This window comes from Lissotriton helveticus, chromosome 6, assembly GCF_964261635.1.
Source record: "Lissotriton helveticus chromosome 6, aLisHel1.1, whole genome shotgun sequence".
NCBI classification, from domain to species: domain Eukaryota; kingdom Metazoa; phylum Chordata; class Amphibia; order Caudata; family Salamandridae; genus Lissotriton; species Lissotriton helveticus.
Window position 1 is genome coordinate 1,296,654,709 of NC_136067.1, and position 445,195 is coordinate 1,297,099,903.

A 445,195-nucleotide genomic window follows, 5' to 3' on the forward strand; every position below is an offset into this window, starting at 1 on the left:
AAGGGACAAGACAGGTGCAGTTCAGGACAGGTGACCTCCGCTAAAGTGCAACGCCAGCGTCGCATCCCTCGCTCTATTAAGGCCAATTGGATACCCCGATTGGGTAATCAATAATTTCCCACACCTCAATTCTTCTGACAGAGTGCTCCGCCAGCACCTCTGCTCTCGATCTCCTATAGCAGTCGTTGGGTCAGTGACAGGTCAGCTCCTCGGACAATTTCTCTATCTAAACCTACCTTAGTTAAACCATTTCGAGGGCAATGTACCATCCCTAAATGTTGCAAATCTATGTGTTCCCCTTCAGTGATTGGTTGGAAAGACGAGGAGAGGTCATCACACCATACTAAGATGAGATCATTTCAATTGACTTTACATTGATAAAGATCCCGCCCATAATTTATTTTCTCAAGCCTTTATTCCACCCAGCAATATTGGTACACAATTTGATACAATTTATATGACTTCAGTTCATCTTGAGGTCAGAAGAGCATTTTCTCATTGACATCGTGGGTAAGAAGAGTGTTGGCTCTTGTTCAATGCCAATGCTTCAGCAATTTCGGAGTTGGAGTGCGCGTGCGCGGGTTTTCAAAGATGGGGGTTTTCATAGTATTTAGGCCCAAATACGAGCTAGCAGCAAAGTCAAAAAGAGACACATTAGAATACAAAAATAAATGAATGCACTGTATACCACTTATCTCTACTCTAACCCGAATACTTTATTTTTAACTTGTGCATTAATAGTTAAGCAGAACGAACAAGCTTTAGTACAAGCAGCTGCATAAGCGTTAGCATGTGAGGTTTAAAGCAGCCAATTTGGCATTAGTGCGCAGAAGCAGAAAATTCCCACCAAGCAAAGAACGTCACACCACGTGAGTATGGCAGACGCATGCGCAGTACAGTTCCTGCGTTTTCGGCGGCCATGTTAATACACTTGAGATATTGTTAGCAAAGAGCTCTTCACGATCGTCAAGGAGTTCTCCAACCCCAGCACCGGCACCAACGACATCACTCCGTCACAAGACCTCTGCGACTCCCTCGCCTCGTTCTTCCACCGCAAGATCGCCGACATCCACAACAGCTTCAGGGCCCCACCCACGCACCCAACCGTCGAACCAATGCCCCCCACCGCCACCCTTCACACCTGGACCACGGTGACCACCGAAGACACAGCCCGCACGATGAACACCATCCACTCCGGATCACCGACCGACCCCTGCCCACACCACGTCTTCAACAAGGCCGACTCCACCATCGCACCCCAACTCCGGAACATCATCAACGCCTCCTTCAACACCGCCACCTTCCCGGAGAGCTGGAAGCACGCCGAGATCAGCGCCCTCCTGAAGAAACCTACAGCGGACCCCACCGATCTCAAAAACTTCCGCCCCATCTCGCTCCTCCCTTTTCCTGCTAAAGTCATCGAGAAGATCGTCAACAGACAGCTGACCGCCTTCCTCGAGATGAACGGATCCCTCGACCCCTCGCAGTCCGGCTTCAGAGCCAACCACAGCACCGAGACCGCCCTCATCGCAGCCACCGACTACATCCGGACCCTGCTCGACAAGGGGGAAACAGTGGCCCTCATCCTCCTGGACCTCTCCGCTGCGTTCGACACGGTCTGCCACCGCACCCTAGTCCAGCGCCTCAGCAACATCGGTATCCAAGAGAAGGCACTGGAGTGGATCATCTCGTTCCTCGCCGGAAGAACACAAAGAGTCCGCCTCCCCACGTTTCGCTCCGAGGCCACCGAAGTCATCTGCGGCGTCCCGCAAGGATCTTCACTCAGCCCCACCCTCTTCAACATCTACATGAAACCTCTCGCAGCCATCGCACGCCAGCACAACCTCAACATCATCTCTTACGCCGACGACACCCAGCTGATCCTCTCCCTCACCAGAGACCCCGACACCGCCAGAACCTGCCTACACGAAGGGATGAAAGACGTCGCCGAGTGGATGAAGGACAGCCGCCTGAAACTGAACTCGGACAAGACGGAAGTCCTCATCCTGGGATCTTCGCCCTCTGCCTGGGACGACTCCTGGTGGCCCCCAGCCCTGGGCACCGCACCCAAGCCAACCGACCACGCACGCAACCTGGGCTTCATCCTGGACCCCTCCCTCTCGATGACCAGACAAGTTAACGCCGTCTCCTCATCGTGCTTCAACACCCTGCGTATGCTTCGCAAGATCTTCCGCTGGATCCCGACCGAGACCAGGAAGACTGTCACCCAGGCACTCGTCACCAGCCGACTGGACTACGGAAACGCCCTCTACGCCGGAACCACAGCCAAGCTACAGAAAAGACTCCAGCGCATCCAGAACGCCTCCGCCCGACTCATCCTGGATGTCCCCCGACGCAGCCACATCTCCAGCCACCTGAGGAACCTACACTGGCTCCCCGTCGACAAGAGGATCACGTTCCGGCTCCTCACCCACGCACACAAGTCTCTCCACGACCTGGGCCCCAAGTACCTCAACGACCGCCTGACCTTCTACACGCCCACCCTTCTTTGTAAACTGTCACCACTCTCCACCTCCTACCGGCTCTCAGTAGACTGTTAATCTGTCACTGTTCCTCAGCACTGGTAATACCTTCACATTCATTAACAGATTGCCAATGATTTTACTCTGGTTACTGGTGGAATTAAATCATAATGAAAATACATGCCAGCTTCGGTTCCTACATTAAGGCAGAGGTGCGTCACCCCACTGCTCTCGGAGCAATGCAAAAAGGTAAAATAAATTGATAAAAGCACAATGTTATTATCACTTTATTTTTCAGTACTGAGCCAGGCGAGGTTGTGCTATCCTTTGATGGGGTCGCCCAGAGGGTTTGTAGTTCCTGTTCCGTGAGTTTGGAGCCTAGCTGGGTTTCCCAGTAGCTGGTGTTTTTGGCGTTGACTTTGGTGGAGACAGGTCGGAGAAGTTTGTATAGGATTAAAACTTGGTGCCCTGTCAGGTTTATGGTTTCCATATACTGAAAGATTGAGGGTTTGTGCTTGGCTAATTTTGACTTTGTTAAGGCGTTTTGATTGCCAGGAAATTGTATAGTTCTATGTCTGGGAGGTCGTATCATGTTTTCAAGCTGTTAAAGGTGTAGGGTTCCCCTTCAGCTACCAGTTGAGCCGGGTACGAGCTTCCTAGCTTCCTCCATGACTTTCTTGAGGGGCTTCCCCCAGTATTTAATCTTGGGGTTTGCCCAGAGTGTTTCCCATTGCGAGTTCTTGATGCTGTGTTCGAGCTTCTGGTCTACTTTGAGCAGCACATACCTTGTGATCCTAAAGATCGGGTTGTTCTTATGTGCTTGTTTGTTGGAGGTGAGGAGAGTTAGAGGGTCTGTGTTATTTAGAGTGGCTTTCTCCCTGGAGAGCCATGTCGGCGTGTATTGTTGTTTCGGGAGCACCCAGTGCATCCCCTGTTGTGCTATCCTGACAGACACAAGCAGCCAGCAGGGAGGAGAAGTAATGGGCACCATAAGTGCGTATGATGGTTTGGCTGGCCGTTTTAGGAAGGCCAAACAGTCATGCACCCTTAGCATTTCTCCACTTGGCTGTGTTACATAGCCGGGTGGAGAACAGTCTTATGCACTGTCTGAGTGGCAAACCAGGCCACTTAGACCAATCATCAGCATGACAGCAGTGTCCCGATTAGCTCTGGGGAGTCAGTGAGCCTGTGTGCTTCCGGGAGTCAGGAACAGAAGAGGACGGAGGAGAGGCGGCAGCCGTACACAGGTAATCAATATTTTCTTTTTATCCCTCCCTTACCCGCCGCTACCCCACCACTTCTGGTCTCTAGCAGCCACCACTGTACATGCAAGAGTTAATGTGGATAATCATCTCGGCATCTGAAGCAGAAGGGGCAGTGCATTTTTGTTTTGCCGCATACTGTGCCAAAATTTCTGCTCGAGCTGCTCAAATAATTGTCCACATTTCTAACTCTAGCATTTGTTTGTGTGTCACTTTTGCAAGACTCAGAAGTAGAATGCTTAAGAAAACAAGCATTGGCAAAGCCAATAGGTCTTGCCTATATGAGGGATATTGGCTTTGGCAATGGGTTTTAACCATGTTGTACACCAGCCCGGCTGCTGTTCAGCATGGCTCAAAGTAGTGCCATGCAATGAGGTGCCGTGGGGTAGATTGGAGTGGGGTGGATTGGAGTACATTACAATGTGGTAGATTGGGGTGGAGTGGAGCTGGGTAGTTTGCCATAGAGTGAAGTGGGGGTAGATTGGAGTGAGATAGTTTGGGGAAGGGTGGGGTAAATTGCAGTGGGTGGGTACAGTGGGGTAGAATGGAGTGGAGTAGATAGGGTGAATTGGGGTGGGATAGATTGGAGTAGAGTAGATTGGGTTGGGAGGGGTGGGGTAGATTGGTTTGGGGAGGGGTGGGGTAGATTGGTTTGGGGTGGAGTGGGTTAGTCTGGAGTGAAGTGGGGTAGATTTGAGTGGGGTAAATTGGAGTTAAGTGGAGTGGGGGTAAATCTGGGCAGAGCGGGAAGCGTCGTTTACAACGCGGTGTTTACACCGCATGACCTTTTCCACGCAGCTATTACAACGCAAGTCGTTACTACGACTTGCACTGGATGGCGCTGTGGGATAAGGAATGTTGTAATTTTATATTCCAACACCTTCCCTACTGTTACGGGGACTGGTGTTGGAATATAAAATTATAAAATGCCTAAATCCGCGCCCTCCAACGCAAGTCGTTGTAACGACTTGCGTTGTAAAATCTGCGATGTCAAGTACCGCGATCTAAAGGATCGCGTTGTACTGACATACATCCGAGGAGAGTGGGGTATATTTGGGGAGTGGGGTAGATTGGAGTGGTATGGGGCAGATTGGGTCGGAGTAGGGTATATTGGAGTGCAGTGGAGTAGATCGGATTGGAGTAGACTGGAGTAGGGGAGTAGAATAGATTGAATCGGGGTAGATTGGGGTATGGTGAAGTGGACAGATTGGGGAAGAGTGGAGTGCAGTGGATAGGGGTAGATTGAAGAGGAGTGGGGTTGATTAAACTGGATTGGGGTAGATTAAAGTGGATTGGGGTCGATTACAGAGGATTATGGTAGGGTAGCTTAGAGTGCAATGGGGTAGATTGGAGTGTGGTAGTTTGGAGTGGAGTAGGTTGGTGTGGGGTATATTGGGTTAGGGTTGGGTAGTTTGGATTGGAGAAGATTGTGGTAGATTGGGGTGTGGTGGATTGGATGGGGTAGATTGGAGAAGGGTAGATTGGAGTGGAGAGCAGCTGATTAGATTGGGGTGGAGTGGGTTAGATTGGACTGGAGTGGAGTGGAGTAGTTTTGAGTGGCATGTGGGACATTGGAGTGAGGTAGAGTGGGGTGGATTGTGTAGCGTTGAATGGAGTGGGGGGTAAATTGGAGTATAGTGGGGTAGATTTGGGTGTAGTGGGGTAGACTGGGTGGGTTAGAGTAGGATAGATTGGAATGGTGCGGGGCAGATGGAAGAGGGATAATTGGATTGGGGTGGATTGGAGTGGGGTAGAGTGGGGTGGGTAGGGGTAGTGTCACGGAATAATTGAACCTTCTTACGAGGGCAGCAAGATTGAACTACAGGAAGAGCAATTACCCCCTTACGCTCTACCTTTTCTCTGTTTCCAGCCGTACCAGCAGATCACGGCTTACGCTGCTCATGATGATTGCTTCTCTGATAACTTCCTGCTGAGGGACGAGTCGGAACTTTGCCTCGCCCATCAGATCACGGACGCTGGGAATGCCAGCCCAATCCAGGACCTAAAGAAGATCACACCTGGAGTGAACCCGGAAGTAAGGACGAAATCAAGCCTAAATGATGCTGACCGAAGGAAGGAGCCTGACTCCATAAGGGAACATCAACCAGCGAGTGAGAAAGGGGAATCCTCTGTTCCAGGCAAAGAATCCAGGGAGTCAGCCGACTCTGGAGTGCAGCCCAACTCTATGGAGTGGCCTGCTTTGCCAAGAGACTAAGCAGAGAACCAACGTTCCCAGGCTGAAGCCAGCCATTTTCAAGGAGTAGCGTGGCTATTTCCAGATACGGCAGTGCATTACGGGGCTAATTCGGAGGATGAATCCTAAGATTCCTGAAGTATTCGGATGGGGGAGCGTAAAAAGAGGGATTGATGCTGTATTCTTTTTTGTGCACTTGGTGAAGGTTACTTAAAGGTGTAGTCATCCCCCACAACCCCCCCCCCCCAAACGACTAAAGAAAAAGAATATAGCACTTATCAAAGTCTCTCTTCCCTCCCAGGCACTGCAAACGATGGGAATGAAGAGGACGCAGAAGGCTACTATTCTGTTCTAAAGAGAAAAGACAGGCCCCAAAAGGAGCAGTAAAACTCAAGTGCTGTTAACCAATATGAAATAAAAATACTCAGAAAGCACATCAAAAGCAGTTGTCTGCTATTGTTTTGCTAATTCCATACACGTTAATTGGGGTGGGGTGAAGTGGGGTAGAGAGGAGCAAAGCAGATGGGGTAGATTGTAGTAGAGTAGATTTGGGTGGAGAATTTTGGCGGGGAAAGGGTTGATTGAAGTGGGGTAGATAGGAGTGAAGTAGGGTAGATGTGAGTAGAGTGTATTGTGGTAGAGTGGAGTAGGGTAGATTAGAGTGGAGAGATTGCAGTGGAGTTTGGAGTGGGGAAAATGTGACTTGGGTAGACTGAAGTAGAGTGGAATGGAGTAGATTGGAGTGGAGTTGTGTAGAAATTGGGTGGAGTGGGTTATATTCTATTGGGATACATGGTGTAAGGTGGATTAGAGTGAAGTAGACTGGGGAGATGGGAGCAGAGTGGGGTAGCTTGGGGTGGAGTGGGGTAGATTGGGGTAGGTGGGGTTTAGTGAGTTCGACTGAGTGGAGTGGGGTATATTGGCATTACATGGATTGGGTAGATGGGAGTAGAGTGGGGTAGATTGGGTAATGTCGTAGATTGGAGTGGAGTGGGGTAGATTGAATTGTAGTGGTTTGGGGTAGAGTGGTGTCGATTGGGTTAGAGTGAGGTAGATTGCAGTGGGTGGGATAGATTGGAGTGGAGTAGATTGAAGTGGAGTGGGGTAGATTGGGCTACATTGGAGTTGAGTGGGATAGAGTCGGGTAGATTGAAGTGGGGTAGAGTGGTCTTTGGAGTGGAGTGGTGTGCTGGTTCGTGAAGTCGCGTGGCATGTCAGAGCGTAGGAGTGGAGTGGCATGTCATTGAGTGGGGTGGTTTCTCCTATAATTGAGTGGCGTGGCAGAGTAGAGTTGAAGGGTATGGATTGGCGTAGTATGGAGTATACATGATGTGGGAGCACCTTTACTGCACACAAACAATAATGTGTGCAAATGTCATCATGGTCATCATGTGTTCTGATCGTAATCAAATATTTGGTTCCACCACACTATACAATTACCAAAAAAATTAGCTTCTTTTGTACTAATTCTGATATATTCTAAAACATCAGCACAGTTCATTTTTTGTTGGGTACTAGAAAAAAGGCCAACCTTTCCTATATTGTCTCCATTTACTCAGCAGGACTGACACAAATTCTCTCACTTTGGAGTTTGAAAAAAGTCAAATAAACACCAAGCTTTCTGAAGGACACAACCTGACATTTGACCTCTGCATTTGAATGCACAGCAAATGTGAAAAGATCAGAACAAGATTTAAAGGCTTGTTTACAGTAAGCGTATACTTAGAAGAATACAGTAAACAAGGTTTGGGCAACGGGAGGGATACATTCGAGCTGGACAGCCTAAAGCAAATAAAGCCAACAAATAGAAAGCCAGAAAATGTGAATTACAAACCACAATGGTCAGCAATGGATGGAATGCATTCTTAGGTCAGCATTCTGAAGCCCCCAAATGTCGTTCGCAAACCAGGTAGCTAGGCTGTGACCTAAAAAATAGTCCATCATCCTAAAATGTGAGTACCCTTCACTCTTTGCAAACAGTTTGTTCATGATCCTCTGGAAACACGCAGAGCTTAAGGTGGACAACATATTGTTAGATTGGTACACCCCTTATGTGTTATGAATGTTGTAACGTTTTCTGAATCTTTGTGCAGACTCATCTGATGATACACAGCCATAAAAACTAGAGAAGAAAAGCTTTTACTTTTCTTTATGGCTTTCATTAACAGTAATATTTAGCAACCAGACACATGACTATTCAACTGATTCTATTCATTGTCTTGTTCCACCAATCCTCTTTCTTGCTGTTGGAAGCTGGATCTTTATATAATGGGCCAAACGAGGTACAGTGTGTATAGAGTCCAGGCAACCCATATTGGTTTACAGAGGCAAAAATGTTAACACTAAATGCTCTCTTTTGAGGTAGTGAGGGCAAGCAGTTTAGGCTTATCAGAGGGTAGTGCTAAGTATTTGTTTTAGTCAAAGAGGCAATACATGAGACAAACTCTAGAATAAATCTGGGATCAATTTAGAAAAATAAGTAATATTTACATTTATCAAGGCACAAGAGGGATTGCTATGTTACAGAGACTCCAGGCCAGAGAAGAATTGTATAGCTATACAAAATAGTAGATGAGCAAAAGGCTCAATAATCTTGAAGAACCAGAGACTTGATTAGCAGAGGCGAATCGAATACTAAAGAAAACAGACTACGGCAAATACAAGTACAAAGGGGCTACCAGAGGCAAAGGAAACACTTTGGGAAACTTTTCATGCTTTCGTTCTAGGGGTGTATGTTATGTTGTTACTTTCAAGAATGGTCCAGTGGTGGGCAAGGAGAACAGAAAATCTGACAAAAAAAGGCCAGTTTTCAAGAGAGTGCAAAGCAGAATGACAAAAGTATTCACAGAAGAAGAGGATCTACTTAAAATAAACTAAAACATGGAAGATTTTAGGGGAAGACTTGTTGACCAAGTCCTGACGACACCGAGAGCTGAGGCGACAGAGAGGAAACTTTGTTTTTGCACATGAACAGAACAGGTGTGGTCTCACAGCCATTGGAGAAAAAGCAAACGGGCGCAACAAAACTGACATTTCTTGCTTGTCTGAGGCAGCAGGAATATTGCTTAACGAGGGATAGCAAGCATGCATCGCACTGTGTTAGAGGTACGCCAGAACTTTCTAAAACGTACAATTAGTCATAAAGCTTCTTTACAAGCTGGATCTGATACACATCCCCGCATACCAACTGCACAGGCCAGTGGTTCACCTGATGCAGGTAGAGAAAGGTAGTGTGTAACAGTGAGTCAATTGGTCTCATACTCATCTCCAAAATAAAGTATGTAATTCCAAGGCACAACATGGGGACAAGTAAAGTAAACTTAATGTACCAAGAGAACACCAACACAAGAATGCTGTAGATGGTCTAAACAGAACTTCAACAACATAATGGCAGCATGTACACACACACAGGATAGGGAGGAAAAGGAAGACAACAAAAAAGCTTAGAAATCTGAACTAGCCTAAAATAGGGGTCTACAGTTATATTAACGTTTTAAGGACATACGTGGAATTAGACTCAAATCACCCTCTCCTCAAGTATTTGAAGGTATTTCTATACCTCATTGTAGGAAAGTGCCCATTTTTTAAATGGACACCCTCATTTTTGCCTGGCATTTGATGCAACTTTGACTGAAGTACACTGGGCTCCTGCCAACCAGGTACCCAGTGCAAGTGTTCTTTCCCAAAAAGCAAGGTAACTGTGCAATTCTGCGTCGGGACCCGAGGCAAGGATTATGCTCAACTTCCTTTGCTATAATTCACAGTAGTCATTTCAACATATAAAATAAACTACTATTCCCATGAAGCCTTGGGAATAGCAAACAGTTTAACAACCAATGAGAATAGAGTCCATGCAGCATTCAATCAGGGATCCTCCTGACTCCATATAGACCCTACCTTCTCTCACATTCCTCTTTCATCGTTGCTCGCAGCTGAAGCCAAGTTCATTTTTCCTTACCTCTTATACTGTGTATCCTTGTGGTTAGGTGTTATTGTGCTTCCATTGTTGATTTTTACTATTTTTAAGTAACATTACGCTGCAGGATCGCCTGCACCCTATAGCAGCCGGTTATTTGGTGCGCTCCTCCTCCCGCATAAGGAGAGTCTTCTGCTGCGTTGTGCGACTTTCTATTTCCATTTCCTTGCCTGGAGAGTGACGCCCCATTTGGGTCCGTATTCGTGGTATCAACCACATTCTGTTACAACGGATGCCCCGCTGGGGTTCGTAATTGTTTGGCATAATAGAGCTTGACACAGCGGGTGCCCTGTATTTCCCCGTTTCATCGACTGAAAGTAGCCCACGGCCTACCCGCCCAGTTTAAAAATGGATAAGCACGCCACTCTGCAGCCCTTCAGGTGTTGCTCCCACCGATCGCCCACTGTCATAAACAAGGGCGTGTGTGCTCCGGAATAATTTGGGACACATCCTCCCAGGTATCAGTTCCCCATTTATAGTCAGCACCAGGGGTGGGTGCCCCAGGGCTTAGACCCGTCGCAGTGAGGCTCTGCCCACATTAAATTGGTGGCTGTCCCCCAGCACATTCAAAGAAGTGCTTGGCCTGCTCCCATTCTATTCCTCACTTATTTTATAGCACCTGTGCTGTAACAGATGTATGGAGCCCTATGAGGATACCCAGGGGAGGAGGAGGATCTCTGAGCGATCCTCCCCGGGATGATGATTTCTACGAGGCAGTAGATGCCTCGATTTACAGGGCTCTTGCCGAGGTCATCGGCTCCATGGAGCAGCACCTTTCCCACCAGATTGTGCAAGAATGTGCAAAGGTTGCTCAGGCAGAAACCCCGACCCTATTGATATTTCTAAGCCGTCTGATACAGTGATCCTGGCTAAACGCCGCCACCAGGAGGGGATCGATCATACCTCTTCGTGCGTTTGAAACACGCTTTCTTGAATAAGAATTGCTGCCTCCCCGACTCCATCCTGGAAGCCAGCAAGTTCGAGCTCAGGCGGGGGCCTTGTCACCAGACCCTGATGAGCCCTCAAGCACATACTGATGATGATGCAGGTACTTCATGGCCTTTGCTTCCCTCAGTTCCCCCACCCGCTGATACACCCAAACCAGCTGCGGGTTCAGATCTCCTCGACACAGATTATATCATCCATCCCAGGTCGGCAGAATGGACCCCATCAGAAAAGGTAGCAACTTATGTGGCATCTCGCATTTGTCAAGCTCCTAGAGATGGAAGCTCGCAATTGCCCCAGTAACCCCACCCATCTCTTGAGAGCAAGGTGGCACTCACGCTGGACCTGGACCCTACCATGGTCACCTTCATAGCTAAGTCTATGAAAGACCCTAAAAAGGGGAGCGATAGGTCCCGGTGGGCTTGCCAGAACAAGCTCCTGGACACTGTGGGTCCATTGACCAAAATATTCGACATGGCTGATGACGCAAAATCCTCAGGTGCCCTCATCTCCCCAAGGTACAGTAAAGCTGGGCGCAACACACCATAATTTTTCTAGGCAATTTTTGATAAATGTGGATCCAAAACTGAAGGGGTTGGGCAAGTTTGTAAATGCGTATACATCAGTTGACAAGGCCCAGTCCTCCATCAAGAGAGTGTTTCAACCCCAGGTTTTCAAAGGGACTGGTCGATAAAGGGGCCGCTCATTCTTCCAATATCCTCCGCAAGGACAAGGCTCTAGGCGAGGCGCCTATCAAGATACCTCCTGCTTTGCCGTTTTCTTCCCCACAAAAGGACAAAAATTTGGAGAAAAAGGGAGAGGAGTCAACGCTGGTGCCTGTTCCAATGTCCTCCCTTTTTCACTCCTATGGATAGGGGGTGTCGTCTGGCATATTTTGCCTCAGCTTGGCGCACTATGACCTCCGACGCATGGGTGTTACAAACTATTCAGGGGTTTCAGATAGAGGTCTGTTGTTACCCTAGACAGGATCAAATGCCGACACTCATTCAGTTCTTTACTCAGAAGGCTGCCCTCATAGACGAGGAGGTCTCAACTTTGGTGGCGAAGGGAGCTATCTGCCCCTTGGTTCCCCAGCCAAGACGTTTTATCAGCAATCTTTTCCTCATCAACAAGGCAGATGGGGGCAGAGTCCCGTGGTAAACCTAAGGGAGTTCAACGAGCTGCTAGTGTACCGCCACTTCAAAATGGAGGGAATCCACCTCCCCCGGGACGTTTTGCATCCCTCAGATTGGATGGTGCGACTAGACCTAAAGGATGCTCACCTTGCAATCCCAATTTTGCCATTCACTTGGTGCGGCCAAATATACAAGTTTTCCACATTGCCATTTGGGCTCTCCTCCGCCCCTTGGTGCTTTACCAAGTTCTCAAACCGGTGGTGGAATACCTTCTGACTCCTAGGAGTTTGCCTTATCATCTATCTAGATGACATACTTCTGATGGTTCAGTGCTGCAAACATAGTCGCAACAGCTTCAGATGGCGGTTACCTTGCTGCAGAAGCTGGAGTTTGTTATCAGCCAGAAGACGTTCATGCTGGTTCCCTTTCAAAGGACTACCTTAATAGGCTTTGTCATAGATCCGTCAAAGGTCATTCTCTGTCTTTCTCCTCGAAAGATTGCAAAGATTCGGAGCAGAGAAGGACATTGGCCAGGTTAATGTTTACCTTTGACAGGTTGCCTGCCTTGTGAGCCTCTGGTCCTCTTCAATACAGGCAATTTTTCCGGGGCCCCAATATACCAGGCGTATAAAAGCTGCCTATCTGCGGAGAGGTCTCACCCTCAGATGGTTTCCCTCGCCTTGGAAGCAAGGGAAGAGATATTGTGATGGCTGTCCCACATGGATGCTTGGAATGGAAGAGCTATTTTCATTTCAGCCCCAGACCTGATCACAGAATCAGATGTCAGTGAATCAGGATGGGTCACGAACTGTGGAGAAATCTCCACAGGAGGGTTGTGGTCTCCCCAGGAACACAATTTACACGTCAACTGTCTAGAGCTACTTGCTGGCTCCTTTGCAATCCAAATCTTGGACCCGCGACAGAGTCAAGTCTTGCATACTGTTGAAAATGGACAAAATATCGGCAGTCCGATATATCAACTCATCTGGGGGGCACCCGTTGCAGGGCACTTATGGCCCTGGCAACCAGATTTCGGCAGTATTGCCTGGACCATCAAATTTCGATTATGGATGAGTATCTCTCAGGTCAAGAGAACCAGGTGGCGAATTGGCACTCACGCCACCTTCCGGATTCTAGCCAGCAGAGGCTCTATCTGGAGATCTTTCCGATGCTACAGTAAGCTTGGGGTCTTTATCCTATTGATCTATTTGCATCCAGGCTAAATCACCAGTTGCCCAGATTTGTCAGCTGTGGTACGGATCCTCAAGCTGTAGCCACAGATGTGTCCCACCAGGACTGGAGTCAGGAGAGCGGCTAAGACTTTCCCCCATTTGCGAAGATCACACAGGTTTCGGCCCAGATCAGACTCCAGCAGACGGACGTGGTGAAGATCACGCCTCTTTGGAAATCTCAAGTTAGATTTCCAGTTCTTCAGGAACGTTCCTGAGATTTTTTAATCTGTCTCCCGCGTTTACAGGCCTTTCGTGCAAGGCGGAGGAAGTCATCTCAAAAGTCTGGGCAGGAAGCATGGTCAAGCAATACAGGTCAACTTGGACGTGATGGACCTGCTGGTGCATGCAAAAGGGTCCTGATCCCATGGATGCAGATGTATTGCAAGTCCTCAACTTCTTGGCTTCTTTGGCATCTGATGGCCTAGCTTATCGTTCCATAAACTCTTTCCGCTCTGCCATATAAGCAGGCCATGTGCCTGTGGATGGAGCACCTATGGGGAACATCCCTTTGTATGTCGTCTCTTTCAAGTCTGTCCCTTATGCCCGAACCGCGGTACTCCGCACTTTGGGACGTCAATCAGATCCTTAACCTGCTTATGTTCTGGCAACCCAACACTTTCTTGTCACAAAAGCAGCTCTCCACCAAATTGGTCATTCTCTTATGCCTGGTGTTTTGTAAGCAGGGATCCAATGTCTGGGTCCTGGTCATTTCCTGCAGAACCTTTTCACCTTCTGGAGTATCCTTTGCGGTCTGCCGGTGCACTAAATACAATACCATGGTTATCTCTCATCTGCCTTTCCGGAGTCTCTTAAGCTCTGTGTGGTGCACTTCCTCAAGGCTTATGAGAAAATGTCGAGGGGAATGTCACCTTCTGAAACCCCATAAGGCAGTCTCCTCGCCTATCATAGCTCAGCGGGTACGTTGGGTAATGCAAGAAGCTGGTATTGATTTGAGGGCCTTCAGAGCGCACTTGGCCCAAGGTGCAATGGCTTCTAAGGAGTTTCGCTTGGGCGCACACCTGGAGGACATTATGAAGGCGGCAGACTGGTCCTCTGATTCTAACTTTAAAAGCTTCTACTTCATGCCAGGGGTGGATTTTGGCTCAGTGGGGATGAACAAGCTTTGAACAAGCATAGTCCTCTCCTCCGGTCCTAACATAGAATGAAAACTTTCCTAGCTATCATAACGGAAAGCTTACATTTTATTAAGAACTCTGAGCAAGGATTACCCCACTCAGGAACTCACATCAGACCTCCCACCTAGCCACTAGTAAGTAGTGAATTTTGCCTCTTCCGATATATGCTGGTGTCTGGTTCACAGGTTTTTGTCAATGTCTTGCACAATGGTGTTTTGTTCATGAAATGCTGTTACATATTAGAAATGCAAAGTCGTTCTCTCATGTCTTACTGTACTTGGCATTTTGACATGTCCCGAACTACCTGCTCCATTCTCTGCCCAGTTGCAGAACCCAATAAACCAAAGGCATAGTCCCAGGACTTCGGCTTGACTTGTGCAAAGAAATAGGAAGGCTAGAGACAAGTGAAGGTCTATTTGGAGCCAGGAGAATCCTCTACAGAAGCTGCATGGTCTCATTGGTTGTTAAACTGTTGTTTTCTATTCCCAAGGCTTCATTGGAATAGAAGTTTATTTTATTTGTTGAAATGGCTGCTGTGAATTAAAGCAAAGAAAGTTAAGCATAATCCTCGCCTCCGAGTCCTTAAAAGAATTGAAACGTTCCGTTATGATAGCCAACATATATTTCATTGTTCCACAATTGGCAAAACCTTAAGTACCCCTTTAAATTCCTGGTAAATTGTACCCCTGGTACGTAGGGCATGGGTACTAAAGAGGGTCACTAAGCAGAATGTATTGTGCAACCCTCAAGGACCCACCACCTAATATAAGCAGACAGCCACTGCACGGTGTGTGAAATGGAGACAAAAGTGAAAACACAACAAGTCACACCCTGTGTGCCATGTCCCCATACACTGCATGCAATATATGTAAGTCAACCCAACAGCAGGCCTTACAGCTCTAAGACAGGGTGGATTATATTACGTTTGGTCCTATCTGCATGAGCAGATATACCCCTGTGCTATCTAGTTTAATTACCATATAGTACAAGTGAACAGGGAAGCCATCTTAAGTACATGTACTGGTCATTACGAGTTCCTCAGCTACATGATGGCTTTACAGTAATCTATGGTCTTTGGTATCAACACCTTTTCTCAATAAATCCATAATGATACCAGTGGTAGATTTATTAAACCATGCACTAAGAGGGCACCTTAGAGGTACCTCCATAACATCTACAACCTCTTGTGTACTGGCTGACTGGTGTAGACCAGCCTTCTACCACAGACCGGTTTCTGACCCCAGCATGTGAGCCCACACTCTCTGAGGTCAGAAACAATGCCTGCTCTGGCCGGAGGTGTTCTCACCTGCCTTAAGTAGGATGACTAGTAATCAGCATATCAAGGCAGGAGGCTTCAAAGGCCTCTGCTGCCTTTGATATATGACCAACGGCTTCCCCCAGGTGAAATGCCATCCCCTACCCAGGGCCCATTTGGCACCAGTATGTGTAACAAGGATGAGGTAGGGGGAGTAGATTGACACTCTTGTTCCCCGGTCAATAATCAATAATCAAAGGAAGAGTGTCTTGAGGAAAAGCTAGGTCGTTATTGGAAGCACAGAAACAACCACACTGGGATGTTGAAGAAAGCCCTCACTCACCACCTAGTGATGACATGCTTCATCATCGGGCCCCACCAAAGAGACCGAGTGTCTCTTTGGTGTGCTGCAACGCCAGGATTACTGCGGAGCAGGATGGTGATTTAAGGGCGTGTTGAGTGCAATTCAGATTAGTGAGTGGTGGAAGTATTAAAATAGTCAGTAGTGTATCTGAGGTAATAATTTTATTCTATGATCACTAAAGACCGAGATATTAAAATATGTGAGGAAACAGTCCACTATAATTGAGTGGTGGGTTCCTATAGGTTTGTCAACATGTTTCTTGCCATCGAAACGGTGTTAATTTACCCGGCAATTCTTCAGGACTGTGTGTGATAAACCCTGGCGGTATGGGCACGCTAAGGCCCACCCTTACCTAGGGGCGTGAGAGTGAAAATTAAGTAAAAGTGAAAAAGTGCAAAAAAATTAGGAAGGAACAAACTCTTCCTAATTACTCCTGGTTTAGGAGGCTTCTACTTATCGGTTTCTGCACCTAGGAAGTAAAGGGACAGAGACACACAAGTAGGACAGAACAAACACTTAGTAATGATACTGGTTGTTACTGTGGATATCGTGCTCCAAAGGTGATAAAATTCTAGCTGTGGGTGAATAGCGCTATGGTTAACACCACCTCTTAGCCCAGGATTCGTATGAACTAGGATAGGTGCGGTGTACTATTCGTGATATGGACTAGAAGTGACTATGGATTTAAAAGGTGAAAATCTTCATAGAAGATTGTCAACTGAGCGATCAAAGTAAATATCCTAATGAGATCGCAAACAAATTAAAATGTCTCACTTTATAGGTGTTGGAATCAAACACCATGGGTCTCAGGAGGGGGGTGGAAGCGTATTCGGCACACCCTGAAAAATGGCAGTACGTAGGGAGAAAGAGAATGGCATAGAATCACTGTAATGCCCATTGTTAAAAAAGGAGCGCAATCTGTACTTAGCTTGGTAATGTTAAGTGGTCTCCACTTACGCCCTTGACGCTTAACACCCTCAGTCTGCCTACGTCGCCCTCGTACCGGACCCCGACGATAGTGCCGCGGGCTCGGTTTACTGTTTAAAAGCAAAACCGCGAGGCGGAGATTGCTTCCGGGTGGGCGTGGTTCCGCGTCAGTGCACGTCGTCAGACGCGCATTGCCAATCGGATTGCTGGGGAGTGAATGACGTTTGGTCACATGGGGTGTTGGAAGTGGTTGCTAAGTGACCTGGGGTAAACCATAGTCGCGCTAAACACGGAAGTGTTTCTAACGACTGGGGCGGCCGATTTAAGATCTCGCATATGAGTGCCTTCGCTTATGGTTGACTAAAGTCAGTTAGTACATTGAAATAAACAGCAGCCATAAGGTTATGAGACCCAAACTACCGCCGGTCTTATGTGAAGGGCTTATATTGCTGAGAGCCTATAGATAGGTTTACAGCTTATTAATGAAGATAGATAGTTAATATTGATTCATGCCATGTCAGAAATTGCTCGACTCCATATTAGTTCACTTCATCACAGTATTCCAGGGAATATCATCATTCAGACCTATGAGGTGGGTACCAAGCCTATATACCCACCTTTGTTCTTTTTCAAAAAGGCGGTTGGGAGTATTCATTCCGCCAATCACATGCTCGATGATAGTCCATCGCATGTCGTTGGGAGTATGGTTCCGTTCCAAGAAATGACGGCTCATTTTGGTGGTCAGTTTCTTACATCTAATGTTCGAACGGTGTTCACCTATCCTTTGCTTAACTTTGCGGGTCGTCATGCCTACATAACGTAGGTCGCAGGAACAGGTGATCAGGTAGATGACGTTTTGAGTATTGCAATTTGTGTGACCTTTCTGTGTCCAGATTTTGCCTGGCTCAAGCTCAAGAGTTTTGGAGTGTGTCGTGAGGTGGCAGACACTACAATTTGCACAGGGGAAGTGACCAGTAACTCTCGGTAAACCCCAAGTGTCTGTGATCGATCTCGCTGTGGTCGGTGCTTCAATTCTCGGTCGAGTGTGCACCAAAGTGTCCCTCAGGCTGCGTCCTTTCTTAAAAGAGAATAATGGTTTTTCCCAATCTGTTTTAATACTGGACACAATGCGCCAATTCTTATTGATTGATTTTTTCATGTGGTTGGACATTGTGCTATATGTAGTTACGCAAGTCAGTGGTATGGTTTTATTGTCTGTAACCCTGTCTTCAAGGAGAGATTCTCGTGGTTGGTTGCGAGCCCTCTTGTAACCTTTATTCAGTATTTTGGAAGGATAGCCTCGTAACTTGAGTTTGTCAGTTAGATCTGAAGACTGGATCTTAAAATCTTGAAGATCAGAACAGTTGCGTCTTATCCGCAAATATTGCCGTATGGAAGGTTTTCCTTTAGGGGCCGGGGATGAAAACTTGTGAATTCAAGTAGGTTGTTGCGAGCAGTCGGTTTTTGATATGTTTTTGTGGTCAATCTTGTCCCGGAGACCTGAATCCTCACATCCAGGAAGGTGACCTCTGTTCTGCTCAATTCAGAAGTGAATTTTAGATTAGTGTCTAGTGTGTTAATCCAACCTAGGAAGGCCTGTAATTGTTCATCACTGCCTGTCCATAATACCAGGACATCATCAATGTAACGTCTCCATATTTTGATGAAAGACGTGAAGGGGCCATTGGGTTGTATGATATGCCTCGCCTCAAAATCCGCGACGTACAGGCCTGCCACGCTGGGGGCAAATGTACTGCCCATAGATGTCCCAGTTGTTTGCAGGTAGAGGTTGTTTTTATAGGCAAAGAAATTCTCTTTTAATGCTAAGGTAGCACAGTCTATTATGAAGGTCTTGGATGCCTGGTAGTCCCAAGTTATGGAGTCTAGGGCCGTACCCAGGACCTTGATGGTGTCGTCCTGGGGGATGCTGGTATATAGACTCTCAATGTCTAATGTAACCAGTGTCACTGTATCTCCTGAAAAATCAAGGTTTTGAAGCAACTGAAGTAAACTTTTAGTATCCTTCAGGTAGGTCGGAGTGTTTTGCACTATAGGTTTGAGATAGTGATCGCAAAACCGTGAAAGAGGCTCTAGCAAGGAGCCAATGCCTGATACGATCGGCCTTCCTGGTGGTGGTAGCTGGTTCTTGTGTGTCTTTGGTAGAGTGTAAAAATAGGGTGTTACATTTTCACTCGTACTCAAGAAATCAGCCTAATTTTTGGAAATTTCCCCGTTCTCTTCAGCTCTTTTGACCAGGTTGGTGATCCGAGCTCTCAAGTCGTGTGTGGGGTCTCGTGTTAGGGGGGTGTAGTTCTTCCTGTCTGCCAGTAGAACCTCACATGCCTTCTCATAATCAGTTGTGTTTTGAATTACCAAACCACCGCCCTTGTCTGCTGGTTTTATCGTGATGTTAGGGTCATTTTGCAAAGATCTTAGTGCCTGGTATTCCTCTGTACTGAAATTGCTATAGGATGGGGTGTCCTGATAGGTTTCTAGGTCTAGGAATACTGCTTGTTCAAACGCAGTTATAGCTGCTGGCACTGTCTGAATCGGAGGGTTAAAGGTAGAGTTCAGTCTTAAACCAGTATCACCTTTACGTAGCGCTTCATTCGGGTCCTCCTTCCCTTCGAAGAAAGCTTTGAGTTTAAGTTTCCTAAAAAACGCTGAGAGCTCACAGTGTAGCTTAAATTTGTCAGGGCGAGCGGTTGGTACGAAACCTAGGCCTCTTTCGAGGACTGTGGTTTCGATAGGGGACAAGACTTTGTCCGACAGATTGTTTATAAGACTCAGACTCCGCTCGTCCCTGGTTGTTGTTCCCTGTTGCGGGTATGATTGCTCACAGCATCGTTGTCCTCCCATGACACATGGTTCATTGGTTGACTTGTTCCTCTTCTCTTTCCCCTTCCTCTCCTGCCCTGGTCTAAAAAAGGCTGGCGATAATGAGATTGGTAGTTAGGAGGTGGAAAAAATCCTGGATTCCAGCCCATCATGGGGTATGGTGGTTGGTGGAATGGGAATTGATGACCCATTGTTGGCATTTGGGGTGGCGCTGGCCATCTTGGTGGTTGGTTGTGGAAGTTCTGTTGGCCACGGTTATTTCGGTTGCCCCTATTCCCTCGTCTCCTTCCCTGTTTAAATGACCCTGTGCTAGATCCACTGCTGTTGGATGTGTTGTCATCAGGCTGGTCATCATTAGTTGAGTTGTTGGTAGGTGGAGTATATGCTGCAGTTGAGTATGGGTATACCTTGTCATACTCAAATTTTTTCAGATCTTTCTGAAATTGGTTGACTTTGGCTTGTGTCAGATTGTCTTTGTACTCGTTTAACTCTTTGTTTATTTCGTCAAGTTTTTTCTTGTACCCAGTTATTGTTGTTTTAAATTTAGACTCAGTTTCTTGTATTTCTATCGGTAGGGCATCGGAGAGTCTTAGGGATGTTTTAATAATCAGGATTAGCCAGTCGCGGGTGCAATGCCACGCGATCATGGCCCATTCCTTTCTAAATGTGGCATCATTTAGAAAGATTCGAGGGGCATTCGTGACAAGTAGTCCTCGTGGTGCTATGTTTTTAAGAAGATATTGTTTCAGTATTGTGCCATGAAGGATGGTTCGTATTCTGTCTCGTTTGATTTCTGTGAGCTTGTCCCACTCTGAAGTATGTGCTATTGCCTGTGAAATAACTGTATCGGCGAACAGATCAGCATCAGACAGGATGTCAGCTATTTCTGACTCAGAGAATGTTAGTCCTAAGTTAGCCATGGTGGACCCAAGATTTTTTATTAATAGGAGACAAATTGAACAGATAAAATTCTTAAAAGAGCCAAAGTGCGCTCGATAAGAAAAGCTCTCACAGCTCTGCGCTGCTATGTATGTGTAACAAGGAGAGAGGTAGGGAGAGTAGATTGACACTCTTGTTCCCCGGTCAATAATCAAAAGGAAGAGTGTCTTGAGGAAAAGCTAGGCCGTTATTGGAAGCACAGAAACAACCACACTGGGATGTTGAAGAAAGCCCTCACTCACCACCTAGTGATGACATGCTTCATCATCGGGCCCCACCAAAGAGACCGAGTGTCTCTTTGGTGTGCTGCAACGCCAGGATTACTGCGGAGCAGGATGGTGATTTAAGGGCGTGTTGAGTGCAATTCAGATTAGTGAGTGGTGGAAGTATTAAAATAGTCAGTAGTGTATCTTAGGTAATAATTTTATTCTATGATCACTAAAGACAGAGATATTAAAATATGTGAGGAAACAGTCCACTATAATTGAGTGGTGGGTTCCTATAGGTTTGTCAACATGTTTCTTGCCATCGAAACGGTGTTAATTTACCCGGCAATTCTTCAGGACTGTGTGTGATAAACCCTGGCGGTATGGGCACGCTAAGGCCCACCCTTACCTAGGGGCGTGAGAGTGAAAATTAAGTAAAAGTGAAAAAGTGCAAAAAAATTAGGAAGGAACAAACTCTTCCTAATTACTCCTGGTTTAGGAGGCTTCTACTTATCGGTTTCTGCACCTAGGAAGTAAAGGGACAGAGACACACAAGTAGGACAGAACAAACACTTAGTAATGATACTGGTTGTTACTGTGGATATCGTGCTCCAAAGGTGATAAAATTCTAGCTGTGGGTGAATAGCGCTATGGTTAACACCACCTCTTAGCCCAGGATTCGTATGAACTAGGATAGGTGCGGTGTACTATTCGTCATATGGACTAGAAGTGACTATGGATTTAAAAGGTGAAAATCTTCATAGAAGATTGTCAACTGAGCGATCAAAGTAAATATCCTAATGAGATCGCAAACAAATTAAAATGTCTCACTTTATAGGTGTTGGAATCAAACACCATGGGTCTCAGGAGGGGGGTGGAAGCGTATTCGGCACACCCTGAAAAATGGCAGTACGTAGGGAGAAAGAGAATGGCATAGAATCACTGTAATGCCCATTGTTATAAAAGGAGCGCGATCTGTACTTAGCTTGGTAATGTTAAGTGGTCTCCACTTACGCCCTTGATGCTTAACACCCTCAGTCTGCCTACGTCGCCCTCGTACCGGACCCCGACGATAGTGCCGCGGGCTCGGTTTACTGTTTAAAAGCAAAACCGCGAGGCGGAGATTGCTTCCGGGTGGGCGTGGTTCCGCATCAGTGCACGTCGTCAGACGCGCATTGCCAATCGGATTGCTGGGGAGTGAATGACGTTTGGTCACATGGGGTGATGGAAGTGGTTGCTAAGTGACCTGGGGTAAACCATAGTTGCGCTAAACACGGAAGTGTTTCTAACGACTGGGGCAGCCGATTTAAGATCTCGCATATGAGTGCCTTCGCTTATGGTTGACTAAAGTAAGTTAGTACATTGAAATAAACAGCAGCCATAAGGTTATGAGACCCAAACTACCGCCGGTCTTATGTGAAGGGCTTATATTGCTGAGAGCCTATAGATCGGTTTACAGCTTATTAATGAAGATAGATAGTTAATATTGATTCATGCCATGTCAGAAATTGCTCGACTCCATATTAGTTCACTTCATCACAGTATTCCAGGGAATATCATCATTCAGACCTATGAGGTGGGTACCAAGCCTATATACCCACCTTTGTTCTTTTTCAAAAAGGCGGTTGGGAGTATTCATTCCGCCAATCACATGCTCGATGATAGTCCATCGCATGTCGTTGGGAGTATGGTTCCGTTCCAAGAAATGACGGCTCATTTTGGTGGTCAGTTTCTTACATCTAATGTTCGAACGTCCCAGTGTGGTTGTTTCTGTGCTTCCATTTGGCACCAGGACAGGTGGGAATATTAGCAAAACAGGAGGCGTGTTCACGATCAGACAAGTTACACCCCTATAGTGGGGTACATGAAGTGAACACTAAAAGTAGAATTCCACCATCTTAGTTTTTGGTGAAAGTCGATACACTGGGTCAGGGTTATAGCCAAACCCCACAGGAAGCAGTCATATAGGGGGTGTGGGCACTCCAAGGGTAAGTAGCCCATTGGCTACTTCCTTACGCTCTCCTTAACGCACAAGTTACTTACCTTCTGTAACGATATATCTGTAAGAAACAGTAGTTCGTGTTAGATTCCTTACCTTAGAATATCCCCAGGCGTCAGACTGGATCCGGAAACATTTGCGTAGGAGTACCCTTGCGCGTCGGTAGGCGTCGTCTGCGGCTCCGCGTCCACCGGAGTACTTAGACGCCGCCCTCGCGTGCTGACGTCAGTTCTTATACACAGCTTTTCCGCGCCAGAAAACGCAGATCCATGATAAAAACCAACACTGGTGCCAAAAAAACTAGGGCCCTGAAAGGGGATGACCTTAACCCTAAATATCGGTTCGCAGAATGGGGAGGATGGGTGGGGCTGTAAGGAATCTAATACCAACTGCTGTTTCTTATATCGTTACCGAAGGTAAGTAACTTGTGCATCTGAAAGAAACAGGTTAGTATTAGATTCCTTACCATAGAATAGATACTCCAGCAATACCAACCCCGGTGGTGGGTCTGCGAATCAATGATCACACCAGAAAGTCCTGGAGAACTGAACGGCCGAAAAAGCCATCTCTCCGGACTTGGCTGTCCAGGCAGTAGTGTCGTGCGAACGTGTGCTGCGAGGCCCACCTAGCTGCCTGACAGATGTCCTGCAAGGGTACTCCCCGGTCCAGAGCAGTAGTAGCCGCCGTAGCTCATGTGGAATGGGGACGAAGCCCCACGGGAGACTCCTTTCGAGACAAAGAGTAACAAGCCTTGATGCACAAGACGACCCATCGAGAAATGGTTTGTTTGTGCACTGCCCGTCCCTTCTTAGCGCCCACGTAACCAACAAAGAGTTGGTCATCCACCCGGAACTGCCGTGTGCGATCCAAGTAGAAAGAGAGCGCACGTTTTGGGTCCAGACGGTGGAGCCTCTCTTCCTCTTTCGAGGGATGCGGAGGCGGAAAGAAGGTGGGCAAGGTGATGGACTGCCCGACGTGGAAGGCCGTGACTACCTTGGGCAGGAAAGAGGATCGCGTCCGCAACACAACTTAGTCCGGATGGACTGAAAGGAAAGGAGGCTGAGAAGAAAGGGCCTGGAGCTCACTCACTCTCCTGGCAGAGGTGATTGCAACCAGGAAAGCGGTCTTCAGAATAAGGAGATGTAGAGGACAGTTATGAAGTGGCTCAAAGGGAGCGCACATCAGAAAAGTGAGAACAAGGTTCAAGTCCCACTGAGGCATCACGAAAGGAACTGGAGGAAACATATGGGTGCTGCCCTTCAAAAACCTATTTAAAATTGGGGACTTACACACAGAGGGCTGATCAGGTAGCCTTAAGAAGGCGGAAATGGCCGAGAGGTAGCCCTTCAGAGTGCCCAGAGCAGAGCCCTGCTGGGCAAAAGAAAGAAGAAAGAGGAGAACCTCTGAAAGAGGGGCAGAAAGGGGATCCACAGTCTTTGCTGTGCACCATGCCACAAATTTGTTCCACCTGCAGGCGTATACCGATTTTGTGGAGGGACGCCTGGCTGCCAGAATGACATCACAGACTTCAGGAGGCAAGTCAAATGGCCTCAACTGCCGCCGCTCAATCTCCACGCATGTACGTGGAGACTGGACAGGTTCGGGTGGAGGCCGTCCCCTGCTGCTGCGACAGAAGGTCCTCCTGAAGGGGCAGACGAATCGGGGGATCGACAGACATGCTGAGTAGCTCGGGACACCAGAACCTCCGTCCCCAGTCCGGAGCCACAGGGATGACTTGGGCCCGGTCGCGCCTGATCTTCTTCAGCACTCTGGGCAGAAGTGGTTTAGGCGGAAAGGCGTACAATAGACCGCAACTCCACTCATGACGAAAAGCGTCTCCGAGCAAGTGCCACCTTGGAAATTCCGACACGCAGAACTGATGACATTGCACGTTCTCTTCTGTGGCAAATAGATCTAACCAAGGCTCTCCCCACTGCTGAAAGAGGCCTTGCGCCACGTCCGAGTTCAGACGCCATTCGTGATCCATCATGCACCGACGGCGGAGTTCGTCCGCCCTGGCGTTCAGGGAACCTGCCAGGTGTTGAACCACCAGGGTCAGCCACTGCCAGAGGCACAGAGCCTACTGGCATAGGGTCCACGACCCTACCCCGCCCAGTTTGTTGCAGTACCACATGGCGGTGGTGTTGTCCGTGAACACCTGCACTACACTCCCCCAGACAGAGGGGAGGAATGCCTTCAGTGCAAGTCGGATCGCCCGCAGCTCCAGAAGGTTGATATGGAGCTGGGACTCCGCCGGAGACCAGAGTCCTCTGATCTCCGCCTCTCCCATGTGGCCTCTCCTGCCCTGGAGGGACGTGTCCGTCACAACTACGTGCTCCGGTTGGAGTAGGGAGAGGGATCTGCCGCTGACCCAATCGCGGTGCGTGAGCCACCACTGCAACTGTCTTGCAGTGCCCTCCGAGATCAAGACATGGTCGGACAAGTTGCCCTGATGCTGGGCCCACTGAAAATTCAGGTCCCACTGCAGAGCCCGCATCTGCCACCTGGCGTGATGCACCAGAAGAATGCAGGAGGCCATCAGCCCCAGAAGCCGCAGCGTCAACCTGACCGAGACTCGGGATGAAGGCTGAAAGATCGGAATCAGAGGCTGAATATCCCGAACCTGCTGTTCGGGAGGATAAACCCGAAACTGCGCAGAGTCTAGAACCGCTCAGATGAAGGGGAGCTTCTGAGAGGGACACAGGTGCGACTTCGGCACATTGATGAAGAACCCCAGCAGGTGCAGGAGCTCGGCCGTAGTCTGGAGGTGGCTGACGACTGTCTGGGGTGAGCCCGCCTTTAACAACCAGTCGTCGAGGTAGGGGGAAGACTGAAACCCCTAACCTGCGCAGATGAGCTGCGACCACCGCTATCACTTTGGTGAACACCCATGGGGCGCTGGTAAGGCCGAAGGGGAGCACGGTAAACTGAAAGTGTTCGTGGCCTACCGTGAACCGCAGGTATCGTCGGTGGGCCGGCAGGACGGGGATGTGGAAATAAGCGTCCTGCAAGTCCAATGCTACCATCCAGTCTCCTGGGTATATGGCAGCTAAGACCTGAGCCAGTGTCAGCATCTTGAACCTCTTCTTCCGGAGGAAGCCGTTGACGTTCCGCAGGTCCAAGATAGGGCGTAGGCCCCCCTTTGCCCTTCTTGGGAACCAGAAAGTAGTGGGAGTAACAACCACGCCCTACTTCTGGCTCAGGAACGCGCTCGATGGCCCCCTTGGCCAAGAGGGCCGCAACTTCCTCTCCAGAAGATTCAAGTGATCCCCCGACACGCAGTGGTACTGCGATGCCATGGCTGGAAGGGTCGCCTCGAAGGGGAGGGAGTAGCCCCTTCGGACGATTTGCAGCACCCACCTGTCCGATGTGATGTCGTGCCAGTGGAGGAGGTGATGGGGAACCCTGCCCCCCACTGGCGTCTCGTGGGCCTGAAAACTCGGACTAGGAAGGCTTTGAGGCGGATGCTGCGTGGGTGGAGGAGGACTGGCTGCGCCGTTGTCCCCGGGCACCGCCACAGCGGTTACCACGTCCGCGCTGGATGTTAGTCTGCGGCCTGTGGCTGGCAGGACGTGTAGGGGCGCCCCTTCCTTGGCCACGAAAGGGGAGAAAGGCAGCAGATTGCTGGCGCTGGGCCGACAGGCCCAAGGACTTGGCCGTAGCCCTGGAGTCCTTAAAGTGCTCAAGCGCACTGTCTGCCTTGTCGCCAAAGAGGCGACGGCCAGCAAACGGCATGTCCATAAGGGTGTTTTGGACATCAGCCGAAAAGTTGGCGGACCTCAGCCAGGCGTGGCGACGAATTGCCACCGTCGTTGCCATCGCTCTACCCAGCGAGTCCGTGGTATCCAGTCCACATCTGATGGACTACCGTGCCGCATCTCAACCCTCCGCAAGGGCTTGGGTGAGTTTAGTCCGGGCCTCCTCCGGACATTGTGGCAGCGTGTCCGCGACCGTGTCCCACGGAGAGTGGGTAGAACGGCCCAAGAGGCACGTGGTGTTAACTGACCGCAACCCCAAACTCAGGGAGGAGAACATCTTTTTGCCCTATTGTTCGTACCTCTTGGATTCCCGATCGGGGGGAGCCGTCGGGAATGAGGTCTGGGAGTTAGAGGCCTGTATAACCAGGCTCTCGGGGGTGGGGTGGGTGGACAGGAAGCAAGGGTCGCCCGGAGCCGGGCGGTGGCATCTGGCAACGTTCCTATCTACAAGAGGACCTGTAGCGGGCCTGGACCAGGTGCCCAGAAGAACGTCAGACAAGGCCTCATTAAACAGCAACAGAGGCTCCGAAGAGCTTGCTTGCAGTTTAAGGACCTCAGTGAGGAGGTTAGTCCTCACGACCGCGACGGGGAGCTCAAGGGATAAGGCCTTGGCCGCCCGCGTCAACACCACACTATAGGCTGCCCCCTCCTCCGTAGCCACGGTAGGAGGGGAGACAAAGCCAGTGTCGGGCGAAGTGTCCAGACCACTGGCGTCCCCAATCTCACCTGCCCAGTCCTGATAAGGCTGGCACTCACGTGCCAGAGGGTCCTCAGACCCCTCCCAATCCGCCTCGCCACCCATCTCCTGGTACTCAGGGTCAAAAGATGGGGCCGAAACATATAAGTAAAAATCTCCCATCGGCGTTGAAAGCGGCGTCGAGCGATGCCGCTCCGGCGTCGGAACCGGACCGAGGGGGGGACTGGGGACGGCGTCGACCGTGGTCGGCGCCGGGGGCGACACCCTAGGAGCCGGCGCGGTCGTAAGGTCGACTGGCAATGACCCGGATCCGGCGGAGCCCTGTGGCGTCGGGACTGAAGTCGCGACGGCGCCGGGGCCGAACACCCGGCCCGCTTGGGCTCCCAGTCGGGGCCGCTGGGCCCGAAGGCACCGCGGAACCAGACAGAGGAGTGAGCGACCTCATGGCCGTGAGGAAGGCATCGATCTCCTCTGTCATCGCGTTCTGCCCAGGGACCGGCGGGTATGGAGCAGGCCGCGACACCTGCGGCTCCGACGGAGCCGCGTGGGCGGTGTCACCCGAACCCCCGGCCGCGTTGCCCGAGCGTCGGGGGGAGACAGAAGAACGATGTCGCTTCTTCAACTTCTTGTGCCTCTTACCTGAGGACTTGGAGCTCGAGGAGTGGTGTCGATCCTCCGAGCCGTAATGACTTTGGCCCCGCGACCGGTCCCTCGACCTCCTTCCGGACCGGGACCTCGAACGGCACGGGGCCGACTGCCGGAGCTCGAGGCGCTTGTGGGGCCACTCCCACCTAGCCTTCGACGTCAAGGCCCGGCAGTCAGGGCACGACTTATCATCGGGGTCGGACCCCAGGCAATGAAGACACCGGCGATGGGGGTCGGTAACCGACATCAGTCGGTTGCAGTTGACGCAGGGTTTAAACCCAGGCATCCCTACCGGCACCGTCTGAGTCGTTCGACTTCGAAAAAGATGATCAAAAAGTTTAGTCAAAAAATGACTAAAGGGTACCACTGTTCCCGGATCGGCGCTTCATGGCACGGAAAAAATAAGAACTGACGTCAGCGCGCGAGGGCGGCGTCTAAGTACTCCGGCGACGTCATTCCGGCACCAACAACGCCGACGACGGACGCGGAGCCGCAGACGACGCCTACCGACGCGCAAGGGTACTGCTACACAAAAGTTTCCGGATCCAGTCTGACACCTGGGGATACTCTAAGGCAAGGAATCTAATACTAACCTGTTTCTTTCAGATATTCCTAAATTGAGTATTTATGTGGCACCCCTGACAGTAGGAACTCCGATTCGACAGACACAAGACTAGGACAAAGCCGAATGAAGAAGCAAGAACGGAGGATCAGCTGCGGACTTTTTAGCGCCAAACGCTGCCTACCTGATCATGTCCAGACAATTGTGAAAAACCGACTGGTCCTGCTGCTCTGCTTCTGTGAAGAACACCAGTGGACTGCCAGCACTTTGCAAATTGCCAGCAATCTCCCTTGGAGTATAGGCGCTACTCCCCTGCAGCTTGCAGGCGCAACACATCAAAATCTGATCCACTGTTCCGATAAACCCAAACTCCCCCGGTTCCACTGACACAGTAGCAGCCCAGGAAGAGATCTCTGTGCTCCAGAAGGTCAGATCCATCACCCCACCAAGTGAGAAGATGCCAGTACCAACCAGAGCCACCTAGCACCAAAACCCATGGTACCGGACCCCTTTCAGCAACCAAAGCCTGAGTCCAATCCGGACGACAACCCCACCACCACGACGGAGCGAGCAGTTGTCGAGGGACGTCAGCACCACAGAGACCCACTTTGAAAGTGGCACAGCTGTCCTGTTTTGTTCCCTTAACTGGCAAGACCAACAACCATGAGTGCCCTTGACGCAAAAGCCCAGCCTACCTAACCACTCTGAACCTGAGCGCCCCAGCCTGGGTTATCTGAGAAGTGACTGTGCTTCCTTGCTCCCAAGGTCCTTACAAACTGAGCCCCCAAGTCTCCCTCTGCAGACCGTTTCTAGGTGCCCCCCCCCTCCTTTGGTGTAGCGCGTAAAGTTACCAACCCCACCAGCACTTTTGCCCCCAAGCGCAACAGGGCAGTTAAAGACTCACAGCTCGAGGTTCTTTGGACCTTGGTTCCCTACCACCTTAAGTTCTGAAAGGGACCCCCGGAAAACTACTGCAAGTATGCTTTTTTCCTATAGGAAGCGGTACAAAAGGGGGTGGTGATGGACGGAGCATCTGAACCAATCAAACACTCACACCCAGTCAAAAGATCTGGGTTTGATCCATCACCGTTCTTTAGCCCACTCTGCCACCCCAGTTCAGACATGGCTATATGCAAATCAGTCTGACCCTGTGCCTCCGGTCCAGGAAAGGCATGGCTTGGCAGTTCGGGCTGGACTGTTCCCATGAGGCACAGGGTCAGACTGATTTGCATATAGCCATGTCTGAACTGGGGTGGCAGAGTGGGCTAAAGAACGGTGATGGATCAAACCCAGATCTTTTGACTGGGTGTGAGTGTTTGAATGGTTCAGATGATCCGTCCATCATCACCCCCTTTTGTACCGTTTTTCCTATAGGAAAGCATGGACGCATTTAAGTGAACATTTTACTTGTCTGTAAAGATCAATCTCTCATAAAGTACTTAATTGAACCCGAAGTTCTTGGTGTTGAAACTTATAAAAAAATGTATTATTTTTCAAAATTGGTCTGAGATTTATTCTTAAGTATGACTCTCATTTATTGCCTCTGTAAGTACAACAAATACTTAGCACCACTCTCTGATACGCCTATAATGTTCGCTCACACTACCACAAAAGAGAGCATTTGGGTTTACTTGTGCCTCTGTAAACCAATCATGGTTGCTTGGACTCTCTACACAATGTACCTCGCTTTGGTGCACGATATAGAGTCAGCCTCCTATACTCTCCTCCCAGTGTCCGGTGAAGCACAGACATAAAAGCTAGTCTAGGAGGCACAGCAAGGTGATGGATCCAGGATGGTTAGAACTATGGCTCTTCTATAAAGCTCAATTCCTATCCTGGCTCTCTGGTTTTGAAGCACATCCTAGATCCAGATGATGCCAGGCTCTGAGATTAAATCAAGACACTACTTCGCTTGCCGAATTCAGAGGGAGTACGAGTAGCTGCAGATGCTGTTCCATGACGGAGTTCACCAGGGTATTGGCAGCCACCTTAAACTCTGGTTCAAGTCAGGTACAACTAACTTTTACAAATCAACAGGTTTTGCCCAGCACTAGTCTCCAATATTATGGGTCCTTAATGAGCAACATGCACACTTACAAGTTCAGTAACAAATAGCCATACATCCCTTAAGAGCACACTGATAATAAGCCATCACTTAATGAGATCAGAGAGGGGTTACACAGTAACCGGGGGCAATGGGAGATGAAGAGAGGGGTTACAAAACACCCTCAAAAGAGTGGACTTTCATAAGGCTATAAAGTACTGCTTCTACTAGATGTTTGTCGAAATTCTACTAGTCACCATGTGGATGGCTATTTCTTCCTCAGGCTTCTCCCACACCTACTTCTAAGTTACAGATCTCAGGAGTCTCAGCCTGGAAAACATACACGCATGACCTTAATTAGGTTTCCTTATTTTCAATAATAAGAAATGCAAAGCCCAACTTTGTTAGCCATGAACAACATCAAAGAGAAGACATACCCAGTCTGCTCTTCCTTGCACAACCCACGTCCATGACAATGTATTGTGAAACACAAGTAAGCAGCTCAGCAGTAAAAACTTAGCTGCATTAGTATAAGCAGGGCTCTTCAAAAACAGGCAACAATGGATAATGCAATTATGCAGCAGTGTGGACTAAACGAACCAGAACCTCTCTTCCACTTGTTTCCTAGTGTCTTATCAGGAGGTACTTTAAAATTAAAAACATGGAACGGTAAACAGAGATGCATATTTATTATTTTTTTTAGAGGTGGAGAGACCTGTTGAAATAATTGTAGCTTTAAAATCAGTGTCTATGATGTAAACACTATTTTGTGCTAATGGATAAATAAAAAACATAACAAGGGCATCAATTTTGAACCAACTAGTTTATAATTAAATAGTTAAGATATAGGTTTCCTTCGGGACTTACCAGTCATCAGTGAAGGAGTGAACGCGCTATGAAGTAGATGTTGATACGGGGTATTCAGTGTCAATGACCATTAATGATCCACAATATTGAAACCGCCTATATATTCTGCCAAATGAAAATCGTATTTGGTGATATTAATGTTCTAGATGTGTGTGCTCCCTGATGAAGTCCTTGTTGAAGAGCAAAACGCGTTGGCTGGGCTGGATGCATCTACCTTGCGAAGAATAAATTATTTTTAAATACTCGCTTCTGCATCTTCTTGTGTGTTTATGGACGAATGGAAGGATTTCTTGGTCCATCTGGATTGACTTTGTTATGATTGAGCTGTCTTTTTGTTCTTATATCTGAAAAATTTTATTATACACCATACACCCATTTAATCATATGGTGCGGTCTAAAACTTTCTCTGCAACATGGTATCCTTTTTAAAAGACTAATAATTGCAGCTCTCAACAGCTGAAGTTGACTAGTTAACTTCATTAAAAAGTCTGACACACAGTTGCAGAAGAACAGCATAGTTAATAGCTTTTCATCCTTTTGAGCTATAAATATTTTTAAGACCCGGAAATTGCTCCACACACACTGGCAGTGAACCGCTACAGCGCACCCGCTTGCAGAGACACGGACGACTCTCCGTGCCTTCAGAGGTTTACAGCACGCTTTCGACAGTGCGTGTGCCCTCCACGACAAGCTCAGCAATAACCTCAGCGTAACCGCTGAAGTAATACAGAATATATTCTATTGGTTGTGCTATAGAGCATGTCCTGATTTGTTTTCAAGGGCCATAGATACTGTCGTTTTGACACCACAGCTTTTTGCCTGTAGAACCTTGTCTGCAGACAATTACTGTCTACCATAGTTTACAGTCAGCCTCAATGATCCTCTGCTGACTACATACTTTGGTGATACTGTACTTGTTATATTTTTTGGACTCTTGTACCTTAATTAGAACGACAGTAGCCGGGTTGGAATTATCACCGGAAGCTAGTTCATAGGAAGATTGCATCACTTCATGCAAGCTATTACTTGATTTCAGACATTGATCCTTCTTATATCTGAAACTTCGTCACCAGCCGGTTGGAAGTATCACCGGCAGAGCATTCGAACCAAGACTATCCCCATTTGTCATAAGCCCTGAGGAAGTCGCGGGAAAACTCCTACTACCGACGAAACACGCGTAGGCTGGTTTTCGTGTGTTCCTTTGAATAATAATAAGACAAGAATGAACACACTGGAGATTGAACATTGAGACTTTTTGAAACTTTTAAAGCTATCATTTGATTAACACCTTGTTCACGTGTGCCCGGGAATTACATTGCATTAACTTCATTGAAGTGTCTGTCACGCAGTTGCAGAAGAATAGCATAGTTAATAGCTTTTCATCCCTTTGAGCTATAAATATTTTTAAGATCTCGACCTTAAGCAGCACATGATGGTTCATGCGCGGCTACCACAAAATGAATAATTATGTGCAGTATGTTGCAAAAGCAGGTTTTTCATTTGCCCTGAATAAAATTGCATTTGTCCCACAGGTACCTACATAATAAGGAGATAACAAGGCACCACGGAGTTTCATACCATTCTAACAGCATTCGGCCTTGAGCCTCTCGTCTTTCAGTGACTTGTAATATCCATATAACAAACAAGGATTATATTAATCAATATATAAAATTAAGTGCACGAGCATGCTCCCCTTCGCTTAACATACTATTTTGCTCAAAGATGACCTATTGCATCCTTTGTCCATGGTCTTCCCAACAAAGTTATAATTTAATATTTTAATGCCATTTTCTGATGCAAAACAGCGCATGAGCTGAAAGCAATAAAGATTACACTGAAAATGTCTCCGATGATACACATCATACAACCAATAGCATTTTGAAATACTCTGATATATTGCAGAGTTTACTTACACAACCTGTAGTTTGCAGGTGTAATACACTGTAGTCGGATGCAGAGAAGACGTTATAGGCAGTCACCCAAAATAGCGTACCCATTAAAAAGCACAATATATTAGGTAACCTACATATTGACATACCATAATAAATAAGTTGTTCTTCTAAATACTGTCATCTTCCTAAAAACTGCTGTCTAAAATGCAAAAAACTGTCAGACAATGTTACTTTTTTTATTTTTGTCGTGGCCATATAAAACATGTGTAGGTCTGAAATATAAAGCATTTTTGTCCACGGTAAAAAGTTCATTATTTCCTCACAACTACTTTACATCAAGTGTCACTTTAATGTTCATGGCGGCGAGTTCTGCAACAAAATAGCGGAAGACATAAGGCACAGAGATGGTGTCAATGGTATCACTTCGTTCACATAGAGTGCAGTTGTATTTCCGGTGACGCATGGCCGACCAGGAAGGGGGAGGCTTCTCCAGCAGAGGAGATAGCAGGCTGCCACACTTGATACACACGTGCGCCACAGAGCGGTCTGAGCAGTTAAAGAGTCGGTCGTGTAGCAAGAAGGAAGTGCCGTGAGCCAGCAGAGCGTCCCGTTCCATCTCCCCAAACCTTATCCCACCTTGAACATTTCGTCCACCGATGGGCTGGTTGGTGACTTTATCCCGCGCTCCAGTTGTTCTCACTTGGAACTTGTCAGACACCATGTGGCGTAAACGCTGGTAGTAAACAACGCCGATAAAAATGTCAGCTTCGAGTTCAAGACCACTAATCCCACTGTACAACCTCTCGGTGCCATAGAAGTTATAGCCAGCAGCTTTCAGCATCTCGCCAAAGTATTCCAGGGCAGAGTTCTCTTCTGAAAACGTGAAAGGAGTAGCATCGTGGCAGAGTCCGTGCAGTGCAGCCGATTTTCCCGCCATGCTCTCAATCAGCATTCCGATGGTCATTCGGGAGGGGAAACCGTGAGGGTTGAAAAGAATGTCTGGCACCATGCCACTCTCCGTAAACGGCATGTCTTCAGCAGGCCACAGGCGGCTCAGAATACCCTTCTGCCCGTGTCTGCTTGCAAACTTGTCTCCAATCGTTGGATTGCGAGGGATTCTCATGGTAATGCAGATACTTTTGAACTTTCCGCTCCCGTTGTCGTTGCTGCATACTTTAATGTTATCCACGACACAGCTTTCTGTGCTTCTAAGAAAAAAGGAAACAAAGAGTTCTTACTAAGCAATTCGAAAGAGACTGCACCATATGCTCTCAAAATATTTACAACATAAATGCTGGATAGTTGGTGTCTAAACAAAAAACCTCACCAAAGCAACATCTGCCGAAATTCTAAACATTTACACTTACTTGAAAAACTGTAAGAGGTGGAAACTCATTGGCAAACTTACCCATAAAAATCCTTCTGCCCATCATCTCCAAGCCTATTACCACGTGGCAATTTTAATATTAGACTGGCAAAGCCAATAGGTCAATATTTATGCATTTGTGTATGGCACTATAATTAAGGGCATTCCACAAATTAACACAGCCAAGTCACAGAAATATATGGGGCACACTTTTATTTCTGTTTCACGCAGATTCTGAGTAGTCAAGTCAAGTCAAGTCAAAATATATGTTTATTGTGACCTTAGTCTTTAAACAATACAGTGAGTAAAGCGCCGAGTGGAGTATGCGTCATAAAAACCTACACTTATTATTTTTAAAAACTTGTCCATTAAAATATCATACACACCATTATCAAAAATACAAAAAATATATACAAATGTTAAAACCTATACACATTCTTATCACTCCAAGAATTCCTTCCGCTAGAATAAAAATACAGTAATACAAGTTATTCTTTGGCCCTCAGCGCACCCAGGGCCTCCTTTAAAAATTTCCCGAGGGCTATTACAATATCCAAGTAGGGGATTTCAGATATGAGGCTGGCCGCCTGAAACCTTGTTTTTACCTCATATTTTATAAATACTGGGCGCAGCCACATTTTCCTATATTCTAAGAGTACTGCACAGTCTAACAGGAAATGCATCAGATCACCCTTGGTTCCCAAGTTACACCTGCAGTAACCTTCCTCATCTAGCATTCTTATATTGAGGTCTCTGTTTGTTACCCATGGGTTGATACCAATTCGAAGCCTCAGTATCTCTTGCCTGAAGCCACGATTGGGTAATCTATCGAGGTATGGGAACCAGTTTTCCTGGGGCCACGCATTTAACATATGTGCCACAGATTTTTTCTTAGTTAGGTAATCTATATCAGTTGATTTCGAGACCTCTTTCCCCCTTTGCTTCAGATCGCCTTTAGAGATATGGATTTGATATGAACTCAGATCCAAATCGATCTCAAGTGCGTTGCAGATTCCCTTCAATTTTTCCCTACTGGACTTTGCCCATTTTAACTCGCTTTTCTGAATTTCTTTGCGACACCAATATGCTACTTTTTTACTTTCGGGGTCATCTAATCTCTTCCAGAATCTGATCACAGGCATCTGGGTTAATGTCACCCAGGACTTTGTACCTAATTCAGTTCTGATGGCTTGTATCATTGCAGATTGAGGAAGAGATAGGAGCCTTTTTATGCAGTTTCCCTCTATCATGTCCCAAGATCCCTTACCACTCAAATAAAGGATCTCTGCGCCATATAAAGCTTGCGGGGGGGATCATTGCGTCAAAGGCTCTAAGCAATGGTCGGTGTGACTTCTCGCCATATTCCCCATTGAACCTTTTTAGGCCATATATGGAGGAGAGTGCCTTTGCTTTTTGCGTTTCCAGGTGAGTAGACCAGTTTAATGACCTGTCAAACCAGATACCCAAATATCGGTACTCATCTACTGACTCTAGTTTGAGGTCCCCTATGAACCAACTGAATCTGCTTGGCTTTTTCCCAAAGCATAGGGTTTTAGTTTTGTCCAGATTGATGGTTAAGAATTTGTTGGCACAGTAGGTATTGAAAGCATTTAGCTTCCTTTGGAGGCCTCTCTCAGTCTGGTCTACTATCACCAGGTCATCCGCATACAATAGGCAGGGTATCTTGTTTCCGTCCATTTTGGGGCTGGCACTACCCTCCACCTCAAGGTGTGCCGGGAGATCTGACAGAAAAATCGAAAATAGCTGGGGGGCCAGCACGCAGCCCTGTCTTAGCCCGTTGGCGATGGGTATTTTGGGAGTTAGGGAGCCCCCAGTGTCTTTAATTACTTGCCCCCAATTTTCCCTATGGAGTTCTGTTATTATAGTGAGAAGGTCTTTTGGGATGTTTAGCCTCTTTAATGTATCCCATAGGCTAACTCGATCCACAGAGTCAAAGGCTGCTTTGAAGTCGACAAAACAACAGCATAGCTTGCCATTTTGTTCCGTCGACTTCCTCGCCATCGCCCATAGGGCAAACCCGTGGTCTATTGTCGAGTGGCCCGGTCTAAAACCGCCCTGTTCTATGGGGATTATTTGGCGCGCCTCAGCCCATGTATTCAGTTGTTTTAGGACGATTTTAGCGAATACTTTTTCTCCAATATCTAGGAGATTAATCAGCCGATAATTTTTTGGCGCATCTTTGCTCCCCTTCTTATGGATCGGCCTGATTATGGCCCCCTTCCAGGTTGGGGGTATTACTCCTTCTTTTAGCACTACCTGGAACATCTTTGCAAGGAATCTAGCCCACCATTTGACCTCGGTCTTCAAAATTATTGCAGGTAAATTGTCTGGGCCTGCTGCCCGGGTTAACTTAAGATCTTTTATTGTGAGCTCGACTTGTTCTTCATTAAAGTTAACTAGAAGATCTTCTGAGATTCCTTGCCAAGTTTTGGCCACCATCTCCTCTCTAGGCCCCCTCGCCCCGTACAATTCTCTTATATAGGAATCCCATGCTGCCTCACTCACCACACAGCTTAATTCGCCCTCTGTTGATCCAGCTGCTGCCTTTACTAGCTGCCAGAATTGCCTTAGATTTTTATTCTCTATGGCATTTAAAAGTTCTAGCCAGCATTTTTCTTTGTGTGACCTTTTTGCTTCAAGTACCATTTGCTTGAATTCTTTTTTCAGCTTAGTTAGGTAGTCGTGTCTCTCTTGTGTAAACTTCTTTTTTTGTTTCCTTTGTTCAGCTCTTATCTCCCTTTTTTTATTTTGGCACGCCACAGAGAACCCATTACCACGGTTTGATTGTTTTGCCCTTATCGGCTTATCCCCTTTTAATTTTATCTCAAGGCATTGAACTAGTTCTTCTATTTTTACCATAAACCATTCCAGTTTTTTATTCTCATAGTTTTCGGGGGCCATTTTTATTTGCGTGGCCTTCAGTTTTTCTACGAATTCCTCTGTTAAACGTGTCGTCACTCGTTTAGGATACTCAACCTCCTGGTTAGACACTGTTTCTCGCTGTAGTTTCCTGCCCCCCGCTATTACTATGTATAGGGGTTTGTGGTCGCTCACCTCTTTCTGATCTACCTTGAAGTGCCTAATCTGGTGGAAGTTCCAGGCCTGTAAAAAAAATATAGTCAATTGGGCACTTCTGTTGCCCTGGGATAAATGTTTTTCCCGCCGGTGTATCAGTCTCTGTTCTTCCGTTTACACAATGGAAGCCCCTGCCTCCTAGCATATTTATTAAGTCACGGTCTTGTCTCGCTGTTTCCCCAGCTGGGAACCTTGCCGGGTTTATACCGTATGCCTCTAACTGTTCCCTGTTCCAAATGTCAGCCTTTTTTGGGTTCAGTTTATGGTTGAAGTCCCCCAGAATCATTACTGTGTCTGCGGGATGTTTTTCTAGAATACTGTCTACATCCTTTTAAAAAAATCTCATTTCCCTTTCATACTCCTCCCCATTTTCCCACTGCATATATACATTTAATAAAATCAACTTTTTATAATTTTGATCCACCGTCAGGAGTTCGATCCTACTTGCTTGGACCCATTTACATTTTGTCTTCAACAGTTTTATTTCCCTCATTACTTTTGTTGATACCAATGTCAACAGGCCCCCAGACGGCCTCCCGCGATTTTTCTTTATGGCAGGTTGATTAATCTGGGCATAACCGACCAGAGTTGGGGTATCGTCGCATAACCAGGTCTCTTGTAAGCAGGCAATATCTACCTTAATTATGGTTTCCTTTATATATTCCCATTTTTGTTCATTGCCTAGCCCGTTTACATTCCAAGATAAGAGACCTAGTTCTTGCGAACCCCCTCCATCCTATTCGACGTCGCTCAAACCGCCTTCATCCTCTGTATCCATGGTAATTCTTTCAATGCTTTCCCCCTCGGGGGTGTTATATAACGACCAGTTACCCCATGAAGAGTCATTGCCTGAGTTATCAATTACGATATTCAGCGCGCTTCGGTCGCCTTTTGATTCTTTATAGAGGGTCACTTGTCTCTTCTGGAGCCCCGCATGCTGTTTTAAAAAGTTATTTTCTTTCGCGGTTTTTGTCTCACACTCGGGGATAATCCTTATTCCCTGTTGCATTATTTCATTTGAGGCTTTCAGGATTGCCCTTTTTACCAGGTCAGAATATAGGGTGATTTTTGTTATTTCCTTTCCCTGCTTGTTTTCTTCAAAACCAACCTGCTGGAGGTCTTTAGTACCGATCCCTCTCAGGCTGCCGCATTTTGCAAATGCGGATAGAATCTGTGCTCTGTTCGGGGGGTTTGTGATTCTTGTCAGCTTCCTTTTCCTCCCTGCTGTTATCAGGTCCAGGAATAACCCTTTGTTATCTGCACTCTCACATAGATTCTTATTCATTTCGTTCCCTTGATTGATGCTTGTTCTTCCTCCTCTCCGACCTTTATTTCTCCTATTGGGTTCATCATATATCTGTGGTCTTATCGTCCTTGGATTAATAGGCCGCTCCTCCCTTGGCCTTGCTCTTTGGCTTGTCGTGCGGGTGGGGGGAGGGATCTCTGTTGCCTCCCGGTTCGTCTTCTTTTTCCTTGACACTCTCGGCGTTTTAAGGGGCATGGGAAGTTTTGCCTTTGCCTGGACAGGTCTATGTGTTATGAATGTTGGGGCTGATGCTTTTAATCCTGACTTCTTCCTCCCCTTCATTGTTTCTTTCTCTTTCCTTAATCCTGCTATTTTCTTTTGCCTGGTTCTTCCTGTCCTGTTCCTGGGCCCGATTGTGATATACCCTCTACATCTTTTTATCAGCATGGGTCTTCTTGAAATATACACGTTGTCCATAGGGTTTGCTGAATCCTTTGCTATTTGTTCTACGGAATTCATTTCGATTTCCAGAGATATCACACTTTCTTCTTCCAGTACTATCCTGTCACTTTTCTCAGTTGGTTGGGCTGTATCTGTTGGCATCACCCTACTTGGTAATTGGCTCTTTATTTCTCAGAGTTCATCTTCAATTTTCTTTAAATGATGTTTCTGAGCTTTTAACACTCCGTTGTTTGAGAGGGTTACGTCCAAGATTCCTTGGAGTGCTTTCTGCATTAACAAGATTAACTCCATCAGTGAGGATGTGGGAGTTTCGGAGATCTCCGAATCCTGTGTTGTATTTCTTGCTGGATAGCTTACCTTTAGGCTATCTCGCTGAGTTGGAGATTTTTGCAGTGGAGGATGATGATGGAATTGATCTGGTGCACCCCCCCAGATAGCACTCTGATTCTTATCTACATTACCCCTGTGATCCTCAATCCCTAGTGACAGTAATGAGAACATCTTTGGTGAAGATGATAGACGTGGCGCCGAGATTTGGTGGTTTTGGCTCTGCAATGTCTGATTCAAAGAATTGCGGTTCGTCCCTATCTCCTCGTTATCGGGGTTGGCTTCTTCCTGGAATTCACCTTTATTAGCCCGTCTCTTCTTTTCGTCGGATAGGCTTACGTTTTCGCCACTATCTGCGCCAATTTCCACTATATCTTCATCTAAAGCCGATGTTATTGCTGGGTTTAATGATTTGTAGTGTTTGCCTACAAACTCTTTTACAGACTTTGATGCTGCCGTGTTCTCCTTCAATTTATTAGATATTTGGTTGCATCCTCTTTTTGCCTTCACGGGATTCTTCGTTACTCTCTTAACTTTTCTTTTCTTACGTCTCCCTTTACTATTTTCCATAGATGTAGCATGGCTTTCCTGGCTTTCATCCGGAGATTTTGAGCCCTCCAGTGATTTACTCTTTCCTATTTCGTCCGGTAATTTTTGGCCTCTTTTAGGTGCCATTTCTAGGCACAAAACTGTTGCTATACTGAAGGTGGTAACTTAAATATTACTTATATTAAAAAGAAGTGCTCACTTACCTCTGTTCTGCCTTTGATGCCTTCTGCCTGCTGCCTTGCCCCTCTTGTATCTCTATCAGTTTTGTTTACACCCACTTCCCTGTGGGATTTTAGGCTTTATGCTCCTTGTGCTGCCTGTGGCGTCTGTTGCGCTGCCCTGATATCAGCTTCCGACTTCAGAGTTTTGCCTTAAACAGTCTTATCGGCTCTGCTAAGCCTGCTTGCATTCGCCTCTGGAGACCGGTGGCTGTTTATACTTTGGGGCAGTAGCGTTCTCAGTCGCAGCTGTTTTTTACCACAGCTGTTTTTTTCTGTGTCCCGCGCGCCTTCCACACGCACTGCTCCCGCTTCCACTCCCGCACCCCCCGTCTCTCGTTGCGTAAGCTCCGTAAGCTCCGCAGCTATCCGAGGCGGGGGGGGGGGGGATTAGGCGGTTAACTCTACTTGCGCCTGCCTCTTAATACCGTAAGGCGAGGGCTTGCTCCTCCGAGGGCGCCGCTGATGTCTGCGGCTGGGGCGGAGGCTGGGGAGAAGATCTTAGCGGTTAGCGCATTTAACGCAAGAGTCCTGCAGCAGTAAATACCTCCGTAGGTTCCAGCGCCGAGTCCCCGCGCTGCTCCGCTCGTCTCCGCTCAATCTCTCGAACTCTCGACGATCTCTGTGCTTGGTCTGAGGGGGCGTGGTTAGGCACGGCACGGCTAGGCTCAGCTAGGCGAACAGGGTCTCGATATGAAACATAACACATTGATTGTGGCTGTCTGTTTCTGATTCTGAGTAGAAATAAGATCCAGAGTCAATAATGTGCGTGCACTGTCGATGGTGTTTAGAATATTCTGAACACGATCAAGATAGTTTGGGTTGTACTAAACTGCTCCCGGATTTGCTACCAGCCACTGGAGAGCCACTGACAAACAGTAGGCTAAGGAAGCCGCATTTAAGTACAAAATAATTAGCCCTGTTCAATTTTGTAGTTTATTTTAGATAGAACTTCACATTTTAAAACAAACTAAGATTAACGTGGTACAGTACAGACATGAATTGCCGAGGTGAAACTCATTCACTGAAAATGTTTTAGGATGTGTGGTATCTGGACTTCTATGTTATGCCTTCCCTCTCTGTGGAATACTCATGTGATGCAATCCTCATGTGATGTCACTTCATAGAATGTTGGGAGTCAGATAGCCACAGTTGGCTGGGCTGAGCAGCATGCTGGCTGCTCCTGGTGGGGTCTCTCTCTGTGGCCTTGTTCCTATCTACTTATCATCTTGTAACCATCCTGAAATAAACCATCTTTAAACTACATGATCATTTGTGGACTTGATCATTAAAGGATGCCACAGTGAACTACTGGACATACAGATCTGTTGCTGTGACAAAAGAGAAATGTGGTTATGAAATGAAAAATAAACTATTGAGAGGAAAATAAAACTACAATAAAACTTTAGCAGTAAAACACTGCAAGTAGAAAAATTTAAAGCCGATATAAACTTGGCCCTGGAAGCTGCTCAATGTAGCTGTCATTTTGGGAACTCTGCACTTCCGGCTCTGGGGCCAGTTACTGGCCTCAGAATGCCAACTCTTAAACAACGGCCGAAGTGCATTAAAAAAGTAAGGGAACTGCGATGCAAGAAACAAAATCCCACTTGACCTGTATTTCTTCTTTTGTGCCCAAATAATGTGTGTTCTGATCCGGAAAACACTACCTACTATGTATGCTTTGTAAAAAAGATTTTTATGTATTATTTATTGGCTTACATTGCACCATCAATAGATACATTAATCTCATAACTAGTGATTTTATAATATTAGCTGTCTACATGAACATCTGATGTATGGCACTTATTTAACAAAGAGTAAACAAGAAAAAATATTTTTCCGCCATCCAGCACTCACTCATACATACTTACGGTAAACACCCCTATCATACCATTCATGCATGCATAGCACAGCCCAGCACCTCCACACATACACAGAACAAGTGAAACAACGGGGAAGTTGTTCTCTTTCAACCGTTGTAGTGTTGTGGGCTAGGACCTCTCCCATGAATGACCTGGGTGGACACTGAACAGGATCTGATTAATGGGTAGAGTTCAGTTCACAGAACTGCGAGGATCAGAGAGGATCAGTGAGGAATCTGTGGTTAGATAAGGATTATGTTACTTACCCTGTAAGCATCTATACGAATCATGTAGCTCTGTAGATTCACATTCTGTGCATACTCCGGCCATCAAGTGGGGGGCTCGGACACTTGCAACTTGTTTTTCTTCAAAGAAGTCCTAGAAGTCACAAGGTATTGTGGCTCCTACTCTCCACGGTAATGCACAAAGTCATCGGATCAATTTATAGATTGTTTGTGGCACATTGAGTGTACAAATTAGTGGAGCTAGAAATAGTAGAACATGCTGACCATGCATTTTAAGTGTGAAGAAAGAAAATATGCACAATATATACAGGAAATAACAGTGTCTGAGACAACCGATGACTACAGGGGAGGTGGGTGGGTGCATGTGAATCTACAGCACTGCATGCTACTAATGGTTGCTTACAGGGTAGGTAATATACTTCATTTGTAGCATCTGTGTCCGAAGATACATTTGCTGTGCACAGACTGTAAAGCAGTTTTTCCTTAGTGGTGATTAGTCACTGGATCGTGCAGATGCTTGCTATAAAGTACGGTCTGTTCGACACATGCTTGTTGACGTGTTAGACCATCCACACACCAGTGTTTAGTAAATGTTGGTGGATTTGACCATGTAGCTGGTTTGCAGAAGTCAGCTATGGGAATGCTAACCAGAATAGCCACGGAAACAGTGTTGTTTTGGTGGAACTAGTAATGTCCTTCTGGCCTTGATGTAACATGTCAGGTAGTATTTAACTAGCCATCTAGTGAAACCTGCCATAGATATTGCTTGCCCCTTCCTCTGTTTTGAGAAGGCAACACTTTTATAGAAGAATGTAGTTCTGTCAATGTAATACATTAGTTCTCTTTTTACATTTAGTCAATGACGTGCTCTTTCCGCTACAGAGTATGGATTGTGAAAGAAAACTGATAACTCAATATTTTGGTGAAAAGAGAACACTACTTTTGGCAAGAGTAGGGTTGGTTTCGAGGACAACTATCTTGGTGTAACAGAAAGAAATGTTCTCTACAGTTAGGCATGTATTTCACTGAAGGAAGTTATTGCTACCAAGAAATACATTTTCCATAAGAGAAATTGAAGGGGGCATGAATGTAAAGATTCAAAAGGATGGCCTGTGAGTCTTATTAGTACCACATTAAGAATACAGACTGGAGCAGATGGTGCCTTCAATGCCCATCACAAACGCTTCAACAATAAAGGATTATGAAGAATGATTGTTGTTCCCTGTCCTCGAGAAATGCTGCAATAGCTGCTAATTGTATTAATTTAGACGTGCAAGCTAATCCTGCCTTTTGTGAATGTAGGAGGTAGCAGAACTAGTTTATGCTCTGCAGGCTTTAAGGGATCAATGTGCAGTGAATTACTGTAGTGAATAAATCTCTTCCAACTAGCCGCATAAAATGCTCTAGTTGTAGGTCGTCTTGCCTCCTTGAGAATGTTCTTATATTCCGATGGGAATTTTAGGAAACCAAACGCTAGAATATCAGCAGCCAAATTGCCAGACTGAGCTGTCTGAGATTTGGATGTATGACTTTCCCTTGTTCCTGTGTGAGAAGGTCCTGCCTGTTGGGGCATTTCTTGCGAGGGACTACAGATAACCCTAGCAGAGTTGTGTACCATAGCTGCTTGCTCATTTAGGTGCCATCAGACTCAAGGTGAGAAAAGTCTGACTGAGATTATTAACCACATGTGATGTTAGTGGGAGAGGTGGAAAAGCATAGGTAAAGGTCCCAACCAATTCACCCATAGAGCCCTACCCTTGTAATGTGGGTGATGAGACATGGAGGCAAAGTTTTGGCATTTTGCTTTCTGCACCGTGGTGAATAGATCTACGTCTGGTGCTCCCCAAAGTTTGGCACTTGGGAGCAGGACTTCAGTGGAGTTCCTGTTTGTTGTCTGTTGCTATGTCCTGCTAAGGAGGTCTGAAAAGTTGTTGTTTACTCCTGGGAAATACTCTGCCTTGAGGTGAATGTGACAGTGAACTGCCCAATTCCATATATTCTGAGATAGCTGGGACATCTTAAAAGGATGAGTACCTCCGTTTCTTTAGGTAATACATGGCTGTCATGGTGTCTGTCTTAATAAGAACTGCTTTATGCTGAATATTCTTGATGAAAGACTTCAGCTCTGGTACTACTCCTAGTAAGTAGTTCCAAATAAGTTGATGCTTTTTTTTTCTGAGCTATCCACAATCCTTGTACTGACATGTCCATCATGTGCCCCCCGCAATCGGTGAGTGATAAGTCTGTTTGTAGCGATGGCCTCCTGCAGTGTTGGATCCATAAATGGCCTGCCCTGCAACAGGTTTTTGTTGTTCCACTATTGCAGAGTGATAGATCCTTGCCTGAATCATCACTAGATCCTAAAAACGGCCCTTCCTTTGTGACCACTGTGATGCAAAACACTTCTGCAATGGGCGCATTTACAGTTGGTCTTGTGGGACAATGGCTATGCTGAACACCATTGTGCCTAAAAGACGTATTATCATCCTGAATGGCAGGTGTCTATGTGACTGAAAAACAGCCAGTTGGTTCTGGAAGTTCAGAACCCTTTGGCCATTGGGGTAGGCTTTGGCTGTAACCAAATGGAGAATTGCTCATAGATCATGATGAATCTTAATTTGTTCTGAGAGGAGTGTTGTCAAGTTTATTGTACCTCCTAGCCTGTAGGGAAGATTGATTGAAGCTTGTGTATCTTTTATACCTTTTAAACACTTGGGTTTGTCTGAACTCTATCAGCCAAATATCTACATAAGCGAAGACATTAATGCTTTGTCGCCTTAGATGTGTGCTACTAAAGCAAGACATTTTTGTGAATACCCTTGAAGCTTTGGTGACCCCAAAAGTTAGAAACTTTAACTGATAATGCCGTCCACTTACCACAAATTTCAGATAGCAGCGGTGAGCAGGGTGTATGCAAATGTGGGAGTTTGCATCTTTTAGGCCAAGAGCTGCCATGTAATCGCCTTCCTGGAAGAGTGATATCATAACGTGGAGTGTGACCATATGAAAATTTTCCGATACGATGTATCTGTTGAGAGCTCAGATGTCTAAGATTAGCCAGAGTGTTCAGCCTTTCTTTGGAAAATACATCCCTCGGTCCTGATGTTCCTTTGAAACTGGCTCATTAGCTCCCTTCTAAGGTGCACTCTTACCTCTCGCCTGAGAATGTTTTAACTGCTGAGGGCATGTCTGCATGAAGGCATGTTTGTTGAGGTTGCTGCGGGTACAAGACAGTAACCATGCTCGATGATAGAGCGCACAAATTGGTCGGAAGTGATGTCCAGCCAATCTGTCAAGAAACCTTGAAGTCTGCCCCAGACAGGTGTTGAATGATCAGGGGGAATGTGAGGTGAGTGATTGTTGCTGGCTGAGGCACCTTTGCAGGTGTACCTCTACCCCTTGCTTTGACTTAGTTGCCTTTATGGGCTCCTCTACTGTAGCCTCTACCACCTTGTGTTGATAGCTTTGTTGCAGCATTTGATAGGTCTGTCCATGCTTAGAGGAGGATGTCTCGGTACTACTCCTTCCTTGCTGCTTACGAGAGGGCTGGCCTGGATTTGTGGTCTGCAATACCCCCATGTCCTTTGCTATCTCCGCAGCTTTCTTATTTTTCTATGGTTTCATCAACCTATGGGCTGAAAAAATGCTCACCATCAAATGTAGTAGGTTCTTTTGTACCTCTGGCTTCAACCCTGAAATGTGCAGCCATGCATGTCTCAGAAAATTGCCAGCTGAGTTTATAGTCCTAGCAGAGGTGTCAGCAGAGCAGCTCACACATTTGTTGCATTAGATATTGGTTTGCCCTCATCCACTAATTCCTCAATTCCTTTTGTACTCTGGAAGATGTTGTGCGAGATTCTCCACCCCACATCAGTGGGCTCTGTTGTACAGAGAGTGTAAACTCACTGAGTTAGCAATCCTGAGTGATAGGCATTTCCTACAGCACCCTTTTCCTGAGCATCAGTGTGTTTACTTTCTTTATCAGCGGATTGGGACATCTCCTGTTGCCTGAGCTGCAGCACCCTTTCTAGCCATAGCAACAACTAATGAGTTTGGGGAAGGGTTCCCATGTATGTACAGTGAGACTGAGGGGGAGGGTTTGTACTTCCTTTCCACTCGAGGAGCAAGTACTCTGGCTTTTACTGGGTTTTTTAAGATCACTGCAGATGGTTTGAGCATAACGTTTATCATAGGTAAGTACTGAACTGACCTTTCTGTCTTGGATAAAGTCTCTACCAAAACATCATCCTCCTCAGGTGCTATATGCATATCCATTTTATGATACGCTGCTGCATGTTGGATGACGCTATGCTAGTTTGTAGTGTCACAGGCAGGGATGATATTAAGTCATCCCCGCCTGATGACACCACAAAATGTTCAAGGTCTGTGTCATCCTGAGGGTCGACATAATAATCCTCCCAAGGGATAGAACGACTATGGGGTGATATATGGGCTCCCCGAAGTCCTCTGTCAGAGAGTATGGGTTGTGACTCTCTGTGACTGAGTAACCCTGTGGGAAATTGTGGTGGTGAACGCTGTAGAGAATGTTGTGGTGAATGTGCCTGAGATGGTGGTGGTATTGGTGGAACATAGCCTTTGTTTGCTTCTCCAACTCAAGCATTCTCTTTGTAGAGGTGGTGAGATTTCTATTCTGAGGGTTAATAAGGATTGTCCTTTGAACTTTGTCTAGGACTTTGTGTAACTTTGTGGATAGGACTTACCTGTTCCTCAGCAGTCACCCGATGATTTTCTTCGGTGCGACCTGCTTTGATGCCGAAAGTTCCTTGGAACCAGTGTGTTCTTTCATTTGTGCCTTCTCTTTTGGTGATGAGATTTTCGTAACCGAGGACTGACGCCAAAGAATGCTTTGGCACCAAGTGGCTTTGACTTTAAGCCTTAGTCTTCAAGGGTTGATTTTCAGTGAACTCTGGGGTCTTTTGGCTAGGAGCCCGATCAGGATCGGGGCAGACATATTTCTTGGCTTCAAAACCCTCTCTCAGTGTCAACCAGAAACAAATCATTGTGGAGCACCAAGAAGTTGCCATGGCACCAAGAAGTGGCCATGGCTTTGGCGCTTCCTGCAATTGTTTAATGTGTAAGTAGTGTGTGCTGTGTAGTCACAAGGCCACCTGGCTGGACCCCAATAGGCTATGACTCTGGCACCTCCTGCAATTGTTTAGTGTGTTTTCGGGTATGATGGACCAGAGTTCTCCAATCCCTTGGTGTGACATTCCTTCTTGGACAAGATCCCCTTTCATCATCAATGCCCAGAGTGCTGAAGGACTATTGTTCTTCTCCCTCTCCTTAATCTTGAGGTCTAACTCTCCTAAGCAACTTAATACAGGCTTGATAAAAGCATTCCTCCTCCTCTATGCCGACCAGTTTCCCCTCTGCTAAACATTCTCTCTCAGCTGACAGCTCCATGTTGAGAGCGAGGTGTCAATTTCGTCAATGCCCCAGAGTCTACTTTTTTAAACTAAAAACTGCAGACAGGCTGGACAGTCTTTTTCGTTATGCTCAGGGGAGAGAGACTGATTAGCGACCAGATGGTGGCAGTTATGTGGATATTTCATGTTGCACCAAGGGCACTTTTGGAATGGAGTCCGATCCATCACTCCTGACGGAACATTCTCTAGTTAGGAGTGGAAGACGACTAGGCCCACCACTAAGCAGATGCTCCATGGCTCAGATTCAGTGACGCTCCCACTGCTGAATGATGAATTCGTGTCTGAGTAGAATCTGCTGCTTCTTCATTTCAGCTTCACAGTCATTAGGTGCCAAAAACCAGAGATTCAGAGAAACCCCTCCAAGGCAGATGACAAAGAAAAACAATCTAACAAGGGAGTCTATGACCATGCGCATTACCACGGAGAGGAAGGAGCCACAAAACCTAATGACTAGTAAGACTGCTTCAAAGAAAAACAAGTTGCAAATGTCCGAGCCCAACACTAAATGCAGGTGTATGCACAGCATGTATATCTACAGACACACATGCTATGTATCTCTACCAGAAAGACCTTAGGTAAGTAACTTGTTCTTCTAATACAGACTTCTAAATGCAAATACCTCACCATTTGAATGGATACCAGAGCAGTGCCAACTAGGAGGTGGGTCTGTGAATTGGCTCAAACCAAAAAATCCTCTAGGAGGGGAGGCCGAAATGCCCCCCTTGGTAAACCTGGCTGTCCAGACAGTGGTGTTTTGTGAACGTATGAAAAAATGCTCACACAAGCCCCTGTCAGGTGTCTAGGACAGGAACTACACATACCAACATAGTGGCAGCAGCATTAGCCTGGCGGAATGAGATTGCAGTCCTTCCAGAGGCTGCTTTTTTTACCAGTGCTGTGCAGATCTTGATGCAGAGAAATAACCAGTAGAAGCTGGTCCTCTTCTGTACGACTTTGGCTTTTTCCCCCCCAGGGACCCCACAAAGAGCTGATCGTCTACCCAGTAGCATTTTGTACATTCAAATTTAAAGCTCAGCACTCATTAGGGGCCCAAGAGATAGTCTTTCCTCTGAGGGGGAAGCATAGCATACCATAGCATAGAATGATGGCAAGGCATGAAAAGGCATCACAACTTGGGGCAAGAAGGATGCTGGTGTCCGCAGAACTAGTTTATCCGGGAAGAATGTTATGTTCGTTTAATTTGTAACATGCAAAAATCACACCAGGAGGCATTCCTCGGCACCATGCAGATCACAGACAGGTAATCAAACTAATATCCCACAAACAACGCTGTTTTGTAAAGTTTCCTAAATTTGTAGTGGTCTGTACATTGACATATATGGAGTGGGAGCTTATTCCAAAACAGAGAGGCCAAATATGAGCGGGATCTGCCTCCTGATCGAACCTTTCTAATACGAGGCTTAGCCACTTAACAGTAAAGATCTGCCAGGCCGGTAATGGATGAGCTTTGTGGATAAAGAGCTCAGGCCTTTTCTGTGCAAGGACTTGTGGGTCAGACAGCAAACTTTGAAAACAATTGTCATATGGATTGTAAACCAATTGAGAAAGAGCAGAAGAGGAGAAGTCTCTGTTCTAGCTGGAGGACTGTTGATGAGACATGCTGCCGTATTTTGATCAACTTGCAGTTTATTCAAGACTGTCTCATTGGTAGAGGCCAATAAAGCATTACAATAATCCAAGCGGCTTATAACTAATGCTTGGACCAAGGTTTTCCTCACAGAATGCAGTGGGAGGGGAAAAACGCTCCCTAAGAGACGCAGCATATGAAAACAGGTGGCAATCGTATTCCTGACCTGTTCTTTCACAGTAAGACATTGGTCAAGACGAACACCCAAGTTTTTTTTTTATTTCAAAGAATTTTATTGAAGACATTTTGTAGTACAGTACAGTGGTAATGCGGGGGCGATACAGGTGAGATAGAAGCGCCTTGTGGTTACATTCGGTGTCTTTGCAGGGTAGGCTGATATTGGTAGTTGACGTTTCTGTAGGCCCCAAGAGAAGGGAAAGAAAGTGTGAAGAGAGAGGAGAAAAAAAGAGGATGGGGGGGGGGGGACCGTTAGCATGGTGGTTCTCCTCTAGCCTACAGCGGTTGCCAGCGACGGGGGGTGGGTGGTTGTCTGTCTACGGGGGTTGGTGTGACCCTAAGTGTGCGTCCAGGGCAGCCCACATCCAACTTCTTGCTGTGTGACTGGTTGAACTCCTTGCCGTGATGTTGTCCGCCCCCCTGAGGAAGGTTACCCAGTTGACCCAGCTCTTAAATGTCGCCTTGCCCGTGTTCTTCCAGTTCGCTAAGATTGTTTTAACTGCCGCTGTGAGTAAGAGGTCAACCAGTTCCCTGTCCTCCTTGGATTCCAGATCTGGGGCCATGAATGCGGTGGCTAGTCCATCGAGACCTTGCTGTATGTTTCCCCCCACTAACGTGCTGATGAAGTCATTCACTTTGCTCCAAAAAGACTTGACTTTCGAGTAGTCGTAGATGAGGTGGGCAAGATCCCCACCCAAGTTTTTAACAACTAATTTAGAAGTTGGGGCTGGGTCCAAATCAGAAGGTCACCAGTCAGGTGTCCAAACCTGTTGGGCATTGCCAAACAGCATAATTTCTGTTTTATTGGCGTTCAGCTGAGCCGCGAGAGTGATGATTACCTGCGTATCAGCAGGTTGCGCAGAACCACCAGTGTAAACAATACAATGGTACTCCTCAAGCGGGCGCATAGACAGACGAGCAGGATGAACACATTCATACTGTAAGAACTCCTGTGTTTGCAATGAGGAGTCAAAAGATAAACGTGACATCAGGAGATGTCAGCGAAGCAGCCCATTGTATCCAACGAGGATTTAAAGCTTTTGAATTTGGTACACTAGCTTTCGTCACTGCTTCAAGAGCAGGATATGGTGTTACAACCAACATGAGATTTCCCTGCGCCAGTGCGCGTTCCTTCAGGATCGCCATCTGGACCGCTGTCAAGACTTTTTCAACAGATGGAAAGCACATCTCAGCCAAAGTGTATAAATGTGACTTGTAAGCAATGGGTATTGTATCCCCTTCATTAAATGTCAAGTAGGTGAAACCCAATGGACCTGGCACAATTCTTATTACCAGGTTCGTTTGGTTGTCACATGTTAACAAGTATTTAGATTCAAGAAGATCAGACTGCAAAGATTGCAGTATAGTTGAATGTTCCGGAAGCCAGCAGGAGTTTCAAAAGTTCGATTCTATCAAGGCATATAGCGGCTTGATACGCTGGGTATATTCGGGAATGTAAGTTCGACCGAAGTTTAAAATTCCCAGCAAAGATTGCAATTTTTTCAGAGTTGAAGGAGAACGCAAACGTGCACATTTCTCCAAGAAATGAGGCGCCAAGCCTTTACCTTCATTGTTGAGCTCATAGCCCAGAAAAAACACTGTCAAGTCAAGTCAAGTCAGAATTTATATAGCGCACTACATACCCATAGGGTCTCAACGCGCTTGAGGAAGGGGGGGGGAGGTTTACTTATCGAATATCCATGTTTTAAGTTGTTTTCTGAAGGCTAGGTGGTTTTGAGTAAGGCGGAGGTGGATGGGAAGGGAATTCCAGGTCTTTGCCGCTAAGTAGGAGAAGGATCTTCCTCCCATGGTGGCTTTGTGGATGCGCGGAACAGCGGCGAGGGCTTGGTTGGACGAGCGCAGCTGGCGGGTGGGGGTGTAAAAGAAAAGACGCGTGTTGAGACAATCAGGTCCAAGTTCGTATAGGGCTTTGTGTGCGTGGGTGAGGAGACGGAACGTTATTCTCTTGTTGACGGGGAGCCAGTGCAGGTCTTTCAGGTGAGCGGAAATGTGGTCTGTGCGGGGGATGTCTAGTATGAGTCTGGCTGAAGCATTTTGGATGCGTTGGAGTTTTTTCTGCAGTTTTGCGGTGGAACCGGCGTAAAGGGTGTTTCCGTAATCCAGACGGCTTGTAACCAGTGCGTGGGTGACCGTTTTTCTTGTTTCGGTGGGGATCCAGTGAAATGTTTTTTTGAGCATGCGTAGGATGTTGAAGCATGAAGATGAGACGGCGTTGACTTGTCTGGTCATCGAGAGTGAGGAGTCCAGGATGATGCCCAGGTTCCGTGCGTGGTCCGTCGGTATGGGGGCTTTTCCTAGGGCCGTTGGCCACCAAGAGTCGTCCCAGGCGGAAGGGGATGAGCCTAAGATGAGGACTTCCGTTTTGTCAGAGTTCAGTTTCAGACGGCTGTGCTTCATCCACTCGGCTACTTCTTTCATCCCTTCGTGTAGGTTGGTTTTGGCGGTGGTTGGGTCTTTGGTGAGTGAGAGGATCAGCTGAGTGTCATCAGCGTAGGAGATGATGTTGAGGTTGTGTTGACGTGCGATGGTTGCGAGGGGGCTCATGTAGACGTTGAAGAGGGTGGGGCTGAGTGATGATCCTTGCGGGACGCCGCAGATGACTTCGGTGGCCTCTGACTTAAAAGGGGGGAGGCGGATTCTCTGAGTTCTTCCAGCGAGGAACGAAATGATCCAGTCCAATGCTTTTCCTTGAATTCCGATGAATCTGAGGCGTTATATCAGGGTGCTATGGCAGACTGTGTCGAAGGCTGCGGAGAGGTCAAGGAGGATAAGGGCGACTGTGTCTCCGTTGTCCAGTAGTGTTCGGATGTCGTCTGTTGCTGCGATGAGGGCGGTCTCGGTGCTGTGTTTGGCTCGGAAGCCAGACTGTGAGGAGTCGAGTGATTTGTTAGTTTCGAGGAAGGTGGCGAGCTGATTGTTAATGGCTTTCTCAATGACTTTGGCAGGGAATGGGAGGAGCGAGATGGGGCGGTAGTTTTTGAGTTCGGTGGGGTCAGCTGTGGGTTTCTTCAGAAGGGCGCTGAGTTCGGCGTGTTTCCAGCTATCTGGGAATGTGGTGGAGTTAAGGGAGAAGTTGATGACATCTCGGAGATGGGGTGCAATAATGGAGTCTGCTTTGTTGAAGATGTGATGGGGACATGGGTCTGTAGGGGATCCTGAGTGGATGGAGTTCATCAGGCGAATGGTCTCTTCTGTGGTGATTAAGTTCCATTCGAGAAGGATATTCGGAGGAGGTAACGGTTCGAAGGTGAGTGGGGTGGATTGGTTTACAGGTGTGTTGTCGAAGCTGTTATGGATGTCGGCGATTTTGCCATGAAAGAATGAGGCAAGGGAGTCGCAGAGGACTTGAGAGGGGGTGATGTCGTTAGAGCTGGCGGTGGGGTTGGTGAATTCTTTGATGATGTTGAAAAGTTCCTTGCTGTTGTGGGCGTTGTTGTCTAGTCGGTCTTTGAGCGCTGATTTCTTGGCTGTCCGGATTAGTTGGTGGTGTTTGCGGGTGGCGTTTTTGAAGGCGGCTTGGGTGATAGTGTTTGGGTCTGTTTTCCAAGTTTTCTCAAGGGAACGACAGAGCTTCTTGGATTTCTTAAGGTTATCGTTGAACCAGGGGGCGTTCTTGCTACCTTGCTTGGTTTGATGTTTTTTCAAGGGTGCTAGTTTGTCGGCCGTTTGGGTTAGCCATTGTGTGAGGTTGATGGCGGCTTGGTTAGGGTTCGTTGAATAGGCAGGGGGTTTTTGAAGAAGCGATGTTGAGATCTGGTCGATGGTGATTTTGTTCCAATTTCTTCGCAGAGTTGGTTGAGGGTGGTTGTGGGTCGAGGTCTTATTGTAAATAAAGTGGATGCAGCTGTGGTCCGTCCAGTGGAGGGGGTGGTATGAGTGAAGGAGATATGCTTGCTGGAAGTGAAGATAGGGTCGAGTGTGTGTCCTGCATAGTGTGTGGGGGTGTTAACAAGTTGTTTGAGTCCGAGATTGGCGAGATTGTCCAGAAGGGTGGTGGTGTTACTGTCGTTGCTCTTTTCCAGATGGAAATTGAGGTCTCCCAGTAGAATGTATTCTTCTGAAGGGAGGGCGTGTGGGGTGATAAAGTCAGTGATGTCTTCGCTGAATTTTGTACGGGGTCCTGGTGGCCTGTAGAGGAGGGTGCCCCTAAGTGTTGTCTTGGGGTCGGTGTGGATCTGGAAGTGAAGGTGTTCGGCGATAGCGAGGTTGTCATCTGAACTGGTTGAGACGCGGATGGTATTCTTGTGGACGATGGCGATGCCTCCTCCTGTTTGGATGGGGCGGTCCTTACGGATGATCTTGTAGCCGTCCGGGATGGCTATGGTGATGTCTGGAGCTGAAGAGGCATTCATCCAGGTTTCTGTTAGGAAGGCGATGTGGAGGAGGAAGGCGATGTGGAGGAGAAATGGTGTCGAGTAGATTCCAAAGGTCGATGGCGTGTTTGTGAACCGAGCGGGTGTTGAGAAGGATGCATTTTAGGTGGTTGGTTTTGGCTCTCTGTTTGGTGTTTGTGGATTTGTTATGGGACTTGACGCAGGTAAATTTGCAGGAGTGGCAGGTGAAGGGTCCATGGGTGTGTCCTGGTGCTGCTTGGGCGCAATTAGTGAGTCGGCCGGGGTTGAGTGCAAAGAGGGAGGAGGCGTCGTATGTAATGCGGGGAGGGTGGGTGAAGCGGGGACCAGGGGGTCTGGCGCTGGGCGCGGTCCAGGCGCGGATGGGCGTAGACGGGCTTACCTTTGGCGCACCTTCGGCGCGGCCGCAGCGCGTGGACGCTGCGCGTAGGTCCATCTGTCCATAAATGGAGTGTGGGGGGGGCGGAGCGTGGGAGGGTCAGCAGCTGGGAGGCGGTAGCGGGGAGGAGGGGCGGGCCAGGGAACACCTAAACAAAATGGAGGGTCAAAGGGAGAGCAAGGCAGGGGCAGCAGATGCACCACGGCACCGGGGGCACAGACGAAGTCCCAGGAAGTAAATAAAGCGGGCTTGCAATTTCAGGTGAGGTAGTATGTTCAAAAAATCGCGCTACGATGCAGCTCAGTTATAATGTAAATACACAATGAGCACAAATGCACAGCCAAATGCACACTACAGAAGCGCGATGCCAGTTAAATATAATGCGGGTAAGAATAAGCAATCCAGTTAACGATACCACCAGCAAGCCAAAGCACGAGCAGGAGCTGGGATCAGGGAGCGTGGGGGGAGCGACCGTGCTGGAGCAGGTCCAGGCGATCACAGCACGTCACAGGAGGTAGGGAGCCCTCTATTCGTGGGTGGGAGGGGCAGCAGCTGGGAGGCGGTAGCTGGGAGGGGGGGCGGGCCAGGGAACACCTAAACAAAACGGAGGGTCAAAGGGAGAGCAAGGCAGGGGCTGCAGATGCACCACGGCACCGGGGGCACAGACGAAGTCCCAGGAAGTAAATAAAGCCTTAGCAAGTGTCGCGCTGCAAAGTACAGCAGAGCGGGCTTGCAATTTCAGGTGAGGTAGTATGTTCAAAAAATCGCGCTACGATGCAGCTCAGTTATAATGTAAATGCACAATGAGCACAAATGCACAGCCAAATGCACACTACAGAAGCGCGATGCCAGTTAAATATAATGCGGGTAAGAATAAGCAATCCAGTGAACGATACCACCAGCAAGCCAAAGCACGAGCAGGAGCTGGGATCAGGGAGTTACATTTGTAACCGTAGTCCGCAAACAAAACTATTATGCGGTCCACGCGACAAAGATGCAGCCATAATTCGTTGTCCGTGAGATTAATATCATCAACGTACGAGTACGCATCAGGGTATATGTCGACTAACAAAAAGACGACACCTGCGACGAAAACGCCCGGGCTGTTCTTGTAGCCCATGGCCAATCTTTTAAATTGTTTTTGTTTGCCACCGGAAGTAAAAGCTGTCCATTGACTAATTATAGAGGACAGGTTATGACTAAAAAAGCCATTTGAAATGTCAAGAGTGGTTTTAAAGCTTTTTCTTACAAGACTGTCCACGAGGGCAGAACTATGGGTATTCTGAACCAAACAGGTTCGACAATTAGAGTTCAAATGTCGATAATCTAAAACTAGGAGGTACGACACATCAGGATTGGTTACAGTAAAAAGAGGGTTATTCATTCGTGACACACATGTCTCAATCACTCCTTGAAACTCTAATTGTCTAGAATTTCAGAAACAGGAGCCTTTGTTTCCCGCCAGAGGGGATATAAGGGTTGTGGCATATACCGCAAAGGTATCTCATGTGGGGGCGAACGTTTTTCTCAACCAACCAGAGTACGGTACAAAGCCGGTGCAAACACCAGAGCTTGCTCTTCGGGTACTGTGTGTGAAAAAACTAGGGAGGATTACATCCTCCTCCCCCTCGGAGCGGCTAAAACAAAAGGCGGAGGCCAATCTGCCTCAGCTAACAAGATGCCAAATGAAGAAGTCCGGTTTTCCCAAAAAATCCCTTTCACCACACGTTGTATGTCACCTTCAATCAGAAATACTATTTCATATAGTCTGTCAGGGGGAGCCACTCGGGTGTCAGCAGTTTCAACTGTGATAAAAGTGTCAGTTGCTGTCGCCTTCAGAAATGGACGCAATGCTTGCCACACTATTGTAACCACCGCTGAGCTGTCTAGCAGCATTACTGCCCATGTTAGGTTCCGAAGTTGGGTTCTCATAGTCTGTGGCATATCTCACTATTAATGCGGCAACTTTCTTTTTCTGAAACAGAGGGCGTTGATGAGGAAAATCGTCCTGCTCGACTTTACCTTCAGTCTGACGAGGTTGCTCGCGTCCTTGCGGGGCACCTCGACCTCTGCCGCGATCCTGGCGATCTCCTCTACCGGCTTGTGAGCCTGATGATTCCTGTGAAGAACGAGGAGAACGCTGATCAGGGACCTTAAACCTGTCAGGAGACCTAATTCTAGCACAGTCGCACAAATCATAAGTGCGCTCAGAAGACTCTGGAATCAGTGACGCAGGACGCGACCCATGTTTCTGTTGTTACTTCCCTGCTTTTTATTTTTCCAATTCTTTTTCAGAAAAACTGGACTGTCGTCTTTAGTAGACTGCACCGTCTGAGTGACGTTTTGCTGGTGTTTTAGCAAAAGGCTTAAAACCCAAACTATTGCGGCGAATGGTCTTATAAGCCTCAGCAATAATCTTCGGTAACTCACAGGGTTTCGCCTCTTCTGGGACAAGGCGCAAAGCATTAGACACCTGAAAGTTAAACGCATCTCCCTTAACATTCACAAGGATGAGATCAGCAACTACATTAAACACTCAGACAAGCCTCAATCCTAATTACTCTGCTGCTTCCGGACCGTGTTCATCCTGAACACGCTTGATCACGGAGGGCAGTACCGTCATAGAAGGTGTGCCGAAACACTTTCATACACCGCTGCAAATACTTCACCCCAATTCTCACAATCGGTTACCTCTGGTACTAAGTCTTTCTGCAACCTACTCGTAAGGATCCTGTGTTCTTCCACAGGCGTGGTATTAGGAAATACAGCTTCCAGCTGGTCACATTTCTCAGCAAGCCAGTAAGGTAAATCATCCTTATTCTGGGAACGCTTGCCCATAACCAAATTAACCATGACAGGACTAATCGAAATCCCGACCAATCCGGCTGGTTGCACAACACCTGGAGATTGCGGGAAACATATTGAACTAGAGTCCGTTATACCTCAAATAAGGAGGTATGCAAGACACTCAATTCATCTTCAGGGGCTGCTAGATAATGTGGATGTGGCATGTACCCGGCCAAAACTGGCCAAGTGGCCCCAGGGATCGACAAAGGGCCTAAACGGACCGGAGTCACTGTGTGGGGGACGGCCCCATTAAACCAAATACGGTGTTGCCATGCCGGAATCGGAACTTTGAGTGTCGTATATGGCCGATATGCTACAGGTATTGCTGTGGGAGTGTGTGAATTGAATAAGTTATCATCCCCATTCACTTCCTCAAATGTAACCCAAGAGTAGAATATCTCAAAATGGAAAGCTGGGTTAGCACCAACCACAAAAATAAGTGCAACACCTGCGTCAGGAACTCCATATTGTGTCAAATGACGACGGAGTGGTGCGCGACTATGCACTGCAATATCGACTGCCATAATGACAAAGAAAAGGATAACTACTTATTTGTGAGGCAGCACAAAAAGGGTTAGCAATTCAATATAACAATAAGAACCTTTAAAATCTCAAGCTTGAATGAACCTATTACTCATCTATGTAGGTAGGTTATGCAGTCACAACTGTTTTCCGGAAACAGGAGTGAGGGCATTGTGGACAAGTTTAAGCACTACTAAAGTGTCCCGAATAGAAGTACCAGACCAAACGTTGGGTGCGCCATGTTGCAGGGATTCTGCTCGTGCACAGAACTATGTGCAGGAAACCAGGACCTTGGTGTATTGTGGTGTACCAAAATACCCACCTCAGTGCCTAGAACCCCAATCCGACTAGCAATAGTGTTTCATTCGTTCTCCGTTCTACAGCGAAGCTACTAATGATTAGACAACTAGAACATGTGACTTAATAAACTCTCAGGAATAGTGGGAACCAAGAACACTCTTTCGCTATAAAACTCATACTAGTCCAGAACGTGAGTAATCATACACGATATAGTTTAAAATGTTAATTTTAACTAACATGCTTGGAGATGCAGTATTCGCGCCAATACTAGCAAAAAGATGCGTACGAATAATACAATCAGCATTGTTACAATTCCATAAAGCACAAAAGTGGAAATCATATTATAATGACAGTGGAAACAGGACTACAACGTCTTTACCACCCTCGCTGTGCTGGGAGCTAGTTTTAAGTAATAATAGAAGAAGACCTCTAGGCTTTGACGGGGGACCCCATACCTCCAAGATCAAAAGAAGTGAATCACATCCCAGGACAAACATAGCTCTTCGTAGTTGGAAAGGTTTTCTTCAAGTGCTTCCTCATGCATGCAATGCCATATTAAAAGCACCCGAGTTTCAGTTTGGGCAGCTGCGCCTTAGGTTATGTCTATGTGCGTGGGACTGATCAACGTGAATAAACATCATACATTGTTATTCGACCTTGGACACGCTGTGCAGACAGAGAGCACAGTGTATGCTAGATATGTGAAAATCAGACAGTTGTCATGTGAAGAAGCGCAACCAGTGTATTTACGAGAACAGAGCCATGTAGTGTGTGCAAAAGCGGCAAAATGGTGTCTAAGCATATATTTCACTTATGCTAACATAGCAATGTCTGCAGTTAACCCCTTATCCTCACTACAGTACCTCAACAAGCATGGAGAAGTGGAGCAGACAGTCTCTTTCGAGAAGTAAAACAACTCTGATCCTGGGTGACGGAACACCAGAACTGTTTGGATGCCAATCATCTGGCAAGTGCTCCAAATGTTAGTCCTAACAGCCTGAGTCAACAGCATTTTGCCGATCACGAGTGGCGTCTTCACCCAGAGGTGGTCCAGTACATCTCCACCCTTTGAGGCACAGTTCAGGTGGACCTATTTACCACTTGCTGCAATGCCCATTGCACTCATTTTGGTGCCTTCCAGCATCCATTGCAGAGAGACACCTTTAAGTTTAAGTGGAGATTTCCACTTCACTTCACTTCACTTTTCCTCCAGTATTGTTGATGCCTCTGGTGCAGAGGAAGATTCGGCTCGTGGGCCCAAATTATCCTAATTGCCCCAAACTGACTGAGAAGAGCGTCATATGCAGACCAAGTGCACCTTTCCCTGAACCCCCTGATCAGTCTCCCTCATAGGGTAGACCTAATCTTGCTACCAGAGTGACAGGTGCTACACCCAAACCCCTAGAGCCTACAACTTCATGCCTGGAGATTTAGTGGAGATACCTAAAATTCTCTGCCTCCCGAAATGATGGCTGTGCCCGCAAACACTCCACCAAAATGAGTATTCTGGGAGATGAAATAGAGGCACTTGAATGCTTTTTCTCTGCCTTCTGAAGCAGTGGATATCTCAAGTGCCCACAGATAATCAGCCAAAACAATGTATTCTGGGAGGTGGAGTAGGTTTGTCAAATGATGCTCAGACAACTCTGCTGATCATTTCAGATGTTCTAAGATTTGCCACTTATTAGCTCAGCAGGGCTGCACAGTTGAGACAGTAAAGGGCTACTTACCCGCTTTGTTGGCCTTTCTGTGTTTCAGAGATCAGCCATTGCTGTTCAAGTTCCCCATATTTATGATGTTTCTGAAGGCTCCCACCAACATGTTTACCCCTTGTCCTCTCATAATTCCTCAGAGGGACCTTAATCTGGTGCCTACATGTTTAATATGTACCCCTTTTTAACCTTTACATGGTTGCTAGTGTGACTGCTCACTTTTTAAGACCACCATTCTGTCGGGTCGACGTTTCAGTAAGGTGCAAGCACTGAGCGTCAAGCCCCCCCTTTACATCCTCCTTTCATGAAAAGCTGGTTCTTCGAACCAGGGCTGCTTTCCTGCCTAAAGTGGTCACATCCTTTTATTTACAGTAATCTAATCCCCTACACCTGCCTTCTTTCCCTTACACACCCCACTAAAAAGGAATAAAGGACATCCAGTTTGTATAGTGACCATGCCAAGAATGTTCAGTTTGACAACCAATTTTTCATCAGGTACACTGGTGAGATGAAGGGCAAAACTGTCCAGAAGAGAAGGTTGTCAAGAAGAATCGTGTGCGTCAAGAAGTGCTACACCTTTACACACAAGGAACCACCAGCAGGATAGGGCTAAAGCGCATTGAACCAGGGCTAAGTCTTTTACTTCTGCTTTGGCAAGAGCAGTGACATAACAATGGCGTCATTTACGGAGCAGATATGGTGCAAGCGCCCTCCAATGGAAAGGAGCATTATTGCGAAATTTCCAGGTCAAGTCTGCTGCCTGAGATAGTTAAGAGGTGAAGAATCTGCTGTTAGAGTATCCACCAAAAAGATTGTTACCAAGGGTAAGTAACTTTCCTTTATCAGAAAGTTTCTCTGTGACACAGGAATTTTTAGGTTCTGCATCAAAGTCAATCTGTTGACCAAGGTGTCTTCACTACTTAATGTTAGTGCTAGTAATTGCCAAGTAGAAGACCTAAATTACAATTCTTCTTTTATCACTAGTGAACAGTGGACACTCTAATAATAAGGGCAGGTGGGTTCTGAACAATGGTCATTTCAATGGTCAAATTTGTAGAGGCAGAGAAGTGTAAGAACCCTGGTGAACCAAGTATTGGTGAAAAGCAATGCATCTTTTTGCTAGTATTGTAGCACAGTGGTTCTTAACTTTTTAACTTCTGAGGACCTCCACTATATCATTACTGAAACCTGGGGGCCCCCAATGAATCATTACTGGAATCCAGAGACTGGGAGCCAAGGACACTGTGTCTAAACACTTGCGATGATTTGAACTGCAAAACAATACACAAACTATACAGAAGCAAGCATTCATCAAAACGATTACAAACATTATGAAATATTTTATTTAATTCACAAAAAATATAAAAAATAATCTAATAGCAGGGTTGGAGCTTTTGTAAATTCCACTGACCCCCACGCCACACCGCTCATTGTTTATACTATGTTCTGTTTGATGCATTTGCACTGCTCCCAAAAATCAATCTGGGGGTACTAACTTAAGTATTAACCTCCAATTTCAAATTCCGTCACATTTACAGAATGTTTTATAATTTGCAAATATACATTTTGCTTCTTTATTTATATACACTTTATTAATCTGTCAATATTATTCAAATTTCTGAGCCAGTAGCAGATATAAGTACTAAGTACATTAGCGGTTAACAGACGTCATTAAACATGATATGTACAAAGTGACAGCGACCATGTTGCATACTTACTTATAGTACACCACAAAGTTCTCCCCTGTATTGAGATTCAGGTAGCTGTAGTACGGGTTTCCATACTGCAGGACAGATCCAATGAATGGAAGACCATCGTCATCAAGCTTGTTCATGATCCTGGGATCACCGGCTTTGACTCCAAAGACCAAGCTGTCATCTCCCTGCTTGATCTTCACACTGAGGTCTATCTGCTCTGTCTTGTAGACACTTCCATGAGCAAAACCCCGCTCCCAAGAGGATTTATTTAACACCTATTGAGAAACATAGACCATAGTTTGAATAACCAGTTTCACATCTTTCAAATAACTACTATTGCAAAGGTCACAGCATTCTGTTCACCATCACTTTTAAAAAAACTTTTTTTTAACTTTTTGTAAGCGGCTACGGGGTGAGATTGCTTTTCATGTAATAATGACGAGCTGTTTCCTTCTGACATTTGAAAGCATTTGATAAAGTAATCATTCATTATATGGGTAGAGATTGGTGCCAAGTGCTGCAAAGCTATAAAAATATCTGGGATTATATCACATCCACAGAAGGTGCTAGCACCTTCCCTCCCACTATATATGTCTAGTTATAGGTGTGCATGTATGTTTGTATGTGTGTATATATATATATATATATATATATATTCACTGAAAAAACCATAGGTTATAGACCATATATAGTTAGGAATTAGCATTTACAAAACCTTGAAAATTCACTGAAAAAACCATAGGTTATAGACCATATATAGTTAGGAATTAGCATTTACAAAACCTTGAAAATTCACTGAAAAAACCATAGGTTAGAGACCATATATAGTTAGCTGGACATTTTATTGACATAAAACCAATGAAATTCCATATATAGTTAGTTGCACTAACTATATATCGCGCACCCGCAATCCACTGCTGATGATGTCACATATTACATCATTCATGACATGGTCAGTGACATCACTGATGACATCACTGATGACATCTCAAATGACATCACTGATGACATCTCAAATGACATCACTGATGACTACATCCAGTGACTGTATAAGTCTGTAAAGTTAAAATATGTCTTACATATTGAAGAATTAGTGGATGTATAAGTGTCTGGACGAAGGATTTAGTAGGTGCATGACTGAATGTATGAGTGAGTGATTAAATGTGTCTCACTGAGTGCATGGGTTTGTGACTAAACTGTCTTAATTTGTGCATCATTATGTCTGTTGTTCTGTAAACTGCTGCATGTGTTGATCAGTAGCTATATGAGTAACTATATGGGTTATTGATTGATTGCCCAAGTATTTGTATGGGAGACTGAGTGTGTGTGTGGCTAGCTGGGAGGTGTGTGACTCTGTGCAGATCAATCTGTACTTGTATCAATGATTGTATAAGAAACTAAGTATGTGTTAGTACATGTTTGAAAATGTAAGGTGCTCTATGTTTAACTGTATAGACAAGAAAATGGAAGTCTCATTGATTCTTTACAGGACTGACTAGGTGTGTAAGTAACTCCATGGATGAGTGGCAGACTGTGAGTGTCTGTATAGGTGTATGAGTGCATATGATAGTGTTGTAAAGATGAGTGATTGTATGTATGAATGATTGTATGGGTGAATGAGTGAAGGTGTGTGTAGACGTAGCAATCAGTGAGTGCGTATGTAGTAACTAGTATTGGTGTGTCAATGGTTTCAAAAATTATACTCTTTTTAACACTGGGTGAAACAGAGGTTATATTAAAATGTGAGGAGATGCATTGTATTGTCACATGAATGATATCATCAGTGATGTGGTCATTGATGTCAAATGAGATGTCATCAGTGATGTCATCAGTGATGTCATTTGAGATGTCATCAGTGATGTCATCAGTGATGTCACTGACCATGTCATGAATGATGTAATATGTGACATCATCAGCAGTGGATTGCGGGTGCGCGATATATAGTTAGTGCAACTAACTATATATGGAATTTCATTGGTTTTATGTCAATAAAATGTCCAGCTAACTATATATGGTCTCTAACCTATGGTTTTTTCAGTTAATTTTCAAGGTTTTGTAAATGCTAATTCCTAACTATATATGGTCTATAACCTATGGTTTTTTCAGTGAATTTTCAAGGTTTTGTAAATGCTAATTCCTAACTATATATGGTCTATAACCTATGGTTTTTTCAGTGAATTTCAATGGTTTTTTAATAGCAAATATCATAAGCTGTCGAATGTCAAGTACGTGGTAAGTAAAAACATTTTCGTGTTTATGCACACTGATCTGCTTTGAATGCTGCCCCCCACCCCTCATTTCTATTAGGAGTACTCTCTCTTTGCAGATAGTGAAGGGTAGTTAACGCAGCCCTTTGCCCCCTTTGTAATCCGTCGTGCCTGCTTCTCTCTCCATTTGATTGATTGTTCTCTTTGGTTCATTCTCTATTTACAAACAAGCACAGAGTCGCAATACTCTGTTTAGTCTTTGCAGATAGCGAAAAACCGTGTAAAAAAACAAAAGGAATCGAGCAAAATCAGTAGGCCACTAATGGGATCTCTTTTTGACCTCGCTAAAATAGAAACATTAGGAACAACCTGTTGAAAATAGCAATGCGTATGTACATAAGCGGCGTTCATTTGTGTTCACAGTACCCCTTGTTGATTGTTTGAATCGAGCATTGAATTGTTCGAAGTTGGTTCTCTTAAGGATCTTCTCTGCCTGCAAACGAGGAAGAATAGGAATATTCTCTCTCCCTTTGCAGATAGTGAAGGGTAGGTAACGCAAGCCTTTAACACGTCGTACCCATTTCATTCCTCATTGATTGATTGATTGTCCGAACATTGACTGTTTGGGAATTAGTTCTTTTTGGAGGTATTCCCTGTTTGCAAATAAACGTAGGAAAATCTTTGCAAGTAGTGAAAGGGTACGTAATGCGGACCTTTCTCCCCCGTTGTAATCTGTCATGCCTATCTACTCCCCACTGATTGATGCACCTGTTTCACCCGGACCATTTACTAGACATACGTCATCTGGCCCGACCAGAGAGCACCCCTAGTGAAAAGGACATATGCAATAATAACGAAGTGATCACTGTATCCTGTTAACAGAAACTTTAGCATGAAACAACCTGGAAAGAAAAGAATAGGAAAACGAAAATCAGTAGGCCACTGATGAACATGAACTTTTATTAAACAACGAACAAAGAAACGATAACATAACGTAATGATAAAACCTGTTAATGTCCTAGAAACAAGAAAACGTTAAAATATGCCATTGGTGAGAGACCAGAAAAACAGTAAGAGAAACCAAATCACCCCTCGCTGTCCCACCGCCTGCCACGCCAAAAAAATCGATAGACTAGGGAAAATGCAAGTCAGTAGAACATCCGCCCCCACTCTGGAAACTTCCAAGGTGGAGCAGGGTTCCGGCTACGCCCAGCCGGGAGCAGCCCATATAAGGCAGGTCCTGCTGCCACGCCTCGGCCAGGAGATCCTAACGTAGGGTGTAGCCGGAGGAGAGGCCGAGACCAGCGGGACCCGGCCAGGGGATTGCCTTTACAACGCTGAACAGTTGCAGGGGGGGGGAATGTCTCCTCGACCCTCCCCTCTCTCTCCCAGTCCGGCCGCGGTGGCCCTTGAGAGTTGCAGGTAGTCCCGCCACATGCTCTTCCGGTCCGGCCACCAACGGTCGGGTGGCCGAGGCCGACGGGATCCGGCTGCAGCCGATAAACCAAGAAACCCGTTCATGGGGCCAGAGCCAGGGGCGTCCGGCCGACATCTACCGGAAGCCCGGCCCGAAGACGGACGGGACACTTCTTCTTTCTTGTATAATTGCTGCAACAACCCTGGGGGGGGATGTCTTGCACATGCCTCCGACCCCCCCCCCTCGTCCTCATCGCCTGGTCCGGCCATAACAAATATCAAGCGAGACGCCGTGGGGTGCACTGGGAGGGAGAGACGGTGCGAACAGGCCTCTCCCGCCTCCCCAGTGGAGGCTTCCCAGCTGCACCCTCAGCGCTCCAGGCGCCCGGAAAAGAGTTCTTCCACTGTGGCCATGCTGCAACGTCTCGCCCGGCAGGGTGGAGCCCGTCCGCTCATTTGACCCCGCGATCGCCAGTAGCTACCGAACTCTCAAAATGGCGGTCGACCTGGCAAGAGCGGGCCCAGCATAAAGAAATGGCCCGGTCACTGGTTGACTCCACCACCGTAGTCCTCCACGACCTTGAAGATTCTAGAGGAGCCGCGGGAGTCTCCGACCCCCGATGGGGAATGACTGCCATGATCACCCGTGGAGTGACGAAACTGTATTCGCGGGACGTCGGCGCCAGCCTCACTTTGAATTACTAGAATCCTGCAGACCTCACTTCCGGTAAAAGCACAGTGTGACCCGGTAGGAAAAATTGTTGCACCCCCTCCCCTTTTTGACTGATAGTTCAAACCACCGATCCTTTCCTTTGCCCTTTTAACGGAACTTTGGACTGCCTCCCCCTCTTTTACATTTTCTAGAGAAAACAAAACATTAACCACTACATTAGCATAGCAGTTGACACCAGAACTGTTTTCAAATTGAAAACCAACAACATCTTCAACAGAATCCTTTTTGTTTCTGCTGTGACCCTGCTACAGCACAGGCATTGTCCCCAGCAGTAATTCTGCAATGCCGGTAAGAATAGCTGTGGTGCCTACTGGACTCACTCACCCCCGCGGCGCCCCACGCCGTTATGTGCTGGGCGGCAACTTGCTAGACATCACTTTAGTGCCATCTAGATTTCAGCGCGTTGTGCTGCCTTGGAACTATTCGCACAACAGACCGCTACTGACAAGAATATTTCATTATTGGTGCTGTCAATTTCAATAAATCTATTGGATAATTCAAAAGAAATTGCCACGGTCTCTTCGTTGTTTAAATGTTTTTACTGTTTTTGTTTTGTTGTATATATTTATATGTTATTAAAGTTTTATATTCCTACTACTTTGTTGGAGTGCTATATATTTTTAATGTGAGACATAATTGTAAAAACTTTGATGTACAAAGAGTCATTCCTGGAATCTTCCGCTTCAGGCTCGATCCCCTCCCCAATCACAATACAGGATAGTTTTCAGATAGTAGGAACACGTGTGGTGTGACGGATCTCATCGGGTGTGGGCCTTGATCTACTATAACTCCTTTGAAGAGGGGTGATTCTTTACAGCTGAGGCCATAAACTACATCTGCAGGGCTAGCTGATAGCCTGGACAATCGGACACAGAGGAAGAGGAGTGTCAGAGGGTGCGGTAGTGAATAGGGCGAAAGGGAGGTGTCGGGCGGGCACAGAGTGTGATTCTCAGGGAAGAGCAGCGCAGATGGGGGGAGGTTTATTGCCCATGCATAAGACAGAGAGCGGGGGTGACCAGTGCCTGGGGAAGATGCTTGCGAGGGTGAGGAGCCATGCTACGAATCGACAGCGTGCAGAGAGTGGGTCTGGTCAAGACATCTAAAATGGCTGCCGTGCACGACAAAAGTGTGGCATTTCAAAAAAGGCAAGATGGCGCAGACAATGTTTTTCAACACTTCCTCATTTCCTTCGAATCGAACGTTAACAGACGTTGGGGCATATTACCAAAGTTAAGCGATATTTATCGCTAACGATGCTTACCAACGAATTTTTTACCGCTAAGCATCGTCAGAAATTATCAAAGATAAACCTTGCTATTATCAAGGTTTATCACAAATGCGATAATAAACGGCCGCAATGCATGAATATCGCTAAAAACTCAGCGATATTCATACATTACCGAGCTAATGCTCTTAGCCATGTTATCCACCTCCCATTGGATAACATGGCTAAGAACTGCTCAGGGCAGGTGTTACTTTTTGGAGATATTCGCGCTTAGCGCGAATATCTCCAAAAGTTGGTAATAGGAGATAGATATCTTGCATGTTGTAATGCAAGTTATTGTGGTATATGGAACTCATACCATAATCTCTCAGGAAAGCAGAAACTGATCCTTTTGGGACCGCCTAAAAAGGCCTAGGGGGTGAGGAGTACTCTACTTTGCCCCCTTTTCACGTTCCGAACTATTTTATTTTACTCTCTTCTGTAATTACACAAAATAGCACCGATAAGATGCATCGGAGACACACAGTGAGAGAAAGGAGGCCGGAGATGAAGAAGAGATGTCAAATACACATTGGAGATAATATAGTGGCAGAAGGGAAGTAAATATGAGTAAACTTACCATGTAACATAAAAATGTTGCACTCTATACTATAAGTCTCATTTTATACTACAATCACTTCGCTACAACCTCATAAATTAAAAATAAAAATGAATAATGTCTCAAACAATTTTTGATTTCTAAATATAAATTTATTCTTCAGAATTTTCTAAATTTGAAAGAACTAGTAACATGTCCTCATCAGCAATGTCCTCATGAAAAGTCTGCAATAATGATTCTTGTAACTCTATCGTCTCCAGACACTCGATAAATTCGCCATCAAGAGATTGATCAAAAAAATCATTCAAGTCATCTCCTCCTTCTGACAATATTTCATTATTGGTGCTGTCAATTTCAATCAATGTAGTGGAATCATTCAAGTCATCTCCTCGTGACAATATTTCATTATTGGTGCTCTCAATTTCAATCAATGTAGTGGAATCATTCAAGTCATCTCCTCCTTGTGACAATATTTCATTATTGGTGCTGTCCATTTCAATCAATCTAATGGAATCATACAAGTCATCTCCTCCTTGTGACAATATTTCATTATTGCTGCTCTCAATTTCAATCAACGTAGTGGAATCATTCAAGTCATCTCCTTGTGACAATATTTCATTCTTGGTGCTGTCCATTTCAATCAATCTAATGGAATCATACAAGTCATGTCCTCCTTGTGACAATGTTTCATTATTGGTGCTCTCAATTTCAATCAATGTAGTGGACAATTCAAAAGAAATTGCCACGGTCTCTTCATTGTGAGCCATTTTATTTTGAAATTGCTTGCTGTAAATTGCAGAAAAAAATAATCACTTTCATTTATCGTTTTTAGTAATACATAATATAAAACTAACTTTATCAAGTATTTAGTATAACAGAAGGACTGCAAATAAATAACAGAAAACATTTTTCAAATTATCTTCAAGTGTACAACATAGTTCCCCTTACAAATTAACAACTCACCTTTTCAAAAGTAGGAAAAGTGTTAGTACTGTGTAAATCAAACACCAGAAATTCACCACCAAAAATTCCTCACAAATGTACCTCAGACAGTAGTATCACAAAATGGCTGTGGTTTCCTTTCATTTGACATATATACATAACCAATTAACTTTCATCACACACAAATACAAAACCAAAGTAACATTTTAATTGGTTCTAAATTTCAACACTTTCAAATGTGTTTTCCCCATGCAATTTTCCATAGGACATTTACATACGTCTACAGCCTGAATGGCTGAACGGAATTACACCAAACTTGGCAAAATGGTACATCAAACCTAAGAGGTCAGGAAGGATCTACTATGCCCCCTTATGGTCATTTCCCCCTTCGCTTTGGCCTCCTCTTGTCTCTCAATCCTACCGAGAGACAAGATGGCGGCCGCTACGGACTGTTTGGAATGTTGACAGACGCCGGAGAACCAATCAGCTTCGCAAAGCTCCGTAACGCGAAAAGTACGCGAAGCGGAGCGCTGTTACAGATATATATCTTTTTTTGAACGTTAATTTCTCAAAATCCACTGGAGCACATATATTGAGACCTAGCAAAGGCACATCGGGCTACCAGTCCCTAATATTTTACCAAGTTTCGTGCAAATCCATTCAGCCGTTCGATTATTATTATTATTTTTTTTTTTTGCCCCGCGGGGCCCTTTTAAAACCTCCACATCAAACCTAGGGGGTCAGCGAGGATCTACTATTCCCCCTTATGGTCATTTGCCCCTTCGCTTTCGCCTCCTCTTGTCTCTCGATCCTACCGAGAGACAAGATGGCGGCCGCTACGGACTATTTGGAATGTTGACAGACGCCGGAGAACCAATCAGCTTCGCTTCACAAAGCTCCGTTGCGCGAAAAGTCCGCGTCCTGGGCCGCTGCCCAGTCCGCTGTTACAGATATATATCTTTTTTTAAACGTTAATTTCTCAAAATCCACTGCAGCACATATATTGAGACCTACAAAAGGCACATCGGGCTACCAGTCCCTACAATTTTGCCAAGTTTCGTGCAAATCCATTCAGCCGTTCGGGCTAAAAGTGAGGCCAACCGCCCTATGGAAATTAACATGGGAAAAACGCGTTTTGGGACCCCCCTTTTTTCTCGGCCCCCCCTTGACGAACCCCCCCAAAATTTTCAGGGGCTGCTCAGAAACAAAATGTGCCATTTTCCTGAAAATTTCAGCCAATTCCGTCCACAAACGCCAAAGTTATTAGACATAGAATTTTCAAAAAACCCATAGAGAAAAAATCCTAACTATATATACCTACTGGCGACCGCCAGTAGGTAATATATATATATATATATATATATATTCACTGAAAAAACCATTGGTTTCAGGAGTTATATAGCTAGGAATTAGTTATTAAAAAACCTTTGAAATTCACTCAAAAAAACTATAAGTTTTAGTGGTGTTATAGTTAGCTGGACATTTTACTCATACAAAACCAATGAAATTGCTCCTATATAGTTAGTTGTACTAACTATATTTCGCGCACCCGCAATCCACTGCTCATGATGTCACATATTAGATCATTCATGACATGGTCAGTGACATCACTGATGACATCTCAAATGACATCACTGATGACATCACTGATGTCATCATCCAGTGAATGTGTTTGCTTCGTTATGTAAATATGCATTATATATATAGCAATTTACATTGAAGAATGAGTGGATATATATAAATAAATATTTGGATGGAGGATTTAGTAGCAGTGTAATTGACTGTTTACTTGACCAATTTATAATGTCTCAATAAATACAGTGGATAGTGACTAAACTGTGTGAATATCTGTATCACTTTGTCAGTTGTTGTGTAAACTGATTCTACAGTTGGTTACTAGCTATGTGAAAGTCTATATTAGTTATTGATTAGCTAACTGAGTATTTGTATGGGAGTGTGAAAGTGTGTGTGGTTCGGTGGGGGGTGTGTGACTGTCCAAAGATGTGTGAATAGTTGATTCAGTAGATATATGAAGATAAAACTACATGTTCTAACAGTTTGGGTGAGGGAATCTCTTTATGGGTGTGGTGATGAGCAAATATATTTCTCAAAGGTACAGGTCCAACAAACTAGAAAAATAAAAGGCAGTGTATGTGTCAGTTGTTGTATATAAATAAGTATACATAAGACACAATGATTGTGTGAGTGACTGTATGGATCACTGTATACGTGTAATAATGATTTTATAATTCACTAAGTATGACTTACTATCTAAATGAATAGAAGAAGTGGTGTTTGTATAAGTGTTTGGCTAAGTAAATATGTAAGTATGATCCATTGTTTGCATAAGTGAGTAGGATGACTTCATATGTGAATAGGATGCGTGCTGTTGTTTAATGTCGATATAGATGTATAAGTATTTTTGATAGTGTTCTATTGTTCATTGACAGCATGTATGAGTGAATCCATAGGTAAGTGATTAGATGTGTGTATACATCTATGAATCACTGAGTGGATTTTTAGATACTTGTATTGCTGTGACAATGGATTTAAATATGATACTCTGTATTTTACAAACAGTGATGAAAAATTGTAATAGTGTATGAAAAGGTGTATGTGATTGTCACGTGGATGATGTCATCAGTGATGTCATTTGAGATGTCATCAGTGAAGCCACTGACCATGTCATGAATGATCTAATATGGAACATCGTCAGCAGTGTATTGCGGGTACGCGAAATATAGTTAGTACAACTAACTATATAGGAGCAATTTCATTGGTTTTGTATGAGTAAAATGTCCAGCTAACTATAACACCACTAAAACTTATAGTTTTTTGAGTGAATTTCAAAGGTTTTTTAAAAACTAATTCCTAACTATATAACCCCTGAAACCTATGGTTTTTTCAGTGAATTTCAAAGGTTTTTTTTAAAGGCTAATTCCTAACTATATAAGGCCTGAAACCTATGGTTTTTTCAGAGAATTTCAAAGGTTTTTTTAAATGCTAATTCCTAACTATATAAGGCCTGAAACCTATGGTTTTTTCAGTGTTTTAAAAAAAAAATTGATTGGTTAACTGGCTTATTAAGTGTATCTTAGTGAATACATATATTAGCGAGTAATGTTTAAATATTTAAATATATGCATGAGTGATGTAATATGTGACGTCATCAGCAGTGCATTGCAGACGTGCAAGTTATAGTGAGTCCAACTAACTATTACGTGGGAATTTCAATGGTTTTATGCGAGTAAAATTTCCAGCTAACTATAACTGGTGTGAAACCTATGGTTTTTTCAGTGAATTTCAAAGGTTTTTTAAATGCTAATTCCTAACTATAACTGGTGTGTAACCTATGTTTTTTTCAGTGAATATATATATATATATATATATATATAAAATTTCTATGGCAAAAGGAAACCCCTCATTTTGTTCCTTTTCAAATTAAATGTATTAAGTGTTACCACTTTATTCCAATCAAGATGACTTCAGGTGTGCCATACTTTTGTCATAAGTAAGACTGTTAGCGTTCTAGTTGTTCTTTAGAACACTCTGGGACATTCTGTCATTGGGCTATAGTTGGGCTACATCTGGCTGATAGTTGGGCTACATTTGTTTTTTTTTGTCTCTGGTGGCCATCTTTGGGCTACATTGGTCTACATTTGGGCTCTAACATATATATAGCCCAATATATATTTTTTCAAAGTTAATTTTCCTAAAAACCACTGGAGCACATATCTTGAGACATAGCAAAGGCACATCGGGCTACCAGTCCCTACAATTTTGCCAAGTTTGGTGGAAAACCATTCAGCCGTTCGGGCTAAAAGTGAGTCCAACCGCCCTATGGAAATTAACATGGGGAAAACACGTTTTGGGACCCCCTTTTATCTCGGCCCCCGCTTGACGAATCCCCCCCAAACTTACAGGGAAGGAGCGGAGCGCTGCAAGGCAAAGTTAAGGAAAATTTCAGGAAGATTCCTCAACCGGCGCCAAAGTTATTCCCAATAGAATGTTGTGATTTCCCTATGGAAAACAATCCTAACTATATATACCTACTGGCTATCGCCAGTAGGTGATATAAAATTTCTATGGCAAAATGAAACCCCTCATTTTGTTCCTTTTCAAATTAAATGTATTAAGTGTTACCACTTTATTCCAATCAAAATGACTTCGGGTGTGCCATACTTTTGTCATAAGTAAGACTGTTAGCGTTCTAGTTGTTCTTTAGAACACTCTGGGACATTCTGTCATTGGCCTATAGTTGGCCTACATCTGGCTGATATTTGGGCTACATTTGGGTTCTTTTGTCTCTGGTGGCCATCTTGGGAGACTGCATATCAGATTTTTTTTAATGAAATATAAGAGGATTTGAAAAGTCACTCAAAATGTGCCCTAATTTTTCTTTCTTCAGCACTAATCATAATTTCTATGGCAAAATGAACCCCCTCATTTTGTTCCTTTGCAAATTAAATGTTTTAAGTGTTAACACTTTATTCCAATCAAGATGACTTCAGGTGTGCCATACTTTTGTCATAAGTAAGACTGTTAGCGCTCTAGTTGTTCTTTAGAACACTCTGGGACATTCTGTCATTGGGCTATAGTTGGGCTACATCTGGCTGATATTTGGGCTACATTTGTTTTTGTTTGTCTCTGGTGGCCATCTTTGGGCTACATTGGGCTGCATTTGGGCTCTAACATATATATAGCCCAATGTAGCCCAATATATATTTTTTCAAAGTTAATTTTCGTAAAAACCACTGGAGCACATATCTTGAGACATAGCAAAGGCACATCTGGCTACCAGTCCCTACAATTTTGCCAAGTTTGGTGGAAAACCATTCAGCCGTTCGGGCTAAAAGTGAGTCCAACCGCCCTATGGAAATTAACATGGGAAAACACGTTTTGGGACCCCCCTTTTATCTCGGCCCCCGCTTGACGAATCCCCCCCAAACTTTCAGGGAAGGAGCGGAGCGAGGCAAAGTTAAGGAAAATTTCAGGAAGATTCCTCAACCGGCGCCAAAGTTATTCCCAATAGAATGTTGCGATTTCCCTATGGAAAACAATCCTAACTATATATACCTACTGGCTATCGCCAGTATATATATATATATATATATATATATATATATATATATATATATAACTCTCTAAGAGACTGCAAAACTGAGAAATGTAATATTAGAACTGTGATTATTGTAATGTCAGATCAGAAGATGGGTTGAGGGCTGGTGTTTTTGTTTTGTTTTAATTCACAGTATAACAGAGCCCTAATTGATCAACAAGACTATCTTTTGCCTTACATATCCTTAGATGATATGAGACTAGGAGCAGCCATATTTAGGCTGCAATAGCCGATCCACAGCTTAGATTGAAGAAATGTAGCACAGGATATGCTTTGCATGATGTGCTTGAATTATAAATCACTATTCTCATGAATTGGATATGGGCAGATTAAATGTTCAAAAAATATGCATATTGACGAAATTGTTAATAAGAGGGAGGTGCAATCCCCGCTGAGGATTGCCGATCTACGGCAAGATTGTAATCAATGTACAAATTACGTATAGAAACTATTATAGTTTTGTAATTGTTATGTTGGTAATGTGCGCGATAACAATCTTAAAGATGGCGCCTATGTTTACATGTGCAGCCTAGTCCCTCACCTATGTCTATTATGCATTGTTGGCTCTTGAAAAGTGGCGCCACGCAGCGCGTTCAGTAGGACACCGAGGAAGGGACGCTTCCCGAAACGTGTCTGTCTTTGAAATAAAATCCGTTTTTTGCTGATGATCCCGTGAGTGCTATACTTCTTCCCAATGAAAAGATCTTGGTGGAGGATTTTGGAGCGTTATATATATATATATATATATATATTCACTGAAAAAACCATAGGTTATAGACCATATATAGTTAGGAATTAGCATTTACAAAACCTTGAAAATTCACTGAAAAAACCATAGGTTATAGACCATATATAGTTAGGAATTAGCATTTAAAAAACCTTATTTTACTCACACAAAACCATTGAAATTCCATATATAGTTAGTTGCACTAACTATATATTGCGCACCCGCAATCCACTGCTGATGATGTCACATATTACATCATTCATGACGTGGTCAGTGACATCACTGATGACATCACTGATGACATCTCAAATGACATCACTGATGACATCACTGATGACATCTCATTTGACATCAATGACCACATCACTGATGATATCATTCATGTGACAATACAATGCATCTCCTCACATTTTAATATAACCTCTGTTTCACCCAGTGTTAAAAACAGAGTATAATTTTTGAAACCATTGACACACCAATACTAGTTACTACATACGTACTCACTGATTCCTACGTCTACACACACATTCACTCATTCACCCATACAATCATTCATACATACAATCACTCATGTTTACAACACAATCATATGCACTCATACACCTATACAGACACTCACACTCTGCCACTCATCCATGGAGTTACTCACACACCTAGTCAGTCCTGTAAAGAATCAATCACACTTCCATTTTCTACTCTATACAGTTAAACATAGAGCACCTTACGTTTTCAACCATATACTAACACATACTTACTCTCTTATACAATCATTGATACAAGTACACATTGATCTGTACAGAGTCACACACCTCCCATCCAGCCACACACACACTCAGTCTCCCATGCAAATACTTGGGCAATCAATCAATAACCTATATAGTTACTCATATAGCTACTGATCAACACATGCAGCAGTTTACAGAACAACAGACATAATGATGCACAAATTAAGACAGTTTAGTCACTAACCCATGCACTCAGTGAGACACATTTAATCACTCACTCATACATTCAGTCATGCACCAACTAAATCCTTCGTCCAGACACTTATACATCCACTCATTCTTCAATATGTAAGACATATTTTAACTTTACAGAAACATAGTCACTGGATGTTGTCATCAGTGATGTCATCAGTGATGTCATTTGAGATGTCATCAGTGATGTCATCAGTGATGTCACTGACCATGTCATGAATGATGTAATATGTGACATCATCAGCAGTGGATTGCGGGTGCGCAATATATAGTTAGTGCAACTAACTATATATGGAATTTCAATGGTTTTGTGTGAGTAAAATAAGGTTTTTTAAATGCTAATTCCTAACTATATATGGTCTATAACCTATGGTTTTTTCAGTGAATTTTCAAGGTTTTGTAAATGCTAATTCCTAACTATATATGGTCTATAACCTATGGTTTTTTCAGTGAATTTCAATGGTTTTTTAATAGCAAATATCATAAGCTGTCGAATGTCAAGTACGTGGTAAGAATTTTTTTTTTCGTGTTTATGCACACTGATCTGCTTTGATTGCTGCCCCCCACCCCTCATTTCTATTAGGAGTACTCTCTCTTTGCAGATAGTGAAGGGTAGTTAACGCAGCCCTTTCCCCCTTTGTAATCAGTCGTGCCTGCTTCTCTCTCCATTTGATTGATTGTTCTCTTTGGTTCATTCTCTATTTACAAACAAGCACAGAGTCGCAATACTCTGTTTAGTCTTTGCAGATAGCGAAAAATCGTGTAAAAAAACAAAAGGAATCGAGCAAAATCAGTAGGCCACTAATGGGATCTCTTTTGACCTCGCTAAAATAGAAACATTAGGAACAACCTGTTGAAAATAGCAATGCGTATGTATATAAGCGGCGTTCATTTGTGTTCACAGTACCCCTTGTTGATTGTTTCAATCGAGCATTGAATTGTTCGAAGTTAATTCTCTTAACGATCTTCTCTACCTGCAAACGAGGAAGAATAGGAATATTCTATCTCCCTTTGCAGATAGTGAAGGGTAGGTAACGCAAGCCTTTAACACGTCGTACCTATTTCATTCCTCATTGATTGATTGATTGTCCGAACATTGACTGTTTGGGAATTAGTTCTTTTTGGAGGTATTCCCTGTTTGCAAATAAACGTAGGAAAATCTTTGCAAGTAGTGAAAGGGTACGTAATGCGGACCGTTCTCCCCCGTTGTAATCTGTCATGCCTATCTACTCCCCACTGATTGATGCACCTTTTTCACCCGGACCATTTACTAGAGATACGTCATCTGGCCCGACCAGAGAGCACCCCTAGTGAAAAGGACATATGCAATAATAACGAAGTGATCACTGTATCCTGTTAACAGAAACTTTACCATGAAACAACCTGGAAAGAAAAAAATAGGAAAACGAAAATCAGTAGGCCACTGATGAACATGAACTTTTATTAAACAACGAACAAAGAAACGATAACATAACGTAATGATAAAACCTATTAATGTCCTAGAAACAAGAAAACGTTAAAATATGCCAGTGGTGAGAGACCAGAAAAACAGTAAGAGAAACCAAATCACCCCTCGCTGTCCCACCGCCTGCCACGCCAAAAAAATCGATAGACTAGGGAAAATGCAAGTCAGTAGAACATCCACCCCCACTCTGGAAACTTCCAAGGTGGGGCAGGGTTCCGGCTACGCCCAGCCGGGAGCAGCCCATATAAGGCAGGTCCTGCTGCCACGCCTCGGCCAGGAGATCCTAACGTAGGGTGTAGCCGGAGGAGAGGCCGAGACCAGCGGGACCCGGCCAGGGGATTGCCTTTACAACGCTGAACAGTTGCAGGGGGGGGGAATGTCTCCTCGACCCTCCCCTCTCTCTCCCAGTCCGGCCGCGGTGGCCCTTGAGAGTTGCAGGTAGTCCCGCCACATGCTCTTCCGGTCCGACCACCAACGGTCGGGGGGCCGAGGCCGACGGGATCCGGCTGCAGCCGATAAACCAAGAAACCCGTTCATGGGGCCAGAGCCAGGGGCGTCCGGCCGACATCCACCGGAAGCCCGGCCCGAAGACGGACGGGACACTTCTTTCTTTTATAATGGCTGCGACAACACTGGAGGGGGATGTCTTGCACATGCCTCCGACCCCCCCCTCGTCCTCATCGCCTGGTCCGGCCATAACAAATCTCAAGCGAGACGCCGTGGGGTGCACTGGGAGGGAGAGACGGTGCGAACAGGCCTCTCCCGCCTCCCCAGGTGGAGGCTTCCCAGCTGCACCCTCAGCGCTCCAGGCGGTGGCATCCTAACAACTACAGTGCTGCACAGTTTCGGAACGACCTAGATAACGGTTCTTCCACTGTGGCCATGCTGCAACGTCTCGCCCGGCAGGGTGGAGCCCGTCCGCTCATGTGACCCCGCGATCGCCGGTAGCTGCCGAACTCTCAAAATGGCGGTCGACCTGGCAAGAGCGGGCCCAACATAAAGAAATGGCCCGGTCACTGGTTGACTCCACCACCGTAGTCCTCCACGACCTTGAAGATTCTAGAGGAGCCGCGGGAGTCTCCGACCCCCGATGGGGAATGACTGCCATGATCGCCCGTGGAGTGACGAAACTGTATCCGCGGGACGTCGGCGCTCCCATGCTGGCGCCAGCCTCACTTTGAATTACTACAATCCTGCAGACCTCACTTCCGGTGAAAGCACAGTGTGACCCGGTAGGAAAAATTATTGCACCCCCTCCCCTTTTTGACTGATAGTTCAAACCACCGATCCTTTCCTTTGCCCTTTTAACGGAACTTTGGACTGCCTCCCCCTCTTTTACATTTTCTAGAGAAAATAAACATTAACCACTACATTAGCATAGCAGTTGACACCAGAACTGTTTTCAAATTGAAAACCAACAACATCTTCAACAGAATCCTTTTTGTTTCTGCTGTGACCCTGCTACAGCACAGGCATTGTCCCCAGCAGTAATTCTGCAATGCCGGTAAGAATAGCTGTGGTGCCTACTGGACTCACTCACCCCCGCGGCGCCCCACGCCGTTTTTTGCTGGGCGGCAACTTACTAGACATCACTTTCGTGCCATCTAGATTTCAGCGCGTTCTGCTGCCTTGGAACTATTCGCACAACAGACCGCTACTGACAAGAATATTTCATTATTGGTGCTGTCAATTTCAATAAATCTATTGGATAATTAAAAAGAAATTGCCACGGTCTCTTCGTTGTTTAAATGTTTTTACTGTTTTTGTTTTGTTGTATATATTTATATGTTATTAAAGTTTTATATTCCTACTACTTTGTTGGAGTGCTATATATTTTTAATGTGACACATAATTGTAAAAACTTTGATGTACAAAGAGTCATTCCTGGAATCTTCCGCTTCAGGCTCGGTCCCCTCCCCAATCACAATACAGGATGGTTTTCAGATAGTAGGAACGCGTGTGCTGTGACGGATCACATCGGGTGTGGGCCTTGATCTACTATAACTCCTTTGAAGAGGGGTGATTCTTTACAGCTGGGGCCATAAACTACATCTGCAGGGCTAGCTGATAGCCTAGGACCGGCCTGGACATTCGGACACAGAGGAAGAGGAGTGTCAGAGGGTGCGGTAGTGAATAGGGCGAAAGGGAGGTGTCGGGCGGGCACAGAGTGTGATTCTCAGGGAAGAGCAGCGCAGATGGGGGAAGGTTTATTGCCCATGCATAAGACAGAGAGCGGTGGTGACCAGTGCCTGGGGGAGATGCTTACGAGGGTGAGGAGCCATGCTACGAATCGACAGCGTGCAGAGAGTGGGTCTGGTCAAGACATCTAAAATGGCTGCCGTGCACGACAAAAGTGTGGCATTTCAAAAAAGGCAAGATGGCGCAGACAATGTTTTTCAACACTTCCTCATTTCCTTCGAATCGAACGTTAACAGACGTTGGGGCATATTACCAAAGTTAAGCGATATTTATCGCTAACGATGCTTACCAACCAATTTTTTACCACTAAGCATCGTCAGAAATTATCGAAGATAAACCTTACTATTATCAAGGTTTATCGCAAATGCGATAATAAACGGCCGCAATGCATGAATATCGCTAAAAACTCAGCGATATTCATGCATTACCGAGCTAATACTCTTAGCCATGTTATCCACCTCCCATTGGATAACATGGCTAAGAACTGCTCAGGGCAGGTGTTACTTTTTGGAGATATTCGCGCTTAGCGCGAATATCTCCAAAAGTTGGTAATAGGAGATAGATATCTTGCATGTTGTAATGCAAGTTATTGTGGTATATGGAACTCATACCATAATCTCTCAGGAAAGCAGAAACTGATCCTTTTGGGACCGCCTAAAAAGGCCTAGGGGGTGAGGAGTACTCTACTTTGCCCCCTTTTCACGTTCCGAACTATTTTATTTTACTCTCTTCTGTAATTACACAAAATACCAGCGATAAGATGCATCGGAGACACACACTGAGAGAAAGGAGGCCGGAGATGAAGAAGACATGTCAAATACACATTGGAGATAATATAGTGGCAGAAGGGAAGTAAATATGAGTAAACTTACCATGTAACATAAAAATGTTGCACTCTATACTATAAGTCTCATTTTATACTACAATCACTTCGCTACAACCTCATAAATTAAAAATAAAAATAAATAATGTCTCAAACAATTTTTGATTTCTAAATATAAATTTATTCTTCAGAATTTTCTAAATTTGAAACAACTAGTAACATGTCCTCATCAGTAATTTCCTCTTCAATCATCTCATCTGGAATCTCCTCATTAAAAGTCTGCAATGATGATTCTTGTAACTCTATGGTCTCCAAACACTCGATAAATTCGCCATCAAGAGATTGATCAAAAAAATCATTCAAGTCATCTCCTCCTTCTGACAATATTTCATTATTGGTGCTGTCCATTTCAATCAATGTAGTGGAATCATTCAAGTCATCTCCTCGTGACAATATTTCATTATTGGTGCTCTCAATTTCAATCAATGTAGTGGAATCATTCAAGTCATCTCCTCCTTGTGACAATATTTCATTATTGGTGCTGTCCATTTCAATCAATCTAATGGAATCATACAAGCCATCTCCTCCTTGTGACAATATTTCATTATTGGTGCTCTCAATTTCAATCAATGTAGTGGAATCATTCAAGTCATGTCCTCCTTGTGACAATATTTCATTCTTGGTGCTGTCCATTTCAATCAATCTAATGGAATCATACAAGTCATGTCCTCCTTGTGACAATATTTCATTATTGGTGCTCTCAATTTCAATCAATGTAGTGGACAATTCAAAAGAAATTGCCACGGTCTCTTCATTGTGAGCCATTTTATTTTGAAATTGCTTGCTGTAAATTGCAGAAAAAAATAATCACTTTCATTTATCGTTTTTAGTAATACATAATATAAAACTAACTTCATCAAGTATTTAGTATAACAGAAGGACTGCAAATAAATAACAGAAAACATTTTTCAAATTATCTTCAAGTGTACAACATAGTTCCCCTTACAAATTAACAACTCACCTTTTTAAAAGTAGCAGAAGTGTTAGTACTGTGTAAATCAAACACCAGAAATTCACCACCAAAAATTCCTCACAAATGTACCTCAGACAGTAGTATCACAAAATGGCTGTGGTTTCCTCTCATTTGACATATATACATAACCAATTAACTTTCATCACACACAAATACAAAACCAAAGTAACATTTTAATTGGTTCTAAATTTCAACACTTTCAAATGTGTTTTCCCCATGCAATTTTCCATAGGACATTTACATACGTCTACAGCCTGAATGGCTGAACGGAATTACACCAAACTTGGCAAAATGGTACATCAAACCTAAGAGGTCAGGAAGGATCTACTATGCCCCCTTATGGTCATTTCCCCCTTCGCTTTGGCCTCCTCTTGTCTCTCAATCCTACCGAGGGACAAGATGGCGGCCGCTACGGACTGTTTGGAATGTTGACAGACGCCGGAGAACCAATCAGCTTCGCAAAGCTCCGTAACGCGAAAAGTACGCGAAGCGGAGCGCTGTTACAGATATATATCTTTTTTTCAACGTTAATTTCTCAAAATCCACTGGAGCACATATATTGAGACCTAGCAAAGGCACATCGGGCTACCAGTCCCTAATATTTTGCCAAGTTTCGTGCAAATCCATTCAGCCGTTCGATTATTATTATTTTGTTTTTTTTTTGCCCCGCGGGGCCCTTTTAAAACCTCCACATCAAACCTAGGGGGTCAGCGAGGATCTACTATGCCCCCTTATAGTTATTTCCCCCTTTGTTTTGACCTCCTCTTGTCTCTCGATCCTACCGAGAGACAAGATGGCGGCCGCTACGGACTGTTTGGAATGTTGACAGACGCCGGAGAACCAATCAGCTTCGCTTCACAAAGCTCCGTTGCGCGAAAAGTCCGCGAACCAGAGCGCTAACCGGTCCGCTGTTACAGATATATATCTTTTTTTAAACGTTAATTTCTCAAAATCCACTGGAGCACATATATTGAGACCTACAAAAGGCACATCGGGCTACCAGTCCCTACAATTTTGCCAAGTTTCGTGCAAATCCATTCAGCCGTTCGGGCTAAAAGTGAGGCCAACCGCCCTATGGAAAACTCAATGTTAAAAACACGTTTTGGGACCCCCCTTTTTTCTCGGCCCCCACTGGACGAACCCCCCCCAAATTTTCAAGGGCTGCTCAGAAACAAAATGTGCCATTTTCCTGAAAATTTCAGCCGATTCCGTCCACAAACGCCAAAGTTATTAGACATAGAATTTTCAAAAAACCCATAGAGAAAAAATCCTAACTATATATACCTACTGGCGACCGCCAGTAGGTAATATATACATATATACACACATACATACATACATATATATATATATATATATATATATATATATATATATATATATATATATATATATATATATATATATTAAGAAAGACAACTCCTTCTAAAAAAACTGCATCTCACAGATGTTAAGGATGGTAATGGAGGGGAACGGTGAACCAACCAGAAGCAGGTGCTAAGCTATCTGGGCAAGCGTTTCAGAGTTAAACTCAACTTGCCCGATTGGTACACTGATGACCAGGCTGCAGAATTCCTCTTGAAGTAAGTAATTACTTATGTTTATACCTTTGTAGAGCAATGTGTATGAGTGATGTCTAACTGGTAAAAGGAAAGAGTTGAAAAAATGTTATACACTGCAGCAGTCCCATTCCCAACCAATAAAATGTAAAGAACTCTGAATGGACGACTGTCGCCCTGAACTCTCTTTTCACCAACTGATAAATCGGGACAAGATTTGAAGGACAATTACACAGCACACATTTGGTGATGAAAAGTACGTACCCTATACTAAACCCTTACTCCCCATAAGCACGCTTCTGAAAAAAAAGGTAAGTAACACTTTGATAAAAGAAAAATTTATCTTTTAGGTTCTAAATGCAATGCCTTGTTAAGTATTCTGCCTCTTCCTCCCGCCCCCTGCCTCACCACTCCCCTCCCAAACCTCTCGCCTTCCAGGAAAGTAATCATGAATCATTGACCTCGTTCTAATATGAGTTTGGATTGAAGCGAGGAATGGGGCTTTTATTGTAGATATGTAAAGGGGTCTCTTTAGTAAGGAAAATGCTACTTACCAGTATGCATCTGTTCTTGGCATGTAGAGCTGCAGAGTTACACACTATGCATAGATGGCCACCTAGTGTTGGGCCCGGATGTTTGCAGTTTGTTTTGTTGTAGAAAAGTCTTTGGAAGTCACCGGATAGGTGACTCCTCCTTTGGATGATACTGCGCATGGGCATCGGCTCCATCCCCAGATTGTTTTTCACCATTAGGGAAGTGATGGAGCTGTACAAGAAGTAGTGATGTCCATGAAGTTTGTATCGTATTAAGATAATACTGGAACAGATGAAGGTGGCCGGGGAGGCGGGTGGGCGTGTGTAACTCTGCAGCTCTACATGCCAAGAAAAGATATATACTGGTAAATAGCATTTTCCGTTCGAGGCATATGAGCTGCAGATTACACACTATGCATAGATTGTATAGCAGTACCCACCTTAGCGGTGACCACCCCTATCTGTTGCAGTTGTTTGGAATAGAGTTTTTAGTACAGCCTGGCCCACAGTGGCGTGTTGCTTAATTTGCACATCTACACAATAGTGTTTTGTGAATGTGTGCGGTGTAGACCATGTAGCTGCTTTGCATATGTCATCTAAGGGAATGTTCCCTAAGAATGCCATATAAGCCCCTAACCTTCTTGTAGAATGGGCTTTTGGGGGAATTATTAAAATAGCTTGGCTTTCTGGTAACAGATTTGTATGCATTTGACAATCCACCTTGCAATTCCAGATTTTGATATGGGATTTTCTTTATGTGGTGGTGAAAAGGACACAAAAAGTTGTTTTGTTGTGCGAAAACTTAGTGTTCTTTCTATGTAATAAAGTAGCGCTCTTTTAACATCTAAAGTGTATAGAGCTCTTTCAGCGACTTTTGTGGCTGCAAGAAGAATACGGGAGGCTCCACAGATTGATTTAGATGGAATGGTGAAATGACTTTTGGAAGGAATTTAGGATTAGTACGAAGAACCACTTTGTTATGATGCATTTGCAGGAAAGGTTCTTGAATGGTAAATGCTTGCAGTTTGTTACTCTTCTAAGAGAAGTAATGGCTACTAGGAAAGCTACTTTCCAAGTTAGGAATTGCAATTCACATTTGTGTAAAGGTTCAAAGGGCGGTCCCATTAAACGTGTGAGAACGACGTTTAAGTTCCACACTGGTGAAAGTGGTGCTCTTGGAGGGATTATTCTTTTCAGCCCTTCCATGAAAGCTTTTATAGCTAGTACTCTAAAAAGAGATAGATGTTGTCTATTTACTAAGTATGCTGCTATAGCAGCAAGGTGTAACCTGATGTGTATGCTTAGTTACACTTTTGAAGGTGTAGGAGATATCCTATGATGTGTTGAATAGACACACCCAGGGGGTTTAGGTGATTGTTTTGACAGTATATCACAAACCTTTCCCACTTAGCAGCATAACATGCTCTGGTAGTGGGACGTCTAGCTTAGTTGATGACGTTCATACATTCTTGAGGAAGGTAAAGGTAACCAAACTCTATGACTTCAGGAGCCAAATCGCCAGGTGGAGCTGAGCTGGGTCGGGGTGTCTGATCTCTCCATGGTTCTGCGTTAATAGGCGTGGAGATAGGCTTAGTTTTTGGTGTGGCACCACAGATAGTTGCAGCAGTGTGGTGTACCACGGTTGTCTGGCCCAAGTTGGAGCAAATAGAATGAGTGTTAGGGAATGTTGCTGTAGTTTGCGTACCACTAATGGAAGTAGTGGGAGAGGAGGAAAAGCGTACGCAAATTGTCCTGACCAGTTCATCCATTTCGCATTGCCTTTGGATAATGGGTGTGGGTATCTGGCGGCGAAGTTTGGGCATTTTGCATTTTCGTGGGTGGCGAAAAGGTCTATCTGAGGTTGTCCCACGTTAGGAAAAAAGGTTGAAGAACTTGCGGATGAAGTTCCCACTCGTGGATCTGCTGTGTCTGTCGACTTAGTCAGCCCTTTGAAAGGTTTTTTTGTGCTCCACCATTGCAGAGAGCGATGAGTCCGACTGTCTACCAACACTAGGTCTGTTAATTGACCATGAGCCTGGTTCCCCTGTCGTGCTAGGCACTCTTGAAGTGGACGCATTTGCAGTCTTGCGTGAGGTACTATAAATATGCAAGATGCCATAATTCCTATGAGTTGCATGAACACGCGAGCTGGAAGCAAGTGTTGTGGTTTGCATTTTGTTGGTAGTGTTTTTACACTTGTTATCCTGGCTGGAGAGGGATAAGCTAGTGTTAATTTGGTGTTTATCGTAGCACCGAGGTATTGTTGTGTGTGTGAGGGTAGCAGATGTGACTTGGTGTGATTTACTGTGAATCCCAAGTTGTGGAGTAGAATTGTGGCGTGAGTGTGTTGTACACACTGGCAGTATGAGCTTGCTTTTATGAGCCAGTCGTCCAGATATGGGAAGACGTGAATCTGCTGTCTTCTTAAGTGTGCTGCTACGACTGCTAGGCATTTGGTAAACACTCTTGGTGCTGTTGTGACTCCGAATGGGAGCACTTTGAACTGGTAGTGCTGCCCGTCTAGCACAAACCTGAGATATTTTCTGTGCGCTGTGTGGATAGGAATGTGGAAGTAGGTGTCCTTGAGATCTAGAGTTACAAGGAAGCTGTTTTGTGACAGGAGCGGAAGGACTTTTTGAAGTGTGACCATATGAAAATGGTCTGACTGTATGTAAATGTTTAGAGGTCTGAGGTCTAGAATAGGTCTCAGAGATCCGCCCTTCTTTGGAATTAAGAAATATAGGGAGTATACTCCCTTGTTGTGCTGATGCTTTGGAACTATTTCTATTGCATTTTTCTGCAGGAGAGATACCACTTCCTGTCTGAGCAGTGTCAAATGTTCTTGTGACATTGGACGCTGTTTGGGTGGTATGTTTGGGGGGGTGGATGTTAGTTCTAAATAGTAACCTGACTGGATTATTTGAAGCACCCACCTGTCTGTGGTGATGTTTTCCCAGGCTAGTAGATATTTCTGTAGTCTACCCCCGACCGGAGTGGAATGGGTAGTCATTGGGTAGGGGTGGAGGCAGAGAGGAAATTGTTGGTCTTGCCTCTGCCCTTGTTGTTGTTACCTCTGTAACCACCCCTTTGGTAGCCCTTACTGTATGTAGATTGTGCGGGGCCTTTGTAGGAGGTGGAAGCTGTGTCTGAAGCATATCCTCTGTTACCTCTATAGGATGAGCGTCGAAATGAACGTCTGGGAGCCTGCGACTGCAAGGCTCCCACAGATCAACCCTTTGATGAGCAACACTTATTCGGACCCAATGTGGACGTATTCCTCGACAAAATGAAGAAGGATACAGAATTGTCGAGGAATACGTCCACATTGGGTCCGAATAAGTGTTGCTCATCAAAGGGTTGATTGAGTATAGCACTCTGGACTTCGGGTTTAAAACCTGATATGCGTAGCCACGCATGTCTACGCAGCAAAACACTTGTGTTAACTGCCCTGGAGGCGGTGTCTGCTGCGTCAAGTGCACATCAAATTGAGGTGTTAGTAATATTTTTCCCTTCTTGGATAAGCTCATTAGCTCTATCTTTGTACTTATCCGGGAGGTGCTGCATCAGTGACTCTAGTTCATCATAGTGTGCTCTGTCGTAACGTGCCAATAATGCTTATGTATTGGCAATACGCCACATGTTTGCTGCTTGTGAGGCAGTTCTCTTCCCTGATGCATCAAGGAGTTTAGACTCTTTGTCAGGTGGGGGAGCCTCACCTGACGTTTGTGAGTTAGCCCTTTTGCGTGTGTTTGACACCACAAGCGAGTCTAGGGGAACTGGCCCTTTAATGTAAGCTGGATCTGAGGGTGCAGCTTTATATTTTTTCTCTATTCTTGGGTTAATGACCCTAGTTCTTACTGGGTCTTAGAAATCTCAGGGGCGTGTTTAATCACTCCTTTGAGCATGGGTAAAATGGATGTAGATCTTTGTGCATTGTCAAATGTATCTAGTAGGAAGTCTTCCTCTACTGTGTCTGTATGCATATCCACCCCATGATATTGCGCAGCTCTGTGTACCAACTGATTAAAGCCCATAGTGTCTTCTGGCGGGGAAGGCCTAGAGGGGTAGATGTCATCTTGAGGGACATTTGGAACGTCTGGCGTGTTATAATCGTCCCATGGGTCAGGTTAGCCTGGGGGAATAGATGGATCATCTGGGTTACCCCCTATGTCATCAGAGCTATCATCCCCATTATCATCATGTGTGATAAAGTGCGTAGGGGAATGCTGTGGCAGGGGAACAGGTGTGATGGCATAGGTGGAGAAGGGAAAGGCACTCTTAGCGGGGAAGTGGCTATGTCCTTCTTCTTTGGAGGAGGAGCCGGTGCTGGTGTTTCTAGTGGTCGTTTCTTTGAACTTAAAGTTAGTCGACCAGAAGTTGGATCTTTCACCAAAGTCTTTTGTGCAGGGTCCGGGTGAAATAAGTCCTCTGCAGAACTGTGATCTTTCGGTGTGGAGGAAGGTTTTGGCACCGAAGTTGCTTCCTTTGGTTTTTTGGTAATGTCTTTTACAGGAGAAGCTGGGATCTTTTTTGGCTCAGACTATTTTTTCGGTGCAGATGAAGGTTTAGGATCGGGTTGTTTCTTCGGATCCGAAGCTTTGCCTGGCTCCGACCTTGGTTTCGCTGCCGAGGTAGTAACTGCCTGTTTCGGTGCCGATGTTTTCGATGTGGGCGTGGCAACCGATGGTGTCTTTTTCGGTGCCGGTAGTTGTGCGTCGGTACCGTGTGGAGGTCGACTCGAGCCCATGTCGCCTGAATGCTTTGTAAGCTTCTTAGCCGTGCCCGAAGGTGGGGCAGTAGAAGCAGTGTCTCGGTGTGTACCCGAGCCCGAGGGGGAGGGTGTGACCGGAGCCTTTTTGGGGTGTGTCGAGGAAGGGTCGGGGTCGTCGGTCTTACTTACGACCCGCTGTGCTGGAGTGATGTCCTCGACATAATATAAAATGTAAAACTGCAGAAAGACACCACTTCAAAGCCCAGCAAGTTCATATAGATGCTGCTTCTTAAAATGTTGTTTCTAAAGCGAAAGAAGCTTACACGTTGCCCATAGGCAGCAAGTCCAGCTTGCATGACCTAAGAACAGTAGCAGCTGGTAACCTTTGAAAATGGTGGTGTGTAATATTTAGCTTGAATTACAGCGAGCAAAATGAGTGAGCTTGACTTCTTGTAAGTACAACGCAGCCCCTATATGTGGCTTAGAGAACTTGGGGGGTAACAACATAAACCATTTTGAACACAACGAATATGGTACCTGTTTAAATAATACGCTAGTAGCACGAAACATGGTAACGTCGAGCGACTTAAACCCAGCATCAGGTTTTAAGGCAGGAACCTTTTATAGAAATGGTTTAGAGTCAACTATTGATTATATGTTGGTTACTACCGCTATTAGCTCTAGAGCCTCTAGAGTGCCAAATAAATGTACAACTTTTAGTGACCACGTTATTCTATCATTATGGATAAATATCTCCATAGGGCAGTCTGCACATAGTTTAAATGTTGCCATCCCAATAGTGGCAAGGAGAAATGGCATACAATTAAAATGGGCTTGTGTTGACCAATCTAAATTAACTACAGAAATTATATCAACCACACTAAATAAGATAGCAATTTTGCATAGATTGAGAGGCAGATGCAGGAGAAACTGAAGGCGTTTAGTGACATACTAGAAGAATTAAAAAGGGCTCTCACATGTAAAAAAACGATGAACAAGAGTCTGAATAGGGGTCTGTTTGACTCCCCTTGTACAAAAGCAAGGAGAGCTTTGCTAAATGCCCTGAAAAGAAAACCGAGAATCCCGAACGAAATCAGGGAACTGCGGATTATATACAAACTTAGTAGGAAACTGAGAGAAAAGGCCATAAAATAAGAAATGTGGGAGGATCTCAATAAAGCAGCAAAAATGGGTAATAGCCGTGACTTCTGGGGGATTGTAAATGCACCACATTTTAAAAATCCGGTAGATCCTACACTACATAACAACATAGCCGAGGAGGCATGGGTTACTCATTTTGAGAATATCTTTGCGGTAACAACAGATCCCAAAATACTACCTGGTAATATGGAAACAAGCGAACAAGCTCCCCTTTCATTCTCACTAATGGAAATAAAAGAAAGCTGAATGTCATGCAGTGCAGGTAAGGCCCCAGGACCCAATGGCGTCCCAATTGATTTCTTTCAAGAAGTACCAGAGCTATGGGCGCCCCTATTAACTAACGTTATGAATAGTATAGACCGAGTAGGTCCCCCACAGTCCTGGTCAGCAGGCTTCATCGTTCCAATATATAAGAAAGGAGATAGATCTGATCAAAATAACTACAGGGGACCCTGTACACTGCGAACTTGCTGCTGTCTTTCTGCTGGGACTCACCATTTGCTGCTTCTGATCTTCTACCTCCCGGGACCCTCAGCGCCTCGCCGGACCCGCTTCGCGGGTCCCGCAGCGTGCCGCGTCCATCCGGAGCTGCTGATAGCGAGGGGCTGCTCCCTGCAAGGACTGGGGCTGTGTGGAATTGCCAACAGGGCTGCGAGCATCGAGGCAGGGACTCCAGCAACCAGGAGTCCCTGCGAGGCCCATTGAGCACACCTGGGCTGCTCTCCCTGCTGGCCCCGCCCACCCGCCCAGCACTCAACTCACAGTAGCTTCAAAGGTATTCAGTGCACCCGCTGCGCGGGAGCGCGCGGGAGTGCGCCGGGAGAAGCCCGGGACAAGGGCGGGACCGTCTGTGGCCGTTCGTGGTCGGACGAGGTTGGGTTGGCTCATACTGCTCGGCAAATATGTGTGGGACCCAGTGTTGCCAAAGCATCTGTTGTTAAAACTGTGTGTGGCATAATACAGGTACAGTTAGCCCTAGTCCATTTTTAACATGCCTTTAAGGTCAGGTAAAGATCGTACAGTCCAACTGCAAACAACTAAGGGAGTAGTTTCTGGACCACTCGATGCCTTTATCACCCGAGCAACTGGGATATTGGAAAAGGAGATAGCAATGGTAGAGAAAAGACTCTCCTTAGATTTAGTTAATGATAAGCGTTCCTCGTTGGGTGGGTTGGCAACAATCACCAGCCCTGTCGCTCAAGCATCATATAATAGTTTACATTCTGTTACCACTGAGGCACTAGTCCATACAGAGGGAGAGGGGGTGGGCCCTTCAGATTCTCTGGTGGATGATGACCCGAACCTCGACGACACTCAGTCTAGCGGGTGTAATGAAACTAGTTCAGAAAGTCTGCACTCAACCAATAATCCCGATTTGAAACTATCAGTAGAGGTTGACCCCTTGGGACCGGTACCTCGCAAGAGGAAAATGGATATGAGCCACCAGGGGGGGAGAGACCAAAAGTTGCCCAAGTTAAATGATCCATCTAGTACTGGTGCTTCTGACCTTGAGCAGCCCACCGCACTCCAATTACCCTCGGTATTCCCCAATGTGCTATGCCCCTCCTTTATACCCTTGGGCTCATCTAATCCCTGCCCAACCTGCCTCAATAGTGACGAAATCCTATTGGTAAAAATGGAGACTATGATTAAAACCCTCCTACTTCCCGCTCTGGAGCGATCCAGGTTGATGACCGTTAAATTAGATGCTCTGGAGTCTGTAGTAAGTACCAATTTGGGCCTACTACAAAAGCTAACTGTCCCCACTCCAGTGGGAGGGGATTTTATCTCCCCAGTGAACAAAACAAAACGTACGAAAAAGTTTCCTTCTGGAAAAGCCACTATCCCTGTAATAACAGGGGTAGATGTAAATAAACCAATAGTGGGGGGAGACCTAGGGATAAACCCAGCATTGTAGCTGTAGATACTTTGTCACAGGCACCCAAGAAGGTTACTGCCAAATCCAATCCAGATCGAACGCAAGTAGCACGGTTGGATGACCGTGTAAAATCCGCCCCTAGTACTTCATCACAGACGCTCACAGGGCAGACAGTTAATCGCCATAACACCAATACCCCAACTGTGGGGAAATTAAATAAGCATGCTTTTCCCCGCACAGATTTACCCCCTGAAGCAACTCAACACACAATAGTGTTAACAGGGGTAGCCCCGTTAAAGGAGGGCATTAAGGAAACATATGGGGACTTACGTAATAAAGTGGTATTTTGGCTGAATAAAAACCGCCCCCTCCCACCTTCATCTTTTGCAGAAATCCTATTTGTGAGCAGAGTTGATTGGGTGGGTCATGGTACCAAAGACTTAGAGGGCAATTGCATACGAATATCATTTAAGGATCCCTGGGTGGTGAATACTATTTGAAGGGAAGCCAGGTTTGCCAGATTGGGGGATGTACAAACTCTGGGGCTTGCTTATTTTTATCCACACCCATGAGACTCCCAGCTAGGAGGCACCCTACAGCCAGAACACCTTACCCCCCGCAGTATCTCTTAGTTTTCAATCGTTTTGGGCCCCTTTCGGATCTTGAGGCCATTGATTGACTACATCCACCTATTAGGAAGACTAACACTGTTGAGGGCTGTGGGAATGTGGTAGCTGAGCCAAGTTGGGGGGCCCCGTCTCTTGTGAATACTGAAGAGGCGGGCTTAGTGCCACATGCAACGGAGGAGAATGCCGCATTAATTGTTGAGGATATGACAGAGGTCATGTTGGGGGTGGAACGTTTGGATAGGGATGTCAACAAGGTGAGAAGGCCAGGAAAAGGGAGTGAATTGGCGATCCCGGCTGTACATTTGACAATGGTTCATCCTTCCCCATGTATTGTAGCACCCCCACTCGAAACAATTAATGTAGTCTCATGGAATGTGGCAGGGGTCAAGGGACGGTTGTACTCTGAGGATTGGTTGGAATTTGTCGATATATTCGATGTTGTATTACTCCAGGAAACTTGGGCACCAGATTCAATCCATAGGGTTGGGTTTCTTAATTTTTTTAAACCAGCTATCAGGGGCAGCAAAGGGCGGGCATCAGGGGGGTTGGTGATCTGGGTGAAGCAGGCATTGGGTTACTACCCGTCTGAGATATTTGTAGAACACCCAGACCTTATGGGCATTAAATTGAGTAAGGATGGCCAACGTGATTTGATCATTATTAATATTTATGCACGAGGCCTACCGGGCGGTCGCTGCCCTGGTATTGTCGATGTATTGGACAGGTACCTTGGTGGGTTGGGAAGAGATAACTTTCTTGTTCTAGCCGGAGACCTGAACTGTACCTTTGAGCCGCTTTACGCTGCAGGGGACAGCTGGGGGTCCGCAGAGGACGCAGCTTGGAATATCCCGGATTTGTCCATTGATAAAATTGTTAAAGGGACTGAGGCTGCATTGAACTGGATGGCTCTATGTTTGACTTGGGGGTTAAGGGCCGTAAATGGTCGCACTACATCCGATCTATGCGCCAATAATACTTTTGATAATGGATTAAGGAAAAGTCGAATAGATTACTTTTTGTTAAAGGTGGAATTCTGGCCACTTCTGATAGATATGGAAGTGGTACCCCGCCCAGAAAGCGACCATAACCCGTTGTCGCTTAAACTAAGGCTGCCGGGTATGGATAGATTGAATGAACCAGATACCTTCCGGACAGGGGATGTCGCTCTGTCTAATGACCGAAGAAGGTTAAAATGGTCTAGGCTAGCGGGGGATGAGACTCTCTTGGAAAGTATTAAGATTGTGGTTTCTAACACGCTAAATGAGTTTATGTCTGCCGATCCTGGGGGGCCTAGTCCTGAAAGCACAATTGAGTTTCACGAATGTTGTTTTGACCAGCTTAAGCTCCTCCTATCTTTACCATGTCCTAAGGGAACCGTTAAAACACATGGCCCCCGCCAGAAATGGTATAATAAGAAGTGTAGGGAGGCTTATAGCCATCTTGTCAAAGCGGTAAAGTCCCGGATCATGTGTGATGTTAAGGCAGCAAGGGTGCAGTATAAGAAAATTCAGTGGGAGGCAAAACAAGAGTGGGAAGATACGTACTGGTCTGACCTCTTGGATGCCTCCACTTCAAATAACCAGACTAAGTTCTGGGAACTTGTAAAGTGGGGCAGAGACCCAGACTCCCATACTCCCACAAACCACGTACCTCCTGACGTTTGGGTGAACCATTACTCTGCCCAATTCAGTGTTGAGAATTTGGAACTCCTCCCAACATCAGGTAGGGTGTTCATAATGCCTGTCCTCGGGGAGGAACTAATTTTCACTGAACATGAAGCGGAGTTAGCCCTTGGCCTGACCCAGCGGGGGAAAGCACCAGGGATGGACTTAATTCCTGCTGATTTGTTCAAAGCCAACCCCGATCTCCGGGTGCCGTACATTACCAAGATAGCAAATGCGATAGCAAAAGGGGCTAGAATTCCCAAGTCTTGGAAGGGGGCCGAGATCCTCCCAATTTATAAAAAAGGTGACCGGTCCAACCCGGGCAATTATCGCCCGATTAGTCTTATCGACTCCCTTCAAAAGGTTATTGCACGGATGGTTTTGGGCAGAGTTCAAGGCTGGATGGAACTGGAGGATATCTTGTCTCCCATGCAAGCAGGCTTCAGATCTGGCACGAGCACCATCGACCAGGTGTTTAGATTTTGTCTAATCTACTGGAAGGTGGTGCTGCTTGGCGGTGGAACCATCTTTGCCGCGTTCATTGATCTGAAGTCGGCATTTGTCCTGGTGCCGAGGGATAAACTGTGGTGTGTTCTGAGAGATTTAGGACTACCCATGGAACTACTTGATCTAATTGTTAAAATGCATGAGGACAACTTTGCAAGGGTGGGGAGGTCAAGGACAGGTGACGGACTGCTTCCCTGTAACTCGAGGAGTCCGTCAGGGGTGTGTTTTGGCGCCCACACTCTTTCTGTTATTTATTGACCAAGTAGTTAAATTCTTTGCAGCTACCCCCACTGATGCCCCTTCTCTGGCAGGGACAAGGTTCCCCATGCTCATCTTCGCCGATGACACTTTACTCCTCTCTAAGACCCGTAGTGGTTTACAGCTGGCCCTGGACCGCTTCGAGGAGTTCTGTGCCATCAATGACCTTAAGGTAAATGTGGGTAAAACCAAGTTTATGGTTCTTACCAAGAGTCATTTTTTGCGGAGTTCTGCAAGTATGAGTGGAGTTAACTTGGAGCAAGTTGAGACCATGACTTATTTAGGGGTCACCCTGGACCATCGTTTACGATGGAAAGAGCAGATAGGAGTACAACAGTTAAAATTTGCCCGACTAACCGGTTGTCTTTTGAGTGAGCAAAAAAGATCGATCACTAAACGGGTTAATCCAGCGTTAAAGATTTACGATTCAAAGATTAATGCTGCAATTTTGTATGGTGCAGATCTCTGGGGACACATGGATCTCTCCAGCCTCTTTAAAATACAGTGTAAGTTCATGCGGAGTTTGGTAGGGCTACCTCAATCTACTCCATCTATACCACTGTGCCTGGACCTGGGATGCAACCCAATTAATGAGATGGCAAGGTTCAGACTGGTGGCCCTCTGGAGGCGCATATGGACCTCTCCCGACCTCGCCCTTTTTGCTAAGGAATTAGCTGAGGTGAGGTAAATTGGGGGTTCCGGGAGAATTCCATGGCTACGCACTGTTAAAACCATTCTGGTCGAAATGGGACTGGAACAGCTGTGGGTATCTCCTGGAACCAATGTTTTCCCCTCAAAACAGGAATTTAAGGCACTGTACTGGGCCTCAGTCCGTCAATCCCTAGTGACTGCTTCCAGCTCTGCTAGTCTAACGGGAAGGTTTCTGACCATTAAGTTGGATCCATCCCGCGAGACCTACTGGGATATCATCACCAGGCCTTTGGATAAGAAACTTTATCACCAGTTTCGTGTGGGATCTCTGCCATTGAATTCCTTTACAAAAAATTGGGTTACTGGAGCAACGGAATTTTGTTGTTGGTGCCCAGGTCACAGGGAAACTGAGGGACACCTTTTATTTGCCTGTCCAACCTACCTAGCACCACGAAGAAAATGGATAAAACCTCTGTTTCAACGCCTCACTTACAGAAGGTCCTCTGAGGTTCTTTGGGTATTAAAAACTAACACCTCAGAGGTGTTCGTGGTGAGTGTAGCGAAATTTTTAGGGTGGGCTTGGGCCATTAGGGCAAAAAGTAGATAAAAACAAGACCAAATTTCAGCTTTTCAATTAATTCACCATTGTCTTTTTTTAATATAGGATAATGTACAACGTACTAAGAATGTTTTAATTCTTTCATTGTTTCTACACTCTTAGAACTATCTGGTCAGGTTTGTCTTTGTATTGCTTGGATGTTTAATAACTATTTTTAAATATATTTAGTTATTGTTAAAAAAATTTAAACTTGGACAAGTTTACTGTTGTTGTAAAATGTCAGTATATTGGTATATTGTTATGTTGTCCAAATTTTATGTGTTTTTAAATGTTGTCTTTTATGATTTTATTATCGAAATAAAGACTTTAAAACCTGAACCTGAAACCTGATCAAAATAACTACAGACCAATCTCCTTGCTGGATACAACAGCAAAACTTATGGGCCGGCTCCTTTCTAGGTTAGAGGGTTGGGCGAAGGAAAATAATATCTTAATCCAGGCCTAATACGGTTTCCAGCAGGGAAGGGGCACTATAGATCAGTTTTTGAACCTGGCGCTCATAACAGAAAAATATACCAGGATGAAGGGGGGAAAAATGAATATGGCTTTCATGGACCTGTCTGCAGCTTTTGACTGCGTGGTCCATGAAAAGCTATGGGGGTTGACCCAGCCATATTAAACTTTATTAGACAACTGTACTCCAATGCGACGGCCTCGGTCTGATACACCCAAAATGGGGACTGCACACGCTCATTTAAAATCACCAGAGGAGTGAGGCAGTCCTTGCCCCATTCCTCTTTTCCATTTACACAAACGGAGTAGAAAACGCTCTCTCTAAGGTTACGAGAAACATTCCCATATTTAACTCACAACTCCTACCAATCTTAGCATACGCAGATGATGCGGTGTTGATCGCCAGGACAGGCCGCGGACTACAACACTTGATAACTTTATATGTATCCTTAATGGATTTAATAGATCTAAGAGTAAACCATACCAATACCTTTGCAGTAATAGTGGGAGCGAGAAAAAGAGATAGAACTCCCTATTTACATGTAGAGAAGGAGAGAATAGAGGTGGTTGACTTCCTATTTGGGGGTACTCTTTGATAAAGACTTATCATGGTCAAGGCTAGTTGAATGACGAAAGGGGGTAATGAAAAGAACCCTTTCTGCCGGAAAATCATTTGCCAAAAAACTAGGGGACAGGCCGCTCGTGCCGGTAAGAAATATTTATCAGGCGACAGTCAAAGCAGCAGTTACTTACGGGGCAGGGGTGTGGGACATTGTGAATACGAGCACATTACAATCCATTGAAAATAAGTTTTTTAAATCTTTAGTGGGCCTCCCAGCCTCCGCCTATCTCCTACATATAGAACTGGGTCTCCCTTACATATCAGACGCACTACAACTGGCCCCTATCCTTTTGTGGCACTCAATATGGAGGAGAGAGACACAGTGCCACTGACTCAAATAATAATAAAGAGCTGCTTAAACATGGACAACTCTAGGATGTTGAGATGGTTGGGTTATGTAGAAACACTCTTGAACAAGATTGGCCTTCCACAACTGTTCAACGATCCACCCACATGTAACCAAGTTTCAAAACAAAAGATTAAAAGCATGTTTCAGGAAATGATGGAGTATGAGAGAATGGAGCAACACAGAAAGAATCAGGCAGTCATAATATATGGGTCAAACCCCCAGTCTCTGAGAGAGGCTTTTTCTATTTGGCAGATGTCACCAATCCACAACATAGATTTATACTGCTGAGGTTTCGACTGAATATGATTCCGCTCATGTTAGGTTTTCCTGACAAAACATATAAGCATGCAGATTTAACTCTGTATCCATGTGACAAACTGTCCAGGCAAACTGATTTGCATTTAATTTTGTTCTGCAGCCTCTATAAGAAGGAAAGGAACATGTATCTAAAGCCATTGTTAAAGAAAATGAATTTTAACCAATGCCGGGTGGCACTACACTTCTTAAAAGGCCTATCTGATCCTTTGACATGTTTTTCACTAGCTCTGTTTCTGTGGGCCAGTGTGAAAAAAAAGAAAAACGAGGGCGATGTTAATAATAAATGGGCCTAATTTGAAAATTGTCAAAAGCTTTTTTGGGGTCTGATAATGATATAATAGAGCAGTTAAAATGAATTATGTTAGTGGTTAGAAAGAAAATGAATATTGTAAATAGGTTTTATTTTAATATTTTTTTTAACGTTGTAAATGTTATCCTGTACTTTTATGATCAATTTGTATTTGATCGAATAAAGTTTTATGACTATGACTTGTTTTAAATGGGTTTGGGGATGTAGGGGGTCCCTCCCCACTACTGAAAGTTTACAGCACACCAAGATTAGCTCAAAAGCCATGAATGTGCCAGACCAATGACGCCTAATGCTCCCTAGGAGTTGACCCCATTTTTAGGTGAAACCTACTTGACCACGCATGCATATGCTGTCTGTTATGAGACATTGTAGACTTACCAAAAGCCTAGGGACGCCTGGATCAAGCCCATTGCTTATCATTGGTTGGCTTTTTTTATCACTCTCGTTTGCCTTCTTATTCGTGCTCCAGCATGTAAATATTGCGCTTGTCCCTTCCAAGGAGCATTGCCTCTTTATTATTTCTTCGATTAACTTGCATTTCTACTTCCACTTCTTGCTTTTCAAGCAGTACATTCTGCTTTTGTGGAAATCACTCAATGATATAGAACGTACAATTTCAATCCTCTCAACCTGCACTTTTTGCTCTGTCACTGACTACTTCTCCATGCCACCTCCCTCTTGCCCTCGTCCAATTGCTTCCACCTGCCCTTGCCGTCCGTGTTGCTTTTCTCGAACCCCTGTGTTGCTTTCTTTCTCACTCCCCTGTCTATTGCTTGTGTGGCCCCTGCATCTGCAGCACATGAGAGCTGGCACCTTCAAACAGGGTAACTCAAGGGAGTACAGCTTTCCCCCACCTATACACCGCACTGTCCTTGGAGGTTAGATAGGTTCAGTGGTATGAGTTAGTTGAGTTGTATCGCACTGTTTGGTGGTTACAACAAACCTTTCCCTTTTCAGCTAACAAATTTGATTTGGACCCAAGCTCTCATGTGGAACCTAAAGGTGTTTCCTATATTGAAAATGGCATGGGTTTCTGTGGTGAATAGACATGGTGTGGTCCTTGTAGTTCCTTGTGGGTGCTTTGTTCAAGTAGGATGGTGGGTTGGGACGAAGATAGGAAAACCCCAGTTAAATTGCTGATCTTACCTCATTTCCTGTTAATTACTGAAGTTGCGTGATTTAACTTGTTCTCTGCAATTTTATTCCTATTTATTGTTCTTCTATTAAAGAAGGGAGATGTGTTGTATTTATTCCTGCTGCTCAGCCTAGAATGTTTGGTGTGAGAGCTTGTTAGAATGTTGAGTGTGTAAGACTGTCAGTTGGATGAAGGGCTGAGCGGCAGGAGGCTGCTCCTGGTGGGGTTTTCCTGTCTTCTTCTTGACTTGCCATCTTGCTTGGGTGGAGTGCTTGTGGGGAACTGCAAGGACTGCACTGCGTTTGTTTGCTACAGTTTCCAATGTTAACTACTGTCAAATTGCAATAATAGATCTATTTATGCTTAATAATCCATTACCATTGAATTTGGTAACTGCATTGTATCTTTGCTTTTGCAGTAATAGATTAGTACTTTAGCTGCATTGTAAAGGATGCTCAGGATGTCAGACGTTTCTTAATCATTTGTACTTCATGTGTGACTGCAGGTTGGAGAGAACTCCCACCAGGTGCCAGGTATTGTACACTTTTTCCCCAGGAGATGCATGTTGTACACGCATTCTCAAGGGCGGTACAGATGCCAGGGCAACTCTAAGGGAAGACACAGAGAAGAGCCCACACCATGACATCATTTTAACAAGACACCAGCCCATATACTCAGGGAACAAGAACACACAGGTTCCTTCTCGCCTAGAATATGGCTGAAACTTGCGGAGTACATAGACACTTGCCAGCCTGGAGTGCTAGACTTGCAGCGGACAAGTGTAGAACACTGTGCTAAGTGACGAGGAGGGGGGACACTTCTACACTCCCCCTACTGTGGAAGGTGGGGGAGGGTTTTAGACCCCCCACCCTGAAGTGCTCCTGGGCAAGATTAAACCGTGAACTGGGAGTTTAGAGGGACACTGGGGGACTACATAGCTGCAATGCCTGTCTGCTGCACCAATACACACCGGCCACGGACAGTGAAGTAACTGGCTCCCATTCGTTCTGTAATGCCAAGCCAGAAAAAGTGTTTTTTTCCCCCCACAAGATCGTAGAAGCCCTGGACCGGATTGCCTATCTTCAAAATGGCATCGGTCAGGCCATTTTCAGGTCTACACCTGTGTGGTCCCCAAAGGTGAGCAGAGGGGCCTGCTGGACATCAGACATTGTTTTCTTCCTCATCTCCCCGTTATGTTCCCTCCCTCCATCAATCTTGTTTCTCTATGTTTATTGAATGCACTAATAACGGATCTAACTGTAATGTAACTGTAACTGATGTAACGCTGTAACACGTCTTAATCCTCATGTAAATCACTCTGATACCTCCGGGTCTAGCCTGGACTTCCTAGTCTCCTCGCTCCGTCTCCTCCCCTCTCCCCCACCTCTTCCCCCCCTTCATTCGTTGCTTGCCTCGCCTATTTCTTTGCTCTCTCCCCCTGAATCTCTATCCCCTGCCTGCTTTGTTTATATTTGTGCCTATGCTCCACTCAATGTCCCTCCCCATCGCCCTTTTACATTATCCCTTTATCCTTTTACATGGCATGAACCAAAAGATGTAACTCGTAATTGACATATCTTATGTAACAAGGTGTAACTTGTAACCTATGTAACCCTACCAGCCTGACTCCCTAAAATGGCTCCCTCAAGTATGCCCTTGTCCAAAGCACTCCTACTCTCCTTGTTGGGGATATCCAGCATTTTTGGCCTGGAGTCTCAGAGACTCTTCTGAGAGAGTCCACAGTGACAAGGGAGTCTCACATAGTGGAGGACAGGGATTGATCCCCTTACCACTGAGAACCGTCTCCTAACCTCCCGAAAGTAGGACACTGTGTTCACTCTGGATTTTCTAACCCCTTCTTCATTCTTCTAAGTGTGCCCATGACCAAAGCACCCCTCCCCCCCTTGTTGGGGAGGGATCCAGCATCTATGGCCTGGAGTCTCAGCGATCCCGCCGAGAGAGTCCACTGCGACAAGGGAATCACACAAAAAGTAAGACTGAGAACCCTCCCGGAAGTCGAAAACTGTGTTCACGCTGGGTTTTCTATCCCCTCGCCCTCCTCCTCCCTCCTTTATTCTTCTAAGTGTAACCATGACCAATCCACTCCTCTCCCCTTGTTGGGGAGGGATCCAGCATCTATGCCCTGGAGTCTCATTCAGCAACCTCGCTGAGAGAGTCCACCGCGACAAGGGATTCACACAAAGACTGGGAATGATCCCTTTACCGTGGTAGCAGTCTCCCACCCAGCCGGAAATTAGACACAGTTACTTCCTCGTCTCCCCGCTGTGTCTCCTATCCCCTCCTCTTCCCTCCTTCATTCTTTGCTTGCCTCCCCTATTACTTTCCTCTCTCCCCTGAATCGCTCTCCCCCTGCCTGCTTTGTTTTTTGTGCCTATTCTCCGCTTAATCTCCCTCCCGTTGCCCTTTTACATTACCCCCTTACCCTTCTACACGCCATGAACCAACGGATGTAACTTGAAATTGATGTACCTTCTGTAACAATGTGTATCTTGTAACCTATGTAACTCACCTCATGTAAAGCGCTCTGATACCTCAGGGTCTAGCCAGCGCTATATAAAACACAAGTAAATAAGTACAAAAATAAATATAGACTTATACATATACACACACATACAAACATACACTGAGGGGGTTAGAACCACCCATTCAGTACAACACAGAAATATTACTCATTAACATTGTGGACAAGACTAGTTCGCCAGCGAAACGCGTAAATGCTGCTGATGTGTATTCACTGAATGAACAGTTTTGACACCGCCACTGAGTGCCGTCCTATGTTTAGGATTTATGGCATCGGAGCGAAGACACCTTTGTCAGGCACTGCCAGCGATTGAGCACATACACACACATCATTAACAGCAGCTGCAGACGCTCCGCTCAATCGCTGGTGGTGCCTGACAGTGGCATCTTCGTTGTGAAGCCATAAATCCCAAATGGCTCCCCACACCAAGGAGGATGGTACTCAGTGGCGGTGTCAAAACTGTTTATTCAGTGAGTACACATGAGCAGCATCTACGCGTTTCGCTGGTGAACAAGCCTTGATCACAATGTTAATGAGTAATATTTCAATGTCGTACTGACTGAGAGGCTCTAACCCTCTCCACTACAAGTGTATGCCTTGATTCCTGCTCTCACTACAAAGAGAGAGTCAATTGCCTAAAGGGAGCACCTTCGCTATCCAACTGGAATACACCACACCAGTAGCTGGGAGACCAGTCGCAAATGGCAGCACCGACGCATACTGTGCTGTACCCACTGTACCCACTGACTGTACAAGATCCTAAGACTGGAACTCATAAGGAACCCATAGTTGTGGGTCCTCAAGTTTGTTTGAAGACTTAGGTTTCTAGGGTGCCACTGACAGTTATATAAATAGCTGGTTGCAACCCCGCCCCATATCCCCTATGTTGCTCTTTTCTTTGGCACATGCCATTGCAGATTTAAAATCTACAAACAAATACATTAATCGACCAGAGATGGGCTACTTGGTTAACCCGCACTGGAATGAAGCATTTCTGATAGGTCCGCCTGTGGTTGTCAAGATCCAACACCATGACAGACTATGGCTTAGGGCTTGCCCATTACTGTAATATGAAAGGATGCACTACCTGCTGCCAACACACCCTGTAGTCAACTCTGGCACAGAAAGCAGACACCCCATAAATAGCTCCTGATTGGCTTAACAACAGACTCTGAAGGCAGACACTCTGCTAACTTTACGCGAGGCCTTCACTGCAGTGGAGTTGGAGACTGATAATTATGGGATGTTCTCTACTATGCGACTAATCGAACTACATTAACTGATGTGCTTGGGTTTGGTTGTTTCCTTTTAAACTATGAAGTACTGTTCTTGGAGCGTCTAGCTCAAATGGCACCAAGTGCCACTAATATAATATGCGAGTTGACTGCGAGACAGGAGGCTAGTTCAACTTTCAACTCTGGTAAAGCTCCCTGCGTCAACACAGATCAGAGGATTGGAACAAAAGCAGAAAATGTGGCCACTACACTAAATGAGCTAGGACCACATACCAAGGAACAAAAGACTGCTGTTGAGTATTGCAGCTGCACAAACAAAGGAAGGGTGATTTTTTGAACTGGAGACCTCTCTAAACATTTGAATAACCACTAAAGATCAGCTACAGCAATGTGCTGTTATAACAATTGCTGGCAAGTGACTAAAAGCCTGCCCACGATCGCAGTGCTGCTGTTTCTACCCTGCCTGACCACAAAAGTAGCACATCATGGGTTTATGTGGTGTAGTGGTTATCATGTTTGCCTGACAAAAGTAGACATCGTGGAGATGGTCATTCCTGCCACTCTCCGCATTATCCTGTGAGACACACCCCACCCCCATTGAGTGAAGCTCCATCAACATGCTACAAGGGAAGAGCTCAAGAGTGGGAGCGAACCATGCTTTTCCATGGTTCAAGACCTGATATTCCAGGGGCCTGCCATGTTTTTCCAATGCCTGCTATTAACAGCCAGACTATAACAGAGCATTACCAGATACAAGAAGAAGAGACTAGTTTTTCCTCTTTAGGCACATTGCTGCCAGTCAGAATGCCCTTTTAGCTACAGACTGTGCTACATGTTCATGTGAGGCCATGAAGCCGCCCCATGCCAAGAATTCACCCATCCCAGTGCACAAGTCTGCTCATACAATCTACCATGGCTTTGGCAAGCTGACAAAAAACTGCTATGTCCATATTCCTCAGTCGGAGAGTGCTCTGAAATCTGTCTCCTTTGCTGAAGCAACAAAACAAGACGAAACGCCACTCTCAAATTCCAATGCGAACCTAAAATGCAGCACTTACAATGCACTAGTTATCTGAAGAAGCCTGCTTCACAAGAATGCTTTACTTCCTACTGAATAAGGAATGTGAGGGGAGATCCAGATATCAATACAAATCATAGAACTGAGATGTTAAGACATTTATAATGTTTATATGAGAACAAGCGTGCACAACCCCATCACCATACCAAGTGGTTACGGTTTAATTTGCGAATACACTCATCAAGCACGGTCACTGTGATGGGGCGGAGTATGGGGATCGAGAGGAAGTGATTTTGCAGTGAATGACTTAAGGCGTTGGGAGGGTGGGGATGGTGTGCCAAGTTCTGAGTCGGGGTAGTCTTTACTGGGAAGACTCTTTTGCAGTCAAAGCACCTGGATGCCACACACCATCGGCAGATCAATGCATACCACAGGAAAAATTAGAACACTTGTTCAACAGCTACAGCCAAGCTGAAAGTAGGTCATGCAACAAGAAAATGATCCTACATAGTAAATATACAACTGAATGGCAGAAAAAGGAAAGAATAATGATTTTGGAATGTGTGCGGCAAATTTCAGACCTGAACCCCATTGAGATACTGCAGTAGGCCGAGAGAGCTGTGCATAAATGAATGCCCTCAAACGTCACTGAGTGTAAGACGTTTGATCAGGAAGAGTGGGCCAGAATATTTCCCAAGTGAAGTGAGGGCCAGAATATTTCCCAGGTGTAGTGAGGGACAAACTCTTACAGGAAACAGTTACTTAAAGTAATTGCGTCTAAAGGGGGTCCATACATTACCGACTCATTGTGCACTTGCTTTTATATGCAGGGCTTGGCAAGGACCAGATGACGGGTTTGGTATGTTCTACTATGTACAACCACAGACTTAATAGAATGTATTTTCTTTTTCTCATCCCAACAGATAGCTAAGGCATAGAAAGATGTATCAGCATCAGGATAGAAGTACTAGCCAAGTAGGTCCAAACAATTGAGACGATCTACAGTACTTTCACGGAGTTCCAAGGGTGCATTGGCTCTTCTATATTTCAATTCTAGGGCAAGATAGAATTCTTAGATGAACAGCCTGGATGACAAATATCTAGGTTAATGGAAGCTTGCCAGTATTCAACAATTTTTATGCAGAATATGATAAATAGAAAAAAACTAGATCATCTCACTGTCTAATCACAAAGGGCAGTTTGAAATTACTAGTTAAGGTAGCATGTGGTCCCTTTCCAAATGTATTACTTTATACTGGGTATTAGTCGATGTGGGTGAAGTATCAAAGAGATAGAAAAAACAATAGGCCAGAGCAAAGCCACTGCACGCAAACAAATACATCTTCAGTGTTTACCAAAGTTGCAGACTGGAGAGACACAGATAGTATATAGAGCAACAGTTTCCCAAGACTGTACGAGTCAGGTATGTAGGAAGCTGGTTCTTTGCATAGCGTACCAAAATGAGGTGCATGTGTAGAGAGTCCAGATATCCCTTATTAGTGCACAGGGGCTTGCTTTAACAATCTCAAGGTGCTTTATTTGCGATAGTGTGGTCGAGCAGCCTGAGGCTTATCAGAGGGGAGTGTTGCGCACACACAGTCTCAATAAATGAGACACACTCAATAAGGAAATCCAACACCAATTTAGAAAAATAACATTGATTTTATATTAATTTAAACACCAAGATCTATGAGATTAGTTAAGTACTTTAAGTTAGCAATATTCAGTACACAGTAAATACAGCTGTCAGAATTGAGGTATGAGCCTCAACGCGGTAATGTTATCCCAGGGGAAACACATACACTGCATGGGGTACTTGCAATCGAGTTGCAGGCTTGTTCTCCTGGACTTATGGTAAGTAGGGGCCCAGGTCCTTAAAACCACCAGCAGTTTCGGTTTACCTGCCCTGGTGTGTCCAGGTGCATAGGTGCTGGTCGCAAGGGCAGCCTCGAATGCCACTGCTGAAGTTAATAGAAAAACTGTAACAGAAAAAGGCTGCCCGCGTAGGCTGGGGGACCAGTCCATTTTAGGGACAACAAGGGAACCCAAAGGAGTCAGCAAGGGACCATGGGAGTCAATACTATTAAGGCAACAATGGTCCCTTACAAGCATGAGGATATAGTCAATAAATATAGACAAAATAGTTTCTGTATTGAAAATGACATGCCCAGCCGGGCAGAGGTCTAATATTTATTTTCCAAGCAATGTAAAACACAATTTACAAACAATATACAAGGCGGGGCACAAGCCTGTACCTAGCTTAACGTACAATTTAGACATAAGGGAAGAAGGACATGTGAAGAGAACACACAAAACAAAAGGGCTTTTAGGCAAAAGCTTAGCGTTCTGTTAACCTGTTAATTGCACAGTTTCAATTATAAAACGGAACAATACTGGCACCTTTACACTTTTAAAGGACATATAGGTTTTATGCATTTGTATAAGGTGCACATATTTGTCGACAGCGTTTCGATCCGTTTAAAACATTACACGGATCATCATCAGGACATGTAATAAATGCCTAATAATTGGAAAGCCTCATTTGCCATGTGATAGCCGATAAATTGCAAGGCTTCGGGGAGCTAAAGGGAGCAACGGTGGATGCCCAGCGTAATAGGAACGATAAAAACAATCCGGAGAGGAGCGTCAATGGAGCCACAATTTAGGAATGGATTAGATCGCTCTGGGGGACCATGAAGGTACAATGACCAGGATTCACGATTGTGAGCTGCTCGGTCGCTGGTGCCGGTGGGACCAGTCCAGCAGAACCCAAAACGGAGCTCAGCTCTTTAGGGTCTCTGGAGCAAGGGTGCACCGTTGGTAGGCTCAGGCCTTAGTAGCGGCTGTTACCGGACTACCTGAGGAACTACCTGGCAGAAAGGGTTGCGTTCCACTAGCAGCTATTGTAAATGACGCGAAGAATTTGCCCGATGTAACACCTGTTGAGTTAACGGTGTTCTATGCCCCTTGATGATACCCTATAGAATTTTCAGGTCGTCCCAAACACAAAACGTTCGCATGCTTAAGCTTTGACAGAAATCGTACTCTGGCATTAATTGTTCCTTGAAAAAGGGGGGGGGGGAGTTATTATTCATTTGTTTCAGAGACATTGAATAAATAAGTGATTTTCTATTGTTTGGTGTTTCATATTATTTAATAGGTCAAGTGTAACACCCACATATGTATACATCTCCTCCCCCACTTTAATATTGCATTGAAGTTGGAAACTTTTCAAACAGCACTGCAAGCTTGAAAATGTGTTCTGTTTACACTTTCTTAGTTCAATGATTTTTTAACCAAAGCTACTGTGATTCATCCAGCCTGTCTAAAACTAGAGAGGATGTTAGATGCTCGCTACCAAGTATCTGTGAGCACTGTTGTACTTGGGTCTAGTGTATCTAGTTGTGTATACCAATGTCCCTGATGAGTAGTAGAATGCCTTATGTGACAGTGTTCCATAAGAAAGTTTTTTTCAGTGAAAAATTTGAATGCTTAGTAGGTGTTGGCATGAGCGAAGAACATCATTTGCTCCTGGTGGGTTTACATACATTAAGATTACTTAAGAATACATGTGTACCTATATGAAATAAACCAATGTGTGCACCAGTAAGAGTGTGGGCCGTGTTTGTTCCACTGTTTCTAGCTTCCTTTATGCCTTTCTTCTAGGAGTAGTTGCCATGGAGATGCACCACCTAATATTGCATGATGAGAACTGGCACTTGTTAGCCTCGTGTAATAATATTGCATCCCTACTTTACAAGATTTGGGAGATAAACCCATTGCATAAATGGGTTTCAAGACCCACCCAGCATGCTGCCCATGTGTCTGTCTTCCTGACACACAATCTATATAGGGGTCATATTCACAAAAATCAGTTAACCGGTCACTTGCCACAACTATGACTCAGTTATTACAGTCTAACCTAGACTGTTTACAAAAGAGGAATGCAAGCAGACATGATTAGATCAGAGCAAAAACAACAACCATTAGTGTTTGCTAATTAAACGTTAGCAGCATCTAGAAAAAAGCATTTGCAATGCAATAGGTGTCGCATTAGGAAACTTTGAGCTATTGGTCTTGTAAATGATTTTTTTTTAATTTATGTGTTAGTTTTGAAAATAGCTAAATTAGTAGCTTTATCATTTACAATGCCAATAGTTATAACTTTTGCAAATGTGACACCTATAGCATTTGTAATGCAACATGTTTTGTATTTACATGACTTAGATGTATTGATATTACAAATAACAATGGCTTTTAAGGAGGGAGGAGCTACGCGCGCATCCAGGATGGCCGCGTGAGCACAGGGCTCCCGGGTCCCTCGCTGCCCTCCGCATATATCCTGAAAGCTACCCTGACTTTGACCACGGGTTCTTGCAGATGAACCTCAGCTGACACCTTAGCTGTTTTCAAATTTTAATTTGGACTTCGGGATCCGCAGATACGCCGATTGGAGTTTTGGAGGCCCGCCCTGCGGCGACACCGGGAGCTGGCACACCAAGACGCCGGGGAGTAATTGAACAACAGCGGCCTGAGGGGTTTCCCCTGTTGCCCTGAGTTGACTTTCGGTTTTGTTTCTGGGCCGCTGCCTTCTCCGACTGCGTGATTGCCTCGCTCCCCCCCCGGGGTCCAGCCTAACTCTGCCTCCTGACTATACGCCAACTGTTCTGAGGGCTTGGGTGTTGGGCTGAGCTGTTGTTTCTGCCCTTTCAGCCCACCTTCGTTATTGCAGTGGTCTGGGGTGAGCGGCCATTTTCACCAGGTCCCGCGGGCCCCTTCGGGGCTCACCATTCAACATGACCACCAGGCCTGACAACGAGAAGCGGAAGACTAAAACACCTCTACGAGGGGGGCAGATTCAAACCAACGTCATGGATCGCTATACCCAACCCAAGGGGTCCCCCGGTGGTGCCAGTCGAGCTTTTGAGGGCCCCACTGACGACCCGCCTGCGTTGGCCGAATTGACTTTGCAGGACGTCATGGGCGCCATTGCCAACATGCAGACTTCAATTGGTCAGCAATATGAGGCTCTTGCTCTCAAAATAGACACCGTAGCAGTTGATGTTACTTTGATCAGAGCTGATTTGTCGAAGACCAATGAAAGGATCAAGTCTCTGGACCTGAAGACTTCTAGCCTCACGACCGATGTCTCTGATCTGCAAACGGAAGTTGGACGCTTGCGCTCCTCCAACGATCTCATGGTCCATCGCCTGGAGGATTTTGAAAATAGGGCCCGGCGCAACAACATACGCCTTATCGGGTCCCTGAAACCTCTGGTGCCTCTGCAACTGATCTTCTCGTTGAGGACATCGTCTTGAATCACCTGGCCCCCACAGGCCTGAGTAAATTCTTTGCTGTGGAGCGTGCCCATCGAGTACCGGGCGGGAAGCCGAAGTCTGGCGCCACGCCGAGGCCTATCATCGCCAGGATCTTCAATTTTAGGGACAGAGACACCATCTTACAGGCCTCGAGAGTCAGTGGCCCCGTCAAATTCGAGAACACGACGGTGAGTTTCTACCCGGACTTCACGCAGCTGGTTCAGAGACAGAGGATGGGGTTTCAGGGAGTGAAACGACGGCTGAGAGACTTGGGCCTGAAATACGCAATGCTCTTTCCAACCAGGCTGCGTGTCGAATATGAAGACCGGACTTTCTTCTTTGATCGTCCTGACGGAGTTAGTGACTGGCTGGATACCCTCCCCAAACAGACTGACTCAACCGGGCATCCGGGTGGAGCCGAGGGCGGCGTGTCGGAACAAGAGTGACATTATGTTTCCTGATTTCTGAACATTCACGTACTATTTGGCTGGGTTCGATATTTCTTCTATTACTGTGTCCTTTTACTATGTACCCGAGGGTGGCGGGGGGAGTGGGACTCTTTCCTCCTCAGGGGTTTCTTTTCGTAGACTAGTTTCACGATGGGGCGACAGGCACACTGCAAGTTGGGGTGGCTTTTGAGTCTAACACAGGGGTGCAGGGTGGGGGGCGTTGTAACGGGTTCTTATTGTGGGTGGTTCTTGGGTGTTCGTGGGTTTCCTTAAAGGCAACGTATCGTATTTCTTCTTGATTAGGTCATTGTGTTCGTTGTGGGGTGGACTCTGCGCATCTTTTTGGGATGGGGGTTAGTGGGTTGAAACTAATGTGCTGGAATGTCAATGGGTTGGGGGATAGGATAAAACAGGGTGTGGTGTTGCAGCTACTGCGGCACCTCTCCCCCGATATTGTGTTGTTGCAGGAAACGCATCTAGTTGGGAACAGGTGCCATGCCATGAATCGGCGAGGGTATCGTCTGGTGGCACACTCTGGCTTCACCTCTGGTTCTAGGGGTGTGGGTATCCTCGTCAAGTCCTCTCTCCCCTTGGCAATCGATGATGTGCTTCTTGACGATAGGGGGCGCTATGTCGCTCTCACTGGTAGATGGGAGGGGAGGGTGGTCTCATTTGTCACTGTCTATGTTCCGCCAGGTCTGCAGACCTCGACTTTTGCTGATCTTGGGCGTGTAGTACTGGGGCTCCCTGAGGGCATTTTGGTGATAGGCGGAGACTTCAATTCGGTTGTCTCCGGTGACATGGATCGCTACCCACCCAGGGATCTCCCCAAGTCACAATCCTGGTTAAGTGGGTTCCAGGAGACACTTGGTCTGGTGGACTGTTGGAGGTTGCTACACCCGACTCAGGCACAATACACCTTTCACTCTGGAGCCCATGGCAGTCTATCCAGACTCGACTATATTCTGTTGCCGGCGGCGCTGTCCTCCTCCGTTGGGGAGGTGAGGAACCTCGCCCGGGGCATCTCTGACCACTCCCCAGTCTGGCTTAGCATGGATATTAACATGAGTAATGAGGGGCGGATCGCCCCTGTAAACCCCTGGTATCTTCACAATCCCAAGACCCGTACCGAATTGGTGAAATCCCTTGACCATTATTTTCTAGAAAATGTGGGGTCTGTGTCATCTGCTGTATCGTTGTGGGAGGTGTTTAAGATTGTTATACGTGGGCAGGCTTTATCTTTGATCGCCACCGCCAAGAAAGGTAAGCGTGAAGAGGTGGTCCGTCTGGAGGCAGAAATAATCGCACTGGAGAGTGACTTGGAGCACAGAGTGTCCAGTGCCAAACTTCATTCCCTCAGCCTCAAACAATTAGATTACAAGGCCCTGGTTACTGATGCTGCGAAGGTCATGAGCAGGGAACAGCAGGGCAGACTGTATGATGTTGGAGATAAGGCGGGTAAGCTGATTGCGTGGCTTGACAAGAAAGAACGGGCGAGTCGTGTAGTTCCTTTGATTGAGAACCTTGATGGAGTGTGCGTGACTGACCCGGCTGCGATTGTTGAATGCTTTGCGGACCACTTCCGAACTGTGTATGCTCCGGTCTCTGACAGACCGGAGGCTGACTCCCATTTGTTGCTTCGCGATATTACTTTGCCCTGCCTATCTGCGGCTGACAGAGACCTGATGGACGCGGTGCTGTCGGCGGATGAGGTGGCTACCGCCATTCGTTCACTCCGCTCTGGCAAGGCCATGGGCCCTAATGGTCTGCCCATTTAACTGTATAAATTGTGCCCGGACAAACTGGCTCCATATCTTTGTGATATGTTTCTAGAGTCCTGCGACTCTGGCTCCCTCCCACGTGACCAGCGTCTTGCTACTATTGTAGTGATTCACAAGGAAGGGAAGCCACGGGATCGATGTTCATCTTATAGACTGATCTCGCTCTTAAACGCTGAACCGAAAATACTGGCTAAGGTATTAGCTACCTGCCTGACGAACGTTATCAGTGACCTGGTCCACCCGGATCAGTCCGGTTTTATTCCGCATCGTAACACGGCGCTCAACCTGCGGCGCTTGCACGGTGTTCTCGCGAGGGCGGCGTCACTTCCTGAACCGGCCATCTTGGCTTCCTTGGATGCTACGATGGCCTTCGATACTCTTGAGTGGCCTTATCTTTGGGCTGCTCTTGTGAAATTCGGATTCGGCCCCGGGTTCATCGGCTGGGTGAAACTTTTGTATGCGGAGCCACTGGCGCAGGTGGTTGTGAATGGTCGGGTCTCAGCGTCTTTTGTTCTTGGGAGGGGCACGCGACAGGGTAGCCCGTTGTCACCACGGCTTTTCGCACTTGCCCTTGAGCCGCTGGCTGCCTGGTTGCGCTGGGAGCCCTCGCTTAAGGGGATCCGGTTGTCCCCGGACTTTGAGGGTCGTGTCTCGCTTTACGCGGATGACATTTTATTGTACCTTACGTCCCCTCGAAAATCTCTGAATGTTTTGTTCGATGTACTCACTTCATTTGGGAAAAATTCGGGCCTTGTTGTCAACTGGGCTAAATCCTGTGTATACGTGCTCTCGGGCGGTCCCCCTCCCTTGCCCCGCAGATGCCCCATTCGGGTCTCTCCGACAGGCTTTAAGTACCTGGGGATCTTTATATCTTTAGACCCTGCGGCTCGTCACGCACATAATCTGCTCCCTCCCCTTCAAAGATTGAGACTTGACGTTGAGCGCTGGCGCGGGTTGCCGCCGTCGCCGCTCGGGCACGCAGCCCTTTTTAAAATTATGGCCCTGCCGAGGTTTTTGTACATGCTTAATAATACGTTGATATTATTCCGGCGAGCTACTTTAGAGAGATTGAGAGCCTGCAGAGACGGTTAATTTGGGATGGGCGTTTGCGTATTTCCCTCGCTAAACTCACTCTTCCCTGGTATGATGGGGGTATAGCGTTACCGGATATTAGGCGTTACTATTGGGCCTCGCAACTGAGTGCGATTAATCATGCGACATATGCGCCTGCTCCTAACCCGGCATTCTAGATGGATAAGTATTTGCTACCGGGTGGGGACTACAGGAGGGCGCTCTATTCCAAGGCGGCGGGCAGGGATTTATCTGGCCCTACCAAGATTGCTGTACGAGTGTGGCGTGCTGCGAATGCATCTGTGGGTTGGGAAGACCGATTGATTTGTGCGACCCCCTTGTATGCTTCTGAAAGGTTGGGCTGTCTCTGTAAAACGAAAGGGTTTGAAAAATGGGATATGATTGGTATTAGCTGCGTGGGCGATCTCTGGGTCAAGGGCAAAATCAAGACCTTTGAGGCAATAAAGACAGAATATGAGCTGAGTGACAGGGAATTCTTCCGCTACACACAGATTCACCATGCTTTGAGTTCGGTTCTCCCTGCGGGTACTGATGACCCCGAGTCCTCCCCCCCTTGAAGATAGGCTCCTTGACGGCCACGTCCCCGACAGTACCATCTCCCTGATATATAAGAAGTTGATCAACACCTGAGTGGATCTGTTAGTGCGTCTTAGGGAGGTCTGGACCAGTGATGGTTTGGAGCTGGACGACGAGGATTGGCAAGCTGCATTATCCTCGCCTAAGGAGGTCGCGATCCCTGCCCGTCTCCGCTTCGTTCAGCTCAAAATCTTACATTGTGTATATGTTACTGGTCCGCACTTGATTCGCATGGGTTATTCCTCGGACAGGTTATGTAAGCGTGGTTGTGGGATGCTTCGTACTTTCCTCCATATACTTTGGGAGTGTCCGGAGGTGGTGCAGTTCTGGAATAATCTGCTTGCAGTGATGGGTAGTCACGGGAGTAGTGCTGCAGCCGAGGCCAGGCGGTGCTGTTGAATGTGTGGGAGCCGAATGATTATAGTGTGGCCCAGACGCAGTGGGCGACCCTTGGGAATATGATTGCCAAACGGGATGTAGCGCAGCTGTGGGGTTCACAGCGCCCGCCCACAGTATCGGTGTGGAAGGAGAATATGGACTGGTGTATGTTCAGAGAGAAGACTGTGTATGTGGCGCGGGGCAAACCTAGAAAATGGAATAGTATTTGGAGCCAATGGAATGCGTACCGTGGAAATCTCTGTGCGCCTCCATTCGTGGACAGTCCCGAAGTCCCATTGTCCCCCTGATCCGGCATTCCATGTATTATTTGCTTTTTGTTATCCTTAAATTTGTTTCCCCACTGCCCCCTCCCCACAATATGTACTATTGATCTGTTGTACGATATTGTGCCTAGGTGTCCTCCTATGTGAACACATGTCCATACATACTGTTTCCTTTTGCCTTGTATTTTGTTTTTTCTTCTTTAATAAAAAATATATAAAAAAAAAAAAAAACCAATGGCTTTTAATATTTTAAAATAATTAATACTTGAATAAAAGTGATTGTAATTTATAATGGCAACAGCTTAAACTTTTGTAAATAACTTTTGTGAAGATTATGTTCAGTGTATTTTATTGTGACGAAAATCCAAGAACAGAAGTGAAATATTAACATCTTTTTGTGACATTTGTAATAAAGCTTGAAACATTGAGAGAACATATTTGAACCAGTCGTTTTTGAATGGTTGCACAGATTGATGCTGTGATGGCGCGGAGTGATGTTGTGGTGTTCAGTGATGCTGTGGTAGCGCATAGTGCTGTTGTGGTGCCCCTGAGTGATGCTGTGGTGGTGCTGAGTGGTGCTGAGTGGTGCTGTGGTGGTGCTGAGTGGTGCTGTGGTGGTGCTGAGTGGTGCTGTGGTGGTGCTGAGTGATGCTGTGGTGGTGCTGAGTGATGCCGTGGTGGTGCTGAGTGATGCCGTGGTGCTGCTGAGTGATGCCGTGGTGCTGCTGAGTGATGCCGTGGTGCTGCTGAGTGATGCCGTGGTGCTGCTGAGTGGTGCTGCTGAGTGATGCTGTGGTGGGGCTGCCGAGTGATGCTGTGGTGGGGCTGCCGAGTGATGCTGTGGTGGGGCTGCCGAGTGATGCTGTGGTGGTGATGAGTGGTGCTGTGGTGGTGCTGTGGTGGTGCTGAGTGATGCCGTGGTGGTGCTGAGTGATGCCGTGGTGGTGCGGAGTGATGCTGTGGTGGTGCTGTGGTGATGCTGTTGTGGTGCTGTGGTGATGCTGTGTTGATTCTGAGTGATGCTGTGGTGGTGCTGAGTGATAATGTGGTGGTGCTGAGTGATAATGTGGTGGTGCGGAGTGATAATGTGGTGGTGCGGAGTGATAATGTGGTGGTGCGGAGTGATAATGTGGTGGTGCGGAGTGATGCTGTGGTGGTGCTGAGTGGTGCTGTGGTAGTGCTGAGTGGTGCTGTGGTAGTGCTGAGTGGTGCTGTGGTAGTGCTGAGTGGTGCTGTGGTAGTGCTGAGTGGTGCTGTGGTAGTGCTGAGTGGTGCTGTGGTAGTGCTGAGTGGTGCTGTGGTAGTGCTGAGTGGTGCTGTGGTAGTGCTGAGTGGTGCTGTGGTAGTGCTGAGTGGTGCTGTGGTAGTGCTGAGTGGTGCCGTGGTAGTGCTGAGTGGTGCCGTGGTGGTGCTGAGTGATGCTTTGGTGGTGCTGAGTGGTGCTGAGTGGTGCTGAGGTGGTGCTGTGGTGGTGCTGAGTGATGCTGTGGTGGTGCTGAGTGATGCTGTGGTGGCGCTGAGTGATGCTGTGATGGTGCTGAGTGGTGCTGTGGTGGTGCTGAGTGATAATGTGGTGGTACTGAGTGGTGCTGCCGAGTGGTGCTGTGGTGGTGCCGAGTGATAATGTGGTGCCGAGTAATAATGGGGTGGTGCTGAGTGATGCTGTGGTGGTGCTGAGTGTTGCTGTGGTGGTGCTGGGTGGTGCTGTGGTGGTGCTGTGGTGGTGCTGTGGTGGTGCTGAGTGGTGCTGTGGTGGTGCTGAGTGGGGCTGTGGTAGTGCTGAGTGAAGCTGTGGTGGTGCTGAGTGGTGCTGAGTGATAATGTGGTGGTGCTGAGTGATGCTGGGGTGGCGCTGAGTGATGGTGCTGAGTGGTGCTGCTGAGTGGTGCTGTGGTGGTGCTGAGTGGTGCTGTGGTGGTGCTGAGTGATAATGTGGTGGTGCTGAGTGATAATGTGGTGGTGCTGAGTGATGCTGGGGTGGCGCTGAGTGATGGTGCTGAGTGGTGCTGCTGAGTGGTGCTGTGGTGGTGCTGAGTGGTGCTGTGGTGGTGCTGAGTGATAATGTGGTGGTGCTGAGTGATAATGTGGTGGTGCTGAGTGATAATGTGGTGGTGCTGAGTGGTGCTGTGGTGGTGCGGAGTGGTGCTGAGTGATGCTGTTGTGGTGGTGCTGAGTGATAATGTGGTGTTGCTGCGGTGGTGCTGAGTGATGCTGTGGTGGCGCTGAGTGCTGCTGTTGTGCTGCTGTGGTGGTGCTGAGTGATAATGTGGTGGTGCTGTGGTGGTGCGGAGGTGGTGCTGAGTGATGCTGTGGTGGCGCTGAGTGATGCTATTGTGCTGCTGTGGTGGTGCTGAGTGGTGCTGAGTGATAATGTGGTGGTGCTGTGGTGGTGCGGAGGTGGTGCTGAGTGGTGCTGTGGTGGCGCTGAGTGATGTTGTGGTGGTGCTGAGTGATGCTGTGGTGGTGCCGAGTGATGCTGTGGTGGCGCTGAGTGATGCTGTGGTGGCGCTGAGTGATGAGGTGGTGCTGAGTGATGCTGTGGTGGTGCTAAGTGATGCTGTGGTTGTGGTGGTGCCAAGTGATGCTGGGGTTGTGGTGGTGCTGAGTGAGGCTGTGGTGGTGCTAAGTGATGGACAGGCTGTACCACGAGCCTCCAGCAGGCAATGGTGTACGTCCTGCCTCAAGCCACAGGGAGGTAGAGCCTTGCGCACATGCTCACTACCGTGTGGGGACGCACGAGTCTTGCCACGACTAGTCGGGCACCAATTTCAGGGAACAGTGCTCCAGCTACAAACATCCCACGCTGAGTCACCACCTTTATTATGAAACAATTAATCAGGCCCATTCAAAGCAATGGGAACCGCTTCAAAATGCCACGGCGTGATAGATGACAGGATTAAAACATAAATAAAAAGCCTTTTTTCCTAGGTTCGCTCCCCAAAGACGCATGGAAAACACTGCATCGGTCCAGCAACAAGCCCTAGAGGGGAACGCCACCTGTTTTAGAGGCTACCACCAGGCTTCATGTTAGGAGTGCCGACATACTGATATCTATTCCGCCCTCCCTTAAGGGTTCGAGTAACCTCACCAAAGGCCTTGGGACAGCCTATTTACATATCCCTACCCAACAGTTCCTTCTGATTATTGGCAAGACTCCCGCGGAAATCTAGGCTACTCTATCAAGAAAAGCTACTGGCACAGCAAGGGGAGGATTATAGTAAAGGTGCAAGAATACAGAGGTCAGCACCAACTAAACAAATGCAGACACTGAACAAGAGGGATCGCTCTAGGGTCCCACCTTCGCATCGCGTCACTTATGGCTAACTACTGCTGACAAAGCAAAGCACTGCAGCCATTCTAAGATGTTTTTGTGACCCCTTATGAATTAATTAGTTGGGCGTTTGATATTTAGTTTTGTTTACATGATTTCTAAAGTGAAGTCGCAAACGTGATGTACAGAAATAAATTAAATGGTGCAATATTATTTGAATAACTTGCATATCCAAGAGCGAGAACTCAGAGTAGAGAGACCAGAAGAATGAGGCACGGTGGAAGAATGAGATGAAATAAAAAATATACTGTAACATAAACCACCGTAATAAAGGGCCTAGAAGCGCGAGTGGTCTACTGAAGACAGATTCTTGCTGTATTTCACTCCAAATAGACATCAGGACGCTTTAATCCTTGATTGCAGTACGGCCCTTGGCACCCTGCTACGCCACTGGTCGTAATCGATATATAAATAGTGCAGAAAATATACATTTGGCTACTTTAAATCGCTGTTCATTTGACCATTAACAATTACATCGTTGGAGCAGAGTTTACATAGAAATCGTGGAATTTTGTACCAAGTTACACAACTGTTTTGTGTCATTTATTATATTATCAAGAGGACAAAGGTAAAGTGGTATCACTTTGCATCCCTTATGCCTTGGTAGAATTATGCTGCGGTGAAATTGGGTAAAATTAGACGTTTTACTATACGCGAGATACAAATCTGCAGGCCAAAGCTGCTACTTGTGAGATCCTTGCTGAAGGCAGGCTCAGCAGCACAGTTTAAAGCAGGACTTTTAAAATGTGTCTAACGTGCACTACTTACCACTGTAACTGCCTCACGGGAGTGACTACAAGCTGAGCTCTGATGACTAGTTCCTGCACCACTAGAAGTAAATGCACTGTCTGAGGGAGTCGCTTGTAAAGTCTAACCAGCGCTGAGGGGCGGTCAGCAAATGGCGTGCTAGCAGGGCGGAGCCCCGGAGGCGGCCGAAGGGCAGGGGCTACGAACCCTGCGCAGCCGCCGTTCTGCCCCGCCCGTGCACCACAGGACCGCTCCCGCATCAGAAAGTTAGCAGGCTGGAAGTTATCAGCCTGTCCCTGGCCACGTCGCCCCTGCCCGCCCACCCATCGGGAGCTGAGGACCCGGCGCTCCAGAAATGACTGTCCCCAACAGCAGCGATGAGGAGCGGCTATCGGAAGCAGGTGGGGGGGGGGGGGTGTGTGTGTGTGTGTGTGTGTGTGTGTGTGTGTGTGTGTGTGTGTGTGTGTGTGTGCCTGCGTGTGTGTGTGTGCCTGCGTGTGTGTGTGTGTGTGTGTGTGCCTGTGTGTGTGTGTGTGTGTGCCTGCACGTGAGTCTGTGTGCCTGCGCGTGAGTCTGTGTGCCTGCGCGTGAGTCTGTGTGCCTGCGCGTGAGTCTGTGTGCCTGCGCGTGAGTCTGTGTGCCTGCGCGTGAGTCTGTGTGCCTGCGCGTGAGTCTGTGTGCCTGCGCGTGAGTCTGTGTGCCTGCGCGTGAGTCTGTGTGCCTGCGCGTGAGTCTGTGTGCCTGCGCGTGAGTCTGTGTGCCTGCGCGTGAGTCTGTGTGCCTGCGCGTGAGTCTGTGTGCCTGCGCGTGAGTCTGTGTGCCTGCGCGTGTGTCTGTGTGCCTGCGCGTGTGTCTGTGTGCCTGCGCGTGTGTCTGTGTGCCTGCGCGTGTGTCTGTGTGCCTGCGCGTGTGTGTGCGTGCGTGTGCCTGCGCGTGTGTCTGTGTGCCTGCTTGAGTGAGTGTGTGCGCATGCGTGTGTGTCTGTGTGTGTGCATGCATGAGTGTGGCTGTGTATGCGCGCGTGATTGCGAGAAGCTAACTTGCGGTGAATGTTGAACAGGAGATGTGCACGGCGCCGGGCTGGGCGTGCGCGCCCACGAGGTGAAATCACGGAGGGAAAGCGCGTGCCCATCCCCTGTCCAACATTCCCGACAAGTCGGCAACAATAGGTCTTTCGCTAGACGCGAGACCTAAAAAGGGCATCAATACAGTCAGATGCAGTAAGACATCTCAGCATCAAAAGAAAATACTGAACATGCTCTAAATACGACAGCTAGACTGGTTTATTACAATCACTTCCAGAAAACAAAAGAACGTACATATGTGTCCCACAAAGTTTTTCAGTCATCATAAAAACTTGATGAAAACAATGCAAATGTAACAAAGGCAATTCATTGTGGCCTGCCACAATGCTGTATGGGTATGGTTGCATTAGGATGAAATGACTTGTTTCGTAAATCCCACACACCAACTCATTCAGGATGCATACTTGTACTCAATGAAAAGCTTACCATAGCATCTTCCATATCGTAGCCTGTATAGGAGATAACAGCTACAATAGCATTGGTACCAACTGGATAATTATCCATACCATAGTAATCATACATGTATGGCCGGACCAGGGGGCTCTGTGGAGTCTGAAGTCGGTAGAGTTTGTTATCTGATCGTTCTTGGTAAGTTAGCAGTGGAAATCCCATGGTTTGCTTACCTAAAAAAATAAAACACAATGCTTACATATTGGTCTTGTTTGTTGAAATGACCGCAGCAAACATGAATAAGCTCATCACATGTCATCAATAAAACAACTGTAGTGTTAATCAAGTGTTGCCGATAGTATGTGATGCTCGTATTTTTTTTTCTTAAAGTTCATGATCCACCACATAAACCCGTGGGAGCCGTACCGGAAACCAAGTAATGTCCTATGGCTTGAAAGCTATGAACACTCCCAAAAAAATAAATTCCTTTTGAAACTGAAATACTGGATGAAACCATCTGCTTGACTTTAAACACTAGCAAAACCGAAATACAGTTGTAACATTCTATCCATATTTTAAAAATCTGTCTTAAAATCAAGCAATTTAAACAAGGAAGCCTACTTCCTACAGTAATATAAACTGCATCCAACTTGCTGCATTTAGGCAGACGCAGGAATCCACACAATTCCTGAAGGCACTTTGAGAAATCACCTAAGAAATGTCCCTTTCCCAAAGGGATTAACTGCAATTCTAGAAAGCTTTCCCAAGAACATGCTAGTCGCTCTGGAATATGTTCCACACTAGCCAGGTCGCCAGTGACAGGTGCAAAAGAAAATTGTTACTTCAACCTCCTCATCAAGTGGACTACACTGCCTCACATTAGAAGGGAGAATTCTGGTCCTACAAGGAAGCATCAGACTAACGCTTTCAAAGAACTTTCATTAAGGCTTTAAAGACACAGCTCTACATTATAATTTGAAACTCCTCCTCCAATACTCATGGCCTTGAACCGTTTCATCTAATGCTTTCTGTTCACTCTTGGTAAGGTGTGCTCAAAATATTTTATTAAATAAAAAATGAATGAATAACATTGATTTCTATAGAAAAGGGTCATTCAGAAATGCACCCGTGGGCTGTCCAAAAGGTAAGCAAAGATAATCATAAATTAAGCTGAGAAAAGTGGGGTATAGATATTTCAGAAATGGGGTTACTGCATCCCAGTGCATGGCTGCTACATGAGATATGGAGCACACCCCAAAAAACCTTTTTAATGGGAGGAAGCGATAGAAGCTTTGCAGATACCAAACAGCATATTGTGAAAGGAATATAGGCAGAAACCCTGCCCTGGATGAACCACATTTGTTCACAGATAAAGCCAACAGCAGAGGTGGGATCCAATTCATGAACTCCAAATATAGACACTACAAAGGCTCTCACTAGTCGAACAAGTTAATTACCTTCGATAATGCTCTTTCTGACAGAGACTATTTAGCCATAGATTCCTCATCTTTTTAAATATTACCTAGGGCTCAGACTGGATCTGGAAACTTTTAAGCAGTACCACTACTCGCCGGTAGGTAGTACTTTTCACCTCCATACCGACGCAGTTCCACTTCGGAAAGGACGTGCGGAGTCCATATAGGTGCCACTCCAGCGCACTGTCAGTTGCTTCCGAGGGTGTCTGCAGACGAAGAGCCCCAAAATCAAATTGGTGTAATCACTGTGCAGATTCCTAGACTTAGGCCCTTATTAATGGATATAGTCCAATCACTAAACAGAGAGGAAAGGACGGAATGTGAGGCATCTGTGGCCAGAGTCCCTCCCAGAAAGAGAGTTACCCAAGGTGAGTGACGTGTCCTTTTGACAGAGTCTTCAGGCTACAGATTCCTCACATTTTTAATAGATATAAAGGCAGTACCTATTCGGAGGTGGGTCTGTGAATGGACTTAAACTAGAAAGTCCTGCTGGACCAAGTGGGCAAAATGACCTCTCTGCAAACCTGACTGCTCAGAGACTAGTGCTTTGAGAAAGTAAGACAAGATACCTACTTAGTTGCTTGGCAAAGGTCCAGGACAGACCAATGCAGTGGTCGTAGCTTTGGTAAAGTTAGAATGAGCATGCAGTTCCTCCAGAAGCTGCTTTTTGACCAATGCATATCAGCTCTTAATACAGAGCACAAACCAATGGGAGGTAGTTCTGTCCCGCAAAGCCTTGCCTTTTCTAGCTACAGAGAACCAGATAAATAGCTGACTGTCTACCCAGTATTCTTTGGAATGATTTATGTAAAAGTTCAGCAAAAAACAAAAAGGTGCAAACTACGGGGATTATTCACAGCAGTACATACAAAGAACAGAATTAAGCATTGATCACTCATCCAATTCTTCGACGTTTCGGTCTCTTAGAGATTAAGCGTGACAATTATCAGAACTAGACTAAGATAATAGTTAAACAACCCAGCGGTTTCTGTAGAAAAGAAAAAGGACTTTAAATGTACGCCTCAAATACGAGAAATTAAACCATAAATGTGGCTAACCCGACCAACATTCACACGTGACAATAAACTGTAACATGTATACATTTATCAAGTGAGCATTTCATGTAGGAGTGAATTCAAACCAATTCAAAGTTTAAAAAGAGCAAGCAAATACAAAAATGTCAATCAAAGAATTGGTTGCACTGTCCAACGAATCCTTAGTAACTAAATACGGAGGAATCTAAAAATGCAAATGTGAATTCAGCACATTTCAAAATGCTCCAAGGAAGCAAATAATTGCGACTTTCAGAAATTATTGCAAGCCAGAAAATATGTCTAAGCCTTTTTGAGCATTCTACGAATTAGGGAATTTGGCACCATTCTCCAGGAACTCAAACCATTGCAAATGAGAACCAAAGCCATGTACTAAGCTTTCATGGATAGTGCAAGCATGGCTTTGACATTTTTTAATTTGCTTTTTTCGCAAGGTATACCAAATGTGTTTTCTCTACTGGCTATCGGAAAAGGCTTCAATCGGATTTCTGTCATCTGCATTGATTTTTCTAGAATAATTGAATGAGCGATCAATGCTTAATTCTGTTCTTTGTATGATCTTCTATGAATGATGCCCTTGTTTGCTCCTTTTTTTTTTTCAAACACTTTATTTTACTGTATATACAGACCCAAGCTCGCAAAGCGTTATTGGGTTGCCCCTTACTTCCTTATGTTATGTAAAAGGTCCGCTTTCTCTTTGTGTCCAGGTGATGGAGCTTCTCCTCATTCTTCAATGGGTTAGGAAGAGAAAAGAACGCTGGCAAGGTGATGTTCCAGCCAGCGTGGAACTGCATCACAACTTTAGGCAAGAAAGATGCCCATGTCTGCCAAACCAGCTTGTCAGGGAAGAAGGTGGTGCCACAGAGAACTTGAAGTTCACTTACATGCTGTGCTGATGTATTGGCAATGAGGAACACTCTTGAGGATGAGAAGTATCAAGGGGCAGCTGTGAAGTGGCTTAAAGATAGTGCACATCAGGAATGTAAGGACCAAATTACCATCTTGCTGCGGCATATCAAAAATAGAGGGAGGAAACAAGTTTTGCAACCCTTTATAAAAAAAAAAATACATTAACTGGAGCCTTGTACAATGAAGGCTGACCCGGCAATCACAAAAAAGCCGAACAGCATACTTCAGCTGTGCCCAGAGTAGCCCCTTGCCGAGATCGGGTCAAAACAAAATCCAATACATCAGATAACTTCACCTAGAGGGGCTATCTACTGAGTGCTGCTCCAAGCCATAAATTTGTTCCAACATCAGTCATATATAATTTGCCTGAATGTTGAATGTGTTCAGCTGTCGCCACTCAATTTCCAATCATGAAAGCGGAGATTGAGAAGGCACGGATGCAAAACCCAGCCATGCTGCTGTGACAGCAGATGCTCCCAAAGGAGCAGCCTGATTGGAGGACAGATGCTTAAGGCTAGAAGTTCCAGACACCATACTTTTGATTCTTAATCCAGAGTCACTAGGATGACTTGGGCCCGTATGGTCTGGATCTTCCCGAGAACTCAGGCCAGAAGTGGTATCAGCAGAAAGACATATAGGAGCCCCAAGTTCCACTGGAGGAGGACCGCGTCTCCGAGCGAAAGGTGCCTTTGAAACTCCAATGCACAGAAGCGCTGATAGTGCACATTCTCAGCAGTGACAAGGTTCTCCCCATTTGCAGAACAGGCCTTCTGCCACCTCCGAGTGTTATCATCACTAGTGATTTGCTAGGTGTATCGGCGGCTGAGTGGGTCTGCCCTGGCATTCAAATAGCCTGCCACTTGGTTCACCACAAGAAAAATACCTGGATGGTGAAGCCATTTCCAGAGACGTAGGGCCTCCAGGCACAGGGCAGCTGACTCATCCCACCTTGTTTGTTGCTGTACGACATGATCATGATTGAAGCCCTCATCAGGTTATTTTTGAGCCAGGACTTCGACTGAGACCCTAGACCTCTGATCTCCACCTCTCCCAGATGCCACCCCAACAAAGAAGCGATGCATCCGTCACCACTGTCAGCTTTTGGTGGGGGAAGGGAGAGTGGTCTGCCTCAGACAGAATTGCGGTCCTTTAACCATCATCTTTTGAGGTCCCCGCCAAAATCTGAAAGTGGTCGGAGAGGTCCCTTTGATGTTGGGCCCACTGAGTCTTCAGATTCCACAATAGAGCCCGCATATGCAACCTGCGATGCTCGACCAGCAAGATGCAGGCGGGCATCAGTCCTAGCAGCATCGGAGTCTACCTCACTAAAATCCAGGATCGAGGCTGAAAGATCTAGATCACAGCCTGAATGTCCAGTAATTGCTTTCAAGGAGGAAAAGAAAGAAACCAAACCATGTCCAGAGTGGCTCCTTAGAAGGTAAGCGTCTGAGAAGGAGTCAGGTGTGACATTTTGGCAAGCGGACAGTGAAACCCAAAAATAACGTCTGGCTCGCTGTTGTTTAGACGTGGTTGACAAATGCCTGGGGCGAGCCTGCCTTCAACAGGTAGCTGTCGAGGTATGGGAAGACTGGAACCCTGACCTCAAAAGCTGTTTTGCTACCACCGCCATCACTTTCGTGAACACCTGAGGGACACTTCGGACTTCAATGGGAAGCAAAGCAAACAGAAAATTGTCCTATTTGACAATGAAGTGCAGGTAGAGCCGTTTGGCCTGCAGAACGGGTATATGAAATTGCCAGCCTGCAGCTCCAGCACCATCCAGTCTCCAGGGTCGAGGGCATTTAAGACCTGGGCCAGAGTGAGCATTCTTAATTTCTCCTTTCGGAGGAAGGTGTTCAGAGAGCCCAGTGTCTAAAATAGGAATAGGGCCTTGTCCTTCTTGGGCACCAAAAAGTATCAAGTATAACAACCACGCCTTACTTCTTTTGTCGACACCCTCTCAACAGCCCCTTTGTCCAAAAGGGCAACGGGTTCCAGCCGCAAAATGGGGAGATGGTCCTCGGTCAGTCGTCAGGGGACGACGGTGATAGAATAAGCATATGGCATGTGCTTGCTGAACAATCTGCAGGACCCACCTGTCTGATGTTGAGGCCTGTCAACCCAGCAAGAATGTCAGAGGCTTGCTCCCACCCAAGGACACTCTAAAGGGGTTTGGCAGGTGGGGCTGTAACTTGGGGTGTTGAGAGCGAGGAGCCGTGGGTAGTGGAAAGTATTTCAAGAGACAATGGTCCCAAACTTCAATTCAAGTATCAAGACAAAAATGAATATAGACCAAAATTGAAATCTATATTATGTGTCCAGCCGGACAAATTTAATAGTTATTATAATCAGATGTGGTAAAGTTATTCAACAATTTCCAAGTGGGACACAGCCTGTGTCCAACTACCACATGAGTACAAACAGGGAAACATATAAATGCAAGGCAAAGGAAAACAGTCTGTAAATTGTTCACAGTTAAAACAGACAATTAATAATTAGGTACACTTTATGTGATTTCGCAATAAAAAGATTTTCAAATCATCAAGTGTAAGCTGTCGACGACGTTTCGATCCCTTTTTAATATGGGATCATCATCAGGACATATTGATTGATTGATGCCTTTACTATTTTTGAAAAAATTGCCAAAAATAATACATAACACCAAGTTTACATAAAACAAGCAAAAACAATCATGAAATGAAAAAACGGAATAAGCAAAAAGGGTAAGGAAGAAAGAAGGGGAAAAGATGAAATATTAGTACAATATGAAATTATATGTTGGACACAATATTAACACAAAAGAAATCACTCCCTGTGAGCTTTAGTCTGTACACCTCAAAATTTGTGACCAAGCAGGGACCAATATTTCAAAGTGCGTTGTGGCGGGGGCTCATGCAGCGTATTTAAGTGATCTAACGAGTGAGTTGTTGGCACTGTGGGGAGGATGATGCCGCGCACAATTGACTAAGGCTCTTGTTATAATTGTGGGCATCAGTGCAACAATGGAGATCAAGTGGATTTAGACAAATCACAATTACAAACACCGTACCTCAATGTGGAACATAATCATCTGTAAGTGCATGGCAAAATGGCCAGTGCATACAGTAATCTGGAAAATATAAAGGTAGGACATTAGGGCCAGTGCGTAACTTGAACCTGAATGAAGTGGAAAATCGGAAAGACTTCTTACCACTAATAAGATCCATATACTACGTAGGGATCATCAAGGGTAAGACAGATGATGGTAAAGAATTACCTACAGATAAAAGTGCGGAGTGGAAAAGGAAGGTTAACCTCTGTTGAATTTAGGTAGTACCAGTCCATTCTAGTGAAATTTACCATGATAAATGTAGGGAGGGACTCACCAGCGGGTTAAAGTTGCTGGTCGCCCTTGGGTCAGTTCCTGCAGGATAGAACAGGGGATTGCTCAGTTTATGCGGAACAAAAAAGATAATGGCTATAACGATATGTATAGCAAGGCGTCTTACCAATAGGCCTTCATAGAGGCTCCGAAATAGGGAGTCTGGCGCGGCGTACGAGTAAGTACTCCGAGAATCCAAATGGAGAATGTCGCGGGCGCCCGAGTCAATGCTCGATCTATTCAGGGCGGAAAGTGTATCCTACATAAGAACGCCGTAGACGCTGAAACTGTATCACATGATCATGGTCATGTGATGGCCAATTTGGCAGAGATTCAATAGCATATTTGGGGGCCATCTTGAAAGGGAGGTCGATATACCATAAAAATAATAACTGGAGCACCTAGTATCAAGCACATAGGTAACTCGATAGCAAAGAAATTAAAATATAAAGCAATGTCTATGTACGGCCAAAAACGACATCTTAGTTTATTTAGAAGTGGAGTAACTGGCGATCATAATTTATACGTATAAATCTCGTTATTTTGCCAGGGTGAAATGCAAATGAATGCTGAGAGCTTCTGAAAAAATACTATTTGCAATAAACATGCGCCATGGGAAAAAGAATGGACTGTGTGAACAGCAATGTTGCTTACTTAAAGGTCGAGTGACCAGGAAACAGTGTGTCCAAATGCGGTGGCCATTTTGGAGAGATGAATTAAACATGAAAGCCCAAATGTCATGCCTACTGAAAATACAGTTCTACAATCACACGAACACTTCCATTAAAAAAACAATTTCAAACTATTAGCAAAAAATGATTACTGTAATAATCGGCTAGCCGCTCAAAAAATTCCAAATAAAGCACAAGAGGGGGTAGTGGCAAGGGCAGGCTGGTGACCTTGGGATGGTGGGCACGAGACTGTCGAGCACACAACTGCTGGGCATCTACTGGTGTGAGAAAGTGCCATTTTCTTGCATTGGTATGCCCCCACTTTTTTTCTGAACTGCTGATGTGCTTTGACTGAGTGTGCCCTGGATTCCTGCCAACCAAGTACCCAGAGCCTGTGTTCCTTCCCTAAAATTATGCTGAAACAAAAAGACCCAATTGGCATCTCTGGCCACCTGTCAGCCCCTAGTAAATGGTACCCTAGGTACCCAGGGCATGGTGACCAGAGACGACCCCTGAGGGCTGTAGCACTTATTGTGCCACCCTCAGGGGCCCTGTACCCTGGCACCCACTCACTGCCTTTGCAGGATGAGTGCCTAAGTACAGAACTAAAACAAGAGTCGACATGGCACACATTCCTGTGTGCCATGCCCACAGAACCCACTGCCCTGGCATACTTCAGTCACCCCTCTAGCTGGGTGCCCTATGCCGGAGGTGAGGGCACTGGTGCATGAGCCCTGTGCCCCTACAGTACCCAGGGCCATTCCTGGGCACTGTAAGAGCAGTGATGCCATTAAGAGTATATGGTGATGGGAGGTTGTCATTACGAACTCCACAGCACCATGATGGCTACACTGAAGACTGACAAGTTTGGGATCAAACTTCTCAGCACATTAAACCCGCACTGATACCAGTGTGGGATTTAATGTAAAATGCACCAGAGGGCATCTTAGAGATGCCCTCCAAAACCTGAACCTACAATCCACGTCTGGGCTGAGTGGCTGCAGAGGCTGCCACACAGCAGACATGTTGCTGGACAGAGCCCCCGCTCTCCTGGGCTTGCAACAATGCACATCCTGGGCGAGGTGCTAGGTCTCCTCCCCCAGGATGGTCAGGGGGACCCAGACCATTTGCTGTACCCAGCAACCAGCCCCCCCGCCCTGACCCCCACTCTGGCGGGAAGACTGGCAGGAAAAACCTTGTCAGGAAGGGGGGTGTGCCAACCTTTGCCAACTCCACCCCCCAGGTGGAGGAGGCGAGGTGAAGCACGACCCCGGGCTCCGGCCATCTTGTAGATGGGGAGCCCTGCCCAATCCCAGCTAGGCTTCTGCCCCCCTCCCACAGGAGAGGAGCAGGTTAGGGGGTGTACTCACCCCAGGACAGGGACCCATAGGTCCCTGTCCTTGCCCTATCTGTAACACCCCTAAATTTAGTATTTAGGGGCTCCCTGAACCTCCCTTCCTCAGATTCCGATACCAAGAAGAAGAAAGAAGATAAAGAAGATGACGACCCGCAGTGCAGCTGCTAACAACAGGACAACAACAACTGACTTGGCCCCAGCCCTACCGGCCTGTTGATCCTGGAACCTGCTCCTGCCTAAACCCGGCGACTCCTGTGGACAGCCACCTTGGGACACCCAGAGGACCTGCCTGCCTTGACCCTCTCGAAGATTGGAACTCCCATCAGCAGAGGCTCTGCTGCAACAACCCACCTGGTGCCAGCCAGGAAGCTCCAGGCCAGTCCACTCTGCACCAGCCGAGCCCGGGCCGGGCCCAACCGAACCAAGACCACGAGGATGTCCCCCCGGTGACTGGAACCCGAAGTCCAGTGCCCAAAAGACCCTCCTCGACGAACCAGCCGACGCCTGCAGACTCAGTACCAGGGGCCACCCCTATCGCGACCAGCCGAGGGTAAGCTTTTCCGACACCCAAAGACACCCCTGCACCTGGCGCCCTACAGCCACCTGTGCCTCCCTTTGGGGTACCCACCTGTGCTCCAACATCCCAACTTACCTCTTGAAGTGCTGGTCGCCCCTGGAGAGTCTCCGTCCCCGAGCCTGCAGCCTTTGTTCCCTTTTCAAGATCCTCATTGGATAACATTGAGCGCCCGACGGCTCAAAAGCACCCTGCACCCAGCCGCCCGAGCGCCGCTGGCTGTGACCTCTTTGTCCTATCCTACTGCCCCCCTTGCCCTGAGCAAGTGACCAGGAGCCCAGCTCCCAGAGCCGCGTGGCCTGCTAGCCAGCAGCCACCAACCGAAAGCTCCCTTTCCCTCATTGGATATAATTGGGCCTACCTACCTCTGCACCCGGCCGCCCCGGTGCCGCTGGGTCTGATCTGACTGTACTTACCTGACCCTGGGGGACCCCTGAGTCTTTGCCCAGAACCATAACTTCAACAACCAAGTACTCACCTGGAAACCGGTAATTCACTTACCTGCCATTGGATAACATTGACCCATTTTGACTCGAAAATTTTCTAAGTGTGAAGTTTTGAAAACTGAAAATATTCCTATAAAATCAGCCAAAGCCCGAATTCCGAAGTACTCACCTGGAATCAGGGGAGAAGCCAGTACTGTACCTTTCAGCCCAGTACTGAACCACAAAAGTAATCCCTAGCGGGTTTACTAGTAATCTGTATTTTCTCCATAGGAACCCATTGTCTGCTTTTCTATGAAATTTCTTCTAAGCGTCTACTTTTGAAAACTGCAAATATTCTTTAAAAATCATACGATATACTGAAACGCAATTACCTACCTGTTTTGAGTTAAGCCCCCAGAGCTGGCCCTAGGAGACTAGTGCTGGGTTACAAAAGTAACGCGATCTTTACCTGCAACCTGAATTTCCTCCCATTGACTAACGTTGTGAGATTTACATTGAAAAGTTTCTGTGAACTTTTAAAACCGCTTTATATTCCTGAAAATTCACTACAGTAACTAAAACGTTTTTGCTAATCTGGTTCCAGCTTAGACCCCAGGACTGAATCTAAGACCTAGTCCTGGAACCTCCAAAGTAATCCATAAAGTAATCTACTGTAATTATATGTAGAAAACCCATTGAGCTCAATGTTATAGTGTGTGTTAGGATTGTGTTTCTTACTACCTATACTGTGTTCACAGTGTGCACAAACTTTATTGCTCCTTTGTAAAGTATTACCTGAGAGTACTCATAACTTGAAAAGTATATTTTTATAACTGTTGGTTCTAAAAATAAAACAACAATATCTGAGGATATAACAATTGGCCTGGAGCTCAGTTCTTGAGTGTGTGAAACCTTTTGCTGACTGAGTGTGTGCAACAAATGCTTTACACTGTCCTCTGGTACTGCCTTACTGCTCGACCAAGCTACCACTTTGGAGAGTTAGGTCAGTTCTGACTTTAACTTCTGTTATACCTCTGGGGTTGGTGGACTCTATACACACTGTACTTCATTATAGTCCAGTATATATAGAGCCACTTTCTCACAAGTGGAGATTGGGTTGACTGGTCTCATTGGTCACCTCTGCCAAAGCCACAAAAGGAGGGATGGGTGTAGATAAGCCAAAGGAACATGCAGTGGCCCTGCCCTCGAATAACTAAAAAACAGTGTCTGCCTTGTCCCCAAACAGGCGAGTCCCATTTAACAGTATGTCCATGAGGGACAACTAAACAATGCCTGAAGAACCAGTGGACTGGAGCACAGTGCGGCGGCGAAGAACCCACATGATTAAATCCTACAAGGAACTGTGAACTTGGCTGAGTCGCAACTGTCCTGTATTGCCTGGCGGAAGACCTGTCGGAGATCATCGGAGACACCTTGGAGGACTTGAGCCATAAAGTCGCAAGAGTTGTGTGAATAGCATCCTATCAGGCAGCGGACACTCACTAACCAGAGCGTCAAGCTGGTGGATGAGAAAACCTTCATTCTGAATGTCTCTAGCCGATTCCCTATAGGGTGGGGGTATGAGGAAGTCACCAGGAATGTGTTGAGATTAGTCTTGCTTGCAGACACCTGCACCTACAAGTTTTCAGGTGAGGGTGAGGAGATAAAAATGCAGTCGCACGGGGCAGGTTTGGCAGCGGACTTGTGGGAGCCAGAAAGAGTTTGGCACATGCTCCCAACAAAGTATCTGTAAGGGTCATCTAAATGGTAAGAAGGGCTCAGTAGATGTCTGCCCCACCTGAAGAACCTCAAGAAGTACATTGGTCTTGACCTCCATGGCGTGGAGCTGGACGTAAAGGACTTTGGCTGTTCTACACATAACCATGGCATTGGAAGTGCTCTGCTCGGTGGTAGAGCCAGGGCATGAAAGCATACTTTCCACAAAGGAGGTATCAATGCCACTAACGTACAACTGGTTGCCATACCAGCTGTCCTCCTGATAAGGGTGGCCAGTCTCATCAACCATATTATAATAGTTAGCCTAATCCGTGTCGAAAGGAGAATGAATGGTGTGCAGTTGCGATTGTGGTGGCTCAACAAGTTGAGGAATAAGTATCTCAATGGCGGCTGGATGCAACTTCCACTGAGGTTAAACTGGTGCCGAATCAACATCAGAGAGGACAACTGGGGCCTCATCTTCCTTTACCGATGAGTCTAAATCTGCATTGATAAGCTGGGAACTGGCATGGACTGTGGCGTCATAGGTGGAGTCAAGAGTGGAGCCAGAGGCTGCCTCTTTATGGACTCAGAAAGTCCAGATGGTGTAGAGGGCAAAGCCACTGGTGGTCACCCAAGTAGAGACCCTCTTGGCTCTGCAGGTGCATCAGGGGAAGTTGGTAATGATCAAAAGAGTTGGAGCATGGCTGGTGCGATCTGCTTAGGAGTGGCGGATGGCCCTGGAAACCTGGGTTGTGCCAGAACAAGTTGTGGGATTGGCTTCAAAGTTGAATGACTTTGGGAGCGACATCAAGATGTGTGGTGTTGCGTCAATGCCTTTTCAGGGGACTGTGAATGGCGGGAAGAGGCAGAGTCCTGCTAAGATTTCTTGTGTTTTTTCTTCAATTTACCTGAAGACTTTGATCGAGAGGAAGACTGAACCCTAGAACACCTGCAACTTCTGTATCTCGAACGGGACCGAACGTTTGACTTGGATCGGTCTTGTTGGAGAGCGCCTTCCGGGTTCTTAGCATTGTACACTTACACCTCAGTCTCATACGGCCTTTGGGTTCATCAACACTCAGTCACTGCAGGCCTTACAGCTTTCACTCGACCCCAGGCACCACAGGCAAATTTGATGCGCAACGGTCACAGACATTTGTAAAAAAGTCCTTACATGTTTAAAACCGGTCGTTTTGGGAGGCGACATGTCCCTTGCACACTTTAAAACTGTTTTTTGATCAATGTAAGGTTCTCAGAGAGACAAAAGGTATCTCCAGTGTCTGGTGGCATAGAGAGAAACTAACAGACATCAGTGTGCAGGAGTGGTCCCTAGATGGGCTCTGCACATCATTTCTGGAGCAGAAATAGTCAGTACGGAGCTGCATGGTACCACCTACCAGCGAGTAGAGGCACTGTTGTAAAGTTTCCAGATCCAGTATGACACTTGGGGAATATTCAAAAAGGTGAAGAATCTGTGGCTAGAAGTCTCTATCATAAAAATATTTACATAGGTAAAAATGAGCAACCTTTCTTGAAGTAAATGAACCTAACACTGCCTTCACTTTGGCGAGGACTAAAGGGGCTGCCCTCAAACAAACTAGACAGCTGGGTACATGAAAGTTCAAATACTCAAATAAATGTCTTGGAGGGTGTTTCCTCAAAGCATGTGCACAGACCGAAAAGGATAGAATCAATGAATATTCTGAAATATTTACCATAAAAACATGGACCCAATTAGCTCACTTTTAGGCCTACCACTTGGATATTTAGTATCAAGCATAAGCTACTAATTGAACACCGTAGTTTTCACTGCTGAAGAAAAATATTTGCCTTAAAGAGCCAAAATTGATGGGTTTTTTGTAGTTTTTGTTGTTGTAAATGAATGATTCTGGGCCAGTTTACATTATAACTTTAAAATAGTGTTCCTATTGAGTTGGTATAGTTCCTTAGTATTTTAAGACACTATAGGAATATGCTGCTTTCGGAACAGCACATACTTATACCATCATATATTTGTATTAGATGCTTCCGAAGTACAAGCTGACAACAGGAGCGTTCAGAAGTAACGTTTAATTACACATACGCACAACCCTCAAACGAAATTTTTGGGGGCAATAACAGACAAAACGATTTGAAAGCCTTACCCATCTGGCACTGGTACATGTTTCTGGGACTCTGGTTGTGGTCCGAATAAGGGATGAAATTGGCCACTACACTCATCATGCTGTGAGGAAAAAGTTCTTGGTGGGTGGTAGTTCCTGGCACAATGTCTCCTTCGAAGATAGCAATGTTCATGAAAACCTACATGAGAAAATACCACAATTTGATGAATATCAGCAGGTTTTTTGAACTCATGAAAAAAGTCTACTTTTGCATTAGATACTCCAAAATGTCCTTGTTTATACGTTCATCAACAAACCATAGTCAGTCAAGATGTAGCAATGTTCACCCACAGAGTCTCCCTTCCAGTTTGTCCTTCACTCATAACTTCATGAGAGAATGATTTTTTCTAAATACAAGTTATTCATTTTTCTGTTATTTGCCAGTTTAATTACAGAATTTGAGTTTTTATAAAGATTTTGTAAACATATGTAGAACAATTCTGTTGCATATTCCCTTTATTCTCGCTCACCCTTTCTCGAACACACACACACACAGTGACAGAAAAACAGGGTTTAACAGAAACACTCATATGCATCCATACTAATATTATAAAGAGAGAGCCCAAACATTTGAGGCGGGTAATCTCAGTAACCACAGCACCAATCACAACACCCAATACAGTGTTGGAAAGGGCAGTTGCAGCAGAAGGACATAGGCTATGCAGACGGCCACCATATAAAGTTTTTTTTAAATTGTTTTTATTAACTTTTCAAGAAACAGTGGTGTTCATCACAATCATACAGTGCAAGACATACAATTGTACCATAGGACACCATATACATTTAAAAGGTAAAAGAACCGTGCCAGCAAAGTAGTCCCTTGCGGGCATGTCTGCGTTGTGCTGCGGGCGTGGGCTGGGGGGATGACTAACGCTGGGGGCGTGTGGTACGGCTATCACATCGCGGGCTGTGGGCGTGTGCTGGGGGCGTGACAAACGCTGGGGGCGTGTGCCCGCCCTTTATGCCATGTGAGTCGTACATACAAGCGCCGATTATGTTGCTGCGCAGCATCAAGGTGCACGCTGGGGGCGTGATAAACGCTGGGGGCGTGTGTCCGGCCTTCATGCCATGTGAACGCAATTGCGCCGCATCAAGGGGCACCCTGGGGGCGTGAGAAACGCTGGGGGCGTGTGCTATGTTCCGCCCTTCATGCCATGTGGGTAGTACATTAATCAGAAGATCGTCTGCTGTGGCCGTGTGCTGGGGGCATGACAAACGCGTCCAGCTGGAGGCCTGGTAAGTAACATTACTGCAGCCTCTCCTGCGCGCTGTTACTGAACTCTCTCATTCAACGAAATTAGACGCGCCTGCTACCATCAACCAGGGCTCTAGCCGGGCTCAGGCGGCGGATCAGTACACTAATTACACACGCCTGATAACATCAACCAGGGCTGCAGCTGGGCCTCAAGCAGGGGAACACGCGCCTGCTAACATCAAACAGGCCTGCATCTGGGCCTCAAGCGGGGAAACACACAAATGAGCGTGTCTGCGGGGACAATTACTGCAGCCTCTCCTACTCGCTGTCACTGAACTCTCTCATTAAACGGATTTACCCGCGGCTGATAACTCTCTCATTCAACGACATTACACGCGCCTGCTAACATCAACCAGGGCTGCAGCTGGCCCTTCTCTGTCCCTATTCTAATGAAACAAAAAATGTTGTCTACCGCGAGATTTTAAAATAAATTGCCCTTGCCAAATATACACATTACACACATTCTATTCCATACCCGGACAACTCCGGGACGGGCTGCTAGTCTCTTAAAGTGTGGTGGACGAATCATTCACGTCCATCGAACTACTTCAGTTTATGACCACCACACTGTTGTTCATATTGGAGGCCTCCACAAATGTGTACATTTTGTGGATTGACGTTTCAGAGTCAGACCCTACCTCTCTCCTGCACATGGTCTATGAGATCAGTGAGACTATGTATGTGAAGTCAGTAGACCATCAGACTGTACACACCGAGAATCGGGTAAAGAAGCTCTATGCATGAACAAAAGTGGGGTACTGTTTTTATCAGACGAAGTGTGGTAGGTAGCGCTGGGTGGTCAGAATTTTGTTGAGTCCTGCAGATTGTGGAACTTTCGGCTTAAGGTGTCTGGTAATACACTTTGTTCTCCTAGGAAATGGCAGACCATCATGTGAATATAGTGGTGTATGGCCCCACCCCATATTTCACAAGTTAGTTTCAAGCTAAGAAAGTATGTCAATCTCCTTTTTCTTCACCTAGAGATTGCAAAGGAATTGACCATGAAATATTGTACTACAGACCCGAAGTATTGTGCCTGAAAACCTTTCATGCTAAGGGAATAGTCTTCACTCAATGATGCATTGCATTTTATTTATCTTGTTCGATTGTCCCCAGGAAAGCATGTTATTCATGTGTCCCATTCACCCTATGTGGGATGCGTCCTTTGCAATGGATACAGTTAGGATTGAGTATGTGAATTTTTCTGCCCTTTGACAGATTGTATGAATTGCACTAAATCAAGACCTTCCCTAATTTATGAATTACAACTCTCCCAACACCACTGGTATATAACAGTTGAGCTCGGAGTCTCATTTGAATTGTTCTCATGCAGAACCGATGAAAGCATTATGCCATAATACCAATGAGGCTAATAAATGTCCTCAGTGTCAGAGGCTGAGACACTTGTTAAAACAAATGAATATGCTTATGAAACGTCAGCACTCAGAGGGTTGTGGTTCTAGTCTGCTTCTATAATGTTGTCATATAATAAATGTAGAAAAGTGCCCTTTCTGCATGGTTGCCCCCTAACGTTTTGCCAGGTACCTGATGCAATTTGACTAAGTGTACCCTGGGCCCCTGCCAATCAGTTTCCCAGGGCTTGTGTTCTTTCCCTAACCTGTACCATTGTTTCCACAATTGCCACAAATTTGGCCTACATGTAAGTCCCTTGATAGGGGTACTTATGGTACCAAGGACATGGTAGCCAGGGAAAGGCCTCTGAGGGCTGCAGCATGTAGAACGCTACTTGCAGAGACCTTTCTCCACAAACATACACTACTGCCATTGCAGCCTGCGTATTGTAGTGCAGCTAAAAGTGTAGTTTCGACACCAGCACTGTATGAGACCTAGGTAAGTAATCCTTAAGGCAGGGTGCTCTGTATCTCATGTACGGACCTATCTGCATGAGCAAACTATTCCCTATAATATCGAAGGCCATTGTTCGATATTATAAGCACCCAGTAAAAGCCATCTCGATTATATGGTCTAGAAACTGGTCATTACGAGTTTCCTAGCACCATAATAGATTTACTGTATCCTGGGATGTTTGATATCAAACATCTCAGAATCATAAACCTGGACAGATTACAAGGTCATATTTATTATTCCATGCACTCAGGGGGCCCTTCTTAATGGGACCCCTGAACCAAACCAACCGCTGTTGGGTTCCTGACTGGTGAAAACAAGCCTGCCACCACGAGACACGTTTCTGGACCCCTGGAGTGAGAGCCTTCACTCCCTGGGCCCAGAAACCAAGCCTTTCCTGGGTGGAGGTGTTCTCACCTCCCCATAGGTCAGGATGAGCAATCTGTGGCAGGGTGGCTGCAGAGGCCTTGTCACCTTTGCAACGCGACCCCAGCCTCTACTGCTCTCAGGAGCAGGCCTCCTTCCTCTCTCACCCCCTTTTCGGCAGGAAAAACCAGTACAGTTTATTAGGTGGGACCACCTTTGCCAATCTACCCGTCAGATGGGGGAGGCGAGGAGAAGCCCACTCTTCAGTGCCTGCCATCTGGGCGAGGAGAGGCCCACTCTTCAGTGCCTGCCATCTTGCAGATGGCAGGCACCCTCCGATTAGGGTCAGGGTCTGTGCCCACTCCCCCACGTGGGGTGAGCACACTAAGGGTGCAGTCACCCCAAGGACAAGAGCCCATTGGTTACTATCTTGAGACCTCTTAAAACGCTGCCCGACAAAAAGGATTTTGGGGCAGCCCAGAACCCAGATTTTAGAATCTGTGACCTAAAAAGATTGGAACCTGAAGACGTCCCAGCAGTGAAGACTTCAGGCCCAACTGACTTGGTCCCAGTCCTGCCGACCTGCAGCTCCGGATCCCCCTGCAAAGAAATCGACTTTTCCAAAAAAGGATCAGAAACCTCCAGACTTAGTGAGGACTGGTCCCCTGCTTCAACAAAGACTCGAGACTCCTGAGGACAGCGGCACTGACCATAAAAGAATATCAAGAAGTTGCGAAGCCAAGAAACTGTGCTCCAGGAGTAACCTTTGCATCTGAGAGGCTGGACATGCTTCTCACCTTTTGTGGCTTGTATTGCTAGTTATTCGAATAAAGATATTGGAATATGTTGAGGCCGATTCAAAGGATGAGAAAAGAACACTTAGAGGTCCATATAGCCGTTTTTCTTCTCTACATTAGGTTTGATGCTTCTAAATTTAAACAAATACATCGGGATAGAATGGGGCTATGACGGGTTGCAGTTATTATTGTGCCAGTAATGCATTCTGCAGGAAGGTCAACATGGCGGCGGTCGCTATATTCCACGGAGTCTGAATACCGTCCTGACGCTTCACCTGTCTCGTGTCTACGGGTCAGGTGATTATCCGTTTGGGGAGTGTCCCACATTCAAATTGTGGTGTGTTGAGCGACTCATTTTGTTAGGTATTGGGGAGAGAGACAGTTTGGCGGTGGTACGGTAACTTGGGAGGCGAGTTCGGCTATGGGGGACATTGCGAAAGGGGGCTCGGTCTTTGACTGTAACGGTACTCTAGGACTACAGCTTGTCTTCATATTGATTGCGGCTCTAGGTTGTAACTTATCAGGGTTGCACCAGAAGGGGTGCTGACTGAGTGTCACCCGGTCCATGATGCCGGGATTATGGGTACGAATCTCTTTAGGGCATGGTTTCATTAGCTGTTGATACGAGGACAGCTGGGGACAATACAAGTAATTGTGAGGTAAGCACCAATTTTCAAATGGAGAGGGTAACACGTGGGCAAGTCATAGGTGTCAGGAAGTTTGTGTACATTGTGGCTTTTGTTTTTAGACTGCAGCTCGGATTCGTAATTATTAAACATGGTTAAGACTGGTTGGCAGCAATATCATGCAGGTGATATATTGCTGCTGGTTATGATATAGGAGACAACTGTGATATGGGTATGAAGGGACAGCAAGGTTGTATGTACATAAACTCGACGCGCACATGAGGTGTGTGCTCTTAAAATAAAAGGATAACGAGCAATAATGCTGGATGTTAATGACATGTTGTGAACACCAGGCTACTTTCAGACTTGTAGTATGATTATTAGGACATATAGGCTATAACTGTTGATATGGTTTGGTCTAGAAGGTGAGGGTATATGACTTGATGTCACATGCTGGTTTCGTATTTTATTTCAGTTGAGCCGAGCTGTAGACTGGTCATCCGGACCGGGGTCCTTGTCTATACACTAGAGCACAAGAACGGACTGTGCATTTCCAACCGGTTCTTTGTGAATTCTACATTTATGGTGGGTTTAACCAATTTTTCTATAGGGGATTCATGCACTCGATAGGAGCATGCTCACTAGTGTCTGGGCAAGGTCTGATGATACTATTTCCAGTTCCTACTGTTATTCCAATTGAACTCCGGGTTCTCACCTTCTTTGTGGTTTCTGTCTACTTGTTTTTTTATCTGATTTTTTTCTGGTTTCGACTCATAAGGTGGTTGGATTTTCTGTTCACATATACATCAATTTTTGAATAGGTGTAATATAGGTGAAATTAGCAGGGCATCTGTTGGAAACCGGCTATTTCTGGTAGGCTAAGGCTTATGCCAAAGCCAGGCAGAAACCACCATTCCAGTCAGGGCAAGGAAGTCACACGCCAAGATAACCCCTGCTCGCCCTCTAGGTAGCATGGCGCAGGCAGTCTAGGCTAAACTCGGAGGCGATGTGTAAAGCATTTGCGTCAGCGCACGACAGCAACAACATACTAGGCATACCACAAAAGAGACTCCACACAAGGTTATATTAAAATAACTTTTGTATTGTCAAAACATATCAGATAGTAATCACACATGTACATTGTGCCAACTGGCACGGCAATATTCACAAGGGATTATGTACACAGGACAGGGCCACATAGGCCACCGTCATAATCAGCACTTCTAGAAATAGAAAGAGTACTTATAGAACTTAAAATAAAAGTGTATAAACTTCACTGTAACACAAAGCAACAGTTATAGATCACACCCAGTAACTACTGGGAACAGGTAAGTACCACCTACGCAACCCTACACTCCTTGGGAGACTGTCACGCAGGGGACCAGGACCTCACTAGGACCACCTGTACTAAAAGAACAACCACCTAAGGATGAAATCCACTTGGGGGTATAGCTCAAAACACACTACCCATGATGCATGAATATACATTCAGAGGAGTAGTAAAGAAAGAAAACACATGATGTATAGACCTACACATTCAGCGGTGTTCAGGACAGAGCACATGATGCAATTAAAATACAGTCAGGGGTGCAGCGCAAGAAGACACATGATGACTAAACATTCAGAGGTGTAGCGCAAGAAGAGAAAGACACATAATGCATGAAACATTCAGGGGTGTCAAAGTAAAGCGATAGCGCAAGAATCACATGATGTCTAAAAACATTCAGAGGTGTAAGATCAAGGTGCGTAATCATACTAAATGAATTACATTTCCTAGCACCACATCACAATGCGCCAAACTCACATTAGGCAAATACTATCACATGAGCCACTACCTGTGGCAGTCCCTAGGCCAACTGGCCTTGTTGGGGCTCAGACGCCCTGAGTCTCAGTGTCAGGGTGCGCTGCCATGCAGCGCCAGTCTCAAAGTATAAAAAGCCTAAACGTAGCAGGTGCCCACTAAGTGCTGGGCACCTGGAGAACAATAAAACTGCGCCAGGGCCCTCACTGGCCATTAGGCGCCAACTGCGCCACTGCTGGAGCCACACAGGCTCTGGGCATAACACACATGCCCCAGACGTTGGAGCCACAGAGGCTCTAAAGCAATGATGCCAACCGTTGGAGCCACACAGGCTCTTAAAACACAGATGCCCCCATGAGCCTCACCGGACCCTAGCCCTAACACTCAGGGGCAGGAGGGGACGAGCACCGAAAATATGCCCCGAAGCCCCCCTCTCGAATATGGCCCTCTCGGGAGCCAAACGGGCTCGTAAACATAATGCGGCCCCTCTGAGCCTCTCTAGGCTCAGGCGCGTTGGGGCGACCCACTGCCAACTGGGGCCGCCCTTGAAGGCTTTGCAATGCGTTGGGGCGACCCACTGCCAACGGGGCCGCCCTTACTCGGCGCCTTGACCGGCACCGCACGGAGCTTTCCCCCCCGCAGCCCTTCACTCACCGGCTCTGCTGCGGGGAGGCTCCATCATCGCGCCGCTCAGCTTCCTCACTCTGCCCAGCCCTCCGCCCAGACTCACCGGGTCTCCTACGCGGCGGGGGCAGGGCTCGGCGGCAACGGAGGAGCTCCTGCTCCTCGCAGACTCTCCTCTCTTGGCACGGTCCCCCGTCTCGGGACCGGGACGCAGAGTGGAGCCAGCCAGGCTCCCGGGCAGTCTCTTCTCCCGTTGCAGGGCTCCCTCGGCACACGGGAGCCCTGTTAACCGGCCGCCATGCGTCTCCTCAGATGCCGCCGGGCTCCCTTAGCTCACGGGAGCCCGGCCGACCCGCCAGCAGGCAGCGCCATCTTCCTTCTTCCTCGGCACGGCCCAGCCAATCACGTCGCGGCTCCTGCGCCGAGCCCCTCATGACGCGAGGCCGCCAACCAATGGCAGCGCGGCCTCGCCGATCCACGGGCCAATCAGAGCACGGCTCTCCTCGGGTCTCGGCCAATCCGGTCGCGGCCCCTTCGTGGTTTGTTTTCCTCCGCGACAGATCGAGGTGGGCACTCGTAGATAATTATATCCATGCAGGCAGGAATCCTCAGCGCATCCAGCGCTATAAACAAGCAGGAAAAGCGCTCCTAAGCGCTAGAAAGTCCAGAAAAGGCGCTCTCAAGCGCGTGGGGGAAATTAAGCGCCCCAGAGCTCTAGACAGCAGGCAGAGCGCTCCCAGGCGCTCAGGGGGAAGCCTATCGCCTCCAGGCGCTAGAAATCAACTCCAGCGCTCTCCCCAGGAAAAGGCAGCTTCTCCATGCTGCCAGGGTCCCAGAGCTTCCCCAGGGGCAAAGCCAAGTCCCCCCTTCAGCCCAGGCAGGGCAGAAGGGTCCCCCAGGAGTCCAGGAATCCAGGCACCCAGGGGCTGGGCAGCGCCCACCCCTGGTAGATCCAAGTCAGCCACAAGAGCTAGAACAAGAAGAACCCTTTGGAAGGAGACACAGCCCCTTCTTATACACAAAAATGCCTTTGAAGTACTTTGAAGCTTTCGTGCAAGGGGCCCTGAGTACTGGAATGTTTCTGGTTTACGTCTCCCTGACAGCTTCAGGGCCAGAGGTGACAGTAGGCCGCCAGGATGGAGAGCCAGCAGGGTGGGCGGCAGGCACAGCCCGGCACCACCAGACGCTCTTTCCTCCCATCCCTGACAGCAGAGGGGCCTTTCATCTACCCCCTCCTCCGGGGCCTTGCAGACCCTGCAGACCCTGTTCTACTCAAACCAGACAGTCCATCTACCAACAGGCCCAGGCATGCCTGGGCCAGGCCCATCAGCCAATCACGTGCTAGCAGACCCACTACACAATTATGCCAACTTCTAAAAGTAGCGCTTCTAGACTACACACAGCCATGCCGCATACACCATTCTGCAGCATTCATTCTCACGAGTTCATACATATCAAACTCGCCCCTGCACTCCCCATGCATCAGGAATCTACCATGGGCATACATATTCCCCATTCATTCCTATGGGAGGGCAGGTCACTCACCATCCATACACAGAAAGCACACGCACTTTACACTGTACCACAGTGAAAAAGTGCGCAGAGGCCTACAATCACCAATCCAGGTTCCAAAAACAGGCTAGGAAAAAGCAAAAAGTCACGGGGTAAACCTGCCCAAAGGACCGGGTCCAACACATCTTTAATATTATATGTGTTTATCTTCCAATGTATCAGCACCATGGGTGTTTTATATGCATATCACAACATGGTCATGTGTATACATTGTCTGAGGTTGTGATGTGTGAATGAATTGTTGTTGCATATAGTGTATTTATTGTATTAGGTTTGTTATTCCAGCCTTGAAAAAGTTGAAGCAAAGACGAAACACATGTCGGCTGATCGTGTGCTGGGAATTTTAAATTTAACACAACTTGAATAAAGTATACTAAACCGCATGAACGATGACCCTTCTGGATCTCTCTTTTGTTGAATAATGCTGTTTTTTTCATTAACATTGTGGTATTTTTCTCAGTGGAGTGGTATATTGTCTGAGGGTCTAACAGAGTAGACCAGTACCATATTTGATTAATATTTGGCTTAATGGTGTGCTGAAAGAGCCTCAGTTTTTTTGTTTACCTATGCAACTGCCGTCCACAGGCGTTCTCCAGAGGGTCCACCAGTTCTAAAGTGTTTCCCTTGCGGTCATGACCTTCAAACCATCGAGGGGTGTCACCTCCAAGGTCCAGTGTCAACGCCTGCAGCCTCTTCACGACGACCCTCCACTGTGACCGGGCTGGTAAGCGTCTTCCCGACACCAAAAGGCACCCCTGCATTCTCTGACCCAGCATCCTGGTGCCCAGATCCCGAAGTGTCCTGACAGAGGGACATCTCTACTTACCTGCCAAGCTGATGGTTCCTCCTGGAAGGCTTCCTGGACCGAGTCTGCAGGCGAAATCCGAACAAGACAATCTCTATGTGATAGCATTGGGCTTCTGACACCGTCTAAGCAACCTGCACCAGGCTGCCCTTGTGCCGCTCATGGTGTAGTCTTGGTGCTAACTTGGGACCCCCTTTGCCCTTACCCTAACCCCAGGAGCTTGTCTCCCAAAACCGAGTGGCCTGCCTGTGAGCAGCCACCAACCGACGTGCCCCCTTGCCCCATTGGCTAACCTTGGCACTCTGCACCCAGCCACCCTAGGGCCGCTGGTGATGCACCTGTTGTGTTAATTGAGCCTTGGTTCTACCCTCCAAAACTCAGTTATCAAAACGTTTACTTACCAGCAAACTTAACACTGCATTTTTCCCATAGCATTGCATGGTGGGTTTTTCTCTGAAAAATGGCGTGTGTTGACTGTCTTGCATGGCAACAGAATAATTTGGGGTTTACCAATGAGTTATCCTGCTTACTGATGTAATGCAATGCCTAAACAGTGTTATGAGTTGGTTTAGCCCCAAGCTAGAAAAGTAACTAGAAAGTAATCTAAAGTAATTAAAAGTATTCTAATGAGTGTTTAACACATTATTGCTACTGCAAAGTAACTTGTATGCTCATACAAAACAGGTACACGCCATATCTTGTACTGAAAGTATCATTTACCTGCTACTAAGTAAATCTTGGTTCCAGTAATAAAAATAACAAAGTAACAACTTTTTATACAAACAATAGGTCTGGATTCAGTCTGAGTGTGTGACATAATGTCTTAACACTACCCTCTGGTAAGCCTGACTGCTCAAACACACTACCACAAAAGAGAGTACGGTATTATCTACTTTAGCCTCTGCTAAACCTCTGGGGAGTCACTGGACTCTGTGCACACTATACCTTACTTTAGTATATTCAGAGCCAGCCTTCTACAGTAAAAAAAGTTCATGCTTTTTTCATATTCATCACATACCCTAACTGGGAGAATAACAATTACCTGGTGGCTACATTGCTGAAGCATATTCACCTTGCCAGATCAATCATCTAGATAAGGACACATTTTCTCCCTGCCTTCAGACATATGCTGTTACAACTGTGTAACACTGTGTGAACAGCCTTGGTGCAGACCTTAAGTCACAAGAACCCCTCCGAAGTGATAATGTTTGAAACTCTCCACAAAGTGAAGGCCTTTCTGGCCCTGTGAAGCAAAAAGATGTGGAATTTAGCAACTTTTAAGTGCACAGCTAAGTAGTAGTTTTGCAGCAGCACTAGTATAACACTGTTGTTTCTTTGACTGGTGTCCTGACATGATTCTGTACTGGATGTCTATCTGGTATAGGTGGTACGTTTCCCTTTCTTTGGGATAAGAAAAATACTGACTACCCCCTGATCATCTTCTGGAAATTCCACCTACTCTACAGCCTCATTCAGTAGAAGTACCTCTACAGTGGAGTATAATGGAGAGAAATATCAGAGTGAAAGCCTGGGTAAGAAGTTCTGAACACAAGAGAATAAAGATATCATTCACGTCAAACTAGAGCCCAAGAAATTAGACCTGGCATTGGTGCGCAGCCGTGAGTGGAAGGTGATGTAGTGGCGTTTCTGGCCACACTACAAAGCGTCACAATACTCACAAGTTGAAGTAGGTACCGAGACCGGAAGTCAGACTAAATTGAATTGAATTATATGACGAATAAAATGAAAACTAGAAGCACCTTAATATACCCCCAAAACGAAGTAATTTCAATTTGGCTTACCTGTTCCAAAGTGCCAATCATTTCTTCTCTTCCAAGGGTGAGATTTTGCACAGGCCGTACCATCCTGCAAGGGGTAGTGAAGAGGAATAATCCTGGGTACAGACCAGCTTTTCCAGTCATTGGGATGAGAACCACCTCCATCCAGGGTGACACTTTCTTCTCTTGCATCACCTGTTGAAAGTATCACAAATAAATAAAATAAAAAAGTAGGTCTTCTCGATCATGTTAATTTACCTCTGGGTACACTAAAATGTCCATATTTCTTTGATTCTTCTGTCATACTGATATTGGTTTGAGTGCAGAAAAAGTTCAGGATGGATGGTGTCTGCAAGACAGCTGCTTTATGATCTAATTATTCTACTGTTTGGTAGAGTACTAGAAAATTACATGCACTAACTTCAACCTAAATGTGTAATTTTTCCATAAATATAAGAATAACCACTGAATTTGAAGAGATCATTTTACAAATCTAGACACACCCCACTGTGTACAGACAGCTAGTTTTGCAAACGTGATAGATTTTCTCAGTACATGCTTTAAATATGGGAGCATGCCAACTCAAGAACAGTCACTAGGAACAAAAACAGGATGCAGCTCGGGCTCAATGAATACAACTATATCGTGGTCAAAGCTTTTAAATGCAATATCAGTACCCACTATCAGGCCAGGCCTCCAGGGCATAGGGGAGCCCAGTAGTAATTGGGCAATCATTGAAACAAGTGTGGAGTGATGACACCCAGAACCAGATACAAACAGCCTTCTTTTTAGCAAGTGAATCCAGAGTTGAGATTGGTACGCAGTCAAGGTTCTCTCTTAAAGGGTGGTCTGGGTTGGAAAGTTGACATTTTAAATTCTAAACCACCATTATAAGGGGACTTTTTGCATATAACTGTGCAAGTCCTTTTCAGATTTTCACTCACGGGATTATTTTGCCCCTGCACATAATTGAAAATGTTTATATTTCATCCATAACTTTTAGACCATCCTTTAGGTTAGAAATGAGTAAAGGACACTATTCAGGTGCCTATGTATCTGATATGCAATAGCTTATAAAATGTCCATTAAGGAGACAAATATAAACATGCAAACTACAATGACAAGACATGGCCTTGACAGAACAGTGTATATTAAACCCCAACAAACCTTGCAGGTGCGAAGGGAATCTGCAACACCAGGTGCTAAGTCTTTCTCCACCCAGCCCACCATGGCTCCATCCAGAACAACAGGATAGCAGTCAGAGTATGGAAGGCCTGGGGTGCCATCAATAGGAGTGACCCCTGTGGAGTACAGAGACTCATGTGAAGAAACAAGATTCATGTACAAAACCATCACGGATCTCCTTTACTCTTCATGACATTCTTCACATTGATAGTAAGAGGTGATGGTGACTGCTTCATCTCTTTACAACCAGATAAACAAATACATACAAAAACACATTTGTCCTCCACCTTAACAAGTGAGTTATAATGGGCCTATGGGTCTCCAAGGCAATGCTAGTGGCAACTATTTTTTTTTCCACTGAAACAACCCGAGTCAGATACCACTTTGATATCAATGACTTACCAAGTACCTCTTTAACACTTTTCAGGGGTTAGAAAGGTTGAAAAGTTTATATTTACTCTAGAAGCATGTTCTGGGGTGGAATGTTAAACACCGGGATAAACAATATTGTCCAGTCAAGGTTATATATTTATGTAACTCATATCCTTTTAAGTTTAACATGCTTAGTAAAAAATCGGTTTGAAAGCGTTACAATACCCTAACCTTGAGTTCAAGTAAAAAAGGTACAAGAAATGTTGAAAACATTTGTATACAGGCTTCACATTTGCACATTAGCGGTGTACCTCCTAATAGACCGGGACCTCCCAGATCCAGCTTTCAGTTACTTGGTGGAAAAGCCATATGGGGCAGTGCCATGCAGTAGCCAAGGGTGCAGCGATGGGAGTTATGGGAGTCGTGAAATATTGTGCTCTAGAGAACTTTATTCACAGGGAAGCCATTAGTAGGACGCGCCGGCATGTGTCCTTGATTGTCATGGCCCAGAGGTGACCGGGAACCAGAGCAGCAGCTCAAAGAAATGAACGACGATGGTGCAGAAAACAATGCAAATGGGGACATGGTGACCAACTGTGCAAAGTACTACGAAGGGCACGTGGCAAATCCTGGACACAACTTATCCCCTCTCCTCTATCTATCAGGACTGAGATTTTACCCTGCCTCAAGGACACAGACGCCTCACTAGACTATTAGCTTCCTTGCTTAATGGGTTGAGTCATTAAGGCCTGAAGAGCGATCGTCTTTTGTCACTTTCCATTGGTGTTAAATGCTGTCTAGTCAACTACTCTTGAGCTCCGAGACATGCTTTACTTGGTGGAGTTTTTGGTTAAACTCTTTTGTTTGGTGGCTGTGACATCTGCTCTTTGCCCGGTGGAGCGGTGGGTTCTGAACTATAGGGATCCGTAATTGACGGGTCTTTACTTGGGGTGGTTGCTGAAAGCATCCAATCTATATTAGCCAGGGGCAGAAGGGCCTTGTGATATATTGCCACGGATTATGCAATGAGCGCTTAAGCAGACTGTTAAATGAGTGGACGGGGTGCTCGTACCTGCTCTCTCTGGGTCTTGTACGACGACCCTGCTCTCCGTTGTTGTGCCAATGCTACCACCTGTTCTGCCCGTCTCATCCTTCATTTCTTCTACCTTTACTTTCCATCCCGTGTTTCCTACTGTTGTCCCACCTCTATCCCAGTTTCCTTCTTCCACTCAGGTGTCCCAGCTCCTCTTCTCCGTTTCTCTCTCGCTCTTTTCCCTCTTTGCTCTCCTGCCTTTCTTGCGTACCTCTCCTTTACAGTGTGCCCGTCTTCCTCTCTTCTCTCCCGTCTTCTCACCTTCAGCCTCCACTATCCTGCCAAGTGCACTCTTCATTTACTTCTACCCTCCCCCGCTGCACTCCCTGCCACCATCTCTGCTCTCCCCTGTTTGGAGGTCGCACCGGCCCCACCCTGCCCCATCTGTGTTCATCACGGATCTCCTACTCATTACCACCCTACCTCTATATACAGTTGAAACAAAAATGAGTGGTGCTACATATAGTCCACCTCTATGTGATTAGCTTCTCAATCAAAGTGCTTTTCAATCTGTGACTCCTAGACTTTTTTTCATATAAGGGGGATTAAGAAAACACCAATTTCCAGGATGCATAAAAATACCTTGACTGGAACAGCTAGCCTCACATAGACCTGAGAAACTTGGCAGGGCTGACCTGGGTAACGGCTTGGTCTTACAACCTACCACTTTCAAATTTTACTAGCCGCCTCTGCTAACTATAACTTGTGCTCTCATAATACACGGCTTATGGTCTCACACATTACACTCATGACGTTAAATGACATCATTGATGACATCTCTGATTACATTTAAATAACATTGAAATTACTTTTGAGATCAACCAATGATTTTGATAGTGTGCTATAGGCTATGTGAATGAGGAGCAGTACCACCGCTTCTCTGTATGCTTTGAAAAGATGCAACAGAAATTGGATATTTCAGAAGTGAAGCACTTTAAATGGATGCCATTGTCTTTTACCTTCTATTCACCCAAAGGATGGGTACATTGGGGGTGGGTTACTTGTAGAGGGCTGGGCACATCATTCAACAATTGTGTCAACCTCTGCTGTGAAGGGCTGAAGGCTCAGCAAGTAGTGTTAAGTGGTCAGGGAGAGTTGGGAGCAGGGGCTAGCTATAGGACAAGCCCCCTGCCCAAACCCTACTGTTTGGAGGGGTAGGTGGGACACCAGGCCTTGCAAACAAACTCCATTGTATATGTCCAAAGGTTGTGCATAGTGAGCTTCTGGAGAGGTGGTTACAGACCCTGGTCACAGTCTAAGCCCTGTGGCAAATTTGTCCCAACTATGACTGAAAATTATTTGCAGTGCAGAGTTGATGCTTCCCCAGGGCTGGATGCAGCGCCTTGCCGGAGCTTGTGACCACACATATAACATCACTCATGACACATTAAATGACTCACTCATGACATGACTCATATCTCTTTCATAGCCTACGCCCAGTTCCTGCACCCAATCCGCCTTAGGACTTGCACTCAATTCCTAGGCTTAGACAAGGCCCTGCACCCAGCCTTCTGCAAGCATCAAACCATCACTGCACACGATCTTCAGCCAGATGCAGTAAAAGTTTGGCACATGCCTTATGCTGTTGCCAGGGTCTGCACCCACACCCCCACAGGTAGCCAACACCCACTATGCACAGACTATGGAGATACATAGTAGTGATGAAGCACGGGGCAAAACACCACCTGGTCTGTCCTTGTCAATGTTTTCACCTCTGACTTAGTCCTTTAAGTCTCAATCCACCTCATGAGCACACTTCCACAGCTCTGTCAAAAACAGGTGAGGGACTTAAGGACTTCGAGTGTCAGGAAGAGGTCAACAGCAGAGTCCTGTGCAGGTCCAGTTGCCACTGGTCAGTTAAAGGAAAGATTTCTTATAGATTGCTGTATCACTATAGCTTGAACAAAACATCAGTCTTATGACCCATTGAGTACACTACTTTGTCATGGGTACAAGAGGAAGCAGGTCCAGTCTTCAGGGCTCCTTTCAAGTCATAGGGAGCAAGTCCAGTCTTCTTCTGTTCTTACTCAATCTGGGAGTGTTCTCTAGTGGGTGAACAGGACTCCTGGACACAGGCTAACCAATGGATAAAAGTACTCGGGGCCAATCCTACCCACTTTGGCCATTTCCAAGATGAGAGCCTCCGGCCACACTAAAGCTCTGAGGGCTAGGCATGTGTGTGTGGGGGTGGATGGGGCGAGGCGGGTCGACTATGGTATTCTTCGTGTCCTCCTACATCAAACACTAAGGTCCAGTCGGGGCAGCCAGTGTAATTAAAATAAACCCAGAGTCAGAAGTCTGGTATAACAAAACAGAGTTCATCAGCAACCAGACAATGGATACAAAAGAACTGTCTTGGCATCCTGTTCTCTGCCTTTCACACTGTGATGTCAAAAAGGATGCTCACACCCCGCATATTATGTGCGATTCATAAGAGTCATCTCTACCCATTCAGGTCAGTATTTTATTTGCTCTGTGGAGGAATTTCACCCATTTTCTACAATCATTCAAATACTAATCCCAGGCTAGGAGAAAGTTTGAGAGCAAATGCAAATTAACCTACAGAAATGTTAGGCAGGGAAAATGTATCTTTCTAAAAGTTAATTTTCCTCAGCATTTATTAAAGATATGGGTTCACAACTGAATGTCAAAACTTCATCACTAGTCCCCAAATTACTATAATAAAAAACCCAGTACTTAACGTGTAAGGAAACGCTGTAACATTTAGGAACAGGCCAAATATATAACTGCTAAATCAGAAGAGTGTCATTGGCAACTTTCCATGGTCACAGGATTGGCCAAATCCTGTTCTGTGCAGTAGGCACACACATATTTGGGGTATCATTTTTATCAGAAGTGAGGGAGCATTGGAAAATAGGACACTTGCTTGAAGTTCTGGAGTTTTCCAGCACAGAAAGAAGAAGAAATTGTGATTATTTATTCATTCTTATTTTGACGTTTACAAGAGATTCTCGGGGAGATATCGGACCAAAACACAACCTAAACTGAGGTTTCGTTTGCAACAGCTTTTAAAATGCTCAAAATCTGAAACACCCAGTTTATTGCCTGTAGGAATACTGAACTCACAGACAACCCATACCTGTCTGATACCGCTACGCTCTGGTGACACAGAGGAACAAACGTAGGTGTTAAGCTTTGGCAGGGAAATGTTCCAGTGTGAGGGAGACTGGAGGGAATTACCATATTTTAGAGAAAACAAATTGGTAAAAATCTGACAAAACGTCATGTTCAGAGTGTTCTGCTACCAGCAAGTATGTCTGGCTTGCACCAAAGGATTCCTTAGATTGTACCACAAAGAGATAATACATAGTTATTATATTTTGCATCTAGTTCTTTGTTCAGTATCTGTCATCTAATGAACAGTGCACCATAAACAGTGATTCTGTTGTTAAGCATCACCTTGGGGGACGCTTTATGGGGATAGTAGGGTCTGCTATCCTATGGTCACCCCAAATTTTTGCTTTTTGCTTCACTGGTTTTCGACTACTGAGGCTGTGGGCCTGCTGATCAGACTCCCAGCCTGCTGTTCTCTCACTAAATTAATGATACATGTGCTATAGGCACATACGACAATTGGAAATGGACTCCTTGTCAGCCCCTGTCTAATGCACTATAGGTGCCCAGGGCATAGGGGCCACCAAGGCCTACCAGGGGCTGCAGCATATCTTTTGCCACCCCTGGCTGGTTCTTAAATTGACACAACTGGCTGATCACTCAGCTGGGGTAAGGTGGTGTAATCACCCCTTACTTAGATATAGTATACCTATATCTGGACACATATGAACCTGTGAGCCACTCCTATGGAAGGCCTCATCAATCCTGGAGGCAGAGTGCGTGGTTTGATGTGAGATGGAGCTCTAGCATGAGCTGAGCCTGTCTGCAGCTGTCGGGAACAACTCCCTAAGCTGTTTCAGGGTAATGCCATACCATATACTCTTAAGTGCCTTATAATCCTCGCGGTTATATAGCAACTCTGGTTTGGCTTTATCAAAACATGTCGTGTAAGGTGTCATACGATTTGGAATACTATCCCCTCGCCAGTTCTGGCGACGGGGATAGCATTCCACCCCTCTAGAGGGGTAAGACATGTTACTTTACTTAAATGCGGTTAATTTCTAAAAGGACCTTAGATCCACAAAATGGATGCCTCTGCCACAGACAAGAGTCTGACCCCCTGAAGCTGACCGAAACTCAGCCAAATGGGGCCTGGACAAAGGGTTTCCTGTCGCAGGGAGGTGTTACCACCCCCCCCAGACAGGAGATAGTGGATTGTAGCAGGGAGGTTTGAAAGAAACCAGACACTGCTTGGGGCGCACAAGGCTGCCCCTTGCATAATCCGGCCAAACCGGTTCTGGGGCACTCCGGCCCTCGTGCCAGGGCGGCCTGGATCAAAGGAAGGGGGTGTATCCACCCACTTCCTGGGTCCCACCCATAGGAGGGGACCTAGCAGGTAATCCAGCCCCCAAAATTAGTATAAGACTGGGAGCAGTGCCAATGCACTTCAGATTATCCTGATGAAACATAAGAAACGAAACTCTGGACCCTTCGACATCCTACTCGACGTAGAAACCCGAAGAATCTCCCTTGTGGTCAAGGAGTGACCACCCTGTGCAAACAGGCACCATCCAGCCATAGACGTCTGCTTTGTCGCAGTTCCCGCCGGAACTCGAGCGACAGAGATCGACGAGATCAAGCTTGCCTGCCTTCTAACAGCCCGATCCACAGTCCCTGCAGAGCTGAGACCCGTGGAGGCGACCGGAAGCGTGGGGCACGCCATCTTGGAAAGACCACGAGACGCTGACCGTGCAGCCCACGAGTGACCCTCGAAGCTGTACACCGGGGTTTGAGAAGCCCCAACCCTGAGCCACACTTGCACCGAAGTTCAGCCCTCCACACTCGACGAGTGCTGCGTGGGGCCCTTCTGCTTCTTTTGGCTCAACGCATTGGCCCGGTCACTTGCCAGCCGGCTTGTGGCCCCTGTGCCGACGAAACTTGAAATTCGACCTGCGATTCTGGTTGCTCCAGATTTGCACCAGCTCCCCTGAAAAGGAGCCCCCACTCTGACCCTCCTGGTTCGAGTGAGAAGCAATCTCCCGGTTCCGCGTGGATTGCTTTTGCCAAGTGTTGTTTGCTCCAATCTTGAAGCCGACAGCGAGAGCCTGCGTGGGACAGATCGTGACCTGCTCCTGGACGTCGTAGATGCCCCAGAGCCCACGTGACAGCGGAGAGAAGCTCCTCGACGACCACCTGATTGCGCCCGACATTGCCTGGTTCCGTCCTGGTTCCACCCTGGTCACTGCTGAGTGACCCAGACTCTGTCCCCTCTGCTTTCAGGTACTTTTCGACTCGAGTCCACCCTTGGACTCCACCGGACACTTCTCTTTCACCCCGCCTGCAGCCCTTTCAGCTTCAAGCACCAAGAGCCTGCGTGACGAAACCCGACTCAACTTCGACCCTGTGCACCCGCTTCCTGTGGGTGAGGTAACCTTGCTCCGCCGGTGTTCCCACACTGGTACACATCTCTAGGGTCTGTGTCTTAAGTTTTGTTCCTCTAGGTTCAGCGGAAGTGTCCTTAAGCTTTAACTTTACAACTTTTACGCACCATTGGTTAACATTGGTGCATGCGTGCGCTTTCCGCACTGCACCCGAATCCCGTGGGCCTCTCCCGACTTCAGCATTGCTTGTCCCGACTGCTCCCAGCGATTCCCTAGGCCCTAGGCCTAACCACTGTTCGAGTGGTGTCTCTTATACCACTTGTTTAGTATATGGTTTGAGTGGCCCCCCGCCCTCATCCATATTTGTGCAACTTTGTATGTTTAAACTGTGCTTTTGATTTAACGCTTGTGCCCCTTTATTCATAAAGAATACTGGGGATTGTTTTTAGTAATAAATACATATATTTTTATAATATATACTTGTGTGGTGTCCTTTCATTTGATATTACAGGATTGTATGTGGTAAAACAGCTCGCTTAACACGACCTCTTAAGTTAAGCCTTTAGGCTGCTTAGTCCATGCTACCCCTAGGATAGCTTGTCTAACAAGGTTGACTTACAACCAGACACCATAAGGGATTGTTTGGTCTGATATCAGGTGGTTCCAGAATTGGAAACATCACCTGTCAGGCCAACTTCTCACATCTACCCATTCAGGTCAGTATTTTATTTGCTCTGTGGAGGAATTTCACCCATTTTCTACAATCATTCAAATACTAATCCCAGGCTGGGAGAAAGTTTGAGAGCAAATGCAAATTAGCCTACAGAAATGTTAGGCAGGGAAAATGTATCTTTCTAAAAGTAATTTTCCTCAGCATTTATTAAAGATATGGGTTCGCAACTGAATGTCAAAACTTCACCACTAGTCCCCAAATTACTATAATAAAAAACCCAGTACTTAACGTGTAAGGAAACGCTGTAACATTTAGGAACAGGCCAAATATATAACTGCTAAATCAGAAGAGTGTCATTGGCAACTTTCCATGGTCACAGGATTGGCCAAATCCTGTTCTGTGCAGTAGGCACACACATATTTGGGGTATCATTTTTATCAGAAGTGAGGGAGCATTGGAAAATAGGACACTTGCTTGAAGTTCTGGAGTTTTCCAGCACAGAAAGAAGAAGAAATTGTGATTATTTATTCATTCTTATTTTGACGTTTACAAGAGATTCTCGGGGAGATATCGGACCAAAACACAACCTAAACTGAGGTTTCGTTTGCAACAGCTTTTAAAATGCTCAAAATCTGAAACACCCAGTTTATTGCCTGTAGGAATACTGAACTCACAGACAACCCATACCTGTCTGATACCGCTACGCTCTGGTGACACAGAGGAACAAACGTAGGTGTTAAGCTTTGGCAGGGAAATGTTCCAGTGTGAGGGAGACTGGAGGGAATTACCATATTTTAGAGAAAACAAATTGGTAAAAATCTGACAAAACGTCATGTTCAGAGTGTTCTGCTACCAGCAAGTATGTCTGGCTTGCACCAAAGGATTCCTTAGATTGTACCACAAAGAGATAATACATAGTTATTATATTTTGCATCTAGTTCTTTGTTCAGTATCTGTCATCTAATGAACAGTGCACCATAAACAGTGATTCTGTTGTTAAGCATCACCTTGGGGGACGCTTTATGGGGATAGTATATTTAGGAAGAAAGGGAGATCTTCTGTTAATTCTTTTAGTACTTATCAGATACAGACAGAGCCCACAGGAGGGTATCTGTGAAGACAGAACACAGCATCTCCCGGGGGAATAATACCAAAAATGCAACCACAAATTCCATGATAAATACTGTGGACAGTCCACTTGAGCACACAGTGGAAAATATATCAATGGACACAAGATAATGACCTGAAATGTGAAGGAGCTTTGCATCCTGTTAAATCAGTACTAGGTGCACTCTTACACAGGCAGAAGAGGTATTGACATAGCATGTCTCCAAGGAACACAATTGACCAAAAGATTTTGCAAGTGGTGGAGGGGGCAGCTATAATTCACTACATACTTCGGTTTGGAGGGATACTGGTATTTCATACCATATAAAACAGAAAAAACAGTAGTTGACCGAGGGCCAATAGACTGCAGTACAATGTAAAACAGGCCGCTAGAAATAGTTGAGATCCTAGAATATTTCTACAGGAGTTCTGGGGTACATTACTGATACACTACATTATATATTACATAGTATCCTACAGTTTTCACTGTTGCCGGACATGATGTTACAGACCCCTCCCCATTAGATTATATGTTTGAGCAGGGGAAGGCTGACTGCAAAAATTCCCACATGGAGACTACAAAATACACGGTTGTTGGACTCTGTTTTGGGATATAATGAGGTCTCATAACAGTATACTTTAATACTAAAGAGGACCCGGTGGGAAACACTCCCAAAGTGGGGCACAAGTAAGGCTTACATATGAGAGACTGGATCCTGTAAAATGCTCATGGTGTTAATACACTCACTTAATAGAAAAATTCTACAGGCTAGGATAAGCAGACTGGATATTAGTGCAAGCTACAGAAGCCAGGGACAAATATAAACGAGGTCATTGCTTAATTGAATGCACCCGTTTGATTTCAGAGAATATGGGGTTAAAGAACATAATGAGGGAGTTAAATGAAGGACCTCATTAGCATGGGTTGCTATAGATATGCCCCAAATGTTCCTGGGATTGAAAAAGATGGGGGCAGGTGGTGCTCTCACAAACTGAGATTAACAAATTGATGTCATAAAATTACAGAATACTTTATGCCCAAGAGAACACAGGATGGAACAATACTTTTTTTATGTTCACAAGGTAAAGCCAGAACGTCTGCATCACAAATTGAAGAAATAAGATGCCGCCGCAAAGATGGAGTAAATAGAAAATGGTGATGAAGGATTTAGAATCTGTAAATATGGACAGTGGGATTGGGCTTTCGTTGAAGTTTTATGGTACTTCCAGAGCAGGACTTGACAGAACTACCAATGTTGTACATAAAGGACTATTTGAAAGGCCTTCTCCCCTAGTCCACAGCAGAGCCTATATTTATACTCATCCCCAAGTCAGAACGACCCGTTGATAGATCCTCTTATTGACCTCTTTCAAGGCTCAACACAGGTTACAAACCTGAGCAAAGCGTTAAAAAACAGAAGATCTCTATATTGAATAGGTTTTATATACCAAGCCCAATCTGGCTTTGTACCAGTGAGAAGTACAACGGCCACCATTAGAAACCTCTTGCTTGTCCTCTGCAATTTTCCAAAACTGCAGCTAAATTTGGAAGCAAATAAAGACTTATTACCTAGGTAGCCAAATGTACCACTATGAAACAGATAAAGTCAAATGTAACTTACGCAAGAGCAACCACACAATTATTTGATTTGGTTAATGGGATACTGACTGATCTTGTATAGAGAGGGCAAAGATATAAGATTTCGCAGAGGAAATAACTGCTCTGGAACAAGGGAGGCCTAGGTGCCCTTTAACCTTGAAATGTATTGGCTGATGGCGCAACTTCAATAGGTCCCAACGTGGGTTCAGGTTGTGGAAGACCCAGGAAGCAAAACGTTCTATGGAAGCGAAAAAGACATCAGGGTTAATTTTGAGACCTAACACTAAACAGAGGTTTGCTGGCAAACTGATGCGGGTAGTTAGACGTATTTGATAACGAGGGCTTTTCTATCATACATATAAAAGTGGTATATGCCCACAAGCTACTGCTGTGGAGCCTACCAGATTTTGCAGTATTGACAAACCAGTCTGATCTAGGCATTTGGACAGTGAGAGTGGAATAATTGGGTCAACCGCTGAATGGAAACAAACTACATCCATGTTAAAGTTTAAGAGCAGTACGAACTCCCAGGAGGACAATTCCTGATGTTAAATGTAGTCATTGGAACCTAAACTAAACCTAAAATGGGCCATTGGTGAAGGCACACCACAACCGCATGTGGCAATGTCATTATTGTTGCCGATGGGAAGTAGCAGAAAGGCAGTGACAGAAACGACCATAATGAGAATTAGAAGAAAGGCACCATAATAAATCTCTATAAGGGAAGAAGTAGTTCAAATATTTGGAAGCAACGCGGACTAACAGAGGCTAACGTAGTAGGAGAGTTTCTAACGATGCCAGATGTCAATTATTAACAAAATATCAGCAGAATCGCCTAATAAAATTTTGAGATGTCAGTAGCACAAGGCGGATCTCTTGCATTTATTCTGGTCCAATGCTGCTTTACAATATTGGACCCATATCATCAAACTAATGGAGGGCGTGACACAGGAATGCTTTGTCAAGGGGAACAAGAGAAGTGCTTATTTATGGTAGATAGATGAAGTGTAGTGGAGTTATTTTAATTACAGTAGAGAGAAATCTAATTGCAGAATATTAGATAATGGTGATAACTCCATCTTGTTTTAAATAACTGTGAATAGATCATTAATACACAATTAGTTTAATCTGCATAACTCATACATTGTGAGCATCCTATAAATGAGATCAGTCGTACTGTTGTGATGTACTAAGAAAATAATAAAAATCACTTTCAAAAAGTGATTCTTATACAATTTCATTAACTACACTAATATTATAGATTTTACGGTGCAGACCACATACCCCAAGAAAACCCACGCATATTAGGTATTAGCCAACTCAAGATATTCAGGGCAAATTTTCCGTAGCTAACATCTCAATAATTAGGTTTGTCCAATTGAAAAATACGACAAAATAGAGAAAATCTGTCAAAAAAATGAAAAGATCTCCGTATTTCTTCTGCTTCCAATGAGATAACGATGCAGGTTTTTCACCAAATTATAGTCCAGAATGTACAGAAAAACACTATAATGTGTGGGTGCCCACAGAGACCAAAGAGGTATACGTGCTTGAACAACCTAATGCTGATTATGGAAAAAATTGAAGAGCTCTGGCACAGAGGTGCACAGACACCACTGAAGTGAAAGAGGTAACAAACCGTGGCAAATGGGCCCAAGCCACATGAACACACACATTTGAAGCAATTCCCCAACCTATGGAGGCAACCAATCATTTTCAAGTGCATTGTTACTAATCAGCTTCATGGATACCATCTATAAAATGGTACAGCCATTTTGGATTATTTGGGGTTAGCAGGCAATCCATAAAGCCCACAGCCATGTTTACCATTATGTGAATCAGGCCAAGCCAGACTAATCGGGGGCTGTTGTTGGGCTATTGCTTTCTTGGCGAGCACAAAAACAGCCAAATGCTCCTTGTCACTCTCCTTCGTTTTGGTGTCTCACTTCCAGGAGACAGAGTGGTATGTTGGGACTCGCTTCATTCAGTGAGTGGATACAAAGAAGCTTTCCTTCTCCTTTACTGAGGAAATTATTTCAAAGCAGAGGCATACACTTGATATAAAATGTCTACTTCTGGGATGAATGAGGAGAAGAGAAAAGCACTGGGGCTGTGAGAGGGAGATGGCAACTCCCAACTACAATTTAATATATATGAAGAGCCATATAACTTTTGGGGATAAGAACAAAGGGAGGCTTCAGAATTGTGGTACCCCGTTCATAGCTGCCAAGGTTTCAGATGGCTATGTGTGACATTTTCAGAATGTCAGTAGAATTATGAGTGACTTTTCAACGACTAGGAGTGACACCTTTGCCCTCGCAAAATCCAGCAATGAAGACGAGGGAAACATATAATGAATTAAATTAGAGCAACAAGAAAATTGTAAAACTGCTGCAAAGCACCAGAAAGGCATTAGACCTCAGGTTGAGGGACAGAGAAGTCTCAGGCATAGCCAGCAGCTAGGGCACTGTAGTGATATAATTTTACTAACGAGTCTCTCTCAACACTTACACGTGTATCTGAAGTTATTCAAGGAATGGCCGGTTCAACTTGAGGCCGCCTAGCATGAATTAGTTAATATACAGAATGAAAGTTCTGCTCCACGTTCCATCCACATGCTCCGATAACTAAGTACTTTTGATGCACTTCAACTCCAGTTTTAGTTAGACATTTGTGTACGACACGTATAAGTCCTGCCACCAAAAGCCTCACAAACACGGGCACCACCTTCAAGCGACACCACCCGCCTCCCCTGAGCGCCGGATTTAATTGCCTAGCATGAATAAAGTAAAGTACAATTGGAGTTTGTTGGCTGGCCCACAGCGAAGGCAAAACTAATTGCAGCAGACTGCAGCATGCACGACGGACATTTGGGGCATGGCAGCCGAGTCGAGCCAGTGGGCAATTATATGGAAAATCATATGTTGTGATTGGTAGAAGTCAAGTGAGTGTTTATGCGGCACAGAGAAATCATTTTACATTAGCTGAGCAGGCCTGAGAAAGGTGTCATGCCGTGCACGTTGTGTGTGCGCGTGTGCAAGTTTCACTGACTATGTGCAAGTTTGTGTGTGGATGCGAGTGTGAAGTGTTATTTGCCTTGAACTCGGAGAAGGTCAGAATGCAAAGCCGGGGGCACAGATCATTTTGACATTTATTGCCAACGAGTACTCTATTTACGCCCTCTCTAACTTCAGGGCTAGAAACTGCACACTTACGTGAGAGCAGCTGCATTTCAGGCGATTCCGTCCGCCTAGCTCGCCTCTCGCTGTTGTGACCGGCCGCCCGTATCAGGCTAGCTCGGGCCGGCTAGCTCAGCTGCACAGTCCTCCTGGTGCTCTGGGGTTGCGAACAAAACACTCGGGCCATCGCAGTCTGCCCGGGTGTTCGGGCCGCGGTGAGACAGACTGGGTCGGGCGCGCATGTTACAGCGGCTGCGGGATACATTACCGCGCCGGCTGTGACCTCACCAAGACCAGCCAGAGCCCCGAGCCGCCGGCGCCGCATTCAACGAACACAGCAGGAAGCCTGGGCAGTGCAGATATATTGCCAGGAGCCGCTGGTGGCGCGCATGGCACAGTGGTGGCAAAATGCGTGACCATGCATTTCAGTGCGGTGATGCGGATCACCGCACTGAAATGCGTGTGTGTCACACCTGTTGAGTGACGCTTGGCAGGACTGCCCATTCTTATGTCCAAATGTGATAGACCACACAGATTTTACCGGCGAGAGCTGGGATGCAGTCTCTGCAATGTGGGTGCAGGGAAAAAGGATTGTACCCTGCAATTGTAGAACAGCTACTATCAGTCGCACCTCAGCCTGCACATGAGGAAGAACGTCACCCAAAACAAACAGTACAAACTTTGGGTGGACATTTTTTCCAAAATGCAATTAAAAATGGACAATTGAGAATATTACAACGCATACATAAAATACGTCAGGAGTCCTGGGAAACAGGAAAACATACAGGATAAAGCAAACTGTTTAACTAAGAAGCAGGGCTGCACACCTCAATATGACCAGCGACTTTTCACTCTACAAACTTTGCTTACCATTTCTGGGGATTCGTTCTTCCAGAGGAATAAACTTGCTAATTTATGCTCAGTTTTACCATAATGGACTAATTTTCAGTGGCATTACAAAATGTTGGCTTCAAGTGATGGATAAGAGAGATACATGATTCCAATAAAGTACTCCCAACTTCACAGAAAGAGGTGGCATTTACATAACTTCTTAATAAACAAATACAATCATGAACTCATCCCCCCAGAAAAATAAACCTGTCTTCCTGCTCAATGCATAATTCTTATTATTGCAAAGCAACAAGAACTAGTAAATTGTGAATGTCTTTGTTTTTATCATGTTTACAAATAAATGCATATTTACCTAAGGAACATAGAAGAGCTGCCATGGGCACAGTGTTAGTTGTCTGGGTCACTATTTCGCAGATGACGGTCATGTGGTTCATGAGTCCGCAGGGCTCTCCATCAGGAGTATGCACTGGGCACATGAACCCCCAGGACTCAGGCAGCAGCCGTCGCACCATGGTAGTTCTCATCTTAGCAAACGCAGCCCCTCGGTGTACACAGCGGAAATGGGAGAGGTAGCGGATGAAGTTCAGTTTGTCAGCCACCACCGACAGACCAGTGTCCTGCAGCATACCCAGACCTTTTCAAAACACGTAAAATGAATGAATGAATGAAAAGCGCTGGGTTGGTTTAAGGCAAAATTTTAGTAAAATGACAATTTGCACTTCATTCCAGGCACACTAATGCAAGAAATGTCGTCAGTCATGCAGTATACATAGAAATACATTTTAAATTTAAAACCACCCCCAGCCCACGTGCTTCCTGGAAAAACAAATTAAATCTGTTTCAAAGCTTACCCGTTTTTGAGCGAAGATTTCCAGTCGCAAGAAGATACTCGCTGTATCTCGTGACGTCTTTCCCCATACTGAACACCCTCATGAGATTATCAGACGTGATGGTGATTGTGCTCTTCTGAGATTTCTTTTCTAAGGCTAACCTCACGGACAACAACCAGGCTTCCATCTGTTCCTGAAGAAAAAACAATCCTGATGAACATTTATTCATTGTTAGGTGCAATGTTACCACTCTTCCAATACAACAATTTATGTGCAGATGTGCATCAGCAGTCCGCAACAATTATTACTATTTTCATAGAATGTATGTCTCTTTCCTGTTTATCTACTCAATACCTTTTCTGTAATACATCCTACTAAGTTATTTGAAATTTAAAATGCATTACTCACCATTAAACAAGCACTGGCACAGCCAAAAGGTCTTGCCTTTAGGACCTTATAAGAGTGTTAGCTATTTACAGGATGTTGTTTTTTTTGTAATTGTTTGTGTCCCATATTACTGTTGTACAGCGCTTCATCTTAAAGAGCTAACAATAATTGGCAGGAAGTAAACAGAAAGCTCAAAGACGCACCAACCTATGGTTGAGCGTCACACTAAGCCCCCCCTCCGCCCCCCCCCCCTTTAATACATAGGCCCGCACATTTAAGAAACCGCCTTCCCCCTCGCCACGTTTTTTTCAACTCGTAAGGCCCTGCTTGTTAGGTCGGAGGAGTTACAGACACAAACCAAAGTGAAATATAGCATCCCTAGGAAGAATGCTCAGGTAGCATGATGTCAGTACCTAGTGGGGAGAGCTGGAACTGGACCATACCCCGGGAAAGTGGAAGTGCAGAGGGCCTGCTGGGACATTGCAATAATGTTCACTTAAAGGTACGCAGGCCACAGAAGGTGTCAGCAGAGACCGCTACGTACAAAGGTTCCGGCGGTAAGTGCTGGTTCATGCACCACGCTTAAGTTTTTGATTCCTTAAAGCAGGAAGTGCAAATCCGTAAAGAATGAAGAAAGATACAACGGATGGCAGAAGATTGAACGAGGGGATGTGCCCCGTGAATGCGAGGTGCGCATATTAAATGCATACCAACAGCGTCCACACCTGGTCAGCTGTAGAGTTCAGAGAGGGAGTTCGGGAGCCTAAAAGCTCCCTTGGAGGAAAGGGGCAGTTAGATGCTACATAAACCCTCCTAAAATACCAAATCTGATTACTGGGCCGCTCTCCTTAGGAAGAAGGGGTCGTCATCAGGCGCATTTACAGCAAACCCCGCACACGAGAGTCGGCACAAGCTCTTAACTAGAAAAGGGGTCTTCCCCGCGCCCAAGCAGATGAAATGGATGATTGGCAATGAATGTAGACGGTGTGGCTTAATGGCTAGGACGGCTGACATTGAAGCTGTGTAATCAGGTTCGAGTCTACACAAAACCAAATGTGTACAGAATCGCAAAGTGGGTGGAGTTTTGTCTCATTAATCCCACAGATGCACATTGGCCGGGGTGCCAACAAAAGCATTAAAGGCAGCAAGGTAATGTAGGAATGGTGAGCCTGCTAAAAGAAAAACGAAAGTAGTGTGCAAAACGTGAATAAGTGGTACACATTTAACTGATCCATGTTAATTGTTCAGAGGCCAGGGCAGAAACAAGCAGCCAAAATGCAGGACAAAGACAACAAAGGGATCATAGAACAGGCAGATATTAAGAGGGGCACTACAAGGAGCGAATTACACGAGATGGGTGTGGCCAAAGTTCACAGAGAGACTACACCAAGCCTCGCAGAGCAGTGCATGCGCGCGGCTAGGCTAGACCTAAAAGGTACTTAAATGTCCAGATGTCTTTCAGAATGTATACATTATCTTCACTAGATACAGAAAACCCCTTTGAGTAGGTGGAAAGACTATTTATATAAGGTGGCATGTCTCATTAATGACAGTAGGAGCTCACGCCAGTGTGTAACTTCAACTTTAAATTGATAAAGGACCTTTGTTAAGTTTATGCAATCGGGCTGTGCCTGTTACTAGTCATATATATCCCTTGTTATTATTTAAACCCTAAGTTGAATCAGAAAAGCCACACCAGGAATGTGGGACAGGACGCTGGCCAGTTAATGGGAATAAAACCAATGTATTTTAGTTAACAGCAACACCATAGTACTTGCTGAATGTTTGCTAATCTCAAGTGACCTGTTTCGGGTGAAGTGCTGCACTGACATGTAGAGAAGTATTTCTTAAGGATATTCAAGTATGCTAATTCCCTGTAACGGAAAATCAGACCCCTCTAATCTGTGAGTCCTTTAGAACCGTGCTGTGACATGGTAGTACCCTTTGGACATCACTGAAGAGTTCAGCCTCTGAAGATACTGTCAGGATCATACTTTTACTATCTCAGAATCGCCCCTCTGTATGCGTTATTAAGTGAGCCAGGGAAGTCTACATCATTAACCTTTATTCTGAGCTTCCTACACCTTCATTGAACAGGTTGAAGGGTATCTTGCAGGACTCCTAGTTTCTCTTCAGACAAAGATATTTTTTGAGAAATCCTTTTCACCTCTCAACAAGCACTGAATGGCATTGCATCCAGACAAAACATGTGCTCATTGACACCAACCCTTACAAGAATGAGGTCTCCCTGTGGTGTCGTTAAATTGACGACATACTGGTGTTTTGGAAAGACGATACTAATTTGATCCCCACATTTATTTTCTAGATCAACAGCTTTAATCCCTAGCTCAGGTTCATGGCTACCACCTCTGACCATGAACTACCGTTTCTGGATCGAATGATCGGACGGAACAACAGACTGGAAACAATCACCTTAAAAAAACCAACAGATAGTCACAGCCCACTCCTATGCAGTAGCTTCCACCCAAAAGCTCTAAGAGAAAACCTTCCCTACAGACAGTTCCTGCGAATAAGACGCAATTGTAGTAACTTGGAGGATTTTAAATCACAGGCATAGGAATTGGCCAATCACTTAGCTAAACGACAATACCCAGTAGCCAAAATAAGAATTGCTCAGAAGAGAGCCCGTAACACTAACAGAGGCATTACTTGAGACACAACCAAGAGTCAAAGACGATAATTTGACATGTGTAACAACCTTTACACCAGAATCTAACATGATCAGGTGAATTATAAAAAAAATTGGAATATTCTCCATGTAGGTGATCATGCCCCCAGCACACCTAGGTTTGTATTTAAATGTACAGCAAATCTGAAAGACCTGTTGATTAGTACTAGACCCTGAATAAAGACGCCCCCACCCCAGAACACAATGTGGAATTTGCCACCTGTAACAGGCCATTTCCCCTGTGGACAATGTGCAATTTGTCCCTTGACGAAGGCAACCAAGGCAATTACACTAATCAACACCTTGACTTTGAAGCAAAACAAACACACAAACTGTAACACACGTAATTGCATTTATCTTATTAACTGCCCTTGCCAGTTACAATACATAAGCATGACTATCCGCCCTGTCAAAACTAGAATCACCGAGCAAAGAAGGAATACAAGATGCATAAAAACCAACACAATGATGTGTGCTCACTTTGCTGAACACAATCATACTACCAACGATTTAAACTGGACAATTTTGGAAGCACACCCACAAATATCAAAAGAGGCGTTGTTTAGGAAGGAACAGAACCGGTCTGCAAACTTTCCTCACACACATAGGGTCACAGTGATGACATACCTTGGGCAGAGTTGAATCGTTCTTGATCACGACATCCATTACCCCTGCAGCTGGTCATGTCCCTGCCTACTTGTTCTACTTTGTGAAAATCTAACATACCATGGACAACCCACTTGGGACTAACAACCTCTTTGGCATACCAGGTGTGGCGATATCACTACACTTCTACCTCTGTCCAGCCATGATACTGTCTCCAACATATTATTGTTCCATCGCAAAGTAGGAGACTCACTTGGGATCAGCAACCCCTCTGTCATTTTAGAAGAGGCTATATTATGTCACTCGCCTCTGTTTTTCAACACTGCAGTCTCTTGCAATAGGCTTTTTTTCAAATGGATCAATGCCTTCGAGTCCACATATAACCTGACTACTGGCCTCCATAGACTTACATATAACATACTCACCACCTGTCTATGAGAGATTAACTTTCTCCTCTAACACACCATCTTATGGGATATACAATAACGTTTGCCGTGAACCTTGTACTCACCCCTGGTCCACATGCTCTGTCCCGATCCTGAACTTCTCGGATCCTTTTCATACCCTAATTAATAGATGGCCCAAATATACTAATAGCTGACACCAGTTAGTTCCACCCATTTTTGTGCGGACCCATCATATGATCATATACACGCCAATCCAATTGATAAGTCACCACATATAGTTCTCCCTAGAACTATTACGTTCCATGGTTAATATGGCCACTTTTGGGTCACTAATATGGGCCCTTTTCAGCCTTTTGACCGTGTCCCTCTAGATATGTGCCAACCTACTGTTTTCAGCTATGCCGATTTGGTGTTCTCAATAAAATACTCAACCAACATGGCCGCAGCGGTCACGGTCTAGTATCCTACGTATTAGCGTCACCCACGTGAATACTCTAATACTGCATGCATTATGTGCCCAGGAGCCTGGGTAGTATTGAAGCTAGTTGTCTCGGCGCCCTTCCTTGAGTATTACTATTCTAAGCAGGAGAAGGTGCGTTAACTTCATGTAGAATCTGGTAAGGTATAAGTTTACATACCGTAATGGCAATTGAATTTTCATCTTGTTACAGATCAGAGCAACAATGTGCTCTATAAACCCCGAGAGCAAAACCCCATTGACAAAGGGGTGAGTTCCCATTAACCTTTACGGTGCTTACTGGCACCTCCAGTCACGGGTTCCACCACTTATGAAATACCATCACTCCCATGGTGGGACTACTTTGATTTATTTATACGTGCTCATGTGGCGATATGCTTTGGAATACCACTCGCTGCAACTCTAACTATAAAAATTACCCACGGTTTGTATGTGCTGGATGATATGTGTTGCCTGTGTTCTTATGCCACTCACATTATCGCCTTGAATGCGCAATGCAGATTCATGATGGTGCTCCTGTCATAAGTACGCAATCTAAATAGGTAATACTGTTTGAAGGTGACATCATTTACCCTCGCCACCTTTGCAGTTACAGCTTTAGACCACTGTGAACACCACTGTTTTAATATTCTAGGTAGCTTACCTTGTTACCATCACAAGCACTAGCTGCTATTCGACGAATAAAATCACAACAGCTGCACAGGACTCACTGTATAGCCATCATTGTTTTAGCGGTAACTTTACCGATCTCAAAGTTAATCGTCACTGCAAGCAAAATACATTCTTGTTTTTAGCTACTCCTAACTAGACCTTGGGTTCCTGTTCTTTCACTCTCCTCCCCTTCTGAGGTCTTCTTTCTCTGGGTCAACTGGACCCGGTTCACTTCACTGCATCTGGTTACTAGTTAACTACACAAATCCATGAACCAGAACTGTGGTAGCGCTAGAGTACTACAAAATCCCTTTTTGGTCCTGATTAAGTGTCACCAGACCCGTTAGGGGCTACTTTGGCATGAAACATGTCGACCCTATGCACCACACTAGCCGTATAGGATCATCACGTCCAGCCTGGGCTCACTAGATTTGGCTAGGCTCGTGCTCCCTGGGAATAAATACATCCGTTAGGGATGCTTTAGACCTATTTATTCATCACACTCACCGCACTACCTAGCCCACACACCCGCACTCACCCTACAGCTTCATCACCAAAAGATCTCTGCCAAAGAGCCCCTTCGCGGGTGCCCTTCGGGCATTGCAGCGCCGGCCCAACGAGGAGCCCGCCCAATGATAAAGCATGACATCTTTAGGGTGTGGGAGGGTACTTTTTAGAAAGACCTGTCTTTCCCCTCCACCTTTAGGAACTGCATATCCCTTGTGTTTCTCAATTGTACCCAGAAACCCACAGAAAAATCTTGATGTTTATTCTATGACCAGAATCAGCAAGCCCATAAAACAAGTTTATTAAAATGTGTCTGAATTTCATAGAGCCAGTGAACAGCTTTTTCTCCATGCAGAAAAGGCACTGGAATGGTTATGAGCTAACTTGAACGGAAAGTATTGGGATATGTTTTCCTTTGTTCCGAGCGTCCTAGGTGACAAGTAAGAGAATGATTTCTGCTCTACAAGTAACTTGTGTATAAAGTCACTGCTGATAGAACACACTTACGTAGACTTTATCCAACAAGGAAGACTCCAGGGTGCCTTTCCCAAACTCTGCCATTACACAGCTGGGCTAAATACAGCCTGTAAAAAAGGCAACACCATGATACTAATGGGAAATTCAGAGGACCAAAAACAGACTACTCCCTTTGCTCACCACCTGTGAAGCACTTCGGTTGTGGCTGGAAACACCTAGATTTAACTAACATATTCATCTTATTCCTGTGAGAGGCTTAAGAGAATGCATAATCCGGGAGAATGTTTACTACTCTGGAGGTATCCAACTAACTAAGATTAGTTGCTGCATCTGGAGCCAGAGTCCCATCATTTCTCAGCTTCTGCCTCTAATCTATCATAAACTGAATAGATTAACTGGCTCCTCCATCTATGAGACTGATTTTCTGTCAAGTCCATGGCACAGAAGGTATATAAAGTGTGTGATACAGAAAAAAAAGTTACTTGCCGGTAACAAGAGCCATCAGGTCATAGCATTTTTCAGAAATTCCCATGCTCTGAATATACCTTATGGCCAAGTCCAAAATCTGCCTTACATACATTTCTAGCAGTTGTAGAAACACAAAAGTATTTTAAACTACAGCCCATCGATATGGGCTGGAGTGGAACCGCCCACTTTCCGAGAAGCACTGGACCTTTATGGAACAGGCAGTAGCCGGTGCGAATGTCTGGCATGAAATCCGGCTTCCCCGCCGATCACGATCGTGGGGCCTTTACTCCTCCCCAGTCAGGGCAGCGACAATGAAAGTGTGGAATGCGGTGGAGCTCTGGAAAGGCCTTACTACCTTTCCCTCCCCGATGACGCCGATGGTGGACAACCCGGATTTGCCTCCAGGATAGAGACTGCAGTTGTCCAGAGATGGAGGGAAGCTGGTTGTAAGAGCTTACGCCATTTATTTGACCTCTAGGGCATCATCCCGTTTGATCGGGTTCGCCAAGACCTTGACCTTCCTCGAACTGACAAGTTCTATTATCTACAGCTCCGGCACTGGGCTACCTCTAACACCTATCTCCCACATGTCTCTCGTAAGCTTACCCCTTTCGAGAAATAGATAGCGAACAAGAAAGATGACAAGCATATCATAGAGGAACTTTATGTCCTGCTTGCCCCGCAAGTGATAGGGAAGTGCTCTCGCGGTCAACTCCGGTGGGAGGCAGAACTAGGGCAGGCACTCCCAGACAAGGAGTGGGACAGCATCCACTACAGAGCTCAGCACACGGCATACAGCACTGATGGGACTGAATCCAGCGTTCAAAGTTGCATCCTATTGGTATCTTACACCTGCTAGGATACACCAATAGGACAAGAATCACACTGAAGAATTTTGGCGAGGTTCCGGCCTAACAGGCTCCCTTGCACATCTTCTTTGGGACTGCCAGAGGCTAGAGAGATTTTGGGAGCAGGCGCTTAATGACAACACAGCATTTGGCACGGAGATCCCTCGCTTCTCGGCTTACACCCTGCTGGGGCTATCGAACCCGCTCACTTTCCCATTGCGCCCACTGTGAGGCAGGCAGATGGCGTTACCATTACTTGCAGCGCGCCAGGCGATATTAGTTCATTGGGGTACTGCCACGGTCCCAGATCACACGGCTTGGCTCCATAGGCTCTGGATGACCTTTGCCATGGAACAACTCTTGCTGATTCATGATCAGAAGAGTGAGAAATACGCAGAACTTGGGGCTCCTTTCATAACGTTGCTGTCCAAGGACTTCAGCGAGGTCACTTGCCCCAAACTCCTGCAAGTACTACGTCTAATACCTCCAACTTCGGAAGATAGTACCCCATCTGAGTGAGCGAGAGGGCTGGGTTTGGTGGGTGATACAGGTGGCTCTACAACTCCTGAAGACCTTGGTACAGGTCCCCTTCTGTTTTCTCTTCTCTTTTAGGGGGTGGTCGCAAGGGTGGGTTTCCTTTATTTGTTGTCCTCCCTTCAAGGTAGGATCTCGTTCCTCGACCGGCATTGTCTTTTGACAGTTTATGCTGCTCCTATTTGTAAGGTTTGACTTTGAGAGCTGCCAGCCTCCAGGATGTCAGCATTAATGCGGTGGAGTTATGTCTACACTCAATACATTGTCTTTTAGCCGCCGGCCCCTGTGGTTGTAGGCGATTGGCGGTGTGCAAATGTCGAGACACCTACCAACTAACTCAATAAAAAAAGATTTGTTCCATAAACTAAAGCCCATCCAAATCATTTTCGCTGTACCCCTTCTCAACCAACCAAGTAGTGTATCGTCCTGAAACTCTGCTGCACATTGGCCATGTCAGGTTCCAGTTGCATGGCAAGTATCTCATCCATTTGATATTAGCTCCAAAAAGTCGGGGGGCAGCTCACATGAATCTATGAATGATACCAATGGTAAAGGACTGCAGTTACCGACAGATATTGATTTTTGACTCTCCTGAGTTTCATAGGTTTTCAAGTGCACAATGTAGTTACTGGAATAGAAGACCGAACAGTGAGGTCCATACAAAAAAAGTGCACTGTAGATCGATGGTTGAAGTTGTGCTGCCCAACCATGGAGTTCAATATACTCACCCACTAGAGGTACCCCAGTTTTACTATTTAGTAGCAAAAGGACTGGTATCGGATGTCAAGGAGGCAATAAAGTGACCACTCCAATATGTTGACTTCTGTCTCCTTTACACAGACTATATGAGACTGGCAGATCTATTTTCAGGGTTGCAGGCGTTTTTACTTGTACCATTGTGGAGGTATAGCCTAAAGGCTTTCCTCATGTAAAGGTTATGTAGTCTTGAATAACATGGGGTGCTTTTCTCAGTGGTATCTGGGACAAGCATGAAGGTTGCATGCCCAGGTGTGTGCTGGTTGCACGTGTACCTGGGAGGTGAATGGTTATGTCCACTGGATTCAAGGTGTGTATACCACTCGGTGATCACATTTGAGCAAAGCCTATGCCTCTTCCTTTCATCTTTCAGATATGCAATTTCTTTATGAGATTGGCTTCTTCCTGTAGCATTCCAGCTTTTACCTGAGCCAGTTTATACCATCTTTGGTGGGGCAGTAGAGTTGCATGTACTGGACAGGAGGTGATCAAGCCACAAGGATTGCATTGGTCACTGGAACTTCAATAGGTGAAGACCACCTGAGTGTCCAGACCTGACATTAGGCCAAGATAAGCTCTAGTCTCTTCAGCCAATATTTTCTTCAGCTGTTCAGCTCTGCAAATGAGTATAGTATGCACAAAAGAGCTGTAGAAAAGATGAGTGGAACTGCTGCTGCGCTACTATGCTCACTTCAGGTTGGACATCTCAACCCCTGAAACACGTGTGAAAGACTCTTTACTGGATGCTTTGCAGAAAGTTAGAACTTATGTGTCTGCACAAAAAGCTTAAATATTGTTTCCAGGAGACAGTGGCCTGCCTGACACACTACAGCAATAACCCAGCCACAGGAAGGACCTTCACAGGAAGCTTCAAAAGACATACTACCTCAGAGACATGTGGAGGTTGCCACCCACAGCTGCCCAGTTGAAGCAACACCACGCATGACATCTGGGACTAGAAGAGGCTCCATAACTTTCAGGCGTCATAAAGGGTAAGGTGTGACATAACCTACATCCACCATACCCCATTTGCTGTTGGTGCCTTTACCTAACTCTTTGGTTAACCCCAGGAAGTCTTGAAGAATTTTGACTCCTAGCATAGGTACTCGCGTGATTGGATAGGGGGGGGGGCTCTTCTCAATTCTATAACTGCTGGAATCATCTTCCTTGCTCTTATAGTTCTAAAGAAATTGCAGGCTGAAACCACATGCAGGACCCGACATCCGGAGCTGGAGCCCAGTGACTATTCCTTGTTGAGGGAGTGCACAGACTCTAGGAAGCCCCGGCAGTCAGAAAACTGTCCAGTTCCATGAAACTGAAATGCTATCTGTGCATACCACAACGAACAAACATTTGATTTGGACATCTATCTGAATCTTAAAAAGACATTGAAGTTTTCATAATATTTACGAATGTTCCCCCATGGAATAGCATTGGCTCCATCGGCGAGCAAAAATGTAGTACCTACTTCTAAGGAACGGTGTAACTGAGTTTATGTTTGGTACTCTGGCCCACAACGTGCAAATAACATCTGCCAAGTCACCTCTGAGTTACCTGGCCTCACTAAGGGTCAACTAAAGGATGCACCTGTGATATAAAAAAGAATCCATAACTGTTCATCGAATACAGGCTGCATCGGTGCAGAACATTCTACAGTAGAGGGGACATTGCAGTGGAGACAAGCCACAATTCCTTTACAGGGGTTGACTATTTGCAGATAGCTCCCAGATCAAGACAAAAGTGATTGAACAATGTGTATTCCAGTAAAAAGTGTCAGACAGGATTTGAGGTCTTGCAGGGAGAAACTGCATTAATGAGGTCATGACTAAAATATTACATGCAGGTGCAATATCATCTTACGTTACAAAGCTGGAGTCCTCAGAGGACACCTGGCCTGTGCCTCTTCACTATACAATCAGCTACCACCAACCATCAGTCGCCATAGAGCTATGTAAAGGGGCAGGAGAACTAACAGGTTTGTAGGACAGACTTTCAGTGTAGTGTAGATTGTTCAATTCATGGAGGGTAAAAAAACAGCAGGGCAGAAAAAGTGTTACATTGCGTGTAATTTCCCTATGCATGTTGCGTCATGTAAATGCTCTATTCCATCTTACATTCGTATATTTGTATGTGTTTTATAAAGGGAGAGTATGTGTTATTATCTTGTGTACGTATCTATGCATCAACCATGGTGCTTTGGCCCTTGCTGAGCGGCCAATTTGATAGTGCTGTGCGGAATGTTGGAGTGGTGATGATGTTGGAATGTTTGGGTGCCTGTGAGGTGAGCAGTGTCAGTTGGAGTTGGGCTGAGCAGCATGGAGGCTACTCCTGGTGGGGCTATTCTGAGGACCAAGAGTAGAACATACCATGAATATACTTATCGGTCATGGAGGCCAATAAATCATCTATAATTTACAATTCGGCTACCAGACTTTCATTGCAACATTTTGGTGACGATTTGGAGACAGAGTCATGCGTGTAAACTGGTGTATCTACTAAAGATAGTTAAAATAAACTGAAAATTTAACTATTGATGGACCTATGAACTCTAAGAAACACAATTTCAGACAGAATACCTTGCAGCCCCACCAGTGTCCTCTACGTCGGACGGCCCCAGCCAGGGTGTGCTTCTGTTATTTACATGGTTTGGTTTCCATACAAGTGGAGGCAACCTCCAATGCACTGTGCATGACCAGCTCTGTTGTGTTTTTAAGGACCGGTTAGTGCTTGTGTGAAGGAAACCAGCAGTGTTTTATTTAAGGAACCTGGCTAGGCTGACAAGAAAAAGCATCCGGTCTCATCGGACAGCCCACTGCCAGAGCATAGACGTTTACATAATCTTGAAAATATTCTAATCACTTGGCAGAGAAACCATCAGCAAGTTGGATTAAGAAGTATACACGGTTTGTTTAAGAGATCTGGCAGTGTCAAGTATTCTCCTTACTTAATAACCAGTAGCGTCCATGGTAAGAATTTTGGTTTCATTTAAGGGAACTGTCAGGTGTGTGGACTGTGCGCTTTTCAACTGGATTAACTCTGTGGGATACCAGCAGCATTATAAACTTCCAGGGTTGAAGTTTGGTAGACCACCAATGTTAAAGTGTTCTACATCAGCACCATTATCTGCGAGGAAGTCTCACTGAGGCGGTGACATGAATGACGTTGGCCATTCGTGCTGAATGTGGCCAATGGATGTTGGACCATCAATTTCATAGCGTGGATCAGCTGCAGCATTGTTTTAGTCATGGGGCCAAAGTGACCGCTGATTATGTTGGGAAAACATAATACGGAGTGATCTAACATTGCCGGCTGTGTAAGTCTGTTAAAGCTACAGGTGAACCAAATTGGTGCGCAAGGGTTTTAAAAATGTCGTCATCTGTGAACGGTGAGTACATTGCGTTAAATTACATATCTATGGCGCTGTTTGAATTTCAAAATGCATCCTTGCAGCAGCACGAAATATGTGCAAGGCTAAACCACTTACGAATACCTGCTGTGGCACTCATTCCGGGCGTGTGACAAAGCGTACAAGGGAAGGAAGGACTCGTTTCCAACAAAAACTGATGCAAAACGGCGCACCAGCGGCAATCTCTGGTGTTTGGGAAGAATTACATGTACTCATTTTATGGTTACGACGTTGTAGGAATGTTTTAATGATTTCTCCGTAAGCTTTTGGTTACAGTTTTTTTGACTGTGCCTAAAGAAGATTAGTTACTGGTGCAGTGCAAATTGGTCCAGTGCAGAAACGTCATATGAGAACTGTGTGAGCATCACCATTATCACGGCAATTGAGAAAGACTGGAAAGGTGATTGATGTTTTAAGCAGACTGCGAGCAGGACAGTGAACCTGTAGCCAAGAGCATCTGACCTGGGAAGTGTTCATGTTGAAGCAAGTACCGGATGTTAGTTAGCATTGCCGCTGCTGGGTTTAATATTTAACACTGTATGGGATCTGCTTATGTCGACTAATTGTTATAGTTTTGGTGCGTGTCAGGCCCAAACATTCTAGAGACACCCACTGATACCAACATGTGGAGTTTTCTTGTATGTGGGTATCTTTACTGCGATTCTGCTGTGACAGTTTATTTACAGTGTATGTGTATGTGTCATTTCCTTAGTGTTGGTGTCACTACTAAGGTGCCGCGGTGACATATTGATTTCCGGAGCCTGGTGAATTTCTTCGGGTGTGCGAGTTTTCTTTATGAAGGTATCGCCACTTATTTTACTCAGAGACCTCTGTTTCTGTGTGGCTGCGGACGTGCTCCCGACTACCTCCCACTTCGCCTCTTGTCTTCTGGCGGTAGTTTCGGTGCTGCCGGCATTGCGGCGCTGCGGTAACGGCTGCATCCGTCCTCATCCTACTGCTTTGAGCGGGCAGTAGAAAAAATTGGTGATTTGTGGCCTTCGACCAGAGACCCGAGGAGACCGAGATTAGACCAGCGAACGCGCTGCAGTGGACCGCGAGCCTAGCGGGCAGCACGGGAGGTGGGGGCTCTATTCTGTGAGTCAGCCCGTAGTGGACTGCAGTGGCTGTGCGGGGTTAGAGTCCCCCTTAGCTGAAAAACAGCAGAAAATCGGCGCGAGCAAGCACTGGGCATTCCCACTAAGGAGGCTGAAGCGGTGAGGGGTTAATCATACCCTTGAAGATAGCGAGGAAACACAAAAGCAACAGTAAGACAAAGGTGGTAATCTTCTAACAGCTGGTCCAAGCCCAGAGACAGTTTGGTGCCTAGAGAAATGAGTTCCTAAGGGTGAAGTGGGGGAGGAAAGCGCAGGCCCACAGAACAGAGGTAAGTGAAAAGGTAGATTTCTCCCTCCCTAACAATTGTATGTAGTGTATTTGACATAGGGGATTGTAACGCTCCTAGGAACTGTGGGAAACCAAAAGAAAGTGAAGGAGAAATCCTCCTGCAATCTTGGCTACTCTGGAAACTAGGCGTTAAGGGGATCAAAAAAGAAATGGCCCTGGGGAAAAATAAACCACGCAAAGCCCCGAAGAATTCCAAGAAATCAGGAAATAGAATCCAAGGAGCGGAAGAACTAATGGAATTACCTAAAGATTTGAGTGATGTAATAAGTGTTATGGCAACACCTGCTGGAAACAAAACTCCTGGGATGGGGTCTACCCTGCTCTCATGTACAATCCAACTGAAGGTGCTGTTGACCTCTAAGACAGCAAGCGCAAAAGGCGGATCGGCAGTCTCAAAATCTATTAAAGACCTTTTGGGCAAGCACTTTAAAGGGAAAGAGACACCTGAAAGGGGGATGATTGTGGTGGAGCCACCACAAATCACAGAGGACCGAGTAATAAACGCAGAAACCCTGAATCAGACAAACTTTGATATCGCCGAGATCCCAACGGAACCACGCTCGTCCTCCTCCCCTCGTTATTTCAATCTTTAATTATTCAGGACATAGAAGTAGAGGTGGAGGAAGAAGAAAGTGAAATTCATAGTGAAAACCAGAGTAAACCCAAGCGGGAGGAAAACTCTGTCGAACCTAGCCCAATGTGAAAGAAAGACTTGTAAATATCAACATTGTCCATACTGATATATCAGGCCTGCATAGTCTGGAGGTGACAGGCTCTTCGAGTTTATCAATGCTCAAGGTTATGTTGATGCTCCAGAACACCTTGCAGGCCATACTAGAGGTGTCAGTTTTAAATAATGAAATCTAAAAACACAAAGTAACCAGTTTAAGAACATAATTGGGGAGCTGACACAGATTAAAGGGCAAATGTCTTCCTTAGTAAGACCGGTAGTGATTAATGCAGACGAGGTGGAAGAAGTGACAAGGGTGAGCAGACCCAAAGAGGATGATCCAACAGTATATATTTCCCGTTGCCCCATGATTATAAAAAGGTATGGCGAAAGGACCTGTTTCCCGAGGAGGAGGAAGGGGAAAGGGGCCTCATGCACAAGTCAGGTAGCAAAACAACAGGAGAATGGGAAGGAGGTAAACCCCGAGCCAAGGCCCAAAGACAAGGTAGGGTTGCTAGAAACAAGAAAGCTAACCTTTGCGGACATAGGAGCAAGTTCCCATAGAACTGAAGAACAAAGTGGGTGGGAATCAGGAAAAAACCTGATAAAGAGTGTGAAAGTCCCCTTGAGGAAGTACCCAGGGGAAAAGGAGCAGGTTGCATCCGAATAGGGGACAGAGACATCTATAGGGGCAGGGCCTAGTAACCTAACCCCGGGGAAAGACTGTAGGAGTAGGAATAGGGGTAGAGTAGAAGTTAATATGGACAGAAGGGATGAAAGGATGGATGATAGTCTAAAAAGTCTACAGACAAACAGAACTGTGGATACCTGGCTATTTGTAGAAGCTATTGGACAGGGAAAGGGGGGGGGGGTAGAAAGGGCTACGAAATTAAAGCCTCTAAATCGTTCACAGCTTCTCTTGTCATTTGCAAAATGTCCCAGCCTAAAATATGTTAGTACGGATGATTTAAAAGAAGTGGGATTTTTGATTAATACCAAAGGGGAAGAAATAACAAAGGTCCTTCTCCACTAAACACTAATAAAAGTCGCAATGGAAGAAGCTGAAGCTGAGATGCTAAGGGAAGGAATTAGATTACTAAAGAGAGAGGATGTGACAATGGATATTCAAGGGAAACAATTCCTTAGAAACCATGCGGGGCTGGGAGAACGGCAAATATAATTGATCACCGCGGGACGGGGTAATAAGGAAGCCCTGGAAATCACCATAATCCCTAAAAAGCTACAGTGGGGGGATGAAGATGTCCTGGTTGGAAATAGGTATAGAGAACTAGCTTATATGGACTGTGAAGAAGAGGGGAACCTGAGTAACATTGATTAGGAACATGGGTCGTTGCGCAGCCTATCCTTCCTATCCTGGAATGTCAATGCGTACAAAAGAATACGGTTTCAGGAAGTCTTTAAAAATATCCTGGGGAAACCGATATTCTATGCTTACAGGAGACCTGGCTGTGCGACGAAACACCAGTCACTTAAAGGTTTTACTCACCATGTAAAACCTGCAAGAAAGAACTAAGTAGGTAGGGCATCAGGTGGACAGATGACGTTGGTCTCCACATGGATAGTGAGTGATATACATCTTCTTGTTTTAAAGTGTAACTGGGCTTTAGGTAGCAGAGTGCGGACACTAAATAACAGTGTAGGCGAGGGAGGCCTATGCATTATTAATGTATATATACAGAAAGGGGGAAAAATTAGTATAAAGCGGAGTTGGAACACCTAAAAAAAGATTTAGAGGATTTATATGAAACCTACCCAAGAGATGTGCTCCTAATATTGGGTGATTTTAACCATATACTAAATCCCCAAAAAACTGACGCCTGGCATAGCGACCTGATAAGAGCGTACAATATAGAGTTTGCAATGTTCACCAGTAGTGACATTTCAAAACAAGACGTGGAGCTCGGCCAGCTGCTAGGAGCAATGGGGTTGGTCTGTGTAAATTGTAGGAAAGAAACGGATCGGCCCGCTAGGTGGACCTTTAAAATAGGACAGCAAATGTGCCCTATAGACTATATTTTTACACAGGCATGGTGCTTCCACTTAATACAACACTTTGAAATACTCATGGTAGAGGGCAGTGTTCACTTCCCATTACGGATGGAATTGCAGGTTAACAGGGTCCCGCCGAGACAGAAAGTGTTACAAGTCGATATTGAATACCCAAAGCGTCTCATGACCCGGATTAGCGAAGAATATATAAAGAAATTGAGTGCATTCCAGATAATAGTTGATTTAGAAAATCTACCATCAGGGCAGGATATATCCTGGTATGAGGATATAATAAGGCAACATGTAGAATGCCTGAGGATAAAAATCAAACGGGGAAACCAGGGTTCAGCAAGTAAAACTAAATTAAATCCGAATAATAAACCATGGTTTGACGAAGAGTGCCGGAAAGTAAAGGCCGCTATTAGGCAACTCGAAAGATGCCTTAGCCGTAGAAACAACGATGCAACATCTCTAGATCTTAAGAAGCGGGGGATAAATTATAAGGCAACTATTAGAGAAAAAAAATCCTTTAAAGAAAAATGCTGGAAGAACTTACTTGAGGCAATAGAAGAAAAAAATGTCAAAGGCTTTTGGAAAATGATACAGGAATGTACGGGGAAAGGGGCAGGGACTATGCAATGCTCAGTTCCAGAGGATAAGTGGGAAACCTACCTGGAGGAAATGTATGGCAAATGGCCAAGGAGGGGGGAAATACCATCAACCAGCTGGCCAAGAGTCAGGGAAGTAGTAAGAGGGCAGTGCTCCCTAGGCCATATTAAGACCAAAATAGCAGGATTAAATTTAACACGTGGGGCTGGCCCAGATAATCTACCTGAAGGCATGATAACAACTAATCCAGAGTGGTGGGCAAAATTCCTCGCAAAGATGTTTTTGAGAATTTTAAATACAGGAATTATGCCAGATAGTTGGAAAGGGGCTATTATAAGACCGATACATAAAAAAGGCGATGTAAACTCCCCTAAAAATTATCGCCTAATAAATCTCCTGGATATTGGGGAAAAAATATTCTCTAAAGTAATCCTAGGAATACTGACAGATTGGGCAGAAGATAATTTGATAGTAACCCCAGAACAGAGGGGATTTAAAGAAGGGCTCTCAACGGTGGACCACTGTTTCGCTCTCTGGGCGGTCGCGCGGAAGTCGATAGAGCAGAGGGGTAATCTATTTTGCTGCTTTGTGGACTTCCGCGCGGCATTTGACCTTGTGGGTAGGGAGCAGTTGTGGTCAACCTTGGTAGGTTACAAAATACATGATGACTTGCTAGCCTTTATACAGGCCTTACATTCAGATAATTGGGCCCAGGTAATCCTGGATGAGGAGGGAGGATTGTCTGGAAGGATCCAGATAGGAAATGGCCTGAGGCAGGGGTGCGTACTAGCCCCCTTGCTTTTCTCTGTTTATAGCCGACCTACCACTGAAACTAGGAGAGGTCAGAAGGGTTAGCCCAAAATTAGGAGGTAACCACATATCCTGCCGGCTATATGCGGATGACCTGGTGATTATGGACCAAACAGAGATAGGTCTCCAGAGGAAATTAAACACGTTTAATAAATACTGCTTAAATAAAAAACTAGTAGTGAACATGAAGACCAGGTTCCCTTGGTGTCTAGGTACAGTCCTATTAGAGAGGGTAACAGAATATAGATACCTGGGAATATGGTTTACGAGCAATCTGAAATGGTCTACCCACCTGGAAGCAACGGATACTGTGAAGGGTCTAAAGATTCAACAGCGTTTATGGCGAAATGTCAGATGGGCCGTTAATAAAGGCCTACTTAGCAATGGTTCCTGCACAATTTCTTTATGGGGCAGAGGTACTTATTCTAAGTGGGAAAGAATGTTGGAATACAGAGGAGGGAAATATACTGAAAAGCTTGTTCTCGTTGCCAAAATAATCGATGGTGCAAGCAGCTAGAATAGAGCTGGAATTCACCTCTTGGGCAGTAACCGCCAGTATGGCCCTAACACGTTTTTGGCAGCGTCTAGGGTCAGGGGAGATTCAAAAAATCTCCCAGTGGTGTAGAGGTGAAATTGCCATTAGTGAGCTGCCCTGAGCAAAAGAACCAAGAGCCTCTTTAAGAGAAGTGTATGTAATGCTGGGTTTAAAGTTATGCCCGCAGCTAGGACATGCAATAATAGGTAAAAAAGAACTAAGGTCTCTGGGAGCCGACATGTCCCGTATAGGTTACCGAGAGTATCTCTCGAGGAAAACATCGGTTGCCCATATGACCCAGATGTGGGAATCAGAAGTACAACAGTATCCCTATTTAGACAGGTTACCGAACTACCGTCTAAGACGTGAGGTATTAAAAGTGAGAATGGGAATAAACCCTTGCTATGTAAATAATAGGGTTAAAATATCATGATAAATAGCGATGGTAAATGTACTCGTATGTTAGGTACCCCCTGCGATATCGTACATATTTTATTAGATTGTAGGTCGGTTTTAGATATACGAAAAGAGATTCTATGTCCGATATTAAAAAAATATAGAATTAGGAATAGGATGCAAGCTGCTAATTTGCTAGTGGAAATGACAAAGTTAGATGTAGCCTGTGCTTTGGGGAAATTTATGAGCAAAATTAGGGTGTTTCTCCAGTCGATAAGAGTAACAGGTGCAGCAGTTCACTTAGTATAAAATGATAGTGTTCTTGTAAGGGTGAATAGTAAAGTATGTATTTTGGAAGGATTGTAAATATATGCTGAAACCATTGTGATTTTAACAATTTTTAGGAAGAAATCGGTTTAGTATCTAAAGGAATTGAGTTATCTTTGTGCAATGTCCATGAGCTGCTTTTGTTTTTAATAATGTATTATGTCTTGTGCTTTTAAAAAGGTTTATAAAATGTAAAGTGTACACTTTTATGGTTGTAACAAACCAAATAAAGTTTTTATTAAGTGACTGACACTTATTTTACTCTCATGTTGTATTGCCACATATCTACATTTTACACTGCATGCCTTTACATTAAGGATGACTGTATGGGTGGAAGTCACCCATTACTACATTTTACAGTACATGCCCTTACATGACGGATGACTGCATGATGTTGAAATCATCCATTGCCCTACTTTATACTAGATTCCCTTACATGAGGGATGACGGTTTGGGGTGGAAGTCACCCGTTTCTACGTTTTACACTAGATGCCCTTGATTGGGGATGATTGTGTGGAGTGTGACTGATCCATGACTTGTGTATGAGGACGAGTTTTCTGTGATTGAGTATTTGACTAGGCGAGAGGGATTGTATGGCTGTTTGCTACTGTTGGTTGGTGTGCCGTGCCGTATTATGCCACCTGTTTTGCTTGTCTGGCCAGCTGATGTGGTTGGTGGTGGCAAAAGGAGCAACATTGTTTTTTCATGTTGTATGGTGATGTGGAACTGATTGGGTTCTCCCTCAGTCTTTTTGTTCAGCAACTTGTGATTTTAAAGTAAATGCTTTGTGACCAGCTTGCACCTGCTATATTTTTATGTGTTCTATAATAGAAGGGAGGTGTGTTACTTTGGGTGTATTTTCACTATGCACACTCCCTCGTGTAAATGTGTTATTTCTTCTTGCATTCATATATTTTTTGTGTTCTATAAAGGGGAGGTGTGTTACAATAAGTGTAATTTTATAATTCATGTTCCTTCTGGTAAATGCTTTATTCCATCAAGCATTGGTATATTTTTCTGTGTTTTATAAGGCCGGGGGATGTGTTATATTTTACTTATCTATGCATTTTCCCTTGTGCTTTAGCCCTTGCTGATCAGCCAATGTGAATGAGCTGTGTGGAATGTTGGAGTGGTGGTGATGCATTGGAATGTTTGGGTGCCTGTGAGGTGAGGAGTGTCAGTTGGGAGTATGGACTGAGCAGCAGAGCAGCTCCTGGTGGGGCTATCCTAAGGACTAAAAGAACATTATTCCATGAATATACTTATCTGCAAATGAGGCCAATAAATCACCTTCTATAATTTACACCTCGGATACCAGACTTTCATTACAACAAGGTGGAACAGAGAAGATGGTACAGCCACCTTTAAAGTGCAAGGACGCGCCGTCCTACATGCCTGGTGTGGGTGCTTCCTGAGTATGTGTGCATAATTTAACATAAGATAACAGAGTGGATCCAGAAACACTATGCATCACACTAGATTTCCCAAAGCAGTTCTAGCTTTTTGGTGAAACTTACTTCAGTCCACCCCTGGTAGGTTGCACTCCTAAACTTTTTATATGCCACAGTGACTAGGATAGATAGTAGCCAATATGACATCCCACAGAATGTCAACCAATAGCAGAAAAAAAGCAGGCTAGGAAGTGATGGGGAGTTCTCAGGAACCATTAGCGGTGCAGATGAATGTGCGGGGCGGCACATAGACATTGTTAAAGGAAGTAGTCATAAGTGGCCAGCCTCTGCCTAAGAAAATCTGGAGTAATTGGGGTGGGTCTTGGGAAAGGATTGGGCAGGGATGGGGGGTTTGGGGATTGGCAGGAGTTCTGCACCAAGTATTTTCTAACATCTCAAATATATTCTTAATGCAGCACACATACCTCACCGAGTCTAGGCCACTGCGGCTTTACCGAATCAGCCATCAGATTAGCATATGGTTGGTTCTAGAGCTTAGGCAGACTAAACCATACAGTTTTGCGTCAGAGTGTGCGAGGACGTTCTCTTAGTAACATTCACCAACATATTTATATGGCCATGATACCACAACCCAGAGCTTTTTAGGAGAAATTAGGACATATGAAGCTTGAAGTTCCCATATCCTTCCACCAACTCTGGGGCTTTTTTAGTAAATGTACAGGTTAAGGAGATAAGCAGGAAGTTTAGATAACATTAGGACAGGAACCACACATGTACGAGGGTTAGTATCACCTTTGCACCATGACCAGGAATGCATTAACACTGTGCCAATACCCACAATGACACTGCCTCAGGGAATCTTCAACAGAGGATTAGGGAAACAATCAGTCGAATAAAAAGACAGGATCCTTGAAAGAGGTATGCTCTACTTGCAGATCAAACATACAGGTAATAGCAGGAATATAAAGAGGGGATTTAGGTGAAGAATTGTCAACGACCCTAAGAAATCTATTAAAGACCTTATCAGCCACAATTTGACTGATACCTCTTTTTTTTCGGAGTTGCTAGTCCCCAGTACCTTTCCACATGGTGTGAAATGATGCATCATCCAGCACCTGAGAAATTAATGCCCTTTAATCGAAGAATTTGGCACCTGCAGGAGCGATACCTCTCACTTCAGTGCAAGGGACTATTCAACTTACCAGCTTAGAGAAAACCCATAAAACAAGCTTGGAGCAGTCTCAACAATCCGAGCCCACGCAGGCCACTGTATTGGTGCTATCTGTTTAAAGACCCAGGAAGACTTGGTACCCATGCCAAAAGAAAATAAGAAAAACATGACCAGATGGTTGTTTCGAAAGTAGATGACCCAGGCCACATCAGCTAGCTAGTAAAAAAAAATATTTAGTATAAATCTCAAAATCTTCTGACTACACACTATCCATCCATAATCAAGATCCCAGGCTGTCCCAAACTACCGCAATGAAAACACTTAGGGCCAGATGTAGGTAGGATGTATTTACCGAATCTTAATTACCGCATTTTACCGATTCGGTAATTAAGAATCGGTAAATATGAAGGGGGGACATGTAGGACAATCCAGATGTTTTTTTTACCGAATCGGTAAAAATCTGTATTTACCGATTCGGTAAATACCGACCGGTAATGCCCATTCATTCCTATGGGCTTTGAAGCCCATAGGAATGAATGGGCATTACCGATTCGGTATTTACCGAATCGGTAAATACCGAATTTCACAAGGGTGCAGGGGGTGTCACTTTGACACCCCCAAAAGAGGCTCGGGTGCCATGTGGCAGGCATACCTGCCCTAAGGGCAGGTCTGCCTGTCATATGGCATAGGTGTGCATGCACACATGTGCATGCACACCGGAATCGGTATTTTACCATCAAATTTATTTGATGGTAAAATACCGATTCTGTAAGGCTTGTGGGACTCTGAAGAGTCCCACCTACATCTCAAATTTACCGAATCGGTAAAAATACCGATCGGTAAATTTACCGATCGGTATATTTACCGATTCAGTAACACATGCCCCTACATGTCATTTCTGCAATACCGGTCGGTAACGGCCGAAAATACCGATTTTCGGCCGTTACCGACCGACCTACATCTGGCCCTTAGACACTTCTGTCCAACTTTTTAAACTCCTCAAAAGATACAAGCAACATCAACACTTATCCTCTCCAAACCGGACTATCCTAACCAACTACACCACAGAACCCGCGCTCAACAATCTGAAGGCTGAAAATAATCCAAACCTCAGCAGCAAATCTACTTCTAAATTTAAATCAACAAACCCACATATCGCCGGTACGGCTTCTAACAGCAAAAAGAACCTCTTTCAAACTTTGTGTGCAACACTCACAGAAATATTAATGGTAAAGAGCCAAAATCATTCGACCCAAATAAATCCTAAAGTACCCCCAACATGGGAACTTACACCACACACTGGTATTGTGCTTAATTCCTGCTTTTAGGATAAAAAGCATTGGTGGCACAACTTTCTCCATGCAAGCGTCAAAACCTTCAAATTTCGTACCTGCAAAGATTATAGCCACTGAGAATCACTTAAGGCTAAGAAGGAAGGTAAAGACCTGGCTATTGCCAAAGTGATTTAAAAAATCCACACATTCTCATTTCCTGTCCATGAACGGATACTCTGCATGGCCATTTTAGATCAAGGCAGTGCTAAATCAGCAAAATCCCTCAACAACTAACCTTTAACATCAGGGCACATCACATCCCCATAGAAACTCAACACTAATACATGTTTTCAAACAAACAACACAGCATGATCAGTGCACACCTCATTGATTGTTCACTCCTCAAAATCTCAACAGAAATAAATGCCAAAGAATGTATTATTTAGACATATACCCTTATTGAACAGGACTAGAAGCAGGATCACCAGATCTTAAGTGGACCATAACAACACACCCTATCTACATCAATTTCTCTGGAGAATAATAAAGTATGTTTACTATACAAAGTACCCAAAATGATAGATGACGCCAACCCCTTATACAACTATGAGAGTACTTGATTTAGTTAATTAAAAAATGAATACAAGTTCAAACTAAATAAAAGTAGGCCTAGCATAGAGGGGTCACCAGTTGGTGTCAATAGATACTCTACCCTTGCACATGCCTGCGGCCTTACACTGTACTAACTTTCAACAAAATTACCATAACCTTCCTTATAAAGCATAAACTTTACTTCGATTAAACTTCACTGCAACACTAAAACCGGTCTACTCTGTGTAAGGAAACAGGCTTTTTTGCCCCCATTTGGACTACTAACGGATAATTCTTCGACTCAGAGTACACAGAGGCCTGCTAACCAGACCACAGTGCCAGTGTTCTTACCCATTACAAAGTGTATGTCAAATTGGCTAACCCCAATTGGCAAGTACTGACTTCCTTATAAGTCCCAGTATATGGTAGCCAGGGTCCAAGGACATAAAAGGCAGAGTTTCCACCCAGGACTGCAGAACTGATGGTACCACCCGGTGTGTGACACAAAGTACAAAATTGCTCCCAGCCTGCCACTGCAGACTGAATGGGCAATTGTCACACTTCCAGTTCGACTTATCATTAATGGCAAAGCCACCTTTGCCTAAACAATATATGCAAGTCTCCGATATGGAAGGCCTAGGAGCCCTAAGGCAGGGAGCTGTATATTATTAAGTGGACATGTATGTTTATAAATGTCTCTGCAGCCAAACTCCTCAAATTGTAGTTTTTCTGTGGAAAAGTTAGTAGCCCTACTGGATAATACATGGCTACAGGCTCGCACCCCAGCATGGTTAACTTCTGAATGGAACTACCTAACTAAGTAATTGTGGCATTAAATCTAACCTGATACACAGGTCGAATTTAATGTCACTATTAAAGTGGGTCAACTTTTCGAAAGTTGCCACTCTGTGCCCCAGTGGTCTAGTAGCCTGACACAGGCTACCACTCACAGACCGCTTTCTGCCTGCCTAAAGAGTCGTGTGACAGACTACCAGGCTTAGTATCATGCACAGCTTGCTGCAGAGTGAGGTGTTGCCTCTCCCTCGCAGGAAGCCTCTAAGGGAGTTAGCCCAAAAGGCGAGATTCAAAGAGAAGCCGGCCTCCGATTGGCCAGCGGTGATAACTCTCCTAAGGGGCTGCCTTTTGTTCCTGTAGACAGGTCCACACAGAGACAACTTGTCCCAATCCAGTTTCCTGTGGGCTTGTAGCCCCCCCAGGTTGCCAAACCTCTAGGGAGGGCCACTAAGCTAACATCCAAGGAACAGTCCCAACTTCTAGAGAGTGGCCAAAATGGTGTCTCTAGTATTGCCAGATGCCACACATCGCCGTCAAGTAGCCACCAAGAGGAAGGGGACCTGGCAGCTCATTGACTAGTGACCGCGTGGTCCAGTTGGGCACTTTAATGGGATAAATAGGGAACCATTGGCACCCTGGACTCTTAGATCATGCTGGATTAGGAAAGAAGATCAAAGAAGACCTGCCCAGGAACAGCGAAAAGAGGCTGCACTGTCTGTTGGACTACACCTGCTGCACTTTGAGCTAGCAAAGTTTGGACTGTGCCTGTGGCTCCTAGCTCTGGGAAAAATTGACCCCTAGACCAAAGAAGTGTCTTGAAGAATCAGTCTGCTGATCTCCTGGAACTAGCTCGAAGGACAAAAGAGCTGAAAAGCCCAAACCAACAAGTCAGTAGCAACAGAGAAGAATTGAAGTTAGCTGCCGCTGAGTGCCCCAAGAGACCAACTGATCCTCAATGGCCAAAAGTTGCAACAGAGTCAACCGGACCTAGTAGTACCATCAAAGTCCACATTGGTCGCCCAGAGGGACACTAGACCCCACAAAATGATTTCACTTCAACTGTTGTGCATGGAGACCTGTGGCTCAGCCGCAGCTGGCTCGCTACTGTCTTGAAGAGAACTTCGTGGTCCTGGGAATCACCATAAAGGCACCCTTTCGACTGCACAGCAACTGGAGCATCTTCAAGCATCTTATCATGCTGTATCCCCAGCATCAGGACCACTCCATTAGAGAATATCGCAGTCATTCAGTAAAGTGTATAACTGGACTGGAAAACTCTAGTGACCATGTAACTGTCCAAATCTATCCCACTGGCCCCCAAGACCACCATCCTGTCGGATTTGGTTACCTAAACAGGGTCGGAGTAATCAAACGAACATTCGCAAACTTTGAAAAAGTTTACAATCTTTTTGTGAATCAATGCTGGTTTGCGGTTGCATTAAAAGTGATAACACCTTTAAAAATTGGTATCTCCGGAACCCTCCATTGGACTTTGCTCATCAAGTCTATAAAAATATAATCTATTGTTATACATTAGTGTCCTGTTTCTTACATGTTGTGTGGCTTACTTATTTTATTGTGTGGTACTGTTAAATGCTTTACACTGAGTTCCTCTGTCTAAACCTTGCTGCTCGCAGCCACGGCTCCCTAGGGTTGAGATTAAGATTTACCAATGAGCCTGACTGTATCTGTCATGTGTCCCATGCAGGCCCATTGTCGTTTTCCCGATGTTAGCATGAGAATGCTTTGTGCACGTTCCTATACAAACTTATTTTGCTTTGTGCCACACTGTACTTTCATAGAGAGCCTGCTGTTTGCGCGTTCTGTTCTTCTTGAGATTTAGTCTGAAAACCCTGACAAGGTCAAACCACAATGTCCCTTGTTATTTTGCTCTGGTCAGGCCCTAGCACCTAGACAAAACACACAAATGCAGCTGTTGTTTGGAAACACAGACTTTTGTCATATAGGTCTGTACAGAAAGGTAACAACACACTTGGAGAGGGATTTTTCCAGGGAAGCGATTGTGACAGCATCGGGGATGAGAACTTTCATCTGTGCATGCTAAGGTATGGGGTCTCCTGCCAACACCCAGAGATCTTCTGATATATAATCACTTTGCTTCTGTAGAAGGGGAGGGGAGGGGAGTTAGGCTACCCAGTCTTATATAATGACAGCTACTTTTGTGATTTTTGGACTACTTACTATGCTGACCATATTTGTGTTAGGCCTTTTCTTACTTATTGTAGAACTATAGCTAGAGCACTATAGTGAAAATAAACATTTAAAACTTTAACTGTGTCTCTGTCAGGTCTTATTGTGGACTAGTATGGGTATGAGGGGAAAGGGTGTGTCCTGTTATTGCGATTCCTGTGAGGGTCAGAAGTGTTGTGTTCTGGGGTGTCTAATCACTTGCTCCTCTGTGAGTGAACAGTAGGGCAAATGAGACACTACAGGTAGTTGGTCCCGGGCATATGGGTTTTAAGGTGGTAGGATGATTTAGTCCCTGCCTCCTAAAGTTCTATGGTCCCAAGCATAGTATCCATCCTCTAGCTTTTTTTCCATCTGCAACTTTTGACACAGCCGGTAACCTTACTTTATTTACTAAGGTCCGTTGGCAATGCAGGCTCTGTGCTCAACTGGTTTTCCTTTTTTTATATAGTAAAACAAGGACCCCCTGAATTCGGATAATGTTCCTAGGACAGGGCTAATACAATTTTAAGAAAAATTTCCTAGGCAACAAATGTCCTGAGCGTGCTCAGGTAACCAGTTCAATAGTACATATATTGACACCTCAATGCACTGACTAAATCACAAGTTATTAAAAAAGTATATATTTCTATTCAAAGATATTTTATACATCAAAAACACAATTAAAAAATAGGAGACCCAAAGTGGAATTAGGTGGCTCCTAATTAAGTTAAAAAATGAATTGATATACACAAACCTAAAATAAATTTTGTATAAATTAAAACAATATACACATGTAAGAAAATCAATTTTTCAGTTAAACCATATACAAATAGTCATCATCATTTGGTCCCAAGCATAGTATCCATCCTCTAGCTTTTTTTTCCATCTGCAACTTTTGACACAGCCGGCAACCTTACTTTATTCACTAAGGTCCGTTGGCAATGCAGGCTCAACTGGTTTTCCTCCCATCTCTCAGACTGATCATTCTCTGTTATATGACAATCTGTCAAATCACCTACTTGTTTGGTGGCTTCAAATCAGTGTAGTCAGTCATCTCCTTTGCTGGCTTTACATCACTTCTCCTGGCGACATTATCCCTCTTTTGGGACACTCAAATATTCATCTCCATCCCAACTTTATCATACGATCTGCAATTCCTTATATCCGACTGCCTTGCTCTCATTCATCACTGGATGGCCACACAGTCCCTCATGCTGAACTAGTCTTTGTCTTGCAGAACTCCCTCTCATTTGCACTTTCCGTCTCTCAAGCTGACATCTACCACATCTTCAAGGAAATTAGGCATTCTTTTCAACACCTTCATGTGCTGGAATCAACAAAGCCAAGATATCAAATCCAAAGTATAGACAGAGTCTGTGTTTATATCCCTTTCCACACAGCGAGAGCACTGGTTTACTCATTAGCAGTAAACTATACTGTTACAATAGTCTTTTAGTGAGGTTTCCACAACAAACCTTTATTCCCCTTTACACATTCTTAAACATTGCCACTAGGGTACTAGCCAATATGGCGAAAAATCCCTGCTTCTCACTATCACCATCAAGCTAGCTAACTTTCTGCAAAAATTATGCCAGCTACAAATTCAAATCCATCGGTTGGCTTACTGATATGGAAGTATAAGCTGATGTACAATATTGTTAATTAAAATGTTATAAGTTGGTAGAAATACATAATAATATAAACAAATAACATCTTGTATTGAAGCCTGAAGGGGGTTGACATGTAAGGACGTTCAGTAGATGGCAAATCTTCATCACCTGGTTGTTGCAGGTAACTTGGAAAATCTGAATGCCATCTTAAAAGACTGAATTCTTTAAAGTCATAAGGTTTCATTAAATTACTGTATTACCTTTAAAAACATAAGATACAATCGTCCAGGCGTTAGCACCTCCTGATTCATCAAGCTGTCTGGATTTTCTTCAATACACTCTTCCTTGGCAAGAGCAAACAACTTCCGAGTTGCTAAGCAAAGACAGTAGAACTTCTCTGTGTTTGATTTAAGATGTATGCATATGCACTGGCTGTAAAGGGGGAAAGGTTACATTTATGAGTTACACTCCTATTACACATGCAACCGTTCTCAGCTTACTCCTTAAGTCTGTCTTTTTTCATTCTTGTTCCAAAAATAGCTCATCAGGTAAACAAAGCTTTATGATTTATTCATGTATTTAATAAACAGACATTTTTTTCCAAACATCATGGCTTCTCTTCGTGGAATAAACACTCTTGACATTCCATTAACCGCATGCGTGCGGGCGGAATTCCGCTCGCACGCTGAGATATTGAAAAGCGCATGTTACGTGACGAGCTGGGCTCGTCATCAGCGTAGCAGGAGGCTACCTCATGACGAGCCCAGCTCGTCATCAGCGTCGAAGGGGTTAAATTAATGTTTTACATTCACATAATGATATAAGCCAAGCCATACTCTTAATTGTTGTGCTTCTCTGTAACAAAATTAAACCAGAAAACTTTCTAAAAAGAATTATCTAGCCAAAAACACTGAACGGTTTGCAACAGAGTGAAGAAAAACAATTAATTTCCTACAACTAAGGAACCTAGACCTTACAAGAACATCTAGGTCACCTTCCTTGGATCTAAATGTTCCTCAGCTTTATTCAATACTGCAACACATATACAAAATATCCACCTACTGTTAGATACTCCATTTGTGTTCTCCAAGCAGCTACCAAAAGGTGACTAAATAGGATTCTGATAATGCAGCCATTTCACCTTTGAGTCTTGCCCACAATACCTCTAGAAAGAAGGAAGCCAGAAGCGGTCATGTAATAAAAGGGCAGGGCGGTGATCTGAGTATTTCTCTAAATTAATTAGACATACTGAGCAGGTGAGCTAGTATGAGCACACAAATATCTTACCCATTATTCTGTATCTCCATATTTTAGACTAAATCAAACGTTGTTAGCCTTCTTGAGTGTCAACAGAAAACCAAAAGAAAACCATGACCATGGGTGCCCCCTTTCAGTACACCTGCACTGAAGGTGCCTTGCTGATGTTCGGCCCTTCATTGTAAAAATGCATGGCTCCGACTAGGGAGTTGGAACAGTGCTAGCTCCACTCAACAAGAATGAATGGAGCACTGAACGGCCTCTACTAGCTGCAAACCATACTCATTTTTAAGGGGCAGAACGGGCTGCATTTTAGTAAAGAGTTTTTTTAAGCACTAGAGGCCTTACTAGCCAGAGACAAAGTACCCATCCTCACCTGAAATCTTGTCTTCACAGTGCCAGCAAAACCTAAGGAGCCCATTTTATCTTCAAGGAGAAAGAAAAATAGCTGCTCTTAAATTAAAAGATGTTCTGGCAAAAAACACTAAAAATAATGAGACAGAAAAAAGGTTATATGGAGGAAAAGGTAAATACATGGTGTAACAATAGAGTTCCTAGGCAATGGCGGTCTTGCCTTAATGGCTGTCAGGGGATCACCCTGCTTGTTTTCTGAACCATTGATGTAATAAAAAACAAATGCTGACCTTCTGGTTGGGCAGAAGCCTGATGTCCAATTGCTTGCACAGGTGCAAGAAGGCACCTGCATCAGCTATCATAGAGACTTAACAGGAATGTTGAAGACTCAGGAATATCAAAAAAGGGAGTGAAGAGGTGGTGCAACACGGCACCGCGGTGGGCTAGTCCTCCTCTTATGAAAGCATGAATAATCAACAGAGACCACCTGAAACAAATATTCAGTACATATTCCGATGGTGTTGGAATATACTCAGTGTGTTAAAATACCCCTCACACACCAAAAGGGCCCTTGGTGTCATGTCCACGGAAGCCACTGACGAAGGAGGAAGCACTGAGGTGTGGGGGTTGACTGGACCCTTTGTACCCTTCGCCCAGCTTGGCTCATGGGGCACTGTCTCCTCATTCAAAAAGCTTATATCATCAGTATTACTGACCGAGCTTTTTTCATGTATATCTATTAAGTTTATTTATACACATTGATTAAACATAACACTCTCTATCTGTGGGAGCGCATTAGTGAGTGACAGGGGGATCTATATACCCGGTCCTGACGAAGGGGCATGACGCCCCGAAACATGTTGACCCACACAGGAGAGCAAGACTAGTAACCCGTTCTTGCCCTCCGCCTCACCCCTTTTAACGATACCAGCCAGTGCCTATTAAATAATTTTTTCTAAACACCTGGCCAGGTATCTTTTAATTTCACTGTTTATCACTCCTGACCCCACTGACACTCACTCCTTCATCACTCACATAGTACTCACAATAAAAAGGTGCTCCGGCGTAGCCGCTTGTCGCAGCACTGCCCCGTCCCGCAGCGGGGGCGGGAAGACCCCGATGATGAAGCATGACACCAAGGGCCCTTTTGGTGTGTGAGGGGTATTTTAACACACTGAGTATATTCCAACACCATCGGAATATGTACTGAATATTTGTTTCAGGTGGTCTCTGTTGATTATTCATGTTGAAGACTCAGCCTGGTCTCAGTGGCCGGACACACCTAGGCCAACTGTGACGTGCCTAGGGTTGCACACCTATCACTCTTCCTTTCAAAACTCGTCCCATAGTTAGGAAAAAGTGGTATGAAGACGCAAGAGACCAAAACTTGGAACCTGTGACTGCTGAAGTACCTTCTTGAAGTGCTGCTTTAGGCAAATTGAGAACCAGGAACTCAAACAGAATGTGTTCAGGTAGCAAGGTATGTAAATAAAAACGCTTATTAATATTGTGTTGGTGAGAGTGTGTCTGTAATAGAGAACATGAGAATGTTATGTGAACGTGTGTGAGTGGTAGTATGAATTAGTCAGAGTTGGCCAGTGCTAGTGGGGAAGTGCAACTGAGTTAGAGAGAGAAGGCTAAGTGAGAATGAACGAGTAAAACAAAGAGTATGATTATGTGCGAGGGAGTGTAAATGAGTGGGAGTAAGTGCAACTTAAATAGAGACAAAGAATGAATGAGAGTCAGTGTGAATGTGAATGATCATGAGTAAAAGTGAGTGCAAGTGAGTGAGAAAGAACTAATGAGAAGGAGTGGATGCATTTAATGCAAGTGAGTTAGTCAGTGATAGAGAATATACAAGTAAGAATGGGAACGAAGATGTGCAAGTGCCGGTGAATCTCATTGTGAATGAGTGAGAATAGGAGTAAGTGCAAGTGAGCGGAAATGAATGAGAAAGATTAATAGTAGGAAGAGTGTCAGTGAAAATGAGTGAGTGAAAAATATTGAGTGAAACTGTGAGACTAAGTGAGAGAGTAAAAGTGAGTTGAAGTGAATTAATGAGTAAGAGAGTGCAAGCGATTGGGAATGAGGGAGTACAAGTAAGTGAAAATGATTGAGAGAAGAATAAGAGGGAGTGAAAATTATTTGAGTGAATGAATGAAAGTAAGTGCGAGTGAGTGAGAGAGAGCGAGATATGGTATTGCGCTTGCAAATGTTAATGTCTCAGACTTACTCAAAGCAATTTGTGGCTTACAAAGATAACCATGGCAAAATGTTGCACTTATCTACTGGAGATAGTGTTTAGCATACCAGCACATGTGACAAAATACTGCCACTGGGATACTAGAGGTAATAGTTGATACTGACTCAATCAAGGTAGTGGCTGGGATAGTCAGTGCGCACAACTTAAACAGTACAGCAAAATAAATATAAGTTAGTTACGCCAATGTCCATATGTCAATAGGAGGGAGAGCCAACTGATCTTTTGAAGCTTTTCCAAAATTCCAAAGATTTTCTCCGAGCACTGAAAAAATCAGATGTTGAGGTCGTGGTATCAGCCATTCTTTATTAGACCATACAAATATTTTTCTGTCTTTTCCTGCCAACACGTGTTTTGTCTGCAGTGTACGCCAAGTACCGTATACACAATGGGGCCGTTTGCCTCCTAAGACTTATGTCGTGACTACTGCTTGCACCTAGTCTACACACGTGATCTTCTGGGTGAACAAGAACTTATAATAATCCATGTAGGACTACTTCGATCAGAGCTATGTTACATTAATACAATTATGCACAAGAGGATAAGATGAAACGTACTCACGATATGGCCTGATGAAGTCTGCTGTTAGGATTTAGCAATAGACAAAACAAAAAAGACAAAATAATTTGTATGGTACAATAAAGAATGGCTAATACCACAAACTCAACGTCTGAACCAAATGTTTGAGTATTCGGAGAAATCTTTCATAATACCTGAAACTGGCATACTAAAATAAGGATGATTGGTGCTAGGTAATTATTGGCTTATCAGACCAAACACATTAAGAAATACTGCAACACTAGGAGGTAATTCATATGGGGTAGCATGGAAAAATGCTAGTGCTTATATACTGGAGCCAATTGGTGGTATATGATGCTGATGGAGCAAGGATTCGCATGTAAAGTGCCTTGCTTGTAATCATGAACCTCGAATAACTTTAATTTATTAATCAATCCGTTTGTCTTATTAATTTTCCCTTTATTCCGACATTTTGGGTGTCCCAATGACGCTTGCTTATGTGTTTACTAATCCTAATACGCTTGCTACTTAAGATGTCTGCTGCTACGCGGGAATGTCTCCTGCGCATGCGTCGGTCATATCCATGTGACGTGACGTACTCGCAGTTCTGGTGGGAAACTCTTTGCACTTGCGCAGTAGAACTAAGATGGCTGCTTTATGTTCTCACATGCCTGAAGCTTGCATTGCTGCTTTTGCTATGCTGTTCGTTCTGCATTACTAACTAAAGCTATAGTTATTATAAAGTAATGGGAGTAGTATATAGATTCATGTTATACAGTGCATTCATTTTTTTCTGTGTTCTAAAACTGTTTCTATTGGCATGAGGGACGGGAATACTCCATTTTGAAAATAATTTCTGCGCATGACAGTCCACAACCAGAGGATGAACTCTGTGTCATTGAACGCAAGCCAGACAGAAGCACCAGCCAAGATGTGCCTGGGAACTCACGCTTGACCCTACTAAGAAGAAGTCAAAAGACTACAATGTATTTGTCAATAGACTGTTCATTGTTTCACGAACTGAAGTCATTATGGAAACCTGAAATTCGGTGGGCGGGTATTAAAAATTCTAATGAGGGGCTTGAGAAAGTCAAATCCTAGGAGGTGTGATGACATGTCCTTTCTTTTGCCCAATCGAAATTGGGGATCCTTACATTTGCAACATTTGGGCGGTGGTACACTGACCGAAAAAACAGTATAACTAGCCTAGGTTTAGCTAGAGAATCTGTCCGACTTGTCCGAATAGCTGACCTGTCACTGACCCAACGCACTCAATAGCTGATCGGGAACAGAGGTGCTGCGGAGCACTTTGTCAGATTAATTCACAGACCCAATCGGGGTTTTGGGAACCTTAAGTGCTGGCGAAGCACTTTGCTGGGGAATTTGATAACCCAATCGGGGTTCTGACTGATAGCTGCAGAGAGGGAGTAGCGCAGGCGTTGCAACTGAACTGCGGGTGCTGGTCTCAACTTTGGTGGTCCGGTCCTGATCCAAATCTGGTTTTCCTGTCCTAATTTCCATACTGCACCTGCTGGCCTACTGGCAATTGTTCCCCTTGGGGTTTCTCCTGTCCTTAACTGACCCGTGGCCAGGGTTGGTCTCCACACTGAACTAGGTAAATATAATTCTGGGAGGGGAACGCACTTGCATCCTTTTCTTTAACCTTTCCTGAAATCTTGCTAAAATCGTAATCGCATATGTTCCTTTTTTCCCTTTCCCTTGTGACAAAATACTGAAGTCGTTAAAGTGCCTTTATTAGCATGTTCCGTTTTTCCCCTACCTTATAGGTTGGATACTAAAGTACTGTCTCTGAATAAATAGATGTTCCTTCTCTTTACCCTCCCTTTACTGAACTGAAGAGATCATTCCTGAATCATTAGTGTGTTCCACTTTTACCTTTCCATTAGTTGTATGGTTATTCCAATTATCGTCATTCCACATTGAGTTCCTTTTCTCCTATCCATTTCATTAACAGTGATTGAACTGACATTCTAGCATGTCCCTTATTTTCCCCGTCCTTTAGAAAATACCATTTCCAGTTTGATTCCAAGACGTTAATTTCCAGTATGCTCCTTGTTCTTACCTTCCCTTTAGACTTTTAAATGGTTGGTGTTATTTTCCTTTTACGTGGTTATACTCTCTTCATGATTCTAGTTATTGACAGTTTACTTGCTGTGAACCTCATGCTCTCTAACCTTGAAGGAAACTAGATAAAGGTTTTCAAAACTTCCTGAGTCTGTGGTTATTACATGAGTGTAAAAGTTATAAATATTATGGTATTGTTGACTGCTTATCTTTTCAGCTAGCTCCCTGATCCGTTGTGGTCATAGGTACCGGTGACAAGGATTGGTAAGTCACGGGTATAGGAAACAGTTAGAAGTTTATGGATTGGATTACTGGTTGTAGAATGTAGGTTACCCGATTATATTTAGTGTGGTGAATTGAAATTTATGGGCCCAAGTGTGCATATGGTAAAATTACTAATCGGGTGACCTGCGCGCTCTATCAGTCATTTTCTGGTAGCAGAGGCATGGTTAGGGACTAGTTAAGGTAGGTAGGTAGGTAGGTAGGTAGGTAGGTAGGTAGGTAAACTGCTGCTAACTGTGAACATTTTATTGCTGCTAAAGTATTGATCGATCAAATGTAAAATTGTGTTTTTTTATTTTTTGAAATTGCTTTGAAATGTTATGAAATGTTTTAAAATTTTCTCCGATATGCTGATGTATTGATTTATGTTCTAACCAAACTCGTTAGTGATTGTTACATGTTTGTCTGGAATCCCCGGGGGTAGAATAGCTAGTGGTAGAATAGAAGCCACGTCGCAGTGAGGTCAGTGGCTCGAGGAAAATTGGTGCGGGTTGGGCACAACTGGAAGCACTAATTAGGGTTTTCTGTACGAATGTATGAATAAATGATAGCAAAGAGTTCGCTGGCAAAACTTCTATTGTGATATCACCTAGTAAGGGTCACACGGAAGGAGTAGCAGGTTCGTCTGAGCTTGATTGATAGCAAAGGGGTTCGCTGGTGAAACTTTTGGCTTAGTATATATCCCAGAGTGGATGAGTCGAAGGAGTAGCAGGTTCTCTAATGCTTGTGTGAAGGATAGGCAGAAGGGATCTATCCGCAGTATATGAAAAGTAAACGGAAGGGATTTACTTGCAGTGAAACAAATCTTTTCTTTCTAGACACTCGAGTACAGTGGCGAATGTTTTGCATTGAAAATTAAACAGATCACTTGCACTTTAAAGGGTAGAAATCGAAGTTTTCCTTACCATTGTGAAGGAGGGAGTCAGTTGCGAAGCTGCGCTGACGTCACTCAGTGCCGCGCTGGTATTGGTCGAGACAGCGGGTGTGTAGCTGAGATAGCATTGTAAAGGAGGGGTGAGCACAGGAGCGTGGGAACTCGTCTCACGAGAAAAGCCGCGCACTCATTGGTGGAAATTTGAAAGCGCATATTTGGTTGGTTGCAGAAAAATAAAAGACCCATTTGTATTGGAAGTGATTTTGTAAATAAAGTAACTTGCAAAAATATGTGGTATCCGACTCATCCCGAGACTCAACCTGGTCCAAGATATCAAGGTTTTGTGAGGGATCAGTGGAGAACAGGTAGACCAAACATTATGTATGGAAGCAAGAAAAAAATGACTCTTGTAGACAGAGTAAAGAATTATTTCAATTAAGATAAGCCCATCAAAACTAGAGAAGGAGTTATCATTCCACCACCTAATACTCCTGCATCATTTATGTTGTTTGACAGAGGCTACCATGCTTGTGTATGGTTAGAGAATTGGGTGGAATATACTAAAGATGACAGAATTTTAGCATTTTCCTTAGAAGATACATTTAATGGCAGAATTCTGTTCAATCTGAGAACCCGAATGAATGATTTACATCCCAGACCTAGACTAACGCAATATGAGGCATTAGAGGAATGGGAAACAGAGGCTTTTGAGCGAGACACACCCAGAACTGACAAAGGGTTAGCTAAATTTTAACCGAAGGTACAGAAAGAGACCAGAGAGAAAAGAATGAAAGAATGGAGACAGAACATGATGGTAGAAGGACTGTACCCTGTAATACCAGTAGAAGAGCCCATGGGAGGGAAAACAAAGCATTTAATGACCAGTGGTGATTCAGACAATGATTATCTGGAGGATTTGTTAATGAAGAAACCACCACCTTATAATGAGGAACCCAGGTCCCAAAGTACGAGAAATCCATTCCTGAAACCATATTATAGTGAGGGACCGAGTATGACAAATCCAAGTGCCCCGAATTATAACCCTCCTTTGATTCCGCAGATAGTACATGAAACCTCCATGGATAAGGTACTACAGGATAGAGAACGAGAGGCTTTAATTAAACAAAGAACAGAACTAATTCAGAAAATCTCCCAATTAAATACCAGTAACTATTGGCCCAGTTCTTCCTCTGTACGGGGATAAGCAAAATAGTCCGAAAACTCCAATTATAACCCCATCTGTAGTACAGCCGAGAAAAGAGCCCTTGATAATAGACGACCTGGCAAGGGAATGTGAATCTGTGATCTCCTTGATGGACCTACCAATAAGGGAACCCGAAGGAAGTTCACAGAGAAAAAACACTCCTTTTAGTACAAGAGAAGTTCAGATTGAGTCTTCTTCGGGTACTAGAAGTGCCACGGTAGTGACTCCTGAAGAAATAGACAGATGGACCCGAGAATTAGAAAAACCAAGTCACCAGCCAAAACCATTAGATATATATGAACTGAGAATAGAATTGGAGGAACTGATGGCTGGGAATGTGGGATTGGACAGACTAAACACCCTTAGTGAAGAAGAGTTGTTATTCATTTGTAAAAGTCTTACCCGTAATACCAGAGTGTACCATGAAAAATTAATGGACACCGCAGCTAGCATGGGAATAGACATTAGTCGATCTAAAGTGTTGCAAAAATCCTACAGAACAGAATTCTCAGACAAAGATTTAGAGAACATGAATGTGTCAGGGAAAAAGGTACAGATCAGAGAATTGCTAAACCTGTTACACAAATGGGGATATTTAGAAAAATGGAAAGCCAGGTGGGCCAAGAAAAAGGAAGATAGTAGATCAAAGCAAATGACCTCTGAATAGGTTTTAAAAGAAGAAGAAAAAGTGGAAAACGTATATCCTATGCGAGAAGTACCAGGTGGAGGATATGTATATGTTCCATGGGCCCGACAGGATATTGTGTCCTTTACGAATGACTTCCCAAAATTGCGAGAAAAACCTGTAGAATAGTACAGTCAGGTCGAGAGATTTGTGAAAGTTCAAAAATGTCTCCTGAAAGATCTAGATGGTTTCTTTGACATCGTAGTCCCTGTGGATTTATGGACAGAATGTAAAATTGCTGTCGATTGGGCTAGTGAAGAGTTCCCTAGAGACCCAAAGACAGGGGCTCCTTCAGGGGACTTGATGAGGAAGTACAACCAGGTAATGTTGTATCTGAAAGGAAAGGTGCCTGCAAAGGAAACTGATTGGACCCGAATAGATAGAACTACCCAGAATCGAGATGAAACTGTGCACTCATACTATGAACAACTATTACAGGTGTTCAAGACATACAGTGGTCTGGATAATATTGAAATGAAGGACATGACCCATTTCATTTATCGATTTGTGTTAGGGTTAAGGCCTGAGATTTCACAGTGGATCAAAGACAATAAAATTTGCTGGCAGGCTCAACCAATTGATGAAGTCCTGAAGTATGCTAAATATTGCGAAGATGAGCTGGAATATAAATGGAAAGAGTTAAAGGAAAAGGTCATGTGGGCACAGGTAAAATTAGCAGAGCACCAAGAACAGCAGCTGAATAAATTGACTAATAACCAGAGTCAGGGCCCTGGAGGTGGGGGAAAGCCGAGGGTAAAAATGAGCAGAGAGGAGGCACGAAAGAAATTTCCCTGCCACGGGTGCGGAAAGATAGGACACTGGAGAGACAAGTGTAAGGCTGTGCAGAATGGTAATGTGCAAATTAATTATTTAAATCCACAAACGCAGAATGAGACACCACGGAAGACCCAGCAGCAGGTAAAACAGAATCAGTTGCCTCGTGCACCTAGGCCAAATTATAGGAGCCATGCACAACAGGGTGAAGACAACGAAGTTTGGGAAGGAAGGGAGGATAGAAATGCAGCAACTTCACAATTTCTGTTAAATGACACATTTCTCTGTGACGACACCTACTGACGGTGCCTGAGGGGGGAGGACGAGGAGTGCGTACTTGGCGCATCCTTGCCGGTGGACCAGTCAGGGCCATACATTGAAGGAAAGGTTGAAGGAAATGATGTCACCTTTCTGTTGGATACTGGTGCTACCCGTTCTACTGTGAGAACAGCAGACGTTCCAAACCTACCCCTCTCGGGAGAAGCGATCCAAGTAGTGAGCGTTTCTAATCAGCTAATTAGTACCCCAGTTACAGAACCTATGGAGATTAAAATTGGGAATTTTAAAGAAATGCATAGATTTGTTGTTTGTGATTCCAGTCCTGTAAATCTGCTAGGACCAGATTTGTTGTGCAAAATGAACTGCACTATCTTTTGCACTCCAAATGGCGTCGAAATTCAGACCCCAGATGAGGATGGGATTTACAAATTAATGTTAGCAAGACCCGACTCAGAAATTAAAAGACTGACAATACAAGACTTACCTGAAGAACTCCAACAGACAGTGAAACCGGAAGTATGGGATTTTACTGGAAAAGAAGTAGGATTAATGGCAAATGTTGACCCAATTAAAATAGCCATAATAGAAGATGCAGTCTACCCAAATACTAAACAGTATAAAATAAGTGCAGAAGTTAAGGCAGGAGTTGCTATCGAAATCAAACGATTGCTAGAAGCAGGCATTTTGCAAGAAGTGTTGAGCAGTCCTTGTAACTCACCGATAATTGGCATAAAGAAACCGAGTGGAAAGTACAGGGTCGTACAGGACCTGCGCAAGGTTAATAAAATTGTCGTTCCTTGCTGTCCTGTCGGGCCAAACCCTGCAGTGATTCTATACCAAATACCGTGGAATGCTGGATGGTTTACCGTCATTGACCTATGTCATGCATTCTTTTCAATTCCATTGCATCCAGACAGCAAATTTATTTTCTCATTTGAATTCGACAGTCATGTATATGTCTGGAATCGTGTTCCTCAGGGGTACACGGAGAGTCCTTCGATTTTTAATCAGATTCTGAAAAAATGCCTTGAATCTCTGATATTGCCCGGAAAATCAGTCCTGGTGCAATACATAGACGACCTCTTGGTGGCGTCTAAGAGTCGAAAAGACTGTGTTACTGATACCATTGCCTTGCTGAACCATTTAGGTGAAGGAGGACAAAGTATAACCAGACAAACTGCAGTTTTGCACCTCATCTGTGAAATGTCTGGGGCACCAGATAGAGAGAGGTGTCAGGAAAGTTACCACAGAAAGAATTAGAATAATTCGCAACATGGAATTGCCCAATACCCAGAAAGAAATCAGAATGTTCCTTGGAGTTGTAGGATACTGCAGGCAATGGACTGTGGGATTTGCAGTCCTAGCAAGACCATTGATAAAGATGACAAAGAAAGGAGCAAAAGATCCTGTGGAATGGGATGACGAAAGCATGACTGCTTTTGTAAAATTGCGAGAGTGTCTGTGTACTGCTCCTGCATTGGGAATGCCTGACTACTCAAAATAATTTTCACTGTTCTGTGACACACGAGACAATTGTGCACTTTCAGTCTTGACCCAAATTCATGGTTTAACCAGACGTCCAGTGGCATATTTTTCTTCCACATTGGACCCAGTGGTAGCAGGATTGCCCGGATGCCTGAAAGCTGTAGCTGCAACATGCACGAGTCTTGAACAGAGTGAGTCCATTGTTATGGGACATCCAGTAAATGTGTATGTTCCACATTCTGTTGTAATTTTGCTGACAAGTACTAAAACCCAGTATCTCACACCTAGTCAGCTGACTAAGAATGAGCGAAACCTTGTGGGTGCAGGAAACGTGACCATTGCTAGATGTAATATTCTGAATCCAGCTACCTTACTGCCTAAATCATTTTCAGCAGAAGTGAGAGAAGAAGTGGAACATGACTGCGTTGATTTGACTGAGTTTAGTACAAAACCACGCCCAGACAAAGGAAGCACCCCTAACTGATGAAGATTATGAGCTGTTTGTATATGGCTCGTGCCTGAGACATGAGGAAGGAGGCCTAAGCGCTGCTTATTCAGTATGCACAGTGGGAGGTCCAGTGGAAGCATCCTATTTACATGGAGTCAAGTCTGCACAAGTAGCTGAATTGGTTGCTTTGACAAGAGCTTGTAAATTTGGTAAGAACTCGAGAATAACCATATACACTGATAGCCAGTATGGTTATCGGGCTGTGCAGGACTTTGGCCAATTATGGATGCAAAGGGAGTTCCTGACTTCTTCAGGTACCCCTATCAGAAATGGAAAATATGTACAGGATTTACTGGAATCAATCCAGTTACCAAAAGAATTGGCTGTGGTCAAGTGTGCTGCTCACAAATCTGGAAATGACACAGTGACAGCAGGTAATCGATATGCAGAACAGTTAGCCCAGCATTGTGCAAAGTAAAAAATGGCTATTAATAAAAAGGTTGGGGGAAACGGAAACAGCTGCCAACTTATGATGCTAGAAGGAATAAATACATGGGAGGAAGTGAGAGATTTACAGGAAGCAGCAGAGGCAAAGGAAAAGGAAGATTGGAGGAAATTTGGCTGTCAGAAAAGGGATGAAGATGGTGTCATTGTTTACCTTGATGGTATGCCTGTGTTGCCAGACTGTCTGCTTGCTCCTATGGCTAGGTTGATACATGGAGACACCCATATAGGAAGAGATGCCATGATTCGCATCTTTAGACAGAAATGGTTCAACTCGAAATTCAGAAACATAGCAGAGGCACTCTGCCAAAGGTGTTTGGTTTGTCAACAACTTAACCCAGGAAAGAAAACTGTAGTTTTACCGGGGAAGATTGGGAGGGCAGAGGGCCCTTTCATACGATTACAACTTGACTTTATTCAGTTACCCCCCTGTCGAGGAATGAAGTACATTCTTGTCATTGTCTGCCTATTTTCAAAATGGGTGGAAGCTTACCCTGCACGTAGAAATGATAGCATCACAATAGCCAAGCTATTACTTAGGGAACTCATACCTAGGTACGGTTTTCCAGTCACAATTGAATCAGACAGGGGAGGGCATTTCCAAAGTGAAATAATAAAACAGATCTGTGGAAGCATTCAAAATCACGCAAAAACTGCACTGTGCGTATCGCCCAGAGGCTTCTGAAGTGGTAGAACAATTGAATGGCACAATTAAAGCAAAATTGGGAAAAATGTGTGAATCAACTCAAATGGAATGGCCAGATGTTTTGCCACTTGTGTTAATGGGACTCAGAAGTATTCCAGACCGGAACACGGGCTTGAGTCCCCATGAGATACTGATGGGAAGAGCAATGCGGCAAGCATGGGTACCAGGATACAAACTGATAAGCATATCTGATGATTTGGTACTAGAATACTGCAAAGAACTGGCTGACCAAGTGCGTTCTATCTCTCACCAGGTTGGGGAAGACGCTGTCGCCAGACCAACGACTCCAGCCCATGACCTGAATCCAGGTGACTGGGTCGTAATAAAGAAACATACTCGGAAAAATTGTCTTGCACCAAGGTGGGGAAAGCCACGACAAGTAATTCTGGTTACCACCACAGCTGTGAAGTGTGCAGGAGTGTGCAGGAGTACCTCGCTGGACCCATGCCAGCCACACGAAGAAAGTGACTGAACCTGAAGAAACGGAGGCCGAAGGTTGTACAGACGTGGGGTCCAAAGATATCGGTCCTGAAGTAGCTGAAGATGAACAACCGAGCTCCAGTCAAGAGGATTGGGTCCCAATAATCGGCCTGACCATAGATACTATACGAACCAGAAGGCAAATCTATTTAGATAGACAGTGGGATAGTGAGGACGAGACAAGTGAAAAGGATGATACTCAGATCATCGAAATCCAAGTCAAATCTGATTCTGAGGAGGACCAGATAGGGAGAGAACAGGTCATTGACACTCCACCAAGAACTCCTGAACCAGAGGAGGGACAGATAGAAATTAGGGAGGAAGTTCAAGCGGAAGAAAATCAAAAGTTCGAAGTGCTTGAACAGGATCAGATAGGACTAGACAATTGTGTTCAGGTAGAAGAAATCGAAACAAACCAAAGCCAAAATCAGCATACACTTGAACAAGGCCAGTTTAGTGACCAGGCAGAAGAAACTGATGAAAGACCTGGACCTAGTCAGTTAGGGAGAAATACAGAAGACGATCTTGAAGCAGACGTGCCACAACTGAACGAAAATAAAAGAGCGTTTGAAGAAAGTCAAAACACAGTGCCAGTTAAAAGACACAGAAAAGGAGACGCAGTACCTAGATTTGTCAAGAGACTGAGACTGCGACTAAAGACAATTAACGAAGAACCTGAGCAAGTAAACAAAGTCTCAAGTCAAGCTGGACCGTCTGAGATACAAGCTAGGAGACGAAGTGCCCGAATAAAAAGACTGAATAACAAATATCAGAGTCCTGAGTGGACATACTTTGTGTTGGAAGACTTTGAAAATTTGGACCTAAGTGACAAAAGTGATGAAGAGTTGATTGCGGACCAGACCAGTGAAGAAGCGAAACCCACTTTAAAAAGTTACCCCGAGTAAGCAAGCTGTGCAGAGTTACAAAGAGGGGTTGAAGCTTCTTTTGAGTCAAAATGTCTGATCCTTCTGTGAATGTGAGACCGAGATGAGGGTGTTTAAAAACATGCTGCCAAGTATGTTTATGTAGTTTAGCAATAGTACGGATACTTTGGATAGGACTAACAATAGCTATTCCTTCTATGATGAGTAAAGACCCGAACCTGTACCCAAATAATCACTTACCAAAGGACACTGTAGAATCACACACTAGAAATACACCACAAAGAATAGATGTACCAGAAAAGACACTTAGCCTTAAGCAAACCAAGGACCAGATGAGGAAGAATTACATTATAACAAAATCAAGAATAAAATTCATTTAAATGTATTTGCAAACCTGTTAGTACATTATGTAGAAGCTATGGAAATAGATGATTGCATGTCTGCATGAAGCTGCCCACGTCTGTAGCTGAAGGTGTGACATACCACCACTTGCCCTTAACCTATGGAATTTCCTGTAGTATTCTAACTAGTTTATTCTATAGAAGAGGACCTTTACAGTATCATTACTCAAACTTTGATGTGATAATTTCTGAACTTTCTGTGCTAAGAAACCTGAACCCTGTACATACAACTAGAGATGTAGCAAAATACATGAGTGAATATTTTCTAACTTTAGGTAAAATAAATATAGATGATGCACACAAAGATAACTTGACCTGTTCATTACACGAAAAAGAGAAAATGTTTCTAAACATGGTAGAGAAAAGAAGAGAAAGTTTCCAAAAGAAAGCAATAGACAAAAATCAGAAAACCCCTAAATGGGCTGAGAGCATAGGGAGCACCTCAAATGGTGGTGCTAATGCTGCTATGTTGCTGGATTTCGAAAAGAAAGGGAAACTTTGTCTTCAAAGAGAAAGAACCAGTTATTATAATAATAATATATTCATTGGTTCCAATGAGTGCGAACACAATTACAAGGTAATTGGGGGTTGGGGTTTCAAAGATGGGTCAGAGCCTGTGTTTCCTGGAATTTATTATATATGTGGGAACAAGGCTTATTTCAAATTGCCCGACCATTGGTACGGAAGCTGTTACTTTGGTATTGTCTTCCCAAAGATATACCATGTGGGGAAAATCACTGGAAGCACCGAAAAGACTAATGAATTAGTACGCCTAAAAGAGAGAGAGTTGGTGAAATAGTAGGTGATATTTTAAGTACATTGATCCCTACAGTGGGAGTGGCTCAGAATACACACAGAATTCGCAAATTGTCAACAGTAGTAGATCGGTTATCGACTGACACTGCTGGAGGCTTCCTGATGGTCAATACCGAATTGGTTGCAGTCAGATCAATGGTTTTACAAAACAGGCTTTCTCTTGATACATTATTGGCAAAAGAGGGCGGAGTCTGTCGAATGTTGAAAGCGCAACATTGTTGCACTTACATACCAGACAAAAGTGTGGAAATCAAAGGGTATGTGAGGAATATTACAAATTTGGAAAAAGAACTCAAACCACTTGAGGTTGACAGTGCATGGAAGAGACTTACTGATGGTCTCTCCGCTGTTGGTAGTTGGTTTTCTAACCTAGGTAAAAGTCTTGTGAGCAAAATACTGATGCCAATAGCGGGAATAGGTTTAGTAGTGTTCATAATAATAATTTGCTGCAAATGTCGAAAACACAAAAAGAAATATACTGTGAATAAGCGAGGAGTGAACAGAAATGTTGATGAGCTTGAATTAGAAGAATTAAATAATCAAATGTATAAAAGGGTGAAAAATTCTCATCCTAATAAAGATACAGAGAAAAAGCTAAACAGAATGTTTGAAGAAATTGAACTGGGTAAAATGTAAAAAGTTGGCATCTGGTTCCATTAATTTGTGATGATATAAAATATCATCAAAGAGGGGATTGATGGAGCAAGGATTCGCATGTAAAGCGCCTTGCTTTTAATCATGAACCTCGAATAACTTTAATTTATTAATCAATCCGTTTGTCTTATTAATTTTCCCTTTATTCCGACATTTTGGGTGTCTCAATGACGCTTGCTTATGTGTTTACTAATCCTAATACGCTTGCTACTTAAGATGGCGGCTGCTGCTACGCGGGAATTTCTTCTGCGCATGCGTCGGTCATATCCATGTGACGTACTCGCAGTTCTGGTGGGAAACTCTTTGCACTTGCGCAGAAGAACTAAGATGGCTGCTTTATGTTCTCACATGCCTGAAGCTTGCATTGCTGCTTTTGCTATGCTGTTCGTTCTGCATTACTAACTAAAGCTATAGTTATTATAAAGTAATGGGAGTAGTATATAGATTCATGGTATACAGTGCATTCATTTTTTTCTGTATTCTAAAACTGTTTCTATTTACCTTTCATGTATCGTAATTCTTGGGCATGAGGGACGGGAATACTCCATTTTGAAAATCCTTTCTGCGCATGACAGTCCACAACCAGAGGATGAACTCTGTCATTGAACGCAAGCCAGACAGAAGCACCAGCCAAGATGTGCCTGGGAACTCATGCTTGACCCTACTAAGAAGAAGTCAAAAGACTACAATGTATTTGTCAATAGACTGTTCATTGTTTCACGAACTGAAGTCATCATGAGAACCTGAAATTCGGTGGGCGGGTATTAAAAATTCTGAGGGGCTTGAGAAAGTCAAATCCTAGGAGGTGTGATGACCTGTCCTTTCTTTTGCCCAATCGAAATTGGGGATCCTTACATTTGCAACATTTGGGGGGTGGTACACTGACCCAAAAAACAGTATAACTAGCCTAGGTTTAGCTAGAGAATCTGTCCGACTTGTCCGAATAGCTGACCTGTCACTGACCCAACGCACTCAATAGCTGATCGAGAACAGAGGTGCTGCGGAGAACTCTGTCAAATTAATTCACAGACCCAATCGGGGTTTTGGGAACCTTAAGTGCTGGCGAAGCACTTTGCTGGGGAATTTGATAACCCAATCGGGGTTCTGACTGATAGCTGCAGAGAGGGAGTAGCGCAGGCGTTGCAACTGAACTGCGGGTGCTGGTCTCAACTTTGGTGGTCCGTCCTGATCCAAATCTGGTTTTCCTGTCCTAATTTCCATACTGCACCTGCTGGCCTACTGGCAATTGTTCCCCTTGGGGTTTCTCCTGTCCTTAACTGACCCGTGGCCAGGGTTGGTCTCCACACTGAACTAGGTAAATATAATTCTGGGAGGGGAACGCACTTACATCCTTTTCTTTAACCTTTCCTGAAATCTTGCTAAAATCGTAATCGCATATGTTCCTTTTTTCCCTTTCCCTTGTGACAAAATACTGAAGTCGTGAAAGTGCCTTTATTAGCATGTTCCATTTTCCCCCTACCTTATAGGTTGGATACTAAAGTACTGTCTCTGAATAAATAGATGTTCCTTCTCTTTACCCTCCCTTTACTGAACTGAAGAGATCATTCCTGAATCATTAGCGTGTTCCACTTTTACCTTTCCATTAGTTGTATGGTTATTCCAATTATCGTCATTCGACATGGAGTTCCTTTTCTCCTATCCATTTCATTAACAGTGATTGAACTGACATTCTAGCATGTCCCTTATTTTCCCCGTCCTTTAGAAAATACCATTTCCAGTTTGATTCCAAGACGTTTATTTCCAGTATGCTCCTTGTTCTTACCTTCCCTTTACATGGTTATACTAGTTATTGACAGTTTACTTGCTGTGAACCTCATGCTTTCTAACCTTGAAGGAAACTAGATAAAGGTTTTCAAAACTTCCCGAGTCTGTGGTCATTACATGAGTGTAAAAGTTATAAATATTATGGTATTGTTGACTGCTTATCTTTTCACCTAGCTCCCTGATCTGTTGTGGTCATAGGTACCGGTGACAAGGATTGGTAAGTCACGGGTATAGGAAACAGTTAGAAGTTTATGGATTGGATTACTGGTAGTAGAGTGTAGGTTACCCGATTATATTTAGTGTGGTGAATTGAAATTTATGGGCCCAAGTGTGCATATGGTAAAATTACTAGTCGGGTGACCTGCACGCTCTATCAATGCACCCATGGCCGAATACAGCTACGGGCACATTGGCGGTAGTTATGTGTAGATAAGAGGACAACTATTACAAAATAAGGGAAACAATGGCAAAATGCTGGACTTGACAAACCAGAGGTACCTTTTCGCATTAGGGCCCACAACGCCATACAGAAGACATTTGTGACAAAGTTCTGGAACTGGTATATTGTATGTAAATTTAGGTACAAGAGGGGCACTCATCTGAAAGACATACCAGAAGCGGACTGCTCCAATGGAGGCAATTTTTGACAGTTATGTAGGCAGTTCCTTTGTGAGAGTCCAGGTTACTATATATGAAGCACGAGCCACCCAATCAAAAGGTGGCATGCTTCATCAGTGGCATGTGCTCCTCGTTGAGCTGGAGCAGCAATGCCCACCGGGCATCACAGGGGGGCCCTTTGCTTAGAGGTCTACAATAGATCCTCAAGAGTACATATGGGGAGGGGTAAAAGGGTTTTTGTGATGAACAAATGCAGGTTGGTCAAATTGGTGTTGAGTAAAATTAGCACAAGGTCCCCTACCAAATAGGCGTATTCTAGGGGCCCTTTTATAATGAACTTCAACTTACTGTATATTACTCCCTATTTTTAACAATTAACATAGGCCCCTAGAATAAAACTAATTTAAGTAGTAAACTGGACCCTCACCATGGAACTGCACACCTGACTGTTTAATTATATGTTCAGGGACAGTGTGTGCTGGACTGGAACTTCTCTCAGTCCATCCCCTTCTTGGTATATGGCAATTTCTGACAAATGGCTATGTCCATAGCATGTTTTGGAAAACACACACAGCCAATAGGTCTTACTTTCGTTAGCTATTGGCTTTGCCAATTGTTTTCGCCGTGCCACTGTGATGCTGTGCAGAGTTGCTTAAGCCTTTCATGAGGCGCCTCCGTCATTTTGTAAGGGAGCGAACCACACAACTACTATTGTTTTCAGTTTAGTTACTGATCAAAGTTTACTCTGTAACTAAAAAGATAATATAACGCTAAGAGCATTTATTTTTTATTAAGTCCGAACATCAGGAAAACTGAAAGCAATACTTGGGAGTGTGGAGTTAACAGTGAAACAATGCAGGGGAGGGTGGGGAGTGAACAGCGAAGCAACAGAGGGGTTGTGGAAAAGCAACACTGAGGCAGGAAAGCAATAGGGAGAAGCACACGAGCAAGCCCAAGAGTAAAGGGCATGGGGTGAAGTAGTCTGGTGAAAGAGCAATACAAATTGCAGCAGACCTTGAGAAATATACTCGCCCACGCACTATCACAAGTCAGATTTTATCAGGGCGAGCTATTTTTAGAGTTGTTGGAAATGGCCCTTTTTGCAGGGTTATCCCCAAACTTTTTGCTTCTTCCTCCTATTTTTTCCTGACCCGTTTGTGTTGGTTTTAGCACTCTGGGCACTTTACCTCTGCTAAACAGTGCTAAAGTGCATATGCTCTCTGTGTAAATTGTGTTATGGATTGGTGTTTCCATGATTGGATATTTGATTTACTTGTTAGTCCCTAGTAAAGTGCACTGAGTGTGCCAGGGCCTGTAAATCAAATGCTACTAGTGGGCCTGCAGCACTGATTGTGCCACCCTGAAAAGGTAACTCAGAGCTGCCATTGCAGAGTCTGCACGCAGTTTGTAACTGCCATGTCGACTTGGCCAGTGCACACACTTGCCAGTCCCTAACCTTCCCTTTTCTTACATGTCAGGCACCCCTAAGGTAGGCCCCAGATACACTACTCCCTGCCCACAGGGGTATGTGAAAGGTAGGACCTGCCCCAGTGTGTGTGGCATGTCCTGATAGTGAATTACAGCCAATTCTTTTTTTTTACTATTGCAAGGCTACCTGTTCCCCATAGGACAAAATGGGGAGTTCGTTTATAACATCTTGTAAACACAACTGGCTCAGGGAATTAGGTAGGGAAATAACGTTTAGTATGCCTCTTTTAGTGAAGGTGATTTTTAGATTCTGTGTTTGAAAATACCACTTTTAGAAAGTAGGTATTTTCTTGCCCAGTCATCCCGTGTGCATCTGCTGGAATGTGGATTGCCTGTCTGGGTTTTGGATGACAAAAGGCTGGGGAGCAGGAGTGGCTCCAGATAGTCTAGGTGGGTCAGGAAAAGGCTGAATAGGCCTGGACTGCAATTGGAGAAGGGGGAGGAGATGTCCTTGCACCTCAAAGGGCCTGGTCTGCCTCTGACAATGCTGTCTTCACCTCCTGCCAGGAAGTCACACCTGGAAAGGCAGAACTGGATCTGGCTGGGCACAGCCACTCTCTGCCTAAGAGATCAAAGGATTTTGGGATATACATATTGGGGCCCAGACCCCTGAACTTCAGAACTCTTTCGGACTAAGATGACTGCCAAGAATAAGAGCCGGAAAAGCTGTGAGGAGGAACTACTACTTTGCTGTATGCTTTGCTGTGTTGGCCTGCAGTGGCTGCTTCTGCCTTGGGCAGAGAAAGGACTGGACTGAACTTTCTGCAACCTACTTTTCTGAGTTTCTCCAAGGACTTGAGGTAGAGCTTGCCCCCTGTTCAAGAAGTCTCAAGAACAGCAAAGACTTCAAGCTCTTCTGCCCTTAGCACTGGGGACTGTGTGTTTTGTGCTGCAACAGAAGTAAAAGCATCCGGACCATGCCACTGCTGACTTTGCGTCCTGACAACACCGCAGTGTGCCATCCGTAAAGCTTCAACGAGACCCTGGTCCCACGGACGACGCCTGCTGATGGCGCCACTGAGCCGCTGCCCGCACCGCGACCTGTGGGCACCACACTCGGCACGCCTCACTTCACGACAATGCCTTGGTATCCCGACGACCCCACTCCATGCCGAAATCTATGCCGTTGCTTTGCACAGTGGTTCGAGGGCACCGCTCGTAAAGTTACACGGCGCACCGCCCTCGACCGCACCGCAGCCTTGGCCTACCGACACTGACTCCCGTTTCGTCAGCCGATAACAGCACTTCAACAACAACGATGCTGTTTGCACCACGACCTACCAGCACCGCGACGAGGACCGCATTCACTTCACACTGCGACCCTGGTCTCACAGACAACGACATCTGATGCTGCCACCGTGACCTGAGGGCACTGCACGCCACACAGATGCACTTCGCACAGAAGCACACAAAGCCTACCGAAGCCAGCGCTCCTGTCTTCAACAGAGAGGAGTTTGATCTGCAGCGTGTGTGACTTAGAGGGCCCCGACGAATCCTGCAACGACCTCCAGAACTGACGCCTGTGAAAACCGTGCTTTCGAAAGCTCAACGAGAGGTCGCTGACTCCCTGCATTTCTAAAAGGTACTGTTTGCAGGTCTTCCTGACGCCGTAGCTGACCCGCAACACCGTGGTCAGCCAGAACTATTCGGATTTGTTTGTTCATGACGCCGTGATAGTCCCGGGCGGAGCTATCGACATCAAGGAACTGTTTTTCAAGCATATTTGGATAACTGAAGATTTTTAAGTACTGTATTGTAGATTTTTATCATTTTTGGTCTTGTCTTATGTATATAAAAATATTTGATTTTTTTCTAACCTGGTGTGGTGTCCTTTTGTAGTGCTTACACTGTATTACTGTTAGTTATGTGCAAATGCTTTACACACTGCCTCTAAGATAAGCCTGACTGCTCGTGCCAAGCTACCAAGGGGGTGAGCAGGGGTTATTTTAGGAGTGTAACTCCCTTATCCTGACTAGAGTGGTGGTTTCTGACTTGCTTTGGCACATGCCATAGCCTACCAAAAATCTGATTTCTAACAAGAGCCTACTGACCTGTTCTGGTGAGCTGATAAAAGTACAGATGTCCTGTTCAGTCAGACGGTGATGGAGCAATGAAGATGCCTTTAAATCTAGTTTATATATTGTCACATTTGCCCCAGGTTCAACAGCAGAGGTCAAATGTTGGTTTAGTTCTTCTTACAACTTGCTGCTTATTTTATACTGGAGGTTGGGGTTTAATTTGCTTTTTCGGACTGCAAAATTATAGTATTTTGCTAAATGAAATGTCTGACAATCATGCTATACAAGGAGTGGGATATAAAAGGCTGTAGAATGTCTTTTTTTCTCCAAAAACACAACATTTAAACAGCTTGTAAATTACCTGCACAAATATTTCAAACTATAGGTCAGTAATTAGGAAGGCACATTCTTCATAATTCTGTGTGATGGAAACAAAGATTTTAATAGGATCCAAACAAACCAGGATACTTAACTTGGTGATGTACAAATGAAAACATTTTCGCTGAAATCCAATTTCAAACGCGTCGACGGCGACCTCTTCGATGTCGAAGATCTTTCTCGATGCCGAGGAACGCCTCCTCGATGACGAATGCCGAGCCGACGACGACCGGCGGTGTCGCCTAGACGGCAAGCGCCGGTGTCTGCTAGACCCATCTCGACGTCGGTGGTACCTCGACGACGAAGTTGTCTTAGACGTCGACCTCGACGAAGGTCTCGACGTCAATCCCCTCGACGTCGAACGACGACGACGCTTCGATCCAGAGCCCTGGGGAGACGGGGAACACACCGTGGTCATTCCTCTCGATGCCGACGTCGACGGAGAACGATGTCGTTTCCTGGCCTTTTCTTTACTGGCCTTTAGAGGCCTCAGCACGGGCAGAGGAAGGAGCCCCTTCATGCCCAGACCCACCTTGGTCACGCTGTCTTCGCTTCTCCAATCCTTGAAGCAGAGTCTTCTCCCTGTCCCTCAGGGTCCTGTTGGAGAACTGTTGGCAGATCTCGCAATCCTCTGGGACATGAGAAGGGGGCAGACAATGAATGCACACCCTGTGCTTGTCTGATTTGGCCTTCTTTCCAGCACACTCTGGACACCTATCAAATAGGGATGGCATATTCGATAGAAAGAGTGGCTAAACTTACTAGAAAAACACCAGCAAGAGCAGAAAGGGCCAAAGAACGTCGAGTGAAAGCACTTTGAACACTTTTAAAAGTGCAAAAAGATTAGAATAACACCCAAAAAGGGAAAGCTCAATGCTCCAGGGTCCTGCTAGCAGGAGCCGGAAAAAAGAACTGGAAGTGGAGGGAGTTGATGTGCATTCTGGGATACCAGGAGAGTTCTGGAAAGTCTCCTTAAAGGCACGGTATCCCTTTTTAAGCCACATAATGGCAGCCTATGGGGGCTTGTCTGTCCTGTCCTTCCTCTCTATCATTCCAAGGATTTGGTGAAGGGGGGAAGTGGTTTCCATGGTGTAACATGGCAGACAGGTTTAAATGTGATATTGGTGGAATATCCTTTGCATTTCTAGTTGAAGTACTGGACAGTGTAGCCTTGCATGTATAGGCTGCATTATCTGTCTTTAATTATCTCTCTTAAGTGTCTATGCAGTACTGCAAAGAAGACAGTTTAAGAGATTATTTTTGATTGCTCCGGGGTCCCCGCACATGAGCGGGACTATTCACTAGATTATGACTATACACAGAGATCCCCTACTACAGAAGGATGGCTTCCCTGTAAAAGTTAGTGTACTTGTGCTCTCTGAGAAAGAAACCAGTAGAACTGAAGCACTGTTGGATTATCAAGACATATACATCTCCTCTTAAAAATGTGGTTTAAGAACATGTTTCTACTGTTTGAATTGCCAGTACAAAAATGTATATTAACGTGCAGCAAGGCTAATAGAAAGATCAAAGAATTGCAAGTCCAGGGAATAGAAAGTAACGGTTGATACATGTCTGGATAGGGTCCACTCTGCTTGCTAGTCCCTACTGTTTTGTGGGTATTTGTGGGTATTTGTTTCAGCATTTCATTTGTCAATGAAAGAAATACGCAACTCAAATTAATTAAAGCACGCATTTCTAAGTGTATGCTCTTGTACTTTGCAAAATGTTAGATATCGCTATGCAAAATAAGAAAACAGTTTAAAAGTCATGTTGCATTCCCAACTTTTTAATTCAGGGTTGCTTTTTCCAAGCCATTTAGTTGTATTTGCTGAATATCAAACAAATCAAATTCATAAGCGCAATGTTAAATGAAAAATGTCCGTGAACAGCAGATCCTGGAGAAATGATGGAGGCAGTAGCAGATGTATGGCAGAACATTTGGGACACCTGCCGGATTGCCATGAACTGGGCTTGTGCTTCCACTGGTAGTGGACTGGCGGAAGCTCTATTACATGTTTTTGGGCTGTGAATGGGGATCCATTGGCTGGGTTTAGCTCCCCCGCGATAGATACTTCAGAGTTGGGGTTGAGGTATGGGTGGGGGGTTGGTTGGGCTGGGGTTGTTTTGGTCACCAGGTCATTTGTTATCACAGGCACGATGGGGTTCACACTCACACCACCGCGGCTTAATGTCCGCACTGCATGACAACAGTCTCTCGAATGGCTAGCCTGAATGAAGGGGGGCATGGTCAGCAAAGGGGCCTTTGTATTGTGAGGCGGAATGTTCAAGGGATGTTGGATAAGGTCAAGCGGGGGGCAGTGCTCCAGCATGCGAAGCGCCTGCGAGCGGATATCCTTCTGTTGCAGGAAACACACGTTATGGGCACGAGGGTCCTGTGCTTGCAGCGCTTTGGCTTCCAGCAGGTTTTCCATTCAGGCTTTAGTAGGGGGTCGAGGGGAGTGGCTATACTGATACACCGGAGGGTTCAGTACACACATGAAGAGCAATGGTATGATCTGCAGGGACGCTATGTGATCATTCGGGGCAAGATTGGCGACTTCCCCATAATACTGGGTAGTGTGTATGCACCGCCTCCGCTGCAATGGACTCTAATAGAAAAGCTGAGGTTACTCTGGGCGGAGATGCCAGATGATATGTCAGTACTGGGTGGGGACTGGAATGACGTTATGCAATTGGCACTCGATAGGGCAGGATCTGATGCGGGTGCCAGGGGAGGCCTACCCACGAAGCTGCGCATTGGTGACGGAAATGGATTGGGTGGATGTGTGGCGTCGGGCGCACGGCGCGGCCAGGGAATACACCTATCTATCGGCAGTCCATTAGACATTCTCTCGGCTAGATTACCTATTTGTACCTAGGGCTGGGGCGGGTAGAGTGTTAGCGACTGAAATATTGCCCCGAGGCCTCTCAGACCACTCCCCCATCTCCATGGAGTTGGACACTGGGAGGAATAAGCAGCCATTCTGTTGGCGCTTAGCTGTGTGGAACTTGCAGAAAGCGGACTATACGACCCACATGGGGGAATCCATCGCTCAATACCGGAAAGAGAATGAGGGCACTGTGTCTAGTGCGGCCACGCTCTGGGAGGCACTGAAGCCAACGTTGCGGGGGGGTGGACATATCATGGTGTGCAGCCGCCCGCAGGCAGCGGAGGGACGCGCGGATCCGAGCTGAGGCTCACATAGAGCAGCTTGAGCGACAGACTCGAGAGTCGGGCAGCGAGCTGGGAGTGAGGCAGTTACTTCTGGCTCGACAAGAATGTGCGGCCCTGCTGATGGAAGAGGCGCGTAAGGCCTGGCTCGCCACACGCAGCAGGGTGTGCCAATGGGGGGACAAGTCGGGGAAAATGCTGCATCGGTTGTGCCCGGGAACCATGCACGCGCAGACCTTGCCTGCAATACTGGACTCGGCTGGGGGCCGGATTACTGACCCATTGGCTATTGCGGAGAGCTTTGCAGAGTACTTCGCCGACCTGTATGCCCCTCGAGAGTGCCTAGAGGCTACCATGATAGAAAAATTTATAGCAGACCTGCCGCCTAGGGCGTTGTCTGACGACCAGCGAGATCAGCTGGAGGTTCCCTTCTCGGAAGAGGAGCTGGGGGTGGCTCTGGGGGAGCTGAGAGCAGTGAAAGCTCCCGGCCCAAACGGGTTCCCCAGTGAATTCTTTCGCCACTATAATTCGCAGTTGGCCAGGCACTACAGAGCAGTGGTGGAGGAGGCCCGGGAGAAGGGGGCGCTTCCTCCTGATTGAAGGCACGCGGAGGTGGTGGTATTTCAGAAACCTAGACGCCCTCCGGAGAGCCATGCGTCCTACCGCCCCATCTCTCTTCTAAATGTTGAAGCCAAGGTCTTGGCGAAGGCGTTAGCTAATCGACTATTGCCACATATAACATCCCTGATACACCCGGACCAGGCGGGCTTTATGCAACAGAGGGCTACTAGACATAACATCAGGAGGGCGCAGGTGGCAGCTGCGGCGATTCGGCAGTTAGGGGAACCAGCGGCGTTGCTCCTGGCAGATATGGATAGGGCGTTCGGCTCCCTGAGCTGGGTCTATTTATTTGCCCTACTGCCTAGGCTCAACCTGGGTCCGCGCTTCTTATCATACATAAAATTGCTATACACTGGCCTCACGGCAACGGACAGAGTTGCGGGAGCGGTCTCCTCTGCTTTTGAGATTCCGAAGGGTACGCGGCAGGGGTGCCCTATCTGTTTGCCCTAGCCATGGAGCCATTGGCGGCGTGGGCGCGCATAGATGTGCAGGTCCATGGGTTTGAATGGGACACGGGTCTTTCCGACAGAATAGCTCTATACGCGGACAATATTCTCTTCTTCCTAATGGTCCTGGATAGAACAGGCCCAAGGTTGTTGGAGATCATGCAGATTTTCGGGGAGACGTCGGGCCTATACATGAACCCCCGCAAAGCCACACTGTGGGTCCTAGACGGGCAGACGAAGGTGGGACCGTTGGCGTCCACGGTAAAGTTAGCTGCAGGAGGATTGAAGTACTTGGGGTTATTATTGTCAGATGTTCCAGCAGTGGCATGGTAGCGTAATGCGGCACCTGTGTGGGAGAGGACACGGGCGGACATCGGGTCCTGGTCCGCATGCCTCCGACGCTGTTCTGTAGATCGGCAATTTTTAAATGGTGGCGCTTCCCAGTCTCCTTTACCAGTTACAGAACCACCCATTCCCGATTCCAGCTCGATGGTTCCGCATGGTAAACTCTGTGCTAGGGCAGTTCCTGTGGGAGGGGGAGAGGGTGCTGGTGGTGGTACGTACATGCTTCCTCTCTACATACAGCGGGGGATTGGCTTCACCTGACCTCCTATCCTACTACCAGGCCTCGCACCTGTTGGTCCTCAATGACTGGTGGTACGGGGACAGGGGGATCCAGCATACACGCTAGAGCGCGGTCTGATGGGTCAACACACACTACACACTATACTGTACTCAGCCAGGCTACGTGGTGCACTGCCGCCGGCTACGAAGGTGGTGTTCATGATCTGGAAGCAGGCGCTACGCGCATGGGTTGGTGGGGGGTCTTGACACGGGAAACCCCCCTGTGGAATAACGGGAGGCTGCCCCAGTTGGCTGCTCTGTCAGGACTCAGGGGGTGGGATGCCATCGGCATTTCCACGTTGGGCGACCTGGTGGCTGATAACACTATTAAGTCCTTTCGGAATTTACAGGAGGAATACCAATTGCAGTCGACACAGTTCAATCAATACTTACAGCTGAGACACGCGCTATCCCCAAGTTTGCGGGGTCTGGAGGACATCCCCGAGTTCAGTCCTATAGAGGCCAAACTCTTTATGGGAGATCTGGGAGACAGGACGATCTCGCGCATATACCAAACCCTAGTGAGGCACTGCTCCCCCACATTTCAGAAGCTGCGGGGGGGATTGGGAGGCTGACGTGGGCGTGCTGGAGGAAGAGGACTGGGTGGAGGCGCTGGCGTCCCCGCGTGGGATAGCCATTGCAATGCGACTTCGACTGGTCCAATTTAAATACCTTCATAGGGTGTATTTTACCAGGATGCGCATTTGGCTGGCGGGGATGATGTCCTCGCCGATATGTTTGCGCTGCAATCAGGCGGACGGCACATTTATCCACACGATATGGCACTGTACAGCACTAGAGGGCTTTTGGGGGGGTTCTTTGCATGCCTCTCGGAGGTCCTGGGGTGGCAGCGAGCCCGCACACCGCAGTTGGCCCTTTTACACGTAATGGAGGGGGTGGGAGGTAACCGCTACAAACGACACCGCTTATTGTTAGGACTCACCTTAGCAAAGCGAAATATTGCACAGGCATGGAATGCGACGAGGGCCCCATCGGTAGCAGTCTGGAAAAATGGTCTTGATTTCTGCATGGGTCTGGAGCAGCCTATTTTTGTGGCAAGGGGGTGTCCACACAAGCATTCTAAAATCTGGAACAGGTGGGCAGAATATCGGGGACTGTGGCTGGACCCTCCTGTGGCAGATGAGCAGATACTGCCGGGTTAGGGGGAGACTGCATGCGAATACAAAGGAATGTGCAGACGGGGTGGTCCGAGTGCCTTACGGTATATGGGTATTCTGCATAACTGTGATTTTGGAACTGTGGACTTGTGTGGCCTGGGGGGGGGGGGGGGTGTTTAGGGGGAGTTGGGTGAGGGGGGAGTTGGGGGTATGGGAGTTTTTTTTTTATACGCTAGTGTCTTTGGGGCAGAAGTTCCTGGGGGGCTGAAAGACTTAGACCCGAACAGTCAAGGGCAAATGTGAATTTGTTGTAATGATTGTGCAGTTGCCTCTGGGTTACAGGGTGCTGCTTGATATGTGCCACTTGACTAATAAAATTTGTTTAAAAAAAAAAAAAAAAATGTCCGTGAACTTGAATTAAGTGCTGGGACTGAGGTCACGTTGAAAAGTTTGTTGCCCCAGAAAGATTATTTTGCAGATGCCATTTGGTGTCAAATGTCTTGATGTGGTTCTTCGGTTGTGTTTGAGGAAGGGAAAAGTTGTTACTCTCTTAACCCCTTTTTAGGTCTCGGCTAGCGTAGGCTGCGCACATGCGCAGTCTCGCTTGCGAGATCTTATGTTTTAGGGTAGATTTCACTAGCGAGGTTAAGCCCCGCCCCTCTTTTCCATTGGCTGGCATCACCATTTAGGGTAAACGGTGGCCAGCCATTGGAAAAGAGCGTCTTGTGATTTACGCTTTTCTCTTTGGAGGAAGAGGCAGAATACGTAACAAGGCACAGCATTTAGAATCTAAAAGATCATTTATTCTTTTACCGAAGTGTTACTTATATATTTTTCAGAAGTTTGCTTATGCGGAGGAAGAGTTTGGTATAGGGTATGTACTTCATCACCAAATGTGTGCGGTGTAATTGTCCTTCCAAGCTTGTACCGATTTATCAGTTGGTGAAAAGATAGTACAGGACAACAGTTGTCCATTCAGAGTTCTTTACATTTTATTGGTTGGGAATGGGACTGCTGCAGTGTAGAAAATATTTTTCAACCCTTCCCTTTTACCAGTAAAAGACATCACACATACACATTGCTCTACAAAGGTATAAACACAAGTAAATACGTACTTCAAGAGGAATTCTGCCGCCTGCTCATCAGTGTACCAATCGGGCAAGTTGAGTTTAACTCTAAAACGCTCGCCCAGATAGCTTAGCACCTGCTTCTGGTTGGTGCACCGTTCCTCCATTACCATCCTTAACATCTGTGAGATGCAGTTTTTATAGAAGGAGTTGTCTTCCCTTCCTTTGATTAGCTCGTTGAAAATTTGGTAGTCTGTTAAATTAACCAGCGCCTGATTAAAAATAAGGAACAATGTTAAAGATGCAGGTACTAGAGGAATAAGTGTCTAAAACTATTTTATTCAGTAACAGTTTCAGTTCTTAAAAGTGCATATTACTGACATTAACATTTCCATAATTGTATGATGGTACTTCAGAGCAAATTGAAATCTTCGAGATAAGTGATGTTCTATTTCTGTGCAGCCTACCCTCAACACTGGCACCTAATTAACAGAATCAATCAGTAAGCTGCCTGTTTCCATGCCAAATTTTGCAAAGTGGGTGGCGGTATCCCCTTAACTGTTAGCACACAGGCTAGCCTCCCTTCCACCTTACCCTGTCTACTTTAATTGACCAAGACAAGTCAACTGCAGTGGCATTTCCCAATGTTTTTGGTCTGTTCAACTAAATTCTACAAGTGCCCTGAAGGCCCAGGTGGGTTGATCATACATACAGGTGCTATCATCTAAATTAGGGGTCAAGTCAATGGCTGGATTAGTAATAAGGTAACCATCATATTGACTTCAGCAGTGTTCAGTACTTCTCGTTTTTCATCAAGAGGCCCTTTTAACACATGGGACTTCCTTTCATTTAAGTGCAGTGCTGGATAGGGGATTGGGATAGGGAGTGGAAAGAAAGAATGGTATGGGGTGCAAGGTTGGTTTGAATGTTGTTTGGGGGGTGTGGGCATCTCCAATGTATAAAACAAAGGGGTATTTCAGACCAAAGGCATCTTGACACCAGCTGATGCTAAACATTTTAGGTAAATGCTTTAAAAAATGAACACAGGAGCGGATATCAGGCAGTTATTGAGTTGTTTGCATTCTTTCCCTAAAAACATGTCCACAATTGGTACTTCTGCCCCCCCCCCCACCGGTAAGTCCCTAGTAAGTAATACCCTGGGTGCCAAGGGTCTGGAGGCTGAAGAGGGTCCCCTGGGACCTTCCTCACTATGACACTGACCTTGCCCCTGCAGCTGGCATGCCCCTTTGTGGTGAAAGAAATTACCAAGTCGGCATGGTACACTACCTGTGTGCCATGCCAACTAGCACTGCCTAAGATATAGGCAAGTGTAGGAAAGTAGGATCTGCTTTTATGGTTACCCCCACTTTGTGCCTGGTGCTAAGCTGTTATTGAACTAGTCTGACTGGGATCCTGCTAATTGGGACCCCAGTCTCTCCGCTTTCTCCCCTAAATTGTTATGTTCAATACTTGGGTACATCCCAGATTGGATACTGAGGTCCCCTTAGCCCCTAGTATATGTCACTAAGGTACCCAGGGGATAGGTACCCCAGAGGTCCCCCATGGGCTGAAGCATGTATTATGCCACCCATGGGAGAGCATTCAAACTGTAACTACAGGCCTGCCATTGCAGCCTGTGTAAGCTTGGGCTAGCACCACTTACCAAAGATATAGGTCTCCTATATCTAGGGTCACTGCACTTAAAACCTATATGTCACCCCTATAGCAGGCCTTTACAATCCTGTGGGTAGGGAGCGTGGTTCTTAGTGTGAGGGTGCCCTTGCATGAGCCCCTACAGCCTACAGAGTCCATTCTCCCGGGTTGTAAGTGTATCAGACATATACCATATAGAGGGGGACTGCGTACATACGAAATGACCATCTCGAAATTGGCTGCAACAAATCCAATCATGTTTGGCATCAAACGTGTCGGAATCATACCCCCACACCGTAAACGGTGTGAGAAGTATGATTCCAAGCACTGGAACAGGCCTCCATTAGGCTCTCAGTGCTCCTGGTACCAGTCTTCTAGACCTGGACAGCGCAACATGGCTGCTGCCGACCGGAGACACGATTCTGCCCTCCTGCTGCTGAGCCAAGCTCGAGCAGGGAAAGGCAGAACAATAGGTGTGACAGGATATAGTGTATTGGGGCTGGGTGGGTGTGCTTGACATTTGGTGCCTCCTTGCATAGTCCAGTTCAAACCCCGCTATGGGGCGAAATTGGACATGGGAGTAACCTCCCCATGTCCAAACCCTCCCCCGGGAGGGTCCCTTGTATCGTCCTAACCCTTTTCTTAGGGTACTTAAGGGCGTACCTGGGTGTAGGTCCCTAGATTAGTCGTGGGACACAATACAATTCAGACACCACTTCAACTTCTACCGTCGGACCTCGTTTGGGCTCGACTTCGTCTCCCTTTCAGTCTGCTCCATTGTCTGTGCCTGTGCACCATACTGGAACCTTCCAAGGCCTGGGAGCATTCAAGACACCTGAAGGAATTGCCCTTGGAGTGAAGGAGACACTTCCCTCGGCCTGCAGGGATAGCAACTAAGTTTACCGGTCTACTGATCCTGAGCTCAAACGGACTCGAAAGGCTTAGCAACACAGGTGGTGGTTCTCCATAGCCAGTGGCGGCTGGTGACATTTGAAAGTGGTGGGCGTAAAATTATTGCGGTACTGAACAGCCTAAAAAACCTACGGGGGGTTTGGGGGTTCTCCCCTGAGAAATGTTTGAAAAAATGGTGGATAAATGGAGCATTTTCAAGCAAATATGAGGAAGCAGGAAGGTTAATAATGCTATATACCCAGCAATGCCCCAGCCTCCTCCTTATGACCCCTATTATCCTCCAATCTCTCTCCTTTGCTTCTCTCCACCTCTCTCAAGGACCGGAAGAGCAGCAGCATTTTAATCAGGTCCTCTGGAATTATGCAAAATAAAGTACCAAATTATGCAGCAGGGTTGACTACATTTTACAGTGTAATGCAGGGTAGTTTTATTTCATTATTATGTCATTTTTTGCGCATGTTAACACTATATGATGGTTATATAATGTGAACAACAAGGACCCCCTGTTCGGAATAGATGATTCCTAAGGCAGGGAAATAAACTATGTGCATATCATGGCATAATCTTAGCAAGCAAAAGGGGAAGGTAAATACATGAAGGAACCACAAAATCAATTAAATATAAAAAGCTCTGTTTCATTTAATAAGTATTCATATTAAAACCAAACATCCCAACCAATAATATAAAATAAAATTAAACATAAACTAGAAAAAGCAAATTATACAATTTCAATACAGTATAATCACATAGTATTTAAAAAAACAAAGTAGTGGCAATCAATGCCTACGGCCGCGGGACGCCAGCAGCTATCTTTTGCAGCGCTGTGGATTTTATATATGCAGCACCGGGTTCTCTCTATTGAATCTTGCCGAGTGCATTTTAAATACGAAGGTGAAACAGTAACTATCCATTGCTACGTCGTGGCATTGCTGTATGCAGCCTTCAACATTTTTTACCGAAACCCATCGAGTGTAAACTAAACAAGATAGTGACACAGATATTTGAAACAGACACAGGAGATCCATACCCAGATTTACGAGCTACTAGTTCTTCCTGACACGAGCAAATTTGGCTCGGTTGTCATCTGTGGCTATAATAACCACATTCACATTCATTCAATGACATAATCCTTACATCTCTGGATTACTATTGGTTAAGGGAATATACGTTTGCTATAGATATTGAGTGGAAATTTTAACAACAGAAATTGTGGCTCCTGAAGAAGACGTCCCTTTTAACGCCGAAATGCGCGTCGGAAAGCATTGATTGCCACTACTTTGTTTTTTTAAATACTATGTGATTATACTGTATTGAAATTGTATAATTTGCTTTTTCTAGTTTATGTTTAATTTTATTTTATTGGTTGTGATGTTTGGTTTTAATATGAATACTTATTAAATGAAACAGAGCTTTTTATATTTAATTGATTTTGTGGTTCCTTCATGTATTTACCTTCCCCTTTTGCTTGCTAAGATTATGCCATGATATGCACATAGTATAACACTATATGATGGGCCTTCCACTGTGCAGCAACATATTACTGCATTTTTAGTAACATTTAATCTTTTTTCTGATGGTTTTTGTTAAAATCTACCATTTAGGATGTAGATGATGGATTATATAGCTAAGGTACCAAGTCCCTAATTATGCCTAAAACAGTGGTGGGGGGGGGGGGGGTGTTCATTATGTTCTTACTATTTATATAAGAGTTCTGCCTTTTAACATTATTTAAACAAAATCTTTCCAGCTCTAAAATTCTTCAGTGTTGTCTTTCGTCACATTAGATGTTATCATGAGCCACTTGCACTTTGAACACCTTTCTATGAGACAAACCGCCGAATGTCACAGTGAAAAGTTACAATAATTCACAACTTAAGTACTGCAACGTTTCTGATGCACTTTTCCACCAAAAGAAAAACTAATGTTTGATTAGCACCGCCCGATAAGCTCCTCTAGAAGAGAACATACTAAGGTAAGAATCAAAGCTTAAACTCTACTAAACAATGCAGATTGCAGAGATGTTGTTAAGGCATGGCAAAATGGGCTCAGGCCAGGGCCCCAGCATTCCAGGTGCCCCCAAGCATGTCAGGCAAGTGTCGCTGGAGAGGGCCTGGCTGTGTTTTGGAATCAATTAGGATAAATGAGAAGGCCTCAGTTCGGGCCTGTCCCACCGTGGAAGCCTTGACAGGGCCGGGCAGAAAAGCAGGAGTTGAATGGTGTTAAGTGCCAAAGAACCAGCAGTGTCCAGTTACTCTGCCATCACATCCTGCGCATTTTGTCATTTTTCTGTTTCTCTAAAAATGAAGGCCCGGTGTTGGCAATACATATTTTTGCTGGCAGTGGAAGGGGGGAGGCGCGACGCAGGGGAGGAAGGAGGGAGAGAAATTGTACCTGAGGAACTCATTCCACGTTATCTGCTTCTAATTAGTTTGTCTCCTACCTAAGCCAGCCACCTCTTAAACGGCACGCGTTCCCCGAGCAGAATTGATCTCAGCATGAGAAGCACTGCGGCGCTTTTACTGGGGCTGTTCTGTGAGAACAAGGTCAGAGTGAGGTTCCATCAGCAAAAAGAGCACTTTATAAAAAATTACTTGCCAAAGTCAAAGCTGGGGGGAGGGGGGGGGGGGGGTTTAAAAATAAAATCAATCCTCCCTACCCCCTCGGGTCCGTTCTGGCGCGGGCGCTTACACTGGAACAGCCCACCACTGCTGGCAAGACCCCTCTCTCAGCCAATCCTGGCGCTGCTCCAGCGCCAGGATTGACAGAGCAGGGTGACTCACCGCCCGCCTGCCCATTAGGAGACCGAGGTTTGAGCCTTTGCTCAACCCTCGGTCTCCTAATGAGCATGCGCCAGCCTGTGGAGGCACCAGTGTGCATGAGTGGGCACGGAGGAAAAATTCTCCCTCCGTCCCCACTCATGCGCACACATGCCCTTGGTGACGGTCTGACTGACATTCAGTCAACATGACGTCGGACCGCCCACTCCCTTCAGACTCTGAAGGGAGTGGGCGGTCCGACGTCATGCTGACTACATGCATGATTGTCAGTTCTCAACTTCTCCCTCACGTCACGTCACGTCTCTGAACTTAAGTAAACTAAGAGTTTACTTAAGTTCAGAGACGCGAGGGAGCTGCGGGCGGGCAACACCCCAACGCCCCCAATGGACTCACCGCCACTGTCCATAGCCCTCAAGGCCTGCCCTCTCACCAAGTTTGAGGCCAGTATCCCTCATAAGAGCCGCATGAACCAGACCCCTGTGCGCTGAGTCGACTTGCCGTTGCAAAGGCTTGCTGGTTTCCTTCCACCAAGATCTTTGGGCTCGAAGTAGCCCCAATCTCAAGCAACTCCAGTGACCAGAATCTTCATCCACACCACATTTTCTGCATTGTGGCCTGCATGTTATGGTGTGCTGCTCGAGGTCCTCTTGTGACTCCAATGCCTCCGGCCTGTGGGCCCCGTTGAGGGTCATCTTTGTTTCTTTTGGGCTCCCCTGATTGCTCTGGGCCTGCCCTCACTCCTCTACTTCTGTTGAGTCCCCTGGACCTTATTGGTCCCGACATTGCACCTTCTTCGACATCCACGCTGATTGCAGCTGCCAAGATTTGTTGGTGCTCCCGACTGACTCTGACCCCTCAACACTCGACATCAGATGAGGGATAGCTCGTGTACCGCACCTGGTCATCCACAGCTTAGCCTGATCCTCACAGCCTCAGTGTCAAGGTCACGATCAACTCTCCTGCAACTCCCGACATCAGTGGGCATTTATCTTCCAGGTCACTCCTGAGTGACAGAGACTCTGCCCCCTCTACCTGCAGGTACTTTTCAACTTTAATCCACCTTCGGATTTCACTTGACACTTTCTCTTTCTCTAGCCCCTGCATTTTCCTGAAGTCCTCCATTGGGTTGGACTACGGTTTCCGACACCACTTCACACCTTTGCACCTGGCTTCCCAATGGTAGGTAACGTGGGTTCTAGGGTATCCACAGGTGGGGTGGCTCTGCAACCTTCTGCTTTCCACGGGGTTTCTTCAGTGTCCACTGGGAAGGGTCCTTAATCTTCAAAATTGCAACAGCAACGTACATGTTGACTTGAACGGAGAACGCAGTTGTGTTCTCACACTGCACACGATCTCCATGGGGTTTCTAATCACTCACCTTGGGTCCCTGACACTTCTACGTCCTCTGGGAACTGTCCTGACAAGAGTCGTGGTTCCTATACCACTTTCCTAGCATATGGTTTGGTCCCCCCCCCCTTCCCCCGGGTCCATTGTGTATTTTGTGCTATTTACGTGATTTCAATGCAAAGTATTGTGTGCACTGTGTATATCTCTGGGTAGCAGATATCTGTATGTGTTAGTGAGTATTCTATAATAAATTCATATTTTTATAAATACCTGGAGTGGTTCGTTTTCACTTAATCTATACATATAATATTGCATTCTGGTAAAACAAGCTGCTTTACACTCCTTCTGGAATAAGCCTCAAGGATGCTGTCCACAGCTACCACCTAAAGAGCTTCCTATGGTTGTCTAAGACCTCCTAAATCCCAATAAGGGTTGTCTGGACTGGTGCAGGGTGTCCACCTACATAAGTGTACATCATATATCAGACCAGCCCCTAACAGAAAGTCCCCCCTCTAGCTGGCCTTACCAGCCCTAAGGCAGGGTGCACTATATCCCAGGTGTGGGCATATCTCCATGAGAAGATATGCCCCTTCAGTATAAGCGTCTGTTCCGTAATATTGTAAGTGCATGGGAAGCCATGGAGAGTACATGGGCTGGGAACTTGACAACTCGAGTTCCACAGCACCATGATGGCTTTACTGAACACAGGAATGTTTGGTATCAAACAACTCCTGGTAATACATCCACAGGGATGCCTTTGCTCTCTGGGACCAGAAACAAACCTCCTCCCACAAGATGGACCTGAGCTCAAATGGGAAGCTTCAAAGGCCTGGTGTCTTTGTAATGAGACTCCCAGCCTCTGCTGCTAGCAGCAGACATCCGCCCCTGGTTTAAACCCCCACTTTGGGCAGGAAAACAGTCAGGAAAGCTTAGAAAGGCTAGATGTGCCCACCTTTGCCAACTCCACCCCTCTGATGAAGAAGGCAATGTTAAGCATACTTTTCAGTGCCCTCCATCTTGAAGATGAGGGAACTCCTCCAATCAGGGCTAGGTCTATGCCCCCTACCACAGGAGAGTGGCAGAACTGAGGGTGTAGTCACCCCACGTAAGGTGCCCATTGGCCCTACCTGCTACTCCCCTAAAATGCCCCTAAATTAAGTATTTAGGAGGCTCCTCCAGATTTGGAAACTACATCTGCGACGACCTAAGACGCAAAACACCCCTGCAGAGAAGACTGGAGACGACAACTGCCTTGGCCCCCAGCCCTACCTTGCGACCCTGCAACCAGTCTTGCAGCCAGCGACCTCTAAAAACCCTGGGAGGACTGATGCCTTCGAAAAAGACTCCAATCTCCTGTGGACAGCGGACCTGTCTAAGAATAAACAAGCTCCAAAGACCATAGATCCCTGCGGCTCTGTGCATCCTGCTCACTCTGCATCCAACGCCCACACCAGAGTCTGAGTGGCTCACCTGAGCAGTGAAGTCTCCCCAGCGAACCTGACCTACTGTCCCGCATTGGCTGATTTCTCCTGATCGCCACAGCGGTGCCTGCAGTGTGAATCCAGGGCCTACCCTTGACCGCGACCGGCTCCGGTAGGACGACTCTGACATCAAAAAGGCACCCCTGTACCCAAAGCCCCTTGGCCTTAGTGAGCTGACCAGACGGTGCCCCTATGACCCCCCACCCCCCACACCTCTACTTACCTTGGCTGTCGTTGGTCTCTTTCCTGCGACCTCCGGTGCTACACTTGCAGCTTGTTTGCCAAAAGTCTAATCCCCATAGAAAAGCATTTGGCGCTCCACCCTAATTTTTCACCCTGCTGCCCCTGTGCCACTGGTGGTGTATGTTTGGTGCTGCTTTGTGGCCACCCCTTGCTGGTTCTAACCACCCTTCCCGGGAGGCTGGAAGGGTGGGGACTCATTTTGGAGCAATGTGGGCCGGTTTTATTACTGGGGGCAGTTTTGCAGTACTGCTGCAATATTGTCCCTCAGTAACAAAAGCCGCAGTGCTAGGGAACAGTTTCACTTTTGACATAACCAAGTGCATGATCTCAATTAAGGACTGGATGACAAAAAACTTCTTAATGCTCAATGCCGGTAAAACCGAGATCGTACTTTTTGGAAATGCCCACAAACACTGGACTGACGAGTGGTGGCCACCATCATTGGGACCCTGTCCCCCTCCTAAGTCATCGGTCTGTAACCTGGGAGTGACAATTGACGACAAGTTGTCCATGGGCAACTATGTTAACCAAATAGTGCACACAAGCTTTGGACTGATGCGCAATCTCAGGAAAAATGTTTAATGGATCCCCCTTCACTCGCGCATGCCTTTAGTCCAAGGCCTAATCATAAGCCGTTTGGACTATGGAAACACACTATATGCCTCCATTAATGAGAGTCTTCTGGCTAAACTCCAAGTCTTGCAAAACACTGCAGCCAGAATGGTGCTTAATCTCCCCCCTCCCCCCCCGCACCCCCTCTGGGCCCAGTCTTAGAACACTTCACTGGCTCCCCATAAGAAAGCGCATTAACTTCAAAGTCTGCTGCCTAGTCCATAAAACCCTCAATGGACGAGGTCCTAAATACCTTGAGAAGAAACTTGTAAACCACTGTCCGGTCAGAACCCTTCGATCCTCTAACAAATCTCTCCTAACTGGCCCCAAAGTTTGCACAGTCAGAAATGAGGATAGGTCTTTCTCCAAGTTGGCCCCAGACGCCTGGAATACTCTCCCCCTCCACATTAGAAGCAAGCCCAACCACCTGAAATTCCGAAGACTCTTAAAAACATGGCTTTTCTAGCCATCTAGCTCCAGTAACTACTTTCTAACATCTGCAAGTGCTCCGAGACCTACGGGTGATTTATGCGCTATATAAACACAAATACAAATAACTGCCATCAGGATAAAAAAAGAGAAGTGCACGTCAGCCTACAGCATTCAATGTAATGCGAGGCTGCCGGAGGTTCAGGACTCTGTTTTGAACAAGCTGCAAGACTGGAATGGAGAAACTGATATAGAACATAGCAGCCAGCCTGCATGACAGACGATGATAAAATCCAGGGTTAGTGGAGGCGATAGGAGACCCATGGAGAGCAGTAGAGCGATCAGAGGCAGCAAGAGTTTTCCCTACACATGCAATGCGCAGCCATGTTCATGTTCATCTAGAAAAGGTTGTGTTTAATGTTTGTGGCTTTAGAGTGGCTTGCAACAACTTGGGGAGAGCAACAGTGTTATAAATCAGCAAAGGTGTCACAAATGCCTCATACTGCAAGCACGGGTCGCAACAGCTCCTTCTACTGCTCAGAAGAAACATTTGAAGAAAACTTTGTATTCCAAAACTATGCTAGCACCTACATTGTTTGTGTTCGAATTAACTTCTTAAACATATATTTAATAAGTCATACGACCCGACTTATTATACACATTTTAGCACAACGCAGATTTAGAGGCTTTCACCACAAGGAGAGCATAACACAATGTTTAAAGAATTGTATCACATAAGACTTCAAATTTATAACTCTGAATAATTCCTTGCATATTTGATTTGCAATTCAAAAAATATACCACAACACTGACATCGATTGTGTGAATAAGAAATACCTGCTTCAATCCACGGTTTCAAAAATGTATTTCTTTCCATTTCATAAAAGGATTATGCCAAAGGGATTTGTAGGAGCACTTTTACACCAAATCGGAATAGGAAAGCAAATTCTGAAAGTGCTAATTTAGTTGTTTTTATTATTGCAGTAATCTTGTACAGTTTATTTTTTAGAAATTGTTAAAACGAGTAAAGTAAAAGGCTTACAAAGTTACCCTCACAAACAGAGACGTTTTAATGCATGGGCAAAGTGGGCTCTGGCCCAGGGCCCCAGCCTTCCAGGGGGCCCCCTGACAGAGTCAGCTCCGTTCTCCAGAGTTTTGCCATAGTGACCTTGAATATTTCTTAAACAGATTGTTTTAAATACTGTTGATCTTTTATCTATTTTTTATGTAACTGTTGTGTGAGAGTCTAGTACAGCCATTTTGCTGAGAAATGGTGTGTTTATGTGTCATGCAATATACATTAAAAAGAGTTTATTTTACATCAAAACAAGGCCAAACATAAGAAATGGGAGGGCTTCACAGAGATTATTTGCAGTAATAATGGTGAGCTGCTGCTGTGTTACAATATTGAAAACACACATAACCATCCCTGAATAATAGATGTAAACACATTTAGGGCCTTATTTATGAGAAGTGATGCATCGCTGTGTGAAAAGAGGGATGCGTCACTTCTTAGTGCGCCCCCCTTGCGACATGATGGATCGTCATATTCACTGTATGATGCATAATGTCGCAAGGAGTTACAAATACGTCAGTATTTCTGACGTATTTGTAGGCGCTAAAGTGATGCATTGCTAGGGTGTGCCTGAAGATAGATGCAACACCAGCAATGTGTCCTTTTACATGGGGCAATCCCCATGTGAAAGGGCCTGCATTAGTCTTATGCCTGCTGAGAGGCAGGTGTAAGATATTGATGCAATGGCGTGCTAGAAGTGGCGCACTGAGTGCTCCTAGATTTCAATGCGCCACTTCTGAAAGGCTTTTTGCGGGGGAACACCCACCCTACATACATTATACCTGGCGCAGGTAAAATGTGGGGCTGGGGTTTACAAAGTGACGCATCTTCCTAGATGCGTCACTTTGTAAATAGGGCGCAACATGGCACATTTTTTACACAGCCTGTGCATCACAAAAAGTGACGCAAAGGCAGCATAAATGTGAAGCAAGGCCTCATAAATAGGGCCCTTAGAATTTGGATGAGTGCTCCTTTGCACTGTCAGGGACCTAATGAAATTAAATGAAATAGTGTATTTAATAAAGCGTGCAGCTACTCAGACTAGAGTGTCCTGGCGCATGACAGCGGGAGGAAAACGTGCGTAAAAGACCCATCAGTTATTAAAAAGCCAGGTTTTTAAGTTCTTCCTTAAAGAGAGTAGGTCTGTGGTTAGTCTCAGAGACTCAGGGAGTCTATTCCACAATTTAGCATCTAGAAGGCTGAAGGATCTGCCTCCGGTGTGGGCACAGCATATTTTAGGCATGATGGCCAGGTTGGCATTGGAAGATCCTAGGGTCTGTATGTTGTGTAGCAATTAACAAGCTTATTTAGGTAGCCGGCTCCTAAGCCGTGGAAAGCTTAAAAGAAGATGATCATCACTTTGAAGTCGATCTGTTCTTTTATGCGGAGAAATTGTAGAGACTTAAGAATAGGGGTCATACTAGATCTGGTTTTAGATCTCAGGAGGGCTCAGGTCGCTGTGTTTTGTACCACTTGTACGTGCTGGAGAAAGGATTTAGGAAGACCGAGGTACAAGCTGTTGACATAGTCAAGCTTTGATGTCACCAGAGCCTGCACCATGATCTTTCTGCTCTCAAGCAGTAACAGTGACCGCAATTATTTTGCATCCAGAGTATGCCAAAGCAAGCACCTGTTAGATTTTTGGTTTGAAAGCGCATGGAGAGTGTCTTCTCTATGACAATACCTAAGGTTTTGACTTTCTTCTTTTCCGCGGGCGGGGGTGGCAGATCTTTTGGCCACTAAGAGCTCCAGTCAGGCGTTTGTGGATTACCAAAGAAAACAATTTGAGTTTTGTCAGGATTGCACTTCAGCTGATTGATCTTAAGCCAGTTAAAAACCTTTGAGAGGCAAGACCTAATCATTGCCCTGTCAAACTCGGTTCCTTTTTCACATGTAAAAATAAGATGAGTGTCAACAGCATAGGAAATAATTTTCCCGCCCTCTTCCTCTACCAGAAATGCAAAGGGGGACAGATATATATTAAAAAGGGTAGGACTGAGACTGGAGCCCTGTGTGACACCTACATTCATGTCCGGAACCGGGGATGAGAAAGGGGGAGCCAGATGTCCTGAGATCTATTTGCCCAGAAGGATGACATCCATGTTAAGGCGTTCCCCCCCAGGCCTATGTTAGCAAGTCTCTCTAGGAGCCTCTCATGTGGGACCGTATAGAAGGCCGCCGACAGTTTGAGCAGTATCGGAACAGCCTTGCCTCCCTGGTCCAGCTTACCCGTGAGAAATTATGGGGCATATTACCAAGCTATAGCGATAATTATCGCTAAGCTTGGTTAGCGGGCATTTAAATATCGCCGCGCTCCGACGATTTTTATCGCTTAGGAGCCTTGATATTATCAAGGTTTATCTCTTAAGCGATAAAAATCAGCCGAAATGCATGAATATCGCTGAAAAGTCTGCGATATTCATGCATTAGCAAGAAAATGCACTTAGCCATGTTATCCACCTACCATTGGATAACATGGCTAAGAACTGCTCTGGGCAGGCGTTAGCTTTTGGAGATAATCGCGCTTAGCGTGATTATTTCCAAAAGTTGGTAATAGGGGATAGCGATGTTAGCGACTGTTTCCAGTCGCTAACATCTTGGCACGCCCACTCTGCATGTCATTAGCGATAATCATTGCTGACATGCAGAGGGGGCCCCTAAATGCCCGCTATCGCCTATTAGCTGTCGCTAACTGGTGTTAGCGACAGCTAGGGAATAGGGCGATAAAATTATCGCCGCTTTAGCGGGAATTTTTCCCGCTAAAGCGGCGATATTGCCCTTGGTAATATGCCCCTCAGTCACTTCCAGCAGAGTGGACTCCGTACTGTAGTTAGCCCTAAAACCGGATTGGGACTCATGAAGGAGCTGCTCATCTTCAATGTGTTTTTGGAGGGCCTTGTTTACACGCTTCTCTAATACTTTGGAGAGTGCCGTAAGAAGAGAGATTGGCCTGTAGTTGGCAGGCTCCGTTGGTTTGGTGTTAGACTTTTTTATCAGTGGAAGAATCTTAGCATTCTTCCATAATTTCAGCATGGTGCCTGAGTAGAGGGAAGCATTAAAGAGCTGGTTTACGGTAGGGTTTATGGTGGGAGCTAATAGGTTCCGGATATTCACTGGACATGGGTCAGTAGGAGAGCCACACTTAATGCTTTGGAGAAGGGTCAGTGACTCTTCAAGCTGAAACTCAGGGAAAGTTAGTAAAGATGGAGGATCCAAGAGATGAAATTTGCTATTAGAACTAAGGTAGAAGGTCAGTTCTTCCTCTGAGATGTTAGTAAAGGCTTGTTGGATCACAGAGATCTTTTTGTGGAAGAATTGAGCTATTTGCTTAGCCATTCTTCTGTGCATGCTCCTTCCTTTGTGCCGGCTTTCGGGTGGTAAAGGATTTAAATATGCTAAAGATTTCCTTACTCCTATTTGGGCATTTTCTATCTTGGTTTGAAAGAAGTTTTTCTCGGCTGCCTTCACGAGAATGTAATGAGCTTTTAAGGTGTCTTTATACACCTTCCTGTCCTCAGGTAGATAGGATTTATGCCATTTCCGTTCCATTTTTCTACAATTTCTTTTGCTAGATCTGAGGGAATCGTTAAACCATGGAGTTGGTGGGGCCGACCTCTTTGAGAAGCGGGGAAACAACCGGTACCGCTGCACCAATGTTGGTTCGGAGCCTTGAATGTATTGAGAGGGCGTCCGAGTTGGGACAGCCAGACAGCTCCGGTAAGGAACGACCAAGGGCATCTGCTAACATCGGGATGGATATTTTATGGAACGTTCTGTAATTAGGGACCCTCTGCCCTGTGTTAGAACGAGGGGCTGTGGTAGAGTTGGGAATTATTCATTTTAATAGGAGGTGGTCAGACCAGGTAATGGGAAGAGGTAGGTTTACTGATATGTGAAAGTTGTGAAAGATTTGGCCTAGGGTATGGCCCTTCTCATGGGTGGCCCAAAAATAGATGGAAACATGTTGCAGGCCTGCACCGTCTCCATCAAGGAAATTGTTTGAGGGCATTTTCCATTGTCAATACGTATATTGAAATCTCCCAGAATGAGGCAGTTTTTGTATTTTAAGTCCAGGGAGGCGGTGGCTGTATTAAGCGAAGTAATAAAATGTCCAATTGCACAGGGAGTTCTGTAAATCAGAAAACTAGCTAGGTTACAATGGGGAGATAAGGTACAGCGGAAGCCTAAGGACTCTGCGTCTTCGATGTTTTCCATCGGGATGGGAGAGCAGTCTAGTTTTTGATGATAAATTATGGTGACACCGCCCCCCCCTTCCCACACGGTCGGTCCCTCCTAAGGATTTTATAACCCATAGGGTTGGCCGAGGTGATAGCAGGGTTGGAGGCTTCAGACAGCCAGGTCTCAGTGAGAAATAAAAGATCAGGCTGTTCGTCTAAAAGTAGGTCATAAATGTGTGGTTCATGCTTTTGAATAGAGTGACAATTTAAAAGGATGGCCTTTAAGTCCTCTGGTTTCTTATTTGCATGGGAGGTTCTTGAGTGCGAGTTTCCTGGGCTGGAGGAGAGAACAGTTGCACTTTTTGCTTCTAAAGTCTACCTCCAAGCTCGGATCAGCCGCTGAACACTGACATAATGGTAGCCACCTAAGGCTAAGCAGTTTTTCTCTATTGTAATATAGTGGAAGAAACTCACCGGAAGGAAACTGGGAAGCATGGACGGCGCCTGACGCCTCAGGGATACTGACAGGTGCAGAGGGGTTTTCCTTTGGTGCGCCAGCGGCGCGCCCTCTGGGCACGTCCGTTTGCATCGGAAATATATAGGCTAATGCCTTTGATGCAGATTGGATTGCTAACGCAGTTGAGGAAGCGGAAACTGCGTGGGTGGAAGTGAGGAGCCTGATAGTAGCCACAGCCCTCCGCACAAACGGTGTATCAGCCTTGGCGGACCAGGACTGGAGGAGATGAACCAGTTGCACTTATTGCATCGAAAGTCTATCTCCAAGCTCGGATCAGCTGCTGTACACTGACATAATGGTAGCAGCCTAAGGCTCAGCAGTTTTTCCCTATTGTAATATAGTGGAATAAACTCACCAGAGGGCAACTGGGCAATATGGCTGGCGCAGGACACCTCCGGGCACAGACGTGCTTCCCTTTGGCAGGCCAGCGGCGCGCCCCCTGGGTGTGTCCTTTCGCATCGGGAATATATAGGCTAATGCCTATTATGCAAACTGAATCGCTAACGCAGCTGAGGAAGCGGAAACTGCGTGGGCGGAAGTGAGGAGCCTGGTAGTAGCCTCAGCCCTCCACACAATTGGTGTATCAGCCTCAGTGGACCAGGACTGGAGGAAAAGTAAGATGTGAATCGGAGCAGCTAAGGAGGTGTAGGCAAACGGAATAAAGTAAAGTGCAAGTGCGCGTAGGTAGGACAAATTGTTAAAAAGCACAGAGTAATTCAGCCACACATATACAATTTAAAAAGTATTAAAAACCTAGTAGAAGGGCAGGAAACACTAAATCCTACCGCTGTCAGCTGCGTGTGTCAATTTACATCGGGAATAATAGGCTAATGCATATGATGCAAACTGGATCGCTAATGCAGCTGAGGAAGCGGAAAACGGCGTGGGAAAGAGGGGCTCAAATTGTACCATAAATTAAAAAATGTTCTGAACAGGGGCCCCCAATATATGTTCGGCCCAGGGCCCCCAAAATCCTTAAGATGTCCCTGCTCACAAAGATCAATTTAGGAATACAAGTAGAATTCAGTTTAAACCATAGCGATCCATGTCTAATTATTATAATCTGGAACTCCCATGACACCATTTGTTTTTGAGTTTGTTACAGCTTATTCTTGGAGTCATGTTATTCCGTATAAATTCAGAATTTACCATATAAATTCAAAATGTACAAAATCCAAATTGCTGTGAAACCGAATAGATAATTGTAGGGGAGGTAATTGATAGCCAAGCATTAATGGGGAGTTTCCATTTCGAACTGGTGACCAATGCTGTCAGAGACCACAGACTGCTCAAAAATACAAAGATAAGCATGTCCAGCAGTTAGAGTGTAGTAGTAGGAGGAGGAGGAGAGACTGAAGTTGGTGTTTCGCTCAGAGTGACTAATGGGACGTTCTAAATTAAATATGTGGTTATTAAAGATGATTTAGGTTATCAATTATTCGCTGAGCTAAAGGTTGCCATAAATAGGAATCGCCAAACTCCTGTATAATCTTGAGTGACTTGGCCCTCTAAGGAGATACACTCCACAATGACATTCCGGAAATTAAGAGTTGGGCGGGAATCTGAGATAGTAGAGGATTTATAACTCAAACAATTCCTTTCCTATGACCAGGCAAGAGAGGCCTTTGATCTTTGTTAAGGTCAGTTTTTACAGTGTGCACATATTGCACAATCAGCCAAGGGTATCTGAATCTCTTTCCCTGAAGAGCCCCTGGCAACAGAAGTGGTAACTATGGTTCTATTCCTGACAGGGTGTAGACGATTTGTATGCAGCCCACTGTCTGATGGAGGGAACACAACTTTAGTACATGATAAGTGGTCACAGGGCTGCCTTTACCACCGATATCAGAGGCAGATTGGGGGAAGGCTTGTACACAAGTGAAGACCATTTCCCCAAACGCACTTTTCAAACTAGTCCAATTTCATTATCTTCACATGAATTATTTTATCCTGAAAAACGTCATTAGGACTTATCCTGTTATAACCTCGGCATGTCCAAGAAATGCACATAAAAGACAGATGTTCTGCATTAGGTTTGAGGTAGACCAGGAGGGGTTGCATTCTGAGAGGTGGCAGCTGAACGTTTGCAATTGATGGCCAGGGGATTACCGGAGCAATCTATGAAACAATGTTTGCTGGGTATATTCCCTACCACAAGGTCTTTAAAGATGAGAAAAGAAGAAGATGGCAGCGCCGGGCAAGGTTCTGGCCTAGCACCGAATCGCCATCCATTGGGTCTCTGCTAGGGCTACTAGTTACGAAGCGTGGACAAAGTATTTGCTTGAATGGGCGATTGGAGATGATCATATGAAAAGCACAAGAAGGCACGAATAGCTGGCTGAATGGGCTGAGATGCTTGCCAAATAATATGCCCACGGAAATGATGGACCACCTTAAATCAGATTATAAACTTGGTTGACTCTACTGTTGAAATGTGCTATGGCTGTTAGACACTATGGCAGCTGTGGGGATTGCGGGAAATGGACTATGGGTAGACTGATGCAGGATATATTGTACGAGTGTGGTGGGTGGCATTGCTGGTTGTAGAGGAGGTACAGAAACATGGTTGGTTGTTGGGTGTGTTTTAATCGATTCTCTATGTCTGGTCTCCTGAAAAAAAATGCAATAAATTGTATTAAAACATTTTTAGGTTTCGCCTCGCCGTAAGCTGCGCAAGCGAAAAACTTTTGTTTACATGTATGGGGCTTCGTCCCGCCTCTCTGTCCCATTGGCTAGCTCCATAAATGGAGGCTAGCCATTGGAACAGAGATGCGTCACTCATTCCCCGAGCAGATTCGTGGGCGTTCCCACGATTTTTACTCATCCCGCCCATTTTCGTGTGTCATTGCGGCGGTGGGCGGATGTTATTTTTTTTTTGGTCTCGGCATGTTTTGGTTTTTTTCGAAGTGTCCTTTGCAGGAGTGGGCTGCGCGATTGAAGTTGCCAGGAAGTACTTTGTATTTGCGATCAGGTAAGCAGCATTTTGTTTATATTTTCTTGTCACTTTGTACCTCTACCCCGTCTCATGTCGTCTCCCTGTTTGTTTTACGTGCTTGCGTGTCTCCCGGTCCCGTGTGGTCGTATCCTGCCCCCCTCCCGAAGTCCGTGTCTTTCAGGAGCTGCTTGTTCCTTCTGTTTCCTCTGAAGCGACCTGTCGTCTACGGGGCTGAACTCCATGTTGGGGTTGGGCGCAGTCCTTGCCTTGGAATCCCTGCTGCATTTCCTGCGACACATTGGTGGCCATTTTATGAGCGGTGTATAATCTAGGCTCAGTCATTTGCTGCTGTTGGGTTTAACGCTAACTATTGCTCATCACTCCCTGCACACACAGCATTCTCTGTGACATCCCCAGGGCTTTTCATACGTTGTGGAAAGATTGCAGTCATTAGATAAGATAAATGCTAGTTCCCTTAACACATTGTATGCCTCTCCGGAGTTTTAAGATCAACACCGGTTTTCACGGTATCCCTCGAGTAGACTGCTAATTGAAGTTAATGTTTGCGATGGGGCATTTCAACAGGCCTGTACTCATTATGAAGAGGAAACTCGGAAAAGAAAAGTGCTTATAGTACGTAATTGAAGTGATTAGCAGATCACAAAGAACACACCACAGGTTTCATTTTTGAAATCGTAAAACATTTTACTATAGACAACCTCGCAAATAGGAGGATTGGTTTTGACCAATAGTATTACGGCATGCGTATGATATTGTACAGTCTGACTTTGGTAGGTATTTAGTTTTGTAATTTGAAAGTTCTTGTATAAAATTGCATTGTTTTTTTAGATTTTCTGAATTCCCTTTTTGAGTGCAGAATGTGAGTGTGAGTGCAGAGCGCAGAATGTGAGTGTGAGTGCAGAGTGCAGAGTAGAAAGTGCAGAGTAGAAAGTGCAGAGTAGAGAGTGCAGAGTAGAGAGTGCAGAGTAGAGAGTGCAGAGTAGAGAGTGCAGAGTAGAGAGTGCAGAGTAGAGAGTGCAGAGTAGAGAGTGCAGCAGAGTGCAGCAGAGTGCTAGGGAGTGCAGAGTGCAGCAGAGTGCAGCAGAGTGCTAGGGAGTGCTAGGGAGTGCAGAGTGCAGCAGAGTGCTAGGGAGTGCAGCAGAGTGCTAGGGAGTGCAGAGTGCAGCAGAGTGCTAGGGAGTGCAGAGTGCAGCAGAGTGCTAGGGAGTGCAGAGTGCAGCAGAGTGCTAGGGAGTGCAGCAGAGTGTAGCAGAGTGCTAGGGAGTGCAGCAGAGTGCAGCAGAGTGCTAGGGAGTGCAGAGTGCAGCAGAGTGCTAGGGAGTGCAGCAGAGTGTAGCAGAGTGCTAGGGAGTGCAGCAGAGTGCAGCAGAGTGCTAGGGAGTGCAGCAGAGTGCTAGGGAGTGCAGCAGAGTGCTAGGGAGTGCAGCAGAGTGCAGCAGAGTGCTAGGGAGTGCAGCAGAGTGCAGCAGAGTGCTAGGGAGTGCAGAGTGCAGCAGAGTGCAGCAGAGTGCTAGGGAGTGCAGAGTGCAGCAGAGTGCTAGGGAGTGCAGAGTGCAGCAGAGTGCTAGGGAGTGCAGAGTGCAGCAGAGTGCTAGGGAGTGCAGAGTGCAGCAGAGTGCTAGGGAGTGCAGAGTGCAGCAGAGTGCTAGGGAGTGCAGAGTGCAGCAGAGTGCTAGGGAGTGCAGCAGAGTGCTAGGGAGTGCAGCAGAGTGCTAGGGAGTGCAGCAGAGTGCTAGGGAGTGCAGCAGAGTGCTAGGGAGTGCAGCAGAGTGCTAGGGAGTGCAGCAGAGTGCTAGGGAGTGCAGCAGAGTGCTAGGGAGTGCAGCAGAGTGCTAGGGAGTGCAGCAGAGTGCTAGGGAGTGCAGAGTGCAGCAGAGTGCTAGGGAGTGCAGAGTGCAGCAGAGTGCTAGGGAGTGCAGAGTGCAGCAGAGTGCTAGGGAGTGCAGAGTGCAGCAGAGTGCTAGGGAGTGCAGAGTGCAAGGGAGTGCAGAGTGCAAGGGAGTGCAGAGTGCAAGGGAGTGCAGAGTGCAAGGGAGTGCAGAGTGCAAGGGAGTGCAGAGTGCAAGGGAGTGCAGAGTGCAAGGGAGTGCAGAGTGCAAGGGAGTGCAGAGTGCAAGGGAGTGCAGAGTGCAAGGGAGTGCAGAGTGCAAGGGAGTGCAGAGTGCAAGGGAGTGCAGAGTGCAAGGGAGTGCAGAGTGCAAGGGAGTGCAGAGTGCAAGGGAGTGCAGAGTGCAAGGGAGTGCAGAGTGCAAGGGAGTGCAGAGTGCAAGGGAGTGCAGAGTGCAAGGGAGTGCAGAGTGCAAGGGAGTGCAGAGTGCCAGGGAGTGCAGAGTGCCAGGGAGTGCAGAGTGCCAGGGAGTGCAGAGTGCCAGGGAGTGCAGAGTGCCAGGGAGTGCAGAGTGCCAGGGAGTGCAGAGTGCCAGGGAGTGCAGAGTGCCAGGGAGTGCAGAGTGCTAGGGAGTGCAGAGTGCTAGGGAGTGCAGAGTGCTAGGGAGTGCAGAGTGCTAGGGAGTGCAGAGTGCTAGGGAGTGCAGAGTGCCAGGGAGTGCAGAGTGCCAGGGAGTGCAGAGTGCCAGGGAGTGCAGAGTGCCAGGGAGTGCAGAGTGCCAGGGAGTGCAGAGTGCCAGGGAGTGCAGAGTGCCAGGGAGTGCAGAGTGCCAGGGAGTGCAGAGTGCCAGGGAGTGCAGAGTGCCAGGGAGTGCAGAGTGCCAGGGAGTGCAGAGTGCCAGGGAGTGCAGAGTGCCAGGGAGTGCAGAGTGCCAGGGAGTGCAGAGTGCCAGGGAGTGCAGAGTGCCAGGGAGTGCAGAGTGCCAGGGAGTGCAGAGTGCCAGGGAGTGCAGAGTGACTAGGGAGTGCAGAGTGACTAGGGAGTGCAGAGTGACTAGGGAGGGCTAGGGAGTGCAAAGTGACTAGGGAGGGCTAGGGAGTGCAGAGTGACTGCAGAGATTAAGCTAATGGCAATGTAAATGACAATGCCATTTATTTATCTGTTTTCAAAACCAACACATAAATACAAATTTTGTCATTTACAATGCCAATAGGTCTAACTTTTCCAAAGGCGAAACCATTGCATTGTAAATGCTTGTTTTTAGTGACTTAGAAGTGGCAGGTAAGATACAGGAGAGATAATGAGCAGGAATTTTGCCAATGGAACGTGTTACAAATGTGGCACGAGTGGCCCGTGTGAGTGAGGTCAAGCTGTTGAGAAAATACGCTCTAGCCTTTAGTGGTGTTGTCACCAGGTCCTCAATATACAGATCTCAGACCCAGTCACCATCACATTAATGCAAATGTCATAGGCAAATGTTAATTCTAAGATTCGTCCCCCTCACCCTTGTTTATTTATGGTAGTATTTTGGTTCAATGAGTTACTTCTTGCATTCTTAATTTTTTTGTATTTACTGTGTTGTTCGATTGTCTTGCTTAATCCACCTGAGGATTTGTAAACTGCTTCACATAATCGAGATCCGCAAATCTCTAGGCCTGCTCGGACGCATTTTCCTCACCCGTGTATAGTATTTGACGGATTATGATTAACCCTGGTTCTGTTGGCCTAAAGTGTTTCCTCTCTTATACCTTATAGCTTAGCTTGTTGCTGGATTTATATCCCTCTTCTTTCTCTCTATTGCAAAGTGCTCCGATAACCTACGGGTCTTGCTCGCACTATATAAAAAAATAAAAAAATATGATCCTGCATGGATGAAGCACCTCAGAGTGAAGCTACTGTAGATAAAGGGTAGGCCATCTATGCTTTTCTTTATGCTTGGCTAGAGAATGAACGTCTGTGATTTCATTCAAGTGTTAATTCTCTTTGACGAACAGAATATCTACGTTGCTAGGAGTAATCAAGTCTGTAGTTTTCCATAACTAGCCTTGCATTTAGCAAGTGTTGTGAGAATAAGTGCAGACAGGGGGTGGTCGGAGAGGTGGGTGTCTGTTCATATACTGATATGGATAATACTAACGATGCTAGAGAAATATGGAGTGTTTGATATGACGGAAGGTTTTTGTCATGAATGGAGGATCAGAATAGAAAATCTTGGGAGGTTTTGGTGATAAAGCATGGCTTACCTACTTAGTTCAGTAATAGGAAGAGCAGCTGCGGCTGCTGCAGGTAGGAGCGATGGGCCAGGTGAGGGGGTATTTCGAGAGACAACCACGAGGGAAAATGATTTTTTTATTTAATTATCCCTTGTGGTCATCTCTCGAAACCCCCCCTCACCTGGCCCCACCACTCTTACCGGCAGCGGAAGAGTATGCCACAGCCTAACAAAAACTAGACAAGGGAGGAGCTGTAGGTGTTGACATTTGCAGCTTTGACGCTTAGCCACCAAGGCCATGCAGGACATCCTGGAAGGCTCATTGAAAACAGAGTATGGGGAGACGTATGTTATTTGATGAACCAGTCAAAGATGATGAGGCAGCTAATAAAAAGGTGGTTGCCTTCTAGTCACAAAGCTCACTCTGGAGTTGCCCAGTAAGCTAAGTGGAGTAGTTAGGATTCCACAGATGGAGTAGGGTCACTTTTTGACAGCGGACACAGGATTGACTTCAGTTGGACGCTATGTCGTCAAAATGTACTTCCAGTAATAATTTGATAGGTTAAACTCATCAGGAGGTTCCATGTGTGGGAGTCAAGGGTCTTAGATGTATGGAAAACTACTACAATTATCTAAAATAAAGTAGATAAATGGGAATCTGCCACAAATTACATACCTGTTTTCTCAAAAAAAAGAAAAATGGTGTTATCTACTAACTAGCAAGCACACCACTTAAGCAAAAAAAATAAACAGGGTTACTTATCAAATACATACTTTGAGAGCAAAGCCCAATGGAATGAAGAAAAGTTCCTTGCGATAGATGAAGTTCAACATCACTGTGCCATTTTCAAGATAGTGAAGGTTCATGTTAATCGCAGAATGCTCCTCTTTCACACAATGCATCGAAATACCTAAAAAGGGAGTTTTAAAATTCAAATGGTTATTAGTTGAATATTATTTTTTTTTAAAGTGGCTAAACATAACATATGATAACTTTAGTGCTTATGCCCAATTCCTGCATCTGAAGACTGAGAGTTCATGAATTATTTTGCTAATTAATTTGATTCAAGTGCATTTGCTACTCTTTTGTTAAAGACTTTGACTGTTACTTGTTAACCTTACTCCGGTTTCCTTCAGTACCAAACTGACTTTTTTGTAGAAGCGATCAGTGAAAATGCGCTCCTAAGGCTACATTGACTTCCTCTAGGAATTTATAATGCTGCCACTTTTCCACAACTCTGACTCTCCAGTTCTAAGTAGTTAACCAGATTCTCTGTGGGTGACAAGTGCACAAACTATTAAAAGGATTAATCAATGCAGGGTAAACATTACACATATAATAAAAGGCAGATTGGGACTACTATCGCCACAAATTCCAAGCTCATTAAGAATACACGTCTGTCACTCCTATGTTGCCACAACATGCTAAGAGCACACAATAGGCCTTACTCTAATTAATGTTAAAAGAAAGATAGGTATAGGTTATGTTATTAAGCAAAATAATAATATAGGAAAACAATATATTCAATTCAATTGTCTTTATTCGGCATTATACAAAAACACCATAAAAGTACAGTTTAAAATGACAATAATAAATATATTAAAATTATACGGATATGCAAGAGGAGTGCAGGATAAAAGCTTTCTTTAATTTGCTTCTGCTGGCTTAAGAATTCTTCAGTGGGTTGTTCAGGCAACCAACTGGTAAAGTGACTACTTCTGGAAGCTTTATGGTACATAGAATAAAATTGTGCTGAAATGGGAACAGTCGATTACAGTTATGTTCAAATGGATTAAGGGAATATAGACAAAACATGCTGCACTCTTGTTTAAAGATTATTGTTCCGAACCGAATTAATAGAGCAATTTTTATGTTGGACGTGTGACTCGTGCTCAGTTAGAATTTCCCCTTGGCGTCTCTGGAAGGGTCACAGTGTAGCAATTATATTGTAGCAATTGTAGCAGTTAATGGAGCAAATGAATTTAGTCTTGCTACAATGAACGCCAAGCACCAACTGGTGCGACCGGTCAAAGAATCTTTTTATGACGACATTAGATTAACGGCATGTGTTGGGGAAGCACATGCACACCAAACACAAGGAAGAAGGGTTTAGGAATAGGCTAGGAGATATCAGAATAAATCACACAGTATATGGACTATAAATAATGACTACTAAATTGTTTCCCTCTTATTAGACAAATCAACCCATTACACAACCTTTATATCCGGTAAGGTACCGAACATTTCTCAACGAACATCGAATCCTTCTGATCACTCTTGCATTATACACATTCTCATTCAGGATTAGAGCCATTCCTTGTCAAATCTACGAGCGGCTCACATGCATACCCACTACTGGTTGACACAGATAGCTTTTGTTTGACCTTATTTCTCAGAAACAATTTTGTGCAGGGCTTGCCGACTTCTTATTTGATAATCATGCTCTCACCTTTACCAGATTAACTACTAACACAGTAGTAACGGGTGACAGCCAATCTTCCTTTGAGTCATTCAAACAGGATTATTCCCATAGTAGTGTGTGAAGTCATCCAGTATGCCCACAATATAGTTCTTAATGAAGCTTTGACTGCATCCCTCTCTTCTGTGCTAATTAGATAGTCTACTTGTCCAACCCAAATGCTCTCTCAATTTGTCCTCTGCTCGGAGTGTGATGCAGGGAAGGTGTGCTGTGTTCAATAACATTCACTTTGACAAGTTCTGTCACATGTTTGGATTGAAATTGGACCCCATTATAGCTTATTAGCTGGCCAGGAAACACATTCAGTGAGAAGACTTTTTTCATAAATTCAATTACTTTCAAGTTTTGCGATTTAAAACAAGTTCAATATAATTTCTTAATGACTTCTATCCACTCTTTCTGTAACTGTCCCTCGAAACACTACTGGCTACAAGATATCGGAGGCAATGGAAAACTAATGGCAGGAGGCAAACATGGCCTCTTGAGTGCTTGTGATTTTGTCTAAAGAGGGTTGATTCAATTTTAATACTGCAGTAGTTTATTTAAGCCCCAAAAGTGTCTGGGGGCTGTGCTAGTCCCCCCTTTACATGGGTTGTTAGGTTCCTCTGGGCCCTTTCTATCATGCTATAGAAAAGCAATACAGGGGTAATGCACAAGAAGCCATGACCAACCAGATAGATAGGTAACATATATACACACACTGTTCCATTCACAGCTATACAAGTCTCTTCTGGCAAGTTCATCCTAAAATAGCTTATTCAATTTACCACATCTGTGGAGGGTAGGGTCACCATCCCTCTCCAGGCAGACTCCTGGAGGTGAGGTGAGGTGGGGTGAGGTGGGGTGAGGTGGGGTGGAGGGGTGGTTTGGTTCAAAACAGTAGGTAGGTAAGACAATCCGATCTGTGAGATAGTGTGAAGGATAAATCCTCGGTTGTCTCCTTTCGCGCATACCAACGGTCAACCAAGCACCAAATTCCCCAAATGGAAAGGCATACTTTATACCCAAATGTTGGAATGGGGCCCATTTCTCAGCTCCAGATATGAGGACCCACGCAAGGCCCTTTCACTCATGGGCTGGTAGTCCTAATTAGTGATCTGAATGATATCACCCACTTACTTTTCTCATGGCTCCAGTAGCACTTGTTACTCTGGTGAGGTCGGTCACTGCTGGGAGAGATTGTGACTTACTGTGAACGGGAGGGGAACAGAGAACCTAACTGCTTGTGGCTCAGGACACTCTAGTGCTGCCATTCCCAGCCCTTAGGGCATTGAGGGTCTTCTTAGGGGCTTTAGAATCTCCCCAAGGAAGACAGCTGAGCTGGAATCCAGAGCCTAGAGTTGGCCTGTCTGGGAGATCACTCATCAAGCTTCTGCAGCACCAACAATTCAATCCTTTACAAAAACTTAACTACTTATAAGATTATTTAACAACAAGGGGTGGTGATGGACAGAGTTTCTGAATTAAGCAGAATACTCTCACCCAGTCAAGAGATCAGGGCTAGATCCAACACCGTTTTTTAGCTCACTGCACCATCCCAGTTCAGAACCTGGCTATATGCAAATTAGTCTGTTCCTGTCTGCCTGGGATGGTGCAGTGAGCTAAAAAACGGTGATGGATCAAGCCCTGATCTGTTGACTGGGTAGGAGTGTTCTGATTAACTCAGATACTCTGTCCATCACCACCCCCTTTTTGAAATATGTTGGCCACCACAAGTGTGGAAGGGTATGCTCAGACATGAGTCCCTTGCTCACTGCACCATCAGGATTCAAGCAAGCCGGGCCGAAGACGGCTGTAATGCCAGAAACCGGTCCCCGGAAGCTTGTTTCCTTTCCAGTGAAGAATTGGCTTGGTAGTTTGGTCTGCCCTGTTCCCATGATGCACTGGGCCAGGGACAGACTAATTTGCATATAGCCGGGTTCTGAACTGGGATGGTGCAGTGAGCTAAAAAACGGTGATGGATCAAGCCCTGATCTGTTGACTGGGTAGGAGTGTTCTGATTAACTCAGATACTCTGTCCATCACCACCCCCTTTTTGAAATACTTATAAGATTAGTCATACATTTTCAATGACCACTCCCACACAGACAACCAATCAAGCCCCTGTATAGTTGTTTTCTGGCTTGGCTTTTGCACACCAAACACAGCACCTTCGGTAATTTCACTCTCACAGCCAATGCATGCAAATGATATCTAGTCTCCTAATTTCAATCTCCCATACACTTAGAAAGGCTTTCAATATTCATTAGAAACAAGTTATAATATACCCTTTACTGGATAGTTGACGTAGTAATTTACAGCTTAAGCAGGACCATAGAGAGTAATTTCAAGGAAGCACTAGAAAAGGTAACCTTGATTGAGCGCAACCTGGAAGCAAGGGGCTGTTGTAAACGGAATGATCGTGGGTGTCGTAAAACTCCTCATGAATGATTAAGCGGCTTGAATAAGGAGACTAGATCGGCAGAAATACAACTTTCTTTGAAACATTAAGAGTTTTAAAAATGAAAGTACCGGAAGGACTGGCAATTCCGATAGAGTTTATACTGCAAAGCTGCATGGCTAAGCAAGATAGGGAAATAATTGTAAAGGAGTTCCGAGTTACAATACGTGACATTGCATGTAAAAATTGTTTTTCTGACATTGCATCTAAAAATTGTTTTTCACATATGGTACACACTGCTTTAAAAACTATCCATAATATAGCAGCATTTGACTTTTTAGTGATAGCCCCAACCGAAGGGGGAAAAACAGTTGGTGATGCAAAATTCCTTTTGCGATTTTATATGGTTTATGCATCATACAAGTAGCATTAGTCAGGAGCTGTCTGGGATGCACGATTACAAAATCAACATGTTTATTGGTTTTGATTATTTAAGAAGAAGCTCTACAACTCAATGCTGCTTGCAAAAAGCAGTCTCCTTCTAAATTATTTATTAAACCCAGGAGTAAAGGAATGGAGTATATTTTTAACCCCTTCGATGCTTGTGACGGAACGGTTCCGTCATGAGCGCCGGTTGGGCTGTGCTTATGACGGAACCGTTCCGTCACGGCCACGCCCATTTATTAGAACCTTCAGCACAGCGCGAAAATTCGCGGCGCGCTGAAGGTGTTAAACATCCATCCAGTGGTAAAAATAAATATTAGCATGGGTTTTATTAAAATCTTACCATACTGGGTGTAACCTGGTCCACGATTTTTCCATTTTGGTCTCACCATCGCAACGGGAATGTTTCTTCTAGGCATGATCAGCATTCGGATAACTTTTTCTATTCCATTGATTATAAAATATCCACCCATTTCCTAGCATGGCAAAACATATTGCTTCATTTATTAAAAGCACTCCACTTACAAAAATCACAATGCTCAAAACAATTCCACTAACTGCACAACGTGATGGGTTTTGTGCGGCAATACATAACAGAGCCACAGATAACTTTGGGCCTTGCATAGAGTTTAGTGGAAGGGTACTCCTTCACAAACATTACAGATATTCCTGCTGCCTTAGTACAACGGCCTTACATCCAAAAGCACTTGTTATAAGGCGTACAGTATGTCAGTCACATTTGTTACTGGGTTCCCATCCACCAAACGTTACATCAGGCCGGTTGTCTTATTTAAATCCCTTTCACAATTTACATGCATGACCAAATTTAGAACACAAGGTTTCCAGCAACTTTATCGGTCTACCCCAACAAAGCAACAAAACATATACGGATGTTTAAAACTCAATACACAAGAAAAGGCGAGGAAATAGTGCAAAAGTAAAAGTAGAACAATTAATGTTCATAAAGGTTCCCTTGAGTGAGGTCGTGTGATGTGAAGCTACCAACATAACTGCTGTTTACAGTAGATTTGTGTTTGTTAATTATCCAGCCTGGATTTTCCTAGACATTCTGATTCAGGATGCATTTTTGAGGATGGATAAACCTGCCATGAAATAGGAAAAGGTGGCAAATATGCTGCACATACCGGAGGGGCATGAACAAGGCTGAATAAGACAGAGTATCCTAGTTCATTAGAATCAGTAACAAAGTACCCTACCACTCCTGGGAAATAGGACTCTGCTAATCGGAATAAGATACATACATTCATCAAGATTTTATAGAGAAGGTGGACACATGGTTAAACCTGATCTATAACACTAGAGAGTGTAGTACATTGCTACCAGCGTTGATCCTACATAAGACAGAATTGACTTGATTGAGGAGAGAGTAAACATCAGGGAATGAACTGAAAGCACACTTTCTTCAGATTTTACGGTGGCTCTGGAGAGGGTGGAAGACCAGGAAAGGAGAAATAGCTGAAATAATGTTAACATTTTGGGGTACCTGAGAAAACAAACTGGACCCATTGAGTTATTTATGATCAGTTCATTCCGATATCCCTCCATTATGTACCTCAATGAGGTATCGGATTGTTGAAAGGACACATAGATCGCATAGTTTCCAACCAGTACATGTTCCAGGTACTAGTCTGTGCCACATTACTTCCTGAAATATCAACTACTGGGACCAAAGCACCATGCTGAATCCTGCACAGGAGGCAGAGGATTTGCAGAACAAGTGCAATCGGCGTTTCTTTACTTCACAACTGCTGTTCAGACAGCTAGGAAAGGTTTTCTACCATAAGAGCTAAAGACATTAAATATGCTATGCTCGACCATGTTACGCTATACAGCATCCATGCCAAACGCTCATTTTTTCCACTGGCCTCTATGGTTGCATGGCCTTTAAGGAGAGAAAGTTCCTTCTTCACAGCACCCGAGGGTGCTTCCCTGCCTGAATGTAGTGGTGGAATCTCAATTTAAATGGAGCTACCTTGCAAGTTTACCTTAGAACATCGAGACTGTTTGCTACACTGCTACTGCATGGAAGGCCAACATGGTTTAACTTGTGGCAATGCAATTGGATGCGAGATATTAATAATAATAATAATCCAATTTGTAAAGTGCACAATCACCCGTAAGGGTCTCTAGGCGCTGGGGGCCGTCGGGAAGATTAAGCAAGCTATTGCCCAGAGTCACATGGTGCTGGGCTAACCTGCCGCCGGAGCCGGGGATCGAACCCTGATCCCCAGATTCCAGCATCAGTCGCCCTGGCCGCAGATATTGGCTTCTTGAATGCTTTAGTGCAAAACAATGGACATTATGGTATCTGCCTGCTGTTCTGTATAAAACTTGCCTCAAGAGTCTATCACATTCTGACTTAAATTTGTGAAGACAATGAAATGCAGCCGCCTGCCCACCTAATGTACTCGACACGTTTCCTTCTTCGGCTATGTCCTTAAAATCCCCACTTCCACCTTTGGATAATTTGCTTGTGTTGCTTTCCACTTTCTTTCTTTCCTTATAAACTGCTGGTCACATATAGCTCACTTCTTGTCACAGGGAACTGGGAAAACAGCAGTTCAGAAATATAGCAGGGGAGTGGAAACAAGAAATGTAGACTGCATACCTGCGATAGATGGGTATGAAGTAGAGAGAACGTGTCTTACCCAATGTTACCAAGTGGACCACTTGGCGCACACTATTCTACTGTTGGGTCAGAGATTTAATAAGGATGTACCAATTGTATACCATACCAATCAGGGCAGCACCATAGCAGAAGTCAATTTGGAACGGGAGACAATGGGTCAAAATAGGAACAGTCGGCCTAAATCTTAAGGATGATTACATTGAATTATTTGCCGCAAATGGTGACTTTTGGTGTATAAAGCTCATCCATTATCATTTTAAAATTATTTATTAGTTCTACATAGGACTATCTAGACCCAGGGGGTGAGGGAGCTCTTCATATCAGAATAAATCGCCATTTGCATCAGAGCAAAGTGGCAGTTTCAAACAAATGGAGATGAACCGCATTAAATAGGGAAGAAAATAACACATTAAATACACGTTACTTGATTGGAGACCATAACACACCGTTATAATGTTACAGTTTACATCGGTGAGTTCGGGAACATGGAATGAAAGTTTACATAACTTGTCCCTTGCATCAGTTGTGTTGGTGTAGCAATTTTGTTTAACCCATACTTATAAACTATTGTTTTATCAGGGACTCCTTGCCACACCACCGTTCCCAAGGCGCAGGCTACATTAGATGTGGGGATAGCAAGTGCTTATTTTTGCTCTTACCTCTTCCTCCTCGTGATGTTCGATAAGAGCCTTTGGAGGAAGGCCATAAAGATTGCAGAGTTTTGACTTCACCATGATAGGAACATAACCTAGAGGCTGCTTAATAATTCCACGAGGCATGCCGTTCACAGACCAGCTGACGTCTGCCTGAAGAAAGGAAGACAAACTTTTGAATGAATAGAAAAACATGGCGTACAAATAATAAGGTCTAAGAAAAATGTCAAAAGAGACAAGCTTATTACTGACTCGTCAATAAGATATGGTTGTCTGGAAGAAAAAAACATCACCTCTTAGTGCGTTAGAAATTAAATCAATTGTAAAATCAGTAAAGTTAAATTAGTCTATTAAATTAGAAACTTCCGAAACGTTTGGTAATTCTTAATGAGAAAAACTGTCAAATTCGATGTTTTGCTGTGGCCATCTTGCTTTCTTTTTGTCACCAAAAAGAGTAAACCTACCTTGTAAAATCATAGTCTTTCCTGCATGATAGTCGCCATATTGTAAAGCATGATTTCTAGTTTCTCACTACGGAGGGATTGTCGTGAAGAACACACCAACCCCTCATATTACATGTCACTGACAAAGGGGCCTGATTGCCGGTAAAAGCCCCGTGGTTTGATCATATCAGAATACCACATTACAATACTGAAGCATTTTAGATAACCTGAATCATTCTCAAATGGTTTATTTCTCAAGACAGCACCTGAAATGAACGTTCGGAAAGACCTGGAAGAGTACACGTTAGCATGAGGGGAAGGGGGTCGATACCATGTAAGGTGGATCTTCACAAGACATTCGTAAGATCAAATGGGTGAGCAACGGGAATGTGTCATTCCTTGACATTAGAGCAAAAACACCAAGGTCCCTTGAAGTACATCTGCAAAAGCAAAACTGATACATCGACTCAAGCGGAACCAGGGATCAATGCCATCAATAGAATGGCAAGTTTTAAATTTCAAGTTTCCAAAGAAAAAAAAATACTCAACTCACTGAATAATATCTTTCTTCTATTGTGTTCTGACAAAGAGCATAATCAATTATTTCGTCACATTAATTCATAAAATAATGTCAGCAATAAACCAGAGGGCTTTTTATTATGTACATCCAAAATGCTTTCACTGGCGCAATTTGTTCAGCAAACTAGCACCTTCCAAAAGATGGTAGTAGTAGTTTATTAGCATAGTTAATAAAAACCATTGCAATACAAAACATCAAAATTTCAAAGCAATTCTGCGTACAATGTTAAAAACATTACTCCATAATATTCATCTTTTATCTTTCTTAAAATCAACTCTAAAATTAATATTTTTAGACGTCCATAAAATAGAAGTGCTGTTTGTGTTACTGTTAGAAATGGGATTTCTGGTTGGCTAAGGCTTGCGCCAAAGCTAGGCAGAAACCACCACTCTAGTTAGGGCAAGGGAGTTACACGCCAAGATAACCCCTTGTGCAATGTGCAAAGCATTAGCGCACGCACCCACCAGCAACAACATCCCAGGCACCCCCCAAAAGGAACTCCACACAAGGTTATATCAAAAATAGCCTTTGTATTCTCGAAACACATCAGATAGTAATCACAGAATATACATTGTACCAACTGGCACGGGCAATAATTACAAGGATTATTTACACATGACAGGGCCACATGGACCACTGTCAGCAGCAGCACTTGGTAAAGAAATAATACAATAGATAACTTGGTAAAAGTGAACTAAATCATAAACATACAAGTAAAATAGGTCATAGAACGTAAAACCAGTAAACAGTGATAATTACTGTACTTTGCAACAGTCTGTGACATGAAATCCATCATGCACAGTGTCCCACAAGTCTAACTGCATTAGGCCCTCACCACCTAAGTAAACATTACACTAGGGGCGTAAATCACACAGGGAAGTATAATCTCCCTAACACCAACCTAAACAGGTAGAACAACCTCCTATGCATAAACCATATCTAGAGGTATCAAAAACAGGGTACGCAAACCATACTATATACCATACATTTCCTAGCACCCAAAAGCATTAGCACACAAATCACATTTAGCACATAAATCACATTAGGGCCTGGCGCCCTATGAATGTAACAATTCCCCCTGGCCAATTGGCCATCTCAAATAAGGGGGCTCAAACGCCCTATGTCCACAAAGTCAGGGCTGCTGCCTAAGCAGCGAAGGTCAAGATTGCGCCACTGCGCCAAGCCTAAACGTTGCAGCTGCCCACTACTTGCTGGGCAGCTGAGAACAATGAACTGGGGCCTAAACGCTGCAGCTGGCACTAAGTGCTGCGCAGCTGGGGAAGGCCAAGGTAGGGACGACGGGAGTGCGTCTCACTCCTGGGTTCACCAAGAACACATGTCCCCTGAAAGGAAAAAGTCCTAAACAGTGCAGGTGCCCGCTACTTGCTGGGCAGCTGGAAATGATCAACTGCGGCATGGGCTCTCTCTGGCCATTAGAACAGATGCGCAAAACGGGGGAGCCTTCTCCCCCCAGGAGCGAGCACACCGGCTTCTCTACTAATAAGCAAAAACGTTGGAGACATCTAGGCTCTGGAGGCACCTGTGGCTAATGCTGGAGCCACCCAAATAAACGCCCCCCAAACGTGGGAGCCACGGGGCCCAGGACATCATTAGCACAACATTGGAGCCATCTGGCTCTAGAAGCAATGGGGCCAGACTGGGGGAAAAGAACATGGGCCCTTTACCACGTTGGGGCGGCCCACTGCCATCCGGGGCCGCCCTATACGTAACCCGGTCACTGTGCCTTTATCAGGCACCACCATTAGCCCCTACGGAGCCCCCCAGCCCTTCTCACTCACCGGGCTGCTCTCCTCTGGCAGGTGCTCTTCCAGGCAGCGGCTCTCCTCATCATGTGGCCAGGGGGGGCAGGCACCGGCAATGTGCATCGTGGCCCCCCTCCGCAGGACACCGGCGGCGCTTTACGGGGCTCTCTCTCCACACGTGAGCCCCGCCTTTACAATGCGCCCGCTTCACCCGGTCCCCGATTTTGGGACCGGGACTCAGGATGTGGAGTCCGCAAGGCTCTAGGCGGCCGCTTCCTGCTTCCATTCCGGTCGCGGCCCGCCCACGTCACAGGGAAGCCGGCCTGACTTCCGGGGAGGCCGCGGCGGGACAGCAGCGGCAATCCTCAGCAGACTCACAGAGGGGTAGGCTCCCTCGAGAACAAAAATGAACAGCGGGGTGGGCACCCACTGTAATTTAAATAAAACTCCTACGGCCATAATGCAGGGTGGGAACCTGCTATAAAATATCGAAATAAGCGGGATGGGGCACCCGCGCTGTGAACAAAAGGGCAGGAGCGCTTCCCCCTAGGAAAACGACAGCGCTCTGCCCATAAATGAACAATAAAGCGCGTACGAGGCGCTGGGGGCACAGCAACGCAAAGGCTCGCAGCAACAAGAAGGGAAACACAGGAAAAGGTTTCCAGCGCAAGGAAAAAGTCTCCAAGCCATCCTCAGGCCAGGCAGAAGGGCCCCAGAAAGAAGTCCTCCAGCAATCCAGGGGCTGGGCAGGCCTAGGGAGGCAAGCCTTCCCCTGGGCCCCAGCAGCAGCACACCCCTGGTAGATTAGAGTTGGAAAACAAGAACATTTTCATGTGGTCACAGCCCCTCTTTTATAAACAGAAAGCCTTTGTTTCCAAAGGTGCAGGCAAAGGGGCGAACCAGATGCAACTGGTTCTTGAGCACTTTGTTTTGCTCAGCCCCTCTGCCTATTTACAGGATGGGTCAGGGACATCAGACACACCACAGGGGGTGGAGCCAGCATTGTGGAGGGAAGGCCCAGCCCTATTCACGTCCCAGATGCACTCCTCCCTCCCATCAACATGCAGATCTCTCCATTCACCACCGGGGCAGACCCATCCTGACTCCTGGAGCCAGGCACACCAGCCAGCTTCAGCCAATCACAAGCCAGACAGTCGAATCACATTCACTGCACAGACATGCCAACTTCTAAAAGTGGCATTTCCACACTAGACACATTAAATCGGCGCACATCATCACGCAGCATTTAATCTCACGAGTTCGCCCATACGAAACTCGACCCTGCACTCCCCACACATCAGGAACTACCATGGACACACATATTCCCGCTGCATTCCTATGGGAGGGCAGGCCAATCTCACCACACGCACTCAGACTGCGCACGCACTTTACACTGGGACACAGTTTTAAAGTGCGCAAAGACCAGAAATCACTATAATTATGTCATATTAAAAGGCAAAAAGTTCAGGGGTGAACCTGCCAAAAGGGCCAGGTCCAACAGTTACGTTAAATTATGAATCTGGTTGTGGCATTTTCTTTTCCACCACCTTCATGAACTTCACCAGACTACAATTCAGCTATGGGTCATTAGATGCAAAGCAGGCGAGAACTGCTTGCCTTCGTGAGCATATCCCACACTGATTGAAATGGCATTTTAACAGTTGCTTTCGTTCTTTCAAACATTCATTGCAGCAGATCCTCTGGCGCTGAGCCGCATAGACAGCAGGAGGAGCCCGCCTTATCCTTTAGCCAATGCGGGGAATGCTGAATACAAGGTAACAAGCCCAATCTGTACTTTAAAAACTTAATTTTAGTAGTTTTAGCGTATCCCAAATCAAGGTAGTTCTGTGGTGCTGGTATGGAATACGAGCTCAGGGTCATCCAGCCATGTGACCTTTTTGTGTGGAATGCCTTGCCCTCGATCCACAAGAGAGGATTAATGTCTTCCTGACCAGATGGGGTGAAGAACAAATAAACTGTGCAGAGGAGACTCTTTGAGATGCTAGCATTTCAGGCTCTATTTGAATATATTAAGAAGATAAAAGTATAATACAAGGGATTCTGCAATCACTGTATAGAAGCCTGCCTCTAATTTCTTTATAATTCATGGGATTTTGTAATCCCTGTATAAAAGCACGTCTCCAGTTTCTTTATAATTCGCAACTAGTGACGCATTTTAGTAATCGATTATAAAATAAAAGACATCATAACTCGACTATTATAAGTTACTAAAGTCAAGTTCTGACGTCACAATGCCTGGTGCGAGAGCCAGCAGCTGGGGTGAAAGGCAGGTCAGGTCACAGATCATAACTGAAGCAGCTGTTTAAAGCAACAAAACGGTACATTGCTTTTCTTTTTTATGCTCTGTTGCAATAGCTTACAATAAACAGCAGAGAGAATATGTTTATTTTTTGCACACCTTAAATTGAGAAAAAGAAGAATCCTTCTGTAGGTTTCTACACATTCCAAGCTACTGCAGCTTTTTATTGGTTTTAAAAAATTGACTTGTATTGAAAGGCTTCTAATATATATTTGCAACAAATATCTAACAGGTTTTTGATTTGTAAAACTTTGCACTAGCGGTTTTATTTTTATTCTTCATGTTTGCAAACATGCTCATTCTTTCATATGAAAACTATGCACCAAGGATTTAAGTGGTTTGTTGGAAAGTTAATGGTGTGACCAAGTATTACATGGGATAAAGTACCACTTGCCGTACATGATAAGGAGTAGTTTCTTACCTGTAACTCCAGTTCTGTAGTAGGGGTATCTCTGTTATAGTCATAATCTAGTGAATAGTCCCGCTCATGTGCGGGGACCCCGGAGCAATCAAGAATAATCTCTTAAGCTGTCTTCTTTGCAGTACTGCATAGACACTTGAGAGAATTAAAGACAGATAATGCAGCCTATACATGCAAGGCTACACTGTCCAGTACTTCAACTAGAAATGCAAAGGATATTCCACCAATATCACATTTAAACCTGTCTGCCATGTTACACCATGGAAAACACCCCCCCCCCTTCACCAAATCCTTGGAATGATAGAGAGGAAGGACAGGACAGAGAAGCCCCCATAGGCTGCCATTATGTGGCTTAAAAAGGGATACCGTGCCTTTAAGGAAACTTTCCAGAACTCTCCTGGTATCCCAGAATGCACAGCAACTCCCTCCACTTTCAGTTCTTTTTGGAGGTGTATACAGCTAGACCTGTAGCATTCATCATATTATCCTTATCTCCACCGGGGAGGAGGACGGGCGCTTATGACTATAACAGAGATACCCCTACTACAGAACTGTGGTTACAGGTAAGAAACTACTCCTTCTGTAGTCGGGGATCTCTGTGTTTAGTCATAATCTAGTGAATAGAATGGCAAGCCCATCCAAACATAACCCGGCGGTGGAGAAAAATAAGGCAACACCACTACTGTGCAAACCGATTTCACAACGAAGCCTGCCCAACCTGAGCATCTGCTCTGGCATCCGAGTCCAGAAAGTAATGCTTAGTAAAGGTATGGACCGACTTCCAAGTGGCAGCCTTGCAGATCTCTGCAATGGGAACATTACGAAGCAAAGCTGTTATAGCCGATTTGCCCCTGGTGGAATGAGCCTTAGGCTTACCCCCTAAGGTCTTATTGGCTTTCTGATAACAGAGCTGGATACAAGACACAATCCACCTAGAGATGGACTGTTTCGAAGAAGCCAGACCAGTCCTAACCGACCCATAGTTGACAAACAATTGGTCGGATCTGCGAATGTCTTTGGTTTTATCCAGATAGAATTTCAACACCCTTCTGACATACAGGGAATGAAGAGACCTTTCCGCTGGAGTGGAAGGATTCTTGAAAAAAGTTGGTAAAGTTATAGTCTGATTAACATGAAAATCAGAAACCACCTTGGGAAGGAACTTAGGGCGAGTACGCACAACAACCTTAGCAGCATGAAACACAGTATAAGGTTCTTGGCAACACAATGCCTGAATCTCACTCACCCTGCGGGCCGATGTAATGGCCACGAGGAACGCCGCCTTCCAAGACAGGTGCTGCAGTGAAGCCTTGTGAATAGGCTTGAAAGGTTCCTTCATCAGCCTGGACAGTACCACATTCAATTCCAATGCAGGTGAAGGCAGCCGAACAGGAGGGAACACCTTCTTCAACCCTTCCAAAAAATTCTTAATCACAGGAATCTGGGAGAAGGAGGTCTGCGAAGGGTCTTTTCTGTAAGCAGTCAATGCAGCCAGATGAACCTTAATGGAATGGAAATTAAGTCCAGACTGAGCTAGATGCAGAAGGTATGGAAGGATGACATCCTCCTTGCAGGTCGTCAGATCATAGTTCTTAGACATGCACCAGACGCAGAATCTCTTCCATTTGTAAGCATGAGAGGTCCTAGTAGACAGCCTCTTAGCCTCCTTCAGTATGTCCATGCAATCCTCAGGAAGATTCAAATGGCCATATTGCACTATCTCAGGAGCCGTGCCGCCAAACTCAACGACGAGAGGTTGGGGTGCACCATCTGCCCCCCGAACTTCGTGAGAAGGTCCGGCCGACACGGCAGCCGCCGATGAGGTAGGATCGACCGGTGAAGCAGGTCCGTGAACCACCACTGCCTGGGCCATTCCGGAGCAATGAGGATCATCCGCGCCCGGGACTGGGCCAGCTTGATGAGCACCGCCGGAATCGGGGGAATGGGTGGAAAAGCGTACAGAAAGCTGTTCGACCAGCTGAACCATAACACGTTCCCCAGAGTCCCCGGCTGATAATACCTTGAGGCGAAGTCGCACCATTTTCTGTTTTCGGCGGTGGCGAACAGATCCACGTCAGGAGTGCCCCACATGGCGAAGACGTCGCCGAGCACCTCGTCGTTTATGACCCACTCGTGGTTTTCCTGAAGCAGTCTGCTGAGGGCGTCTGCCTGAACATTCTGCACACCTGGCAGATGAGTCGCCGTTATCGTCAGTCCTCTGGCTAGCAGCCAGTGCCAGATCGCCTGCGCTTCCAGCGACAGTGTGCGTGATCTTGAGCCCCCCCTGCTTGTTGAGGTAATACATCGTGGTCGTATTGTCTGTCTGTACAAGCAAGGAGTTGGTCTGGAAGGACGGATGAAAGGCCTTCAGTGCCAAGTGAACCGCTCTGAGTTCCAGGAAATTGATGTGATACGTGGACTCTGCTGGAGACCACATTCCCTGGATTTGTAGATGGTCTGAATGCGCTCCCCAGCCCTGGAGAGAAGCATCCGTCACGATAGTCTGAGTCGGGATATCCTTGTGGAAAGGAACCCCCTTGAGTAGATTCTCTGCCGAGCACCACCATCTCAGGGACTGTTGGGCATGAAGAGACAACTGGATCCTGTCGTCCCAGAACCCTTTCCTCTGGTCCCATTGATCCTCCAAGCATTCCTGCAGCGGCCTCATGTGTAGGCGCGCATGTGGAGTGAGGAAGATGCAAGAGGCCATCGACCCCAGTAGAGAAGACACCGTCCTCACTGTTGTAGATGGAGCAGCTATGAGAGCCTGAGCCTTCCGAAGGAGTGATAAGCGTCTCTCCTCCGAAGGAGACACGCTTGCTGACAGCGTATTGATGGAGGCTCCCAAGTACTGCAGGCACTGGACTGGGATCGGAACAGACTTGGACATATTTATGTGCAACCCTAGTTGATTCAGCAGGACGGCCGTCCTGTTGAAGTGCAGTTGTGCTTCCTGGAAGGTGGAGGCCTTGATCAACCAGTCGTCCAGGTACGGGTAGACAAACACCTTGTTCTTTCGCAGGTGCGCTGCCACCACAGCCATGCACTTTGAAAACGTCCTGGGTGCAGACTTCAGTCCAAACGGTAGTACGGTGTACTGATAGTGATTGGTGCCGACGCGGAAGCGCAGGAACTTCCGGTGTTTCTGTGCAATGGGCACATGGAAGTACGCATCTTGCAGATCTATCGCGCAAAGCCAGTCTCCCCTTTGCAACTAAGGGTAAATCAGGTGCAAAGACAGCATGCAAAACTTTTCCCTGCGAATCCACTTGCTTGTCGCAAATCCAGAATGGGCCTGAACTCGTTCTTGTCTTTCTTGCGCACCACAAAGAAGCGTGAGTTAAGACCCTTTCCCCTCTGACATAGGGACGTCTTCAATCGCCCTTTTCCTTAACAGGGTATCGGCCTCCACCAGGAGCTCGCGTAGTTGGAACTGCAAGCAAACCGGTGGAATCGCTAGAGGCGGGCTGATGAAACGAAGACTGTATCCATTGCAAACAGTATTCAGCACCCACTTGTCCCGAGTAATTTTTCTCCACTCTGCCAAGTAATGTTGGATGCTTCCCCCCACCGGAGCGGGTAACAGACGAGGGGGAAGTAGCACCTCAGGGCTTAGACCCGGCCGGGCCCTTAATCGCTGCGGAGGACTGCTGTCCACCTCTGCCCCTCTGGCGCTTCAGGAACGGTCGCCGCTGGTATTGCTGCTGCTGCTGTTGCTGTCCAGCCTGCCGACCCTGTCCTCTGCCCTGTGCCCCGTACCGCCTTTGGAACGGGCGGTAGGCTTTCCTTTGCTCCTTCGGCTTCTCTAACTCGACAGCCGTCAGGGTCTCAGCCCCCGCCTTCATGCGGGCCATCTCCTCATCCGCATGTCTGCCGAACAGGGTCGCTCCAGAAAAGGGCAGATTGGCAACCCTCTGTTGAGCTTCGGGTTTCAGCGATGTTAGACGCAGCCAGGCGTGTCGGCGCAGGTTGATACCGTGGCAGTACCCGTGGGCTGCCAACAGCGAGGAATCCGCCGCGGAGCTGATTACCTGGTTAGAGACCATCATCCCCTCCGTGGTGATCTCCTGGAAGTCCTCTCTGCGTTCCCTGGGAAGATGTTCTGCGAACTGCTGCAGGAACTCCCACAATGCTCTATCGTACCGCCCCAATAACGCCGAGGCACTGGCGGCCTTCATGGACGTGGAGGCGTACCACATACTCTCCTGCCCGCTGAGTCCATTAATCGACTCTCCTTGTCGGGAGGCACCGTTGATGATGGCGCAGTGGAATGTTGTTTCCTGGCTGCCGTCACTATCACCGAGTCTGGTACAGGATCCGAACGCAGAAAGGCAGGATCCGACTCAGTGGCCTTGTACATCTTTTGTAGCCTTGACGGTGCAGACTTCGTAGAGGCAGGCGTAAGAAGAGGTCCATGGCTGGTTCTTCTAGCCCTGGCACCAAAGGTAGTAGAGGACGAGACAGCTGTTCTTTATGTAGGGTCTCTAATATCACTGAGGTTGAGGGCGTAGGAACCGTCAGCGTGATGCCCAGTTTTGCCGCTCCTCACAACAAGACCTCCTGAAAGGAGGCAATGTCGTCTACCGGAGACACCCTCGTCCGAGGGGAATCCGAGAGCGTCGGGGAATAGTCCTTGGCACTGGATGACTCCGTGTGGCGGGACCTGGACCTGTCTCTCCTGTGGCGTCGTCTGGATCTAGTAGACGACCGACTATCATCTCTGGACCTGCTCCGCCCGGAGCGTGACCTCTGTCTCCTTGGTCTTGGCCGCTCCACTGGCCGTACAGGCGGTGGAGGCTGAGACGGCAGCCTAGGCCTTGGAGAGCCTGAGGGTGGCGTAGGTAGATGTAACGAGTAAGACCTCGGAGGAGGAGGAGTTGGAGTCCTCGGAGGCGGAGGAGGTGTAGGTATCCTCGGGGGAAGGCCCCTAGGTAATGGAGGGGGGGTGTTCCATACCCAGAGGGTGAGTAAACTTGTGAGTACCCCGAGCCCGAAGACTGTTCCACCCTCTTTCTCTTAGGCTTCCGTACCCTTGAAGGGGACCTTGAGGCCGACCGCTTCCTTGACGAGCGACGGCACCGCGACCATGAGCTCGTGGTCGAAGAAGAAGAAAGGCTGATAACGGAGCCTTGGGACTCTGTCCTGGCCTTAGAACGCCTTCGGGACCTGGATTCTCTTCTTCTCGACTCCGATCTGTTCCTCGACGTCGAACGCGTCGACGCCGACCTCTTCGACGTCTTAGATCTCCTTCTCGACGCCGAGGAACGCCTCCTCGACGACGAATGCCGAGTCGACGACGACCGGCGGTTTCGCCATGACGGCGAGCGCCGGTGTCTGCTAGACCTCTCTCGACGTCGGTGGTACCTCGACGACGAAGTTGTATTCGACGTCGACCTCGACTGAGGTCTCGCCGTCAATCCCCTCGACGTCGAACTACGACGCCGCTTCGACCTAGAGCCCTGGGGAGACGGGGAACACACCGTGGTCATTCCTCTCGATGCCGACGTCGAGGCCATCGACGTCGACGGAGAACGATGTCGTTTCCTGGCCTTTTCTTTACTGGGGAGCCCCCCAGAGGCCTCAGCACGGGCAGAGGAAGGAGCCCCTTCATGCCCAGACCCACCTTGGTCACGCTGTCTTCGCTTCTCCAATCCTTGAAGCAGAGTCTTCTCCCTGTCCCTCAGGGTCCTGTTGGAGAACTGTTGGCAGATCTCGCAATCCTCTGGGACATGAGAAGGGGGCAGACAATGAATGCACACCCTGTGCTTGTCTGATTTGGCCTTCTTTCCAGCACATTCTGGACACCTATCAAATAGGGATGGCATATTTGATAGAAGGAGTGGCTAACCTTACTAGAACAAGCATTTACAATGCAATGGTTTTGCCTTTGTTAAAGTTAGAGCTATTGGCATTGCTCTTGACATTATTTTTATTTATGTTTTTTTTTAACATAAATAAATGGCATTGTCATTTACAATGCCACTAGCTTTATCTCTCGCAAATGACACACACAAACACACACAGAGCCCCCCCAAACATACACCAACACAGAGCCCCCCCACACACACAGCCACACAGAGCCCCCCACACACACAGCCACACAAAGCTCCCCACACACACAGCCACACAGAACCCTCCACACACCCACACAGAGCCTTCCACAGACACCCACACAGCACAAGCAGGCAACAGGGGCACACGGAGGCACAAGCAGGCAACAGGGGCACACGGAGGCACAAGCAGGCAACAGGGGCACGAAAACGGAGGCACAAGCAGGCAACAGGGGCACACGGAGGCACAAGCAGGCAAATGGGGCACACGGAGGCACAAGCAGGCAACAGGGGCACACGGAGGCACAAGCAGGCGACAGGGGCACGAAAACAGGCACAAGCAGGCAACAGGGGCACACGGAGGCACAAGCAGGCAACAGGGGCACACGGAGGCACAAGCAGGCAACAGGGGCACACGGAGGCACAAGCAGGCAACAGGGGCACACGGAGGCACAAGCAGGCAACAGGGGCACACGGAGGCACAAGCAGGCAACAGGGGCACACGGAGGCACAAGCAGTCAACAGGGGCACAAGCAGGCAACAGGGGCACACAGAGGAATAATAATCAGCGCCAGGACACCTCCGGGTAATTCAAATGCAAACTGTGTGAATATTCTAAAATAGCAAACTTCACTGAAAGAAAGGAAACGCATCCAGCTATGAATTAAAAGTTCCCTTGGAAAACGCTGGATTAATACCTGGGATAACCTGGGGCTCTAATTAGTTGAGCAGCAATGACACAGGCACATTGACAGAGGGATTTGTTGCAAAACCTTGTTTGTTTGGATCCTTGATTGTCAAATTTGTTTTTGTAAACCTTGTTCAATGTGCACACGATTCTCGGTTACAAAAGGAGCATTTTGTGACCGAGGGTAAGCGGCTTCTTATTAACTTCCCCTCTGGATCTGTGTCAGAGCTTCCAGGCTGACATCTTTACAAGCTCATTATTTTAATAATCAAAGCCTGTCAGTTCTTGTAATCTCATTATCCGATCAATCAAGCATAGTTAGCGTTCTTCAGAATTACTTGAGATGGTCTTCCCCGTAATGTATACTATCATTGTAAGAGCAGCACAAGAGTCTAAATATCCTAAATAATCACAGTTTGCCTATAACATTGTTCTGGTTCACTATAACATGTCACCCTTGCGCTGTCAGGCACTAGACATAAGACGAAGCCACATTTAAATCCAATTACACAGGGTTTCCTTTAATTTGTAAAAAAAAGTTTGCAATGTCTTTCCTTTATGTTACGGAAGCAGTTTTATAAGGAAAAATTGAGCCACTCTTCCTCTTTACATGGAACGGTGAAGTTCTTTTTTGATGACATTGACTGACCCTTATCAACCTCACCTGCCCCCTTCAAATGGGTCTCCCGGGCTGTGTAAACTATTTTTACATGGAATAATAGTGCTCGGGAATGCCCTAATTTCTATATGCCAAGATGCGCTTCATTTAGATTGTCATCACGCTCTTGATTGAACCCATCAAACGTTTGAATATTCATTATGAATCTGCTAGCGGACTGCAGATGGAGGGATGGTGGGATAGGGGAGAGCTAAAGGAGGAGGAGGGGCCAATACAATAAAACTAGAGAGGTTAGTCTGTCATATTCCTTTCCTTGTAATATATTTGTTACCCCATGGTACAAAAGGTTGCCCTGTCTAAATGCCATTATTTTGCATCTTGCGCTGAATATCAGTTAAGGAAACGTCTTTTATTTTGTTTTTCCTAAACTTGGGTATTTACCATTGTATAAGCAATTTCTCTAGCCACGCTTTGACGGTTGTGTTTTTTCTACGGAGCTACCTTGGCAGGAACATAAAAGTAGATTGCATGTTGTCCAAAATTAATACTCCAAGATGGTGTAATATGCACCAGAAATCACGTGATGGGAGATGTAAAGTTTTAAATGTAGAAAAGATAAAGAAGATGATAGTGCTGGTGGCAGGTATTTAAATATCTCTGAGATGTACATGAACTAGGGGGAGGTGTGGGCTTCGAACCAGGGGTCATGAGTACAGGTATCACAGAGGCGGCCTATTTGTGAAACTGCTGTGCAGCACGAGTAGTGTGAGCCAAAACCACGGCCACACACGGCCACACACTGACGGGAGAGCGGGAGGGGGGCGGGAACGGCCACAGGAGAGCGGGAACGGCCACACACTGACGGGAGAGCGGGAGGGGGCGGGAACGGCCACGGGAGAGCGGGAACGGCCACACACTGACGGGAGAGCGGGAGGGGGGCGGGAACGGCCACGGGAGAGCGGGAACGGCCACACAGTGACGGGAGAGCGGGAGGGGGGCGGGAACGGCCACGGGAGAGCGGGAGGGGGGCGGGAACGGCCAAACACTGACGGGAGAGCGGGAGGGGGGCGGGAACGGCCACACACTGACGGGGGGCGGGAAACGAACCAACAGCGGGAGGGGGGACAGGAAAGGGAAGACTCACCTGGACTTCCTCGGCCGGCCTAAACAAACCTCGACGAGCCCGAAAAAACGCCCCGCCCACCGAGTGAACACGTCTACATGACGTGAGCAGAAAGGGAAAAATTCTCGGGAACGCCCCCGAATCTGGTCCGGCCTTTGACGGACAGATCCGGCTCCCAATGGCTAGCCTCCATTTATGGAGCTAGCCAATGGGAGGAGGGGGCAGATACCCGACCCCACATAGAGGATTAGAGGATATCATTAGATTTTGCTAGCGCATGCGTACTTCGTACGCATGCATCGCTAGTCAAAACCTAAAAAGCAAGTTCAATCAATTTGAGTTAATGAAATGGGTCACCTTAGGTTTAGGGTAAACAAGCATTGACAAATGCAATCGTTCTAGCTAGTTATTAATGATTGGGCTTCTTAATAGATCATGTCTGACTATTAATAGATGGCCAATTAAGCTGTTTTTGTTGTATCTGTCCCTCATATCAGGAGGCAACTAAGATGATGCTCCCAAGTAAAAATGGCAGGATAAGATAGACGCTGCCACTAAAAGACACAAACTATGCATGTTCTCAAACACTGCTGATAACCAAATAAGTCAGCAATAGCAGTGGAACATAACAGGCTACTATCTTGGTTGATTTTTAAGACAGTCCATGATCGCAAACGTTTCTACAGTGTGCAAGAAAGCCATAAATTCAACAATGAGCTTCTGTGACAATAAAGTACAGAGGTGTGGCGCCGCGGCCAGGGCGACTGACGCTGGAATCTGGGGACCACGGTTCGATCCCCGGCTCCGGCGGCAGGTTAGCCCAGCACCATGTGACTCTGGGCAATAGCTCGCTTAATCTTCCCGACGGCCCCCAGCGCCTAGAGACCCTTACGGGTGATTGTGCGCTTTACAAATGTGGACTTTACTTTACTTTAAATTCGGGTGCAAAGGCAAATAGTGAACAACGCTGTGTTTTTATGACAGTCTAAGGCATACCAACAACACACTTCCTAAAGAAAAAAATAGAAATATATGCAATAAATATCACAAGCTGCACGTTATGTCGTATCCGCAGACCAACAAAAGGACTAAGTGAAGCCTCATCACCAACCACTGAAGGGAAAATAACTGGGAAGAAGTAACGATTCTCATACTATCAGTCCTTTTCCCCCTATAAATGCTGGAACCTATACAGGGAAAACTGCAAGGGCGTGCTCGTCATCACACAGATCCCGGTGCAAAAAGGAGTTTGCACCGGGATCGGACATTAACGGGTCCACTCGTAGTGTGTGTTACGTATGTGACATTGACACTTTGATTTTGCTATCTATGCAGGTGTTGTGAAGATGCATGTGTTTATTGCACTGTACCCATGAGTCCTGGAAGTAGGGGTGCACGGGTGCTGCGACACCCCCCAAAATAACCTAGCAGGACGAGAATGAGCAATAAAAGTGCCTTTACATTTTGACTGTATCATGTTGCATGTACTTTTGTAATTTGAACCAAGTGAACAGGGGGTGAAAAGGGAAAGGATGTAGGTGGTAATGTTTTCTACCATGCAACAACATTTATAAATGTAAAGTGAAATCTATACATATTTCAAAATATAGCAGCAGCAATGAAAGTACAAATAAGGCATTTTTGTAATTCTGATTTTGAGGGAAACAAACAAAGCATGTGATAAGAACACAACACATCAAGGCACTTTAGTTGCGTGAGGAGCAAAGGAAAATATATGCTGAGCCCCGATTTCCAGACGTTATGGTTTCTCGCCTTTGTACATGACAGGTAATCTCCCGCACTTGTATATTCAGGACAGACTGCGCTAAAATGCACCCTGGGACACACGCCGCTCTCACCGCGCTGATTTGCTTCACTTGTTCTTTGTGTAAAACAGATTTTTCACACTCGCTAACAGTAACGGCAGCGCCCTCTAGCTCCCTCCCCCACTCTGAAGGTTGTTGCAGCACAATTGATTGTGGATCACACTCTGTGTGATCTTCGTCTGACAGTGTATGATCTTGGATGAACATGGGACCTCTCCCCAGCACAGGCTAAGAGAACATGCCCTGCTTCGGTCTCTTCCAGCAATGCCCCAGGGTGAGCCGAGTTTTACTCAGCGGTGCCGCAGATCCTATATGAGACTCTGACACCAAGTTTGATCCTGGTCTGGTGTCTGTGAATCCGCCACCATGTCTAATCTTTAACAGGGTGCTCTGTCACTGTGTGATCTTGGTGTTTGTTCGTGTTATCTATGCGCGTGATACTGTGCCTGACCTTCAGTTCTGTGCCGCTGACGCTATGATCCTATCCTGTTGACAGTATGTGTGATCTTGGTATCTGTGCGTGGTCTTCGTCTGGCAGTGGCCGATCTAGGCGTTTGTGACCCTCTGTCTGAGCGTCCTTGTGTTTTCTATGTAGCTGACGCCATGTGTGGTATTCGTCAGTTTGCTCTAACACAGTGTGATCTAGGCGTTTGCGACCCTCAGTCTGAGTGTCATTGTGTTTTCTATGGAGCTGACGCCATGTGTGATGTTCGTCAGTTTTGCTCTAACACTGTGTGATCTTGGTCTTTATACCTCTGTCTCTTGGAATCTGTGCAGCCGGGACTCTGGTATGAGCTCTCTGCAGCTTACAGTATTCATCAGTGAAGATGACACAGAGGGTGGCCTTAGTGTCTGTGCAGCTAACACACTACATTTGAGCTTGGTCTGGCAGGTTGCGATCTTGCGTGTCTGTGACTCCCACTGTGTACACTCATTTCTATTCAGCTGCCACTCTGTCTCATCTTGGGCTTTGATCTGAGTCTGGCTGTGTGTTATCTTTGTGTCTGTGATTCCCATTCTGTACACTCGTTTCTGTGCAACGGCCTCGCTGTGTGATCTTGGGCTGTGATCTTCGCCTGGCTGTGTGAGTGTGTGTGTGATCTTGGTGTCTGTGACTTCCACTGTGTGTATTCATTTCTATTTTAACTGCACTCAGTGTGATCTTGGGTTACGATCTGCCTCTAGCAGCCTGTGATCTTGTATTAACCCAACACATCTCCCCGCCTGGTACCGCGGCGCTATGACAGCAACCAGATCTGACATGCTTACAGTACCGCGGCGCTATGACCGCACACGGATTTGACTTGCTCGCGGCACCGAGGCGCTATGACCGCACACAGATCTGACTGTGTGCGGTAGAGCGGGAGGGGGCGGGAACGGCCACGGGAGAGCGGGAGGGGGGCGGGAACGGCCACGGGAGAGCGGGAACGGCCACACAGTGACGGGAGAGCGGGAGGGGGGCGGGAACGGCCACGGGAGAGCGGGAACGGCCACACAGTGACGGGAGAGCGGGAGGGGGGCGGGAACGGCCACGGGAGAGCGGGAACGGCCACACAGTGACGGGAGAGCGGGAGGGGGCGGGAACGGCCACGGGAGAGCGGGAACGGCCACACAGTGACGGGAGAGCGGGAGGGGGGCGGGAACGGCCACGGGAGAGCGGGAGGGGGGCGGGAACGGCCAAACACTGACGGGAGAGCGGGAGGGGGGCGGGAACGGCCACACACTGACGGGGGGCGGGAAACGAACCAACAGCGGGAGGGGGGACAGGAAAGGGAAGACTCACCTGGACTTCCTCGGCCGGCCTAAACAAACCTCGACGAGCCCGAAAAAACGCCCCGCCCACCGAGTGAACACGTCTACATGACGTGAGCAGAAAGGGAAAAATTCTCGGGAACGCCCCCGAATCTGGTCCGGCCTTTGACGGACAGATCCGGCTCCCAATGGCTAGCCTCCATTTATGGAGCTAGCCAATGGGAGGAGGGGGCAGATACCCGACCCCACATAGAGGATTAGAGGATATCATTAGATTTTGCTAGCGCATGCGTACTTCGTACGCATGCATCGCTAGTCAAAACCTAAAAACACCAGCATGAGCAGAAAGGGCCAAAGGACGTCGAGTAAAAGCACTCTGAACACTTTTAAAAGTGCAAAAAGATTAGAACAACACCCAAAAAGGGAGAGCTCAATGCTCCAGGGTCCTGCTAGCAGGAGCCGGAAAAAAGAACTGAAAGTGGAGGGAGTTGCTGTGCATTCTGGGATACCAGGAGAGTTCTGGAAAGTTTCCTTAAAGGCACAGTATCCCTTTTTAAGCCATATAATGGCAGCCTATGGGGGGTTGTCTGTCCTCTCCTTCCTCTCAATCATTCCAAGGATTTGGTGAAGGGGGGGGGAAGCGTTTTCCATGGTGTAACATGGCAGACAGGTTTAAATGTGATAATGGTGGAATATCCTTTGCATTTCTAGTTGAAGTACTGGACAGCGTAGCCTTGCATGTATAGGCTTCATTATCTGTCTTTAATTATCTCTTGTGTCTATGCAGTACTGCAAAGAAGACAGCTTCAGAGATTATTTTTGATTGCTCCGGGGTCCCCACACATGAGCGGGACTATTCACTAGATTATGACTATACACAGAGATCCCCTACTACAGAAGCATATTGCAAGTCATCTTTGAGTTCTATAACCTTATAAAGGAACTCGGCCTTCGGTCTTGTTCCTCTGTTTATGGAACTCCTCAGTGACCTGCAATATGCTTGTGTGGCAGAGTGGACTTTATCCCTTATATAATCTGTGACTGTGACGCACCCAGTCATGGCTCAAAGAAATAACGTCATAACTCAACTGTAATGGCTTATTACAGTTGAGTTCTGACATCACAATTCCTACTTCGAGTCAGCAGTCGAGTGGAAGGCAGGTCCGGTCATGGAGCTTAATCGCTGTCGGGAAGTACCACCTCAATGTGCCAGACTTAGGCCTACCCCAGGTCAGACTGATAGTTACTAGGCTGTGATCGGAGACAGAATTCGGCAATATCCGCACTTCCTGCAGGGGTCCCACTAGTGCCAGACTAATGATAGTATAGTTGATCCTAGAATACGACTGGTGGACGTGCGAGAAGTACGTGTAGTCTTTAGTGGTAAGGTGCAACGTCTGCCAAGCATTGCATAGGCCCAGTGTGAGTATTTTCAGTTTGACTCCTTTGAAAAAACTGTTGGTAGTTGCCCTGTGTGAGTGTTAACTGTCCAGGGTGTCATGCCGTGTTAGATTGAAGTCTCCCAGTAGGATCACTGGGCCCTCCGCAAAGCCACTTATCAAGTCCATAGCGTTAGATAGGAATGTCGCCTGGCCCGAGTTGGGTGCAAAGAGAGAGATAAATGTGCATAGGGTGCCCCGTAGTCTACCCCTGACCATTATGATTCTCCCCTCCCGGTCTGTCTTGGTGGCTTAAGGTTGGAACTATGCGCTATGGAAAAGCAGGGCCACTCTATTGTGCCGGGGCCAGCGGATGACTTCTAAATTAAGGGATACGATTTGTGGCGTAGCCGAGTGTCCTCTGACTTTTTGAGGTGAGTTTCTTGGAGCGCTACCACCTCAAATCGGCGGTCCGTGAGATATTTCCAAATTCTCTGGTGATTCTGGGGTGAGTTTAGGCCCTTGACGTTCCAGGACGCTATGGAGACCATTGGCAGGGTGTACCTCCCTCCCTCCCCTTGTGGATCATGACCCCCCCTTCGAGTGCTGAGGCTGCTGTCCCCATCATGACAAAGCTCCCATTCCTGAAAACCACACGCTTCGCAGTGCCCCCACCCAGCATTCCTACGCCTCAGGGGCCAACAGGCTTTCGGCTTGAAATTCTTCCCAAAAAGATAGAAGAATTCTGGGTGGTACGGACAAGGCCCCCCCCCCCGCCCCTGACTGCCGTGCGTTGGGAATCTAGATAACAGTTCAAGAAGAAGAAGAAAAAAACTCAGTGTCGTTGATGAGCGGTTGCGGTGTCCTTGTATCCAGTCAGAAGGGCTTGTACACCCCCGCGTCATCAAGGTTGCGGTGAGTCACGGCTCAACGGGAGGTCTCTTAGACTGGAGGCCATGAGAGTCGGAGTGTCGATAGAAAGCGTCTCTCCAAGTACAGTCACCTTTTAGACTATCGAGAGGCACCCTGGACCAATGTTTGAATCTGCACCTTTTAATTGCCAAATATGTGGTGGCCGGGGAGGGGTCCCTTTATTTGGCCTTTATGGACCTCTCCTCGGCCTTCGATTTGGTAAACAGGTCCAAACTGTGGTCAATCCTTCTTGAGATGGGGATAGACTCTTCCCTGGTTGCTTTTATAGCCTCCTTACACCAGGAGTTATTTGCCAAAGTAAGGGTTACAAATGAGGGGAGGTGCACGGGCACTTTTAGGTCAGAGAAAGGGGTCCGCCAAGGGTGTATCCTGGCCCCCCTCCTTTTCACCATTTATATAAATGGGCTGGAAAAACATCTTGAGGAGGGGGGGGCAGATGTGCCGCGTGTGGGAGGGCAGCAGATCCCAGCCCTCCTATATGCGGATGACGCGGTACTGATTGCCCGTACGGGCATCGGTCTACAGACACTATTGGATTGTTTTGGCTCCTTCATGGAAAAACTTGACCTAAAGGTAAACGCGAAAAAATCCCATTCTATGATAGTGGGCAAGCAGAGAGGAAATTTGAGATCCAAAACTTTTATATGCAAGGGTGAGGTGGTTTCCAGGGTTCCGGTCTTCCCCTATCTGGGGGTCCTTTTCGATGAAAGGGGGTCTTGGGCCCCACAATTAAAGGTGAAGAGTTTAGCCTTGGCCCGTTCAACAACTGCCCTGTTGGGTTTCACCAAAAGGCTGGGGGCCAGGCCAATGGAAGCACTTTTGAAGGTTTATAACATCAAGTGTATTCCTATTGCCACTTATGGGGCCGCCCTGTGGGGCTATGTTACTCAAGATAAAATCCAAAGGGTAGAAAATAGGTTAATTAGACTATTGCTCTCAGTTCCAAAATCGACTCCTACGTTTTCCATTCACGAGGAAGTAGGTCTGGGTTATATTATAGATAAGCTGAATCTGGCACCTCTCTTACTTTGGGCAAGGACATGGCTGAATCCAGAATTAACCTTGAACCATCTTATTCTGGAGGACGTCGTGTCTTTGGACCATGCCATGAAAATACCTTGGTTGAAGTATTTAAAAAATACATTTTCAGTCTTAGGTAGATCGGAACTTTTTCTATCTCCTCGTAATATTAAGAGAGAGGACGTAAAGTGGATTAAAGTCCATTTTACAGACAGGGTCCGCCTTAATAGAGAGGGGAGGGAAATAATGAAACCATCTATAAGAGCACACTCTATGTTAATCACTACCACAACCCTGGAACCATACCTGAATTTTGTTACAAGACCCCTTCATAGATTTTTATTAGCGAGATTCAGGTTTAATTTGATTCAATTTTCTTTAGGTTGCTATCCATCATGGAACCATTCGAAAGATGCCCCCCCCTGTGATTGTGATAATTTCTCTGAGCAAGATACCATGCATTTTACGATGTTTTTTCCTAGCAGCAGTATAAAACCCACAAAACATCTGTTACCTGTGCTGAGGGAGGCGGGCTTCATTCAAGTTAGACCTGCTTTAATTTACCTCCAGATGTTGGGCAATATTTACATTACTTTTAGTGTCGCCAGCTTTTCGTATGAGAAACAAACGAGCACCACTGAACTTTTTATTGTAAATAAGGTATCTTTAAAAAATAGTGTTAGACACGATGTAGTTTAGTCAAATTTGGGCTTGCCTTGTTTTTGTATTAATTATGAAATGTGATTTTAATGCATATGTATTGTATGTGCTTTTTATGGTTTTTTTAAAAATCGAATAAAGCGTGCTTTGACTGACTGACTGACTATCGAGATTTCATGACCGTGTGCCAGGGCCGGGAGCCTCTTGGAGGTTGTTCCGTGTCTGTTGAGGAGCCAGCTGCGTTTTCGTCTTCTGGAAGTGGGAGGCCCAAGATACGAAGACCTGTAGTTAGATTGGTCACATGGTGTGCCTTGTTTTTGTATTCAAAAGCAAGCACAAAAGGAAAGGTCCAGCGATAACGTATGTTTTCGGCTCGTAGCTTGGTGGTAACGGGCCTCAGCAGCTGTCGACGCGCTAGGGTGGAGGGCGCTAGGTCTTGGAACAGGGCGCATTTGTAGCCTTGGAAGGATGTCTCCTTCTTCCTCGCTGCACTCAGGATGGCCTCCTTTGCTTTAGGAGAGTACATCTTGACCAAGATGTCCTGCGTTCTTCTGCGGTCCCCAGACTATGGGTTACCCACACGATGGACCAGTTCTATTTTGAGCTTCAATTGGTGAGGGGCTAGAAGTTCCTCAAAGAGGCCCACTACGAACGCCTCCAAGTCTGGTCCCTCCGCACCTTCTTCCAGGTCCCGGATACATATATTCTACCTTCGGGATCTGTTCTACAAATCCTCTGCTTTCAAGATTGCATGCTGGAGCTGGACATGGAGGGCTTGCTGGGATTCCTGCAGTTTGGTGGAGCAGGTATCTAGTTCCTGTGTCTGTTCCTCCACTTTCAACACTCTGGTGACTACAGCATCCACATCTTGTCGAAGAGTCGACATTTTTTAATTGAGATCAACCTTGAGTTGGTACATGGAGGTCCGGAGGTCTTGTTTAATTTCTAGGCACAGTTCGGCTTTGAAATCTCGGGGGGTGGCCATCAGCTCCTCCCAGGTGAGTGCCACGTTCTTCGCTTGGTCAGGCTCCGAGGGTGAGGTGCCTTTTTCCGGTGCAGCAAAATAGCGGGAGACTGTGTGTTGCCTTCTTAGTTGGCATAGGGGCAATGCCAAGCACAGCGTGGGAGCAGGTGCCGAGAAACCTCTCTAGGAAAAGAGATCAGGAAAGCAAGCCCTGCACGTGTAGGTCTCCCTGTGGTGAAATCAGGCCTCTGCTGTGTGGTAGCCATGTTGAAGTCAGGCACCGCATGGCGAATTACAGCAAGAAGGAAGGAACTCCAAGGCAATTCACCTCCTAACAGGCCAAGCTATATAGGGGGAAGATGCTTCGCTCACCGCTCTCCACCCGGCACCCACAGCCTCGATCAGGAGACTTCATTAGGTTCATTCATCTACTCGGGCACCATCTTTGGGTCAGGCAGAGCCTTTGGATGTACACTCCCCCTGGGCCTTCTCTGCGCAGCAATCTGTAAAAGGAGAAAAGACTGACCCGACTGGAGAGTTTTCATGCGGGTGCAGGCAGAGTGTCAGTCACTGCTGCCACCCGCTCGCGGTGCACTCAGTGCTGCATCGGGCCTTCATTACGTCACAGCTGCGTTTCACGGCTCCGCCGGGGCAAACAACTCAATCTGGGCAGATCTGGAATGAGCGGGATGCGGTAAGTGCCGTCGGTGCCTTCCCACAGTGCAGCGAAGTCGGGGGATATTAGGCGCCGTCTGTGTTTAGCCCCAGTCCTGCCCTAGACCCGATGTCCGGCTCAATAGGCCTGTAGGGCTGTCCAGCGTGCGTCTCTACGCCATCTTGAGAGCAGCCTCAGCTCTCCGTCTCGCCCAACTCATGGTCCAAGATCAAGTCTGGCGACCAGTTACAAGGTAGGATGAGTGGCTCCCGCTCAGCACGGGACGTTGCGGAGTACGGACATTCGCTTCGCTGCTCTCTACAAGTGGGTAAAATGGTTTGTGGCAGTCGCAGGGGTCCGGAGCTGAAGCCGTTCACATCTGCTCAGCCTTCTTACTTTGCCACGCCTCCCACCTTTTATTTTTAAATAAATTTCAAAAACTTTCTAGTATATTTTTTCCATGGGGACACTGTATAGAAGGGGGACCATAAAAAATGTTTTAAAAAAATTATGCATTCTTTTTCCAGGCAACAAAAAGTGACCATGTTGGAAGAGTTAGTGGACTTGGTATTAGCACTGTATGTAGGCTGGACTTAGCAGCAATTACTGCACTCTTCCAATTAGCTTGTTCGGTGTGCAGCTATTTTCATGAAAAGGGAAAATTAACTAAGACTGGGAGTTTCTACAAACACAAGAGGAAACAAATCCCTCCAATAATTCTTCAAATCCACAAAGATGAACACAAAAAGTATGGTTGTTAAAAAAGTGACAGGAAGCACACTGGAAAAAACAAAAAATACACAACACACATACTCTACCTCTCCCTGAGGCAGTCACGCTGTAACTAAAGAAAAACAGCATCCACTCATCACCAACTGAGTTTTGTAGAAGGTCGCAATCTGGCACACCCCACCCTTTGGAGCCACCACAATAAGAAAACTCCATCCTAACAGCATCAAGGTTCTGAAAACAAGCACTGGCAAAGCCAATAGTTTCAGCATTAACTGCCAGCCTTTTGGTGTCAACACTTTTTTGTTTTGTAATTGGTTTTGTAAATCTTTCAGAGTTGGGGAGCTACCAGTCCCTCGCCAATATAAGAAAAAAACAAAACATTTTTGGGGTCTCAGATCCCATACATTGGCATACCGGTGCTTGGCTCTGCAGGGAACCACTTTGTGTGCGGATGTTCCCCTAGTGAAAGAGCAGAACGCTGTTACTCACAGTGACATTAGCTAATGACTAAATTGGGCTGATCCACTGCCATATGCTGTAGTGGGGGGGAAGAAACATTTGGCTGTCACAACAACATGCCAATGGATGAAGAGGGCTGGTTAAAAGCCTGTTTAAGCAAGATATATATTACTCAGTGGCAGCTGCCACTATGTACTTATAGTTAAGTCAGTTTCCGCAGGAAGAGTGTTTTTGGTTTCAGAAAAATGTTGGCGATATTTGATGACTGCATGAAATCCCACCTTGGGATGTCCAGCATGTAATAATGCAGTTGAGATGGAGTACAATGTATTATTCTTTTGTCAAGGGTATAAAAAAGCGAGGCATCAATGGCTCTACAGCTATGCAGAAACTTCGGAACCAAGCACTACATTCAAGCATTTAGGAAATTGAAATTAGACACTTGCATGCCCATTGCGTATTCAGTCTCACGTTTCTTATTTTCCATGTGGTGTGCACGCCGCGCGCTTCTAAGGTTGGGTCCTGCCTGACTAGGTTGTTTTATCTTATAATTGGGCAAGGTCCCTTTTTTCTTTATTTTAAACTGATACTTTGTAATGTTTTAATCGTGCAAGCTTGTATCTTGTACCCTTTTATATCTCCTGAACTTCTATTTTTATTAGAATTTTATGAAATTATATTTTAATGCACATGCACATTTTTTTAGCAGTTTTTACCAGAGTTATAAGGGTCTTGATAGGAGAATTAGATGAATGAACTGTGCTGTATTTATATACGTGCTTTTATGGTCTTAATGGCCGAAATAAAGATCTTTTTGACTTGAAATGAAAACCAAAAAGAAAAAAAATAATACAAAATAAAAATACACCATCAACCTCGACTTCTTATTTTTTTATTTTTTTTTTAGCCAGGCGTTGGTCATAAGGGAGAGTGCCCCGCGCACGGGACTCCGAAAACATTGTCCGAAGATAGGGCGCAATCTTATCAGGACACAGTTTATATAACTCGATTGGCAAACCGTTCGGGCCCAAAGCCTTGCCTGAACGGAGAGAGCGAATTGCAGTCGCTATTCCGTCCGTAGAGAGCGGGGCCTCCATAGAGACCCGCTCCAAGTCAGAGGCAGGGCAAAGCTATGTCGCGCAACAAGAGGCGAGAGTCGTCTGCATCCCGTTCCGACACTGGGGAGTAAACCGCACGAAAATAGTCAGCAAAACAGTCCACTATTTCAACTGGGTCAGTCACATTCACACCATTCAAAGTCTGAATCACAGGCACTACTCGATTCGCCCTCTCCTTCTTATCCAACCAGGCAAGCAATTTACCCGCTTTGTCCCCAACATCATACAGACGACCCTGCTGCTCACGAAACATCATTTTAGCCGCATCTGTGACCAGAGACCTATAGGCAAATTGCTTCAGACCCAGGGCATGGAGTTTGTCATGAGTAACACTCGATTCCAGGTCAGCCTCCAGCTCAAGGATTTCCATTTCAAGTTCCACCCCCTCCCGATTCCTCGCCTTTTTAGTTTCAGCAATGAGAGACAGGGCCTGCCCACGGATCACTGTCTTAAAAGCCTCCCAAAGGGACACCGCAGAGGAGACAGATCCCTAGTTATCTAGGAAGTAGTTGTCCAGGGACTTAATCAATAGACCACGGGTCTCAGGGGAAGTCAGGTACCAAGGGTTGATAGGGGCCACCCGGCCCGCCGCCTCCACCCCCACATCAAAACAAAGCCAGAGCGGAGAATGGTCCGAGATGCCCCGGGGAAGGTGTCTAATCTCCCGGACAGCCGCTGACTGTGCAGCTGGCATGAGGAAGTAATCCAGTCTAGACAAACTCCCATGGGCCCCAGAATGAAAGGTGTACTGAAGCTGAGTGGGGTGCATAAGTCTCCAACAGTCCACCAAACCAAAAGTATCCAAAAAGCCACCCAGCCACAATTGGGCCGAAGGAGTGTCCCTAGGGGGGTAACGATCATTCAGGCCGGAGAGAACAGAGTTAAAATCGCCAGCCATGAAAAGAGCACCATCAGGGAGTCCCAACAGCACTCGGCCCAAATCGGAGAAGGTAGAGGTCTGTAAGCCGGGGGGCACATAGACGGTGAACAGAGAAAGGATTTGCCCCTCATATCGTCCCACGAGGACGGCATAACGCCCTCGATCATTGAGGATTACATCATCTATCGCAAGGGGAAGGGAAGTCCGGACAAGGATGCCCACCCCCCTGGAACCCGTAGTAAACCCTGAATGCGCAACAAAACGATAGCCCCACCTATTCATTGCATGACAAGTATTACCCACTAGATGAGTCTCCTGCAGAAAGACAATATCGGGAGACAAACGTCGCAGGCATCGCAACACCACCCCCCGCTTTATACGATCCCCTAGACCATTGACATTCCACGAAATAAACTTCAACCCGCTACCCCCCCTCCCACAAAGTGATGCAGGAACCATCCCCCAATGAGCATGACACTGAAAATTCCATTATCAAGATAGAATCGCCTTGAAAAAACAAAACACGAACCTCAAACACCCCACCAATCCACCCCCCAACATCCAAGAAATCACCCCCCACCCTGCACCCCTGCAGTAAGCAAAAAAGCCACCCCAACATGCAGTGTGCCTGTCACCCAGAAACCCCCGTTCTACAAAAAGACCCCGGAGGAGGAAAAGGCCCTGTCCCACCCGCCACCCCGACAGAGATAAAGAGAGAAGAGAAGACACAGAAAATAGAGGCGCTCAAGTATAGAACCAAGGAAGAAGCACATTACATGGAAACAGGGGCTCAGACAGTAAGTTCAGCTCTCTACGCCACCCTCGGCACCACCCGGGTGCTCGGTGGGCTCAGTCAAATTAGGCCGGCCCGGCAAAGAGTCCAGCCAGTCATTTACCGAATCAGGCCGATCAAAGAAAAGGGTCAGTTCATTGTACTCAACTCGCAGCCTGGTAGGAAAAAGCATGGCATATCGCAGTCCCAAGTCCCGAAGACGCTTCTTGACTCCACGGAAGCCCATTCGCTGTCTCTGCACAAGCTGTGAGAAATCAGGATAAAAGTTCACCGTGGCATTTTCGAAGGCCACCGGGCCCTTAACTCGCCAGGCCTGCAGGATAGCGTCTCGGTCCCTATAGTGAAAAAGTTTTGCAACAATGGGCCTTGGAGGGGCGCCCGGCTTGCCCTGGCCACCCGGAACGCGATGGGCACGCTCCACCGCAAAGAATTTGCTCAATCCAGATGGAGAAAGGTAGTTTTGTATCAAGTCCTCAACCAGGAGGTCAACAGAATGTGGGTCAGGATTTTCCGGAACACCAACCACACGCACGTTGCAACGCCGTGCTCTGTTTTCAAAATCCTCCAAGCGCTGAGTCATGAAATCATTCGCTTTTCTGAGGTTGCCAATCTCCGTCTGTATTTCCGAGACGTCGGCCGTGAGGCTAGATGACTTGAGGTCCAACGATTTCACCTTCTCATTGGTTTTAGATAAGTCGGCCCTGATCAAGTTCACGTCAATAGCCACAGTATCGATTTTGTGGGCCAGAGCTTCATACTGTTGGCCGATTGTTTCTCTCATGCCAGAGATGGCGCCCATGATGTCCTGCAGGGACGGCTCCGCCGAAGCTTCCAAAGAGTGCCCCGCTGCACTTGGGCCAGGCAAGGCGGCTCACGGGGACCCCTTCGATTGTGTGTACCGGTCCATGATATTAGACTGGACCTGGCCCCCGCGAAGGGGCGTCTTGGTCTTTCGCCTCTCTTGGTCCCCTCTGCCAGTCATAGTGGAGACCGCGTCCCCGAGGGACCCACGCGACCTGGTAAAAATGGCCGCAGGAAGATAGTGTGCCGGAACCAAAAGTCAGCCGCGAGGGCACATCGAGGTGTGAACCGGCCTGGAGGACACAAAGCAGGCAAAAGGTGCAACTGCGACCTCACGCCGCTGATCACAACACCGGCCAGACACCTCCGCTGGAAGATGTAGTCCGAGTCAAATCGAAACCGAAAGTGAAGAGGGGGACCCACAAGTCGAATCCCCCTGCCGCTGTTGTTCAACTCAGACACGGCAACAGAGCCTCACCAAGTCCCGGGCACACCACCAGGGCGGGCCCCGAAAGTTCGAGTCGACGTAGCTTCGGTGCCCCTGGTCCAATTCGAAATCCAAAAGCAGTATAAAGATCAGCCCAGGTTCCTCTACAAGAGTCCTTGTAATTAATCAGGATACGTTCAGGATATCATGCCGGGAGTGGCGGGGGTCCGAAGAGCGCTGTGCTCACGCGGCCATCACGGATGCCCGCCAAGCTCCTCCCCCAACCTCGACTTCTTAAATGGAAAGTTCTGTGCTGGTCTGTCAAGCGGAGCCCAAGAAAAAAAGGAGAGGTCCTAAAAATTTTCTTTCCTTTGTTAATTCCCATAGAAAACGTAACTCTACAATGCAGAAAAAAACTGCTGAACAAATTATACCAAATTTGGCATGAAGTTAGAATTTTACACAGAAAGCGTACTCTTTGTGATTTGGTGTAAACTCGTTCCACCTATTGGAGAAATTAGTGTTTAAAGACGTGCATGGAGTGGACATGGAAGGGTTAAAAAGCAAGGTACATCTGAACGATTGGTTCTGCAGTACTGAAAAATAGGACCTTCTAATTTTAAGAATGTGGGACTGATCTGCTCTTTCTGCTCTTCCTCAGGTTGTTCAATCTCATGGGAGTGAGATGCAATCTCAGAAACTAGTTCTCAACACCACCTAACCACTGACTCGGTCCAGATTCTGACAGAAGACTCAAACTGCTTCCGTACTCGTGGGACAGGGGAAGAGGATTAAAAAGAGAAAACCTCCTTGTCTAGTCTGGTTCTTATGAGCATGGGTCTTTCATATTGGTACCTGCTCAAGTAGCAATGGCATGTGTATATATAATAAAATAGAAGGACAAAAAGGAAAATAAATAATGGGCACTTCTGACACCACGTCTAAGGAATAACCCCAAACACTTCACCTAAAATACAGCTTAACAAAGACTTTCCTTTTTTCCACTTAAGGCTGGGGTGTAGACACATCATACATATTAACATATATATTAGATTATATCTAGAGAAAACAAAATACCATCTCACAAGAATTTGTGGAAGTGTAGTAGCATAAGTGTTGCTCTTTATAGGAATCCTTTCATTAACCATATACGGAGGACCTTATACCAAGCATCCCTTAATGCTTCCAGAAATAGGGCAGTGCTGTAATCGCAAATTAAAGGGTCTCCAAGAAATCCAAAATGAGACATTTAAAAAAAAAAGAAAACTTGTGAGAAAAAGCCCTTACCAAAATCCCATAAAGTGTCTTTCTGTTTTTCGGGACTTTTCAAAATCCAAAAGAGGAGATGTTCATGAACAGAAGGCCCATACGGTACGTCCTTCTCCATATTACATTTACACAATGCAACTTACCAAATTAGTAGCAACTGTCTCTGCTGGAAAGTTCCTTTACTTCTCTTATTTGCAGATTACACAAGGAGTTACTTTGGAGTGGTGGCGCAGAGGACTAAATGACTCAACATCAGGACTCCCCAAGAAGCAAGACACAAGCAGCAATCCAGACCACAGAAGGAGTTAACAGAGTGGTGGTGGGCACGAAACCGGTATTGACAAAACAGGCTTCTGCATGGTAAGTCGTACAGGTAATTGTAACAATAGCAGGCAAAATACTCACCTCTGAATGTGGCTTTTATTTCTGCCATGCCTGAATGCCAAAATCACGAGGTCCATAATCTTCCGGAATAGACGCGGCCTCCAATGCACAGGATGCAGCCAAAAAAGACAAGACTGAATCCTGCATAACTGCATTTTCCAGGTCACATCTGCGTTTGTACACTCGTAGAAGAGCTGTGGCAGCCATGATACCAATTGGCAATGGAGCTTTTTCTCCTGTCGGCCATTTCAATACCGTGGCATCAGTGTGTATACCATGCAGGGCTCGAAAAATCATTAAAGTGTTACTAGACCTGAAGGTCTAGTAACTTGAAAAGTCTACTCAACGTTAATGTACGGGTTTCAACGCTATTGTCACACAGTTCACTTTACAAAATCCTCTAATTTCAGTCACAGAAAGAAAAGTAAAATGTAGAAAGACATACTGACTTTTGACCTCGGGCTCTTAAAGATGAGCAAATGTGACAAGATAACAAGATATAAAGGCAATGTGATCAAGCAGAACACCTGTTATCAGCTCGCCATAAAGGGAGAGTAGGCCCTAAAAATAGCTTGTCCCGATGAAATCTGGCTCGCCATAGCGAGTGGGCGAATTAATTTTTTGATCCCTACCAAGTTACCAAGTGATCTGATTGGATGGTTGCAACTTTGAAGCAGTGTCCTTTAAACCGTTTAAAGGGCATAAGGGGATAAGGTAGGGACACCTTGACCCCCCTGCCCCCAGGCACTTGTGGGGGCCTCTGAAGGGGTAGGGTAGAGGGTATGACCAGAGGCTTAAATAAAAACAACTTAAACGTGGGCTGCAGGAACCGCAGTACTCCCGAAGGCAATGCCCAGACTGGGTTGGCTGGCAGGCATGATTGGTTACAGATTCTGTGGCCAACACCCCCACTGGGCACGGCCAAAGAGTGTGCAACAGAGGCGTTGGCTGTAGGTTGGACGAGGGGGTTGGGTGTATGCTCAAATTGGAACAGGATCAAAAAACTAAATCCCATAAGTTCACTGAAAAAACACAAAGGTTAAAGTGAAGCCATAGTTAGATGTTGAAATTAGATACATACTAACTTTTAGACAAACAAAAAAACTGAATTGATGAGTTATAGTTTACGTAGCCAACTATAAATTTGCATCTACGCCATGCTCTGCATATGACCTCACATGTTACGTCACTGATGTCATCAGTGATGTTATCAATTATGTCAATTGAGATGTCATCACTGAATCGTTGTGACAGTGTCCTATGGGTTTTGTGGATTGGAAGCAATAAAAGAGTACATACTCTATTCACCTTAACAAGATTACCCTGTTAAAGACTTCACAAGACCCACACCTTTAATTCAAGAGGTTGACATATATACAATTGCCACTGAAAAGACATTCTACCAGGCCCGGTGCACTTTGTGGTTCGATAAAGTACACTGCACACATTCCTGAGATGGGCACATTTGCATACAATCTTAGAGCTACACTTACAACGCCAATGTAAAATAAACCACTTCTAAGTTAGACACCCCTACATTATACATTATTGAGCAATCTGCAATTACTCATAAATCAGCAAAGCTCTGGAAATAAACATCCACATCTTATAAATATTTATTGAATTGTATTATAACTATTTATCACGGCAGGTACCAAGCTATTCACTGGTGTATAACCTCTTGTCAATAGAAGCTTTGGCATTTCTCATGTGGAACTGCGCCAGTTTGTCGTTTTTCAGTCCCCGGTGTGTGCTGTTGAGACACATTTGATACCCTTTTGCTCCTGGTGGCCTGCTCTAGCCACCAGAAAGGGTCTCTTTTTTAGGCCTCCTATCACCCTCTCCCCATCCTTTATGTAGCCTTTTATACATTTTTTTGCCAGAAATCCCGTAAAGGTTGCCACAACATATTTTCCATGTTGAGGCCAGCCAATCAGCATCCGCCCAACCCGTCAGACCATTCCGGACGGCAGAAGTCCAGATACAGCTAACTTTTTCTGAGGGTTGAACTCTTCAGCCTAACCTGAGCACCTCTTTAAACACTACGGGCCCAATTATGATGGCGGGGATCCCGCCACCGTCAGGCTGTCCATGGCTGTCTTCCCGCCATCGGAGACATGTTTCCCGCCCGCCATATTACAACAGCGGGCAGAAATTCTGACCGCCACACATCTGAGGAGCTCCTTAATCCCGCTGGTGCGGTGGAGGGGCTTCTAGTCCCTACCATGTTGGGCGTGCGTGCCAGGCACCGTCGTAGGGATTACAATGTCCCTTTCCTGCAGCCTTTTCATGGCGGGTAACCCACCATGAAAAGGATGGCGAGAAGGGACTTTTGGGGCCTTTAGCGGGCCCGCTTCCCCCCGGCCCATGACTTTGGGTGTTAGGGGGCCCCCACATACCCCTGCACCATGTGGTAGGCACTGCATGGTGCCTGCCACGTAGTGCAGAGATAATTGTAGTGGGTCTGTTTTGTCTTGCAGCGGGTGCTGCAGAGCTCAGCACCCGCTGCAATACAAAACATGGGCAAAGCGACTGCCACGGTGGCGGTCGCATCGTAATTTGCTCTGTGGGACCACCACCTTGTAGGCGGGTGGTCCCAAATACGAGACAATGGCGGAAGGACTGAAGTTGGTCCATCATCTTAATGGTCTTCATATTTTTCAAAAATGGCTGAACGGATATACAGCAAATTTTTAAAAAGCATGTTTTCTTTGTAAAGTTCTAACGTTTTGCCAAATTTGGTGTAATTCCATGTAGCAGTTTTTTCTAAATCAGAATCCATATTTTATACGAGTATTAACATGGGAAATTGCACGTTTGGGACCCAACCCTTTTTCTTGGACTTCACTTGATGGATCGGTGCAAACTTTCCATTAAAGAACAGAAGTGTATGGGATATTTTTTGGGAGGGGGGAAACGTTTTGTGCAGATTGAATAGCACCAAAGTTATTAATAAAAAAATATATTGTTGGTATAAATAATATATGTATTTATTCTTTTTTTCAAGAAAACGCGACATAAAACATAGAATTTAAAAGCTTTACAACACCATCCAGAACGTATTTTAACGAAGATATTATTAGGGTGAACAGCAAACAAACATTTGATGCTTAGTTAACAAACTTCATCATTTATGTTAATCCCAATCTTTCTTCTCATGTACCTCCAACGGAAACCACTAAGGTGGTGTGTTACTACAAACAAGTTTCTTTATGAGAAAACCAAAATGGCTTCAGTAGCATTCCAGACACAAACAAAACATCTCCGTAATATCCACAACAACTCACAGTTAGCTTCCCACGATAGGTGCTTCTGCGGCCCCTGCACTCGGCAGGGTACACCTTCAGCTCTCGACAGATACTCCCTTTAGGTACCACTGGAGGGCTGATCATGGCATCAACGATCGCCAACGTAATACGCTCATTCTTGAAAACAAACTCCAGAGGAGGAATCGCCTGCAATTAAATTAGACTCAGTGAGCAAAGCCCAATAATACAAGTCGTTGCATTAGAGACAAAAAAAATACACCACCCCCCACTCCAACATTTTCGAACTACAAAGAATGAAAATTGTATTATACTGCTAAATTACTCTTACGGCACTATCAGCCTGCACTAAAGGGCCGCAAGACGTCCCTACTGTGTTTCACCTAAATGGAAACTCCGGTTAGATTTCTAGGACGAGCCTAGAGCCAGCGCGCATGAGCTGCGAGACTTGTTGTGGTAGAGTAGTGAATAGAATCCCAGCCCACTCTCCGCCCATATTTGCCATTGGCTTGTGCCCTTGTCTGTCCTAAATGCTGGCTTCTGATTCGTAAATAGGCTTGTTAGCTCCTTAGTACAGCCTCCTCTTCATTTGTCACCTCCCATGGCGACTGGCCCCTTTACTTCGGTTGGTACACGTACGTGTTATTTAGACTTTGAGCACTATCTTCTTGCGACATGCTTTGGTGCCTTCTTTACCACCACCCCCAGCCCTCCCTCCCATTGTCTGTGCTTTCTCCACCCATGTGCCTGCCCTCCCGTTGTCCGTGCCTTCTCCTCCTCCGCTCGCCCTCCCTCCCGCTGTCTGTGAGGCCAACCATTTCTAATGCAATAGGTCTTGCGTAAATGCGAGACCTATTGCTTTGGAAATGGTTGTTTCCCTCGGATAGGTAGCGCACTCTGATCTGACTCCACCCCTCTCTCATTGAGATGGGGAGTTTGATGGCGGACAGTGGCATTTGTTTTACAGTGTGCTTGGTAGCGCTGGCTAAAACATGATAAAGCACCCGCCATTGTAAAGGAGGAAGAATTGTAAATGTGGTGATACCATTTCATTGCGGCTGTTAATCATAACGATATCCGGGTCACTTTATGACTGCAGCTTCTCCTCACTTCCAAATGGTTTCAGGGCATGTATGCTTGTTCAACTTTGAATAGTGAGGATTTGTATATCAATTTACAATACAATCACACAAAAGCTGTTTAACTACTAGTAATTTCGAAAATGTTTGTTCACAAATAATTATTCTATTTCCCGATAGGACCGAACAAAGAATGATTCGGTTATTCTCCGTGGGGTAAGAATCCCAATGATCTTCACATGGAGGTTGGGTGTATTAATTACATTATTGTATTTACCTCTTTTTAATGCGCCACCTAAAAATAATAAAATGCAGAGACAGTGGTCATACCCTTTGGGCTTGAAATGTTGTCTTTTTCAGCAGCATAATGTGCCCCCTGCCCCACCAGAGAGTCTCTTCGCTCTGCGCTCCGTAAGTCACAAGGGTAAAACAAAACATAACTGCAGCCTCGGAGGTAAATCTCTGCTCGAGCCTATTAAGGAATTACCGGATTTGCAAGCATGTACAGGGAGGTACACATGGCGCATTGAACCAAGCCTCGTATGGAATCCCACACATAATAATAATAATAAACAAGCTTTTGCAATGCAATAGGTCTCGCATTTACGCAAGTTTGAGCTATTGGCATTGTAAATGACAATGCCTAATATTTAGGTTTCGGTTTTTAAAACATGAATAAAAGGCATTGTCATTTATAGTGCTAATAGCTCAAACTCCTGCAAAAGCAAGACCGATTGCATTGCAAATTCTTGCTTTTTTGTAGTGATGATCATTAGAAACCTAATTTCCTTCAATTGCTCTATTTGTACCTAAAATCACGGTGAGTGCCAAGTTAGAAAGAAACTACTGCATGAAATGCGCTGCAACAAGTAGCTAATGATTAATGCAAAGAAACTTAGTGGCTCTGGACATGTATTGCCAACATAAGATGCTGTTGTGAAGGTACCATAGGAAGAAGAGAATCTCAGTTAAATCACCATGTATGAGAAACCAGAAAGGTTGCTGCTAATGAGGCGTACCCAATAATAGGGAGGCAGAGAGGTTCTGGAATATGGACTGGACAGACAGACAGACAGACAGACAGACAGGCCGCCCGCCCGACGTAGCGGGTACAGTGAGCTACTCACTTTCCTCGGATGTGGGGTCATTGCATCTGGAATGCTAGTGATCATCTTGTCACTGCATAGTTGACATTAAAATGTACTGCTCTGTAGCCACCCATTAGATTGTCCTGGCAGAGGCATAGACATTACAAGTAGAAAAGTAACTGGCAATGCCAACCAGCCTTCATACAAACTTGACCGATTGGCATTGCCAGTGCTTGTTTATATTAGTCTGTCAAAAAGTTGTTAAATGACAATATTTCTCATACTTAAAGGAGTTTATTTTTTATTTTTTACACAACGCACAATCTAGCTATCTTGTTAGATCTGACCGTGTGTCAAAAACTATGGGTGCTGGAACTAATCCACCCCAAAAACGCCTCATTGGCCCAAAGTGGCACAAATCACAAACAAGCATTGGCATAGCCAATAGGTCTCGCTTGTGGGACCTTATAAGTATTTTGTTTTGCAGCACAATATCCTTGTAACTAAATACTTATAAGGTCCCACAAGCGAGACCTATTGGCTATGCCAATGCTTGTCGACACGACCTGTGATACCTATGTCTCTGTTCGGGGCACTAGCGACTTGCCCGACCTGCGGTTCCTTTCCGTGTCATATTGCCCCTTGGTTGGAGCGGGGCTCCTCGCTGCAGCCACCGGCCCCTTTGCGCGCTATAAAGAGCGGCAATGAGGGGCAGTTTGCTTGCTTAGGAGACTCCGTTCTCTCTTGTGCATTTCACGTGTGATAATTCTTGGGGAAGTGTCATTTTTTAAGATTTGGCGGGGAAGCGCCCGGGGGATGCAATCTATTTTGCGACCTTGGAGTCGGTTAAAGGGGCTGCCTTGCAGATAGTACTGAGATAGCGGAGCGGGTTGAGCCCTTGCTATAAAGCTTGGCAAATCTGATGCTGACGGCACAATAAAAAAAAATAAAAAAAACAAGTGGACGTGTTACAAAAGCAAACGTTACATTGCATGAGGCAAAGATGACAATTGTGCATGTGCCAAAAGCAAACAAAATACAAGAGGTAGCAAGACACTGGGGAAGAGACGGAGCAAGAAAAGTCAAGGCAGGAGCTGTACGAGGTTGGTCTAAATAAAAAAACAAATCTTCTGGTCGTGACGTGCGATCATTGGAGGGGGTGCAAGGGATGAGGGAACACGGCCTGGGGGAAGCTGGCTGGGGAGAGAATGCAGAGCGCACGCTGGGCGAAGCCCTTTGATGTGCTGTGAGCGGCCGGGAATGAATGATTAGGGGAGGAGAAGCGGGAAACTGAAAGTACGGCCGGCCTGCGGCCGGCCATGAATAATTAGGGGAGGAGAAGCCCTGGCTGTGAATGTGCGTGCATGTTGCTCACGTGGTTCACATGAACTGCACGAAAACGCCATGAAAACGCCAGCAAAAAGCTGGTGGTTTCAGGATGTTTTCACCACTTGAATTCTCGCTCCGCTCGATGCGCATGCGCGCATCGATAGGTCGCGAGACCTAAAAAGCGCAAATTGCATGGAGAAAAGGGCACTTTTGCCTTTTGCACGGAAAGTAAACACCCGTGCAAGAGTTTGCACTTGTTTATGTTACTTCGGAATAAATTACCCTGGTGCCAACTCTTCGTAAATCCGGCCCTGTATTTCTATTAAGCATCCCTTTTCTGGCAAATTACAACAAAACCTATTTGTTTAGGATTGTTATTAAGGAAGGAATTTCAAGCGTGCCACTCACTTCACCAGGGCCTTGGCAGGTGAGGGTCCTGGCACTTTGTCAACGCTAATCGTATCTGAGGGAAGTTAGAGAGAGGATAGAAAGGACATTGTAGATTGAAAGTAGAGAATGGGGAGATAGAAAGATAGGGGGAGGGAAGCAGAGGCCAGGGAGGAGCGCAAAGCTTGGGACAAACTGAGAAACAGGATAGGACCTAACAGAGTGAAGAGGGCAGCGCTATAAGGAAGGAAGAGGCGAGGAATCAGGAAGGAACCCAGATGGAATAGAGGAGAGAGAAACGAGGAACGAGAGAAAGAGGCAGGGGGGAAATAGAAGTAGAAACAGTGGGCTGAAGGGGGAGAGAGATGATGACAGATGAGGGTGCGAGATGAAAAGAAAATGACAAAAGTCTCGAGTAGTGTTAGCCCAAAAAACAATTGCTGGCACCTGCATTAGCTGGCACCAATAGTGGCAGTGGGCAGTATCATCCTCTAAACATTTTGGGCACCGATGTGTTATTTTTCTTTTATTGCAGCTTAAACATTTCGGTCTTAAAAGAAAGTATAAAGTGATCTCAATAAGAGGTCAAGGGGGGAATGTTTCTGTTTGCACAGGGAGTCTCCGTCATTGATTACGTGCACGTGTTAAAAACCAATGTAATGCAGCTGTGACGTGTACATGACTATCCTATGAAAAGGAAGTTCTTGGGGTATTGCATTTGGAAGGTCTGGACGTTTCTAGCAATCTAAATGAACAACTACCAAGTAATAATGTCTGAGACAGTGTACAGTAAGCACCACCTGTCCAGTGTCTAGTCTAGGCGCTTTACAAAGTTTGCATCCTTATTACTGTTACCCAGTACTGGGTAATTTGTTTTGTAAATTAGACCATCGTGTTTCTAAAAGATTATTTTTATTGCAATGGTACGTTTTATGGGTTTTTTCTTTTTACAGCAAGAACAAATGCCCAGGGGCTTTTACACACATATATGGTGAGAGGACAAACATTTTAACACCAGGAAAATATAAGCGGTGTGAATAAAAACCAGTTACATAATAGTGGAATGGGTTCATATTAGACATTTTCACTGTCAGAATTCCAAACAAACGTGTTTAAAAGTCAACAAACTACGGCGGGAAGAGGGGTGGGAGGAAAGCAACACAAAGTGCGGCGGGAGGGGGCAGGAACAAGGTGATCATGGACAATGGGAGGGGGTGAGTACAAAGTGAACACTGACAACAGGCGGGGGTGGGAGCAAAGTAACAGAGAACAGGAGGTGGGGCGGAAAGAAAGACAACACGGACAAAGGGAGGGGGATTAGAAAGGCAACACAAGCTATGTCAGGAGGGGGAGGAAACAAAGTGAACACGGACAACGGGAGGGGGGCAGGCGCAAAGTAAACAGGGACAGATAGCAGCAGAGTTCAGAACAAGAAAGTTACAAAACAAGCCGAGGCAAAATAAAAAGTAGTGCGCAGACCAAAACACATGGCCCATATTGAGAGGATCCACATAGCAGGGGCAGTCCGCCGGGTGGGAACAAAACAGCCACATGGCGGGACAAATGTACGCTATTCACGAGGGAAAACTATGGAATTTAGAGAGGCAGACAAAGCAACCAATGAAAAAGTGGTGGGAGTGTGGTGGGTGGATTTAAACTCCACAGAGGGATTACAGTACTCTTCGCATGCTCGCTACCTCTAGGCTCTACCTAAAAGAAGGAAGCAAAGAAAAAAAGGTACAAAAGAAGAAAGGAAAGAAAGGAAAACAAAAAGCAAGCAAGATTGAGGGGAAGCAAGAATGAAGGAAGAAAGAATAAAAGAAGAGAAGGAAAGACCGCAAGATAGATTGAGCATACTGATTAGCTTATATTCAGAGCGAACGTGAGCGGAGGTGAAAATAGCAGCAGTCAGATAAAACAAGACTACTCCAGGGGAATTTACAACAACATTAGCAGGATTTGGGATCTGACAAAGATGGAATGTGCCCTGTGCTCACACAAAAACAACACTGAATTCATCAAAGTAAAAACAATACACTGGCACTTAAGGGATTTAACTTGTGCGTTGATGTTCTCCTTGTGAAAGAGCAAAATCCAGTAACTGAAGTAAATGTAATCAGTGGCTTAAGAAGGCTAATACATTGCCACATGCTGTAGTGAAGGGAAGCAAAATGTGAATTACAATAACAGACCAATGGATGAAGAGAGGTGGCTAAAGAGCCCTTTAAGTAAGTATATTAAATATATTGTTGGCGACGCTTTTGGGACCTTATAAGTGTTTAGCCATGCAACAGCTATGAAATCTGAGTATTGTCTTACAAACCTTGGACTAAGAATGCATGAATAAATGAACACCGATCTGGCTTTAGGTAGAATATCAGTATGAGCGATTATTAAACAGTGACAGTCAAACCTAAAAAAAAAAGTACTATTAATTAAAATAATTAAAATTTAAAATGTAGTTTAAAAGGCCATGCTTTAAAATGATGAAACAATTGATTTGACATATCTATTTAGTATGTCAAGAGCGGAGCAAAACAGTTGAGCAGTGTAGATCTATGCTGTATGTAAGGATTAGATCCTTAAACATGCGGTGGGATTCCCACGGGAACCCTGGGGACGGGAGGCCCCCCACTCACAGGAGAGACATCACCCAAACAACCCTACAGCGGACAGCACAGCACTAGGATGATTACCACCACTAACAAACAAAATGAACACGTGTCCGCTACTTACACAAACCGTCCATGAATTTAGCATCCGTCGTCCGAATCAATGTTGATCTTTTAACGCATATCATGTGTTCGTAATTTGGGCACTTCCGGGTTGCATAATAACCAATCATACAGTCGAGCATATTCAGAGAGCCAACTGGGAGATACTGGTATGAAACTTGACCTATGATTGGAGCGTTCAGAACACCTCCGCCAATCCTAAGTGCGACACACAAGTCTGGTAGGGACAGCCAGGTTTTCCCAGGCGGAACTGGTCGAGTTATGGTGCTGTCTCAATGTCTGCGTTACGTCATAGAACATCGGCCGCCGATCTGAATGGTTGGAACAGGCACGGAAGCGCTGCTGTCTCCATTTTAAAAGTGCGCGCGAGACGCACTCAGTGGTAGGGGAGGGGCGTGCGTTGAGTCATGGAAGAGCGAGAGGAGTGCCAAATGGCGGCTGCGTGCATGAGAGTTGTCAAAAGCACCCGCGAGATGCGCTCTGTGGTGGGGAGGGGCGTGAGTTGAGGGATGGGAGAGCGAGAGGAATGCTAGATGGCTGTTGCACGCATGCGTAACCTCGCGCTGGTGGCAGGCAAAATTCTTTGGTAGCACTTTAAAAACCCGCTTAGTAAATGTCTCGCAGAGCACCACATGCGCTGGCTCAGGCGAGACCTAAAAAGGAGATGGAAAATAAACGGCAATCCAACTGGACACCGGAAGCGCAGACAAAATAAAATGCTAGTATTTAAAGTTAATATAAATCAAATAACCACACTTTGACACTGCTTTGTTAATGAATAAAAAGGAACTATTTTATGCGGATGTAAACTATGTGCACAGGCTTCGTGTGGTTACTCAATGTGAAGGGAGCCAACTGATAAAGTTGGCTTATCTACTGCCCCATGCTGTAGTGGGTGAAAGTAAGTGTGAATGAAAATATAGGACTAATGGATGAAGACACCAAATCCTCCAGGTATGACCGTATGTACTATTGTCTGGAAAAGCAATAGCCTGATGAAACAGAGAAAGCTATCTCAAAGGCTGGACCTAAAAAGAACTGCTAAGAAAGGGCAGGATATCTGTAGCATATTTAATATAATATTAGGTATTAAACAACACACAAGGTAGAGCAGAATAGGACCTGAACCAGCAGAATCCAACTCAAGCCCGCCGAACCGACTGAAGGTCAAAAAGGTGAGAAAATAAAGGACAAATATATTGGCCAATGTTGCTGAGTTTCCATTGAAATACCTGGATCCAAATGAAGAATCCTCATTGTATAGGCTAACTAAATAGGCAAGTACAAGAAATGAGGCGTGGATGTACAAAGGAACATTTCATGACACAGGAAACTACATGGGCTGTGCTGATGTGGTTTAAACCCTTTGCTGGCCTATTGATGTATGAATATGTTAAAGGGTATCTCCAGGATGTGATTATGACCTGTATATAGGTTACAGGGGCAAAGAGGGGACAAACTCCTCTTCATGGAGAGGGATTGGGAGAGTTTGCCAGTAGCCAATCTCTGATGAGAACCAGAAAACTCCAGAATGAGGCAGCCCATTTCTCACTTCTGGGTGCGTAGTGACATACATGTGATGTTGTTTAAGATGTTGCACATATATGTCAGATGGGAAGGGATTTCTTAGCTCCTCCAAGGACGATCTAAAACCCGAGCTACTGGAGGGGCTAAGAACAGCTATTACAGTCCCCAGCAGCTTGTTAGCCATGCCCATCGTCTTGATCCATGAGTTGCTGTTGGTTGGAGAGAGAAAGGTGAAGAAGAGGGCAGAAGGAGCATCTCAGCTCCTCTCACCCTCCCCGCCGCTCAACTAATAGAACAAGCAAAGAAAATGCAATGGGTCTCGCCTTTGATTAAGTTAAAGCCATTTGCTTTGCTAATGGTATTGTATAGTAAAGCAAATGGCTTTAATTTAATGAAAGGCGAGACCTATTGCATTGTTAATGCTTGTTTTATTCTGCCACAAACAACCTACTTAAAGATCCTGGTTCCTTGGGGAATTACACTATGGTTTTCACAGAGAAAGTTGAGAAGCACCCTGGTGTGCTATGGAGCTTACACAAAAGTAGGATACTCATTCACACTTAGACACAGTGTTCCTTTATCTTGTACCTAGGGCAAACTTCTTCATCGGCAGCCAATAAAATGGAATATGAATGGGAATTTAAAAGCTGTTTCACATCATGACCCCGTATAGGTTCCACTGCTGTTTGTCCAGGGCATAGTGCTGGCCATTAAATGCCTGCCATTAAAATCTTGCCTGCATATTGGAGCAAACCTGCTAAGTAGGTAGGGGAGCCTACGGAAGACCAGGAGGTTCAGATCCAGACCGGATGTCTCCGTTATTTACATTAAATAATTCGGCCTGCAATTACTGTATATGCAAGTCATTTACAAATTGAGTGGTTTTCCTGAAAATCTGACATCGATCCAGCACTCAGACTTAAGATGGCCTCTGGGGGTATACAGATCGTTCAAACTATTCTACAAGCATAACACCTGGCGGCAGTCAAGGCCCCAAGGCTGAACGATGTATGATGCAGGGTTAGGGATACTGAGCAGATGGAAGGCGCACCAGTAACAAAGTACATCTATGAAGAAGACTCTGCCACACCACCCTGCCCCACCTCCCGACATGAGGAGACTGATTGTACCGTTGAACGTCAAAAATAAATCTGGGTTTACAGGCTGGCACATCTACTGGGGGAAATATAAGGCAAGTCATAAATGTTGTTCTTTAAAGGCATGCACACCTTCAATCTCACCTACTCTTCACTAATCTGATCACAAGTGCCGAGAAAATTGTTTACATGCCACAGGCGCTTACAAAGAAAGCTGCCACAACTGCATACACACTCACACGCCCTAACGGCATTGTTAACACAACTCGTTCACAAGCCATTCCGAAACACTATTCGACGTATAATGCTTTACCTGTGTTGCCATGGGGCTGGGGGCGGTCACTAGTGATGCACTGTGTATAGATCGTGAAATCGAATGCTATATAGAGGACGCATGCATTGTTCAAAGAAGGGCGGCTTTCACACATATTGAGCCAATACATAGCTCAGTCTGTTAACACACACACTGCCAAGGTCATTGTGCGAACTGCAGTTCAGCGCTCAGTTTTCCACAGTCATTGCAAGCACAGATTGTAAGACGCAGGTATACATTCCCCCTCCCTCCCTGCGGCCCTCCATACCTTCCAGCATGCTGACGTGCATGGAGTCGTTGGCTTTCTTCGGGACGCTCAGCATGACTTCCAGACCATCTTTGATTTCACCTTTGCTCCACCGGCACGTGACAGGGGGTACGCCCTGGAAAATACGAGCTACTGCTCTGCGTTTCCCATTGGGAATGACTCCCTCACTTCAGTAAATGTGTAATTTTCAAAGCAAGGGACATTGCTCAGAGGTATGAAAGGTCCTAGATGAAAGGTTTTGGATGAAAAGATAAAGAAACAAGCGCTCACCAGGCAGCCATGGTTTATTTTTACATCTCGCAAAGCCAGATGCAAAAATAACCACGCCACGGAGCTTGTCTTTATGGGGCCATGTGTTTGAAACACATGGCCCCATAAAGATAACAAACCTTTTACGGCAGGGAGGAAGTCAGACAAGCCCGTCCAAGTGGGCCGTCTGACAGAGAGAAAAGTCTACGTCAGAGAAACCTCTTTCCCAATCGCTGGCCACCGTTTAGAACGCCGGCCAATGGGAAAGAGGGGCGGGGCTTAAAGCCCGATACTCAAAGCTACCTAAAAACATAGAATCTCGCCAGGTAGACTGCACATGTGCGCAGCCCACGCAGGCTCACCCTAAAAAATGAGTAAGGAAGTGGAGGCTGCCTCCCCTTCCAATCACCACTCCAGCATTCAGTTGTTTCACACTGCTCTTTTGTCTCTCAATGATTCTCTGCCCAAGAGAACCAAGAGAAGAGGAAGCAGCTGTGTGTCTGTGTCCTAGCCAGGAGTCAGTCACCCTAGGGCTTGTTTCTTAGCTTCTCGCCCAGGCACAGATACGCACACCTGTGACCTGAAAGGAGTCAGTGACTGTTTGGATTTTTTCCTAGCCCTAAAAAAAAAAATGTAAACAATGTCTGGATCCTTCCTCTGGCAAAGAGCTGGCATAGAGCTGCGCATCTGTGCCCCAGCAAGGAGTCAGATGGTATTTTGTTTTTTTTCCCCCCTTATGCTATGAAAGTATCCAAACTGTGCCGTGCTCCTTGCTGTGACACAGGTTTTTAGGGAACACCTTTAAATATTTGCACTGATGGCAGATCCCCAAAAATAATATACCACTAGGTTCAAGAGACTCTTCTTATCGCAGACAAGCACATAACTTGAGGTTTGTTCAAAAGCCCACGATACCTATAGAAAGCAATTACACTGCGGCTGAGAGAGTCTTAACTATGTGTCATATACACATCACTTGATAACAAAAAATCTAATTCATGGATATTGGGGGTGAATGAAACTATATTTTTTTTTTATTTACCCACGTATGTTAGTTTAAGACTAAGGGATATTTAGATCACCCTGAAATCTGAATTACCCATAATGCCAGGCAACTCGGAGGAAGATTTTGCAGAAAGTAGCATTGCTTAAACTGACAACAGGAAGCCACAAGTAAAGATCAATTGAATAACAAATGTCGTACCATCATGTCACATGTCTTTTACCAATACAACAGTATCTCACATCAGTGAGAGGAACAACTGTTACCAACTGAAACGTGCCATATATGTGACCAGATCTGTGGCCATATGAAGTCAATGTAGTATTAATAAGGTCTTCACATAGTCGTAGTTTTGACCTATTCTTGATCAGTGCAATAGGTTGCCCCACATGTAGGTGACTGTGTTTAAATTGATAGAAGTGTGGGGACGTGGAATGGTGGTACTATTGCATTATGTTTTGTGTCATAGAATGGTGAAGAAATAGTTGTTTCTAATGAACTCAACCCTTATTATTATAGCAAATCAAATTGTATAAAAAGGTCACCACGTAAGATCCCAAAAGACTTGTAACAATACCATGGAGTTAAACCCATATCTTTATTTCAGCTTCTGATCTGAAGAACAGGACAATCAACAAGTCATCTGTTAATATTCATAGCACATGCATGTCTAAAATTAAGAGCTGCCAGTTATCCTGGTTTCTGGAGAAAAGACGCTTATGTTTCAGCTTAACAATGTAAAATGATGTTTGTTTGGGGCATTTTGGGAAAGGAAAGAAAGTGATTCCCATCTCCTTTAACTAGGATAGACAAAACCATCACATTTATTATTTTAAAAAATACATTAAAAAAATTATCAATAAAGGAGCATCTGATTTCGACTCTCATATTAGGAACCTTAGTTCAATTGTAGGTATTCCATTTCAGCATTCTCTAAATCACAAAGCTTCTCTTTTTGCATTCAGTCATCCTGTAGAATGGTCACATGTTATATGTGCAAGGAGCAAACAAGCCCCAAAAGCATTTATGTAGGGTGTTAACATGGTAAAAGATAATGAGAATTTCTGAAACATATTGAACGTCAGCATATTGATATGTGTTACCATTACACTTTCAAGAAGTACCAATACTAATCAGTATTTGGGGCGGGCTACAATGGTTTATGGAACCTTCCGATAGATTAAACTGGTGACAGGCCTTATAGTCCTACTACTTCTTTCAAGCTTTACTCACACCAACTGCCATATACAAACAGTTCTCATCTGTGATTAAAAACGCTCTAATGAAGATTCAGGACACCTCAGGCAGAATGAGGATGGGAAACCATGCTTTTATTTCACATTTCTACAGGAACTTATGTACAACCATCACCCCTGGCCTAGAAGCCAAATCAGATCGGCCTACCTTCAGCTGGCAACTCTTCCACTTTTTCAACCACAGACAGGGCTGACTTAGAGGAAACTATTTAGGTGTCAGAAATACCAATGGTCATCAAGTAGTTGAAGTTAAACAAGGCCCCAGGCTCAGATGGCTTCACTGCATCCTTCTACAAGCACTTAACGCCATTCCTAGCCACCCCCCCCCCCACTTGCAGAAGTCATCAATGTCATATGCAGACTATGTAGCATGTTCTCCGTTGGGCGGAACGACAAAGACTCTGATTGCAAAGCTGCATTAAGACACTTATAAGTGCCAGTCGAACAGAACAATATCCCAACTGAACATGGACACCAAACTTATGGACAAAATGCTCACTAATATACTGTAAACGGCTCTACTACTCCTTATAAAAGCAGACTACAATGGCTGTGTCCATCCGGATCAACAAGCAACATCACTAAACAAGCTCATCACGTTATCAACCTGGCACAGAGCCATCACAAAGAAGCTGTGAAGTTGTCCATCAATGGACAAAAAGGATAGAAGAGGGTCAATTGGGATATTGTGAAGGCAACCCAGGTCAGGTCATGCTTTGTAGAATTCTTTCGGGGATGGGTCGATACACTTTACGCTTCCCCATGGGCCACGAAGTATGTGAATGGTTATAAATCCCTGGGGACGTTGATTCAGAGAGGCTCAAGACAGAGATGTCTTCACTCTCTGATGCTCTTTGGCCTCTATTTGAGGACTTTTCTCCAAAGGATACAGAAGAATGGGGGGTTATCAGCGTATCCCTTTTCATCAAGACATCTTTTAAGTCTCAGCCTTTATTTATGATGCCTTTTGTGTCTCTAGCCTACTACATCAAATCCATACAAGAACTGATACCTCTTCTTGAGGAGTACTGTGCCGTACCAGGCCTTAAAAGTGAATCTACTAATCTCCGGAGGCAAAAACCTGGCCGCCATACTGCAAAGCAAGAACCCCTTTCAATGGGCATAAACAAGAATAACCTACTTGTGGATTATGTTGACAACAGACTTGTATGAATGCACGAGGATCAACCTTAAATCCCTATGTAGGTCTATCAAAGCACTCACCCTCTCATGGAGTCTAGATGCCCTCTCTTGGTTGCCAAGAATAGCCATGCTAAAAATGTAAATCCTCCCCAAAATCCTTTACAAATCCTCCCTCTACCTGACTTCCCCCCCCCCCACGCCCGTTCCCCTCTCCCCGTGGCTTCTAAAATCTCACAATTTGAAGACTTCATGACCTATCCCTCACTTCTAGAACCCCAATGCAGGGGAACACTGTCTTCACTATGAGCCACGAGACAGATCTCCCTTCCAAAGCTCGGTAACTTAGAGTTGCTATATCCTGCAAGACTTATTATAATGGGGAAATTTAGAAAATGTAATGACATTAAAGCCTGCTACCACATACCAGGGCTGGAGAGCTATAGATACTTGAAATTTAGACATTAGGCCTTGCAGCCACATACTAGAGCTACAGCAGTACATCCACTGACCTTTTTAAGGCCTCAAATCCACGAAATACCACAACTTGAAACAAAGCTGTTCTATGAAAAATGTCACCTTTACCATGCAGGTAAAGGCTATTTTTTGGTACTTTACAATGCAGGACCGATATATATATAGTGACCGCTGTTGTAACAGTTTGCTCGAGAAATATTAAACTTGGAAGTGTTGCATTGAGTGTCAAAACTTTCTTTACTTACGGAAAGGAACTATATAAATATCTAGATCAAGAAGAATTCTTTCAGGCAATCCAAAAGGAAAACAGCGGCACACCAGAGGACAGCACAATAATTTTAATTTGCACACAAACGATGCGCTTTGCCGAAACGCGTGGTTTGTGCACATAAAAATTACTGTGCTGTCATCTCGTGTGCCGCTGTTTTCCTTTTGGATTGCCTGAAATAATTCTTCTTGCCGTAATTATAGCCGTTGCAGCCACCGCTACTGGCACCGGTATCGTAGGAGGTGGATCGGCCAAGTGCTGCAGTTCTTGGATATAGATCTATATATCTACACACACACACACACAAGGTAGCACTCAGTAGAATACAGAACAATATCTTTTCAGACTTAGAGTGCCACAAATTATGCAAAAAAGGAAGCAGAGTTTCTCTGCTGAAATGGCAAAAGACTGTCCCTTTCTAGCTCGATGTGGATTGCACTGTGCTAATCCTATGCTTAACAACTTCGCTAGAAATACAAACATTTGAGGTGAGCAGATTCAGAGTGTTGGTGGTGTAGTGAGTCGCTCTATATGGGAGCTGCTCTCCACCTAAACTTGAGAACTACTGAGAGTTCTCTGCTCCCTTATTTGCATAGTTTATGCTGCACTCTAAGCCTGAATGGGTATTGTTTTGATATGTATGTAAAAAAATAAATACTTTTGTTATTTAGGAGGTTTTAGGGCAAGGTTTAGGAGTAGTAAGTGTTTAGAGATGGGAAGTGATATTTAATTATTAAATATTTATATATCCTATATATCTGCCCCCCCTTTTAAAAAGAAAAAAATATATATGTATAAGTGTATGGAAAAAAAAGTTGGTTTTGGGGGTTCCCCGAACAAAGCTGCGTGTGTGGGTGCGCACCTGTGTGGGTGTGCACCGGTGTGTACTGGGGGGAAAAAACAAAGGTTACATTGACATCATAGTTAGACGAAACATACAGTTAATCTGAAATTTACCAGTTATAGTTAACTCATGTAACTATAACTTGTGCACCGGCCAGTCATGCAGAGTGATGTCATTTCAGTGATATTTTAAATAATGTAATATGTGAGATCATAAGCAGTACATTTTGAGGGAGCAATTTGTAGTTTCTTCAAGTAACTGCAACTGGTGAAGTTTAAGATGTGAGGTTTTAACTGAAATGTTCACCTAACTACGATGTCACTTTAACCTTTAGATTTTTTATGAATTGCTCAGGTTTTTTTTTTTTTAAGACAAAGTAATATATTATTTCCATACTCAACAATAACGCCACTTTTAACGTAGAGTAAAACTCTATTACCATACCTAATTTTGCCAATTCCCCAACACACAGCCTTCCACGTTGCGTGGCGTTGGCCACAGGGCCTGCCCCGATGGACACCCACCCCATTTTTTTTTTTTTTGACCCAGCAGGAGTAAGGGGGTCTTGCTGGCTCTCACGAGAGTCCTGCAGGATCAAGGCAAAGCAATTTTTTTTTTACTTGGTTCCAGGGGTTCCCAGAGGAAGCCCTCCCTACAAGGTCAAAGGGGTCAGGGTATCATAACCCTGACCCCTTAACCTTTTTTTGTTCAGGACACTAGGATATAGTTCCTGTGTCCTGTAATGGAGGGCGCACCTTTTCTCTGCATGTTGCGGCTAGTCAATCAGAGTGGGGAAAATAAAGCCACCTCTGCAATCATATCGCTCTACAATTAGTTGTGTGCTCACGGGACTCCCACATGCCCAACTTACAAATAGATCTATAATTCTGAACGTTAATTTCTCAAAAACTACTTAAAAACTACTTAATTGGATTAGACCACATCACAAAAATCACACTTTCTTAATAAAGATCTAGCTTCCTGCAAAATTTGGTGTAATTCAGTTTTGGCTGCAACACTGTTTAAACTCCCTATAGAAATTGCACTGAAAAACGAATACTGAACCTATACTGACCCTCAGTTTTGCAATATAATGCAATGTACTGGTGAATGTGTTGTATTACATGCGCTGTAAAATATAACGTATTAAAGGCATGTGTAGTAACTACTGATATTCGTTCCATGAACTATTCCAAGCAGTAGAATAAATAAAAGGAAAATATTCCACCTCTGTGATGTAAGTGAAAAAGGCAGGTAAGCATTAAAGGTGATCCCTAGGTTTCACACGGTCAGGTGTTTCCCATGGAACCCGACAGAGGAGGGCAATCTACAGTGACGTTGGTCTCATTCAAGGTATGTAGTAACAACATTTAGAATATATATTGACAGTGAGACACAAATAATCATTGTACATCAAGTTTTAGACGGACACTAAAAGAACACACCTAGCAACCTTTCAAGTAAAAATTGAATCAATATTTGTGAAACTCTCCCCACACCCTCCACAGGTTGTGGAGATACTCTGTCAGTCCTCTAGTGAAAAGTTTGGTACACTGGTACATTTTAAATCCCAATCGATACATTTTTGCCTGCAGTTTAAAGAGATATTTAGAGGGAGGTCTTGTAGGTGATTATGTTTTCAGGCTGCACCATTATTAAATAGTAATGTTAACTGTGACATAGCCTCTTTAACCATTCTTTACACTGCAACATCACTCTAGAAACCTGGAAAACTGTGGCAGGATCCGGAGCGCGGGCTATATCACTACAAGTAATTGACAAGCTAAAGCATCAAATTGCGACATCAGAAGGTTACAATGCGTAAGAAAATGCCAGGAAATTGTAACATTCCTTCAGTAATGTGCTTCAAACTGCAATATCAGGACAAGAAAATAACATAAGAAATTTACATTAGCATATGAACAAGGCCTAACACACTATTACGTCCTTTCAGAAACAGTATCAAAAAGGATTCCTTTCTGTGTTAATAACTTTCTGTTTGTGACCAATAGGCCTACATACTAATATTACCTTTTTAGTATTTAATAGTGACGCTAATAATTATGTCTGCACACAAATGAAATTACTTTCAACTCTCAAGTATTTATTTATTTATAAAGTTTTGATCTTGGGCCCAAAATTGTATGTTTTAGAAAGAGCGTTCAAAGCTGCTAGGAACGTATTGAATGATCCACCCTCTTTTTGAGCTCAAGTTCAAAATTGAAACCTATTTAGAGCTGTAATAGATATTGGTTCACTGCTCCTGCAGTTGTTTTACCTGAAGTGGAGGATTGTCTCTACTTGTTTTCCCCCGGACTATGTGCATTGAAATATTATGCTACAAAATTGCGAGACTCAGTCAGCTAACAGAGTAGGTGCGGAGGCTACCAAATACATTAGCCACCAAGTTTGAAACCTCGGCAGACACCGACGGGACTGATCACACCTTTTCAGAGCAGCGAAGGAGTGTCTGACTTATAGCTTTGGATTTAACAATGCTTGATCTTAGTCTGCAATCGTTCTTGATGTTCTTAGTGCTATATAGTGATCTTGTAGCATATTACTCCTGGGACTATCTATTCCCATATAAACACTTAATAATATACACTGTACTGAAGCAAACGTCCATTCTATGATCAGCAACCTATTTGATTGATCTTGTTTAGTGACTATGCAATTATATGAGGTTTGGAAATTGAATTCTAGATTACATTTTCTAGTGTTCTTCCAGACTGATGAAACATAATAGATTGTGGTACGTAAACGCGAATGACATCAGTTTTCAAAAGCACCCAAATCATTTCAGTATGTGCATTAATACATAGACAATGCACACTGCATCAAAGTTCTGATCTTTATTCCTGGAGGATTCTTTCACAAACATGCCTACATTTAGAAACATGTAAGAGATTTGAAGAAAAGCTGAGGGAATTTAATTTGCACTTTAATCTGTTTAGAAGTGAAGGAATATTTTGTCAGGACAAGGCTAAATTAACAGCAGATGTACTCAATCAAAAGTCTCCTCCCAAATTAGGTATAGTTGACATGTATAATGTCAGTATCCAAGAGTTATGCTTCAGGCATTAATGTGTAGTTTCTGAAAGGACCAACTTCAAAAAAAGAGAGTTTCCCAGAAAACCAGAAAGGACTGGGTATCAAACAGTATCAAAAAGGATTCCTTTCTGTGATAATAACTTTCTGTTTGTGACCAATAGGCCTACATACTAATATTACCTTTTTAGTATTTAATAGTGACGCTAATAATTATGTCTGCACACAAATGAAATTACTTTCAACTCTCAAGTATTTATTTATTTATAAAGTTTTGATTAAAAACATTTTTTGTAAAAACACATGTTATATAACACTTTATGACAATCGTGTACTCAGGTACAAGGTACTCCGCTATGTATAAACAGATCCTATTCAGTACAAGTCACAGAGTAAATATTTTATACACAATAAATAATTTTTAACATAAATCACAAAATATATCATATCAACAATTGAACAATAATAAAAATCCTTAGTCGACGCGTTTCGGTGCTTTGTTCTGTTATCACACCTTCTTCAGGACAGATCTTTACTTAAAAACAGTGTGTCTTCAATCTAAACAAGCATTTACAATGCAACGGTTTCGCCTTTGCAAAAGTTAGAGCTATTGGCATTGTAAATGACAACATTTTTATTTATGTGTTGGTTTTGAAAACAGATAAATAAATGGCATTGTCATTTACAATGCCAATAGCTTAATCTCTCGCAAATGCCACAAACACACACCCATAGAGAGTCCACCCCACACAGAGCTCCCCACACGCACACAAAGCCCCCACACACACATACACAGAGCCCCCCACACACCCACAGAGAACCCCCCCACACACCCACACAGAGCCCCCCACACACCAACACAGAGCCCCCCCACACACACCCACACAGAGCCCCCCCACACAGAGCCCCCACACACCCACACAGAGGCCCCCCCACACTGCGAGCCCCCCACACACCCACACAGAGCCCCCCCACACACTGCGAGCCCCCCACACACTGCGAGCCCCACAAAGCACATATTACTGTAACCATTTGAGGAGATAATAGGTTCAGTAACAGCAATATGCACAGCAGGTTCAGTAACAGCAATATGCACAGCATGATCACAAATGTGCTTCCCTCATGAGCTTGTAGGCATGGGCCCATGGAAATGAGAACCCTCGGGCACTGGACCCGTGCCATATTAATTCCGTGGGTACAGTAGCCCCCCCACACACCCACACAGAGCCCCCCCACACACTGCGAGCCCCCCCCCACACACTGGGAGCCCCACAAAGCACATATTACTGTAACCATTTGAGGAGATTATAGGTGCCGTAACAGCAATATGCACAGCATGATCACAAATGTGCTTCCCTCATGAGTTTGTAGGCATGGACCCATGGAAATGAGAACCCTCGGGCACTGGACCCATGCCATATTAATTCCGTGGGTACAGTAGCAAAAACAAATATCAGGCGGTGCAATGATTGTGAGCCAAAGAGAGCTGGCCAGTGCACTCCAGAGGGCTTTGAAGGATGCAAGGAGTTCCCAAGGACCCTCAGTCGTGTGCACGCACTGACTCACTGACAATACCTGCTTTCCGTGGGAATCACTGCCCTCTCTTTCAAACTCAGGATGGCAGTGAAAGGCTGACCAGAGCCACCAAGGGGCTAGTACCCCAGTCACTAATACGCTGGTCAGTCGTGCAGGAAGAGAGGGAGGGGTAAGGATGTGCCTGGACTGTAGAAGGGAGTACTGTCCCAGTGGCACCTAGCACACCCAGTTCAGGGAGACTGCAGTGTGGGACAGGGCATCTAATGCATTATACAGGCGCAAGTATGTAACACGAGAGCAGCGGTGTTGAATCCGCTTTCCACTATAAACATGGAAAGTAGCATAATATGTATAGTAAAATGTCGCACATTTATATGCATAATTAATCTTATGCTTGTATAGCCTTGTAATATGCTTAATGCCATTACCCAACTCAATGCTCTAAGAAATGAACACTGATTTACCCTTGCAAGGATTTAAACTTTAGTTAAAAGTTAACAGGCAGCTAATTGGAGGTAATAAGCATGCTCTGTCTTCACATCCATTTTAAGCAGCTCGTGAAAACACCAACAATTATTAATGAATGACTGTCCAAGCCGAGTCACCCACAGGGTAAAAAGAAGACTGAGCACTTCCTTCTTGACTTTGATGTGTAGAATATTTCAACTATGTTCACAACAACGTTGCGACTAATGCTCCATTCGGAAAGGACATAAACAGTAATCACCACTCTGGCAGGAAGAGATGGCCAGGCGACGAGCAAGCATGTTCCACGACGGCAACCGCACTGAGAAAAAACACCCACGCAGTCTGGTCGAACATTCGACCTAAATGTATTAGAGCTGACTCGGGGGCCGTGTGGGTTTCTTAGAGAACACGAGAAAAGGACGAGATGTGCAGCAGATACTGGAAAGGGGGCGCAGATTGTGAAACTCAGCTAAGAGTATCAAACAAGCATTTACAATGCCGGAGACACGGACAGCGGGAAGGGGGGGGATTGGGAACGGGCACACGGACAGCGGGAGGGGGGGGCGGGAACGGGCACACATGGACAGCGGGACAAACAGTAATCACCACTCTGGCAGGAAGAGATGGCCAGGCGACGAGCAAGCATGTTCCACGACGGCAACCGCACTGAGAAAAAACACCCACGCAGTCTGGTCGAACACTCGACCTAAATCTATTAGAGCTGACTCGGGGGCCGTGTGGGTTTCTTAGAGAACACGAGAAAAGGACGAGATGTGCAGCAGATACTGGAAAGGGGCGCAGATTGTGAAACTCAGCTAAGAGTATCAAACAAGCATTTACAATGCCTGAGACACGGACAGCGGGGGGGGGGGGAAACGGGCACACGGACAGCGGGAGGGGGGTGGGAACGGGCACACATGGACAGCGGGAGGGGGGTCGGTAACAGGCACACGGACAGCGGGAGGGGGGCGGCGGAAGACAGGACAGCAAGCACTCACCAAGGACGACGACTTCCGGTGGTTTTCGGCTGAATGACCAAAAAAACACCTCTCCAAAAAAAAAAAAAAAAAAACACGCCCACAGCCGCATGACATGGGCAAAATGCGAAAAACTGTCGGGAACGCCCACGAATCTGGTCCGGCCATGACGGACAGATCTCTGTTCCAATGGCTAGCCTCCATTTATGGAGCTAGCCAATGGAACAGAGAGGCGGCACAAACATCCATACTGTAACTCATAGGATTTCGCCTGCGCGAAAGTCTGCTGCGCAGCTTTCGGCGAGGCGAAACCTAAAAACGAATACATAACATTAGTCTCATTGATCTAATTTGAGAGTGAAGCTCATTCTATCTAATTGTGTGCAAGTTGCGCAGGGTGTCACTGTTATTATCCATTATGTTTGTATAATGGGGAGGAGAAAGAAGCCTAATTATACGACTGAGGGTCAACTTAAAAACACCCCAAGACAAGCCAGAAGTTCTAATAACTCTGCAGAAAGCTTCACCAAAAGGAACCGTACACTTGACTCCATTGGTATGTATACACCATGTACCAAATAACAGGAGGGACCTTTAACAAGAGTTCGAGACATAGATGGATACAAACAACTTGATACCTCTACTTTTTCAGGCAGTACTAAAGCCAGCGTGAAAAAGAGACTCTGCGCAGATTGATAGTCGCAGGATATAAATTAGACACGAGGAACATCAACCTTCCCGTTTTTAAGTAAGTGTGAAGGATGACATTCACTATTCTCCCCTTCTTGAATTATAGTCAGTATGATCAATTGATTTATTCTCCCCATTATAGAAACCTTGGTACATATGAACTAAGAGTGACCACGAAGAGGATTAAGAAATACACTTCTCCAGTTTGGTCCAGAACCCCAAGCAATATGGTTCAAGGCAAAATAATTTAAGTAAGAGTGCCTTCATACAAACATAATTGATAATAACAGTGACACCCTGCGCAACTTGCAAACAATTAGATAGAATGAGCTTCACTCTCAAATTAGATCAATGAGACTAATGTTATGTATTCGTTTTTTAGATTGAAGACACACTGTTTTTAAGTAAAGATCTGTCCTGAAGAAGGTGTGATAACAGAACAAAGCACCGAAACGCGTCGACTAAGGATTTTTATTATTGTTCAATTGTTGATATGATATATTTTGTGATTTATGTTAAAAATTATTTATTGTGTATAAAATATTTACTCTGTGACTTGTACTGAATAGGATCTGTTTATACATAGCGGAGTACCTTGTACCTGAGTACACGATTGTCATAAAGTGTTATATAACATGTGTTTTTACAAAAAAAAAATTTAATCAAAACTTTATAAATAAATAAATACTTGAGAGTTGAAAGTAATTTCATTTGTGTCCAGACATAATTATTAGCGTCACTATTAAATACTAAAAAGGTATGTAGGCCTATTGGTCACAAACAGAAAGTTATTAACACAGAAAGGAATCCTTTTTGATACTGTTTGATACCCAGTCCTTTCTGGTTTTCTGGGAAACTCTCTTTTTTTGAAGTTGGTCCTTTCAGAAACTACACATTAATGCCTGAAGCATAACTCTTGGATACTGACATTATACATGTCAACTATACCTAATTTGGGAGGAGACTTTTGATTGAGTACATCTGCTGTTAATTTAGCCTTGTCCTGACAAAATATTCCTTCACTTCTAAACAGATTAAAGTGCAAATTAAATTCCCTCAGTTTTTCTTCAAATCTCTTACATGTTTCTAAATGTAGGCATGTTTGTGAAAGAATCCTCCAGGAATAAAGATCAGAACTTTGATGCAGTGTGCATTGTCTGTGTATTAATGCACATACTGAAATGATTTGGGTGCTTTTGAAAACTGATGTCATTCGCGTTTACGTACCACAATCTATTATGTTTCATCAGTCTGGAAGAACACTAGAAAATGTAATCTAGAATTCAATTTCCAAACCTCAGATAATTGTATAGTCACTAAAAAAGAGTCAATCAAGTAGGTTGCTGATCATAGAATGGACGTTTGCTTCAGTACAGTGTATATTATTAAGTGTTTATATGGGAATAGATAGTCCCAGGAGTAATATGCTACAAGATCACTATATAGCACTAAGAACAACAAGAACGATTGCAGACTAAGATCAAGCATTGTTAAATCCAAAGCTATAAGTCAGAGACTCCTTCACTGCTCTGAAAAGGTGTGATCAGTCCCGTCAGTGTCTGCCGAGGTTTCAAACTTGGTGGCTAATGTATTTGGTAGCCTCCGCACCTACTCTGTTAGCTGACTGAGTCTCGCAATTGTGTAGCATAATATTTCAATGCACATAGTACGGGGAAAAAACAAGTAGAGACAATCCTCCACTTCAGGTAAAACAACTGCAGGAGCAGTGAACCAATATCTATTACAGCTCTAAATATGTTTCAATTTTGTACTTGAGCTCAAAACGAGGGTGGATCATTCAATACGTTCCTAGCAGCTTTGAACGCTCTTTCTAAGACATACAATTTTGGGCCCAAGATCAAGGAGATGTTCAGAGATCAATTTATTTGTGCATGTCAAAAATGTAAAATAAAATCCAGGAACACTTTTAGATTATGGATAAGTTACAAGATGTCATAACTACAGAACACGCATTAGAGCCATCAGAAAAGTGGATGATGTCTGTATACAAGAAGAACAACAATAGTGCAGACTGGGGATGTGTGTATCATGAGTGGTAATAATGCGCACTCGAATAATACATTTCATTATAAACAAAGAAATCATTGGTTTGTGATAGGTGTGAAAGTTCCCCGAAATCGCTTTTATTTTCTGCGATTGGTAAAGAGTGCAAGAAGTGTGGCGGCATTGGACATTTTACTTCTGTGAGTGTAAGGATTTAAAGAAAAATGCTACATTCAAAAAAGTAGAATTTCCTGTATCAGAGGTGGACGGAATTTTAAAATGCGAGTGTAGTTAGAAAAATGAGGATACCAAAGACATATTACTGTCAAAACAGAATTTAAGTACAGGAGAAGGTCTGCCTAAGTGTATCGTTAAAATCCTGGACAAGGAATTGGAAAGGACTGCAGATTTGGGTTCTCCAAGGACAATAATTACAAGTAAGTATTTTTAGAAAATTCTGTAAATGTGTTGAAATTAGATAAACTAAAGAAGTCTGACAATAGCAGAAAGTTTTGATGGATCTATCAGACATTACTTGTTATGAGTTATGTGATGTCAACTATTCAGTTGTGTGACCCCATTGTCCTTTGAAACTTTTCACTTCACTCTAAACCCTCACAAACCTCTCACCCACCTCCTCTGGTCACATTGTTAATGTACGCTTTTAATACTTTATTGTACATATACCTGTATACATGAGGATGTGATTAAACAACATCTCTCATATAAGCTTTGTGGGTTATTCTTTGTTCATGAATGATTAAATTGTGATGTTCTTTTGAAACTACATGTACTAGGACCCCTCTCTTTTGCAACTTTAACTACCCAGGTCCTTGTACTTATTGGGTCAACCCTTATATGTAATACTCCTTTGAAATGTGTGGCAGTGCCCCTCTGCTAAAAAAATAGATGCAATAAATATGATCACTGCACCGAGAGGTCTCCCTGGGGACCTGCTAGCTGGTGTTCAGGAGGGGGAGCTCTGGAGAGGTGTGTGGGCGAGAGGAAGGTAAGCAGTGCACTGTGTTCTGTCTTTGTAAGGTAGGGCCATCTTGACTCCATCAGAGCATTACTATTCCCACAGGCTATGCCTTATGTGTGAATGTGGCAGATCATTCATATCACTGAAAAATCCCAAGACCACCACACGACCCCGCGTTAAAGCACTCTAACAACATTCTTTGACCAGACCACATGCTTCTATCAGGTGTACTTTCTGGGCTCAGTTTACGTGCATCAACTTAAATAGAAAGTTTCAGCCCGATAAGATCACTATGACTATCTGGCAAGTCCTCCATGATGGGGACTGGGCTGAAGATGCTGGTAAACATTTTGGGGTTAAAATCTATCGCCACATATAATGGCATTAAACTGCTGTGTTGTTGAGCCATGCCTGACCTTTAATTTGATCGTAAGACTGAATAAGGCTTGAAATTTAGCATTAACACAATTTGCTAAATCAGTGCAATAAAAATTAAACAAATTAAAATTAAAATGACACCATAGAGATAAAAAAAATGGATCTCAGTGCTCCAATTCTACACAACGTTCATAATTAACTTCAATGATAATTGTAACCACATTGACAGCCACCTCCTGCCCGGCATGAGAAGAGGTGGCTGGGATACAATAACATGCATACCTACCTGACAATGGAGCAGTAGACCAGATTTTCTGGAAAAGGATTAGATCATACTCAATCAACATCTGCCAGTCAGATACATTAAGTTGAGCTTTGATTCTTGCGATGTTCCTATTTAGAGAGACGAACTACAGATATGCCTACACTTGTCCTTCCCACACAATTTCCAGTGTAATCTTGATCTTTCCTCCCACTAACATCAAAGTAATCATGGGATTGTATTTTGAGTCAATCGTTTGTCGTTAAAGTAGACAAAAATTCCTAGCTGTTGCTTAAGGGAAGTGCATCATCTTGATGTAAAAGTTCCCCATCAGAGCTAAATGGGCCAGATGTAAGAAAAAGGTATTTTATTATAAATGGCACAAGAAATTGGATGTTTGTAAAAGTACTCCAATGGCACAGTTGTGATGTTCCCTTGATTAAGAAAGCTACAGTTTCTAAATGCTAAAAGGTTCCTTAAATAGATAGGGTGCCTGAAATTGACAATGATACAATCTCCAGGTAGGTTTTTAATGGTGGGAAATCCTTGTCATCATGAGCATCTGGTTACCATTAACTGTGTCAACACCTCTCTCTCTTAGAAGAGAGCCAACAGACTGCTTTATTGGTTAATTCCCCCCTATTTACCCTGATTTGCCTCTGAGCAGTGGTATGCCTACCATTACATACCATCAACCAAAAAGGTGGAACATTTAGTTGGATGCTACTTGAGGTGGTTCATTGCTACAGGTCGTTCAACTGCGATAGATTCCTACCTGCTAAAGCTGCTTTGGGTGTGCTAGGCAAGCAGGCAAATGGAAGCATTCCTCCTGTATGACTCTGCTTTAAAGTATAATGATCACATGATTTATCTCTGTACATGTGGTGTGTGAAGAGAACATGTGTGGCAAGGGGCGTGGATTCAACCAAAGGCCGCATTCGGCGTTTAGCAGAGGAACGGCCTGTTGTGTTAATCCCATCTGATGCTGAAAAGCTGCAGCATTAGAGCCTGGAGACTTTGAACATCTGGCAGCAAGTAAAAGAAGTGACTCAAAACAACCCAAACGCTCTACAATCTGTTGCAAATTATCTATCAGAATCATACTGTACTTATTCCAACACTCGCTAAGAAGTAATGGGTTTATGGTATTGGGGACAGAGGCGGGAGCGGTCTCAGCAAAATCTGCCCCAGATAATACATTTTGTCCATTGGTTATCGTTCTAGCGGCCCTTTTCTTTTGCTTTTTAGCAGATGGTGCAATAGGGGGATGGGCATTCGGAGGCACAGCTTGGATGTTTGGGCTCACAAGGATCCAATTGAATGACACGACAAGCAGGGCCTGTCCCAGTTAGGTCAAATGTAGCGTGATGCCTAACTGCACACATGATCTCCAGTGAAAGGTTATGTGCTGTAAGCACAATCTCTTTAGTGACAGTGGCGGCTGCTCCCGGAAAGCAGCAGTGGGGCAGAGAGGGGACAAAGGGGTTACAAAAAGAAAACACACTCCTGCTGGCCGGCTGCTGTCTCTTCCCCGTCCTCCTTCTGGCTTCTTCTGTGTAAAGAGGAAGCAGGAAGCACCCGGGCTCCGAGGCTCTCCATAGCCAATCACAGCTCTGCAATGCCATGCTGTGATTGGTCTGAGCGCCGTGGTTAGATACTCAGCCAGGGAATGGAAGCCTGGGCATGTTCTCTACCCAGGCTGTAATGGGTGGAGAGGGCCAGCCAAACATTCATGCTCACTTACATAGTGCCCACCACTCCTCCCCCTGCTCTGAGAGGAGAGCAGATACACCCGCCCTACCAACGTCAAGTTATTCTATTTTTCCAATAGGAAAATAGTGGGCCAACGTGCCTCCGCATTAGCAGAGGAGCCGCCACTGTTTAGTGACAACCCCTACGGGCTGCTCAAGTATTTTATCAATAGTAGTGATAGTGCTGTTGCAAGAGGAATTAGGAGCAATGTTAGATGTGACTTAATGCTTACCCATGTTGGTTAGAAATAATCATGCAGGTGAGATCCAAGAGAGGTAGCCAAACCCAGCCTTGATCAACCTCTGACTGACAGACTGAACCCCCCTAGGCTCAGTCATGCCCGGGTCGGCCCCACACTGTAGATGAAGAAGGCATCCTTTCAAGCACTGTAGCCTCGCCCACAGTGTCTTCCAGGCAGGGATTTCTGGTAGCTGCAGTGCAGGTACAGAAAAAGTCTTTCAGCATGTCCCGCAATTCAGGAGAAGGCGCTCTTTCAAGTACTTTGGTCCCGCCCCTAATGTCATCTAGGCAGGGGTTTCCAGGAGCTGTAATGCAGGGACAGAAACAGTCTTTCAGCCTATCGCACACTACGGGAAAATAAGTCGCCCATTCAAGTGCCGCAGCTCTGCCCCCAATGTCCTCCAGGCAGGGGTTAATGATAGCTGTAGTAGAGGCACAGAACAATTATTTCAGCAGGTCCCGAACTGCAGGAGAAGAAGGCACCCATTTTAAGTGCTGTAGTCCTGCCCCCACGGTCATCCAGGCAGGGGTTACTGGTAGCTGTTGAGAGGCTTAGAAACAGTCTTCCAACGTGTACAATTACAGAGGATACCAGCTTGTATGGTATTGATGGAATGCTATCACAAATATGTGGGAAGGAAGAACTGAACGTCGCATTTTCATCCAAGACACTAAATGATATTGAAAGAAGATATGCAGAAATAGAGAAAGAGATATTGGCTAATGTGTGGACAATTGAACTCTTCCAGAATTAGAACTGCGGTTGATGTTTTACTTTACAAAAACCTCTTGTGGGTATTCTGTGTACTAGATGAGGGCGAAATGCTATTGCAAGACTGACATCATAACTTCAAGAATATAGCTTTAAGGTTGAATTTATACCTAGGAAGAACAATGTGACTGACTGTTTATCTACACTGCCCTGTATTCCTGGCAATAATCTGAATGATTGTGTGGAGGTGGATAGGGTAGCCAGAAAGTGAAGATAATGGTGGATTGTTGCAGCTGGTTAAAAAATATGCGGCAGAAGGGTAGTCTTTGGAATGATTGTCATTTTGGAGAATTTGGCAGGAACTGGAAGTTGCAGATCATATGTTGTTCAAGGAAAGGGAATATGTTCCTCTGACCATTTTGAAAGAAAGAACATTGTTGCTAGCACATGAAGGATATCCTTGGATGACAATCATGAAGAGACTTGTGTGATCTTGTTTCTGGTTGCCACGTTTAGACAGAATGGCACACAAAGTAGTAAGGGAGGGTGATGTGCAAGTACCAACAGGGATAAAATGCTAAGTGTTGCACCTGCTCACCTAAAACCTATTACATTGCCAGAATTGAATATGGCTCATTACATTGCAATGTATTACAATGCGTGAATTTACAAGGTTGTTACAACGACTGCGTTGTTAGTACGCAATGCATTAACATCGCAAGTCATTACAAACACTTGCACTAGGGGGGACGTGCTGGACTTAGGAATAGTATTAATTACTATTCCTACTCCAGTTTGCGCAACAGTAGAGAAGCTGTTGGAATTAATTTCCAATACCTCAGCCAGCGCCCCCTAGTGCAAGTCGTTGTAATGAGTTGCAATGTAAATGCATCGCATACTAACAACGCAGTCGCTGTAACGACCGCGTTGTAATAGTAGCGCAATGTAATGACAGTGTTGTAAACGCTGTTTACCCAGGAATTTTTTTTAGGAAAGAGTAGCTTTTGATATCTCTGGACCATTTTATTTTTCCCTGCAGGATGCGCATCTGCTTTGGTTTTGGCAGACTATCACTCAAAATGGCCAAAGGTTACATTTGTTGCAAAAGCCACAACTAATGCCGGAAATTATTTTTTAGAGAGATATTCACCAATGGTACCCAGAGGTTTACAGCTTAAGTGAGAGGTTCCTCAAATATTGCAATATTTGTCATATAAGAACGTCTTTGTATGAGCCTCCAGGAAATGGACCAAGTAGAAAGATTTAACAGTATTGTACAAGCAGGAAATTTTGGTGGGGAGTGGAAAAATGAGGTAAGAGAAGTTATTGATGACCCGCATTACGACACATGCCACCACTTAAGTCTGATCTTTTAAGTTGCTGAAAGGGACGGACTCTGTTTCTAAGTTATGCCCATGGTGTAAAGTAAGGTGAGTGAAGTCGCCATGAGAATTGAGATGACACAGGAGATAAATAAGCAGGCGTAGAATTTGAAATGGAAAGTAAAAAAACTACTTTTGCAGTTGGAGATTGGGTAAGGATTATCAAGCCGGGGTTAAATAGCTAAAGGTGTTGCTAAATTTAGAAAACCCTTAAGCGATGTTAAAGTCAACAATAATAGTGTGGTTACAAAAGCAATTGAATGCAAGAAGAGTGGTGAAAGGTAATGGCAATTTGATTGAAAACATCAGGGAGCAAAGAGCTTCTTGTTGAAAATGAGCAAATCACAAAGCAATGAGCAGCAAAATCAACTCCATCAAGCAAATTATAGTAGTCAATGTTGTAGAGTCAAAAACAAACGAGAATATAGTTGCTGATTCTGTAGCATCAAGAGTAAAAGAGACAGATGACCACCTGTTATGTATAAGGATTAAGAGAAAGATAGTATTTATATAACTGAATACACTTTATGTTTAGTGAGTAGTTCAGTTGGTTCCTATTTTAATATATTTACTTGTTCAAGAGGAAGACATTTTAATTCATGCCATTATGACAAGTTTAACATTGTATTTGTTTATGTTCAAATTACATTCTGAGTATGTGTCATGCTTGCTGCATTTAAACTGTAGACCGGCTGAACCCAAGTTACCAGTGGATCCGAATAGAAGCAGATGTATGGTCCTATGCAGCTCTAATAAATCATCTTCTGTCTACAAACTGCATGGATTTTTGATCTTTGCATTGTATGTTCCTCTTTCAGCAATTTACGGCTTTGGGAACGATTGTTGCTTTTAGTTGTTGTGTACACAGGTTCCTGTCGGAAAAATGGGTGTGCACGGTCATATTTTTATCAAAACAGCCAATAATGGCATGTATAACCGCAGCCCAGAATTCTTATTATTGCGCATCCACAAGAATATAAATCTTAAACTGCCAAAAATTAAGTATATAGGTGTGTGTGTGTATGTACACTGCCTAAAACTTCGAGGACGCCATGGGAGCAATCGCCTACCTGCCTGCCATCACCTCTCGCCGCACCCGCTTTGCGGGTGCCGCTTCGTTCTTTGGGAGCCGGGCTTTTGCGGGGGACTTGGGCTTCTGCTGTTGCCGTGTTCTGGACGGCGCTGCTGCGGAGAGGGCGAGTCTGTGCTGGACGCCGCAGGGACTCCAAGTACCAGGAGTCCCTGCCTGACCTGAACCACCTGGTCCCGCGCCCGCCTGCCAGCCCCGCCCACAAGCCACCACACGTGTTATTTAGACGGGCTCTGCAACCGCTGTGCGGGAGCGTGCCGGGAGAAGCCCGGGACAAGGGCGGGACCGTCTGTGGCCGTCCGGGGCCGGGAGAGGCCGGGCTGGGCCACCCTTCTAACAGTTCGCCCAGCCGACCCAGTCATCGAGAGGTACTCTGAAAGGCACACTAGCGCCAATTGCCATATATATCTTATGACTTCTGGATATATTGCATCTCTTAATATCCCTTTTCCTTATGCCAATGTCCACACGGTCGGGAAAGGGAAGAAAGGTGGGGGGGGTTGTGTGAGTGGCACATTAGATCAGTTTATTACATGAGCATTTTTGGTTCTTGACCACGAAATCACTATCACTGAGCGACGCATATCCACCGATTTATTGAATTTCAAGCGCTCTTCTCTGGGGCCATTGGGGTTGGCGGTCTCCCCTGTAAATACCCAAGCGTGTGTAGAGGGTGTCCCGCGTGGTAGCCCTCTACTGAGTCCACCTGCTTTGGCGGTAGTCTCTGACACTATTACGAGAGAGGTGCCCATTAATCCCTTAGACCCCTTGATTCCGCCACAGACAGCTTTGGCAAATGGGGCTCAAGCTAGTGTTAGAAAGATCAAGCCTCCACAGGGTCCCATGATGCACCCCCGGCCCGCAAATATCACAGGGCAGAATGCTGTTTGTCCCCTAAGGAAAAGAGTGGGTATTGGCAAGTGGGGGGGGGTCGCACACAAACCTCAAAAAAATTTAAATTAAAGCCGCATGGTGCAAATAAGAAATCAGCAGGGCAGGGGAGCTTGGTAAAACCTATACAAGTATCTCAAAGCGTCAATTCTCCTGACGGCAGTTTAGTCTCTCACGATTCACCTGAGCTGGTATCCCCGAGCCAAAATTTATCGACCACCATAAATAGCACATCCCAGATCCCTCTCATAGCCCAAGTAGAGCAGATCACAAAATCACTCATCCTTCCGATCCTGGAGAGGGTAAAGATATTGGCAGAGAGGCTAGACAGATTCGAACAAGCTGCTCTAGACAATTTCTTCTCTGTAAAAGCATTAATTAAGCTCCATTCTAGGAGCAGACAGGACGAGTACAATCCGAAAGTAAACCACCTGGTAGACCCTGTGATTATTCCTGTATCAGCACTAGCAACTAATGTTAAGATTTCTGCACCTCCACCTGCAGTAAATTCTCCTGCGGCAGGAAACTTAAAAAACAGTGCCAAACCTGGTAGGGGCGCTCTGAGTGAGTCTATAGCCAAAGGGGCTGGAGACTCAGTCGGAGGTCCTCCTGCGTTGGGCAGGGAGACAGCAAAACAAAACATCTCAAAACCAGCAAATGACCTTGCTACGCCTGCGCCCCAAAATTTGGGCCATGTTAATCTACCTCCCGAATGCCTACCCTATGTAGTGGTTTTAACTGGCGTTCCGCGGCTGTTGCCTGGCAAGACAGAAACCTATCAAGAACTCAAGAACAAATCCATGCATTGGCTGAACAAGAATAGAGCGCTCCCTAGCGAACTTGATGGACAGGTTCTGCTTGTGAGAACGGTAAATTGGGTGGGCAACAGGATTAAGGATACCACCGGAGATTGCATTCTTGTAAACTTCAGGGATGCGCGTGTTCCAAGGTTTATATGTAGGCAACAACCTGGCCAGGACAGTAGTGGAATTGGCACTTACGATCTAAGCCATTTCCACTTGCAACCTACTTACTTGCAGCAAGTTCAGGATACCTATTGCCCACTATGGAGGGAGGTACAAGGGGGGCCCTTTCCTAATAATTATCTGCACGAGTATCCTACCCACTTAGCGCCAGCCATTAACAGAAATTTTAACCAATTTGGAATGGCTTACGGGTTCTGACACGACCATCACTGCCTCTCTGCCTTGACAATAAATGGCATTAGTGGGTCTTGGCACACTTGTAGCAGGGTGATTTTAGAACAGCAAGAGACCCTGGAAATTTCTGATTTCATCCCTGCAGCCAGTTTAACTAGTCCCACTAATAGCCCAGGGATGGATACACAAAGCATGTGGTGTACTGGCCAGACCACTAGAGAGGGTAAATCCCAGGAGCAAGAGACAGGGACAGCTATAGCTGACTCTCAGGCCCCCAATAATGGTCCCCAAGAATAGACCGTACTCTGGACAGACCCCCTGTTTAGTGGGGGTAATACAACTAGTGCGAAGATTATCACCACATCGTCTTTGGATACATGTTCCATTGACCCGTAGGTAAATTCTTCACCAGTCCAAATAGAACTATCCTCATCTATGGTAGTAAAAAATCCCCAGATAAAGATCCTGAGCTGGAACATAGCAGGAATACTAAAAAAACTAGACTTGCCAGACTGGAATGCATTAATTGAATCCCATACCATCTGTCTCTTTTAGGAGACTTGGAGCCTCGAGCCCTGCTCTAAAGTTAGTTGGTGCCTTTCCAGGATTTCACCGTCAGCTACGTGCTAGCTCCAGACCTCTCCCTGCTCCCTGAGGCTGCAGTTCTACCGGTACCTTTGGCGACACCCGCTTCGCGGGTGCCGCTCATCTGCTCCCTGAGGCTGCTCCCTCCTGGTGTGAGCGGCTCCGCAGTCGGCGGAGAGCACACTCGCTCCCAGTAGAGGTCGGCCAAGGTCGAGCTCTTCAGTGAGACTTCAGCGCGTGGAGCCTACCGGGGGACTGCGAGGACCAGCATCCTTCAGTCCACACAGCTGGTGCCTCTTCCCCCGGCGGCCACGCCCCCAGCCTCCACCTTCAATTGCGCTTGGGAAATCCGGCTGCTTGGGTGCCTTTCCAGGATTTCACCGTCAGCTACCTGCTAGCTCCAGACCTCTCCCTGCTCCCTGAGGCTGCAGTTCTACCGGTACCTTTCGCGACACCCGCTTCACGGGTGCCGCTCATCTGCTCCCTGAGGCTGCTCCCTCCTGGTGTGAGCGGCTCCGCAGTCGGCGGAGAGCACACTCGCTCCCAGTAGAGGTCGGCCCAGGTCGAGCTCTTCAGTGAGACTTCAGCGCGTGGAGCCTACCGGGGGACTGCGAGGACCAGCATCTTTCAGTCCACACAGCTGGTGCCTCTTCCCCCGGCGGCCACGCCCCCAGCCTCCTTGTACTTTACAGGCCAAATTACTTCCGCGACGCGGGACGCGCGCGGCTCGCAGCTCGGGGCGAAGCCCGGGCAAAGGGCGGGCCCTCAGAGACCGAGTGAGGCCGGGCAGGGCTGCCTCTCTTTCACTTGTGATTAGTGCTCCCTCTGGATTCCCTCATGGCGGAGACTTTGGCGCACCCATCTGCTGATAAGGTAGGGAGTACTATTAATGGTCCCCTTGATAACTATTTTACTAAACATGTAACTGATATTGATAGGGAAAAAAGTCTAGCAGAGCGTAGGGCAGAGCGTCGTCGTTCTGTTGAAAGCGTGAAGAACAAGGCCTCTGCCGACCTTCTTTTGGAGACCTCCATCCTTACTATCAGTTCTACTCCAACTACTGACGACCCTTCTATTCTGGAAAGCTTTCCACTCTTGCTGAGAGACTGTACGCCAACACCTTTGAGTCAGGTATTCGAGTCAGCAAATCCTAGTAATCCTCCCATTCCTTTATCCACCGATGCAGCGTTATCTACCAGAACTCCAGTTCAGGCCAAACATGTCCAAACTAAATCAAGGAAACATGTGGAGGTAACCATCCATCGCCCACCACCTGCCAAGAGAAGACGGAAGGGGGGGGATATGATAAAACCAAAGATCAACCACGCGGACTTTGGAAAAACTTCCAAGCGAACCATCAGGTCGGACCCGGCTCCAGTGGCAATTGATGTCGACCCTCCCAAACCGGTTACTCCAAATCCTTGGGCACAAGTACAACAACCAATCAGTGCAATTGGCACAAACAACATTCCTCCCGATCCCTCTCTAACCACTGACCTAAAGTCTGCCTCCTTGGACAGTATGGAACATCTTATTAGGTTGTTTATCCTACCGATTATAGAGAGGCTGAGGAGGGTTGAGAAAAAGCTCGAGGTGCTTGAAGCTCGGACCACAGGGGGACCGTCAGGAGGTGCTCCTACACCATCATGTGGGGTAACCTCTTGTGAGCCGAGTACTTCTAAAGGCGCCCCCCAAGTTACACAAACTAAGAACCCTATACATCACAAAGCACCCACTACCAACGAGGTTCCTACTTCAGCTCCAAAGGTATCCAGCTCAACTCAGGCTGGTCTTATTAAAGCCCCCATTGGGAATCTCCACCAGAACACAAGGGCTCCCTTCAGATCTACAAGACCGCCCCAGAGAGCCCAACAAACAGAATTGCCTCCGGAAGCGGCCCCATACGTGGTTGTCTTGACGGGAGTGCCCACCCTACCCGACAACAAGAGGGAGGGGCACTTCCAGCTCAAAAACAAAATCATGCACTGGCTAGCCCAGCACCGACCACTTACGCACAACATCAATGGGGAGATTGTGTATGTAAGACGACTTTCATGGTTGGGTAGCAGGGCTAAGGACATTGATGGTGATCTTGTTGTTATTAATTTTAGGGACCCCCGTGCAGTGAATTACATTCAAAACTGGTCCCAGGGTGGGGGTAGTAATTCTGTCACTCCTCGCCCCCTGACCTATTTCTATCCAAGATCTCCGTTGCTCCCTCACACATACACTGGTGGACAGTTACCTATTCACAGTGTATCCCAACTGCCCTATAACCCTGCCTACCTGCCTCAAATTCCACATCTTTACCATGTTGCTGACCCATTGGGGTGGAACACAATACCGGCTCGCCCAAGAAGTGACCGCAATAGCAGAATGGACTATTTGAGACCATTTACACCCCTAGAGATTACTAACAGGTTTGATGTCTTTTCGGTATTGGACACCTGTGATTGAAGTTTACAGCATGATCAGTACACAGGTGCCCAAATAAAACTACTGTCTACTGATATGCAAGGTGGGAGAATCAATCCCAAGAATCCACCCCACGATTTGTCACCGACTACTGTGCCCCCTCCTCCTATTCACCCCCCGGTTTTAACTGGGTGTACCCCAAGTCTGTCTATTCTCTCATGGAACATAGCGGGCCTACAAAACAAACTAGATACCCAGGATTGGGTGTCCTTCATTGACACCCAAGAGGTTTGCATGTTCCAGGAGACATGGGCTCGGGAGGATAAATGGCGTCTGGGATACGCGAGCTTTACCATTCCAGCTAAATGGGAGGGGAGAGGACGACCGTCTGGGGGGGCTCTGCATTTGGGTGGCATCGCATCTGGGCTGCAAGGCTAGAGCCCTCAACACCAATTCACTGGATGTCCAGTGTGTATTACTAGAATGGCCAAACCACTCAAAACTTGCACTGATTAATGTCTATTCCAGACCGGTGGGACCTACAAAACCATCTCCCACATTCGAGGAACTTTCTGCATTCCTCCCACACCTCCCAAAGGGTGTTATGATCGTGGTAGGGGGCGACTTCAACTGCCAGTTTGAGCCGCTTACTCTGACAATGGAGGGAGCTCTCGGGGAAGAGGATGATCAGTGGGGCATTCCTCAACTGGAGGGCCCCCCAGCCAAATCATGGTCGCCCCTAGCGACACAAATTTTGGCATTTACCCGTAGTAATTCCTTGAGGGCCTGTAATGGTAGATGCGGGAAGGATATTCCATCCAAACCGACCTTTAATAGGGTTGGTCACGAGTCACATCTGGATTACGTCCTGGTCCAGACCTTGGACTGGAGCAGGGTCGTGACCTTTGACGTGGTACCTAGAAGTGAGAGTGACCATAATGCTTTGATCCTATCCCTGGCTCTGCCATCTGAACTCAAGATTGACCAGTCGGATCAATCGATACTAAAGGATAACTTAATCCTAACAAATGATAGGCGCAGAGTCCGATGGACAAAACTCTTAGACAATCCTGCCCATATCCCGGAGCTCTACGAGAGAATACTCCCCACATTAGAATCCGTGGAGACAATTATAAATCATTCCCACTCCGAAGATTTATTCAGGAAGCTGGGTAAACTCCATAAGGATTTGGTGGGAACCCTTGCGGATCTCTTGAACCCAGTGGTGAGGAAAGGGCCTAACAGGGCACAAAGGCAGTCCTGGTACAATCCAGCTTGTAGGGAGGCAAAGGGCAAACTGATTGAGGCGCTGAAGCACCCAAGGGACCCAGGGATAATTAGGTCAAGGAGGGCCGGTCTAAAGCAAGCCATTCATAATGCGAAGGTGGCTTGGGACCACACAAATTGGGAAAGCATGTTGTCCTCTCTTAAGACAAAAGAAACCCGCAAATTTTGGCAAACTGTGAAAACAGGCTCATCAGTGCCGACTCAAGCAATTGAGGCCAACATTGCGGCCGCGGTTTGGGAGGACCACTTTCGTTGCCTCTACGAAGAGGCGGCTTTGGGTCCGCCGGAGCACCATTTGTGCATACCAATGGGACATTCTCTGCTGTTGAGTTCCCCAAATGTCAGTCACTCAAGTGTGGAAGAAGCTGACCCCTTGCAGTTCTCTTTGGGTGAGATTATTGCGGTAATAGCAAAACAGCCATCAGGGAAAGCCCCGGAATTAGATAAAATTCCGGGCGACTTATTTAAACATCAACCCACGATCTGGGCTCCATACTTGCTAATTATTTTTAATGCAATTCTTGCAGGAATGGCGGTCCCTAGTACTTGGCTGGGAGCAGAGATTGTCCCAATCTTCAAGAAGGGCTCTCCTCTGCTACCAGCCAACTACAGGCCAATCAGCCTGATTGATGTCTCGCAAAAGCTTTTTGCGAGGCTGATTCTTGACCGCCTTCAGGACTGGATGACTGATCATTCAGTGTTGAGTAAATTCCAGGCGGGTTTCAGGAGTAAGGTCTCGACCACGGATCAACTTTTTAGGCTGGCCCTTATTTTTTGGAAGACGGTGAGGCTGGAGGGGGGCACGCTATATACCGTCTTTGTCGACCTTAGAGCGGCATTCGATCTTGTTCCACGAAGCAAACTGTAGACGGTACTTGCCAAACTTGGGCTCCCCCAACCTCTTTTAGATATTATTATCCGTCTACATACTGAAAATTTTGCGCAGGTAAGGTGTGGGAGATTGGGACGTCTCTCTAACAGATTCCCCGTTGACAGAGGGGTAAGGCAGGGCTGCGTCCTAGCGCCGACTCTGTTTTGCCTCTTTGTCAATGGGGTAATCGATTTTTTAAATACCATTGACAACACAGATGCACCGCGGCTGGGTGGCACTAGGGTGCCCGCGATTATGTTCGCGGACGACACCTTACTGCTCTCAAAATCCCCTATGGGGATTCAACGAGTTTTGGCAGGTTTGAGGCATTTTGTCAAGAACATGGACTTGAAATAAATGCCTCAAAAACTAAGTATATGATCTTTAACCCACCCAAAAAGACACGCCCTAACCCACTTATAGGTGTTAACCAACTAGAAAGAGTCTACACTTTTGAGTATTTGGGTGTGACTATCAATGATAAATTTGATTGGGGTGATCATCAGGCCAAGTCACATCTTAGATTGGCTCAATTATCCGGGGGTATCATTAGGCTGGCAAATTCCAACTTATCAACCATCAGGCCGATAGCCCCTCAGCTGGAGATCTATAGACTCCAGGCCAGAGGAGCGATTCTCCATGGTAGCGAAATGTGGGGGTATGCTTGCAAAAAAGATCTAGTCACCCTAGAAAATAAATTTCTTAGGCAGCTATTAAAACTACCGACAAGCACTCCACTCCTGCCGCTCAGGTTGGATCTGGGCCTAAAACCCCTGGACCAAGTGGTGGGTGTGAAACCTTTAACATTCTGGAGAAGACTATGGACAACCCCGGAGCTAGCTAACTATAGGCAGGAACTGCAGGGAATTCTTGCATTACCGGATGCAGAAAATATCCCATGGTTCAAATACATTAAAACTGAATTTGACCGATTGGGCTTTTCGTCCCTGTGGAACGATCCTTTAGTCGCCTGCCAGAGCATGCCCCGCAAACATCTTGTGGCCACGTTCTATGCATGCAATTTGGCATCCCACATCCAGGGTACACGCCCAGACTCACTGGTAGATAAATTTCTTGTGGTAAAGGATTCTTACAAGTTCGAGCCAGTTCTGGATGAAATCTTCCCAAATCTGGCCCGGAAGCTGTTCCTCCAATGGCGATATAGTACTCTGCCGTTAAGAGCATTTACGAGTAAATGGAAACAATCGAACCCGGAGAATTGCCCAGGCTGCAATTGTAGGCTGGAAGACGAACTCCATCTAGTCTTCTTTTGTCCCGCCTACTCTGCTGCTAGAAGATTCTGGGTAGTCCCCCTATGTAAGAATCTAGGGTTTCGTAGATGCTCTGAGGCTTTTCGAATCCTCAAAACCGATTTGTCTAAGGTAACTGTGTTTGTAATGGCGAAGTTTTTAGAGGCAGCCTGGCACAAGAGACTACGCCTAATCGCTAGGATACCCTGATTCCTTGCCTGTTTGTGTCCCATTTATCCTGCAAATCATGAAATTGTATGCAAAAGTTATTTTTACCATGTTTTTAATATCTTTTAGCTTAATTTTGGATTGACTGGTTGTATATTGTTAGCATTTATTATGAGCCTGATTTCGTACTGCTTCTTTGACTATGTAATGGATTTTGTATTTTATGGGTTCTCAGGGGCCTGGAGGTATGATGGTTTTTTTTGTATCAATTTTATTGTATCTTTTATGGCAGAATTGCCGCAATAAAATTATCGAATCGAATCGGTTATACTACCTTTTTCCTGCCAGCAGAAACCAATTCGACAGGGAGAGGTCGCCCGTCAGGTGGGCTTCTAATAATAATCCACATTTGTAAAGCGCACAATCACCCGTAAGGGTCTCTAGGCGCTGGGGGCCGTCGGGAAGATTAAGCAAGCTATTGCCCAGAGTCACATGGTGCTGGGCTAACCTGCCGCCGGAGCCGGGGATCGAACCCTGATCCCCAGATTCCAGCGTCAGTCGCCCTGGCCGCGGCGCCACACCTCTCCCATAATATGGACCAGTATCAATCTAGGCTGCAGTATTAAGCAAATGCCATGCATTTTCCCCGACATCCTGAGGATTTCGGTGAGTGATGCAAGGAGAGGGAGGGTGCTGGAAATATTTAACATATATGCTCGAGGCACGAAGGGGGGGCAGCATCCCCTATAGTCAATATCTTGGAAGGTGAACTTAGGCAATGCAACCCTAGCACACATGTCCTTGTCGCCGGGGACTTTAATTGTACTTTTGAGCCCCTGGCGGCTGAGGACATCCTTGACATTTCTGAAGATGATGCTAGGAGGGGCATTCCTACTCTCACCATTAAGCCTATAAAGAGGTGGTCCCAATGGGCTATTCAGATGAACTCACTAGCCATGGAATTTGGCCTAAGGGCCGCAAATGGTAGAACCACCTCAGACCCAACTGGGACCCATACCTACAACAGGGTCAACCATTCGTCAAGAATTGACTACATCCTCCTCAACTTTAAGCTCTGGCAGTTTATGCAGAATATGAAGGTCCACCAGACTACAGATAGTGACCATAATTTGCTCTCTCTGAGTTTATATTCCCTACGGCTAAGCGAACAAAGTTGTGTACCCCCACCTCAGAAATGTCTACTCTAGACGTTACTCCATCTAACTGTGGGAGACGTCTGAAATGCTGTAAAGTGGCCATAGATGATGGGAAAGTCCAGAATATCACGGCCATCTTGACTGCAGCTCAGACTAGACTGGACCTACCCCATACGGAATGTCCTGATCCGTCTAATGTGTCCGCGATCTTCCAAGACACCATCAAAAAAATAGGAAATTTGTTCTTAGTTCATAATAAGGGTGGGGGGAGGAATGACTCAGATAAGCCTAATGGTAAAGAGGGCTGGTACACAGCTAAATGCCGCCTCAAGAAAACTGAACTGGTTAAGGCAGTGAAGCTTAAGTCCTTAGTGCTGACCCAGCAAGCCAAGAAGGAGTATAAGTGATGTAAGTCGAATAGACGATCTGACACGTAGCTGGTTGACAGGTAGGAGATTTATTGCAGCACAGAAATAAGCAGGACTATCACCCATCTGGCCAAAGCTCTAACTGCCACACTATAGAACATACAGAAGCATCATAGGCAGAATCTACAGACTATCTAGAAGGCTGACAGGGAAGAGAGGCTAAGCATTATACAACATATCTCCCTCCCTTAGACAACAAAAGAAAAGAAACAAAACACAGGAAACAAAAGAACAAAAAGACTCTCAATGAATGTAATCATCTAAATAAACTGGAGGGCGACGGGAGCGGGGACTCCTCAAACTAACACCTGAAGGAGAAGAATGAGTAGGAACAGAATCAAGGGTAGAAGCTCCAACTTCAGAAGAAGAAGAGGAAGCATCACCACTACCCACCTCCCCCCGTACAGCCGGCGGAGAAAAAGCATTTGAGTCACCCTGAGAAGATAACATGTATCCATACAGCTTTTGTCGTAAACACTGGAAAAATCCCCCCGAGAAACCACTCCACGCTTTTGATAAAGCGCCACCCTCCTGTAATTCCATTTTTCTCCATTATCAAGGAGCACAAAATGAGTAAAGGCTTTCTTAACACCAAAAGGACCCCTGAATTTAGTAAGACCTTTAGCACACCGACCAGGCTTGACCTTGACAAGATCACCCACTGAGATCGGTAAAGGAGCCAAGTTAGGTGAAGAAGACTGATTATCACTACCTCTTAACCACGCAGGAGTCAATCTCGAAACAGGAGGACGACCACGCATCAACTCAAAAGGAGACTTTTCTCCTTGTTTGTGAGGAGTTGAGCGATAGGCCCACACAAGCTCTTGAACACGCTCATTCGAAAAACACCCACTCGCAATAAACATCTGGATCACACCTTTCACCAACCGATTCACCCTCTCACATAATCCATTGCTCTCTGGATTGTAGAGACATGTGCGATGATGAGCAATACCACACTCACGCACCAAGGAAGCCATATTCGCAGAGGTTAATTGAGTGCCATTGTCAGTAATCAGCACAGACGGAAAACCCTCATCAAGAAAGACAGTCTTTAGAAAACTGATAGTGGAATCAGTAGTGATCTCTCTCATAAAGCGAACAGTCAACCACTTAGTGAAACAATCGATAACAACTACGGCAAAACGTTGATTGGAGGGTAATTCATCATTGGACCAATGAAGTCCAAACAGATACTATGCCAAGGCACATCCTTAAAAGAAATACTTCCAATTGAATGAGAACCTACAACTTTCAGACGTTTCTCCCCCTCCTTACAAAAACTACACTTAACAACACAATCCACAGCATCAGCGTCAATTAAAGGCCACCAGAAATTCTCCTTCACCCGCCGCTGGGTGAGGGTCTGGCCCAAATGACCCTCGTGAGCTAGATTAAGAATCCTACCTCTCAAAGAACTAGGAGGAACAAAACGATCACCTCTCATCAACACATTCTTACCATAGAGAGACAACTCACCCAAAACCCTAAGATATGGCCTAACTGAAGGTTCAAGAGTACTCTCCCTTCTCGCCCCTTTAACAACAAGATCAACAACAGCTTTTAGGACGTATCCTCCTCCATGCCTTTTGACCACTCCTCAGCTGAAAAGGAACCCTCCCCCAAGAACAAAACATCTTGCAAGGAAGCAACTGCAGTATCATCACGCACATCATCTAAAGAATCCTGTCCCTTAATAGACTGCACAGGAATACGTGATAAACAATCCGCCTGAATATTTCTCCAACCATGTACAAACTCCAGGTCCAGCTGATAATCTTGTAAACGAGATGCTAACCTGGCTAACCTGGGCGATCCGTTACCAGTTCCCCCAGGCGCCAAGACATTGAGCAGGGGCTTGTGGTCTGTACGAAGAATAAATCGCGAACCCCACAAATAAGTTCTAAAATAGTTTGTTCCCCACGCAGCTGCAAGAGCTTCCCGTTCAATCACAGAATAGTTTGATTCAGAAACAGTCAACGGTCTAGATGCAAAGGCAATGGTTTTCTCCACACCAGCATGATTTTGGAGAAGAACCGCACCAAGACCAATCCCACTCGCATCCACCATCAGAATGGAGGTGCGCTTAGTATCAAATGGAGTAAGTACATTTGCAGATTTGAGTTCTGTCTTAATCTCATTAAAACATGATTCTTGCTCGCAAGACCACAAAAACTTGACACCCTTCTTTAATAAAGACCTTAAGGGAGCTGTTTTCGTCGAGAAATCCCTCACAAATTTAGAGTAGAACTCGATTAGTCCCATGAAGGACCTGACCTGCTCTTTGTCAGCTGGAGGAGGGGCTAATTCAATAGCCTCCAACAGTTTTTTTTTTGGTTTAACACCATCCGCAGAGGCAATAACCCAAGTACTCAATTTCCTTAACCAAAAACGCACACTTCTCTCGCCGCAAAGTGAGCCCAGCATCAACCACTCTGCGTAAAACACTTTGCAAAACACTGTTGTGTTCTTCCAGTGAATCACCAAAAATGAGGATATCATCCTGGAAGAAAATTACTTTGTCTAAACCCTTAAACACTTCCGTAACCATTCTCTGAAACACACTTGCAGCTGAGATCAGCCCAAACGGTAACCTTGTGAATTGAAACGTCCCTTCACCAGTAATGAAGGCTGTCAGATGTTTTGAACTTTCATCCAAGCGAATCTGGTGATATGCATGTTTCAAATCCAACTTGCTGAAAAATTTCGCCCCCTTAAGCGTGGAAATCAACTCACCAATATTTGGCAACGGAAATACATCGGCCACTATACACTTGTTCAAAGAACGCAGGTCCACAGAGAACCTAATTTTATTGTCAGGCTTCTGCGAAATCACCACAGGGGAAATCCATGGAGAAGCCTCCACGGGCTCAATAATGCCTCCTTGTAGCATTTCCTCCAGAACGGATTTTACTTCCTTACGCAAAGCAAAAGGAACCCTCCTAGCCTTGTGCTGAATAGGAATGCAGCCCTCTTTCAACACAATTCTATGAGAATATCCCTGCAATTCGCCTAATTGTTCCCTGAAGACATGATTGTAACTAGTAAGTATATCATCCACACAAACATCGTCTACCACCAAAACAGGTTCGTCAGCTCTAGGGTTCACAACAATATGTAGATCATATTGATGTGAACGTCCCAAAATGGCAGGACCATCTACAGACACGTATACTTTACCCCAAGTGGACCTGTTCTTAACGACAATTTTTCCTTCAAAGTATCCGAGAAGATCAATTTTTTCACCCTGGTAACCAAAGGGAAATATGTCACAGACTTCTAGACATCTGTCACCCCACACATTCTTCAACAATGACGCAGGAATGATGGTCCACTTTGAACCAGTGTCGACCATCAGACTGACTCCCTTGTCATCAATCATAAAATCAGCTTTAGGAATCCGCTCCCTTTTCTCGAGACAGGAACATACCGAATCACACAAAACAAGAATTTTGTTGACATCACGTTTTAGCTCATCATACTCACTCACTACAGTAACTCTTGGGTTGGACTTGTTTTTGCACATCTTGGCAAAATGACCTAATTTGCCACACCGTAAACACTCTTTATTATTCGCAAAGCAAAACTTTGCCTCAGACGCATGCGAATAACTACCACACCTGGAACACATCTTTGACTGTGACTTGCTAAAGAGCTGTGATTGTGACTTGCTAAAGGGTTGTTGAGAGATATTTTTCTTCTGCAGAATATAACCCTTTTTCCTCACAATAGCAACAGCAGCCGCTTCATCATCACGGTTATCGCTATTGAAAACCTTTTTCGACACCTCAGCAACTTTTGAATCTAAACCACTCTTTTGTAGTTCTTTCATACATTTCTCACTCTCTTCAACTACCTTAGCTAACTCAATCGCCACTTTTAGAGTAGGGTTTTTAGCCGCCCACAAACGTTCTTGAATTTTGCGATTATTAGCTTGTACTATAAGTTGATCCCTAATGAGTTCATCCGTCATTTGCCCAAAGTTACACTTTACGGATAGTTCACGTAGACGCGCAACAAAATCGTCTATACTCTCATCTTCAAGTTGCTTGTTTTTGTAAAATTTGTATCTTTGCAGAACTAAATTCTCTCTTTTCCAAATCTAGTCTCAAGTCTTGTAACAGCCTCTTTAAACTCATCCAAAGGCTGTGAACTGGAAGATAAAACTTGCGGTAAAAATTTAAATAAACGCTGTCCTTCCTTTCCTAAAGTTGTCATCAGAAGTGCTTTTTTTCTTTTGGGTGAAAAGTCTTCTCCATCCAAAGCCTCTATATAATTGTTGAACATTATAATCCAGTCCTCCCAGGCAGTGGATGGATTACCAGGTTCACTCAGACACTGCGGGGGAAGAGCAACGTTGACAGGCTGTGCCATAGCTACACTTCTATCAAGTAACAACACAAGAGAGAAATAAAATGGTTGCGCAGTTTTGAACTGGTTAATTTAGTTGGATGGATTAGCACTCGTAGACAGAACAGGCAAGTTATTGATAAGCGCTAGCAGGAAAGTGTAACCAAGTCACAAAAAAAACGCTAAATTGTACCTTTATAATGACAGACTAAAGGTAAATATCCCAAAACCAGCGTTAATATAAACGCGCGCGCTTACTTGGTTGAATTCTTCAAAGCACAGCTTGAGTAAGTCTTTACTGAGACGTGTCTTTCACACGCGATAGCTGAAAGCGTACAAGCTCTCTTCAAAATGGCCGTCAGCGTCAGACGTCATTCAGGTCACACGTTTGACCCCACGTCTACGACGCTTCAGGACGCACCAGAAATCCGCTTGAGAGATCGCTAGGCAACGGAGAGAATTCTAGGAGTCACGTGTCATGCTTGAGACTTCCTCCGTTACCCAGGAGACGAAAGATAAACTCACCACGCAGGAAACGATCGATGGTTGACGTCACCTCTTTGAATCAACGGCAACGCTGAGAAGGGAGGAAAAGGTCAAAAATTCAGTTGCGATCGCTTCTTCTGGGTGCCACTCGAGATGAAAAGCAGCAGGAAGTCATTAATTGAAAACGTCTCTCACGCTGGATTCGTTGGGAACAAGACTCCGCTTTTTCTGTTTATTTTGACGCCGCTGCTGTTCTCAACCTCAAACGATGGCCAGCAACATCCCATCACCAAGTCGCCAAATGATGTAAGTCGAATAGACGATCTGACACGTAGCTAGTTGACAGGTAGGAGATTTATTGCAGCACAGAAATAAGCAGGACTATCACCCATCTGGCCAAAGCTCTAACTGCCACACTATAGAACATACAGGAGCATCATAGGCAGAATCTACAGACGATCTAGAAGGCTGACATGGAAGAGAGGCTAAGCATTATACAACAATAAGCAGTCTATTCTCGAAGCAAAGAAAGAATGGGAGGACCAGTACTGGCAGGCACCTAAGGAGGCTGGTATGCGGAGGGAGGCCGGCCGCTTCTGGAGTATCATAAGATCTAAGAACAGGCCGGAAAATGACCTCATAACATGCAATCTTGATGGCCAAACATGGTTTGATCATTTCTCAAGATTGTATTCGTGCCCTCAGGGCGCTCAAAGTGAGTGCGACTTACAAAGTTGGCAGGAGATAGTGGAGAGCCCCAATGGCTACCCATTCACAGAAAAAGAAGTAGAAAATGCAATCGGGCGTATTGTGCCCAATAAAGCGGCAGGCCCAGATGGCATCCCTGGAGACCTTCTTCGATCAGACCTTCCAAAGTGGGGGAAGCTTATCTGTACCCTGATTAACGCAGTTGAGAATGGTGCTCCAATTCCGGATTCGTGGGAAGGGGGCAGAGGTCGTCCCAATTTTTAAGGAAGGCAATAGGGGCGACCCTGCCAACTACCACCCGATAAGCCTGATCGACTCCACCCAGAAGGTTGTCGGGAAGGTGGTCCTCGAGCGAATCCTAGAATGGGCAGAGAGTAATAAGATCCTCTCGGATTATCAAGCTGGCTTCAGGGCTGGCACTGGGACCATAGATCAGGCATTTAGATTGCTTCTTATCTACTGGAAAGTGGTCCAAATAGGAAAAGGCAGCCTTTATTTAGCGTTTGATCGATCTGAAGACTGCCTTCGATTTGGTGCCCCGGGCTCGCCTGTGGGGTGTACTGTCTGAGATGGGGATCCGCTCATACATCCTATCATTATTAGTAAGGCTTCATGATGGAAATTTTGCCCAGGTCAGGTGGGGTGCTCAAGGGCAGAAGACAAGCAAAATTCCAGTGAATAGGGGTGTCCGCCAGGGATGTGTTCTTGCTCCAACTCGGTTTTCACTTTATGTGAACGGAGTTGTTGAGCACTTGCTGAAAGTACCATCTGACGCACCAAGCCTGGCGGGAGAGCGAATCCCAACACTCCTATTCGCGGACGATACCCTTCTTATTTCCAAAACCCCAGTGGGCCTCCAGAACCTCCTGGTTGGTTTCCAGTCCTTTTGTATTCAGAGAGGGCTTGTGATCAACACAGATAAGACTAAGTACCTGGTTCTGAACCCGCCGAAAAAACAGAGCAGGCCTCCCGTCCTGAATCATGTATCTTTAGAGAGGGTTACGGAATTTGACTTTCTTGGCATACGCATTTCTGACACAATGCAGTGGAATTTACACATTCAGAAAATGCTTTTATGCCATAAAAGGGTTGCGGGGGCAATTCTAAAAGAACAGCACTCCTCATTCACCCGACCCATTGCTACGGTCATCGAAATATATAAGGCCAGAGGAGTAAGCTCGGCCCTTTACAGAGCCGAATTGTGGGGCATAAGCAATATGGATCAGATAGCGAGGTCTGAAAACAAGTTTTTTAAAGATCTAATGGTAGTACCGCAGAGTACCCCTACAGTCCCACTTTTACTTGATTTAGGGTGCCACTCAATCTCTGACCTGGCTAAACTCCGACCGTTATTATTATGGGCACAGTTGTGGCGAGTACCTGAGTTGGTAAAATATGCAGAGGGCCTGTCAGAACTCATGTCCATGGGGGGATGGCAAAAAAGAAAGTGGTTAAAAGATGTAAGATCCTTGCTTTATGCTTTGGGTCTAGAGGTAGCTTGGGAAAATCGATCTGCCCCTCCGAAAGCAGTTTTGAAGAAGTTATATTGGAACTGGCCAACTAGTAAGCGCAATTCTGATCCTAAGCTGGGTAAATTAACTGATGAATTTTTAATAGCTAAGGATGTTGAATTTTCTGAACCGTACCTTGACATTATCCAGAAACCCCTTGATAGGGCTCTGTATTTTAGATTCCGAGTGGGTTCATTACCAATACGAGAATTGACTGCTCGTTGGAAAGTTCCATATCAAACATCCCTCTTTTGCCCGTATTGTCCCTCTAGGCCGGAATCAATGGCGCACATTTTCTTTGAATGTCCGGCATAGAAATCTCCGAGAAACTGCTGGCTCAAACCATTATGCAGAGAACTGGGCACTAGATCCCATACAGCAGCGCTCCGCATTTTTAAGTCCGACACAAGAGCACTGTATGCATGTGGCCTTGCAAAATTCTTGAGATGGGCTTGGTTGATTAGAATGAAAAGGTTAAAGGAAATTGCTCTTAAACTATGCATATGTAGTAGTTTCTATTACTTGGCATTTTATTTTGATATTACCACTATGCACTTTACTTCTGATGAAATTTGTGCATTTTTTAAGGAAAACTGCAAATTATCTAAAAATGTATTTCTTCTGTGAAGTTTTAAGATGTTGATGTTTTATAATATATGTGTGCTTTTAGATGTTGATGTTTTATAATAAATGTGTGCTTGTAAGATATGTTTTTATCGAAATAAAGCCTATTCATTCAATATATATATATATATATATATATATATATATATATATATATATATATATATATATATATATATACACACACACATGTATTTATATATCATCCAAAGGTTGCCCAACAAGCGGAGGCGCACAAGAAAAGAAACAGACGCCAACTTGCCATCAGAGTCTTTATTTAAACGAAGCTGCAATCACTGAGGATATTTCTTCGCCTACCATACGCGTTTCGGAGCTCCTATGCTCCTTGGTCACGGGTCGTGGCTGTTGATGTGCGGATACGTAGGGAAGCAGTATTTAAATAGCAAATGTCCCGCCCTGTATGGGCCTCATATCGCTGTGCTTACTGGGACTTGTAGTCCCTACATTAAAATATTACCTTCAATAGGTTCCGCATTACAAGCATATGTTCAAGCTCTTCTAGAGCCTCCTGTGTGTCTGCTTTTTCAATGTAGCTGCTTGCGATCCTGCCCACATGACTTCTGTGTAGCAAGAGTCGACAGTCCGATGGGTACACGGTGGTGCTGCCTCCCCGGCCAGGACCGGCCGTAATACATCATCCAAAGGTTGCCCAACAAGCGGAGGCGCACACGAGCACAAGCAGACCCCAACTTGCCATCAGAGTCTTTATTTAAATGAAGCTGCAAACACTGAGGATATTTCTTCGCCTACCCTACGCGTTTCGGAGCTCCTATGCTCCTTGGTCATAGGAGCTCCAAAACGCATAGGGTAGGCGAAGAAATACCCTCAGTGTTTGCATCTTCGTTTAAATAAAGACTCTGATGGCAAGTTGGGGTCTGCTTGTGTGCGCCTCCGTTTGCCTTTGGATAGATAGATAGATAGATATTATATACTCCAACTCCGGTTTCCTCGATCACAAACGGACTTTGACACAGGGACAAGATTAAAAATCTGTTTCTCGTTTATTAATTACGCTGTAATGCGTTTCGGCACTTCCTACCTTGTTAACGCAAGAAGTGTGTATAATATAAATATATATATATATATATATATATACACACACACACAATATATACATACATACACACACACATACACATACAAATACCCATGCTTTAAAAGATAGTACAAATGAATTTTAAGTGAGGTGTAAGGAATTAGATTGAATTCATTATTTTCTTATTAATCGATAGTAACAAATGTATTTAGGTCTTTTTGTGCATTAGTCTGTGTTGAGAGATGTGTCCAACCCAAAGAACTGGCCTTATCACCACTTCTTTTTTAACATGTAAATGGTACCACTGCCAATGATTATTTCAGCAGTAGGCACCTGGTGTCTACTGTGTGGTTAATACACAGAGATTTTCTTGGATCTTCCTGGCGGATTAAGTGATACAAAAACCTGGGATTCACATACCAGTCAAGTCACCAGCAGCCAGGGTTAAAAACAACTGCAAAATTTGTGTTTCACCCTCACTAGCTGCTCCAAGACCTGCCTTTCGTTTGGAGAGGGACTCCTACTATGGCTCTACGACGTCAAAAGAAATGTTTCCATGCAATTTCGAGAGAGCCAATATTGTACAGCAGTCTCAAAGGATGGACTGTAGTCGTCACTGCATTGTCATGTGGTTAGTGGAGTTGCCATAGTTTTAGGCTGATAAAATCGTAGCGTTCACAAGCAACAGACAAGAATCCTTCTGTGGGGAGGTTTCGGTTGCTGCAGTGCCCTTGCAGGCTTCCCCACATGATTGTTCAGTTGGCTCCCACTGTTTTTAGAGATCGGCATGCGATCTGAAGGTCAGTACAACTCTATCAAGTACTTTATTCGGTTAGGATGTATAACCATAAAAGCATAAAATAACAAGGCATTAAAATTTGCTTTACAATATAAAATACAAGTTTTCCCTATGGATACGCATTTCAAATTATCCATATTGATTGGAAAAAATAAGATCATTCATTACATGTTGGAAAAGAAGAGAAAACAATTTCATTTAAGGTAATGACCATATCTGTTCAGTTCATCAGAATTAGACCGAAATTATGTCAAAACGATTGAGGGTGGGAATGGTATAACCACTTGAGACAAGACTACTTCTACCCAGGGAACGGTTACTCACTACATATGGTTTCAGAGGGGGGAAGAATGATGCTCTCGGGTAAAAATCACGAAGATCCCAGGTGGATATGGGGCCATCTCCTATTCTTGGCTGCCAGTTGTGTAGGTGTTGGACAACATGTTTGTTCCTGAAGTTGACTAAAACTAGGTCACCTGGTATATCTTTACGAAGGGGACCCAGCCAGCCCACCCTTTTGACACTTGCTATTCTACCATCGATGTTAGCAGGTAGGGGTCTGTTTTTAGATAACCAAAACACAACCTTATTTCTTAGATCCTCTTGTTTTTCCGATTTTCCATTTGTGAGTGCTGGCACTCCCGAAAGTATACACACAAATGGAGCGGCCTCTGGCGGTAAGTGTATATGATTAGCTTTTTGTGTCATGATGCCACGGTTTACAGCTCTCTCCTTATGGGATGTGGGATCTTTATTCAACCCTACTCTGGGGGAGGTGCTCAGTGCTATTGGGGGTTTTATTAGAGCCTTCAGAGTGTTTGAGGTTCGCATCTGCGCTACTACAGGGTGATTTTTAACAGTGTTACAACATGCAGTTGTTTTGGGCACTTCCCTGTCAACTAAAGACTGTGGGTGGCTGAGGCCTCCCATGCTTTTTAAGTGTGGCGAATTGGCTTTAATCATTTCCTCTAAACCTGTCAGCCTGTCCCCTAAGTTGTTTATTTTTTCTAGCAAGGGGGATATTATGGATTTAACCATATTTGCAATTTGGGCCAAGAGTATTGGCTGAATAGGGGGTACAGGAGAATCTGGGTTAGCAAGTACCCTAAAGGGTTTTGGGGTGGTAGTGATGGCCGTTGGTGGGCTTAGGTGCAGCTTTTGTTGTTTAGGTTGGCTCCCCGTGTGGTTAGCCTCTGCTCTCTTTCTTCTAGTGGAGGAAACCTGCGGAGACACTAAAGGTTGCCTAATAGCTTTTACTGGTAATAAGGGGGAGTACCCGACAATCTTACATTTGGTTGGGAGGGGGTAGTAGTCTTGGGACTTGTGTTATCTGTGGAGCAGGTAGGAGTGCTGGGAGTTCTAGTCCGCATACTTCCTGCCTCCACAGGAACAAACGTAGATTTACATAGAATGTTTAGTTCCTCTAACCAAGATGGAATTTCTGCTAGGTCCGTTGACTGTCGAGGAGATCTCATACTAGGTATGCTCTCGGTGGACGGGCATCGTACTGGACTCTCTAGTTCACAAGCAATGGGAGGTGTTGCCCTGTTCACATAGTGGTCCAGTGTCCCCTTGCGCGAAACCCTCTGAGGGATTGTATATTTGGGCACCCCCTTACAAGTCATGATGTAGTAGTTTTTCTCAGGTTTGTAATGAGAATGGCAACAGCACCTAAGATGTCCAATGTTTCACATAATAGTGCCCCTTGGGTATGAAGCGAAAGTAGCTGTGTATAGATGAGTCTATTTTACCTCCTTCTGTCGTAGGGAACCAAGGGGGTGGCCCGGCCCGTCCTCCTCTGGCCTCCGGAGGGCCACAGAGGGCCCGCCCTTTGCCGCGCGCGGTCCCGCGACGCGGGGGCTCTCTCCAAACTTAAGTGCCTCTGGGCGCGGTGTGGGCGGTGGCAGTTTTCCCTGCTAAGGCTCCTGGTAGCTGCAGCCCCCCCCCTCGGCCGCGCTGCACTGATGGAAGGTGCTGCAGCGGCGGGGGGACCGGCGAGATTACCACGGGACACGGGAGGAGAAACGCAGATTGCCTGCTGAAGCCCCCAACAGCTGAATCACAGAGCCCCCTGAAGATGAAGGTCAGTAATTTGAATGGATGAAGAAAACTATAACTATGGAGGAATTTGCTTTCACCACTGACAGCTATTAAATCAGGTGCTCCATCTAATACTGCTTCAACTGCTGTCTTCAAACGAGGGATGGAGGCTATATTACCCATGCTCTGAAATTTACTTAACAGCTTTTTTGAGCTGGGTCGGGTTTCTCAGAGTTTGAAACATGCCACCATAGTTCCTCTATTAAACAGCCCTTATTAGATCCTGCCAAGCCCAAAAACATTAGGAGAATCTCTCTGCTCCCTTTCCCTTCTTTTTTACAGTGGCAGAGAAACAAATCAACAGCTGTCAGGATTTATTGTAGCAGAGGAACTTCTCCAAGGAACGCAATTTGGTTTTCGTCCACAGTTTAGCAGAGTCCGCGCTATTGCTAGCCTCTGAATCCATTTGTCAAATTGTTGACGAGGTCAATATGACTGCATTGTTAATGTTGGACCTTAGTGCTGCCTTTGATACCGTGTCCCACAGCCTTCTGCTTGAACGATTGTGAAATCGGAGGGAAGGCCTTGCAGTGGCTTGGTTCCTTTTTAAAGAACCTCACCTTCCAGGTGACACAAAAACTTGTTTCATCCAAGGTTTTTCTGCTGCAGCAGGGGTGCCCCAGGGCTCTGCGTTGAGCCCAACTTTGTTCAAACTTTACATACGACCTTAGCTGAAATTATCACGTGTTACGGTTTTATCATCATATAGTACGCCGATGATACGCAGCTTATCACTTCTTTGTCCTAGGATAAAGCCAATACGGTGGATCTGTTAAGATCTTGCCTGTCAGAACTGGCTGAGTGGATGAACGTTAGTTGCCTCAAGCTGCACACGTGGAAAACTGAGGTTCTTATCCTGGGTAAGCAACCATCAGTGTGGTCCCCTGCTTAGTGGCTGTTGTAGTTTGGGCTGGTGTAGCTCCTTACTGGGAGAATCCTACATACGTCGTGTTAAGAAAGTTTATGGTTGGGTCCATGCAGGAATTCCAGACTAAGTCGGTTGTGTGGCTGGCTGTTAGGGAACGACAGCGTGAGGCCATTTTACCAAGAATAAACTTGTTTCACAAAGTCATTGAAGACTTGAAGAGACTTAATCACAACATTTTGGTGACAACGATGGGATGGAACATTTCCGTACATACATTTGGGGCTTACCAGTAACTTTGTGCACAGACCACAAAGCTCTCAAAGTATTGTTGCTAGGTGGGGCAGGAAAAGGTTCGGCTAGGTTGGCAAGGTTGCCATCCCGGCACCAAGAGTACTTGTATTCAGTGGAACATATACAAGGGGGGTTCAATGTTCAAGCAGATAGCTTGTTGGGTCTATCTACAGTGAGAAATAGTGGATAAGGAGAATGCGGAAGGATGGGGAAAAGAGGGTGCAATAGCGAGTATTGAGGATGTGTTTGAGTGCCCCCATGGTGCTGCATCCAGAGAAGAGTACCATCAAGGGACGGTGGAAGTTTGAAAGAAGGGGTGTCATTGATAAGAAATGGAAGCAGGAGTGAAAGCTCCGTGACTGTTCAAGCACGACCTTATGTAAAGATTTTAGATGAATTTTCGGTGGTGGCAAGTGATCTACTAATGAGAGGGGACAAATGTATTCTCCCAGTTAGTCTGTATCTGAAATTGTTCAAGTTAACACACGAAGGACATTTGGGGCACGTTATGTAAGAGGATGTATGACGTTACAACGCATACTTTTACATCGCATGCCTTTACAACGCGGTATTTACAACGAATACCATTACAACGCATAGTGCTTTGGGGCGCTGGATAGTGAATAGTTTAATTTACTAGTCCAACTCCAGTCCCAGTGGACACTAGGGAAGGTGTTGGACAGTAAATTAAACTTATTCCCTATCCTAGAGCACCCCCCAGCGCAATGCGTTGTAATGGTTTGCGCTGTAAAAGTTGCATCGTAAAGGCACTGCGTGGTAAAAGTTGCGTTGTAAAGGATGTTTCCCTATATAAGAGGATTGCACGAAATATTTTGGTGGCACAGTGAATAGACAGGGGATGTTGAGGTATGAGTGGAGCATTGCAAAGATTGCATGAAAAGTGAAAATAAGATTGCAAGTAGGAAAATAAGCATGTGGAGGTGTGGTTGAAGACGTGGGAAAGGTGTGGCAGTGAGTGCATGGATTTTATAGGACCACTGGGAAACTTAGCACGAGAGTTAAAGTTTGCTTTGGGGATGGTGGATGTACACTCCAAATGGTTGGTGGGGCAGTTCCTTAGGGAAATCACACCCAGAACTACTATATTAAACATGACGGACATTTTCAGGATAGAAGAATACCCCAATAAGATTATAACTGACAATGGGACACAAATGGTTTCTGAGGAAATTAAAAAGCACCTGGAAGTGAATGGTGTCAGACATTCTTGCACCAGTCTGCACAACCCACAGGCCAATGGAATTACTGAGAGAGCCAACTGCATGGTGAAAGGTGCAATTTAAATGGCTTGTGAAAAGCAGAAGTTAGGCCAGGTCGACTGTGTTGGACTTGGTATGGGCATATCGTACAACCAAGAGTGGTATTAAGGGACAGATTCCCTTCGAGTTAATGAGGGGAAGAAAGCTGGTACTAAGTTGCTTCCAGCTTGAATGAGGTGTTTGTTGGATACAAGAACTGAAGATGGCAAAGGGGCTGATGACCAAATTAGAATTAGAGAAATCGGAAAGAAGAATGCAAGGAACATGCAGGTGGGGACTATGTAAAGGTGAGATCGGACTTCAGGTGACTGGAAAATGTTTTGAGTGGCGTTCAAAGTTGAGGCGGTGGATAGCTGTTTTGCAGTATTGGAAAATGATGAACAGTGGAATTGGAGGAAGGTGGCGTGGGAAGTGGATGCAAAGTCTGACAACGTGAAAGAGTAAGATGGGCGTAGTAGTTTCATGTTAATGGAAGATAGAGCACACCTGCATAACAATATCAGACAAGTGCCTATAGAGGAGTGTGGGAGAGAGGGTTTCAGTGAAGGAGGTAAGGTGGAGCTAATGGAGACAGTGTCCAGAAGGGATACACAGGAACCAAGGAGAACACAGGTTTCACAAGGCTCCGGGTTATTTGAGATATTTTGTTAGAGAACGTTTCAGTTCTTGGTTCAAGGGTTATGTGTCAGTTTGTGTAATTTGGTATAATATGTGTTCTTCACAATATGCTTTGTATTGTTTGTATTCGTAAGGGGGAGACGTGTTAAAGCTTGGGCTGGTGTAGCTTCTTGCAGGGAGAATCCTACATATGTCATGTTAAGAATGCTAATTGTTGGTTCCATTCAGGAATTCAAGACTAAGTCAGTGGTGTTACTGGCTGGTAGGGAACGATGGCATGAGGCCATTATGAATGAATGGTAGTCTTGTAAAACGCAAACTTTGCCCAAAGGCGTCAAGGCACCACAGATAGAGCCGGCAGTCGTAGGTAGCACATAAGGAAGCCTCACAGTTAAATAGTGAAGAGCCATGTTTTTAGGGCCTTATGGAACAGAAGGTGAGAGTCTTGTCCAGAGATCGATAATGGGAGAAAATTTCAAAGCTTAGAGGCTGCAACTGAAAAAGCTCTTCCCCTCCACCTGGCTCTCCTGAACCTGGGAATTACCAGACAGTTTTTGCTGGAAGATTGCAGATGTTTTCCCAAGAATAAACTTGTATTACAAAGTAATTTAAGACTTGGAGATACTTGTTCACAGCAGTAGCCAGTTTCAGTCGGGCCTCTAACTGACCCAAAGCCAAAAGTAAAGAACCTCGGTATCTGATTTGATGCTAAACCTTCGTTTGATAGTCAGATAACCAGCCTAATAGGTAAATGCTTCATGGTCTTGAAAATTCTAAAGAAGATCCTGGGACTCGTCCTGGAAGATGCCATGAAGGCAGTTGTCCAGGCTCTGGTTATGTCTAGACTAGTCTATCGCAATGTCCTGTATCTTGGAGTCTAACAATCTGGATTGACGAGACTCCAGAGAGTCTAGGATGCAGCAGCTTGTTTGTTGCTGAATCTTCCGAGCCAGTCACCTACGGGTCATGCCAGTGCTAAATTGCACTGGCTGCCCTTGAAACAAGCATTGGCAAAGCCAATAGGTCTCGCCTATGGGAGAGCTAGTGCTGGCTTTAGCAATCAGGTGTGAGTGGGTAACGGGGGGCGGATGGGTAAGCTGGGTGGGTAATGAGACAGCTAAAGAAAGCAAGCACAGGTAAGACCAAAAAAATGACTTATAGGAACAGTTTGAAGCAACAAGAAGGTGCACACCTGTGCCTTAAATCTATAGGTCAGCCTAGGTGGTAGGCTTATTAAGCTGCCTATGTATGAATGACAGATGATACCTTGCTTGTCCAAAAGGCATCAGTTCACGAATGGCAGGCTGGTCAGCCCCAGTGGCCTCTTTTGTGGCAGTGTTTGCATCAACCCACCATGCAAATTGGGAGCAGAAGTTTACCATGTGATTTCAGAAAGTTCTTTTAAAGGGATTATGTCAGGCCCTAAAAGTATTCAAGTGTCTATTGTCAGCATACCAAAAGTAACTCATATTTTACAGGATCAGGTCTCTAAAATCTGAAAAAAATCGCTTAGACAGGGTCACTGCAATCATACAGCAGAGGAGGGTCAAATTATGTGGAAGGGTTAACTAAAATATGCTTTGGGAACAGGCAAATTAGACAGCATAATGCAGCACATTTTCTGTTTGCATTGCTTTATTATTTTGTGTTTCTGTGCACACACCAGACAGTCGTACTATGTGTAAAAGATGTTACCTCATTAGTACTAGTTTAATAACCAAATACAGTAGTAAACAACTGAAAGTTGACCAAATAACATTTGTGTGGAAAGATGTATTGCCGCGTTTTTTTAGTAATTTTTGAATCCGATTGCAAGAGAAACATTTTTGTATTTAGCACCTGTAGATTATACCACAGATGATGGATTAAGGGGCAAACGCTGCAAAAGTATAGTTTATCGAAGAATGCCCAGCTGCAAAATGGCATAATTCCGGTGGCCCTGCCCTTAAATATAGAAATATGCCAGGCACTACCATAAAAAAAGCAGACCTTTAAACAGTGCTGTGCAGATCCAATAGGCTCAAACATCAGTATTAAACGTATCTCACAGGATATGGAGACCATCAGATACATGAACTACACAACAGGTTACACTTCTCTGACATGCTCGTGCTTAAAGGGCAGAATTGTCCCTTAATTTACACATATCTTACAAGGTCAGCCATTTTACAGCCAATATATTCCCTAGGTCCACAGTTCTTACAATGCCAGGCTCCAGACAGAAAGTCAAATGACGTTTACAGGCTCAAGAAAGAGAGCCACGAGAAACGTGGTACTGATGCCTTACAGGTGAAACCCTGCAGCAGTAGAAAGATCTTTCAGTTTACAGACATGCAACAGGCTTAAGCATCAGCCAGTTACACATGTTTTACAGAATGAGGCCTCAGGCAGAATAACTATCAATTAGAGGACATATCTTAAAGGCCCAGTCATCTGACAGCAAAACTATCACTGTGATTACAGAGCACCTATAGGTTCATGTCCATGACACTGGAATTATGTGATTCTGCAGCTGTACCTTTGTTTTGCATATCAATCAATTTGCAGCCTTTATCACATAATCCATCGTCTGCTACATAATCTGAAAATTAAGATTAAAAACGGTTTGTAGCTCATAAGGAGCAAAAGTTAATAAAAATGCCGCAATGTGTTCCAAAGCAGTTTAAGGCCCTTTGCAAAGGTTAACTCGTCACCATTCAGTAGATTATTCCTGTACCTCGTTGTTAAACGGGTACGAATGATGTGAAATATTTGCCCAGAGAGTATTACGTTGGTTAAATATTATAAAATAATGAATACTAACACAAAAGTGCAGCATTATTCCAGTGGCTCTACACATAAATAAATGCGTTTGCACTGTAATGTAAGAGACGGAATGGATTAAAGTCTGCAGTGTGAGGATACAGTTTTCACTATTACAACACAGATAGAAATGCTCCTGGCCAGGACAAACAAGCATTGGCATAGCCAATAGGTCTCGCCTTTGGGACCTTATAAGTGTTCGGCCATGCAGCACATTAACATACTACCTAATGTGTCACAAAACTGTCATCAACTACCTTCTGGAGATAGCCTGGAGCACCTGAAAAGTGGACCTAAAAAGTATGCAGTACTAGTTTGTGAACTCCATTTCCCATAAGCCTCCGGGGTGTGCTATTTTACTTATATTTATTACCAAGCACAATCTTGCTTCCATTGTCACTCGCAGGTTAGTGGAATAGATGTGAGTGACTACACTGCTCATCATTCATCATATAAACGATCCTGTTTCACAAAAGTGCCACTACGACTGCCCATACTGACAGTGAGTTGGAAATTTACGCAAAGGGACCACTGAAATGCCCGTTTCACTCTCCCCACTGGTGTGCAAAGGGCACTGTTGTCTGCACCAAAACACATAGTTGTCACCAGCAATAGAAGAGCGAGATTGAAACGATAATGAAACTTCTGAAATAATAGGATCAATTTCTTGGCACCACACTCTCGAGTTTCATTACTCAAGAGCAGCAGATTAATGCATACAAAAGGTAAAAAGTAATAAGCACGAAATGCACAGATGCAAGTAAATGGCTGAGCATCAGCACAATTTGGTACAAAAAAAGAATAATTAAAATAAAAAAAATAAAGAACTGTAAAACCAAAAACAAATGTGGTAAAATCAGCATCGGAAACGGTTAAAAAGATCCGTAATTCTAGCTTGCTACTTTCTCTTGTACAATCGTGAAAACATGTCCCCTACAGTTAGTCAGAATTCATAGAAGGAATACAGAAAAGCCATTAAGACTGGCTCTCACTGGAAGAACAGCGCTTGGAAGCATGCGTGCTACCGCGTCCTGATTTGGGCAGCCAGAGCCATAACTAAGCCTTCCTACGCAATCCTATGTGTAACGTTAACAACAGAGTATCTGCATAGGCCAAAAGTGATCATGAATTCGGCCTACTGTAAAAACAAAAATGCACAGCTCTGCTGTAACCCTCCCACCACGTTCATTCCGTCTAAAGCATTTTCATGTATGATCAACATTTCGAAGTCTGTAGACCCTCCTCACGAGTTTGACACGATTCCTAGAAACATTTGCATTCGCTGCTCTCCGTCTCTCATTGCTTCCTCACCTTCACCACTGAAGCAAAAGTGCCCAGAGTAACGCCGAATCCTGCTTCCTTGCTCACCTCCGACGCCCCCTGACCTAGCTGTGGAATTTAAAGTAGCACTGACACTGGATCCCTTCATAGATTTGGGGGCGGGAGGGGGAACGTTTGAACTCTGTGGGATGGCATGGCACACAGCTTCCAGGAGGCATGGAGTGAAATTCAGAGGTGGAGAATGGAGTAATGTGGACAAAGCATACGCAGCAGAAGGGGAGGCAGAGATACGTGAAGGAAGCTCCAGTAATGATAGTGAATGAAAGGGAATGAAACAGAACAAAGGGCCGACAGAAATGGAAGGGAGGCAGATGGGAGGCAGTGGCAAGATGGAAGAAATGAAGTTAGCCTTAACCTAAAGCTGTTTCCTGGGATCGAAGTAAAACAAGGAATGTGCGTGAGAGAGAGGGGGAGCAAGAGGTGAGCCCGGGAGTGGTGCGTGCGTGTGTGCGCAGTCTACTCATTTTCAAGCACTGCACTCGTGCTTGTGGTGCGCCCATGCTCGCTCCTGCAAGGTGGATGCCGCCACAAGCATGTGCTTGAAAATGAGCAGAGCGATGGCTAAAGGCCCTCCTATGCAGCGCATGAGCGAGACCTAAAAAACGAATATTGAGGAAAGCCAACAAATGTAGAGAAACCAAGCAAGTTAGACAAAGCCATCCATTCATTGCAACGGTCTGACCTTAAGTAGTGTACAAGTATATGGTGTGCACTGGAAACAATGTCTGCCTACAGACATGTAACAGAGAATCGTAAAAAAAAAAAAAAAGCATTTGCAATGCAATAGGTCTCGCGTTTACGAGAGTTTGAGCTATTGGCATTGTATATGACAATGCCTTTTATTTATGTGTTTTGAGATCCTGCACTTACAGTCTTTGCTTACGAGAAGCAAGGCTGGCAGTAAAAGAGGAGCAGTTACTGCCAGCCTTACTTCTCCTAAGCAACTTTCCACATTGCCAGGACAAGACAGTCGTTTGGATAGCAGAGGCCTGCAAGGGCACGGCGCTCACATGTAACGCTTAGATAGGAGCCACTTAAGTAAAAGAGGTCAAATTGCTTTCCTATGTGATGCAATATGAAACGCTAAATGCAAAATTAACCTGTCAAATTTAACAAATCGCCATTGCCAACGAGCAGAACAAAACATAAGAGACTGAACTACTGTCCAGCTCTACAATCACTTTCTAATGTGGATTCTGGAGCATGTTTAAGGACACTTCGAATGGCAATAGTTGGTACCCAATGTTGAATCTTTCTACAAGTTTCATTGTTTTGAGGCATATTATGGAAGTATTCACCCTGCAAGAAAAAAAACTATACTAGTAACTTCAGTCGCAGGACGAGGGGCTACACACCACAGGAACCGTGGTTATATTAAGATAATTTTATGGTCAGAGAACATTACTTAAGCTTTAAAATTATTTTGTTTCAGAAATAGTTTTCACTATTTCTGGGAAAGTGATGATGGTGCTGGAGTTTGAGACAATTCAAAATGTGAAAATATATTGAAGCTCAAACTACCTATCCGATAAAATTATAGTACACACTGCCGGACAGATGTAAGCAAAACCCTACCAAACGTAGCTGCGGAACTGGGGACGTGGATGGGAACAATATAGGTGTGGTAAGGAGAAAGAGTCAAGAGTTTGTTGTCTGTTTTAAGAATGGCGTAAAAAATCCGAAGTTTGTTTGTGAACATGCGTTAATGTGTACTTTATTTTTTAAACCAATGGCTCGATTCCAGATATGTTTGTAATTTAACTGGGGCAGCAGAAAGCTATTTGGCAAACATCCCCTCAACCATAAAGTATGTTTTACGAGGAAGTCAAAGAAAGATACAGTGCAAATTCATATCAAGAGAGTAATCACACATGAAACCTGTTGTAAATAAAGCCACGTAGTCCATGTACTTTCTTGATGCTCCTTTATTCATGTAAGATGGTAGGTAAGATATATAAAGGGGAAACCCCACCAGGAGTGGCCTCCTGCCACTCAGCCCACATTCAACTGCCAGACATCCACACAGAACATTCTAGCAGGCTCTTGCATCACACATTCTAAGCAGGGCAGCAGGGACAAGTATAACACATCTCCCTTCTTTGATTTGATGAACGAGAGAGATGAATAGAAATTGCGGAGAGTTGAATGTGGGCTGAGTGGCAGGAGGCCACTCCTGGTGGGGTTTCTCCTTCTACTACTTGACTTACCATCTTACCTGAATAAAGGAGCATCAAGAAAGTATATGGACTACGTTGCATTTATTTACAACAAAACCATCAACAAAAGAAAACAGATCCTAGTACTACCGATTTAGGTCAATAAGAATTATCTATGCAATAAATAAGTGAAGCTTTGTTTTAAATTTTTAACAGTGGAATTGGCCAATATTAATGAGACAGTGAGGGTGATCTTTAAAGGCACATACTACTGTGCTTTAAATAAAGATTTGGGCGTGCATTCCCCATGTTTGTAATCCCCATGTTAGCACCAGTTACGCCAGTGGTAACCTACAAAATAAACAATGTACGGCGGGGTTTGTGACTGCTACCCAGTGACATGAGCATGCAACAGCGCACACAAGGGTAGAGGTGTTTACCTTGAAGAAGCCCCCTCGTAGAGGGTATTGGGGGGCCCGAAGACCGCCAACTCCCAGTTATAGAGCTCAGACTCGTCCACCAGTGTGATGCTGAAACCTTCGACTTGCTCCACCTGCATGGACTTGAGCTCCAGCATTAGAGCCTTTTGCGAACTGGTCACCTACTGGTGTGGCGTGGCGTGTTGGAGAGAGGGCCGCAAGATGCGGCACGGGTACTTCAGCACATCAAGGAAGTTGGGGGCTCATCGCCCAGGTGTTGTTTGAAGGATAGGTGGGGGTCGTATCGACACAGACAGCGCGAAGGAAAGTTTTTGTAACCCAGAGATCGTCTGCAGGGGATTCTACTTCAACCAAATATGAGAGGGTCAAGATGTTTTCCCCAGGAAGAGTGCAGTTGTTATAAGTTGGGTGAGTCACATGCAATGAGACGCGCAGCCAATATTTAGCATTTAAATAAAAACATTTTTGAAAACGAGTTGAGTGAGCCACGCGCGAGACTTGTGGCTGCCATTATTTAGCATGTAAATAAAAAAATATGTGTTGGGCGAGTCGCGTGCAACGAGACTCGTGGCCTCCGTTATTTAGCATGATGTAAATAAATAAACAAGTTGGGTGAGCTGCGCAAAACGAGACACAAGGCCGCTATTAAAGCATGTAAATATGAGACCAGATTTACTTAATTAAGACAGCACCCGCCTTGCAGTGGGGCAGGTAGGGGGGTACGGAGCCTATTTAAAAGTTATAGTGCGGCACTCCGGTAAAACAAGCATTGCTTAAAAGCGGATGCCGATTACTCTCAGCTAGTGTGCTCAGACTGAGTGACAGGCGCCATAAGCAGGATGTAAACCAGATTTCTTTAATTAAGACAGTGACCGGCTTGCGGGCGTCTGTGCAGTGGGGTACGGAGCCTATTTAAAAGTTATAGCGCAGCGCTCCGGTAAAACAAGCATTGCTTAAAAGCGGATGCCCATGGAAGGGGGGGCAGAGTGAATCCTGTGGGTAAGAGCAGAGGCGAACCGGGATGGAAAGGGGACGATGAAATACACAGTGAGTGTGAGAGAAGAAGAACAAGCATAAGGCTGGAGAGTGCGAAAAGGAAAACAAAACGCGCGGCCGCCAGACGTGCTCTGTGGTGGGGGAGGGGCGGAGTGAGGTGCTTGGGAGAGCAAGCGAGAGGATAGCCAGATGGCGCCCGCATAACTGTGCGCGTAACCGCATGCTCTAGACCACAAAAAAAAGCTGTGGTCGGCTTTTTGAAGCTCACTAAACTAAAAGTCTCGCCAGAGCATTGCATGCGCTGGGTCAGGCTCGCATTTGTTAGAGTTGGAGCTATTAGCATTGGAAATGGCAATGTTTTTTACTTATGTGTATGTATGTGGTGTATTGTGGAAGTATGTAGGTTGGATTAGTTAGTTGTCTAATTGTGTGGCATGGAATTTGTGGTGTGGAGTGGATTTGTGAATTGGAATTATGTTGCATGATATGCAGTGGAATTATGTGGATAGTAATTATATGGAGTGGGATTGTGTTGTTTGGAGTGTAATTATGTGGAATGGTATTTTGTGGAGTGGTATGAAGTGGAGTTTCATGATGTACCACCAACCACCACCACCAAAGTTCTGACCACATAAGAACATTCAAAGGAAAGGCTCCACATAACAGAAATGCTTAAGTTACCGTCACATGTTACGTGAACACACACGCCAAAACATACCTAAATGCATACTGCCCCGCATAAATCAAACAGTTTTAATGTTTAAGGCTTGAATTTTTCAGCCAATGCACGTTAACTATGAAAGGAATGAGAGAAGAATGATCACTTTCGCGGCCGCTTTGATGTTCTCAGTGGCTGTGCGGCTTCTGAGAACATCAAAGCGGCCGTGAAAGTGCTCCCAAAGGCTGCAGGCTGACAAATGGTGCGCGCGCCCGGCACACATGCACTGTACCCGATTTAGGAGCACTTTCAAAAACCCCTTACCTAATATCTCGCCAGAGCATCGCTTAAGCGATAGCTTAGGCGACACCTAAAAAGGTTATGGATTTATTGAATGTTAGAATTATTCTCAGATACATTTATTTTACCCTTCGCCATTCTACTCTACTTTCCTCAACTATCTGCAGTTCAACTCCAATGGCAACAGTGCAGCTCGAAAAGGTGGGCATATCTCCCCTGGCAGGTGATTGCTCTACAGGTACCAGGCGGTAGATAATGCATCCAAAAATGAGAAGCAACAGATTAGCAAACATGAGTCCTTCGGGGAATGGGTGGTATTTGCCGTAGATACCCGGAATGTGCCTACAGGGTACGGGCTCCGATGTAGTCTGCAGCTCAAATGCCAGGGCGAAGACTAACAATGTGAGCGACTGACAGGTGAGGTGGGGGAGAAGTTCAAGAAAAGTGGGAGGGTAAGACCACGGGGTAGTGACAATGGAGACATCACACGTGACCCGCAATGGTAAGGAACACCGTGCTTAACTGAAGGAGGGACCCCAATAAGTCACGGCACCCGGTATGAATAACGATTGGCCATTCTAGATGAATGCCAAGAACAGCTCAACAGCAGTTGTGTGGAAGAAACATCACAGGTTATTAGGTTAGGGGGCGGTGGACTTCACGAGTGTCTGGCGGGCGGCTCGGTGCTAGAGAATGAGATACAAGTCGTGGCTGGGTGCAACTGCCCCGGACACTCTACATGCAGACTGAGGAGTAGCAGTTGCAACTGGGAGGGGGTGGAGCCAAAGTGGAGAACAGACAGTGGCTGCAGTAGTGTAGTTCATTCTCTTTTAAGTCAGTAGCTCTATGGCGCACATTCCTTCCGTGCCTTCGAACCGAGCCAGTGTAGTTGCAAATTGACGGAATCAGAGTTTCTCAATATATCAGAGTCACCCCACAACCAGTATCCTTCTATGTACCCAAAATGGGGACTCACCCGCCATTTGAATTCGTTGGCAGGTACGGTCTGAGCCACAGCCAGTCAGAGCTAATCATCCGCGCAAGCTCCACTTTCTGACTCCGAATGACGTACTTCTGAAGGTACCCAAGAAAACCAGCAAGCTCTGCATAATGAGTGAATGTGCTCGTCTAACGCAGAGCGTTTATGCACTGGTGACTCTTCGCATTAAACAGCCTGGCGCAAGAACAACGTGGCATGGTCTGAGCTTTGCATATAGAGCGTTCAGCTATTATCCTATTCTGCCTTGACTATTATTTCTCTGCATGCAGCTTTATAAATCAGTTATATATTATTTGTACACCCTTCTATGTTTTACCTCGCACTGGGCACGCAAGGCACCTACGTACTGCACACATCTAGCGCTAGTCCAGTTCGAGGCAAACACATAGAAGATATATGACCAGCAAGCCCAGGAGTGGTGGGCATGGGCGCTATAAGGAATGCAGCTGATGCAGCTGCCATCAAAACCTGATCGAGAACAGATGTCACCCTGCGCGCTCCCAAGACCCCTAGGTCATGGGATCGCAAGTTTTGAGGAGAGGCGGGACAAGCACCTGTCATTGGGTATTTGCGTGCTTTCAATTATTGAAAGCCACACGCAAAGGCAAATGGGATGTATGGGAGGAGGCACACCCACACGGAGAAGGCTCTTGGAAGTCTTAAGTGATTCCAAGAGCCCTCTCCTAGAGCAACTCTTGCGCGCTACGCTCTAGGCGAGACCTAAAAAGCGTGTCTTAAAGCCATGTGCTATGGTCATAGAATTATCCTTTCAAAAAAATGTTAAACTTGGCGGTTTAGCCTAAAATAAGTGATCAGTTTTTGGTGTGTATCTGGTTCCTGGAGCAAAACCTTAGCGCTGGGACACTTCCTTAAGAAGTAACCAGGCGCTTTATAAATTCAATTTTTATTATTATTAAAAACACCTGTGAATAAGTACATATGGAATGGTCACGTATGTCAAACACATTATACAATATGTTTTCAAATTGAGTTCTTGGGAACAGTTGTTGCCTATTTCAGCATCCAGTAGAGCTTGCGACCAATAACTGAATTACTGGTATGCCAGGCAGTAACCAACGCAAACGGACAGCAAGAACCACAGACAAATGATATACAAGGGCGTAGCTACCATTGGTGCGGCAAGTGCAGTGTCACCAGGGCCCATAGGCCAGGTAGCTGTATTCCACGGTTCAAACAGGGGCCGGGGGAGGGCATTTCCTTCCTCGCACCAGGGCCCATGACACATTGGCTACGCCACTGATAATACAGTAAGATCTCACCCGTCAAAACCCAATAACTTTAATAAATCCATTTCACAGTGGACTCCTACCTGCGAGATCTTCTGATAACATGTTAACAAGCTGAATGGTACTTTATGTGCCATGCAATAAAAATTGCGTACCTTACTGAGTTATGTCAAGTAATTATTGAGCCTTGTCCATTAAAGCTCCGAGAACTTATCTTGTAAGTCAGCAAGGAGTGACAGTATTTCAAACACTATTTATTTTGTATTGCCACATGGCGGTCAGACTTAGCGTGCACCAGACATTGACAGATGAATCATTAAGTAAACTCTTGAGATAACGAGGGGGGGTGGGGGTTCAAATATCCTGCATGCCACATTCATAGTGGACATAATTGGACAGCAACAACAACAACACTTGGAACAAGTGAGATCTTATGAACAACCGGAACCAGCCTAGCACAGCGCGAACGGAACAGCATTCCTAGCAAGTAGACCAAAGAAGCCAAAATTCGTAGAAAACCCAGGAGAGCAGAGGCGACACAGAAAAGATGGGGGCTTCGATCTAAAGAGAACAAAGTGCAAGAAACCCTTGTAACGCCGCAAGAAGAGCTCAAGATCACAAGGTCAGTGCTGGGCTTCCCCTAAGCGAGAAACAGAACCCCCTGACCCAAAAGACTCGAAGAACAATACAAACACCACCCGCGATTTTTAGCGCATCAGCGAAAGCAAAACTAGCTCTATGGGGGCGGCCATGTTAAGAAAACACACAACAACAACGGAAGCATAGACCGCATAGACCACATAGACTGGGAGGAGCAGAAGATTATTTTGTACCAGTCAGTCAGTCAATAGGCTTTATTTCGATAAAACATATCTTTAAAAGCATTACATAGCACAAGTTAAAAACCAAAACATGTAAAATGCATCCACAAGATTAGATAATATAATACAAATGACATCAATAAGTTACTTAAGAAGGTCTAGCTACAATGACCATGATTAAACAATTTCATTAAGCCTTTTAGATCTGATCGACCAAGCCCAGCTTAAAAATGTTGACATACCGCACACGAACAAGGGCCGGGTGTCGGACGTCAAGATTCGCAGTGCGACTATGTGGTGTCTGGTGCCCAACTCCCTACACAATGGCTTTAGCCACCTAGATCTCGGGGATTTATAAGCGGGGCATTCAAATAGGAAGTCGGCAATAGACTCAACCCTAGGCGCACAAAATATACAAAAAGGTGAGGTTTGGGCCGGGATTTTCCAGCGGGCAGTCAATTCACCCACTGGGAGCATACCTACTCTAAACTTAAATTACAAAGCCCTATCTATAGGTTTTAAGATTATATCAAGATAGGGTTCGCGGAGGGCCATATCCTTAATCCTGAGGAACTCACTAGTTGCTCTACATTGTTTGGGGTCAATGCTGCTCTTTTCCGATACCCAGTTCCAATAGATCTTCTTAAGGACAGCTTTTGGGGGGGCAGATCTAGTAAGCCAAGCTTCCCCGAGCCCCAACTCCCCAAGCAGGGATTTAACGTCCCTGAGCCACCTGATTTTGGACCAACCAGGCATTGATAATACTTCCAACAGACCTTCCGCATAGCTGGCGAGTTCGGGAACCCTCCAAAATCGGGCCCAGAGTAGTAGTGGACGCAGTTTTGCCTGGTCTTTAATTGAGCAGCATCCCATATCAAGTAGTAGGGGTAGCGTCGGGATACTTTGTGGGAGAGCCATCAGGTCCTTCAAAAATGTGTTCTCGGAACAGGATAGCTGATCAATATTGTGGGTTCCCCAGAGCTCTGCCCCATATAATGCTGCGCTAACACCTCTCGCCTTATATATATCTATCACAGGGGCAATGGGTTTGAAAGGGGACTACCGCTGTTCTTTCAGGAGAGCCCCCACAACCCTTTTGTGGTTTAGCAACATCTTATGGAGATGGGAGTTCCACCGCATAGTGTCGGTTAGACGGATACCTAAATAATCAAATTCCTTGACCCTTTCCAGGGACACCTGGTTTAATACAGGAGGCCGCCCAAGCTTTTTAGGGGGGTTGAGTACCAGATATTTTGTCTTTTCTGTGTTCATTTTAAGCCCCCTACTTGTGCAGAATGATTGGAAACTATCCAGGAGGCTCTGTAAACCCACCGGGGATTTAGAGATCAGGAGGGTATCGTCAGCGAATAGGAGAGTTGGTATTCTCTTGCCCGCAAGGGATGGTGCGTCAGATGGATTTTTCAAAAGGTGCTCCACCACTCCGTTCACATATAATGAGAACAGAGTGGGGGCAAGAACGCATCCCTGACGGACACCCCTATTCACTTGGATTCTGGCAGTCTTCTGGCCCTGCTTACCTCACCTGACCTGCGCGAAGTTTCCTGCATGGAGCTTCACCAGTAGAGACAATATATAGGCGGGCATCCCCAAGTCAGACAGTACCTCCCACAGGCGATCCCGGGGCACCAGGTCAAAGGCAGTCTTTAGGTCAATAAAAGCGAGATAAAGACTGCCTTTGCCTAGTACAACCACCTTTCAGTAAAGGAGCAGCAATCTAAATGACTGCTCAATAGTCCCGGTACCTGACCTGAAGCCTGCTTGGAAGTCAGAGAGGATTTTATTGTCATCTACCCACTGGAGCACTCTCCCAATGGCTTCTTTTCCTGCAACCTTCTGGGTTGAATCAATTAGACTTATGGGGCGATAGTTAGCTGGGTCGTCCCGACCCCTTTTTAAAGATCGGGACGACCTCAGCTCCCCTCCATGAGTCTGGGATTGCCGCACCGTGGTAAGTAGCATTAAGCAAAGATGAAATAAGCCTCCCCCATTCTTTCAGATTAAGGCAGAGCAAATCCCCCGGTAGCCCGTCTGGGCCTGCTGCTTTATTTGGGACTAGGGATGTTATCACATTCTCCACTTCCTTGGCTGTAAAGGAAAGATCTTCACTCATCCCGGAGGTGCCCAATGGTGGTAAATTAATCTGCCCCTGCCTTACAACCAAATTGGTAGTGTAAAGGAGAGAGAAATGATTAAACCATGCCTCCTCAGAGATGTTACATGTTATGTGGGTATCAACGGGCCTATTCCCAGTCCTTACTAGATCCCAGAAACCCCTGGAGTCCCTCCCCGCACTAGCTTCCTTCATATCACGCCAGAACTGGTCCTCCCACTCTTTCTTCGCTTCACTGATAGAATGCTTATACTCCTTCCTAGCCACACGAATCAACTCAGGTCCCCTAAGTTTAACAGCTTTCAATAGTGCTCTTTTCGTCTGCAGACATTTTTTGGAATACCAGCCCGGATTACCCTTAGGTCTCCGACACTCCCTTCCGGCGGCGCCCCGACTGTCTATTAAAAATAACTTTCCCAGGGCATTGATGGTATCACAAAAGAGCAAGGATACCTCGGGGGATCCAAGGGGGTGGAGTCCAGGCTGGACAAGGCCTTCTCCAAAAGTGCCCCTATGTTATGAACCTTCCCCTCATCCAGGGCAACCATACACCATTTGAGGTACCTCCCACAATTTGAGGGACAAACTTCTCCAGTTGACCACAGCACAGAGGGTTCCTGCACTCCATTTGGGGGCGACCACATGGGGTGCAAGATCAAAGATAATGGATTATGGTCACTGTCCGTGGTGGACAGAACTTCCATATCACGCATAAGGCCCCAGAGCTTGAAATAGAGTAAGATGTAATCCATCCTCGATGTATGGTCTACCCTGTTGAAAGTGTGTGCTCCACAAGGGTCCGATATTGATCTGCCATTCGCCGCTCTTAGACCATATTCCAGAGTTAGAGTGTTAAGCTGGATGGCCCGTTGGGACCACCTCTTTATGGGCGAGATTGATGTAGATGGAATAACCCTCCTGGCGTCCTCATCTGAGATTCCCAAGATGTCATCTGCCGAAAGGGGCTCGAAAGTACAAACAAATCCGAACAGTTCTGGCTGACCACGGCGTTGCGGGTCAGCTACGGTGTCAGGAAGACCTGCAAACAGTACCTTTTAGAAATGCAGGGAGTCAGCGACCTCTCGTTGAGCTTTCGAAAGCACGGTTTCCACAGGCGTCAGTTCTGGAGGTCGGTGCAGTATTCGTCGGGGCCCTCTAAGTCACACACGCTTCAGATCAAACTCCTCTCTGTTGAAGTCAGGAGTGCTGGCTTCGGTAGGCTTCTGTGCAATTAAGAGCCCCAGCAACCATGACATACATGTCAGTACTACACTGGCTAAGTCGTCTTCAAGCCCAGATATGGTTGGGGCTGGTGAGCCACCTTTGGTGCCCCTGGCATAAATGTTGAATAACTCCAAAGTACGCCCTCTCTGGGGCCTTCTAACTGATAATCTTAATGGATCGGGAGAGTTAGTTTCTCTGTGCCTAATATGACAGCCCAGTGAGATACTGACCCAAATAAGGAGGCCTCCTGAGGGGCGACCTCTCCCAGTAGGAGGGGAGATTGCCAGAACAAAATACGTGGTATATCCAACCTTGTGACAAGGCTCCAAACACCAAGTCTCTTGGAAGATACATATCCCAAAAGATTCAATAAAGATGTTCCAGTCTGGGAGATCTAATTTTCTGGAGATACCCGCTATGTTCCAGCTAACAACCCTTACGTCGCTATTTGCTATAACTTGTTCTACTGGAGACTGCGTCGTAAACATACTAGGCCCGGGTCGGGACTCCGGTGGAGTACCCTCAGACACAACCAGCCTACAATTACTCTCAGATTGGGAACAAACAAGCACAAGCTTGTTCACGGGGCTTGAGAAAGGTGAGGGAGGGAACTAAAGGGGATAAAGAGGCCCATGGAGTGCACCATGCTCAAACACCTTACAACGCCCAGACGTGTCGGCTACAACAGATACCCTCTCATCAGGGGAGTGAACACCAGGTAAACAACCCCACCCCAGCCTGTTGGATCCAAGGACTCTGTTTGGGATGTGGGGCCTAAGTGGGTGGAGATCATGGGGGTAAGACCCTCTATCCCCCCCCCCATAAAATAGCTAACATTCTGTGAGATTGCTGGGTGGAGATGGAAATAGCTAAGATCATGAGTGCTAATTCCTATACTACCTTGGCTAGGTTGTTGGTTACAGATAAACCTTGCTACCCTAACATCCCTGAAATTGACCAAGATGCAATCACCCAACCTGTCCTTAGGCCTATTTCCTACCCAGCTGACCCGTCTGACATGAAGGACCCGCCCATCAAGTGAACTAGGCAGAGGTCTGTTTTCCCGTAACCAAAATATAGTTTTGTTTTTAAGTTCGTCATACGACTCGTATTTGCCTGCCTTCTGCTGTGGGACCCCGATAAGCACCACTACGCAAGGCTGACAATCAGGGGGTAGGTTAATAAGGGGGGGGTGAGTTGCTCCCTTCTCAACCGGGCGGGCATTTTAGGTGAAACAGGTGGATTACAATTAAGGCCCCCTCTACCTCCCACACTGTTATTGATGATATTGCTCTGGGCACGGGAGCTTTGACAAGGACCTTGAGTCCCTCTATTCGAGTTTGAATTGCGGTTGGGACTTATTGGGGCATTGGTTTGAATAAGGCCATCAGCAGCAGTCCCCGCACACACGTTAACTACAGGAGCTGCCCCTGATGCTTTAGATACACTCGCCCCAAAGGGAGAGGGAACCACCTGGGAGATTTTTTTCACCTACGACCCACCCTCCCGGTTTCTAGAATGTAGTTTAATCAAGGACTTGAGTGAAAAGAAATTGTCAAGAGTGGCTTGCTCGAATCTATCCAGCCTCTCGGTTAAGACTTTCACTCTTTCAAGTACGGGAGTATCAAAGATTTCATTAGTTTCTCAATTTGGGCGATAGGAGGTGACTGGGATAAAGTGCCTGCATTTGGAGTATGCTGTGGGTTAACATTCTCTTGGTCACTTGGGGTACATAGCAACTGGCCACCAGGAGGGGGGATCCCTTGCGACCCAGAGGAAATCTGCTTCACCGCCGCCCCCAGCCCCGTTAGTTTCACACAACCCTTAGAGCAATTTCCTCTAAACTTCTTGGGAGGTTTGAGATGGCTACCCCTTTGATGGCTTATAGCTCTTTTCCTTTTGGTAGATGCTGCTCTAACGCTTTTGGCGGCCACTACCTCTGGTTGTACAGGGGGACCCGGGCATTAAGCCTATCCAGGCTGGCCCTTATAGCACCTGATCTAAGCTGGTCGGCACTAGGAGTAGCAATATCCGAGAGCTCGGCTGTATGAACAGGAGAGGCTGCCAGTGCCAAGGGCCCCAGGGAGGAGCGTTTATGGGTAAGGGGCTCAAGAGAGATGCGGCGCTCAGTAAGGGCAATCTCTTTCTCAATAACTGAAAAAGCTTGAGTGATAAACTGGTCCATTGTGCCACAAACATAGCCGCCCCCCCCCCTCATACTCTTCCCAGAACGAGTTGTCATTGGCATGAGGAAACACACTTTAATATAGGAATCACCCAAGACTACACTTGTTGGTTTGCTGGGAACAAGGGAAGTGACCTAATACCTGGTAATATCCACACTATCGGGGGGTGGCCCAGCCCAGCCGCGGCCAGCCCCGGACGGCCACAGACGGTCCGCCCTTTGCCCGGGCTTCGAAGCGGGTGTCCAAGCGTTTAAATGCGCCTCCTGGCGCGTCACTTGTGCGCGCCGCCGCTGAGGATAACGGGAATTGCAGTCCCGGGACGGCGGCGCAGGTGTTGGTGGCGTCCGGTGGTGCTGGCCCGTGAGAATGGCCCCGCTGCACTTCTTGACTCTTGGCGGTGTCGGCAAAGGTACGTTTTCGACATTTTGTACCTACAAACACAGCCACAACCATACGCATCTGCCCATAATAACCCACCTACATACCGTTAAAGCGTCAATGCCCACCTGTCCACCACCGAAAGGAAATCTCACAAGAAGACACCGGGAAACGAGGCGGCCATCTTGAGAAGGCAAACGCTACGCGATCACTTCACGATAGCCGAAGTAAGGCAGAGCCTAGCGCTCGGAAAAACAAGCGACAACGCGCAACACTTTAAGCCAGAGAAACCTACCAAGCACACGGACCAAGCGACAACAGGGCACACCAGAGACCAGGAAAAAATTTTTTTTACGAAATCCCAAACACAGAGGGCGGCCAGTTTAAGCGCACACAGAAGCCCGACCGGAGGGTAAGGGCAGAAACGCATAAGAGGCAGCAACGCCCCACCAAAAGGGGAGTCATCAAAGATTTGCCTACATGAAGGCCGAGTTCGGAGAGAAACAGAGCAGGTGCGGTCAGTGAGCAGAATAGGGGCGACCAGCGCCGCAGGAGATCAAAGGACAAAGGGGCATCAGGTAAAAGCGTACTGAAAGTGGAACACCAAGTTAAGGAGGCACACGGAAAGGTGCGGTCAATGAGCAGAAAAAGGGCGACCAGCGCTGCAGGAGATCAAAGGCCAAGGGGGCAACAGGTAAAGGTGTACAGAAAGTGGATCACCAAGTAAAGGAGGTACACGGAAAGTTGAGGACAAGAAAAATAGCAAAAAGGGAGGAAAAGCCTAAGAGACCAGAGAAAAGAAAGCCCTCAAAGCAGTAACAACGAGTGCACCAAGAACAGAAAGCAGCGGTGCAGAAAAAGTCACCCGCTCAAAATCATACCCGTCACCAAACGCAGAGAAAGCCAGCTGTCAAAACAAGAAAACTACACCACCTCCTCCACCTGGCAACGAAAAAAGATTTGCGCTCCTACAAACCAAAAGAGGGCTGTGCAAGATGGCAGGGAGTGATGGAAAGGCGACTCAACAACAAAAAAAGCTGAAGGCGGATAGCACATCAGAGTCTCCCTTCAAACAGAAGACAGACATCAGCAGCACGCAGATAGTATACTCAAAAAACTTGCAGAAGTCCACGACCTGGCAAAATCTACCAAAAAAACGATCGATGCCATACAACTTGAACTAGCGGCATGCAGAGCAGACATCCACTCTGCTAACAACAGTCTATCTTCAGTCGAGCAGAGAGTGAGCGACATCGAAGAGAAATCGCACCTACCGAGTAAGAGAATGGGTCACATTGCCAAAGCTACGACAGACCTACAAAAACAAGCAGCGGACTTCCAAGACCGACAGAGAAAAGGAAACATAAGAATTCTTGGCATACCAGAAGGAGAAGAAGACAAAGCGGGTTCATGTGTGGCAATGCTACAAGACCTAATCCCAAAACTAACAAATCTAAAGTTATAAAACCCTTTTGAATTGGACAAGGCATACAGAGTACCCGCGTACAAACAGAGCAACAGGCAAACACCAAGACCAATAATATGCAAGCCCTTACGCTCACACCAAACAGAAGCCATTTTCGGAGTCGTGAGGAAAAACCCTAACCTGCAGTGGCGCGGTAGTAAGGTCATCCTGACGCAAGACTACTCCAAAATTACAGTAGACATCAGAAAAGGATTTCTAATGCAGAGAGAAAACCTAAGGAAAAAAAATATCACCTACTCCTTTGTCGGCCCAACGAAATTCAGAATAAGCAACGCTAACCTTCGATGACCCAACAGAACTATCGAAGTACCTAACAACAACCGAACCACAAGAAATGGAACTGGCGACTTCTTCTTCTAAAAGAAGAGCGCCACAGGATAACGTGCAAGATTAAGCCTAAAGAACACAAAAGAACTCATGATAAGGAACCAACACGCAACATGCGACCAAGCATCAGGCATTCAAGCTAACGTATCTACCTCACTCAAGGGAATGGAACTGAACACCGAGCACATCAATCAACATATCTACCTCAATCAAAAAAACGGAACTGAACATTGTGAACATCAATAAACATATCTACCTCAACTACGGAATCGGAACTGAGCACATCAACCAACGGATCTATCTCAAGCACGTCAACGTGTCGACCTCCATCAGAACTATAAAGCTAACAACTAACAAGGATCTACAAGAACCGGCACGAGACACTAAGCAGACTGGCGTGGACCAATAACAAACATATCCTTTAAGAGATTTAAATGATGGGTCCATGGGGAGAACCGGGAACACTAAAGTTAGACAATTGCGGAAAAGCCTAGGAAGGGGGTACTGAAGAAACTTTATAACATGATCGTCAACCAGTCCATATAAAGTACCGGGGGGGCAGAGGACCTTGCTGTCGCACGCTTCCAGCACGACACAGAAGAAGAAGGCGGGGGAAGGGTGGGAGGGGAGGGTAGGGTAAAAGGAGGGAGAGCTCATTTATGTTTGTTTTGTAATGTCCGTCACGTTAGTCATATCCTGATTATAATCGCATTTTAGACAGAAACAAAGATCCACCCAGATACACTATGACCACTAACAAGATCAGGCACAAAAATTACTTCCCAGGCATTCAGAAATTGAACATAGAACGATCAACACACAACGACAATGGGTAGTAAGGACACACTGCTATCCGACCTTAAGGTCCTATCGCTGAATGTAAAGGGCCTGAACCATCCCCGTTAAAAGGAAAAAGATTTTAGACTACCTAGCAAAAACAAAAGGAGATATCATCCTCTTGCAAGAAACCAAACTATCATCAGAAGAAGCGAATAAGTTCAAAGCAAGATGGATAAGCCAGCTAGCCTGCTCACCAGCAGTAGGGAAAAAGAGAGGAGTAACCACGTTAGTGAATGCTAAGTCCAAAATAACAATCGAAAGGGTAGGACAAGACGACGAAGGCAGACCTCTGTACACTCTACTCAAATGGGGAGAAGAAACAATATCAGTAACCAACATCTATGCACCCAACACAGACGACACGACATTCTGGGAGGGGGTAAACAGGAAGCTAGAAAAGAACCAAACGAACACCTTGAATATAGTAGCAGGGGACTTCAATTTAGACCTAGACCAGACAGACTGTTAAACATCCGGACAAGACCACCGACCTCCCATAACACCCTGACAAATATCTGCAACAGATTTCAGTTACAAGACCCATGGAGACTACAGCACCCAGACTACACTTTCTACTCCAACCCACACAAAACATACAGCAGAATCGACTACATCCTCATCTCAATAGCACATACACACCTGACAGAATACACAAACATAGCAGCAAGAACGGTCTCAGATCACTCTTGCATCAGTCTACACCTGACAGGCAGGCACAATGACCACACTACCCGCAAATGGCGGTTCAACAATATAACGATTACGAAGCAAGAGGACAAAGACATGATTGAAAGAGCGATCAAAAACTATATAATGGAAAACGACACAGGGGAAACTGACCCGAAATGCCTGTGGGAGGCCCTGAAAGCAACCATCAGAGGAAACCTGATAGAAATCAAGGCCAGGAGGGACAGAGAAGCAAAATCGCAGCTAGACAAGCTAGAAAGAGACATTAAACATCTAGAAACACAGCACATAGACGACACCTCAAACTCAAATCTCATTCTAATCCTTACAGGAAAGAAATATGAATACAACAGAATCCTTAGTGAGAGGGCAGGACTGTGGATCAGGAAGTACAAACAGATCAATCTGTGCGAAGCAAACAAAGCAGGGAAAATACTAGCGTCATACCTCAAACGCAAGCAAAGACAGCACAGCATATCTAACAGCACAGACCAGCAAAACAAAACATACACAATCCATAAAGTAATCCTACAAGCTTTCAGGGAGTTCTACAAAGAATTATACACAAAAGACAACAACATTGACAAGGCAGGTACAGCGGAGTGCTTAAAGAGACTCAAACTACCCAAGTTACTAGAGGAGGAAGCAAAAACACTAGGCCATAACTTCAAAGAAAACGAGATAGCAATGGCCATAAACTCAATAAAAGACAACAAAGCACCTGGACCAGACGGCTACACAGCATCCTTTTACAAGGCGGCGTTTTCCAGAGGAGGGAACAATAACAGAAACAATGTCACAAGCTGACATAATTGTCATTCCGAAAGAAGGTAAGGATCCGCAATGGCCCAAAAACTACCGCCCCATATCGCTAATTAACCTTGACTGCAAAATATATGCAAAAATACTAGCCACCAGACTTAACAAAATACTACCACAGCTAATAGGAAACACGCAAGTAGGGTACATGAAATCTCGTATGTCGCATGACAATACCAGACTATTGTGCCAAGTGATTGAACACGCCTCCAACTCACTCCACCCTGCAGTAGCAATCACGCTAGACGCAGAAAAGCCGTTTGACAGGGTCTCCTGGCATTTCCTAGAGAAGTGCCTGCAGGCGTACAACGTAGGGAGCGCGTACACGAAGAAAGTCATGGCGCTATATAAAAAGCAAACAACAAGAATAGCCATAAACGGAGGGTCATCTGCCCCGTTCGACCTAGAAAGAGGTACGAGACAGGGCTGTCCTCTATCACCGCTGCTCTTTCTACTAGCACTAGAACCTCTGATCACAGACACCTTAGCAAACAGAGACATCAAAGGGATAACTGTAAACAACACAACGGCCAAGATCGCAGCCTACGCAGATGATCTACTAATACTAACAAACGACCCAGCCCAATCCATACCGGCACTCATGTACACAATAGAAACCTATGCCAAACACTCAGGCTACAAACTCAATAAGGACAAATCAGATTGCATGCCACTCATTGCACACACAACGAGAGAAGTACTGGGCAACGTAGGTCTAGCTTGGCAACCAAAGGCCGTCAAATACCTGGGCATTCAATTTAAAAGAAGCCTAAGAGGAACGCTAGAACTGAACGAGACACTCACACTGAGAAAGGTAAAAGAACTACTAGACACATGGTCACCCAAATTCATCACATGGTGGGGATGTATAGACACCATTAAAATTATGGTAACACCCATAATAAACTACCTGGCGGACATGCTCCCCCTGCCCTTGACAGAGGACTTCCACAAGAAACTAGACCTAATGATCAACAAATTTATATGGCAAGGGAAAAAAGCCAGAATAAGTCTCCGCCAGCTGAGACTAGGGAAGAAACTAGGCGGGCTCAACCTAGCCGATCTTAAAACGTTCCAACTAGCGTTCATAGCCAGACATGGAATGCACTGGGTACTGCCAAGACAAAAATACACGCCAACTTGTTAGTCATAGAGGAAGCCATGCTTAACAACACCGACCCACTCACACTATTAACAGCGAACAAACAAGCACTCAACAACAACCAGATCCTAAAGTTCACAAAACAGGCGCTACTGAGGTTAGACCGCAACCTAGAAGTCAGCATCAAAAACTCACAGTGGGAGACACTCTGGAGCAACCACAAAATTAAATACAGAAGGAATACTTTAGACCTGAGCACATGGAAAGAACGAGGTATACAATTCCCGGTACAACTAGAACAGGAAGGAAAGCCACACACCTTCAACAACCTGAAAACAAAGCACAACCTACCAGATATAGAACTATACAACTTGCTAGCCATAAAAACAGCACTAACAAAATCAAAGCTACACAGACAAACCCCTTCTATCTTCCAGCTCATGGAAAACATAAATAAGACAGGGCACCAAGTATCACTTCTATACAAACTTATACGACCTCCAAAATCCAAGCTCAACGACAAAAAAACAGCCTATTGGGAAACCCAAATAAAATGCAAACTAACAGAACAGGAACAAGAAACAATGTGGGCTTCCCCATCTAAGAACATGATATCCCCTGTTGTTGCGCAGACCAAATTTTGGCTACTGCACCAAGTCTATTGGACACCAGCTCGCCTGGCCCCAATAGGTCTTAAAGACAATGACACCTGCTGGAACTGCGAAATAGAGAAGGGGGACCTTGAACACCTTATCTTCAGCTGCAATAAAGTAAAAAAATTCTGGTAACAGGTGCTAGACTTTACGAACAAGACACTAGGATGCACCCTCAGAGAGACATTCGCCACAATAGTCACAGCACATATCTCACCAGAAGTCCCCACCCAAGAAGACAAAAATCTCCTCGACTTCCTCCTCACCTCGGCAACAATAATAGTACTCACAAACTGGAAGGACACCTCCAAGGCCACCTTCTAAGGTTGGCTGAACTGGATGATCTTCCTTAGAGGCGCAGACTACACCACTCTTAGGAACACGCCAGGAAGACACCCCCACAGAGATATGTGGACCAAACTAGACAAATTCATAGACTCTTTCAAACCGCCATAGATAAAGTTCTCCAATCGGATGCCAATTGACGCTCTATGCCTTATGCTCTTACTTCCAGGGTCCACACCAGACAAATTCACAGACTCCCTCAAGACAACACAGCCCAAGTCCAACCCAATCTCCAATCATCAGTATCTTTCTGTCAAAACAACCACCACCACTTTATGTTTTATGTCTCCAGCAACTAATGGCATGAAGCAACCATACCAACACAAATATGTATGTTTTGCCATTATGTGTAATGTATGTAATTTGTAATGTGTAAATACCAATAAAAACATTATAAAAAAAATATATATTATTATTAAAAACATCTGTGAATAATTACATATGGAAGGGTCACGTATGTCAAAGACATTATACAATATGTTTTCAAATTGAGTTCTTGGGAACAGTTGTTGCCTATTTCAGCATCCAGTAGAGCTTGAGGCCAATAACTGAATTACTGGCAGTAACCAACGCAAACGGACAGCAAGAACCACAGACAAATGATATACAAGAGCGTAGCTACCATTGGTGAGGCAAGTGCAGTGTCACCGGGGCCCATAGGCCAGGTAGCTGTATTCCACTGTTCAAACAGGGGCCGGGGAGGGCATTTCCTTCCTCGCACCAGGGCCCATGACTCATTGGCTACGCCACTGGTAATACAGTAAGAGCTCACCCGTCAAAACCCAATAACTTTAATAAATCCATTTCACCGTGGACCCCTACCTGTGAGATCTTCTGATAACATGTTAACAAGCTGAATGGTACTTTATGTGTCATGCAATAAAAATTGTGTACCTTACTGAGTTATGTCAAGTAATTATTGAGCCTTGTCCATTAAAGCTCCGAGAACTTATCTTGTAAGTCAGCAAGGAGTGACAGTATTTCAAACACTATTTATTTTGTATTGCCACATGGTGGTCAGGCTTAGCGTGCACCAGACATTGACAGATGAATCATTAAGTAAACTCTTGAGATAACGAGGGGGGGTGGGGGGTTCAAATATCCTGCATGCCACATTCATAGTGGACATAATTGGACAGCAACAACAACGACACTTGGAACAAGTGAGATCTTATGAATCTGCTCTTCTGATGCTGTCTCCCTGATTCTGCTCTGTACACGTGCATCATGCCCACCCATGCCCCTCTCACCTGCGCCGCGCGGCTCAGTCCCTCTCCCAGCGCCTGGTTGATGGAATCGATGTGTGCGCGGGTGAGCTCCTGCAGGGCCGCGCGCTGGGTTTCCTTTGGCAGCCCATAGTTCGGGTCGGTGAGGTGCTTCAAGCTGGGACCGCTGGGCAGACTCCGCCACTTCTTCGCTGGCTCCATGCTGCCTGTACAATTCACAAGTAACTCGCGCAGACTCCTTCAGTGTCACCACGTGACCCGGAAGCTGTTCTTAAGAGGTTTCTGGGAGTAGTAGTTTGTCACGAAAGGGACTCGTTTTAGCGACCTACAGCCATTGACCACTTTCTCTTTTTGCAGTTTTATATAGCACGAACTCGACCCGAAGGTATTGCAGAGCATTAAATGAGCACCAGTTACGTTACACAAGGACACATTTTTATTTTTGGTAGGCACGGGGGCTTAAATGAGCACCAGTTACGTTACACAAGGGCACATTTATTTTTGGTAGGCACGGGGAAATTCAATGTTTTGCCCATGCCCAGACTCAAACCTGGTTCCCCAGCGAGTTGGTCCGCAGCTCTGGCCGTTAGGCCACCTCATCTCTCTCTGTATGCACTGCCTTCTGCAGGATATGTGGAACTATCCACTGCATGAAACAGTTTAACTTTGCCTGCTTTTTAGTTTGAAATTACCAAATTGGAAAAGAGACATTTTGAGCTTACATTTACAGTGGCTTACAATCCACCTATTGCTTACCATTGATTGGCTTTATTATCACTCCCATTTGATTGCTTATTTGTTGGCTTTCCTTGTTCCAGATTGTCTGTCTTCTGTTTGTCCTCCTATTGGAGCATAGCCTATATAGTATCATTATAATAGGCTAAATTGTATCTTCCAACTGCCCAAAATACTTTAGTGAACAACTTTTTTTTTTAGGTCTGGCATTACATTTGATTTTACTAAAATTATATGTATAATAAATATACCTACATAAAGGGTGTACGGTTTGTACTTTGCTTTGTATGTCCTCCTTTCATCTCCACACCCTCCACATGTACTGAATTCTAGAATTGTTTTTCCTTAGGAGTTCCCTGCATGCGATCTGTTTATGTTTGCTTTTAATGTATGCAAAAGGAACAAATGATGGACGGAAACAAGCATCCTGGGTCCGGTTTCGGGGCATCACTCCTCATCAGCCAGGCAAGCTTGAATCCAGTGGTGCAGTTAGCGCGGGACCCATGTCTGGGCATACCCTTCTCACTTAGGGTGACAAAAGGAACAAATGATGAACGGAATGCTGAACAATGCAAACATTCACCCCAGTCACAAAGATCTGGGTTTAATCCATCATTCTTTTGCTCACCACACCATCGCAGTTTGGACCCAGCCATAAGCAAATCAGTCGTGGCCCTGCTCCTCATGGGAACAGTCCAGCCCGAACTGCTAAGCAAGGTAATCCCTGGACCAGAACAAGTATCCTGGCCCAGGTTTCGGGGCATCATTCATCATCAACCAAACTAGCTTGAATTCATAGGCGCAGTGAGCACTGGACTCACGTCTGGGGATACCCTTCCCACTTAGGGCGACAAAAGCAAAAGAAACAAATGATGGACGGAATGCTGAAAAATGCAAACATTCCCCCCAAGTCACAACGATCTGGGTTTAATCCATTGGTATTTTGCTCACCACGCCACCCTAGTTTGGACACAGCCATAAGTAAATCAGTCTTGACCCTGCTCCTCATGGGAACAGTCCAGCCTAAACTGCTAAGCCAGGTCCTCCATGGACCAGAAACAAGCATCCTAGGACCGGTTTCAGACATCACCCCTCATCAGCCAGGCTAGCTTGAATCCAGTGGTGCAGTGAGCATGGAACCCATGTCTGGGCATACCCTTCCCGCTTAGGGTCTTCAGACCTACCTGTAGATTATTTGTTGGGCAATGATTTTGAAACTTTAGACTGGGCTGAAGTAGAGTTCAGGACTCATGCAGAAATGTTAGGCATCTCTGCAAGTGTGTTTGCTGTAACAAGGGTTCAGGCCAAACATCTTTCCACTGAACAGGCCCTGGATCCTGGAACAATGGACCAGGTGCCTTCCAAGACAGGGAGCAGGAGGGTTAAGGCTGTGCCTTCCTCTCAGACTCAGAGGGAGGATCAGTCTCTTGAGGGAGAGGATCCTAGCCTCTGTGAAGGTACTGCCCCAGATGAACTTGAACCTGATCAGGTTGAGTTGTTGGGGGCAGGTGGCCCGTCCAGAGCAATTTTGAGTTGGAGCAGCAAACCTGCCCCTCTCTTGAACTCCTCATACAGCAAGCTGCTGCTAAGGCCTCAGGAAATATCAATGGGTCCCGGTGGATCTATTGGAATGAAGGACTTCCTTCCTCAGAGGGTAGAGACCCCAAGCCTGTTGCCACAAGGAGGTTGGTTATACCCCAGAAGTTTAGAGGTTTCCTGCTTACCCTTGCACATGATGTTCCTCTGGCAGGACACTTAGGGCAAGCAAGACAGGCTTGTCCCTCACTTACACTGGCCACATATGTCTGAGGACATTAAGGAGTTGTGTCACTCCTGTGCCACTTGCCAAGCCAGTGTTAAGTCAGGTGGCATCACAAAGGCCCCCTTAATTCCAATTTCAGTGGTTGGGGTTCCCTTTGAGAGAGTTGGGATTGCTAATATTGATCCTATGAACCCTCCCACAACATCTGGACACAGTTATATTCTAGTGGTGGTGGACCATGCCACTAGATACACAGAATCTATTCTCTTTATTACCACTACAGCTCCTGTAGTGGCAAGGGCCCTCTTGGGAATTTTTTCCAAAGTGGGCTTCCCTAAGGAGGTCTTAACTGACAGAGGTACAAATTTCATGTCAAGTTATGTAACTGCAATGTGGAAAGAGTGTGGAGTGAATTACAAATTCACCACACCCTACCATCCTCAATGCAATGGGCTTGTTGAAAGATTCAAGACCCTAAAGGGTATGATCATGGGTCTCTCAGAAAAGCTCAGGTGAAAATGGGAATATCCTACTACCCTGCCTTCTGTTTTCCTACAGATAAGTTCCTTAGAAGGGGGTTGGATACAGCCCTTTTGAACTTCTGTTTGGACATCCATTTAGGGCCCCCTTGTGTCGTCTGGTGAAGGAGGGATGGGAGTTACCTCTCAAACCTCCAAAACAGTATATAGTGGACTATGTACTTGATCTGTGCTCCCGCATGGCTGAGTACATAAAGAAGGCAAGCAGAAAACCTGGAGGCCGGCCAAGAACTTCTCAAAGCTTGACATTTTCAAAAGGCTGCCTGACTGTTTACCAGCCAGGCCAGAAAGAGTGGGTGTTGGAGCCTGTGGCCCCAGCAGCTCTACAGGACAAATGGAGTGGACCACACACTATACTTGACCAAAAGGGTGAGGTCACCTACCTGGTGGACCTTGGCACTCCCAGAAGTCCCCATAGGGTACTTCATGTGAACAAGCTAAAACCTTTTGTTGACGGAGCTGACATGGGCTTGCTCATGGCAACTAATGAGGGACAGGAGGAAGAGAGTGATCCTCTCCCTGATCTCCTCTCTCAGAACCCTGATGATGGATCAGATGATGGAGTGGCCTTGGCAGGCAGCCTCACAGATCAACAGCGGATTGATTGCAGGAAAGTCCTCAATCAATTCAGGCATATGTTTCTCTGACACCCAGTCAAACCACCTGATGTACCCATGAAGTGGACACTGGTGAAAGTCTATCTGCTAAGAATAAAATCTAAAGGTAGCCTGACCTTGTCAGAGATTGCATCAGGACAGAGGTCCAGAAGATGCTGACGTTGGGAGTGATTAAGCCCTCAGATAGACCTTGGGCTAGCCCAGTAGTCCTTGTACCTAAACCTCAAACCAAGGGTACAAAAAGAGAAATGAGGTTTTGTGTAGACTACAGAGGTCTTAATACAGGCACTAGGACTGATGCTCATCCAATTCCTAGTAATAAGTATCAATGGGGTTACCCAAAATTCTACCTGATCCGGGCAGTACAATAAACAATTGGTCACAGTAGCAACAATTTAACAATAATAAAGAAAGAAATAGTAGCATTCACAACACCAAAATCTCAAGTTTTGCAGTGGATGTGATTTGTTTTCAAGGCACAAATCACTTCTTGTTTACAACTCAGTTGTTAAAGCTCTAACAGTCGTGCATTGCAGAAGGAAGGAAGAGGTTTGCCAATTGACTGCAGGGGATCATTTGACCCACAGTCCTAGTACGGATGCTCGTATGTGTACTCATGACCGTACCTTTCCCGTTGTTGATTTAGAGCACTTTGGAGCCCACTCACCTAGACTTCACAGCCTGATTCGACGTGCTGTTTTACTGATTGGGTGCTCTGTCACACTGTCCTGATGAAGACCTCACACTAAGACCTTAACCACCTAGAACGTTTTAGGGGTCAAAAAGTTGACTACTACACACCTTTCATACAAGCTCTGGCAACTGAAATTCATTATCAGTGTCTCTACAGTGCTATGTGTATAGACTGGAATACTTGGCCTGTTATAGGCTGGACAGGTTTTCCTATGTAAATTTAATGTATATATGTCACATTACCTCTCGCCTTTCAATCTCCCTCACTCACTCACTTTGACCCAGAACACCCCCACCTATTCCCATTCCAGAGCACCAATTGTGGTTCTGAAAATCTGGACCCTGTCGTTATCCCGATATCGAGGTCCAATACCCGTGTCACAAAATATCAACGTACCATGACGATTTTGGTGTCTATGAACCGATAATGATTAGGACATCATTCCTATGTATTTGCGTCACAATCGAGGGTTGCCAACACCCCAAAATCGTAGTTTCCGTCCCAATCCCTTAGACTCCATTTTGTGAACGGCATCCATCTTACATCTTGCCCTCATGTTAAGTCAATTAAAGGTCGAGCTTGATCCAAAAGGGACACGTCCACCTTCCCTGACTTCCCCCTGACCTGTCCCAACTGACTCCATTGCCTTAAGCCAAACCTGTTTGGGCAGCTCCTCGCCCAGTGGCCGAATACGATAGCATCAATGCATAACATTCCACAAACCATTCACTACATACAGACCATGCTTTCTGCAAACATGCACCTGTCCACGTTCCTTGTTTATGGCCAGTTTTATGACTAGGTTGTACCTTTCTTTATTGGTGTTTCATCGATATCTGATGGGAGTTCCAGATCTTGCTGGGTAATCTATCACGAACTGGACATCTAAAATGTGGGCTTGCTTACATGACTTCGCACTTTGTATTATTGCAGAAATATGTTTATAGCCATACCATAAACTCAAGAATTCTTGCTTGCAGCCATTATTTTCGTATATAAGGAGAAGGCTGGTTCTGTAAAAACGAACACGAACAGTCTCCTGAGAATACATGACCTGTGTTTGTCGTGCTTCTAGGACACGTGTTACTTGGTAGCTACCAATAAAACTTGATCTCTGACTGCGACTAGAAGACTCATTGTTTCTGTGGTCCGGAACAAGGGAGAACTCAGAGGTCTTCGGGTGTTATCCCCTGGCACCACCGGGTTCCTAAAAACCCGGCACCTCAGTTGGCGCCCAACTCGGGGCGATATCAAGCGGCGACGGTCCAAGCCAGATGTTCGTGAGGAGCTTCGTGTGAAAATTCCGGAGGACGGCCAGCCACTTCAGCGACCCCTGTATGTTGACGTGGTTCCGAAGGTCTTTGCTGCGAGGTTCCCCGCGTCCCGACGGCTACGAAGGACTGCTGCCCTGACTATCGCCTTGTTTTGGACCCAGTGATCCTTGGTAGAGCGAAACGATAGACGAGTCTTCTAGCGACGTCACCGATCTTCAAATACTTCAGTTAAGTATAAGTGGAGCGTCTCCCAGTCCTTAGTTTGTCCTTAGTTTTTGGTATCCTTAAGATACGACTTGATTTGGTACTTGCAAGCCCCAAAGCCGAAGGACTCGTGTATTCACGAGAAATATCGTAATAGATAAACCTTTGAAGTTTGAAGCTAGACTATTGAGCGAAGATGCCTGGTTTTAGCAGACTTGGAAACTTGTTTTGTCTTGGTTGTAATAAGGACTCCCGATTAGAGGATTCTTGTCCGGTTCCTCCAATTGGAACTCCAACGTATGAGCTCTATGTAAAACCTGGCGTAGGTCCTATCACATATAATGAAGTGTGGATAAAATACACCCGTAAGGATGGTGTTTTAAAATGGCCCCAATATGGTAGTTTCGACTCAGAAGTTTTAGATAACCTAGAGGTCAAACTGTTCAAGAAGAAAGCCCGACCGGCGATGTTTGACTCTTTCCGCTTATGGCGTAAAGAGGCCAAACAGAGGGAAATTAAATTAGAAAAGAAGAATAGGAGAGAAAGAGGTATTTCAGTAATGCAAGCCGCAATAAAATTTAAAGACAATGAAGAGGATCAAATAAGTGAGCAGTTGCACAGGCAACGTAAAATGGCAATAGATAAATGCTATCCTGTTTTACCATCTCTTCAGCAAGAGACAGTAAAAGAGCGTGAAAAAGATCCATTAATGGCTCATTTGCTAAGTTCGCCACCACCCTATGCACAAAATGCCACAGCACCTCCGCAACCTTTAGTTGCACCTCTGGTAGCTGTTATACCAGCTCCTCTACAGCACTCACCAGCTACTCTTCAGCTGGATCCTATTTCTCTAGTGCAGCCTCCTCAAGGCTCGCAGATCACATCTACTTGTCCTACTGTTCCTCTTACAACTTCGCCTAGCGCACCTTCTATTTCTTCTGATACTAGTTCTACGAATGCTTCTGTTTCTACTTTGCGTGACTCTGTTCTGCCACCAGTTATTCCTCCGCTTTCACCTTCCGTCTGGCATAAAATGGCCAGCATTGTTACTAACATTCCTTCACCACTGTTTCGGTCGCCTAAAACGACCCCTAATACGAGACAAAGACAGTTACGAAGCCAAATGCCTGATTATCAAGAGAGGGAATGCCTGAATAAGTTAGCACGGAATTGGGCTATGGATACAGCCAGATATGATGTAGAGTCCGTCATGAACGTTTTCCGTCAATGGGATGAACCGACGCAAAGATATGTTTTTGAACAGATGTGTGTTTTTCTGTGTGAGGATTTGGAAGATAATGGTCAAGAGAGCAACGCTCGAGAGTTATGTAATGTACGATTTAAATTTGGGGAAGGCATGATTGTAGGTCCCGATGTCGAGAAAGCAGTTGAGGTATTATTATCATATCGAAGTACAGGTGGTAATTCTGGGTCATCGTCTGAATGTGGTACGTCTAGTAGGAAAAGAGCGAGACAGTACCCCATGAGAGAGGTTCCTCCAGTTTGGAGGGAAGGTGATGCGAATGCTAATCCACCAATTCTGCCCCATTTCCAGCGTGTATGGGTAAATGTCCCATGGAAAAGATCGGAAGTATTAGCACTCAAGCAGTCACTACCTGACCCTCGTAAGAACCCAACTGGGTATTATAAGGAGTTATCGCAAACTGCAAGCTCATGTATAATGAATTTAGCGGATGTAGACATGTTATTTGGGAACGTTGTTCCACATCCTTTATGGAGCAAAATACGTCATACGGATCACGATCAGGAACTAGATGACTCGTGGGCGAACATTGCGACTACTGATGCTAGACAAATCGGTGGTTTTAAACCTGAGCCGTTAATAGCCGAACTACCCGGTAGAATTATAGCGTACATGAAGACAATAATGCCTGAAGTACGCGTAAATTGGGACAAGCTATCCGCGTGTAAACAAAAGAAAGATGAGAATGTGTCTGACTTTTTCACGAGATTCGAGGAAACTTTCACCGACCATAGTGGTCAAGATATGGCTACCGAGGGTGGCCAAAGATTGTTTGTGGAAAAGTTCGTACATAATTTGCTCCCTGAACTATGTAATAAACTAAAAGACTCTGAAAGCGCTTGGGCTGTCTCTACGTCAGCGCAGATTTTAGCTACGGCCCAGTACTATGAAAATAGGCGTAAGGACGAGCTAGATAAGGCAGATAAAAAGACGAAAGATTTGAAAACTAAGGTTCTTCTCCAGCAGGCCTATCCGCCTCGTACGGCTAGTCAGCCCGACTACCAACCACGACAACAGTATTCGAGAAACGCGCAAGGTAACGAGTTTTCCCATCAGGGTCCTACATATGGCCCGAATCAATGTGCGTTTTGCAAGGAAGAGGGTCATTTTAAAGGTAATTGTCCGGCTCTTGCGCGACGTTTAAACGGTGCTCAAGGTGTAAGGGGAAGAGGTGTTCAGCATGCCCCTAGAGGTAGGGGCCGTGGAAATTTCACTCAGAATACAACTTCTTTTCCGCCTCAGAATTCGATGAATAGCTTTGATCAACAGAATAATTCATCATCCAAGTCAGCTCAGTATTACTCTGACGACTATTACGCCGAACACGAACATGAGGGTAATGATTGCTAGGACAGCCATGGACAAAGAGAGGGAGTTGTTTCAGTTCCGGTAGATCAGAATGGACCTTATGTCGAGGTGATTACCTCAGGAGTGTCAGAGCCATTTCTGCTGGATACTGGTGCTACAAAAAGTTCTATTATGCACTCGAAACTTCCTGGCGCACCTTTGTCTGGCGAAATGAATGTCTCAGTAGGTTTCTCTGGCGCCCCTGTTAGAAACCCGATCTCTAGTCCTATATCCCTTTCTGTTGGCCCATGCGAATTAGAAGCACCCCTCATTTTGACAACAGGTTGTGGTGAAAATTTGTTAGGTTTGGATTTACTAAAACGGTTATATGCGACCTTGTACTGTTCTCCCTCTGGAGTACAACTTACTTTAGGTAAGAAGGTCATTTCTCCGATGTATTTGTCAAAAGAAAATATTCCAACTGAATTATTATCACTTCCTGATATACTTTGGGCTAATGGTTCTAATGATGTAGGTCGTTTGGAGATATCACCATATGTCATAACTTTGAAAGCCGACGTTAGGTTGCCACGTATTCCCCAATACAAAATATCTAGCGAATGCGAAAAAGCATTGTTGAAAATTGTTTATGATTTGATTGATAAAGACGTCATCGAAGAAACGACAGGAAATGTCTGTAACAGTCCGGTTTTGCCCGTCTTAAAACGCACTGATCATTTACAACCGCCTACATACAGATTCGTGATCGACCTCAGAGAAGTGAACAAGGTAGTTATTCCACAGTTTCCAGTCGTCCCCGACATTACTGCTTTATTGACAATGGTTCCAGCTTCAGCAAATTGGTTCTCGGTGATTGACCTGAAGAACGCTTTCTTCAGCATCCCGATTGCTGAGGAGAGTAGAGACATTTTCGGCTTCAATTTAGGAGGACGAAGCTTCCGCTTCAAGTGCGCTCCTCAAGGCTACTGCGAAAGCCCATCAATATTCAGTCAGGCCCTGAAAGCACAACTGGACTCGATTATTCTACCAGATGGTTCGACTCTGATTCAGTATGTCGACGATCTGCTGATCGCCGCAGACACTAAGGAAATTTGCAAGCAAGCTACATTGTCATTATTGCATCACTTATGTGACATGAAGCACAAAGTATCCCTTTCCAAACTACAATTTTGCCGACAAGAAGTAACCTACTTAGGTCACATCTTGTCGAAGGAGGGAAGGAGACTGACACCAGAAAGAATACAGGCAATTGCAGAACTGAGTGCCCCAAGGACACAGAGAGAAGTTCGAGCCTTTTTGGGCATTACGTCGTACTGTAGACAATGGATACCGAATTTCTCACTACTAGCTAAACCCTTGCTGGCACTACTCCGTAAAGATACGCCCAATCCTATGCCCTGGTCTGAAGATTGTCAGACGAGTTTCCACAAGTTGCGTGATGCATTATGTTCGGCTCCTGTGTTGGGAAACCCCAACTACAGTAAGCCTTTCACATTATATGTCCATGAGAAGGAAGGCTGTGCATTATCAGTCCTAACACAACACTTTGAGGACAAACAGCGCCCATGCGCATATTTTTCGGCAACTCTAGATCCTGTGGCTAAGGCACTACCAAGTTGTCTGAGAGCCACCGCTGCAGCAGCTGTCTGCATTCGACAGTCTGCTGGATTAGTCATGAATAATACTCTGATTGTTATGGTTCCACATGCAGTAGACATTTTACTAAACAGGACAAAGACACAACACCTTGCTAGCGCTCGACTATCCAGTTACGAACTTACACTGCTAGCAAGTCACATACACATAAAGAGGTGTGATACACTCAACCCTGCTACACTATTACCCATCCCGACAGAAACAGACACAGACAAGATTGATAAGCATGACTGCTGCTTTAGGACAGAAGAATAGACAAAAGGGAGAGTAGACTTACAGGACACTCCCCTTCCTGAATGCAATGATACTTTATGGGTTGATGGTTCATGTTTCAAGTTACCGAACGGTGATACGACTGCAGCATATGCCGTAACAACATTACACACCATTATAGAGACCGCACGTATTTCCCACAACTCTGCACAAGCTGCGGAAATTATTGCACTTACCAGAGCATGCGTGTTAGCAAAAGGAAAGCGAGTGAATGTGTACAGGGACAGCCAATACGCCTTTGGCGTGGCTCACAGTTTTGGGAGATTATGGCGTGAACGTGGTTTCCTTACATCACATGGTGCAAAGATACAACATGGTCAGCTAGTTAACGAGCTCCTTGAGTCACTGACCATGCCACTACAAGTAGCCATTATAAAATGCAGTGCACACAAGAAAATTCAAGACGATGTTGGCCGCGGGAATGCATTTGCAGACGAGGTCGCGAAAGAGACCGCAAGGCACACGATGAGTCGAATGTATGTAGCAGGTCCCGGTAGATGTATTGCTGAGGTGGGAATGTGTGAGGACACCATTGAAAGCGTGAAATCTATACAAGCTGAAGCAACTGAGAATGAGTTGAATGAGTGGAGAGAAAGTAAGGGTAGATTGGATACGAATGGTTGTTGGGTCGAATTATCGGAACACCAGCGATGGCTACTACCTAATGCATACGTACTTGCAGTAGTAACAATGGCTCACGGCATGGCACACATCAGTTCAAAAGGAATATGTAAGCTATTGGCCCCAGTATGGCAGAATAGCAATATCCCGAAATATGCAGAAAATGTGGTCAGAAACTGTATGATATGCCTGAAACACAATCCCGGTAAAGGAACTCCAACTCCAGCTGGTCATTTTGCGCCTCCTACGTATCCGTTCGAGGTTTTGCAGCTCGATTTCATCCACATGGAGAGGTGCAACAATCTAAAGTATGTGCTCGTTGTTGTTTGCGCCTTTTCAAGGTAGGTGGAAGCGTACCCCCTTAAGGATAATACCGCTTTGACAACTGCCAAAGCTCTTGTCAAAGAGTTCTTCCCGAGATTCGGTATGCCTAGAATTGTCTGGAGTGATAACGGAAGTGAATTTATAGGACGAGTGATGAAGAGAGTGTGTGAGTGTCTAGGCATACACCAGAAATTCCACGCTGCAAATCACCCCCAATCAGCTGGATTAGTAGAGTGCTACAATGGCACATTGAAACTCAAGCTAGCCAAGATCCAAGCCACTACAGGTCTTAAATGGCCTGACGCCTTGCCCCTAGCACTCTTGTCAACTAGGATGACTGTCCATTCCAGATTAGGTCTTAGCCCTCACGAGATAGTGTTTGGCCGCCCAGCCAACGTCTGGGGCGTGCCAAGACCAAAGAAACTCAGTGAGATAGAACACCCTGTACTGCTTGATTATTTGTGCGAGTTGACAGCTAAATTGCGTGTTTTACACCAACAGGTTCACAGTTCCTCTCCGCCAGCCTCTGACGATCCAGGCCACCTCATCAAACCCGGCACGTGGGTCCTGGTGCGAAACTTCCAGCGCACCAGCAACGGACAGCCGAGGTGGACCGGACCTTACTTGGTGCTTCTTTCCACGAGGTCAGCGGTTCGGGTGGACGGCAAAAAGAACTGGGTACATGGGACCCATTGCAAACGGGTCCCTCTGCCCCTTCCATACGACCGGTGGGTCGATAAAGGACTTGCCGACTCTGAGACTGAATCCGTACCTCGTTTCATCCCTTTCAGTGATGCACGTTTAAACGAGACTGGTACCGAAAAGGAGAGTGATCGTATTTTGCAAGGACATGTGCCACCGTCTATGCAGTTGGACACTACCGAACCTGAGACATTGTTTAAAGACCACACCGTACCTGAGAAGCGACGATACGACCTGCGATCTAGCCCCAGAGACTAATAAAACTTGACCTAATGTGATTTCCCTTTTCCCCCAAGAACTATTTTTGATTTTCCAGCTCTCTCGTCCCAGGGAACTAGCTCATTTTTGATTTTCGAACCGCCATCCGGTTCCGCTGCTAGGGTCGTGTTTGAAAGTCTGGGGAGTGCAACCAAGGAAGTTTTAGGTCCACGGTTCTGGTTGGTCCGAGGGAGCCACCCCGGACTGAACGGAGCGCACTCCCTGGTAGAATCAACCTACCACCGCGGGCAGCAAGTAGAGGATGGAGTTTCCAAGGGTAGAGAGACCTGTCAAACCTACGAACTTTGAAAAACAATTGTGTACTATACTGTCCAGGAGAAGATTTTTAATAATATGTGTTCTAATGCTGTGTAGCACTGTGATACTTTTGATTGGTTATGCTCTATTCGTATTTCGAGTTTCCCTATTCTCAAATAACACTCTGCCAACGCCTCCTCCCACTCTCTCCCCACACTCTTTTCACCCTCTACCTGAACACGAGTCTGCCAGAAGACTCGAATTTGTAAATAACTCTTTCATCCAACTCCTACACCAACACCAGTCTATAATGAACACATCAAACTGTTGGATATGCGGACTCATGCCGCACACAACTGATAAGGGTATCCCATACTTCATCCTGCCATTTAGTTATTATGGTTCTCTGTGGGCTTTTCAGACCATGTTCCTATTCGCCCTAGAACCATACCCGACCCGTTCCACTGAGAGCGATTCCAGTAACAAGGCGCTAATAGCAGGGATAAGAAATATGAGTAGGGATATCGACACATATCTGACTATCCCCAAAGATGAACTGACTCCATACGCTCGTTGGAACGTAACTAAACATGGCGTTTACCTGATCAAGAGCCAAGCAGCAAAGAAATCGCGCCCAGTTTGGATAGTGCCCCACCGAGGTCACTTATGTTTACAAGGTATCGGTAGGAATCCCACAGCACAGTTAGGAAAGAGCATTTGCACAGAAACATATGTGTTCGCCTCCCGAACTTCCCCTATACTCTTAGCAGCCAAAGGCACGTATTTCGTCTGCCACGATCAAGCCTATACATGGTTACCCCCTGACTTCTCAGGCACGTGTTTCATCTCATTTCTGCTGCCTCCCACCTACACGGCCCGAGCAGATTACCATCGGACAAGGACAGCTAGAGGTGTCGTGAGTAAAGACGACACCGCGGGTCAGGAATTCGCTGACTTCGCAAAAGGTTTTCTGCCATTTTGGGGGCCTATGGTGAACAGCAGGAATATTCGCCAGTTAGCAAGGATAGTTGAATCCGCCGTGACTACAACGGCCGGAGCACTTGGCAATTTGACAACCGAGCTTCAGTCGGATCGACTTATGACCCTTCAGAACCGATTTGCCCTTGATATCATACTCGTCGATCGTGGTGGTGTGTGTAGAGTCATCCAATCCAGTTGTTGCATTTTCATCCCTGATAATGCGCCGACAGTATACCAGGCCATCTCTAAACTACATGAAATATCTGATTCCCTTCACGTTGAGAAAGGGGATTGGTCCTTGCTAGGGTGGTTCTGGGGACTGATCGCTGCCTGGGGATGGAAAGCACTGATCTTCATTGGGAGGATCTTAACACTTCTGTTTATGTTCTGCCTATGTGTACAGTGCGCTCCTGCACTCTGTGGCCTCTGTGCTACTTCATGTGCACGGAAGCCTGTGTCAAGGGACGAACTGAGCAACAGGATGATGTTACAGCAGCATCTCCACGAATTCCTTCATACAGATTTGGACTCAGATTAACATGAGTTATTGCCTTAACCTAAGGGCAAAAGGAGGGTCTGTGGTTCTGAAAATCTGGACCTTGTCGTTATCCCGATATCGAGGTCCAATACCCGTGTCACAAAATATCAACGTACCATGACGATTTTGGTGTCTATGAACCGATAATGATTAGGACATCATTCCTATGTATTTGCGTCACAATCGAGGGTTGCCAACACCCCAAAATCGTAGTTTCTGTCCCAATCCCTTAGACTCCATTTTGTGAACGGCATCCATCTTACATCTTGCCCTCATGTTAAGTCAATTAAAGGTCGAGCTTGATCCAAAAGGGACACGTCCACCTTCCCTGACTTCCCCCTGACCTGTCCCAACTGACTCCATTGCCTTAAGCCAAACCTGTTTGGGCAGCTCCTCGCCCAGTGGCCGAATACGATAGCATCAATGCATAACATTCCACAAACCATTCACTACATACAGACCATGCTTTTGTTTATGGCCAGTTTTATGACTGGGTTGTACCTTTCTTTATTGGTGTTTCATCGATATCTGATGGGAGTTCCAGATCTTGCTGGGTAATCTATCACGAACTGGACATCTAAAATGTGGGCTTGCTTACATGACTTCGCACTTTGTATTATTGCAGAAATATGTTTATAGCCATACCATAAACTCAAGAATTCTTGCTTGCAGCCATTATTTTCGTATATAAGGAGAAGGCTGGTTCTGTAAAAACGAACACGAACAGTCTCCTGAGAATACATGACCTGTGTTTGTCGTGCTTCTAGGACACGTGTTACTTGGTAGCTACCAATAAAACTTGATCTCTGACTGCGACTAGAAGACTCATTGTTTCTGTGGTCCGGAACAAGGGAGAACTCAGAGGTCTTCGGGTGTTATCCCCTGGCACCACCGGGTTCCTAAAAACCCGGCACCTCACAATGTTGCGTACATAATTATTTTCCGATGTATGAATAACTGAGTAATCAAATTCCTTGGGCAGATGGACTTATTGATACATTGGCCTCAGCCAAGTTCTTAAGTACATTTGACCTAACTGTTGGTTACTGGCAAATCAGACTAGCTGAGGATGCCAAACAAAAAACTGCATTTTCAACGCCTGGTGGGCATTATCAATTTATTGTGAGGCCTTTTGGTTTGAAGAAAGCACTTGCCACATTCCAGAGGTTTGTGAACACAGTTCTAACAGGTCTGGAATCCTACAGTTTAGCATATCCAGATGATATTGCTGTCTTTAGCTTCGCCTTGGAGGATCACCTGGTCTAACTCAAGGATGTTTTAGAGGCTCTGCAGAAAGCAGGCCTCACTATCAAGGCTACACTTATTTGTCACTCACTTTATTGTTCAGACATGGCTTAAACAGATGAAGGATGAAACCCCCAAACTTTTGAGGTGGTCCATTTCCCTATAGGGGATGGACTATACAGTGGAACAGACCTGGGATTAACCATGCCAATGCAGATGGACTCTCCAGATATTCCCTCTTAGAAAATGAAGACTCAACTGGGCAAGTTTAGTCTCATCTCCTTACGTTTGGGGGGAGGGTGTAGGAAAGAAGGATCTGCTTTTATGGTTACTCCCCATTTTTTTGCCTGGTGCTAAGCTGTTACTGGCTAGTCTGACTTGGATCATGCTAATCAGGACCCCATTCTATCTGCTTTCTCCCTTAAATTGTTATGTTCAGTACTTAGGTACATCCCAGATTGGATACTGAGGTACCCTTATCAGTCCCTAGTATATGGTACTAAGGTACCCAGGGCATAGGTACTCCGGAGGTCCCCCATGGGCTGAAGGATCCATTATGCCACCCATGGGAGACCATTCATAATGGAACTACAGGCCTGCCATTGCAGACTGTTTAAGCTGGTGCTAGCACCACTTACTAAAGATATAGCTTTCTTAAATCTAGGGTCACTGCACTTAAAACCTATAAGTCTCAGCTATAGCAGGCCTTATCAATCCTGAAGGCAGGGTGCGTGGTTCTAAGTGTGAGGATGCCCCTGCATGAGCAGGACAACCCTACAGCCTACGGAGTTGATTCTCCTGGGTTGTAAGTGAAGCAGCTATATCTCATATTGAGGGACACCGCGTAATTGCGCGATGACCATCTCGAAACTGGCTGCAACGAAACCTATCAGGGTTAGTGTCAAATATGTTGGAATTATACCTTCCACACTGTCCACGGTGTGGGAGGTATGATTCCAAGCACTGGAAGAACCCTCCATTAGGTTCTCAATGCTTCTAGTACCATCATGGGCATCACAAAATGGTTGCTGCCGACCAGTGACACGATTCTGCCCTCCTACTGCTGAGTTAAGCTTGAACAGTGGAAGGCAGAACAATAGGCATCCTGTCATACGGCGGTGTGACCACCTACCATGCAGGATTTAGTAAATTGGGGTAGGGTGGGTGCGCTTGCCAGCACCACTCAGTTTGCATGAGGGACACATTTGGTGTCCCCATGCATAGTCCAGTTCAAACAGCTCTGTGAGCAGTTGGTTCCCGCTCTGGTGCAAAACTGGAACATAGACATGGGAGTAACCTCCCCCCTATCCAGACCCTCCCCTGGGAGGGTCCCCTGAATTGTCCCAGCCTTTTCATTAGTGTACTTAAGGATGAACCTGTGGTTGGGTCCCTAGATTCGTCATGGAACAAGATTCAGATCAGACACCACTTCTTCTACCTTCTGGACACTCTAGACTTTGCTGCACTAGGGTTGGGCTCCACTTCGTATCCCTTCCAGTCTGCGGCATTATCTGTGCCTGTGCACCATGCAGGAACCTTCCAAGGCCTGTGAGCATCATCAAAGACACCTAAAGGAATCTCCCTTGAAGTGAATGAGTCACTTCCCTGCATTCGCAAGCATGGTAACTAAGTCAACTGGTCTGCTGATCATGAGCTCCTCCAGAGTCCGTAAGGTTCTGCAACACAGGTGTTGGTTCTCCACAGCTCTTGAGGCCTGCCCTGTCTACTTACCAAGTTTGAGGTCAGTATCCCTTGTGGGGTCTGCAATAACAGAACCCCTGTGCCCTGTGTCAACTTGCAGTTGCAAAGACTAGTTGGCTTCCTTCCAAGAAGATCTTTGGGCACCAAGTAGCCAAAACCTCGAGCATCTTCAGTGACCAGAATCTTTGGCCACACCTCATCGTTTTGCATCGTAGCCTGCATCTTTGGTGAGCTGCTCAAGGTCCTCTTGCAACTCCAGTGCCTCCGGCCTGTGGGTTCATTTGAGGATCACCTTTGTTTCTTTTGAGCTTCCCTGATTGCTTGGGGCCTGCCCTGACTTCTCTGCTTGTGGTGAGTCCCTGGACCTTGCTGGTCCCGACATTGCACCTTCTTTCACTTCTGCATTGGTTGCATTTGCCAAGGCTTGTTGGTTCTCCCGCTGGATACCGAACCCTCAGCACTCGACATCCGACGTTGGGCAGCTCGTGCAGAGCTCCTGGTCTTCCTCAGCATTGCCTGGTCCTCACAGCTGCAGAGTCAAGGTCATTGTCAACTCTCCTGCAACTCCCGACATTGGTGGGGATTCGTCTTCCAGATCTCCTGGTCACTTCTGAGTGCCATAGACTCTGGCCCCTCTGCTTGCAGGTACCTATCAAATAGAATTCACCTTCAGATTCCACCAGACACTTACTCTTTCGTCAGCAGTGGCACTTTCCTGACGTCCTCCATTGGGTTCGACTGAGGTTTCCTACACCACTTCCCACCTATGCACCTGGCTTCCCTGGTGTAGGTAACGTGGGTATTAGGGGATCCATGGGTGGGGTGGCTCTCTAACCTTCTGTCTTCCACAGGGTTTCTTCAGGGTCCACTGGGAAGCGTCCTTTTTCTTTAAAATTCCAACCGCGACTTACATGTAGAGTTGCATGGAGTACACGGTCATGTTCCCACACTGCACATGCTCTCAGTGGGGTTCCTAGTCACTCACCATGGGTGGTTCTTTGGGTCCCCAGCACTTCTACATCCTCTCGACATTGCCTTGACCAGAGTCGTGGTTCTTATACCACTTTCTTAGTATATGGTTTGGTACCCCCCTGGGGCCTGATGTGTATTTTGTGCAATTTACTGTAGTTCTATGCAAAGTATTGTGTGCATTGTGTTTATCTCCACGTAGGAGATATCTAAACCTGTTAGAGAGTATTTTATATCAAAATACATATTTTTATGAACACTTTGTGTGGTTCTTTTTCACTTAATCTATACTATAAGAATGCATTCTGGTTAAACAAGCTGCATTACTTTATTTATTTATTTATTTATTTTATTTATAAAGTTTTATATAGCGCGAACAAGATCCCAAGGGATATAAGAGCGCTTTACAATATGATGGAAGAAAGGACATGAATGCAATATCCACATTAAGAAAGAAACAAGAAAAAAACCACAATAATAGTCGCAGATTACAGGACAATTGTACCCAGGAGGGTAACACAATCAACAGGTGTAGGAGGGCGACGAGTGGGGGTCAACAGTATGCAGTAAAGAAGAGCCATAACAAATGATGGTACAATGGTAGTGGGAACAATGACAACAGAGTCCTTCTGGACTAAGCCTGAAGGCTGCTCTCCACAGACACTACTTATAGAGCTTTCAAACATTGTCTAAGACCTCTGAAATCACCATAAGGGATGTCTGGACTAGTGCAAGGTGCCCACTTACATTAGTGGACATCATCTACCAGGCTAGCTTCTCACAATGCTTGTTTTCCGGTCCAGGGAGGACCTGGCCTAGCAGTTCAGGATTGACTGTTCCCATGGGGAGCAAGGTGAAGGCTAATTAGCATATGGCTGGGTTCAAACTGGAATTGTGTAACAAGCAAAATAACGATGGATTAAACCCAAATCTGTGACTGGAGGAGAATATTTGACAATGTTGAACAGTCCATCCATCATCTTTTTGTGTTACTTTTAATGTACGGCCCGTGACCGTGCTCTTTTCCGGTGTTCTCAGATCTCTCCTGCTAGGCAGTGACGAGCAGGCCTTCACCGGACAAAGACACACACCTGTGGTCTCCTTTGTAGTAGTCAATACATTTAGGAAGACTTGCCTAAAGTTGTTTCTGCATTAGGGTTTTCCTCGATTTACATCTGGTGATGCGCTGCTCAGGAGTTCACCATTTTTGTGCTTATTCAAGAAATTTTGGGTACTCCGGAGAGTGCCTACGAATTGGTGTTGCTGGTCCGCTCATCTGGAGATTGCGGACTGGGTGACAGTGGATCGTCCCGCAGACTGCTCTTGTGAAGTTTGATATTTTTGCAAGTTTTGGGAGGCTGCATGTCGGAGCGGTGTCTCAGGTGCACATTAATTGAGCAAAACTGTGTGTTTTAGATCGGTGTCTCGTGGGCATTCGGAATGAGCGTCCGTTGAATAGGACGTTGTTTCTCTTCAACCTATCATGTGACAATGTCACGGATTCCTACGTTACGGCAGCTATTTTGGATTGAATTTGTTTGTCTTGAAGTGCATTGGGTCAGTGGCATTTGGACACAGGAACTAATGAATATGATTGGAACTTCAAATATAAAAAATAAAAAAAAATAGAACCTACTCACTCTAGTTCAGTCTGGCCAGAAGACTAACCAGCTGTTGACATGCAGCATTCTGGTTTGGTTTTCAATAGGAATTATTACCTTGCGCTTTGGTATTCAACTGTCTGTGCAGTAGGTTTATTCATATTTATTTTATTTTTTTTTTTCTTTTCAAAAACCTTTATTGACATTGCACAGGTACAATCAAAATTCGGCATACGAGACAGTGAATCAAAGGTACAGAGGTAGTACATCCAAACAATGTAAATCAGGATCTAAGCCATGGTACCCCTCACAATATCGATGTACAAATCAGGAGAGCCGAATAAAACATGTTCACAGGATCAGAAAGGTTGCATTTTTTCTTTTTTGAAAGGAGGAAAAACAGGATCGGATCGCACATCATTAAACATCGCCAACACTAAGGTAGTACTGTTAACAGGATATGCACGGCAGGACCATCATAGGCAGGGCATACATAACGAAACGGATAATCAGGATAATCAACAAACAGGTCAGACCCCCGCCCAAACAATACCCGCCCGCTATCAAATTGAGCAGTAGAACCGAGACCCCCGTACCGAACCCGGGAGACACCCAGAGATGTGCAGGAAACCCGACCCCGAAAAAGGAAAAAAGAGGGAAAAAAGGGGAGAAAAACCAAGAGAACAACATGAAAAAAAGGCCATGGAACTAAAAGGGAAAAAACAAAACCCCACCTCCACCCCACCACCCTGCACCACTGCACATGGCCACGGCCCACCCCCCAGCAGCGTGCCTGTCGCCCAGAGCTAAACCCGAAATATAGAAGAAAGAGGCAAGAGGAAAGAGAAAAACAATATACAACACAAAGAAAGGGAAAGAAAAGGGAAAAGAAGAAAAAAAAGAATCGAAAACCCCACAGAAGGGGAAGAAAGCTAAGGGGGGGCCCTCCAAGGGACCCGACCCTCCCTCCCGAGTCCCGCATCCCTGCAATAATACCTTTCCAAACTGTGAGATACAGAAACCATACGCAGGGACACGATCGATTAAATAGCCCACCCTCGCAAGCTTGTCAAACAATACGCAAGACTCTCCATACCAGGGGAGAGGGCGCCAAGCGTCATTGTCGCACATACAATTCGTCGGCCTGAATAGAAACAGGGCAGGAAGTTTCAAGCAGGAAAAAAAAAAAAAACAGGTGGAGCAGCATAACAAATGAACGTGTCAACACCAAAGGAACCGAATTCCCTGCAATGGTACAAGAAGCAGCAGTGTCCGGGGTGTCGCCGCCATTTTGCGCCGTTCTTCCTCGATGGTACAGATCGAATAGAGCCGGAGATGACGGGTCAGAAGGAAAGTACGAACGGGGGCACCCAGTTCAGACCAGGAGAAACCAAAGTCTCGTAAAAACATAAGGGGCGACCCATCGACTGCCAGCAATTGCCATCCACGAGGCCATATACAAGATATTCAAACTGTAGCGAGCTGTCCAGGAGTGTCAAAAGGAAGCACGGCCATACTGCAGCCGCCATGAAGTTACATCTTGTACTTGCCATCACCCCATCCCAGGGGATAGCAAGAGTAGTCTCGCAGCAGTAATGGGAAAAGGCAAGTGATGGCGCACGAGTAAACACCAAGTAGAAACAGCCAGAACAGCCTCACGCCATCACCAGGATAGGAAGAGACGGCCCTTCAAGGATAGTTGTCCGCCCTCACTCAGCATCCCACACACCCGGCCGCCGTAATAACAAAGGAGAGTCGCCATTTTCCAGGATGCACCATCACCATGCAGCACAGCGAGACGAAAAAACGCCAGCCCCCATAAGATTCAAGATTCAGCGATGTCCAGTCACTGCGTAGCGTAGGAGAACAGGCACCCCCTCCACAGAGAATCATTCACAGACCCCCCCGGCAGGAAAGCGACACGGCAATATCATGTCCACTGGCACAAATAAGCCGGGATGTGTAGCACAGTCCAGAACACTCAGGCATATAATGCGCCTCAAAGGCGGCAAAGCGCTGTTACCTTAGACCGGCTGCCGAGGAAGTGCTGGGGGGGGGGAGGGGGGCGAAGCATCCAACACAGAGAAGCTGCGCCACGCATCTAGTAGAGGGCTCCGGCGGTGTAGGGAAACTCCCTCAGCACAGTGGTGGAGGAGCGCCGTCTCACGGGAGAACATGGCTGTCATGATGAAGCCAGCAGCCGGGTGCACAGCCACGCGAGGTCCCGGTCTCCGGCAGCAGACGGGCCGCCCAGAGCAAATGGGGATATCTTGATCCCGGAGAGTCCAAATTTCACAGCAGCCGGGCGCCCCATCGCAGCGTCTCCTCCGACATACGAACGCGCCGTCCAAGCGCGGGGCGGGTAGCCAGAACTGGAGGCGAAGGGAGAAGGTCGGCGGAGCCGGGACCCTGTGCGGCCATCTTGGTCGCCGGCCCGGCTCCGCCCCCCGGTTTATTCATTTTTAATTGACTGACTTAACTGGTATTAATCTTTAATATGGCATCTACACAACAAGTTGTTCAGCTTGCACAATTTTTACCGCTACCTGGAAAACCTAGAACAGCATGGAAAATTTGGTTTAGCTCCTTTGAGACATTTGTTGTGGTAATTAATGCAAAGAATGATTTGCCAAAATGAAAATTAGCACTGCTTTTCAGTTGTTTATACAGTGAGGGACAACAGGGTTTTGATAATCTACCTGTGCTAATTCCTCCTGCTTGAGATGGAGATGGTTGAAATGCCTACATTGAGGCACTTTAAAGGTTGAATAGAACATTTCTGGAACAACCTAGCGTCCTGCTGGAAAGATTAAACTTTTTGAAGAAGATGCAGGATCCAGATGAAACGGTTGAGGAGTACATATTGGCCTTAAGGAACTTGACTACTAATTGCAATTTAGTAGCTGCACTAGATACATATATATGGGACCAGTTTATTTACTGTCGTCATTAAAATAAAAACCAAGAGCATATTCGGAGTTGTAGAGATCCTTCTCTTACAGAATTGATAAATATTGCCAACGGAATTGAACGTGCCAATGTTTCTTCTAAATGTATTGTGAATGAGACACCCAGCTTTTTTTTACGGTTCATTTGATTGATGGAGAAGAATCGGTTAATGCATTAAAATTTAGAAACAGAGCTAACAGACCTCCTCAAAAGGAAACTAGCACAATGTGTTTCAGGCATGGTTCACACTCACCTCTGAGTAATAGCCCCACAAGCCCAGTTCTGGTAAGAACTGTATTAAATGTCACAAGTTTGGTCACTATATTTTGCAAGTGAGCAATGTTCAAATGCATGAAACACAAGTTAAGGATCAATGTATGCATGGTGAATGCTTGCGGAGTGAATAAAAAATGCTCTTAACTGTTGATACAGGTATAACATGCCACATTACCTACAAGGCAAAAGGACCATTTTGTCAAGTTGTACTGGGAGATTTGAATATTAACATGATGGAGGGCTCTGATGCCCCTGTCACCATCATTTCTGATCAACCTTTTACACAACAGTGGTCTTCTAAAGCTTTACTTCAACAAACTGATATACTTCCCAAAGCATATGGAGATAATGAGATTGATATGTTGGCTTATTTCCATGAACATTTAATGTGTTTGGGCAGACATGTTTACACAAAAGTTTATGTAGCAATAAAGGGCGAGAATATTGGTGGGCGGCAGGATCTAGTCAAAACGGGTTTGAAACTTGTTCCAGGTTCTGAAAATCCCATTTTATTGAATGATTTACAAGTTACCCAACTGACAAACGTAGAGGATGTTGTGAATAAATTACAAAAGTTCTCCTGAAGTATTTGACAGTAAAATTGGTAATATCACTACGCATGATAAAGCTCAAACAAAATGCTATTTCAATTGTTCACAAGGCTAGACCAATCCCCCTAAATGTGAGAGATGATCGTAAACAGTTATTGGATAAATCAGTTATGGATGGTGTGACTATTTACACAGATCCCTCAGAGTGGGTCAGTTCCACTGTAGTAGTGCGCAAGAAAAGAGGGGATATCCGTTTGTGTGTGCACACTCAATAAAAATATTGTAGTGGACTGTCACCCACTCCCAATGATTCAGGATCTACTGGCCAGTTTGTGGGGTCAAAATATATCAGTCTCTTTGATCTACGATCTACTTACCACCAAATCCCTTTGACCTTGGAGTCTTCTGATCTCCCTACTTTTGTAACCTCTTTTGGGGCGCACAAATTTCTTAGTTTGCCTTTTGGCTTAGCCTCAGCAGCCAGTGTTTTCCAGAAATTGATGGATCACATTCTGAGGGGAATTGTTGGTTTACAAGCTTATCAAGACAATGACCTGATATTTTCAAATACCAAATTTAAAAAACAGTGTTAACCATTTTTAAAGGAGTTGAAATCAATTCAATTCAGTTCAATTCTTCTTTATTCGATGTTTGTATAGGTCATAAAAGCACAAGATAAAACAATACAATAAAGTATTAAAATATACATACAAAATGTATTGTCACATCATTAAAATGCTATAGTAGTTCAAAGAGAGTCACTACAGTGCACAATCCTAATAACAGCTAAAATACCTATTTAACTACTCGCCATAGATTTTCTACTACGGATGGGCATATTGAGACAGCAACAGACATTAAAGCTAATTTTAGGGCTATTTAGCTGTTGAAGGTAAGCTTATGCAATCTTACATTGTGGAAAAACAGTCTTAGTTAATAAAGGCATGACATACAATTGGGAACACTTGCAATGGAAACCACAGAAGAACATGATGTGCATTAAAGTCTGTTCCTAGTTGTAATTGCAGGGAGGGGGTGCGGGGAAGTACTGTACACTACATACCTTCTATTCCATGAAACAAAGCCAGATGCCAAACCGTCCATGACCTAAATCTAAATAAAAGGGACTTTTCCCCTCGCGTTTGCTCTAATGTTAAATAAAGTGCAATATCACATGCTGCAAACATAGAATAGCAGTGAAAGATTGCATGCTTACTGATAGTAAGCTTATGCTTAACCAATTTTTTATAGTTGTATTGATCAAATCAAGGACACTGAACACTTCAGAAATGCCTATGTCACCCAGAGTTGTGAGCACATAATGTAGCCAAGGTGTAGCAGAGCCCTTCAATAACTGCCCTACTAAAGGTAGCCTCCTTGTTGCTCCACACACTGACCCACAACAAAATGGGGGCTAGTTTAATATGATAATATATATAATTTAATATGATCTATTACATACTCTAAATTTATTTCAGAGTGCAAGATAAAATTGGAGCTTGAGGGTGAGAGATTTGACAATTTCCTTCAGATTCTTTTCTCTTCCACATGAATTTGGGGCTGCATTATGCAACCCTCAAATCCCAGCTCGATAGGTGGCTGCAGGTACACATTGCATTGGGTAAATTTTAAGGAAAGGAGAGATAGTAGCCCTGCCAACCCTCTTGGCTCAATTAAGAAGGAAGACTGCTGCCCTCCCCAGTTTGGGGCGGGCATCAATAACTTGCATCTGCCAGGAATTGCTTACATCAACGGCCAGCCTGAGGTAACTGAAGTTGGTAACTTCACTTAGCTGCTTGGCACCCAAAATTAATACTGGAATAACTTTACTACCTGGACCATACGCCATAATGTGTGACTTCTCAATTCATTAAAAAAACAAAGGATTCCACCAAATTACGGAAGGCTCGGGGAGTTATACCCAGCAGCACAGCATTGTCGGCACATAGGGAAGCCAGTACGGCAAAATTGGCGATTTTTGGTACGTACTTGGTCGAACTTGATAGAGAAGCGTTCAAATCATTGCTATAGAGGATAAATAATAACAGTGCTAACACGCACCCCTGGTGTACACCACTGGCCAGGGAGAAGTTCACTTGATTGACCATACCGGGCATTGGCAGTCAGATTTTCATGGAGACCTTTTAAGAAATTCACCAATGCAATGTCTACCTCTAAATCAATTAACAACAGCAATAGTATGGTTCTATTTACGCAGTAAAAAGTGGTGGAGAGATCCATGAAGGCTAGGTACAGTGGTCAGCGCCTGGCGATAATATACTTACTTGCAATCAAATGCAAATTCAGGCACTGATCCACTGTACCCAGCCCAGGACGAAAGCCATATTGACATTGGGATAGAATTGACAAAGGTAACAACGTTTTTAACTGATGATTTTGAATATTTGGGTCACACCATCACTGCTTCAGGAATAAAACCTAAATTCTCTCTCACACGAGTAATTTCAGAAGTACCTTCCTCTAAGGACAGAGACACATTAAGATCATTCTTGAGGGTGACTGAGTATAATTCTAGGTTTCTACCAGGATATGCTCAGGTTCTTCAACCTTTGTGTTTGTTGTTTTAAAAAGGTGTTCATTTTAGTTGGTAAACTGATGCCAATAATGCATTTCAGTAAAGGAAAAAAAAATTGTCAATGCACCTGTGTTGTCATCATACATTTCCGTTCAAAAAAATGTTCTTCCCATTCATAGCCAACACGGTCTAGGTGTTGTTTTATGTTCATGGATCTCAGGCAAGGAGCAGACCATAGTTTTGCTTCCAGAAGCTTAAAGCAGGTGGAATTCTAATACAGCACAATAGAGAGAGAGGCTCTTGTCTGTTCCTGGGCTGTGGAAATATTCTAATACGTTCTCTGGTGACCACAATTCGACATTTTCAGTTATCATAAATCACTTTCATCTAATAAATGGTAATGGAACAGGTAAGGCCTCTGCAAGACTTGTAAGACTTTCATCTTGCTTACATAAACATAACTTTATTATCAAAATACAAATACATTGCTGGTGGTCGAAATGTCAGGGCGGATTGTCTTTCTAGGTTACCTTTGCAATACACAGTAATGGATGACGTACAGGATGATGTTAAATGTATTGTGGCTTATATTCAATACATGTTTGAGTCTTGTGGGATTGTAAGCTATAATTAGATTGATGCATTTAAAAGGGATGAGGTGCTTAAAACTGCAATGCAGCTGGTAAGAAATGGTTGGCCCAAGGAGTGTTCACTCCTAGCGCCACTTAAGTCATTTGCCCACATTTCTAGTGAATTATCAATAGGTAAAGTAGTCCTCATACATGCTGATCTTTCACCAATTTCTCCGTGCAACAGACTCATTGAGGCTGCGCATCTAGGAGTTGTTGGTACATGTAGGAATCTAAAATAGCACTTTCAGTGGCCTTCTACGGACAGTTACGTCTGCAGTGGGTCAACAGTTGTCAAACATGTCTTTTGTCTGACAAACACTGGAAATCTACAAATACCCCTTTACATGTCATACCCATTCCTGAGGAGGCTTGGTCTAAATTGGCTTTAGATTTTGCAGTCTCTTTTGACCTTTTGCCTACCAATAAAAAGTATCTCATTGTGTTGGTTGATTTGAATTTGCTTCTGCTCCTGACACCTCACCGGTGATTACATTTTTTAGCAGAATTTTCAACTATGATGGCAGTCTGAAAGAATTAGTGATGGATAATGGCAAACATTTTCTGTCAGCTCATCCAATGGACTTGTTGAGAGGATGAACAGGTTCACGCCGGTGTACAATCAGCTTTGGCCTGTAATATACCTCTGGAAGACTTCTCGCACAAGAAAATGGGGTCGTACTTGATCACTCCACATTCCACAACTGGCATTCCACCTTTGCTCCATTTTTAGGAAATGGGATCCCAGGGTAAATGTAGGTCCAGATTGGATAAAAGATTTAAAGAGAAGAAAGCGTCCTTGTTATGTGTGTAGTGACAAACAGGCCAAAACATGAGTCGAAACACAAAGGGTTAGACCAAGGCTTTGCTGTTGGTGATTGGGTCATGGTCAAAAGCCCTGTCAGGGTCAAAAAAGGTGTTTCAGATTCTCAACACCTGTTCAGATATTGAAAATTTCAAAAGGTACGCTCTTTTTGGATAAAAAGTGGTGGCGGAGTAGGAGATCCCCACACAGCAAAGGACTTCAGTCCCCAGGTGCCCCAGGGACTAGCGGCGCACCCGGGACGTCACTGGCTGCACCCGGAGGCGCTATTAAACACCGGAGCGCCGAGCGCTCTGTGGGGGGCTCTTCCCAGGCAAGACTGCACTCGCCACCATTCCCGCCGTGAGGGCAACGGCTTTGCTTCATCGCGCCCACCAGCTCACCTGCACAGCGCCGTGAGGGCAACGGCCGGACCGACACCGTAGCTCTCCCCACACAGCAAAGGACTTCAGTCCCCAGGTGCCCCAGGGACTAGCGGCACACCCGGGACGTCACTGGCTGCGCCCGGAGGTGCTATTAAACACCGGAACGCCTCCCGTCCCGCGGGACGCACGCGGGCTAACCCCGGGCAAAGGGCGGGCCCTCTGTGGCCCTCAGAGGCACGAGGAGGACGGGACGGGGCCATCCTCTTGGTTCTCTGTTAGGAGGAGGTAACGAAAGACACTTGATTCATTTTTGTTTTCCACCCATTGACTTTGCCTTACTCCAAGGACATTTTCACTACTGATCCTTATGATTTGTTGATATTCCTATTGTTACACCCAAACCACATTATGACTGACAAGGGGGATAATATAAATAGCACAACATTGACCATTGTCAGAGATGTCGATAACGGCATATCTTCCCAGCCCACACAAAATAGATGGACCAAGCAATTGCCCAAACAAACAATAGACACAGACCTAGCTTTCTCGTGGTTAGATGAGTTAAACATCTTGTGTAAAACCACACATGTTTTAGTGGAATCACCGCTTCCTGCTGAAAGCTCCTGTGCATTGCCTGACACTGGTAGCCCCTTGCAACCCCACCCACTATTCAAAAAAGTCAATATTGAAAACACCCAAAGATCTGCATTTACCCAGTTCTCATCCGCTAAAAGGAAATGTATTGGGGTCAATAACATCGGGACCCAATCAAAAATTCAAAAATTGTGCTTAAGCCCCACAGTTCCAGCCAGTAATTCTTCCACGACTCCTGAGGCCGTCGAGAAAGTAGTTGGTCTAGCATCCCCCATGCAACTGGGTTTATTATCCCTTATTGAACAACTGGTCAGTTCTACTATTTCACCACTAATAGAAAAAATAAATGCACTAGGGGACAGGCTGACTGAAATGGAGGAAACTATCAAGTCTAACTTGCTAGCGAATAAATGTCCTGTTACACCTATTTGTTCCCATTCACTTTCTACTCCCAAAGACCCCAAGCCAGTCACGCAAGACAAAAGGGTTCCATCACAATCAATAGCCCATAACGCACCAGTCCCACTAGCTCTTAAAACTTCTTTCAAACCCGTTTTTCCGCAGCTCGTTGCCCGTAGAGCACAGCATAACAAAGGTTTTCCTATGCAACTCCCACCGGAGGCAGCTCCATTTGTGTGTGTCCTAGCGGGAGTACCAGTTCTTACTCCGGGAAAATCCGAGATACAACACGACCTGCTGAACAAAGTCAAATTTTGGCTGACAAAAAACAGACCCCTGCCACCGAACCTCGAGGGCACAATAATGAGTGTTAGAAGGGTGGGTTGGCTGGGTTCCCTCCCAAAAAATATTGCTGGCGACCTAGTACTCGTTAGATTTAGGCAGAGACACATTGCTCCTTACCTGCGTACCTATGCACCCCAAGTGGGAAATGGCCCAATCTCCGTATGTGATTTGCATGACTTTTACCCTAGAACGCCGCACATCCCCTCACCTAGTTTTAAGGTAGGGTGCAACATGTTAATGGGCAGAGGACATCGTGTATTGAGTGGCCGTAGCCTTCCCACTTATATCCGACATGAATCGTTGTTTTATAGTCCCAAGTATTGGAACCCCTATTAATTGCTGTTTGACTTACTCTTAACATGTGAAAAGTACGCAATAATCAGGATATTCATTCCCACAGGTTGGGTAAAAGTTTTTTCAACTTGCAGCTATTATGTGTTATTAAATGTCTGTGTTTATTTATAACTGTTTTTAACTGTACGCTTTTATGATTTTTAAATCAAAATCGAATAAAGCTATATTGAAATGAAATGAAATGAGTAGGAGATCAGCAGTCAAGCTTACATCTGACCAGGCGAGTAAGAATTATAAAACCAAAATTTACTTGAGAATGATGCAGATGATGTTTCACATTTGCTAGGTGATATACTAGCTAATAAGGAAAGGAATTTTGATGCTCTTGTGACTTGCACCCGTGTCTAGGTTCAACTTCTATAAATATTGTAGAAGAACAATTAAATTCTCAGAGTTCTACAGAAGTCCCTTCAGATATTGCTAGATAACCTGGAAGCTATTGCTCCCACGGATATAGGCGATACTGTCTCCAGAGTATCACGCTATAATCCTGTGCCAGTGAAGTATAAAGATTTTTATGTGTATTAACTTGTTTTACTCCAAAAAGAAGGAGAAGATGTAGTGTATGTACCTCGCTTTGTATGTCCTTCTGTCATCTGCACACCCTCCATATGTACTGTATTCTAGAATTGTTTTTCTTTAGGAGTTCCCTGCATTCGATCTGTTGATGTTTAATTTTAATGTATGGCCTGTGATGGTTCTCTTGTCTGGTGTTCTTAGATTGTGCTTGCTAGGCAGTGGTGAGCTGGCCTTCACCCGGACGAGGACGCACTCCCTTGGGCTCCTGTGTTGTGTTCAATAAACTTAAGAAGACTTACCTAAAGTTGTTTCTTCATCAGTGTTTTCCTCAACTTTACGCAGGGGCTTTCAGGCCCCTTTCTTCAGCCATTGGTCAGTTGTTGTGACATTCTCATTTTGCTTCCTCCCACTACAGCATAGGACAATGGGTCAGCCAACTTAAGTCACAGGTTAACTTCACTTTGAGTGACTGCATTTTGCTCTTTCACAAGTAGTACACCAGGTAGTTCACTTAAGCGACAGTGTTTTTGTTTTTATTTGATCATTTTTTAGTGTTACCTTATAAGACAGTAGCACCATTTGAAGTTAACAAGGAACATATTCCAGCTTTATCAGCTCCTGTCTCCTGCTAAAGTTGTTGCACATTTCTTTCAGAGTGTCATTTATTTATATGACTGCATTTATTTTCTGGACTTAGTTTCACCAATGGTACTTTAATAAATTTGCCCTGGAAGAAAACCAAACTTTATACTGTTTAATTTGCAGCACATTTGTAACAGAGTTCCATAATACCTTTATTTGATTTTCATTAAAATCATAAAAGTACAGTTAAAGAAGACAGATCATAAATGAGGTTACACATTTGTACATAAGATAAACTCCACACACAATAAAACATAAAGACGAACAGCTAATGCAGACCTTAAAATACTAAGGGCCAGATGTAGGTAGCCAAATACCGGTCAGTAACGGCCAAAAATACCGAATTTCGGCCGTTACCGACCGGTATTGGGCTATTGAGATGTAGGAGCCCATAAAAGACCGCTTCGGTAAATACGAGTCGGTAATTTACAGAATCGGAAGACACCGAATCGGAATTTTGCCGAATCGGTATTTTCCGAATCGGTAAATAAGAAATGGTAAAAAATGACTTTCGAGATGTAGGTAACTTCTAAAATACCGAATTTCATGAAATTCGGTATTTAAGAGTCGGTAATTACCATGGATTGAAAGCAGGTGGTAACCAGGTGCAGGCTATAAAAAAGGCCCCAAAATGCAACAGTGTGACCAGAATGGCGGCATTCTACGTGATAGCAAGGCGGCTACGGCTACAGGCAGCAGGAGAGAGGGTCTGGAGACGGGAGGAGCAAGTCTACAGAAGCGGATAACGCTCTTCCAACTCACTGAGGCAGAGATCTTGCAAAGGTACACGCTAGACCCCCAAACCATCCTGGACTTGATCAGGGACCTGCACCCACTCCTTGAGCACCCAACACCAAGGGCGCACGCCATCCCACCCCATGTGCAGGTGCTCTGCAGCCTACACCTGCTTGCTTCTGGGAGTTACCAGGGGGTGATTGCTGCGGTAGGTGGGGTGTCCCAGAGCTGCCTGTCCTGTTTCTTCTGCAAGTTCCTAGAGGCCATGATGCAGAGAATGCATCATTATATCAGCTTCCCTGACACACATGCGGAACTGCTAAAGACCAAGACTGACTTTTATCAACTGGCACACTTCCCACACGTCATCGGCTGTATTGATGGCACCCACATCCCAATCTGCCCACCTGCTGCCACAGAGTACATTTACCGCAACAGGAAGTCAACACACACCATCAATGTGCAGGTAATCTGTGATGCCAACAACATAATCACAGACATTGTGGCCAAATTCCTGGGAAGCACTCAAGACTCCTACATCTTTCAGAACAGTGGGATAGACAGACGCCTGACAGCGGGGGAATTCAGAGAAGGATACATGCTAGGTAAAACACTGTGACTCACCCTGATAGATATTGCAGATGTATGTTTTTTTGTGCATGTGATTAATGGCCCTATTATGTTCCAATAGGTGACAGCGCATATGACGTCCGCTCGTTTATCCTGACACCCTACCTGAACCCATCAACGCCAAGCCAGAGACAATACAACGTGGCACACAAATCCACACAATCCACTAGGAACGTTGTTCAGCGCCCCTTTGGGCTCCTAAAAATCAGGTTCACTGCCCCACGCAGGCCCCGTACAGCTTCAGCGGTGCACCAGGCAAAGGTGACAGTACAATGTAAAGTCAAAGAACAATCCCTGGAAAAATATATTTATAGGGATACCTAAATCTAAATAGGCAGTATAGATACCTCAATTTAATATTACACAATCTGGTCACGGACTAGTTTGTGATGTTCACAATTTTTTTAATTAAAATATGCATCATGGTTAAAATTTCACTCAGGCCCCTCATGGCTTTGACGGTGCACCAGGCCAAGAGGTATAGTACTCCCTCTGCCGGAAATGGACTCGGAAAGCAACTGTTCTGATATGGTATGGCTGGAAGGTTATGGTACGGTTTTCGATGTAGGCACAAGGGTAGACGGATAAAGGTGGAGCGCCTGGGGAGGGAGCTATGGCACAATGGTCAGTGGTGTGCCGTTTGGGGTCACAGGTTCCAAGGATGAGGGATGCTGTCAAAGTATTATGTGGATGTGCAGTTAAGCACGAGGGTAGGAGGAACATGCTGCAGCGCGTGGGGGCGGACACATGCATTATCACGCCTCAGCTTATGAGGAAGTTTTTGGTGGGGGATAATTCTCAGGAAGTGCAGAGTGGGGGGGGTATCTCACAAATCTATTCATGACATTTTCCAGGTTCATTCAGCGGGCAAGCGGCGACGAAAAAGGCGGTGGCATCAGGACAGCCGTGGAGGACCCGACGGGAGGTCAAATGGGGGAGCGGACCAGAAGGGACACCGGTTCTAGCACCAGGTGGGTGTCGGGATAAATTTGAGAAAGGAGCTTGAGCATGAGAGTTTTATAAGGGGTTAAGGTATGAAGGAAGGTGAAGGCGGACCTGAGTCAATTGGGTTACACTCAGGAAGGGCCCGCAGCTGTGGGTATATGGCGTAAGCTGGCACTTAAAGAGAAAAGCTAATGTTGTTGGTGCTGGCGGGAGCCTTCATACAGGAAGGCACACCAAGGAATTTTGTAGGTAGGTATGCAGGCTTACGACCCCTGGGGGTACACTGTCTCTTGCCAATTATGATGGAGGAAGTCAGCAGGGACACAGCAATAGAAGCCTGTGTATGGGAGCATCTTATAATACACCTGGTAACCGGGACCTTTAATACTTTGGATTGTGGAGGTATACTATCAAACACTGACATCAATGACAAGGGCTGCAGGATATGTTTTGGGGCTGTCATCTTAGGACATTAGGATCGCTCCTGTGGCAGGGGAGGCCTGTTTATGGTGGTGATAGAACACACACACATGGGGATCATAGGTGATTTGGGATGCATTGGGCAACAGAGTAGACAGCTGGACCCATGTTGGGGGTTGTCAATGCAGGCCATTGAGAGGGAGCCTGGGGCCATGGTGGCCTGTGAGACCAAACATGTTTCGTTCCATTGGCACCATAAAAGACAAGTGGCCCAGTACGGCACTGGCACATGCCTGATGAGCTGAAAGTTGAACTTTCCATTGGCAAGGTGAAAGATACATGGCACGCAGGTGATTTGGGGTGCATTGGGCACCAGAGCAGATAGCTGGACCCACGTTGGGAGCTGTCAATACAGGCCAGTAAGAGGGAGCCTGGGGCCATTGAAGGATTCAAAATTATTCTACCGGGCTATACTTACCACTAGCACATATTCATTTATCAATATTAATAATTCAGTCGGCAATGGAGAAGGTTCAATCGTTTATTCATCAAAGTGCAAGCCCTGGCAGGGGAGCCTCAGTCTACAAGACCCTCGGAGGTGCGCAGAGGAGACTGATTACATGTTCAAAATACAAAGCATATATACGTTTCATGCGTTCACGCTGATACCCTACAAGGAAAGATACAAATTGTCTACAAGCCAAGAGGAATACCCATATAAGGCACAATTGATTTGCTAGTAGCCTAGGCCTAAGCTATTCCGGGGGCAGGTCAGTAAGGTGTCTCCCTGTCTATCTGTAGCCCAGGGAGTACAGGACCGGGTTCTGCTAGAATGTGCGCATCCCACAAACAGGGCAGGTGTGACCTTGGGTTTCCTTGAGCTACAAGCTAACAACTATAGCAAGCAGCTTGGCTGCCTTCCTGGTTTCGAGCAGAAAGCGTAATCACGTGATTTCTGGGAAACAGTACGTGCACATAGAGAAACGAAACAAATTGCTTTGGTTATACGCAAACAAATCAAAAGTGAATCTTCAATTATTATGTGATTATTGTGAATTCTAATTTCATGATTATATAGTCACGAGGTTATATTGTATATATTAGGCCAATAATACATGTTATCAAATTTAGATCCCATCAGACGGCCCTTTTGGCCTACTATAGCCAATATAACTAAATTTATTCTACAAAAACTCCCTCATCAATCTGCATGAGATCTGATACCACCTTCTGGATCATCTGCTTTTCGGCTTTGGCTTGACGAGAAAAGTTCAAAGCAGATGTTATCCTTGTTGCACAGAATGAGCAGCAAGCCAGGCCACATTGGAGACACAGGCAACACGTAAATATTACTCCAAAAGCTCCAGCAAGCATCATAAATATCTTCCAACCCCAGGTAGCTAAAAGGTCCCAAAACCAACTGCTAAGGGACCAGGTACCATTATCCACATGGGCTTTGCTGGCTAGTCGATGCAGTTTTTGTATGGCAAGATGAAAGGTAGGGGCCGAATCAGGAATAAACACGCAGCAAGAGCTGCCGGTCACACGACAGGCTCCTCCCCTATCGGCGAGGATGACGTCAAGAACCACCCGGTTCTGAAGCGAAACAAACCTCGTCGCCTGAAGCTCTACGGTAATGTTAGTTAAGATCCCAGTGGTGGTTTGGACCACGTTCTCAACTATTCTAGACAAGCGTCTTATACTGCGGCTATTGAATATAGGTCCCCAAAAGGGGATGAGACCCTTGGCAAAATCCTCAAATTGTTGCAGGGAGGTGTCTGTTTGATCAGTACTGTCAGTGTCAAAGCTCCTAATATTTCGGCTCACTACTGACCCCTTTTGGACCAACTGATGTGTTCTGTGATAATCAGGCGGAGCAATATACACAGGTGGGTAGAGAAATGAGAGACAGCAGCTGCCTGCCCATCCCCTTGGGAGCCAGGTGTATGCATTTTCTCCACATACAAAGTATACATCTGGTGGAGTAATCATAGGTGGGGTACTATATACCTGTAGAGTGTAGGTATTATTACATCTACTCTTTCCTACCTTAACATGGCCTCGTCCCTGTATGCAAAAGGGAGAAGTAGTATTGGTAATGGGGATCGGCAATGCTTTGTCATTCGTGACATTTCGCTCCTTAAAATGCTGGAAATACATAGTATCATTAAAAAGTTCAAAATCCTGCATTTCCTCCATTAACCACGTAATATTTTTGTAATCTGTATATACATTCATGCAAGCATTGGGGTCCAAAGAACCCTCTCCGCCATTTCCTTCAGCGTCAAATCCTTGATGTTGCTCTATATACTTCAAAATGGCCTCATAGTCTTATTCAGTATATATCTTTGGTTCGGCTACATAATGTGAATACATCAACGACAGTAATTGGAACCAGGCTTCACAGCTAGCTAAATAGGACATTGGTAAGGAGATGAAAAGTTCGTGCTGATGCATCACTGAGGGAAGTAACCCACATACCCAACAATTTGTTTTGTTCGTGGTGCTGTGAGTCTGATGTAACATTTCAATAAAGGCGATTTTCATATAGGTTTCTCTATGTCTTGCCTTATGAGGGGGCAATGAATAGAAGATATGCTCTTCCGGGGCAACAGTAGTTCCTAACAGCTTCTGTACAGGGTGCTGAAATTCTAAGTATACAAATACACACATCATAATTACTGTAATGATGAAAATAAAAGCAACGAATGCCACCTTCACTCTGGTGGACCATCCGGAAAACAAATGCATATTAGCCACATATCGCCGAGGAGCCAGCGGCCTTTCATCCTCCATTGCAAATCGAGCAAAGGGAAACACGCTCTCTAAAAGTCCAATTCTAACTCGGTCCCTCACTATAAGTCCAAAACTATCTTTGTATCCACAAAGCATGCACGCCACCAGAGGGGATCTTCTTCCCTGTGTCTGTTTAGAGCCTCACAGGCAGACTCTTATCCACATCCAAAGGAAAAAAATGACAAACAACTTCCGTCGTCCTGCAGAACAACCACGGCCCCTAACTCAGTCTTTCTTTCTGAACAGAGCTACTAAGCACAGTGTTCCAAGCTCTCAACGGGTTCAGTCCAGTGTCTTGCTTAGTACCCCAGTGTATTTATCCAATGTTTTTCAACTCAAGTCTTTCCCTAACTCCTTCCATGGGAGACTGGGGTACTGCACTGTTTTCGGGCCGCAGGTCGTAGTTACAGCGACCAGGTTGTTCCTAGTCCGCAAACAACTCGGGTGCAAGAGCATCAGATGCATTCGAACCCTGTGATGCACCAGAAACAACGGCCTCCGCTGATTGAGCCGCCACCCTGTCACCTGGGGAAAACGCCTCACTTGGCTGCCCCTCTTCTCGGGCTTCTGAAAAAGGTACAAGGCTCTGAAGCGACTCTCCTTCTTGGCTTGGAATTCCTTCGCGGTTTTGCAAATCAAAGGGCAAAGGGACCGGAAGGCGCTTCAGGTGGCTTACATGAATCCAGTGTTTGCGTCCATGCACCTTTACTGCCGACCTCGTGGCAAGTATGACTTGGTAGGGTTCGGACCACTTCGGTTCCAAACTCGATGTCCGTTGATAGTTCTTCACCAGTACCCACTGGCCCGGTTCCAATCGATGTCCAGGACCCTCTGGTAGCGGCCGCAATGTCTCGGATACCTGTTGATGAATAGAACGCAGATATTTAGTCAAAGCATACAAGTAGTCTGTCATCAAAGGATAATCAATATCTCTAAAAGACCTGGGCCTAGGGACTCCCCACACATTGGCAGGACGGCCAAAGATTACCTCATAAGGTGATAACCCCGTTCGGGTGTGTGGTGTTGTTCTCAGAGATAATAAGGCTAAAGGAAAGGCATCGGGCCATTTTAATCCAGTACTAGCACAAATCTTGGCCATCTTTAGTTTTAATGTACCATTATATTTTTCGACTAGACCAGCTGACTGGGGGTGCCTGGCTGCATGAAAGTTCTGCCTTATTTGTAATCCATCACAAACACTCTGAACCAGTAAGGAATTAAAATGTGTCCCGTTATCGGACCAGACAATCCGAGGCAAACAGTATCGGGGGAAATATTCTTTAACCAAGGCTTTAGCAGTTGCAACTGCAGTGGCTTCCTTGGTGGGGTAGGCTTCAACCCATTTACTGAAAGCGCAAACCACCACCAATACATATTTCAAATTGTTCACTCTTTCCATCTGTGTGTAATCTATTTGTATAACTTCAAATGGCAAGGATGGCGGTGCAAAATTTCCACTCAGGACAGATTCTCTACCCCCTGGGTTGTAACGTAAACACACAGGGCAGTATTTAACCACATGTACTGCAGTTTTGGGAATATTTGGGTTATTCCAGACTGGGTCTAATACTGCACGAATACCTTTTGCTCCTATGTGTGCTGGGCCATGAGCCATGGTCACTACAGCATATACCAACGCATTAGGAAGTAACCAACGCTGTTTCTCAGTTCGATCTATCCAACATTCATTTTTATCCAGTTGTCCAACTTCCTGTTCCCATCTTTGTGCCTCATCTATGGTAGCTTCTTTCTGCAACTCTTTTACGCTTTCAATGGTATTGTCAAGCACAGATGTTTCTGCCACCCACCGAGCTGAGGCACTAGGAAACATGGGAGTCATCTTCGTTTGTGCCATTTCCTTCGCTACTGAGTCGGCATAAGCATTTCCCTTTCCTGTAGAATCAATGATTTTCTTGTGAGCACTGCATTTTATTATGGCAACCTTATCTGGTAGTGTCAACGCACATAACAATCGGTCAATTAAAGGACCATGTTGAATTTTCTGGCCATGCGTGGTAAAGAAGTCCCTCTCCCTCCACAGCCTCCCAAAACTATGGGCAACGCCAAAGGCGTACTGGCTGTCTGTGTAAATATTTACTCTCAGGCCTTTACTTATTTCAAATGCTCGTAGCAAAGCTATTAGTTCAGCTGCCTGGGCTGAGTGATGGGAAATCCTAGCGGTTTCCACCACCGTTTTCAAGGTTGTAATAGCATACGCAGCTGTTGCAGTACCATCTGGCAATTTAAAACAAGAACCATCAACATACAACTCTCCTTGGGGTTCTGGTAAAGGGGTGTCAGTAAGATCTACACGCCCTTTTGTTTCCTCTTCAGTTCTAAATATACAATCATGAATATCGTCCTTTTTATCATTGGAAGGGAGAGGTAATAATGTTGCTGGATTCAATGTAGCACATCTTTTAATTGTAATGTAGGGTGCAAATAATGTCAGTTCGTATCCTGTTAAACGAGCACTCGTAAGGTGCTGGGTCTTAGTTCTATTTAACAGAATATCCACAGCATGTGGTACCATGACTGTGAGATCTGTATTCAAAACTATACCTTCTGATTGTCGGATGGCCACTGCTACCGCCGCAGTGGCCCTTAGACAAATGGGAAAGGCTTGTGCGACCATGTCTAGTACTGATGAAAAGAAGGCACAGGGTCTTTGTTTTCCGCCAAAATCCTGTGTTAATACTGAAAGAGAACAACCGTCCACCTCGTGCACATAAAGTGAAAAAGGCTTCCGGTAATCCGGGGTACCCAAGACAGGTGCAGAACACAAAGCAGATTTCAAAGAGTCAAAGGCTTCTTGACATTCATCCGTCCAGGGTAGGGGTTCATGCACATCTTTGGCAGTCAGATACAACAAGGGTTTAGAGAGGAGTGAATAGTTAGGAATCCATTGGCGACAGTAAGAGGTTATGCCAAGAAAAGCACGGACATCACGTTGAGTACGAGGTACAGACATGTTAGTAATTACAGATATTCGTTCTGGTGTTAGTCGTCTCCCCGCTTTCGACAGTAAGTGGCCAAGGTAGGTCACTTCCTGGCGACAATATTGAAATTTGGAGAGGGAGACTTTATTTCCTTTATCAGCCAAATGATTTAACAATTGCACAGTCGCTTTTTTGCAGCCTTCTTCTGTATCAGAGGCCACCAAAATGTCATCCACATACTGGATAATCGTATTACCTGCTGGCAAAATTAATTCATCTAGGACTGCCTTCAAAGCCTGGCTATATATGCTGGGACTCTCGGTATAGCCTTGGGGTGCACGCGTAAATCTAAAGCTTCGACCTCCTAATGAGAATCCGAAGATATGTCTGCTATCCGGATGAATTGGAATGCTAAATTAGCATTTTTTAAGTCTATTACAGAGAAATATTGTGCCGTAGGGGGAATCATGGTAAGAATTGCTGTAATTGCTCGGTACCACAGGATATTGAGGGACTACTATTTTGTTGACTGCTCGAAGGTCAATCACAAAACGATATGCAGTCTTATAATCAGGGGCGCCATCAATTGGTGTCTTCTTAAGGATCGGCAAAATTGGACTATTACAAACGTTAGCAGCTGTCTCTCCCACTACCCCCTTGTCAATGAGGTCACGAATGATATGCAACAAGGCCTGTTCACCTTCTGGTGAAATCTTATACTGAGGAATGCGTGGCATCTGTGCATTTGGTTTCAATGTTATTGACACAGGGGCTATTCTTAACAGACCAACATCGGTGTCCCCTGTCGCCCATAGTGCCCGAGGAATGGTAGAGAATTCAGGGAGCAAAGTCTCATTTTTAGCAAAGTATTGAGTCACATTCACAGGTGGTTTCTGCATTGTCAGAAAGACACCATCGGGGGAGCAATAAATACGTGCATGTAATCTCTTCAAGATATCTAACCCTAAGAGGTTTTCACCACAATTAGTAGTTAGCAGAAAGGGTGTATGCATGGAAATGGGACCTATCGTAAAAGACAGAGGTTTCGAAACGGGGCTCACTACCGGTATTCCAGAGAATCCTACTGATACATTATTTTGGCCAGACAGAGCTGCCCCTGGGACCAGTGTATGGGCGACTGAACTACTCATCGCCCCAGTATCCACTAAAAACTTTCCCGATGTGTCCAACAGTTCTCCTTTTACATAAGGTCCTTCTTGGTCAACTGGTACTGTAATATGGCCCCCGCTCTGTCCACGGCTGTCTCATGCGTACTCTCGTTCATCATACCTGTCATCCTGATAAGTCTCGTTGTAGTACTGTCTGTTCTGAGGGTCGTCAAAATGATTTTTACGAGAACCCTCATGTTGTGACTTCTCCCTTCTCATGCTATTTCGATCTATGTTCCCTCGACCCCTTGCTCGTCCTCTACTAGGTCCGTTCCTTCCCATCAACAGAGGACAATCCACCCTCCAATGTCCTTCCTCCTTACAATAGGAACATTGGTTTATCCCAATATTTGGAGGGCCTCCTCTACCTCTTCCTGTCATCTGGCCTCCCTGAAAAGAGCCTCGCACTCCCCGTCCTGAATTCTGCCCTCTAGTAACTTGCTGCAGTAGCACTCTTGTTTTTAAATCTTTAGTCTTTTTCTCGGATTTTTCCTTACTCTCATTTTCACGATGTTCATAATATTGGGCCATGCTAAGGATGACGGATGGGGCAGCCGTCGTCCACGTACTTTCAGCTGATTGAAGACGGGACATAACCTCCGGGAGCAAATTCGTAACAAATCTGTTTACAAATAATCGAATTCCTCCCTCTGTCGAGAGGTCCTGGCCACTAAAATCTATGAACACTTTCTCAAACCGAGTGAAGAAATCAGACACACTTTCATCCTTTTTCTGTTTACACGCTGTTAATTTATCCCAATCTACTTTCCTAGGAGGAAGAAGAGTCTTCATGTACGTGACAATTTTATCTGGTACCACTAATATTTCGTCCCTTGGTTTCTCACCGGGTTTCCGTTCCTTATCCCAATTTTTTAATTGATCCCACGTTCCTCCCAACTCTGGGATATGGTCTGTATCATGTATTTGTCTCCAAATATCTACTGGGATCAGAAGACCAAAAAATAATTCAACATCAGCTATGGTCATAATGGTAGAATTAGCTGCTTCGGTCAATTCTTTATAATAAGCCGTAGGATTCTTACGGGGGTCAGGGAGTTGGGCTTTTAGCGTAAGGACCTCGCTTCGTTTCCAAGGGGTGTAAACCCATTGTTCCTAAAGCCTAGCGTCCACACGTGCTCTGGTGATATTACCCCCATTATCTCTTATTTCAGGCACTTCCGGGAAAAAGAGAGGATGTACTTCTCTCATGGGGTGCTGAGCTCCCCACTCGGCACTCTTTCGGTGCAACCGTTCCCGATAATGCAAAAGCGTTGTTACATTCTTATACACTTCCACAGTTTGGAGATGGAATTTATGAGCGTGATCCCTTATATCACGCAATATTTGAGGCAGAAGTCCTTCCTCAAAATGCTGTTCCCATAATGAAATCAATCGAATTGCCATGCTTTCTAAAGCCAGCTGTTGTGCCACCGGTTCGAAATCTTTCATGGTGCTCCAAATATCTTCCAAAGTATAAATAGCATTCCGCATCCACTGGGATGCCTGAATGATAATAGCTCTCCTTTCCTCCTCCCCCAACAATGACCGAGTGTAAGCTCGTTGATCATTCAAGTCAGACAACGGTCGCTTGGGGGTGGCTCCGGTGCCAACTGCATTTCGGAGTTCTAAAGTGGTCTGAGTCGGAGGGGAGAGAAACACCGAGTGCAAAGAAGAGGGAACGGCTGCATCCGGCCGAAGGGATATTAGGGGTGAGGTAGCTTGTCGGAGAGAAGGAGGGGAGAACGGAGCATCAGGTCCGGACCCTCCAGTAGGGGCCGTAGCAACCGCCCCTATCGGTGTTTTTATGCTTGATGCAGCTCCCAATTGATCCACCCGTACCAAAGGCACGGCTGGGTACAATCCTTGTGGAGCATAAGGGGGAGGTGGTCGGGCTTCCAGCAAATCCTCTAACTCATCCCCTGTCTCTGGTCTGGCCACATAGCTTTTATTCTTTTCCAATCAAAACTGTCTATCCATTCTTTCAATATTTTCTTCCACCTTTCCCTTATCATATGCTATTGCCTTCTGAGTAATTGTCTGTCCACTCTTCAGCCTTCCCAATTTTTCTTCTCTAATCCGTCGTCTTTTTGCCTCCTTCAACCATAGGTTCAAGGAATCAAACATAGACTGACGGCTCTTCTTCATAAACAATTTATTCTGTATATAATTAATCTTTTTCTCATCAAAGGTCCCTGTAAGAGGCCATGCAACTCCAAATTATCCTTACCTATTCCACAGGGTGTTAAATAGGATTGGCTGCAACCCGTGTTTAACATACATATCAAAACTGGGACTACCCTCGGGAGGGGCAGGCTGTTTTTCTTCGAGCCGTGTACCTCGCCGACAGCAGCACCCAAAACATATTTTACTGAAACAAGACATGATACAGTTTTCGTTCACAAAATTTCTCAAACACCCGCACACTTGGACGTGTCTCTCTTACCATTCACCCATACTGTTTACATTCAATCATCACCATAAAGTGCTGTAACAACCGTGCAAGGCAAATGTACTGCAAAAGCTAGGCAAATGACGTCTTCAGATACGAACAAAGCCCGTCGACTCCTGTTCGGGGAATCGAATTCAAAAGAATTCCAGACCAACGAAAGACCCAATAAACAGGAACAGCCATTCGACTGTTCTGAGAGCACCTGATAGGTGAACCACGAACTCTCTCACAGGCCATCCCATGGTCCTGTTCTGGTTGGGCCGGGCATCTGGACACGTCTCCAGAACCCTAGCTTACCCAGTTGCTCCCAGGGCTTTCCCGGAGAGAATTCGGCCGAGCGAGCAACGCCGTACTCTGCTAAGGCATTAGATGTAGTTTCAATTATTCACCAAACAAGTCTGTGGGGTCTCTACCCGCGCAGCCCCTTCGTCGCAACGGTAGATCCCCAGATTCCCTTGTGGTCCGGCTTCCCCGGCCACCTTCAAACAAAGACAGTTAACTGTTATCCACTAAGAAACACTTCCTCTGAGTGATCCTTATCCAATCCAATAACAAATATCACTCACCTGGTGCACTCAGGTCGATTGCGAATTCTCCACTGCCGATACTTTAAACAGACCGACACAGTCTGTTCTTCTCTCGGGTTAAGCCCGTAGGACTCCGGCGTAGGGTCTTCAATAGCTGGGAGGGATACGGGGCTCTAGAGTGGAACGGCTTGTTTTCATACCACAAACGGGTGTCTCAAATCAGGATCCTTTTTCTGTCCACCCACTCGGCCAGAACTCCTCCTTGTCCCGTTACCCCTGTTTACACCCTATCGCGGAGTCCTGGCGGAGTCGCCAACTGAAGGATTCAAAATGATTCTACCGGGCTATACTTACCACTAGCCCATATGCATTTATCAATATTAATAATTCAGTCAGCAATGGAGAAGGTTCAATTGTTTATTCATCAAAATGCAAGCCCTGGCAGGGGAGCCTCAGTCTACACGACCCTCAGAGGTACGCAGAGGAGACTGATTACATGTTCAAAATACAAAGCATATATACGTTTCATGCGTTCACGATGACACCCTACAAGGAAAGATACAACTTGTCTACGAGCCAAGAGGAATACCCATATAAGGCACAATTGATTTGCTAGTAGCCTAGGCCTAAGCTATTCCGGGGGCAGGTCAGTAAGGTGCCTCCCTGTCTATCTGTAGCCCGGGGAGTACAGGACCGGGCTCTGCTAGAATGTGCGCTCCCACAAACAGGGCAGGTGTGACCTTGGGTTTCCTTGAGCTACAAGCTAACAACTATAGCAAGCAGCTTGGCTGCCTTCGTGGTTTCGAGCAGAAAGCGTAATCACGTGATTTCTGGGAAACAGTATGTGCACATAGAGAAACGAAACAAATTGGCTTTGGTTAGACCAATAGGAGCAAACAAATCAAAAGTGAATCTTCAATTATTATGTGATTATTTTTTTTAATTTTTTTTTTGTTCCTCATCTCAACCATGGCAGGTCCATCAGTACCGCGGACCAGGAAAGTTGTGACTTGAGAAATAGACATGCTGTCTCAGTGCAGGACTGGTAGGGGTCAATTATTACGAGGATGCGCCAGGACCCTACAGCCAAGTCAGTTTCACAATAAATCACAGACCCTTTTATACTCCTGGGATGATGCTTGCCATTAGCCAAATTCCACTATCTGCTCATACCACGGATTGACCTTAATTGTAAAGGACAAGCATGAATAAGCGAAAGGAGTGCGACATGGCTTCATAATCATTGGAACTGGGGGGGGGGTAAACAGTTTTGATTATTGAGACCAATCAAGTTTAAGCCAGAAAGCTCTTTTTTCTGGTTTGCCACCTCTAGAAAGATCTAGTTTCGATATAGAAAGTATGGAGGAACTCCAGTCTTGTAGTGTCGGAGGGGATGCCTCTTTCCAACACCTACAAATTTCCCGTCGAGCCGCCAGGATTGAGTAGAACAAAAGGTTGTTGTTTGCGCTGCGTTTTTTGTCCGTCACTCCAAAAATTACCAGGCTTAGATCTATATTCACAGTAGTGCCTGTTGAAGATGTTAGTTTGTTGCTTATTGATTGCCAATAAGATGTTAAATGTGGGCAATCGTAAAACATATGAGCATCAGAGGCTGCCACCTGACCACAACGGGGGCAAACTACTGGTGTGCCTGATGAAAATTTGGACAACCTCTGAGGAGAATAATAAGCCCTGTGAAGGGTAAAGAGATGCTTTCTTCGCAGCCAGGCTGGTTTAATAATGTCCCATAGAACAGTGAAGGATGACTTCAATAATTCTTTTAGATTTACCGCCGGCAATAGTGAAACCCATAGTTGATCGGGAAGATGTAATACTCCGTCTATTTCCTCTAAAATTAGGTTATAAAAATGGGAAACCTGTTTTGTTGTTAGGGAAATATCCAGTAAGGAAGATTCTAGTTGACTATTGTCTCCCAATAATTGTTGTGGACGGCGAGTGGGGCCGGATTTTTGTGCAGTCGCCCAGCTAGAGATCTGTAGATATTTAAGTCTAGAGAGATTGGGGCCTACTTTACTCACTAGATGTTCCCAGGAGAGCATTTCCCCCTCAAAAAACAAATCTCCCCAAGTTAAGATCCCAGCATCTTTTAGCGGGCTTGTCAGAGCATCTTTAGTCCACTCCGGTGGAGCCGGAAGATCCCATATGGGAGAGCCGTTAGAGTAATAGCCTATTTTGGTAATGGTTCTAATATTATACCAAGTTCTTGCCAGGCCTTGCAATGTCTTCAACTTAATTTTCTTTAAAAATGTTGGGTCTCCAAACTTAAATAAGAATCCCGTCTGATTTAAACCTTCACATTTTAGCAGTGTTGAAAACATGTGGCCGACTCCCTGATCTGATGGAGTTTTAAATAATATTCTGGCATGTGTCAGCTGGAATGCCCAGGCATAGATTTGAATATCAGGCCCGGCCAAACCCCCCTTCTCCCTACGACGCCTCAACTTATTCCAAGAAATTCTTGCTGTCTTGTTCCTCCATATGAATGAGGTGATGTCACTCTGCATCTTTGCTATCATTTTCTTTTCAAAATATAGTGGTAAACTATTGAAAATAAAGGTCAACTTAGACAAAATGGACATCTAGGAGCGTCAATGGAAGATGTCTCCAAGAGTTCATTAAGTTCCTACAGTCTTTGGCTGCTAGAGTAAAATTTGTGTGGGCAATCTGGTTGATATCTTGTAAGATTTTTATACCTAAATATCTCATGCTGTCCCGAGTTTGTACTGGGAGTGGCACATTTATGCTGTTCCATGCCATGATCTCAGTCTTTGTGGCATTAATTTCGTAGCCTGAGATGTTGCCGAATTTTTGTGCCAAATTAATAACTGATGGGAACGTTGTGTTGATGTCCGATGTTAAAATCATAAGATCATCAGCATATAAGGCTACTTTTTTTTCCCAATCTCTATATCTAAATGGAGTGATGTTGATATCTTCACAAATCGATTGGGCGAAAGGCTCCATATAGATATCAAAAAGTAGGGGCGAAAGCGGACAGCCCTGCCGGGTACCTCTTGTGATGGTAAAAGGCTCAGATAGTCCGCCGTTAACCAAGACCGAGGCTGAAGGTTCATGATATAATAGTTCCACAGCTCGGCAAAAAGCCCGCCCCACCCCTAATTTTTCCAAGGCCCCCGACAGGTATTTCCAATTAACCCTGTCGAAAGCCTTGGCGGCATCTAAGGTGAGAATAGCTAAGGGCTGTGATGAGTTAGTTGCCATGTCAAATGCGCCTATCAGGTCATAAATTAACTCGTAGAGTTGGCGGCCCTTAACGAAGCCCTTTTGGTTAGGATGTAATACTGAAGGAGCTGCTTGTCCCAAACGTTTGGCTAGTATAGACGCAAAGATTTTATAATCAGCGTTTAAGACTGAAATTGGACGATATGATCCACAGGCGGTGGCTTCTTTGCCTGGTTTCAATATTAACGTAATGGAAGCTTTGCTCCATGATGAGGGAGGTAAATCGCCTTCTACCAGCATTTGGTTAAATAGCTTGGTGAGAAAAAGAGCAATATCTGCTGCAATATATTTATATAACTCAGCCGGAAGGCCATCCGGGCCCGCCGCCTTACCAGATTTACTATTTAATATAGCAAGTGCTACCTCCTCAACCAGGATTGGGGTGTCCAATATAGTCGCCTGTTCTTTAGAAAGTACTGGTAGGGAAATTTTGTTGAGCCAATTTGCTACGTCAATAGAGGTGATGTTGTTATCCTCTCTATAAATAGCCTGGAAAAAATCTTTGAAAACTGACCTTATTTCTGCGTCCGAAGATGCTGTACCAGAATCAGAAATTATAGAGCTGATGTTATTGCGTGTTTGGTCTGTTCTAGATTTCCAGGCTAATAATTTACCTGCCCTTCACCGAATTCAAAATTGGCTAGTTTGCTAGCTTCCCACTTCTGCAGTATGCGCTGATTCAATACAGAAGCCATTTGCCCTTTAAGGTTTGTTAACTGCTCCTGTTTTGCATGTATAACATGATCTGGGCAATTATTTGAGTTTTCTAAATCTGCTTGAGCTTTTAATATATTGGCCTCTATTAGTGTAACCTCTTGGGTGTATTGATTCTTACGGAACGAAGTTTTATTCTTAACGATCCCTCTCAGAGAGCATTTAAAAGCGTACCATACTAAACTAGAGGCGGCCGAACCAATGTTGATTTTAAAAAATTCTTGTGTCTCCACCTTAACATATTCCAAATCCTCAGAAGATGTAAGAAAAGATCTGTCAATTGTCCACGACCTTGTCGCGGTTTGAGACTGTAATTCGAAGTTTATGAGTACGGCCGAGTGGTCGGACAGGTGTGATGGTAAATATGTTATATCCTTTACTAACTTTTCCAAGCTTTTGTTAACCAATATAAAACTGATTCTTGATCTGTGACGGTACTTATAGTTTCTAAAAGAAAAGCCGGACTTCTAACCCGACCTTGCCCTCCAGATATCAATAAAACCGTATTGATGCACATTTTTAATTAGTAGATCTCTAGATTTAGAATGTGACTGTTGACGGCTAGAAGTAGATTTATCCAACTCCGGATCAAGCACAATGTTAAAATCTCCCGCTGTTATCATGGGTTCTGGGAAATGTAGCAACTCAGAGAACAACGTGGCCAGGACCGAAGGGTCATCGCAGTTAGGCCCATAATAGCCTACCAATGTAATGTTTGACCCCCCCTATCGTTACAGCCGCGATTGCCCATCTACCATGAGGATCGACCTTTTGTTTGAAGAGCTTTGTTGTGATAGTTTTTTTAAATAGAATGGCAACCTCTCTTGTATTGACTGTCTGGGAAGTAGAAACTGACAGATCTATCCATCTATTCTTTTTTACATAGACCGAAATATCGGTTTCAAATAGGTGTGTCTCCGGGAAAATAATGACCTGAGCACCAAAATCCTGAATATATTGTATAATTGTGTTAGCTCTAGGTTTGGTGCAGGCCATTAACATTCCAGGAGAGAATCTTAATGGTATTTATAATTGGTGGGTCTATTGGTATTGATTAAGGGTCCTACAGATACATTCAGTTTGATATTGCAAAAATATGGAAGATTAGTCCAATGTTTAATTACAAAATTATCGACCGCCACTTTAGAAGTGAGAAACAGTTTATTTTTTATTTGCCTAACCCCTTCCCCTCGTGAAAACCTCCCCCCCACCCCTGAGGAACCCTTAATTATCCAACCGGAAGGAATCCGGTTTGTGATACCCCTGATACTCTATTTGGGCTCGAACAGGACTTATTTAGCATATAGGGCTGAATATATCTAAATCTGTTGAGCCTTTTGTTGGAGAGTCAACGGTGTGAAAATTTGACTAAAATAGCTTAAAGTGGTAACTATAGAGTTTTATACAGGGAGAAAAAGAGTTCTTACACTGGTGATCTTTATAATTTCCTATTACGTGGTGTGTGTGTTTATTTATTTATTTATTTTTTTTTTTCCCCTTTTTTCTTCTTTTTTTTTAATAGAACCTTCCGAGATTTTAAAGTGTTATAAAAGTGTTTTTTATTTTTTGTTTTCTTCTTAAGTTAACTATTATGTTTACCTTCTATTTGCATTCATTATGCAAGTTCATTTTGAGCTGTATACTGTTCAGTCAAAATCAAGCTCTGTAAACTCTATGAACTGGTTTATAAGAAGAGCCACCAAACGTTGTAGTTGAGTTAGAATTACTTTTTTGAGGCGCCCAAACTTAATAATAGTTCATCGGCTGCTTGGACTGTTCGGACGTTGAACATTTTGTTGTTTAGCATGATTTTGAGAGCTGCAGGAAAGCTTAACTGGACTGATGCTCCCAAATTTCTGAATGCCTCCATCCTTCGACCTAGCTCCCACTGTCTGTCAAGGGTCGCCCTTGACAAGTCAGAGCACACTTGGAAGGAAAAACCATCGCCTGCCGGGGATTTTTGTTTTAAGGCTAAATTTAAAATATGATCCTTGAGTTGATACGTGTGGAAATTCACTAGAATCTTGCGGGGCTTTGTACGTTGTTGATTACGCCTGAATGGATCCCTGTGAATTCGCTGTATGTCTAGATTAAGTTCCTCCTCTGTGTGTTTTAGATTTAGAGTTTTAATTAGGAGTTGGATAATGTAAGCCTTAATGTTGGTGCCTTCATTAGCTTCTGGTACATTCAGGATGCGAATATTGCATCGCCTCGCATTGTTTTCCAAATGTTCTATTCTTTCAGCCAGTACCGTGTCTTCTCTTTTAAGCTTCAGTATCTCCTCCTTAGCGTTGTCTAGTTCTATGGACATCACTGCTGTTGTCTCCTCCAAGGCTCCTGTACTTGAATACAGCCCATCAATTTTGCTGTCTAGTGATTCGCAATAGGACCTAATCTCTCTCTGGATTTTATATGACTCCTCAAATCCCCGTATAACATCGACTGTTAAGTTCGAAATCATGGTTAGTATTGCAGAGAGGTCTGAAGGTGGGGTAGAGATAGCGACTACAGGACTAAGAGGTTGAGATATCTGATTTACTTGCTGTATAGTACTCTGAGAACTCTGAGAGCTATGGGCTGAAGTTGGAAAATCTTCAAGTACTTGAGCTGATTCTGCTCCCTGATAGTCATTTGTTTCATGGTTGTTACCACTGTCGGGGAGGCCAGAGTCTGCCGGTTCTGTGGTGTTGAGTGAGACAGCCATTTTCATGTTGGATTGGAGCCCGTCATTGTTACCTTTAGAGTTTACAGAGTTTTCTAGTATAGCAGTTGTTTGCCTATTTTCCATATTTGGAAGTACAGAGACAGGGACCATATTGCCAACTTGTGGTGGGCTAGGGCTTGGGCTTGTCTCAGAAGAGGTTACAGTGGAGAAATGACTGGCATGTGCGAGACTCAGGACCTGGGGAATTGCCTTAAAGTATGAACGCAAAGAAGGTGTTATCTTTGTGTCCGGGTCCAAAACCGATTTTTTTTAACTTAGACCTCTTGGATCTTTTGGGCTTGGCTTCTACTGAGAGGTATGAGGAGGACTTGGGAAGCGTATTTTTTGTACCGTCACTAATACTAGTAAACCTGATGGGTGCTAGACTAGTTGGGACTATTGCTTTAGGGTCCTCAGTAGCGCTATCCTGAACCTCCTGCACGGTAGTCTGTGAAGACTCCAGTATTGGGGCAGAGAAACAGTTAGATTTTTCTGAGACTGACCCCCCTCGGTTATTCAGTACACTTCCTACTTTAGTTGTTTTCCACCTCTACGACCTTTTCTGCGTGATTCTGAGATTGATTTTATTTTTGCTTCAGGTTGGGTGATAGCTCTACTTCTTAGAAAGTATGGGTTTTTTACTAGACAGACAGCCTGGTCTATGACCTCAAGCGTTGAGCTTATGCTACCCACGAGGTCAGAGTGCACAACTGGAGAGGTCTCAGGCTGATCCACAAGCTTAGCCACATGTGGCTCACAGAACTTTGCAACCTTCTCCTCCTCCCTCACCCTTTGTAACCCCTTCACCTTATTTGGAGAATAATCCAGCTGCACGAGGCCACCAGACCCCTCGGGAGGCACTGTAATCAGTGCACCGGAATACTCAGAGTCTTCGCTGCCTCTGCCCGCCGCTGTTTGCTGCCTCTCCGTGTCTGCCGCTGTTGACACCATCGGAAAAAGGTCTCTGCGTAGAGAGTGAGTCCGCCTCCCTCGGCGGTGCTCCAGGGCGGCTCGGTCCCACCTCCAAGGTGCCGGTGTGGGAATGACCGGCGTCCGCAATACCGACGGAACTGACAGGCTCAGCAAGGAGTGTGCAGACGCCGGCTGCGAGTGCGGACAGAGCACGCCCCCTGCGAGTCCAAGCATGGGGAGTGGACGCGCGTTACCGGCAAGCTCCGAATACACCGTAAAACTTGATCAGCGGGAACAAGATGTTTTACAGACAGTTTAAGGTAAAAAAGAAATCAACACCATGATCGAGCCTGAAAACATTGAATTCGGCCCTCGACAGGGAGTATAGAGCAAAAAAAGTCCCGCTAGAGCCCAGAGCAAGGTATCGCGGCTGCTAGCCTGCCGCCGCCATGTTTCTCCTCAACTTGACATTTATGTGATTATTGTGAATTCTAATTTCATGATTATATAGTCACGAGGTTATACTATATATATTAGGCCAATAATACATGTTATCAAATTTAGATCCCATCACCATGGTGGCCTGTAAGAGTAAACACGTTTAGTTCCATTGACACCATAAAAGACAAGTGGCCCAGCACGTCACTGGCACATGCCTGATGAGCTCAGAGTTGAACTTTCCATTGGCAAGGTGAAAGATACATGACACAGAACGGCCATAGCACAGGCTTGAGGAGCTCAGAGTTGACCTTTGCAGTAGCATTGGCAACCTAAAAGATAAGTGGTCCAGAACGGCCATAGGACAGCCTTGAGGAGCTCGGAGTTGACCTTTGTGGTACCATTGGCAACCTAAAAGATACGTGGCCCTGAACGAACATTTTTAGTCCATTGGCAACATAAGAGTCAAGTGGCCCAGTACGGCACTGGCTCATACGCGATGAGCTCAGAGTTGAACTTTCTATTGGCCAGGTTTAAGATACATGGCACGGAACGGCCATAGCACAGACTTGAGGTGCTCTGAGTTGACCTTTACGGTAGCATTGGCAACCTAAAAGATAAGTGGCCCAGGACGGCCACAGCACCTTGAGAAGCTCGGAGTTGACCTTTGCGGTACCATTGGTGGCCTTTTGTGGATGCATTGGCAGCTTGGTAGGTACATGACCCAGAATGGCCTTAGCACTGGCTTCAAAAGCTGACATAGGTTGCTGGGCAGGCTCGAGGAGCTCAGAGTGGACCTTTGGGGTACCATTAGCAACACAACAGACATGTGGCTCAGTACGGCAATAATACATGCTGGGGGAGTGTGTGTTGATATTTAGGGTACCCTGGCAGCATTAAAGTCATGCATCCCAGAACAGCACTGACATTCAGGGGCATCAACAAGGAGACTGTGGCCATGGAGGCACAGCTGGTTGAGGGTGATTGGAACTGACAAGTCTCTTACTTGGTGCCAGAGGAGGCTTGATGGTTATGAAGGTACGGGGGCCGAAGAATAGTTGACAGCATGGAGGACAGCCTGTGCAGCATGGCACGGTCATTTCTTGGGGTATGACATTAAGGTATGAGCCCATGGACGTCCTGGGTAAGGGTAGGGATTAGAGAGGATAAGCCCGGTTCCACGGACTGCCAGAAGTGGCTAGACAGTCTGGGAGCTCAGGGTCACATTCAGAATACTTTTGCAAACAAGGAAAGCAGCTGGACCCAGTACAGTGTTGCCACTCATGGGAATTGTAATGGATGCCATGGCCAAAGGGGGCATACTAAACAAGGGGTTAGATCTACAGAGCCTATTACCAGGGGCTGCCAGGTGGTGCGGGAGAGTGTTTTTGGACAGCTAGGGCATGGCTTAGGGGTCCGTTACAAACAGGGCAGACGCTGGACCCCTGTAGGGGGCTGAATTTGTTGCTGGGCTGGTATGCGCAGGTCTGAATTCGAGGGCATGTTATCAGCGTTTCATGCGATGGAGGAGGGCTAGGACATCACAGATGTTTTCTATGGCTCACAGTTGGGCAAGTTCCTGTAAGATGTTATCTGTTACAGGGCCGCATGTGCTACAAACCATTAAACTAACTCGTGTCTCCTGGTCACAAAGTGGCAAATCAGAAAACATAACAATTCCATATGGTTTGGGGCACAAAAGAGTACACACGTGGCATCACAGACTTGCTGCACGCTAAATTTGCTGAAAGAAGCAAAAAAGGAAACACATTAGAACAGACTTTCAGATACCAAACCAGCAAAACAAAACGCAAACATTGCATCAGTCCAAACATTGCTAATACCAAAAGCAGAGGATGTCCAGAATATGAGAAGAGTGAATAGAGTGGATTTATAATTGCAATGCATTCTTGATACTAGTGCATGTGAAGTTCACTGCACACATGTGATACAAAATGATCTGCATGAAGTGGTATACATAAATTAAAAAACACAATCTATTACATTTTAGTCAAAGTTTCAAAGTTTCAAAGTTTATTTATTATGTTTTCGGCTCTCAAAAGAGGGCCACATAAATCACAAAACAATACAATAAAATATACAATAAAAAGTCTCAATAATGAACAGAAAAAGAACCAATTGAAGGATCACAACATGGACACCGACCAGAGAATCCACAACTAGCATCTACAAGATTCATTAATAAATGTGTAAAAAACTCTTTAAAAAATTAAAATTTTTGAAGCAAAACATTTCATTGGGTGGACAATAAAGGGCATAAAGAAAAGAATTTACATTTAAGATTCCCAACTGAAGACAAATAGGTCTCAACCATTTAGAACGAAATGGACGTAATGTAGGACAAGTAAACAGAACATGATTTCGGTCTTGCACTGCCTTATTACAAAAATTACATATGGGAGATGTTCCATACCACTTTGCTAAAAGAGAATTTAAAGGAAGCAGATCGTGTCGTAAGAGGTACCATAGCCTTCGCACTCGATGAGGAATATTCCATGAGATATACTGCTGGTCCTGCTTTACTGAATACGAGCTTGAGAGTAGATCACCACCCTTCTTTTTATGTAAAGCAATCATATCCAATTTAAAGCAGAGTTCCCAAGATGCATGTTTCAGCTGGGACTTTAGTTGAGAAGGAGCGAGTAGGAACAAAGTGTTTTCATCCAACTCTAACAAAGTTACAGCTTTTCTAAAATTCTTTACTAATAGTGAGAACTCATTTAGATTACCCAGCAGTTCCTTTTTAATATATGCCCGTAAGGAACCCACTTCACCTCTGGCCAAACATGCCACCCATCTTACCAGGGCAGTCAACCCCTGTACCCAGCAACTCCGCAGGCCAAATTCCAGCCTGCATGCGGACACTGAACAAGCTGTATTAAAGGAGGAAATTCTTCTTAGAACCTTTCCCTCCATTAACTGCAAAAAACCCCAATGTCTTAACTCCACCAATTCTATTCCATAAAGCAGAGTTGCGGGGATTTTTGCTCTGTATACTTCCAAAAATCGGGCAAAGTGTCTTTTCCCTGTCGCCGAGTACAGCGAACATAACCCCATACCATGAGCCAATGCCTTACGCGAAATATGATCAATATGAGGTTTTTCGCTTAGGTTTGCCGAGATTATTTTACCTAAAAAGGTGTACGTTTTAACTACCTCTAATCTCTGGCCTCCTATAGCCCATCCGAAGTTTACAGATCTAAATTTTTTTCTTCCAGTAATGCACATGATTTTGCTTTTAGAAATATTAATCTTCATAAAATGTGCTTCTGCAAATAAATGTAAAGCTTGCAGGCGATTAGACAAGCCCTTAGGAGTTAAGTCTAAAATAAGGATATCATCCGCATACATTAAAGCAGAGATGGATGAACCTCCAACTACCGGAGCTAAACCAACACCTGCAGCAATAAAAACAGGTAGGTCCGCAGTATAGAGAGAACAACATGGGGGCCAATAAGCACCCCTGTTTTAACCCGTTTAAGGATGGGATGCTCTGAGATAGGCCCCTTTCTCCACCTTGCAACACCTTACACCAAGTATTCGAGTGAAGAGATCTTACAAATTCCAGTAGAAGGGGCGGCATACCCATTTCAGCAAGTTTTCTCCACAACGTTGGACGATCCACCTTGTCAAACGCTGTGGAGAAATCTATGAATGCCGCGTATACTCCACCTCCCCGGACTCGTACATATTTGTCCGTAATCACTTGGAGAGCAGTCAAGTTATCAAGTGTGCCATGATTTTTGCGGAACCCAGTCTGTTCCAAAGGTAAAATATTATTTGCGTCCACCCAATCCGAGATTAATGTTAAAAGACATTTAGCAAAAACTTTTCCGACAGCATCCAGTAGAGCTATCAATCGATAGTTCACGGGTTTGTTCCGCTCTCCCTTCTTGAATAAGGGTATTAATATACTTCCCTTCCAGGATGTAGGAACTGATCTAAGTAGAAAACATGCTTTAAACAAAGGGAAAAGAATCCTGCTCCAAGTAGAAACATCCTGCTTCAATACTGAAATGGGCAACTCATCTGGTCCCATTGCTCCGGAAGAGCGCATACTCTTAATCGCCGAAGCAATGGATTTCTCAGAAGGAGGGTTCATAGCAAACCTACAGTCCCATACTGAATCACTATCCTCACCTTCTACGCCATTTGATGCATACAAATTCAATATAAATAAGCACCAAGCATCTTCAGGAATAGAAATGGGAGTAGGAGAGATTCTTGCGCCACATCCCTTACCAATTATGGACCAGAATTCTCTAGATTTACCATAAACGGCGGCCTCCCTTAAGTTAATCCAGAGAGAGTCTTCTTTTTCTTTTTTTAATTTTGCTCTCACTCTGGTCCTCCTTCTCTTTAGCAAGGATAACCTATTAGTAGATTCCGTAGATCTAAAAAGAAATTGTTGCCTCACTAATTTATTAATTTCTTTATTTAATGGCACTTACATTTTAGTCCATGAACTGACATCTCGCAGCTTGGTGAGCAATGTTTACTTTTGGGGAAATAAAAGTGAAAATAGCATTAATTTGAATGTGATGTTTTGCTTTAGAAGTGAATGCTCTATGGAAAGCCACAGCTGCGCACATTTAAGACCGGGGAAGAGTAAAAGCAGTTAGCCTAGCGCCGGCCCTGCCTGACGGGATAAACATCTCTTCTGCGGCTCGCGCACACCCCTCTGCTGCACGGGTCCCGATTTCGCAGCACTTTTAAAAAAAATCACGTCACTTTAACAAAAGTGGCGATTTCGCGGCAAATCGCGAAATCGCGATATCCTGGAGGGTCTGACTGTTACGGAGAGAGTGACTGTGTACTCATAATGCAATTCACCCAACAAGATGTGCCCTTGGGAAGCACAGCAAAAGGTGAGGACTGTCGTGGGCAGAGAGGAGACTGTGTATGGCCGCCCGGCAGTGTCTGGACAGGAGTACTGCTAGGCACCGTGTTCATGAGGAGAGCAATGACTGCATCCCAAGTGGCAAAAGGATGCCATCACAAGAGGAGGACTAGGGCGAGCAAGGCGCCAGCAGGAGGAGCACCCACAAGTGAAGGACAGAGGGCACAGAGTCAGAAGTGTGCTGAAGACCGTACCAGAGAAACTGATTGCACGGGTAGGATCCTGGGAGTGAGAGCCCTGTGCGGAAGAGGGCCTATGTTATTGTGACATACCCAGTGAAGCCTGCCGGATTGGAGGCACAAGAGAGTGCCACAATGTTAGAGAGTGCGTCCTCAAGAGAATAAAAGACCCATGAGAGGTCAAAGAAGAGACCTCTGGGAGGTCAGAGACCAGACCTGTGAGAGGTCGAAGAGGAGACCTGTGAGAGGTCAGAGAGGAGAGCTGTGAGAGGTCGTAAAAAGAAGAAGGTCATGACGAGAGGTCTGGTCAGTAGATGAGGAGAAGGTTTAGTCATAGGTGTAGGACATGCTCAGGGAGACCCATGTGAAGTGCACCTCACATGGAGATTCTTGGTCAGAAAAAGAAAGAAGAGTAAGACAAGATGGCATCAGATCACGATGTAAAAAGGAAGAAGATGAAAGTGGAGAAGTGGCATGATGCCACACGTCTAAATCAAGAGAAAGAAGAACAGAAAAAGAGAATGGTGTGGGGTAGATACCTGGCACACAGCAAACTGTGAGTGTTGTTCAAATTAAGTGCATCCCCAAGAACATCTAAGAAGCCTTGAACATCTATAGTGGAGTACTGTAACTACGAAACACTCAGAGGTCAGTGAAGCATCTTTGGCACCAGTAGAGGCTGGCGGCCCAGCAATCTTTGGCTAGACAAAGCGAACCTGAAGCCTGTGTAAGAGAGCAAGCTGGACCATTTCTAACATCCGCCTTTGGGTTACACATGAGACCTGGTGGTGGTCCTATTCAGACGTCATGAGTGATCTCTGTCGTGGGGCCTAAAAGAGGATCTGAGAAATCCATACCAGCCCGTGGCAATCCAGGGGCAAGGGCCTCAGGGATTACCAGTGAGAGAGGCATCCCAATAAGAGAGATGCATCTGCAGCAGCTCCCAAGCAGGTACCAGGAAGCAAGAATATCTCTGTTGGAATCTGGTTACCCCCAAAGATTGCCCTGTCAGTGCCGGTGCACAGAGTAAGGATGGCAGGAGTACCCCAACCTGGACACAACTACCCATGATGTGGCGTGAGTGACTGGAAGGTGGGACTCATAGTGATTCCTCCATGGGCCTACAGTATGGTGTTGATGCAACACGGTGTAGTCCACACAGTACCATAGAAACCCGGTAAAGAGAACGTCAGGGGACTCCTGTGAGAGGGGAATCCTGCTATGAGAAGGGAATCCTGATGAGAGACGGAGATCGTAAATTGCTCCACCATCGGGCAGCTGGTAGCACTGTGGCATCTGATGAAGACTCATCAACAGTGACCAGGTTGTCATCAGTTTTGGAAGCTTTTTTTAAGTCGAGTCAGAGTCAGAGTGCATGCGCTGCTCTGTGATGCTTCTTGTACGCACTCTAAACTCCTCTGTGTGGGTCTGACTCCCCCTTGCTTTGGGTTGGTTTTTGCCTGTGTCATTTTGTCATCTTAGCCTGCAAATGGCTAAAGGTGGGTGCATGTCCTACCTCTTTTGCACAGGTTCAGTCCCACCGCGTTTTGCTTGCAGGAGCGAGCAGCGGTGGGCAGGATGGCAGGTGCATTCCTCTCCTCATGGGTCAGGTTACTATTTACGGACAACGTGCCATGCTTTCACTTTCGCTAGTTTGACTCTGCTTTGGGTGTCCTCTTTCTGAAGTCTCTCTTTACATTTTCTCTGTGCCTTGGTCCTTTATTTTGTGACCTTCTTCTTTTAGTCCATATAGTTATTTTATTTTATTGTATAGTATTTTACAAATTATGCGCTAAAGAAAAAGTTTTCAAATCCAGCGTCTGCTTCCGTCTGAAAATCCTGCTTGCAGTTTATAATGAAGACGTGGATAGATTGTGCATTTGATGGCAACCGAACGCCTATGCTTTCAAGCTGTTTCGCATGGGGCAATTTGTAATGTGTTGGTGAAAAAAGGCTTCCTTTTTGTTAGACCTGTCAGCCCTTTGGGTGGTCCCTCCTAATGTTTATTCCCTTTTTGCCTTCTAGTTTTTTTTTGAGTGTCCACTGCATTTTTGGTTTGACCCTAGATCTCTGGGCGTACTACATTGCTACTAATTAGCAATGAAGTGCAGGTGCTCCTCTAAAATGGAGGTAGAGCAGTAGGTCATCTACAAAATGGTGGCCTACCAACTGCCAAGTTTTACCTCATAGCCTAGAGCCATTGGGAGGCATGAGAGGTTCCAGAACGTTCTGGACCCCTCTGGACACTCTGGGCATAGGCTATATAAGGTGGAATGTGGGGCGGCCATTTTGTGTGTGTGCAGAGGGAGAGGAGAACTTGGTCAGGAGTTGAGGCAGCTACGTGGGGAGGTTGATGCACTGAGTAGGGTTGATTGTCCCTTGGGCCTGCTACCCTCCTCCGCTGACGCGACCCTTCGCCTACTGACCAAACCCTGAGGCCATCGTTCTCTTGTGGCTCCTTTGTTCCCCCCCTCAAGCGCTCACCAGAGAGGAACCCTGAGGAATTGCAGATGAGCTGAGGATTTCTGGACTAGGAGTCGGGAAGCGCGCTATACCATCTCCCGAAATAGGGGGGAGGCCGAGACTACTGTTACTCCCAACTAAATTCCTGTCTCCTTCCAGAGCTCTTGCCCAACCGGAGCTTAGGGGCACTGATGCAACTACACTGAGCCCATTCCGATGTTGAGCAATGTGAACTAGCGGCCGAGGGCCCAGGGAACACCGGTGCTCCCAGCGCGGGCTCTGGCTTACCGTGATTGTCCTGGTGTGCCCCGCCGGGAGAAGTGGGTGGTGGTCTCCTGCTGCTGGTATTGCTTCTTCCCACAAGAAAGCCCAACACTAGCTTCCTGGCTGCGGGGATTGAGGGAACCGGCGTGTGGTGAAGCGAAAGCTATCTCCGAGGGTTGCCAGGGGAGGAGAGTAGAGGAAGCTCCGCCCTGCGCGCAGTCCGTGAGGCACCGGAAACGGAGTGAAGGAGGCCGGGTTCAGGCGAAGTTCTTCCTGAGTAAACAAGCCAGCGAGGGAAAGGAACACGTTAGAGCCAAGCAGTGTTCGCCTTAGCCCTGAAAAAGGTCATCAGGCAGAATCCAACCTTGGGGAGGGACCTACAGACTCTGAAGTAGAGATCGGCTGGAAGTCGGGGGCCCCACCGAGTGAAACCGATTCCAGGTTGGAACGCCTGACTGTACTGCAGATTAAGAAGTAAGCTGGGAACTTGGGTTGGAGGGTGGAAGGACCGTCGGGGACTAACATTTGACGGTATCCCTGGCCCAGACTGAGGGAGTGGATAGCGGGTCCTGGTATCCGGAATCAGCAGAACCGCCTCACGGACAGAAGTCCCAGATTAAGAGTCTTGCAGGTTAAGAAAAAGTTACTATATGAATTAAGCCAACGCTGGGAACAGTAATTTCTCTCAGACCACAGTTGAAAAGAGGGACTGTCTAACAGAGGTAGCATTCATAATGTTTGTCCAGGAATAAGACTGGTTTTATTGAGGTGTATATTATAGGTACACTGCTCAAAGCTTGTAGGATTCCTGTAATAATCTGCCCGCCAAACGTGGTAGAAGAATGAACTCAATGCTTATATGATGTGCTGAATTGGCCTACCTATTTTTTTTCATCTAGACATTCTGCTGCTAGAATTTGTATGGGTATCAAAACAACAGTGGTCCTAGACCTATTAATTATACAGGTTAACTTAAATCAATAATTTCAACAATTTTTGGTAGAGCAACCACAGTCCATCTGCTCTATCGTACTAGAAAAAACTTTTTTTGTACCACACAAAAAACCTAAACCACCAATCAGAGATTACTTTTAATTTATTAACTCATTCATCATATTTCTGAATATTTTTTGAGTTTTTTCAGTTCATATTATACACAATTACTTCATTTCATTTCAAAAATTGATAAAAACACATAGAGGTTGCCCGAGAAAAAGGTTAGTGTGAAAGAGGTGCTCAAGAGTGTGGACGCAAGTGAACGGAAAAGAAAACAAAATTAAAGAGTGTAGAAACAACTATTCACATTATTTACAAAGCAATAACAAACTTTCTGCTCAGTCATATTTGAACCCTGGCCAACTGGTTTGAAGTTTTTTTAGAGGTTTTTTTTTAAATTATACGTATGTCTAATGTGATTGAACCTTGGGATTGCGAGTCTTCATCAGGACTGGAGAATGTACGTGGGCAACCAAGGGCGGCGTCCACGGAGCAGGCGAGGTTTGACCGGCTGCAATCACTGGCAGACAGAATCTCGAACCGAGGAATAGGCACGCCTATGCGCTGATAAGCTACCTGACTTAACGACTGGAGCTTTCTAGAAAGTGCGAATTACTCCAATTTTCTAAGGTAATTTTTACCATGGTGCCTGCATGAAACTTTGAAACCTCATCGAGATGTGGTAACAATGGAATCCACATAATAAGAAGTATTGATAGGAAAGTTGGAATTCAGGACCACGTCCTTTGTCTTTCATCCTATTGAAGGGGTCACTATTATCCCTTGGTTGCCCACGTACATTCTCCAGTCCTGATGAAGACTCGCAATCCCAAGGTTCAAATCACCGGTTGGGCATAAGACGAGTCGAAACGTCGACATTACCCCTCATTACCCTTGGACCAACTTAAGAATTGTATATAGTGCCAAATAATTTTCAGACATACGTATAATTTAAAAAAAACCCTCTAAAAAAACTTCAAACCAGTTGGCCAGGGTTCAAATATGACTGAGCAGAAAGTTTGTTATTGCTTTGTAAATAATGTGAATAGTTGTTTCTACACTCTTTAATTTTGTTTTCTTTTCCGTTCACTTGCGTCCACACTCTTGAGCACCTCTTTCGCACTAACCTTTTTCTCGGGCAACCTCTATGTGTTTTTATCAATTTTTGAAATGAAATGAAGTAATTGTGTATAATATGAACTGAAAAAACTCAAAAAATATTCAGAAATATGATGAATGAGTTAATAAATTAAAAGTAATCTCTGATTGGTGGTTTAGGTTTTTTGTGTGGTACAAAAAAAGTTTTTTCTAGTACGATAGAGCAGATGGACTGTGGTTGCTCTACCAAAAATTGTTCAAATTATTGATTTAAGTTAACCTGTATAATTAATAGGTCTAGGACCACTGTTGTTTTGATACCGGTAAATGCCCAGGTCCATACCTTATGGGTTACCCCATTTTCTTAATGGCTAGAATTTGTATGACATTACTGTGCATCTATCTGCTGAATCTATGTCACCTCATGTTATAATGAATATGGGTCATCAATGGTAATGTATCACTAACGTCATTTCATTTATTAATGTGAGGACCAAGTAGAGTGTTAATATATCAAGGATTTACCATGTCATATGTTTAAAGAAAAGTAGAGAATTTTATGGTGAAGTATATACTGTAAGTGGTGAAACTGTAATGCAATTGGAAACTAGAGTAAAAGAAAAGAAAAGATAAAGCTTTTCTACTTTTTCTAAAGAAGGTGTGGTGTCATTTTTGAGTGGAGGCACGCTGTGCTACTGCATTGAGTGTGACGCAAGTGCGACAATTTGCCATGGAGTTAGGCCTTACCACTTTGTGCCAGGCTACCATAGGTGGACCGGCAACCCCGGGTCCAACATATTGGTGTTCAGTGGTGGGATTAGGGCTTGTGCTTGCGTCCACTTGACAGTGGCTCAGTGTGCACCACGCACCCTACACCTGAAATTTTGGAGTTTTCTCCTAGTTGGTCTCCCTGATTGGACGTTTTTGTTTTTTTCCATATTCCTTTCTGGTGGTGGGCTGAAGTAGCCCTTATTTGACACCTCTCTCTTGAGTAACCCAAATAAATGTCTGAGGGCCCGCCTGGTAAAATCGAGTTTGAGTTGGCTGAGTTAGAGACTTACACAGCGGCCCAACTTAGGGAATTTTGCCAGGAAAAAGGGGTGTTCTTCAAGCGGGGTGCGAAGAAAGTGGAACTCCAAACCAGCTTGAGAGCATGGGTGGCAGCTCACCCAGATGGGGAAAAGGGGGAGGAAGAAGGGGATCGTGACACCATCATAGAAGTGGACATGCTGTACCAAACCGAGGGGGGCATCTGTTACCAGTTCCTGGGACACCTTCGAGGGCGGGCAGTAGTGTATCCGGAAGGAGCCTGTCCTCAGCAGAATTGGCAGACAGGAGGGAGAAGAGACAACTAAAATTAGAATTGGCCCGATTGGAGAAGGAGCGGGAGGAAAGGAGGTTTCTCCATGAGCTTAGCTTAAGGGAGTTAGACCTCAAAGCCCTACAGATAGGGACCTCCAGCAATCCTATTGGTGGCAGCGTACCTAAGGAGGTTACCAGGGAGCCCAGACCCTACTTGCCCAAAGATGTAGTCGCCAGTTTTAGTGTAGGAGACGACATTGCCAAATGGTTGGCTGCCTATGAGGTCTCATTAAGAGGCCATGGGATTTCAGAGAGTCATTGGGGTTGGCCTGTACAAGTATATGCCTCTAGTGGGACAGGATGCTCTCTTGGCTCTGGAGCCGGAGGAATAGACCAATTACCCCACCATGAAGGTTGCCTTGATCAGGAAGTTTGGGCTGACCCCTGAAAAATACAGGCAGAAATTTCGGAACAGCCACAAACTAGCTACACAAAATTGGGTAGACTTTCTGGACTACGCTAAAAAGGCATTGGAGGGTTGGGTGCAAGGCAGTGAGGTGACTGATTACGAGGGGTTGTACGATCTGTTCTTAAGGGAGCACCTCCTCGAGAAATGTTTTCCGGAGCTGCGTCAACACCTGGTGGACAGCAAGCTGACTAACCCTAGGAAGCTTGCAGAGGAGGCGGACATCTGGGCTAGTACCCGGGTGTCCTCAAAGGGGACTGAACTCTGTGATGAAAACTGATGCTCATCCTATCCCCAGGGCAGATGAGCTCATTGACCGGCTGGGAGCTGCCCAATATCTGAATACTTTTGACCTCACATCAGGGTACTGGCAGATCTCCCTTACAGATGGAGCAAAGGAAAGGTCAGCCTTCTCCACTCCTGAGGGCCACTACCAGTTCTGTGTGATGCCCTTTGGGCTCAAGAACGCCCCTGCCACTTTTCAGCGGCTGGTGAACCAGGTCCTCTCCGGTATGGAGGCCTTCTCTGCTGCTTATCTTGACGACATTGCTGTCTTCAGCAGCAGTTGGGAGGACCATATATCTCACCTTCAGGCTGTCCTTCAAGCCTTGAAGCAGGCTGGCTTGACAATCAAGGCCAGCAAATGCCAGATTGGGCAGGGGTCGGTAGTGTACCTAGGCCATTTGGTGGGCAGGGGTAAGGTGCAGCCCCTCCAGGCTAAGATTGAGACTATCATGGCCTGGGAACCCCCCAAGGCCCAAACGGAGGTCCGAGCTTTCCTGGGCCTAACAGGATACTACCGTCGCTTTGTCAAGGGATATGGCACAATTGTGGCACCCTTGACTGAGCTCACATCCAAGTAACATCCTCGATGGGTAGTCTGGACTGAGGCGTGTCAACGAGCTTTTGACACCCTAAAACAAGCAATGTGTGTCGCTCCTTTCTTAAAGGCCCCTGACTTTTCCAAGGAGTTTATTGTCCAAACGGATGCATCGGAGCATGGCATTGGGGCAGTGTTATCGCAACTCAATGAAGAGGGTCTGGACCAACCTGTGGTTTTCCTATCAAGGAGACTGCTCCCCCGGGAACAGAAGTGGAGTACGATTGAACAGGAAGCTTTTGCGGTGGTATGGGCTTTGAAGAAGTTGCGACATACCTGTTTGGCTCGCACTTCCTTGTTCAAACTGACCACCGGCCTCTTCGTTGGCTGATGCAAATGAGGGGCGAAAATCCCAAGCTGCTAAGATGGTCCAGCTCCCTACAGGGAATGGACTTCAGAGTGGAACATCGGCCTGGAGTGGACCACGCCAACGCAGACGGTCACTCAAGGTACTTGCGAATTAGTGACGAGAACTCCCAAGGGGTCGGGTAGCTATCCCCACTTTCATCTGGGGGGACGCGTGTTAGACCTGTCAGCCCTTTGGGTGGTCCCTCCTAATTTTCATTCCCTTTTTGCCTTCTAGTTAGTTTTTTTGTGTGTCCACTGCATTTTTTGTGTCACCCTAGATCTCTGGGCGCTCCATTGCTACTAATTAGCAATGAAGTGCAGGTGCTCCTCTAAAATGGAGGTAGAGCAGTAGGTCATCTACAAAATAGTGGCCTACCAACTGTCAAGTTTTACCTCATAGCCTAGAGCCATTGGGTGGCATGAGAGGTTCCAGAACTTTCTGGACCCCTCTGGACACTCTGGGCATAGGCTATATAAGGTAGAATGTGGGGTCGCCATTTTGTGTGTGTGCAGAGGGAGAGGAGAACTTGGTCAGGAGTTGAGGCAGCTACGTGGGAAGGTTGATGCACTGAGTAGGGTTCATTGTCCCTTGGGCCTGCTACCCTCCTCCGCTGACACGATCCTTCGCCTACTGACCAAACCCTGAGGCCATCGTTCTCTTGTGGCTCCTTTGTTCCCCCCCTCTTCAAGCTCTCACCAGAGAGGAACCCTGAGGAATCGCAGATGAGCTGAGGATTTCTGGACTAGGAGTCGGGAAGTGCGTGATACCATCTCCCGAAATAGGGGGGGAGGCCGAGAATACTGTTACTCCCAACTAAATTCCTGTCTCCTTCCAGAGCTCTTGCCGAACCGGAGCTTAGGGGCACTGATGCAACTACACTGAGCCCATTCCGATGTTGAGCAATGTGAACTAGTGGCCGCGGGCCCAGGGAACACCGGTGCTCCTAGCGCGGGCTCTGGCTTACCGTGATTGTCCTGGTGTGCCCCGCCGGGAGAAGTGGGTGGTGGTCTCCTGCTGTTGGTATTCCTTCTTCCCACAAGAAAGCCCAACACTAGCTTCCTGGCTGCGGGATTGAGGGAACCGGCGTGTGGTGAAGCGAAAGCTGTCTCCGAGGGTTGCCAGGGGAGGAGAGTAGAGGAAGCTCCGCCCTGCGCGCAGTCCGTGAGGCGCCGGAAACAGAGTGAAGGAGGCCGGGTTCAGGCAAAGTTCTTCCTGAGGAAACAAGCCAGCGAGGGAAAGGAACACGTTAGAGCCAAGCAGTGTTCGCCTTAGCCCTGAAAAAGGTCATCAGGCAGAATCCAACCTTGGGGAGGGACCTACCGACTCTGAAGTAGAGATCGACTGGAAGTCGGGGGCCCCGCCGAGTGAAACCGATTCCAGGTTGGAACGCCTGACTGGACTGCAGATTAAAAAGTAAGCTGGGAACTTGGGTTGGAGGGTGGAAGGACCGTCGGGGACTAACTTTTGACGGTATCCCTGGCCCAGACTGAGGGAGTGGATAGCGGATCCTGGTATCCGGAATCAGCGGAACCGCCTCACGGACAGAAGTCCCAGATTAAAAGTCTTGCAGGTTAAGAAACAGGTACTATATGAATTAAGCCAACGCTGGGAACAGTAATTTCTCTCAGACCACAGTTGAAAAGAGGGACTGTCTGACAGAGGTAGCAGTCATAATGTTTGTCCAGGAATAAGACTGGTTTTATTGAGGTGTATATTATAGGTAGACTGCTCAAAGCTTGTAGGATTCCTGTAATAATCTGCCCACCAAACGTGGTAGAAGAATGAACTCAATGCTTATATGATGTGCTGAATTGGCCTACCTATTTTCTTTCATCTAGACATTCTGCTGCTAGAATTTGTATGACATTACTGTGCATCTATCTGCTGAATCTATGTCACCTCATGTTATAATGAATATGGGTCATCAATGGTAATGTATCACTAAAGTCATTTCATTTATTAATGTGAGGACCAAGTAGAGTGTTAATATATCAAGGGTTTACCATGTCATATGTTTAAAGAAAAGTAGAGAATTTTATGGTGAAGTATATACTGTAAGTGGTGAAACTGTAATGCAATTGGAAACTAGAGTAAAAGAAAAGAAAAGATAAAGCTTTTCTACTTTTTCTAAAGAACGTGTGGTGTCTTTTTTGAGTGGAGGCACGCTGTGCTACTGCATTGAGTGTGACGCAAGTGCGACAATTTGCCTTGGAGTTAGGCCTTACCACTTTGTTCCAGGCTACCCTAGGTGGACCGGCAACCCCGGGTCCAACACTTTTTACCTCACAAAATAAAGATTTCAAGTTGCATTGGGCCAAAGCCGGAGCGTAATCGGAAACACATGTTGCCGCGCGAGGCCTGTATCTTTAAGGGAGAAAGCACTGTGCTCGTTTATCGTAACTCAGCCAGTTATATATGCTAACAACTTGTGTCAACAGCGTCTCCGAAATTTTATTTCTTGGCATCAAAACTGTCACCATTAATAGCAAGCAAATAATTATGAAATTGTCTATACCATTTTTGCCCTTTCATGCTGGGTTTATTAGGACCAGAATAAAATGGAGGTGGAGGATTTCCACTAACATTACTCATGGTGTTATAAAATCTAAAAACAAATTTTTAAATATATATTTAAAAATGTTAAAAAAGTATAAAATAGACAATTTAAAATAATTATGACAATAATTAATAAATAACAATAAGGTGTGCGTGTGACTGGAACACAAAAAGAAAAGAAAATTAGCAAGGTGTGCGTGTCACCGATACACGCAGGGTCGATAGAAACAAACCTGATTCAAAATGGTGGAGACGTGATTACATAATGGGCCCCCAGGGGGACTGGGCAAGAGCCGATGTCCCCCTGGGGTATTTCGCGCGAGGGACGACCTCACACGGCCTGATTGGAAGATCGGGAGGGTGGGAGGGGCTGTTCCAGGAGCGGGGAGGGAGAGGGAGGGCGACGTCACTCTGAGCGAGTGAAGGAGCGGTGGTGTCGTTTTGAGGGTGGCGCAGGTTCGTTTGGCTGCTCTCCTCCCCCCCCCGCCCCCGTTTTTCCTGTCAAACTGAATGTTTTCATGGAGCTGAACTGTTTTCTGTCAGCTGAGGAGACTCTTTCTGTCGAGCGTCGAGCCGTTTTCTTTCTTCAGGCGGAGACGAGAGGCGAGGGAAGCTGCTATCGTGAGGGGGGCTGAAGAGCGTGTCAACATGACGGACGTCGTCAGCGCAAGGGAAGCTGTGGAAGCTTTTTTAAGCGGTAGGGAGAGGTGTTTTACAGAGTCTTGGAGCTGCTGTGGACCCGAAGGCGTCAGAGCGTTTCACATTAGGAACTGGAAATTACAAAGGAACGAAATTACAACAGCAGGATAAGTTACATGGGGTGAAAGGGACAATTGTGAGCAAACAAAATACATGAGTTAGCAAACAGTGCAATACAGGGGGACAGAGTGTCAAGTGTGCAGGTTACAAGAGAAGACAAAGTACACTTAGAGGTATAATACTGCATTATATGCTAGACAGAGGCACAAGAACAAACGTTACGTAGGCAATGGTGGCATTTTGTCAAGTATCAACAGCAAACAAAATGTGAGAGGTAGCAAAACAGGTGTTCCAAGAGAAAAGTGACGTGTGCAAGTTACAAAAGGGTACCATACACAGGTACAAGGATAATACTGCAATAAATGGTAAACACTCCAACTACCGGAACACACTGGGAAGGCCCTTCCATAGTCATGGAGAATAGTTTTTCAGTGATGGAAGGAGGGCTCAAGGCAAAGCAGCGACAGTGTTGTACATAGCCCCTAGCAGCTTTTTTATGAATGAAGAACCATTGGTTATAGACGGTGCAGCAGGAGTCAGAGATTCTAGCAAGTACACAGCGGGGCCAGTGGGTGTGGGTTGAGCACTCACATATGTCCACTAATGAGGCGTCTGGTCTACATAAGGGATCAGATAAATGGTAAGTTGGTGGCGGTTCCTGGCTGGAGCGGCGAGGAATTGTTAGCGGACTCTGTGAGCAATTCTGGGTCTCAGATTTTTCTTCCAGCTAAGGCAAAGCAAGTGCGGCTTTTGGTAAGTCAGATTATATCCGAGGCGGATCTTTGGCGGATCTGGCGGCTTCGGCCGGGTACTCTTCAAAAAAAGTCATGTGACCTCATGGGTAAATTTGGATGGGGGTATTGGAGATGGAGAAAGCCAAGTACAAAGGTTGACGAGAGCAATTTCGCTTGGGGCATAATACATATCATGGTTCTGATAACGTGAATGGGATATTAATGTTGAAAATTTGGTCCAAGAAGCGGCTCCTGTTTTTGGTTAGTCAGGAGTTTTGGGTAGCTGGGGCAAGGGTCATTTCACGTTTGCTAGTTTCTGACAGAGATCTGGAGCGGATTTCTCAACATTTTCATCATGGGCGTGATGTTCTTAAGGAATTTGGGTAACGGGGGATAGGGGTTATTTCACGTCTTTTCATTTATTACAGAGATCTGGAGCGGAGTTCTCAACATTTTCAAGGCGTCGTGGCGGACATCACTGGGCGTGATGATCCTAAAGATAAAAAAAAAAAAAAAAAAATGAATGAAGAAATAAAAAGGGGGCTACGCAGTTACTTCAGGTAGGAACAAATGGTGGGAGGTGTGGTCTTGTTCTTTGCTGGGCGGCAATTTTGGGTTCGTGGGAATTGAATTGCGCGGGGTTTTTTCGTTTTCTTTGGCAGCAGAGAATTTTCGTCAATTCCCTGCACAGTTAAATGCAGTGCCTCAAACCGCTGGGGTGCCATTATTTCATTGCAGTCCAGTTATGAATGTGGCCAGTAAACGAAAGAGTGTGGTTTTGGGTCTGGCCGGGCGAAAATACCTTATATGGGATTGGCTATGTCATTGAGTACACATCTCTACGGCAGGACTGGTTAAAAAAATTTGAACCACGAGTTGGCGGATGTTTGTGGATTGTTGCGCAGAGATCTGCAGGCCACAGAGGGTTCGAGAGAGGAAGAATTTAGGATTGTTCTGCCACCCTAAGGTCCCCAGCAACGTCGGAAACGGACGGCTTCCTTTCTCATTTTCGCTAGTGTACTTGAGAGACATCTGGAGAGGGTGGTGGCGTTAGATAAATACATTGACATTCTTAGGAGGGAGCAATTGCAGGTGGGTAGATCGGACTGGCTCAGTTTATTTTATTTTAATTTTTTTTATTTATGACAATTTATTTAATTCTGCTGCTGAGTTAAGGCCAGGGTACGTATTTACAATGACTAGCAATTGGGGGGAAGTGGACCAAGAGCTTTGGCTGCATGGGTTGTCTGTTCATCAGACATTGACGTTTATCCATACAGTACGTGTGCTCCCCATCATTTTTCGACCTTTTATACAATGTCCCGCTCCAAAGGGGGCTGGTGGGGTTGGCAGAGCTGTGTCATATTCGTCAGTTGACGATGCTTTGCAGATGGTTCGCAAGGCTGGGACAGGAGCAGACCTAGGAAAATGCGATATTCAGGCAGCTTTTCGTCTTTTACCCATACATCCAGTGGATCTTGAATTATCTGGTATGTACTTTGAGGAAGCATACTATGTGGACCGTGTGTTACCAATGGGTTGTGCTATTTCCTGCTCACTATTTGAAACATTTAGCACATTTTTGGAGTGGTGTGTCATTCGTCGCTCCGGGCATTCAGCAGTCTGTCACTATTTAGATGATTTTTGTTTGTTGGAGAAGCTGGTACTGACCAATGGTCGAAGGTTTTGGTCTGTTTCCAGGATATGGCATGCGAATTTGGAGTGCCATTGGCGGAGGGCAAGACGGAAGGTCCGACAACAACATTGGTCTTTTTGGGTATAGAGATTGATACCACAGCAATGGTGGCTCGCTTGCCTTTGGCTAAAGTGCAAGAGATTAGGCTTTTTCTACAGGAAATGATTGGTGCTAAGAAAGTACAACTGCGTCAGGTCCAGAGGCTTCTGGGTTACCTGACTTTTGCATGCAGAGTAGTTAGAGAAGGTAGGATTTTTTGCAGGCGCTTGGGTTTTGCAATGGCGGGGGCTGTATTGCCACATCATCACATACGCTTGACAAATAAAATCAAGGAGGATTTGCTTCTATGGTTGAGATTTTTGGAGGACTTCAATGGAGTGTCTGTCAATTTTGTGGATGAAGACACGGTATGGCAAGTGCAAATTTTCTCAGATGCCTCTGGAGCCCTGGGTTTTGGTTTGTTCTGGGAAGGAAGGTGATGTGCGGAGCTTTGGCCGCCACATTGGTTGGAACAAGGTCGTAGCATCGCCTTTTTAGAATTCTTTCCACTTTTGGTTACTCTGCACGTCTGGGGTGAGGAATTTAAGGACCGCTGCGTTTTGTTTCATATAGATAACATGGCAGTGTTGAGTCTGGTCAATGGGCAACGGGCAAAGGATGTGAGGGTTCTATAATTGTTGAGGGCGTTTATGTTGCGCATCCTTCAGTTGAATATTGTTTTTAAGGCAAAGCACATTCCTGGGGTGAACAACTCAATTGACGACGCTTTATCTCGTTGCCAGTGGCAGAGGTTTCGGGGGTTGGCACCCAGAGCAGACAGACACAAGACAGCGATCCCTTCGAGCATGTGGGACCTGGGGGACTGAGGAGTGCAGAGCTGGTGGAGCAGTCATTACCGGACTCCACGAGACGAAGTTACCAGCTGGCGTGGTCTGGCGTTCTAGGCTATGCGTTGCAGCGTGGGATGGACGGTACAGCGGTGCAAAATGAACAGTTTATGTTGGAGTTTGTGTTATATTTGATGGATAAGGGTTTGTCCCATACAACGATTTCAGGCAAGTTGTCGGGTATTTCATGTTACAGCCAGATGTTGTTGGGGTACGAGGTTCGGATGGGTTGCCTGTTGAGGAAAAGGTTGAAAGGCTTTGGAAAAACTACTTGGCATGCTAAACAGTTGAGGGATCCCATTACTTTTGATTTGTTACAAAGAATTTTAGGTGTCCTGCCCGTTTGTTGTTATAATGAATGGGAATTGTGTTGTTTTAGGTTATGTATGGTATGGTTGTTCTTTGGAGCTTTTCGCATCTCGGAATTACTTGGGTTGCGAAATCAGGTTGGGATCCAGCCATCGGATATTCACGTACTGGGAGGAGGAATTTTGCAGATTAAGTTGAGGAAGTCAAAGACAGACCAAAAGGGGAGTGGGATGTTGGTGAGATTGGGAAGGAGTGGGGTGGGGAGTTGTTGCCCTGTGGGGAAGTGGGAATCATTTGTTAAGTCTGCAGTTTTTTCAGGAAGGAACGATATTTTGCCATAAGAAGAAAGACCAGTTGATTTGTTTTCAATTTTTGGCAGTTCTGAGAAGAACTTTGGCATTGGTGGGGGAAAACCTGAAAAGTTTGGTACGCACTCTTTTAGAATAGGTGCGGCTACAGAAGCTGCCAAGTTGGGTTGGGGGAAGGAAGATTTGCAACACATAGGGAGATGGAAATCTAATTGTTGCTACAGATATGTCAGATTGTAATGTCAAAGGTCGCTGTGTATAGTATTAATGTTAGTTTTTTGGTATCATAGGCCGAGTTGCGGATTTCCCTCGCAAAAAAAAGAGGACTTGGATTGTTGGTCATTCCATAGTTAAATGGGCAGCACTTTTTGCTGAACAGCAGATTTGCGGACGAGGTCTAGGTTTGTATAGCAACGACCATGAGGTGATATGGAAAGGTGTGGGGGGGATGAAATGGAAGGAATTATTTCCTTCGCTATCCAAACTAGCTGCGGCTTGGGGTATTCCAGATTTGTTAATACTGAACTTGGGTGAAAACGATCTGGTGGACTTGTCTGGATTAACGATCATTAAGCAAATGAAACTGGATTTAGCGGTAATTAAAGACAAGTGGGTGGGTACTCAGGTAGTTTGGACGGAATTTTTGTACAGAAGTCAATGGAGAGGTGCCCGGGTACATGCGGCTGTTGAACGAGCTCGCCGCAAGGTGTATAGAGCATTAAAAACTTTCTGCACAGCGATGGGTATCACGGTGCTGGCTCACGAGCATTTTAACAGCGAAATGCTGCATTTGTTGCGAAGTGATGGGGTACACCTCTCACAGATGGGCCAATCATACTATCTCATGGAATTACGAGATGCATTGGCTAACTTGTGGTGCGTGGATTTATGGTGTTCACAGAAAGACACAAAAAAAAAAAAACATGAAAAGAGAGCTTCAGTCACATGAGGTGAAATGGCAGCACGAGTGGGCCACTTGGGTTGGGATGAAGTTTGGGTGGGGCAGGAAAACTCTGAAGGTTTTCCTGGGTGGCGTGTTTTAAGGGATAGGATAATCTAGAGCGGATTCATCCTTTCTCTAGGGGGAGGGGTTGGGAGGGTAGGTGGGAAAGAAAAGGAAAGATGGAAATAATACTGCTGGTTATGGAAAACAAGTTATGGATTGTTGCGAAGAATAAAGCATTGGGGAAAGGAAATGTATACAATGGAAAAGATTTTGGGGGAAATAATACAAGGAATTGTTGGTAATAAAGTTAATGTTGCGGGGTCTGTCTTTGGCTGTCCTAGTAATAAAGGTGACCTTTTATGCTAATAAGCAGAGTTGTGTGAGAGTCCTTATTTGCGCGATGGGCCCCCAGGGGGACTGGGCAAGAGCCGATGTCCCCCTGGGGTATTTCGCGCGAGGGACGACCTCGCACGGCCTGATTGGAAGATCGGGAGGGTGGGAGGGGCTGTTCCAGGAGCGGGGAGGGAGAGGGAGGGCGACGTCACTCTGAGCGAGTGAAGGAGCGGTGGTGTCGTTTTGACCCACCCACCCTCCCTGGTTTTGAAAGAAGTCGGGGAAGGTGTTTTTGTTCTATGTTGAATGTATTGTGGTCTTGTTTGAAGTTATATATAAAAAAATAAAAAATAAAAAGATGTCACTTTAGGGCACTAGAGGCAGGCTCCTTGTTCTGTGTTGTTGGCGTGTTTTAAGGGATAGGATAATCTAGAGCGGATCCATCCTTTCTCTAGGGGGAGGGGTTGGGAGGGTAGGTGGGAAAGAAAAGGAAAGATGGAAATAATACTGCTGGTTATGGAAAACAAGTTATGGATTGTTGCGAAGAATAAAGCATTGGGGAAAGGAAATGTATACAATGGAAAAGGTTTTGGGGGAAATAATACAAGGAATTGTTGGTAATAAAGTTAATGTTGCGGGGTCTGTCTTTGGCTGTCCTAGTAATAAAGGTGACCTTTTATGCTAATAAGCAGAGTTGTGTGAGAGTCCTTATTTGCGCGATGCATCTTGTTAAGCGTTCAGCCAAAATATGGTCAGTGACGAACGTCTCATGGAACAAGAAGATTGGAGCTTTGAAGATAAACAATAGCGCGGCTCACAGCTCGAGCACCTGAAGCTCTCAGCTCGCGCATGTATAACGAGCAAAATGACGGCGCTCCAAATCCTCAAAATACTGCAACAATCACAGCCGGAATGATGAGACTGCCAATTGATGCAAGTCACCGCAGGTTTCAAAGTAGAAAGGCGTGCAGTGATGTCTGCGGTCTGGAGCTTCAAAAATAAACAACGCTGCTCACGCGTGTAACAAGTGATGAAATATCATACCAAGTCCTCAAAACAATAATAACAGGGCTGGCTCTCAAAAATCTTTAGGAATGCATAAAAGTCACAGCAATTTCCAAAACAGAAGCTGGTGCGTGCAACAGAGCTACACTGAACCGGGGATCAAAAGAGCAGCAAATAAAGGAGGCAGCTCAGGTTCGACTACCACTCAAAGCCGACAAGAGCACAGCAGGTGCAAATAACAGATATACAAATCCTCAATAGCTCCTGTCCACCACAGTAAGGAAATCCAACAGCATGGAACGATTCAAATGAGGAAAAAATGCAAACCAGGTAAAATCCGATGTGCTTGTGGATGCTCCAATTGGAAATAAGGTAAGACAAATCCCAGATTGTCGCCAATATGTAGTAGGTCAATAATTCCACAGAGTCTCTTGTAAAGTTGAAGAGTTGTTTAATGGAGCATCCACCTCCTGAAGAGCAGCAGTGTAACTGAGAAAGAACTGCTCTTCAGAATGTGGAACAAAAGCCAACATTCAAATGAAGACAAAGAAAGCACAAGGATGCAGGGAGATGCATCCATAGTAACAGAACATCATGAGGAACATTTTAACAAACATTCTACTATAATAGCCATTTTAAAATGCAGGCCCATAAAAGCTGTGGCAAATCTGTTACCCATTAGAATTTGGCTCCCTTACATTATGCTATCTGCCCTGAAACTACGATACTCAGAATGCACCTGTATGGGTGATTAGGTTGTGTGCACTCTCAGACCACGTCACATGACTACTGGTACTTAAGGTTGCCTGCTCCTAAGCTCAGATGCTTGGCAAACTACTTCCTGGTGGACCACGCCTTACTGCTTAGTCTCCTCTCCAGACGGCTTACTTCTGCTGCAGCATTGTGTGTCAGGATGACTTTCTGTTGGTAACGGTATCGCGCTGCGGTGTTAGCCCTTTGTTTTTGAACTTCGTTTTTTAGGTCTCGCCTGGCGTTGCAGCGCGAAAGCGCTGTCGCCAGCAAGACTTATTGTCAGCGTGATGCCTCCCAAGGGAGACAGACTGGGGCACGAGCAGATTGTGGTCTGTGGACGTGCACGTACATCCACGCACGCGTCCACAGACCACACGCACATCCCCAGCATACAGTTTCACGTTCGCGCGTACAGCCACGCGCACATTTCCTGTCCAGCTTCACAGTGTAACTATCGGGCCATGGACTCACCCGGTCTGGGGGGGGGGGTGCTCCTAAACGGTGGCTCGCTGCATGCAGGCGGAGCACTCCAGCTCTTCTGCAGTTCTTGTTAGCTCTTCCAGCCTTCAGCCACTCATGTTCCCTCTTTCAGCCAGCGATAAATCTCGCAAATAAAGTCTCCTTACAATTTACGGGCCGCGCCGTGCCAGAATCAATTGCCATAAATTCACCAACTCAAAGCATCAATACAGCAAGACTTACCTATCGTCTCGCGACGGAGGATCTTCCATAAAAAAATCCGATGTCTCCACTTTGCTTTTTCGACTCGAAAGTATTTAACCAATTGAAGGCAGAGGAAGCCAATCATAAAGCTCGCTCGTATTGAGTGACACGCAATGGGCTGTAGTGGAACGGGCAGCATTTGTGCACCTCCCCATGAAGCCAGCAATTGGTTCAAAGCGAAAGATACAGACTCATTGAAGACGGCCCCCTTTCCCAGTAAGAGTACCGCCCCCGCCGACAGGAAGTGACCTCTAAGTCGCTGGTGCACGAGGGAACCATTCCAGGCTGCGTGCGCTGCCGGTCGTGCAGAAGGGTCTCTCTGATAGGCTGACATCGGTGAAGTCAGACCTCTGTGGCAGGTTTTAGGGCGGGGTGTGCAGTCTTATGAAGCTCCTGTATTCTTGATGCCTTATTTCCTTGTTATTAATGTTATCGAAAATATTCTCTATCTGTTGACAGTGAAGCAGTTGGGTTTGTATCCCCTCCCCAGCTGATAATCTGTCATATATTGTAAGGTGTTTATAGTTTCCAAATATGTTGTTCGAGCAAGCCATTCACTAGCTTCTGTCTTCTGACGTGTCCATGCATGATTGGATTTGTGAAATCTATACACTGTGTGGTTCCTTTCGGTTTCTCTCCCGTAAAAAACGTAGGAAAATGTTTAAAATGTGTTCAGTACTTTGCCGAAAGTTCTGTACCAAATATAAGCACATTTTAAAATATTTGGCCGGCTTGGTCGTTAAGTGCACATGAACAGCTTTCGTTGACTTATTTTATAGGTTCTTATTAAACAGTCAAGCTAAAGCATAATGTATTTTCTGCTATTAATGCCCTAAGTTATTCTGCTTATATTGATGCTTCTGTGTCAGTATTATACTATGTAGGGCACGGCATAGGCAGGTGTTTATCAGCACTCTACCAGCTGTACTATACTTATGCGCTACACTGTGAGGATTATGAAACGTTAAATATATATCCAAATTGGCAAATGTACAGCCAGGGTGCCAAAACCTGGGTCTCTGTATAAATGTATCATGCTTATGAATGTTGCCTAGACGGGTGCAAGACAGTTCTTGAAAACAGGGCAATTGCTGGAACCAGTGGCTGTTGCCAAACGCTGAAATGGAGCAGTTCTAAAATCGAAAGAAAGGCATGCGTTCTAAAAATTGTCTGTTTTTTTGAGACTGAAGCATCCTAGCCATTTCCAAGTCTCCTAGGTCCGGAGTGCTTTCCTTCATTTTCTTTCTCATTAATTTCTCCTAAGGATTATCACTTTTGCACAGCGCTCATACTAAGTCAACTCTGATATACTTTGGTTTATTAATGGAATATCATCTTGTCTGGCGACTGATACTCGCTACAGAGAGCAATAACGGATATTACAACATTGGAATGTTTGGAGCACCATAGAAAACACTGGAGTGCTCTGGTCTTCTAATAGGGACCTTTAATGGCCGGTAGAGCTCGCAATGGCGAGCTCTAAGGCTATGTTAAAAGGCCCTGAATCAGAATATGGCTCGGGCTGATAATGAGGACCAGGGCCTTTAACACCCTTTATAACATGAGGGAGAAGATCTCCATGGCTAATAGAACATTCCACCCACTGGGAATAGATAACAAAATAATAAACGGGAAGAAACCGAAAGACAAGCCTTGGAATGTTGGAGCAGAAGGTATGTGCCAGCCGTTGATATTACTGGGGCACTTCATTTTCTTCAGTGGAGCTGTCAACAGTCTAGTGTTCGAAAATGCAATATTACATAACCCAAAACAGATATTTATATCCTCTGTCTTACCGCTCTCCTTCTATGTTTTTTATGTACTATCTTTTGTTATTCCCTCCTTCAATAAATATCTGAACTTAAAAAAAAGGGTAGCTTGACACCTTAAAAATGAATAAAAAACAGTGGAAATTAAATTAGTAAGTAAGTACATTTTAAGGCAGTGCGTTTCTGCACTGCCTTAATACTGCATTCTAATTGTGTGTTTCGTTGATGCGGTGTTTGTCCAGCTTATTCTGCCTGAACTCTACTTTTACCTATTACATGAACTCTTGGCCTCAAAGACTTTAAAAACTGCTGCTTCTCTATAGCTGCCTTGTCAACATTTTCTGCTGGGCGATATTAAATATTGAAGGAGCTTCTTTTCATTGAAGCAGTGACGCTTTGTAGTCCTTCCAAACTCCTGCAGGTGATAAAATATCATCTACATTAAAAAGTTGCTTTTGTGCAATCTTTTTTTATTATTTGCTGTATTATCTCAATGTAAATTTGAAATTATTTTTATCTCACTGTGTACCTATGAAATATAATGTATTAATCAAAAGTGACTCAGGTCCCTTAATTCTCTGGTTTTAGCTTATTGGACATATATATGTAGTAACATCTTAGGATGTCATTTTATTTTTTAATTCTTATAGCCTTGTTAAACATGAAGGTGTGGGCTTCCAAGATGTACTCCAAATTAAATTCTGATTTTACTCCTAGTCGCCTTGAGGCTCTGAGTAGCTGGGTGGCCATACAATAAATAAATGAAGTGGTCCAGTAGATGGTTTTTAGCTTTCTTAGTCGAGCAAATATTTCTCTTTATTGTAAGTTTTGATTTCATTGATAGGACCAACTAAATAAATGCAAAGTTAATTACGCACATAAGGTACGTGAAACAGCCTGTTATGTCCCTGTTCTCGCTGCCATTCACGATGATGTGAAGCCGTGTCCTGTCTATCAAGAGGCAGACCAGCAATGAGTGCCAACCAATCCACCCACTAGACAGTCAAATATGTCGTTCTACTATCCCAAATATGTTACAATTAACACTTCTAATTGGTAGTGAGAATCGGCATGTAAGCAGCAACTTGGAAGGCAGAGGACTTGTTTTGCCTCCCAAAGGAGACAGACCGGTGCACGCGCCGATTTGGGTCTGTGGACGCGCTTCTCAGACGCGCACACACAGCTCCTGCTTCCGCTTGGCTCGCATGCAGTAACGGCGCGCGCACACACACACACACACACACATACACCCAGCCCCTCCTGCACACACACGCACACAGACATGTGCACGCGCACCCCCCACCCCTGCGCTTACCTCGAGTCCTCGGCTCTGCTTGTTTTCTAAAAGCTTTCACTAATTGCAAGCAAACCTACCCCACCCTGCACGTTCTAGCTCGCTGGAAGTATTCCGTATAGCTGCTTTTAAAAACCCTGTCCTTACGCTCCTGGTTGGGCCCTACCTCAGTCGTTGCTCTGTTGGCAGCCGGCAGCTTTACAATCTCCACAGCCGACTCACAGCCGCCTCTGCCTCACCTTTTTGGCATGGTGGTGCAGCAGTCATCCCCTGATAAGTCCCAGTTCGTGGCTAGGCTTCTCAATCACGTCGCATCACCATTACCCAGCGTGGCTGGACAGCCAATGTGCACTCTCACAGCGTGTCTTTGAGCTTGGGCCCGGACAGCGATGTGCACGCTCATGGCGTGCCTACAACGTGCGCATGCCGCGCTTTCACTTTCCCCTGTCATTACAATGCGAGCATTATAGCAAAGTCTGGAGGCTGCAAACAGAGATGACTGGCCCGTGGTGGGTGCCCTTCATCAGTCTTCCTGCCACCCAGGTGGTTATTGTTGACGATGAGGTGAAGGGACAGGTCGGACAAGTGCTAGAAAAGCAGCGTCAGCTCTTCGTGACATGTGCTGCATCCTCACTGGAACACGAGGTGGATTAAAGACGCCAGGGTCCGCTGCAGCAGCTCGAGGCACCCCAGCATCCAGCGCCACATAGGCTTGTTTGAGTGTGGCTTAGAGAGGTAAATGTGCTATGTAAGCAAATGGTCTGGTTTGTGTGATTTGTAAGGACAGTGTGCATAGCATTCTGTTCCGTCATTGAAATGCTATCGGCTGCTGTCATCGCCGAGTTCAGCAGACTCCTCTCTTGAAAGGTCTCTTTCTAATGACATTCCTGAATAAGAACCGGTGTGAAAGCCCTTAAACATGTTCAGCTTATTCAAAAACGACGGAGGGTTGCATCTTCATTGTGGCGCCTCAGAATGTGTGCCTGTTAACTAAGAGTGGAGCAGTGTTCAAGTGCTAGTGTGCGCGCGCAGCCAACTTTCAGGTCGTTTTAGGTTTTTTCAAACCAAGAGCAGTCATTGCTTGGTATGTGGAAACATACAAACATAATACATACTGGGCAGAAATACTGTGCTGTTGCCACGGCTGCGGATGGACGTCAGTAGCAAAGAGTCATCAATCCTGAAGGTGTTGAATGCAAGATAATGCGATTTCTTTTTCACCAATGCTGGCAATTATGAAATATTTTATTTGCAGAACTCACAAGGAGTCCTAGATGAGGTCATACATTAACAACCATTTGCAGTTGGCCACAAATCTTTGAGATGCATGTGCTACCAAGAAACCAATACTTTGTTCTTCATAAGAAAGACTCATGGATTTGTCCTTCATTCTGTACCTGTGCTGCTTTGTGTGTGTGTGTGTGTTTTTAATGTAATTAGCCTATTTGAGATAAAACAAAATCTAAATCTTTTTCGTTGTGATCATTAGCATTGGTTCCGTTATATAGAGGTTTGCTAATTGTTTGACATCGACCTGAAAGAGACAAAGCAATGTATTTTAATATTTATTTATTTGTAGTATTTATATAGCGCAGACCCAGCCACACAGGCAACAGAGCGTTTTACATATAACTGGAAAGAGAACTGTTTACTATCTCTCTGCTGAACTTTAAATGAGAAGGCTCCACTGAATAGGCGGTTAGTCTTCCACATCATGTGACTGGATATAGTTTCACTTGCTTTTAAGTGGCTCCTGTAGTATTCTTTCACAAGGATAGTTTCAAAGCATCACATATGGCCAATAAGCTCGGTCGAGCCCCCCATACCATAATAATTCATCATTACTTCTGTCTTTGAAGAGTCTGGCTGAACGATGTTATTACAGTTCAGCATTCAAACTGTATGCCATGACAAGCTTGTGCGATGGCTACATATTTTTTTATTTCTTATTGCAAGCATATGCAGTACAAGCATTGGCATACCCAATAGGTCTCGCCTTTGGGACCTTATATGTGGACTACTGTTAACATGTAGGCAGTAGCGCTTGTGAAAAGCACAGCGCTCTAAAAACAAGCATTTGCAGTGCAATAGGACTCACATTCACGCGAGTTTGAGCTATTGGCATTGTAAATGACAATGCCTTTTATCTATGTTTTGGTTTGTAAAACATAAATAAAAGGCATTGTCATTTACAGTGCCAATAGCTCAAACTCGCGTGAATGCGAGACCTATTGCATTGCAAATGCTTGTTTTATTTTGGAGTTTGCAACTCGGTTCTGCGCTACCTCCTGAGTTTGTTTATTCCCTTTTTGGACAGGGAAGATAACCGCTCGCAATATATATATATTTTTTTAGAGCTGCACATGCTCCACATCAGTCTTGGATCCTCTAGGTCTCGAGGTGCAATCCTACGTTTGTTCTCGGACGTATTTAAAGGGCGCAATCACGGAATTAGCCGCCATCATTTACGGCGGTTGTTTGTCCCTTTTTTCCCTCTTTTTATTATTAAGCCAGCGGCGCTCTATTTTCTATTTTTTCTTTGCTCGCGCCATGGATAGCAACAGGAGCAGCTCTCCTAGACCTCTTCCCCATTTGCCTCTTGTGCTGAACATTTCCCTTCCACGGCTGACAGATAAAGACTGTTGGGACATAAGGAGTCTCTACATGTTGGTGATTTCCTGGGCGTTTATGCGCTCTGTGTCAATAGGAAAGACATTATGGATAATCATTTAAGTTGTTGCCTTGGAGGGCAGACGTATGCCCACAGCAACGAATAACTTGGACATCAATGTTTTGAGTTTCTATTGAGGGAGTTTACCTAGGTTGTTTGGGAAAGCGGAAGAGATCTATTTATCCTCACCTGTTTACCGTTCACAGAGTGCTGCACTCTCAAGCGATGATCCGAAGAACATGCCGCCCGACCTCCGGGTTGTGGGCTGAATGGCCGTGTTTAGATATTAGCGTTTTTTCATCGATGTAACTGCACTGGCACACCATTCGGGTGATTGAATTGTAACTATGATTGATTCCTGCAATAAAAATATATTTAAAAAAAAACAAAAAAAACAACAATGTTTTGAGTTTCTACTACATGTCCTTAGAACCCTGACTACTTGTGTACGTCGCTATCTATGGTGAGTCTGGAGGAGCACACAACAGAGGGGTTGTTTAGTATTCAGGGGGATTTTGGTTACAGAGTAGTGGTGTATTCCTTTATTGTAAATCTTTTCTTGTTCTCTGTTTGCCTTCCCCAAGGGCCGCAGCTCCTAGACCAAGTATCCATGAAGATCTCTCATTCTTGGGTTTAGCCTTGACATTTTCTCCTCCTGGTGGTCCTGAGCTGACTCCTCTTTCCCCACGGGTAGTTAGCTAGTAATCCTTATAGTCGGATCTGGTTGTACCTTACGGGGGAGTGGAGGTCCATTCTTCGCTCCTGAGGATTTGGTCATCCACCGAGCGGATCTTCAACCGCGACAAAATCTAAATGTTAATAAACTTAGTTTTCCCTAAATGTAACAGTTC

The 445,195-nt window shown here is 45.4% G+C and overlaps 1 protein-coding gene across 1 annotated transcript; it reads right to left on the reverse strand.

The window, feature by feature from the left end:
- Positions 1 to 33,577: 33,577 nt before the first annotated feature.
- Positions 33,578 to 363,794, reverse strand: POLR1B (RNA polymerase I subunit B). The gene is made up of 15 exons (XM_078649044.1): positions 363,557 to 363,794; positions 282,901 to 283,068; positions 249,561 to 249,707; positions 246,595 to 246,727; positions 241,722 to 241,858; positions 218,776 to 218,999; positions 188,699 to 188,870; positions 160,442 to 160,613; positions 159,943 to 160,224; positions 145,241 to 145,374; positions 144,098 to 144,268; positions 132,566 to 132,722; positions 118,915 to 119,111; positions 61,852 to 62,105; positions 33,578 to 34,565 (listed from the first exon to the last, which is right to left on the reverse strand). Exons 1-15 carry the CDS (start codon positions 363,731 to 363,733, stop codon positions 33,683 to 33,685), a joined length of 3,408 nt encoding a protein of 1,135 aa, XP_078505170.1. The 5' UTR covers positions 363,734 to 363,794; the 3' UTR covers positions 33,578 to 33,682.
- Between the last annotated feature and the right edge of the window lie 81,401 nt (positions 363,795 to 445,195).

Coding starts and splice junctions, on each gene's coding strand:
- POLR1B (XM_078649044.1), bottom strand. CDS start 363,733: ATGGAGCCAGCGAAGAAGTGGCGGAGTCTGCCCAGCGGTCCCAGCTTG. Junction 241,859..246,594: donor ACCAGGTTACACCCAGTATG/GTAAGATTTTAA, acceptor CTCCCTTTTTAG/GTATTTCGATGCATTGTGTG. Junction 145,375..159,942: donor AGCTCTTCTATGTTCCTTAG/GTAAATATGCAT, acceptor TGTACTCCACAG/GGGTCACTCCTATTGATGGC.